The sequence below is a fragment of the Scyliorhinus canicula genome, chromosome 12, assembly GCF_902713615.1.
Source record: "Scyliorhinus canicula chromosome 12, sScyCan1.1, whole genome shotgun sequence".
In the NCBI taxonomy this organism is placed as follows: Eukaryota; Metazoa; Chordata; class Chondrichthyes; order Carcharhiniformes; family Scyliorhinidae; genus Scyliorhinus; species Scyliorhinus canicula.
In genome coordinates this window covers 149,823,694-150,376,652 of record NC_052157.1, presented here as the reverse complement: position 1 = coordinate 150,376,652, position 552,959 = coordinate 149,823,694, and the positions used below count along the sequence as shown (strand labels likewise).

The window sequence follows — 552,959 nt, the reverse complement described above, 5'->3', positions numbered from 1 at the left end:
ATATGAAGCCATGTGAATTCTGAGCCCTGGACTTGGAACTCTTAACATCAAAAAACTTGGCATCCCAGGGAGCTATTTGGGGCATGGAGTTGTATTTAACATGCATTCAAGCTTCCATCCAAACAGCCTACATTTGATTCAAGTATCCAGGAAAAGCCCTCGCGTGATTGAACTTTGTACCTTTGGCCTAGGCTGATGCCGAAGGCCACTCTGTAAATAGAGCCACATTCTTGAGTGTTTACAAAAAAAAACTAATTTCTTGCTAATGTGAAAGACAATTGTTTGAATAATGTTTTTCGTAGATTTTTTTCAACTGCAAATAAGTGGTAATTAGAAAAAGAGACCTCTGAATTGTAATTAATTTGCCATGAAGACCACAGATTCTGATATTTATGTTCTCCTGTGTTTGCATGAGCGTTTTTGGTTTGGATGGGATTTGTATTGAAATGTGTATGTAACTGAGGCGATCAGTATTTCTTACATAGTTTAGATTTTATGTTAACATATATTTCCCCTTTTTGTGAGACCTATAAAACCCTTATGGCGCATATAATGCAATCTATGTAACTGCAGTATCTGGACAGTATAGTTGGACAAATGGCTAAATTGGATAACTGAACAGACACAACTTCCCTCAATTAAAGACAGTAACAAAATGACTATGAAAACAGTTGGATTTAATTAAATAAGGCAATGTGCAGTACATCTATTAATAGGAAATTTTTATGTGAATGACTCATGTAAAATATTTTGTACCATATGTACAATTTTGGGGTTCGAACATATAGTTATGACTAAAGTTAATTTTGAAATTTACTTGCTGAATGTTGTATTCTATGAAATAAGTGAATCCCTGAACCTTGACCTGTATTTGGAAGTACGTTCCAAAAAATGGTTCTATCAAACTGACACTGTTTAGTCCCTGAGTTCTTTGTTCATTTGTCATTCTGGCACTGTTATGTGTTGTTATGTTTCAACCCGCAAATCAATTTATTGACCACCCCAAGTTACCCCGAGATGACTAGAACTGGAACTGGATGGAAAAGAAAAGTCACTTTGGCACAAAACCTATTGGTATGGACTCCCATCAAAACCTTGAAAGGTTGAGTCAGCTATTACAAAAGAGAATAGAACAATTTAGGATTCAATACTGTGAACAAGCCGATACAGAGACTAGCAAAACACACAATGGTGGAAACTATTCTCAACAACAATGAGAAATTCCAGGTTTTGGAAGAAGCAGAGAGACCTTTTAGATAGATTTCAGCATTTTGCTCCACTATTCCGGGAGAAAAATAAACGGTGCTTCACATCGTGATATTGAAAGCATTAGAGCACTTGTGTGTGTGTGTGTGTGTATGTGTGTGTGACGCTTTGCAGTAGATGCACTTGTATGTTTATTTTCTTTCCCCCAGCTTCTTGTTGTGTCCGAACTTACACCAAGTCAAGTTTGTCCTTCATCCTCTGACTAACACGGGCTAATAGTCCAGCAGCTCTTCGATTTTTAAGCCCTGATCATGTTCCGATCCTTCCATGACACGCTCCGCACAACTTCTGTAAACTTCCTCCAATCCTACAACTCCACATTTCCTCCTCCTCCCCTGGACGCTTGCGGATTCCCCACTTCATTGGCGGCTGTGCCTTCAAACATCTGTGTCCTAAGCAATGGAATTCTCTCCCTGAACGTTACCACTTCTCAACTACTTCTCAAAGCCTACCTCTTTGCCTAAACATTTGGTCACCTGTCATAACGTCCCTACTTTGTACTAGTGAAAATCACTCCTTTTAATCCATAGAATCCCTACAGTGCAGAAGGAGACCATTCGGCCCAGAGAGTCTGCACTGACCTTCTGAAAGAGCACTCTACGTAGGCCAACTCCCACACCCTATCCCTGTAACGCGACACATTGATCATGGCCAATCCACCCAACCGGCACATCTTTGGACACTAAAGGATATTTAGCATGGCTAATGTACCTGCACACCTTTTGGACTGCTTAGAGATTGGGAGCCTTGGGACATTTTTATCACTTGAAAGATGTGATGTAAATACAAGTTGCAGCTTTGCATCGAAGTTGGAAAGATTCACAGTTTAGAAACGAGATTCCATGGGGCTGAAGTGATTTGCATGGGGGGAGGGTTCTGCTGATATTCACCTCCGCTCAATCCCGGCAGAAGCCTGTTGTATTCCCTAAACCCTGGAAAATGGATGAGGCACAAGAAATTTTTGACATGCTGATATGAGGTGAAATCTCCGCCTGCCTCTTAACAAGGAAAATGTCAGCAGGCCTGCGGACACCATCGGCTGGGAGTTCTTGCACCATTTGCTAAATCAGGGTTCAATTTTTCTGCAGCCCCACATGTTATCTGTGTTGAGCCATGCCAGCCTGGTTATGTTGGCCGGCCCACGACATGAGCTCAAATTCCCCTTCGGTAGCTGGGGGAATTTAAATAAGATTTGGAACAGAAATGCTACTTATCGGTAGCGTGATTATGAAACTACTAACTTGTCAACAAAAAAAAAACCCCCCCTAGTTGACTAATGCCCTTTAGGGAAGGAAATCTGCTGCCCTTCCTGGTCTAGCTTATGCCAATCCAGACCCATAGCAATGTTGTTGATTCTTAACTGTCCTCTAAAGTGGCTGAGGAAGCCATTTGGTTGCATCTCTAGAAGGCAATTCTTCTCAATGGACAATAGGCAGTATACATTGGCCTGATCAGTTTTGTCCATGCCCTGTGACTGAATTTACAATGTGGGGGGGGGGGGGGGCTGTAAATTTAGGCTGCACTGGGAAACTAACCTGCATTAGTGGAAAAACAAGTAAACTAATTCTCCTGAGTCCCAGCTATTTAAATGTGACCTGGGCCTAGGTTGCTGGAAGTTAGGTTCCACGGAGCAGGTGGGTAGCAGAGCTGCACCTATAGTGGTGCTTGTGCAGAGCAGTTACCATGTTACCAGGGGCCCCTTTGCTGACCCAGCAACCTCCGATGGAGTTGGCTTTAGAGTATTGACAGCAAAGCAAACCAGGCATTGCATCCCAAACATTTTTAACTCTATCATCAGGCTGTTTTCATGGAACCATTACTATGTTGTTGTTTAAGTTGAACAAATGACAGAGTTTACAATTTAAAATTGAAGACTGCATTGCACCCACGTCCTAATCCAATTCCCCCTGTCCTCTAGCTTTTCTTCACCTGCAGACTACACTTAAACTCACTGATCTCAAGTGTGGCATCTTGTGGCTTGTGCATTTGAGTACTTAAGGATTACAAGAAATGTGCAGCGTGCAAAACAGGCCTTTCAAATCAGCTAGTTTATTATGGTGTTTATGCTCCACACGAGTCTTCTACCCCACTACATCTGACTCTATCATTGAAACCTAGTAACCCTTGTATTAAAATATTTTACTCCAGAAGTAGTTACAAATCAATGCAACCACCTTATTAAACACGAGACTCGATGAAATACAGTTGCACAGCCGGACTTATGATTCACAGTTTTGACAGGAGTGAAGATTTTAAGCTCGAGTTGAGTTGCATTTTTCGATCTGGACCCAAAATGAAATTTGAATTTCTCCTCGTTGGATGGTTCCTGCAATCCTTGATGAAGCCTCCCAAGTGGAGTATTCGGTAGAGTTTTAGTTCCTCCACCCTTCCAATAAGGTCAAATTTAAAGCCAGTATTTGATAGCTGGAGAGGAATCTGTTACATTCTCCTGACTGGAGGAGGAAGGATGTGGTTACAGACAGGAGGAGGAGGAGGAGATCTCAAAGGACAGAATAAATACAAATGACATCTTTGAATTCTGCAGAGTTGTGACTACTTTGGCAAGTCTGTTTAGTTCCAGTGATGAGAGAAATTGAAAGTCAGTTGGGATGAGAGCGAGAGAGAATTGAGGATTGCAGCTAAAGAAAGGAAAAGCATTTTGAAGTTTTTACGAGAAACTTTAAAGTAGAGCAGTTTGAGAAGGGTTATAAAACTAATCAGAATTTGACAAGTGATTGTCCAGCAGAGAGAACCGGTAATAGTCCCATGATTTATTTTATGTATGATAAGGCGGATGACTTGCTAATGCAGAATTTGATTCTAATCCAGTGGTTAAGACCTAGTTCAGAAAATATTTATTTTTTGCCACTGAGATTAATTTGTGATTGGACCATTCTAGTCATGTGGCTCTCCAGGCATCATTTCCGGTCCATGAATCCTGTATTCTAAAGATATTGGAATGGAAAGTTCCATTTATCTACGATTAGACCATTGCCAGATACATAGTAATTCCATTTCACTATGCACCATTTCAATTCCAAGTAGAAAATAAACGCTCCTTCCTGTTGCATTGAATGTTTCTGCAACTCCTTTCAAATTACTCATAATGTTGTTTCGTTAATCTATGGGTGGCTTCCTATTCCAGAGTGAATCTGGCTTCCTATTCCAGAGTGAATCTGGCGGTATCAGAAAGGATCCTCCCTCAGACCCATCCTGAAATATGAAGCTGCCGTTTTGTTTCAGATAGTGACCCATGCGTTTTGTGGCTCCAGCATTTTCTGGTTCTTCGTTATTTTCAGAATGACCATTTTTAAAATGAACCTTTCATTAAATTGGTGGTAAAACACATTAACAGACAAAGTTCTGAAAACAAATTATTCCATTGATTGTTGCCATAAGTGCAACAATTGAAAACGGTTTTAGGTTTCTTGTGTTTAAGGTGCTGAAGCATAATGGTTATGTTGCTGGACTTGTGATACAGACACATGAGTTCAAATCCCACAACAGTTGCTGGGGAACTTCAATTCAGCCAATAAAAAGCTATTCTCAATAATGGTGACCGTTAGTTGCAAAAACCCATTTGTTTCACCAACGTCCTTACCCAGTGTGGCCGATATGTGACGCCAGACCCACAGCAATGTGATGCATTCTTCACTGTCCTCTGAAATGGCTCAGAAAGCGACCTAGTTGTATGAAAAAATGTCTCGCTAGCACTGTGGGAGTACCTTGATGATGCGAGCTGCAGCAGTTCACCACAGGGCATTTCGGGATGAGCAATAAATGATGGTCTTGTCAATGACACCCACATCCCATTAACCAATTTAAAAAGAAAAAGTAAAATTGGGATTGAAAAGATGTTTAGTACTTGGAAGAAGTTTTGTGCCTTTGACCTACATCTGTTCCTAAATAAAACATTAATAACTCAAGGTTCGAAGATCCCCTCAGTTACACACACTGCATTATATTTGGTTTTGTAACAATTGTGGCAGATTGCTCCAGCTACTTTTCTTTGTACTGCACCTGAAATTGAATGTAATGCAAATGTGTTACAGTGGCACCGAGTATATTGAAGCAGAGTAGCATTGTAAGCACGCTGGTTTCAGTGCAACCTTCAAACATGTATTATGAATGTAAATTACATTTTATATTGGCTTCCTGAAGCTAGGTGTAGCATTTTGGTACTTTAGAAATTCTGTACATGGATTCTCGGTGTGTGTATGTGTGTGTTTGTATGTATGTGCGTGTGCCTTTTTTTAAAAAGGGGAGTTTTCAATAATTTATTGGTGGCTTAAACTTTAAGGATTGGGTGTTTAGTGTTGGATTTTTGCACCTTGTACACTGGTGCTGATTAAGTTTAGTGCTTCCTTTGAAAAATATTCTGTACGTTGCTAAGTGGCGGCTGCCATTCTGCAGTATTTTGCAATAAATGGTGTGTTTTTGAAATTTTAAATATGGGATGGTTAAGCAAGGGAGCGGATACAAGTTTTCAGCCCCAGAAAATAAATTAAAATGTGAAAAATGGCTTTTCTGATTGTAGAATATTGCAACAGGAGGTGAAATGCAATACTATACTTACACGGTGGCTATTAAATGAAAGCAACACATTTCTGTAAGCAACTTGATTAGATTTGAATGTGATGTAAATTTTGTACAGTAAAATTATATTTTCTATAAACTGGGTTTGTCTTTCAGGAAACTGCGATTAATTTATATGAGAATCTGTTAGTATTAACCAAGGTCTATGTTTAGTTTATGCAACCCCCAAGAGTCAGTATGCTGAATGAACTCTGTAGGTTTTTGTGCAGACAATATGGTTTTAATGCTCATAATAAAAATTTCCATTTACCAATTGTGTTGTATTTACTTGAAGCGCGAATGAGACAGGACATTGAATGCACCATGTTTGCATATTCCAGGCTGAAAGGCCGGGAGAGAAAGCCGTCATTAAGTGTCAGCTATGGTCACTTTCTCAAACCACGAGTCAGCACTTTTTGAGGGTTTACCGTAGATCGTGGCATATAAATCTATCTTTGACGCCTAAAAGAGACTTCTAAAAATGGGTGCCAACCTATATATATTGTGAGCTGTTGATATAGATGGTCAGCTTTTTGAAATGTGGGGCGAAAAAACACCAGCAATTCAATGTGACATGTTTTCACAGAATCATAGAAAAGTTATAGCACAGTAGGAGGACCCATCTTGTCCATGCCATGTTTTATTTCCAAGGATACCTTTAACCACAATCAAAACATTTTTAAAAACTGTCAAATTCATTTGTCTTTGGAGCCTGACAGCGTCCATTGAATTAATTCTGAGTCACTTGGGCTGTTGGATCACCGTTAGCATATCACTCTGGACCTAGTTTGGTGCTTTCGGTTGCCATAGGCTTTAATTTCATCCGTCAGCCATGGCACTGGTGCGATGACTGTGAATCTTGTCTGCTCACGCCTTGTGGTTTTCACTAGAACTTTAGAACCCATTGACTGAGTTTGATTTCTGGGCTTTTCATACTTCATGGGCGTTTCGTCGTGCTTCTGCAGTGGCATGATGCGTACTCGTGTCCGATGATGAATCACTGGAAACAGGTAATTTTGACATTGAGGTCTCTTGGTGGCCTTTGCACAATCTTGGTCTTCTGCCCCAATTTGTGAACCATAAAATGGCTGCACGAACTAGCTGTTGGTCTGATATTTTTTCTGGACTCTGGGGTTTGATTTGGCCCATTTTTATGTGCATGCATAATATATACGCATTCTATTTTTGGTGATGATGCAACTATGATGATTTGAGATCCTATTCCCAGACCGGGTTCTCAAGAACAGGTCACTAATTTGGTCCATGGTTCATTTCATCTTGGGCTTCTTCAGGGTGGATTCCTGCTTCTTCCATTCTCACATCAGTTTTTCACCCACTCTTGCACAGTTATTTGATGAGTTAGCAAATGTTATGACTTTTAGCTTGAAACCAGCTTTGCACCTCATTGTTTTAGGTGGAGAATCCATTTCTGTTCATCATTTGCCCATCCTGCGAATCCTCTTAGTAATGCAGCTTGTATTGCCTGCTTGGCCCTATGAGCCGACTTGTAAAGTTGAGTAAAACATGCATTTCTGAGGTGTGCAATTAAGGCCGACCCCTATTGTGAGTATAGCATTTCTTAGCAAAAAGAGACATTGGGAACGATTCAACCGGGTTGTATCTTGGTGCCTGCAGTACAGAGAAAGACCCTACTATTTAATGTTTTATTTGGCTTCAGTGAGGAAAGCTCTGTCGAAGCTGCACTTGAGCCCCCCACACCTACATCTTCCTGCATCAACTTACTTGTTCAAGGGAGTGAATCCTGGTGATATTTCTCTCTTTCTCCCCCCCCCCTTCCAAACATCAACCCAAACTGGTCATCGCCACAATGAAAGTGATTTGCTCTTGGTTTTGGATCACAGCACAGCTTGCTACCTGCGCAAAGGTTAAAGGGAAGTTACCACACTTATTTTTAAACAGCAAAACTGAAGTATATTTAAACAAGGACAAAATGACATCTTTCCTATATATCATTCATCCCATGGGACCCATGGAATATAAGCTTGCCCTTTAGTGGGTGGAGGACCGCCTACCTGGGGCTCCTAAGAATCCAGAATAAAGGCCGGCCCACACAGGGACCGGCATGTTGGTTGTCCCAACGGGACTGCACTGTGTAAATAGTTCACTGCCATAGATAGATGTTTTGTGACCCTGATTAAACCAATGTTCACCTTGCCATTCGGCTTCCTGGATCTTAATACTGGCGACGAGAATGGGATTGTGTTGGAGAAAACAGGGCCTGTATCTTACAAGGTCATGATTGATCTCACCATGCAACTCGTGGTATATGAGTTTCCCTAACATTCACCTTGGTGCTCGGCTTCCTGGGTCTTAATAACATATTACACCACAGTTAAAGAAACGGTTGACAAACCTGGCATTACAGTCAGATGTTTGACTGAAAAATTCAGCAGTTTAATTGTTCTTCTCCAAAAGAAAATTTGCAGCTGGTTTTGAAAACAAATACCCTTCCTTAGTTGGGAAGGGGGAGAGGATTCTTAAAGGGGTACTATCTTTTTTTTGTTAGAGTGAGAGCAAATCACAATGATACATCGCATATTGAGACAATTCAACCCATTGCGTTCCTGTCAGAAACGTGCTGCCTACTTTCGTGTTGCTGTGAGTGGACTGGTGGAAATATGTTTCACCACCTGAAAGTGTTGCCTCTTCAGCTGCCAACCTTCAGTCAACCAGAGGACAACCTCAGATGTGGAAAGAGAAGCATAAAGTGCTATGATGCAGTTTCATTGCAAGCAACTTTACAAAGGGAAAATGGTCGTCAAGAGATCAAACACACTATTATCTAAAGAATTACTGGACTGATCTTTTCTGGAAAAAATAACACTGCGTTAACATGCAAATTATTCATATGCAAATTGGCCAGAAAATTCAGGAGATTTTCCCATAGATGACAGGTTCACGCTCTCAGTAACATCACTTACTTCCACCTCCATAAACACTCTGACTTTGCCACAGCACAGATTTGTTAAGGGAAAATCGTATTCAACTAATCAGCTGAGGTTTTTTGAAGAGGTAGCAGACAGGGTTAATGAGGTCAAAGTTGTTGATGTGGACATGGACTTCTAAAAGGCATTTGATATAGTGTCACACAACAGACTTAGTGACAATGTTCTAGCTGATTGAATAAAAGGGACAAGAGCAACATGGATACAAAATTGGCTGAGTGGCAGGAAATAGGCAGTCACGGTTGATGGATTTTTATCAGGCTGGAGGAAGGTTCAAAGTGGAGTCTCCCAGGGAGCAATGTTGGGAACTTGCTCTTCCTGATATGTATTAATCACCTGGACCTTAGTATCTAGGGCACAATTTTGAAATTTGCAGATGATACAAAACCTGGAAGCATTGTGAACTATGAGGAGGATCGCTTGGAACTTCAAAAGGATATAGACAAGTTGGAGGAATGGGCAGACAGGTGGCAGATGAAGCTCAATGCAGAGAAATGTGAAATTATTTGTTTTGGTAAAGAGAGACAGCACAAAACAAAAATGTTCGGATGTAAATTGGGGGTGCAGGAGCAGAGGCACCTGGGTGTACATGTGCATAAGTCATTGAAGGCAGCAGGATAGGTTGAGAGAGACGTTAATAAAGTATTCAGTACCTTAGACTTTATTAATAGTGGCATAGAGTACAAGAGTAAGGAAGTTATGTTAAACTTGCATAAGGCACAAGTTCAGCCTCAGCTGGAGTCTAGTTCTGGGTGCCGAATTTTAGGACAGATGTAAAGCTTTTGAAAGGTACAGAAAATATTCGTGAAAATGGTTCCCGGGGTGAAGAACTTATTAGGAAGAATTGGAGGCTTTGGGATTGTTTCCTTGGAGAGAAAAGGGCTGAGGTGAGATTTGATAGAGGTATTCAAAATCATGAGTGGTTTGGACAATAGAGCAGGAGAAACTGTTCCCCATTCGTGATGGAGCGGGAACGAGAGGGCAACATATTTAAAGTTATTGACAACATGAGAAAAACCTTTTCACACAACAAGTGTTTGAAGTCTGGAACACACTATCTGAGAGTGTAGTGGAGCAGGTTCAATTGAGGCTCTCAAAGTGAATTAGACTATTATCCGAAAAGGAAGACTGCAGGAACTGAAGGCAGAGTTACTAAGTTTGCAGATGATACAAAGATCTGTAGAGGAACAGGTAGTATTAAGAAAACGGGGGCTGCAGCAGGACTTGGACAGGCTAGGAGAGTGGGCAATGAAGTGGCAGATGGAATACAATGTGGAAAAATGTGAGGTTATGCACTTGGAAGAAGGAATGGAGGCATAGACTATTTTCTAAATGGGGAAATGCTTAGGAAATCAGAAGCACAAAGGGACTTAGGAGTCCTTGTTCAAGATTCTCTTAAGATTAACGTGCAAGTTCAGTCGGCAGTTAGGAAGGCAAATGCAATGTTAGCATTCGTGTCGAGAGGGCTAGAATACAAGACCAGGGATGTACTTCTGAGGTTGTATAAGGCTTTAGTCAGACCCCATTTGGAGTATTACGAGCAGCTTTGGGCACCGTATCTAAGGAAGGATGTGCTGGCCTTGGAAAGAGTCCAGAGGAGGTTCGCAAGAATGATCCCTGAAATGAAGAGCTTGTCATATGAGGAACGGTTGAGGACTCTGGGTCTGTACTTGTTGGAGTTTAGAAGGATGAGGGGTGTCTTATTGAAATATACAGGATACTGAGAGGCCTGGATAGAGTGGATGTGGAGAGAATGTTTTAAGTTGGGGCAGCACGGTGGCGCAGTGGGTTCGCCTTATTGCTTCACGGCGCCGAGGTTCCAGGTTCGATCCCGGCACTGGGTCACTGTCTGTGTGGAATTTGTACATTCTCCCCGTGGTTGCATGGGTTTTGCCCCCACAAGCCAAAGATGTGGATTGGCCACGCTAAATTGCTCCTTAATTGGAAAAAATGAAATGAAATGAATGAAAATTGCTTATTGTCATGAGTAGGCTTCAATGAAGTTACTGTGAAAAGCCCCTAGTCGCCACATTCCGGCGCCTTTTCGGGGAGGCTGGTACGGGAATTGAACCGTGCTGCTGGCCTGCCTGGGTCTGCTTTAAAAGCCAGCGATTTAGCCCAGTTTGCTAAACTTGGGTATTCTAAATTTGTTTAAAAAGAGAACGTTTCAAGTTGCAGGAAAACTAGAACCAGATAACACAATCTCAGACTAAAGGGCCGATCCTTTAAAACAGAGATGAGGAGGAATTTCTTCAGCCAGAGGGTGGTGAATTTATGGAACACTTTGCCGCAGAAGGCTGTGGGGACCAATTCACTGAATGTCTTTAAGGCAGAGATAGTTAGGTTCTTGATCAATAAGGGGATCAGGGGTTATGGGGAGAAGGCAGGAGAATGGGAATAAGAAAAATATCAGCCAAGATTGAATGGCGGAGGAGACTAGATGGGCCGAGTGGCCTAATTCTGCTCCTATATCTTATGGGTTACAGGCAGAAGGAAGGGGAATAGTTTGGTGAATTGCTCACTTGGAGAGCTGGTGCAGACACAATGGGCTGAACAACCTTCTCCTGTCCAGTAGGGGTTCTTTCCCGGCTTAGTTGCTGCTGAAACCCTCATTCATGCCTTTTGTTACCTCTGGACTCTACTGTCCCAATGCACTCCTAACTGGTGTCTCATGTCCTATCTTCCATAAACCTTCTGTCATTCAAAACTCTGCTGCTCATGTCTTAACTCACCCATCACCCCCATGCTCGTTGACTGACATTAACTCACGGTTTCCAAGCAATGTTTTGATTTTAAAATTCTCATCTTCATTTCTAAATCCCTCCATTACTATGTCCCTTGCTATTTCTGTAATCTTCTCCAACTCCACAAACCTCAAATATCTGCGCTCATCTATGGTAACACTGGCCTCTTGGCACAATTTTTATGTTGGCTATGTTCCCAGTTGCCTTGGCCCACAACCTCTAGAACATTCTCCCTCCACCATTCCACCTCTCCCTCCCAAAACCTATTTCTTTGACCTTTTGATCAGCTGACCTCGTATCTCCATGCGTGGTTCAGTGTCATATTCTTAATAATAGTCTTTATTGTCACAAATGGGCTTACATGGTGTTCGGGGAGCCCAGCGAATCACACCCACATGTTTTGGGCGTGTCCAGCGAAGGAGGGCTTTTGGAAGGGGGTGGCGGGGACTTTGTCAAAGGTGGTTGGCTCCAGGGTGGAACCGGGCTGGGGGCTCTTAATTTTTGGGGTAGCATCGGAGCCGGGAGTGCAGGAGGCGAAAGAGGCCGGTATTTTGGCCTTGGCGTCCCTGGTAGCCTGGTGCAGGATTCTTTTGCAGTGGAGGGATGCGAGGCCCCCGAGCCCGGAATCGTGGATCAGTGACATGGCTGGGTTCATTAAACTGGAGAGGGTCAAGTTTGCCCTGAGGGAGTCGGTGCAGGGGTTCTTCCGGCGGTGGCAGCCTTTTCTTGATTTCCTGGCGGAGCGTTAGAGGGTGGTTAACTTCAGCAGCAACCCGGGGGGGGGGGGGGGGCGGGTTACGGGTTTGTTACAGGGGTTTCGTTCTATGCCTATTTCTTTTTCTTGTTAATTTATTGTTTTGTATTTGGAGGGGGGGGGGGGTTACTGTTTCTCTTTGTTGTGATAAAATCTGTTGTTGAAAATTTGAATAAAAATTATTTTTTTTAAAAACCAAATGGGCTGACATTAACACTACAATGAAATTACTGTGAATATCCCCTCGTCGCCACATTCTGGCGCCTGTTCAGGTACACGGAGAGAGAATTCAGAATGTCCAATCCACCTAACCTGCACGTCTTTCCGGACTTGTGGGAGGAAACTGGAGCACCCGGAGGAAACCCACACGGGGAGAACGTGAAGCCTCCTCACAGACAGTGAGTGACCTAAGAGGGGAATCGAACCTGTGACCCTGGCACTGTGATGCCACAGTGCTAACCACTGTGCTACCATGCTGTTTAGGAATATTCCCGTAAAGCGCCTTGGGCATTTTATTACATTGGAGGCTTTCTCTAAACATACATTGATGTTGTTGGGATGATGAGATACATCTTGTGAATTGCGAATCTCCACAACTTGCTGCTCACTGAACAACATTGCTGTTTGCAACACTTAACTATCACCTTGCCCTCAGCTTCCCTATTATCTAAGAAATAAATACCTTTTTAACAAGATAATATTATTAGTGCTTAATAATTGGGAGGCACGGTGGCTCAGTGGTAAGAACTGCTGCCTCAGGGTGCTGAGGTCCCGGGTTCGATCCTGGTCTCAGGTCACTGTCCATCCGGAGTTTGTACATTCTCCCCGCGTTTGCGTTGGTTTCACGCCCACAACCTAAAGATGTGCCGGCTAGGTGGATTGAACATGCTAAATTGCCCCTTAATTGGAAAAATGAATTGCGTACTCTAAAGTTTTAAACATAGAACTGCTGTCTCACAGTGCCAGGGACCTGGGATCAATTCTAGCCTTGGGTGACTGTCTGTGTGGAGTTTGCACTTTCTCTCTGTGTCTGCGTGGGTTCCCTCCGGGTGATCCGGTTTCCTCCCACAGTCCAAAGATGTGCAGGTTAGGTCAATTGGCCACGCTAAATTGCACCTTAATGTCCAAAAGGTGAGGTGGGGTTCCTGGGATAGGGTGGAGGTGTGGGCTCAAGTGGGGTGCTCTTTCTCCGAGGGCCGGTGCGGACCTGATGGGCCGAATGGCCTTCTTCGGCACTCTGAATTCTATGATAAAAAAGGAAACAGTTTATACCAGTGATGGGCAACCTAGGCCGCATCAATGGCCCTCCTTCATCTCAGCAGGCTGCAAGTTTGAAAACAGACTATTTCACTACCAATGACCCCATGAATAAGATTAAAACCATTTAAGACAAGCTGAATATTTTGTAACGAGCTATAGAAAATGCTTAATCATTTATATATTAATAGAACTGTCATCAACTTCAAATGGCAAAAATAAAAATGAAAAAATGAAAATCACTTATTGTCATGAGTCGGCTTCAATGAAGTTACTGTGAAAAGCCCCTAGTCGCCACATTTCGGCGCCTGTTCGGGGAGGCTGGTACGGGACTTGGTCTGCTTTCAAAGCCAGCGATTTAGCCTTGTGCTAAACCAGCAAGAAATATTTAATCTTTGGGCGCCGAGGGAGCATATGCCTCTCACAGTCAATGTTGTGAGCAATCAGCACGTTCCCCACTTCACTCGCCCCTCGCTTCACGTGCGAATCACTTCAGTCATACCGGCAGGAAAAAAACCTACACGGACAGAAATCAGTGGGATGTGGCAACATGTGCGCATGGACAATAGTCAATAAAATGTCTTGTGGGCCACAGTGAGATCTCAGGTGCATGCTGCCCACCAATGAGTTAGACTGCTCCAACCCATTCCTGCAAGTGGCCAATTGTTGACAGCTATCTTTAAAAAATTCACATTTTTTATATTTTGCTACTTTTCCTTGCTGACATAAGGGGGGATGTCAAAGGTAGGTTCTTTACCCAGAGAGTAGTGGGGGCATGGAATGCACTGCCTGTGGAAGTAGTTGAGTCAGAAACATTAGGGACCTTCAAGCGGCTATTGGATAGGTACATGGATTACGGTAGAATGATAGGGTGTAGATTAATTTGTTCTTAATCTAGGACAAAAGTTCGGCACAACATCATGGGCCGAAGGGCCTGTTCTGTGCTGTACTTTTCTATAACCGCTTAAAAATACACCCGAAATTGAAATAACAATAATCATTATTGTCACAAGAAGGCTCACATTAACACTGCCGTGAAAAGCCCCTAGTCGCCACACTCCGGCGCCTGTTCGGGTACACTGAGGGAGAATTCAGAATGTCCAAATTACCTGACCAATATCCTGCCCCCAAAAAAAACAAACCATTGAAAAAATTGGGAAACAAGGATCAAACATGTAAAAACAGAAGTGAAGAACTTGCTGAAACATCATTTTTTTAAAAATCCGTTTCATTTTTTGTGGTTTGGCCTTTTCTTATCCACTTCAAAATTCTACCCCCCCCCCCCCCCCCCCCCCAGTCAACTATTAATATTTCTGTTTGCCTAATGTTTTTTGTAAATCAGTATCCCGCAGTATACAGTCCGCTTTGAAGTTTCAATTCAAACGCAATCCTCCCAGGAAATCTCCCATTGTTATCCTAGGGAAGGAGATACAACTGTTTCTGCTCAGGCAATTTCATGAAACTGACTCAACCTCCTGTGTCAAATGACTCAAATATTCCGGATATAAACCAAGCTGCAAAACTGACAACGCAGCAATTTTCCAAAAATAAAACTTAGGCTTTTATTTTTTTTTAAATTAAAAATCCCTCCCAATTAGTGGCTGGATTTTTTAAAAGTTGGATGAAATGTTTACACTAAAAAATGATACAAACGCTCTAACTCCTCTGTGTGTTTCTCTCGCTGCACATCCCCCCCTCTCGATACACTGAAGGAAATTACGACAGCGTTTTCTGTTCTGACCTCCTGTGAGCAGCGGTTTCGGTGTCTGCAGTTTGGGCAGAGGGACTGGGTCCGGATCAGCTGTCAACATGGATTTCTATTCAAACCCCCTGCCCGTCATTAACCCGGTAAGACATCACCCCCTCCCCTCCCCGCTGGCTCAGTTAATGTGCCCCCCTCCCCGCTGGCTCAGTTAATGTGCCCCCTCCCCGGGACGCCTCTGCCAACCAGCCCCCACCTTTAAACTGGGCGTTGTGACTTTAGCAACAGTTACATTAATTCCCTTGGGGAACTTTTATGGGGAGACTATTTTTCTGGATAAAAGGCAATTTTTCTGCCCATTGGGGAACTTTTACAGGGAGTCAAAATATAGACCCTCAGTTTACTCCCCCCCCCCCCCCCCAAGAAAGTGGACGGATACGCTCAGGGCTATAATTACACCAATGAAGAATTTTAATTGTCTAAAGATGTCCGTTTGAGACGGGATCTTGTTTTTTTCCACAATAGTTGTGCCGTTATATCCAGTTTGTGTGTTTAAATGTGCCCCTGGGGGAGTTCGGAAAAGCTGTACTGAGCACCCTGAGCGGGTAAATTGATGCTCCATCCCACACTGGCCTCTGCATTTTGTTCAAAGTGCTGGGGATCCGCCCTGGACGGTGTTTGGGAGGCTGTCGGTGGGTTTAGAAGCCGGAGCACGGTGGGCAAGACAGGGTTGGCCGAGTGAAAGGTAGACGCTGATCAAAAAGAGAGAGAATTGCGTTTATAAAGCGCCTTTCACGGTCTCACAAGGCTTTCCAGCCAATGTGGCCCTTTGCACGTTGCTGCAGTGTGGGAAATGCAGCCGCCAATTTGGCCTCGACAAGTTCCCACAAACAGCAATGTAAGGGCAGCACAGTGGTTAGCACTGTTGCTCCACAGCGCCAGGGTTCCGGGTTCGATTCCCGGTTTGGATCACTGTCTGTGCGGAGTCTGCACATTCTCCCCGTGTCTGCGTAGGTTTCCTCCGGGTGCTCCGGTTTCCTCCCACAAATCCCGAAAGACGTGCTGTTAGGTGGATTGGACATTCTGAATCCTCCCTCTGTGTACCCGAACAGGCGCCGGAATGTGGCGACTAGGGGCTTTTCACAGTAACTTCATTGCAGTGTTACTGTAAGCCGACTTGTGACAATAATAAAGATTATTATGTGATAGTGACCCAGGTTATTGTTTTTTGTGCTGCTAGTTGAGGGCTGAATATGGACCAGGACACCAGGGGTAACTGCTCTGCTGATCCTCCAGAGAGTGTTACAGGATCGTTTACATCTCCCTGAGTAAGCAGCTGGAAGTCTCTCTGCTCTCTGAGAGATGGCATCTCTTGTTAATATAAATTTAGAGTACCCAATTATTGTTTTATCCAATTAAGGGGCAATTTAGCATGGCCAATCCACCTAACCTACACATCTTTGGGTTGTGGGGGTGAAACCCACGCAGACATGGGGAGAATGTGCAAATTCCACACGGACAGTGACCCAGAGCCGGGATTCGAACCCGGGTCCTCAGCGCCGCAGTCCCAGTGATAGCCACTGTGTCACATGCCGCCCTTGCATCTCTTTTTTAAAAAATATATTTTTATTGGTTTTACATTTATACCTTCTGCCTTTCTCTAATGTTATCACACTTTATTACAGAGGAGTTTCAATAAGTAAAGTGGGTATGCAGGTCAGAAAACCAACACAATTATACAACAAATGAATAAGTATAAACTCAAATGTAATCTGTATGCAGGTGTGGGGCCCCTGTTGTGCCCCCAGTGGTCAGTTGCTGCCACAGCAATATTTTGGATATATATCTGCTGCCTCCTGGTACTAGAACGTATGTGGGGGGGGGTTGCCGTCTGTCTTGCTGTTGTGGTTGTGTGCGTCCTCATTGCTTGTCCCTTGGCTCCCTACTTGCCCTGTGTTTTGCTTGACGTCCCTCCAGCTCCCCTTCTTCCCTGCTTCCTTCCCCCCTAACCCTCTTCCCTCATATCGCCCCTCCCCACTGCCTATCCCACCCCACCCTCCTGTCCTCTCTCTCTTCCGTTGCCTGTCTTGTTCCCCCCCCCACCTCGGCTTTGTTGATTGGTTGCTGGTCATGAACAGGTTGGCGAACAGCCACCACAAGTTATGGAGCCTTCTTCTGAACCCTGGATGGTGTCTTCATCTCTAGTTTGAGAAATTCTGCCAAAGCGGACAGCCAACTGCAGCCTTGGGTGGTGCTGCTGACCTCCAGCCGAGCAGGAGGTCTTTGGCGGGCGATCCAGGGAGGCAAAGGCTAGGGTGTCTGCCCCTCTCCCTCTAAAGAGCTCTGGCTGTTCCAAAGACCGCCACCAGTGGGCACTGCTCCTCCCGCACCCCTACAACCTTGGACATGGCCTCAAAGAAGGTCATCCAGTACCCGACAAACCAGAACATGTGGGTGTGGTTGGCCGGGTCCTCCACCAGATTCGACAGGTTTCATCTAGGGATCTGTGTACAGTTGTTGGCCATTCGGATCTCCAGGTATTGGAATGTGGTCTGGGCCAGTTTGAACAGTAACTCCCCCAGCTCCTTGACAGTATTATTTCCTCTCTACTGCATTTGGGTGGTTTTCTGGTGTGGGATTTGAGCTCAGACCTTTGTGACCCAGAGTCATGTGTGCTACCAACCAATCCACGCAGCAGCTTTTCTGGAATTTTAATAAGGGAAAAAAGGAATCAGATGAGTAACATTAACGTTTATTCATAACGCCTACTGTATACAAAGGGGCCCGGTCAGACTTTACAAGCTTCTCTGTCTCTCTGTCGGTTCCTATCTTATATACTCCTCGAGGAGCTCAAATTCCTCATGCCATTCCTTATGCTCCCCATAATCGTTGACTCCCCTTGTCGATCAAAAATCTGTCTCACTCAGCCTTGAATAAATTCAATAACCCAGCCTATTCAACCTATCTTCAGAAGGTAAGCCCGTCATCCTAGAAATAAGTCGAGTGGACCCTCTCTGAGCTGCTTTTTATAAATACGATGACCAAACTGTCCCCGATACTCCTGGTGCGATCTCAACAATGCAGCAAAACATCCCTATTTTTATATTTCATCCCCCTTGCAATGAACACCAACATTTAATTTGACGTCCTAATCACTTGCTGCATCTGCAGACTAACGTTTTGTGATGCATGTACCAGGACACTCAGATCATTTTGCGCCAGCGAGTTTTGCAATCTCTCCCCATTTATACATCATTTATATCCTTCCTGCCAAAGTGGACAAGTTCACCTGAGCCTGTGTATTGCTGTGTGGCAGGTTGGTCGGTCCATCTCAATTTATTGTTTTAGAAAGGTACCAGGTCATTTATGAGATGTGTGTGTCGCTAACAGGGCTGGTATTTATCGCCCATCCCAAGATGCCCTTAAAAAGGCGTTGGTGGGCTTCTCCAACTGCAGCAGTCCATGTGGTGGAGATGCCCAACAGGAAGTTCCAAAATCCTGACCTGGCCATGGTGAAGGTGCAGCATTGCAGTTCCGGGCCAGGGTGGCAGGTGACTTGTAGGGTTGGTGGGGTCTCCCCAACCTCTACCTGTGCAGGATTCAATTGCCGAATGGTTCCAGGTTTTTACCATCAATACCTAATCATACGACACTGAATTTCCTGATATAGATCCTCAATTTACTTCTCATCAGTTTGAACCTATATCCCCCGCCCCTGCAGAATGTCTCAAACCAGTGGTCCTGAGGAGAATCTTGGGACCGGTTTTGTTTTGCCATGGATTACGGCAGAATTCTCTGGTCTCCCAGCTGTGTGTTGCTTGGCAATGTGCCGCTCGCTGGAGGCGGGATTCTCTACGCTGCTTGTCAATGGGATTCCCCATTGAAGCCACCCCACGCCGCCGGGAATCCCCCAGGCAGGGATGCACTCCTGGTGGAAATAGAAAATTCCAACGGTTCGAGAACTCCGGCTGACATCTCCCCATTGACTCTGAAATTTCACCTTGTCTCTCTCCGACATAGAACATAGAACAGTACAGCACAGAACAGGCCCTTCGGCCCTCGATGTTGTGCCGAGCAATGATCACCCTACTCAAACCCACGTATCCACCCTATACCCGTAACCTAACTGTTTTAGGATACTAAGGGCAATTTATCATGGCCAATCCACCTAACCTGCACATCTTTGGACTGTGGGAGGAAACCGGAGCACCCGAAGGAAACCCACGCACACACGGGGAGGACGTGCAGACTCCGCACAGACAGTGACCCAGCCGGGAACCGAACCTGGGACCCTGGAGCTGTGAAGCATTTATGCTAACCACCATGCTACCGTGCTGCCCCATGGCTGGACTTTGTTTTAAACTAAATGCTTTAATTTTAAATCCAGGTGTTGGGCCCACTCAGCCTGCAACTACTTCCCTCTTTATGTCACATATCTGCTCTTACTGCTCATTTCTGAAATCTGGAGGAAATGGATGGAGTGAAGGAAATCATTGCTCTGTTGCTCAGGAGATCCCAATCATGCACTCTACATTATAAACCCTTTGCTTACTCTAACTGTTATATTGCCTGGAAAACAAAAAAGGCGGAAAGAAGTAGCAGATTTTTGTTTTGTTCTAAGTACCTTCTGCAGGAGAAAATGATCATTACCAAGTATTTTTAAGTTGTCAATGTTATTGTTGAATTTAAAACTGTCCTGTAAGTTCAGAAAAGTTACAATTTACAACCCAGCCTTAAATTGCAAGCTAAATTGATATGGTCTTTGGTGGGAGCTCATTCTTGCTTTCAGTTACTAATAAGATCAGGAAGGTTGACTAATACTTTCAGTTTTGTTTTACTGACGATAACACTCGGAATGGTGTGTGGCTTGGAGAGGAATTTGCGGATGTGGTCTCACTATCCAGTCAAGGTTCAAGTCCCCCCCCCCCCCCCCCCCCCCCCCCCCCCCGGAGGCCTCGACATTGAGAGAGTGCTGCACTACTGGAGGAGGTGTCTTTTAGATAAGGCTCTGGCCCAGATCTTCTGGTCTCCGGAAAGTCAAATGTATCCCAGAAGATGTGTTGTGGGACCCTTTGGAAGTCCCAACTCAGTGACCTTGTGGAAATTGCCTGGTGTGTTTGAACTTTCGATGGGCAACTACCCTGCTCCCTAGGACCCTCTGAAAAAGTCTCCAACTCTTGAGTTAGAACCGGAGATTTTGGACGGCTCTGACTTGCTTTGATAGTTACCCAGGAAATATTATCGATAAATCCTCGACTAAACCCTGGGTAATAATACACTGACGCCCAATCACTCACCCTGAAACCCCACCCGCTGCACTCAACCTAACCTGATAACCCCTCTTGACTTGACCCACCTGCCACTCCACCCACCGGCTACACTACCTCCTTACCGTACCCATGTTACCCCCTTACCTTAACCACGTTACCCCCTTACCTTACCCCATTACCTTACCCACGTTACCCCCTTACCTTACCCATATTACCTCCTTACCTTACCCACGTTACATAGAATAGAATTTACAGTGCAGAAGGAGGCCATTTGGCCCATTGAGTCTGCACCAGCTCCTGGAAAGATCACCCTACCCAAGGTTAACACCTCCACCCTATCCCCATAACCCAGTAACCCCACCCAACACTAAGGGTAATTTTGGACACTAAGGGCAATTTAGCATGGCCAATCCACCTAACCTGCACATCTTTGGACTGTGGGAGGAAACCGGAGCACCCGGAGGAAACCCACGCACACACGGGGAGAACGTGCAGACTCCACACAGACAGTGACCCAAGCCGGAATCGAACCTGGGAACCTGGAGCTGTGAAGTGATTGTGCTATCCACAATGCTACCGTGCTGTCCACGTTACCCCATTACCTTACCCACGTTACCCCCTTACCTTACCCACGTCACCCCGTTACCTTACCCACATTACCCCCTTACCTTACCCACGTTACCCCATTACCTTACCCACGTTACCCCATTACCTTACCCACGTTACCCCTTTACCTTACCCACATTACTCCCTTACCTTACCCACGTTACCCCCTTACCTTACCCACGTTACCCCTTTACCTTACCCACGTTACCCCATTACCTTATCCACGTTACCCCATTACCTTACCTACGTTACCTCCTTACCTTACCCATGTTACCCCCTTACCTTACCCACGTTACCCCATTACCGTACCCACATTACCCCATTACCTTACCTACGTTACCCCATTACCTTACCTGTGTTACCCCATTACCTTACCCACATTACCCCCTTACCTTACCCACGTTACCCCATTACCTTACCCACATTACCCACCTTACCTTACCCACATTACCCCTTACCTTACCCACATTACCCCATTACCTTACCCACATTACCCACCTTACTTACCCACATTACCCGTTACCTTACCCACGTTACCCGTTACCTTACCCACGTTACCCCCTTACCTTACCCACATTAACCCCTTACCTTACCCACGTTACCCCCTTACCTTACTCACGTCACCCCTTTACCTTACCCACTTTACCCCCTTATCCACTTAACTGCACACACATACCTTCTCTCTGTAGCTGTTTTCACAGCAGCATCGGACATTTAAACTCTTTAATTAGTAGAATAAAGTGGTGTAAAAAGTGTGGCCACTGCGTGGATTCTCTGCGTTGCCCCCTACGAGGTTTACTGCATGCAGACATTTCTGAAGGATCCTCCATTTGAAAATCACTCTGAAAAATTGGAGGAAGGTAATCGTGCATTTTTTACTCTCTGAGCAAAGTTGGAAATACTGTTTCCGACCCTCATCATAAGATCTGGGCCTTGAAACACTGACCATTTCAGTTGGAGGTAAGCGATCCCATGACACTTTTTTTGAACAAAAGCAGGGGGGGTTATCCCCAGTGGATATTTATCCTTCAACTACTCTGAATCCTCCACTATCAATATCCTGGGCGTTGCCATTGAGCAGAAACTGAACTGGACCAGCCATATAAATACTGTGGCTACAGGAGCAGGCCAGAGGCTGGGATTTTGCAGACAGTAACTCATGTCCTGACTCCTCAAAGTTTGTCCACCACCTACAAGACATAAGCCAGGAGTGTGATAGAATACCCCCCCCCCCCCCCCCCCCCCCCACCAACTTGCCTGGATGAGTGCAGCTCCAACAACACTCAACCAGGCAGAATTAGCTCCCTGCCCACAAACGTTCACCCCCTCCACCACCGACACACAATGGCAGCCGTGTGTACCATCTACAAGATGCATTGCAGGAACTCATCAAGAATTCTTTGGCCCTACACTTGATCTTAGTCAAAAGGCCAAGACGTGCCTTCCTTTCAAACCTGCGACCACTACCACCTAGAAGGACAGCAGGGCAGCAGATACCTGGGAACACCACCATCCGCAAATTCCTCTCCAAGCCACACACCATCCGGAGTTGGAAATATATCGCTGATCCTTCACTGTTGCTGGGTCAAAATTCTGGAAGACCCTCCCTAACAGCACTGTGGGTGTACCTACACCACATGGGTTACATTGGTTCAAGAACACAGCTCACCACCACCTTCCTAAGGGTGATTGGGGATGGACAATAAAAATGCTGACGTGACCAGCAACTCCCACATTCCAGAGCAGCACGGCGACGCAGTGGGTTAGCACTGCTGCCTCACGGCGCCGAGGTCCCAGGTTCGATCCCGGCTCTGGGTCACCGTGTGGAGTTTGCATATTCTCCCCGTGTCTGCGTGGGTTTCGCCCCCACAACCCAAAGATGTGCAGAGTAGGTGGATTGGCAACGCTAAATTGCCCCTTAATTGGAAAAAATGAATTGGGTACTCTAAAGTTATTTTTTTTAAATTCCCACATTTCGCAAAGAATAAATACCCAACATCACTAAAACCGGTGACTATCATATTACTGATTGTAGGATCTTGCTGTCTGCAAATTGACTCTCGTGTTTTGTACAGAGTCTGCATTTCCAATGGTCTTAATTGACTGTAAAGTGCTTTGCAACATCTGGCAGCCATGAAAGGCGTTACATAACTGTTGGGGAATGGACTATTATCAGAGAATGAAATCTCGGTGAACCTGGTTAACAGAAGCAATGTGCTTGGAAGAGACTTAGCATATATATCAAATATTACTGGCTACGCTTCCTAAATCATAGCAGTCACTGCACTTTGAAAGAATCTAATTGGCTGTAAAGTGCTTTGGGATTCCCTAAGATTGTGAAAAGTGCTACATTCACGCAGATTATTTTAATTACACCTCACCTGCCACGACGTGGGGAAATCTGCCCACAGCTCCTTGCTGTGTACGCCTTAGCAGTTCATTAAAAAAAATATGCATTCAAGGGACATAGCGTCGCTGGCTAGTCCAGCATTTATTTCCCCTCCCTAATTGCCCTTGGGAAGGTGGTGGTGGGTGAGCTGCCTTCCTGAACCGCTGCAGTCCACGTGGTGTAGGTGCACCCACAGTGCTGTTAGGGAGGATGTTCCAGGATTTAGAGGGGAGCTTGCAGGTGGTGGAATTCCCTGGTATCTGCTGCCCTTATCCTTCTAGATAGCAGCGGTTGTGAGTTTGGAAGGTTCTACCTAAGGAGCCTTGGCGAGTTCCTGCAGTGCATCTTAAAGATGGTGCACACGGCTGCCGCTGTGTGTCGGTGGGGAGGTAGCCATGATTCTGTGTCGGCATTAAAACACAATGTGCTAGATACTAATTTCATTCTCTTTTATATGTTTTTAGAAAAAAAATGTAGATATAAAAAGAGAAAATAATTTAATGGGTAAAAGTGTGGAAAAAATGGGAAATGGTAGACATCTGCATCTCACCAGCCAGTGCCTGAAGCGGAGGTGAATTAAACAATCGATGATAACATTTCAGGTGTTTCTCTTCATCAGGAGCTGCGCCATATCCTGACCAATCATCTCTTCTCCTCCACCCCCCCCCCCCCCCCCCCCCCCCCCCCCCCCCAACCACCACCACCACCAAACAAAAGAAACATTAACAAAATGTTTGGTACTCTGGATAAAGAGCAGGGAAATGGGACTAATTGGATAGTCCTACCAAAGTAAACACGATGGGCTGAATGGCCTTCTATATTGTATCATTCTATGATTTGATTATCCTATCGTTTTCCCTGAGAATATCATACTGCAGCAGTTCAAGGAAGTGTTTCAGCCCCACCTTCTCGAGGATAATTCGAGTTGGGGCAATAATAAATGCAACATTCTTGTCCCGCCAACAAATACAACCAAAACAGTCTCTGCGACAGCTTCAATCTCCTCTTCCCCTCGTTCCCTTGCCTTGCCCAACAACCCTGCGAGGCACCTTGCAAAAATGCCTGTTGTGATTTCAAGTGTGTGCCAGCTAACATTTTCGGTCAAATATTCTCTGGTGCATGCAGCCCGAGGGGTTTAACATGGCTTTCAGCCCCATAATAAACCAGAGCAAGAGGGCTTTAGTCAGTGGACATTCCCCAGTGAGCACTTGTAGCAGTTGTCCCAAGCTCCAGTACATCACTCAGCTCTAGACCTGATCCTTGGATAGTGTCAGACTGCAACACTCCGCCATGGACAGCTACTTGCACCGGAGGGCCAGCCAGTTTTAGGCAAATTAAAGAGCATCTTTTACCGAGTTGATGGCCCTGCAGCAGCAGTTTGTCTTGGTGTGCGGCCCTGGGAACAGCCCGTAAAGCACTCGCTGAAAGACCCCATTGTTAGTGTTGGTGTTAACTAATGTGAGCAGGCATCAAACTCCTGGAAATACAATTAACTGACAAGTGAAGCATTTCTGTGTTCAAATACAGCCAGATCTTGGTGACTGAATACTAACTGTTAATGTATCAGCAAGTGCATGCTTTTTGGCAATTAGAGTGTTAATGAAAAAATGAAATGAAATGAAAATCGCTTATTGTCACAAGTAGGCTTCAATGAAGTTACTGTGAAAAGCCCCTAGTCGCCACATTCCGGCGCCTGTTCGGGGAGGTTGGTACGGGAATTGAACCCTGCTGCTGGCCTGCCTTGGTCTGCTTTAAAAGCCAGCTCTTTAGCCCTGTGCTAAACCAGCCCAAGATTAAGCTAATGGTCTTATTAAAGACAGGTGATGGTTATCATCTCAACCTTCAAAAGAGTATAAACGGACACAGCTGGAATACTTGGGGTAGTATAAACTTGCTGAAGGTAAAAGACAGGCTACTGGATTATTTCCCCATCATATACTCGCACTGAAATTAACACTAACCACCAACGCTCTCTGTATACAAGGAAATAATCTAACATTTCAATGGATCTGAAAGCATTCGCAAGAAGGAAACAGAAAGGATTTATACTCATTTCCTACATTTTTATCTATCTGTAAAATGTGTCTAAATATATATATCTAATTTATTTTACTACAGCCAGCTTCATTATTGAAAGGAAATAAGGATTTTAGTCTCCTTTGTCTATTTAGCTGGTGCTGAGTGTTAACTGGCCAGAATTCTCAGGGATTCTATCTCTCTCCCCACCTAGGTAAGATCTTCCTGAACTCCACTTTGCATATCCTCAGCCTGAATCCTCTCAGTATGTGGCAACTGAACTTTCACAGCTTTCTGGTTTAGAGAATTCCTACGATTCACATGCCCTCTGGATGTGAAGAAATTTCTCCTCACCTCAGTCTTAAATGGCCGACCCCCTTGTCCTGAGACTGTGGCTTCCATGTTCTTGACATTCCAGCAAGAAGAGGGAGCCCCTCAGCGTTGACCCTGTCATAGAACATAGAACAGTACAGCACAGAACAGGCCCTTCGGCCCTCAATGTTGTGCCGAGCTATGATCACCCTACTCAAACCCACGTATCCACACTATATCCGTAACCCAACAACCCCCCCCCCCCCCTTAACCTTACTTTTATTAGGACACTACGGGCAATTTAGCATGGCCAATCCACCTAACCCGCACATCTTTGGACTGTGGGAGGAAACCGGAGCACCCGGAGGAAACCCACGCACACAGAGGGAGGACGTGCAGACTCCACACAGACAGTGACCCAGCCGGGAATCGAACCTGGGACCCTGGAGCTGTGAAGCATTTATGCTAACCACCATGCTACCCTGCTGCCCCTGGGTGCGGTTGTCAAACCCCCCCCCCCCCCCCCCCCCCCCCCTCCAAAACTCTGTGAGCTGAACCATTATGAGGATAGGGTAGAATGAAAATCTCCTTCTCAAACCCTCTCTCTTCAGATAAAGCTCACTCTAAAGTCCAGGACCTGGATTCATCCTCTGAGATAGCTGGACTTCAATGAACTGCTGACCACGGAAAACTCTCCTCGTCTCCATCCTGCCTGACCGTAATCCTGTTTTGTGTTTCAGTCGATCCCTTACACTGGTCCCATCCCCGGGGGCTTGCAGGATGGGAAGATGATCATGATTAAAGGACGTGTACTTCCTCACACTAACAGGTATTCCATCGAGAATGTGTCATAAAATCATGGGTGCGGTTGTATTATCTATCGAGCTTTGAAAACTTGTGACTAAAGATCTTAATACTTCCAGTATAGAGCAGATTGTGAGCAGAGTCAGCAGGAGCCAAGTCCCCAAAATCCTTCCAGTTACTCACCATTGTATAGTTGGAGTTATTTTAACCAACCACCACCCATTGCAAAACTGAAAGGATTGGGTGCAGCACCATTTGTTGAAGTCAATCGCCGTACCAGCCTCCCCGAACAGGCGCCGGAATGTGGCGACTAGGGGCTTTTCACAATAACTTCATTTGAAGCCTACTTGTAACAATAAGCGATTTTCATTTCATTTAATTTTGGGCGGGGTGTAAATCTGGCATTCCACACGATCCCACATGTTTTCCGCCTGGAGAGTTAGGGTAAAATTAAATTAGATTAGAATGACCTTTTCCGTCTTGCTTGGATGTACCTTACTTTCCCTCCCACCAGCCATTGCAGGACTCCAAAGGAAAGTACAACTCTAGGTTAGCTGGACTATAATGAACTGCTGACCACTGAACGCTCTCCTTGTCTCCATCCTGCCGGCCTTACCCGCTGCTGTGATTTTCTAATCCTGCCAAAGGTCAATGGGCTTTGGCTGTAGCCCCTGCGGCACGTCCGGCCACAGGGGATAGAAGATCGCGGCCTTAATGTTATTTATTGGACTCAGGATAGAAACCAATGAATTTCAGCCATTAGCACCTGGGACAATATTCACGCACAATTGCAAACATTGTTAATTGAATATTAATTGTGTTTAAAGGTGGTGGGCATTAACTGGGGATTCATTTGAGCCCCTAGAAATAGGGTGGTTGTTGAGTTGGGAGGTTTATGCTTGTAACGTGTAATTTTATAAATACATATAAAAGCATGTAAAGATTGGCTCCAGTTTTATCCTTCCCCAGTTGGCTTTCTAGATTAGAATAACTCAACTTCTCGCACAGGATGGGACGTGCAGCATTGCAGCACTATCTCTTGTTTTGTTACCTGTGTGGTAGGTAACATGTGCTGCTCAAACCTTGGTTAGCGATGAGGTCTTCTGAATCTCGATGAAGAAGACTCAAACTCGTCTAGTAGTAACAAAAGGTTTATTGAGTATAACAATAATAGCATGAGCTATTTACTTTAACTTTGATACTAGTGATAAGGTTAACAAGATCAAACTACGGTAACTATACGTAACTCCACTAGCCATCTAAACTAATCTCATATTGCCCTGGTCACAGTGCACCCAAGAGAGAGAGAGAGAGAGAGACCCAATGTGGTTGCCTTTTATACCCCTGTTGATCCGGCCCTCTAGTGATCATGTGGTGCTACTGATTACACATTAACCCCTTGTGTACATTCACATATAGAGATCACTACACCTCTACCGCACTGGTGTGGAAGCTTGGGTCAGACACTTCTTGATCTAGACTAGGAAACCAAAACCTTGTGATTTGGGGACTGCTACTGAAACAGTAACCCAGCATCAGTTGATAGCGATAGTAAACCACGGGTTGGTGATGGTCTCATTTCAACCTTGTGCAATAGGTCGGTTCCCTCCAACTTTGTTGGACCCATTAATTCCTCTGAGCCAGTTCCCTTGATTGAAGCTGGTTGAATGTGTGTCTTTTTACAAACCAGGTTTACAAACTGGAGCCCCCGGTATTGCCGAGAAGAGCCATTGTTGTTCCCAGGTTGTTTCTATTTTGGCTGTTGAGACACGTGGTGATTTTGTTCCCATACTGCTCTGCTCTTTATCCTCAGATTTCATGTGAATCTCCATTGCGGCCAAATGGCACATCATTGCGATGTCGCCTTTCACTTCAACCCACGCTATGAGAGTACAAATTACGTTGTTTGTAACTCCTTTGAGAGCCAGAGATGGTGCTCTGAAGAGAGGAAACATGAGGTGCCGATCCAGAGGGGCGAGACCTTCCAGCTTCTCATTCTTGTCCAGTCGGATTGCTATAAGGTAATTTGTTTCAAAACTACAAAAACCTATAAGTTGAAAAGTGAAAACAAGCCAAAGCCAAACACATTTCCGCCCTTTTAAACACCGCGGAACAGTCCAGGATTGAATCTGGCGTTCCGTGATTTATCATAAATCATGAACTTGGGGTGTTGCCAGTTATCTTTAAGAGTGTTGTGTTGTTGTCAAGGTGGCAGTGAACGATAAACACTTTCTGGAGTTCAAGCACCGGATCCCATTCTCCAGAGTGGACACCATTACTATCGAGGGTCAAATCGAGGTCGTCTCCCTCAGTTTCATAAACAGCAACGTAAGTAACACACCGTATATTTGATCTTGCTACCGGGGGTGTTTAATTGAGAGGTTATGTACCTTTAGTAAGTGGTAGTGTACAAGGTGTCTCTATGGGTTGAGTATAAAATCCCCCCCCCCACCCAATCTGATTTGGACAGTTCCCCTGAATGTGTTGTCACCTAGAATCATAGAATTTACAGTGCAGAAGGAGGCCATTTGGCCCATTGAGTCTGCACCAGCTCTTGGAAAGAGCACCGGACTTAAGCCCGCACCTCCCTGTAACCCAGTAACTCCACCAAATCATTTTGGACACTAAGGGCAATTTATCGTGGCCAATCCACCTAACCTGCACAAAAATGTGCAGACTCCACACAGACAGTGACCCAGCGGGGAATTGAACCTGGGACCCTGGCGCTGTGAAGCCACTTGTGCTACCGTGCTGCCCGATTGACCCCGTGTCTGCGTGGGTTTCTTCCGGGTGCTCCGGTTTCCTCCCACAGTCCCACTCTCTGAGTACGCCGCTTTTCGGAGGCCGGAGAATCGGGGAACCAGTCCCGATTCCGTGCGGGGAAATGGATTCTCCGCCCCGGCGCCGGCCGAGATTTCGGCGTTGGGGTGCGGAGAATCCAGCCCCTGGTCTCTATCGTGTAAGAAGGAGAGAATACCACTGGAGAAAATGCAAAAAAGATTGACAAAAATGGAAAGATTACAACTAACAGGAAAGAGTTGTTTCCGAAAATGGAAGATGTAGAGGTGTCCTGGTAAAGTGCTTTTAAATGCTGAATGTGATTCCGTAGTGTGAAGGAAAGGGAGTGGGGTGGGGAAGTATTCAGTATCGCTGTCTTCAGTTTCAGTTTCAATCTTGCATGTTGAATTTGACTGACTTTGTGTGTGTCACTGCTCCCTAGTGGTACAGTATTGTATCCTCCCAACAGCAGTCAAGGCAACAGATTCTTTTAATGTCTCATGGCTGTAAAATGGCCAGAATGTACCTCCTGCATATTGTTGCAAAGTCCCACACAACGACTGGATATTGACTTATTTGCCTACAGTGTGACAATAGTGAGATCTGTGGGGGTGAGAGTCAGCAGCTGTTGCCAGTGGAAACGTTTATTCGCTGTCTTGACACCCAATTCTGTTTCAATTCCAGATTCAGCCTGCGGCCCCAGCAGGAAATGCAAATAACGTGAGTTTGATGGGATCACCGTAGTTATCTCTTTAACCCCTTTGTTTTTACTGTTTGCTTCAATGTCCTTCTCAATAACTTCATCACATGAAATAGTCGAAGGATTAACTGCGGAAGGGACTATTTCCAATAGCTGTCGGAACCAAAAGACATGGGAGCAGAATTAGGCCACTCGGCCCATCGAGTCTGCTCCGCAATTCAATCATTCAACCTTATAGAATTCCGACAGTTCAGAAGGAGGCTATCCGACCCATCGGGTCTGCACCGACCCTCCGAAAGAGACCCGCCCAAGCCCATTCCTGCACCCCATCCCCGCAACCCCACCAAACCTACAACTCTTTGGCCGCTAAGGGGCAATTTAGCGTGGTCAATCCACCTAACCTACACTTCTTTGGACTATGGGAGGAAACCGGAGCACCCGGAGGAAACCCACGCAGACATGGGGAGAAAGTGCAAACTCCACACAGTCATCTGAGGCCGGAATTGAACCCGATTTCTGGTGCTGTGAGGCAGCAGCGCTAACCACCATGCCGCCCCACGGCAATTTATCCATCTTCCCCCTTTTTGATCATTTTGAAAATATCTATTGGTCGCTTCAAGACTTCCTTCAATGCTAGCACCCCCCCCCCCCCCCCCCCCCCCACCACCACCCCCACCTCCGCCACCCGCTTTGATGAGAAGACCCTGAGACATTCCGCATTGTTTTGATTTCTAAGTGCCAACATAAAGAAAGTTATCCATAGGTGCAAATCAATCATGGGAGTAAAATGAGGTTAAAGGACAATCCGCAAAACAGGAGCCTGCAGGGAAGCTGTTAATCTCCAAGCTTTCAGCTCTGCAGCTTCTCCAGCCAAAAAGCTAACTCATCTCTTAGTTTCCAAATGTTGATATATCTGCTGTGCTTCCCCCGCCCCTCTTTCCTCTTTCCCCCTCCCACCGTCCCATTCTCTTTTCACCCCTGTGATCACCCACCACCTACTCTGTCTCCTAGTTAAGCAGCACCTTGACTCTGCAATCCTTCGCCATTGTTCACCCCTCCCTTTCTGGGTAACCCCCTCCAGTCCCACAACCCTTTGTGATCCTCTGCCTCCATCTACTTCCCGCCTCTTGTGCATTCCCAATTATACATCCGCCACCAATTGTGACCGCGGCTGCCTTTGCCCCAAGCTCTACAATTCTCCCTCTCTACCTCATCGCCTCGCTCCGCTCTTTTAAAACACGCTTTAAAACCTGCTTCTTTAACTGGGTTTTTGGTCATCTGACCTAATCTCTCCTCCTGAAATGAAATTAAATGAAAATCGCTTATTGTCACGAGTAGGCTTCAATGAAGTTACTGTGAAAAGCCCCTAGTCGCCACATTCCGGCGCCTGTTCGGGGAGGCTGGTACGGGAATTGAACTGTGCTGCTGGCCTGCCCAGTCTGCTTTCAAAGCCAGCGATTTAGCCCAGTGTGTAAAACCAGACCCTGAGTCTTGGCGTTGTGCTTTTATGATGCTCCTGTGAAGAGCCTTGAGATAGTTCATTACGTTAGAGGTGCCAGATAAATATAAGTTGTTGTTGTATCTCTCCCTACAACACAGTGAGCACGTACTGCATTTGATGCACCATCTCACATCTAACCAGCCCCCCCCCCCCAAGAGTAACATGATCCACTGTGGGTGAAGGTAGGGATTTCCCGTAAGCTTTCTCTAAGGGACATTCATTGGGGACGGTTAGATAGAAGTAGAATATTCTCAAATGTTCCACCTCCACATTTAACCAGCTGCCCTCTGCTGCACAGTCCCACAGTCAAGACTGCGCCCCGTCACATCCCCTTATGCATGGTCCTCATCGCATAAAGTAAGAGGCGCGAACCCCACCTGTTACGAAACTTACTGACAGTCTCTTGACGCAACTTGAATTTTTTGTGCTGCGTGATTGTAAAAGGAACATCTTTCTTTGAATTCCAGTTCAATCCCGGCTTTCCTGGTTTTCCAGCCCCTGGAAACGCCTGCCCGGTAAGTTTCCATCTGTTGTTGTTTCTTGTACTGCCTAGTCCCTGGAATGTCTTTACATTGTGGTATCACAAATTCTGTTTCAACCTTGACCCAAACCCACTTTTAAAAAGGAGCATTCTACATGGTATTGTTGACTCTTGTTGACCCTTGTTGACCCTTGTGCAATTCTGAGTCAGAGGACAACGGAACATTGGCTACAGTTAGAACCATTGCCTGGAGCTAACACTGGGAGTCCATTACTTTCTTGTGTTATTAGAACATAGAACAGTACAGCACAGAACAGGCCCTTCGGCCCTCAATGTTGTGCCGAGCCATGATCATCCTACTCAACCCACGTATCCACCCTATACCCGTAACCCAACAACCCCCCCCTTAACCTTACTTTTATTAGGACACTACGGGCAATTTAGCATGGCCAATTCACCTAACCCGCACATCTTTGGACTGTGGGAGGAAACCGGAGCACCCGGAGGAAACCCACGCAGACACGGGGGGAGGACGTGCAGACTCCACACAGACAGTGACCCAGCCTGGAATTGAACCTGGGACCCTGCAGCTGTGAAACATTTATGCTAACCACCATGCTACCCTGCTGCCCCAAATGATCATTTTTTAAGGAGTAGGGTCTGGGTGATTTATTTTTTTCCCTTGCCCAGTTCTTTCCCCTCCTCTACTAAAAGCAGCCAAGGGTACATACATATGTAGAGAAAAGCAGCAGGAGGAGGCCATTCAGCCCCTCGAGCCTGCTCCGCCATTTATTGCAATCATGGCTGATCATCAAGTTCAATACCTTGATCCCGCCTCCCATATCCCTTTAGCCCCAAGAGCGATATCTAATTCCTTCTTGAAATTACACAATGTTTTCACCTCAACTACTTTCTGTGGTAGCGAATTCCACAGATTCACCCCTCTCTGGGTGAAGAAATTTCTCCTCACCTCAGTCCTAAAAGGTTTACCCCTGACCCTCAAACGGTGACCCGAGGGGCTTTTCACAGTAACTTAATTGCAGTGTTAATGTAAGTCTACTTGTGACAATAATAAAGATTATTATTATAGTTCTGGGCTCCCCTATCATCGGGAACATTCTTTCTGAATCTACCCTGTCTAATCCTGTTAGAATGTATACATTTCTTTGAGATCCCCTTTCATTCTTCTAAACTCCTGTGAATATAATCGAAACTGACTTAGTCTCTCCTCATATGACAGTCTCGTCATCCCAGGAATCAGCCTGGTAAACCTTCACTGCACTCCCTCCATAGCAAGAACATCCTTCCTCCTACATGTTTCACAATACTTGATTCTCTCACCCGTCAAGTGGCCATTTAAAAAATAAATCATTGTGGGTGTTGCTGGTAAGGCCCATCAAAGAGGGTTAAATGCATTCCAATTACACCCTCTTCATGCTTGAGTGGTTTCGAAGTGCTGAGCTGGAAATTGAGAGCACTTAACTCTCTTTTAAGTGGTTGATGTTTGTAAACATTGTGGTTACAGCACTTAGTGTGTAAGGAAGACATGTGTGGGGGGTGGGAGGTGGCCAGCCGTGGGACCGCACCATTGGGCCGCCCACTGAAAATGGCTCCCTGATAGCGGCAATCCCTTGCGAATCCCTTGTATTCTTCGGCATGCATACATTTGCCTGTCGCGGGATACTGAATTGCTTGGGAGCGCAAATCATAGAACATAGAACATACAGTGCAGAAGGAGGCCATTCGGCCCATTGAATCTGCACCGACCCACATTAAGCCCTCACTTCCACCCTATCCCCGTAACCCAATAACCCCTCCTACCCTTTTTTGGACACTAAGGGGCAATTCAGCATGGCCAATCCACCTAACCTGCACGTCTTTGGACTGTGGGAGGAAATCAGAGCACCCGGAGGAAACCCACGCAGACACGGGGAGAACGGGGAGAAATCAGTTCCGGCGGGAGAACATAGTCTCCTGAGTGGAGAATCTCCATGTTTTTTCCTCTCAAAACCTACGTTGTTTCTGAAATTCTCTTAGATTCTCCGTCCCTCTCCTATGTTTTCCCCCTGTGTTATTTTAAATTGTGCTTGGATTGTGAGTGTTACTGGCAAAGTCGGCATTTATTACCCATCCCTAACTAAAATAGACGAGCAAACCACTCTGTTCAGGGGCAGAAGGGCAGCCGAACTTGGCCTTAATTTCTCTTCCTGAAGCAAAGTAATAATAATAATCTTTTATTGTCACAAGTATGAAGTTACTGTGAAAAGCCCCTAGTCGCCACATTCCATCGCCTGTTCGGGTAAGCTGGTCCGAGAATTGAACCCGTGCTGCTGGCCTTGTTCTGCATTACAAACCAGGGGCGGGATTCTTCGGAAACCGGCGGAGTGGGCAGCACTGGCGCCAAGGAGTGGCGTGACCCACTCCGGCGTCGGGCCGCCCCGAAGGTGCGGAATCCTCCGCCGGCTAGGCCGGCGCCGGAGTGGTTTGCGCTGGCCGGCGCGGAAGGGGCTTGGTGCCACGCCAACCAGTGCCGAAGGGCCTCCACCGGCCGGCGTGAGTTGGCGCATGCGCGGGAGACCAGCATGTGCTGGCACCATCCCAACGCATGCTCAGGGGGGTTCACCTCCACGCCAACCATTGCGGACTGTTACAGCAGCCGACGCGGAGGAATAGCGTACCCCCCACGGCATAGGCCCGCCCACAGATTGGTGGGTTCCGATTGAGGGCCAGGCCACCATGGGGGCACCCCCCCCGGGCCAGATCTCTCCGCGCCCCCCCCCCCCCCGAGGCCCCCCGGAGGCCGCCCGCGTGGGCCGCAGAATCGCCGGGGGGGACCACTGCTAGCGGCCGCCGACCGGCACGGAGCGATTCCCGCCCCCACCAAATCCCCGGCGCCGGATAAATCAGCAGCCGGCGGGGGCGGGATTCGCTCCGCCCCCCAGGCGATTCTCCGACCCGGCAGTGGGTTGGAGAATCCCGCCACAGCTGTCTCGCTCACAGAGCTAACAGTAGTGAACCAGATTGGTTTTTCCAACCATTCAATTATTAGGAACAGAGGAATTAAGAGCAGGAGTAAGCCATTGGGCTCTTCCAGCCTGCTCAGCTATTTAATAAGATCATGTCGGATCTGGCTGTAGTCTCAGCACCAGGTTCCTGACTGCCCCCATAACCCTCGACTGTCAAAAACCTGACTAACTCAGCTTCTTATCAATTCAATAACTCAGTCTTTTCTTTCAGGATCATTATTAATGAGATTAACATTTCACCCCAGATTTATTAACTAATTGAATTTAGGGCATTGTTTAATGTAAATGAAAGAGAATCCTGTTTGGGCCTGTTTATCATAGAATTTACAGTGCAGAAGGAGGCCATTCGGCCCATCGAGTCTGCACCAGCTCTTGGAAAGAGCACCCTACCCAAGGTCAACACCTCCACCCTAACCCCATAACCCAGTAACCCCACCCAACACGAAGGGCAATTTTGGACACTAAGGGCAATTTATCATGGCCAATCCACCTAACCTGCCCATCTTTGGACTGTGGGAGGAAACCGGAGCACCTGGAGGAAACCCACCCACACACGGGGAGGATGTGCAGACTTCGCACAGACAGTGACCCAAGCTGGGAATCGAACCTGGGACCCTGGAGCTGTGAAGCAATTGTGCTACCCACAATGCTACCGTGCTGCCCACTTTAGCGGGATGTATTACGGAAATTGCAGTGCTGAGAACGATCCCGCTATTAAACAGGTCTCTGCTTCATTTTTGGGCCTTGGCGAGGAACGCCATTTAAAAATGGCTCCCCGATCTCTGGACCCTTCACCGTGACCCCCAGAACCCCCAAACCCTATCTTAACTATTAGGTGCCCTTGAGCACCTGCACCCCATCTCATAAGGGCCTGGCACCCCTGGGCCTGATCCCTGGCATGGGCAAGATTCCACATGGGCACTTTGGCACTGCCAACCTAGAACCCTAGCTGTGTCCCTTCCCAAATCCCAACCGCCCAACGCCCCCGATTGCCTGAGAGCAACCCCCGCCCCCATCAAGTGCCAGTATGCCTGATCAATGTTTGCGCAAGCCAGTGCTAAAAGGCGTCTGCTCGGGGTGTGGGGTCCGGCACCTTGGGTAACTCCGGCACAAACATATTTAAGTGAGCTTAAGTGCACGCATAAGGGCGGCACGGTGGCACAGTGGTTAGCGCTGCTGCATCACGGCGCTGAGGACCCGGGTTCGATCCCGGCCCTGGGTCACTGTCCGTGTGGAGCTTGCGCAGTCTCCCTGTTTCTGCGTGGGTTTCGCCCCCACAACCCAAAGGTGTGCAGGGCAGGTGAATTGGCCACGCTAAATTGCCCCTTTAATTGGAAAAGAAAAGGAATTGGTTACTCTAAATTTAAAAGAAAACTGCACACTTAAACATGGAAAGCTGGATCATTGAGGCCTCTCGCGAGATTCACTCGCCTGCTTGCGTCCCTAATCAGGCGATACCATTAGATTGTCAATCTTTCCCAGTTGCGGGATTTGAACTCATGCCTCTGAAGCATTAGGCTGAGTCTCTGGATTACTAACCCAGTAGCATTTCCATCATGCTACAATTCCCACTGTGTTGCAGTGAGGAAAAGAAAATACTTTTTTTTTTACAAAAACATACGTTGTTAACAATTATAATCTCTTATTTCTGGTGTCCATCATTCAGTGAATCTTTGGCACTTTGTGCTGCCACTTCTGTCTGCTTTCTGAGTGATGCGCGATCAATAACTACTGAAACAAAGGAGTAGTCCGCACTGAAGGCTTTAATCAACAAGATGTTTCCCCAGCAGCTCGAGTACAGAAAAAAGGTTGACTGCTGGGAAACACGGGCTCTTATACCCCGCCTCATTGGGCGGAGCTACCTTACGTCCCGACCAATGAAATGCAAATACTTGGGCCAATGAGCAGCGAGCCTTCTCCACCAATGGTAGCTCACACTCCCAGGTACCGTAGTACCTCTAGTCATACTACCACACTGAGAATGTTCCTTTGCTGTCAGTAGCTTCAGTTACTATTTAAGGTGACCCAATGTTTTTGTATTAACCTCTCTCTTCACTTCCAGGCAGGTTCCATGTTTGGCCCACCTCCCCCAGCCAATCCGGTAAGTTCTGCTCTTTTTTTGCTAAGCTCCAGATTCGCTGTTGCCTAGGCACCGACTCCATCCCTCTTCCAGGCAACTGTCCAGATTAAGCCAGTCTATTCAGAACCTCAGACCCTGAGATGAACTTCTGACCTCCATCACTCAGGCCGCCTATTTCCACCTCCATTACTTCACTCTTGTCTTAGCTCATCCAGGAGGAGAGATTGGTTCGACTGGGCCTGTATTTACTAAAGTTTGGAAGGATGTGAGGAGATCTGATTGAAACATATAACATTCTAACAGGGCTGGACAGACTAGATTCGGGGAGGATGTTTTCCCCGGGCTGGGGGATCTAGAACCAGGGGTTCCCCCTGGGCTGGGGAATCTAGAACCGGGGGGGGGGGTCCCTGGGGTGGGGGATCTAGAACCAGGGGTTTCCCCTGGGCTGGGGTATCTAGAACCGGGGGGGGGGGGGGGGGGTCCCTGGGCTGGGGAATCTAGAACCAGGGGGGTTTCCCTGGGTTGGGAATCTAGAACCAGGGGGTTTCCCTGGGCTGGGGAATCTAGAACCGGGGGTTTCCCTGGGCTGGGGAATCTAGAACCAGGGGTTTCCCTGGGCTGGGGAATCTAGAACCAGGGGGATTCCCTGGGCTGGGGAATCTAGAACCAGAGGTTTTCCCTGGGCTGGTGAATCTAGAACCAGGGGTCACAGTCTCAGGATTGGGGGAAACCATTTAGGACTGAGATGAGGAAAAATATCTACTCTAAGGTTCGTGACCCTGTGAAATTCTCAACTACAGGAAGTTGTGGAAGTCAAACCACTGAATGTATTCAAGAAAGAAATAGATTTGTCTTTAGCTTTTAATAACATCAAGTGGTATGGGGAGAAAACGGAAATATGGCATTGTTAGAAGGTCAGTCATGATGGTATTGAATGGGCGAGCAGGATCAAAGGGCCGAATGGCCTTCTCCTGCTCCTAGTTTCTATGTTTCTATCTGCTGAAATCTTCGTCTCTACTTTTGTGACCTTACGACGTGACGATTCCAACTCGCTCCTGGCAGCTCTCCCACATTCTACTCCCCGTAACCCTGAGGTCATCCAAAAGCCTGCTACCCGTGTCTGAACTAGCACCAGGTGAACTTTCACCTGTCACCCCTGTGCTCGCTGACCTCCATTGGCTCCCAGACAACCAACATTTTGATTATTAAATTCCCATCATTGTTCTCCATGGCTTCACCCCTCCACGTCTCTGTAACTCGTCCAGCTCCACAATACTCAGGTATCCGCATTCTTCTTATCTCGGCCTCTGGAACATCTCCAATTTTAGTTGCTCAACCACCTTCTTGAGGGCAGTTCGGGATGGGCAACACGTGTTGGCCCAGCCAGCGATCCCCACATCCAGTGGAAGAATTTAAAAAATAATATACTTCATTCCAAACATGTGTAAAAACAGCAACATATGAAATACACACTCCATACAATCACAGCCCACAGTTTGTACAGTATTTCCTCTTTTATCAACCTCCCCCACGACGAACAATTCCTTAAGCAGCGTCATGAACAACCCCCACTGCATCTCGAAGCCCTCCTCTGACCCCCTCAACTCAAACTTAATCTTCTCCAACCAGAGACCAATCTGGCATTCCTTCCCTATAACTCTCCATCACTTTACCTAATTTTACTAATTTAAGAGGCTCTTTAAAACCAATCGGTTTGACCAAGGTTTTGTTCATCTGACCTAATGTCTCTTGATGTGGTTTAGTGTCATAGGAGCTATTTTGTGATATTAAGGGTGCTACACAAATATAACTTGTTATAGTTACACTGGTCAAACCCCATCTTAATCTTTCTTCTCACTTCAAGTCTCATTAACTCTCTCCTCAGTTCCAGGCGGGTTCCATGTCTGCCCCACCTGCCTTTGCTAACCCGGTAAGTTTCAAAGAATTACGCAGATCAAACGTTGGAATTTTTAATTGTTTTGTCAATTTCCTGATGGGACAATCTCTCTCTGTTTGATTCCAGGCGGGTTCCATGTTTGCCCCACCTGCCTTTGCTAATCCGGTAAGTTTCAACCTCTCCTCAAACGATTACGCAGATCAAACGTTGGAATTTCTAATTGTTTTGTCAATTTCCTGATGGGACGATCTCTCTCTGTTTAATTCCAGGCTGATTCCATGTTTGCCCCACCTGCCTTTGCCAATTTGGTAAGTTTAGATTGATTGCTCATAGTTACATTGGCCAATCTACTGAATCACCATGGCCTCTCCCGACCCTTCCACTCTCTCTGATTTGTCACACTAATTGTCTGCCATTCCATATTGCACACGCAGCAATTTCCTTCTATTAAATTTGGCAAACCAAAGCCGCTGTCACCAACTCTTTCCTGGTCACTGGTTCCCCCTCATCCCACCCCTCCCATTGGCCTGAAATTGAGTTTCTGACCCCGTGAGGCAGCGAACAGCCGCATCCATGATTTTATTACCTCCAGCTCGGACTATTCCAATCCCCTCTCTATCTCGACTTTCTCCCTCCCTACCTTTGTGAACGTCTCCAGCCCAACGACATTCCAAGATCTTTACGATCCTTGAATTCTGGCCTTTTGCACCCCCCCCCCCCCCCCCCCCCCCCCCCCCCCCCCCCCTCCCCGGTTTGAATCGCTCCGCCATTGACACTCGTGCCTTAACTACCTAAGCCTTGAACTCTGGAACTCTCTCTCCTTAAAACGCTCCGCCTCTTGACCTCTCTCCTCCTCCTCCTCTTCTTAGATGCTTTGGTCACCTGTCCTACTCCGTGGCTCGGTGTCAAGTTTTTGTTTGATAATACTCCCATGAACAGACTTGGGGACATTGGACTGCATTAAAGGCACTATATAAATGTAGAGTTGTTGTTGTATACCTGCTGCATTCATCCTCTCCCATCTTCTCCCACAGTGGGGAATGAATCCTTGTGTAGGCTCGCTGACCGAAGGCTCAGTGCCCATCGGTGACTTTGACCTATTATTGCTGCCTCCAGGCTGTTGGCGCGGAGGAGAGTGACTGGGTGGTGCCCCATCCTGCTCGTGCCCCATGCCCACCCCTGCCACAGGTGCATATTCCAACTGGCACAGATTGAGAGTGGGAAAACCTACCGACTTTAATTCTGTCTCCTCCACCCTGCGGCGAGCGGTTGATTCTGGTTTGCGGGATCTTGCTGTGCTGCAGGTTGTCTCCCACATTCGCCTTTTGCGACGACTGCGAAATAAACTCACTGGTTGTGCAAAGCTTCCAGTAGCCTGAGAAAGTCGGGTTGCAAAGTCAATGCTATCATTTTTTTTTAACGGTTTATGAGTTCTTTCAGAAGAATGCCTGTCCCTTTTTTTTCAGAATTTTGCTTGGTTTACATGGTGAGAGTCAAGTGGAACACAATGAATGCACTTGCTTGATGCCGTGGGCCAATTGGTCATCTCACTAGAAATCAAAGATCAAAATTTCTGTGTGAAATATTGGACTTTGTTTGCATTTATGGGCGGCATGGTAACACATTGTTGCTTCACAGCGCCAGGGTTCCCAGGTTCGATTCCCGGCTTGGGTCATTGTCTGTGCGGAGTCTGCACGTTCTCCCCGTGTCTGCGTGGGTTTCCTCCGGGTGCTCCGGTTTCCAACCACAAGCCCCGAAAGACCTGCTGTTAGGTGAATTGGACATTCTGAATTCTCCCTCCGTGTACCCGAACAGGCGCCGGAATGTGGGGACTAGGGGCTTTTCACAGTACTTCATTGCAGTGTTAATGTAAGCCTGCTTGTGACACTAATAAAGATTATTATTATTTGAATTGTGTTTACCTCCATCACAGCAGTCACTGTTCCCTGCGGTGTATTAATGTGGCTTTTGGGAACCGAGCACCAGAATTGAGTGAAGCCAACGGCCGAATTTCCAGTCATTCTAATGACCAGGAGCTCCGATCCCACTCCCTCCCCCCCCAAGGTTACCAAGGCCTCTCGAAGTGTGGGCAAGGTGTCCTTTCTCCAGCCCAACAGTTTTAGAATAGTCACCCTGCTGCGTATCAAGTCAGTGTTTGGTTAACAATGACAGTTTTCTTGTTGAAGCACTTGTTTTAAAATTTAGAGTACCCAATAATTTTTTTCCAATTAAGGGTCAATTTAGTGTGGCCAAACCACCGACCCTGCACATCTTTGGGTTGTGGGGATGAGAACCAAGCAGGCACGGGGAGAACGTGCAAACTCCACAGAATCGGTCCCAGCTCCTCAGCGCCGTGAGGCAACAGTGCTAACCACTGTGCTTCCATGTCGTTCCCCCCCCCCCCCCATTGAAGCACTTTTTGAACCTTTCACCAAATTATTATTTTGGACAATGGGGCAGCACGGTAGCATTGTGGATAGCACAATCGCTTCACAGCTCCAGGGTCCCAGGTTCGATTCCGGCTTGGGTCACTGTCTGTGCGGAGTCTGCACATCCTCCCCCTGTGTGCGTGGGTTTCCTCCGGGTGCTCCGGTTTCCTCCCACAGTCCAAAGATGTGCAGGTTAGGTGGATTGGCCATGGTAAATTGCCCTTAGTGTCCAAAATTGCCCTTAGTGTTGGGTGGGGATAGGGTGGAGGTGTTAACCTTGGGTAGGGTGCTCTTTCCAGGAGCCGGTGCAGACTTGATGGGCCGAATGGCCTCCTTCTGTACTGTAAATTCTATGATCTATGACATAACACTCCTTAGGGGCTGGTTTAGCTCACTGGGCTAAATCGCTGGCTTTTAAAGCAGACCAAGCAGGCCAGCAGCACGGTTCGATTCCCGTACCAGCCTCCCCGGACAGGCGCCGGAATGTGGCGACTAGGGGCTTTTCACAGTAACTTCATTGAAGCCTACTCGTGACAATAAGCGATTTTCATTTCATTTTTTTCATTTTCGTGCTTATTTCTCTCTCTCTTACTCTTTCTCTCTCTGTCTCCATCTCAGACACACAGTCTCCCCCTTCATTCAGTCAACCCTCTCTCATCTGAAGTTGCTGACCCCCGTGTGGGGCGGGCAGGCAGCCCAGTGCTACCTGAGCCATGTGGCAAAGCTCCCGTACAAAAGACAGGATGGTGTGAGGCTATTCAGCTGCGGGGGGCGTCACCAGCCGGTTCATCAGTTTCCTCCAACCGGGGCGTCTGGTTGATCTGATTGAATTGCGGCTCCTTCCGTCACGGTGGCGAGTGAAATCCGCTGGCGCGACACCCCCGAGATGGAGCTGCCTTTCCGTCCCTGCGGCACACACACAGACCCAGGGATTGTCTTTTGCCCCATTGCTGGTGTGCTGCCAGTTGAGAGCCTCAGTCCAGTGCTATTCGGCCGTCACTGAGTTCTTGGCGTTGTGTTGACAAGTCGCTGTGGAAAATGGAGCGCTCCTTTTCCAGGCTAATTTGGAAATATTTTCCCAGTGCTGTCTTCCCCGGGGATTCATCCGAAAGAACCAGACAGCTCACTGGCTGCTGGCTCCCTCTACTGGAGAAAGAGGGAAAGGCTCTGCCAGTCCAAACAATTGATGTTGAATTGTATGGATTCCACCAGGAGCAGAAACACAAGTCGTTTGGACACATCAGGATTTATGCTTCACACATTTCTCCTCCCACATTACATCATCTGACCCATCAGGATATTCCTCCACCTCTTCAATTCTGACCTCGGGCAGCTGTCTATGCGGAGTTTACCCGTTCTCCCCGTGTCTGCGTGGGTTTCCTCCGGGTGCTCCGGTTTCCTCCCGCAGTCGAAGGATTTGCAGGTTAGGTGGATTGGCTATGATACATTGCCCCCCAGTGGGGGTGATGGGGTGGGGTTTGGGCTTAGCTAGGGTGCTCTTTCAAAGGGTCGGTGCAGACCCGATGGGCTGAATGGCCTCCTTCTGCACTGTAGGGATTCTATGAATCTGAAACAAAATGAAAAAGCTGGAATATAAAGCGTACTTTCTGTAAAGGACATTCACGTCTGCAGAACAAGAGAGGTGACACAGATGTGACCCCCAATGCAAGGCGTAATGGTGAATTCATTCATCAGTCACCCTATTCGATGGTTAATATTATTGGGGTGGACCCCTTGGTTAGCTTTATGCCCGATTGCTTGTATTGTAAAGTCTGAGTTGGGACAGTGACTAAATATCTTCAACAGTCTGCCCATTTGGGAGTCAGAAATATGTGAGGATCCTTGTCCCTACCTCTCTCACCCACGGAGCACCTGGAAACCCAGGGATAAAGGCCACTTGGTTATAACAATCACAGAATTGTTACGGTGCAGAAGGAGGCCATTCAGCCCATCATGTCCCCACCAGCTCTCCAAACAAGCATCCTAACTTAGTGCCATTCCCCTGCCTTTTCCCCACACCCCTGCACATTGTTTCCATTCAAACAATCATCTAATGTCCTCTTGAACACCTCGATTGAACCAGCTTCCACCACACTCTCAGACCTTGCGATCCAGACCGGAACCATTCGCTGTGTGAAAAAGATTTTTCTCGCATCACATTTGCTTCTTTTGCAAATCACCTTAAATCTATGCCTTCTTGTTCTTGATTCTTTTGGAAGCAGGAACAGTTTCTCCCTATCAGGGGCTGGTTTAGCACAGTGGGCTAAACAGCTGGCTTGTAATGCAGAACAAGGCCAGCACCGCAGGTTCAATTCCCGTACCGGCCTCCCCGAAAGGGCGCCGGAATGTGGCGACTCGGGGCTTTTCACAGTAACTTCATTGAAGCCTACTTGCGACCAAAAGCGATTTTCATTTCATTTCTACTCTATCCCCTCATGATTCTGAACATCTCTATCAAATCTCCTCTTAGCTTCTTCTCTCCAAGGAGAACAGTCCCAACCATTCCCATCTAACTATCCTCATAACTGCAGTTTCTCATCCCCGGAACCATTCCTGTAAACCTCTTCCCCACTCTCTCTCCAATGTGTTCACATCCTTCCTATAGTGTGGCTCCCAGAACTGTTCACAATATTCCAGCTGAGGTCTAACTAGTGTCTTGTGCAAGTTCAGCATAACCCCCTGGCTCTTGTATTCTATGTTCCTATTAATGAAATCCAGAATACCAAATGTTTTATTAACTGCTCTCCACCTGTCCTGCCGCTGTCAATGATTTATGCACGGAAACTCCCAGGTCCCACTGCTCCCGCACCCCTTTTAATATTTTACCCCTTGTTTTATATTGTCTCCCCATGTTCTTCCTGCCAAAATGCATCACCCCACATTCCTCTGCATTAAACTTCATCTGCCACCTATCTGCCCACTCCACCATCTTGTCTATGTCCTTTCGAAGTTCTACATTGTCCTCTTCACCGTGTACAATACTTCCAAGTTTTGTATCCTCTGCAAAGTTTTGAAACTGTCCCCTGCACCATCTCTCTGATAATGAGCAGGAGCTGTTAAGAAGAATGATTTTGCTGACAGGCCTTGGCGATACGTTTGCTCTGAAACTTTTGGGAGGAACTGATTTTAAGTGTTGTCCAAGCCACACAATAACTCAAGTGTCCTTATTTCAGTCTAGTTGTAATCCATGGGCAATGCAGGTGACAGCGCCAGTTTGCAGTACCATGCTGCTCCTCTCTCTGAATGATTCTGTCTGAGGCTGGCTCATCTCTGCTCAGGCCAAGCCGGAAGACTTATGACCCTGCCCCTTCTCCGTCACAATCTACAGTTCTTCCACAAAATGGGTCTCAGGGTTTTTTCCCCTTGTCTTGACAAATGACCAGCAGTCCACTCCAGGTGCTAAAGAATAAATTCCTGACATCAGTCCCAACATTTGACTTCTACCCATTTAAACTTGTGTCCCTTTCACCTCATGTCCCTGTTTAACATGCAGCAGTGCCTCTGATCAACTCTTCCCATAGTACTTACTGCTGGACTTCGTGTTACAACTTACAGTCCAAAGATGTGAAGGTTGAGGGGATTGGCCATGCTAAATTGTCCCTTAGGGTGGGTTTGCAAGAATAGGGTCGAGAATCGGGCCGAATTAGGGTGCTCTTTCGAGGGGCTGGTGCAGACTCGATGGGCTGAATGGCCTCCTTCCACACTATCGGGATTCTATGATTCTAACTTAGATTTATTTGATCTTACGTTGATGGGATTCACATGTTTGCAAATGTAAATCACACCGGGTTCTACAAACGTCCCAACATGGCAAAAAAAAAACGACACTTTAAATAGTGAATTCAAAAAGTTTATTAACCATTAAACAGGTCAGAAAAATAAAAAGCAAAATGTGAAGGAACCGTAAGAGGAAAACGCTTAATTTTAACAATTGAACAGACTTCTCTGCACCCTTCTCAGATCAGGACATGAAGTGACAGCCCCGAGAACATGCACACCGTGTTAACACCTCTCTCTCAGTATGGCTTCTCGAAACCCCTTTTATATATCTTGGAAAGCCCTCCTTAGTCGATTGTTGGAAGACAGCTAATCGGTTTATAATTATGCAGGTTGTCTCAATTCTAAGACAGTGGCTTCTCTTCAGCTATATGTCTCTTATCTTGAGTTAGTGTCGACCAACAATTGGCTAATATAATTGTCTGTAATTTCTAATTGAGGCAGCTTGAATTGAAGCCTATTTATTCGTTCAGCCGAGGCGAACAAGTTCATGTTATCTTTTATTAGCCTTCCTGGCAAGGCAGCATCTTAAATTTCTCACAGCCGTTTAAGGATTCTTATTAAAATCAGGTGATAATTAATAAATAATAATCTTTTATTGTCACAAGAATGAAATTACTGTGAAAAACCCCTAGTCGCCACATTCCGGCACCTGTTCAGGTAAGCCGGTTCGGGAATTGAACCCGCGCTGCTGGCCTTGTTCTGCCTTCCAAACCAGCCGTCTAGCCCACTGAGCTAAACTGGCCCCAATTGTATAGTGTGCTTATAATTATAAAAGTTGTACACATTTAAACCATAGAATTTACCATGGAATCCTTCGAGTGCAGAAGGAGGCCATTCAGCCCGTTGAGTCTGTACCAACCCTGTGAAAGAATACCCTACCTAGGCCCAATCCCCCGCCCTATCCCCACCTAACCTACACATCTTTGGACTGTGGGAGGAAACCGGAGCACCGGCGTGCAGACTCCACACAGCCAGCCACCCAATGCGGGAATGGGACCCGGGTCCCCGGCATTGTGAGGCAGCAGTGCTAACCACTGTGTTACAGATTACAATACCAGACTGAGTACTACATAATAATCGATAGTGTCACGAGTAGGCTTCAATGAAGTTACTGTGAAAAACCCCTAGTCGCTACGTTCTGCCACCTGCTCGGGGAGGCCGGTACAGGAATTGAACCCGCGCTGTTGGCATTGTTCTGCATTACAAGCCAGCTATTTAGCCCACTGTGCTAAACATCTATTAACAAATCGCTTATTCTTTAATTTTCTCACATTTAAGGCTATGTAGCTAATCTGACTGGGTTTTAGTAATGCAGGTTGATTTATTTTTTAAATGGCTTTCATCAATTTAGCTCAAAATGCCAATAACCTATTGATTCAGATTACACAATGATGGCCACACTAAATCTATCGAAACTACACTTCTGCAACATTTCTTCATATTTCACTTGGCCAGTTTGGACGGATTGTGGTCGCCCTACGAATGATTGATTTTTTTTTTGTTTGTTTTAATTTTCAAAAATATGTTTTCTTGCAGCAAGTTCCGTACAAGGCCCTGATCCCCGGCGGCCTCTTTGTCTCCAGGTCTATCGTCATTCAGGGGACCGTCAACCCCAATTGTGACAAGTAGGTGACTTCTGCCACTCCCAGTTTAATCGAGCAGGGGCCCGATCGGTATTCAGTGTGGGAATGTTTGAGGCTGACTGTGTGAGCTGGAATTTCCATGGCCATTTTCCCAGCGAGCATCGGAGGATCTAAAACTTGGTGGTTTTACAGAGGATAGTTTAGAGCTGGTTCTCCACCTAGTCAGGCTTTGTAGTGCTCTACGCAGGCTCCATAACCAGATTAGAGTGGACCTGGATTGTTGGAGGAGGCTACAAATTTTCCTTGTTGGTTCAGAGGGGGGGGGGGGGAGATGCGTCGTTGGGGAGAACAATGGGGGACAATAGCTCTACTCCACAAATTAGAAATCCGTATTGATGTCCAATCTCCTGTGGTGCACAGTGCTCTATGGGAAGGCCTGCGCCAATACTCTTGCGTTTTCTGCCTCTCTGACAGTTTTTGTATCAACCTGAAGCCGAGTGATTCTCTCGACATCGCTCTGCACATCAGCCCTCGATTCCGCACCGAAACCGCTGTTGTCCGAAACAGCTGCCAGCAGAATTCCTGGGGCACCGAGGAGAGGACTTTGGCTGAAAACCTCTTTTCTCCTGGCCAAGCATTCGAGGTGAGTGCCGTTCCCGTGTGCCGTGTGCCGTTCCCGTGTGCCGTGTGCCGTTCCCGTGTGCCGTGTGCCGTTCCCGTGTGCCATGTGCCGTTCCCGTGTGCCTTTGCCATGTGCCTCTGAACCGGTTTGTAGGTGGAATACAGGAGAGAGCAAGCACAACGGTGTACACCCAAAACTAGTTAACAGCTCAGAGTGCACACCCATCACTAGTTAACAGCTCAGAGTGCACACCCATCACTAGTTAACAGCTCAGAGTGCACACCCATCACTAGTTAACAGTCAGAGTGCACACCCATCACTAGTTAACAGCTGAGTGCACACCCATAGCTAGTTAAATGTCAGAGTGCACACCCATCACTAGTTAACAGCTCAGAGTGCACACCCATCACTAGTTAACAGCTGAGTGCACACCCATAGCTAGTTAAATATCAGAGTGCACACCCATCACTAGTTAACAGCTCAGAGTGCACACCCATCACTAGTTAACAGCTCAGAGTGCACACCCATCACTAGTTAACAGCTGAGTGCACACCCATAGCTAGTTAAATATCAGAGTGCACACCCATAACTAGTTAACAGCTCAGAGTGCACACCCATCACTAATTAACAGCACAGAGTGCACACCCATAGCTAGTTAACAGCTGAGTGCACACCCATAGCTAGTTAACAGCTGAGTGCACACCCATAGCTAGTTAACAGTTAGAGTGCACACCCATAGCTAGTTTACAGCTCAGAGTGCAAACCCATCGCTAGTTAACAGCTCAGAGTGCACACCCATCGCTAGTTAACAGCTCAGCTGGTTAACAGTTCAGAGTGCACACCCATTGCTAGTTAACAGTTCACAGTGCACACCAATTCCTAATTCACAGTGCACACCTATTCCTAATTCACAGTGCACACCTATTCCTAATTCACAGTGCACACCTATTCCTAATTCACAGTGCAAACCTATTCCTAATTCACAGTGCACACCTATTCCTAATTCACAGTGCAAACCTATTCCTATTTCACAGTGCACACCTATTCCTAATTCACAGTGCACACCTATTCCTAATTCACAGTGCAAACCTATTCCTAATTCACAGTGCAAACCTATTCCTAATTCACAGTGCACACCTATTCCTAATTCACAGTGCAAACCTATTCCTAATTCACAGTGCACACCTATTCCTAATTCACAGTGCAAACCTATTCCTATTTCACAGTGCACACCTATTCCTATTTCACAGTGCACACCTATTCCTAATTCACAGTGCACACCTATTCCTAATTCACAGTGCACACCTATTCCTAATTCACAGTGCACACCTATTCCTATTTCACAGTGCACACCTATTCCTATTTCACAGTGCACACCTATTCCTGGTTCACAGTGCACACCTATTCCTAATTCACAGTGCACACCTATTCCTAATTCACAGTGCACACCTATTCCTAATTCACAGTGCACACCTATTCCTATTTCACAGTGCACACCTATTCCTAATTCACAGTGCACACCTATTCCTAATTCACAGTGCACACCTATTCCTAATTCACAGTGCACACCTATTCCGAATTCACAGTGCACACCTATTCCGAATTCACAGTGCACACCTATTCCTAATTCACAGTGCAATTTAAGTCTCCGACTTCACACCTTGGACCTGACCCTAAACGAGTTCTTGTCAAAACGTGAACAATACTGCAGCACATGGCAACACGAGCTGATCCCTGCACAAAACAGTGTCCAGCTTATTCCATCTTTACAATGTAAATGCCAATACAGAGCTTAACAAATGAATGGCTACAAGGTAAAGCCCCTCCCATTTCCAACATATCTCTGAGTGACTTTAGATAGGACACTGATCTTCCCGGGAACATCAACAAACAACTGCAGCCAAGCTCAGGGCCAGAATCAACCTGATTGGCAAACAAGCCAGCTCAACGTGGGGTGACCACCCTCCAACCCCCCCCCCCCCCCCCCCCCCCATACATACACACACACAAACACATGACATCCAGCTGAATTATACCATGTGGTATCAGTACTGGAACACTGCACTAGAAACCACTCTCCTGGCTCCCTGTCTAGGAAAACATCAGTCTTCCACATTTCAGCCGACCTGCAACACCCAGCAAACGATAGAGGTTTGCAATGCCGCCCCTGTGGGAGAGAGCAAGCTATGCACCACGTTATAGAACGTCCAATCCACAGAATCATCGGAGGCCTATCCGCGCTCAACACAGCAGCACTGGGAGAAACCGCTCGGGTCAGGGACTTTGCACTCGCTAAATAAATAAAATGTAGTGTACAACTATCAGTACTTCGCAGTGCACACCTATCACGGGTGCACACCCATCACAAGTGCACAGCGCACACCCATCATGAGTGCACAGCGCACACCCATCATGAGTGCACAGCGCACACCCATCAGGAGTGCACAGCGCACACCCATCAGGAGTGCACAGCGCACACCCATCACGAGTGCACGGCGCACACCCATCACGAGTGCACAGCGCACACCCATCAGGAGTGCACAGCGCACACCCATCACGAGTGCACAGCGCACACCTATCTCGAGTGCACACCTCTCACTAGTTCACAGTGCACACTCATCATTAGTTCACAAGGTGCACCTACACTAGTGCTCAGTGCGTGTCGATCACCAGAGCGTGGTGCACGCCGCTTGCTAGAATGGAGTGCACGCCGATCACCAGAGGGCAGTGTGCACCGATCGCCAGTTTGCATTGCGCACCTCTCTCTAACTCAGAGTGCAATGTGTTTAACTATAAACTGCCCTCTGATATAGCCGAGGAAGCCACCCAGTTGCATTAAATGCTGCAAAGTCTAATCACCAGATGGACTGCCTTCGATCAAGGAGGCAGCTCACCACTACTACCTTGTCAACGGAAGCTTAGGATGGGCAATAACTTTTCTTACAAATTACACCCTGCATCCTGGGACTGAGCAGCAATCCATCAGTCTCCAATTTTAAAACTAACAACTGAACTTCATGAACTGCTACTGGCCGAGGAGAGTTCCAAGCTCATACCACCTCTATGTGCTAAAGTATTCCCGACCTTCCTGAAAGGTGTGGTTCTAATTTTGAAGCTATGTCCTTGGCCCTCAACTCCCCAACCAACAAAAATATTTTCTATCTACCTCCTCAGTTCCTCTTAGTTCCTGAAAACCTCAGTTAATCAGCCTGGGCCTTCTAAAATCCAGAGAATGCCTCCTAGTTTGTGTCAACTTCCCTGCAATTTAATCCTTGGAGTCCACATGTCATCATCCACAAATAAAAATGTGATCCACCCATAAGACCATAGGATTTAGCAGTAGAATTAGGTCATTCGGCCCATTGAGACTGCTCTGCCATTCAATCATGGCTGATATTTTTCTCATCTCCATTCTCCTGCCTTCTCCCCATAACCCCTGATCCCCTTATTAATCAAGAACCTATCTATCTCTGTCTTAAAGACACCCAGTGATTTGGCCTCCACAGCCTTCTGGGGCAAAGAGTTTCACAGATTCACCACCCTCTGGTTTGAAGAAATTCCTCCTCAGTTTTAAAGGATGGTCCCTTTGGTCTGTGGCTGTGCCCTTAGGGTTATAGTTTTTCCTACCAGTGGAAACATCCTCTCCACATCCACTCTATCCAGGCCTCTCAGTATCCTGTAAGTTTCTAAACTCCAAGAGTAGAGACTCAGAGTCTTCAACCGCTCCTCATGTGACGAGCATTATCAGTTGCTGATTAGCGCTTGTTTACCCCCTCTCCACTCGCACTGTGTGGGAAAGGAGTCGGAGCCAAGGTGGTATTCTTTGCTGCGTGGTTGTTCCCGGTCGTGTTCCAGGATACGGCTGGGTCGCGACGGGACAGAATCTCGCTGGGAGCTAATCTGACCACCCGCTGTGTATCCTTCTTGCTCTGTCAGGTTACCATTCTGTGCGAGGCCTCCTCCTTCAGAGTGTCTGTAAATGGACGTCACGCCTTTGATTTCAACCACCGTTTCCAGCCGATCCAGCAGATCAACGAACTGCAAATCGATGGGGACGTCACTCTCGCCAACATCCGCATTTAAAGCCCACAGTCTGAAACCCCACTCGGCCTTCAGTGTTTGTCACATCACAACTGGTACCTGCAGCCGCTGGATGTGTGGTGGTGCTGATGGGGTGGGTGGAGGTGGGGGGGGGGGGGGGGCACTGGTGGGAAGAGTGGGAGGGGGGTTGGTATTAAAGGGGGAATGCAGCAATCCCAGTGAGATTTGGAGTTCGGAGCAGGCAAGTCTTCCCCAGTGCTTCAGAATTCGGGGCCACCGAACTGGGAAAGTTCAGAAAGGATTTCACACTGAGTGATAAATGTGGTTGTAGCTTCAATGTTTGAATCTTTCCCGATGGACATTTCTACGTGTTGATCTGATACTTTATTAATGTCCTTCAAAAATATTTTTTTCCCCCTTAAAAATGAAAATTCCACCCATTGCCAATAACTGCTGCCGTTAACCACTTGAGTTGTATTATGCCAATAAATCTTTCACAAAATGGCAGATGATGGTTGTGGTTTCTGTATTTTTATGTATCCTAACTGATTACCTTTTCATAGCGAGCAGATATATCTGTCTACAATGCTCGCAGATCTCGCCACCTCTATATTGGCCTCAATCCCTACCAGCCAGGTTTCTCACCGTTACGTTTAATCCCTTCTCTTTTCAGAGACGTATCTCATAACAATGGCCACTGTCATAACTCTGCTACGCAATCTATAACAATCTATAACATGTTCCTATCTACCCCTGATGAGCAACTTCTCATCTAAAATCCTTCTCGACACCAAACAATTGATGTCAAGTTTAAACATCTTCTTCAGTCTTTTAATAACTCGACTTTTTGGTTAGAATTTCTCCTTTATTCCTAACTTTTTGTTAATTCATTGGATGTGGGCTCATTACAGCGTGCATTCAAACATGGGCGAAAGAGCTGAATTCCAGAGGTAAGGTGCCTTTGACATCGAGGCTGCATTTGACCGAGTGTGGCATCAAGGAGCCTTAACAAAACTGTTGTGAATCGGGGGGATTCTCTAATTGCCCTTGAACTGAGTGGCTTACCAGGCCATTTCAGGCACATTGCTGTGGGTCTGGAGTCACACGTAAGCCAGGTAAGGACATGGATTTCCTTCCATAAAGGATATTAGTGAACCAAACCAAATGGGTTTTGACAACAATTGACAAAGATTTCATGATTTTTAAAATTGAATTCAAATTTCACCATCTGCTGTGGTGGGATTTGGGGATTACCCTGGGTCTCTGCATTACTTGTCCAATGACATTACCACAACATCACTGCCTTTGTATCTTACTGGCAACCCTCTTCATTTAACTTCATTCCTTATGATCTTTGTCTTGGTGTTCATGTCTCTCTCATTCATGGATCCAGACTAATAGTTACCATATCCCTTACTACCCGCAATCTTCCCCTCTTCTCCTTCACCAGCTGAGACTTCTCTGAAGTAGAGTCTGTAGTGATCTGTACATCTGTACATACATCTGCGCATACACCAGGGATTGCAGCACAGATGTAACAGCCACAGCATCACTAGAGGGCAGCATCAGAGACGGGTATAAAGGGTCGAGCCCAAGGCAGGATCTGCCTCTTTGAGAAGCACAGGGCTAGTAAGCAGCAGCAGACAGAGACAGCTCAGCATAGGCAGTTTAGCTTAGTTTCAGTGGTCATACCTCTTGACTGTTTTACATCTAGTTGAGCTCTGGAAGCAGAACGAACCCTTTGAATAAAGAGCTTGTGTTAACTGTAAGTCTACAGTCTTCATTCAGACTTAGAGAACATATGGTACCAGAAGTGATTTCAGCAAGCTAGCTAGACAACAGCAAGAGAAGAGAACTTAAACCAGACATTCGACCACGGATGGCCTCGCAGCATTCGGACCCTTCAGATACCAATCGGCACGACGGACCCAATCCAACCTCCACGCCTGCTCAAGACCACTGGTAATATGCATTCCAGTTGGAAACTTTTTATGCAACAGTTCAAAATATATCTAGAAGCTAAGGATCTAACCTCAGCGTCTGATACCTGGTAGATAGCCTTGCCCTTATCCCTGGCTGGGCCGCAGGCATTAGAAATATATCATTCCTTTACTGGCAGGGGAGGACAAGGGCAAGCTGGAAATAATCATCAAACAATTTGAAACGCACTGTCAATCTGAAGTCAATGAGATATTTGAAAGATTCAAGTTCACCAGGCGCTTGCCAAAACCGGGAGAATCTTTCAGCAGTTTTGTAACTGGTTTAAAATTACTAGCTCAATCCTGCAACTTTGAAAACTTCCGTGACTCCCTCATCAGAGACCAGATAGTCAATGGTATATCTGATGAGGGACTTAGAAAATCCTTATTAAAACTAAAAGACCTAACCCTAGAAACAGCCATGCAAAGATGCTCTACTTATGAAAAAAGCAAAGAAGAATATGAGGAGTTTACTTACCGGGACCAAGGCCTTCACCACGAGGTTGAGCCTGTCAAAATGGTGGCCCAGGCTTCCAGAAGGCGCTCCTCTAGCGGCAATCCCGCGTACGTGAACCTGGATGCAGGCCACACGCATGCGCAGTTCTCCTGAAGATTCGACACGGAAGAAAGGCCTACTGGGCATGCGCGAGCGTGGAGGAACAGCGTCATGACGTGTCCCTGCTGCGGACACACCCACTTAAAAGGGCAATGTCCAGCTTCTGGAAAACAATGTTTAAAGTGTGGCAAATACAACCACTTTATTATTGCCCCTCAACTGGGAAAATGAATTGGGTACTCTAAATTTAAAAAAAATAAAAAAATAAATACGGTTTGAAACTGAACCAGGCAAAATGCACATTTGCGCAGGAGTCTGTAACCTTTTTGGGTGACACCATATCATCTCAGGGCGTCAGCACTGATGAGGCGAAAATCGCTGCAATCTGGACCATGAAGACTCCACACGACAAGAAGGCGGTGCTACGATTTCTGGGCTTCGTTAATTTCCTCGGCAGGTTCATCCCAAACCTGTCCACACGGACGGCAGCTTTACGCAATCTCCTACGAGAGACCACTGCGTTTGAGTGGACACAACATCACCAAAATGAATGGGTGGATCTCAAACAGCAACTAACAAGGGCACCGACCCTTGCTTTCTTTGACGCAACCAGACCCACCAAGATCTCCACTGACGCCAGCCAGGATGGGATTGGCGCCGTTCTCCTCCAACAGGACGACCAGTCTGACTGGGTCCCGGCGGCATACCCGTCCAGGGCCATGACCCCAACTGAGTGCAGATATGCACAGATCGAAAAAGAATGTCTCGGACTCCTCACTGGGATTCTGAAGTTCCATGACTATGTGTACGGCCTGCCCACGTTCATAGTGGAAACCGACCACAGACCGTTGGTCCATATCATAGACAAGGATCTAAATGACATGACACCTCGTCTGCAGCACATCATGATGAAGCTGCAACAGGATGATTTCACCCTAATATACACCCCGGGACGAGTCCTTGCCATCGCCGACGTACTGTCCCGATCAATTGGCACTGACAACGCAGCATCAGCCCCTATCAGAGAAATCGAGGCCCAAACACAGTTATGCACGGAGAATTTGCCTGCTACAGATGAGAAGCTTTGCCTCATCCGACAGGAGACGCAGAAAGATGCAACCTTACAGAGGGTGCTGCACCTACTCCAGCACGGTTGGACCAGGGGACAATGTCCACAATTTCAGAATGTCAATTGATGTTGACGGCCGGCTGCTACGCAATGCGCAGATTGTGATTTCGGCCACACTCCGCGCTGAGATGCTACGTAAGATTCATGAAGGCCACTTCGGCATTGAGAAATGCAAAAGGTGAGCATGACAGGCTGTGTACTGGCCCAGCATGAATCAAGACATAACGGACATGGTCATGTCATGTGACACCTGTCAAAGACATCAACCCGCATAGTATAAAGAACAAAAGTGGGCATTGACCTATTTCATGCCACAGGGCGTGATTACGTCTTGATCATGGACTATTACTCAAACTATCCGAAGGTACTGAAACTCCATGATCTCACGTCTTCATCTGTCATCAAGGCGTGCCGGGAGACATTCTCGCGACATGGAATCCCGCGTGTGGTGATGTCAGATAATGGTCCCTGTTTCGCGAACTGGGAATGGAAAGAGTTCTCAGATCGATACAGCTTTCGGCATGTAACGTCCAGTCCGCGCTACCCACAGTCAAATGGGAAAGTGGAAAAGGGTGTCCACATGGTTAAACGGCTTATTAGCAAGGTAACAGATTCACGCTCAGACATCAACCTAGCGCTGTTATCCTACCGAGCAACCCCATTGAGCTCAGCACTGTCGCCAGCGCAGATGCTCTTTGGCAGGAACATCTGGACAACCTGACCGGCGGTTCAATTCCGAGACCCTGATTAACGCTCTGGTACTCGACAGAACATGGGTACGACGGTCCAAACAAAAACAATACTACGGTCAACATGTGATCCCACTCAAGCCACTGAACATGGGCGACATCGTCAGGATCAGGGACCCAGAAGGCGGATGGTCTGAGCCAGCCACGGTGATCAGGCAGGAGGCACCGCAGTCCTACATTGTCAAGCCGTCAGCGGGAGTACTCTTTCGCCTTAACCGCCGGGATCTGTTAATGCTTCGGCCTACAAAGCCGGTGTTTCCCACACTGGACTTGACCAAGTCCATTAGTCCACAGGACGTTCCGAGCCAGCCAATGCCAGACAGTACTCTTGATGACATCAGACCGTCATCCCCATCTCCACTGTTACGACGCTCCAGCAGAAGCCATAAGATCCTGCAATGCACCTTGTAGATGGTACACACGGGTGCCACTGTTCGTCGGTGATGCAGGGGGTGAATGTGGCTGGGGTGCCAATCAAGCGGGGCTGCTTTGTCCTGGATGTCGTCGAGCTTCTTGAGTGTTTTTGGAGCTGCACTCATCCAGGCAAGTGGAGAGTATTCCATTACACTCCTGACTTGTGCCTTGTCGATGGTGGACAGGCTTTGGGGAGTCAGGAGGTGAGTTACTCTTCCAGGATTCCTAGCCTCTGACCTTTTGTAGTCACATTATTAATATGGCTAATCCAGTTCAGTTTCAGGTCAATGGTAACTCCCAGGATGTAGACTGACTCCTAAACGACCCTCTTATAGACTGACCTCATTAACACTACACCGCTGTATGCTTTGCCCGATGCCGGTGTTTATGTAGTTACATTGTGTGCCTTGTGTTGCCCTATTATGTATTTTCTTTCATTTTCTTTTCATGTACCTAATGATTTGTTGTGCTGCTCGCAGAAAAATACTTTTCACTGTACCTAGGTTCACGTGACAATAAACAAAATCCAAATCCAGATTGTGGGGGATTTGGCGATGTTAATGCCATTGAATGTCAAGAGTCAATGGTTAGAGTCCCTCCTATTGGAGATAATCATTGCCTGGCACTTGTGTGGTGCGAATGTTACTTCCCACATGTGAGCCCATGTATGGATGGATGTTGTCCAGGTCTTGTTGCATTTGGACATGGAACCAGTTTGAGAGAGCTCTCCCAATTTTGGCATAACCCCCCAGATTAAGGAGGACTTTACAGGGTTGATAGGGCTGGGTTTGATACCGGTGTCTTGCTAAGCCATTTGAGAGGGCAAATCAGAATACAGCAGATGTTCCTCCCTAAAAGACATCAATGAACCAGATATTTTTTTAAATTTTGTATTTTAAAAAAATATTTCTTTTTCCAATTAAGGGGCAATTGAGCGCAGCCAACCACCTAATCAGCACATCTTTGGATTGTGGGGGTGAAATCCACGCAGACATAGATTATAGAAGATACATATAGAAGGATGCCATTCGACCCATCGAGTCTGCACCGACCCACTTCAGCCCTCACTTCCACCCTAACCCCTAACCTTTGTGGTCACTCAGGGCAATTTAGCATGACCAATCCACCTAACCTGCCTATACAAAATCCACACGGACAGTGACCCAGGGCCGGGATTTGAACCCAGGTCCTCAGCGCCGCAGTCCCAGTGCTAACCACTGCGCCACATGCTGCCGCAGATGGGTTTTTATGACAATCGATAATGGTTTCATGGTTTACATTAGACTCTCAATTACAGACTTTTTTTTTAACCATTGAATTCAAATTTCACCATCTCCCATGGTGGGATTTGAACCTGGTACCCACTCGCCACCTGGCTATTAGTAGTCCAGTGACAATGCCACTATGCAACTGCCTCCCCATATGACAAGTGACAAGTAACGTTCATGCCACAGAAGTGCCAGGCAATGACCATCTCCAACAAGAGGGAGAATCTAACCTTCGCCTCTTGACATTTAAGGGCGGTACCATCGCTGAACCCCCTGAAAAAAAAGACAGATATTTATAGAGCACTTTTCATGAGCACTACATGTCTTAAAGTATAGCTTGAAGTGTGTTCACTGTTGCATACAGGAATATAGGAACAGCAGCAAATCTGCCCATAGTCAGTTGCCTCAAACAGTTAATGACCAGATAGTCTGCTTTTGTGATGTTAATTAAGATTAAGATCGCTCTGATTCTAATAAGGGGCCTTGCTCTGATTGCTCTGTTGGGAGATGTAAAGACCCCGTGTTGTTTTAGAGTGTGCTGTGCTGAGGTTGGGTTTTAACATCTTTTTTTTAAATATAAATTTAGAGTACCCAATTCATTTTTTTTTGCCAATTAAGGGGCAATTTAGCATAGCCAATCCATCTAGCCTGAGCAGCACGGTGGCACAATGGTCAGCACTGCTGCCTACGGCACTGAGGACCCGAGTTCAATCCCAATCCCGGGTCACTGTGTGGAGTTTGCACATTCTTCCCATGTCTGCATGGTTTCACCCCCACAACCCAAAGATGTGCAGGTCAGGTGGATTGGCCACGCTACATTGCCCCATAACTGGAAAGAAATAATTGGTTACTCTAAATTTATTTGACAAAGATGTTTTTCAAATGGATGAATTCTGTGGTGATAGAGCATTGTAACAGAGAAAATGCATTAATACAGCACTTCACACAACCTCGAAATATCCCAAAGCACTTTATAGCTAATTAAGTACTTGTAAAGCATAGTCACTGTTGTATTGTAGGAAATATAACAGCCACTTTGTGCACAGCAAAATCCCACAAAGCATTAAGGTGTTGACCAAATAATCCTCTTGGTCATTTTGATTGAGATATAAGAATTCACCAATCCCTCCTTCAGAATAATGCTGTGGGATCTTTCACATCAACTGGATGAGGATATACGTCTTAAAGACTCACCTGAAAGATGGCACCTCCAACACTATAGCACTCCCTCAGGGTGGCACAGTGGTTAGCACTGTTGCCTCACAGTGCTAGGGACCCGGGTTCAATTCCGACCTTGGGGTCACTGTCTGTGCAGAGTCTGCACATCCTCCCAGTGTCAGTGTGGGTTTCCTCCGGGTGCTCCGGTTTCCTCCCACAGTCCAAAGCTGTGCAGGTTTGGTAGATTGGCCGTGCAAAACTTCCCCTTAGTGTCATGATCAATGCATGGGGCTACGGGGATAGGGTGGGGGAGCAGGCCTAGATACTGTCATGTGAGAGTACCTTTAAGAAATGGATGTTTAGAAAAATATCTATAGTGGATGTACCTTTAAGTAATGGGTGTTTATCAGCGATGTCAGAGTGTGGGTGGAGCTGGGCTGTCTGCTTTTACTTTCGCTTTAGGCTGTTTGCTACAGGGGGTGTTTAGTTTCGTTTTAGATTTGGAAAAGCGGCAATCACAGCAAGATGTGTATGAAAATCTGTAAGCTTATGAATGTTCATTTGATGATTTCAAAGTGGTAACTGTTCTCAGTAGTGAAGTTAAAACTGATGTCTTTCTGTAAAGAGGGTTCTTTTTGTCTTATGGATGTTGCAAGGAAAGATTAAGAGTTACTTAGAGAGTACGGTATTCTTTGGGGGATTTATTGGTGTTGATAGTTGTTAAGATGTTTACTGTGGGTTTATAAAGTGTTAACTGGTTTCGTAATAAACAAGTGTTTTAATTTAAAAGTACTGTGGATTTCTGTTGCATCACACCTGCAAAGTAGGGCCGTGTGCTCCCCATAACCACAATTTATTCAAAGTTGTGGGTCAGGTGAACTCTATGATCACTTTGGGGCTCTCTAAACCCTGGCCCATAACAATACAGTGCTCTTTCGGAGGGTTGGTGCAGCCCCAATGGGCTGAATGGTCTTCTTTTGCACTTGATGAATTCTACTGTACTGGCATATCAGTCTGAATTAGATGCTCAAGTCACTGCGGTGGAACTTAAGTCAGAAGGTTTTGGATTCAAGAGGCAAGTGTGCCACCCACCGAGACCTGACTGGTTCAGCCCAATTATCTCCATTCTTTTTGATATTGTTGACTTGTTTCTTTATCTTTGTAACCAAACTGTCTGGAAAAGTACCCCTTAAACCTGATGACAGTGCTTGTAGATGCAGGCGAGAAACACTAGACTGGTTAACCAAAGTGTTGACAGAAACACAAATAAAAAGTTGAAATTCATATAACTTTATTAAAATTCATAATTTACACAGATAGCAACCAGTTGCCATTCACACACTCTAAATCTTTACCAGTCTCAATCTGTCAGTCGATACTGGGATATTGCACTCTTAACCAGTCTGTATTCTTTTACTAAAGTGCATAGTTAACCTCAACTTTATTAGCCATTTCTAGCAATGTTCTGGCCGTTGTAAACAAGTATCAGACTAGCTTGCTTTCCACTACTTAATATTAATTTTTGAGCCTCACTGGAAGCAATATGGCCTTCACAAGCACTGCCCAAATTGCTGTGGTATTATTTAAGGTAAAAGTATCAGAATATCAATATGAAGACGCATCAATATATTTCTGCAACAAAATCAATAGTTTTCACTCTCAAGTACATTTAGAATACAATGTAATCTCCCATTTTAAGCATCAGGAAATAATTTATTTATGTCTAGAAATGCAGATATTTGTCTCACGTGAGGAGTAAAAAAAACAAACCAAACTCCAGTTGCGGTGATTCCGCCAAAGCTGAGCTGTTGCTTAGTATTAATATTGACGCTCAAAATGGCCGACATTATTGATTGACACTCTCCAACTTTCCCCTGCACAAACCAGTTTCTGACACAATTAAGTCATAATTAACCTTCTGCAAGAGTATAGATTGAGGGAGCGTGTCCCAAAATTAATAACTGCACACTTAAAAAGAAAAACAATTACAATAAACTTCACAAAAACAATAAAAAGAAAGTGTTGTTCTTAAGCTTTTTGGATTTCCACTTGTATTTATAAAAGCGAATATGAAATTGAATGCTATATGTTATAAAGAATATTTGTTCAATTTTCGTCCATATGTTGGCCAGCAGATATATGGTGAGAGGAGCATAAGTCTTTATCCTTGTTAATGCAATTTTTCCTTCGCTCTTAATGTCTGTTGGCACAAGTGTCTCTTTGGCACCATTTGATCCTGCAACCAGGAGAACGGCTGTTATTTCTGAAATGTTGCCCCAAAGATGTCTTCATGATATCGCTTCTGGTTCTGTTAAATAAAAGGAGAGATTGGAATTAATACAAATTAAATGACTATATAGGACAATGAACTATGATATTATTGTGGAGAAGTGTTGCTGTGATTGTACTGTAAAAGTGTTTTACAACTATCTGAGTCCCATTTCATCTTTGGAATGGCTCCTGTGCACCCATTTAATCTTGTAATAAGTACAATGTAGTCCATGAGAAATCTTATTTCCATTGATTAATTCCAGATCCTATAATTTGGGAGTCTCAAAGCTTTCTTGTCCATCAGTCGCTAAGCTTCCTGCACCTTGGTAAGTGGGACATGTGTGTTCTAATCGGGCAAAGACAAATTATTTAAAAAAAATAAATTTAGAGTACCCAATTACTTTTTTCCAATTAAGGGACAATTTAGCATGGCCAATCCACCTAACCTGCACCTCTTTGTGTTGTGGGGGTGAAACCCACCCAGACGCGGGGAGAATGTGAAAACTCCACACAGACGGTGACCCGGGGCCGGGATCGAACCTGGGTCGACAGCGCCGTGAGGCAGCAGTGCTAAACACTGTGCCACCGTGCCGCCCAGGCAAAGATACATTCTACCCGAATGCCACTCTCAAGTCATTCAACTTGCAGAGTTGGTGATAGGTTTCTGTACCTGTCAGTTACGAGACTAACCAAAAATAAAGGTTTCTTGGACTCTTACTGTATGTATTGGTATAGAATATGTAGGTGGGGAATGCGTATTCAGGCAGTCTTTCAGGAGAGAGATTCCTTGCCCCAGACCTACCTTCAGCGTTGTGAGGAACTCTTCCGCATCCTCGATATTCATGCCACCTTGCTTAGCAATAATGTCTTTTAGGGTTTCAGTGACATCTTGCGCCATCTTGATTTCACCACAGATGTATATGTGCCCATTCCCTTCATGCAACACCTTGTAGACTTCAGATGCCAGCTTTTCCCGAAGAATATCTTGTACATAAGTCTGGTGGGATGGAAGCAGACACAGGAATGTAAGAATACATCAACATAGCATTAAAGTGAAAATAGGACCTTGTATTTGCATAATGCCTTGCGTATTCCTACTCAGAGCATAAGAAATAGAAGCAGGAGTACGCCACATAGTTTCTCAAGCCAGCTCCGCCATTTAATTAGATCGTTGGTTGACCTCCTACTTTCTCTTCCTGTAGTTTGATTATTTCAATGCTCCCCAAAAATCCATCAATCTCAATTTTGATTATATTCAATGATTGAGCATTTACAACCCATTGGGGTAGAGCATTCCAAAGATTTCATGATGTCCTTCACTGAATTACTTTTTGACATGAGGTCATTGTTGTTTTGTAAGCAAGGGGTAGTCACTTTGGGCATCGCACAGGCATTTGTTGATTCAGGTTCCCTGCAGTCGTACCTGGGCTCCTCTTGGACATGCAAGCTCTTTAGTTCCACCAGAAGTGCAAAGCGAGCCAAAAACGGTCAGCAATTTTTCTCCCCCCCCCCCCCCCCCAAAAAAGGGAGGAGCATGCGGAAGAAAAATGGGAGAGGGGAGGAGACTGACTGAGTCAGAACCAGCCAGTTATCAGATGGATAACTAATGAATTTGTTTGTGACGGTTCTGGTTGAAGGATAAATGTTGGCTGGGAAACAGGGAGACTTCTCCTGCTCTTTATTTCATAGTGACAATGTTAAACTGTTGTAAGAAGACCTTTCCCACTCGCAAAGGTACTGATCATTCCTGGGGTATGGCATTAGAAGCCCCCCAGTATGTCAGCCAAGTGGGTTAGCTAATTGGATCCTCGCAGGTCAGCACGCCTCAGTGCTGCACCATTGCCTGTCAGGAAGTCCATGGTGGTTTAAACATAACTAAAAACATATTTGCACTGTTGACTGGCAAGTGGTTTAAATCACCTTTTGTTTGCCTGGTTCTCTGGAGTAGGCTGTATAAACTCCCTTCAGGATGCCTCTATCTTTAAGTGCAAGGGTTTCTTCTTTGTAAATGTGATCCATTCCTGAGTTCCGACATCCAAACACCAAAGTCATGGGACCAGCTTTGATTCCTAAAATGTCATGGAAAAAAAAACCAGTCAAATTGAATGGAAATCCAGCCTCAAGCGTATCGACGACAGTATTTGAGAACGTGAGGCATCAGTTTAAACACCTGATCGATCACTGCGAGGATTGGGTGGGGGTGGGGGTTGAGATGAGAATGTTGGCGAAGATCATTGTTACGGTTTGAATGAGGTGAATGGGCTGTTCTGGGATGGTAGTTAAGATTTTGAGCAATAATGTCCAGGGAATGGTGTTGGCTGCCTCCCAGAATTCTGAGGAGTCACAGCCACATATTGAAACAGTTAGCAGAAATCTGGGAATTGGCACAGCATTGGACTGTCCTGTGCCAAAGTAATTTCCTCTCAATTCCCCTGTTTTCCCCCCCTCTCGTTGCTGTTTCCTGAAAACAATTTTCCCTTTTTTATTAAGACAGGACTACGACACATCATCATCGGTTGCCTAGGCAATACTCACGACCTGTCGTGAGTGAGGCAACGGCGATCACTGTGAGCCGTGGGCTTTCTGCATTTATGCAGTTGGTAACTGTGATTGGCTACTGCGGGCAGCCAACAGCAGTACTTTATTACATGTCGACTGGTGCAGGAATTGGAGGAAGGCGTAGCAGGCATTTGAACATACCTCGTTTCTCAAAGTCGTGCTGTCGCTGTTGCCAGAAGCTTCTATATGGGGCAATTCCTGTTCCTGGGCCGACCAGTATGCAGGGTTTCAATTGGTTCTTTGGAAGATGGAAACCTGCAGTGCTGGAATGGAGGTGTGAAAGCGTTGATTATTTTTAAGCCATTTTGCTGCCAGCGTATTTAGCAGTTTATGAGCGTGCAAAGCACAATTTCAAAGCATGGGATCCAAGTAACCTACCTGCGCACGTAACACGGAACCAGTTCACCGGTTTCCATTGTGTTGAACCAGGTACTGCAAACTCCATGATGCATGGGGCCTTGGTCATCTAAATACAAAGAAAAATCTTAGTTTGCACATTTCAGTAATGTTCACCTATAACCTATCCAAAGCAAGTCGGAATGCGGATACCGCAATGTGACTCCCTGAAACCTTGGTGCGCCATAGATTATGTTGCGTTTCCTGATGACCAATGCACGAGTTTAATTTCTAATTCACGTGAAAGTAGCTCCGATTCATTTGGAAAAAGCGAAAGAGCTTTTTCACGTGCAGAGTTCAAATGCCAGATTATTTATCCATGTTGCTAATGGAAGTGGAAACTGCTCTATTAGTCTTCCCCTGAATCAAATCCCCCCCCCCCCCCCCCCTCTTATGTCTCCTGGTTGGAAACTTCTCTAGGGTTTGAACCAACCCAATTCTCACCCCCCCCCCCCCCCCCCCCCCCCCCCAACCCCTGGCCCAGTGACCCAGGCCCATTTAAGACAAGACCCACATGAAATCTGACTGTCTTCACCTCTTGTCTTGTAGTTCACCACTGCAACGGTCAGGTGGATTTCTCCCGGGTTCATATCCAAGGACGAACTGATGGAGTAATATCTGGGCTTCAGCAGCATTAGCTGAGTGAGGAGGAACAAAGCTGGACATTGAATGGATGGAAATTCCTCTAGGATCTCCAGGATGGTGGGGTTGTGGAAGGATTTCCACTTCTCGTACTCCTGAGAATTCTGGGGAGGAGCAACAACGCAGGATTAAATATTAAATGGTTTAAAGCATAGTCTGAGACACAAAATCTATCTGTACTGCTTCTATATAAATGAATCTTTAACAGTTGCCTTCACAAAATTCAGACTCTGTAACCTACACCCCACGAGCAAAATCTATGTTCCAGGGAATTGTATATCATTTGGGCTCTGTAGGCCCAACTAGTCTGTTCCTTCTTCACCAACGTTTGATCATTCACTCACCTGTCCCTGCATTCTCTCTCATTTATTCTCCCTCCCAATCTAATCCTAATTGTGCCGGTTTCCTATCTCGCCAGGACAATGTGAAACTGAATTCAACAAATCTGGCAGTTTGTGTATCAGAATCAGAAACAATTGCGGTCAGTTTTAACCGGGTTTGCCAGGTAAGAATCCAATCGGAATTGTAGCTGGTTTCACAACCTCCTCCTCCCCACCACCCCTCAACCACAATGGAGTATGAGGGCATAACACCAGCATTGTATCTAATTCCGCAGTTTCTCAATGTGTGGCTTATGTTAAAAGCTGCTCCCAGAGACTGGGATTGCTGGATTGTTATAAAAAACCCCAACTAGCTCACTAGTGTCTCTCGGAGGAGGGGTCCTGCCGCACCTACTTGGTCTGACCGACATGGGGCACACACTTGGCCATTTTTCTAATTGCCCTGTGTGAAACCTTGCTGCGCTCAAATGAGCTATTGTGTCGCCTGGTAATGACCACACTTCAAAAGCAATTTCAACTGCTTGTGAGGTGGGACATGTGGCTGATCCATTGTCTGTCCGCCTGTGCCCACGGTTAAACTGACCCCTGTATAGGAGGCCGATGACAACAGCGTTGACGCTCACCTGGCCTAGTTCCAGCAGTCGGTTCTTCTCTGCCTCATCCGTGGCCAACTGGGCAATCTTCTTCAGGAGCTGTTGACCAGGTGGGGTGGTGATGTCCAGGAAGTGGGTAAAGGCTTGCGAGAGGCTGCAGGCTGGTATTCGCTCATCCATTTTCCAGTCTGTGGGCAGCAAAGAACTGTCCTGTCAAATCGTCTAAAACACCCAGGACAGAAACAGATTTGAAATCGCCCCCCCCCCTCTTATTTCAGGAGAATTAAAAGAGCACAAGATCCAAAAGCCAAACGGCCGTGTAGATCTGGGGATGGGGGCTAGGGGTCCTCATCTGAGCCACTTTAGGAGGCCCCGAGATAGAACTGGAGAACTGAATTATTTATGTAAAAGAGAGTCAAAATTTAACCCAGCCACGTGACTGAAGGTGAAGATCGCACTGTGTAAAGTCTAGCAGAGGGGCTTATGTCAGGGTCTTTTAATTGTATTGGTTTATCAATATCCCAAGGGAGCTAGCAAGAGAATGCAAACCCTTGAAAAGTATAACTTACCCTTCACACTATTGCCGTTGTTGACCTCCACTTGGATACAATGATGAGCACTTGGTGTTTCTTTGAGCCTTTTGATCAGGGCATTGACGAGGACTGCCTGATTCTGAGGGAAAACTCCAATATGCTCCCCCGGCAGGTATTGGAGTTCCTTGGAGTCCTTACAGGACAGCTCGATCAGTACGGTGGAGCGACTGTGATCAGAGAGACCCAGGTAAGTACATGGTAGTGAAGAACATGGAAAGAATTTTAAATGAAAATGCAACTGTTCTTTTAAGAACAAAATAGTAGGCCGCGTGTACCTGGATTTTGAGCTCTGCAGATTCTTCTTCAATTTGAACTTCATTGGCAGGATTTTCTTTCCTTGCATCTTGGAGAGAGCTGAGGAAATGAGAAGATCAATTATTCTAATCTGGCTGTCGAATGGTAATGTTGAATTGAAAAAAGATCGATACAAATGATGTTGGGTGGGTAATTATTGCAGCTCAAAGTCTGTAAGTGAGTGGATACCTGCACACAGATCCAGGGGCCTAGTTTCTGTGGCGAACCTGTATCTGCTGGGATCCCACACGTTACTATTGGTTGTTGACTTGAATTGACCGAGCTCCACCTTCCCTCGCACATTGAAGTCTTTGCAGGCCGTCTGTTAAAAGAGACAGAGAGAAGGGAACCATAAATGCTGTGCAAGTTGCATAACTTTTGACTGGTGGTCTTCAAGGGTGTAAGATGTTTACATGGGTGTGTATGGGACATCACAGCTGGTGTGCAAAGTACATGACTGATCATCAAAGGCACCAAAGTCGGTAGAAATAGCCGTTGCATATTTTCTGATAGCTGTTTCCAGTGACACCGAGCAGAGGGCCGCGGGCTTCATCAGAAAGTAAAGGAGAGAAAACCAAAACTCGGTGTAGTGGGGATGTTACTGGAATTGTACTGGAGAGAACATGAGTTCAAATCCCAGCAAGGTGGTTGGACAACTTTATATTTGGTTTACAAAAATCTGTAAACGTGGCTGTGAAATTGTCAGATCGCTTCAGAAAACCTGATTCTCCAATGCCTTTTATGGAAGGTAATCCACTCTCTTGTATGAAACTGCTACCAAGAAGGTGGCACATCACCCCCCCTCAGGGCTACCCGGGATAGACAATAAATGCCACGTTTTGTAGTGGTGCTGACATTCTCACATATATATATATTATATTATTATATATATATTATTACAAATCCCATTGATAATCACCCCAGTCCACACTTGGCTTTTTCGAAGGTGGTGGTTCCATAGGGAATAACCTGTTGTTCTTTAGTCTCAGCTGTTGGTAACACATGGGGGATTTCAAAGCTGGAAAGGGGCAAATAGGGGCTGGTTTAGCTCACTGGGCTAAACCTCGCTGGCTTTTAAAGCAGACCAAGGCAGGCCAGCAGCACGGTTCAATTCCCGGAACCAGCCTCCCCGAACAGGCGCCGGAATGTGGCGACTAGGGGCTTTTCACAGTAACTTCATTGAAGCCTACTCGTGACAATAAGCGATTTTCATTTCAAATAACAAGAGAGTGAAGACCGAACGGTAGCTATCTAATCTGAATTTTCAATTGAAGAGGCTCCAAAAGAGTCTAAAAATGCAGTGAAATGTTTCAGCTATTTTCTCCGAAGACCTCTTTTGCCAATTAGTCCCTCCCACCCCCCTCTCTCTACATTGACTCCCACCCAATAAGGAAGCAGGTAAACTTGATACATTATGCACCAATTAGCAGGAAGCATCTCCTCCACACAACCTCATCCCAAGTTAGCTTTCCACATCTTCAGCTTCCTTGAAAATAAGTGATCACTTTGCCAAACCCAAACGGCAACCCACCTTGAATGTGGTGATGGCCCAGTCTACAAAGGATTCCTCCTGTCCTCCAAGCTCATCTCCTTCTCCTGTTTCGGACATTCGAGTTGCCCCAAGCTGTTTCAGCTTCTTATCAATTGAATGGGCGAAAGCACAGAACTGTGGGTACATGCGGGAGCCAAGTCCAAAGATGGCATACCTGGAAATCAAAATTGCATAAGACGTCAAATCAACTTTTAGTTTCGAAGAACCAGGTTCTGTTTGTAAACGTAAAGCTGCACATTTTATAACCTGTAGACCTGCTTTACCATCTCCTCATGTTATGCCATACATCTGAATCACCTGTGCTCTCGGGTAATTTGTCTATATATTTATATATAATAAATATATCCATTATGTACACTTGCGTGCTGCTCTTGGCCTGACTATGCTACAGCAGTTAAGATCGTCTTGCCTGCTCTTTTCCTTTTTATCCACCCTGATGGATTTTCGCAGATAACATGGCAGACAAACGTGTTGTTTGAGGAAATCATGGACAGACTGTTACATTTCAAAATTAGGGCAGATCGCGGGTACACTAATGAGCCAGTAACGGCTAATGCCAAGGCCACCCATCCTGAACTTAACAACGCACTACAACATAAATAGGAACAGATGGACAGGAATGTAATTCAGTGTGGATTTCAAATTGTGGTGGAATGTCTGTTTTGGCCTTAATCTTTAATTATGGGGCAGCACGGTAGCACACGTGGCAGCACGGTAGCACAAGTGGATAACACTGTGGCTTCACAGCGCCAGGATCCCAGGTTCAATTCCCCGCTGGGTCACTGTCTGTGCAGAGTCTGCACGTTCTCCCCGTGTCTGCGTGGGTTTCCTCCGGGTGCTCCGGTTTCCTCCCACAGTCCAAAGACATGCAGGTTAGGTGGATTGGCCATGATAAATTGTCCTTAGTGACCAAAAAGATTAGGAGGGGTTATTGGGTTACGGGGATAGGGTGGAAGTGAGGGTTTAAGTGGGTCGGTGCAGATTCGATGGGCCGAATGGCCTCCTTCTGCACTGTATGTTCTGTGTTCTATAAACCGACAAAAATAATGCCTGATATTCTCTTAATTGATGGCATACTCTTTTCTTGAAAGACTGAATGTGCATTTATATAGCCCCTCTCAAAGGGTCTCGGGGCAACTGTAAAAGTTTCACTATCCAACGGATTCCTTTTTGACGGGCAGTCACAGTTGTTACGTGGGAAAACGCAGCAGCCAATTTGTACGCAGCAAGATCCCATGAACAGTGACGGAATACGTGAACAGATGTTGGTCGAGGAATAAATGTTGGCCGGAACACAGAAGCTTCAACCCTGTTCTGCATTAGCCTAGGTTGTCCGTGAAATCTTCTGATTTAACAGTGGGAGTGCCAATAGCCAAACCGTGCTGATACATGTAGTAAATAGGGCTGTAAAACTGAACATGTGTCACTATGCTTACCTGAATTGATATGGTTTCAATGGCTTCTTGGTAAACAAAGATTTCTTAAACACCTGTAACAGAAAAAAATACATATTTTAATTAGAAAAATAGATAGTGCGCCATTTACCAAATACCAAAGGTTTATTGAGAGAATTTATAACATTCCCCCAGGAGTTTTTAAAAAAAAAACAATTGTTCACTTCCAATTTGATATGAAATCCTATCCCAGACTCGTGTCCTGTTGTACCTTTTGGGTAATTAAATACTTTATTGATCTATCTTGCCTCTCCCTCACAGTTAATTCCATTCAGAAAGAAAATGGCCCATTCTTGAAACGAACCATAATGCACAGTCTCTGACCCATCCATTTAACCTGGTGCGCACCTTTCGGCTCAGTTCTCCTGACTCACAAGATTGCCCTATGCCAGTTAGACTGGTGTTTAGTAAATGCTGGTGCCCCCAAACAACCAGATTCTGACTTTGGTTTTGACTGCATGCCATTTAGTCAAAGCCCAGATGAGATGAACTAATTTGACTCGATCTAAGTAAATCTGTTTCTTTTGTGTTGGGAATTGCTTAGCGGTTGAGCCATTTCTCCAATAACACACTGCTTACCTCTCCATTTCCGGGCGAATCTCCATTTCCAAAGGTACTCGTCACCACTAAGACCAGTGATTCTTTGCTCAGGTTATTCAGATCATAATCATCCATGCAGACAACCTATTAGTGAAGAACATCACATCCAATAAACCATTAGGGCCACAATGGATGAAAAGAATGACTTTAAAAGCCGAATCAATCCTTCAAAGTCCTTTATTGTGAATGTGTCAAAAGTGGTCCAGCATATATACAAACAAGTAAGAGCAATGTGGTTAATACTAATAGTGCCACAACCAGGTGAGCTGTAGGGAATGGAATACTGCCCCAACAGCAACACTGGCCCCTTGCAGGTCAGGTGTAGCAGAGAGAGGATTAAATTCCCTCAATTCTGCCTGATTACCATCTCAGAAGAGTGCTTCCGCTTCCCACATTAGGCATCTTTATGGGCATGTTTGAAGATTGCCCAGAGTGACTTTGATATAGTAACAAGGCGTGTTGGGAGCGGAGGTGAGGTGTCATGTTTCTACAGGGATACAAGGTGCGTACAATGACCGCTGCTGTTCCTGGATTACAAAAGTGACCTCGCTTGAAAAATAACCCTTTGGCTGTAAAGTGCGCTGGGGCACCTTGACATCATGAAAGGTGTCACATAAATCTAAGCCCGTCTTTCTTCTCTTTATTTACCTTGGCATCGAAGGCACCGTTGAACAATGTACGCAGCTTTTTGGCCAAGGTTTCGGACTTCCCCGTTTCTGTGGCGTACAGAATCGTTGCCTTTGTTCTCTTGGCCATTGTCTTCCGCATCAGGACAGAGCTGAATAAAGCAGCCCTGGAAGAGACAGCAACGGTATTCAATATTTAACAATCACTTCAGGTCCCTAAATGACTTAGCTCTGGTACATTTTTGTTTTTTTTTATTTAAGAAAGGTCTGTGAAGACAACACCAAAACTGAAATGAATAGAAGACAAAAAAAAACAAATCAAGAGATAGTATCGGAGCAACTTTGGGTTTTAGACTATAGGACGAAGGATAGGCCAAAGGTGAAGAGCCTAACGAGGCAAATTGAGGTTCTAGGAATGAGCGAGTTAGTGTAAATACCACAGCAACGTTCAATTGGAGCACTCTGAGTAAAGGAAAGCGTGGAAAAAGAAAATCCATTTTATGAAGAACGAATGTTTTTGCCTCACTTACAGTGCTAAATGTTTGAATGTGATCTCATTCTTCTTCGGTCTTTTGCTTTCATCGTGCCAGACGTGTGTTTTCCAAGCATCAACCTATGATTATAGAACATTGACAGGAGATTAACATCAATAGGAGGTTAGATTATGCGATATTGCCTCAACGCTGAACAAACGTTATCTTTCAGTTTCAGGACAAGTTGCAGTTCGTGAACATGGAGCAGGAGGAGTCCCTGGAATCCGCTCCAACAGCCAATAGGATCACAGCCTAGTTTCTACCTCAATTGCAGTTTTGCATTCCATCTCTCAATTCCCTTTTGTGCCCAAAACTATGATAATCTTAGCCTTAAATATGCACAACACCCGAGTATTTGCAGTGTATGGGTTAGAGGTTGGGTTCATTCTTTGTGGTTCTGTGTGATAACATTGGATTAATGCACAACAGGACTCCAATCCTGATCCAATGGGCAAAGACATCAAATTACTATCAGGAATGGTGACTGAAAGTGGAAATCAGGGCATATTACTTTCCTCCTTACCCTGGAGGTATCGAGGCCTAATATATAGCACTCCTATGGACATCACAAATAACTGACACCATGGTGGCAGTGGTTAGCACTGATGCCTCACAGCGCTAAGGACCCGGGTTCAATTCTGGCCTTGGGTGACTGCGGAGTTTGCACTTGCTCCCAGTGTGTGCGTGGGTTTCCTCCGGGTGCTCTGGTTTCCTCCCACATTCCAAAGGTGTGCAGGTTAGGTGGATTGGCCATCCTATATTGCCCTTTAGTGTCCAAAGATGTGTAGATTATGTGGGGTTACAGGGATGGGCAGTGGTGTCAGCCTAGGTAGGGTACTCTTTCAGATAGTGTAGACTGGATGATTGAAAGGTTCTCCTTTTGCAATGCAGGAATTCTATGTCCTAAGATCAGCTATATCAGAACAGGAACTTGGGAAATGGATGATCTTCTTGGCTCTATTTGACAGAGCCATTTACCAAAACTTAACCAGTGGTTCCGCAAGCTTTTGATTTTATTACAAGGAGGTAATTACCTGGTAATAAAAGAAGGGGCTGAGGATGTAGTTCAATATCTCCTGATGGAACACTCGTGTGATGCTGCCAGAGATTGGTGGAACAAGCCAGACCCAGTCCCCAGGGCAGCCTCCTCTCAGCCGGAACTCATTCTCCATGTGCTTCATGAAGGATTCTGCAGCCGTGTGGTGGTCCATAATCGTCACATTCTTTTTCTGCAACGAGATAATTACATCATGTAATCAAAGTTCCAGCCTGTGGGAACTTAATACGAATTGACGGAAAATCATGTGAACATCTCTACAGAGCATGTTGGCGTAATTATCCCAAATCTATCTTTAAGGCAACATGATTTATTTTGTACACTAATTCCCAGAACAGTGAAGAGCTACTTTGTCTTATTGGTCAGTTATGCTTTGTGGAAATTGAACTTTAAATATCTACTTTCGTGGGATAAAGCATCACCTCTTGAGGACAAATGTTAAATGTCCTGTATGTTGGGGGATTACAAGTTGCGGGAGAGGGTGGGAATTCAGCTTTTCTGGGAAGGGCTGATGCTTATAGGCGGCACGGTAGCACAGTGGTTAGCACTGTTGCTTCACAGTGCCAGGGACCGGGTTCAATTCCCAGCTTGGGTCACTATCTGTGCAGAATCAGCACGGGTTCCCTCCGGGTGCTCCGGTTTCCTCCCACAAGTCCCGAATGATGTGCTATTCGGTGAATTGGACATTCAGCATTCTCCCTCCCTGTATCCGAACAGGTGCCGGAGTGTGGCGGACTAGGGGATTTTCACAGTAACTTCATTGCGGTGTTAATGTAAGCCAACTTGGGGCACTAATAAAGAAAAGGGGATGATGAGCTCTTCATCCACTCATAACAGCGATGCTATTAAGTGACATTATGTGGTCAGTTTTCTCAATTTTCATGGGCTCTTCTGGTATCTTCTATCAGAAGGGCCAACAAGGAATGCCAACTTATAATTCCAAAGCTTTCAGTCTGCATCTCCAATCAGGAGAAAGTACTGAAATGTGCCCTAATGAAGTGATCAAATTCTACTTTTGAGTTAGTTTTGCTTCAGGTTCAGGTTTCATTTCAAATTTGTTCTTGGCCAATTGCTTTGATTCTCTTCAAACGATTGGCTTCGATAATAAGTGATGATGAAAATCCTCTCAGAAATCTTCTAATAGGATATTGAATCATTTATTTAACAGGCTGGTGTTCTTTTTGGAGTTTTCTGAATGTAATACAGTCGCTCAAGTCCACTAACGTATGTTATTTTTAAGGAGATTGTCTTGACATAGAGCATCACGTTGTTTCCCTCACCTGGAAGCTGTAGAGGACGGCAATATTGATCTCCACCACTACTTGGTCTTTCCATAGAGATGCCAGATTGTTTGTTTCTAATCCCATTTTCTTTCCCACTTCCTGCGTTGTCAAAAGAATGGACAAGGAATTAAATTCAACCAAACTTAGAAATTGAAGACACATTCCCTAAGCCCTTCTACTTTTTACATTGGTGGAAAAAAAAAATCACATTTGTTAATTTATTTTAATAGCTCCTCCATTCTGTCTTTACGTGTGGACAATTATTAGGGGGTCTGAGTTTGCAGTCTGTACAATGTATTACTTTGATTTTAGAGAGGCAAATAATGGGGGCATGGGGGGGGTGGGGGTGGAAAAGAGTACACAATGGCAAGTTGTTTCTTAACTGTTTCACTCCAGGCTTCTTTATCACACACATTAATAAAACCATAAGACCATAGATATAGGAGCGGAATTAGGCCACACGGCCCATTGCATCTGCTCCGCCATTCAATCCTGGCTGATATTTTTTCATCCCCATTCTCCTGCCTTCTCCCCATAACCCCTGATCCCCTTATTAATTAAGAACCTATCTATCTCTGTCTTAAAGACACTCAGTGAATTGGCCCCCACAGCCTTCTGCGGCAAAGAGTTCCACAGATTCCCCACCCTCTGGCTGAAGAAATTCCTTCTCATCTCTGTTTTAAAGGATCGGCCCTTTAATCTGAGATGGTGTCCTCTGGTTCTAGATTTTCCTAGAAGTGGAAACATCCACTCTATCCCAGCCTCACAGTATCCTGTTAAGTTTCAATAAGAAGGGCAGCACGGTAGCGTAGTGGTTAGCACTGCAGCCTCACGGCGCCGAGGTCCCAGGTTCGATCCCGGCTCTGGGTCACTGTCTGTGTGGAGTTTGCACATTCTCCCCATGTTTGTGTGGGTTTTGCCCCCACAACCCAAAGATGTGCTGGTTAGGTGGATTGAACATGCTAAACTTGCCCCTTAATTGGAAAAAAATGAATTGGGTACACCAAATTAAAAAAAAAGAAAAAAATGTTTCAATAAGAATCCACCCTCATCCTTCTAAACTCTAACGAGTACAGACCCCAAGTCCTCAACTCTTAATGCAGCTTACAGAGATTTAACCAGAAAAAAGTAATCCTTTAGACTGACTTATAAGAAAATGCATTAGTGCAAATTGGTTCTACCTCTAGTACGTTGTATCGCTGAACATCACAGAAATCTCGAACACCAATCTCAGAGCTCATGTACCAGCCATTGAAGGGGCAGCCAGGAAACTCCAGGCCTCCAACTTCCAGCAGCATGTTGGCAACAGCAGGCAGAACATACCATCTGAGACCCAATTCTTTGAACCAGTCAAGCCTGCGGGTACAAGCAGATCTATTAGCTATACAAAATCATTGCATTGCAGCATTTAGGAGTGTTTGCAGAAGTCTGCTGATCTGCAGGCAGATGGACATACGACAGGTAGGTTGAAATGCTGCATTTGAGACCATGTTACACATCAGTGATTGGGCGTTTGAAGTTTGAACTTACTTTGGATGCTCAATTTCTACTTGAAGAACCAGCTCTGGTGGTATTTCAAATATTTCTGGATCCAGACCATTGGCCTGAATGACCAGTGGAAGAATATCATAGCGTCCAAAGCGGGGGGTCCAGCCAAGGTCAATACACACCTGAAAATAAGACAAATGCAACATCTTACCATAGACTCGTGCAGCACAGTAGGAGCTCATTTGGGCCATTATGCCTGTGCAAGACCTTTGAAAGAACCAGTTAGTCCCACATGCTTCCTCTTTCCCTATAGCCCTGCAATATTTCCAGTTATTTATCAAATTCCCTTCTTCAAAGTAGCTGTCTGGGGGATCTGGAGTGCTTAGTTCCTGAGAGAACCATAACAATATTTGCATGTTAGAAATGAGAAAAGATCTAAACAAGCCTGTTTTCTTTCTAGAACACCCTACCTTTCAAAACATCTGCTGCACTCAGAACTCTCACTGGAAAAGTATCTTAATCATAGAACCCCTACAGTGCAAAAGGAGGCCATTTGGCCCATCTTGTCAGCACAACACTCTCAACATGCACCCTATCTAGGCCCAATCCCCTACCCAATCCTCATAACCCCACCTAACCTTCGGGCATGAAGCAGCAATTTAGTGTGGCCAATCGAACTAAACTGCACATCTATGAACTGTGGGAGGAAACCCACGCAGACACAGGGAGAATGTGCAAACTCCACACAGACAAGGTGGGAATTGAACCTGGGTCCCTTGCACTATGAAGCAGCAGTGCTAACCACTATGCTGCCCCTTTCTCTTGTACGTCTATTCCAATGGCCTCTCTGGAAATGTATTCCACTATCAAATGCCCTGCTTTACTTAGTTTTAAAATACTTATTTTTAATTTGTGTTCCTCTCCCACCCCAGTCACCAAAGTGAATGCTTGGTTTGACTGTTCTGTCTTATGAATTGAGTTAGCTCTTACTGATTGTTATACCCAGAGTGATGTGCGAGAAACATTTGCTGTTCCAGATATGAGTTTTTTATTAGATTACTCAATAATTTTTTTCCGATTAAGGGCAATTTACTGTGGCCAATCCATCTACTCTACACATTTTTTGGGTTGTGGGGGCGAAACCCACGCAGACATGGGGAGAATGTGCAAACTCCACACGGACAGTGACCCAGAGCCAGGATTGAACCTGGGACCTCAGCGCCGTGAGGCAGCTGTGCTAACCACTAGGCCACCGTGCTACCCTTGTTGCAGATATGAGTTAATCGGAGCAGATTTCTAAGGGTTGCTGATAACGTTAAGTTCCCTTGAGAGGTGACTTTATGCGGCATGGCCTTCTTTCTTACTGCCGCAGCACTCTGTTGCAGTGATATAACAATAACTTAATCTAATTGCTAGCGACTGCACTTCAGCGACAAGCGACTTCATGGTTTACCTGCGTGAATGAAACTCCAGCTGGATCTCCAATGATGGAGCCATCGGGCAACTGATACCCTGCATAGCGGACCATTTGGCTATTCCATATTCTGAAGTCATGTTTCCCATCAGACCTTTGAGGGAAGACAGTGATGGTAGATCTGCAGAGCAAGATTGACCAGCGAGTAAGTTACAGAAGAAAATAAGAAAATCAACTTTTTCTTACATTATACCAATGACTTGCATTCTAACAATCCTTCATTATGTTCAAGCATTTTGGGATGTTTATTAAAGGTGTTGTATAAATGCAAGTCATTCTTGTGATTAAAGGTGGTACCTGTAAAGTTAGCTTCAATTGTTTTTTTTTACACATTGAAAAATCTTACTATGATCAACCATATAATTTTTAAAAAACCTATTTGAATAAACCCTTTAAATTGAAGAGGCACTGTATTGAAGACAAAGATGATTTGGAAACTGGTTTTGGTTGGGTGGGCGAGAGAAAATCCGAAATCCACATAGATATTTATGTTACATATCAGTCAACAATAAAAGAATGACTGATTGATGAAAGCAACGATTCCTTGTGTCTCCTCTCTCTTACACGCTAATATATACACCACAATAACGTTCTAGCTTTGCAATTAGAAAAAGGTATTTAAATTCAATTTACACTGTTGGAAAATTATTATATTAACTTGCCGTTCTTCCCACTCTATTGTGCAAAGAAATTACATCAAAATCTTGAACAAAACTTGGCACTTGTTGGTGTTGAACACTTCATTTCATTCTTTTGTAATTAATTAACTAATTCGTAACATCTTGTTTATTGTCTTCATTAAGACAGCAGGCACAAAACTTGCATGCAGGTGTGTGAAAAGTTCTGCCCTTCAAATCATTCGCTAATATTTACACAGTGTCATTTCAAGGCCAACATTAAGTGTTAACATCCAACGATGTTCTAAGCAATCTTTAATGTAAATGCATTGCCCACACCCACCTTAAATTCCCATCGTTGGTTGCGTACTTCAAGTGGGTGCACATGTACTCGAACATCTCCTTTGCGGTGGTGCATTTCCGAGCATCAAACACCTACAGAGACACAGACGTAGTTGTTACAAGGAGCTGGGCATCATTCCAAAAGGGAAAAGAAAACACGGTTGAAAGCCTTGGGGTGGCAGCGAGAAGAGTACCTACATGGAGGTTGGACCACTGAATGCGGCCAATGCAGCGAGGGGCATTACGCCAGGCTTGCTTGGTTGCGAATACCAGCTCCTCATAGGTCAGATCGTACGTTCCTGTGTCTGTGATGCTTTTGGTAACCTGCTCGATTCGGGCCAGATGCTCCTGGATTCTGGGGCTGGGATTGGGAAGAGACAATCAATATGATTAGTCCAGACTCTTGTTCCAATCCTAATTCCCAAGTCATTTATTTACAGCTAACAATTTAATCCCATTAACGATCAACAGCAAACCTCTATAAACATCCTACACAGGAACAGGAGGTGGCCATTCAGCCCATCGAGTCTGCTCTCCCAATACGATCATAGCTGATCGGTCACTTTGATGCCTTTTACCCACACTATCCCCATAACCCTTTTGTTATTGTTAATCAGAAATCTATCAATCTCTGCTTTAAACACACTAAATGACTGATCGTCCACTGCCTGCTGGGTGGAGAATTCAAAAGACTCAACCCTTTGTGTACAGAAATTACTCCTCATCTTGGTTCTGAGTGGCTTCCCCCTTATTTTGAAATTGTGTCCCTTGGTTCTACAACTCTCAAACCAGGGGAAATATTTCACCCACAACTACCCTGTCTACCCCCTTCAGTATTTTGTAGGTTTCAATGAGATTAACTCATCCTTCCAAGCTCTGGAGACTACAGGCCCAGTTTCCCCAAATCTCCCTTCGTAGGACAGTCCCACCATTCCCGGGAACAAGTCTGGTGAACCTCTAGCCACGCACCTCCTGTCAATCTAATTTACAATCTCCATGTATATCATGGGAGTTGCCAACGGTTAATTGGTCAGGCTGTATCCCCCAGCGCAGGGGATCTACAATGCAGGGGAACTGAGTCTAATTTGCCGGTCACTCATTGTCCACACAAGAACTCCCACCACCTCAGGACTTCCACCTGGTAAATCCAGCAACCAGAAGTTGGGGCCGAAAGCAGGAGGGGAGATCCCTTGCGCCTCAAAGACTGGTAACCCTAGTTATTCAGCACAACATTCGCCATACCTTTTGAATGATTCATAATATTGCTTGATGAAATCTATAGCCTGAACAAGGACTTCCTCTGGTGGGATTGGTTTATCCCGAGTTTCTTTGGTCATTGCTTTGGGGGTCATGAGAGCACCTCGGCAGGCTGCAGACTGACAGGGCATATTCTAAATCAGAGAGAAGGAGAGAGAGATTAATGTCATGTTAATAAAACAAAAACTCTTTTGGAAATATTGAGACCTTATTAGATCTTAGGGCAGCACGGTAGCACAAGTCGATAGCACTGTGGCTTCACAGCGCCAGGGTCCCAGGTTCGATTCACCGCTGGGTCACTGTCTATGTGGAGTCTGCACGTTCTCCCCGTGCCTGCGTGGGTTTCCTCCGGGTGCTCCGGTTTCCTCCCACAATCCAAAGATGTGCAGGTTAGGTGGATTGGCCATGATAAATTGCCCTTAGGTGTCCAAAAAGGTTAGGAGGGATTATTGGGTCACAGGGATAGGGTAGAGTGAGGGTCGGTGCAGGCTCGATGGGCCTCCTTCTGCACTGTATGTTCTACATTGCTCTTCTGAATACAGGGATGGAGATTTCATTTTCAGGTGGAATGGATGTTTTTTTTTAAATAAGGCCCCATTTTTATTCAATTGAAATCAGTGAAAATTGAGTGCGGGGCCCGCCCGGTTACCGCCCAGGCGATGGGGATTTCCGCTACCGCCCTCTCCAACCGCGCCTGGACCTTTAATTTTCATAAGGCGCTGGGGATTTGTCTGCAAAGTGGGAGTTGCAGTGAGCCTCCTGGTTCTGTCCGCGGGGCGGGGACCGGGGACCGGGGGCGGGGAAGGAAATGTGATCAATCTCACCTTGACCGCTTTCTGATGGAGTGTGTCCTGCAAAATAGCCCCGTTTTCCACATTGATCAGTTTGACAAACTTCGGGGCGTAAGGACAACGCATGGCTTCCTTGGCGGGAAAGGACTGTTGTTGGCAAACGATAAATAAATAAAAAACAAACATTCAGTTTGTAGAAATAACCAATTTCTCAACACAATTCTGTTTTTTTTATAGAAACGATCAGAACCCCTGTTGTGCAAATGGGGCTTCCCCCCCCCAAATCTAAACCATTTTGGTGGGGAAAAAAAACTTCCAGTCTGAGAGAAGCAACAGAAATGTGCAAATCCACAACAGCAACGAAATACACCTGCAAATTTACTCTATTTTCAAATTTATCTCCACCCAACATTGCTGATTTAAATTCCCGCCATTGAGCATTATCTCAATTATCCGATGGAGATAAAAAAAAGTTTGATTGTAAATCAAGTGCATGATCCAAAGTTAGCCCGAACTGGGGGCCAATTGTCAACGAATTTCCTATTCCGATGTCTGTCACTCACCTTAGAACCAGGATTGATGGTCTCACAATTCGGAATGTGCCCATTGACGAGGCTGCAGAGAAAGAGACAGATCAGAAATCATTATCCCCAATTCAAGTTTCGTCCCAATTGCGACCACCCCTTTTGTGATCATCAAAATCGCAAACAATCTATCGAACCTTTAAAAAGACGAGTCAAGGCGTTTCAAGACGCTTTAAGGAGAGAATAATTCGTTCAATGTCCCCTTTTATCGGCGGGTTTTAACTTCGTTTTTGTAATTATTAAATAAGGTATTAAAAAAAACCCACTGCAATTGATCAAGCGGAAATATTTAAGGGCTCCTGCTCTAAATGCTAAAGTTTGATTTTCTGTTCCCGCTAGGCACACGTATCGTTTCAGAAACTGACAGGATCAGTTTCAGGGTCGTTTCAACTTGTGTTTTTGCGGGGGGGGGGGGGGGTCTCACAGGGTGACCCACAATTGAATTAAAGTTCCCTTCAAATTGACCCCATCTAATCGAGTCTATCCCCTTGAAATTGACCCCATCTAATCGATTCTATCCCCTTGAAATTGACCCCATCTAATCGATTCTATCCCCTTGAAATTGACCCCATCTAATCGATTCTATCCCTTGAATTGACACTCTATTCCAACTTGAATTGACCCCATCTAATCGATTCTATCCCCTTGAAAATTGACCCCATCTAATCGATTCTATCCCCTTGAATTGACCCCATCTAATCGATTCTATCCCCTTGAATTGACCCCATCTAATCGATTCTATCCCCTTGAAATTGACCCCATCTAATCGATTCTATCCCCTGTGAAAAATTGACCCGATGTCTCTGTACCTCTTCTCGTTGCCAATGCCCTTTTCATTGTTGTTCAGATCGGCGGCTGGGCTCGATCCGGGTTCATACTTGCCCCTGTAGCGGGGTTTCAGAAGGAAATTCCAAGGGCAAAGCATTTTTGTTCTGCTTCAATCTCTCCTCCTCGTCTTTATTTTCTCAGCGATCGACGAAAACGAAATCTGCAACAGTCGACAACAAGAGAGAAAACTGCACCGGCTGCGACTCGGTTTATAAAGTTTAGAAAACTTTTGATTGAATTCCGAGGCAGGTGTTGTGCGACTGGGATCGTCCTCTCCACTGTCCGGTTCGCCGCTCGGCCCGCCTTATTTATGCGCGGCAGGCGGTCCAGAATTACACCCTTTACGCAAAACCTAAATATTGAAATCCAGGAAAGCCCCATTTTAATTTCCATCTTCCTTGCTGGATCCTCGGCGAGAACGTCACCGATTGCAACATATGCCCTCGCTTCAACAACGTCAGCAAAACATTCCGACTTGCAGTCAGAATCCGCTGGTGCCTTCCCTGCCACCCCTCAGCCCAACCTGCATTTCAATCCTGAAGCTCCTGACATCATTGGCTTGGAATTTAAAGCAGACAGTTTCATTTACCCGGGCGTTTACAGGTAGTTTTATCACCACCACCCACCCTTCCCCCAGCCGCCCTGTCCATCACACCTTCCCCAAGCCGCCCTGTCCATCACACCTTCCCCAAGCCGCCCTGTCCATCACACCTTCCCCAAGCCGCCCTGTCCATCACACCTTCCCCAAGCCGCCCTGTCCATCACACCTTCCCCAAGCCGCCCTGTCCATCACACCTTCCCCAAGCCGCCCCGCCCTGTCCATCACACCTTCCCCAAGCCGCCCTGTCCATCACACCTTCCCCAAGCCGCCCTGTCCATCACACCTTCCCCAAGCCGCCCTGTCCATCACACCTTCCCCAAGCCGCCCTGTCCATCACACCTTCCCCAAGCCGCCCAGCCTTGTCCATCACACCATCCCCAAGCCGCCCTGTCCATCACACCTTCCCCCAGCAGCCCCGCCCTGTCCATCATACCTTCCCCAAGCCGCCCTGTCCATCACACCTTCCCCAAGCCGCCCTGTCCATCACACCTTCCCCAAGCAGCCCCGCCCTGTCCATCACACCTTCCCCAAGCCGCCCTGTCCATCACACCTTCCCCAAGCCGCCCTGTCCATCACACCTTCCCCAAGCCGCCCCGCCCTGTCCATCACACCTTCCCCAAGCCGCCCTGTCCATCACACCTTCCCCAAGCCGCCCTGTCCATCACACCTTCCCCAAGCCGCCCAGCCTTGTCCATCACACCATCCCCAAGCCGCCCTGTCCATCACACCTTCCCCCAGCAGCCCCGCCCTGTCCATCATACCTTCCCCAAGCCGCCCGCCCTGTCCATCACACCTTCCCCAAGCCGCCCTGTCCATCACACCTTCCCCAAGCAGCCCCGCCCTGTCCATCACACCTTCCCCAAGCCGCCCTGTCCATCACACCTTCCCCAAGCCGCCCTGTCCATCACACCTTCCCCAAGCCGCCCTGTCCATCACACCTTCCCCAAGCCGCCCTGTCCATCACACCTTCCCCAAGCCGCCCTGTCCATCACACCTTCCCCAAGCCGCCCTGTCCATCACACCTTCCCCAAGCCGCCCCGCCCTGTCCATCAGACCTTCCCCAAGCCGCCCTGTCCATCACACCTTCCCCAGGCCGCCCCGCCCTGTCCATCACACCTTCCCCAGGCCGCCCCGCCCTGTCCATCACACCTTCCCCAAGCCGCCCTGTCCATCACACCTTCCCCAGGCCGCCCCGCCCTGTCCATCACACCTTCCCCCAGCAGCCCTGTCCATCACACCTTCCCCAAGCCGCCCTGTCAATCACACCTTCCCCCAGCAGCCCTGTCCATCACACCTTCCCCAAGCCGCCCTGTCAATCACACCTTCCCCCAGCAGCCCTGTCCATCACACCTTCCCCAAGCCGCCCTGTCCATCACACCTTCCCCAAGCCGCCCTGTCAATCACACCTTCCCCAAGCCGCCCTGTCCATCACACCTTCCCCAAGCCGCCCCGCCCTGTCCATCACACCTTCCCCAAGCCGCCCTGTCAATCACACCTTCCCCAAGCCGCCCTGTCCATCACACCTTCCCCAAGCCGCCCTGTCCATCACACCTTCCCCAAACCGCCCCGCCCTGTCCATCACACCTTCCCCAAGCAGCCCTGTCCATCACACCTTCCCCAAGCCGCCCTGTCCATCACACCTTCCCCAAGCCGCCCTGTCCATCACACTGAGCCACAATGTTGTGGGTTCCAGTCAAGCTCCAGTGGTTTGAACGCAGAAGCCGATGTTGACTCCTGGGGAGGGGGGAGCTTCCTTCAGCTGGGAGCCTTGAAAAAGGTGAACTATTCGGAGGAGCAGGGGAAGAGTTCCTGAAACTCTGACGTCTACTTACCTGAATGACTGTGTATGTGTGGGGGTGTGGGTGGGTCGCGGTGGTGGGAGGTGGGTGTGTGCATTGACTAGTACCCAATAGTAACTGAACTGGCCTTTGAAAGGACTGTTTAAACTGGCCCCTTCATCCTCTCCCTGAGGAATCGTCCCTGTGGGAGAATTCGGGTGGAAACCGGAGCACCCGGAGGATACCCATGCAGACACGTGGAGAGACTCCGCACAGAGTGACCCAAGCCGGGAATCAAACTTGGGACCCTGGCGCTGTGAAGCAACAGTGCTAACCACTGTGCTACCGTGCCGCCCGTTACTCCTGGTACACCTGGTTCTCAACACGGAGCCCCTTTACAGCACATTATAGTTCAAGGATGAGAACCATCTACTTCTGTGTATATGAAGGGATTTCCAAATCTCCTAAATTTACTCAGTGGGGGAGTGCTGGCCAGCTGGCCCCCAACCCAAATGTGCATTTTAATGGGTGCTGAGGTCATTCTATGCTCACAAAGCCCTTTCCGACCTCTATAGATATTACCTTGCCTGTGTTGCCCATGTCCCAATGATAAACAGAAATCATGGAGCATATCAGTAACCCAATGGAAAGAAATAGGAAAAGGTTGCATTGTTTTGTGTTGACAATGGGATCGATAGAGTGAAACTCCACACAAGCTTGAAATCAGAGCCAGGATGATCAGGAAGCTATTCTGCACATAAAGGGGAGCGGAAATCTGGAACTTTTTCTCCCTCAAAGTTGTTAAGGTTGGGTGGGTGGGTTGCAGGGGGGGGGGGGGGGGGGGGGGCGTGAATTGAAATGTCAAAATTGCCATTGATAGATATTTGTTAGACACCAATGTTAAGGGATCTAAAACCCTGACAGGTACATGGAATTAAGCACAGATTTTATTGAATGCCAGAACGAATTTGAGGGGCAGAATGGCCTCCTCATGTTTCTGTTTCAATGCCCCAGAGCCCCGTGCCTAAGGAATCCCAGACAGAAAGATCAGACCTGCTTTCCAGTTCTGACCCACAGCTCTTTGTAAGCGGGGCTTTCCCACTGGGTGTGGGGGGGTTGCTGAATCACTCTTTCAAACATCAGCTAGAACTTTTACTTACTGATTACCACCTAGGGCCTGTTTTAGATTTTACAATTTCCTTCCCTCCACTAAGTGCTGTATAGTCTTTCATTGATGCCTGTTGTGGCTTGTTAGTGAGCTCTCTTGTGTCAGAAGGTTGAGTTTGGTAACTTCAGCATTTAACCCAACCTCTGTAGTGAACGTTGTACTATTGAGGTTTGTCTTTCTGATCGTTCTTATCCTTTATGATTATATATAAAACCAGAGCCCATCTGGCCTCCCGGATGGATGTAAAAGATCTCATTGTGCTATTGAATAAGAGCAGCTATTCCTTGTGCACTTGCCAATATTTGTCCCTCAATCAACATCACTAAAAGGGGGTTTCTAGTCATTTCCGCGACGTTTGCGGGAGCTTGCTGTGTACAAATTGGTTGCTGCATTTCCTACATTACAGCAGTCCAGAAGAAGACTTTATTGACTTCATGTCACTTTAGGATTCCCTGAAGTTGCGAGTGGTGTCATAGAAAGGCAAGTCTTCTTTCTTTGCAGAGTCATAGGCCGCCCAGACGAATCTGATCCTATTCTCAATTGGCATTCACACAGGTCCATTTCCATTAGGAATTGCTATTTTGAGAACCTTACCCACTTTTTGAATTCCCAAATGTGGATTCAGGAGGAATGGGGCCCACTGTATTCTTGCCCCCGCTCAAGATCATTTAGGTTAGCTTAGACTGTAGATTGAGCCAGGAATCTGCCTGGTCTTGCCGCACAACATCAGCGCACTCAGCCATCATTGAGAATTCAGTTTCAGGTGAAAAGAAGTCAACTTTTAAAACTCATTTGTTTACAGGATGTGGGGGTCGTTGGCTGGGCCAGTATTTGTTGCCTACCCAAAATTGCCTTTGAGAAGGTGGTGGTGAGCCGCCTTCTTGTATCGCTGCTGTCCGCGAGGTGTAGGTACACCCACAGTGCTGTTAGGAAAGGACCTCAAGGAATTTGATCCCATGGCAGTGAAGGAATGGTGATGGGAATGGTGTGGGTGGCATTGTAGCATGGTGCATAGCACTGTTGCTTCACAGCTCCAGGGTCCCAGGTTCAGTTCCCGGCTTGGGTCACTGCCTGTGCGGAGTCTGCACGATCTCCCCGTGTCTGCATGGGTTTCCTCCAGATGCTCCGGTTTCCTCCCACAAGTCCTGTTGAATTCACCTGATGAAGGAGCTACACTCCGGAAACCCATGCTTCCAAATAAACCTGTTGGACTTTACCCTCCATTGACTTCAGCTTTACTGGGGCTCCTTGATGCCACACTTGGTCAAATGCTTCATTGATGTGAGGGGAATCATCTCTGCAATTCAGCTCTTTTGTCCATGTTTGGATCAAGGCTGTAATGAGGTCAGGAACTAAGTGGCCCTGTTGTAGTCAATAACTGTATTATGCAGTGGGCAGTTGGAAGTAGGCACCGTTTCAAAAGGGGAATAAAGAATGTTATGATGTTCATAGTAACATTACCCAGTTTATGGGTTGATATAACAAAGCAATTGTTTTCCAAGTTTCTTTCTAGTGGGCCGCATATTTCTAAAATTGTTTTTGGAACATACGCAGCACTGGCAAGGCAATATTATAAAGAAAGACATTAATGAACAAGGATGGCTTTATAACAACAGAGCATCAATTATTTTCCCATGTTCTAGATTTATTAAATCCACTTTCAAATTTACCAGGGAGGGATTTGAACTTGTGATCTCCATACATATGCAATATTTATACCACCGCTAATGTTGTACCTTAACCACTAGACTACCACACCCATGCTGGGTAATTCATAGCAAATAGCAGTACTTTGGAGGAATTTAATTAAAAGTCATGTCCTGGGCAAGGTCGGAGGGGTGAAATTGAATTATAGCAATTCATCCACTTACTGAAAATTCTTTCGCTCTGTTCAAGACCCTTGTGAGTTTAATTCTTCAGGTGCGATGCTGATGTGAGCTCCTGTCAGCTGGAGCTTGAAGATTGCCCTCATCAAGAAAGGACAGGGAGGTTCCCCGATGTCAAAGAACAAACAAAGAACAAAGAAAAGTACAGCACAGGAACAGGCCCTTCGGCCCTCCAAGCCTGTGCCGACCATGCTGCCCGTCTAAACTAAAATCTTCTGCACTTCCGGGGTCCGTATCCCTCTATTCCCATCCTATTCATGTATTTGTCAAGATGCCCCTTAAACGTCACTATCGTCCCTGCTTCCACCACCTCCTCCGGCAGCGAGTTCCAGGCACCCACTACCCTCTGTGTAAAAAAACTTGCCTCGTACATCTCCTCTAAACCTTGCCCCTTGCACCTTAAACCTATGCCCCCGAGTAATTGACCCCTCTACGCTGGAAAATAGTCTCTGACTATCCACTCTGTCTATGCCCCTCATAATTTTGTAGACCTCGATCAGGTCGCCCCTCAACCTCCGTCGTTCCAGTGAGAACAAACCAAGTTTATTTAACCTCTCCTCATAGCTAATGTCCTCCACACCAGACAACATCCTGGTAAATCTCTTCTGCACCCTCTCTAAAGCCTCCACATCCTTCTGGTAGTGTGGTGACCAGAATTGAACACTATACTCCAAGTGTGGCCTAACTAAGGTTCTATACAGCTGCAACATGACTTGCCAATTTTTATACTCAATGCCCTGGCCAATGAAGGCAAGCATGCCGTATACCTTCTTGACTACCTTCTCCACCTCTGTTGCCCCTTTCAGTGACCTGTGGACCTGTACACCTAGATCTCTCTGACTTTCAATACTCTTGAGGGTTCTACCATTCACTCTATATTCCCTACCTGCATTAGACCTTCCAAAATGCATTACCTCACATTTCTACGGATTAAACTCCATCTGCCATCTCTCCGCCCAAGTCTCCATACGATCTAAATCCTGCTGTATCCTCTGACAGTCCTCATCGCTATCCGCAATTCCACCAACCTTTGTGCCATCTGCAAATTTACTGATCAGACCAGTTACATTTTCCTTCAAATCATTTATATATACTACGAATAGCACAGGTCCCAGCACTGATCCGAGCCAACATTCCTCCCTGCACTAGAACAGGTAAACTGGTTACTTGTCTCATTCGCAGTCCATGGAATCTTTCTATGCGCCAATTGGTCGTCAATGTTTGCCTACATAACTAACATGAAATGCTTTGGGATGCGCCGACCACGTGAACTGACCTGTGTAAATTCATGTTCTTCCTTCGTCAAATACAAATGAGACAGAATTGAGGGCCAGGAGCAGAGGCAAATCTGTGGCTTCATTATTGATGTTTTGTATTACCGAGTAACTAAAGTTAATTGAAACCATGATGAGTATACAAATGTGGGCACGTTATGAGATTCAGACCGAATTGGAAAATGTTGACTTCTTTTTAAGTACCAGTTTGTAATAATAATCTTTATTGTCACAAGCAGGCTTACATTAACATTGCAATGAAGTTACTGTGAAAAGCCCTTAGTCGCCACACTCCGGCGCCTGTTTGGGTATACTGGGGGGGGAATTCAGAATGTCCAAATTACCGAACAGCACGTCTTTCGGGACTTGTGGGAGGAAACCGGAGCACCCGGAGGAAACCCACGCAGACACAGGGAGAACGTGCAGACTCCGCACAGACAGTGACCCAAGTTGGTAATCGAACCTGGGACCCTGGAGCTCTGAAGCAACAATGCTAACCACTGTGCATCCATGTGGAGTCTGGGATATCAGATTATTGGGATATAGAGTTGTTGTACATGTCTTCACTCTGACCTGCACTTACAAAGGGCTACCTGGGGGGGGGGGGGGGGGGGGGGGGGGGGGCTGCAGCTGGCCCGTAGTGCTCAAAGGTTTCACATGTCTCGGGTGTAACATTCTTTAATGGTGTTCAATAGTGACCCCCCAGCTGTCCCTAGCTCCCAATGGTGCTGCCCCCCCACCCCCATATCCTTCCAGTGATCCTCTATCTGCTTCGCCCTCCATGCTCTACTTCGGTGTGACGTCTAGGTGTGCCCCCAGGATACACATCAAGGGTGCAGGCAGCCTGCTGCTTACCGCATCCCGTGGCCTTTGATGTCCCTGGCGGGAGTCCTCTGGAGGGTTTGGGGGATGGAGGACCCCATCTGTCTTGGCGGTGACAGATGCCGAGACGCGCTGTTGTCAGCGGTGGTGGATTTGGGAGAATTATAATGATGCCCACCCGAGGCTGCAGGGCCTCGGAAAGGTCCACCTGAGACTGGGACCCCCCCCCCCCCCCCCCCCCCCCCCACCCCAGCGACATGGACATGCCGTTGAGGTGCTCAGCTATAGCTGTCACTGACTGAGCCGTGCCTTGGACACCACCACTCATGGCACTGGGTCATGCTCCAGATTTTCCACTATGGTCGCCACCCTAGCAATGTTGGCCTCACTGCATGGCGGGCAACAGACGGGTGAACCACTGTTAGGCATGGGTGGGGTGTACTGGTGGGTGCAAGGGCGTGCTGGGGCAGCACGGTAGCACAAGTGGATAGCATTGTGGCTTCACGGCGCCGGGGTCCCAGGTTCGATTCCCCGCTGGGGTCACTGTCTGTGCGGAGCCTGCACGTTCTCCCCGTGTCTGCCTGGGTTTCCTCCGGGTGCTCCGGTTTCCTCCCACAGTCCAAAGACGTGCAGGTTAGATGGATTGGCCATGATAAATTGCCCCTTAGTGTCCAAAAAGGGTAGGAGGGGTTATTGGGTTACGGGGATAGGGTGGAAGTGAGGGTTAAGTGGGTCGGTGAGGACTTGATGGGCCGAATGGCCTCCTTCTGCACTGTATGTTCTATGTCAAATCATGTTACAGTCTTGTGATGGGGCGGACGGAGCCAGGTGCAGGGTCGCCGGGGGGGGGGAGGATTGGGTGGTGGGATTGGTGCCGTGGGCCTGATGCCAACTCACCCGTGCGGCCCAGTGGAGCTCATTGAGCTTCTTACAGCACCGGGTGGCGGTCCTCCTGGTGACTCTCCCGGAGCTGACCGCTGCTGCCACTGCCTCCCAGGGCACTGGCTGCCCTGTGGCTGACCCTCTGAACCCCTCCGGGGATCCCCCACCGCGTCCATCAGTCCGGCCAGGTCGGCATCCCTGAATCGTGGAGCTGGTCTGCGCGGTGGCAGGGCTGCCTGCTGTGTGGGGTTTCTTGTGGGATCGGTTTCAGAGCTGCTCCTCCTCGTTAGCGGGGAGCTTCCGGGCGCGGTCCCGGTGAATCAGCCGGCGGGACAGTCATTTGCGGCATGAATCCCGTGCGACATCATTAAGTGCCCTAATTAAGGTTAGATACTGGTGACGACCTGGCCATGTTGGCCAGCGAGAAACGCCCAGCGATTCCCACTCGCTACCACTCTCTCAACGTGTCCTGGGTATTTAATTTGCCGAGGATCAGATGGCACTGAAAGAATGTCCCAAGCTTATGAGCTTCTTAAGAAATTAACTATTGGGCATGAAGACCAGGTTCCAATAGCATCATCACCGAACACGAGATCTGACTCCAATCCAGCTCAACACCAGCTTCTAACTCAGGAAAAGTCCAACAGAGGGAGTTTCACTCAGAAAAGTTAACTCGGTCAACTCTTGTCAGCCCGAACACATTTTAAGATTGAAATGAGTTTGCAGTAGTTCTGTTTGTCTTGTTTCATGACATTTGTCATTTGGAACTGACAAAAGAGAGCAAAGCACTTTTGCAGGCTGACAGAATATTGCTGCCTCTGGCTGCACAATTTCACTTTGGGAACCCTAGGAGAGAGCTTGAGCTCTCGGGAGTCCACCGGTGGCCACTGGGGGGCGCAAGATGCAACATGATGGCAGCTTGTCCAATTGCTCTTTGCTCAATGGGAAAAGGGATTAGTTATCATCACATCTCCAATCAGATATCTGGCTTTCCAGTGCCCCCGCCTGACACATCCCCGAGCAGCAAATCACATGACATTCAGGAAACTCACAGGGTTTGTTGTGATAATTTGGGTCCTACTGGATTACACCAGCAATCAACACCAAATAGAAGAGAGAATTTGCATTTATACAGTGCATTTCCCAATCACAGGTCATCCCAAAGCACTCTACAACCAAATAAGGACAGTAACTGGTGTAATGTGGGCACGATTCCTCAAACATCGACAGAAGGGGTGGCACGGTGGTTAGCACTGCTGCCTCACAGCGCCAGGGACCCGGGTTCAATTCCAGCATTGGGTGTCTGTGCGGAGTCTGCACGTTCTCCCCGCGTCTGCGTGGGTTTCCTCTGGGTGTTCCGAGTTCCCTCCTACAGTCCAAGATGTGCGGATTAGGTCGATTGGCCGTGCTAAATTGCCTCTTAGTGTCCAAAGGGGTGCAGTCAGATGAGTTTATGCGGACAGGGCGGGGGAGTGTGCCTAGGTGGGGTGACTCTTTCGGAGGGTCGATGCAGATTCAATGGACTGAATGGCCTCCTTCTGCACTGTAGGAATTCGATGGTTCTATGACGGATAACCTGTTTAAATGATGTTGGTTGAGGTTCCGGGAAGAACAACCATTCCCTCCCTCCCTTTTCTCCCCACTCTACTTCCCACCACCAAACACGGTACCACTCTCGTTCATAGCAATGTCCTTCGAGTCTCTTACATTGCAGTGAGATGGCCCCGATTTAACATAACACCTGAAAAGGTGGAATCCCTGACAATGTAGCAACACTCCTTCAATCCTGGCCTTGGATTTCAGTTCAGTTCTTCTGGAGTAGGATCCGAATCAGAGGGACGAATCGGATAAATGTTTTTTTTTAGCTCGTAGTGTCGTCAGGCGCCCAGTACTTTGCCAGGATAAACATTTTGCAGGTGAACAGGCTCTGGCCTGTTTTGGCAGAGGGTGCGAGCTGTGTTGACAGAGCTCCCTGTGTGACCACTATCATGTCTGTCAGTGTGGTCGAAATGGAAGGAGTGCGGGGGCAGGGGAGGAGGAAAGAATTGGCTGGCATCAGGAGATTTTGCCATTTTTCTCTTATGATGCTGGTGCCAACAGATCTGTTCACCCACACCGTGAGCCCACAGATTTTGAGTCTGCTGCCTTGGCAGCGATCCACAAAACTTCAACTTTGATCAGCTTGTTGGCAAGGAATCCACACAGTCTGTTAACATTGGCCAGACACACTGCTGCACAGGTGTATTGTCTCTCTACACCTTGGTGTCAGTTTACATGACATAATCTATAGCTCACTGTCTCTGTGAAAATGAACAAACTGGGGCCCCTTCCGAGAAAATAGCAGACTGAGCGATGACCCGATAGAGCTTTCCAAAATTACGAAGGGCTTTGATTTGGTGGGAGCAACTTCACAACCGTGCCGCATCACGAATATAAATTAGCTACCAACAAACCCAATAGGGGAATTCAGGAGATAATGGTGAGATTGTGGAACGTGCTATCATTAGACAACTTTGAGACAAATGGCATAGATGGATTTAAAGAAAGCTAGATAAACGTATGATGAGAATGGATGGAAGAATGTGCCAAGAGGGTTAGATAAATAAGCGTGGGTGGGATCTTGCAAGGAGCATGAATGCTAGGGGGGACCAGGTGGGCCAAATGGACTGTTTCTGTGCTGTACATTGTATGTAGTTTCATGTAATTATCGGGGTGTGGAACCAGGTTGAGACACATCACATGAGGGAGCCGAACTTTTCAGCCAATCATATCACCTTTTTATTATTACCTGTCTGCCATAGAACCATAGCGTCCTTACAGCACAGAAAGAGGCCATTCGGCCCATTGAGTCTGCACTGACTCTCTGAAAGAGCACCCTACCCAGGCCCACTCCCCCACCCTATCCCCATCACCCTGTAACCCCATTACCACCTCTAACCTACAAATCTTTGGACACCAAGGGGCAATTTTAGCGTGGCCAATCCACCTAACCCGCACATCTTTGGGCTGTGGGAAGAAACCGGAGCACCCGGACGAAACCGACGCAGACACGGGGGGGAACGTCAGACTCCACACAGACAGTCATCCGAGGCTGGAATTGATGCTGGGTCCTTGGCGCTGTGAGGCGGCAGTGCTAACCACTGTGCCACCAGCTGGATGTAAAAGATCCCAGGGGATAGTTCCGAGGATGAGCAGAGGCTAATATTTATGCCTCAGTGCAACATCAAAAAATAAAATTGCCTGGCCCTCATCTTAGTGTTGTTCGTGGGATCTTGCTGTGTACACATTGCCTGTCAGCGCTCCTTCCTGATAGGTGCTGTGACAGGGCATTTGAGGGTCTATCTGGAATGGATGAGTTGGGATTGGTATACGGCTATACTTTCATGATCTTTCCAGTGACATGGAATCATAGAATGGTTACAGCACAGAAGGAGGCCATTGCTACCTCCCTGCAACAGCAGTTCACCTCATTCCCTGCCCCCCCCCCCCCCCCCCCCCCCCCCCCCCGCCCCGGAGCCCCGCAATTTCTGTTCTCTTCCGATAATGGTCCAATTGTCTTTTGAAATCCAGGGTTGAAACTGGCTCCACCACACGCCCAGGTAGGACAGATCCAAAGCACAAACCACGGTAAATCACATTCATCCATTTAGCTCGTTCACAATTTGATTGGTCCGTGTGCGAGCTTTAGTGCATCCGTCACGAAATAGTTCAAGTTGAATCAATAGTCGATTTTCTGAGAGGCATTGAATGGTGGAGCAGGCTCGAAGAGGGACACATGGCCCATTCCTATTTCTAGATAGCTTCACTTGAAAAAAAAAACAATAAAGGTTAACATCTCGAGCAAATATCACCATGTAGACAACTTTAATTGCCCAAACACTGAAAAAAAAATCTTTTTTCGTTGTTCTTTTTTTTATGAATGTTTGTAATAATAAAAGCTGATGTCATTGGAAGATGTGACCAATGGCGTGAGAAAGCAGGGTGAATAGAGGGAGCAGGTGGCGCAATCCATGTTGGTTTGCTGGTGCAATGTCTGGAAGTCGCCTCATAGTCGTTGGTTCAGCTGTGATGTTCCCACAAAATTTCCCCAATGTTGCCATTACCTACTCGTGATTCAATGTCGAAAAAATCAACAGTAATATCATCCGAGGTCAAGAACAGGGGAATGTGTCGATTGGGCAGCCAGCGCTACTTTGTACTGAAAACATAAAATCAAGGATGGCGTTTGAAAACAAAAAGAGAACGAGATTGCACAAGAAAAAGAAAGGGTAGAAAAGAAAAGTGAGAAAAGATAGGTGAGGAAGGGAGGCCGGGTCGCAAGCGAGAAAAATCGAGAAGCTGCTGAGAGGAACTGAGCTTAGGAAGGCCAAGGGTGAGAACAGGAGGACAAGAATGAGTCATGGGTGGGCAGCACGGCGGCGCAGTGGTTAGCACTTCTGCCTCGTGGTGCCGAGGTCCCAAGTTCGTTTCCCGGCCCTGGGTCACTGTCCGTGTGGAGTTTGCACATTCTCCCCGTAATTGCATGGGTTTCGCCCCCACAACTCCCAAAAAAGAGAATGAGTCATGGGCAGATTACTGTGCCTCGTCCCTATGGTGAGTCGTGGAGGGGAGGTGGGGGGATGTCATTTAATCAGGCAGGAGGTAGGCAGGCCCATTGACAGCCTGCCCCTCCCCCCCACCCCCCACCCCCCCCCCCCCCTCCCACTCTGCCACCAACTGCAGCTATTAAGTGGGAAATGAATTCATGAATTCCCAATAAGGGACTCATCCCCCATCGTTAATAGCCCGGTGGCGAGTGGGAGACTCACCAAGCGGGAACATGACATACAAACTTCAATGAATTTGATTGTGGGATCAGGGTGCAGGGGAGGGTTGTGGTGGGAGGGTGGGGTGTGGGGGAGCCTCGTTCAAAGCCACTTTGATGGACCCAACATTGGGAAGGTGGGACCACTGCCCCCCCCACCCCCCCACCTCAACCCCCATTAGTCATCTGTGCTTGGGTCCCTCCTTGACCTGAGGCCTTGGAGGGGATAAGATCGGCATCACCTTCTCAATGATGGTGCCAAGTACAGAACAGCTGCTGATCCCTGATTGGCTGGCAGCTCTGGGCAGGTGGGACTTCTGCCCCGTGATCAAGGTCCTTGATCCATTACCCCGTTGCTTTTAGAAGTTCTCCCCCACCCTCCCTTTGCAACTCTTGGCTAAACTCTTAAATCTGTGCCCCCCAAGCAAGACGGGGGGGGGGGGGGGGGGGGGGGGGGGGGAAGGGATTGATGCTGGGAGATGTTTTTTCAAGAGGAAATGTAGGGGGGGGGGGGGTTCTTGGGAGGGGGGGGGGAAGGGGTTCGATGTTAATAATCAGGGGCGGATCAGGCTTATGGGGCAGGGCCCGGTGGTATGATGATGGTGGATAAGAAGCGTGGGGGGGAGGGGGATGAGAGACCCCCAGTTAGGATAGTCACGTGGAACGTGAGAGGGTTAGGAGGTCCGGTCAAGAGGTCAAGGGTGCTTGCGCATCTTAAAAGTTTGAAAGTTGATGTGGCAATGCTGCAGGAGACTCACTTGAGGGTGAAGGACCAGGTGAGACTTAAAAAGAGCTGGGTTAGTCAGGTGTTTCATTCTGGGTTTGACGGAAGGGCTCGAGGGGTAGCGGTACTGGTCGGCAAAAGGGTACGCTTCCAGATGGAGAAGGTGGTGGCAGATCAGGTGGGTAGGTATGTGATTGTGACAGGGGTGCTGGAGGGGAGATTAGTGGCGCTGTTAAGTGTATACGGTCCCAATTGGGATGATGTGGGATTTGCAAAAACGGTGTTTGGGGCCATCCCCGACTTGGGGGGGGGGGGACCGGAACTTGGTGCAGGAGCCAAGGTTGGACAGGTCACGGCCGCGCTCGCTGGTCCCATCAGGGGCCGAAGGCGTTGGCTGGGCTAATGGTGGAAATGGGAGGGGTGGACCCTTGGAGGTTCCTGCACCCAGTGGAACGGGAGTACTCGTTTTTCTCAGCAGTCCATAAGGTTTACTCGCAAATCGACTTTTTTGTGGTGGGGAAGGCTTTGCTGGCTGGGGTTAAAGGGTCGGAATACTCTGCAATTGCAGTGTCAGATCATGCTCCATGTTGGGTGGATATGGTACTGGAGAAGGGGGTAGCGCAGAGACCGGGGTGGAAACTGGATGTGGGGCTTTTGGGGAACCAATTGTTCTGTGAGAAAATTGAAAAGGTAATTAAGGAATATGTAGGTTTCAACTGTAGGGGTGAGGTGTCGAAGGCAGTTGTCTGGGAGGCTCTAAAGGCGGTGGTGAGGGGTGAGGTAATTTTGTTTAAGGCCAGGGTGGACAAAGAGGAGAGATTGGAGGGGCAGAGGGTGATAGATGAGATGTTGGAGGTAGATAGGAGTTATGCAGAAGATGGGGACCCAGCGAAGCTGGAAAAGAGGATGGAACGACAGGCGAGCTTCGACCGACTGTCTGCCAGGAAGGCGGTGCGCCAACTGAGGCGAGCAAGGGGTGCAATTTATGAACATGGAGATAGGTTAGCAGGTCCGCTCCGGAGGGAGGCAGCGGCAAGGGAAATTCTACAGGTGAGGAATAGGGTAGGGAAGTTGGTGGTGGCTCTGGATCTGATTAACAAGGTTTTTGAAGAGCTTTATGAGAGGTTGTACAGGTCAGAGCCACCCAGGGGAAACCGTGAGATGCAGGAATTACCCGAGGTTAGGGGAGGGGGACAGGGCTAGATTAGAAGGAGCGAAAGTGGAGCAGGAGATAAAGGATGCGATTGGGAGGATGCAGTCGGGGAAGGTGGCAGGGCCGGATGGGTTTCTGGTGGAATATTATAAAAAATTTAAGGATAAGTTGGCGCCCCTGATGGTGGGGATGTTTGAAGAGGCGATAGGGAAGGGAGTGCTGCCACAAACCTTGGGGCAGGCATCGATTTCACTGTTGCTAAAAAAAGATAAGGATCCGATGGAGTGTGGGACGTATAGGTCCATATCATTTCTGAATATGGACGCAAAGGTATTGGCAAAGGTACTGGCGGGTAGGCTGGAGGAGTGCCTCCCGAAGGTGATAGGTGTGAATCAGACGGGGTTCGTGAGAGTGAGGCAGCTCTTTTCAAACATTAGGAGGGTTTTGAACGTCGTTATGGCACCGGCGGAAGGGAAGGAAACAGAGGTGGTTGTGGCATTGGACGCTGAGAAAGCGTTTGACCGGGTAGAATGGGGGTACTTGATGGCAGTTCTGGAGCGGTTTGGGATTGGACCAAGATTTGTGAGCTGGGTAAAGCTATTATATAAGGAGCCGAGGGCTCGAGATACTTTTCTCTCCACCGTGGGACGAGACAGGGATGTCCTATGTCCCCCCTACTGTTAGCAACAGCGCCACACCCGATAGCCCCGGGGAAACACTCAGGGAGTCCGGTAATAATAGCTTCATTGAGAATTTGGAGGCAGTTTTGCCAACACTTCGGGTTGGGGGCAGTGTCAAGGGAAATGCCGATTCAGGGGAACCACAGATTTGAGCCAGGGAGGTGGGATGGAAATTTTCGGGAAATGGGAGAAGAACGGGATTAAGACGCTAAATTATTTGTTTCTTTGGGGTCGGTTTGCAGGACTGAAGGAGCTGGAAGCGAAGTATGGGCTGGAGCGGGGGGAAGTGTTTAGATTCATGCAGGTTCGAGATTTTGCCAGAAAGGAGATACAGAACTTCTTTGAGGAGCCGGCCTCCACATTGCTGGAGAAGGTGCTGACGACAGGGGGACTGGAGAATGGGGTAGTGTCGGCGGTTTACGGAGCTATTTTGGAAGAGGATAAGGCCACTGGAAGAGATCAAAGCAAAATGGGAGGAAGAGTTGGGGGAGGATGTGGAGGAGGGGGTCTGGTGTGAGGTGTTCCGGAGAGTGAATGCCTCCACCTCGTGCACGAGGTTGGGGCTGATACAGCTGAAGGTGGTATACAGAGCACATCTCACGAGGGCGAGGATGAGCCGATTCTTTGAAGGAGTAGAAGAGGTGTGTGAGCTTTGCATGGTGGTGAGGGGGGAAGGGGGGGGGGGGCGCGATAATCATGTTCATATGTTTTAGTCCAGTCCAAAGCTGAAGGATTACTGGAAGGAGGTTTTTAGGGTAATCTCCAAGGTGGTGCACGTGAAACTGGACCCGGGTCCCCCAGAGGCCATATTCGGGGTGTCGGACCAGCCAGGGGTTGGAAACGGGCGCAGAGGCAGATATCATAGCCTTCGCCTCATTGACCACTCGAAGGCGGATCCTGCTGGGATGGAGAGCAGCCTCTCCACCCTGTGCCCTGGCGTGGCAGGGGGACCTGTTGGAATTCTTGACTTTTGAGAAGGTTAAGTTTGAACTGACGGGGAGGATGGAGGGGTTCTACAATTAATGGGCATTATTCATTATGCACTTTCAAGAACTGGATAACATTGAACATTAGTTGGGGGGGGGGATGGGTGGGAGGGTTGGGGGGAGGGGGCTGTGGGTGGGAGGGTTGGGGGGAGGCGTCTGTGTGTGTTAAGGGTGACTATGGGTAATCCCTGATTCCTTTTTGTCATTTGTTTATGTAAACACGCGGGCTAATGTTTGGGATTTGGTGGGAGGATGGGATCGTTGTTATTGTTATGGGGATTGACATATTTGTTACTGATTATTGTTTATTGTTGGTGGGTGTAAATTTGGGAGAAAATGTGAAAAAGGAGAATAAAAAAATATTTAAAAAAAAAATCTGTGCCCCCAGTCCTTGGGAAGTGTTTTTTTCACAGTATGTTGCCTTCCTGGTGCTAAGATAAAGAACATTGCAGAAAGGTGCGGGATATTGAGAGAATAGTGAACAACGCCAATAGAATCTTGGGCTTTATAAATAGAGGCATTGCTCCAGGGAGAGCCAGGCATGCACTCTTTGGGCTGAATGGTGTAGCAATAACTCAATAGCCCCAAGAACATATAACTAATAGTTTCTCGGCTTCTTTTCATTTCAGGAGTTCTGATATGGAAAGACCAAGCTGGGTTCCCTGAACCCACATTCACTTAGTTCCTTTGGCATCTCCTCCAATATGATGGTTGGATCAAGTCGCTCATTGCTGGTACTTTAAGGTGGTAAATTCAAATTGTTTAATCAACCCAATATTGGATGGCTAGTTGACTGGCCAGACAGAAATGTGGACAAATAGAGTTTTACAGCACTAAAGGAGGCCCTTCAGCCCATCGTGTTTGTGGGGGCAGAGTGTGTTCACTCAAGGTTACTGCTGAAAGCCGCTATTGGATCCTTGCTGATTTTTACCCCTCATTTTGACGCAAAGCTGCAGCTGTGTGGAGTCTGCACGTCCTCCCCGTGTGTGCGTGGGTTTCCTCCGGGTGCTCCGGTTTCCTCCCACAGTCCAAATATGTGCGGGTTAGGTGGATTGGCCATGCTAAATTGCCCGTAGTATCCTAATAAAAGTAAGGTTAAGGGGGGGGGGGGTTGTTGGGTTACAGGTATAGGGTGGATATGCGCGTTGAGTAGGGTGATCATGGCTCGGCACAACATTGAGGGCCGAAGGGCCTGTTCTGTGCTGTACTGTTCTATAAATAACGAAAAGCTTAGAAACCCCGACCTTACACCAGAAACTGCTGGACATACACAGCAGAGCCTCAACGGGAAAAGGAAGGCGGAAACATAAGAAGGGTGGGAATCAAAGAGACAAGGCAAAAGCGCTTCCCATGGAAACAAAAAAATCCTGGAAGAGTTATTATGTCATAAAATAAGAGACAATGGGCAGGATTGTCCGATCCGCCAGCCGTGTGTTCCTGGGTGGCGCCCCCTTACTGGCAGCGGGATTATCCTCCCCCCCACCACCTGCCAATGGGATTTCCCATTGTTACAACCCCAATCCACCGGGACACCCGCTACCGGCGGAACGGAGAATCCCGCTGGCTGAGAGCCACGCTGACGAAGAATCCCGCCCAATAAATTGAAGCTTTTGCAACTGTTCTTGGCCTCACATGTTGGGATCTATTAAAATGTCAAAACCGAGTGAAAATAGTGAGGTGATCCTGCCACTTTGCAGACACTTGGCGTGACCGCAGTTAGAGTACAGTGCACAGGTCCGGTTGCTGCTGGACATGAAAGGATATTTTAGCTATTGAAAGCATACTGAAAAGAACAACCAGACAACCTGATGGAGGATTTGGTTTAAGAAGAGTGAAGAGTTATGAGTTATTTTGGCTTCCCATGCTGGAAGAGAGAAGGCTGCTTTTAGGTTCCGAAAGGGGCCAGACAGTGCAGACCATGACAAACAAGTTAACATTACCTAAAACAACAAAACCAGACGTCACGGCCCGTGCTTGGAGAGGCCAGAAGGCAACATTCCAGTGAGCACATGTTCCCCATCTATGGAGTAGACTTCCTGGGAGACGATGGTAGCAGTTAGCATTGATTCATTCAATTTCAAATTCCATAATCTTTGTTACCATGTCCTGGGATATTGTATATGACTCATTGTTACAATTGCGACACGTGCAGGTAAGGGTAACATGTTTGAGAGGAAAAAAAAGGGGACTTTGGACTCCCGAAAAACTGGAGTTTCCCTCATGTCGTGACTAGGTCTGTTCTAGACTAATTGATAAAAAATGAATTGTCAACAAATCAGGGGCAGCATGGTGGCACAGTGGTTAGCATTGCTGCCTACGGCGCTGAGGACCCGGGTTCAAATCCCGGCCCTGGACCACTGTCTGTGTGGAGTTTGCACATTCTCCCCATGTCTGCGTGGGTTTCACCCCCACAACGCAAAGATGTGCAGGGTAGGTGGATTGGCCATGTTAAATTGCCCCTTAATTGGAAAGAAATAATTGGGTACTCTAAATTTATTTTTAAAAAACAAATCAGTACAGTGCTGTTGGATCATGTGATTAACACAAGATGGAAGGGGTCTTTTTCCCTTTCTGGTAATTCCAATGTTGTGGACATTTAAAAAAATAATTTAAAGTGCCCAATTTGTTTTACAATCCAGGGGCAATTTAGCGTGGCCAATCCACCTACCCTGCACATCTTTGGCTTGTGGGGGTGAGACCCACGCAGACACAGGGGAAAGTGTGATTGTTATGGGCATTTTAATGAAAGCTCCCACTCGATGAGACTGTGAGCTTGCTGTGGACTTCCAGCATTCTCCACCTTCTGTTTTCCATCAGTCCAAGGTCTTATTAAAGCGTGGAAGACTTGCAGTTATATTGCACTTTTCATGGCAACTGGACCTCTCAAGTTGCTTGACAGCCAGTTAAGTATTTTCGGAGTGTCGTCACTGTTGCAATGCAGGAACAATGGCAGCCAATTTGCACCCAGCAAAAAGCGACACGATAATGACCTGACAATCTGCGTGATGTTGACCAAGGTATAAATATTGGCCATGTCAGGGCAGCACGGTGGCACAGTGGGTTAGCCCTGCTGCCTCACAGCGCCGAGGTCCCAGGTTCGATCCTGGATCTGGGTCACTGTCAGTGTGGAGTTTACACATTCTCTCCGTGTTTGCGTGGGTTCGTCCCCACAACGTAAAGATGCGCAGGTGAGGTGGATTGGCCACGCTAAATTGCCCCTTAATTGGAACAAAAAATTAATTGGGTACTCTAAATTAAAAAATATATATTGGCCAGGTCATAGATCATAGAATTTGCAGTGCAGAAGGAGGCCATTCGGCCCATCGAGTCTTCACCGGCTCTTGGAAAGAGCACCCTACCCAAGGTCAACACCTCCACCCCATCCCCATAACCCCACCCAACACTAAGGGCAATTTTGGACACTAAGGGCAATTTATCATGGCCAATCCACCTAACCTGCACATCTTTGGACTGTGGGAGGAAACCGGAGCACCCGGAGGAAACCCACGCAGACACGGGGAGAACGCGCAGACTCCGCACAGACAGTGGCCCAAGCTGGAATTGAACTTGGGACCCTGGAGCTGTGAAGAAATTGTGCTAACCACAATGCTACCGTGCTGTCACCAGGGACAACCCCTCTGCTCTTCAAAATAGTTCAGCTGGGATTTTAATTTAACATCCTGCAGATGGGGCCTCACTATGACATCTCAAATCGAAAGGCAGCACCTCCAACAGTGCAGCACTTCCTCTGTCCTGCCAGCTTTGCCTTCTGTGCCCAAGCCCTGAACTGGTAGTTGAAGTCAGAACCTTGTGGCAGGGAGGCAAGAGAGCTTCCAAACCAACCCAGCCACCCGCGTTTTAAGAAAAGGAGTATTATTTTCATAATTTTGTTTGGTGCTGTTGCTTCAGCGCATTGTCTGGAAATATTGGGAAATGATTACCAGGCTGCTGCTGAGAGGAGACTGCAGCTTTCATTCAGTTACTCAACGCCCAGTGTGCAGTGAGAGATTCATAGTGAATACAATGTGTGGCTGTATCTATTTCCTCTAAACAAGGGAAGCTCAACTCCCACACTGTGCGAGTTAATAGCGGTAACGGTTGCTGACGCGTTTAGATTATTTCCCAACCATGTGACTTGCAGAGTCTTTGCTTTCTTATTTACATTGTGGCAGGACGTCTAATTCTGCCACACAGTCTACCCTTTACACGTACAGCAAAGGCAGTGATGGGCAACCTAGGCTGGTGAGTGGGCCACACAAGTAGCCCTCCTTCATCTGAGTGGGCCCCAAGATTGAAATCAGGCTTGTTCACTCACCTTGGCCCATGGATTGTTCACTCACCATGGCACCATGGCCCATGGTCTGGCGGCACTGTAGCACAGTGGTTAGCACAATTGTTTCACAGCTCCAGGGTCCCAGGTTCGATTCCCGGCTTGGGTCACTGTCTGTGAGGAGTCTGCACGTTCTCTCCGTGTTTGTGTGGGTTTCCTCCGGGTGCTCCGGTTTCCTCTCACAGTCCAAAGATGTGCAGGTTAGTTGGATTGGCCATGCTAAATTGCCCTTAGTGTCCAAAAAGGATAGATGGGGTTACTAGGTTACGGGGATAGTGTGGAGGAGTTGGCTTCGGTAGGGTGCCCTTTCCAAGGGCCGGTGCGGACTCGATGGGTCAAATGGCCTCCTTCTGCACCGTAAATTCTATGATTCTATGAATAAGTAAAATACATTTAATACACTCCGAATGTAGTGCATTGGAGACAGTTCAGAGGAGGTTCACTAGCTTGATTCCAGAGATGAGGGGCGAGATTCTCCGAGGATCGTAAAGGCTGCCGTGGGACAGGCCGTGACACATGGCAGCCTTCACGGCCACTTCCGGGGCCTATTCTCCCCCACCCGGGTGGGGCTAGGAGCACGGCCCCGTGCGTCACGGCGGCTGACACGGCCGATGACGTCAGCCGCGCATGCGCAGGTTGGACAACGCCAACCCGCGCATGCGCTAGTGGCGTATTTTCTCCTCAGCCGCCCGGCAAGACGTGGCAGCTTGATCTTGCCGGGCGGCGGAGGGGAAAGAGTGCGTCTGTTTTGGACGCTGGCCCGATCTTCGGTGGGCACCGATCGCGAGCCTGCCCCCTCCCGAGCACAGTCGTAGTGCTCCCGTGCCAATCGGGCCTCTAGATGCCCAAACGGGCATCTGCCGCCCGTTTCACGACGGCAGCGAGCAGGTGTGTTTGCTGCCGTGTTGAAACGGGCGTGAAGGGCCGGCTGCTCGGCCCATCGGCCTCGGAGAATCAGCGTTCGCCGTAAAAAACGGCGAGCGGCGATTCGTGGCGTGGTTCGGGCGTTGGGGGGGGGGAGAATAGCGGGAGGGTGTGAAAAATGTCGGGAGGCCCTCCCGCTATTCTCCCACCCGGCGTGGGGGGTGGAGAATCGCGCCCGAGGAGTTTGTCGTATGAAGAGAGACTGAACAGTTTTAGGCCTATACTCTCTAGAGTTTAGAAGAATGAGGTGAGATCAAATGGACGTATACAAGATGATAAAAGGTATGGATAAAGTAGACTTGGAGTGGATGCTACCTCTTGTGGGGCGTTCTAAAACGAGAGGTCATAATCTTAGAATAAGAGGTAGCAAATTTAAAATTTAGAATCTATGTTCTATGTTCATAATCTTAGAATAAAAGGTAGCAAATTTAAAATAGATTTGAGGGTTATGAATCTGTGGAATTCGCCATCCCAGAGTGCAGTGCATGCTGGGACAGTGAGTGACTTTAAGGAGGAGTTAGACAGATTTGTAATTGGTAACAGGTTGAAGGGTTACGGAGAACGGGCAGGAAGGTGGGGTTAAGGCCAGGATGAGATCAGCCATGATCAAATGGAGGAGCAGGCCCGATGGGCCAAATGGCCTAATTCTGCTCCTATAGCGTATGAACTTATAATATTTCATAATGAGTTATAGAAAATGCTTAATCATTTATATATTAACAGAATGATCATCAACTTCAAATGGTAAAAACAAAATAAATATTTACACTTTGGCCGCAGAGGGAGCGCTCAGCTCTCAGTCAATGCTGTGAGCGATCAGCACGTTCCTCACTTCACTCGCCCTCGCTTTACGTGCGAATCACTTCAGTCATACCGGCAGGAAAAAACCTACACGGACAGAAATCAGTGGAATGTGGCAACTCTGCGCGTGGGCAATGGTCAGCAAAGTGTCTTGTGAGCTGCACTCAGAACCCAGCTGGGTTACACGTGGCCAGGGGCCGCAGGTTTCCTAGCACTGAGCTGAGGGCATCATTATTTGAGGTTCTTAAACATCTAGCCTTGAGGGGTATGCAAGCTTTCTCAGTGCCAGTATATATGGGCTGGGATTCTCCGAAATGTGTGGGTCTGCTCATGCGTGTGGGTTGCCGTCTCCACGCCGGTCCCTGGGCAATATGGCGGAGCCCTACAGCGGCCCGGCGCAGAGGAACATAGGCCATAGGCCCCCCCCCCCCCCCCCCCCCAGTGTTAGTCCGCCCGCTGATCGGTCGGCCCCGATCAGGGGCATGGCCACCGTGGAGGTTCCGCCCCCCTGGAGTCGGATCCCCCCAAAACCAGGACGGCTCCCGCATCCAGAACTCCGAGGTCCCGCCGGATGGGACCATACGTAACCCACGCCGGCGGGAGTTGGCAGAACTCGGCCCGTCGAGCGCGGAGAATCGCCGGGGTGGGGGGGGGGGCACTTCCAATGGCCCCCGACTGGCGCGGTGGTGACCGCACGGGCGCGATTGGCGCTGATTCTCTGGTCGCCGGAGAATCGGCAACCCGGCATCGGAGCGGCGTGGCATGATTCTCGCGCCCCCCCCCCCTCGCCGGCGATTCTCCGACCCGGCGCAGAATCGAAGAATCCCGGCCATGATCTATAACGTCGGTATATATTACCTCCTGGTAATTCTGTGGAAGCCGATACTTTAATAACAGGTTTCATTGTGTCAAGGTTTTGTGTGCCTCCTTGCAGCAAATCAGGATTTCACAGAGGGCAAGACATCGACCCGATCCCCCAAAATAATTATTTGCACTGATAAAACACCTTTGCTGATCTCTGGCCTCCCAAAAGTACATTTGAAATGTGGTCACTGCTGTAAGGTGGGAAAACATGGACGCCAAGTTGTGCACAGCAAGAATCCTCAATGTCGGCTAGGACATGGTGGGGGTGGGAGGGGGGGGGGGGGGGGGGTGGGGGGGGGGGGGTTGGGCGGAACCCCCACTGCTATTCTTCAAACAATACCATGGGATCTTTCCCAATATCCACCTCAGAGTGCGGACAAGGCCTTGGTTTAGCCAGTTATCTAAAACACGCCAACCGTCATCATGGAGGTAGCAATTGCTGGCTTTCAGCGTGAGGCAAATCAGATATTACTTTCCCCTGTTGCTTGCTGTACTCAGACATGCAGCAAAAAATACCCCTGAAATCAGGTGCGAGCTTCGAAGAATTCCATCGATAGGTGTGTTTGTTTAATTTATTTACCAGGGAGGTTATGCAGAGCAAATAAACTGCTGAAATATATTTTCAATAGGCATTTGATAAGGTTGTTGCTCAACATTAGGACGCACGAGACTGAGGGTTGGTTAATGGACAGAAAAGAGGGAGCAGAGAGAAACTGGATGGCAGACTGTAACCTGTGGCATAACTGAAGAATCAATGCTTGGGCCCCAGCTATTTGCAAGCAATGCCAATGGCTTAGGTGAGGGACTGACTGTAACAAATCCAATGCTGGTGTTACAAAGCTAGGTGAGACAGTGAGCTGTGAGGAGGATGCAAAACGGCTGCAAAAGGCACGTAGGCAGGTTAAGTGGATGCACAAGAGGTGTCAGAAGTAGTATAATGTGGGGGAGTACAGGAAGAATAGAAAAGGGTAATAGGATCAAATAGAAAATGGTAGGAAGAATAGAAAACTAAAATATGCGGGTGTCCTTCCACATGTATCGCTGAAAGTTAACGTGTAGGTACAGAAGACAAATTGTAAGACAAATGGTATCTTAGTCTTTATGCAAAGGAGTTGGAATATAAGAGTAAAGAAGTCTTGCTGAAATTATATGGAGCTTTTGTGGGACCATAACTATTCCTTATTGGTCTCCTTGTCTAAGGCCTTCGATGGGGTGCAATAAACCTTCACTGGATTGATTCCTGAGATAAGAAAGTTCATTTGAGGAGAAATTGAACAGAATGGGCCTGAATTCTGAAAATTGAAATGAAAATCGCTTATTGTCACGAGTAGGCTTCAATGAAGTTACTGTGAAAAGCCCCTAGTCGCCACATTCCGGCGCCTGTTCGGGGTAGAGGGAATGAACTTTTACAAGTGCTGAAATGTATAACATCCTTCAAGGGGCTTGACAGATTCTGGGAGACTGTCGACTCACTGGGGAGTCTAGAACAAGGGTCATCGTCTCAGCATAAAGGGTTGGCCATGTTAGGAGGAATTTCTTCGTAGAGGTTGCGAATCTTTGAAATTCTCTATCCTAGAATGTCCAGTCATCGAGGATATTCAAGGAATTTTTGGACTTCCAAAGGAAGCAAGAGGCATGGGCATACGACCAGAGAGTGAAGTTGACGGAGGAGGTCAATGATGGTGGAGGAACAGAGCTGAGGGGTTGCATGATCTAGTCCGGCTTCTATTTCTTATTTCCTCGTGTTCTTTTATTTAATTGCCTGCCTCAAAAGAAACCTCATGGAGCATACCCGACTGTTTATGTGAAAGGTCATTTTTGAGGAAATGATCTTTTTGACATCGGTCTTTGTTGAGGTTGATTTGGAAATAGAGGAGGTTCACTGTTGCTGCTGGGGGTAAAGGGGAAGTGATAATGAATTGGGCGGCACGGTGGCGCAGTGGTTAGCACTGTTGCCTCACGGTGGCTGAGGTCCCGGGTTCCATTCCGGCCCTGGGTCACTGTCCGCGTGGAGTTTGCACATTCTCCCCGTGTTTGCGTGGGTTTCGCCCCCACAACCCAAAGATGTGTAGGCTAGGTGGATTGGCCAGGCTAAATTGCCCCTTAATTGGAAAAAAAAATGAATTGGGTACTCTAAATTTATTTTTAAAAAGTAAGAATGAATTCTCTGCATGTAAGCCTCCGCAGAACCAATAAGTGAAACAAATCAGGTGTCAAAAATCTCAGTGTTTGCAGAAGGCTCGCCCAAAAGATTGTAATTGGCATGTTTTCTGTACTTGCGTTATACTACATCAATACAGGTTACCCTTTACCCTGACTGGATTTTTTAATGACGCAATACTAATAATGTAGTAACACTGTTACAGCTCTGCAAACCCTTAAAGTCTAATCCCTTAGACTCAATATTCTGGGATGTCTGCTGTGCTGCTGGAACATGTAAGAAGGAGCAAAGCTTGAGCTGCCCACAGCAGAGCCCTCAATTGGGAGGGTGGAGAAGGAGAACTTGCAATTAATTAGTATGTTCCACAGACTCAGGACATCTAAAGTATTTTACAATGAACTTCCATTGTAAAGCTTTACAAAGTATACAAAGTGCAATTTGTGCACAAGTGTCATACTTTTTTTGATATAAATATTTTTAATTGGGTTTTTGAACAAAGTATATTTACCATTATGTACACAGAATAAGATATATATATATATAGAAGAGAAGGGCACACACAAACATACCAAAAAAAAAGTAATAATAAAAAAGAAATAAAAAATAAAATAAAATAACTAGTAGGGCATTATGCACCAGCTCAACAGCAGTAACTCTGTACAATTGGCTATATTATTTACAACACATAAGGAGATCATAGAATTTACAGTGCAGAAGGAGGCCATTTGGCCCATCGAGTCTGCACCGGCTCCTGGAAAGAGCACCCTACCCAAGGTCAACACCTCCACTCTATCCCCATAACCCAGTAACCCCACCCAACACTAAGGGTAATTTTGGACACTAAGGGCAATTTAGCATGGCCAATCCACCTAACCTGCCCATCTTTGGACTGTGGGAGGAAACCGGAGCACCCGGAGGAAACCCACGCACACACGGGGAGGATGTGCAGACTCCGCACAGACAGTGACCCAAGCCGGAATCGAACCTGGGACCCTGGAGCTGTGAAGCAATTGTGCTATCCACAAGTAGGCATCTTTGTTTGGGGCAGGGGGGGAAGGGGGGGGGGGGGGGGGGGGAGAGACTGGGGAGGTGAATATACATTTGGGTGCCGGAGAAACAATTACAGCGGGCAATACTCAAATGGGTCTGGTGTTGGTACTGTCGCTTGCTTCTCCCGGACGGATTCCGCTGCCGTTGTTGTCGTGCACTCACCTCCGCTTCAGCCGTTCGTCCCGTCTTTCGCCTGGATTCTCCTGGCTCTCTGTTCCTGTAGATGCCAAGTTTGTTATCGTTTCCCGTGCCCTCTTTCAGGCTATCGTTCCCCTGCCTCCCCGCCACCTCCCTGGTTCTCCTCTATTGTTCCCTGTCTCTTCACTCTTCCCGCCCCTCCCCCCTCCCCTTCTGCCCCTCTCCTGTGGTTTGTCTTTCTTTCCTCTTAGGTTTAGCTGTCCCACCCCTCCACCTCACAGTCTATCTCTCCCTCTCATGCCTTGACTACTTTCCCCTGATTCATGGCTACCTGGCTATTCTTCTGCTTGCTCGTTGGCCACGAACAGATCCCGGAACAATTGGGTGAATGGCTCCCATGTTCTGTGGAAGCCGTCATCTGACCCTGGGATGGCGAATTTGATTTTCTCCATTTGGAGAGATTCCGAGAGGTCGGACAGCCAGTCTGCAGCTTTGGGTGGTGCTGCTGACCGCCAGCCAAACAGGATTCTACGGCGGGAAATCAGGGAGGCAAAGGCAAGGGCATCCACCCTCCTCCCCAGGAATAGATCTGGCTGGTCTGAAACCCTGAAGGCCGCCACTTTCAGGCATGGCTCCACCCTCATCCCCACCACTTTGGACATTGCCTCGAAGAAGGCTGTCCAGTATCCTGCAAGTCTGGGGCAAGACCAGAACATGTGGGTGTGGTTGGCCGGGCCTCCTTGGCACCGTTCACATCCGTCCTCCACCTTCGGGAAGAACCTACTCATACGGTTTCTCGTTAAATGGGCTCTAAGTACCACTTTTAGTTGCGTCAGGCTGAGCCGTGCGCACATCGAGTTGACCCTATGCAGTGCTTTGCTCCAGAGTCCCCACCCTATTTCAATCCCCAGGTCCTCCCCCATTTCTTCTTGTTGCGTCCAGTATGGTGTCGGCCCTTTCTATCAGTCGGTCATACATGGCGCTACCGTTTCCTTTATCTAGTATGCTTGCGTCCAGTAACTCTTCCAGTAGTGTCTGTCGTGGCAGTTGTGGGTACGTCCTAGTCTCCTTTCATAGGAAGTTTTTGAGTTGCAGGTACCTTAGCTTGTTCCCCCTGGCTAGCTGGAATTTCTCTGTCAGTATATATGCCAGTGTTGCAATCCTGCCATCCGCGTATAGGTCCCTGACTGTCAGTGTCCCTCTGTCCTGTCCCCACTGTTTTGTTATGCTCTTGACGTAGCATAAGCGGCTTCCTTGATGTGCACTCTGACAAAGGAAGGTCCAGACTTGGAGATAGTTTAACACGTTTATTAAACTGTTCACAATTCTCCTACTTGGATTCGACTCTCCTGTTAATCCTGCTATAGCTACTCAGACTGACGAACCAGTCTGCTACAATCCACGTGGTGGGTGTGATGTGTTCCAAGTCAACCCTGTGTACTCACTGAGAGTCTCCAGAGGAAGATCATGTGTGCTGTGTCCTTTTATATGGGTTGTTGTAATGCCCTCCTCTGGTAATGTCACCTCTGTGTGTATCTTGAATGCCCATTGGTCGTGTCCTATCTTACTGACCTATTGGTTGAATGTCTGTGTCATGATGTCTCTGGTGCTCCGTCTAGTGTCTAGCTAGTCTACGTGTATTTACATTAACCCCTTGTGTATTTACAGTGATGCATATCACCACACCCACTTTTTGAAGGTGGCGTCAGTCAGCGCTGGTGTGAACCTATGGTTGTTGCAGATGGGAGATTTGTCCGACATTTTGATCAGGCCAAATTACTGCCATAGTTGGTTTCAGGACTGGAGGGTGGCTATAACCACCAGGCTGCTGGAGTGTTTTGTGGGTGGGGATGGGAGTCTCGCCGTGGCGAGGGCCCGGAGGGAGGTCCCCTTGCAGGAGGCCTTTTCCGTGCGCACCCACTCGGCTTCTGGCTCCTGGATCCATCCCCTTATTCGCTCGCCCGTTGCCGCCCAGTGGTAGAATTATTGGTTTGGGAGGGCTCCCCCCCCCCCCCCCCCTAGACCGAACAGCAGCGGGGACAGTGGGCATCCTTGTCTGGTGCCCCTGTGCAGCTGGAAGTATCGGCAGTTGGTATTGTTGTTCCGTACGCTCGCCATGGGAGCGTTGTATAGGTGTTTTACCCAGCAGGTGAACCCTGTTCCAAGCCCGAACCACTCCAGTACCTCTATGAGGTATTTGTATTCGACCCTGTCGAAGGGCTTTTCTGCGTCCAGGGAGACGATCACCTCTGGTATCCTCTCCCCGGAGGGTGTCATTATCACGTTCAGCTGCCGCCTGATGTTCGAGGTAAGCTGTCTACCTTTGACAAAGCCCGTCTGGTCCTCTGCGACCACCTCTGGTACACAGTCTTCTAGCCTTTTGGCTAGGATTTTGGCCAGTATTTTGGCGTCTGCGTTCAGCAGTGAGATGGGTCTGTATGACCCACATTCCGTTGGGTCTTTGTCTTTCTTAGGTATCAAGGAGATTGAGGCCTGTGCTAACATGGGTGGCAGTGTGCCCTGAGCTAGCGAGTCTGTGAACATCTCCCGCAGGTACGGGGCCAGTGCTGTTGCAAATGTTTTGTAGAAGTCCGCCGGGAATCCGTCAGGTCCCGGCGCCTTCCCCGTCTGCATGGAGCTAATGCTGTCCATGATCTCTCCCAGTGCTAGTGGTGCTTCCATGCTCCGTTTTCTGCCCTCCCTCATGACTGGTATGTCCAGTCCATCAAGGAACCGTTTCATCCCGGACTTCCCCCATTGACAAGTGTGATACTGACTAGATTATCCAATTTATTAACAATGTTGTGTGATAAATATTGGTCAGAACACCTTGGATAACTCCCCGTCCCATCCCCACGTATGGGGGTGACCTGACTCTGACCTGCCCCCCCCCCCCCGCCCCCCCCAGGATCCATGTAATAGGGAGACCCCCCCAGGGACCCCTGTAATGGGGAGACACGCGCCACATGGATCTCTGCAATAGGGAGACCTCCCCTCGGGATCACTGTAATAGAGAACCCCGCAGGGACCCCCTGATCAAAGGGACCTCCTACAGTGACCCCTGTCCGAGGGGGACAGGGAACCTCTGCCTAGAGGGACCCCTCCCACAAATAAACCTACCCAGAAAAGAGACCCCCTTTCTGAAAGCCAAGGAGCAGTCCAGACAGGAGCAGTGAGAAAGATTAAAGCTGCAACACTTACCTTGAAGCTGCATGTATCCATACCTCAAAGGAGAACATCTGTGCCCTTCATCGGGTTCCCACAGATCCATTAGCTGAAAGCTATTCATGGTTTTGTACTCATGGTCTGTGATCGACAGCTTTTACAAACCATCTGCAACTTTGATTCATTCATCCCTCTTCATGGTTCAATAGCCTAAGTGGCGAAACCCCAACATTTACAAACATTGCCCACATCAAAGTGAGGTAAGTGCAATCCAAGCACCAAGTGCATTTCTTTTTTTTTAATATAATTTTTATTGGAATTTTTTACAGAAAATATAAAACGTAACGACAAACAATGAAATGTAACAAAATAACCCATAATAACTATAACACCCCCAGACCGTATCGACGCATGTATCCCATCCCCCACCCCCCAACCCCAATGAACAACAGAAGAACTTAAAAATAAATTTAAATTAAATAAACAAACATAGTCATCGTCCGCCCCCCTCCCCCACACCTTTTCCCTCCCCCTTCCCCTCCACCCCCCCCCCCCAGGGTTGCTGCTGCTACTGTCCCCGTACCCTATCGTTGAGCCAGAAAGTCGAGAAAAGGTTGCCACCGCCTAAAGAACCCTTGTACCGACCCTCTCAGGGCGAATTTGATCTTCTCTAGCTTAATGAAACCCGCCATGTCATTGATCCAGGTCTCCACGCTTGGGGGCCTCGCAACCTTCCATTGTAGCAAGATCCTTCGCCCGGCTACTAGGGACGCAAAGGCCAGCACACCGGCCTCTTTCGCCTCCTGTACTCCCGGCTCCACCCCCAACCCCAAAAATCGCGAGTCCCCATCCTGGCTACACCAAGTGCATTTCAATCACTCAAGCTTATGATTGCACTGCACTTACCGCTCTTTGATTTAACGGCCTCGTCACATCCGGAGTCAGGCACGACGAGGCCGGTAGATCGCAGCCATAGTGTCCAACATTAAATGTGATTCGACAATTGGACAACATTTGCTAAATAATCCTCAGTGTGCTAAAAGTTATGCCGACAACCAATTTAAGATTGTCAGTCGGGAACGCAACATGGCAGATTTGTGTGTACTGGAAGCCACATATTAATAACGCTAAATCGCCCCTTAATTGGAAAAAATTGAATTGGGTACTTGAAAGGCGATGGTTTTCCGTGAAGTTGACTTCTGCGGCTGAGTCGCTGATTCTGTGGTTTGGGTGTCCTGTACTTCAATCAAGACACTTCAGTTCCTTTTCCAGCCATTGTATTGCCTTCTGTCTAGTAACCTCCAGCTGATGCACACATGTGCGCGCACACACACGCGCATATACTCTTTGTTTTGTAGAGACCCCCTGCATCCATTCCTGTCAGTGGCTAATGAGGAATTAAACCGTCATCTTCAATGTCCACGTCCATTTTTAAGAATATACAACTCGGTTCCTTTTTCTAGTCCAACATTTCCATGTATGATTCCAAGTTTTTCTCTATCGCCACAAGGCCGAGGGAAGTGTTCAGCCATGACTCAGTGATAGCACTCTAGTTTCTGAGTCAGACGATTATGGGTTCAACTCTCAACTGGACACATGAACAGAAACTCGAAGCTGACACTCCGGAGAACGACTGAGTGAATGCTGCACGGCTGGAGGCGCTTTCGTTTCTAGATGAGTCATTTGACCATAAGCCCATCTGTTCTCCCAGGTGGATATCACGGAATCGTTACGGTGCGGAAGGTGGCCATTCAGCCCATCGTGACTGCACTGGGTCTCCTCATGAGCACTATGACATACTGCCACTCCCCTGCCTTTTTCTGCACCCTCGCACATTGATTCTATTCAAATAATCATCTAAATGCCCCCTTGAATGCTTCGATTGGACTTGTGTCCATCACAGCTTCCAGGCAGTGCGTCCCAGACCCGAACCACGAGCTGTGCGCTTTCTCGCATTGTAAATCATGTTAAAACTTTGCTCCTTTACAAGCTGAAACATAAATGTATCCATGACACTGCATTAAACATCTCTCCCCTGGTCAAAGTCTATCCTCCAACCAATATATGTGAAACAAAAAAAAAAACAGGTTATCCATTCATTATCACATTGTGGGATCTTACTGTGCACAGACCGGCCACCATGTTTCCTACGTGACAACAGTGGCCAAACTTTAAAAATACCTCATTGGCTGTAAAGCGCTTTGGGCTGCCCTGAAGGTATGATTGGCGGTATATAAATTCAATCTTTCTTTTTACGTATGAGGCCTTGGTGAGGCTGGTTTAGCACAGTGGGCTAAATCACCGGCTGGTAATGCAGAATCACAGCCAGCAGTGTGGGTTCAATTCCCATACCAGCCTCCCCGAACAGGCGCTGGAATGTGGAGACTAGGGGCGTTTCACAGTAACTTCATTGACGCCTACTTGCGACAATAAGTGATTATTATTATTATTGACGCAAAGCTTCAAAATGCAGATAACATCCTTGGAGCGAGAGCATTGCTCAGCAACTAATCAGATCTTGTCATTTCGCGAAGCTTTCATCTTCAGAGCGTACAGCGAATGGGCCAGCTGTGTGTGCAAGCTGCTGAATCATTCACCCCGGCCAACAGCTAAAAGCTTTCAAAATCCAAATCAGTTTTGCAAAATGTTGGACTTTTGAGACTGATTATTGCTCACTGACCTGCTGGCCATCTTGTAACCATTGTGTTCATTGCATTGTATGAAGAAGGGCCAGTTTCAAAAATACGTATTCAACAGGGTCTGTCCACATGTTAATGTTCCACTCCGCAAGGTTATTGAGACAGCAGCGTCATATAATAGTTACCATGATATGGACTGTACCCCTGCCAGAAAGGATGGTGTGACCAGGTGCAAAAGTAACTTAAAAAATGGAAGTGGGTATAGTTAAAGGAAACAATTGCAGGGATACGAAAGCAGAGGCGGTGGGTCTAATGGATAGCTGTTTGTAGACACAATGGCTTGAATGGACCTCCATACTGTATGCTCTCCCTCTACATATAGGAGCAGAGAGAGAGAGAGACAGCTACAGCAGTTTTCAAATAGCCCAAATATATTTCTCAATTAAATACTGATGCAAAGAGGTTTTCAGAGATGATGCAAGCTGCCTTATATATTAATAACATGTCAAATGTGACACAATCGCAGAATCTTACCAAGCCTTTTTGGCACTTTGCCAACCACGCCAGTGTAAGGACGGTTTCCACTACTCATCATGACCAAGTCACCACCTGTCATAACGCCTTTTGCTGCTGAAATGCCAACAGCCTATAACTCACTGTAGGCTACAGAGGACTTTGGACAAAGGACAATGGCCGTAATTCTCTGCTTGGGAGACTATGGGCTGGATTCTCAGATTTTGAGGCTATGTCCGGAGGAAGTGTCTAGTTCCACGATGAGAAAATCGGCGAGGCCCCAGCACGGACCCTCCGTCCAGTGGGGGGCTAGCAGCCGCGCCACGTAAAACACACGGCCTTTACAAAATATACATGCAGAGAATTGCCGGGTCAGCCGTCATGCATGCGCACGGCGACGATCTGCCGTACAACATGGCGCCGGCCAAGTGCGGACCCGACCTGCCAGATAGTGCCCCCCTGGACACCCCCTCGCCACCACGGACTACCCCCCCACCAGTCCCCCCAGCTCTCACCAAAGCCCCCACCCCGGCCAGCGGCACGGCTACCCCCCCCCCCCCCCCCCAACCCCCCTACTGTGGCAGCGCTGGACAGAGTCCGCAGCCGCCACGCCAGGTTCATGAAAATTGAAATGAAATGAAAATGAAAATCGCTTATTGTCACGAGTAGGCTTCAAAGAAGTTACTGTGAAAAGCCCCTAGTCGCCACATTCCGGCGCCTGTCCGGGAGGCTGGTACGGGAATCGAACCGTGCTGCTGGCCTGCTTGGTCTGCTTTAAAAGCCAGCGATTTAGCCCAGTGTGCTAAACCAGCCCCTGAGAGCGCACGTGCCCAGCGCCATCGTGAACTCGGCCCATCGGGGGCGGAGCATTGGGGGAGGGTCTTCAGGTAACGTCCTGAGGCCGTCCCAACGGCGTGCGATGCACTCCCCGATGACGCCATTTTGGAGGGGGCAGAACATCCGAAAACAGGGGCCACCATCGATTCGGTCATAAAAAGGGATTCTCAGCCAAATCGGCAATTACGAAATCAGCGTCGGAAAACGGAGAATCCCGCCCTATGTTCTTCCGCCAGAGATGATTCGTCTCTGATTTGTGCTCGCGCTTTGAGCACAAATCAGAGGTGGTTCACTATCTCTTGCCATGCAAATTTCTACATTCCTGAGGGGATTCGCTCATGAATCCCACTATCTGTCCTCCATTTTGAGTGGGAGGCCTGATAGCGAGGTCTGGCAGCTGGGCCCCACAATTAAATTCCACGCCCCCGCCCCCCCCAACCATAGGATTTCATCGGTTACCCCACAGTACTATTGTGACCCAAACCTCCCACCACCACTGACCTCCCCCACCAGAGACTTCCTCTCACTTCCTCTTTCTCTCTGCAGAAAGCACTTAACTGTCTTTGATGTGGTCAAAGAGCTGTTAATCATAGCTAGATGTTAATAAACATTGCAGTTAGTTTCACAACTGACTACTTGAAATTCACTCAAGCATGAAGGAAAATGAGATTGAACAATCCAGATAGCTGGCTGTGCATGCAAGCAGTCACTCATAGCTTAGTAAAATCAATAGCACATTGATATGAAGGAAAGCCTTGCAGATCAAAGGTCTGAGGAGGTTCAAACTCAGTAGATGTGGTTTTCCCTTTCCAGGAATCTACAGGTGCTACGTCCTCTGCCTGAGCCAGCAGGTATTTTGCACAGGTGAGTTTTAAAGCAGTGATTCTTTTCACTGTCTCTGTCTGGACTGTTCTCTAGCTTCCAGGCAGGGGTCTCTGTAATGGGGGGTTTCCAGGTAGGGGGTGTCTCTTATGGGGGGATTTCTGGTGGGCAGGATTTGCTATGTGGGGGTGGGGGAGTGGGTGGCCCTCAGATGGACTTTGGGGGCAATTCCCTTAAAGAGTTACCCACTTGGCTCACTGTAAGGCCCACCACATCAGGGCCATGCTGAATAACCCTTGCACCAATTCTCGCCCATGTGAATCCCGGCCCAGGGGGCTTGTAGAATCTGGTGACTAGCTCGTTAATACTCCGGACCCCCACTAGTGCGGGGGGCGAACTTAGATGCCACCGCCAGTGGGGGTCCAGAGCATTGGAAGGGGGCCAACGCTGGATTCTTCACCGCATCTGGAACTCCATTATCGGGGGCAGGCGGTGTAGAAGCCAGACCAATAGATCAAGTTCACAAAATTCTGCTTTGCTGCACTCAGTTACGCGATGGCTGCAAAAAGCAGGAACAGATCATCAGGTAGTCCTCCGCTCCTGGAGTGAGTAAATAAACAATCATTTCATCTCAGTAAACTCATTGATCTATATCGCAAATGACTGCGGAGCTGGATCCGCAACAAAAACAGAAAATACTGGACAATCTTTCCACAGATGCTGTCAGACCTGCTCAAATTGTACTGTATGCGCTGTTTTTGTGACATATATGACCTGAACTACAGCTTTGTAGAATTTGGTCATTTTCTTCCCCTCCCAGACTCAGACCCAGACCCATACCCACAAGGGGCTGGTTTAGCTCACTGGGCTAAATCGCTGGCTTTTAAAGCAGACCAAGCAGGCCAGCAGCACGGTTCGATTCCCGTACCAGCCTCCCCGGACAGGCGCCGGAATGTGGCGATTAGGGGCTTTTCACAGTAACTTCATTGAAGCCTACTCGTGACAATAAGCGATTTTCATTCATTTTCATTTCATTTTTCATATTTAGTCTCTATTATCATCCCATTACCAACCCCTTTTGCTTTACACCATTATCCCTTTAGGCATTTAAATTGTCCTGTTTTCTACTTGATAACAGTCTTTCCATTTTGTCCTTTTCCGTCCTTCTCCTTTTCTTACCTCTGTACTTCATCTAATACCTGTAACATCTCAACCTGAAAGATTGGGTTCTGCCTGAGCTAGCAGGTGTATTGCCCAGGTGAGCTTTAAAGCAATGATGATTTTCACCGTCTCTGCCTGGACTGCACTTTAGCTTCCAGTAAGAAATCTTACAACATCAGGTTAAAGTCCAACAGGTTCCAACAGGATCAACAGGCTTCTTACTGTGCCCACCCTAGTCTAACGCCCGCATCTCCACATCTTTAGTTTCCAGGCAGGAGTCTCTCATATGGGGGGCTTCCATGGCAGGCGTCTCTGTAAGGGGGCGTTGAATCCGCGATTAGCAGAAAGCATAGACGATGGTCGAAATGAAAGAACAAGGTTTATTCCAATACAGTTACAATCCTCATCCACTCCCCTAAGCGTCTGCTTCCCGACCTGCAGTTAGGGGGAATACAGATGGGGCTCTCCTTGCAAAGGGGAAACCCCGCCCCCTTAAAGGGAAGTTCATATTCCAGGGAGGTCATGAGAAATCTTATGGTTCTGATCCCGGGACCTCCATTGGGGTTATTATACTCCTCCCCCTCTAAGTCTGGAGCAATGTCCACATCCATTGTTAAGAGCTCCGAGCTTTTTGACCGTTCTGCCTGCGGATGACGTTCAGGCGCAGACCTTGCGCCGTCAGGCGGAGCATATCGGACCGGGGAATGGCGTTTATGTGACGAGCGCCTGGGCGGTGACGGCAATGCTGGCGTGGTCACGAGAGCCAGGCACCTCCAACGGTGGCAGAATGTCCATCTCGGTTTCCGAGTCGGAGATAGGTAGTTCTTCTGCCGGCAACTCCATGTCCTCAAAGGTTATGGCTGGATCCTCGGCCACCGGCGGAGCCGGGAGGCATTGGCGCTATCAAGGGTGACCGGGGCAGCGGTGAGGACGAGACGTCTGAATCGACCGTTGATACGGCGGAAGTATCCAACACGTGGCTTCAAAGATGGTCCACGTGGCGATAAGACCCACGGCCCTGTGTCTGTATTTGGTAAGAAACCGGACCTGTTTTCGCCAACACGACTCCCAGGATCTAAGCGACCCTGCCGCCGACGTTCCGGACGTGTACCACGTCTCTCGGTGAGAACCGGTGCAGTGGCCTGCGGCGACCTGAGTCAGTCTCGGTTCAGTTCTGAGCGCCGGACCCCGAGTATCTCATTCAGCGTCACTCGCAATTCACAAGTCTCTGCCAGCTTTCCGAGGTCGGCCAGGAGGTCACTCACCGACTCGGCCTGGGCCTGAGCAACCATGTTGTACCGGAAAGAGCGCACGATGAGCGGTGGTTTCGGGTCGAAATGCTCCCCCACCAGGGCCACCTGGGTGGCGAATGACCGGGAATCTGGGGCGTCCGGGTGAGTCAGGCTCTTTGTCACATAGAAACATAGAAAATAGGTGCAGGAGCAGGCCATTCGGCCCTTCGAGCCTGCACCATCATTCAATATGGATCATGGCTGATCGGGTAAATTCAGTATCCAACTCCCGCTTTCTCTCTATACCACTTGATTCCCTTCAGCTGCAAGGGCCACGTCCAGATCCGTCTTGAGGGATAGCTTGGCAGGGTAGATGCTGAAAGAATATTTCCTTGGCTGGAAACTAGAATTTGTGGCTGATAATTTTGGAACATGCCTAACAGTTTGCAACTGAGATGAGGAGAAATGTCTTCAGTCTGATGTTTCTGAACCTTTAAAATTCTCTACCCCAGATGTCTGTGGGTGCTCTGTCACTTGGTATATTCAAGTCTGAAATTGGTAGATTTCTGGACACTAAGGGAATCAAAAGGGCCACCACAGGAAAGGGAAGAAGAGGTTGAAGGTCAGCCGTGCGTATTGATGGCAGAGCAAGCTCGATAGGCCCTATGGGTTACTCCTGCTCCTTCAGTCATGAACAGTGTGATACAAATGAAAGTTCTTTATTGAGAAAGGAAGGGCTCATGTCCTGCTACATTCTCAGTGTAAACAAATTCATGTGTCGCATGTTCAGAGAAAGAAAGTAAAATCGCAGAATTTCATCCTCAAAACACTGGGCAAAAATCCAGAAATCGCAAAATAACCTTAACCAACTGGATGCATGGAATCCCTACAGTGCAGAAGGAGGCCATTCGGCCCATCAAGTCTGCACTGACCCTCCAAAAGAGCACTCGACTTAGGGCCATTTCCCCACCCTGTGCCCATAACCCCGAATATTGATCATGGCCAGTGTGGTAATACCACTGTCTATATATGTGTGTTCCTCTATTAGAGGATGTACAATAGTACCTGCTATTACAGGTTTGTCGGTAAGCCCCTGCATAGTTTGTCGGTAAGCCCCTGCCGGCTAGCTCCGCCCACAGGGAGCAGTATAAATATCCATGAGGTCTCCTGAGCTGCCATTGTACAGCTCCACTTGAGGGAATAACATCTCACGGTAATAAAGCCTCTTTTGTACCATTTTGTGCTTCTGTGTGCAACTGTTAGCGCATCAGCCAATCCACCTAGCCTGCACATCTTTGGACTGTGGGAGGAAAGCGGAGGAAACCCACGCAGACACGGGGAGAACATGCGAACACCACGCAGACAGTCATCCGAGGCCAGAAACGAACCCATGTCCCTGGTGCTGTGACGCAGCAGTGCTAACCACTGTGCCACCGTGCTGCCATCATTCACTGCGGGTGATTAAAACAATTGGCCACGAGCCTATTCTGGATGTTTTAAAATTGCACACTGTTTAATGAGTTGTCACTTTCCTGATTCTCTGTATCTTGTGGCTGTTTGTCGGGTGTCGTGTGTCTCTTAGCCAAATATGATGCTAATCGCACAGAAGACAATCTCAGATTTTGTCCATATTCTGCGTAACCTTACCTAATGTCAACCTAGCTAGATTTTAGTCGGTGCAGTTGCCAATTATAACGGCTAAAATTAACCACTCTCACATTTAACTGGCACATTTCCTGAAACTGAAAGGACAAGAATTAAGGAAATTAACAAGTAATTTTCGAAAGAATGTTCAATGTTGTTTCTTCGAAACGATGTGAATTGGGCAACGCCTTAATCCTAAAATAATTTACTGGAAGTACTCAGCAGCTCTCTCAACATCTGTGAGGAAAGAATCAAAATTAACTTTTTATTTTGAAGATCAGCAGAATTATATCCCGTCACAGGCTCCATCATTGCCAACTTATCACTCCTTCATAGGCACCGCAGGATTAAATTTTACTTCAAGCTCGATGTAAGTATTTTGAAATTCTTTCAGGAGATGTGTGCGTCACTGGCAATCACCGGCATTTATTGCGCGTCCCGTATAACGCTTGAACTGAGTGGCTGATAATTTTGGAACATGCCTAACAGTTTGCAACTGAGATGAGGAGAAATGTCTTCAGCCTGATGTTTCTGAACCTTTAAAATTCTCTACCCCAGATGTCTGTGGGTGCTCTGTCACTTGGTATATTCAAGTCTGAAATTGGTAGATTTCTGGACACTAAGGGAATCAAAAGGGCCACCACAGGAAAGGGAAGGAGAGGTTGAAGGTCAGCCGTGCGTATTGATGGCAGAGCAAGCTCGATAGGCCCTATGGGTTACTCCTGCTCCTTCAGTCATGAACAATGTGATACAAATGAAAGTTCTTTCTTGAGAAAGGAAGGGCTCATGTCCTGCTACATTCTCAGTGTAAACAAATTCATGTGTCGCATGTTCAGAGAAAGAAAGTAAAATCGCAGAATTTCATCCTCAAAACACTGGGCAAAAATCCAGAAATCGCAAAATAACCTTAACCAACTGGATGCATGGAATCCCTACAGTGCAGAAGGAGGCCATTCGGCCCATCAAGTCTGCACTGACCCTCCAAAAGAGCACTCGACTTAGGGCCATTTCCCCACCCTGTGCCCATAACCCCGAATATTGATCATGGCCAGTGTGGTAATACCACTGTCTATATATGTGTGTTCCTCTATTAGAGGATGTACAATAGTACCTGCTATTACAGGTTTGTCGGTAAGCCCCTGCATAGTTTGTCGGTAAGCCCCTGCCGGCTAGCTCCGCCCACAGGGAGCAGTATAAATATCCATGAGGTCTCCTGAGCTGCCATTGTACAGCCCCACTTGAGGGAATAACATCTCATGGTAATAAAGCCTCTTTTGTACCATTTTGTGCTTCTGTGTGCAACTGTTAGCGCATCAGCCAAACCACCTAGCCTGCACATCTTTGGACTGTGGGAGGAAAGCGGAGGAAACCCACGCAGACACGGGGAGAACATGCGAACACCACGCAGACAGTCATTCGAGGCCAGAAACGAACCCATGTCCCTGGTGCTGTGACGCAGCAGTGCAAACACTGTGCCACTGTGCTGCCATCATTCACTGCGGGTGATTAAAACAATTGGCCACGAGCCTATTCTGGATGTTTTAAAATTGCACACTGTTTAATGAGTTGTCACTTTCCTGATTCTCTGTATCTTGTGGCTGTTTGTCGGGTGTCGTATGTCTCTTAGCCAAATATGATGCTAATCGCACAGAAGACAATCTCAGATTTTGTCCATATTCTGCGTAACCTTACCTAATGTCAACCTAGCTAGATTTTGGTCGGTACAGTTGCCAATTATAATGGCTAAAATTAACCATTATAAAAGATATATAATTATATATATATAACCATTATAAAAGATTATAAAAGATACGATTTATAATCATCTAGATAGGAATAATATGATTAGGGATAGTCAGCATGGTTTTGTGAAGGGTAGGTCATGCCTCACAAACCTTATCGAGTTCTTTGAGAAGGTGACTGAACAGGTAGACGAGGGTAGAGCAGTTGATGTGGTGTATATGGATTTCAGTAAAGCGTTTGATAAGGTTCCCCATGGTTGGCTATTGCAGAAAATACGGAGGCTGGGGATTGAGGGTGATTTCGAGATGTGGATCAGAAATTGGCTAGTTGAAAGAAGACAGAGAGTGGTAGTTGATGGGAAATGTTCAGAATGGAGTTCAGTTACGAGTGGCGTACCACAAGGATCTGTTCTGGGGCCGTTGCTGTTTGTCATTTTTATAAATGACCTAGAGGAGGGCGCAGAAGGATGGGTGAGTAAATTTTCCAGACGACACTAAAGTCGGTGGAGTTGTAGACAGTGCGGAAGGATGTTGCAGGTTACAGAGGGACATAGATAAGCTGCAGAGCTGGGCTGAGAGGTGGCAAATGGAGTTTAATGTGGAGAAGTGTGAGGTGATTCACTTTGGAAAGAATAACAGGAATGCGGAATATTTGGCTAATGGTAAAATTCTTGGTAGTGTGGATGAGCAGAGGGATCTCGGTGTCCATGTACATAGATCCCTGAAAGTTGCCACCCAGGTTGATAGGGTTGTGAAGAAGGCCTATGGTGTGTTGGCCTTTATTGGTAGAGGGATTGAGTTCCGGAGCCATGAGGTCATGTTGCAGTTGTACAAAACTCTAGTACGGCCGCATTTGGAGTATTGCGTACAGTTCTGGTCGCCTCATTATAGGAAGGACGTGGAAGCTTTGGAACGGGTGCAGAGGAGATTTACCAGGATGTTGCCTGGTATGGAGGGAAAATCTTATGAGGAAAGGCTGATGGACTTGAGGTTGTTTTCGTTAGAGAGAAGAAGGTTAAGAGGTGACTTAATAGAGGCATACAAAATGATCAGAGGGTTAGATAGGGTGGACAGCGAGAGCCTTCTCCCGCGGATGGAGGTGGCTAGCACGAGGGGACATAGCCTTAAATTGAGGGGTAATAGATATAGGACAGAGGTCAGAGGTGGGTTTTTTACGCAAAGAGTGGTGAGGCCGAGGAATGCCCTACCTGCAACAGTAGTGAACTCGCCAACATTGAGGGCATTAAAAAATTTGTTGGATAAGCATATGGATGATAAGGGCATAGTGTAGGTTAGATGGCCTTTAGTTTTTTTTCCATGTCGGTGCAACATCGAGGGCCGAAGGGCCTGTACTGCGCTGTATCGTTCTATGTTCTATGTTCTATGTTCACATTTAACTGGCACATTTCCTGTTTACTGTAAGGACAGGAATTAAGGAAATTAACAAGTAATTTTTGAAAGAATGTTCAATATTTTTTCTTAGAAACCATGTGAATGGGGCAACGCCTTAATCCTAAAATAATTTACTGGAAGTACTCAGCAGCTCTCTCAACATCTGTGAGGAAAGAATCAAAATTAACTTTTTAGTTTGAAGATCAGCAGAATTATATCCCGTCACAGGCTCCATCATTGCCAACTTATCACTCCTTCATAGGCACCGCAGGTATAAATTTTTACTTCAAGCTCGATGTAAGTATTTTGAAATTCTTTCAGGAGATGTGTGTGTCAGTGGTAATCACCGGCATTTATTGCGTGTCCCGTATAACGCTTGAACTGAGTGGCTGATAATTTTGGAACATGCCTAACAGTTTGCAACTGAGATGAGGAGAAATGTCTTCAGTCTGATGTTTCTGAACCTTTAAAATTCTCTACCCCAGATGTCTGTGGGTGCTCTGTCACTTGGTATATTCAAGTCTGAAATTGGTAGATTTCTGGACACTAAGGGAATCAAAAGGGCCACCACAGGAAAGGGAAGAAGAGGTTGAAGGTCAGCCGTGCGTATTGATGGCAGAGCAAGCTCGATAGGCCCTATGGGTTACTCCTGCTCCTTCAGTCATGAACAGTGTGATACAAATGAAAGTTCTTTCTTGAGAAAGGAAGGGCTCATGTCCTGCTACATTCTCAGTGTAAACAAATTCATGTGTCGCATGTTCAGAGAAAGAAAGTAAAATCGCAGAATTTCATCCTCAAAACACTGGGCAAAAATCCAGAAATCGCAAAATAACCTTAACCAACTGGATGCATGGAATCCCTACAGTGCAGAAGGAGGCCTTTCGGCCCATCAAGTCTGCACTGACCCTCCAAAAGAGCACTCGACTTAGGGCCATTTCCCCACCCTGTGCCCATAACCCCGAATATTGATCATGGCCAGTGTGGTAATACCACTGTATATATATGTGTGTTCCTCTATTAGAGGATGTACAATAGTACCTGCTATTACAGGTTTGTCGGTAAGCCCCTGCATAGTTTGTCGGTCAGCCCCTGCTGGCTAGCTCCGCCCACAGGGAGCAGTATAAATATCCATGATGTCTCCTGAGCTGCCATTGTACAGCTCCACTTGAGTGAATAACATCTCACGGTAATAAAGCCTCTTTTCTACCGTTTCGTGTTTCTGTGTGCAACTGTTAGCGCATCAGCCAATCCACCTAGCCTGCACATCTTTGGACTATGGGAGGAAAGCGGAGGAAACCCACGCAGACATGGGGAGAACATGCGAACACCACGCAGACAGTCACCCGAGGCCAGAAACGAACCCATGTCCCTGGTGCTGTGATGCAGCAGTGCTAACCACTGTGCCACCGTACTGCCATCATTCACTGCGGGTGATTAAAACAATTGGCCACGAGCCTATTCTGGATGTTTTAAAATTGCACACTGTTTAATGAGTTGTCACTTTCCTGATTCTCTGTATCTTGTGGCTGTTTGTCGGGTGTCGTGTGTCTCTTAGCCAAATATGATGCTAATCGCACAGAAGACAATCTCAGATTTTGTCCATATTCTGCGTAACCTTACCTAATGTCAACCTAGCTAGATTTTGGTCGGTACAGTTGCCAATTATAATGGCTAAAATTAACCACTCTCACATTTAACTGGCACATTTCCTGAAACTGAAAGGACAAGAATAAAGGAAATTAACAAGTAATTTTCGAAAGAATGTTCAATGTTGTTTCTTCGAAACCATGTGAATGGGGCAACGCCTTCATCCTAAAATAATTTACTGGAAGTTCTCAGCAGGTCTCTCAGCATCTGTGAGGAAAGAATCAAAATTAACTTTTTATTTTGAAGATCAGCAGAATTATATCCCGTCACAGGCTCCATCATTGCCAACTTATCACTCCTTCATAGGCACCGCAGGTATAAATTTTTACTTCAAGCTCGATGTAAGTATTTTGAAATTCTTTCAGGAGATGTGTGTGTCAGTGGCAATCACCGGCATTTATTGCGCGTCCCGCATAACACTTGAACTGAGTGGCTGATAATTTTGGAACATGCCTAACAGTTTGCAACTGAGATGAGGAGAAATGTCTTCAGTCTGATGTTTCTGAACCTTTAAAATTCTCTACCCCAGATGTCTGTGGGCGCTCTGTCACTTGGTATATTCAAGTCTGAAATTGGTAGATTTCTGGACACTAAGGGAATCAAAAGGGCCACCACAGGAAAGGGAAGGAGAGGTTGAAGGTCAGCCGTGCGTATTGATGGCAGAGCAAACTCGATAGGCCCTATGGGTTACTCCTGCTCCTTCAGTCATGAACAATGTGATACAAATGAAAGTTCTTTCTTGAGAAAGGAAGGGCTCATGTCCTGCTACATTCTCAGTGTAAACAAATTCATGTGTCGCATGTTCAGAGAAAGAAAGTAAAATCGCAGAATTTCATCCTCAAAACACTGGGCAAAAATCCAGAAATCGCAAAATAACCTTAACCAACTGGATGCATGGAATCCCTACAGTGCAGAAGGAGGCCATTCGGCCCATCAAGTCTGCACTGACCCTCCAAAAGAGCACTCGACTTAGGGCCATTTCCCCACCCTGTGCCCATAACCCCGAATATTGATCATGGCCAGTGTGGTAATACCACTGTCTATATATGTGTGTTCCTCTATTAGAGGATGTACAATAGTACCTGCTATTACAGGTTTGTCGGTAAGCCCCTGCATAGTTTGTCGGTAAGCCCCTGCTGGCTAGCTCCGCCCACAGGGAGCAGTATAAATATCCATGAGGTCTCCTGAGCTGCCATTGTACAGCTCCACTTGAGGGAATAACATCTCACGGTAATAAAGCCTCTTTTCTACCGTTTCGTGTTTCTGTGTGCAACTGTTAGCGCATCAGCCAAACCACCTAGCCTGCACATCTTTGGACTGTGGGAGGAAAGCGGAGGAAACCCACGCAGAAATGGGGAGAACATGCGAACACCACGCAGACAGTCATTCGAGGCCAGAAACGAACCCATGTCCCTGGTGCTGTGACGCAGCAGTGCTAACCACTGTGCCACCGTACTGCCATCATTCACTGCGGGTGATTAAAACAATTGGCCACGAGCCTATTCTGGATGTTTTAAAATTGCACACTGTTTAATGAGTTGTCACTTTCCTGATTCTCTGTATCTTGTGGCTGTTTGTCGGGTGTCGTATGTCTCTTAGCCAAATATTATGCTGTTCGCACAGAAGACAATCTCAGATTTTGTCCATATTCTGCGTAACCTTACCTAATGTCAACCTAGCTAGATTTTGGTCGGTACAGTTGCCAATTATAATGGCTAAAATTAACCATTATAAAAGATATATAATTATATATATATAACCATTATAAAAGATTATAAAAGATACGATTTATAATCATCTAGATAGGAATAATATGATTAGGGATAGTCAGCATGGTTTTGTGAAGGGTAGGTCATGCCTCACAAACCTTATCGAGTTCTTTGAGAAGGTGACTGAACAGGTAGACGAGGGTAGAGCAGTTGATGTGGTGTATATGGATTTCAGTAAAGCGTTTGATAAGGTTCCCCATGGTTGGCTATTGCAGAAAATACGGAGGCTGGGGATTGAGGGTGATTTAGAGATGTGGATCAGAAATTGGCTAGTTGAAAGAAGACAGAGAGTGGTAGTTGATGGGAAATGTTCAGAATGGAGTTCAGTTACGAGTGGCGTACCACAAGGATCTGTTCTGGGGCCGTTGCTGTTTGTCATTTTTATAAATGACCTAGAGGAGGGCGCAGAAGGATGGGTGAGTAAATTTTCCAGACGACACTAAAGTCGGTGGAGTTGTAGACAGTGCGGAAGGATGTTGCAGGTTACAGAGGGACATAGATAAGCTGCAGAGCTGGGCTGAGAGGTGGCAAATGGAGTTTAATGTGGAGAAGTGTGAGGTGATTCACTTTGGAAAGAATAACAGGAATGCGGAATATTTGGCTAATGGTAAAATTCTTGGTAGTGTGGATGAGCAGAGGGATCTCGGTGTCCATGTACATAGATCCCTGAAAGTTGCCACCCAGGTTGATAGGGTTGTGAAGAAGGCCTATGGTGTGTTGGCCTTTATTGGTAGAGGGATTGAGTTCCGGAGCCATGAGGTCATGTTGCAGTTGTACAAAACTCTAGTACGGCCGCATTTGGAGTATTGCGTACAGTTCTGGTCGCCTCATTATAGGAAGGACGTGGAAGCTTTGGAACGGGTGCAGAGGAGATTTACCAGGATGTTGCCTGGTATGGAGGGAAAATCTTATGAGGAAAGGCTGATGGACTTGAGGTTGTTTTCGTTAGAGAGAAGAAGGTTAAGAGGTGACTTAATAGAGGCATACAAAATGATCAGAGGGTTAGATAGGGTGGACAGCGAGAGCCTTCTCCCGCGGATGGAGGTGGCTAGCACGAGGGGACATAGCCTTAAATTGAGGGGTAATAGATATAGGACAGAGGTCAGAGGTGGGTTTTTTACGCAAAGAGTGGTGAGGCCGAGGAATGCCCTACCTGCAACAGTAGTGAACTCGCCAACATTGAGGGCATTTAAAAATTTGTTGGATAAGCATATGGATGATAAGGGCATAGTGTAGGTTAGATGGCCTTTAGTTTTTTTTCCATGTCGGTGCAACATCGAGGGCCGAAGGGCCTGTACTGCGCTGTATCGTTCTATGTTCTATGTTCTATGTTCACATTTAACTGGCACATTTCCTGTTTACTGTAAGGACAGGAATTAAGGAAATTAACAAGTAATTTTTGAAAGAATGTTCAATATTTTTTCTTAGAAACCATGTGAATGGGGCAACGCCTTAATCCTAAAATAATTTACTGGAAGTACTCAGCGGCTCTCTCAACATCTGTGAGGAAAGAATCAAAATTAACTTTTTAGTTTGAAGATCAGCAGAATTATATCCCGTCACAGGCTCCATCATTGCCAACTTATCACACCTTCATAGGCACCGCAGGTATCAAATTTTACTTCAAGCTCGATGTAAGTATTTTGAAATTCTTTCAGGAGATGTGTGTGTCAGTGGCAATCACCGGCATTTATTGCGCGTCCCGAATAACGCTTGAACTGAGTGGCTTGCTCGGCCAATTTACGAGGGCAGTTGCTGTGTGTCTGTAGTCACGTGTAGGCCTGGCCAGGTAAGTCTGGCAGACATCTTTCCCTAAGGTGCATCAGTGAACCTCGTAGAGCAGTCACTTTCCAACTCAAGCTCTTAACCCGTGGGTGGGTCGCGGGCGGTTGTTGGGAGGGTCGCCGCTTTCCCGATCTTGGGACGAAGTGCCCAACAGCCACGACTGGCTTTTAAAAATGCCGGCAACGACCGGCTTTCAAGAATGCTGACCGTCCCGTGCACGCGTGCCCCCCTCAGCCGGATGTGGCAGTGCGCAGGCCCAGCTGGGCAGACCACCTCCTCCGGACGCTAGCCCGCTGTCCCAAGACAGTTTTTTTTAAGTCTTCCCGCCAGAAGCGACAGCAGAGAGCCATTGATGCGCCCCATACATTGACATCACCTGCTCTGGGTGCAAAATTACTGAAGAGATTCCTCCATTTTGTAGCTGCCGGCAAGCAAGCAACAGGACTGAATAATTTAAAATGGATTGTTTCGTTATAAGGAAGAGAAGGCCAGAGACACAAACAGGGCAGGATCTCACAACTAAATCTGCTGGAGAGAGCTGGGCAGGAGAGTCCATGGCAGGACACAGCAGTGCTGGAGTGAACTGCCCAGGAAAGTGCACAGTGGGACACAGCAATGCTGGTGTGAACTGCCCAGGAAAGTGCACAGCGGGACACAGCAATGCTGGTGTGAGCTTCCCCGGAGAGTCCACAGTGGGACACAGCAGTGCTGGTGTGAACTGCCCAGGAGAGTCCACAGTGGGACAAAGCAGCGCTGGTGTGAACTGCCCAGGAGAGTGCACAGCGGGTCACAGCAGTGCTGGTGTGAGCTTCCCCGGAGAGTCCACAGTGGGATACAGCAGTGCTGGTGTGAGCTGTACAGGAGAGTGCACAGCGGGTCACAGCAATGCTGGTGTGAGCTGTACAGGAGAGTGCACAGCGGGTCACAGCAATGCTGGTGTGAGCTGTACAGGAGAGTGCACAGCGGGTCACAGCAATGCTGGTGTGAGCTGTACAGGAGAGTGCACAGCGGGTCACAGCAATGCTGGTGTGAGCTGTACAGGAGAGTGCACAGCGGGACACAGCAGTGCTGGTGTGAGCTTCCCCGGAGAGTCCACAGTGGGATACAGCAGTGCTGGTGTGAGCTGTACAGGAGAGTCCACAGTGGGACAAAGCAGCGCTGGTGTGAACTGCCCAGGAGAGTGCACAGCGGGACACAGCAGTGCTGGTGTGAGCTGCCCAGGAGAGTCCCCAGCGGGTCACAGCAGTGCTGGTGTGAGCTTCCCCGGAGAGTCCACAGTGGGATACAGCAGTGCTGGTGTGAGCTGTACAGGAGAGTGCACAGCGGGTCACAGCAATGCTGGTGTGAGCTGTACAGGAGAGTGCACAGCGGGACACAGCAGTGCTGGTGTGAGCTTCCCCGGAGAGTCCACAGTGGGATACAGCAGTGCTGGTGTGAGCTGTACAGGAGAGTCCACAGTGGGACACAGCAGTGCTGGTGTGAACTGCCCAGGAGAGTGCACAGCGGGACACAGCAGTGCTGGCTCTATACTCTCGGATAGATTGCTTCGTGGTGAGTAGGGGACTGATTCCGAGAGTGGAGGAGGCCGAGTATTCGGCCATTGCAATCTCCGACCATGCTCCGCATTGATAGAGTTGGAGATGGGGGAGGTGCGGGACCAACGTCCGTTGTGGCGGTTGGATGTGGGGTTGTTGGCGGAGGAGGAGGTGTGTAGGAGGGTCCGGGCAAGTATTGAGGGGTACCTTGAGGTGAATGATACGGGGGAGGTTCAGGTGGGGATGGTCTGGGAAGCCCTGAAGGCAGTAAATCGTGGGGAGCTGATATCCATCCGGGCACACAGGGAGAGGAGCGAGAGGAGTGAGAGGGATAGACTGGTGGGAAAGATGCTGGAGGTGGACAGGAGGTATGCAGAGGCACCAGAGGAGGGACTGTTGGGGGAGAGGCGCAGCCTGCAGGCTAAATTTGATTTGCTGACCACTAGAAAGGCGGAGGCACAGTGGAGGAAGGCACAAGGGGCAGTGTACGAACATGGTGAAAAGGCGAGTAGGATGCTGGCTCATCAGCTCCGTAAGCGGGATGCGGCTAAAGAGATTGCTGGAGTGAGAGACAAGAGTGGGAATGTGGTGCGGAAGGGGGTAGAGGTGAATGAGGTCTTCAAGGACTTTTACGGGGAACTGTACCGGTCGGAGCCAACGAGGGAGAGGAGGGGATTGGAGAGGTTCCTTGACAGGCTTTCTTTCCCGAAGGTGCAGGAGGAGAAGGTGGAGGGGCTGGGTGCGCCAATTGAGCTGGAGGAGCTAGTTAAGGGGATCAGGCAGATGCAGTCAGGGAAGGCACCGGGGCCGGATGGGTTCCCGGTGGAGTTTTATAAAAAGTTTGTGGACCTAGTGGGCCCCTTGCTGGTGCGGACTCTCAACGAAGCGTGGGAAGGGGGGACTTTGCCCCCGACGATGTCGCGGGCGCTGATCTCGTTAATTTTAAAGAAGGACAAGGACCCCCAGCAGTGTGGTTCATACAGGCCCATATCTCTCCTCAACGTGGATGCTAAGGTGCTGGCAAAAATCCTGGCCACCAGGATAGAGGACTGTGTGCCAGGGGTTGTGCACGAGGACCAGACAGGTTTTGTGAAGGGAAGGCAGCTGAACACGAATGTGCGGAGATTGCTGAATGTCATCATGATGCCGGCGATTGAGGCAGAGATAGTGGTGGCGCTGGATGCGGAGAGGGCCTTCGATAGAGTGGAGTGGGGGTACCTATGGGAGGTGTTGGGGAGGTTTGGGTTTGGTGAAGGGTTCATTAGATGGGTAAGGCTGCTATATGAGGCCCCGATGGCGTGCGTGGCCACGAATAGGAGGAGGTCGGAGTACTTCCGGCTTTACCGAGGGACCAGGCAGGGTTGCCCCCTGTCCTCCTTGTTGTTTGCACTGGCAATCGAGCCGCTGGCGATGGCGTTGAGAGATTCAGAGAGGTGGAGAGGCTTGGTGCGAGGTGGAGAGGAACATAGGGTGTCGTTGTATGCCGACGACCTGTTACTGTATGTGGCAGACCTGGTGGGAGGGATGCCGGGAGTGATGGAGTTGCTAGCCGAGTTTGGGACCTTTTCAGGTTATAAATTAAACTTAGGCAAGAGTGAGGTGTTTGTGGTGCACCCTGGAGACCAGGAGGAAGGAATTGGTAGGCTCCCGCTTAGGCGGGCAGGGGAGAGCTTTAGGTACCTGGGGGTGGAGGTGGCCAGGGACTGGGGGACTCTTCACAAGCATAACTTCACCAGACTGGTAGATCAGATGGAGGAGGAGTTCAGGAGGTGGGATATGCTGCCATTGTCGCTGGCGGGGAGGGTACAGTCCGTCAAAATGACGGTGCTTCCGAGGTTCTTGTTCCTTTTTCAGTGCCTGCCCATATTTATCCCCAGGGCCTTCTTTAGGAGACTGACCAGCAGTATTCTGAGCTTTGTGTGGGCACATGGGACTCCGAGAGTGAGGAGGGTGTTCCTGGAGCGAGGTAGGGATAGAGGCGGGCTGGCGCTGCCCAACCTTCTGGGGTACTATTGGGCAGCCAATGTGTCAATGGTGCGTAAATGGGTGATGGAGGGGGGAGGGGCGGCGTGGAAAAGAATGGAGATGGCGTCATGTAGAGGTACGAGCCTGGGTGCCATGGTAACGGCGCCGTTGCCGCTCTCCTCTAAGAGGTTTACCACGAGCCCGGTGGTGGCGGCGACCCTAAGAATCTGGGGACAGTGGAGACGGCATCGGGGGGAAACAGGGGGCTCGATGGAGGCTCCACTGGGTGGCAATCATCGGTTCATCCCGGGGAACAAGGATGGGGCATTCAGGGGGTGGCAAAGGACGGGCATCAGCAAATTGAGGGACCTGTTTATTGGCGGGAGGTTTGCGGGCCTGGGGGAACTGGAAGATAAATTTGGCCTTCCCCAGGGGAACATGTTCAGATACTTGCAGGTAAAGGCATTTGCTAGGCGACAGGTAGAGGGATTCCCTTTGCTGCCCTCGCAGGGGACGATGGACAGAGTGCTTTTGGGGGTGTGGATAGGAGAGGGGAAGGTGTCTGACATCTATAAGGTAATCCAGGAGGTGGAGGAGTCGTCAGTGGAGGAGCTGAAGGCTAAATGGGAGGAGGAACTCGGGGAGCAGATAGAGGACGGGACTTGGGCGGAGGCCTTGGAGAGAGTCAACTCTTCGTCCTCATGTGCGAAGCTTAGTCTCATCCAATTTAAGGTGCTGCACTGGGCCCACATGTCCGGGACTAGGATGAGTAGGTTCTTTGGGGGTGAGGACAGGTGCACCAGATGTTCGGGGAGTCCAGCGAACCACGCCCATATGTTCTGGGCATGCCCAGCACTGGAAGAATTCTGGAAGGGGGTGGCGGGGACGGTGTCGAGGGTGGTTGGATCCAGGGTCAAACCAGGCTGGGGACTCGCGATTTTTGGAGTTGCGGTAGAGCCGGGAGTGCAGGAGGCGAAAGAGGCCGGTGTCCTGGCCTTTGCGTCCCTAGTAGCCCGTCGAAGGATTCTGCTACAGTGGAAGGATGCAAGGCCCCCAAGTGTGGAGACCTGGATCAGTGACATGGCGGGATTTATTAAATTGGAAAAAGTCAAATTTGCCCTGAGAGGATCAATACAAGGGTTCTATAAACGATGGCAGCCTTTTCTGGACTTTCTGACTCAGAGATAGGTAACTGGGTCAATAGCAGCAGCAACCCGGGGGGGGGGGGGGGGGGGGGGGTGCATTATTGTAGTGTTTATTCTGTAACTTTATAGTGTGTTAATTTGCGTTGTTGTTAAAATGCTGGGTTGTTCATGGGGATGGGGCGAATGTATATGATTGTTAATATTATTGTTATTTTCGGTATTTTACTAAGGTGCGTCAATGTTGTATAAAATCAAAATTTTTCAATAAAAATTATTTTAAAAAAAAGCAGTGCTGGTGTGAGCTTTCCCGGAGAGTGCACAGCGGGTCACAGCAGTGCTGGGGTGAGCTGTACAGGAGAGTGCACAGCGGGTCACAGCAGTGCTGGTGTGAGCTGTACAGGAGAGTCCACAGCGGGTCACAGCAATGCTGGTGTGAGCTGTACAGGAGAGTCCCCAGCGGGACACAGCAGTGCTGGTGTGAGTTGCCCAGGAGAGTGCACAGCGGGTCACAGCAGTGCTGGTGTGAGCTGTACAGGAGAGTCCCCAGCGGGACACAGCAGTGCTGGTGTGAGTTGCCCAGGAGAGTCCCCAGCGGGACACAGCAATGCTGGTGTGAGCTGTACGGGAGAGTCCCCAGCGGGACACAGCAGTGCTGGTGTGAGCTGTACAGGAGAGTCCCCAGCGGGACACAGCAGTGCTGGTGTGAGTTGCCCAGGAGAGTGCACAGCGGGTCACAGCAGTGCTGGTGTGAGCTGTACAGGAGAGTCCCCAGCGGGACACAGCAGTGCTGGTGTGAGCTGTACAGGAGAGTCCCCAGCGGGACACAGCAGTGCTGGTGTGAGTTGCCCAGGAGAGTGCACAGTGGGACACAGCAGTGCTGGTGTGAGTTGCCCAAGAGAGTGCACAGCAGGACACAGCAGTGCTGGTGTGAGCTGTACAGGAGAGTGCACAGCGGGACACAGCAGTGCTGGTGTGAGCTGTACAGGAGAGTGCACAGCGGGTCACAGCAGTGCTGGTGTGAGCTGTACAGGAGAGTCCACAGCGGGTCACAGCAATGCTGGTGTGAGCTGTACAGGAGAGTCCCCAGCGGGACACAGCAGTGCTGGTGTGAGTTGCCCAGGAGAGTGCACAGCAGGACACAGCAGTGCTGGTGTGAGCTGTCCAGGAGAGTGCACAGCAGGACACAGCAGTGCTGGTGTGAGTTGCAGGGTCTCAGGGAACCCCAGCAAATGCCCAGACATCTGCTGCTGCTATCTAAATACCATTCCCCAAAAGGGGACTCGTAAAGCTCCATGTTCCTGCCCACTGGAGCTAAAGTTTAACAGGCAATTTCCTGATTACTGTAAGGACAGGAATGTAAGTATTTTGAAACTCTTTCAGCGGACATGTGCGTCACTGACAATCACCGGCATTTACTGCCCATCCTGAATAACGCTTGAACTGAGTGGCTTGCTCGGCCAATTTAAGAGGGCAGTTGCTGTGTGTCTGTAGTCACGTGTAGGCCAGGCCAGGTAAGTCTGGCAGACACCTTTCCTTGAAGGGGCACCAATGAACTTTCAAACACAAGCTCATGGCCGTGGGTGGGTCGTGGGCAGGTGCTGGTAGGGGCACAGCTTTCCCGATCGTGGGAAGAAGTGTCCAACAGCTGCGACCGGCTTTCAAAAATGCTGACCGTCCCGTGCACGCGTGGCCGGGTGTGGCAGTGCGCAGGCCTGGGCCCTGCGAGGCAGACCACCTCCTCCGGATGCCAGCGTGCTATCCTAAGAACAGATTTTTAAAAAAGTCTTCTGGCCAGAGGCAGTGGCAGAGAGACGGTGACGCTCCCCATACACTGAGGGACTGGTTTAGCTCACTCAGCTAAATCGCTGGCTTTTAAAGCAGGCCAGCAGCACGGTTCGATTCCCGTACCAGCCTCCCCGGACAGGCGCCGGAATGTGGCGACTAGGGGCTTTTCACAGTAACTTCATTGAAGCCTACTCGTGACAATGAGCAATTTTCATTTCATTTCATCACCTGCTCTGGGTGCAAAATTACTGAACAGAGATTCCACCATTTTGTAGCTGCCGGCAAGCAAGCAACAGGACTGAATAATTTAAAATGGATCGTTTCGTTATAAGGAAGAGAAGGCCAGAGACACAAACAGGGCAGGATCTCACAACTAAATCTGCTGGAGAGAGCTGGGCAGGAGAGTCCATGGCAGGACAAAGCAGTGCTGGAGTGAACTGCCCAGGAGAGTCAACAGCGGGACAAAGCAGTGCTGGCACCAGGTTGACACTGCCAGTCTGCCCAGGTGGCACCATCAGGGTGCCCAGGCAGCACTGCCAGGGTCCCTGTGAGCCAGGGAGTGCCAGGGTGCTACCCCGCCCTGTCACCGCCCACCTGGGGGGACCTGGGGGGACCTAATGGTCTCCGATACCCTCCGGGTTGCCATCACGCCTGCTTCACACTTGTGGAAACCACTACTGATTGGCACCGTGTGATGAATGGTATCAGTAGCTGCTGTAACGGTACCTTACCTTTAATACATTGGCCCTTTAAGACCGGGCTTGGAACCCTGGGGGACTCCGCCTCTGGCTCCGCCCCCAGGAAACGGTATATAAGATGAGGCTCACACAGCAGCATGTAGTGAGCACACTTCTCGGCTGCTGTTCAGTTCTCTGATGATTAAAGCCTTTGAATTACCTATCTTCTCTCCTGTGTCGTAATTGAGGGTATCTCACACCGGTTGAGGCTTCGCAAATGCATCCGTTGACTCCGGGGTGCCAGGTGAATGTGGCGTTGGGATATTTAAATGGGCCTAATGGTCATTGAAATCTCATTATCTGGATCATGCACTCGCTGGGCGTGTCACCTGCCATGCCTAGCTCCATACTGGGTGCAGCGCAATGGCTGAAACGCGCCCTATATTTTAAAGAAAGTCCATGATGGACCATCTAGTTCAGAGATCAGCAACCAGTTGGACAACAATGACAGAGTTTCTCTAATTCTCTTTCAGGCCATAGTATAACACCATCGACCTCCTTCCTCACAGAAGGACCTCTTTCTATTTACAACTGAGTCACCCGACCCACGTTGGGCCCACCTCCGCCTTTGCACAACCTCCGGGTGGTGGGCCCAACTCCCATTATATCCCTCCTCCCGGAACAAAATAGAGAATGGTCAAAATGGCCGCATCCCGCCAAAGTGCAGGACAAGGCGTACAGGAGCTACAGGGGGTGGCGGGCCTCAGTTTGGGACGCTTGACGATGACGCTTGGCGATGTGCTATGCACTGTTTCTGAAACCTGAGGACGTGGGCCCCTGGCCTTGGGGCCGCTATCACCGGGAGAGGAGAGGCGCAGAGGCCTGACGGGCTGTCTCCCCCAACCAGGAAGAACCAGAACAAGGAGACTGGTATCCATCCGGCCGCCGTGACTGGGCTGACAGGCGCCCGAGAGAAGGACCACTCCCCCGCCGTCCTGCAAGGCACGACCGCTCTCCTCGAGATCAGACGTATTCCTTGGGTGAAGATGTCGGCGACTACCAGCAGTAGAACTGTATCATGGTGCCGAAAGTGGAGCCAGTCCGCTTCACTCTCTGCATAAATGGCCACTCTATCCAGATGGAATTGAACACTGGGTCCGCAGCCTCCATCATCACAGCCATAGCTGCCGCACGTTTGACCGTGTCGGCTCAGGGATCCAGCCCTTACATGATACTGACATCCGGATAGCCACTTATACAGGGGAGTTATTGGCCATCTCTGGTACCTCAGTGGTCCCCATCAAATACGGCAGCAGTCAGCTAGTTTACCCCTGGTGATGGTGCGTGGAGGTGGCCTTTTTTGCTGGGGTGTGATTGGGTGAAACACCTCCGCCTCGATTGCCAGCGGGTTTGCTGCATGTGCCCAGATGGACCAGAAGACCTGTCGGCAAAATTCCCGGAGGTTCTCCAGGATGGCTTGGGCACTATCAAAGGAGCCGCAGCCAAGATTTGCATCAACCCGTCAGCACAGCCATGCTATTTCCGTACCCGACCAGTTTGTATGCTTTGCAACCAAAGTGGGACGCGGAACGTGACCACTTGGAGCAACTGGGCATCATTTGCCCTGTGAAATTCGTGGATTGGGCAGCCCCTGTCGTACCTGTAATGAAGCCCAATGGTTCTGTTCATCTTTGCGGGGACTATAAAATGACGGTCAACAGGTATCCCATTGGGACTGTTACCCCGTCCTGCCTATAAAGGTCTTCTACGTGAAGTATAGTGGGGCCCTCACTTTCTAGAAGCTGGATATGAGCCACGCTTATCTCCAACTGGTCTTGGGCCTGGGATCCAGTTTGTTACGGTGAACACACACTGCGCGTTGTATGAATACACCTGTTTGCCCTTCTGGGTCTCGTCGGCTTGCGCTATCTTTCAGCGGGTCATGGAAAATATATTGTGGGGCCTACCACGTTGTGGTCTACCTCGATGATTGCATGATTACTGAAGCCTTGGACCAGGAGCATTTACAGAACCTTGCCGTGGTTCGCCAGCGTTTCTCGGCCGCCAGGGCTCGGCTTCATTGAGAAAAGTGCGTGTTCCACGTCGCTGAAGTTACATACTTGGGTTACCGCATGAACCGCCACGGTCTCCACCTGGTTGAGCACAAGGTGCGGGCAATCTGGTTAGCCCCTATCCCAGAAGCTCCATTCTTTATTGAGGCTCGATAATAATTATGAGAATTTCATCCCGAACACCGTGGCCCTGCTGGCCCCCCTGCATCGATTGTTGAAGAAAGGCCAGCGGTAGGAATGGCCTCAGCCCCAAAAAGCGGCTTTTTCAGAAGTTGAGAGGCAGCTGTCGTCTTCAAAACAATTGACCCATTTTGACCTCGCCAAACTGCTGCTGCTCACTTGCGACGCTTTACCTCACGGCGTTGGGGCAGTCATGGCCCACCGCATGGATGACGGGGTGAAACGCCCCATCGGTTCAGCTCTCCAACGCTCGCCGCGACCCAGTGGGATTAGACAGTGGGTGCTGACAGACTATGGAATACAGAGCCATTCCGCATGGGTTCAACGTTTGGCGTTACTACTGGCGGCCTATGAATATGTGCCGGGTTCCCCACGCGGATACTTTGAGTCACCTTATCCTGACCAGGCCACCAACACCCGCTTTTGCCAGCGAAGTCATAGCCGCCCTGCACTTTATGAACCCATTGCCAGTCATGGCCTCCCAATCCATGGCCTGGACCCAGACGGACCCACAGTTGTCCAGTGTCAGGCATATCATTTTGTATGAGGTCCAGCATCGCACCTTTCCGGACGATCTGAGGGCTTTCACGCCCATCAATTGCGGAACTCAGCCTTAAAGGTGGCGCCATCCTCTGGTGGATGTATGTCACGGTCCCAGAAAAAGGTCACGGCCCCATTCCACAGGACCTCTTCAATGGGCATGTGGGGGTTTTGAAGATGAAGATGTTGGTCTGTAGCTACGCCTGGTTGCCCGGAATTGACACTGACAAAGAAATGATCGCCCAGCTGTGCCAGGGGCACCGGAGACTTTGGTAGTACCCCTGCACCGGTGGGAATGGCTGGGTCGGTCCTGGTCCTGCCTTCGTGTAGACTTCACCGGGCTGTACCAGGGTTTGATTTCTCTAATCTTGGTTGACACCCATTCCAAATGGGTGGAGTTCATCGGATGAGGGCGTTCCGGAGATGCTTGTCTCCGACAACGGGACGGCATTCACCAGCGCCGAGTTCAGCTCTTTTATGCACATCAATGGGATCTGCCATGTCTGCACCACACCACATCATACTACCCAGCCTCAAACGTTTGACCGAATGGATGGCCCAGACTTTGAAGCAGGGGATGAGGAAGCAGACAATGGGCTAACGTAGGGGATGAGGAAGCAGCCAAATGCAGGCAGGATCGGTCGGAAGTGGATGCAGGCAGGATCGGTCTGAAGTGGACGCAGGCAGGATCGGTCTGAAGTGGACGCAGGCAGGATCGGTCGGAAGTGGACGCAGGCAGGATCGGTCGGAAGTGGACGCAGGCAGGATCGGTCGGAAGTGGACGCAGGCAGGATCGGTCGGAAGTGGACGCAGGCAGGATCGGTCTGAAGTGGACGCAGGCAGGATCGGTCTGAAGTGGACGCAGGCAGGATCGGTCGGAAGTGGACGCAGGCAGGATCGGTCTGAAGTGGACGCAGGCAGGATCGGTCGGAAGTGGATGCAGGCAGGATCGGTCGGAAGTGGACGCAGGCAGGATCGGTCTGAAGTGGACGCAGGCAGGATCGGTCGGAAGTGGACGCAGGCAGGATCGGTCGGAAGTGGACGCAGGCAGGATCGGTCTGAAGTGGACGCAGGCCGGATCGGTCTGAAGTGGACGCAGGCAGGACCTCCAGGACCCCACGCAGAAAGCCCGAGCACCAGCCTCGGGTGAAGTGAACTAAAGGACCTTTGTGACGTTCCACCACGGTGGGCGCCTTTCAGGATTTGGGGTGGATGGGGGGAGGAGAGTTAAAATCCTCACAGAGTTCATGTGGCTATGGACTATTAGGCTTCTCGTGATCTCAGCGGAGTATGAACTTCCCCAGGGACAGGGCGTCCCCTGATGGGGATAAAACCCCCGGCCTAGATGTAGGTCGTGGGCGGGGAGGGAGGGGGGAGGGTACCTTTCGGTGAGTGGGGAAGAGTAGTTATATATTCCATTACCCTTCGTTTTGCCTTCAGGCATCCCGTTTCCTTGTGGTCACTCTGTTCGGACCCAACAACAACAGAAAGTGTGATTCGTTGTAAAACTCACCTTCCATCTCTCTCTCTCTCTCGTTTTCATTTCTACTTCCAGTTATTTCTCTTCCTCTTTCCCCAGTGATGCGGTTCCAGAAGCAGTGAAGAGTCGCTCGATGCTTTATGCAAGTCACTGTGCGAGCGGACGTTGACAGATCATTGAAGAGCAAGGGCCTTATCCGGGTCACATGCTCGTGCACTAGCAGAATGGATTGTTGGACAGTCATTGGCCATGGGGACCGGAGCTTTAATTCCTGCAAGAGGATTGTGGGGGATGTCTGATGAGGGCAATTTTAGTAACCAACTCCAGTGATCCCATGCCTTCCGATTAGCTAATAATATTCCTCATGATTCAGGACCTAACTGTGTACGTCAGCTGCGTACCAGCCATTGTGGAGCAGCGCCTCCTGCACCTTTGTACTATATTCTGACGTGGGAGCTGTGCACAAAGATGAGAGGATCCGCATTTGATGAATGGGAAAGAAGCAAACGCACAGGAAAAAGAAGCAATCTGAAGAATAGCTGGGGGTGGGGGAGAGGGGTCGGGGTGGGGGAGGGAGGCAATGCATCTCATCAACTCTGCATTGGCTCTTTTGAAGAGTAATCCAGTTATCCCTGTTCCCTTCTCTTTCCCCCCCACCCCCGTGTCACTGCAACGTTTGAACAACATTTTTAAAAATGCAGTCTGTGTCAGCCGTGGTATAATTAGATTGTTAATGAATCTGTACCAAGGTTTAAAATAGATTTGAAGAACTTGTCACGCTTTGCGTGCCAGATGTGGCTCAATGGGCACACTCTGGTCTCTGAGTCAGAAAGTTGTGGATTTGAGCCACACTTGGAGCAAACAATCCAAGCTGATACTGAGAGAATGCGACACTGTCGGGAGTGTCTTCTGTCAGGTTAGACATTAAACCAAAGCCCCCATGTGCCTCCCAACTGAACTTAAAAGATCTCACGAAAGCACAGGCGATTTCATAGAATCATAGAATCCCTACAGAGCAGAAGGAGGCCATTCAGCCCATCAAGTCTGTGCCGACCCTCTGAAAGAGCACCCTACTATGGCCCCACCCTATCCCCGTAATCCCACCTAACCTTTGGACACTAAGGGACAATTTAGCATGGCCAGTCTACCTAACCTGCACATCTTTGGACTGTGGGAGGAAACCAGAGCACCCGGAGGAAACTCACGCAGACACGGGGAGAACGTGCAGACTCCGCACAGACAATTACTTGAGGTTGGATTCGAACTCTGGGTCCCTGGCACTGTGAGGCAGCAGTGCTAAGCACCGTGCCACCCAAACGGTGCTGAAATCTACAATCCATCCTCTGTTACATTTAGGCTTGATTGTCTCAGAACATTCCTGGCACGCCCTCCCCCTTCCACTCCCTATAAAGTTGAGTTCAGCCAAAACTTAATAAGCCAGATTCTCTGTCCTGCGCCCCTGTCCCGGCAGCGGGAATCTCTGTCCCGGCAGCCGTCCAATGAGGTGTCCCATTGTGGGCACCCCCACGCCATCATGGAATCCGGGGGCGTGAGTGCACTCTGGCGAAGTGGAGGATCCCGCCCAATATCTTGCCCATATCTTAACTCGAATCGAGTGGGGTGTAAAATTTTGATTTTGATCGCTCTCTCGTGAACTGCCTCGGAACATTTTACTACCTTAAAGTCATTATATTAAAACAGGTTGTTCTCCCGAGGTTCCTGTTTGTTTTTCAGAGCCTCCCAATTTGTATCCGCAAGGCTTTCTTTAAAAAAGTGAATGCGGTGATCTTGGGGTAGGTGTGGACCGGTAAAACCCCATGGGTGAAGAATGTGTTGCCGGAGGGGGGGGGGGGGGGGGGGGGGGGGGGGAGGCTGGTCCTTCTGAATTTTATAAATTATCGTTGGGCGGTGAACATAACGATGGTCAGGAAGTGGGGGAGGGGTCGGTTTGGGAGCGGGTGGAGGCGGCCTCAGGTAGGGGCACGTGTTTAGGGGCACTGTTAACGGCACCTCTGCCGTTCTCGCTGGCCAGGTACACCACAAGCCCGGTAGTAGTGGCAACCCTGAGGGTGCGGGGACATGTGGCGGCAGCACACGGGGCTGGAAGGGGCGTCGGTATGGGCACCGATATGTGGTAACCACCAGTTGGCTCCGGGGAGGCTGAACGGGGGGTTCCGGAGCTGGCAGGGATCTAGAGATTTGGAGATCTCTTATTTGATGAGAGCTTCCCGAGCTTGGAGGAGTTAGAGGAGGAGTCTGAGCTGCCAGTTGGGAAATAGTTCCGGATCTGCAAGTGAGGGACTTTGTGCAGAGGCAGGTTCCGGCCTTTCTGGACCTGCCGCCCCAGGGGCTACAGGGTAAGGTGGTGTTGAGAGTAGGAGTAGAGGAGGGGAAGGTTTCAGAGATTTACAAGGAACCGATGGAGTGGGAGGGATCCCCGATAGGGGAGGTGAAGCGAAAGTGGGAAGGAGAGTTGGGTGGGGAGTTGGAGGCCGGATTATGGGAGGAGGCCCTGAGGCGAGTCAATACACCCTCGTCATGTGCCAGGCTCAGCCTGATACAATTCAAGGTGGTCCACAGGGCGTACATGATGGTAGCCTGGATGAGCAGGTTCTTTGAGGGGATGGAGAATAGGTGTGGGCGCTGTGCGGGGGGGGGGGGGTGTCCTGCGAACCATGTCCATATATTTTGGGCATGTCCGAGGCTGAGGGGTTTCCGGCAGGGATTTGCTGACGTCATGTCAGATATTTTAAAGGTGAGGGTGGTGATCCAGAGATGGCGATTTTTGGCGTGTCGGAAGATCCGGGAGCCCAGGGGGAGAGAGAGGCCGATGTTCTGGCCTTTGCCTCCCTGGTGGCCTGGAGGTGAATCTTACTAGGATGGAGGGAGTCGGAACCCCCGAAGTCGGGGGTGTGGGTTAGCGACATGTTGGGGTTTCTGAGACTCGAGAAAATCAAGTTCGCCTTGAGGGATTCGCTGCAGGGATTTGCCCAGAGGTGGCAGCCGTTCATCGATTTCTTCCAGAAAAATTAAGCTGTCAGCAGGGGGATGGGGGGGGGGGGGTGGTGGTGGTTGAGCAAGATGAGGAAGACAAGTGGAAAGGGGGGCTGGGGAAGGAAGTCCTGTTTGTGGAAGCCATGTTGGATGGGGTTTGTTACTGGGGTGGGGTGTTGCTTATTTTGTTTTGTTCTGGTTGATACCTGATGGTTAAAATTGTTAAAGTTATAAATGCCTTAATAAAATATTTTCTAAAAAAAAAATACAGGCTCTTGTCGCAAAAGTAGAGCTCACAGAATCTATATTTTGAAATCTTAATTTTCTGTACGGGTTGACAGTATTGTTATATCCGTCAAGGCAATGCCTTAAATAGTGATGGACTCTTTGGGCCATAATGTCCAATCATCATCAGGGTGCACCTGTTCTGGACTCCTTGCGTGTTCGGGCAAGATCATTTGGAGAAGCCAAGTTCTGAGAAATCAGAGTCATCTCCTGCCATCCCCCGAGATGTTGCCACCGCAAACCCAAGTCACATCCTCTTTTTATGGCAATAGCCTTCATTCACTAAAACAGTGAAAGGTCTTGGGACGTTGAACGAGCTATCCAGCGTGTTAGTGAATGAGTGCCTGAGGTATGTGGGTAAGTGGGTAGAGAATGGTGGGGGTTGTAGGTGGCAAGGTGGGTAAGGTGCTAAATGGGTAGGTTAGGGGAGGAGTATTTGGAAGTCAATTCTGAAGAGAGCCATATAATAGTTAAATCCCATGGGAATTCTGGAATACCACTTAACCATCTAAACCTCCATGGTATAATCTTTCTGTAGCGGCACCATTTCAGGGCATGTCTGGAGATGACTCTGATTTCTCAGAACGGCAGAGTTCTGGGTCTGTTGGCCCCAATGAAAATCACGTGGACATCACTCCTAAACAGGTTTCTACAGCCAACACACCTCAGTGGGGTCACGTAGACACCAGGCTCAGTGAGAGTCCTTCAATAAACATACCTGAAGAGAGTCCACTAGATTTCAAATCTGGAGTTCTTGCTCACGGTGAAATATGAGGGTCAGGGATGGAACCTGGAGGGTCAGACAGCAGTCGTGGGTCAGTGGGATTGTCGGAGGGTCAAGGCGGAGGGCTGGGGGAGGGAGTCGGACAGTCGGGAGGCAGGCAGAATGGGTTGGGAAGTCAAAGAGGTAGTTGGGGGGAGAGGTGAGGTTGGAGGTTGGTGGGCCGGGGGGGATGGGAGCAGCCGGAGGTTGAAGGTGGGGGGGGGGGCGGCGGCTGGGGGGTGGGGGGGGGGGTGGGGGTTTGCCATCATGTGAATAGTTAGCCAGGAGTTAGAATAGGTTTTTTTCTGTCCAACAGTTCCTGGGTGGTTATTCTGGTAAATAACTTGGAATCATCTAACTTTTCTAACGCTAACTCAGGGAGTCCCAGACATAGGAGAACGGCCCCTTGGACGTCCAAACCTCTGGGCTACCCCTGTGTAGTCAGGGCGTAAGGACTTCTGAGGGGTCCCTAGTGTGTCTTGGGGGTTACTATGGGGTACAACCATCCGGGGAAATCAAAACCACTGGGCCCATTGTTGGAGAATAATCCAAAGTTGTTGAAAATCAAGGGGCTGGATTTTCCGATTTGAAGACTAAATGCTGACGTCAGCCTGGGAACAGTGGCCTTTCACGCCCGAAAAAGCGGTGCAAAAGCTGCACTGACCCTCTGTCTAGTGGGGGGGGGCTAACAGGCATGCAGCGCAAAGCCCCCGGCTTTACCTGCGGATATGGCTGGAGTATTGCCGGGTCCATGGCCGCACATGCGCACGGCGGCGTCCTGCAGCAGCCGCACTGTGCAACATGGCGCCGGCCCCGCACGGACCCGGCGTGCCACACACTGCCCCCCAGTAACCTCCCTCGCCACCCCCCGGACCACCCCTCACCAGTGTCCCCAGGCCCCCCCCCCGCCAAAGCTCCCCCTGCCCGTGGAACGGCTCTGGCCTCAGTCCGCAACCGCCACGCCGGGTTCCCAAAAAAAGAATAGGATAAGTGTTCCACGCCGTCGGGAACTCGGCCCATCGGGAGCGGAGCATCGAGGGAGAGCCGTGGTGACGTCCTGAGGTCGTCCTGACAGTATGCTGTTTTTGAGGCGGTGGAGCATCGCAAAAGCGGCGCCGCCCCCAATTTTGCCGCAAACAGGGATTCTCTGGCCGATCGCCAAAAGTGATCTCGCCGTCGGCGGCCGGAGAATCCCGCCCAAGGTCTGTTAATTTCTGACTAAGGACAGTGAATTGAAGATTAGCATGAACCGGCTCATCCTCTGAATTCTGTTTAGTACCATAAGTCAATCTTTCTCCAAGAATAATCTCGATAGAGTAAACATGCTTTCCAGCCCTCTGTCATATAACACGTGTATTTGATTATTTCCATTAATACTGCAATTAAACATTCCTGGCCCGTCTTGTTGTAATGGTCATGGCTCCTTGCTTGTTATGGTAGACTCAGATACCATCATTGAATAGTCGTGAAACATTGAATATGCACCACAGAAATAGATTATTTGACCCAACTGGGTGTTTATGCTCTACGTGAGCCTCCTTCAGTCCACCTACCCTGTCTCAGCTTTCAAACATCTTCTGCCATGTAATCATCTAGTTTCCTTTCGAATACATCTAAGCTATTGATTTCAACCACTTCCTGTGGTGGCTAGTTCCCCATTCTAACCACACAGTGACTAAATACTTTTCCCCTCATTTCTCTACGGAATTTATTAAAAACAATCTTGTATTTTCACTTATCATTTCTCTGGTAAGTCAAAACATTTTCTCCACGATTACCATGTTCAACCCATTTCTTCTCTTTTCGAAAGAAAATCCTTACCTTTTCAGTCTTTTCTGATACCTGTAATCTTAAGTTTGATACCATTTCCTTGCAAATTCATAGAATCATAGAATTTACAGTACATAAGGAGGCCATTCGGCCTATCTAGTCTGCACCAGCCCTTGGAAAGAGCACCCGTTGCCTGTAACCCAGTAACCCCACCTATCCTTTTTGGACACCCATGATTGGATTCCCATGTCACTGGGAGAAATGCCTTGGAATATCCCTTGAAAGCCTTAGGGTTTTCTGAATGGAACACAAGCAAAGGTTTACCTATAAAGTCACTCCCATTGGCGCCCCAGAGCAGAAGAGTGAGCTGATTTTTAGAAGCTTTGTAACCTGGCACAGATTTCTCCTCTTTGACATTGTAGGTTCCCAATGGAATTTTTCTCCCAAGAGAGCTTCACCTACATTAAAAACGTTCAGAGCGCAGTATCCATCTTCAACGACTTCCGCCAACGTCTCAGAATGAACACGAGCTGCCTCCTCATCGGCACTGGCTGCTTCACCTGACACCTTGATGTTGTGCAAATCGTCCTTGGGTTTAAAATGCATAAACCATCCCCACTTGCATTAAAAGGTTCAGCATCAGAACCCTCTCTCTGCTGCTTCTTTACATCATCATAAAAACTTTTCTTGAATTATGTCCAAACTCAGAGGGGCACACCATTGATTTTGGTCATCCAGCTGAACAGTTCCTCAACCTGAGGGATAGGTCTGCCACGCTGCTTCGTTACCACAGTTGGTTGTATAGGAGCCGAACCCTTAACATGTTCCTGAATTCTTAGCTTATCTTTAAGGATAGCCGTGATAGCCGTTCGGGGGAAAGCCAAAGATCTACCAGTTTCAATGTGAGTCTTACCTTTCCCGCCTTAATAATTTTAGTTTTTGTTTCCATAGTAATTGCTCTACATTTCTTAGAAGCAGAAACAACTCTTGCACCAAATTTATGCTTTTCTGCCATTAGTATGGGCAAATAAACTCTAAATTTTAAGGAAGAGTTTGGAAAAGCAAAGACACTAAAAGCAAAAGTGCGTAGAATAACAACTGAGCACCGATGCACACATATGAAGGCCACTGTATGTCGATGCACATGTATGAAGGCCACTGTATGTCGATGCACATGTATGAAGGCCACTGAATGTCGATGCACATGTATGAAGGCCACTGATGTGGCATCGTAAGGTCAAAACAGATATGGAAAGGGCAGCACGGTGGTGCAGTGGTTAGCACTGCTGCCTCACAGCGCCAAGGTCCCAGGTTCGATCCTGGCTCTGGGTCACTGTCCGTGTGCAGTTTGCACATTCTCCCCGTGTTTGCGTGGGTTTCGCCCCCACAACCCAAAGATGTGCAGGGTAGGTGAATTGGCCACGCTCAATTGCCCCTTAATTGGAAAAATGAATTGGGTACTCTAAATTTATAAAAAATAATTTTAAAAAACGATAAGGAAAGTCGAAACGGTGTCAATTTATAAATGCCGGGCAGCACAATGGCGCAGTGGGTTAGCCCTGCTGCCTCACGGTGCCGAGGTCCCAGGTTCGATCACGGCTCTGGGTCACTGTCTGTGTGGAGATTGCACATTCTCCCCGTGTTTGCGTGGGTTTCGCTCCCACAGCCCAAAAATCTGCAGTGTATGTGGATTGGCCGCGCTAAATTGCCCCTTAATTGGAAAAAATTAATTGGGTATTCAAAAAAAAATTATAAATGCTGTATGTGCCTTTCGTCAGAACTCAAATGTCGTAAAGTCAAGGACTGCCTGCACTGGAAAAAGAGCCAAAAGGATCTGTAGAGCAAGGCGGTAGAGTAGCACAGTGGTTAGCACTGTTGCTTCACAGCTCCAGGGTCCCAGGTTTGATTCCCTGCTCGGGTCACTGTCTGTGCGGAGTCTGCACATTCTCCCCGTGTCTGCGTGGGTTTCCTCCGGGTGCTCCGGTTTCCTTCCACAGTCCAAAGATGTGCGGGTTAGATGGATTGACCATGCTAAATTGCCCCTTAGGCTGGGATTACAGGGAAGGAGATTGGGCCCAGGTAGGGTGGTCTTTTGAAGGGTCATTGCATATCTGATGGGCCGAACAGCCTCTTTCCGCACTGTAGGAATTCTATGATTTGTTGCTTTTCGACAATATTCCTGGTCATCCAACCATTTTTGATGACATGCATCCTGACATAGTGTTTCTGCCCCCCAACACAACATTGTTGTTGCAACCCGTGGACCGGGGGTAATTGCATCCTTTAAATACTACTACCGTAGGCGCACATTTGCTCCGGCCATCAGGGCAACTGAGAAAGAAGGTAAACCGGCTCTTAAGGAATTCTGGAAGGGCTTCAAAATTTACCATGCAGTTAAGAACATAGGTGAGGCATGGAATGAAGTCACACAATCAAATTTAGCACGGTGTTTGGAGAAAATTGTGTCCTGAGGTTCTATGTGGCTTCCAAGACTTTATGGAAACTGTTGAAGAGGTGACCAACGGTATTGGGCCAAGAACTCAACTCAGATGTCGCATCAGGGGATGTTGATGAGTTGCTGGCATCACATTCTCAAGAATTAACTAATGGGGACCTCATTGAATTGAACAGCCAAATATGGCAGACGAAGAAGAAGATGCAGCCAGTATTGAAGTTCCTCCTCGTACATTCTTAACCGCACACTTGTTGGCTGGGGCATTTCAGCATTTGGAAGCTGCCATATCCCTGTTTGAGAAACATGATCCTAAAACTGAAAGCAAATAGATGATTTGGAGTTGGGGACCAAGTGTCCAAGTTTGCAGATGACACTAAGATGAGTGGTAAAGCGAAAAGTGCAGAGGATACTGGAAGTCTGCAGAGGGATTTGGATAGGTTAAGTGAATGGGCTAGGGTATGGCAGATGGAATACAATGTTGACAAATGTGAGGTTATCCATTTTGGTAGGAATAACAGCAAACGGGATTATTATTTAAACGATAAAATATTAAAGCATGCCGCTGTGCAGAGAGACCTGGGTGTGCTAGTGCATGAGTCACAGAAGGTTGGTTTACAGGTGCAACAGGTGATTAAGAAGGCAAATGGAATTTTGTCCTTCATTGCTTGAGGGATGGAGTTTAAGACTAGGGAGGTTATGTTGCAATTGTATAAGGTGTTAGTGAGGCCACACCTGGAGTATTGTGTTCAGTTTTGGTCTCCTTACTTGAGAAAGGACGTACTGGCACTGGAGGGTGTGCAGAGGAGATTCACTAGGTTAATCCCAGAGCTGAAGGGGTTGGATTATGAGGAGAGGTTGAGTAGACTGGGACTGTACTCATTGGAATTTAGAAGGATGAGGGGGGATCATATAGAAACATATAAAATTATAAAGGGAATAGATAGGATAGATGCGGGCAGGTTGTTTCCACTGGCGGGTGAAAGCAGAACTAGGGGACATAGCCTCAAAATAAGGGGAAGCAGATTTAGGACTGAGTTTAGAGGGAACGTATTCACCCAAAGGGTTGTGAATCTATGGAATTCCTTGCCCAGTGAAGCAGTTGAGGCTCCTTCATTATATGTTTTTAAGGTAAAGATAGATAGTTTTTTGAAGAATAAAGGGATTAAGGGTTATGGTGTTCGGGCCGGAAAGTGGAGCTGAGTCCACAAAAGATCAGCCATAATCTCATTGTATGGCGGGGCAGGCTCGAGGGGCCAGATGGCCTACTCCTGCTCCTAGTTCTTATGTTCTTATGTTCTTATGTTCAGTGAATAGAAGCATTTACAACACGTACAACTACGACAGAGAAATTTACAAGGAGCAGAGGAGAACATCTGTCAAAACATCCTTTGACACTTTCTTTTAAGAAAGCAGAGACGATTCCAGAAAAACCTGAAGCCAAGAAGCAGAGTGGCACAGTCGTTAGCTCTGATGCCTCATAGCGGCAGAGACCCAGGTTCGCTTCCTGCCTTGGGTGACTGCCAGTGTGGAGTTTAGACGTTCTCCCAGTGTCTGTATGGGTTTCTTCCGGGGCCTCCGGTTTCCTCTCCAATGTTAGGTGGATTGGTGGTTAGGTGGTTTCCTTTGCCTGTTAGGTGGATTGGCCATGTTAAATTGCCCCTTAGTATCCAAAGATGTGCAGGTTAGGCGGATTAGGCATGTTCAATGGGCGGGGTTACAGGGATAGGGTGGGGGGTTGGATTTGGGCAGGGTGCACTTTCAGATGGTTGATGCAGACACGATAGGCTGAGTGGCCTTCTTCTGCGCTGTAGGGATTCTACGGAGGACTCCAGCCAAGTCAAGCCTCTTCAAAATCTCCAATCAAAGGCCAGCAAAGTCACCTCAAAGAGATCCTTCCCCTGAAAACCTCAGCCAGCCAGACCCGTCCATGAACACTGTAATGATAAAGGCAAATTACTGTAAGGCTTTAAAAAATTGTCTGTACCTTTTAGATAATTTGTAGGTGCTGTACATTTCTAGGATTCTTTTTTAATGCCAGTTAATATGTTAGTGATATATTACTCTCTATAATTGGTTGAGTACAACATTCAGTACAATATTTTGGTGAAATACTGTTCCATTGGGAAAATCAGTTTCAAGTTGTGACATTTCGACTTAAGACATGGGGCTGGAAATTCCGTTTCTGAGACTAAGTGTTGACGCCAACACAGAATTCATGGACTTTCACAACAGCAAACATGGAACAGTTTTGTTACTGTTAAGGGGCCAGTACCGATTCCACGTGGAGCACAATCGATTCCAATGAAAACGGTGCGGGATTCACCGCGTCCGTGATTGACACTCAAGAGACTGACAAGCTGCAGCCACACACACACATTACACTCTCCACACACACTCATCTCTGCCAACAAGGTGGCACTGGTTATGCTGGAGCGCGTCCATCCCGCTGATAGGTCAGCTGGGGCCAGAGGGCACCGAGGGGAGTGACCTGGGGGGACACCTGTATGATCCATGACCCTATGGTCACAGTGGGCTGTTAGCGGTGTGCGCAGCTACATGGCTGCCTTGCCGGCTGCGGCAACAGTGTTCCGTGCCCGCCTACCTCGTCTACAGCCCACGTCCTGGCCACACCCCGCTATTCCCCCAGGCACTGGCAGAAGCCCCTTGGCAAGCAGCACAGCTGTCAGCAAACTATGCCAATGTTGGACAATTTCCGTACCCCTTCTCTCTCCCTCGGCAGCCTTCACACCGGTTTCACGATTTTAAAACGCACACGTGAACCGCACCGTTGGGAACTAGGTCCATTGGAGGCGGAGAATCGCGGAGGCCCTGGAGAATATAATGATATGCAAATGGTGTTTACTGTACGTGAGCTCCGGTATGCATTGACACTGATGACGAGGTGACGGAGAATCGCGATTTGGCGTCAAATGGATGCCTGCCGCAATTTTGGCGTTGGAACCGATTCTCCGCTCAATGGCGTTTGCCAATTTCGGTGTCGGCCAACGGGGAATTGTGCCCATGGTTTTTCAGGAACCAATTGTGTCGTAAGTCCGAGGACTGACTGCTTGTCTTTTTTATTGTATGGAGACCAGAATCACGCACAATACTAAATGCATACAGAGGCCGCGAATTAACAGTCTCGTTGCGCCTGACTTGGTGTTCGGATGAGGCCTCCCTGAGGTTGGGGATGGGTCGAAAACAGAGGTGGGGGGAGGGGGAGATGGTGAGGAGATCGGGGCAGGCAAACAAAATGGCGCCCTGATCTGCAAGAAGCCTTTCCTGCTGGGCCCGCCAGCCGGCAAAGGCTCAAAGAGCGGCCTCGGCAGAGAGAAACTCCCCGAGGCCAAAGAAAACGGCAAATTGCCGTTGAATAGCGGGTGTTCTCGGCACCGCAGCGGTGGAGAAACACTCCGTTAAACACGCCCAAAACAAGACATAAATCTTTTTTCTGGTTAACCTATGCCCAGAGAACGACAAGGCAACATTTCCTGTCTGCTCTTCAGGGATATATTATCTGTTATGCATTCAAGTAACACTATTGGCTGGTGAAATGGCAAGTGACACGCAGTGACGTCAGTGGAGCATTTCCCGAGCTTCTGAGGAGTTTATCTATAATAATAATAATCTTTATTATTGTCACGAGTAGGCTTACATTGACACTGCAGTGAAGTTACTGTGAAAAGCCCCTCGTCGCCACATTCCGGCAAGGGAAAATTGAGAATGTCCAATTCACCTGACAAGCACGTCTTTCGGGACTTGCGGGAGGAAACCGGAGCACCCGGAGGAAACCCACACAGACACAGGGAGGATGTGCAGGCTCCGCACAGACAGTGACCCAAGCCGGGAATCAAACCCGTCGACGCAACATCGCTTAATAAACCCCCCCACCTATGTTTTTACGAAATTAAACCCCTACTTCATTTTCTTTTTGTGCCTAACAACAAATATAAACATTATCAAGAAAGATCACAAGATGCAGAGAGGTGCGAAGATGTTATGCCCATGATTCAATGAAAAGTAGATTGCCTCCAACTTCAGTTGCTTTTTAAGGTTTTGATTTTCACTGCTCCAACTGCATACCCTTTTCAGGTTTTATTAATCTTTAAAGAATTTCCTGCCATCCGCCCTAAGGTTGTCTTTTTTTTTTATTACTTTATCAGAGTTACAAAGCCAGAGCTCAGAGTGTGGACAGGAGCAAACCCCTAATCCAGTTCCTCGCCTGCTCCAAAAACCAATTCAAATTGAATCCAATTCATGATCCCTACAGGACAGACATACCAGATCCAGGCATTACACCTGACCTCGCGCTCATCATGAACATAGAACATACAGTGCAGAAGGAGGCCATTCGGCCCATCGAGTCTGCACCGACCCACTTAAGCCCTCACTTCCACCCTATCCCCAATAACCTCAGCACGCTAGCATTGTGGATAGCACAATCGCTTCACAGCTCCAGGGTCCCAGGTTCGATTCCTGGCTGGGTCACTGTCTGTGCGGAGTCTGCACATCCTCCCCGTGTGTGCGTGGGTTTCCTCCGGGTGCTCCGGTTTCCTCCCACAGTCCAAAGATGTGCAGGTTAGGTGGATTGGCCATGATAAATTGCCCTTAGTGTCCAAAATTGCCCTTAGTGTTGGGTGGGGTTACTGGGTTATGGGGATAGGGTGGAGGTGTTGACCTTGGGTAGGGTGCTCTTTCCAGGTGCCGGTGCAGACTCGATGGGCCGAATGGCCTCCTTCTGCACTGTAAATTCTATGAACCTTTGTGGTCACTAAGGGCAATTTATCATGGCCAATCCACCTTATCATAGCCAAAATGTGTTCAAAGCTGTGTCCCTTGTCCTATGATTAATGTATTAATTGCCCACATAAAGGCCTCAATTGGCTGTGGGGCAGAAAGGATATGTGTGTGAACCTTCCTGCTCCAGACGCAATTGGGGTGGAGGCAGGAAGGTATCGGGACCCCACCTGTCACCCTCCCTCCTGCTTAAATGCACCCCCTACCATCAAACCCGGCCGGGGCGATGGGCACAATATTCCACCCTATAAAGCTGAGCCTTTACGCAGCCAGCTGTTCGTTTTAGAATTTAGAATTTAGAATAGTACAGCACAGAACAGGCCCTTCGGCCCTCGATGTTGTGCCGAGCAAATGATCACCCTACTCAAACTCACATATCCACCCTATACCCGCAGCCCAACAACTTCCCCCTTAACCTTACTTTTTAGGACACTACGGGCAATTTAGCATGGCCAATCCACCTAACCCGCACATCTTTGGACTGTGGGAGGAAACCGGAGCACACACGGGGAAGACGTGCAGACTCTGCACAGACAGTGACCCAGCCGGGAACTGAACCTGGGACCCTGGAGCTGTGAAGCATTGATGCTAACCACTATGCTACCGTGCTGCCCTGCTGTTTTCAAGTGTCTATTTTTCCTTTTCCAATGCCTCCCTCCCTCTCCCGACAATGCTGGCACATGATTTCCTTGCGTAGGATTCCATAGAATCCCAGCACAGCAGGAGACCATTGAGCTCCTTGTCCTTGTGTCAGTTCTTTGGAGAGCTATCTGATAAGTCCCAGTTCCAAGTTCCTTTCCACAGCCCTGCTAACTTCTCCTTCTCAGCCTCCAATCCCACTTGAAAAGTTGCTATCGTATCTGCTCCCGTCACTCTTTCAGGCAGTTCAGTCCAGACCATAAGAACCTCACAGAACCGCAGAATTGTTACGGTGCAGAAAGGAGGCCATTTGGCCCATCGTGTCTATACCGGCTCTCCGAACAAGCATTATGGCTTAGTGCCATTCCCCAGACTTTTCCTCAGACCCCTGCACATTACAGTGCAAAAAAAACCCCCCTCCTGGTTCTGAGATCGTAGTTGAGCTGCAACACATACTCACCGAAGCTCAAACGCGTGCACCTCCCAGCGAATCAGCTGCAGAGAACACCTCAAGCAAGAAATAGTTCTTCGAACACTAATCAATGGCAGTGTGGCCAATTGTGGCCATGTAAAGATGTTGGAGTGGAATATTTCCACTCTCTTTTTAACCCCTAATTGGCCCAGCTTTTAATCTTTCATTTGTTTCCCCCAGAAAATTACATAATTTCAATGAGATAGTGTCTGTCTAAAAGGCATCACAGCGATATGTTACTGGCTAGGTGGACCAGTGTTTTCTTCCCCTTTCTCCCACTTGATTTTCTTTCTATGCTGGTGTTGAAGACTTGGATCACTGGCTGTTTGGATGTCATTCATGTACGAAACAAAAAAAACCTTCAGAAACGGGATGGGAGCACAGTGGTAATATCTCTCGGGTAGTATCCTTGGCCAAGCCATCTGCATCCTTCCAACATACACCAGAAGTGGGGATATTTGCTGATGAATGCGAAGTGCTCAGTACCATTCGGAGACAGGTCCGAGGCTTAGAACCCTGTTCTAAGAGGCTTAGAACTCTGTTCTAAGAGGCTTAGAACTCTGTTCGCAATGAGTAACTCATCTCCTGACTTCCAAGAGCTTGGCCACCAAGTCAGGAGTGATATGGAATACTCTCAAGGAGCTCTATACCATTCAGGACAAAGGAGCCCGCTTGATCAGCCCATACATCAACTTAAAAGTTCATTCCCTCTACCCCGAACAGGCGCCGGAATGTGGCGACTAGGGACTTTTCACAGTAACTTCATTTGAAGCCTACTTGTGACAATAATCGATTTTCATTTTCATTTCATTTCATCAGTGCACCGTGCATCAAAGGTTATCAGGCTGGCTGGGATATGGAGCTGCAGCCACAATCCAATCAGACATGGTCTTATTGAATGGCGGAGCAGGTTCGGAGGGGCCGAATGGCCTATTCCTGCTCCTAATTCACATGTTCGTACGTGCACCACATACCAGATACACTCCAAGAGTCCTCCAGCAGCACTTTGAAACCCGTGACATCTTCCACCGAGGTGAACAAGGACAACAGGTGCGCAGGAACGCCACCGCCTGCAAATTATCCGCCAAGCCACACCCTATCCTGACTTGGAATATATCCCCTTCCTTCACTGTCACGGGTAAAAACCCGGAAGACCTTTCCCCACAGAACTGTGGGTCCACCTACAGCACGCAGACTGCAGAGGTTCGAGAAGGGAGCTCACCACCACCTTCTCAAGGGAAATTAGGGATGGACAATCAATACTGGCCCAACCAGCAGTGCTCCCAAGAACGAATAAAAGGAAAGTTACTGCTGGTATTTTCCAAAGATTTAGACAGATTGACCTCTTTAGTTGATTTTTACATATCAAAATATTGAAGTTAACTCCAGAATTCAAATTTAAATGAATCTGCACCGAATGAAAGATAAATGTGATTAGAACTGTTTTTTGCTTTAATAGAGTGCGAGGTTATCACCAATCATTTGGGCTGGGTGGCTTATTTGAGTTGTAAAATCAATGTATCTTACACGTATTTCAGTACATTTCCTGAAATTCCTTCATATCCCCAGAATTGCCACACCCTGCGAAAATTTACGCCTGAGCAATTTATTTTTGTACACTTTATTTCCTCAATTTAAAAAAAAATTTCAGCCCCCGAATGCATTGACTCATGTTCTGTGCATGGGTTCAGTTCCTCAATTGCCTCCAATACCTCATTTTACAACAACTTGCATTTATATAGCATAGAAGGCATCCTTTACATACAGAAGCATTATTTTAAAAAATGGCACTGAATCAAATTAAGTGAAGCGAGGGCAGGTGGGCATTCTCTTGATTGAAGAGAATGGTCTCAGGGGGCATCTGAAGGAGGAGAGATAGGCAGAGAGTTTTCAGGAGGGGATTCCAAAGCTTAGAGCTTAGGAAGCTGAAGGCTGGAGCAATTAAAAGTTAGGGATGCTTAAAAGAGAATTAAATATGTGCAGATATCGTGGAGGGGCTGGAGGAGGTTACAGAGATAGCGAGAGAAGAGGTAATGAGGGATTTGAAAATAAGGATAAGAATTTTATAATTGAGACATTGTTTAACTGGGAGTTGTTCATGCCTATCAGTTTCCTGTTACTAGTACAATTTTGTTTCTACAATGGGAGAGAACTGTTGACTCTGCTTGATTGAGATCTTTAATTGGTTCCTCCTGTGATTTCTCTTGTCAATGTCTCAAGTTCAAGGGGCGTGAAGCATTTGAAGACTCCGTGCGCAATCTAAAAGTTTCTAAGTGCCATTAGCTGTCTCAATCCAATAGGCAGATTTTCTAGAAAGTGATCCTGCCCACAATGGGTTAGATCGTGTGAGGTGTAGCGAGTCGGGGCGATCCCGGAAATGGGATCTCTCGACATCTACCGATTGCGTTGCATTGCGCTGCTTTTTGGGTGCAATGCAACCAGTAGATCCCGCCCTTAGAATTATTTTCATCACTGGGGAGCTGAACCCCTCTGGCCAGACCGGCTCCTCAGAGATCGGGCCACCATTGTGAAAGGGTGCTCCGATCTCGAAGAGGGTTCGTCACCCCCATCCATGGGCAATGTCACCCTCCACACACAAGGGCATAGCATTACCCCACAACCCCCAAGTGATGGCACCCCACTATGGGTCGCTGAGGGCCTCTCCTTTCAAGTTGGTGCCGTGGCTTAGTTGGTTAAAGCGCCTGTCTAGTAAACAGGAGATCCTGAGTTCGAATCTCAGCGGTGCCTTCTCCACAATCGGGCATTTTTAATGTAATTCCACACAGCAACTCGTGGGGCGGAGCGGGGAAGGTCTTGTTGGTGAGACTGTTGTATCGTCCAATTTACTCTGTTGTCAAGTCGCAAACCTCTGATATAATGAACTTGGGGGCCTCACGGTAGCATGGTGGTTAGCATCAATGCTTCACAGCTCCAGGGTCCCAGGTTCGATTCCCGGCTGGGTCACTGTCTGTGTGGAGTCTGCACGTCCTCCCCGTGTGTGCGTGGGTTTCCTCCGGGTGCTCCGGTTTCCTCCCACAGTCCAAAGATGTGCGGGTTAGGTGGATTGGCCATGCTAAATTGCCCGTAGTGTAAGGTTAATGGGGGGATTGTTGGGTTACGGGTATATGGGTTTAAGTAGGGTGATCATTGCTCGGCACAACATCGAGGGCCGAAGGGCCTGTTCTGTGCTGTACTGTTCTATCTAAAACTTCCCACACCCATTTTAGGCACCCACTTTCAGGACTCCCCCCTTCCCCCCCCCCCCCCACCTTACTGAGGTGCCTTCATACCCGCTCTGCACTCCCCACCCTTCATACCCTCCTCCACCCTCCTTTCATGGGTATGGCCCCCCAGGCCTGATCCTTGGTACTGCCACCCTGGCAGTGTTCCTGCCAGATTTTCAGTGCCAGCTGGGCACCTTGGCAGTGCCAGGCTGACAGTGTCAAGGTGCCTGTGTTCCAGAGGGAGGGCCAGGGTGGGGCACTCTGCCCTGTCCCTGACCGCCCAGCAGCCTCCGATGTCCCAGGAGACCCCGAGGTGCCCTTCTGTCTGGTCCATGTTTGTGTGGACCAGTACTGAATGGTGCCTGGCTGGGGACTCCCTGGGGAGGCCCTTAGACGCTGGGAGCCTGGTAGATCCCAGGCGAGCATGCCTATGTGAGTTTAAAACCAACTTAGGTGTGTGAAGCTTGGTCTGACCCATTGTGGGTAGATCGTGCAAGATGTACTAGCTGCCGGGAAGCACACAGGAGGCATGGAAGTGGCATGAGAAGTAGTTGGGGGTTGTGGAATGTGGCGACTGAGGGCTGGAGGGCCTAACAGCTTTTAATACAACATATGTTGAATTCCCTGGGAACCGAGGTAGACCCTGAAAGTATTACGTCTTGGCACTCGGCCACTCTCCGTGCCCCCTGTACTCTGCTGCTGGGGTCAGCGAGCCTGACTTTGTCCTGCACTCCCTTGTCCCCAGAGTGAAGATTGTGACATTCGGGGGTCTTTCTACCGAGGTGGGCCTGGTGAGTTTGGAAATTGGAGCTACCCACCTTGGAAGAGATAATCTGAATTGTAGACCTAGGGGTAAATTCCCAGGTCACACCCATCACGGAATTCATCGCGGGTGGGAAGGAAAATTTTCCAGACCACTAAGAGGTCTGTTGATCTCTGTTTCACCACAGTTTTCGGTGAGCTGCTTAATGTTTACAGTATTTTCTGTTTCCATTATCTAACATGGTGGCTTGTCTTGTATAGTTTGGAGTTTATATGGTAAAGCTTCTTCTATTTCTATGATTCTCAGTCTCAAATGCCAGAATTGTTTCTGAAAAAGGCAGGTTTTCGTTATTATTTGATTGAGCCTTTGGATTGTTCAGCTTCCTATAGTGTCTTCTTCTATAGTGTCTCCTTCCATAGTGTCTCCTTCTATAGTGTCTTCTTCTATAGTGTCTCCTTCTATCGTGTCTTCTTCCATAGTGTCTCCTTCCATAGTGTCTCCTTCTATAGTGTCTTCTTCTATAGTGTCTCCTTCTATCGTGTCTTCTTCCATAGTGTCTCCTTCTATAGTGTCTTCTTCTATAGTGTCTTCTTCTATAGTGTCTTCTTCTATCGTGTCTTCTTCCATAGTGTCTCCTTCTATAGTGTCTTCTTCTATAGTGTCTTCTTCTATAGTGTCTCCTTCTATCGTGTCTTCTTCCATAGTGTCTCCTTCTATAGTGTCTTCTTCTATAGTGTCTTCTTCTATAGTGTCTCCTTCTATCGTGTCTTCTTCCATAGTGTCTCCTTCTATAATGCATTCTTCTATAGTGTCTCCTTCTATAGTGTATTCTTCTATAGTGTCTTCTTCTATAGTGTCTTCTTCTATAGTGTCTTCTTCTATAATGTATTCTTCTATAGTGTCTTCTTCTATAATGCATTCTTCGATAGTATCTCCTTCTATAGTGTATTCTTCTGTAGTGTCTTCTTCTATAGTGTCTCCTTCTATAGTGTCTTCTTCTATAGTGTCTCCTTCTATAGTGTATTCTTCTATAGTGTCTCCTGCTATCGTGTCTTCTTCTATAGTGTCTCCTTCTATAGTGTCTTCTTCTATAGTGTCTTCTTCTATAATGCATTCTTCTATAGTGTCTCCTTCTATAGTGTATTCTTCTATAGTGTATTCTTCTATAGTGTCTTCTTCTATAGTGTCTTCTTCTATAGTGTCTTCTTCTATAATGCATTCTTCTATAGTGTCTTCTTCTATCGTGTCTTCTTCCATAGTGTCTCCTTCTATAGTGTCTTCTTCTATAGTGTCTTCTTCTATAGTGTCTCCTTCTATCGTGTCTTCTTCCATAGTGTCTCCTTCTATAGTGTCTTCTTCTATAGTGTCTTCTTCTATAGTGTCTCCTTCTATCGTGTCTTCTTCCATAGTGTCTCCTTCTATAATGCATTCTTCTATAGTGTCTCCTTCTATAGTGTATTCTTCTATAGTGTCTTCTTCTATAGTGTCTTCTTCTATAGTGTCTTCTTCTATAATGTATTCTTCTATAGTGTCTTCTTCTATAATGCATTCTTCTATAGTATCTCCTTCTATAGTGTATTCTTCTGTAGTGTCTTCTTCTATAGTGTCTCCTTCTATAGTGTCTTCTTCTATAGTGTCTCCTTCTATAGTGTATTCTTCTATAGTGTCTCCTGCTATCGTGTCTTCTTCTATAGTGTCTCCTTCTATAGTGTCTTCTTCTATAGTGTCTTCTTCTATAGTGTCTTCTTCTATAATGCATTCTTCTATAGTGTCTCCTTCTATAGTGTATTCTTCTATAGTGTATTCTTCTATAGTGTCTCCTTCTATAGTGTCTTCTTCTATAGTGTCTCCTTCTATAGTGTCTTCTTCTATAGTGTCTTCTTCTATAATGCATTCTTCTATAATGTCTCCTTCTATAGTGTATTCTTCTGTAGTGTCTTCTTCTATAGTGTCTCCTTCTATAGTGTCTTCTTCTATAGTGCCTCCTGCTATGGTGTCTTCTTCTATAGTGTCTCCTTCTATAGTGTCTTCTTGCATAGTGTCTCCTTCTATAGTGTCTTCTTCTATAGTGTCTTCTTCTATAGTGTCTCCTGCTATCGTGTCTTCTTCTATAGTGTCTCCTTCTATAGTGTCTTCTTGCATAGTGTCTCCTTCTATAGTGTCTTCTTCTATAGTGTCTTCTTCTATAGTGTCTTCTTCTATAATGTATTCTTCTATAGTGTCTTCTTCTATAGTGTCTTCTTCTATAATGTATTCTTCTATAGTGTCTTCTTCTATAATGTATTCTTCTATAGTGTCTTCTTCTATAGTGTCTTCTTCTATAATGTATTCTTCTATAGTGTCTCCTTCTATAGTGTATTCTTCTATAGTGTATTCTTCTATAGTGTCTTCTTCTATAGTGTCTTCTTCTATAGTGTCTTCTTCTATAATGTATTCTTCTATAGTGTCTTCTTCTATAATGCATTCTTCTATAATGTCTCCTTCTATAGTGTATTCTTCTGTAGTGTCTTCTTCTATAGTGTCTCCTTCTATAGTGTCTTCTTCTATAGTGTCTCCTTCTATAGTGTCTTCTTCTATAGTGCCTCCTGCTATGGTGTCTTCTTCTATAGTGTCTCCTTCTATAGTGTCTTCTTGCATAGTGTCTCCTTCTATAGTGTCTTCTTCTATAGTGTCTTCTTCTATAATGCATTCTTCTATAGTGTCTCCTTCTATAGTGTATTCTTCTATAGTGTCTTCTTCTATAGTGTCTTCTTCTATAGTGTCTTCTTCTATAATGTATTCTTCTATAGTGTCTTCTTCTATAGTGTCTTCTTCTATAATGTAGTCTTCTATAGTGTCTTCTATAATGTATTCTTCTATAGTGTCATCTTCTATAGTGTCTTCTTCTATAATGTATTCTTCTATAGTGTCTTCTATAGTGTCTTCTTCTATAGTAAGAAGACTTACAACACTAGGTTAAAGTCCCACGGGTTTGTTTTGAATCACTAGCTTTCGGAGCACTGCTCCTTCCTCCTTGAAGAGGTGGGTTCCAGGAACACATATATAGACAAAGTCAATGGGCAGGATTCTCCAATCCCGCGGCAGAGTGTCCACGCCAGCATAAACGCCGCCACGTTTTATGACGGCATGAATGGGCCGGTCCCATGTCTAATTCTGACCCCTACATGGGGCCAGCACGGCGCTGGAGCGGTTCGCACCGCTCCAGCTGCTGGTCCCGGTGCGAACTGGGCGCCGCGGGATCCGCGCATACGCAGTTGCGCCGGCGCCAACGAGGACATGCGCAGTGGCATCGGTGCCAACGCGCGCGTGCTCAGGGGTGTCCTTCAACGCGCTGGTCCCGAACATGGAGCAGGGCAACAAGGGCCGGCGCGTAGGAAAGGAGGCCCCCAGCCGGAGAGGCCGGCCCGCCGATCGGTGGGTCCCGATCACGGGCCAGGGCACATCAGAGCCCCCCCCCCCCCCTCCCCCCCACATACACACACAGGCCACCACCCGACCCTGACATGCCGAGGTCCGCCGGCCCAGAGCAGGTTAGAACGGTGCCGGGGCGACTCAGCTCCTTTCCTATGGCCGCTCGGGCACTACGGGCCAGAGAACTGGCGAGCCTGCGACTGGTGCCGCGCCAACCACGCCAGCGCCAATGACGGCGATTCTCCGCACCGCGGAGACTCACGTGCTGGCGTCGGGGCGCCGTGGCCCGTTCACGGGGATTCTGCGGCCCGGCGCGGGGCTGGGAGAATCCCGCCCCATGATGCAAGATGATACTTTGAATGCGAGTCTTTGCAGGTAATTAGATCTTTACTGGTCGAGATGGAGCGACTGGAGAGGGGAATAATCACAGTTAAAGAGGTGTGAATTGTCTCAAACCAGCACAGTTGGTAGGATTTTGCAAGCCCAGCCCCTCATGTCCAAGATACCGCGATGTTGGTGATTATTATTATAGCGTCCGGAGAGGAATCCACACTGAGCCCAACAGGTTGAGTCAAAGGAAAAAGGTTTGATGTAACAAAACAAGAGTACAGAGCAGTTACTCTACTACAGGAGCCAGTTCACGGTAGCACAGTGGTTAGCAATGTTGCTTCACAGTTCCAGAGCCCCAGGTTGAATTCCCGTCTTGGGTCACTGTCTGTGCGGAGTTTACACATCCTCCCCGTGTGTGCGTGGGTTTCCTCTGGGTTCTCCGGTTTCCTCCCACGGTCCAAAGATGTGCAGGTTAGGTGAAGGTTGGGTGGGGTTACTGGGTTACGGGGTTGGGGTGGAGGCGTGGGCTTAAGTAGGGTGCTCTTTCCAAGGGCTGGTACAGACTTGATGGGCCAAATGGCCTCCTTTTGCACTGTAAATTCTATGATTCTATGAGCTCACAGTTCATGGCCCTCCAGTTTTATACAGGATGTGGAAGAGGGTGCCCCGCCCTTCAGTAGGGGATATGCATTCCCCATCTTTGGGAATATCAATCCTTCAGTCTCATAAATGCCCCATGACCTACTTAACCCCAGATTATGACAATTATCATTTTGGAGACCCTTTTAGCCCTTGTTCAGATGACCAGAGAGTTCAGGGTAGCAGTTGGGTTTCTGCTTGAGTGGACTCTGATTGGTCATACCAAAGCCATGAAGGGTATGGGTTCCAGACAGACCTAAGATCCGGGCGAGGGAATTAAATCCATCAAATGCAGCATCATAAACAGTGGATTTGAGGTGCATTTTTAAAAAAAGAATCTCATATTTGCCTTGAACTGCATTAGGAGTGTGTTATTTAGTTTGATATGAAGTGACACAATTAGCAGCCACTTAAGAAGAAAGGTTGAGTGAGCTAAGGCTTTTCTCACTGGAGCGAAGAAAGCAGAGAGGTGACTTGATAGAGGTGTACAAGGTGATGAGAGGCATGGATAGAGTGGATAGCCAGAGACTTTTCCCCAGGGTGGAAATGGCTGTCACAAGGGGACATAATTTTAAGGTGATTGGAGGAAGGTATAGGGAAGATGTCAGAGGGAGGTTCTTTACACAGAGAGTGGTGGGTGTGTGGAATGCACTGCCAGCAGAGGTGGTGGAGTCAGAGTCATTAGGGACATTTAAGCAACTCTTAGACAAGCACTTGGACAGCAGTAAATCGAAGGGGTGTAGGTTAGGTTGATCTTAGATTAGGATAAATGGTCAGCACAACATTGTGGGCTGAATGGCCTGTACTTTGCTGTACTGTTCTATGTTCTATGTGTATCAAGTGATCAGGTAAAGAACGATAGTGAGATTTGCCTTACTAACTGATGTGCAAGAATGATCTGTAGTCATGTGTATCACCTAAAATAGCACTAAGCAATCCTTCGACACAATTGTATCAGTATGTCATAATATTTATTAAGCAAACTGCAATCAACACTGCCTCTAGAAGATTTGACAGGTACAAATTTCCATGCAAAATGTTGAAATGGGCAAAGAAAATGAGTTTGATAGAAAAGCCAATGCTTCTTTAAGCAGAGGCAAAATTTATATTTTGGAGAGGAAATACATGGGACATACGACAGATAGTTGAGAAGGGATGAGTTTCCTGTTGTGACTTTGTATTTTAGACCTGCTATTCGGGCTCTGCAGATCTTGTGATTATTTGCATATTTTATCTTTTCTTTATGGCTTTTGGCTGACAGGAAAAAGAGATAAGGCGCCGAATGTTCAGTCTAACGTTACCAACATGCAGAACAAAAGTGCTTCATCATTCTCCTGTCTGGGACATTGGGAGTTTCCAAGACATATTTGTGGTCTCATTATTGTCCTTGTTGTGTCCTGGTAATCAAGTGGACCAACCTGATGATTGTACTGAACTAAAGCTGTTAATAAACGCACTAATAAGTTTTAATAAGGCTTGGGAGTCCAAAATAAGTAAAAGTAAACATTTACTTTAAAAGAATTGTATCCTTGAGTACTGTGAGAACATCACCAGGTATTCTCTCTCTTTCCTATCGGTTGCTTCATGAATGGCCGACCTTTTATACAAGTATGGGTAAGCTAGCCCACCCCTAGTGGGGCAGCTTGTACTCCCTGAGGAGCACAGGGAAAACAATCACTCTCCACACCATGGGCTGTATGCCCCGCTCACTGATTTAGCTCACTGGGCTAAATCGCTGGCTTTTAAAGCAGACCCAGCAGGCCAGCAGCACGGTTCGATTCCCGTATCAGCCTCCCCAGACAGGCGCCAGAATGTGGCGACTAGGGGCTTTTCACAGTAACTTCATTGAAGCCTACTCGTGACAATAAGCGATTTTCATTTCATTTCATCCCAACGCCAAAATCGCGGCCAGCGCGGGGGGCAGAGAATCCATTTTCCTGCATGGAACCGTGACCGGTGCAGGTTCCCCAATTCTGTGGGCCCCGAAAAGCAGCGTACTCAGGTGGGAGGGCGTGCTGCCCAGGGCCTACCTGGAGCCATTGCCAGAGGCCCGCTCCGCCATTCTCCGCTCCCGCCTGGCCGAAGTCCCGACGGTGTAGAACTAATATGGTCCAGCCGGTCGGGATACTCGCGTGGCGGCTGCGGACTCAGTCCGCGGCTGCCCTGGTCAGGGGGTGGGCTGATCGGAGGGCCGGGGGGGGGGGGGGGGGGGCCTTATAGGCAGCCGGGGAACGTTTGTGCAGGTGGACAGGGTCAGGCGCGCGGCAGGTCGGAGGGTTTATTTCTCAGGTCCGCTGGAGACCGCCGCCGTGCACATGCTCAGCCTCCGACCGGAAGTGCAGGGGGGGGGGGGGGGCGTATCTGCAGCAAAAGCTGCAAGATCTATGCTGGATCCCTGCTAGCCCTTTTCAGGGCTAGGAATTTGTGGTCCTTTCATGCCAGTTTTTCTGGCGTGAAACTCCACCGTTTTGACGCCGGCGTGGGGACATAGTCCCAATAACAGAGAACCCAGCCCTTTATGTTCCATGCTGGTTATTAGAAATAGGAAGGTAGAGCAGATGAATGCAGGGCGGCACGGTGGCACAGTGGTTAGCACTGCTGCCTCACAGCACCAGGGGCCTGGGTTCAATTCCGACCTAGTGTGGGTGACTGTCCATGTGGAGTTTGCACGGTCTCCCCGTGTCTGCGTGGGTTTCCTCCCACAGTCCAAAGATGCGCAGGTGCATTGGCCATGATAAATTGCCCCTTAGAGTCCAAAAGGTTAGGTGGGGTTACTGGGCTATGGGGTGGGGGAGTGGGCCCAGGCAGGGTGCTCTTTTAGAGGGGTCAGTACAGACTCGATGGGACGAATGACCTCTTTCCCCACTGTAGGGATTCTATGACTAGAGAGATGGTACAGGAAGGAGGACTTTAGCATTCTGGAATACTGGGTCTGCTTCTGGGGTTAGTGGTACCTCTACAGACTAGACAGATTGCATTACAATAGGGCCAGGACCAATGATCCTATTGTGGCAGGAGGTTCTCAACATAATTTCTAGGCTAGTGTCCATACCATGGTCCCAATGGAAGGATTCTGAAGTCACATTCTCTGGATTAGAAGTGCAGTGATAAAAAGGCCATATTTGTCACAAGAAAGTGTAAAATTAGGCGCTGTGTAAAAAAAGGGCAACCAATCTGATCACACTCACTCTCCACCATGCACGTTAGGCTAAAATGATCCCACCCTATTCCAACAAGGTGGTCCAGAGGAATACTGCCTTTTGACCAAATATCTTATTATGTTGATGTCGATCCTCCTCCAACTGTTTCCAACATCTCCCTCTCAGACAAAGGGGCAGCTGCAGCTCTGACAAGTGCCAGAGGCTTCCTCAAAGCATAGCACACTTCAAAGGCCTTGAAATTCCTTGACAGTGTTTGAAATGCAGATCTTCCATACAATTTAACACAGCAATACTTTGCATTAGCCAGCGATTGACAATGGTATTACTCCAGGGAAAGCTGCTTGGTGGATTGTTTATTATTCGTTCCATTCCCACTTGAATAAGGGGCTGGTTTAGCACAGGGCTAAATTGCTGGCTTCGAAAGCAGACCAAGGCGCCAGAATGTGGCGACTTCATTTGAAGCCTGCTTGTGACAATAAGCGATTTTCATTTCATTTCATTTTTCATGCATCTCCATTACCCTGCTTTGATGCTAACCACAATGTTTATAAACACTCTTGCTATGTTTTACAGCCCCTCGCCACATCAAAGGCAGCTAAGTGCTTCCTGGTGTGAACAAGAGGACGTCAAAGCATTTAGCTGCTTTAAAAACTCATTGAAAAATTGCATCCAAGCGTGAAGGGAAATGAAAATAAACAATCTAGACATATGTCTGCCTTTAAGATTTGCCCTGTCAATTGCAGCCTACTAAAAGCTACTTCTCTTTGAAATTGAATAGAAACCTTGCAGATTAAAGCATCTGTGGGGGCTTAAATTCTTGTGATGCATTTTGACTTTCTAACAGCTGCTGCTTGCTAGGCATTTGTCTGAGGCAGCAGGTGTAAGGGGCAAGTAAAGAATTTTTCACTGTTTCTGCCTGGACTGATCTTTAGCTTCCAGGCAGTGGTGACTGATGGGGGTGTCTCTGATATGGGGGGCCTCTGATATGGGGGTGTCTGTTGTGGGGTCTGGTGTGGGGGTCTGATGGGGAGGTCTGATGGGTGGATCTGGTCAGGCATTCTGATGGGGAGGCTGGGCCATGGGGTGGACAGCTTTTGCATTTTGTGGGGGAGGGGCCCTCCGATGGACTTTGGGGGCACCTACTTTAAATACTTGGCCCACCACGAGGTCCATTGCATCAGGGCCACGCTGGCAAATACTTGCACCAATCCACACCCAGAGGCTAGAACAAAGAACAAAGAAAAGTGCAGCACAGGAACAGGCCCTCGGCCCTCCAAGCCTGCGCCGACCATGCTGCCCATCTAAACTAAAATCTTGTACACTTCCGGGCCCTTATCCCTCTATTCCCATCCTATTCATGCATTTGTCAAGATGCCCCTTAAACGTCACTACCACCCCTACTTCCACCACCTCCTCCGGCAGCGAGTTCCAGGCACCCACTACTCTCTGTGTAAAAAGAGCATCATGGAGGGGTGGAGAACCCGATGGCCAGTCAGTTAATAGGATGCAAATGGGTTCAAATGATCCATTTGCATCCTCCCGCTAGCGGTCCGGGGTGCAAATGGATCATTTGCATTCCAGGCAGATCGTTCCATACATGAAAAACATAGGCATATGATAAATACCGTGGGAGGCATGGTAGTACAGTGTTAGCACTGTTGCTTCACAGCGCAGGGTCCTAGGTTTGATTCCTGGCTTGGGTCACTGTCTCTGTGGAGTCCGCAAGGTCTCCCCTTGTCTGCGTGGGTTTCCTCCGGGTGCTCCGGTTTCCTCCCACAAGTCCCGAAAGACGTGCTTGTTAGGTGAATTGGACATTCTGAACTCTCCCTCTGTGTACTCAAACAGGCGCCGGAGTGTGGCGACTAGAGGCTTTCACAGTAACTTCATTGCAGTGTTAATGTAAGCCTACATGTGACAATAAAGATTATTATTATTAATACACAAAGTAAATACATAGACATAGACATTGGGTGAAGCATACAGAGTGCACTACTACTCAGTAGAGAAGATGCGTGGAGAGATTAGTTCAGTCCATAAGAGGGTCATTCAGGAGTCTGGTAACAGCATCCGGTGTACCCAAAGGTCAGTTTTGGGGCCATTACTCTTGTTTTTCCTTTGAGATGCAACTCAATCTCGGGTTCAGGGGGAAGATTATAGGGCGCGATTCTCCCAAAACGGGAGAAATCGTAAACCTGCCGGGCGGGTTTTACGGCAGCACGCCCCTTCCCAACGGGGGACCGATTCTGGTCCCCGGTCGGGGCTAGCAGCCCGACGCCGTAGGCTCCGGCAAGACGGGCTTAACGAAAATCGTTAAGCCCGCTTGCCGGAGTTAGCGCCGGCTGACGCGTCATATGACGTCAGCCGCGCATGCGCAGTTTGGAAGACTCCAACCCGCGCATGCGCGGGTAACGTCATCGCGTTTTTGCGCGAAACACGCGCATGTGCGGGCCGGGTTGCCCCTCAGCCGCCCCGCGAATGGATACTGCGGGGCGGCGGAAGGACAAGTAGTGCGCGGGCATCGGGCCCGCTGCCCGCGATCGGTGCCCACCGATCGCGGGCCCATGGCACCCTTGGCACAGCCGTGGTACGGCCGTGCCAATCGGTGCCATGTTTATTAATAGCGAGTTAGTCACGCCGTTTTTACGAATGGCAAGACCAGGTGTGTTTGCCGTTCGTAAAAACGGCGGAAAGGGCTGGGACTTCGGCCCATCTAACAGCTGAGAATCGCTGCCGGCCGTAAAAAAACGGCGGCAGCGATTCGGGTCGGGACTTCGGCGGGGGGGGGGGGGGAGAATAGCGGGAGGGCGGCAAAAATGTCGGGAAGGCCCTCCCGCTATTCTCCCACCCGTCGTGGGGGCGGAGAATTTCGCCCATAATGTTTGCAGATGACATGAAACAGGGGCTGGTTTAGCACAGTGGGCTAAATAGGTGCCTTGTAAAGCAGACCAAGGCCAGCAGCGCGGGTTCAATTCCCGTACCAGCCTCCCTGAACAGGCGCCGGAATGTGGCGACTAGGGGCTTTTCACAGTAACTTCATTTGAAGCCTTCATTTGCAGCAGGGTAGCATGGTGGTTAGCATAAATGCTTCACAGCTCCAGGGTCCCAGGTTCGATTCCCGGCTGGGTCACTGTCTGTGTGGAGTCTGCACGTCCTCCCCCTGTGTGCGTGGGTTTCCTCCGGGTGCTCCGGTTTCCTCCCACAGTCCAAAGATGTGCGGGTTAGGTGGATTGGCCATGCTAAATTGCCCGTAGTGTCCTAAAAAAAAAGTAAGGTTAATGGGGGGGGGGGTTGTTGAGTTACGGGTATAGGGTGGATACGTGGGTTTGAGTGGGGTGATCATGGCTCGGCACAACATTGAGGGCCGAAGGGCCTGTTCTGTGCTGTACTGTTCAATGTTCAATGCTCCTCGTGACAATAAGCAATTTTCATTTCATTTTCATTTAATTTCACTTGGCAATGTAGTGGATAGTGACAAGGATTATTGTAGACATATCTACATATCATACGGACAGGATGGTGAACGGAGTGTTGCTGGAGTTCAATACAGGGAAGAGTGAAGTGATATATTTGGGAGGACTAATATGGAAAGACAGTAAGGACACTATAAATGACACAATTTTGAACAGTATTAGCGAGCAGAAAGGCTTTGGTGCTCAAACAGACAAATCGTTAAAGGTGGCAGACCAAGTTGTCAAGTTTCATTTCACCTGCAACCATTAAATGAGACAAAGCTGCAGAAAGCTTCAACACAGAGGGATTTGGTTGGGTGGAGGGGGGGGGGGGGGGGGGGGGGGGGGGTAATCAGGAAGGCCAATGGAATGTTGGCCCTTATTTCAAGGGGGTTGGAGTATAAGAGTCGGGAAGTCTGGCTGGAACTGTACAGAACAAAGAACAAAGAAAATTACAGCACAGGAACAGGCCCTTCGGCCCTCCCAGCCTGCGCCGATCCAGATCCTTTATCTAAACCTGTCTCCTATTTTCCAAGGTCTACTTCCCTCTGTTGCCGCCCGTTCATATACCTGTCTAGGTGCCTCTTAAATGATGCTATCGTGTGCGCCTCTACCACCTCCGCTGGTAAAGCGTTCCAGGCACCCACCACCCTCTGCGTAAAAAGCTTTCCACGCACATCTCCCTTAAACTTTTCCCCTCTCACCTTGAAATCGTGACCCCTTGTAACTGACACCCCCACTCTTGGAAAAAGCTTGTTGCTATCCATCCTGTCCATACCTCTCATAATTTTGTATACCTCAATCAGGTCCCCCCTCAACCTCCGTCTTTCCAACAAAAACAATCCTAATCTACTCAACCTTTCTTCATAGCTAGCACCCTCCATACCAGGCAACATCCTGGTGAACCTCCTCTGCACTCTCTCTAAAGCATCCACATCCTTCTGGCAATGTGGCGACCAGAACTGCATGCAGTATTCCAAATGTGGCCTAACCAAAGTCCTATACAACTGTAACATGACCTGCCTACTCTTGTACTCAATACCCCGTCCGATGAAGGCAAGCATGCTGTATGCCTTCTTGACCACTCTATCAACCTGTGTTGCCACCTTCAGGGTACAATGGACCTGAACTCCCAGATCTCTCTGTACATCAATTTCCCCCAGGACCCTTCCATTGACCATATAGTCCGCTCTTGAATTTGATCTTCAAAAATGCATCACCTCGCATTTGCCTGGATTGAACTCCATCTGCCATTTCTCTGCCCAACTCTCCAATCTATCTATATTTTGTTGTATTCTCTGACAGTCCTCCTCGCTATCTGCAACTCCACCAATCTTAGTATCATCTGCAAACTTGCTAATCAGACCACCTATACTTCCTCCAGGTCATTTATGTAGATCACAAACAACAGTGGTCCGAGCACGGATCCCTGAGGAACACCACTAGTCACCCTTCTCCATTTTGAGACACTCCCTTCCACCACTACTCTCTGTCTCCTGTTGCCCAGCCAGTTCTTTATCCATCTAGCTAGTACACCCTGAACCCCATACGACTTCACTTTTGCCATCAACCTGCCATGGGAAACCTTATCAAACGCCTTACTAAAGTCCATGTATATGACATCTACAGCCCTTCCCTCATCAATTAACTTTGTCACTTCCTCAAAGAATTCTATTAGGTTTGTAAGACATGACCTTCCTTGCACAAAACTGTGCTGCCTATCACTGATAAGTCTATTTTCTTCCAGATGTAAATAGATCCTATCCCTCAGTATCTTCTCCAACAGTTTGCCTACCACTGACGTCAAGCTCACAGGTCTGTAATTCCCTGGATTTTCCCTGCTACCCTTCTTAAACAAAGGGACAACATTAGCAATTCTCCAGTCCTCCGGGACCTCACCCGTGCTCAAGGATGCTGCAAAGATATCTGTTAAGGCCCCAGCTATTTCGACCCTCGCTTCCCTCAGTAACCTGGGATAGATCCCATCCAGTCCTGGGGACTTGTCCACCTTAATGTCTTTTAGAATACCCAAAACTTCCCCTTTCCGTATGACAACTTGACCTAGAGTATTTAAACATCCATCCCTAGCCTCAACATCCGTCTTGTCCCTCTCCTTTGTGAATACCGATGCAAAGTACTCATTAAGAATCTCACCCATTTCCTCTGAGTCCACGCATAAATTCCCTCTCTTGTCTTTGAGTGGGCCAATCCTTTCCCTAGTTACCCTCTTTCTCCTTACATACGAATAAAAGGCTTTGGGATTTTCCTTAACCCTGTTAGCCAAAGATATTTCATGACCCCTTTTAGCCCTTTTTATTGCGCGTTTGAGATTCATCCTACTTTCCCGATATTCCTCCAAAGCTTCATCAGTTTTGAGTTGCCTCGATCTTACATATTCTTGCTTTTTCATCTTAGCTAGTCTCACAATTCCACCCGTCATCCATGGTTCCCTAATCTTGCCACCTCCTATAATTTCTATCTCTCATTTTCACAGGAACATGTCTGTCCTACACTCTAATCAACCGTTCCTTAAAAGACTCCCACATTTCAAATGTGGATTTACCCTTAAACAGCTGCTCCCAATCCACATTCCCTAGCAGGGTACAGGTGATGCCACATCTGGAGCATTGTGGGCAGTTTTGGTCCCCTTATTTAAGGTAAGACATTGGAGGCAGTTCAGAGAAGGTTAACTAGGATGATCCCCGGTATGGAGTGATTGTTTTATGAACAAAGGTTAAGCAGGTTGGGATTCAACTCATTGGAATTTAGAAGAATGAAAAAAAAAATGAAAATCGCTTATTGTCACGAGTAGGCTTCAATGAAGTTACTGTGAGAAGCCCCTAGTCGCCACATTCCGGCGCCTGTTCGGGGAGGCTGGTACGGGAATTGAACCGTGCTGCTGGCCTACTTTAAAAGCCAGCGATTTAGCCCAGTGAGCTAATCCAGCCCCTCAATGTTTCAATGAGATTGAAACATTCTTCAGGGGCTTGACAGGGTAAATGCTGAGAGGATGTTTCCCCCTCACGGGAGAGTCTCAGACCAGAGGGCGTAGTCTCAGAATAAAGAGATGCCCATTTAAGACTGAGATGAGGAGGAATGTCTTCTCTCAGAGGGTTGAGAGTCTTTGGGACTCCTTGTCACAGAGCGCTGTGGGGGCAGAGTCCTTGTGTAGATTTAAGGCTGAGATGGATAGATTCTTGATCAGTAAGGGAATCAAAGGTTCCAGGAAAAGGGCAGGAAATTGGACGTGAGGAAAGTTGGATCAGCCATGATCCTATTGAATGGCAGAGCAGACATGAGGGGCCGAATAGCCTACTCCTGTTCCTATTTCTTATGGTCCTAAGGTAGTTAAAATGCACATGGATTATTTTGGCTGACAAATGGAGGCATTGAATATAAAAGCAAAGAGGTCATGCTGCAGCTTTATCAATCACTGGTTAGATCTCGGCTGAGTGTTGTGGAACTTCTGGAAAGCTGCAATGTTCTTGGAAGGGACACAGGGATGTTGCCGGGCTTAATGACTTCACTGATGAGGAGAAATTGGAAAGGTTATGTGTTCTCCTCAGAACGGTGGAACAAGCTGGAGAGATAAAATAGCCCCGTCCTGTTGCTGTGCTCCAAGACTTGGTGGGCCTGTCTGTAAGTGGCCTCTGGCCCATATGCTGGTGCAATGCAAGGAAATGGTGCAGGTTCCTAAGCTCTTTAAGATGAGGGGGAGGGAACTAAATTACATTGAAATCCAGCAAACATGGCACGATCAACAGCGGGATTGAGACTTCTGTTTTTTTTATAATTAATCTCAGCTGTGGCCTCAATCGCTTCAGGAGCGGGTTATTTAGTTTGATAAAAAGTGACAGAATCAACTCCGTATGTGTATTAAATGATCTGATAAACAGCGATAATAGGGTTTTCTCTCACTCACTGATGTACAAGGATTATCTATGGTCATGTATGTCACATAAAATGTCACCTCAAAAATCTCTGGACACAATGATATCAGCATTTCACAATATTTATTATACATACTGTCGCCAAGGCTGTCTCTCGAGTGATGAAGTTGGGAGTAAACTTTGAAAAATGCATTTAATTTATGCTTGATGTAGAAGTTAATTAATGTCTGTGCAACCTGAGAACATAATTATAATTTAAATGGAAATGATCAAGTATATATGACCGATACTTGGCAAGGAATGACTTATAGCTATTTCCTGCCATGATTTTATTTATTAAACATGCCATTGATCTCTGCAACTCTTTTGTTATTCCATGCACTAATTATGGCATTTGCTTACAGGGTGTGGAAATAAAACCACATTTAAAAAAAACAATTCTTGAAAGCAGAAGGAACTGGGAGAATGTAAGAGTCCTTACGGGCACGGGCCCCGATGATTTGCCCGTTTCTGGGTCCCTTATCCTCCAGTCCCCCTCAGCACACGCACGTTTAATCCTCCCCCTCACATCCTTTGAGTGGCCAGAATTGGAAACCATTGACACAGTGAGGTTGAATTGTTTTTTTACAGGCTTAGCAAAGGTTATTAGCTGTTGTAAAATTTTCCAGCCAATCCTGGTCCCAGTGATGATGTCACCTTCCCCCCTACCCACCCCGCCCCCGTGCCCCACCATGGGGGCAGCAGAGGGTGTGAACAATGATAAAACCCATTGACAGCGATGGGCCCAGAAGAATCTGCTACTGGCTGCTGCAGTTACAAAACACACAGCGGGGTGGGAGATCCCAATCTATTTCTAAAGTTCATCGAAAGCAAAAGGTTCAGCACTTTACAACCACAGCTTTGCCAGACAATTGCAAACAACTTAGTCATTCATATTTTTCAAGCCACTCCACTTTTCTGAAGCTGCCCCTATGGAAGAAGCAGACCGCACCCCCCAAAAGACTTGGGCCACAAGCACTGCAACCAACAATCCCGTGGACAAGTAAGAATATCTGAAACTCAGTGTCACATTCTATTGACACATGACTTTCACTTCCGAGTTTAAAAATGACAAAACCTTCCAGTAAATTGCCACCAATCAATTCACCAGCAATATTGTGCTATTTATATCCACACAAGTGGGCTTGATTGATGAACATATTCTTATTTTAAATTGAAACCAAACGCATTTACAAATGCCCAGCGTGAGGTGTATAATAGGAAAGGGAATGCAGGTGATGGAAATCTGAAATATAAACAGAAAAGGGTGGAACTGCTCAGTCGGCCAGGCAGAATCTGTGGATGGAGAAAGTCAATCTTTCAGGCCTGCACTCTTCACTAGTTCTGATGAAGGCTCATTGACCTCAGTTCCTCACTGCACAGTTGCTGCCAGATGCTCTGAGCATTTCCAACATTTCCTCTTTCTATTGGGACAAAAATAATTCCTTTTGGTCAGTCCTTCCAAAAAGCAATCAGACTTCTTGCAAACCTCTCAGTTCCGCCTCAGCAAGAAAGGCAGCAGCAGCTGCCTGAGATCTAGTGTGGAGCGACGCTAAAGATGAATTAAAAAATAAAGATGTTAAGTTACGAAGAAAACATAAACAGCTCGCTGAGCAAAAGTAAATTAATATCTAAGCAGTATATTGATCATTTTTTCAAGAAGTGTCCATTAAGAAGTGCCAAGCACCAGGGCTAACTAATAAAACCTTTTTTTTTGCCTTTTCGATAAGAAGCAGAGCTAGAGACAGACGGAGCAGGCCACGATTCCTGGTCTCCAGGGAAAGGGGGAGGGGGACAGGGACCGAGATATGGAGTTGGATTTAATCAACACCGACCTTGCGTCAGCCTCTGGTGGCGCAAGCTCTTGAGCCGGGTCAGCAGAATTCGTACGGAGGTGGGGCTTGGAAGCGGGTGGCGCCTCAGTCCGGATTTTCCTTCACTCCCACCCCAAAGTGTAGATAGGTTTTTAGGGAGGGAAAAGGAGGAGGGAGAGGGTATATTTGTCCGTCCCCCAATATCGAACAGCCTGTGTGTATGTGTGTATATGGGTGCGTCTGCATATGTGTGTGTGTGTATATGTGTGTATGTTATGTAGTAAAGAGAGTAGGTGAGGCGTGACAAAGGGAGTGAGATGGACTAAGAGAAATCATTTAGAATTGCCACCCTATTATCAGTGGCCATTGGATGCTGTGTGCTGACCATCCCTCGATTGTTTGGCAAGGTCTTATTGGTTTGCAACGCAAGTTGGCACTGTAAGGATGAAGAAAGTGAAACTTCCGATGTCAGTGATTCTGAAACAAGGCTTGTGCAACTCCACCATTGAATTCAGCGTTACGCATTCTATTCAGAGTACTGAGAATGCACCCACATTTACAGAGATTGAAGATACGTTACAGGATATTGCAAAGAGGGAGAGGCTTGAAAAGTTAACCTTTGAAGGGAGCATTCTCCACGAACCGTAAGAGAGAAAACAAAGCACACAAGTTGTTTTTTTTTACAATACTTTATACCGTTTTATATGCTTAATACAAAAGTGTGACCTACAGATTCTGTTCCATTTTTGCAAGAATATAAAAGAAGCATGCTATCGAAATGCTGAGAGATTGCCGAACTCTGAGATACAGAGGGATCTGGGTGTTCTGGTGTACAAATTGCAAAAGGTTAGTGTTGTGTCCCTTGTACTTTATGGAGTAACTCACCAAACAGTTCGATATGTCCAAACCAGGATCCTTTTATTGAGTCTCGTGTGGTAAGATGGCAATCTGATACAGAGCACGTTATCATGGAGTCTTACTACTCCTCTGGAACTTACACCTAGCACTGACCAATTGCATGTGCGTCTTATTACCCTCTCAATCTTCTTCTGAAGATGGCCGGATGTGTCTCCCTTTATATTCGGGTCGCAGGTCACATGACCGTGGTCTGGAGACCGCATGGTGTGCCTGTACCGCATCCACCTGCTGGTTGGAGGTCGTACACCATCCAACTATGATATAGCCATCGGTATATCACCACAATTAGTGTGCAGGTACAGCAACTAGTTGAACACAGAAGTAGAGAGGTTATGCTTCAGTTATACAGGGCATTGGTGAGACCACATCTGGTCACCTTATTTAAAGGAAATGCATTGGAAGCAGATCACAGAAGGTTTACTAGACTAAAAAGACAGTAAGGCCATCAGAAATAGGAATAGGACAAGGCCATTCAGCCCCTCGATACTGCTCCACCATTCAATGGGATCACGGCTGATCCGACATTCCTCATGTCCACTTTCCTGCCCTCCCCCCTCCATTAAGTCTTGATTCCCTTACTGATCAAGAATCTCAGCCTTAAACACACTCCTGCACCGGGATTTTCCGTCGTCGAGATCCCCCGCTTCGCCAGCATTGCACCCACGCCCGCCGGTTTCCCGACGGCATGGGATGGCTACAATGGGAAACCCCATCGGCCAGGATGCCGGAACAGGCAATCCCACTGCTGGCGGGGGCGACCCCCGCCTGGAAGCCCCCCATAAGAGAGAGCCCTGTCTGGAAGCCCCCCATAAGAGAGAGCCCTGTCTGGAAGCCCCCCATAAGAGAGAACCCTGTCTGGAAGCCCCCCATAAGAGAGAGCCCTGTCTGGAAGCCCCCCATAAGAGAGAGCCCTGTCTGGAAGCCCCCCATAAGAGAGAGCCCTGTCTGGAAGCCCCCCATAAGAGAGAGCCCTGTCTGGAAGCCCCCCATAAGAGAGAGCCCTGTCTGGAAGCCCCCCATAAGAGAGAGCCCTGTCTGGAAGCCCCCCATAAGAGAGAGCCCTGTCTGGAAGCCAGAGGGAAGTCCAGACAGAGGCAGTGACAATAAATCACTGCTTTAAAACCCACCTGGGCAATACACCTGCTGACTCAGGCAGAGGAAGCAGCTCTCCTTTTCTACACACCTGCTTTCGCTGGGCTCCTGCATTCTCTGTGTTCCTGCTTCCTCTGCGCTCTACTCCCTTTGTAATCCTGCCCTCTTCCTCCATCATAAAGTCCAAAATGGGGATGTTTCCCTATTACTGCACAATGTTCTGCACCATTCAGGACTCCTCAGTAATTGAAGCAGTCTCTGCTCATATGGAACATGACCCAGTCAACATTAAGGCTTGGGTTGATGTAATTTTTGCAACACACAAGTGCCAGGCAATGACCAAGCGAGAATCCGACCATCCCTTTTACATTCAATGACATTGCCATCACTGAATCCTCCGCTATCAACATTCTGGGTGTTACCATTGAAATACTTTGGCTGCAAGAGTGTCATAGAGTCTGGGAGTTTGACAGCGAATAACTCACCTCCTGATTCCCCAAAGCCTGTCCACCATCTACAAGGCACAAATCGTGAGTATGATGGAATACTCTCCACCTGCCTGGATGAGCGCAGCTCCAACAACATTCAAGAAGCTCGACACCACCCAGGTCAAAGCAACCAACTTGAGTGGCACCCCGTCCACTACCTAAAACATTAATTTTCTCCACCACCGACGCATAATAGCAGCGGTGTGTACCACCAAAATGCATCACAGCAATTCACCAAGGCTCCTTCGACAACATCTGTCATAGTCATAGAATATACAGTGCAGAAGGAGGCCATTCGGCCCATCGAGTCTGCACCGGCTCTTGGAAAGAGCATCCTACCCAAGGTCCACACCTCCACCCTATCCCCATAACCCAGTAACCCCACCCAACACTAAGGGCAATTTGGACACTAAGGGCAATTTATCATGGCCAATCCACCTAACCTGCACATCTTTGGACTGTGGGAGGAAACCGGAGCACCCGGAGGAAACCCACGCGCACACGGGGAGGATGTGCAGACTCCGCACAGACAGTGACCCAAGCTGGAATCGAACCTGGGACCCTGGAGTTGTGACGCATTTGTGCTAGCCACAATGCTACCGTGCTGTCCAAACTGGATACCTCTACCACCTCAAAAGACAAGGTCAGCAGATGGAGGGAGCGCCACCACCTGTAGTTCCCCTCCAAGCCACATACCATCCTGATGTGGAAGAGTACCGCCGTTCCTTCACCGTCGCTGGATCAAGACCTGGGCACGAGCTCCATCCCAAACAGCACCACGGGTGTACCTACACGACATGGCCTGCAGCTGTTCATGAAGGCAGTTCACCACCACCTTCCCCAGGGCAACTTGGGATGGGCAATAAATGCAGGCCTAGCCAGCGACGTCCACACCCCGTGAAAGATTTTGAAAAGACTCTTGCTTCCTCCATGCCCCTGCTCATTGTGTGGTATGTTTCCTCAGTGCCCCTGCATTGTCTCTGCTGCCCTAATGCTTACTGGACTGTCGGCTCTTGCTCGCTCCATGCTCCTGCCAAGAACTGCCAAGCTCCTCACTGAGAAGCGGGCACACCCATCTCGCTGATACCTGTAAGAAAATACTTGTTTCTTAAAAAACATTATTAACACTCTGCATGTGCAAGATTTTCAATGCAGCATTATATTTCAGCTTACTAATCCAACTGAATAAGGTTCTGTCAACCAAATACATTTGAGAACCATTAGCTTAGAGGGAACTGGGGTGAGATTTCACCCCCCAGGCAATAGGTTGGAGATGGGTGAGCAGACGTGAATAGTGGAGGAAAGGAGTGTATGAGGAAGTGATCAGAGATGGCCTTTTCAACAATTAGAAATTGCAACACATGCTTTTAGTTTGAAGTTAAAAATGGGAACACCAAACCAAGATCAAAGAACAAAGAAAAGTACAGCGCAGGAACAGGCCCTTCGGCCCTCCAAGCCTGCGCCGACCATGCTGCCCGTCTAAACTAAAATCTTCTACACTTCCTGGGTCCGTATCCCTCTATTCCCATTCTATTCATGTATTTGTCAAGATGCCCCTTAAACGTCACTATCGTCCCTGCTTCCACCACCTCCTCCGGCAGCGAGTTCCAGGCACCCGCTACCCTCTGTGTAAAAAACTTGCCCTGTACATCTCTCCTAAACCTTGCCCCTCACACCTTAAACCTATGCCCCCTAGTAATTGACCCCTCTGCCCTGGGAAAAAGTCTCTGACTGTCCACTCTCTCTATGCCCCTCATAATTTTGTAGACCTCTATCAGGTCGCCCTTCAACCTCCGTCGTTCCAGTGAGAACAAACCGAGTTTATTCAACCGCTCCTCATAGCTAATCCCCTCCATACCAGGCAACATCCTGGTAAATTTCTTCTGCACCCTCTCTAAAGCCTCCACATCCTTCTCGTAGTGTGGTGACAAGAATTGAACACTATACTCGAAGTGTGGCCTAACTAAGATTCTATACAGCTGCAACATGACTTGCCAATTTTTATACTCAATGCCCCGGCCAATGAAGGCAAGCATGCCGTATGCCTTCTTGACTACCTTCTCCACCTGTGTTGCCCCTTTCAGTGACCTGTAGACCTGTACACCTAGATCTCTCTGACTATCAATACTCTTGAGGGTTCTACCATTCACTCTATATTCCCTACCTGCATTAGACCTTCCAAAATGCATCACCTCACAATTGTCCGGATTAAACTCCATCTGCCATCCCGCCGCCCAAGTCTCCAAACAATCTAAATCCTGCTGTATCCTCTGACAGTCCTCATCGCTATCCGCAATTCCACCAACCTTTGTGTCGTCCGCAAACTTACTAACCAGATTGGGAACATCTTCTATTGGATTTTCCACGTAACCTGCCGCGTGTTTTGCTGTGGCGGAGGCACACCGTGATTGGTCGGTGGTGGGGCCTTCTGCTCCCGCCTCCCGCTGTTGTCAGCGGGCTGTCCTGTTGAATGTACCGCTCGCTATTGGGAAATCCGAGGCGGGGGTGCGCTGGGGTGAATGACTGGAATTCTATAGTGAATTCTGTGGCGTCTGGATCTTTACATTTTAAATAAATGTTGTTGTCATTTTTAATCCTCTAATTAAATTACACTTGGGATCATTCTTAACTCCGGCTCAGATAACTATGCTCCTGATTATAATCTCCACTTAATGAAAGGAAATATTTTGGGCTGTGTTCTCTGTTTCAGAGACTAAGTGCTGATGCCGGGACTGAATTACGGGACTTCTCCGGTGACGATGGGAGTGTGACTGCCGGAGCGATTTAGGACATGCTCATGGGCCAACCCACGCTCCATGTGGAACTAGTGCAATTCCAACAAATGCCGGTGTCGGATTCGCAGTGGTCGGGATTGGCACTGGAGAACCTGACAAGCTGGAGCTGCGGATAAGCAGTCCACTCCCCACACGCTCTCATTCCAGCCAAGAAGATGCCACCTTGGAGAGCGGCCCCACGATTCGCTGATACAGAGCTGGAGACATTGCCGGATGCCACGGAGGAGAGGCAGGACACGCTGGGCGCGATTCTCCGACGGCACGAAACAGGCGTGGGCACTAGCGATTCTGGCCCCTGACGCTCCAGCCCCACTTCCTGCCGCGCTCTGGGGGCAGCGCCAACCCGCACATGCGCAGTGGCAACGTGCCAACCCGTGCATGCGCACTGGTGATGTGCCAACCCGCGCATGCGTGGTGGCCTTACTGAACTCTCCGGCCCGACGCAACATGGCGCGGGGGTTCTGGGGCCGGACGCGCAACAAAGTAGGCCCGGGGAGGGGGGGGGGAGAGGCCGGCCCGCCGATTGGTGGGCCCCGATCGCGGGCCAGATCCCATCGGAGGCTCCCCCCGGGGACGGAGCCCCCCCCCCAGGCAGCCCCCCGACCCTTCGCGCAGAGTTCCCGCCGACAGTGACCAGGTGTGGACGGCATCAGCGGGACTTTGTCGTTTCCGCACGGCCGCTCGGCCCATTCGGGCCGGAGAATTGGCGGCCCGGCCGCAGATAGCGGCCCGCGACTGGCGCCGCGCCAAATGGGCCGGTGCAAATGCCACCGATTCTCCGCACCTCGGAGAATCACGCGCCGCCGTCAGGGCGGCGTGGAGCCCCCTGTTCTCCGGCCCGGCGCGGGGCCGGGAGAATCACGCCCCCTATTCCCTGGGGTGGGATGGAGGCTGCCATCCGCTATGTTAAACGAGCCTGGGCGCAGGTGGCAGAGTCCGTGGCCGTTGTGGACCCCACCAGCAGTACCGGACAGCAGTGCTGGAAAAAGTTGCACAACCTCCTCAGGACGGCCAGGGTGAGGTCACCACCGTGATCCTGGTACTACCCCTGTCCCACAACACAGCCCCCCCCCCCCCCACGACACCCCTCCCTCCGCAATGCGTCCCTGACTCCGCCAGTGCCCATCACCAGGGAGCCTCCTGCACCGCCCCCCGTTCCTGCCATCGGCACATTCTGTGGCATCCAACCTGTACCCTCCCATGGGGTCTACCTTGGGTGCCTTCCTTGGGTGGGCTGTGTGCTACTCTGTCTGCAGGGTGCCACCTGCTTGCGGGGGGAGGAGGGTGCCATGCGTTGTGCTATGCATGCAGGCAGGGATCACGGACAGGGCTAGGCGAGGGAGGTGGGCACCCCTTGTGACCATAGCTGTAGTATGCCGTAGGTCCTCTGTGCGACACAAATGCTGTAGCCACCTATCTGGGCAGGGTGGATGGGAGCAGGAATGCAGTGGGCAGGTAGGGCCTGGTGCCAGGTGGTTCTTGCAAGATGGGCTGGTGGTAGTGCCCCTAGTGGGGCATCTGCCCTGGGGGGCAGTGTGCCATGGAGAGTGAATGGGGCCGCGGTGCATGCGACCGCTGTTCGGGCTTTGCTCTACACCTTCCCACCATCCATCCTAATCCCTTGCATTGGGGCAGTGCCACAGATGGGTACGCTGAGGGATGCCAATACCTGTGGCCACTGGCCACGCCGGGCCACGTTGCTGGGCCGGGGGTTCCTGGGGGGTAAGGGGCACCCATATGGCAGGTGGAGCTCGGCGCCTTCATGGGCCATGGTGGGCAGTCAGTCGAGTGCGCAGCCAGATAGCTGCCTGGCAGGCTGTGGCAATGGCGGTCCGTGGCGGCCACTCTGGCCCCATGGATTTTCTACTGGTCCCCCACCCCACTACTCCTGCACACCCCCCCCCCCCCCCACCCCCCACCAACAGCGGCGCAACTGCAGCACGCTGCTGCGCCTTTGGAAACTTTACTCACCTCCTCTCTCTCCCTCATCCGCCAGGGTTCCCGTTTTAAAATACCACAAGTGAATCTCGCCGTTGTCACGACCGCCTGGCGGAGACGGACAATCGCGGGAAGCCGGAGACTACCAAGTCTGTCCCGTTAATGAGATACTAAGGCCGTTACTGTACAATTTGCATGCCGCGCTGGCGTGCAGCGTGGAACGCATTCATGCCGCTGTCGAGGCACTGGAGCCTGGTGCCAACTTTGATTTTCCGCTGGCGCGTGATTCTTCGCCGGATCGCGGTTTGTGATTCCGGCGTCGGCCAATGGAGAATCCGGCCCATCACGTGCTACATTATGGAGACATCATTAGACACAAATCACCTGCAATTCTTGACCCTGATAGAACATAGAACATAGAACATAGAACGATACAGCGCAGTACAGGCCCTTCGGCCCTCGATGTTGCACCGACATGGAGAAAAAAAAAACTAAAGGCCATCTAACCTACACTATGCCCTTATCATCCATATGCTTATCCAATAAATTTTTAAATGCCCTCAATGTTGGCGAGTTCACTACTGTTGCAGGTAGGGCATTCCACGGCCTCACCACTCTTTGCGTAAAAAACCCACCTCTGACCTCTGTCCTATATCTATTACCCCTCAATTTAAGGCTATGCCCCCTCGTGCTAGCCACCTCCATCCGCGGGAGAAGGCTCTCGCTGTCCACCCTATCTAACCCTCTGATCATTTTGTATGCCTCTATTAAGTCACCTCTTAACCTTCTTCTCTCTAACGAAAACAACCTCAAGTCCATCAGCCTTTCCTCATAAGATTTTCCCTCCATACCAGGCAACATCCTGGTAAATCTCCTCTGCACCCGTTCCAAAGCTTCCACGTCCTTCCTATAATGAGGCGACCAGAACTGTACGCAATACAGGGAAGCTGGCGACCACTTTTATTATATTGAATGGTGGATTTTATAAAGCGTTTTTTCCTAAACTTTCATTTGCCAATCTGATCAATAAACCTATTGTGGGAGGGGGGAAGTGGGGGTTGAATGTTCTCTGAGCTCATCCTATTCTGCTGCCATACCATTACCACAAATCCCACTCCCCGGGCACCTTAACCTCTTTGGCTGAGGCCAGGCTCTGCCAATCTGCCAAACCTATTCCATCATCATTTGAAGGATCGACTATCACTCTTCCACTAATTAATTCAATCGTGTTGCAAAAGAAGCTGGCGGACAGATTGATAAGCAGAAGGCACAGATTTAAGGTGATCGGAAGAGGAACCAGAGGTCGCATGAGGACAACCTTTTTTGTGCAACGAGTGGTTAGGATTCGGAATGCACTGCCTGATGGGGCAGAGGAACCTGAATCAGTGACTGCTTTTAAAATGGAAATTGGATAAATACTTGAAGGAGAAAAAAAATCAAGGGGTGTCAGGAAAGAATGAAGGAGTAGAGTGAACTGAATCGCTGCTCAAAAGGGCTGGCACCGACTTGGTGGGCTGAATGGCCTCCTTCTGTGCTGCGCTCTTCTATGATTCTAAGAGGGACCCGTACACAGATTCAGAAACGCAGCAAAACCAGAGGGAGCACATCAGGGGGCTAACTCTCTACAGGCTATGGGGCTGTGAGTGGGGGCGCTCTGCTCTAAGCAGGTTTTGATACAGGTGGGAAAGGGCAGTCAGCAGCTGAGTCACCGTGGCATCGCTGTGAAGCAGCACCCAGCCACAATCTTCCTCTCCTCTATTTATCTCATCCATGGTCAGGCTCGCCCTCATCCACTCTAAGGTTGCTCCCACCTTCATCTGAAGATCCACCGCAGCAGCGAGGCAGCAGATGATGGCACAGAGGACAGAGAGAATAAGGAGCAGGGCTGCAAGGGAAGGAAATTCTTCCTTGTGATGATGACAATGATGATGAGGATAATGATGTAATGTCGCCATAGTCCCAGATTTCTGCGTCCCCCTTTTGAGGGGGGAGAGTCGACTGGTGGTGATTTAACCTGAGGATCACCACACCTCAGGCGGGGGGGGGGGGGGGGGGGGGGCAAGGTTGAGAAGGCGGGGCCTCCATGAATAACCTCAGTCAGTACGGGGATTGAACCCACGCTGCTGGCCTTGCTCTGCTTCACAAACCAGCTGTCCAGCCAACTGAGCTAAACCGTGATGAGGAGGGAGATGTTAAGGTGAGAGAATGAACCCAGTCACAAGTACGTGGGACAAGATCAAGCACCAGGTACCTCTACCCTCCAGCCACATTGGCACGGTGGTTCGCACTGCTGCCTCATAGCACCAGGGGCCCGGGCTCAATTCCAGCCTTGAGTGACTGCCTTGGGTGGAGTTTGCACATTCTCCCCATGTCTGCGTGGGCTTCCTCCAGTTTCCTCCCACAGTCCAAAGATAGTCAAGTTAGGTGGATTGGCTATGCTAAATTGCCCCTTAGTGTCCAAAGATGCGCAGGTGAGCTGGGGTTACGGGGATAGGCGGGGGAGTGGGCTGAGGTAGTGTGCTCGTTTAGAGGGTCGATGGGCCGAATGGCCTCCTTCTGCACTCTAGGGATTCTATGATTTTATGATTGTTTCTGTTCAGGTGCAGTAATCATCTAATGCCCGCTTGACTGCCTCGATTGAACCTGCCTCCACCACACTTCCAGACAGTGCATTCCAGACCCCAACCACTTGTGTGAGAAAGATTTTTCGCGCATCACATTTGCTACTTTTGCAAATCACTTACAATCAGTGTCCTCTCGTTCTTGACCCTTTAATGAGCAGGAACAGTTTCTCCCTACCTACACTGTCCAGTATAATATCTTCAGGAGCCCTGAGAAGGTTACACAAAGAAGATTTATTTCGGCAAACGAAAGCAAAGGCCGCAACACGGCACACAGATCTAAGTCCCAGCTGGGATGGCCAGTCCCAATTCGGGCCGGCTTTTAAGCACAAGATTCATGAGCCCCAGCTGCTAGGCCTCCGACCCTCAGCGGGGGAGCTCGTATTCCACGAGCCCCAGGGGGAGAGCAACTGGGTCACCCCCATAGGTATCATGAGGGTTATTACATCCAGCTGTGGTGATGTGCCTGTGCACAATTTTGTACACAGTTATCTATTAATGAAAATAGTTATCAATTCGACCTCCAACCAGCAGGTGGCGATAGAGATCTACCACGTGACTCGATATATCTGGCAGTTGGTAGTAAGTCGTACGAGAGGGCAGTCACACTAGAAGTAGCTCCAGGAGAATTCACTGAATTCACTTACTCGTTACCGTTTGTATCATAGTTCGTTAGTTATCGTTCCACGTGTTCATTCTGTTTATAAAGTATCTTACTAGTCAAGGAACTAGATGTTCTGTCTGCATTTGTACTATGGCCACAACATAGAACATAACACCAGTACCTTGTGATTTTGAAAATCTCTTTGGTTTGAACCTGGAAGGATCAAAATAAATAGCACTATTAGATGTCACTGAGGGAAGTACAGCATGATGTGTTAAAAGAAAATGTCCACTTTCATCATATTTTTCTATTCATGGAGATTAGTCATAATGGAAAGGGTTGGTTTATTTCATTCTGACTTATTCAATCGGATAATTTAGACTTATGTGGTAATGCGGGGTCCAAAGTCTGATCTGACAGGATATTCTTGGATTGGTTGAGTATTCATCATGTATTTGAAGGGTAGGTGGAAGAGTAATTGGAGAAAGGGTTTTGAAGCTGTGTAAAGATGTATTACATCAGCAGGGTTGCCTGAAATGACCCAATACCATCGAAGTGGGGGCGATATTCTCCATTTGATAGTTGGCGTAAATTGCAAACGTTCCTTTGGTGAAGCATATTCCTCTTCAGAGAACTCCTCACTCAGGATTCATCGTGACTGAGCGAGGAATGGGGACGGTGTTGGTAGTGAGAGGGGGAGGGTGCATGGGTATTGGATGTATGAGATCCTGAATGACACATTCTCCGCATGTTACCTCATTTTCTTTCCCCTCCATCTTCACCTCCTCCTTCTCCTCTATCGTAATGGTGAATAGAAGAATGCCAGATAATGACTCCATACTGACCAGCTGAATTTTACCAGCCCTCGAAGAATGGGCTGGGTGGTGGGGAACGACATGGAATCTACTATCCTCATTCAACTGAGTATTACAGACTATCATAAAACATTGAAGTCAGTGAAGAAAGATTTTTGAAAACATTTTGTCTATAATGCTTTCACTTGCGAATTTAAAAAAATGTGCAGGAAATAAAGAAAACACTTAAAGGATAAGCAGATATAAAACTGTCCTACGATTTGTACAAGTCAGTGACAGGTGACAACTGTTGTCTAAATATGGAAATTCTGCGTCAAGAGTCCAGCTGGCATTTTAGCTGACTGGTCGCGACACAGTAGCACAATGGTTAGCACTGTCGCTTCACAGCGCCAGGGTCCCAGGTTCGGTTCCCGGCTTGGGTCACTGTCTGTGCGGAGTCTGCACGTTCTCCCTGTGTTGGGTAAGTTTTCTCCGTGTGCTCCGGTTTCATCTCACAGATCCCGAAAGACGTGCTTCTTAGGTGAATTGGACATTCTGAATTCTCCCTTAGTGTATCCGAACAGGCGTCGGAGTGTGGCGACGAGGGGATTGTCACAGTAACTTCATTGCAATGTTAATGTAAGCTTACTGTGTTGTTCTTTGCCTTGCTCTATCCATGTCATTAACCCTCACATTACCTTCATGTATGAATAATACCACACTTGTGACAATAAGGATTATAATATTATTATTATGTCTTGATTTTGGGACCTCACAGGCAGAGCCAGTATTAACTGCCCATCATTGGCTGCCTGTAGTCATGCCCCACCTTCTAGCGGTTTGATGTAGTAAGTGAGTGACCTGTCAGGACATTGCGGCGAGGTATTTAGGGGTCACCCACATTGGTATGTGACTGGAGTCACATTGTGCATGGACGGCAGGTTTCCACCACAAAAAAAACATTAGTGGTCACTTTACTTTACTGATCTTTATTTCCAGGTTTCTTTTTAGCTGAATTCAAATTCTTAACCTAGCGTGGTGGGATTTGAACTCTATAGAGCACTAATTCTCCGAATTAATCTGTTGATCTGCCTCTCGTGAAAGTGGTTTGCATCTTGATGCTCAACTTTCATCTCCTATTGTGACCCCGAGCCCCAATCTAACATGGCAGCCTCTGCCATACTTAATAATAATAATCTTTATTAGTCGGCTTACATGAATGCTGCAATTAAGTTACTGTGAAAATCCCCCAGTCGCCACATTCCGGCGCCTGTTCGGGTACACAGAGGGAGAATTCCGAATATCCAATTCACCTGACAAGCACGTCTTTCGGGACTTGTGGGAGGAAACCGGAGCAACCGAAGGAAACCCACGCAGGCCCGGGGAGAACGTGTAGACTCCGCACAGACTCACCCAAGCCGGAATCGAACCTGGGACCCTAGCGCTGTGAAGCAACAGTGCTAACCACTGTGCCACCCACTTGCTGCAGATGAAGGCAGAGGGATGAGGAGGTGGATGATTCACTGACTTCTGCTATCTCTGAGCCTTCATTTTAGCCAGCTGAACTTTCCTTTCTCCTCACTTCTCTTAAATAGGGGGCTTAAGTAGGGTGCTCTTTCCAAGGGCCGGCGCAGGCTCGATAGGCCAAATCGCTTCCCTCTGCACTATAAATTCTATGATCTATGATCTATGGAAAATAATCCTGTGCAGAGATTGATGTCATGCTGAACTCAAATCCCTCTTCCAGTAACAGAAAAGCCATTGAAACCGAAAGTTACATCAGGTCTGAGGGAAAGACCAAGATGAAGTGGAAGAAAGCCAATTTTCAGTCTGGCAAGAGCTGAGCATTGGAAACCAGTCAGGGTACAAACCTTCAATCCTCTCAACAGGAGTCAGCCTACATGGAAACTTGGCACATGTGGTGAGAAATTGTCACCTCGATTGTACGCAGTGAAGTGAACAACCAAATATACCAGTGTAAACAGCAAGCAAAGTTGTTTGTTGGTCTTATGGTTCCGTTAAGAGACCAGCACAGTTTAAAGTCTGTGTACAATGCGTGTGCAGAGACTGACTAGTAAACCAAACAGTTGTTAATGCATGAGAACAGTGGGTATATAATGGGTAACTTGGGCAACTCAGCCACACAGGATCACCCATACAAATGTGCCTTTTGTTCACTGAGATAACGCGGATGTTTGTATTTTATTTTGAAATGAGACAGTGCAAGTTTGGGTTTGGGAAATGCAATACTATACTGACTAACTGGCTTGCCATAGACTGCCCCTGTCTACATCAATGGGAACGAAGTAGAAAGGGTCGATAGCTTCAAGTTTCTATGTGTCCAGATTACCAACAACCTGACCTGGTCCCCCCATGCCGACACTATAGTTATGAAAGCCCACCAACGACTCTACTTTCTCAGAAGACTAAGGAAATTTGGCATGTCAGGTACGACTCTCACCAACTTTAACAGATGCACCATAGAAAGCATTCTATGGATCCTGCTCTGCCCAAGACCACAGGAAACTACGAAAGGTCATGAATGTAGCCCAGTCCATCATGCAAACCAGCCTCCCATCCATTGACTCTGTCTACAATTGAAACTGACTACTGCTTGGAATGTTGTACTGGCCTTATTATGATAACAAGTGGTTCTTCTAAAGGACAACAAAACGCATACTCGAATTGTTTTTAAACTAATGGCAAAACATTCATATTTCCTCTTGCAAATGTTCTCAAAGTTGTTCAGTTCACACTATATCAGTTTAAAAGAAAGTAACTTTACAAATAAGAGTAATTGAAATATGAAAAAGTTTTTAGATTGCGTGAAAAGATATAAATGGCATTACGCTAAGTTCTCCGCCCCTTAGATTCTGCAGGAAACATTAACCATTTCAGCAGACAGTTGGTCTTTTCTGAATTGACAAACGAAGAAATACATCTCAGAGAACAGCTAATGCCTCTAAGATTAATCAGTGCAAATTGACTTAAATGGAATAACACAGATAAAGTTTTCGAAAGAGAATGAAAAATTTTTGTTCAAAATTTGTCCCCAAGGACAAGGGCTGAGTCCAAGAGAGAGAAAGAGAGACAGAGGAAGAGATTGAAGGAGAAAGAAAGAGCCAGCGACAAGAGACAGGAACTGTTAGAGAGAGCGAAAGAGAGCGAGTCAGGGAGAGGCAGAGATGGAGAGGTAGGCAGATAAAGAGAAAGAGCAACAAGAGTTCCAAAGACAGACAGAGTTATGTAGAGAGGGAGAGAGATAGATAAGAGAGAGAGGGAAAGAATTCATATTTCATTTTTCAGACTTTGACTTTAAAAATTATGTTTCAAGCTGTGATGATTTGAAAGAGGTAAAGAGATATCGATGCCAACATGGTCCTTGTTATTACCTGAAACCTTCGCGATAAAAGGTTCCCGTTAACTTTGTACGGCGGGTTACATAGAATCTTTACGGTGTCACCTTCGAGCTGTTAATTGGTTTGTACGGAGTGCGATTACTCCGTGATTTAAATTATAATCTCCTGCAGATGCGGATAACTCTGCTTAATAACACATAAACAGGGCAAAAAGCGTGCGGACCCTGACATAAAACATCACACACGTAATTTCCTTAATCAATTGTTAAAATTGTAACGGAAGGACCATCTGGCATCAGACAAAGTGTGCAATGGATAAAACTTTAGATACAACTTTTTAAAATGGCAGCGTACTGCAAACGCTGGGTGAACAACTAAAGACCTATCAACAGTAATAGAAGCTCAACAAGTGATTTGGGAAAATAATAGGGCGTCAACTGCTAAAAAGTTAGTTGCTCTATGGAGGGAATATTGTCCAAAGTTGAAGGATGCCTCCTTGTTAGCCAGCTGGCAGGATAAAGAATTAAAATTGGGAATCGAATTGACAGGTCAAGTTAGGCTATCCACCTTGATTAGAAAGTTGCTAAAACACTCCATTAGTTTTTGTTCAGGAATATCTGAGGATAACAAATCTCCCAAAATGAAAAAAAAGGGGAGCAAAGACAAAACAAGATTACGGTTAGGAACTTAACAATGGATTCTTGTCTAAAATAAGTCTAAATAAGTCTAAAATATGTCCACTGTGTGGAGTCTGCACGTCCTCCCCGTGTCTGCGTGGGTTTCCTCCGGGTGCTCCGGTTTCCTCCCACAGTCCAAAGATGTGCGGGTTAGGTGGATTGGCCATGCTAAATTGCCCGTAGTGTAAGGTTAATGGGGGGATTGTTGGGTTACGGGTATACGGGTTACGTGGGTTTAAGTGGGGTGATCATTGTTCAGCACAACATCGAGGGCCGAAGGGCCTGTTCTGTGCTGTACTGTTCTATGTTCTATAACTTCAGATCGTTTCAGGCTGTCCAAATAGACTCGGCGGTGGTTCAGTTCATTTGAAATGAAAAGAAATAATAAACATCCAGTAATATCTCTTTCCAAAAAACTGGTTAAATAGCAAATATTGAAAATTGACTGAAATATGTCCCACTCATAGCTTTCTCGCAGTAAAGATGTACAATAACTAACGACACCTGACCTTATTAGGCAGACAGACACTGCAAATTCGGAGCGGTAATACAGTGCATTGATAATGGTATGTTTATAGAACTGTCTCAAATACGAGGTCACCAGCTGCAAGATTTAATAACTTTTGTGCCTGCGCCTGATTGCTCTGTGTTCTATGCTGGCAGCTAACGTTAACCCTGAGTACCACTGTTTAAAACACCCGATAGAGTCCAGATGAGAGAATATAGTGACCCAAGCCTTGATAACGGCATTACTATATCACCTATCCCGCAGGCCCAGCTTCGAAACTTTCCCCTATTCACTACTCCACAGTGGTGGTCGATTGATTTTGATCCCTCACACTTTTCACCCCCCTTAGATATTCCCAATCCACATGTCACTCTTTGCTACGATCATACAGTATGCTCGCCTGATTTGGAGAGCATTTACCAAGACAAAAAAAGGGTCTGCCTTTCTTGTCGATTTACCCCGCAGCCTATGGCGTCAGTTGAGACTTGTGTCACCCCACGTGACCCTTTCTGTCAACGAAGGCTACAGTGCCAAGTCCTTGGAATTTCTGGCAGCTGCACTACGAGGACATGCTGATCCTTTCCTTAATGATAGTCAAACCCTACCCGCAGGCACTTTAGAATATTTTAAATGCCCATTTGTCCTCATTGGCACACTGCACCATCATCATTCAACCCAATCTACGACTCCTGAACTACCTGCAGATTTATGGGCAGCCTCCAAACACGAAGTTGGTCTCACTAATGTCCCTCCCGTTGTTATTAGAATCAAACCTGATATGCCCTTGCCCTCTATTTCACAGTACCCTTTGCAGCCCGAGGCTGAAGAAAGAGTCTCGGTTATGATTCAATCGTTCCTTCAACAGGGAATTCTGATACCGTGCCAATCGCCCTGTAACACCCCGATTCTTCCAGTATCTAAGATAGGTAGACAATCCGAATGGCGTTTGGTCACTCTCAGTTAGCGACATTAGCACCTCCTGGTGGCTCCACCATCATTCAATATGTTGATGACTTACTCCTTGCCAGCCCTGATTTCATCACTAACCAGCGTGACATCTTTTAGCTGCTCATCCGTCTCCATTTATGGGGATATGTGATCCCGCCCGCTAAAGTTCATAAAGGCCAACGACAGGTCAAATTTTTGGATGTCCTAATAAGTGCTACTGATCGCTCCCTTACTCAAGAACGCATTACTCCTATACTGCAGACCCCATTTCCTACATCACCCAAGCAGGTGCGAGCCTTTTTAGGATTAGTGAACTTTTGCAGACAATGGATTCCGAATGTTACTGTATATACTAAAGAATTAACTCCGTACTCCTCTCAAAATGCTCCTCTTAAGTTTGAACTACCTGATTCAGCAAAGCAATCTTTTATTACCCTGAAAAACGCCCTGGCTACCGCCCCAGCACACGACCTATGTATGACAGACCTTTTCAGCTGTACGTTAATGTTCTTGATAAATGTGCCACTGGTGTTCTTACACAAGAACATGGTGACCGGCGTCGTCCGGTCGCCTACTATCCTACCAAATTAGATCCTGTAGCTTGTGGTCTACTTCCCTGCACCCAAATTCTTATGGCTGTCCATTTGTTAGCACAGGCAGCCTCTAATCTGACCCTTCACCAGTCAGTACAAGTGCATACTTCACACTCTATTGTGGCTCTCCTAATGTCTCAGCAAACCCAGCATCTGACTCAAGCGCGCTTGAGCCGCTATGAGGTTTCACTATTGCAAAACCCCTACCTCTCGTTTCATTATTGTTCAACCTTAAATCCTGCTGTGTTCCTCGAACAGCCCCCCGATAACCTTGGGGACCCACCACACGATTGTTTACTTCGGAATCACTTCCTTACCGCACCTCGCCCGGATTTAACAGACAGGCCTATTGATAATCCAGATCTAATTTTTTATTTTGATGGCAGTTCTTCCATTTCCCCATTTGGTGTCCCACAGTCGGGATACGCCGTGGTAACCGACACTGACAGGCAGGAAGCAGCAGCCTTCCAGACCCCTGTCTCGGCACAAAAAGCCGGGCTATTCGCCCTTACTCGAGCATGTATTTTGGCCACAGACAAAAGTACTAATGTTTACACTGATTCTAGATATGCCTTTGGCATGACCCATGATTTTGGCCGCCCCTTTGGGTTAAAAATCTCCTCGATGCTATTCAGCTTCCCCGTCAATTGGCAGTTATTAAATGTGTTGCGCACACGAAGGGTGACACTCCTGTTCAATTAGGAAACGCCCGTGCTGATTCAGCTGCTAAAACTGCTGCTTCATCAACCTCTTTAATTGTTCCCAGTGGGGCTAATCAGGCTTTAAACCAGGTACCTGCATTGTGGACGAAGGGCATGCCAGAGATAGCTGAAGTTCAAAATTTGCAGAGGGACGCATCTGATTCTGAGCAAACACTATGGAAGTCAATGGGGTGTTCGCACTCCTTGCCACGAGACCTCTGGCTGACTCCAGTTGGTCAAGTTTGTATTCCGAATTCTTTATTGCCGTTACTTGTTGATTATTTGCATTCTTGTACCCATCTTGGCAAGGAGGGAGTGGTACAGCTATTCCTAAAAACTTGGTGGCACCCAGATTTGAATACAGCAGCGCAAACGCGGCTGGATCGATGCGTCATTTGCATGAAACATAATAAGGGTAAAGGTATTAAATGCCCTCCGGGAACCACCCCCTTGCCAGATGGTCCTTTTGCTTGTATACAGCTTGATTTTATCGAATTGCCAAAAGCACAGTGTTATAAATATTGTTTAGTAATAATCGATGTGTTTAGTAAATGGATTGAAGCCTTCCCCACCACTAATCGTACGGTACATACAGTAGTGAAGTTGTTGTTAACGGAAGTCATCCCTCATTTTGGGGTACCCAAAATGGTGAGCTCAGACAATGGACCACATTTTGTAGCTCAGATCAATACTGAATTGTGCAAAGCACTTGTAATTAAACAGCAACTGCACTGCACGTATCACCCGCAGGTAGCAGGAATTCTGGAAAGAGCCAACGGGACTTTAAAAGAAAAATTATCTAAATTAACTGAAGAAACTGGGTTAAATTGGCTAAAAGTATAACCCCTGGCACTGTTTCACATGCAAGTGACTCCCCATTCGCGGACCGGACTGTCAGCTGCAGAGATAGTCTATGGTCGGCCAATGAGGACTCCCTGGGATGCCCATGAAAAGCCCCTAGAGGGAGTAGACCTCCATGTGATGGGGGAACAAATGCAGAACTATTTGATGCAATTAACACTTTCTTTGAAGTTTCTTCGCTCACAGGTAAAACAGGCACATCTCCCAGTAACAACAGGGACAGCCGTCCCTCGATATCCAGTGGTCAAACCCAGAGACCTCGTGTTGGTAAAAAACTGGGACAGAAAGAAACTAGGACAACGCTGGAGTGGACCCTTCCTCGTACTACTGGCACGCCAACTTCGGTCAAACTTGAAGGACGTGCCCGTTGGATACATCTATCCGATTGCAAGAAGATAGTCTCCAACCCAGACAAGAACACAGGATGAAGATCTTCAGTATAATTTTTGGACTTTCTGGACTACTTAGCCTTAATGGCCACTCGGTAGTAAAAAAAAACGGACTAAACGAGACCTGCCTTCCAATACCTATTTACATATGTCATATCTTTACGCCGAAAAATTGAATATTAGCAAGTGTTGGGTTTGTACCCACATTCCTGTCCATTCAAGGGAAGGAATACCTCTTCAATCTCTCCCCTTTCATACCGCAGAAACAGTTGAATGGATTTTACGACAAAATCAAACAGGAATCAGGGGAGATAGGGGGAATATGAAAATATGGAGATCTGCTGGCTATGACATGACTAAATTTTCAGCTTCGTATCAACCTACCTATAATCATGTCCTGACTCCACCCTCCCTCACTGTCCACTCGTATAATGTTCAAGGTTCCATATGTTTTAATAAAACAGGGAAAGGAAAGTTAATGGGGCAAAGTAGGTGCAACCTACCAATATAATCCCCTGGATGACATCGGCTGATGATTTTACAGCCTACAATGGAACCTATTTCATATGCGGCACTAAAGCATATCCGTGTCTCCCCATTGATTGGACAGAATCCTGCTTTTTGGGATATGTCATACCCCAAATGACCCACCCTTAAGCACTCCCCCTCGCGAGCAAAAAGAACAATTTCTAAAACGGAACGGGCAAGGCTTCCAACGAACTGATCTACATGGCCTCAGCATTGGAACATCTGGCAAACGTAACTGCAACAGAAGCCAGGGACACTGGACAGGCACTGGCCGAGGTCTCAGCTGAGCTAGTGGCTGTCCGGACCGTGGCATTACAAAATCGACTGGTTTTGGATTATCTGTTAGCCTCGCAGGGAGGAATGTGCTCTAACATAGGCCAAGAGTGCTGTACTTACATTCCAGATGGCTCTGAAAATATCACTAACCTGGCCGACCATATTAAGAAACAGGCTGCTCAAATTCAAGAAATTGGCAGTGAATTTCACGACTATAACCTGCCGGGTTGGCTAGGGTGGTTGGGTCATGGATTATTTGACTGGATCTTTAAGGCCTTTATTCTACTGCTACTAATGCTATTAGGGATAGGATTGCTTGTCTGCTTGTGTAAATGCATTTTCAAATGAATTATGGATATACCTATTTAGCTGGTTGTCATGATATGACAAAAGGGGGGAGTGCGATATTGTGTGAAGCAAATAATTGCATGATGGGAAAACTAGTCAAGTCTTCTTAGTACAATTGAATTTAAACGGATTTTCACATAACCTAAGGCACAGATTCAAAATACACAGATATACACAGCCGATGTGGACTTGACCTAAGAACCGAGTGACTCTGAAATTCTAAGATAAGGTGTTTTCATCTTCAATGGGGCCTCACGGTAGCATGGTGGTTAGCATCAATGCTTCACAGCTCCAGGGTCCCAGGTTCGATTCCCGGCTGGGTCACTGTCTGTGTGGAGTCTGCACGTCCTCCCTGTGTGTGCGTGGGTTTCCTCCGGGTGCTCCGGTTTCCTCCCACAGTCCAAAGATGTGCGGGTTAGGTGGATTGGCCATGCTAAATTGCCCGTAGTGTAAGGTTAATGGGGGGATTGTTGGGATATGGGTTACGTGGGTTTAAGTAGGGTGATCATTGCTCGGCACAACATTGAGGGCCGAAGGGCCTGTTCTGTGCTGTACTGTTCTATCTATCTATTCTATCTATCATGAGACTAAAAGTAGTCTCAATACATACCAAGCTGATCAATTGTCTCTTCCTGTATGTAAACAAGTTTGTCCATTTCTTAAAACAAAGACAAGATAATGATATGAGACTCCAGTCCCCTAAAGGTCAGCAAGGTGACGGCATTGTAACGATTGTTACTTATGTTTTACTTTCAATCAAATTCCTGACCAAGCTGTATTCATGTTATCTTGATCCTATAATGTATAAAAATCGCCTTATTCTTCTGTACTATCGCAGACTTGGGACGGACTCAGCAGTTTATACTGACTGCCTTCCGACTTCAAAAGTCTCAGTCATTACTGCTAGCAGTCAGTTCTAATTCGTGAATAAAGTTCAGTTTTGCTTACCTAGTGAATGCTGTTTGAATTTCTCTATCACAGTCAAGAAGCGGGGAAAATATTGAATATGACACCCAGTCAGTAATCTCTATACAATAGGGAGGCAGTGACAAAGTGGCATTGTCACTGGATTAGTTATCCAGAGTCCCAGGGAAATCCTCTGGGGATCTGGGTTTAAATTCTACCAGGGCAGTTAGTGGGATTTGAATTCCCTTGCAATTTAAAAATCTAAAGAAAACCATGAACCCATTGTCACTTATTGTAAAAACCCATCTGGTTCACTAATGTCCTCAAGGGAAGGAAATAAAGAACAAAGAACAATACTGCACAGGAACAGTCCCTTCGGCCCTTCAAGTCTGTACCAGTCAGGATACCACCCTTGGCCAAAACCCTCAGCACTTCCTAGTGCTGTATCCCTCTATACCCATCCTATCCATGAAATCTGTCATCCTTACCTGATCTGGGCTACATGCGACTCCAGACCCACAGCAATGTGGTTGACTCTTACGTTCCTCGGGTGATTGCTAATAAATGCTGACCCAGCCAGCGATGCCCATGAATGGATAAAACAAATGACGAGTGATTTTGCCCATTTGCCCATTTTACACTTCCAGTGGGGTGCTTTCACTCTGAAAACTCTGTTTCCCTCTCCATAGATGCTGCCTGACCTGCATTTTCTGTGTGTTTTACTTCGAAGTTGTTTTACCTCGAGCAGAGTAGGATAAGAGGAGATTTGGGTCGGGATTCTCCCGTTCCTCAGCCGCGTGTATCTCGGTGACGCGCCGTTCGCCGGCAGAGGGATTCTCTCTTCCCAGTGCTGGTCAATGCGATTTCCCGTTGAAGCCGCCCCCACGCTGCCGGGAATCCCACGGGTAGGAACGCACTGCGACCCTGAAAATTCCGACCCTGACAAGAGGTTTTTAAAATCATGAACAATTCTGAGAGGGCCATGAACTGTTTCCAGAATGGTTGGTAAGTTGAGTTAAAATGATTGGTACAAGTGCCAGGAGTGACGTAAGGAAATGTTTTTTACTGAGTGAGTTTTTGCGAACTTGAATGCTTTGCCTGAATTGATGGTAGAAGCAGGTTCGATGGTAATCAAAGGAAACTTGGATAAATACTTCGAAGGGAAAGAAAGCAAGCAATTGGGAATAATTGGATAGCTGTGGCACAGGCATTGCATGCTGAAGAGTTTTCCAACATGATGTGTCATTCTCTGAATCCATGATTCACATTCAGTGCTCTCATTTCCTTGCGTCGAATAAAAGCCAGGAATTGCTGCTGACTTTTAAAAAAAAATTTAGAGTACCCAATTCATTTTTTCCAATTAAGGGGCAATTTAGCGTGGCCAATCCACCTACCCTGCACATCTTTGGGCTGTGGGGGCAAAACCCACGCAAACACACGGAGAATGTGCAAACTCCACACGGACAGTGACCCAGAGCCGGGATCGAACCTGGGACCTCGGCGCCGTGAGGCAGCAGTGCTAACCCACTGCGCCACCCTACTGTCCTGTCGCTGCTGACTTAATGCAAGATCCAATACCTCAGATAAATAGATGACTCCTGTAACAGGGTGCCAAGTGAAAGTGAAACGAAAGGAAAATTATAAAAATAATAATCTTTGTTTTGTTTCACAAGTAAGCTTACATTAATACTGCAATCACTTTACTGTGAAAACTGTCTACAAAGCTGTCTGTCTACAATAACAGTGATTCATACACATGCTTACTTTACTTTTCAACAGATGTGAATGGAACGCACAGGGGAACTTTGTAATCAAGGGATTACAGACAGTTGCCATTGTTCACAAGGTTTTCCAGAAGGATGCAACAGGAAGCATTTGTAGTGTAGTGAAAATTCCAGCCTAATTGGTGAAAATGGGTGGGTCAAGTGGTCAGTGCATTGTCCCTCATCTCTGGTTTTGGAACTGAATACAAACCAAATTAATGAAATGAAATTTGTATTGTCATGTAAGAAGACATGAAAAAATATTTTATTTATAGATATTCATATATATATATATATATATACTGTCTACTTTATATATATTTTTAAATAGGATGGACACTGACTGAAGTCATGATTGGCTATGACTCGCACAAAATAAATGTCCACCCTTCAGAAAACCACAGCAACCGCGTTATCTCCGAAGATGCGCTAATGCCCCCTGTCACGGCAGAATTCAAATTCCAAGGAAATGCACAAAGGCTCCTTCAAAAGCACTGGCCAATGGAGAAGACAGAAGGATCCTGAATCTTCTGGTAAGTACATTAATGGACGAAACATTAACCATCTGAAGAATCCAGACCCCAGGAATGTACATCCTGGGGGGGGGGGGGGGGGGGGGGGGGGGGGGGCAGGAGAGCACGGGTGGTGTGGGAGTTGTGGTGGGACGTTGCAAACCCTCTTCCCAAGTGTGAAATGTGTCAAATTAATTTATAAATGAACCCAGGGATAGGTTCCCAGATTTGTTACTCTCAATCCCACTGTGGGAACTAACTTGGCATGAGCTCCAATTTGTTAAACTCTGGGTGAGAAAACCTGGTATTGTGCACCCCACCCCTCTTGCCAGGGGAGGAGGGATGAACTGACTCAGCGGCCAATCCTGCGGCCAAGTTCTGACGCCGGCGTGAAAAGTGGCGTGAACCACTCCAGCATCAGCAGTCCTCGATTGTCAGGTATTCACCCCTTCCTAGGGGGCTAGGTCGGCGCCAGAGTGGTCTCCACTGCTCCAGCCGGCCCGGCATGACGGCGGAGTCCACGCATGCGCGCTACGGCCGGCGCGAGTCCACACAGGCGCGCTACGGCCGGCGCGAGTCCACACAAGCGCTTCGGGTTCGCGCATGCACGTGGGTTCCCGTTTCCACGCCGGCCCCTGGGAAATGTGCCGGAGCCCTACAGGGGCTCGGTGCGGAGGAACATAGGCCCCCATGGAACCAGCCCGCCTGCCGATCGGTAGGCCCCGATCGATGGCCAGGCTACCGTGGCGTGACCAGACGTGACTGCCACGCAGGCGCAAATTACTATTGGTTTATAAAAACAGGAACCGGGCGCCATGGCCCCCAAGAGGGAGGAAGGAGGTGAGCCCCAGTGTTGGCACTGAGCACCAGTCTAAGGGTAGAGCCCGCCGATCAGCTCGGGGTTGGAGGGGAAGGGAGTGCATGGATGGGCTTTGGAGGCGGGGTGGGGGGGGGGGGGGGGTCAGGGGCTGTGAAAGAAAGAGGAGGGCAGCTGTCATGGGCATAAGTCATGGGGGTGGGGTGGGGGGGTTGCCGTTTGAGTGGGTGGTCCTGAGGTCTGCTGCCTGTGCTGTTTCAGTCAGCTTTTAGGGCTGCGTAAATCTGCAGTCTGCGACATGGGGTAGGGGCAGCTGTGGGACACATGGCGAGGGGGGGGCAGGACTAATGGGCTGACTGGATGAGACCCCGAAAGAGAAGGTAATGTGGTATCCACCTTTGTGGAGAGAGGACGGCGAGGAATTCTCAGCCTCTGGGATAGGTGTCCAGGAGACAGAAGTGTTGAGGCAGAGCAGCATTGAGATCCCTGAATGATACAGCCTGAGTAAGAAGGATGCCTATTTGCTCAGCCTAACACTGAAGCATAACCCTGTGCCCACTAACATCCCTGACACTCACGCTCGTCGCACTAATTGGCCACGAAGAGTTCATCCGTTTCTAACGGCGACCGGCGATTCTCCATCCCGCATGGGCCGAGCGGCCAGCCGAACCCGACCAGTTCACGCCAGCGCCAACCACACCTGGTCGCTGCCGTCGTGAACATCGCACGAGACCGCTGTGTGTGGGGCCTGTGGGGGGGCGGAGGGAGGATCGAGCATCAGGGGCGTGCTCAGGAGGGGTCTGGCCCACGATCGGTACCCACCGATCGTCGGGCCGGCGTCTCTGAAAGACGCACTCTTTTCCCTTCGCTACTCCGCAAGATCAATCCGCTATGTCTTGTGGGGCAGCGGAGGGGAAGACGGCAACCGCGCATGCGCAGGTTGGCGCCGGCCAACCTGTGCATGTGCAGGTGACGTCATTTAGGTGTCGCCGGCTGCGTCATTCAGGCCGCGTCGCTTTGACGCAAGCATCAAGGCCCGGCGCGCGGGATTGACGCGCCGCTGCTCCTAGCCCCCCGGGGGTGGGAGAATAGGGGCCGAGATGCGGCCTCCGACACCGGAGTGAAACACTCCGGGTTTCACTTCGGCGTCGCCACTTTGTCTCCCTTTGGGAGAATTCCGCCCAAGATGTCTGCCTTTTTTGCGGCCTTTTGGTGTCCGTGGACCATGTCTATGTTACATTTTTTACTGCACTCCTTTATTAGTTTTTTGCCAACTTTATATTAAAGTTTTGTTTGCACTTCAGACCCATGCTCCTGATCTACGGGCACTCGGTACGCAGAGGGGTGGAGAAGGAGGTGGACCTCCTCATGAACCTGCTCCTGGGCCTGGCGAAAATTGCCATCACCAGGTCCAGGCAGCGGGCGATCGAGGTGGTCGTCCGACCCGACTGTCTGCCCCTCTTCCTCAGCTTCACTCATAGCCGGGTGTCCCTGGAGAGGGAGCATACAGTGTGCACGGGTACCATCGAGGCCCTCCTTGCCCAGTGGGCACCGTAGGGTCTGGGGTGCTTAACAACCCTTTGAAACATCTTTTCATCAGATGTTCTTCAGTTTCAGTTGCTCTTTGTTTTCGTTTAGGGCAGTGTTCCTTTAAGGAGCGGCCCCTTTTAATTTGTCCCTAAGTTTGTTCAATTTAGTTTAATTAGTATGAACACAAAATAGTTCAGAGTCAGGGAATGGGACGAATAATCAGGGTTTAGGGCTCAACGCTTGGTTGCTCGGGATCAAGTGGCACTGGGCTCACTTCTCTGCCGGGACCCCAATGCCTGCCAGTCAGAATCCAGTAGCCCCCATGGTGGACATCACCATCCGGTTGACCCTCGCCATTCGGGATGAGGGAGCATCGAACTCTTGTGTCAGAGCCCCTAGTGTTAACCTAAAGGAGGAGGGTCTACAGGACTCGTGTGTCCTCATGGACAACACGTGCTGTTGAAGACTCCACCTCACAAGGGAGACTGTGCGGCCCGTGTGCCACGTCCTCGTGGACCACAGGGTGGCGGAGGGAGCCCACTCCCTGTAGCAGCCACGTACTTCGCCGCAGGTGGGTCCTTCCAGGATTCCATGGGTGACCTGTGTGGAATATTATAGGCATCCACCCATAAGTACATTCCATGAAGTTACGGATGTGCTTCATGCCAGAGATTCCCCCTGGAGGCCAGGTTTACTTTCAGATGGCACTGGTGGCATTATCCTGTTCTGCCCACTGTGCCTGAGTCTCAGGTAGGGGGGGTTTCAGATTGGCTGGTCACTCCTAGGGTCTCCTGGGTGGAAGGCCCCGCGATGTGCTCCAGTGGATTCTCCTTCCTCCATGTGCTCATTGGACCCTATGAACACCGTCTGGGAGGAGGGAGTGTTGCAGCCCGACCCGGTGCCTTCCTCCAGGGGGGAATGGGACAGTTCAGCGCCGACGTTTCAGCGCCGACGTTTCAGCGCTGCCGTTTCAGCGCCAGGACGTTTCAGCGCCAAATATTTCAGCGCCAAATATTTCAGCGCCAGGACGTTTCTGCGCTCATTCATTCAGAAATCATTCTTGAGTATGGTCACAGGTATGACACAGGTATACCAGCTTTTACACTTAGTTATTTGGTCGTTTCATCGTTCTAACTGTCTTTAGATTTTGTTGGAGTTTTATTATGATTACTGTTTAGATAATGTTAGAGTTTTGTTAACAAGTTTTTATACTTACGTAGTTATTTGGTAAATTTCTTTTGATAAATTTGGTAAGTTCCATATCTTTAAACCCATGGCTGAATCAGTGAAAAGCAAGTGAGGCAGAGAGAAGTTTTGTCATGAAGGTTTTATATATCGTTTCGACAAAGAAAGCAAGAAACAAAAGCAAGTTAAGTTTTGGCGATGCCATGAGGATGGTAGGTGCAAGGCCCGCATTCACTCGTTAGAAAGAGAGGTGATCGAAAAGATCAACGAGCATACTCATCCCCCATCTGCAGTTGCTATCGAAGTGGAAAAGGTCATAACTGATGCGAGAGACCGGGCTGAAAAGACTTGTGAGCCTCCAAGTACGATTATCAACAAGTGCATTGAAAAAATGTCCGTGGCAGGTATGGCACAGTTACCAAACAGGCAGGCAATGCGAAAAATTATTCGTAGAAAACGAGACGAAGTTAATCAGGTCCCCGATAATCCAAGATCGATTCAAGAGCTTCAGTTACCTCATGAATACATGATGTATAAACCCACCCCAGAAACCGAGGAAAATTTCAGTTTAAACGATAGTGGTACGAACAACGAACGGATTATTATATTTGGGAGAGAGAGTTGGTTAGAACACATGGCAACTTCCACGACTTGGTATGCTGACGGAACATTTGCGGTAGCACCACATCTATTTTATCAAGTTTATATCATCATGGTTAGGAAAAATAACGGAGTTCACCCTGTAATGTACGCGCTTTTACAAAACAAACAGTATGCGACCTATATGATGTTGTTTGCGATGGTAAAAGAGATGATTACAAACGCAGGACCTGCCATTATCAATTGTGATTTTGAACGCGCTGCTTTTACCGCCATGAAAGACTCCTTCCCCAAAATAGAAGTAAGAGGCTGCCTTTTTCATCTGTCTCAAAATATACTTAGGCAGATAAGTGGTTTTGGTCTCATGTGTTTATATAAGAGCAATCCCGATTTTGCATTACATTCGAAAATGATAACTGCCCTATGTTTTGTGCCAGTTGACGACCTTGACAGTCACGTGGATTCTTTAGCAGGTAACTTACCGGAGGAGTTAATTCCGGTTTTAAACTATTTCGAAGACAATTATATCGGCCGTCCTAATCGCCGAGGAGCAGGCAGACGAAGTCCTTTATTTCCTACCGAGATGTGGAATATGTATCAAAGAACATTAGATGGGGATGACAGAACAAATAACAATGCTGAGGCAGCCAACAGGAGATTGAAAAGTGAACTGTTAATGTCACACCCAACTATCTGGAAGTTCATTGATGTCCTTAAGCATGTTCAAAAGGGAAGAGACGAGCACTTCGAGAAACTTTTAGCTGGCAATGAACCTCAATTAAAATTACTTAAATATAGAAAAGCTGATGAGAGGATATTGAAAATTGTTTCCGAATATGGTAGCAGGAATGAAATTGACTACCTTCGTTCAGTAGGGCACAATTTAACAAACTAAATGCGTTTTTTCTAATGAATATCCAATGAATGTCCAATGAACTTTCTTTTTAATGATTGATTTTATGAACTTACAGATTTGTAAATTGTTTTAATGTACTGTTTTGGGATCTTTATAAGTGGATCTTTTACAATAAAAACATTTTGTTAACACTTGAGTTTTATTTCATTTTATGAACTTACAGATTTGTAAAGTTCTGTCATAACTATATGACAACATTGGAGAATTTTTTTTTTCTGGCGCTGAAATGTCGGCGCTGAAACGGCGGCGCTGAAACGTACCGCAGGCGCCCCTCCAGGGAGACGACGGCGAGCTCCACCTCATCCTGATCCCCCCAACCAACACCGAAGCCTTTTAAGGTCAGTGGGCAGAACAGGGTGGCACGGCGATGCCAGTGGCACTAGTGTGGCCCGGGGCCCCTCAGGCTCCAGGCCCTCCAGAGGATGCCCACCAAGAGCATCAAAGGCCACAGCCCGTGAGAAGCAGCAGGCTGCCTCCACCTCTGCAACCTGGGGGACACACCTAGGCATAACAGCAGAGCACAGAAGCTGAAGAGGATTGAGGATCACTGAGTGGGCACAAGGGAGGGGGACAGGTGGAGTGGGGTGGGGGGGGTAGGCACCACCTGTAGCCCGGGACAATGAGGGATCCGAATAAAGGAGGAATTTGGGAAAGGCGAAGGGGGGAAAAAGGTGGAGAAGGAGGGATTGGGGAACAGGAGGGATTGGGGCAGAAGGAGGGATTGGGGAAAAGGAGGGATTGGGAGGAAGGGGCAATGAGGGGAGAGGGGGTGAGCTGACGAACAAAGCCTTGTCCTATGAGAAGCGGGCGAGGATGAGGCCCTCTCTGGTCCTCTGGGCATGCCGGACACTTGCCCCGGACTTGTCCTTCAGCCCCTCCTGGTCAGGTGCCTCATCAGACAAAGCCGCAGGGCTCCTCGCCTCCCACCTCCTCAAACGACCGACCACACCTGTACACCTTTGGCTGTGGCTGCCCTCCCCCTTCTGGGACCCTCCCCAGCCTGATGGACAGCCGGATGTGTAGGGTGTGTGGTGGTCCCCTGCACATGTGGTGCCACCTCGAGCTTGCGTGGAAGCTGCCGCCTCCTCCGGCCTCTGGCCGCCTGAGCTGCCACCAGCACCGTGATGGCTATCACTGCAGGGTCAACAACAACATCTGTATTGTTACATCTGTAAGGAATTGGAGAAGGTGGGAGACTGACAGTCAGTTAGGGCTTCCACCCCAGTACTCCTAAATCCCCCAAGCCTCCCCCACCCCTTATGTGTCCCGCCTTTTCTCAAAGTGCCATGTACCAAGCCAGTTGTGTTGGTGGAACCCTCACTGCACACTCACCCCCGATCACATCAGGAGCCCGTAGATTCCAGGCCCCTGCTGGGAACACCCAGGGGTCCATGCTCAGGTACCTCCCCCCTCCTCCCGGGAGGGAGGAAAGGGAGGGAGTCAGTGAGGGGAGGGCTGGAGTGAGGGTTCAATGTCCAAAAGTAGCAGTTGCTAGGCGACAAACAGCCCTTGCTTCACCTGGCGCCTGGGCCTCCTCACCTGCACCAGGAGGTATGTTTGCACCAGGCTGCATATTGGCCTCCTCCAACTCATCCATTTCTGGTGGCGTCAGCTTCTGAGTGAATGCTCAATTCACGTTGAAGGACAAAGCTAGGCACTGTACAACACACTACAACTGTCGTGAGTTTCATCTTCGCTGTTAAGTCAGCGTGGCAAACCCAACTTCTACCAAGACCACATTTCCCAGGACCCGAAAAAGGTAGTCCCGCTCCACCCTATCGAATGTATCTCAGCATACATGGACACAATCACTCCTGCTTCGGAAACTGAAGAGTGGGGAAAGGGCAGTATTCAGTAGCCGTCGTACATTAGCGAATAGTTGCCGACCCTTAATGAAGCTTGTTTGGTCGTCTGCTATCACATCCGGGACATAGGGCTCCGATCGCAGCGCCAACACCTCAGCTAGTAGTTTGGCGTCAATGTTCAGAAGATATATTGGTCTGTATGAATCATATTCAGTGGGTCCTTGTACTTTTTCAAAATGAGAGATATGGAGGCCTGTGAGAGTCTGGGGAGCAAGGAATCTTATGACAAGGAATCATTAACCATGTCGACTATCAATGGTGTCAACTGGCTCACAAATGTCTTAGAAACTTTGATGGGAAACCCATCAAGACCGGTGGCTTTACCCGTTTGCATCAATCCAATGCCCTTCAGTTCTTCCTCAGGACTAAACAGAGCCTCTAGCCTTCCTGCTGTCTCTCTCCACCATCGGAAAGGACTTCCCATCTAAGAACGCCAACATGGCTAAACTATTATCCGAGGGCTCTGATCTGTAGAGGTTCCTTCAAATGCTTCAAAAACTGCATTGACTTCACTCAGGTGGAAACCAAGCTGCCCCATAGGTTTTTGATCTGTATAATCTCCCGGGAAGCTGGTGGGCTAAAAGATGGCTGGCTTTCTCCCCACCCGAGAAAACCCCCCACTTGAGCAGCGGAGCTGGGCTACCACCTTCCCTGTTGACAACAAATCAAACTGAGTTTGTATCTGCCTCCTGTTTGTCAGGAACCCTCCGGGGTAGGATCACACGAATATTCCTGATCCACCTCAAGAAGCGCTCCAACCTCGCTGTCCTATCTAAATGCATCTTATAGGAGATTACCTCCCCTTGAACAACTGGCTTAAGGGCATCACACAGTGTGGAGGGAGAGACAGAATCATTCCTAATGAATCTAATACACTCCTTGATGGTTGCGGACATGCGCTCACAAAACCTTTTCTCCGCAAACAGCTCTACATCCAACATCCATGGCGGGCACTAACGGGGATCTGTCTCCAAGACAAAGTCCACAAAATGTGGAGCTTGGTCCGAATACGATTGTTGGGTATTCCGCTCTCCATGTCCAAGGTAGAAGGGTCCTACCCAATAGGAAGAAGTCAATCCTGGAATAAACCTTACGTACATGGGAATAGAATGAGACTATCCCCTGGGTGCAAAAACCGGCATGGGTCTGCTCTACAAAGGCCGGGGGGGGGGGGGTCTGTACGGGGTTCCTGTACCAGCCTCCCCGAACAGGCGCCAGAATGTGGCGACTAGGGGCTTTTCACAGTAACTTCATTGAAGCCAGCTCGTGACAATAATCGATTTTCAGTTTCATTTCGTCGACATCGCCGAGAGAGCAAACTACATAGGCCTGGATCGATCTAGCTTTGGATCCAGTACACAGGTGAAGTTCCCTCCAACAACCAGTTGGTGCATATCCAGATCAGGAATGGATGCCAACAGTGTTCTAAGAAATGCCACATCGTCCCAATTTGGCGCGTAGACATTACCAGTACTACTGACTATCACAGATCTGGGGTGGGCTTCTCCGACCCCCTCGGGGGGAAAATCGGCGGGGGCGGGAATCGCGCCGCGCCAGTCGGCGGGCCCCCTGCGCCGGTCGGCGGACCATCCGCGGCGATTCTCTGGCCCGCGATGGGCCGAAGTCCCGCCGCTGACAGGCCTCTCCCGCCGACGGGAATCAAAGCACCGACCTGACCGGCGGGATTGGCAGCGCGGGTGGGCTCCGGGGTCCTGGGGGGAGGGGGGGGGCAGGGCACGGGGTGATCTGACCCCGGGAGGGTGCCCCCACGGTGGCCTGGCCCGCGATCGGGGCCTACCAATCGGCGGGCGGGCCTGTGCCGCGGGGGTACTCTTTTTCTTCCGCCTCCGCCATGGCCGGAATAGACCCCCCTCCCCTGCGCATGCGCCGGTATGACATCAGCAGCTGCTGACGCTCCGGCGCATGTGCGGACCTATGCTGGCCGGCGAAGTCCTTTCGGCCCCGGCTGTCGTGGCGCCAAAGGCCGTTCACGCCAGCCGGCGGAGCGGGAACCACTCTGGCGTGGGCCTAGCTCCTCAATGTGAGGGCTTGGCCCCTAAAGGTGCGGAGAATTCCTCACCTTTGGGGCGGCCGACGCCGGAGTGGTTCACGCCACTCCGACACGCCGGGACCCCCGCCCCGCTGGGTAGAGGAGAATCCGGCCCTGCTGTTTGAATCCGCCACCGTTTTGATGGCCAAAAAAATAAGCCATTTATTAACTAAAATCAAACCCTTCCATCAAAGTCTGAATGAAACACTTGGCTCACCCACCCCTTTTGCAGTCTGGTCTGATCCCTTACCCGCAAGTGAGTCTCCTGCACAAACACCACATCAGCATTTAGATTTGTTAGGTGAGCTAAAACCCTCAACCTTTTTAACAGGCCGACTAAACCCCTTTACGTTCCAGGTGACCAACTGAATTGGGGGTCTTCCACGCATACCTCCCCTCCCCCCCACCTCATCTCCGAGTCAGTCATTTCCAACGCAAGGTCAAATACCTACTCAAAAAATACAGGCCCAAGGCCTACCCAAGATGGCCACCAAACCCACCCATTGATGAAACAAAGAAATCTCATAGTCACCATCAGCAAACTAACCTTTCCACTCTCTCCCCCACTCCCCAACATCAACCCAAATATACAGATTGAAGCCCTACATATCACCCAAACCTGCTCCCCCAAACCCCAACCGCGCACATGCCAAGCTCATCAAACCAAGTGAAACTGGTCAAATGGCATCAGCTCCTTCCCTCATCTCGCTCCCATTAACCAGCTGAATTTAATGCCAACTGGGAAGTCCTGCCCCAGGGTAGAGAAAAAAACAACAATTTTTTGTCTGCCCCGAGAATAAAACATACCTCATAAAACAGTACTGCTACAGAACTAAATTCCCAACAGGAGCAATATAATTCCAATCATCATGCATGAAACAGCACTTCTCATAGTAGTTAGCCCCCCACCAATAAACATACCACAAGTGAAGCAAAAATCCCCCATCATCCCCCAAAACACATAAACACGAAAAATGTTGCCATCAAATATCGACAACTATATACAGGATACCCCAACACACTTCCCAACTCACAGCAGTCCAACACTACGCATAGAGCAGTCAATTAGAACCGAGGTCATGCTTTTTAACAAAGGATCCGCCTCTTCCGATGCATCAAAGTGAAAATCCTTCAATTCACTGACGACGCATAGCCTTGCTGGATGTACCGCCCTAACCCAAACTCCCTTCTGGTACAAGGTGGCCTTAGCCTTGTTAAAGGCTGCCCGCTTCCTTACCAGCTCAGCTCCCACATCCTGGTAGACCCAAACGAGAGCGCCCTCCCACTTCCAATCTCAATGTTCCTTGACCCACTTCAGGACCCGCTCCGTTTCCTGGAAATGGAAGGGAACGATAACTATGCTTGACGGTTCGTTCAGCCAAGGCATTTGACGAAGTGCCCTGGCTAACTCCGGAGGGGACATGAGATCACCTCCCTGCATTATTTTCCCAAACGTCTGTGAAAAATATGCAGTGGGATTTGGGCTCTCTGTCTCCTCGAACAATTCTCAAGATCGTCGACTTTGGCCTTCAACCTCTTGTCCTTATCAGCCTCCACCGCCATCTCGGCTTCCAGCGAAGCAAGCTGCTCACCATGGCTCCACAGTGCTTTCTCCGTACCGGCTAGCACCTCGCCACCCCTTTTCACCATCTCAGCAGCATTTTCCAGTAGCAGCCGGACAGGCCCCAGGGCTTCATTGAATGACTTTCGCAAGTTCTCTGCCATCAATATCCACTGTTTGTCAGAGTGGACATCGAGTTCCTTTGCCAGCACTATGCTCAGCCAAATACGTCTTTCTGCAAAGGTTTCCGGGCAAAAAGAGATCGAAAACATGGATCCTGGTGCGAGCTGCCTGGTGAACGACCTTGCTTGGCATGCCGCCATCGGAAGTCCATCAAGGATTTCCACTTATAAAGCTCCATTCATGACCTCAAGATGTCCTAAATTGTTTTTGTGTCAATAAAGTACATTTTTGAGATTTTGCTGTAGACGTGATTCAGCCAATACATAAGTGATTGCAGCATATATTTTGAATTGATGAAGGTCATTACTAAAGAAACCTTATTAAAACAGTACAATCATCAAGTAAGTAGTGAGTGATTTGTGTTGTATGACATCAGGAAAAGGTTATTCTGCCCATTCTGGACAGTTGACTCAATCCATAGAAGAATCCATAGAATCCTTACAGTACAGAAGGAGGCCATTCAGTCTGTTGAGTCTGCACCAGCCCTCCGAAAGAGCACTCTACCTAGGCTCACTGCTCCGCCGTAACCCCATACATTGATCATGGCAAATCCATCTAGCCTGTGCATCTTTGGACTGTGGGAGGAAACCGGAGCACCTGGAAGAAGCCCACACAGACACGGGGAGAATAAGCAAATTCCACAGTCACCCAAAGCCAGAATTTTTTTTATTTAAAAAAAAATTTAGATTAGCCAATTATTTTTTCCAATTAAGGGGCAATTTAGCATGGCCAATCCACCTACTCTGCACATTTTTGGGTTGTGGGGGCGAAACCCACGCAGACACGGGGAGAATGTGCAAACTCCACACGGACAGTGACCCAGAGCCGGGATCGAACCTGGGACCTCAGCGCCGTGAGGCGGTTGTGCTAACCACTAGGCCACCGTGCTGCCCTCCCCAAAGCCAGAATTGAACCCGGTTCCCTGATGCTGTAAGGTGCCAGTGCTAACAACTGTGCCACCATGCCGTCCTACTTTTTAATAAAACTCTCCCAGTGGTTTTATCTTGTGTTCTTGGCAAAATAGTGTCTATATGTAGACTGAATGTAATAGAAAATGAAAATTGTAACCTTCCATCTGCTATAAATAGACTAAGTGTTGTCCTAAGTCTGTGATATCGAACAGTGGAGATCACCTGGGGTGTTCATCAAATTTTTATTGAAAAGTAGAACATTTGACAAGTACAAATAATCTAAACAAATGGGTCTAGTTAAAGATTGAAGGAAATTTGGACAGTAAAACATGATGGCTAAGTGTGCAGTACTTATAGAACATGGAACAGTACAGCACAGAACAGGCCCTTCGGCCCTCGATGTTGTGCCGAGCAATGATCACCCTACTCAAACCCACGTATCCACCCTATACCCGTAACCCAACAACCTGGGACCCTGGAGCTGTGAAGCATTTATGCTAACCACCATGCTACCGTGCTGCCCTTACCGTACTTAAAAATATTAATTGAATAACAAAATTTAAGGCTCAACCTTAGCAGCACGGTCGCATTGTGGATAGCACAATTGCTTTACAGCTCCAGGGTCCCAGGTTCGATTCCGGCTTGGGTCATTGTCTGTGCGGAGTCTGCACATCCTCCCCGTGTGTGCGTGGGTTTCCTCCGGGTGCTCCGGTTTCCTCCCACAGTCCAAAGATGTACAGGTTAGGTGGATTGGCCATGCTAAATTGTCCCTTAATGTCCAAAATTGCCCTTAGCGTTGGGTGGGGTTACTGGGTTATGGGGATAGGGTGGAGGTGTTGACCTTGGGTAGGGTGCTCTTTCCAGGAGCCGGTGCAGACTCGATGGGCCGAATGGCCTCCTTCTGCACTGTAAATTCTAAAAACCTTTGGTACACCTTCTTGGGGTAATTTGAGCCTGAGCAAATCCTTTTATTGCATGAGTCAGAGTTCTGAACCATAAAAACTTTTCCTACTCATTCATTGAGCGCAAACTCTGCATCTTGACTTTGTTGTCACTGAAGAAAAAATGTGGTGCTCCCTTCCACTCCGTTCCCAACAGATGGGTAGCACATTGGTTATCATAGTTGCTTCACAGCGCCTGGGCCCCAGGTTCAATTCCCAGCTTGGGTCACTGTCTGTGCGGAGTCTGCACGTTCTCCCCGTATCTGCGTGGGCTTCCTCCGGGTGCTTCGGTTTCCTCCCGCAGTCCAAAGATGTGCAGGTTAGGTGGATTGGCCATGATAAATTGCCCTTAGTGTACAAAAACAGGTTGGGTGGGGTTACGTGGATAGGTTTTTTTTGGGCCTCAGTGAGGGTTAGGGTTAGGCTGCACAGGCTGCACAGATTGGGGTGTATCTTTCGCCCCTCCCCTCTTCAGCGACCCCAGTGCAGCCTCAGGACCCCACCCACTATTGCATCCAACGCACTTCTTCCAGGGTCTTCAAGGCCTCCTTCACTCCACCTTTGCTGGGCAAGGCACCTTGGACCCGATTCCTGGCATAGGCAACCTGGCATCCTGAAATTTTGGCACAGCCAACTCGCACCATGGCACTGCCAGGGTGTCAGGGTGGCAGTGCCAATGTGCCAAGCTAGCAGTGCCCAGATGCCAGTGGGAGTGCCACGGTACCACTCCGCCAAATGTTCGAACGCATGGGGGTCTCCAATGGCTTGGGAGGCCTCCCCAGGGGCCATTACAACTGGTCCACGTTTGTGTGGACAAGTACTAAACTGGTGCCCTGGCGAGATGCCCAGGTGTGACTGGTGAATCCTGGGCCCGGGACAATATGGTGAAGACAAACTTAAATTAGCCTAATGGTTCATTGAAATATGCATATCTGGATCTCGCCCAGCGAGAGTGAGATATAGACCACGACATCCCTCGAGACTCCGTTGAATCCCGTGAATCTCACAAGAGGCCACTGGCCTTGTCCTGACAATGTGTCGGGTGCGGCGAGGCCGCTGAACCACACTCATAGTGGAGAAAACGTCGCAGTTGGTTTGCACTCATCAAGGTTGCACAACAACAAGGTAGCATATTTACCAGCATTCCTCTTCACCTACCTGAACGTTCATGCTTGATTTACTGAACATAATAATATGTGATCTATTTCAAGGAACAACAGAGATTGATCTCAAAAAATCACACGCAGAGCATTTCAAATACTTTCGGTCACTAGTTACAGATTAACAGATCCTCATTGCAATACCATTAACGCATTAAAGGTGAATGTATTTGATTTTGCATTTTTTATTATTGTCGAGTCCAATGGATGAGGCGTAGTAACGCACGGTAGGACAGGATTGACAAAGGTTTATTACCGTACACACGCAATCACAAAGCTATAACTCCTTTCCCTGAAGGGCCAACCTCCCTGACCCTCACCCAGGCCAAGGGTTTTATACCGAGATGTTCCTCCTTGTTAAGGGAAAAGCCCTCCCCAAATTACCGGAGGAAGTTCATATTCTGAGGTGAAAGGGCGCAATTGGATAGAGCACAGTCCTTGGCACCTTAAGGGGTGTCGTAACAATTATCGTGATGTCAATGGTTTATGAAGAGGTTGTCGTGCCATTAGTCTTGAACTTAAGATATAAATTCTACCTTGTATTGAACCTCCATTCAATCAGAAATGTCTTTGCAATCTCCTTTCTTGCCAACCCAAGCTCCGCTCTATATTCTGCAGCAACTCCCATCTTTCCTCCTAACCCTCTTAAATAGTTTTTTAAAATGAATTTTATTCCAAACATATTCAAAAATGTAAAAACGTAAATTATCTGGGAACATTCTCCCCAGCTCACAATTTTACAGTCTGTACAAATTTGTCCCCTTTTTCACCAACCCCTCCAGCGATGAACAATTCCCCAAACATGGTCACAAACGAACCCCACCGTGCCTCGAAGCCCTCCACTGAACCCCTCAATTCAAACTTAATCTTCTCTAACCGGAAGTCCTCTAGCCAGGCCGCCACCCCCATTGGCATTGTTGACCAGCATTCCAGGAAAATTCTTCACTGGGCAACTAGAGAGGCGAAGGCCACAACATCGGCCTTCCTCTCCTCCATCAGCTCCGGCATTTCCGATACCTCAAAAATCGGCACCATAGGGTCAGGCCTGACCTCTGCCCCCAGAATCTTTGCTAGCGTCGCGAACACTCTGGCCCAGTATCTCTTTAACTTTTCACACTCCCAGAACATATGTGTGCGGTTTGCTGGTCCTCGCCCCACACTTCTCACGCCCATCTGCCACCCCTGAAGGACCCGCTCATCCTCACCCATGTCATGTGCACCTTGTGTACCACCTTAAACTGTATCAAACCCATCCTCGCACACGAGGAGGTCGAATTCACACTAAGCTGTGCCTCACTCCACACTCCCCATTCTATCTCCCCCCCAACTCCTCTTCCCATTTTTCCTTGATCCCCACCATCTGTGCACCCCCCAGCTCCTCCAGCCACCCATATACGTCCCCAATCTTACCCTCCCCTTCCACACCCGGAAGCAGCAGCCGTTTCAATAGGGCATACTTCGGCAGCTTGAGATCTTCTGTGCAAAGTCCCTCACTTGTAAATACCTAAATTCACTCCCTTTCGGGAGCACTACCCTCTCCCGCAGCTCTTCCAGACTTGCGAACCTCTACCCCAAATATAAATCCCTCGCCCTCACCAACTCCACCTCTCTCCACCTCCTGTACATACCATCCGTCTCCCTGGCTTAAACACGTGGTTCTCACACAACGGCGCTAACTCCGACAGCTCCTCCATCTTAAAGTGTCTCCTCAGCTGGTTCCACACTCTAATCGTGGACCGTACAACCGGGCTCTCCGTGTATATCCTCGGTTCCAGTGGTTGCTCCATCGTCACCTGGACCCCCTACAGAACTCTCCATCCTAACCCATTCTAACCCTTCTCCTTCACACCATCACTTCGCTTTCTCCACATTCGCTGCCCAATAGTAGTGCAGCAGGTTTGGTAATGCCAACTCCTCTTTCTGCCTCTGTAGCAGGGTCCTCTTCACCCTTGGCACCTTCCCCGGCCATATAAACTCTGAAATAACTATGTCCAGCTTCTGGACAAAGGCCTTTGCAATAAAAATCAGGAGCGTTTGGAATACAAATAGGAACCTTGGCAGGACATTCATTTTCACCACTTGGACCCTCTTGTCAACGTCAAGTGCAGTGTATCCCACCTCCTAAAGTCCTCCTTTATCTCCTCCACCAACTTTGTTAAGTTCCATTTGTGCAATGTTGCCCACTCCCCGGTCACCTGGATCCCCAGATACCTAAACCTATTCTAGGCTACCCTAAATTAGCTCCCCGACACACCTCCTCCACTGGGAACACCTCGGGCGAAATTCTCCGACCCCCACGACGGGTCGGAGAATAGCGGGAGGGCCTTCCCGACATTTTTCCCGCCCTCCCGCTATTCTCCCCCCCCCCCCCCCCCCCCCCCACCCCGCCCAACTCCCGACACGAATCGCTGCCGCCGTTTTTTTACGGCCGGCAGCGATTCACAGCTGTTCGATGGGCCGAAGTCCCAGCCCTTTACGCTGTTTTTACGAACGGCAAACACACCTGGTCTGGCCGTTCGTAAAAACGGCGGGAACAACTCGCTTTTTATAACCATGGCACCGATTGGCACGGCAGTACCACGGCCGTGCCAAGGGTGCCATGGGCCCGCGATCGGTGGGCACCGATCGCGGGCAGCGGGCCCGATGCCCGCGCACTATTTGTCCTTCCGCCGCCCCGCAGTATCCATTCGCGGGGCGGCTGAGGGGCATCCCGGCCCGCGCATGCGTGGGTTTCGCGCAAATACGCAATGACGTCATCCGCGCATGCGCGGGTTGGAGTCTTCCAATCCGCGCATGCGCGGCTGACGTCATATGACGCGTCAGCCGGCGCTAACTCCGGCAAGTGGGCTTAACGAAATTCGTTAAGCCCGTGATGCCGGAGCTTGCGGCGTCGGGCTGCTAGCCCCGACCGGGGACCAGAATCGGTTCCCGGTCGGGAAGGGGCGCGCTGGCGTCAAACCCGCCCGAGTTTGACGCCAGCCTTACGATTTCTCCCGTTTTGGGAGAATCGCGCCCCTCATTTTTCTCCACTTTCAACTTATAACCCGAGAAAGCCCCAAACCTCTCTAACAGGCTCATAATCCTCCCTATACTTTTCAGCGGGTCTGACACATATAACAGCAAGTCGTCCGCGTACAGTGCCACCTGGTGCTCCCTACTCCCCCTCATAATCACCTGCCATTCTGCTGACCCGAAGGGCCATCTCCAAGGGCTCTATTGCTAATGCAAACAGCAGCAGCGACAGCAGACGTCCCGGCCTCAATCCCCAATGCAACCCGAAACTCCATGAGCTCACCTCATTGGTCCGTACACTCGCCACCGGAGCCACATACAGCAGAACCACCCCATGCCACAAACTTTGTGCAGTGAATTCTGATTCACTGGAAATGTTCAAAAGAGCGACGTAGCTATGATTAACCTCACAGTCTTCAGAAGGCATATTGAGTAATATGTGCCCCAGTTCTTATGTGCTGTTGGGGGTGTGTTTAGCTCACTTATCTAGACAGCTGGTTCACGATGCAGAGCAAGGCCAACGGCGTGGGTTCAATCCCCGGACCGGCTGAGGTTATTCATGGAGGCCCCGCCTTCTCAACCTTGCCCCTCGCCTGAAGGGTGGTGACCCTCAGGTTAAATCACCACCAGTCAGCTCTCCCCTTCAAAGGGGAAAGCAGCCCATGGTCACCTGGGACTATGGCGACTTTACCTTTGTGTGCCTTCAAACTTAGTTGATCTCCTTCAAGATTCTAAATTATCCTAGGTTTTTTTGGTCTTCTTTTAGCTTGTGTGACTGGTTGGTGAAGGAGTGGATTGATGATGTGTCTAAGTTGCACCGTAACAATATGGAACAGTTGTCTTTTCCGACTTGCTGTTTTCATGTTTGCATATCCATCGCATATCCATCCTCCCCCTCTACCCTTGCTAGCGCTGCGAACACTCATGCCCAGAATCTCTCCAACTTTTCGCAGCTCCTGCCCACACTTCCCACACTCGACTGCCATCCCTGAAGGAACCCACTAATTTTTGCCCGTGTCATATGTACCCTGTGTACGACCTTGAACTGTATCAGGTTCATCCTTGCACACGAAGAGGTCGCATTACCCTTTGTAGCGCCTCACTCCATACTCCCAAGTTTATCTCCCCTCCCAGCTCCTCTTCCCACTTCTCCTTAACCTTCACCACTGGCTCGCCTCCCTGCTCTCCCAGCCACCCATATATGCTCCAATCCTGCCCTTCTCTTCCACATCCGGAAGCAGCAGTCGCTCCAGCAGGATGTACCTCGGCAGCCTGGGGAAATCTTTCCAAACCTTCCGCGCGAAGTCCCTTACCTGCAGGTACCTAAACTCACTTCCTCTGGGGAGCTCTACCCTCTCCTTCAGTTCATCTATACTGGCAAACTCTTCTTCCAGGTACAAATCCCTCACCTTAACCAGCCCCACTTCTCTCCACTCCCTATACATGCCGTCTATCCCCCATGGCTCAAAACCGTGGTTTTCACACAGCGGCGTTCGCACTGACATCCCCGCTATCCTAACATGTCTCCTCAGCAGGTTCCAGATCTTCACTGTGGACTGCACCACAGGGATCCCCGAGTATCTGCTTGATGCCATTGGCAACACCACTGTCACCATAGCTCTTAATCTGGATCCCCTGCAGGATTCCTCCTCCATCCTAACCCATTCTATCCCCTCCCAATAATGCAATGTCTGTTGGTTTGTGCTGTACCTGCTGTTGCCATGACCCCCTGGGCTAGTGTGCGGTCAATTACAGCCCCACTTGACCCAGAGTTTCAACACAAGCAATGTTATTTTAAAATATCAGAGGACCCTGGCTGAGCCCAATAAACCGCAGTCACCAGGTTTGTAACTTTAAGATAAGTAATCTTTTATTATGTACAGTATTATAATTAAATAGGCACAAAATATACAACTGACTATTTAATACTCCTTCTGAACCCCCCCCTTTCTAACTACTCCCACTGTACACACACACACAAACAAACAATACTGAGGTAAAGGGTGATTGAGAGGTGAAGAAATTATTAACAAAATAAAAGGATAAAGGATGTTTGATGGACAAGGATGACTTCTAGTTATGTCTTTCTCAAGGTTAGTCCTGCAGTTGGGTACTTTCTTTTCCTTCAGTTTGTAATGATCTTCACTGCAGACTCACAGAGACAGCCGGCAACTGACAGCAGAGAGGGGGAGCAAGCTCAGCTCTTAATACTTCATGAGTCATAGAGGCTTCTGGAAAGGTTGTCTACTTTTTCTGTAGATTCAGGATCATTTCAAGTTTGCAGCAAGGATGGCTTTAGAACAATAAAGACGTTCCTTCCGCAGCAAGAAAGAGTGAGACCTTTCCTTTCACTTCCATGGTCTAAACACTTCTGCCAAGCGCACTCAGCAAGCATCACACAGGAACCAATCACTGACTGTTGCCAGGCAGAACACTGTCCTTGGCCAACCCAGTTGCCGCCAGCCAACCAATCGAATTGATTTCCTCCAAAGCTGGTTCCCAAGATTCACTCGGTGCCGAAGGGTCTGGTTTCCCCTTTCCAAAACAAGCCCTTGGATCACAATGTGCTGAGAAGCAGGCTGCTTCAGCTTAAGTCCTCCGCTTCAAGGCACATTCCAATTATGGGTCCACGGACCAAACATAATAAAAGGAAAGTAAACAGGAACAGAGGAAATTAACAGGAAGTGCTCTTACACTGTACATTTATACCCATAGCTATCTTTCTACACTTTCTGCTTTTGCTTGTTTGATGTAATGTTTTTGTAAAAAAAATTGAAAATCCCAATAAACAGGCATTAAAAAAATGTACATGCCCAAATGTGTAGCTATAGTTGTGAATTATTCCGAGTTGATAATCGAAAATTGCACTCAGTCAGCATACTCCACGTGGCGGGAGGGAATTTTCAGCTGGCCTTTGACCCCGGGCAAAAATTGCGACGTTGGCAGAAAATCCCACGAGACTGAGAATCTCGCCGGCTAGATCTCGTTCTGGGATTTTCCCTGTCCATTGCTGGTGATGCACCAAAAACCACGACCCCAGATCTTCTTTTGCGCTGGGTGCACTAAAACCTGGAGAGAAAACTTGGCTGTGCAACTGGTGAGCTACACAACGCCATTTTTCTCACCTCAGCCAGCACTTGATGCACGGAGAGGAAGATTCCACCCCATTGTGTTTAGCCAGTCGTGAGTGAGCCAGAAGGAAAGTTACAAGCTCACAAAAAAATCCCCAATCTTTTTGTCCCTCTTAGATTATTCCAAACATGCTTTACTTTTCCAGTGAAGATTTTCCAGACATTTGTTCTCGATTCATTTTTCATTATTTTAATCCCTCAGTTTGAGGTTTCTTGGATTCATTATGAATGAATGGATTTGCCTCTTTGTTCTGTTTTTTTTTTAAGGTTTTATATATCTGAGTGAGTTTCTCCAGTTAGGGTAAGGTTTCCGCACAGACTTTTCCACTTGCCCACCATAACTTTGGTGGAAGAGCTGTAAAAACCCTGGGAAAATCCCAGCCGTTAGCAGTACAGTAATACTCTTTCCTGGAGGTTTTGCCAATTTTCTATTGGGGTAATGCAAAACAAATTGCTTGATTTTCTTTGATGATGTAAAGTTTATGATTCTCTAATCTTTATTTGACAAGAGTTACTGTATGACAATACAAGATATTAGAATGTGAATAGTGACAGAGCGAGGACTCTCAGAACAACAGCCGTCTGGGTTGTTATATTGCCTTGTGTAATATAGTATATTACTCTTTTGAATCAGCCAAGTTGATGAAATGAACAATAGCTTTCTTGTAAAGATAAACTGTTTTATTGAGTAATATAAATAATATTTGTGAGACCTTTTTACTTAACACTCAACTAGCAAAGAAATAAAATATAGTAAGGGGCTGGTTTAGCACACTGGGCTAAATAGCTGACTTGTAATGCGGAACAAGACAGCAGCACGGTTCAATTCCCATTCCAGCCTCCCCGAACAGGCGCCGGAATGTGGGGACTAGGGGCTTTTCACAGTAACTTCATTGAAGCCTACTTGTGAAATAAGTGATTATTATTATATTATTATCAGATAACTAACTAACTATACAATGTAATCATTAAATAACTTATAACTTCCCTCTAACTAGTTATTCTATGTATTGTCTGTTCACTGTCCTGAAGCACACTCTCAGAAAGAGCGGGAAAGTTCTTTTTATATCACCTGATAGTGAGACATCTAGTGTTGAATTGACTGTACTCATTTTACAGACATTGATCATGTATATTGATATACAGAGATCACTACTAGGTTATCACAGCATTATTGTGGTGGAGAATTGTCTGGTAGAGAGCATCATCAAAATAAGGTCACACAGCACAATGTAATCAAAATGCTGAAGGAAAGCTCCATTGTCATCTAGCGCAATTTAATGGAAATGTTTCTAAGTGTGGTAACGAGCGGGAACTATCGTGAGCTCCCGAACATTTGACCCAGCGAGGCCGTCACCGGTAATTAACGAGGCCCCGCCCACCCCCACGGGCTTCACACCGCAAATGATTGTCCAGCCGACTGATTCGCCGGGACCGCGCCTGCCAGCTCCCTGGTGGAATTTAAACCGATCCCGCAGAGCAGATACCAGACAGCACACAGCCATGCCACCGCGCAGACCCACTCCACGTTTCGGGGATGCTGACCTGGCCAGAATGTTGGATGCGGGCGAGTCCAGATGGGATGTCCTGTTCCCCCAAGGGGCCGGATGGCCAGCCACAGGGCAGCCAGTGCCACCTGGGAGGAAGTGGCAGCAGTCGTCATCGTGGGCAATGTCACCTGTTATGGGTCATGATTTAGAGAACTCCAAAGTGTATCATGGAATTCACCTGACCCACAACTTTTAATAGATTGTGGTATGGGGAGCACACGGCCCACTCTACAGGTGTGGGACAGCAGAAATGGAAAAGTATTTTTTAAAGCAAAACAATGTTTATTCGATGAACTCAAGTTAACCTTTTTAAAACATACAATGAACATCCTAGCAACCATTAATTCAAATACAACCCCCAAAGAATACAACACCAAGTAATCCTGTAAGCTTTCCTTTTAACATCCATAAGACGTAAACACCTTTTACCAGAAGCACATCAGGTTAAAGTCACTACTGTTATTAGTTTTCAATCACCAGGATCGATTTACAGTCTTTAGATTACAGAGAGAAATTCATACACCTTCTGGCTGTGACTGCAGCTATTCAGCTCTGAAAATGAAACTAAAACACAACCTGCAGCAAACAGCCTAAAATGAAAGTAAAAAGCTGACAGACAGCCCAGCTCCACCCCCTCTGACATCACTGCAATAATAAACACCCATTTCTTAAAGTCACTCTCACTACAGATATTTATATACACACCCAAATACAAACACCCATTTCTTAAAGGTACTCTCACATGACAGCAGCAGTCGGATTTTGCTGGATCTCAGGACCCAGCTGGGTCCCACTCAGATGCTGAGCCTCTGAACCAGGTTTGCCTGGAGCTGATGCAGTCGATAGGGTGCGGCTGTGAGATTCAGAGGGGGATGCCAGCGACACCCCAGCAGGTCCGTAGCCGATTGGCGAAGTCCCAAAGGCTACGGATGCAGCGAAGTGCACCAGCCTTGCGTAGCACCAAGGATAACACTGCTAGAGTGGTGACTGCTGGAGAGCCTGGTGCACGACGCCGGCAGCATGAGTGGACGTGTCCAAGGCGTGGCTTCGTCAGTGATGACCATGGCCGAGGCCCTCGGTAGTATGTCCGAGTTGTTGGGGGGCATACACCGCAGTCCCAAGTGGACCTTCCTGAGACGCTGCGGAGCATGTCCCAGTCTCAGCTGTGCATTGCCAAGGCGCTGCGGAGCATGTCCCAGTCTCAGCTGTGCATTGCCAAGGCGCTGCGGAGCATGTCCCGGTTGCTGCGGAACGTATCCAGGGCTCAGGTGCATCTTTTCCGTGCACTGCGGCGCTGAGGGTGCCGACGCCATTGGGGAGCCGCCAGGGCTGGCAGAGCCAGATGACACAGGGGCATCCAGAGCTCAATCCAGCTGCCCCTCTGTCCCGAGGTGAGCCCAGGGCCCTACGGGCACTGCCAAGGGAAGGGGGCACTGGTGCCACCCTAGGCCTCCCTTTGGGGTTGCAATGGTGGGCACCAGCTCCCCCAAGCTCCCATTCCCCCTGAGAATGGGGCGTCTCGGATTCAGTCTCCGGAACAGGTTGGCATAGTGAGGCATGTGCCACCAGCAAGGGGGCCAGGGCCCTCCAGTCCCAGGGCCCCCTGATGACGCCTGCCAGGGGCATAGATCACGGGGCACGGGATGCAGCAGGCTGCCTCCACTCTGATGTGCATCCTGGGAGCACACCTAGGCATAGCAGCATAGCACAGAAGGCTAAGCAGATCGAGGATCACTGAGAGGGCACAAGGGAGGAAGGGGATGAGGAGGGGTGTGAAGGGCACATCATTAAAACATGCTGCAACCAAGACATTGAAGCCTCTGGCAAGTCATTACGCAATGCTGGTCGATGCCCAAGCCCCTGCCCCAGCCCCCGGGCACGGTGGTCTTGGATTTCCCCCACCAACCTACCCAAGGCATACCACATGCAGATGATGGGTGTGAGCCCCCACTCAGCAGACAGATTGGAGACAGATCCTGGCAGAGACTGAGGAGCACGAGAGTTCAGCTCACAGGGGGTTATCATCACCCCCCTGCCTTCGACAGTGACCCACTGACAGCGCCGACACAGGCCCATCACCCTGGAGTGATGCAACACAGACGCTGGGAGGGTGGAACAGAGTAGTTGGGGGGGGGGTAACGCCGGGTGGGGGAACAGGTGTGGTGGGTTGGTGGGTAGGAGGTTGTTGGGGGGGGGGGGGGGGGGGGGGGGGGGGGGGTGGATGGAGTGAGTTCACAGACAAAGCCACGCCCTATGATAAGCGGGTGAGGGTGAGGGCCCTCCAGGCATCGCTGGACTCTCGCTGCTGCTGCCTGTCCTCCGGGTGGTCTTCCGGGCTCGTCCTCCAGCCCCTCCTGGTGCGGTGCTTCCTCATCCTCCTACTCGGAGGTGGCTGCAGGTTCCTCCTCCTCCTCCACCTAGTTTCTGTGTCAGTTTGTGATGGGCACAGCAGATAATCGTATTGTGGGCGACCCTCGGTGGGGGGAGGTACTTCAGAGAACCACCAGTGTGGTCGAGGCATTGGAACCCCATTTTGAGCACTCGGTGCAGTGCTCAATGCCAGCCCACGTGGGCGCATGGACCTCGTATTGGGTCTCTGCATCCGTCACCGGCCTCTGTTCTTGCATCATTGGCCAAGTCCCCTGCCCTTATCCTCGAATAGTCATCTTGGGGTGGTCCTCAAAGGGGCCTCCGACTGCCCCAGGGTGCTGCAGGCATGCACACTCCCCTGGGAATCGAGCGCGCATTTGCTTTCTTTTTTAAAAGGAATTTTATTCCAAACACATGCAATGTCAACAGAATCCACAGTCCATCAAACCACAATCCACATTTTGTACAATTTCCCCCCTTTTATCCCCCCCCCCCCCCCCCCCCGCTAAGAACAGCTCCTCAAATAGCATCATGAACAGCCTCTACCGCACCCCAAAGTCCTCCTCTGACCCCCTCAACTCAAACTTCTCCAACCAGAGAAAGTCACACAAATCCCCCAGGCAAGCCGGCGGAGAATCCTTCGCATGAGCTTTTCATTAAGACAACTTCATGAAGAACCCACATCCAGAATATTAACTCCACACACTGACTCACATTTCCAACATCTACCATTTTTTCGCTTTCATTAATGCAGGTAAAATTCCCCATTTGTTACATACTGTCTTACGAGGGCAGCATTTTGTTTTTAACATAGTAAAACATCCCAAGGCACTTCAGCAAAGAGTATTCAAACAAAGCTTGTTACCGAGAGAAGGTATTGGGAGGCGTGCAAGATTTTACTTGGGAAAGAGCTGGAAAGAATTATAGGGATTAGGGCCCAGATGGTCGAAAATGCAGCCTTCGTGGGTGGAGTAAATGGACTGGGAAATACATGAGGGACTAGAGATGGAGAAATGCAGAGTTCTTGGGGTGGCTGTCGGAATGAAATAAGCTGCTGAGAATATCATGGGCGAGGCCATATAGGGATCTGAACATGAGGGTGAGAAGTTTGGGGTGACTAAGAGCCAGTGTAGGTCAGTAAGCACTGGGGTTGTAGGTGAAAGAGGATTGGACAACAGAGTTTTGGAAGAGCTGAAATTTTTGGAGAGTTGATGATGCATTTGAATAGCCGAGGATGGAGACTCCAATGGCTTACTTGGGTGTTCGGCCAGCAAATGAGAAGGGACAGGTACTGAGGCCATCAATTTTCAAGAGGTTCAAGCCGGCATTTTTAGTGATGGCAATGATTTGGGGGCCAGATAAGGAGCCAAAGTTATGAAAAATTGGCTTCAACTGAGAAGTGGCCGGAGAGAGTAATGAAAATGGAGTGATGGAGTGCGAGGTAGAGTTTGTGATGGTGATGGTTTAATTTTTCCCCAATTTGTAACTCGGGAAAATTGTGGTTTATCTTTTATCTTAGTGTGAATATGTCGAAATCTAATCTGACATTTCCAATTTTGAAATATTATTGTCTATTTTGCATGTATAATGGGCGTGATTTAACGGCCGTGTTATACTTGATTGAGAACGCGGCATGGTTGTTCAATTGTGGTAGAGGCCAAAATCGGGAACCGTGCCGGGCGGCGATCGGTTTGCGATCTAACCGGCCTATTCTGGTTGGCGAAACCCAAATTCCACCGCGGAGTGGGGAGACCAATATTCACCAATTAAAGCCAATCACCATTCCATGAATGGGATCCACCCCCTATCTAAGGGCCTCCCATGATCTAACCGCCTCCCATGCAAGTCGTCATGCAGCCGGGGGGAGGGGGGGGGGGGGTGCAATTTGTACACCATTCTAAAAACGTGAAGCTGGCGGAATGACTGCTGTGGGGGTCCGGGGAGGTGAGTAGCCATCTTTGAGCCCGAGCAGGCAGGCAGTGTGCTCGTTGGTGGGCGGTGGGAGTGGGGAGAGCCTCCGGGGTGGGGGAGGGGGTGAGGGGGGAGGGCCTCAGTCGAGGGGGCTGCCATGGGGGGGGGGGGGTTGTTCCTGGGCTGGAGGGGGTTTGCCAGCTCCTGAGGATCCCCATGCTCCCCTCTGGATCTTGTGTACCTATAACGGGGGCAACGGCAGCTCTTGCCTATCTGTCGCACCAACCACCCATAACTCCGAGTGACCATGGTGACCTCTGGCTGAAGGCTATTGCTAATAGGGAATTGGAAATCATAGTAAAGTGAGCACTTCACATCCCCAAGTGGCTGCAGGTTGTGTGTGGACTGTGCTCCTTACGTTTGGCTGCAAGGCTGCTTGAAGACCTCAGTGTACTGTTTGCAGGCGGTCTTTTCTACTCCTGAAGCCTGAATGAAGCCAAGGAAAGCTGCGAAAAAGCCTACTGCCAGTCTGAAGGAGGGGAAGAAGTGCTTTCTCACTCCCCTGCTACGCTTTGAGTTACTGTGGCTCAGGTAGTGACCGTTCCCCTTTTGAGATTCTGCTGGTGAAGGTAGAGGAACAGGAGAACAAGTCCAGACGACACAACTTGCGGATCATGGGTCAGCCAGTGGGGGTGGAAGGCACGAGCGCCACGTTTTTCGAGGATACTGACCGGGTTGGTGGAGGAGAAGGTGTTGGACAAGGCCCCAGAGGTGGATCGGACCCTGAGATCCTTGAGGCAGAAGTCGAGAGCAGGGGAGCCACCGCGGGCGGTGATTGTACGGTTGCATGCTTGTGGAGAGAAGATCCTGAGATGTTACTTGCTGTTCACAATATATTTTGCAGATGTAGAGTGGAATTTACTGCTGGTGGGAATTTTCTGCTGGGCTTTTGAATGGGTCGCCACGTTTTCCACACCCAACACCTCTGTGACAGCGACATAAAATTCACCCCTAATCTGAATTGCAGCTGTTTATTGTAACAAACTGGGAGCTACACACTCCAATATGAAATATGTATATATGCCAGATATGTTTTGCACAATGGGCTCTTGTCCCAGGTGCCTTGCAGACACAAAGTACACATGCAATTGCAATAAACCAATTGTGTTCACTAATAACGAAACTTAGAAGCAAGCCTTTCATTGTCTACAACTTCGAAGACCATGATTCCCAGAACTCCAGTTTGTTTTCTTGTAAATGCACAGGAGGAAGGGAGGACAAATAATTTCCTGCAGTGTCATCAGACTGAAAGCAATCATAGCTTTTCTGCCACGTCTTTCGCAGGAGCAGGAACTAGTCCCAGTATCCAAAAATAGACTCTGGTCAGGCTTTTGCTTTTTGTATTTATCACTTGTGTTATGAGCCAGGGTTTAGAGAACCCGGAAGTGTGTCATGGAGTTCACCTGACCCACAACTTCTAATAGATTGTGGTATGGGAGCATACGGCCCACTCTACAGGGTGTGGTACAGCAAAAATGGAAAAGTATTTTTTAAAAGCAAAACAATGTTTATTCTATGAACTCAAGTTAATCTTTTTAAAACATAGTGAACATCTGAGCAACCATCAATTCAAATACAACCCCAAAGAATACAACACTAAGTAATGCTTAATAACTTCCCAAACAACATCCAGAAGACAAAAGAAATACCTTTTAACAGAAGCACATCAGGTTTACATTCATAATGAGAACATTTATAATTCTGAATTCACCAAATGATCAAGAGATAGTCTTTTGATGGCAGAGAGAACAGCAGTACACCTGCTCTGTCTGGCTTCAGCTCCAACACTGCAAACAAAACTAAAACACACCCTGCAGCAAACACCTTAAAATAAAAGTAAAAAGCTGACAGACAGCCCAGCTCCACCAACACTCTGACATCATTGATAAACACCCATATCTTAAAGGTACATTTCTTAAAGGTACTCTCACATGACACTTGTATTTATCACCTGTATTTAATCCACAACAGGATGATTCCATTACCAAGCACTTCCAGCGGTCTAACTTTGGCAGATGGTGCAGGGCGGATGATAGCCCATGATGCACCCCAGTTTCCAACTGTATCTCCAGCACACCGATGTGAATCTCCCCCGGGAAAATGGATCCAGTGAGCCATCCCTTAAAAATTGAGGATGTGATTTAACGGCCACATTGAGCCCGACTCGGGACACAGCGAGTCCAGTGTATCTCCCAAGAGGCCTCTTGCGTGATTTACCAGGCTCTCTGGATCTGTAAAGACTTAATTACCTGCAAATGCTCGCATTCAAAGTATCGTCTTGCATCTATGACTTAATATATGTTTCTGGAACCTACCTCTTCATTCACCTGAGGAAGGAGCAGTGCTCCGAAAGCTAGTGATTTTAAACAAACCTGTTGGACTTTAACCTGGTGTTGTAAGACTTTGTACTGTGCCCACCCCAGTCCAACGCCGGCATCTCCGCATTGAGGGTACTGATGACCAGGTGCACGCCTGAGAGCAGTTGTGTTTCACGCCGTTCTGACAGCACAGCGTTGTGGATGGACTTTTTGATGTGGGAAGATGTTTCCAGTGTATGAGCCTGATAATTATGTGTAAATTTACTACAATGTGGCTACTGATACTAACCATCGGATATCGCGGCCCATCACTGAAGGGCAGAGGGAAAAATCTCCTTCCTCGGGCGGTGAATCGACTCCGACGCCTAAATCGGGGCCAGCGCCAGTTTGACGCCGGTCAGCCATGCTCCGCCCCCTCCACAATGGCGCATCGCATTGCACACTGCATGCCATTGCAACGCCGTTGGCGCATCATCGGCAGGCCCTCCTGCGATGCTCCGCCCCCGATGGGCCGAGTTCCCGACCGGGTGGGGCACGTGTGGTCTCAGTGGTCGGGAACCCGGCGTGGCGGCTGCAGACTGTGTTCAGCGCCGCCACACTTGGCCGGGATCCGTGCCGCTGCCCGGGGGGGTTCCGCACGGGTTGGGGGGACTGGTGGGGAGTGGCCTGTGGGATCACGGAGGGCAGGTTGGGTTGGGTCTGCTCAAAGCTGGCGCCATGTTTTATGCAGGTTGTCGCCTTGTACATGCACAGCCAGGGACACGGCCATTCTCCGGCTGTTTCTGGCGCGAGAGCCGGGGTTTCACCCGGCGCCGCTGTTAGCTCCTCACCGGTCCCAGAATCGGTGAGGGGGTCAGCGCCAATTATTTCATCGTAAACCGCCCGCGAATTCTCCCTTTGTGCCGCATCTATGGAGGCAGCATCTATGGAAAGACAGAGTTAAACGTTTCAGGTTGATGATCTATTTTCAGAATTGGAATATCAGTTAATATCAAGAGGAAATAACATTTTTTAATATTTAATTCCTGAAAATATGACCCTTGTTTTCATGAGCAATGTTCCCGGGACGTGATAATATTCTGCCCAGCTGCACAGTTTAATTTTGTTGCATAATATAGACATATAGAAAGCTTTGTTACAGACTACAGACCTCCCCTGTTTTCACAGCTCAGAGTTTAGACACAACCTGTCAATGAGTCACAGACTAACAAGAACAAACAGTACTCTTTTGGATGTCGTCTGGCTGAACAGGTTTATGTGCAAAATGATTTCCAATAATTGCCCTGTTGACACAAAGCCACTTCAGGAATTGGATTGGATTGCATTTGTATTTGTTTATTGTCACCGAGGTACAATGAAAAGTACTTTTCTGCGAACAGATCATTAAGTACATGGGAAGAAAAGGGAAGAAAATAAAATTCATAATCGGGCAACACAAGGTATACAATGTAACTACATAAATACCGGCATCAGATGAAGCATACAGGGTGTAGTGTTAATGAGATCAGTCCATAAGAGGGTCCGGGTTGGGAGCTCCGAGGTCCGGGTCGCCTCCAAATCGAGGTCAGGGCTTCACGTCCGGTTTGGGCCCGATCCACTATAAGGCCGCGGAGGTCAGGTCAGGTTGGGTCAAAAGGTCTCCACGGGCCTTAGAGCTTGCAAGCTTGCAAGAAAAGATAGAAGAGAGAGGATAGTAATAATAAAGTCTTAGAATTAAATTTTAAAAGATTAGAACGGTAGAGGGCAGCACGGTAGCATTGTGGATAGTACAATGGCTTCACAGCTCCAGGGTCCCAGGTTCCATTCCGGCTTGGGTCACTGTCTGTGCGGAGTCTGCACATCCTCCCCGTGTGTGCGTGGGTTTCCTACGGGTGCTCCGGTTTCCTCCCACAGTCCAAAGATGTGCAGGTTAGGTGGATTGGCCATGATAAATTGCCCTTAGTGTCGAAAATTGCCCTTAGTGTTGGATGGGGTTACTGTGTTATGGGTATAGGCTGGAGGTATTGACCTTGGGTAGGGTGCTCGTTCCAAGAGCCGGTCCAGACTCGATGGGCCGAATGGCCTCCTTCTGCACTGTAAATTCTATGAAGAACGAGTATAAGTTAAGTAAAAAGTGGATCTGTTGGGCAGAGTCGCCTCGCCATCTTTTCTCCGTTATTAGGCACGATTCAACTGAACAAACACAGAGTCTCATTTCGGGTGGGGTGAGGGGCGTGTTTGCCGGATCTGCAGGTGCCCTGCTATCCAACGGCACTTTGTGGGGTCTTTTTGCCCTTGGGGGTGGGGAATGCCTTGTTGAGGCCGCACTTTCATCATTTCCTGCACTGAGTTGCTCAGCTTGCCATTGCAGGGAGACGACTTGAGGATTGGGGCCTGAGTTTTTAAAAGCAGCCCTGATCTTCTGACCCCTCTCAGAAGCAGTGGCATAATAATAATCACTTATTGTCACAAGTCGGTTTCAATGAAGTTACTGTAAAAAGCCCCTAGTCGCCGCATTCCGGTGCCTGTTCAGGTAAGCTGGTACAGGAATTGAACCCACGCTGCTGGCCTTGTTCTGCATCACAAACCAGGAGTCTAGCCCAGTGTTCTTCAAAGTTTTTTTCCCGGGGACCCATTTTTACCAATTGGACATCCTTCGCGACCCACGCCGGCCGACCTTCGCGACCCACGCTGGCCGACCTTCGCGACCCACGCCGGCCGACCTTCGCGACCCACGCCGGCCGACCTTCGCGACCCACGGAGGAAATGGTTTTGGGTCCCTTTTGCCCTCGTACACGCTCCTCCAATGGAACCTGTTGGATGAAGGTGAAAAGCCTTCCGGTGTCGGAAAGCCTGGAGTCTCCATCCGTAAATAAATGAAAAAAAACAGTAAATGAATAAAATAAATGAATAAAAACCACTGCACAACTTGGAAAACAATAAGTTGCAATGGTTTAAAAAAAATAGCGGCCGCACTGCGCATGCGTGCCCGATTATCGGCGAGCATACGCATTCTGCGAACATGTAATTAAATCGGCCGCATTGCGCATGTGCGCACGATGATCGAGCAAGCATGCGCAATTCGGCCGATTTTTTAACATGTTCGCAGAATGCGCATGCGTACCGGTCATCGTGCGCGCATGCGTAATGAGGGCGACTTTTTTTAACAGGTTCGCGTCCCCTTGCAGCCGGCGTTATGAAAAGCTGGCTGCTACGCAAAGATTTGTGCGATCGGGAGCGTCGCGGACAACGGCTCCGCGACCCTCCCGAGACCCGCCTGCGACCCACCCACGGGTCGCGCCCCCGACTTTGAAGAACACTGGTCTAGCCCACTGAGCTAAGCTTCATTGCATAATGTTATTGCTGCTGGACTAGTAATCCAGAGACCCAGGGTGATGATCTGGGGACCTGGGTTCATATCCCACCAGGTGACGGAATTTAAACTCAACAAAATATCTGGAATTAAAAGTTTAATGATGACCATGAAACCATTGTAAAAACCCCATCTGGTTCACTAATGTCCTTTATGGAAGCTTTACCCGGTCTGGCCTACATGTGACTCCAGACCCACAGCAATGTGGTTGACTCTTAACTGCCCCCTCAAGGGCAATTAGGGATGGGTAATAAATGCTGGCACAGCCAGCGACGCCCACGTCCCATGAACAAAGCCCTGCCATGGCATCCGGACCCCTCCGCTGCATCCAACTTACCTCTTCTGGGGTCTTCGAACCCCCCCCCCCCTCTTACCCAGGCAGCCCGGGCCCGATCACTGGCATGGGCAACCTGGCACCTGGGCACTGACAGTCTGGCATCCCGGCACTCCAGCCAGACTGGGAATACCACCTGGTCCGGAAGGCATGTACAGTAAACGCCGTTGCATGCCATTAGCGGGCCTGACCCGGTATTCTACAGTGCCTTTGCGATGCTCCGCCTCCGATGGGCCGAGTTCCTGGTGGCGCGGTTCACTTGTGCTTTTAAAAATCAAGGCCGGGAGGGGAGTAGCGGGGGAGGGGGGGTGGCCAGGAGGTGGGCTGTGGGTTCGGGGTGGACGGGCACGGTGCACCATTGCCGCAGCCGGCAAGGCAGCCATGCAGCTGCGTACGCCGCATGACAGCCCATTGAGAACCTAGGGCCACGGGTCATATAGATGCACCGCACCAGGCCACCCTCCTAGGTACCGCCTGGCCCCAGCCCACCCATCAGTGGGATCGCTGCATTCCGGTGCAACCAGTGCCATATTTTTTGGCTGGGATAAGTGTGTGTGGGGAGTGTAATGTGTGTGAGCAGCTGCAGCTTGTCAGCCTCCCGAATGTTGATCACGGAGCCGGCAAATCCCGCACTGTATTTCATTGGAATTGATTGTGTTCCACATGGTGCCGGTGTGAGCCCCTCCACAGGCTCGGCGCCAATTTTGCTGTTATGAAAGTCCACGAATCCTGCATCTGCCTGAACACTTTACTCTCAGAAACGGAGAATCCCACCTCTTGATTTTACTATTCCTCTCAATGCCTCAATGGACTATTCCCTTGCTCAGCATTTTAAAAACCTGGCCCATGTCTGTACTTAGTCATCTTGTTGCCCCATCAGGAAGTAAAATTCCAAGTCCCAGAACAACTTTGACCTTTGTACTGTCTTAAATAGATTAACATTGTTTTGATGGTTGGGTTCCCAGAATCATTTGCAGCATTTGTTTCAGCACATCTCCCACAGTCCAAAGATGTGCGGGTTCGGTGGATTGGCCATGCTAAATTGCCCGTAGTTTCCTAATAGTAAGGTTAAGGGGGGGAGTTGTTGGGTTACGGGTATAGGGTGGATACGTGGGTTTGAGTAGGGTGATCATTGCTCGGCACAACATCGAGGGCCGAAGGGCCTGTTCTGTGCTGTACTGTTCTATGTTCTATGTTCTATGAGGAGAGCTAACGGGATAAACGTTCTCACCTCTCGGCTGACTTATTTTGGACAAGTAGCGTTTTAACCCTGTTGAGTGCTGAGTTGCAAAGAACAAGTACAAACAATCTTGCAAGTTCAAAGTCAAAAGAACAAACAAATATTTATTTTCAAAACACCCAAAATGCATGCAATGAACACCCAGTCCCAAAACATGCAGACACGCACGCACAAGAAAAGATGATTTTTTGATATGCAACATGAACTTGTATTACTAAGAATAACAAGAAACAAGTCCACTGGTGTGGTGATATGCATCACTGTAAATACACAAGGGGTTAATGTAAAAACACTAAGACTAAGTAAACACTAGAGGGAGCACCAGAGACATCATGACATGCAGACATACAGCTAATGAACATATAGAATAGGACACAACCAATGGGCAGTCAAGACACCCAGAGATGACACTACCACAAGGGGACAACCCATATAAAAGGACAGGGCACACATGCTCTTTCTCTTTCCACAGGCGACACTTTGAGAGAAGGACAGGGGCAGATCAGAAGCATCAGACCCACCATGTGGCTTAGGGCAGACTGGTTAGTTAGATTGAGTTATTATAGTAAGATCAGCAGGAGAGTCAAACTCAAGGAGGAGAATTGTTAACTGTTCAACAAATGTGTTAAACCTATCTCCAAGTCTGAACCTTCCTTAGTCAGAGCATAAATCAAGGAAGCAGCTTATGCTACATGAAGAAACATAACACGACAACTGGTTTAACTAGTCTTTAAGATGGAGGTTGAGTACAGTGCAGGCCTATCAGATGTTCTCCTGGTTCTTTGAAGGCAATATATGGGTTGGATGTTTATGGATTTTCCAGGCAAAACTATCGCTGATCCCCTATAGTGAACAAACATAATCCTACAGATCCGACACATTAGTCTCTTTTCACTATCTGAGATGACTGTCTTTTAAATGTCGAGTTCATTCCTTCTTTGATGCGTGTGATCTTGCTATGCTGCTGGTCCCAGAAATGCTCGTGCTAGGCTCCCTTGTGGATTAATAAGGTATTGACCACCTCAGCAGCTAGTTTCGGGCAAGTGATGGCAGTATCAATGAATTGCAGTGGTGGAGTGGCAGAAGGCAAGTCGCACTCGGGTCTTGTTTAGCTTGCCCGCAGTGCTATATGGTTGCAGGGCAGACCAGTGTGGAGTGGGTTGACTCCAGCCAACTTTCCTTCTCGGGTGAACAATCCAGCGCCCACCCCCTGTGATATTCAGCCCTCAATCGTCACCTGTCGAGAAAGAAAGAACAAAAAGAGTCAACAGACTTTCCAGAATCCATTTTGAAGGTACAGTGTCCATTTTCCATGTGGCTTTTTTTCTTAAAAGCGGAGCTCAGCTCTGGATCAGCTCAATAGGCATGACGTGATCGTCAAACATTCCAATATTCGTCTCAGATTTTAATCTAATACTCGGAAGGTAAATCTTTCATTTCTGAGCTCTTCTGTTCATACCCAGGAACAGCAGGATGGATAACACTGTTTATGTAGTAACACATGCCACACTACCACCCAATCTTAACTTAGTACAACACTAAAATAGTTTGGCATTTTCTTTACGCCTATCATTTGGATAGCTCCTCAGATAGAATTACAAATTCATGCTGATTATTGTCAAATTCTAGGCAGGAAACTGAATGGAATTGTATTGTGACTCACAAAATTCCTCAGCAGCCAGGACACAGAGTGAGCCGACCATTAAATTTGGCTAAATGTTCTGTTGCCATGAGTCTATTTTAGCTAAAGCACATTGACATTTCTGGTATTGACAGCACCTGATGTCATTTTCTGTTGGCGCACGTGGAAAATCTGCTGGGAGCATGCACATTGGGCTGATTGTAAAGTCAATCAGTGTGCAATGTTGTTTTGAAGTCAGCGCTGTCCTATCCAACCTCACCAAGCCAGCTTACTCCCACTTTTAAACGTGCTCAGCATCTGGCAGCAGGAAGGGCCCCCTTCAGTGCACACTTTCATGTTAGTTGCTGGATTGATTTCTATTGACTACTGCAGTTTTACAAGTGTTTGGTTGTCTGGAGTTGCTGAAGTCGGCTGGGAGTGGTGTGGCACATTCTGAGAGATTTAGGAAGGGAGTTCCACAGTTTCGGGCTTTCCCAACTGAATGAGGGATACCAATGTTGGAGTGTTTATATCCGGGATGTTACAATCATTTAAATCAGCAAGCAACATGTAGGTTGTGTGTTGTCCGCATTGAAAGCAACGGGTGCAAGTTCAGCGCACAAGATGATCGCTCTGTCCATTTTTAGGGGGTTATGAAATTTCTGACCTTCATATCTTCATGAAAAATCTGGGCCGGGATTGTCCCCTAACTGGCGGGGCGGGGGGTCTCGGCACGATGGAATGGCATGAACCACTCCGGCATCGGGCTGCCACAAAGGTGCAGAAGTCTCCGCACCTTTAGGGGCCAAGCCCTAACATTGAGGGGCTAGGCCCGCGCCGGAGTGGTTGGCGCCCCGCCGGCCGGCGGGAACGGCCTTTGGCGCCACGCCAGCCGGGGCCGAAGGGACGTCTTCGGCCGGCAAAAGTCCGCGCATGCGCTGGAGCGTCAGTGGCTGCTAACGTCGTCCACGCGCATGCGCAGGGGAGAGGGTCACTTCCGCCTCCGCCATGGTGAAGACCATGGTGAAGGTAGAAGGAAAAGAGTTCCCCCATGGCACAGGCCCGCCCGCCGATCAGTGGCCCCGATCGCGGGCCAGGCCACCGTGGGGGCACCCCCGGGGCCAGATCGCCCTGCGCCCCCCCCCCCCCCCCCCAGGACCCCAGAGCCTGTCCGCGCCTCCTGCTCCCGCCGGTAAGGTAGGTGGTTTGATCCACGCCGGCGGGAGAAGCATGACAGCGACGGGACTTTGGCCCATCACGGGCCGGAGAATTGCCGGGGGGGGGGGGGGGGCACCCGCCGTCGGGCGCGGAGTGATTCCCGCCCCCGCCGAATCTCCAGTGCCGGAGAATTCGGGACACGTCGGGGGCAGGATTGACTCCGGCCCCCGGCGATTCTCCTACCCGGCGGGGAGTCGGAGAATCCCGCCCATGTTGTTCCCCATTTTAGGTACCAATCCCTCAGAATATTTCTTCTTTTTATGAATAATTTTCATATGAGTCAGTGGCTTCACATTCTTTTTACAAGCAAGATAGGGCATGTTTCCTGCAGTGACTGATCTAAAAATAATTCTTTATGCCTTTACCAGTAACAGAAAATTCTAACCACTTCCTTATCTTAAAGTAGCATCATAACAAAAAATATCTGGTGATTTATCCATCTGCATCAGCAAATTGGGAGGTTTTGTTTAAGATTTCTAGGCACTTAGGGTTCAGGGAGTTACAGGAAAGTAACAAGAGGCTGGACTTTTCAGTAACTTTTTGAAAATTCAAGTTTAAATTCCTGCCTTTGCAATTTGAATACAAAGTCCAGTTCACCCACGATCATTCTTGCTGTGGCTCCAAATCTGGCAATGCCTCTATTTTCGAATTCTCATCCTTGAGTTTATACCCTTTCATCAAACCTTCCCAGCAAATCTGCCCGACTGTGCGGGGATTGTAAGCTCATGGTGAACAGGGCTCCACGCCTGGACCGGACACCGATGCCTAGAGGGCAGGATTTGTACTCAAAACTGGCTGGAGGATTTTCTTTTTCGAGGCATGACATAAGCCACGCTTATTTCCAGGTGGAGCTCGATCCTAAGTCCAGGAAATTTGTGACCATGAACACTCGCGGAGGGGGGGCTCCAGAGTACTAGACCGCAGACCCCGGTCACCTACCGGGAACATTACCTGGACAGGGTGCAGGTCCCATCCCTGATCCACACACCCACCCTCTGGTCATGGGGATGTTGCCAGTGCTGAAGCCCTGCTCTTGGGTGTTTGATTGTTGGCTGCTGCCTCTGTGGTGTTGATGTCTCCAGTGTTCAGGCCTCATGTCGGGATCGGAGGGGGTGTTGCCCGACTTCCAAAATGGCTACTCACCCCCTCCGATCCCAACAGCAGCCGTTGTTTTTAAAAAGGTGTGCGGAATGGCGCCCGCATGACCGCTGGCTGGGGAGCTGGTTAGATCCCGGGAGGCAGTTAGATAGGGGGGGCCCCTTCCCACTAATAGGATGGAGATTGGCCTTAATTGGCGATTATTGGTTTCTCGCTCCGTTGCGGAGGACCCGGATCTCACCAGCGGGAGTGGGCCGCTTAGATCGAAAACTGATCGGCGCCCGGCAAGGTTCCCGATTTCGGCCTCTCCCGCTAGCTCAGATTCGCGCCCAGGGGGGCCGAAAAGGCCGTTAGGTCTCGCTCTTCGAATCTGACTCAAATTATTTCCAACCGCAAAGAGGTGCTGAAATGTTGATGCAGCTTTTTACCCCCTCCCCCCAGCAGCGTCCACTCGAATCAAGGATGCCTTCTGAACGGCACCAGGCATAGAGTCAAGTTGTGTCCATATTTCTCAAAGCAGAACAAAGTTCTCATTACTTTACCCCGAGAAAGTCTGATGTCGGCTCAGGACAATATATTGCTGAATATATTTCCTTCAGCATCCTTTGGCTTGGGTGTTTTGTGGGGCCACTATTTGATTTCATGGATACGCATACTTCCAAGAAAAGATTGTAACTGTTTGTGTAAATGTTGAGTGACAGGTCAGTCACGATTAATAAATGTTCAATGTATTTACCAATTTGTTATGACTGATTATTTTCCTTTATTTGATGGGTTAAATATTTACAGTGCAAATTTGCTGATGTCAACGATTCCTAATCTTTGGAAGGTCAAATTGCAAATTGTTACTGGGCGGGATCCTCCATTTCTGAGATTAAGTGTTGACGCCGGTCGTGGAGTTCTACAACAGCAAAACTGGCACCGCGTCCAGACCGATTCAGTGACTATTGCGGGGCTAGCACTGGTGCCACGTGGAATACAAGCTGGAGACCCTGCTGGGCGTGGTGGAGGAGAGGCGGACCACCCTGTTCCCCGGCTTTGCCTGGCAGCAGGTGGCAGTGCCAGCCAGCATCACCAGCAACACTGGTTGGGTGTTGGAAACCGGTCAGCAGTGCCTATAAAAAACTGCATGACCTCCTCAGGCCGGCCAGGGTGAGTTGGCAACACTGCTCCCCTGGCACTAACTCCCGCCCCACACACCCGTATCCCCACCCGCCCCAGCCGGAGGGCAGCCGAACCACCACCCTGCACCACATGCCAGCACCCATACCAGCCACCATGGCCGGGTGCCCCACCGCCGGACCTGCGGCCCCCTCACCCGGGCTGAGCAGAGGGCTCTGGACGTGGTCAGTAACCCAGAGGAAAGGGAGGTCGCTGGGGTGGAGATCGGGTGTGGGCAAGGAAATGAGACTCTGTTGAGTTGTAGTTCTCCGTGACACATGTGTCAACCAACCCCCCCCCCAAACACCTCCCCCACATCACTCTCACCAGCCTCACATTACCCCACCCTTAACCCCACGTTCACCCCCCAAAACCACAGAACCCTCACTCCCACAACACCCCCACCCTCACCAGCACCTTCACCCCCCCAAAACCACAGCACCCTCACCACCAACCCTCCTCACCACCAACCCCACTCCCCCCCCCCCCCCCCCCCCCCCCCCCCCCCCCACGGCCCGTGGTCTAATCATGCGTCTTGTCTTGTGTCTTGCAGGACCTGCTGGTGATGGGGCTGGTTCACCTGGTGTCACCTGCCCCCAGCCACAGCCACAGCCGGAGCCCCGGGTGCCGAGCAGTGATGACGACAGCAGCACGGACACGAGCCACGGACCTGAGACCCGGGACACTCTGGAGCTCGAGTCCGAGGATGACACGGATTTCCCGTCACAGCCGTGTCCAACGCCCTCCGCCATCCCAGAGACACTCACCTCGGTTGGGCACTTTAGTGAAGAGGCTCCTGGGACACTATCTGGTGCTCACCACACAGCTGCTCCAGTTCAGCAGGTGGAGGTAGGAACTCCCGAGGGGGCTGACAGTCGGAGGGTGGGCCGACGCGGTCACTAGCTGATGTGACACAGACCCAGAAGGTGGTGGCACAGTCAATGGGTGATGTGGTGGGAATCCCAGATGGAGATGCTGCACTCCCTGTGCTACATGGCCACGGGCAGGCCGACCCTGGTCAAGGCCAGGGCAGGCCTCCAGGACTGGCAGCGCCATGTGGCGGGGAGCCTCAGGGGATAGCTCTGCTCGCACCCCTGTCCCATGGAGTAGCCCGGGGGCCATGAGGCACCCCGAGGGAGGAGGAGGTGATGGGACCCGTGCTGGTGACTCCCACAGGGGTGGTACTGGAACACCTCAACACCTTGGGCTCCCCTCTCCTGTCCCTGCTGCATCTGGTGGGCAGCATGCAAAACAGGATGGCAGCACGCTACCTGGGACGCCCGAGCAGCTGCCGGGCCCATCCAGGCCCGTTCGCCCCATCAGATGTTCGCCAAAGGTGATGCAGGTCACAGGGCATGAGTCACAGCAGGCTGCCTCCGCCTTGGCTGTACCATCTGGGGACCCACCTAGGCGTAGTGGTGGAGCCCATAAGGCTGGAAAGTTAGACACCGGTTACGTTGGCACGGGTGCAAGGCACAGTTTCGTTATATGGGCTAGGGCACATACCTGCAAATAGTTGTGCACATTAAACACCTGTTCACACTGTTACAACCTGCCTCAGTGTTCTGTCAGATGGGTGTGAAGAGTGGGCTGGTCTGGGCTGGCCCAGAGAGCGGGTGCGGGAGGGGGGTGGATGGGCGGACGTTGTGGGTCAGCTGTGCTCCCTGCACCCCCCCCCCCCCCCCCCCCAACCGTCCCAACCACCATCCCCCGGGATCCCCGATGGGAGCGTGTGATGAAATGGCCAGCTCGCATGCAGGGACCACCCCAGTGGACGGTGGGAAGTGCTACCATGGGCAGGAGTCAGACGTTGTCTCACGGTGCGGAGCACCAGAGCTCATGGCAGAGCAGGTTGCCATCGTCCTCCATCCCATGGACCAGACCCGCTGTTACCCCCACAGGGTAACTTTAGGGTCCTTATCCTTTTTGAAAATCAGGGAAATAGAGGCCTGCATCAATGTAATGCTGCTCCCTGGGAGAAGGAATCATTAAACATCTCCAGTATCAGCAGGTTCAACCACCTTACAAATTTCTTATAGCGCTCGATGGGGAATACATCCGGGCCCATAGCTTTACCCGATGTATTAAGCCAATACAATTCATAACCTCCTTGGGGCCTATCGGGGATTCCAACTCCTCCCTTCTCTCCCTCCCCACCACCAGAAAGGGCAACCCAATGATTGCATCATTGGTCACCTCTACTCCGGGAGCTCCGACCTGTACAGACATCAATAAAAGGCTCCAAGCGCAGCGTTAACCTTCGAAGCCTTCGAAGGGGTGGAAACCAGTCCGCCACACAATTAAGCCCCCCCCCCCCCCCCGCCACCACCACCACCACCAAAATAAGCTGATGTGAGTCCAAGTCAGGATTAGAAGCCAGTAACTTGTTAATAAAGGCCATCCACATTAACTCTTACCAACTTTTACAGATGCACCATAGAAAGCATCCTATCGGGCTACATCACAGCCTGGTATGGCAACTGCTCAGCCCAAGACTGCAAGAAACTTCAGAGAGTCGTGAACACAGCCCAGTCCATCACACAAACCTGTCTCCCATCCATTGACTCCATCTACACCTTCCGCTGCCTGGGGAAAGCGGGCACATAATCAAAGACTCCTCCCACCCGGCTTACTCACTCTTCCAGGGGCAGGGGATACAGAAGTCTGAGAACACGCACGAGCAGAATCAAAAACAGCTTCTTCCCCGCTGTTACCAGACTCCTAAATGACCCTCTTATGGACTGACCTCATTAACACTACACCCCTGTCTGCTTCATCCGATGCTGTCTCCGAGCCCTCCAACTGGGGCGCGGGGATGAAACAATTCCTAGACGGACTGGAGCTACCAGTGGTGGGGGAAGACAGATGGGGGGAGCTGGAAGCACCAATAGACCTGGGAGAAATCATGGAGAGCATCAGCTCCATGCAGGCGGGGAAGGCACTGGGTCCCAATGGGTTCTGGCGGACTTCTACAAAAAATTTACACCAGTCCTGGTCCCAAACTTAAGGGACATGTTCGCGGACTCACTGGTAGAGGGCACCCTGCCCCCCATGCTAGCGCAGGCCACAATTTCACTGATACCCAAAAAAGATAAAGACTTGACGGAATGTGGATCATACAGATCCATTTCACTGCTGAACGTGGATGCGAACATACTCACAAATGTCCTGGCCAAAAGGCTGGAGGGCTGCGTACCAGAGGTGGTCGCAGAGAACAAAATGGGCTTTGTCAGGGGTAGGCAGCTCACAGCGAACATCAGGCGGCTGGCTGAACGTAATTAAGACCCCCCCCCCCCCCCGCGCCCCCCAGGGGAGAGAACACTGTCAGAATATCCACTCATGTATATCATGAGATGCAGACAGGCAGTGATTGACACACAGGATAACCAATTAACACACATGACACAGAACAACCAATCACCAGACAGGAAACCACCACTATAAAGCCCACAGGGCATTAAGGCTCTCCCTCTCTCACAGGACACGGCTAGGGAGATAGTCACAGTGCACAAGCCAGTGAACTTCATCACCATGTGATAGAGAGCTAGTCTGGTCAAGCCAGTAGGAGGTTATCAGTTAGATGAATAGAGTGTCAATCCACAGCAGATTATGTACAGCAATCAGCAGGTTCAATAAAACAGTGTTGGACCATCTCCTGTGTCGAAAGCCTGTTTCTCGTTTTACTGCATCCAGTTGCAGTTGATGTTAGACCAACACAGATAACACATCATGGTACCAGGGAGCTTTTAACTCAAACGAACCTACCTCGAGTGAATCTGTAACGAGCAGCACACAGCCATCCAGCGGCATGGAAAAGATCCAACCTCCTCCGCAACTCCGGATCTCCGGCAACCTCGCGCCAACTGGAAAGTCTTCAAACAGAAGTTCCTCCTGTATATTGAGGCATCCGACCTCGAGGCAGCATCGGATGCCCGAAAGATCGCGCTGTTCCTGTCAACTGCGGGGGACCATGCCATCCACATCTATAACTTGGTCACGTTTGCCGATGGCGAAGACAAGACAAAGTTCAAGACGGTTCTGCTAAAATTCGACAACCACTGTGACATTAAGGTGAATGAGAGCTTTGAACGGTACATCTTCCAACAGAGGCTTCAGGGGTAGGATGAACCTTCTCAGTCCTTCTTGACCCATCTTCACATCCAAGCGCGGTCATGTAATTATGACTCAACGGCTGATTCCATGATCCGGGATCAGATTGTTTTCGGGGTCTAGTCCGACTCCCTGAGGGAGCAGGTCCTCAAAATCAAACAATTGACACTCTCCGTTGCTATCGAAACGTGCGTTGTCCATGAGCATGCCAGGATTCGTTACTCCCGCATCAGGGCGGGAGAAAATGCAAAACTAGCCTCCCACGAGGCAAAAATGCAAGGCCTGAGCATCGAGGGGAGTGGCTGTTTCGCGTGCTTTTCCCGGGTCCCTACGCATGCGCGCCATGACCGGCTGGATGAAGAGGCCGAAGACCCCGATGCGCATATGCGAACGTCGGCTGACCGCACTGCGCATGCGCTATGGCGCATAGAACATGCTGAGGTCAGCATCATGACGTGTCCAAATTGTGGCTCCGCCCATTTAAAGTGGCAATGTCCAGCCAAAGGAAGGCAATGCATACAGTGTGGAAAGCCTGGGCATTACGCGGCCTTATGCAGGTCCGCTCCATCGACCAACAGCCAGCGATCCCAGCTGCAGCACAGACGTGTCCGCTGCGTACAACAAGGCATCCAGGATTCGGATCCCGACAGCCCAATGGACCCCGATGCTGACTGCCTGAAGTCTCCATATCGGGTGGGCATAATCACCACGCGTGAGCTGGCCTCCACCGTGCCTGCAAACCGCCTTTCTATCTTCAGTGTGGATCCTGACGACGAGTGGTGTGCTGTCATCACGGTTAACCAGTCTCGCATCCGATTTAAATTGGACTCTGGCGCATCAGAACAGATTCCGTTACCTGGGGATCGAAATAGCCAGAGACTGGACACAGATCCACAAGTGGAACCTGACCAGCCTGGTGGAGGAAGTAAGAAGAGACCTTCAACGGTGGGGCTCTCTCCCACTCTCTCTGGCGGGAAGAGTTGAACGTACTGCCAAGGTTCCTCTTCCTGTTTAGATCCATCCCGGTCTTCATCCCCAAGGCCTTTTTCCAAACCATAGACAGGCTAGTCATGGCGTCTGTGTAGGGGGGACAAGATCCCGAGAATTCTCAAACCGACACTGTAAAGAGGGAAAGTCAGAGGGGGCCTGGCTCTGCCGAACCTTAATATAGAGAAATACAGCACAGAACAGGCCCTTCGGCCCACGATGTTGTGCCGAACTTTTGTCCTAGGTTAATCATAGAATTTTGGACACTAGGGGCAATTTAGCATGGCCAATCCACCCAACCTGCACATCTTTGGACTGTGGGAGGAAACCGGAGCACCCGGAGGAAACCCACGCACACATGGGGAGGATGTGCAGACTCCACACAGACAGTGACCCAAGTCGAAATCGAACTTGGGACCCTGGAGCTGTGAAGCAATTGTGCTATCCACAATGCTACCGTGCTGCCCTTAAGAAGAAATTAATCTATACTCCATTATTCTCCCCCAATCCATGTACCTATCCAATAGCCGCTTGAAGGTCCCTAACGTTTCCGACTCAACTACTTCCACAGGCAGTGCATTCCATGCCCCCACTACTCTCTGGGTAAAGAACCTACCTCTGACATCTCCCCTATATCTTCCACCATTTACCTTAAATTTATGTCCCCTTGTAATGGTTTGTTCCACCCGGGGAAAAAGTCTCTGACTGTCTACTCTATCTATTCCCCGATCATCTTATAAACCTCTATCAAGTCGCCCCTCATCCTTCTCCGTTCTAAAGAGAAAAGGTCTAGCACCCTCAACCTTTCCTCGTAAGACCTACTCTCCATTCCAGGCAACATCCTGGTAAATCTCCTTTGCACCTTTTCCAAAGCTTCCACATCCTTCCTAAAATGAGGTGACCAGAACTGCACACAGTACTCCAAATGTGGCCTGACCAAGGTTTTGTACAGCTGCATCATCACCTCACGGCTCTTAAATTCAATCCCTCTGTTAATGAACGCTAGCACACCATAGGCCTTCTTCACAGCTCTATCCACTTGAGTGACAACTTTCAAAGATTTATGAACATAGACCCCAAGATCTCTCTGCTCCTCTACATTGCCAAGAATCCTACCGTTAACCCTGTATTCCGCATTCATATTTGTCCTTCCAAAATAGACAACCTCACACTTGTCAGGGTTAAACTCCATCTGCCACTTCTCAGCCCAGCTCTGCATCCTATCTATGTCTCTTTGAAGCCGACAACAGCCCTCCTCACTATCCACAACTCCACCAATCTTCGTATCATCTGCAAATTTACTGACCCACCCTTCAACTCCCTCATCCAAGTTGTTAATGAAAATCACAAACAGCAGCCACTGGTAACTGGGCTCCAGGCTGAATATTTGCCATCCACTACCACTCTCTGTCTTCTATCGGTTAGCCAGTTCGTTATCCAACTGGCCAAATTTCCCACTATCACATGCCTCCTTACTTTCTGCATAAGCCTACCATGGGGAAACTTATCAAATGCCTTACTAAAATCCATGTACACTACATTCACTGCTTTACCTTCATCCACATGCTTGGTCACCTCCTCAAAGAAGTCAATAAGACTTGTAAGGCAAGACCTACCCCTCACAAATCCGTGCTGACTATCCCGAATCAAGCAGTGTCTTTCCAGATGCTCAGAAATCCTATCCCTCAGTACCCTTTCCATTACTTTGCCTACCACCGAAGTAAGACTAACTGGCCTGTAATTCCCAGGGTTATCCCTATTCCCTTTTTTGAACAGGGGCCCGACATTCGCCACTCTCCAATCCCCTGGTACCACCCCTGTTGATAGCGAGGACGAAAAGATCATTGCCAACGGCTCTGCAATTTCATTTCTTGCTTCCCATAGAATCCTTGGATATATCCCGTCAGGCCCGGGGGACTTGTCTATCCTCAAGTTTTTCAAAACGCGCAACACATCTTCCTTCCTAACAAGTATCTCCTCGAGCTTACCAGTCTGTTTCACACTGTCCTCTCTAACAATATGGCCCCTCTCGTTTGTAAATACTGAAGAAAAATACTTGTTCAAGACCTCTCCTATCTCTTCAGACTCAATACACAATCTCCCGCTACTGTCCTTGATCGGACCTACCCTCGCTCTAGTCATTCTCATATTTCTCACATATGTGTAAAAGGCCTTGGGGTTTTCCTTGATCCTACCCGCCAAAGATTTTTCATGCCATCTCTTAGCTCTTCTAATCCCTTTCTTCAGTTCCCTCCTGGCTGTCTTGTATCCCTCCAGCGCCCTGTCTGAACCTTGTTTCCTCAGCCTTACACAAGTCTCCTTCTTCCTCTTAACAAGACATTCAACCTCTCTTGTCAACCATGGTTCCCTCACTCGACCACCTCTTCCCTGCCTGACAATACTACAATACTACTGAACCTACAATACTACCACTGGGCAGCAACGGCAGAAAGAGTGAGGGGATGGGTACAAGAACCCGACACAGATTGGGTACAAATGGAGGAGGCATCCTGTAAAGGAACAACCCTCTGGGCCCTGGTCACAGCAGCACTCCCATCCTCCTCAACAAGGTACACAACGAGCCCAGTGGTAGCAGCCACGAGAACGTGGACGCAGTTGAGACATCACTTCGGGATAACCAAAATGTCCCCCATGGCTCCCATCTGCAGCAAACACAGATTCCCCCCAGCCATGCTGGATACCACCTTCAAAAGATGGAGGCGGGCGGGGGCACACTGACGGTCGGGGACTTCTATGTAGGGCGCAGACTGGTGACACTGGATGAACTGACGAGGAAGTGGAAACCAGCAAGAGGACAGGAATTGAGAGACCTCCAAATAAAGCACTTCCTCCGCAAAGAGACAGTAGGGTACCCCGGGGCCCACAGAAACCGCACTACTAGAGGACCTGATAGGCACAAGCAGCGAGAAGGGGGGAGGGCTATGTGGGAAAATATACAGACAGCTACTGGACAGAACCCGGACTCCACTGGACGGGACCAGACAGAAATGGGAGGACGAACTGGGGACAGAGGTAGGATGGGGACTCTGGAGCAAAGCGCTGAGCAGGATGAGCTCCACCTCCTCCTGCACAAGGCTAAGCCTAAGCAGCTCAAAGTGATGCACAGAGCGCACCTGACCAGAACCTGAATGAGCAGGTTCTTCCCGGAGGTGGAGGACAAATGTGAGCGGTGCCAGAAGGGCCCGGCCAACCACACCCACATGTTTTGGGCTTGCTAGGTTCTGGACAGCCTTTGCCGAGGCAATGTCCAAGGTTGTGGGTGAGGGTGGGGTTGAGGGTGAGGCCATGCCCAATAGTGGCAATCTTCGGGGTATCGGAGCAGCCAGAGCTACACATGGGGAAGGGGGCCAACGCCCTTGCTTTCACTTCCCTAATCGCACGGCGGAGAATCCTGCTTGGCTGGCGATCGGCAGCACTGCCCAAAGCTGCAGACTGGCTCGCTGACCTCTCGGAATTTCTCCACCTGGAAAAGATTAAGTATGCCATCCGAGGGTCAGAGGAAGGCTTCCTGGATACTGGGGGGCAGTTTGTCGGCCTGTTCCAAAACCTGTTTGAGGCCAACAATGAGGAGTAAGCTGATAAGAATGAAAAAAACCCACCAAGGTTGATGAGATACCAAAAGACTGCGCAACCCGGGTTGTGTGTGTGTGTGGGGAGGGGGGGGGGGGGGGGGGGGGGCGGACGGAAGGAAGGTGGGGAATCCATGAGAGATGAGGAGGTGGGGGGGGGCTACCACACCCTTTGTTTCCCCATTCTGTCCTGGATGTGGGGGGTGGGGGGGAAGGAACCATAGGCCGATCCAGAGGGCAACGGAATGCACATAGGGTCAGTTAAACGAAGGACAAACTAAACCTTTCTGTGTAATAAAGGAAATTAGCGTGGGTGAGAAAAATATGATGTGTATATATACAACTGCTTATAAATATGGGAAATGCCAATAAAAAGATTTTAAAAATAAATTAATTACAAAGTGGTACAAGAAAAACTGGTACAAGAAACCCCAACAAGTTCCCATAACCACATATCCTCCCCAACAATAGCAAGAAACATACAAATTACAATTAACTCACCCCCCCGGCCCATGCTTCCTAACAAAAGCATCAGCCTCCTCCGGCATATCGGAATAATAGTCTTTCATATCATATGTCACTCGGAGGGGTGAAGGGTATACCACTCCAAACTGAACTCCCCTCTTATATAACGCGGCCTTGTTAAATTCCGCCCGCCTTTTAGCCAGCTCTGCTCCCACATTTTGATAGAGCCTGATGGCGTGACTGCCTCACTTGTCGTCGCAGTGACCCTTTGCCCACCTCATGACTCGTTCCTTCTCCTGATAGAAATGGATCGTAACGATGATTGCCCGTGGTAGTTCGCCGGGACGGGGTTTCTGCCTAAGCGACCAGTCGACTCGATCCACCCTACCCCACCATCTTCCCAACCGTCTATAATGTGTAGTCAGTCAGATTTGGGCCCTCCACTCCCTCCGGCAGCCCCACGATTCTGAGGTTCTTTCTCCTGGATCAATTCCCCAGAACATTCACCGTGGCACGCGGTGCTTGATTATCACTGGCCAACTTTTGCCATCTCAGCCTCCAAGGAGACAATCTGATTGCTCTGCTTCGAGCCGCCTCCACACCATGTAACACTGCGCCATTTTCTCAGCAGAAGAGCTTCATGAGGCTTCCAAATCTGTCGAGGACTCTTTACTTGCTGCCTTCTTTGACCTGGAGCTTCTGGGCACTTCTCTTGTGTGGGAACCTTATCCCATCAGATTAGTTACGTTTTAACCCAAACACCCCCCAACAAATGGGCGAAAATGGGCTAAAAATAAAGTCCCCAGGTGGGAACCACCTCGTGTGCGACTACTCCTTACTGGCTGGCACTAGAGGTGTTGGACTCTCCCATCATGGAGGATGGGAGTATCTATGGAGACTCCTCCTCCAGTGAATTGCTTAATTGTCAACCACCATCTATGACTGGATGTGGATGTGAAAAATACGAGGATTACTTTACTTTGCTTTACTGCAGATTGTAATGCAAGAAGCAGGTCAAAGGAGACCTGGCTGCCTGCAGCCACCATAACACCATTGCATTCCTACCTACCAATTAATTTGTGAATATTCATTGTGAATGTTTTCTGAGGCTGATGATATGCTTCCATACCTTCAAGTGATTTTGCACTTAATGTGTTGCTAATTTTCTCGTCAACAGCAAATTAAATGTATCTAATTATCAGTTTTGAACAGATTCTAATGAAACAACTTTGGTTTAATAAGACCATTAATAGTCCAGTCATAATTTACTTCCCCATAATATGCCACATGCACACTAACACACAGTGGTCAAACATTCCGAGTGTTGTAAGAGAATCATTGCAATGTGTGTTACGGTAAAAGACTATCCGCGAGGGTGGAGTCTTTTACAGGAAAGCATAACTTGTGTAGATGTGTGCTAATGTCATATCTATTACCATGACATACCGTGGAAAGGAATACAGCTGTCTTCTCTTCCATTCTCTTTGTTTTCTTGTCCATTGTTTTGCTCTACTCATCTTTCTGCATCCTTAGAAAATTGGATCCATGAAAAGCTCAAACAACAGAAGTATAGCTGCATGTTTTTCTCTGACCCTTTCCTTCCCTTCATTCTCTCTTGTAAAATATGTACCCCCTCCTTTTATTTACACTCACTTCCTTACCATCCCTGACTGAGCAAATTGTAAATAATCTGCTTCAATGACTTTGGACTTTTGATGATGGCCATAATGTCTGGGTTGGTATATGACTCCCGCTCTCCAATGCAGCCGCACCAAATATCTCCCAATGACGCTACTGTAAAAGGGTAGGAACCTAGTACACTTACCCCATAGTACACTTACCCCATAGTACACTTACCCTATAGTACACGTACCCTATTATACATTTACCCTATATCACACTTAGCCTATAGAACACTTACCCTATCCAGTGTCTGCTAAAGCTGTAATTAAGATGCTGTAAAAGGTTTGGATTGGATTGGATTGGATTTGTTTATTGTCACGTGTACCGAGGTACAGTGAAAAGTATTTTTCTGCAAGCAGCTCAATAGATCATTCAGTACATGGAAGAAAAGGGGATTAAACAAAATTCAAGAAAATACATGAGAATACATATTGGGGCAACACAAGATCTACAATGTAACTACATAAGCATTGGCATCGGTTGAAGCATACAGTGTGTAGTGTTAATGAGGTCAGTCAATAAGAGGGTCATTTAGGAGTCTGGTGACAGTGGGGAAGAAACTGTTTTTGAGTCTGTTCGTGCGTGTTCTCAGACTTCTGAATCTCTTGCCCGATGGAAGAAGTTGGAAAAGTGAGTAAGCCGGGTGGGAGGGATCCTTGATTATGCTGCCCGCTTTCCCCCGGCAACGGGAGGTGTAAATGGAGTCCATGGATGGGAGGCAGGTTCGTGTGATGGACTGGGCGGTATTCACGACTCTCTGAAGTTCCTTGCGGTCCTCGGCCGAGCAGTTGCCGTACCAGGCTGTGATGCAGCCAGATAAGATGCTTTCTATGGTGCATCTGTAAAAGTTGGTAAGGGTTAATGTGGACATGCCGAATTTCCTTAGTTCCCTGAGGAAGTATAGGCGCTGTTGTGATTTCTTGGTGATAGCGTCGACGTGAGTGGACCAGGACAGATTTTTGGTGTTTTCGAGATGCTCTAGGGATGAGTGTAGGGCCAGAGAAATGGCGTCTGATGTGGACCGATTGCGAGGGTATGCGGATTGAAGTGGGTCAAGGTGTTCTGGGAGTATGGAGGTGATGCGCTTCATGATCAGCCTCTCGAAGCACTTCATTACAACTGACGTCAGGGCCACCGGGCGGTAGTCATTGAGGCAGGTTGCCTGGTTCTTCTTTGGTACCGGTATGATGGTGGTCTTCTTGAAGCAGGTGGGGACCTCGGAGTAGAGTAGGGATAGGTTAAAGATGTCTGTGAATACCTCTGCCAGCTGGCATGCGCAGGCTCTGAGTGCACGACCAGGGATCCCGTCCGGGCCCATCGCCTTCCGTGGGTTCACTTTCAGGAAGGCCGATCTGGCTTCGGAAACTGTGATGGTGGGTATGGGTGAATTATGGGCTGCTGGGGCACTCGACAGGTGAGGTCATAATTGATTCGAACCATTTACTTGGTTACTGATAAAGGGCTAATGGGATATTGTTATGATTGCCAGAGACTCCCTGAAGAGTTGACAATTTATGAGCGGTCGTATTTAGTCCTAGCTCAGCAGGTCAAGTGGGATAGATGACATAATTAATGGGAGGAACCAGGCCTGCCTGTAGTTTTGAAGTTTCGGACAGTATTTGAGTCTGACAAGACAGAAAAAATGTAATTTGAACAGCAGTTTTGCCAAATACTGTTAGGTTGAGCGGACATGTACTGAATCAGCTCTTGAAAGGAACTTCGTCCAAAGGTCTGCTCAGCTAAGTAAACATGTTTTGTTCACTTTATTTAGAAGTGGCATTTGAACTGAATTGGGAAGCTTAATTGGAGTTATTAGCAGGTATAGATAGTAAGTTAAAGATTTTCCTTGTGTTTAAGAACTATTTAACTAATAATTGTAAAGCTAATTTATTTGATGTTAATGTGGTTAATTCTGTTTAAATTAAAGTGTGTTTTAACATAAAAGCTACATTTGGTCAGAATCATCACTACTGGGGTGAAGTATCCTTTCCTCACAGTTTTACAAATTAAAAAAAAATGTTTGCGGGTCTCATCTGGTATCCTAACAACTGTTGGGGTCTGGTCTGGTATCCTAACAAATCTTCTCGGACCTAGAGACTGTAGGGGCAACTCTATCATTGGTAAATAGGAATGCAATAGAGTTATGATGGATACAGGCAAGGGCGGCACCTTGGTGCAAGAGGTTAGCACTGCTGCCTCACAGCTCCACGGACCCAGGTTCGATCCCGGCCCCGGGTCACGGTCCGTGTGGAGTTTGCACATTTTCCTCGTTGCTGCTTGGGTTTCACCCCCACAACCCAAAGATGTGCAGGGTAGGTAATAATAATAATCACTTATTGTCACAAGTAGGCTTCAATTAAGTTACTGTGAAAAACCACATTCCAGCGCCTGTTCGGGGAGGCCGGTACGGGAATTGAACCTGCGCTGCTGGCCTTGTTCTGCATTACGAGCCAGCTGTTTAGCCCACTGTGCTAAACCAGACCCTATGGCCACGCTAAATTGCCCCTTAATTGGATTTGTTTTTTAAAAACTACATCCTGGCCTTTGACCCCCTTTCTCTTCTTGTATTAAATTCCACAATAAAGCACTCAAAAGCAATCCTCATATTTTCCAACTACACTTTGAAAGAATGTTAAAAGCATCCTGATTGGTAGAAATCTTATTGGCTTTTAACACCTACTTTTATTGGGCAGATTTAATGCGAGCAGAAGGCTCCAAACTAATGTCTTCATGTATTTTCCACTTATGAAAAAAGAAAATCCCTTATTGTCACGAGTAGGCTTCAATTAAGTTACTGTGAAAAGCCCCTAGGCGCCACATTCCGGCGCCTGTCCGGGGAGGCTGTTACGGGAATTGAACCGTGCTGCTGGCTTGCCTTGGTCTGCTTTCAAAGCCAGCGATTTAGCCCAGTGAGCTAAACAGCCCCTGTCCAAGAGGAAACCATGCCAGAGGAAACCCATTGCGTGATTTCACATGATATGTATTAAAAGTAAGCAGAGTGAGTGCTCAGGAACTCATGATTACCCAGAGCTCAATCATCCACTTCCCCTTGGCATTTAATGCAGAGAATGGATAGAATTGTTACCCTGAGACAAAAGAAACCTAACACACAACCATCATGACTGAGATTGTAGAGAGTAATGGCTGGCAATGGTCACAGGGATGCATACCTAGAGGTTGACATTGATACTTGTCATCCCTAAATTTATGGCTGTTTCTGGTACAAAATAAAATTTAATCTATTTATGTTATAACCTGCCTGCTTACCACTGGCTGGGGACTAACCGCAATCCCACAATCCTTTGGGGGTATGAGCTTCCCCAATGAGTGGGGGGGGGGGGGGAGAAATCATTAGCAGATTCCCTGCATAAATAAAGTTGACCAGTTTGGAACCGGCTAGAGAGGAGTGAGCAGCAAGGGAGTTACTGCCGCGGCTGCGCTGTGGCTGCGGTGGCGAATATATATATGTTATTGTAAATAAATGTTATTTCTTTCTATCCTTCAACTTGTGCTGGATTCTTTGTGGCCCTCACAAAACTTTAGTTGACAAAAAAAACCATCAATTACTTTCAGAAGTTGTTTCGACTCTGGGACATGGAAATCAACCAGGTAGGACAGTAGGTACATTCAGGCTATCAGTGAATAAGGTCCAAACATATAGAGCAATCAAGGAAATTTGAAATGATCTACGTCACTGAACAACACATTAATCACACAACATAAGGCAATGTGACTAAGCGAAAAACATTCCAAATGCCATCACTTCCCTTCCTGATTCAAAAACTTTTAGACAAGATATGGGAGTAAAAACAAAACCTATTCTTCCTGTAATGTCCTGAAAACTACATAGACTACGTGCAAGACCCATGAAGATTTTGATTGACATTAAGTCATTCCAGAATTACTGCCATAATCAGCATTTATAAAGGGCCTTTAAATGTAGTGAGATTTCTCTGCGTAAGCAGATGCAGCTCTTGCAGAACAGCCAACCCAGCCCAACGGCACTATTGCAAAAATATTAGAAGCAAATCTCTGTGCATGGGTGTTCCTTTTTTAAATCGGCAAGCTATCAAGTTATGCAACGATAGATTCCCAGCTCTTGAACTTTTATTACACAATTTGAGTTTACCAGTCGCATACATTTGAGCAAATATTTTCTTTCTTTGTCAGAAAGGAAAGTGTTCGTCATAGTATTTGGGTGCTATATCTTCAGAGATCACGAGGTGATAATAGGAGATAATTAGTAAGAAATCTTGTATTTAAGAAAACCGCATATTAATTTGTTTGACGGAGACGTATTTGTAACTGTGGTTTGCTTCTGATGTTGATGGAGAAATGTGATTCTTTCTGTCTCGCTGCTCCTGGCAATTTACTAGGTGCCCTTTTTTAGACGCACTTCCAGCGAATAGTGCCACAAGAACCTTTGAGCTGAAGGGTGCAGGACAAGGACTAAGTAACATCATATGTCATTAGATGCCTCACTTAGCATGTTCTGGTTCATTCACTATTTCAGCTGCACCTCTATTCCACAATTTGTGGGGAAAAGAGCTTCTCAGGTACTTTTATCTTACATCGCCATTGAATGCAGATTGTTTCCGTGCTGTTGCAAGCATTCACTGAACATATATGACTTGACTACCATTCAGTCAACAATCCCCTCTGCTGATGCCCCTGATGAACAGGATCTACTGTTTTTCCCTGTGTTGATACCTATTTTCACCTGAAATATGAATTTCCACAGGTTCAGCTCAGTCGCTGTAATAAGTCCACGGAGGCCAAAGTCCCTTCACCAGAATTCCTTTTATTTACAAAACCAACAGCCGAACAACCAGATGCATTCAGCTTGCTGTCTACACCGGGAGTGAAGAGGATCTGACACTCCCTGTTATATACACAGAAAGGGGTTCCCTGATTGGGCCACTAATCAGGGAACTCGTATTCTAATTGGCCAATCTCAAAAGCCTGGCCTGTGGTAGTCACCACTGGTTGTATAATACGTATATTAGAGGTAATACGGTAAGGCTCCTGTACTACAGGTACGGGGGTAGATCCCTGCCTGCTGGCTCCGCCCAGTAGGCGGAGTATAAATGTGTGTGCTCACCGAGCTGCAGCCATTTCGGTAGCAGCTGCAGGAGGCAACACATCTCTGCTTAATAAAGCCTCGATTACCCTCTACTCACGTCTCGTCGCAGTTGATAGTGCATCATGGCCCAAGTCATTACAGTTGCAATCCTTGTAGCCCACTGAATAATAATAATAATATTTTTATTGTCACAAGTAGGCTTACATTAACGCTGCAATGACGTTACTGTGAAAAGCCCCTAGTCGCCACATTCTGCCGCCTGTTCGGGTACACGGAGGAAGAATGGCGTGAAATTTGCAACATGAATTTGTCACTGTGAGCGTGGGCTATCCTGTCCAGGCATGTGTAGAAGTATCTGCTATCTAATGCCTGACTAACTTCAAACAGACCTGCAGGACAACAGCTGCAAAAATAAGATCTGGAGAGCGGATGCTAATTTGGTTTCATTTTCCCTGGACTCAAACGTCAATGTAGAAGTTTCATTAGTAGTAGGTCCTCTTTAAACGTTGTTCATTTTACATTAGTATCCTCCAGTTCTGCGCATACCAGCCAAGTTAAATAATTGCGCTACATTTACACGATGTATTTCTTTCACTGGCAGAAAGTAGTAGAACAGGTGGTCACGTGGATGGTGTGGGTACAAAAGGGGCCATGTGTCGGGGGCGCAGGAGTTCTCTGGGAACGCGGGCAGACACTCAGTGTGTAAGAGTTGTTCAGTTGCCGACAATAAATATCGATTATTGTTAGACCTGGAAAGCCAGTTATTGGAACCCAATACTTCTACACGCTGTTAAGAGTTGGCAGGATGGCAAAAGGACTTTGCCGCATTGACCCGTTTGTGTTTGTCGAAAACGTCACAGCCAACTGGATGAAATTCGAAAACGAGTGGCTTATGTACTGTGGTGCTGACCTATCGGGCAAATCAAAGAAGGTATGGGCGTACACTCTCCTAAATGTAGTGGGTTCAGAGGCAGTTGAGAAAATCTAGGTCTTTGTTTTTCAAACGGAGGAAGAGAAGGAGGATCCAGAGGTATTACTGAAAATGTTTGAGCACATATGCATGCCAGTAAAGAACATTATATCGGATATACACACATTCGTTACTATCAAACACATCAGTTACTCTAAAATTCAGTTGCTGTGACTCTAAAAATTCTATTGAAGAAATGCACGTTTAGCATCCTCACCAGTGAGTTGGTGAGAGATTGCATTGTGCGTGGGGTCTATAGTGATGCTGTCCGCAAGCAGCTTCTTTGTGAGAAAGGTTTAATGCTGGAGTCTGCCATCAGCATCTGTATACTGAATGAATAGTCAGAAAGAAGCAGCAAATAGTTAAGGTGGTACAGGGCACACCCTGCTCCAACTGTAGAATTACATGTTCGACATTTGGCAAACGTGACAAGTGTGGCACATTGAGCTATTGCGCTAAATTCTGTAGATCCAAGCCTGCCCATGCCACCGACCACACCACAGCTGGTCAGTTCTCCAGCTTTTGGAGCATGCACAGGCTAAATGAACTGGAGTTCAATCAGACTAACCAAGGTCCACAGCCTCCAAAAGCACTTTACTGTGAGAGCATCAACACCGTTACGGAGAAGGGAGAGGTTTTTAACCGCATTAAACAATGCTTGCAGCACGGCAAAACTAAAAGTAAAGCTTGACGCAGGAGCCAAGTGCAATGTCCTGCCCAGTCAGTCATTGTGGGAAATTGATCCCTATGCTGCACCAGATCCCAACACTCAGGTGGGCCTCATGGCAAATGACGGACAAACGACCCACGTGGAAGGTGTGGTCACTGTTCATTGTACACGGGGCAGTTTTCAGTTTCATGTCGTTGGCTAAATCGTGAAGCTACTTTTGGTCTTCAGGACAGCAAAAAACTGAGGTAAATCCACCTTGTCCCAGATGTACACAATCTGCAGCACCCGGTTCCAGAAATGATAGAATATAAAGACCTATTCAGCTGCGACACAATTGGGAAGCTACCTGTAATATGTAGAATCATAGAATTCCTACAGTATAGAAAGAAGCCTTTCAGCCTACAAAATCTGTACCCATCCTCCGAAATAGCACTCTAACCTAAGGCCCTCTGCCCCGTCTTATCCCCATAAGCCCGTAACCCCAGCCTAACCTTTGGATACTAAGGGGTAATTTAACATGGTCAATCCACCTAACCTGCACATCTCTGGACTGAGGGAGAAAATGGAAGCACCTGGAGGGAGCCTAATGGTATGCCTTACTGTAAAAGAAATCCGTAACTTTCCTTTTGCATTTATACGATGAGGACTGAGAGATGTCGCGTAGGTTTCCAGTCGATACCTGGAACGAGTCACTTGCTAAAACGTTCATGGCAGTGGTCACCTTTACAACTACTGGCAAGAGATTGGCCTCCCAGTCTACACAGTGTTGGATTCTCCCAAAGAATGTGGTCAATGTGAGCCACCACATCCCTTGACGGAAAGCAACGTTTGATGAGAAGACAGGTGCCAGAAGCAACCATCTGAAACAAAGACCCCCTCTCTTCCCCTCTGTGTTTGTTTGTATTGTGTGTGTAGAGGGTGGGGGCAAGTTAAAGTGGGCAATTAAGAATTAGATAATAGTTAACCTGTTGTATTGGCTGCGTTTTTCATTATAGTTATTGTAATGAACTCCAATTGGCTTTATTGGTTGGCCAATTGGAGTATCAGCTCCCTCAATGATAGCTCATTGAGGGGGCCCATATAATCACCTGTGTAGGCTTTGTGAGCAGTCTTAAGTTGACTGGACTGCTAGCAGCACTGTTTGTAGCTGCTCCTGTAATATCGTTATTGTAAATAAATATTGGTGTGGTGACGGAACCCCTGCCTCCCGTGGATTACTACAGTTATCGTTATAAATAAAAAGTAATTGTGTTTAAATTTACAAACCTGGTAACTGTAGTTATTGGGCAGGTAAGCGCCAAAGGCTTCAGACATTTTTCTAAGAATTATTGGTAAATTCAACTGTGATATGACTCCGGGTCAGCGTGGGGGGGGGGGGGGGGGGGGGGGGTTGGAATTGACCACACCCTAGCCCCAGGTGTTGTAACGACATGTCCTGCAGCTGTGATAGTTTGGTCCTTCTTCCCTTTTAGATTCTCCTATGATGGATATATGGTCAATTGGAAGTTACATGTTGCGTCAAGCTCTAATGTCTTCTTGTAAGAAAACCCACTGTGAGTTAGGATGGCCACGTTGAAGTTGACTCTTTATTTCTCAGCTAAGTCTTCATCTCCATGAGTGTAATCCTAAATGAAGTTGCCATAGTCCGGTTCAGGGGTTCAGTAGTGGATTCCAACCACACACCAATGGACCCTGCATCATTCCATTGGACTAACAACATGGTGGTGCTGCACATGTACTTCAGACCAACTTACAACCACCCCTTGTCATCTTGGAAGTCCCCCCAATCTTCCTCAAATCCATGATGCACAGATTAATTTCCCTCCATTCACTCTTCAGCCTCCCCATTTAATCCTGGAGCCGATGGTTATCAGGGCCGATGACCCTCCGGTGGCGGCTATGAGGTGAACAGTTGCACATAAGATGGCTCCCACTTAGGGATTCGATTTTTGGCTCGTTTTACCCGTTTAAGGGGTGTTTTTTGGGAAGAAAGGTAGTGTAGTTTGAGAGTTTTAGTTCCCCCTCCGGCGTGTGATGTCGAGAGATTATAATAGAAGGAACACGTTGAATAAGGGGGTCCTTGTGTTACTTGGAAGGCCCTCCTGTCGCAGGAGGGGGAAAATGGTGGAGGCCCCTTGTGTTGTCAATGCTCTTTCAGTGGACAACTGAGAGGCTGGTGGAATTCCTAATGGAGGAGATTAAGAAACAGAGACAATGGTCTCTGATGACCTGGCAAAGGCGATTGAGATGTGACGGCAGCCATTCGTGTAAGTTTGCACAGGGTGGAAGAACGACTGGAGGTACAGGGCTCAATGATTTGGAAGGTGGAGGAGACGGTCACGGAGCATAGTGATCGGATTGCCTCATCGGAAGCAGAGGTGGCCTTGTTGGTGGTGGGGCAGAAGATATTGAAGGCCAAGACCGTTGACCTGGAGAATCACTCCGTACGCCAGGATTTGAGGATCGTTGGACTGCCGGAGAGCATAGAAGGTACAGAGTGCCATGGATTATGTGGCAAAGATGTTTGGGAAGCTGGTGGGGGAGGAGGTCTTCGTGAACCCTCCCGAAGTAGACCAGGCCCACGTTGAGACACAAACCCGGGTGTGGGGAACCACCGCGGGCAATTAGATACTTAGGTAAGGAAAGGATCCTGAGGTGGGCGAAGGACACTGGGGAATGTAGATGGGAGGGCCATCCATCAGAATTTATCAGGATGTTGGGGCAAAAAGGCATGCAGGGTTTAACAAAGCCTAGGTGGCTCTTCACAAGACCAAAAGTGGGTCATGTTCAGAGACAGGGACTAATATTTCGAAACGCTGGAGGAGGTGAATGATTTCATAAAGAAGCATGGACTAGGTGAGAATTAAAAGAAGTTGTTGGTCACGCTGGAGTTTGGTTTTTAAATGTTTTTTTGCTATTTCTTTTGCCTGGATTTTGGTTCTTTTTTTTACTGTATTGTTGGAAATGTTTGGGGAGGGAGATTGGATGTGGGTATATGTTTTTCTTTCCTAGAATGTTTGATATTAAAGCTGGGTTTGGGTAGAGGGTATGCTTGCCGATCCATTGAGAGTATAACTTTGATTTTTCCTCAGCTAGCAGTTATTCTAGTTAACAGGAGTGAAGAGTGGGGAAGAGAGCTGGGGGAGGGGGCGGGGGGGGGGGGGGGGGGGGGGTTTGTTTCTTTTGTTAAGGTAATAAGGCTGGTTGGGTTTTCTTTGTCTGGTGGGGGAGGTGGTGGTGGCAGATTGCTGATAAAAAGGTTTCTTTGTTTATGTACTGATTCGAGGAGTGTGATGGTGGCCACCTTGGGTGGGTCAGGAGGCGGTGAAAGTTGGGGCCCTGTCGGATCTCCTTGCGGGTGGGATATGGCTGGGCATAGGGGGCATCCAGAGACCACCAATCAGGCTGGTTACATGGAACATGAGGAGGGTAAATGGGCCAGTTAAAAGGCCCCGGGTGTTTGCCCAAATAAAGAGTACCAAAGTGGATGTGGTTTTCTTGCAGGAAACACATCAGAGAGTTTGGGATCTGAGATACCCTCAATCACGACACAGGAGAGAAGATAGATGATTCAAAGGCTTTAATCATCTGAGAACTGTACAGCAGCCGCGAAGTGTGCTCATCACATGTTGCCTGAGTGAGCCTTATCTTATATACCGTTTCCTGGGGGCGGAGCCAGAGGTGGAGTCCCCCAGGGTTCCAAGCCCGGTCTTAAAGGGCCAATGCATTAAAGGTAAGGTACCATTATATCAGCTACTGATAACATTCATCACAGGATCAGAGGAGGCTACGGAAAGGGTGGGTGGGGCAAATGTTCCACTCGACCTTTGATGTGAGGACGGAAAGACCGGGGGGGGGGGGGGGGGGGGGGGGGGGGTAAGGGGGGGCTGGCGGGGTACTGATCAATAGGAAGGTGACCTTTTCGGTGACTGATATTTTGGGGGACTCAAGGAGGAGATATGTGATAGTGTTGGCGGTGCTCAGGTCGTCTATGATACAGTTTAAAGTGGTGCATAGAGTGCACTTGACCAGGACATGCATGAGTGGGTTCTTCCCAGGTGCAGAGGGTCAATGTGAGTGATGTTCGCGAGGCCGGCGAACCACTCACATTCGATTTGGTCTTTCCCTAAGCTGGTTAAGTTCTGGGTTTCATTCTTCAAAACAATGTTGGAGATTTTGGGAGTTAGAGTGGAGCCGTGCCCAATGGTGGCAATCTTTGGAGTGGCCGACTTGCCAGGGCGGCAGGAAGGGAAGAATGCTGATGCCTTGGCCTTTGTCACTCTAGTCTGGAGGGGAGTCTTGCTCGGATGGAAGGTACCAACACCACCTAAGGGTTATTCTGGGTTAGATGAGGCTGGGGGTGTGGGGATATTTTTAGAAACAATTGTATAAATTTGTTTGAGTATTCTGTATGATATAATTGAAAATTTTTCTTAATACAAATATAGTTTTTCATGTCAACATGCCAGTCCTTCTCCTTGAACCGGTAACTCTGGATGTCCCCATTCCTTGTGTGGACTTTACCCCTCCCCATTTCGAGGCCATATTCACCGTGCCTTACAGAGACCTCCCCCCTACACACCATACAATCTTCAGGTGCCCTCCCGTTGTATTGCCAGTTCCCCATTTACAGGCTGCAGATGCCTCCCCTGATAGTGATTACACCATCTACAGCCTAGTACTGAGCCTCCCACCACCAGTGCGAAGTACTGACCAACCCCTGCACACTATGCAGTGCACAAACCCCCATTTCACAGAGAGGTGTTCCCCCTCACTGGACTAAGCCCAGGGCTTGCTTAGCCCTCAGCATGGTATGCGATGCCCAGGACTGGCTTTAATTTCTAACCCTCACCATATCCCGGGTCTGACTCAATTTTGGACCCCAGCCATCAGCCAACAATCTCGGGAATACATTACCGATTAGCACTTATTCCACTCCTCCCCACACCCTAGCCTGCATGCATCCCACCTATGTTGGGCTCCATGTACCATCCGTCTCCAGTTATTCCTGTGGCTGCTATCCCCTCCCACCGTTTCTTGTTCTTCCCAAACCACAGATATCCTCCTCCCACACGACATCACTTTCTCCAACACTTGTCTGATCTTGGATGACATACTGCAGCTCTGCCTGTGAACGCCAATGACTTCTCACCTGAGATACCACAACCCTGCCTGTGAACACCAGACTTCTCATCTGAGACATCACAACCCTGCCTGCGAACGGCAACGGCTTCTCACCTATGACAGCAGCAGTGCTGAGGAGTCAGGTGCAGCAGCGTGGGGTGGGAGAAGTGCTGCTGCAGGTAGGCTCAAAGTCGCGGGTGATGTGAAGGTGGGTAGGTGCACCCCACTTATATCCCGTCATGAATCAGGTGCACTCCACTTATATCCCGTCATGAATCAGCCTGTTTTAATTACTCGCTGGGAAGGCACTTAATTCCGAGGGAGAAGGTGATTCCAGCGAATTGTGGTTTTAATGAGTATTTGTGACGTGGTAATGTCAAATGGAGTTCCCGATATCAATCATATCGAGCAACTATTCGGCTGCCATGAAGGTCCTGAGGGGAAAATTCAAAACTATTTTCCTGCCAATGGGAATTTGAGTTTTGGCCTCACACCTAGTTCTGTACACCTGCCCACCACAATCTCCCCTCCTGGCGGAACCAGAAAATTCCACTCCATATTTCTCCCTTATTAAAACGGCAAAACCCATCAAGCACCTGGCTTGCTTCTACTCTTCTGAGAGATCTGTATATCTAAGACTTGCAGCATAATCTATGAAAGGATTGCATTACTTTAGGCCTTTTGGTTTATGTCTTGGGGTTGGTTTAGCACAGTGGGCTAAATAGCTGGCCAACAATGCCAGCAGCGCAGGTTCAATTCCCGTACCCGCCTCCCTGAACAGGTGCCAGAATGTGGCGACTAGCGGCTTTACACAGTAACTTCATTGAAGCCTACTTGTGACAATAAGCTATTATTATTATTATGTTGCAGCATGATTCAAGGAAATTGGAATTTTTGAATACCGCTTAACCGAGTTTTAACTACTTGCCCAGTAACTAGGACAGATGTGTAAGCTGAAGCTGGAAAAAACTTGCATTTATATAGTGCCTTTCATGATTTCAAGATGCTTCAAAGCACTTTACCTAAAGCCAATGACATTTGTGGGAATCCCTGGTTGTAGTAAAAAGAAACGTTAGGGCTCATTTACTGCAATTGTTTTGTTAAATGTGGCATTGCTCCAAAATAATACACAACAGCATAATTAAAATAAAAAACAAGTGGAAACAATTGTTATGCTCAACACATTTTAAAATATTCATTGATGTGCTGGCTGGTGAGGACAGCAATGTGATCTGAGTTTGAACGAAATTTTAGTATTGTTTAATGGGCACTAACCTTATTGTTGCTATTTTGTTTTCTTTGCAATCTCCACCAGTAAGAGCAAAACAAAGAGAGGTATTAGGAATTCACTGTACAGACACAAATGAGCAGCAAAACCAAAAGTAAAAGACTGTATCAGCTTCCTGAGGCAAATTGGCATGAGATCTTCAATCACACCAAATAGGTTTCCTGGATTGACTTCAAACCTGGAGCTATGCCAAACCATAAGAAACACATTTATAGTCTGCAATCAGTCTGCAAAATCTACAATTTCTTCAACAAAATGCGCAACAGCGTTTAAAAAGAAAGTGGAAACAACTGCTGGGGTCAAAATATTTAGGCGCAAAATTTTATAAAAGATAAATTTGGAAATATTTCTATACATTGAAACATCCACACAAACTACAAAGATAAATGATATCAGCAATCTCCCTTCCAAGGTACAATCCCACAATGGAGCAAGCTGCCAAAGGAATTAATCCCAACCCCACCACTTGAAGCCTTCAAGACCCATCTTTAGTTTATTTCCATTTAAAATTGTTCATTATCAGGACAACAATTTCAGCAGTTTACGCCTGGTATAGCCAGCACTACTCATCAAAATGTTGGAGGAATACCGATATGCAGAAGGAAAGGGTGAAGATGGGGGTTTCCACTGTACTTAATCTATTTTTAAAAAAATATCTTTATTGGTATTTTCAGTTTATACACAGTAACATGTCTGCATGGGTTTCCTCTGGTTTCCTCCCACGGTCCGGGCAGGTGCAGGGTTGGGTGGATTGGCCATGCTAAATTGTCCCTTAGTGTTCAAAAGGTTGGGTCGGGTTCCTGGGTTGTGGGGATGGGGTAGTGGCGTGGGCTTGGATGGGGTGCTCTTTCCAAGGGCTGGTGCAGACTTGATGGGCCGAATGGCCTCTTTCTGCACTGTAAATTCTATGAATAAAATTCTATAAAACATATGTTTAATATTTACAGTATGTGTGGTCACTTGATCTATTTAACAGATAATCATATTAGACATAGATCCCCTGACATACAAAATTTGCATCCCAGCAATTTTCTTTTGTCAGTTTTCTTTGCGCTTTCCAGAAACACATAGCTGTGCCAGTAGTCTCCATCTGGACACTTGCATGTTTGTGGAAGATGTTTTTAAATTTGCAGGCATGGGGAATGTGCACACGAGGCAAGCAGAAGCAAATCAAATGTTTTTTTCCCTTTTTTATAAATTTAGAGTACCCAATTAATTCTTTCCAATTAAGGGGCAATTTACGTAGCCAATCCACCTACACTTCACATCTTTGGGTTGAGGGGGCGAAACCCACGCAAACACAGGGAGAATGTGCAAACTCCACACAGACAGTGAACCAGAGCCGGGATCAAACCTGGGACCTCGGCGCCATGAGGAAGCAGGGCTAATCCATTGCGCCACCGTGCTGCCCGGCAAATCGAATGTGAACTTGTGGTGTATAGTAACATGTTTGTTTTATTTAAAGATCAAATTCATGGCGTTGGAACACAAGCACTGTTCTGCATAAATTGGGAGAAACTAATAAAGAGGAGAAAGATCCGGATCACAGAACTTGATTCACTGAGATGACTTTGGTTTCGCTTAGATTTCTAAATTTCAATGTGTTTGTTTAATCTAAAATGGCTATTCCAGTCTAGCAGGCATTCCATGGAATTGCTCACTAAGTTGGCACATAGAGGTTTTTTATAAACTGTATTATTGCTCATTGAGCACAATATACTGTGTTGCTGCCATCATACAGCTGACAATTCCATTTAATACCACAAGACACAATTGCCACCAATCAGCAAAATCTGAGATCAGCTAGTTAATTGCTGGAAGTATTTTGCTGGTTGGCAGCTGTTTGTAAATCCTGCATCATTTCAAAGGGCAGAAAGAAACATGACTGGCTTTTAAAAAAAACCACAACACAGATCTGCTAATTTCATAATCAGCAGCATCCAAAATGCAAAACAAAAGCTAATTATGTAACGTCTCAGTGTTACAGTGCAGAAGAAGGCCATTCGACCATCGAGTCTGCACCGGCCCTTGGAAAGAGCACCCTACTTAAACCCATGCCTCCACCCTATTCCTGTAACCCAATAACCCCACCTAACCTTTTTTGTGGACACTAAGGGGAATTTATCATGGCCAATCCACTCAACCTGCACATCTTTGGACTGTGGGAAGAAACCGGAGCACCCGGAGGAAACCCACGCACACACTGGGAGGATGTGCAGACTCCGCATAGATCATAGAATTTACAGTACAGGAGGCCATTGGGCCCATCGAGTCTACACCGGCCCTTACAAAGAGCACCCTACTCAAGCCCACGTATCTACCCGATCCCTGTAACCCCTGTGGTGATCACAAGTTAACCAGATGCAACACAACTGAGCAACCACTAGAGGGAGCACGGGAGAGCCATATAAATAGATCAGGACAGGAAGTGAGGACACACTTCACGGAGGGCAGAACTTGGAGCAACACATATACACAAGACACACTTCACAGCAGGCGGGCTGGTAAGCAGGACACACACAGCAAGCAAAGCTGGTAGTTAGCACTGGAAGGTCGTTCTAGGTCGAGCTCTGGAAACTGAACGAACTCACAATAAAGCATCTTCTCCACACTTGAGACTACGAGCTTTATTAAGACACGAGTAGCAACACATGGTACCTAGGAGTGATTTCAGACGCTTATGACAGGACAACTCAGCTGCAGATACAGAAAACAAAAAAACAAAAATGGCATGGAAATCTCAACCAAGAATGGCATGGAGATCTCCTGCTGGACATTCGACTTGGGAAGACATTGCTGATGAGAGGATGTGCCTTGGATTCCCACTTCACCTGGACACGACTGGAAAAGTAAGAAGTGTCTGGGAAAGGTTTAAACAAATGTTCGATTTCGCTATCATAGCATATGATGCAGCAGCAGCCTCAGACGAAATTAAAATAGCAATTCTCATCGAAGGAAATGAAGCTTGGAAAGTTTATAATGGATTTAAATACTCAAAAGGTGAAGACAGAAACAGCTTACAAACGGTACTAAACAAATTTGAAGAGTACTGTGAGAAATTTGAACAGCAAGACATGCTCAGAGTCCAAACTGCACAGAGACTGAGTGATGCAAAACTTAAAAAATCACCAAAAGAGCAAGAAATCGCGAATGAAAAGTACAGATCAAAAAGAAGAAATAAAAAGAATTTCTCACAAAGCCAAAACGCTGAAACCCTGTCCAAATCAGGAAGAGAAGATCACTTACGAATTTTGCAGTCCTGGTGGGACAGTAAAATCGCTGAAATCCGCGAAAAACGGCAAAAAATGGCGTCGGAGCACATTTTGCAGTCTCCGGTAAGCAAAGAACTACAAATCGCGTCTGCGCATGCGCCGGAACCGGAAGCCGCGCATGCGCAGTTTGAAAAAGATCGCAGCGCCGATTGTTATGCGCATGCGCAAGCCGCGCATGCGCAGTCAAAAAAAGTCGTCGTCGCGGATCGTCATGCGCATGTGCAAGCCGCGCATGTGCAATGGGAACGAAACCGCACAGTGAAGGACGAAAGCCGATTTGCGCATGCGCAAGTCATGCCAACGCGTGACGTCATGACGTCTGAGCATCCCGACCACGCCCACTTAAAAGGGAAATGCCCGAAAATTGAAAATAAGACACTTAAAGTGGTAAACACAAATTTTCTTGCCTCAGAACACAGAAAAACGCCTGAACTTACACCAACAGTTAAAAACAACTTGCACAACACCCTGAAAAAAGCAGTCTGCACCACCCAAAGTGAAGAGAACAAAAAGAATTCCGAAACAACAAAAGATGATTTGTTTTTCGAAGAATACTACTCAGACATGGAGGAGTTATTTGGACATGCTGATCACAGCATCAGCGACACCGTTGCAAAGCTCAACACGACTCTACTCATGGTAGATGAATCCAACACCATGAGGCCATGGCAGCTCGTCGATACATTGGATGACAGCAATACCCAAGACGAAGACGACGCCACACAGAGAGCACAGGAAGACTCCACAGAGCGAGCGATGACAGGCTCCACAGTGCGAGTAATGAAAGACTCCAAAAGGGATGCAAGCAAACACTCCCTGGCGAACACCATGCATGAACAAGACCATGCAGGTAAACCCGCAGTATCTGAGCGACCACAAGCAGACTATGAAAGTCTAACAAGCTCACATGAACAAGAAGAAGACAATGCACCTCTACCCACTGCATGCGAGAACAGTAACAAGGTGATCGCACTCGACGTACAGGATCACAGCGAGACTGACAGTTCTCAGCTTGTCTGTACAGAAGCACAGAGTCGGGCCACCCAACAGTCCAGAGAGACGATGCCGAAAGAAGCCATGCAGATTCTGACTCCAGAAGAGGAGCACCTGGAGTCCAGAGACACCAAACAAAAAGAAACCATGCAGATTTTGACTCCAGAAGAGGAGCACCTGGAGTCCAGTGAGATAACATCAACAGAAATCATGAAGATTTTAACTCCAGAAGAGGAGCGCCGAGAGTCCACAGACACCACGTCAATTGTAATCATGGAGGTATTGACTCCAGAAGAGGAGCGGCAAGAGTCCACAGACACCGCGTCAAATGTAATCGAGAAGACTTTGACTCCGGAAGAGGAGCACCAAGAAAGCACAGATGCGGAATCCAATTCTCCACAACTGATTGATGTCACCTGCACCGATGCAACATCAGATCATTCGCACCACTCTCGAGACGAAATGCTCAATGACTCAAATTAACCACTCGGGACACTCATAGAGTATAACAAAAAAAACAAAAGTCAAAAGAAACACGGCAAGAACAGAAACAACATGAAGCGTGACAAGACCAACAACAATAGCAAGAAGCACAGCAGAAACGAGAACGACAACAGCAAGAACAAAAGCAACATGAAGCGCGACAAGACAAACACCAAAGTCAGGCACCAAGACAGCGACAACGACAGAAACAAAACAACAACAAGAACGGCAACGAAAACAACAAAGTCAGGAACAAAGATAGCGACAACACCAAAGACAGAAACGACAAAAACAGCAACAAGTACGGCAACGAAAACAACAAAAACAGGAACGACAGAAACAACAGCAATGAAACAACGACTTGTACAAAATGGCACTACTTGGCACATGACGGACAATGCCACAGCGCATGGCAAAACGATGACAAGACTACAAACATGTCATGGGATGACGACGAATCGCATAAACACACGTCTGCTCCAGAACGAGCAAGCACACCAGCATCCAAGGCGGATGAGACAATAAATCAACACCACAAGCACAGAAAAAAGGCCATGCCAGTCAACATCAGTGAGGTGACCATGCAAACACCTCGGGATGATGCATTGGGTACTTAAAATAACAAGGAACACCAACAACATTCACAGCGGACTTGCAATATCAATATCACCACGTCATCAACAACAACAAAAAAAAAGAAAAAAAAGCTCTGAACAAATTCATCAAGTTTGGACTCATAAATGTTTTATTGAGATTGGACATATAACTACATTGGCTTTGTACAGTATGCAATAGCACCATCACCTGTATAGATACGCATATCATAAGTAACTGTTTTCTATAATTTTTCTTTAATGATGTACAGAAACTATGTAAAGCGAAAAAGGGGGATGGGGTGATCGTAGATTTACTAGATACAAAACAACTGAGCAAACACCAGAGGGAGAGCTACAAATACACCGGGACAGGATGTACAATTTTCTTTAACGATGTACAGAAAATATGTTAAGAGAAAAAGGGGGATGTGGTGATCACAAGTTAACCAGATGCAACACAACTGAGCAACCACTAGAGGGAGCACGGGAGAGCCATATAAATAGATCAGGACAGGAAGTGAGGACACACTTCACGGAGGGCAGAACTTGGAGCAACACATATACACAAGACACACTTCACAGCAGGCGGGCTGGTAAGCAGGACACACACAGCAAGCAAAGCTGGTAGTTAGCACTGGAAGGTCGTTCTAGGTCGAGCTCTGGAAACTGAACGAACTCACAATAAAGCATCTTCTCCACACTTGAGACTACGAGCTTTATTAAGACACGAGTAGCAACACAACCCCCATTTAACCTTTTTGGGCACTAAGGGCAATTTAGCATGGCCAATCCACCTAACCCTCACATCTTTGGACTGTGGGAGGAAACCGGAGCACCCGGAGGAAATCCATGCAGACACGTGGAGAGCGTGCAAACTCTGCACAGTGACCCACTAGGAATCGAACCTGGGACCCTGGAGCTGTGCTAATCACTATGCTACAGTGCTGCCCACTTATTTTTTTACTGTTATTCTGAGAGTATGTTTGAACAGAGAGGGAGAGGAGGATGTTACAATAATGCTTCTTTAAGATGGCACTGAGCTTGGCAAGATATTGGGAGATCAGATGAAAGCCAGGTAAGTGTGTGCCTTCAAAAAACGAACTAACTGATCAACAAAATGTCGAGATAACCCTGAATTGAATGGAAAGGCAAGGCCTTGATACAGCAGCAACGAGACTTATGAGAGTGGAAGAAATTAGGAGCTTTTATTTCAAAAGCCTGAAGATTGTAAAACAAAAATTGGAGTGGTAAGAAGATTAGATTATGGAAAAGAATGAGTGGAGTTCAAGCTGAAATTGCGATTTGGGGTGAACCTCAGCGGCACAGTGGTTAGCACTGCTGCCTCGCAGCTCCAGGGTCCCGGGTTCAATTCCGGCCTCGGATGACTGACTGTGTGGAGTTTGCACTTTCTCCCCATATCTCAGTGGGTTTCCTCCGGGTGCTCTGGTTTCCTCCCGCAGTCTAAAGATGTGCAGGTTAGGTGGATTGGCCATGATAAATTGCCCCTTAGTGTCCGAAAGGTTAGGTTGGGTTACGGGGATAGGGTGGAGGCGTGGGCTTAAAGTCGGGTGCTCTTTCCAAGGGCCGGTGCATAGTCGATGGGCCAAACGACCTCCTTCTGCACTGTAGATTCTATGAATCAAAAGGGAAGGAAGAGAAATTATGTCGGCAATCTGAGGCATGTTCATTTAAACCTGATTGGACCACAAAGCAGTAATTGTTGTTTCCCTCAGTGGTTTAAATGTAACACATGGAGAAATAGGATTACTTCATTGTGTGCTCTGAATTTCTTTCAAAATCAAAATTTGCATTCACAACTGAATTACATACTGAACCATGTTAAGACTGATATGCAGCATTGCCTTGCTGGGTTATCGCGAGAAGAGGTGGACAAATCTCAACCTCCCACTGGCAGATCTATCTTTCAAGGTCCAATGTTAGCCGATCGGTCATCAACTGCGATCTGAGGTACAGATGTTCCTGGCTCAGTGTCACATTAGCAACCATGTCACATATACAGGAGCAACCAGGTACATCTGACATGAGATGAGATGAGCCACACAGCTCACCAGAAAATGGATATGTGCATTGCCGCTATCCTTTTGAGCACAGTTTGAACATATGTCATAGATGAACAATTGCCCCACCAGTGGGAGGTGTGGAGCTATTGCAACTCTGCAACTGCAATCAAGTAGGCACTGAACTCTTGCAGATATGAACATTCATTTGTACACCCGGTATACAGCAGCCATCTAAAACACTGAAGGTTTCGTCAGCCATACAGACATACACTCCCAGTGCAGAAGGGTTTGTAACATGTGAGCCATCTTGAGGTTCTATATATACATATATCCAAGTTCAATGCTGCCTGCCAAACTTATTCAACACGAACAGCTTAATTTAGGGGCTGGTTTAGCTCACTGAGCTAAATTGCTGGCTTTTAAAGCAGGCCAGCAGCACGGTTCGATTCCCGTATCAGCCTCCCCGGACAGGCGCCGGAATTTGGCGACTAGGGGCTTTTCACAGTAACTTCATTGAAGCCAATAAGCGATTTTCATTTCATTTCATTTCAAAGTTAAAATACTATGGATGATGGAAATCATAAATAAAAGCAAAAAGTTGCCAGAAATACTCAGCAGATGTGTGGAGAGAGAAATAGGGCTAAGATATCAGGGACGTGGTTCTTACTCAGAACCGGGAAAAGTTAGAAACGTATTTGGTTTTGGGCAGGTGAAAGGGAAAGGGTGGAAAGAACAATAAAAGAGGTCTGTGATGGGTGGAGTGCAGGAGAGATTAAATTACAGATTTAATGTTGCAAGGCTCAAGGGAGTGGTAACGAAAACAACTATTTTCTCTGTCTCCATTTCTGGGAATAGGCTATCAACAAATAGTCACTAAGCCCATTACTTTATTACCTTGACTACACATCCACACACCCTACCTCCTGTAAGGATTATTCTATCCACCCAGTTTCTCCACCTTCGTTGCAACCGTTCGGACAATGCAACCTTCCATTCTAATGCTTTTGATGTCTTCCTTTCTCCCCACCCGAAAATGTGCCTCCACCATGGATGACGGGTCCTGGATTACGCCCGTTCTATTTCACGCACGTTTGCTCTCACCCTTCCCTTCCCTCCCAGAACCATGAGAGGGTTCCCTTTTCCCTCAGCTTCCACCCCCGTAGCTTCCATATTCAACACTTCATCCTCCACCATTTTTGCCACTTCCGGGGAAAGGTTTGTGAGATCCGGGGGAAGGTTTGTGATGTTGATGGGGTGTTAGAAGACATGTTTATAATGTTGACTCCAAGATTGATTTTTTTGGTGGTAAGTCGGGCAGTGCTGATGGTGAGGGTAGGTACGGAATTTGCAGGAATTGTGATCTCGGATCGCGCGTCGCAATGGCTGGATGTGAGGCTTGGTTCAGGACAGGTGCAGAGGCTGGGGTCGAGTTTGGATTCGGGATTTCTCGAAGACAAGGCATTTTGTGAGAAGGCAAGAGTGGCGATTAGGAATTATGTAGAACTTAAATCAGAATGGGGAGGTATCGGCGGCCGTGTTTTGGGAGGTATTGAAGGCGGGGTCCAAGGTGAGATAATTTTCTTTAAGGCTCATAGGCTAGCAGGAGTAGCACTGGGGGCTACTAGACAAGATAGTTGAGGTAGATAAGAAGATACTCGACGGCCCCCACAAAGGAACTGTTGGTGGAAAGGAAGAGGTTGCAGTAGCAGTTTTTAAAAGGTTGACAACGGGCAAGACGGTGGGGCAGCTGCGGAGGGTGAGGGTGGTGCAGCACGAGTATGGGGGACAAGGCGAGCCGTATGTTGATCCACCAGCTACGGTATCAGGCAGCGTTTAGGAATATTTTGCAGGTAACGGCGGAGAAGGGGAGTTGGTGTTGGAGCTGAAAAAGATAAATGAGGTGTTCGGGAGTTCTACGAGAAAGTGTATAAGGCGGAGCCGGTTGGAGAGATGGGGCATGTGGTACAGTTTCTGGATGGGTTGGAGCTCCCAGAGCTGGAGGAGGGGAAGAGGCAGGCATTGGATGAGCCGTTGAGGGAGGTGATGGAGTGTATTACGGGAATGCAGTCGGGGAAGGCCCAGGGGCCGGACGGCTTTCCGGCGGAGTTTTCTGAACAGTTTGCGACAGAGGTGGCCCCTCATCAGTTGGAGATGTTTAGTGAGGCAATGGAGAGGGATGAGTTGCCTGCAGGTTACCACAGGCGATCTCATTGATCCCGAGAAAGGGGAAGGACCCACTGGTGTGTAGGTCTTAGAGACCCATTTCTATGTTGAACAGGGACATGAAAGTATTGGCGAAGGTTGTGCAGGTTGGAGGGGTGCGTGCCAGAGGTGGTCTCTGAGGATGACACGGGCTTTGTGAAGGGTAGGCAGTTCCTCAGTAACCTTAGGAGGCTGTTGAATGTAGTTATGATTCCGTCAGGGGGCGGACACAGGAGATTATTGTATCCATGGATGTGAAGAAGGGCTTTGACTTGGTAGAGTGAAGGTTATTGTTTGAAACTCTAGGTAGGTTTGGGCGAAGTTTGTGACGTGGGTTTGTCTTTTGTATGTGTCCCCGGTGGTTAACGTGCGTACGAATGAGACGAGTACAAGGTATTTTGGGTTACATAGAGGCGGTCACCTGCTGTCACCGTTTTTATTTGCATTGGCAATTGAGCCCTTGGGGGTGCGCAACGTGGATGGGGACGGGGAGGCAGGGAGCACCAGTGCCCGTCGGGACTCTTGTTTTACCTTCCTCCAATACGACTCGATTGTCCGGTTGATTGGAGGCGTTGAAAATACAACTTTATTGCTAATCATACACTTGCATAAGAACTGAATTAAAATGTAGAAACAAAATATCAAACAATATGTAAACGGGTCCAATACACGGCAAAGAAAGGCATTAAACATAAAAGCATAAAGAAATCACTTCAAAATAAACTAATAGGATGCTTCAAGAATTCAGGAAGGCAGAAATTCAGGAACGAGAATCGACCACGAGGTCTTACTTTAAGGGCATCCTTATCCATGGTTGAATCCCTCATTTACTCTCATTGGTTTCTAATTTTCAGATGAGACCTCCTGATTTGTTGAAATGGATGTCTGTTAACTTATAGAGGATGATTTATTAATCAAACCATTATTTAGGATTGACTGGTGTCCATCAAAGTTAGTTCAGCATTGAATTGCGCAGTCTCATGAAAACAGGCTTCTCACACCACCACTGGACATAGACCTTGCTGTAACTAATTAGTTGATACATTCTTATTGCTAAATGCACTGAAATTCAATAGTCAATTCATTATATGAAACATTCACTGAAACAATTTCTAAATTTCCACACTCAAGACACTAAAGGGATGCATGGGAAGTGGAGAGAGGCGAGGCTGGAGGAGGTTAGGGAAATGTTCTAGGAGGGAAGGTTTGTGGGATTGGACGAGCTGCGGGAGAGGTTTGAGCTAGTGAAGGTTAGCGAGTTTAGGTATACGCAGGTGCAGGACTTCGCGTGAAGTCAACTCAAATGGAAAAGCAACCATCAGGATAGCAAAAACACCTGACAAACGCCCAACATTTAAGACAGAATTCATTTGGAAAGGAAGGCATAAACGTTGTAGTGTGTTGCCCCAGCTACTGGAGTACATGTGATTAGAGCAGTTGCTGCTTCCTGATGACTTGGGGAGGGTGGGGTTGGGGAAATAAACGGGTGGTTGGGAGAGCAGGGCAAAGTAATGGAGGCGAGGATAAAGCGTAGTAATAATAATAATCTTTATTGGCACAAGTAGGCTTACATTAACACTGTGCTAACCACTGTGGGCAGCACGGTAGCATAGTAGTTAGCACTATACCAGTGTCCCTCGTTCAATTCCCGGCTTGGAGCACCAAAGGAAGGCATGGGCTTTGTAGCATGTATTACATCTTCAGGGCATTCCAAAACATTTCACAGTCAATTAATACCTTTGGATGTGTAGTCAACTGTTTCTTTGTAGACGAACAGCAGCCGCCCCCCTCCCCACCCCATGCCAAGTACTGACGCGTTAATACAAGTTGCCACAAGCATCAGCTATCAGTCATTATCCCAATAAGGAATAATATTTTCCTCCTTGATATTTTTCTCGGAGCACTGAGGCTCCTCAGTGACCAGGGGTGATTCTGGTCAACCAAACTGTAAAGTTTACCGGATTCCATCCAGAATTTAAAAAAAGATATTTTATTGTTTACAGGGATTAGTAACACAGCTAAAATGATTGAATGTGAAATTACAATATTGTAAAACAGAAACCGGACAATAATCTGCAATGTTAAGCTGAATTAATGCATTAAAAAGATAATACAGTCTACTGTAATGATCCATAATACAAAGTGACAATCTTTATTTTTCAAAGAGGAGAAAATTATATGTATCCCTGCACTCACTGTGCGAGGTCTACCTTCTTGCTCGTGAAGACCGGTCGCTTTGCATTCCAAAAGATGTGTCATGATCAAGTATGCAGTGCCTTTCAGTGGGTAGTTAGAAATGAAACAAAGAGCAACACGGTGGCGAAGTACTTAGCACTGCTGCCTCACGGCACCGAGGACCCGGGTTCAATTCTGGCCCCAGGTCACAGTCCATTTGGAGTTTGCACATTCTCCCCATGTATGCATGGGTCTCAACCCAATAACCCAAAGATAACCCAGATTAGATGGATTGGCCAAGCTAATTTGCCCCTTAATTTGGAAGAAGAGAATGGAGTGCTCTTAAATTAATTTTTTTTAAAAAGGGAAACATAAATGTACCCATCACATTTTGAGGTCAACGGAACAGAATTTAACAATAACACACTTATGACATAAAATGCCCGTGTTCAGGTTATCTCTCACGTCAGTGGCAAAACGTGTCTGCTGAACAACATTAAAAGCAAAGTGTTTGTCTTACATTAAACAATTACGGAACAATTCAGTAGAATACACACTTCCTTCGAATACAAATCAGAAACATTGTTCAGAAACTAAAGTTCACAAGGGTTTTAATTTGATCTCAATTGAAAGTCGATAAAACTTGCTCTCACCCAACTTCAAAACAGATTACCTGAACTCATTCACCTGAATCCATTTCTCTAATTCAAGTTTGCTTTCTGCATAAACCCTCTTAGTACATTTGCAATGACTGAGTTCCTATTAATCTTCAACCTTCCATGTTAAATCTTTAGGACTAAAGTTTCATTCATCCTTGTTATTTTGCTTGCTTGGACTGCGGATTTGTTTTCACTTTTTATACTGCAAAAGATAAAATTAAAGGTTAAACAAAGAATTGGAGACAAGGCACTTTAAACTGCTGACCACCATTGCATGCTCCATTTACAGAACGAGAGGACACGCAACCTGCAGCTCCCCCACCACCAACGTTCTCTGTATTGTTGTCTCCAGGAAATGCACATGACAGGCAGTTCTCTTTTAGATGCTGGTCATCTCCCTAATGATATTAGTGAGCAAGTCTTGATAGACTAGCACTCATAGCAAATCCATATGTAGGTTGCTATCAATGCCCTAGGATATAGCACTTGGATTGAAAAGGTGCCCTTGAAATTGGCACCAGTTGCTGAGGTTGATTCAGTCATGGCTAAAGCCGACAGTGAACATAACATCTAATCATGGTTTCCGGTGGCAGCTAAGAGGGGAGCGGTCGCACACAAAGTGGCTTCCGCTTTGGGACTTGGGTTTTGGCCCTTTTTGCCCAGATAACGGGCGATATTTTGGGACGTACGGTGGAGTAATTGAAGTTTGTTGGATCCTCCTCTGGTGTGGGATGTCTACAGGATACAACACGAGATAGAAAGAAGGTCCTCGTGGCGGAGCGGAAGAGAACATGGCAGAGCCCTCCACGTCGTCTATGCCCTTCCCAATCGACAACAGAGAAGTTAGTGGAATTCCTCACAGGGGAATTCCAGAAGCAGAGACTGGCGATGTTGGGGGACCTGTCCAAAGTGATTGAGGTGGCGGGGCCCCCTAATTCTCGAGACTTTGGAAAGGGTGGAGCAGTGATTGGAATCGCAGGGCTCAACAATTCGGGAGCAGAGGAGGCGGTTACAGACCACAGTAACCAATTGCTTCTTTGGAGACAGGAGTGTTGTTAGATCAAAAAAGGTATTGAAGGCCAAGGTGGATGGCCAGGAGAACTGGTCCAGGCACCTTGCGCTAGAGGGAGTATTGAAGGTACTAACGCCACAGAGCATGGGCGATGTTCAGGAAGTTGGCGGGGGAGGGTTTTGCGAACCCTCCCACGGTGGACTGGAACCACCAGTTGCTGAGACAAAACTCCAGATCCAGGGAGCCACCATGGGTAACCATAGTCCGTCTCCATAGATATCTGGACAAGAAGTGGATTTTAAAGGGTTCTATTCTAGGTGGAACCTGTTCATCACCTTCTTTAAGGACTTGTTCATGACCAGCAACTGGGGGGGGGTTAGGGTTATTATTATTAAAAAGTAACATTATTTCCATTCTATTGGACTGTTTTCTATGTGATAATCATTAAAAAGTTTGGAATAAAAATATTTATTTTTAAAAAATAACATCTTATCGTAAATGTGAAGTTTGTTCACTTGGGAATTTCCATTCTCAGGACCTGTGAAAACACAGCCTGGCTCTGTTATGTCACATGCCTTTGCTGGGCAGAATATTGACACTTTTCCCTAATGGCACACGATCAAGGCAAGAACACCGTAACAAGTTATCGAGAAACCCAGTAGTAAAATAGGCTGAGCACACTTACTTTAGACAGGATCCAGTCAGCATCTTCAATTGCCCTTTTGATAATTTGTTGAACTCGCTCTGGATCATCTTCATCTGCGTGAACCTTAAAATTCTGTAATGTGAAAAATCGTTGAATTTATCCTCAGGTTTGTGTGTTGAGTTTTTTTTTTCCAAAAGTCAAAGCTGGGGCAGAAAAATGCAATATTATTCTCCCCTTCAGCTTCTTTTTGGAATGAGAACAGAGGATGCTTGAAAAAGATCGGAGGAGGAGACAGCTCACGATCTAAAGTTGCCAAACTCAATGTTGAGTCTTGAGGCTGCATCGTGCCCAATGGGAAGAGATGCTGCACCTTTTTGGAATGGACGATCCCCAACATTATTCACCTCCACAGCTTTGAATATCTCATACATTTATCCTCTCAATGCAATAGCCCTCCTTTCCCACCCCCCACCTGGCTATTTGTCTCATGTGCTTAAGGTTATACATTTTGTTGCAATCTCTCCCAGTTACAGTTTCTCTTTAGTTCTGATGAGGGGCCAAAAGGACTACGAAACGTTAACTCTCTCTAGCGATGCTGCCAGATCTGCTGCGTCCGTCCAGCATTCGCAGTTCTTGTTTCAGATTCCAGCATCCTCAGTATTTTGCTTTTATTATTGAAGCTTTTCTTACAGGACTGGGATGCATTCTGATTCAGTCCATCTCCTTTAGGTTTAAATAAGAGCGAGGGCCATAAAAGATCACCAAATCACAGGAAAAGGAGGAGGCCAAATGGCCTCTTGAGCCTGCTCCAACATTTAAGGTTGATCTGATAGCGGCCTGGGCTCTACATTCCTACCAGCCACCCATATTCCTCTACTCCATTGTCAATAAAAATCTCTCTAACTCAGCCTTGAATATATTCAATGATCCAGCCTCTATTACTGCTTGTGGAAGCAGTCCATGCCCAAATACAGTAAGACCGGGACCATGTATACAGGCTGCTACACAAGTTCACATTTTCCCACATTATACTCCATCTGCCAATTTTGTGCCCACTCACTTAACCTATCCATATCTTTTCCAGATTCTTTGCATCCTCCTCACAATTAGTGATTTCTTAACCAGCCTTGTATTATCAAGTCGCCCCTTTCATCCAAATCATCAATATTGATTGTAACTAGTTGTGGTCCCAGCACTGATAATCCCGGCCCACTAGTTAAATTTGCCAGGCTGAAAATGATCCAGTAATCCCAAATCTGTTTCCCCTTAGCTCGCCAATCCATGCCAGTAGATTATCCCAACACCACGACCTGCTGCATTGTCCAGTAACCTTTCAGGTGGTAAATTATGGAAATCCAAATACCCTGTTGGTACCCAGCTCGTTATATCCTCAAAGGATCTTAATAAATCTGTCAAACATGATTTCCCCTTCACAAAACCATGTTAACTCTAATTGTACTACATTTTATCAATGTCCTACAACTTCCTCCTTAATGATTCCAATCCATTAGGAATGCTAAAGGCAAAACTGGACAACCGATCCCCTCTGCCTTCTTTCTGAAGATAAAAGCTAATGTTAGAATATGGGTTCATAGGCACTAGCCCTCCTGTAGCTTGCCAAAAGCAGCCATTTATATATCAACCTGACTTCCAGTGGTGGCTATGGAGTGAGTGGTCGCACACAGGGCAGCTTCAGCTCGAAGGCGCTGATTTGAGCTCTTTTTAAACTGACAATGAAGGAATTTCGATGGGAAAGTGTAGCTGAAGGTGTGGAGGAGAAGTTCCCCCAGGGAGTGGCATGTCTGCTGGTTATCAGACCCGGCAGAAGGTTAAAGATCTGGCCAAAGAACTGGAAGCGACCTATGGCGCAGCAACAGTTAGAAAGATGGCGGAAGGGTAAGGTTGTCGCATGCTGGAAAACCCCAGATGGATCAGTTGATGGCATTCATCAGAGGGGTGTTCATAGAATCTACAGTGCAGATGGAGGCCATTTGGCCCACCGAGTCTGCACCGGCCCCTGGAAGGAGCACCCCACCCAAATCCAGACGGCCACCCTATCCCCGCAACCCAGTAACCCCACATTTGCTTTTTGTACACAAAGGGCAATTTAGCATGGCCAATGCACGGATCCTGTACATCTTTGGACTGTGTGTGTGTGTGTGTGTGTGTGTGTGTGTGTGTGTGTGTTGGGGGGGGGGGGGGCAGAGCACTCAGAGGATACCCACGCAGACACGGGGAGAACGTGCAAACTCCACACAGACAGTGACCCAAGCCCGGGAATTGAACCTGGGACCCTGGAGCTGTGAAGCAACAATGCTAGCCATTGTGCTACCATTCCACCAGCAACGAAAGGAGATGCAGAAGACCGATCGAAGGAGCGGTAGCTCGATGAAGAGAGTTGAGAAGTGCTCGGAGGCACAGGAGAGATGGAGAGGGTGATGTCCGACCACAGTGATCGGGTGGTGGCATTGGAGGACCTTTACAAGTCACTAAGGGCAAACGTAGGGGAGCAGGAGACTAGATCTGGAAGGCAGAACCTGTGTATTGTTGACCTGCCTGAAGGTGTGGATTGCACGAGTGCTACGAGATACGTTTCAAGGATGCTGGAGGGGGTGTTGGTCAAGGCTCCAGAGATGGATAGAGTGCTCAGGTCTCCAAGGCAGAAGCCAAGGGCGGGGGAGCCGCCGAGGGCAGCGATTGTGAGACTCCACAGGTTTGTGGAGAAGGGGAAGATCCTGCAGCGACACTGCGAATGGGAGTGGAACAAGGTCCGAATCTACCAGGACATTGGAGCGGGCCTGGCAAAAAGGCGTGCTGGGTTCAAAAGGGCCAAGGCAGCTCTTTAATCAAAGGCAGATCGGGTTCGGGGTGTTGTACCCAGCGAAACTGTGGGTGACTTATGAATGCCAGGAGTACTATTTTGAAACCCCAGAGGAGGCCAATAAATTTATTAAAGATCATGAACTGGAGGAGAACTGAACGTTGATGGGAGACGGAGGAACTGGAACAACGGAGTTTGGAATATGCAGGTAGTGTGGGGGGCAGAGAGTGGGGAAGAGGCGATTTTATTGTTGCGATTGTTTGTTAGGGGACAATAAGTTTGTAAGGGGACAACCAGCTACAAGATTCACTGAGCAACTGACCAAGGCTCTTTCAACAGCACCTTCCAAAGCCACGACTGATAATAATAATAATAATCTTTATTTTTATAACAAGTCGGTTTACATTAACACTGTAATGAAGTTACTGTGAGAAGCCCCTAGTCGCCACATTCCGGCCCCTGTTCGACTAGAGGCTTTTCACAGTAACCTCATTGAAGCTTACTTGTGACAATAAGCGCTTATTATTATTATTATTACTACCTCTGGCTTGCCACCTCTGGTAGGTCAGTCCTGTAAGTGGGACAGCTGCCTATTTAAACAGAGGAACTATAATTGATAATCATAGAATTTACAGTGCAGAAGGAGGCCATTTTTGGACACTAAGGGCAATTTAGCATGGCCAATCCACCTAACCTGCACATCTTTGGACTGTGGGAGGAAACCGGAGCACCCGGAGGAAACCCATGCAGACACGGGGAGAACGTACAGACTCCACGCAGACAGTGACCCAAGCCGGGAATCGAACCTGGGACCCTGGAGCTGTGAAGCTACCCACTGTGCTACCGTGCATATTGAGCCTATTGTTAGGTGTGGATTTACTTGCGGAGGTAGTACAGTAACTTGATATGACTAACCAGCAGACACCCTGGGTGATACTCCATTACCTCAGGAATGTTGAGAAATAGTATTTTGTTTCCAATTTTACACAAGGAAGCAAACACCTGGGCTGGAGCTTTCGCTGTCATCTCTTAAAAAGGTATTCGTTTCAATAAATAACTTTTCACCAACTTCCTCCTCACCAACTTCCTCCTCCCACACAATGATCGCCTATCTCTGATCGTATGCTAAAGGTGTGAATGCAAATTTGAAGGTTGGTCAAGGCCTCTGGGCATTACCAAAATTGCACAGCAGCCTCACCCCCAAATGTAATTTAATTTTGTGTAAAAATATCTTACAAGTAAGGCTAAACTATTAATTATAATTCGTTCAAACATCCAAATTGTAAAAGTCCATCATGTGACCGCTGTAATTAGAAAGATTACTCATGCCATTGCTGATCAGTGTGCGATGTCTCAAAGCACAAATTGGATGCTGTATGAATACAGTGAACTCTGTACAAGTGTTTCATTTGTCATCCCATCTATTCACTTAATTCTGGGATGTCCCGATACAAATCATGAACAGTTTGCACAATTCTATGTTATTCTTATTTGCTGTTTTGCTCTACTTAAAATTTCAGGCTCTTGAGTCCAAAATCGGAACATCGAGCACTCGTAGCTTAAGTAAGATATGCATGAAGTAATGAGAACACCGATTTAAACGTTACTCCGAGGCTTCATGATGTGAACTCAAACTCAAACACTCCTGACGAGTGCTATACTAAATGGGGAAATTGGAAAACAATATTCTGCTGGTGCTCTTAAATTCGCTCCCGCTTCTTGCCCAACTTTTTCAATCTGCTGGCGTCTTCTGGTGAGCAACAGGCTCCACCCCCAAACAATGATCACCTATCTCTGATTTGCTACTTCCACCGCCAGGTCTATCACAGACAACACCTCCTCTAAACCATGTGCTCGCACAGCATCTGCACGAACAGTTGAAACCAAACACAACCAGCGATGAAACTCTGCGCGTTGAATCTCAACTGTCTATTCTGCCCAGACGTTCTTTGAGCAGGATGCAGCAGCAGATACCGTAAGATTTAAAGTTACATCTATTTTAATTGGACTTGTAGGTGATGGCACTGGGTTGGTTCCCTACCGAATCAAATTCAGCACTGCTTTTAAGAGGGCACAACTTAAAAACTAACCATGAGTCCAATCAAACTGCAGGAAGCTTGACATGAAATATATATATTTTTTTTAATTTAGAGTATCCAATTCTCTCCCCCCCCCCCACCTCCCCAATTAAGGGGGAATTTAGCATGGCCAATTCACCTACCCTGCACATTTTTGGGTTGTGGGGGTGAGACCCACAGACACCGGGAGAATGTGCAAACTCCACACAGTGACCCGGGGCCGGGATCGAACTCGAGTCCTTGGCGCCATGAGGAGCAGTGCTAACCACTGCGCCGCTCAGACATAAAATAAATTTGTTGGAAAAACCCATCTGTTTCACTAATGTCCTTTGTGGGAGGAAATCTCCCATCCTTACTCAGCCGGACCTAAATGTGCCTCCAGATACGCAGCAATGTGGTCAACTCCAAATGGCCCAAGTGGTTCAAGGACAATTAGGAATGGGCAACAAATGCTGGCTTTTCCAGTGACACCCATATCCTACAAAAGAATAAAGAAAAAAAAAACAAATCTTGTTTGTGATTGATTATACAACAGACATCGGGCAATGGCCAAATCACAGAAGGCCTTGAACATACTGATGGACACGTGTTCCTTCTCCAGGGCCACCCCAGATTGGAATGCGGATACGAGGTAGATGCAATTAATTTAAATGATCTGGTAAAAGTTTTCAGGGGCATGGGAACCTGGATTGTAGTTTTGGGGTACGGGAGATTGAGAGTATAGAGGTCAGGAGCACAGATTTGACTTCGCAGGAGGGTGCCAGTGTTCAGGTAGGTGGTTTGAAGTGTGTCTACTTCAATGCCAGGAGTATACGAAATAAGGTAGGGGAACTGGCAGCATGGGTTGGTACCTGGGACTTCGATGTTGTGGCCATTTCAGAGACATGGATAGAGCAGGGACAGGAATGGTTGTTGCAGGTTCCGGGGTTTAGGTGTTTTAGTAAGCTCAGAGAAGGGGGCAAAAGAGGGGGAGGTGTGGCGCTGCTAGTCAAGGACAGTATTACGGTGGCGGAAAGGATGCTAGATGGGGACTCTTCTTCCGAGGTAGTATGGGCTGAGGTTAGAAACAGGAAAGGAGAGGTCACCCTGTTGGGAGTTTTCTATAGGCCACCTAATAGTTCTAGGGATGTAGAGGAAAGGATGGCGAAGATGTTTCTGGAAAAGAGCGAAAGTAACAGGTTAGTTGTTATGGGAGACTTTAACTTTCCAAATATTGACTGGAAAAGATATAGTTCGAGTACATTAGATGGGTTGTTCTTTGTACAATGTGTGCAGGAGGATTTCCTGACACAATATGCTGACAGGCCAACAAGAGGCGAGGCCACATTGGATTTGGTTTTGGGTAATGAACCAGGCCAGGTGTTAGATCTGGAGGTAGGTGAGCACTTTGGAAACAGTGACCACAATTCGGTGACCTTTACGTTAGTGATGGAAAGGGATAAGTATACCCCGCAGGGCAAGAGTTATAGCTGGGGGAAGGGCAATTATGTTGCCATTAGACATGACTTAGGATGTGTAGGTTGGAGAAGTAGGCTGCAAGGGTTGGGCACACTGGATATGTGGAGCTTGTTCAAGGAACAGCTATTGCATGTTCTTGATAAGTACGTACCAGTCAGGCAGGGAGGAAGGGGTCGAGCGAGTGAACCGTGGTTTACCAAAGAAGTGGAATCTCTTGTTAAGAGGAAGAAGGAGGCCTATGTGAAGATGAGGCGTGAAGTTTCAGTTGGGGCGCTTGATAGTTACAAAGAAGCGAGGAAGGATCTAAAGAGAGAGCTAAGACGAGCAAGGAGGGGACACGAGAAGTCTTTGGCAGGTAGGATCAAGGAAAACCCAAAAGCCTTCTATAGGTATGTCAGGAATAAAAGAATGACTAGGGTAAGAGTAGGGCCAGTCAAGGACAGTGGTGGGAAGTTGTGTGTGGAGGCGGAGGAGATAAGCGAGATACTAAATGAATGCTTTTTGTCAGTATTCACTCAGGAAAAAGATAATGTTGTGGAGGAGAATGCTGAGACCCAGGCTATTAGAATGGATGGCATTGAGGTGCGTAGGGAAGAAGTGTTGGCAATTCTGGACAAGGTAAAAATAGATAAGTCCCCGGGGCCTGATGGGATTTGTCCTAGGATTCTCTGGGAAGCCAGGGAAGAGATTTCTGAGCCTTTGGCTTTGATTTTTATGTCATCATTGGCTACAGGAATAGTGCCAGAGGACTGGAGGATAGCAAATGTGGTCCCTTTGTTCAAGGGGAGTAGAGATAACCCCGGTAACTATATGCCGGTGAGCCTCACGTCTGTTGTCGGTAAAGTCTTGGAGAGGATTATAAGAGATACGATTTATAATCATCTAGATAGGAATAATATGATTAGGGATAGTCAGCATGGTTTTGTGAAGGGTAGGTCATGCCTCACAAACCTTATTGAGTTCTTTGAGAAGGTGACTGAACAGGTAGACGAGGGTAGAGCAGTTGATGTGGTGTATATGGATTTCAGTAAAGCGTTTGATAAGGTTCCCCACGGTCGTCTATTGCAGAAAATACGGAGGCTGGGGATTGAGGGTGATTTAGAGATGTGGATCAGAAATTGGCTAGTTGAAAGAAGACAGAGAGTAGTGGTTGATGGCAAATGTTCAGAATGGAGTTCAGTTACGAGTGGCGTACCACAAGGATCTGTTCTGGGGCCGTTGCTGTTTGTCATTTTTATAAATGACCTAGAGGAGGGCACAGAAGGTTGGGTGAGTAAATTTGCAGACGACACTAAAGTCGGTAGAGTTGTATACAGTGTGGAAGGATGTTGCAGGTTACAGAGGGACATAGATAAGCTGCAGAGCTGGGCTGAGAGGTGGCAAATGGAGTTTAATGTAGAGAAGTGTGAGGTGATTCACTTTGGAAAGAATAACAGGAATGCGGAATATTTGGCTAATGGTAAAATTCTTAGCAGTGTGGATGAGCAGAGGGATCTCGGTGTCCATGTACATAGATCCCTGAAAGTTGCCACCCAGGTTGATAGGGTTGTGAAGAAGGCCTATGGTGTGTTGGCCTTTATTGGTAGAGGGATTGAGTTCCGGAGCCATGAGGTCATGTTGCAGCTGTACGAAACTCTGGTACGGCCGCATTTGGAGTATTGCGTACAGTTCTGGTCGCCTCATTATAGGAAGGACGTGGAAGCTTTGGAACGGGTGCAGAGGAGATTTACCAGGATGTTGCCTGGTATGGAGGGAAAATCTTATGAGGAAAGGCTGATGGACTTGAGGTTGTTTTCGTTAGAGAGAAGAAGGTTAAGATGTGACTTAATAGAGGCATACAAAATGATCAGAGGGTTAGATAGGGTGGACAGTGAGAACCTTCTCCCGCGGATGGAGGTGGCTAGCACGAGGGGACATAGCCTTAAATTGAGGGGTAATAGATATAGGACAGAGGTCAGAGGTAGGTTTTTTACGCAAAGAGTGGTGAGACCGTGGAATGCCTTACCTGCAACAGTAGTGAACTCGCCAATATTGAGGGCATTTAAAAGTTTATTGGATAAGCATATGGATGATAATGGCATAGTGTAGGTTAGATGGCCTTTAGTTTTTGACTTCCCATGTCGGTGCAACATCGTGGGCCGAAGGGCCTGTACTGCGCTGTATCGTTCTATGTTCTATAAGATAAGCCACAAGTAAAGGCTTTGGGCATAAAAATTCCATTGGCAAGATATCCTCCCTAAATACAGAAGAATTGGCTTAATCAAGTGTCAGCAGAGGCTGTTGGTAGTAAGCTGACAGAACCTGATAGTAACCTAATACTCCAGATGTAGTCTCGTCAATACTCTATATACAGTGCCAACACTACTGCATTCCATTCGCAATGAATGGCAAAACCCAACGGTTAGATCACATGGAGGGATTAGATAAACTAGGCTTCTATTCTTTGGAATATAGAAGGTTATGGTGTGACTTGAAGGAATCAGTAGGGTAGATACATAGAAACGTTTTATGGTGGCTGGCGAGTCTAGGGCAAGGGTACATAACCTGACAGAGCCAGGTCAGTCAAACAAGTTAGGAAAAAGAAGTCGCTAGCTCAAATGATAAAATTTAAATCGAAGATCAAAACATTATTTGTTGACAAGGATTTTGAGCCAAGGCAGGTGGATGGAAATAGCTATGATCTAATTGATTGGCAGAACAGCGTCAATGGGATGAATGGGTGAATCCCTCAATATACACAAATGATTTGGAGCCAGATACAGAAAGGAAACATTGTGGAAAAACAAATTGTTTAACCAAGACAACTTTGAATGGCTTGAGGATTACAGATTCAAGTTACTGAGATTCGTGTCAGATGAAATCTAACGGAAAGAAATGCGGCGTACACATTTTGGAATGAAAAATATGGGAGAAATAATATGGAAGAAATATACATTACATGTATAGAATAAGAACAGAGAGACTTATTGCATTCAGATGTACAAAATCCTCAAAATTGGGGCAGGGAGGTAAAACAGTTTGTAAAGCCAGAGATGAAAAACATAAGTGGCACCAACCAACGCCCACGCTACGCCTGAAAAGCAGTTCGCCGCGGCACAGCGTGGCTGCTCCTGGGATCTACCCAGCTCGCCACGCCTTGCGAGATTCAACGCGATCTTGCGATGCAAACCCTGCCCACAATGGGCGGGACCATTTATTTGGCAAATCTGCATATTAGAGCAATGCAGTAAGCCTCGCTCTAATGTGCAGATTCCCTGGGTACCCAAGGCCTTGGGATTAAACCCCTTAGCCTCGCACAAGTGCCATTTAGCACTGGTCCCCAAAAACAGGTACAGACCGACCGGCACTTGTGGGGGTCCTCCAGGGGATCGAAGGCCCCCAGCTGCATGCCCTATGGGCAGGATGGTAATGGTACCCTACCACTTCTGGTGCCACTTGGGCACCCTAGCAGTGCCAGGGTTTTGTTTTGGGGGCTGCGGAGATCAGGATGCCATTTAAAAATGGCATCCCAATCTCTCACTACACTGTGGAGTTCCGGCAAGCAGAGCTCCCCACTGTATAAAATGGGGCTGTGTGTAGCCTCTCTGTTCCCTTTTGGGAGAAGCGCTCCCTTGTACTTCTGTGTTGTAATATTCTATGATTCTACATCTTTCTTCTCTCTGTGGATACCAACATTTTCAATGCTCATTTTCAGAATTAAAAATTGAAAAACTGAAATGAATTGAGATTTAAAATATAAAATCTACTGCAAGCCCCACCTTATATGCAATAACCACAAAAATATTGAAATAAAAAGCTGGATTTTCAACCATCTACAAACCTGCCTTATTGCATGCTTGTAATGCCGCTGCATGTTTTCTGCGGGAAGTTCCTTGCAACATCGCAAGAGATACCGGTATAACTGGACTGGTGTCCGGACAAGATCTGCACCTGCTAAAGGGGGCATTCTATGCGTATGTTGATCAGTCAATGCTCCAACCTGAAATGCACAAGTCGATGTGTATGTCAACTTACTAGACCACAAATTAGAAGATACTTGCCCAGTACTTCGCCACATACAACATAATTAGGTCATCAAGCTGGCACATTATGGTTCTTGTGCAAATCACATTTTATGTATTTTCTGAAATACATGGTACCCTACAGGGCAGCAGGGTAGCATGGTGGTTAGCATAAATGCTTCACAGCTCCAGGGTCCCAGGTTCGATTCCCGGCTGGGTCACTGTCTGTGTGGAGTCTGCACGTCCTCCCCCTGTGTGCGTGGGTTTCCTCCGGGTGCTCCGGTTTCCTCCCACAGTCCAAAGATGTGCGGGTTAGGTGGATTGGCCATGCTAAATTGCCCGTAGTGTCCTAATAAAAGTAGGGTTAAGGGGGAGGTTGTTGGGTTACGGATATAGGGTGGATACGTGGGTTTGAGTAGGGTGATCATGGCTCGGCACAACATTGAGGGCCGAAGGGCCTGTTCTGTGCTGTACTGTTCTATGTTCTAAGATGGGTGAATAAATTCATGAACATTTGCAAAATGACTCAGTTCTTGCAATACCCAGCAGAAGAAAAATCAGTTTATATAGTTTTGCTATATCTGTAAGGATGCAAATGCATTGGAAAGAGATTTACTATATTGATATCTGGAAGGAAAGGGAAAATGCTGGAAAATCTCAGCAAGTCTGGCAGCATCTGTAGGGAGAGAAAAGAGCCAACTTTTCGAGTCCGTGACTCTTTGTCAAAGCTAACAGACAGAGCAAGTGGGAAATATTTATACTATGGAGTGAGAATGAAAGAGGAGTCAGAGCCACATAAATCTAGGGAAACTGGGTGCTATTTGGCACAGATACCAAGGGGAAAGAGTGTTAATGGCAGTCCCCAGAGAGGACAAAAGATGTGAAAGGTCAAACAGCACGGAAAGTAACATTAGAGGATGAACTGTAGGTGTGGGGAGAGGGGAAGGGGAAGCAAAGAGGAGAAAGGTGCAGGAAAGGTGGATATACATTTAATTCCCCCCCCAATCTTATCCACCTTTCCTGCACCCTTCCCCTCCCCCCATTCCGTACCATTCCCAAAAAGGCACCGGAATGTGGCGACTAGGGGCTTTTCACAGTAACTTCATTGAAGCCTACTCGTGACAATAAGCGATTTTCATTTCATTGGACTCAAAATGTTAGCTCTTTTCTCTCCCCACAGATGCTGCCAGACTTGCTGAGATTTTCCAGCATTTTCCCTTTCCTTTCAGATTCCAGCATCCGCAGTAATTTGCTTTTATGCTGATATCTGGAGGGAGAGGGCTGACAAATTATGAGGACAGGTTAGACTTGTTTCCAGTGGAGTTCAGAAGAGGGAGGGATGATTTGTTGAAGTATACAAGATCCTGAATGGTCTTGATTTGGTGGACATGAATGGATGTTTCCTCTTGACGGTTTGTCCAGAACTAAGGGTTGCTCTTTTAGGACAGAGGCGAGGAGACATTTCTGAGGGTTGTGTGACTTTGGAACTCCCTGCTCAGAGGATGGTGGAAATGAGATCATGAAGACAGAAGTAGATAGATTCTTGTTAGGCAAGGGAATCAAAGGTTATTGGGAGAGATGGGAACATGGCAAAACCTCAAACATGATCTAATTGAATGGCAGAGCAGCCTTAAGGGGCTGATTGGCCTACTTCTGTTCCTATTTCATATGTGGTCCCCCCATCCTTTTAGTTAGTTTGCACAATAATTTTAGTGGACTCTGAATTGAATGTAATGATGCAATGAAATCATGTCTGAAATTACCATCATGTACTTTCATTTTTACAAATGGCATTTTTTGACAAGTTCCTTTCAACTTTTCAGAAAATAGGGAAATGAGAAACTATGAAAATGGATGAGTGTCATGACAAGGTTAGCATTTATTTCCCATCTCGAATTGCTCACAAGGCAATGAGCAGTAACACCAAACCCCAGTCATGAATGTGGTGGACCATTAAACGATTACCAGAGAAAGGTTCCACAAATAACCCCACCCTCAATGATGGTGAAGCCCAGCATATTGGTGCAAAAGACAAGGCTGAGGTATCTGCAACCATCTTCAGTCAGAAGTGCTGAGTGGATGATCCATCTCAGCATTCTACCAAGGTCCCCAATATGGCAGTCTTCAGCAAATTCTATTCACTCCACGTGATATTACAAAGCAGCTGAAGGCATTAGATAGAGCAACGGTTATGGGCCATGACGACATTTGACAATAATGCTGAAGACTTGTGCTCCAGAACTAACTCCTCGCCAAGCTATTCCAGTACAGCTGCAACACTGGAATACCCAGCAATGTGGAAAATTGTCCTGCCCACAGAAAGCAGCACAAATCCAATCACAACCTCATCAGAATAATAACAGAAGGCGTCATTGAGAGTGCTATCAGGTAGCACTTATACAGCAATAACCTGCTCAATTAAAGTCGGCCGATATGGGTCCTGAAGGTCGGCCGTTTGGTAACAGTAGGTCCCAGAGTAAAAAGTTTAAAAAATACAGGGCGTGATTCTCCGCACCCGGGAGAAATCGTGAGGCTGGCGTAAAAAACGGGCCGGTTTGACGCCAGCCTCCGCCCCCCCCTACCGGGAACCAATTCTGGTCCCCGGTCAGGGCTAGCATCCCGCGGCCGTGAACTCCGGCATCGCGGGCGTAACGAATTTCGTTAAGCCCGCTAGCCAGAGTTTGCGACGGTTGACGCGTCACATGACGTCAGCCGCGCATTGGACGACTCCAACCCGCGTATGCGCGTATGACGTCATCACGCATTTGCGTGAAACCCACGCATGCGCAGGCCGGTATGCCCCTCAGCCGCCCCGCGAATGGATACAGCAGGGCGGCGGAAGGATAAAGAGTGCGCGGGGTAAGTACCCGCTGCCCACGATCGGTGCCCACCGATCGCAGGCCCATGGCACCCTTGGCACGGCCATGGTACTGCCATGCCAATCGGTGCCATGGTTCCCCAGATCGGGACTTTACGGCTGTTTTTACGAACAGTCAGACCAGGTGTGTTTGACGTTCATAAAACGGTCGTAAAGGCCTTGGAATTCGGGCCATCGGCCAGCTGAGAATCGCTGCTCGCTGTAAAAAAACGGCGGGCAGCGATTCATGTCGGGAGGCGGGCGTGGGGGGGGAAGAATAGCGGGAGGGCGTCAGACCAGCATGGCCGTAAAAATTTACGGCGCCCGCTATTCTCCGCACTGTCGTGAGTGCAGAGAATGGCGCCCACAATTCTAGGTGGCAGTTGTGGGTTTGGAAAATGTTCTCAATGCAGCCTTGGTGAATTGCTCCAGTGCATCTTGCAGATGGTACACACTGCCGCCACTGTGTGTTGGTGGTGGAGGAAGTGAATGATGGAAGGTGGCGGATGGAGTGTTAATCAAGCGGGCTACTTTGTCCTGGATGGTGCCAAGCGTTGTTGGCGCTGCACTCATTCAGGCAAGGAGAGAGAGAGTATTCATTCCATCACACAACCGACTTGTGCCTTATAGATGGTAGACAGGCTTTGGGATTTGAAAATACTGAACTGGCCTTTCCTTCCACTGAAAGCAAATCATCACCTTGCTGTGTGTGGGATCTTGCTGTGCACAAATTGATTGCCGCAATGTCTTAAATTACAACAGTTACCACACTTCAAAAGCACTTCCTCGGCTCTAAAGCACTTTGGGACGCCCTGATTTTCCGAAAGACACTATTTACATTCAGGTTTTTTTAATTATTGAAAGGGCATTCATTGGGGGCAGTGCCTGAGGAAGGGTTCAAGTTGTTTCCGGCTCCGCTAGCACGGCGAGTGGGCAAAGGCTCCATGGAAGGACTGGGTGCCGCAGATCCTGCTCCCCGCAAAGCAGGAGCACGGTCGTCAAAGCCGCCTGACTAATCTAACCTCACCCCCGCGAGAGCCGCCTGAAAGCCCGGGGTAGGCCTCAGGCTCGGTCACCCGTGGCAACGGGGTCGGCCTCAGGCTCGGTCACCCGGTCAACCAACTGACCGGCGGTGCCCGTACACCGAATGCCAGCGCCCCCGGGCCGCTCCCGCGCTCACCCACCTCCAGTGCCGCTCTCCCATCTCCGGCACCGCCTCTCAGCGCCGTCAGCGGCAGATTTAAAGGGGCCGCGCACCCACCCGCTGAAAAAACTCTGAGGTTTGTATTTATATAGCGCCTTTCATGGCACCACTCCAGTGAAGTGCTTTGGGAATGGGAATCACTGTGGAAGCACAGTTTACAATCTGCTGGCAGCAAGCTGACTGGCCAGATGAAGATCTGTTTTTTGAGACTCAGGATAGTTGGCGAGGACTCATTCTGCTTTTTCTCAATGAAACCTGAGGGAGGCTGTGTTTATTTAAATATAAATTTAGTGTATCCAATTAAGGGGCAATTTAGCGTGGCCAATCCACCTACCCTGCGCAACTTTAGGTTGTGGGGGCGAAACCCACGCAAGCACGGGGAGAATGTGCAAACTCCACACGGCCAGTGACCCAGAGCCAGGATCGAACCTGGGACCAAGGCGCCGTGAGGCAACAGGGCAAACCCACTGTGTCACCGTGCTGCTCTGAGACTGTGGGTTTTAATAACAAAGAGCACACAATGTCCTTAAGGGGCACAACTAACTAAATTGTCACACTTTACATTTCCTTTGACGAGGAAGACTCAACGGGCCAGCTAATGAACTTTGTCTGGTGTTGTCTTTGGATGCTCTTTATCCTTTATCTTTATCTTTTCTGCTTTTGGCAGTAACTTTATTTGAAGCCTGCTTGTGACAATAAGCGATTTTCATTTCATTTATCTCTTCCACTTGTAGGCCAGAATTTTACGTTGCTCGGGCCTGACCCAGAAGTGCATAAAATCGTGCAGGAAGACGTCGGCTGCGCTTCCCAACATCATGGCGCACTCGCACGATATTTCAGTCGGTGGGCACGCTCGAGAGTCAGAAGCGTCCCGGCTAAAAATCAAGCAGGCAATTTAGCCCATTAAGCGACTAATTAAACACAATTTTACACAGCCCGACCGCTTTAATTGCACTCTTATTTGATGTTTTTAAGTTTCCATTGATCTTTGTTACGTTCCTTCGGTCACTGCCCCTATCAGGAGCGGCCTTTTTTTTGCTTTATCCCAAAGTTTATTGTCTTTCTTACATTTGATTGATCTCAAAAGCGTGGCCTGACCGCTTTTGTGGTTGGTCCGATTGGTCAGGCAGCCTTTACATTTTAGCAGCAACCTCGATCCAGGGTGGGATGAAATATCAGGGCTGAAATGAAATTTGAAAAGTTATTTGGGGACTGAGATTTGTGCTTGAACGTGCTGCCTACGCTTTCTCCATGCGATTTATCTTTTACAGGTCTGCATCTCCCTGAGACAGCTCTGCATCAGCTGATCCTTAGAGGGAGGCTCAGTGTCTAATTGTTGCCTCATGATCAGGGCGATCAACCATCCCAGATTTTACAGTTGCATTCCGTAATCAGGGCTATTGTCCTGTGCCCGAGGTTGAGGCTTACCGGGATGCCATTTTTCACATAGTTTGGGTATTTAAAACTATTGCACTCGCACGGTAGGCAGCTGCACTCCTCAGGCTGCCCAATTGGACGGTTCAGCAGTCCACTCCCCTGGTCTCACAGGTTCAGCAGCGCCCCCTGGCTACATGTACAGTCCCCCACGCCAAAATGTCCCCTAATTGTTTCTTTGAGAGTTTGTCACCCAGTATGTAATGCTCCAAAGAAACACCTTGGGATATTTTATTCAGGTAAAGACATTATCTCAATATAATTTGTTATATAAGTTTACTTTGAGGGTGAAAGCACATCAACATGATTCAGTCGGCCAAGTGGATTCTTTCTGTGCTGTAACATCTTTTCAAACACGAGCTATCGGAGCACTGAGGAAGGTGACTTGAGGAAGGAGCAGTGCTCCGAAAGCTTGCGTTTGAAACAAACCTGTTGGACTTTAACCTGGTGTTGTAAGACTTCTTACTGTGCTCACCCCAGTCCAACGCCGGCATCCCCACATCGTAACATCTTTTGATTCTCCTTATCTGTTCCTCTGTTGCCCTTGTCTCTTAGCCTTCAGAGCCTCCCATCACCTTAGAACACAACAGGGCCCTGACTTACCCTGATTCTTGACTTCTTCAGCATGAGAGTCATCTATCACATGAGATGACTTTTGGTCATAAATGCTAGCTTGGCAGGTTAATCGGGATTTTCCAAGTTGTGTACTCCTCCCCTGACCTTTGCCTATCTGAGGGTTGCTTGAGGTGGAGTTTAAATTTAGGATTGAAATGTCTGTTAACTGAGTCAAGGAGTTGAATAGATAAGTTGAATTGCAATTATCTAGCCAGATGACAGAGTAATTGATATACTGTTTACTAAGTGGGCTGTTTCTTCTGCTGCATCTTTGATGAGGAACATTTACATATTTCTGGGAGGCAGAGTTCTCTGAAGCCCAGTGAATTTATATCTTGATGCAATTATGGGAGATCAAATTTTTGATTTTTTTTGTTCCAGTCAAAAGGAACATTACGAATGGTTGGAGGCAGGCGGCGCAGTGGTTAGCACTGCTGCCTCACAGCGTTTAACCCTGATAAGTGCGAGGTGATTAATTTTGGTAGAAAAAATTTGAATGCGGATTACAGGGTCAACAGCAGGGTTCTGAGGAATGTGGAGGAGCAGAGACGTCTTGGGGTTTATGTCCACAGATCTCTGAAGGTTGCCACTCAAGTCGATAGAGCCGTGAAGAAGGCTTATAGTGTGTTAGCGTTTATTAACAGGGGGTTTGAGTTTAAGAGCCGCGGGGTTATGCTGCAACTATACATGACCCTGGTGATACCACATTTGGAGTATTGTGTGCAGTTCTGGTCACCTTATGATAGGAAGGATGTGGAAGCATTGGAAAGGGTGCAAAGGAGATTTACCAGGATGCTGCCTGGTTTGCAAGATAGGTCTTATGAGGAAAGGTTGAGGGAGCTAGGGCTTTTCTCTTTGGAGCAGAAGAGGATGAGAGGTGACTTAATAGAGGTTTATAAGATGATGAGGGGGATAGATAGAGTTGACGTTCAGAGACTATTTCCTCGGGTGGATGTAGCTGTTACAAGAGGGCATAACTATAAGATTCAGGGTGGGAGATATAGGAGGGATGTCCGAGGTAGGTTCTTTACTCAGAGAGTGGTTAGGGTGTGGAATGGACTGCCTACTGTGATAGTGGAATCGGACACTTTAGGAACTTTCAAGCGGTTATTGGATAGGCACATGGAGCACACCAGAATGACAGGGAGTGGGATAGCTTGATCTTGGTTTCGGACAATGCTCGGCACAACATGGAGGGCCGAAGGGCCTGTTCTGTGCTGTACTGTTCTATGTTCGATCCCAGCCACGGGTCACTATCTGTGTGCAGTTTGCACACTCTTTCCGTGTCTGCATGGGTCTCACCCCCACAACCCAAAAAGATGTGCAGGGTAGGTGAATTGGCCACGCTACATTTCCCTTTTATTGGAAAAAAAAGAGAATTGGATATTCTAAATGAATTAAGAAAAAGGAATGATTGGAGGCCATTCAAACCATTTCATTCGATCATGGTTGATCTGCACTTCATAACATTCTGAAATTAATCTCCAAGAAGGAAGTTTTAGCCCAGGCCATCATGAAGAAAGCTGCTACTTCTGTTATATGTTAGGGGGCAGCAAACTCCAACATTATTTTGAAAAACATTTGTTCAGGGAAATGGAGGGAATGAAGAAGATAACACAGCTAAGAGTCTACTTAAGACATGGCAACAGATGGATGATGAAGTTGGGGTGGGAGACATGTATGCGCTGGTAGTGGAAGATGCAAAAGATGCCTTTGATTTTCCCAGTGCTGAGCAGAAGAAATTTAACTTCATCTGTGAAACAATAGCCACAGTGGAGGCAGAATGGTGTAGTCAAGTAGTCAGTGTACACAGCTAAACCTGTGGCCCATATTACTGTGGAACCAGGATGAAAATAACAAATAGGAAAGAAAGAAACTTATCATTTGGCATCAATTACTGTTCAACAGAGGCGAGGGTCTGCAGGACGAAGGAGGAGAAACCATTTAAAAATGGGAACTGTCCCAACGTGTTTCCTCTAGAACTATTGTTACAGCTAGCAGATCCTATAAGTCTGAGCTGTATTGAAACCCAGGTCCTGGAGATGGAAAGTGCTTAATTGCCAAAAGAACGCAGATGCAGGATATTTATTTCAACACAATCATTTATTTTTAAAAGTGCATTAAAAATACCATTAAAACAATAGAGGAGAGCCAGGGAAGGGGAGGGGGGAGGAAGGGAAACGTTAACAAACTTGGCATCCACAGGAACAGAGAAAATGGGGAAGACGGGAAGACCGCATAAGCGGAAGTGCGCACGAGACGACAACGTCAGCGAAATCCGTCCAGAAGAAGCAAGGGACAACACCACGAACGGATGCCTACATATGTGTGTAAATAACTTTGCCAAGGGTACAGAGCTGCCGCTGTTGAGCGGGGGCACAATACCGTCCGCTGACTTCGCGGGGAAAATTAACACTTCAGCAGCAGCGACCTATGGGGGGGGGGGGGTGTGAGTGCCCCGATGGGAGGGGGTAGGAAGATTGAGGCGCGTGGGGTAACGTCTAGTGGACTGCTGATGTATATTCTCTTTATACACTAGGTTAATGTTCACTAAGTTGCTGTGTTACGATTATAACTATTTAATATGGAAAATTTTGCAAAACCTTAATTTAAAAAAAAACAGCAGCAGCAACCCGGGACGGGGGTGGGGGGGTGCATTTCTTTTCCTTTTTGTAAGGAGCGCATGCTCTATCCTGTTTTGAATTGGGTGTTAATTTGCTAAACTGTTTATCGTTTAGAGGGTTAAGTTGTTCTGTTCCGTTGGCATGTTGCCCTTCTTTCTTTGTATTATTTTCCTTTTTGGAGGGTTTTGTAAACTTATTGAAAACTTTGAATAAATACATTTTTTTTAAAAATACCATTAAATATACAAATCGGATATTTGTAGTCAAACTGAACAATTAAAGTCACAGCAATTAGTAGAATCAAATAATATTGCAACAGGTATCATTTGATAAAATGGCTTTTTCTTTTGGATGGGAAGCTCACTCTCGCTGGTTGGAAAGCTGTGGTGAGTGGTCTTGTACTTGGACTGAACCCTTTTACAATACTTGGTGCACCGTGCACAAAGTTGCAACAAGCTGAATGTTGCTGAGAAATTTGTGAGGCTTGGAGCAAGGTTTGGTCTTTGCACCATTTGGAACATTTAGAACGGATCTTTGAGCACTTATTTTTTTTTAGTCAATAAACTATTGGAGTCTTAAGAGGGCAGCGTGAAAATCAGCCCCCCCCCCCCCCAGGCAGGGTGGCCTTTGCATACATGCCACAATTGTTTCCAGCTCACATCATTTATTTTAAAACCGGGCTTAATATTTTCTATTAATCAGAATTCAGTGTTTAATTTTTAATTCTTTCAGGGGATGTGGACTTTGCTGACAAGGCCAGCATTTGTTGCCCTTGAGAAGGTGGTGGTATCGCTGCAGTACATGTGGTCCTGGTAAACCAACATTTCTGTTGAAAGAAACAGTTCCAGAATTTTGACCAAGCGACAGTGAAGGAACAGTGAACTCGGGGATGATGTGTGACTTGGTAGTGGAACCTGCAAGTGCATCCGCTACCTTTGACCTTCTGGGTGATAGAGGTTGTGGGTTTTGGAAGATACTGTTGAACAACATCATGCTCTTTGCAAATCAATTGAGATGGTTAACCATTCGGATCTGACTAACATTTTGAAAATATAACTTGTGACTTGACTCAACTGTTAGCTGGGCTAGGTCTGGCGAGAAAGCATGCAAATGAAATTAATTTGGCAAAATGTTAAGTCATCACCCAGAGCTATATGATTTCCTCGAATCAAGCCAGAATGAGTGATTAAGGGCCATTGTGGTTTACTGCCGCAGACTCCTTTAGTGTGCCATTGCAATTGGTTCACTGCAGTTCTTGAAAGGAAACTTGGCAACTCCATGAATGGACTAAATATTTCCATTTATAGAAGGTAAGTTGCTGGTTAACTGCAATTATGAGGATTAAAGCACCACCACAGGTTCCTGGATGATTACTTTACGGCTTCAAAGAGAAAGTTCTCGATTTCTTTTCTGAATTCTGTTCTCCCGGCTCACTTTTTCTTCTATTTTTTTGCCTTTCTCGGAAGTTGCATGGTTTTAACAATGAGTGAGTGGCGGTGTCAAGGGAAGTGGCATGTGAGCATGATGGAGCAATTTTCATTGTCTTCTGAAGTAAAAGAGCTGGTGAATCAAGTGTTCATTACACATTCACAGAGATTGAAATGACAGCCAAAGTGTGGGAAAATAAACTCTTTTGAAATAGCAAAATTAAATAATGTTCAAGGTTTGGGGAAATTGGCACCATTGATCTAGGCCATGAGAAAGGATTGCAATGGCACTAGTTAAAGCTGGAGAAGGGCAGTGACATTATCAGGGCTTGGCGGCAAGTGAAGCAGGAGTTAGAAAGAAAACTGGTTGGAATTTTTTCACACAGAGAATGGAATGAGTTAACAGGGAGAATTATCAAAATGGACTGTATAAATTGAGACACAAAGCGGTGAGAAGTTAAGGTGAATCAAAAGAATTCAGATACTTTGGTGTTGGATCAATCAAAAAATAACATTTTCCTTGGTGAATCTCTTGGTTTCTTTCCCGACTATAAAAGCCCTGAAGATGTAAGATGTTGCAGTCGGATTAAAACAAAGTCATGTCAATGGAATCAGGAGCCTCAGTTTGTTTAACTTCCACAGGCTTTGGCTGGACTTTCAATCCTTTACCTGAAAAAATAACACATTAGTTAGTTACAATGGAACAAATGTTAAAAGCAAACCAATCCTTATGAGAGGTTTCCATAAACTGTAGATCAATTTCACTTGGTGAGATAGAATAGAATAGAACAGTACAGCACAGAACAGGCCCTTCGGCCCTCAATGTTGTGCCGAGCCATGATCACCCTACTCAAACCCACGTATCCACCCTATACCCGTAACCCAACAACTCCCCCCTTAACCTTACTTTTTTATTAGGACACTACGGGCAATTTAGCATGGCCAATCCACCTAACCTGCACATCTTTGGACTGTGGGAGGAAACCGGAGCACCCGGAGGAAACCCACGCACACAGGGGGAGGACGTGCAGACTCCACACAGACAGTGACCCAGCCGGGAATCGAACCTGGGACCCTGGAGCTGTGAAGCATTTATGCTAACCACCATGCTACCCTGCTGCCCCCTAGATGGTGGCTTACTGGTAATATCACTGGACTAATAATCTAAAGTCCTAGACTAATGCTCTGGGGGGTGGGGGGCAGTTTCAAACGCAGTGGAATACTTGTTCATATAAGGATTCACGGCTGTGTAACTATTAGAACACACCAGCAAGGAATAAAATCAATGATCATTTTTTGACCACCTCTGATCGGTCCTGTGTGACTTCCAAGGATCTTCATGTTGTCAGTTACACAAAAACCCACAATACAAATCATGAATGTTTATAAAGGAACCTCCACTGTAATTCTATGTAAAGCATGTCCAATGCATGATCAATTATTTAATATAAATATTCATCAGTTATTTGCTTAAAATGTCTTGTACTCCACCTAATTACCACTTAATTCCAAATGTTACGAATTGAAACCAGAGGAGTAGTCTCCAAAATAATCTCCATCCTCAAAAGTGGGGAAGCCCAGTGTTTCAGTGCATAAGAGTAGCAGAAGCATTTACAATTACCTGCAGCCAGAAATACTAAGTGGATGACCCAACTTGCACTCCCCCTGAATCAAAAATGCCAGTCCTTATCCAATTCAATTCACTCTACATGATATCAAGGGACAGCTGAAGGCACTGGTTACTGCGACGGTTATACATCCAGGAATAGTGCTGAAGACGTGTACTCCAGAACAGGCATGTCCTCGCCAAGTTGTTTCAGTGTAGCTGCAGCACTCACATCTGCCCAACAACATGGAAAACCTGTTCACATAAAGCAGTCAAGAAGCACGACACATTCTAGGATAAAGCAGCTCCACTTGAATGGCACCCCATTCACCAACTGAAGCATTCACTCCCCCTCCATTGCTGCACAGTGGCAGCAGTATGTACCGTCTAGAAGCTACACTGCAGCAACTCACCAAGGTTCCTTCAACAGCACTTCCAAACGGGTGACCTCTACCACCTAGAAGGATAAGGGCAGCAGATACATGGGAACACCACCACTTAAAGTCCCCCTTCAAGCCCCACCCAATCCTGACCTGGAACTATAATGCTGTTCCTTCATTTTTGCCAAATCAAAATGTTTGAACTCCCTCCCTAACAGCACTATGGGTATACCTGCACCAGAAAGACTTACAGCGGTTCAGAAAATAGCTCACCATGGTTCTTGAGAACAAATAGAGTTGGACAACAAATGTTAGCCATGCCAGCGACACCAACATCCCATGAAAGATAACAACTATAAATTAACCAGAACCTCATGGTGGCCCTCATTACTATTATGCTTCAAAACTGCTAGTTAGAGGCAGCTATTAAGAGCAACATAAGAGCAGGAGTTGACTATTCAGGTCCCTCGAGTCTGTTCTACCATTCACTTAAATTGTGGCTTCTTTGTGCCGGTTTTTGTTGCATATTCCCTGATATCTTTACTTAGCAATCATTTATTTTCTTACCATGTTGTTAACGTACTTATCTGAACTTTTATGAGGTAGAAAGCCTAAATTCCACACACAACACTTTCGACAGCCACACCGATACAGAGACCGGTGAGATCTCCGAAACTGAAAGAATACCTGTTTGAAGATGGTGTTGCAGTTGGATTGGGTTTGACTGAAATATCTGCTTTCTTGAGAATAAAATTCAAAACTGTTGCCCCATAGGGGCTGGTTTAGCTCACCAGGCTAAATCGCTGGCTTTTAAAGCAGGCCAGCAGCACGGTTCGATTCCCGTACCAGCCTCCCCGGACAGGCGCCGGAATGTGGCGACTAGGGGCTTTTCACAGTAACTTCATTGAAGCCTACTCGTGACAATAAGCGATTTTCATTTCATTTTCATATGGATATAAAGAGGTGTCTTTTAAAGTTACAGTTACTGTTGATTGATGGTAACCTTCCTTGAGTAGCTATAGGAAACAAAACGGCTTGTGTCAGAACTCTCATTTAAAATCTGTTTCAAACACTTGTCTTTGCCATGGGTGAACCTTCCCCCAGAAATTGCTGACATGCTGTGGTGGTGTTCCACTGACAAGGGCTTCTGCTCTCTTGACACCTCAGCCCAATACTTATTGTTCAACTGTCAGCCTCAGCCAGCTTATCAGTTGTGGAGGACATCACAATCGAGGCGGATCATCCCTTCACTTGATCCTTCTTCTTCCCTGCTGAGAACTAGTTATGACGTCCTACCTGTGTCTCCGTGCAGAACAGGTTTTGAACATGTGTATGGCATAGTGCCACACCGAGTGTTGACTTTGTGAGTGTAGCCACTGATTTAATGGAACAAACTCCTACAAATAGAATTTGATAACGACCGCATAATTTATTTTAGTGATTCTGATTGAGGGATAAATACTGGCCAAGATATCAGGATAACACCCCTTTTTAAATTCAAAATAGTGCCATGGGATCTTTGACATCCACGTGAGAGGTAGATGGGCCCTTGGCCTCATCAGAAATGGAGCACCCGGGAGCGCTTCCTCAGCACTGCGGTGGGGTGTTTAGCCTTGACTTTTGCGCTCAATCTCTGCGGTGAGACTTGAAGCGGCAATGTTCTGACTCCGAGAGATAGGGAACCTAGTGGCATGGTGCAACAACAACAATCGTTTATGGGCAGCATGGTAGCACAAGTGGATAGTAGTGTGGCTTCACAGCACCAGGGTCCCAGGTTTGATTCCCCGCTGGGTCACTGTCTGTGCGGAGTCTGCACGTTCTCCCTGTGTCTGCGTGGGTTTCCTCCGGGTGCTCCGGTTTCTTCCCACAGTCCAAAGACGCGCAGGTTAGGTGGATTGGCCACACTAAATTGCCCTTAGTGTCCAAAAAAAAGGTTAGATGGGGTTATTGGGTTATGGGGATAGGGTGGAAGTGGGTCGGTGCAGACTCAATGGGCTGAATGTTCTATGTTCTATGTCAGCAAAACTAAGGAGCTGGTCTTTGACTGCAGGAAGCGAAGTGTCGTACACATCCCCGTGTTGATGCCACCTAACCTGGAAATATGGCTCTCTATTCCTTCATCTAAGTCATTGACAAACATAGTATAATAATTGGTTAAATATAGAGAACAATTGGTTAATTCGTTTTTAAAGTATCTTGGATACCAGTGATAAACATTTCCCTTAGATCTAATTTTAACCTGAAGTTTAAAAAACTCTTGAGACTGAAAGTTCCTGAAACAAATACCTTAATTTTGTATGTGGCAGGTAGTAAAAGCCTGTAATATTCCCCAGAAGCGGAGGTATTAAAGGGGATTGGAGTCTCACGGTTGTCTATTTGCACCTGGGCTCCAGAGAGTGTGTTGTTCATCTCATCAAATTCTTGCCCTTTTATACCTGTTGGTGGAGCACACAATTCAATTCAGATCAGAGAAAACATTAAAGCTTATCTGCTTGATGTGTATTTAAAAATAAGTTGTTTGCTTCTTTCTCATACAAGTAGCTTGATGCCAGCAAGACAGATACCCATTTGCAATGTGACAGTCTGGACAACTGGTCCTAATCATGCAATAGTGAGTGGATCGTTCTTTCCATTGCAGTCGAGGATGATGCATAATTATTTTACTTTTTGTTTGTTCAAGTTGCTCATTTTATGGACAAGATTATTCATTGCTATCTAATGTTTTTCTTCTTTTATTTTATCTTTATTATTACAGTGAACATAGAACAGTACAGCACAGAACAGGCCCTTCGGCCCTCGATGTTGTGCCGAGCAATGATCACCCCACTCAAACCCACGTATCCACCCTATACCCGTAACCCAACAAACCCCCTTAACCTTAACCTTACTTTTTAGGACACTACGGGCAATTTAGCATGGCCAATCCACCTAACCTGCACATCTTTGGACTGTGGGAGGAAACCGGAGCACCCGGAGGAAACCCACGCACACACGGGGAGGACGTGCAGACTCCGCACAGACAGTGACCCAGCCGGGAATCGAACCTGGGACCCTGGAGCTGTAAAGCATTTATGCTAACCACCATGCTACCGTGCTGCCCCGTAAACACAACCAACACAAGAGTAGGGACAAACAGAAAACCTGGTATCAAATAAATACCTACCCAAACGCTCTGACCTCCCTGGTAGTGCACCAGGAATAAGATGCAACCCTTGAAGCGTTTTCATTCAAAGCGGGAAGACCCTTCTTGTCCCATTATCTGCTGTCATGGAGGGATCTACTTGACAACCTCCCACGTGGACAATCAAAATTGACAGACCTCTCTGTGCAGATTGAAGTTTGAATTCTGACCATGCCGAACCTGGTCACAGCTGAACTGAAATCAGGAAGTGAAACTCAAACTGAACTGCATGTTGATCATTCTGCTCCAGCTTGCAGCTATGTTTCAATCATCCAAGATTGACCTTCCAATTCTGAAACACCACTCATCTCAGTACCTCCTTCACCTCCACCACACTCAAACCTATACCCAGACTTCGTCACGTCCAATCTCAAATTTTCTAATACCTGCATTGCTGCCCTAGGTCCACTTTGCACAAATTCACAGCCAGAATTCTGATGTCCATATTCAATCCCAGATCAAGTCCTCTTCCCCACTGCTCTGCTCCAGGTTTGTCCTGGTCCTCACCAACCTCCACTGGCTTCCCATCTCCCCGATTTCAAAAGCCTTCTTCTCATTCACAAATCCCTACAGGGCCTCACTCTCCACTCTGCAAACTTCTCTGTCTCGCACCCTCCACTCTTGAATCTGGATGTCTGTGTATTCCCTCAGCTCACCATCAGCGGTAGGGCTTTGAGCTATTGTGGCATTAGCTTTCATCTCTCTGCAACTTCCCAATCTGCCTTGCTGGCTTTGATCACTTCCTCTCACTTCCTCTTTCATCTTGGAGCCTCTTATCACCCCCCCCCCCCCCCCCCCCCAAGATGTGCACAGTGTGTCCAAACATTTCATTGCATTGCATAAGTGTAATTTGTTGAAGTCACAGCTTAGAATTTGGAACAAGGTGCACTGATATTATGACTGGAAGTAGCAACTTAAGAGTTAAACCCATGATTCCTGCTTTCCCAGTCTGTAGCTAACTGCAAGTACAGGAGAAAGAAAACAGGTAAACATGGGTGATCTTTTAATTTTATTATTTGTTAACTTTATCTCTTTACTTCACAGGTTTTATTTTCTTAATAATATGAAGCTGGTTACACCCATGGGTTTCAAGGAGCCCAACTGTATCCAAATAACATTGCATTTTATCATCACTGAGTACATTACAACCTGCAAATATTGCACACTGTCACAAATATTGCTATCATTCCCTTTGTGTCAAGGAAGGTAGTACGCCCACTACTAACTTTAAACGTATTTATTTAGTCAGTTCTACAATTCTGTTGCCTTTTGAATTCACTCTCACAATGCATATTCTGAATCCAGATAGCGGGAAAGTAATTTCTTTACAAACCTCTAACATTACTAAATGGCACATAGTCGGTTGTGACTATTCATCCCACATCTCCAAATCGCCTCACTTGCTGGACTGCAGTTCCGCAGGCGACAGCTCACTGTTCAGCATCTCGCCCCAGCGCTCTTTGCACCAATGTTGGTAGGACCGCAAAGACCCATTCTGTCCCACGTGTTGTTATTTGGAATGGGAATCCTGGCTGATGTGTTCCCTTCCTTCACTCTTGGGTACCAAGGCCAATTCAGGTGCCTATGCTTTTGGCTCCGTTAACAGCACAGACTCCGGTTCGAGCATAGGAACATGGCATAACTCAATTCCACACTGGAATCTAAACTTTTTGATCAGTGTTATTTTAATCCAAGTGGTCACCCAACTAAAGAAAATGAAATAACTGAGAGCATCAATTGCGAAATCCAGGCATAATAATAACAGTAATCTTTATTGTCATATGTAGGCTTCCATTAACGCTGCAATGAAGTTACTGTGTAAATCCCCTAGTCGCCACATTCCGGCGCCTGTTCGGGTACACAGGGAGAATTCAGAATGTCCAATTCACCTAACAGCACGTCTTTCGGGACTTGTGGGAGGAAACTGGAGCACCCGGAGGAAACCCACGCAGACACGGGGAGAACGTGCAGACTACGCACAAAAGTGATCCAATCTGGGAATCAAACCTGCGAACCTGGCGCTGTGAAGCAACAGTGCTACCCACTGTGCTACAGTGAACTATGGAAGGAACTAGGTAAATATGTCAACAAGTCTCAGCAGGTTACCTGCTCCAAGTGAGTTGTAGCGTCATAAAATCTAGTGAATAAGGTCTGCCACAGGCAACACCTGTCTGTTACAGTGGACTAACTTCAATTACTTGAAAACATGCACAGTCTGTGAATAGAGTCTGAACGGCAATTTAAGGGGCAGGATTCTCTGGCCGCGTTCGCCCGGAGACCGGAGAATCCCGCCCGAGGTCAATTGATTTTTCCATTGTCGGCATCTCGCCCATGGCGTTCTTGCGGCGGGCTGGACGGAAGAATCCAGCACAAGTTCTAGTTTTTATGGAAATGTTAATACATTTTTCATCTTGTTGATGAAATAGTAAAAAATCCAGTTTGTGTAATCCAGTGAACGGGCTGATAAAAGTCCAAAATTGGTCAACATCAAATTTACTTAGCACACGGGGCAATGCAAACAGTCAGTTATGTGCAAACACACTTGCAGTCTTTCAGAATTGATGTGATTAGAACAGAAGAACAACTCCCACAGTTCAGCCTGATTGTGAAAGTGGAGTTTATTTAGCAGCATTACTGAAAGCAGAACACCGTTTAAAATGCTTTGTGCTTCATACAGAACGCTAGCATTTTGGTTAGTTTGGAGCTCGTTTAGACATTCTCGGCCTAAAGCCGAAAGATATGTGCCTCACAAGGGCATATCCAAAACAATCCCGCCTTTACTGCCATCCCTATTTCCCCTTGAGCATTTGATTGCGAGCCACCGAAAACTGAGTGGCTTGCTTAGCATTTCAGAGGACAATCAAGGATCAACCACATTGTTGTGGGTCTGCAGTCACATTTAGGCTACATAAGGATGGCAGATTGCCTCCCCTAAAATCAACCAGGTGGGGTTTTAACCTCAATCCGGTAGTTTCCTGAACGTCAATGAAGAATAGCATTTTATTTCACATTTGTTAAGTAATTGAATTAAAATTCCTCCAGCTGCCAGGGTGGGATGTGAGCCCTTGGATGCGATTTAATGGCCTCGTCGCACCTGAATTGGTGTTGGGACGAGGCCGTTGAAGATTTGCGATGCTCGGAACATCTCGCCAGATTTAACGGAGTCACCTGAGACGTCACAATCTGGAACTTGCCCTCAATGGGGGTGATCCAGATCAGCATACTTAAGTGAGCCATTAGGCGGGATACCCCCGGCACCTGGTACTTAATGGCTGTGCCTGAGCGATCTCGCCAGAGCGCCGTTTTGTACTGGTTTCCACAAACATGGACCAGTCGTAATGGCACCTTTGGGGCTCTCCCAGGCCATTAGCGACCCCAGGGTGGACGGGAACAGGGCAGAGTGGCGCCTTGGCATTCCCCCTAGCACTTGGGACTGCCGGCCTGGCAGTGCCAATTGGACATCCTGGCAGTGCCACCCTGGCGTTCCCAGGTAGCACTGCCAGGCTGGCTGGGGCAGTGACAGGGTGGCAGTGTCTGGGTGCCCACATTGGCCAGGGATAAGCCTGGCGTGGCCTTATCAGATGGAGAGGGGGTGAGGTAGTGTCCCGGGGGCCTCCCTGAGGTTGGTGGGGGGAGAGGAGGTTGAAAAACACGGGGGTGGTGGTGGGGGGAGGGGGGGGGGGGGGGTGGGGGGGGAGAGAGAGAGAGAGGGAGAGAGATCAGGCCAGCCAGACAAAATGGCTCCCCGATCTGCAAGGTGCCTTTCCTGCTGGTGAGCTTTAGCCTGCCAGTAGGATATGACTAAGTGCCGCCTCGGCAGAGAGAAACTCACCGAGGCCAAACGAAACGGCAAAGTGCAGTTAAATAGCGAGATGTTTCTCAGTACTGCAGCCATCAAGAAACACCCCGCTAAACACTCCCAAAAGCGGACAAAGAGTTTTCCCAGTTAATTGTGCGCCATGTCTCTATAGCATTTGTCCAGGCCTCTGAAGTGACAGATAAGTGAAAATCTCCCTCTGTGCTATGAGGGCCATCATAATTGCCATTACATAGAATTAACAGCACAGTAAGAGGCAAAAGACCTGACTAGTTTATGCCACTTCCCTCCCATCCTATTTCATCTCATCCCATCTGCATGCTCTTCTATTCCTTTCTGCCTTATTTATTTATCCAGCTGCTCTTCAACATATCCAGACTATCTGATTTAACTATGCCAGTGATCACGAATCCCACGTTTTCAACTCTCTCTAGTATAATGGCACAGTAGCACAGTGGTTAGCTCTGTTGCCTCACAGCGCCAGGGTCCTGGGTTCGATTCCCGGCTTGGGTCACTGTCTGTGTGGAGTCTGCACGTTCTCCCCGTGTCTGCGTGGGTTTCCTCCGGGTGCTCCGGTTTCCTCCCACAAGTCCTGAAAGATGTGCTTGTTAGGTGAATTGGACTCTTCCTCAGTGTACCCGAACAGGCGCCAGGGTGTGGCAACTAGGGGATTTTCACAGTGACTTCATTGCAGTGTTAATGTAAGCATACTTGTGACACTAATAAAGATTATTATTATTAAAGAAGTTGCTCCTAAATTTCTTATTGGGTTTATCAAAGATTATCTTACATTTATGGCCCCTAGTTTTGGACGCTTCCACAAGTGGAAATGTGTTCATGACATCTATCCTAACACCCTTTCATAATTTTAAAGACTTCTGTTAGGTCACCCCTACAGATACAAAAACAATATCTAGGATTGGAAGGCTTTGTGAACATATTCATAGAGAATGGGCCCGATCTAACCAAATGGGAACAGAGTGCCATAGCGAGCGCATTTAGCCGTGTGTTTCCTGGCACTTGCAGTGCCAAGAAACACAACGCTATTTAACGCAATTCCAGTTAGATATGGGGCCTCAACAGGGAGCGAACGGCTGAGGCCATACTTAGTCCCGTTTCCTGCACTGAGGAGCCTACTCGCCGGAACTCCACAGTGCAGGGAGAGATCAGGATGACATTTGTGACATCCCGCAAGATCGCGTTAGATCCGGCAAGGCGTAGCGCGCTGGGTAGATCCCAGGAGCGGGGTGTCTGGCATCTACCGGCCACGTTCACTGGTAGCGGGATTCCCTACCCCAGCTGCTTGTCAATGAGATTTCCCATTGAAGCCACTCCACGTCACCAGGAAACCCACGGGTGGTGTTCCCTGTGAGCGGAATTACAGAATCCAAATGGACGGAGAATTCTGGACAATTTAAAAGCTCTTTTCTTCAGACCTTTGTAACTCCATAAAAGTAAAGGGTGCATATCAAGAAGTTCTGCAACTATACCCCACCTTTCCAAATTTAATTAGTTAAGAAATATTGCCCTATCTCACCTGTTTCAACTGTTGAAACTGTTAATCAACTTTTTGTTCTCTGAGTTGGTGTAAGTAGTGTTCAAAAATACAAAGTTTAACACTTTGCCAAATTGTTACTTAAATTACCCTGTTTCAGGTACTGAATCAGCGCATCGCTGTTATCCCACCAGAAATGTTGGAGCTCCTCCACCGGGGGATATTTAAAACAGGACACTTCCAGAGTGACTTCCAGACATTGACCCCACATATAATTGTAGTCTTGCATGCTACCTGTGGAAAGGAAGGATTGGCCAGTTATTACGGTGCGTTACAGCTTTCCCTATTTGGCCTCACTGGTTTTCAGGCAACGAGGTGGAAATGTGATGGAAACAGAAAGGAACCCATTGGTGGCTTCTGCCGAATACTTTGGCAGAGCTTGTGTGGTCAGATGGTAATTCCATAATTTGGATGTGGTCTCATGAATTCTGTTCAGCACTGGGAGGTTGCAAAATTAGGTAGAAACTGGTTAGTCTAGAAGAAGCTTCAGGCCCCCAAACATGACACTTCTGGTGCCCTTGCAATGCCCCTTTATAAAGGGCCAATGAAACCAAGACAATACTCGTGTTTTTATGGAAGGGTTCAACCTATAACCAGGACTGCACACCTGAGGTTGGCTCCCATTGCGCTTCTCTCTGGAGGTTCACTCCAAACAAAGCTCCTTAGAAACTTAGTGCAGAGTTCAAGGACCTGTTGTGTCAAGGATCTGGTCCTCATTCATGGACATTCTGCTGTATTCCTGCCTGATTGTAGTGGAAGTGTGCCAGAGGGTCATGGACATTTACAACCAAGATGTGCATGAACAATAGAACAAGGAAAGACTGTCCACCTAATTCAGAAAACCTGATCCAAGTATATTATTTTATTTCAACTCCCTTTTCGCCCTCTGACAAATCTGCATTCCTGTACTTCATTGGCTCAATTGGTATCTTGATGAAATTTTAAATCTCCCCTCTGAATAGCCCTTTCTTTGCTTCAGTGTCAATTCTTTGACTAATTACCTTTTGCATGCACAGCCTTGTGGATCTCCACATTTTATTGTCATTACTGGCTGTATGTAACACCTCAGGGGCGGCAAATAGATTTAAATCCTATTAATTCCTATTAATTTTCATACATCTGAAACTGCTGGCACTCAAGAGAACTTGGGAGTTCTGATTAAGGATTTGTCTGTAAAGGGGTTTAAAACAGCCTTTCTGAGCCCCTGGATTCCCAAAATTCAACAAGGAGAAATGTGGGAAGAGTGGGGAAAGGACTGCGTTGGCTGGCCTTGGAGTACTGGGTTGCTAGGAGCTTGGGTGGCATGTGTAGCCCATTGGCTGCAGTTTGGACATCCATTTGAATCTGTTAGTAGCTTTGTACAATTGTTCTAACTATCTGTCAAAGAAGTATATATTTTTTTACCAGCAATTGGATACCAGGCTGCCCTGTTGACAATCCCATCTACAAAGTGAAAGGACGCATTCATCTCCTGTAGACAAGGGCTTCCAGTGCACATGTTGGCATGGGTGTAGGAATATACCTAAGACACAAAATATAGTCTGTTAGCTAACACAGCAGTTCCTTTTTTACCCTATTCAAAGCCCTGGCAGTGGAGACCGGGATCTTTCCTGCAGATTAGTAAAATATTTTCCAAACATGAGAAGGATTCATCTTCGTATTGCTTCGGCTTGTGATAAAAATCAAGTTCAGCTCGGCATAATTAATTCTCAGTTCCAATCTACAGAGGTTTGATTCATATGAATTTCTTGAAGCATATTAGCGGAGCTCCTTTGGCGTTTCTCACAGTAGCTCAGTTTCTGCACTGTTTTATAAGAACAAATAGGTTGTACCATGTAATGACATTATTTTACTGTTAAGGCGAGGCTTAATCCTTTTAATTGCTGTCAAGCAAAAACGAGAAGTTGCAATTAGACCCAGGCCGTTTTTGTCTTCCTTTGAACTTTGAGTGACAAAGTACATTTAAAAGGTGGTAGACATTCTAGATTTTTAACTCTATGCAAGTGAATGGGTTGCAAAATCTCGGCCAGAATCTGACCCAGGTTTTTTTTGATCCAATGGAGGTTGTCGGTACATTCCAAATTATCCCTTTTATTTCCTATGACTCAGAAATTTGACACTGAAACTGTGCCAGACAAGAAATGGAGAGGTGTGATGGAACAGGCAATTCCCACTAGATTTACTGGATGAGAAGATGGGATAATTTGTTTGCATGTTTAGGGCACTACAAATGCTCTTAGAACACCAAATTGGCATCTATGGTGCACATACTCATTTTTGGGATGAATCATGCTGGTTGTCATTACTGAAGGCATTAGCAGATGTGCAGTGACTGTTTATAGAATCATAGAATTTACAGTGCAGAAGGAGGCCATTCGGCCCATCGAGTCTGCGCCAGCTCTTCAAAAGAACACCCTACCCAAGGTCCACACCTCCACCCTATCCCCATAACCCAGTAACCCCACCCAACATTAAGGGCAATTTTGGACACTTAAGGGCAATTTAGCATGGCCAATCCACTTAACCTGCAAATCTTTGGACTGCGGGAGGAAACCGGAGCACTGGGAGCAAACCCACGCAGACACAGGGAGAACATGCAGACTCCGCACAGACAGTGACCCAAGCCGGGATTCGAACCTGGGACCCTGGAGCTGTGAAGCAATTGTGCTAATCACAATGCTACCGTGCATTGCCAGACATTTTGTGAGCAGGAAGATAAATAATGGTGTCGGCCAGTATGCAATGTGACTTGACAATAGTGTTATCAATCCTCCAGCCAATACCTGCTTTTTACCCTGCATGGTTAAAGATATGTCCAGTAGCAGGAAAGACCCTATCAGTGCTATTAAAGGAATCATCGATTACAGACTAGTTAATGATTAATTTCTTCTGGTTGTTGCTTTGATCTTACAAGTGGTTGTTGCTCTTTTTCTAATTATTTAAAGTTGTAAAAGTTTACAGCGATTGTGACAAAGTTAAACTATTCTTACTCATGCTGCTTGATCCGTTTGCAGCCTTTGGCATGGTTGACCACAACAACTTCCTCCAATGCCTCCCCACCATTGCCATCTGGGTGGGATTGCTCTCACTTGCTTCTAGCCTTAGCTGTCTAATTGTGGACAGAGTATCAACCCCAATGGTTTCTCTTCCCACTCCTGCACCATTACCTCTGGTGTCCACCAAGGATCTATCCTTGGGCCCCTCCTATTTCTCGACATGCTGTCCCTTGGCAACATCAGTTTCTACAGGTATGCTTATGGCACCCAGCTCCAAGTCACCACCATCTCTCCCAACTCCTAAAACATTGCTAAATCATTAGACTGCTTATCCAGCATCCAATAGTGAAGATGCATAAATAACTTCCAATTTAATAATGGCGAGATTAAAACCATCAGGTGGAATTCTCCCAAGCAGGTTCGATGGCGAATATGGTGAGAGGGCCAGAAATCGGTTTCATATAGACGTGAATTTACAGCGGGGTCTTCCATTGGTGCCAGCCTCGGCAGGTCAGAAAACTCATCAGAGGCTACAGTGAACCTCATTTGCATCCCATTAATGGGTTGCAGGTGAAGGCCTGACCTGCCATGCTATATTTTTCGTGACGCTGGCACAAAACACATTTGGTACAACATGGAGATGTCGGGACCTACCTGGCCAATGCCGGGGACTGCCTCCGGAGTTTGGGATGGAGGCCGCCCACATCCCTGGACCCCGGAACACCACAGCAGTGGGTTAGCAGGTGCATCTGCAGGTGGATCTTCCAGATGTCCCAGTGAGGGTCCACCTTCCAGTATCAGAATGTCCCTGGAGATCCATCTTTGTTGTCAGGAGGTGCCAATTCCGGTCTTAGAGTACTCCAAGAGATATATCTTAGTTATCAGGCAGTCCACTTTCTTTCTTTAGCAGTGGGCAGTGATGTTTAGCACCTTTTCAATATGGCAGCCGGACACGACGATGGACTACTCACCATCCAGTCCTTACCCGCCACGAAATATGGCGTAAAACACCCGGGTGCATTATTAATGAAGTTGGGGCCTGTTTTCCTGCAGGTCATCACAGCAGGAAACACTCCATGTTCCTGCTATGGGAAAATGGTAGGATTCCACCCCTTGTCTTTGGTCCCCACTATAAACTCCCTTTTCTAGCTATCAACTCCACCCCTCTCTCTGACAAATGTATTTGGCTGAACCAGATTGTTTGCAAACTAGGGTATCATACTTGACCCCAAAATGGGTTTCCGGTCACATTCACGCCATCACCAAGACCATCTATTTCCACCCCATCAGTAACTTCATTGAAGCCTACTCGTGACAATAAGCGGTTTTCATTTCATTTTCATTTTCAAACTCATGCTTTTGTTACCCCTTGACTACGCCAACCAACTCCTGGTCAGTCTCCCACATTCTACCCTTATAAATTTGCTTGGTGGGGATCTTGTGAGGTGCCTTGAAAAATGTTATAATATTAAAGGTGTTATTTAAATACAAGTTGTTATTGTTAAAGATCCATGAAATGATTCGGCCCTTTTTACTGATTGGTGAGAGACCCGGGGTGGGATTCTCTGGTCTCTGACACCGAAATCGTGTTCGGTAATTGGCCAGAGAATCCCCGTTTGTGGCGAAAAAAGGGGGCGGCGCTGCTTTCACGATGCTTCGCCCCCTCCAAAGCCCCATGACATATGGACGGCCTCAGGACGTTACCTGAGGCCCTCCTCCCAATGCTCCGCCACCGAGCGGCCGAGTTCCCGACAGCATGGGCCTCTCATGCTATTTTATTTTCAGGAACTCGGCATTGTGGCTGTGGGCTCAGTCGACGGAGAGCCAATCCGCGAGCAGGGGGGACTTTAGCAGGGGCTGGGGGCATTGGTGGGGGGTGGTCCGGGGGTGGCGAGCCTGGCCAAAGGGGGATGCACTATTTGGCAGGCCGGGTCCACGCGTGGCTGGCGCCATGTTGCACGGCATGGCCACTGCAGGTAGCCACTGTGCGCCTGCGTGGCCACAGACCCGCCAATTCTCCAGCCATATCGACAGCTGGAGACGGGTGCTCTACGCTGCGTGCCTGCTAGCCCCCCACCAAACAGAGCATCGGTGGCCATTTCGCGCCGATTGTACCGTCGTAAAACGCCACCGTTACCACGCCAGCGTCAGCACTTAGTCTCCAAATCGGAGAATCCAGCCCCAATTGTTGGAGAGTGTTGATTGGATAAATTAGCCCTCAATCACTTACAAAACATCATTGTCTAGCATCATTCCAAGGGTAGGCAGACTTTGCAGTGAGAAGCAGGCACACACTGATATCTATAAATAAATAGCTGTCTCAACAAAGAACAGTACAGCCCTGAACAGGCCCTCCAGGCCTGCGCCGATCATGATGCCTGTCTAAACTAAAAGCTTCTGCACCTCCGGGGTCCATATCCCACCATTCCCATCCTATTCATGTATTCATCAAGATGCCTCTTAAAAGCCGCTATCATATGTGCTTCGACCACCTCCCCCGGCAGCACGTTCCAGGTACTCACCACCCGCTGTGTCAAAAGCATTATGAAAGCACTCTCTACATGCAGCACTTCCACGTTCTGAGTGTTGTATGTAATTTTAGGGTGGGGGAGAGCTCTGATTACTGATAGAATAGAATAGAATAGAATAGAACAGTACAGCACAGAACAGGCCCTTCGGCCCTCGATGTTGTGCTGAACAATGATCACCCTACTCAAGTCAACGTATCCACCCTATACAGTACCAGTAACCCAACAACCTCCCCCCATTAACCTTATTTTTTGGGACACTAAGGGCAATTTAGCATAGCCAATCCACCTAACCCGCACATCTTTGGACTGTGGGAGGAAACCGGAGCACCCGGAGGAAACCCACGCACACACGGGGAGGACGTGCAGACTCCGCACAGACAGTGACCCAGCCAGGAATCAAACCTGGGACCCTGGAGCTGTGAAGCATTTATGCTAACCACCATGCTACCGTGCTGCCCCTGATCTAATTGAAAAGTGGTCCTCCAACCAAAAATGCATGCGATCTACTGGCGGTGCGTGGTGTCAGCCCCTGCTGACGTGCCCAGCTAATCAATAGCTTGGTTAGCACTCGCTGGATGCTGATATCAATTAAATGAGTAAACAGCATGAAATTGTTGTGCTGCCGGCATCGCAATCAATGGGCATGGGTTCATTGTGCATCGTGATCCCTAGCCTCTTTTTTGGATACCATCGAATTTTGTCACCCTCATTTTAGTGTTTGTTGACCATGATCGTGCCTCTGGGCGAAATCTAATGGCCGGGCTCGTACTGGGGCTCGACATGGCCAGGAAATCTTGAGAGGCCTCTCACCGGATTAACCCAGAGCACTACACCTCACGAGATCTAACGGGATCTTGCGATCTGGTTCCCATTGAGCTAATCTACATATTAAAGTAGTGCAGTGAGCAGCATTTTGATATCATTCACCTGAGTTACCCAAGGCACGAGGTCTAATCCCCACATCTCAGAGACCCTAAGTGAACGCCGGTTAACACTGGTCTCCACAAACGGTGACCAGGCATAGCGGCACTTGGGCGGGGGGGGGGTCCCCCAGGGGATTGGGGGCCCCTGGGTTGCTGGGCTCAGTGCAGGGTGGTACCCTAGCATCCTGTGCTGGTTTAGCTCACTAGGCTAAATCGCTGGCTTTGAAAGCAGACCAAGGCAGGCCAGCAGCACGGTTCGATTCCCGTACCAGCCTCCCCGGATAGGCGCCGGAATGTGGCGACTAGGGGCTTTTCACAGTAACTTCATTGAAGCCTACTTGTGACAATAAGCGATTTTCATTTCATTTCAATACCACCGTGACACTGGCACCCTGAGTGCTTGGTACTCAAGGTGCCCATGTGGCATTTTGCCCATGCCAGGGATCAGGCCCGGGGGTCCCCTGCCTTCATTGGTGTGGGGGGGGGGGGGGGGGGGGGGGGGGAGCCTTGAGGATCTCTTTATAGGTGAGCTGGGGGATCCCGAGATATATTGGAGAGTGGAGCTCATTAGCGTAGGAAATGGGGGTAAGTGTGGCCTTGGCCTTCCTCGAAATGAGGCCCCAAAATTAAACTGAATCCCAGTTAGATAGGGGTCCTTCTTGGTGCTGCGAGCACCGGGTAACACCCAGTGAAACACGCTCGTCACTGGACTCTGTTTCATTTCTGTTAAATCGCACCCTCTATTCTAGCTGGCGGCCTAATTAAGTGTGCATAACGTAAATTTTTTTCAGGATTTCCAACATGAGAAAAATAACGTGCATTTATATAGCTTTTTAACTAAGTAAAACATGACAAGGCTCTATACAGGAGCACTATCAGGAGAACTATCAGATAGGAGACATTAAAGTAAGTGTCCTAAATCTTGGTCAATAGAGGGGCTTTAAGCTATGCTTTAAAGGAAGAAAGAGATGTGAAGATAGCAGAGTCAGGGAGGTTTAGAATGGGAATTTCAGAGATTCGGGTCTAGTCAGCTGAAGACATGGATTCTTCGACCCACTGCCGGGTCGGGGAATCGCCGGGGGGGGTGCCGTAGATCCTGCCCCCGCCGGCTGCCGAATTCTCCGGCGCCGGAAATTTGGCAGGGACGGGAATCGCGCTGCGCTGGTCGGCGGTCTCCCCCCCCCCCCCGGCGATTCTCACGCCTGCGATGGGCCGAATTCCCGCCTGTTTTTGCCAGGTCCCGGCGGCGTAAATCAAGGTAGGTCCCTACCGGCTGGGCCCAGCTCCGTGGGCGGCCTCCGGAGTCCTCAGGGTGGCGCGGGGCGATCTGGCCCCGGGGGGTGCCCCCATGGTGGCCTGGCCCGCGGTCGGGGCCCAGCGATACGTGGGCGGGCCTGTGCCGTGGGGGCACTCTATTCCTACGCGCCGGCCGTGTAAGCCTCTGCAATGGCCGGCATGAAGGTGAACCCCCCTGCGCCTGCGTGGGGATGACGTCAGCAGACGTCAGCAGATGCTGGCGCTCCCGCGCATGCACGGACCCACACCGGCCAGCGTAGTCCCTTCGACCCCGGCTGGCACGGCACCAAAGGCCTTCCACGTGGAGGATTCCTTTGGGGCCTCCCGACGCCGGAGTGGTTCCCGCCACTCCACTGCGCCGTTTCTGCCCGCCTCGCTAATTCCCGGCACCGACTCTGACAGTGTTGGCTCGAACGCCCGTTGGACAGCCCTGGTCACAGATCACCAACATACTGCGATGCATGTGCAGATGGAAAGACCAAACCCAGAGGAAACAATCCAGGACATGGGACAAAACACCAAATTAAAAAATAGTTCTGGAAAATTCAGGATTGTTGGACATCCGGCGTGGATGACCAATGCAACACTTAAGATGTTTGCCTAATAGGGTAGACTTTCATCTTATTTTAAGCTGGAGAAACTGGCATCTTGGTATGGAAGCTGGGTCTCTCAATTTTCTGATTTGGTTTCTGTAGCATGTACAAGCTCAACACCCAAGACATAATAGCAATACTGAATGAAGATCTTTGCCCCTTTCCACAGATTCTTCTGTCCACTTTGCTTTACAACTAGAAAAGCAAAAGGCACGTTATTAGTTAATTTTGATCGTCTGTAACATAGGAAAAGGTATAGGTCATGTAGGCCTTCAAGTCTATTCCAGAAATCAAGTTGATCATTATTCACCTGCATCTTATTGCATTCAACCCCCCCTCCCCCCTCCCCCCCATCACCTGCATCTTATTGCATTCAACCCCCCCTCCCCCCTCCCCCCCCCTCCCCCCCTCCCCCCCCCCTCCCCCCCCCTCCCCCCCCCCTCCCCCCTCCCCCCCCCCCCTCCCCCCCTCCCCCCTCCCCCCCCCCCTCCCCCCCCCTCCCCCCCCCCCTCCTCCCCCCCTCCCCCCAGCTTGGTTCGGTAACCCTTGATTCACCCTTAATGTCTAATTAGAAATTAATCAATCTCAATTTGACATTTTAATTGACCCATTGCCTCGGCAGCTTCATGGGACGAGGAATGATGATTTTCACTATCCTTTGTGTGGAGAAGTGCCTTCTGACATCGCCCCTGAATGGCTGGCTCTAATTTTAAGGTTATGTTCCCTTGTATTGGACTCTCTCTCCCCCCCCCCCCCCCCCCCCCCCCCCCCCCAGGAAATCATCTCTCCATCCAACATATCAACCCCTTTCATTACTCTAAATACCTCAATTAGCTCACCCCTCAATCTCCCAGATTTAAGGGAAAAATAAGCCTAGATGGATTTCCCCCCCCCCCCCCCCCCCCCCCCCCCCCATTGTCCCGTTATTTGCACCCTCAACCGCCAGGAACCCGTTCCCATTGGTGGGACCAGAAGATCCCTTAGGCGGGAACGGACAGAAAATGTCGGCCCTATTCTATGATACCTCACATCTTGTGCCTAAGCAAGAAATGGAAAAGCCCTCAATACTTTGTTGATAAACAAATTGGAGTTTGACTATTACAGCACCTCATTCCAATTGAGAAACATACTTCCATTTAGTCATCTGAACCATTTCCTCTATGATCACACTCTGCATATAAATAGATTTAACAATTTAACAACAGTGTTATGAATAATAGGGCAATTATTACCATTGTTACCAATCATAGACGGAGTTAGCTACAAGAGCACCTCCATGGAGGTTTGCCGAAATGACAAAGTTATTGCTCATTATCCAGTTCATCATTAGAAGAGTTTCCTTTTCATAGTTTGGTTGTTGTTTCGAAAAAACATTTTGAAAGTTCCGATTGAGACCAACCTGTCTGGCATTGAATCTGTCAGGTTACAAACAGCAGAGTGAATTTACCAAAGAAGTATTTTGCATGACACATCTACCATTTTAAGAGCTGCACAATTCCAATTGGCTTGGGCACATTGTACGCATTCATGGTGGGATTAATTATTTGGGATGGGTTTGGGGCAGGAATGGAGGGAAGTGGGTCGGAGGGGCTGGCCGCATCTTGCTTGACCCTATTTGCATGGGGCTGCTCGCGGATATTAAAGGGGATTAACACTGGCAGGTGCATGTGGGTGCAGTTTTTTGAGGAGGCAGATTAGAATATCCATTCCGCGCCACAAAATGGGCCATAACTCAGAGAGTTTCACCCCAACATGTCAGATCAATGGAGAGCAGCAATCACAAAAGCCAATATTTTGTTGTTTTGTTCCAGGCAGCAGATTTCGGCAATGACACGGCTCTTCCCATTTACTGCCCTTCCAGATCTCACTTTTGTTTCTTTCCCCAATACTGAGGAGTTCAACCTTGTGAGGGGGCTGGAGAGAGTAAACAGGGAGGAACTGTTCCCATTGGCCGAAGGGTCGAGAACCAGAGGAGATTGATTTAAGGTGATTGGCAAAGGAATCAGAGGCGCTATAAGGAAAAATGCAGTGAGTGGTTCAGATCTGGAATCCATTGCCTGAGACTGTGCATGATCATAATGGGCCAAATGACCTCCTGTGCTGTAACCATTCTATGAAAGACGTTGGGCACTCTGAATTCTCCCTCTGTGTACCCGAACAGGTGCCGGAATGTGGCGACTAGGGTGTTTTCATAGTAATTTCATTGCAGTGTTAATGTAAGCCTACTTGTGACGATAATAAAGATTTATTAATTTATGTACTTTCGCAGGTAGAAACCGAATTGTGATGTTTGGAAAGCTTACCATACGCCCTGATCGATTCACGGAATGGGCAGCACCAGTGGTCCCAGTGTTGAAGCTGGATAAGTTGGTCCACCTTTGCAGCAACTACAAGTTAACAGTGAACAGGGCCTCTCTCCTGGGCCGGTTTCCCATGCCACATGTGGAAGAACTCTACGCGAAGCTAGTCAGGGTCACTTGTTCACAAAACACGAAATGAACCATGCATAACTCCAACTAGAGCTGGGCGCCGCACCATGGAAGTACATTACCAGCAATACCCATAGGGGTTTGTACAAATACACTCAGCTCCCCTTAGTGGTCTGATCCGCATGTGGGATCTTTCAGAGAATAATGGAAGGCATTCTACAGGGACTGCCCAGAGTAGCGGTATACCTGGATGATGCGCTCATTTCAAAAGCCACCAAGTAGGAGCACCTGGACGAGGTCCTCAGGCACCTCTCCAAAGCAGGCATCCTCCTGAAGAGAGGCAAGCGCGTGTTCCAGGCGAAGGTTGTTACGTACCTGGGATTGCATGTGGATAAGGATGGTTTACATCCAGGAGATGGAAAGGCCTAGGCCTTAAAGGGAACCCTCTCACCTGAAATCAAGACTGAACTGAAGTGGCTTTTGGGGCTCATAATTTAATAATAATCTTTATTGTCACAAGTAGGCTTACACTAACACTGCAATGATGTTGCTGTGAAAAGCCCCCAGTTGCCACACTCCAGTGCCTGTTTTGGTACACAGAGGGTGAATTCACAATGTCTAAATTACCCAACAGCATGTCCTTCAGGACTTGTGGGAGGAAACCTGAGCATCCGGAGGAAACCCACGCAGACAGGGGGAGAACGTGAAGACTCCGCACAGTGACCCAAGCCGGGAATCGACCCTGGGACCCTGGCGCTGTGAAGCAACTGTGCTAACCACTGTGCTATTGTGCCGCCCCATGAACTACTATGGGAGGTTTATCCCGAACCTGGCCACCCTACGGCACTTGTGCACGCACTGCTGAAAAAGAACCAAAAATGGGCTTTGGGAGTGACACAAGAGGAAGCATTTTCCAGGGTAAAAAAGCAGTTCCTGTCCTATCAGCTGTTGACACATTACAACCCTTTGAGGCCGCTTGTCCTCACATATGATGCCTCCCCGTATGGCATTCAAGCAGTGTTATGCCACCGGTGGAAAGATGGCACGGAACGTCCAATAGCATATGCATCTAGGGCACTGGACAGTGCAGAGCATTACTACGCCCAAATAGAGAAAGAAGGAATGGCTATGATATACGCGGTTGAAAATTTCCACCAATACGCCTACGTGTGCCATTTTATTATTATCACTGATCATAAGCTCATACTGAGACTCTTCAAGTCTTGGCCAGATCCAACGATGGGCGTTTTTATTAGCGGCTTACAAATATACGTTCGAGCATCGTCCAGGAATACAAATAGCAAACGCAGATGCCCTCAGTCAACCCCGCTGCCTGTAAGTCCCACTTCACCACCAGTAACGGACAAAGTCGTGGCGACTCTAAACTTTATGGCCACTCTGCCTGTGAGAGCCGCACAGATCCACAGGTAGACTCAGAGAGACCCCATGCTGACGAAACTACGCCACATGGTCCTGCATGGCGGGTTGCAAGGAAACTCCTGGAGGAGCTGCAGTCCGACCTCACGAAGCCGCAGGAGCTCAGCATGGGGAGCTCAGGTGGTCATTCCGCGGCTGGGTCAACACACTATCCTGCAGGATCTGGACGCCCAGGTATCTCGAAAATGAAGATTTGCACGTGGAGTTATGTGTGGTGGCCTGGAATCAACGGTGACGTCAAGAGTGTGGTATAACAGTACTCGGCATGCCCGGAACACCAGAAGCGCCCTCCGTCGGTCTTGCTCCAGCCCAGAAATGGCCAGGGTACCCCTGGGTGCGCTTGCACGCTGACTTTGCTGGGCCGTTCATGGGGTCAATGTTTCTGGTCCTCGTGGGCACACACTCAAAATGGTTGGATGGACACCGTTGGATGGACACCGGATGCCCACTACTATCTCTAGGGCCACCATGGAGAAACTGCGTCAATCGTTTAGCACCCAAGTGGATTCCGGAGGTACCTGTCACAGGCAACGGGACTTGGTACACCAGTGAGGAGTTGCAGACATTCATGTGTGCCACTGGGGTAAATCAGATCTGGACTACTCTGTACCATCTGTCCTCGAAAGGTTTGGTGGAGCGGGCGGTTCAAACGTTCAAGCACGGCACGAGGAAGCAGAGTACGGGCTCACTCGAAACAAAGTTGGTGCACTTCTTGTTCCACTGCCAGACAATGACGCACATCACGACCAACGCCTCCAGACCCGCCTGAGCTTGACATTCCCGTGTCTTGGTGGGAAAGTAGAAATGGAACACGACCTCCAGGAAAATACCACAACCTCCAGACATCGGTCAGAGGTTTCAAACCAGGGGATGCCGTGCGTGTCTGCAAGTCTGGGGGCGGCGCCTAATGGGTCCCAGGGGTCTTGCTGGAGAAAATGGAGCCAGTTTCGGTACCAAGTCAGAACCATGGAGAAGACCGCCCGGAAGCACATGGACCACTTCAAGGGCAGGGAAGCCGTCTCGGAGGAAATGACGCCGGATGTATCAGTGTCTCCGCTGCCCTTTGTTCCAGCCTACAGTCAGTAACACAATCCACCACGGACCAGCATCCGGGACAGCAGTATGATGGCGACTCAGCCTCAGGCATACACGCGGACGCACCAGCACTTTTGGACAAGGTTGCAACCGGAGCTGAGCCTCTGACGGTGACCCTTCATCGTTCTACACAGAAGAGGCGAGCACTGACTCGATATATGCCACCTGACCCGACCCCAAAGCTGGCAGAGGTGCAGCCACATGCCAAGCAGCTAAGAAGGCCCCCCTCTGTGCCCACATCCGGTCTTGGGCTTGTTTGCTTACTCTTTAAAAGCCGGACAGGATTGGGATTTCCGTTAGTCCTGACCAAGGCCTATTGTGTCGCGTGCGGTTTCCTTCAGCTTAAATAGACCTCCAGTTAACTCACCTTCTCGGGCCTCCTGGATGTTGCCTTCCAGCCTTCCAGCAAAGCAATTTAAAACCAGTCTGGGTGGAGCTGGCGTTCCCATGGATAATCAGATAAAGCCCTCAGAACATATTACTCCTAAAATAACATGGAAATCTCTACTTCCCTGTGGTCCCATAGCAATCAGTCGGATGGAAACCTCTGCCCCATCTGGATTCATGGTGGGCATGACATAAATTTGAGTATTGTCAATGAAGGCTGTTAGATCTTCATTAAAACCATACATTGTGGTCACGTAGTTGATCAGATGTACAAGAAGTTCTTTGCTTACCATCTGTCAGATAAACAGATCACTTTAAGATAATTTCATTAACACTTCCTCCACATGTCCACATGGGGCAGCAGGGTAGCATGGTGGTTAGCATAAATGCTTCACAGCTCCAGGGTCCCAGGTTCGATTCCCGGCTGGGTCACTGTCTGTGTGGAGTCTGCACGTCCTCCCCCTGTGTGCGTGGGTTTCCTCCGGGTGCTCCGGTTTCCTCCCACAGTCCAAAGATGTGCGGGTTAGGTGGATTGGCCATGCTAAATTGCCCGTAGTGTCCTAATAAAAAAGTAGGGTTAAGGGGGAGGTTGTTGGGTTACGGGTATAGGGTGGATACGTGGGTTTGAGTAGGGTGATCATGGCTCGGCACAACATTGAGGGCCGAAGGGCCTGTTCTGTGCTGTACTGTTCTATGTTCTATGTTCTATGATCTCACCGTTACCAACATTATCGAGATAAATATTTTTCAAACTTTACTCACCATTACTTGACAGTTATACCAATAGAATGTTATCCACAAAGGACAAGAAAGTGTTACAATGAATGCAGGAAATGCATCTATTAATATATTACTGTGGTTTCCACCATGGCATAACTCATTGTGCGTCAGAAGAGGTGACCTTAGAATAAGGGAGGTAGTATTAATAATGTGATCAGGAAAGTGTTACAGGAAGTCAGTTTGTGCTTGATGTTCAACAGGTCTATTAATAGGTAGATGTTCCCATGTGTAGTTGTCACAATTAGCTGAAATTACAGACAATTTTAACTTCTGACGTCCTTCATCGTTGTAGCCTGAGGTTGAACAAGTGAACTGTAATTTGTAATGTTCATGAATCAAGCGTCAATGAAACTCTGACTGAACTGGGAGTCTCTGTTTGCTCAACAATTCGGGTTTCTGACTTTACAATCACCTCTGCATCTTGTCAATGCCAACACGACTTGCATTTCAACAGCATTCAAACATAAGTGCTTCACAAAATGGTCATGAAAACCCCACCCACACTGAGTCACATATGGAAATATTAGGAGAGGTGACCAAGGGAGACATGTTTCAAGGGGCGTCTGAAAACAGGAGAGACCTGAAGAGAGGTGGAGAGGTTTAGGGAGGGAATTCCGGCCTAGGTAGCTGAAGGCCCAACCACTAATGGTTGAGCGATAAAATGGCAGATTGGCATGTTGTCCATTACATGACATAGCAATATTTCTCGTCCTCTGAAGCAATATATTGAGCAATCATTTCATTTTTGAGAGGGGGAGTTCCACTTTTGTACTCATGCTCTTCGGTGTCAGAGCTGAGGAACCTTTTTGTTTGTGTTTTTAGCATCGGTGTAAAGCAGTCTCAGATTTATTACAGTAATTCAACTTTAGCTCTGTCTAACGGGAAGTTGCCAGCTCTATTTTAAAGGAAATAGCTCGATTTCTTGAAAGAGATTGTATCAAAGTGAATTGAATGATTTCGGTAACTGGTGATAACACAATGTAATGGTTGGTGTACCTTGAACATGTGAACAAGGAGCAGGCCATTCAGACCCTTGAGTCAGTTAGTAAAATCATGTCTGATCTGAGAGCAACCTCAAATCTGCATCCCCCTTCCCCGACAATCTATCCCCCCTCCTTGCTTACCAATAATCTATCCACCTCTACCTTAAAAATGTTCAAAAACTCTGTTTCCACCGTCTTTTCAGGAAGAGAGTTCCAAAAACTCACGACCTTCTGAGTGAAAACATTTCACCTCATCTCCATTTTAACAGGCAACCAACATCCACCCTGTCGAGACCCCTCAGGATCTTTTATGTTTCAATCAAGTCACCTCCTGCTCTTCTAAACTCCAGCAGATACAAGCCTAATCTTCTCATAACCAGGAAGCTGGCAGCTGTACAGAGGGATTGTACAAACTGAATAAACAACACCGTTTATCACTGAATAGGTGTGTTCTAAGCTGGATACTGAATTTCAATGTACATTTTTGTGCCAAATAAAACTGAAAATAACAATAAAATAATGATCTTAATTAGTGTCACAAGTTGAGTTACATTAAGACTGCAATGAAGTTACTGTGAAAATCCCCCAGTCGCCACACTTCGCGCCTGTTCGGTTACACAAAGGGAGAATTCAGAATGACCGATTCGCTGAACACGTCTTTCGGGATTTGTGGGAGGAAACCTGATGGGTAGCACGACAGCACAGTGGTTAGCACTGTTTCTTCACAGCTCCATGGTTTCAGGTTCGATTCCCAGCTTGGGTCACTGTCTGTGCGGAGTCTGCACGTTCTCCCCATGTCTGCCTGGGTTTCCTCCGGGTGCTCCGGTTAGGTGCAGGTTAGGTGGATTGGCCATGATAAATTGCCCTTAGTGTCCAAAAAGGTGAAGTGGGTTACGGAGATAGGGCGGAGGTGTGGGCTTAGGTAGGGTGCTCTTTCCAAGAGCCGGTGCAGACTCGATGGGCCGAATGGCCTCCTTCTGCACTGTAAATTCTATGATTCTAAACCGCAATAATATAATTAAAGAATATTTATCTTATAGTAGATGGGGCCAAATATAAACATAGGAGCAGGAGTAGGCCATGCGTTCCGCAAGCTGGCTCTGCAATTCAACTCGGTCAAGGATGATCTTTTACCTCAACGCTATCTTCCCGTGCTACCCCCAAATCCCTTCATATCTTTAATATGTAGAAACCTATTGATCTCTGTCTTGAACGTTCTCAATAGGAACAAAGAAATTCCTCATCTGACTGCTACCAACAAAAAGGAAGGACGGAAGAAAGAGGGAAAATCGACCGTGGATATCTAAGGAAATAAGGGAGAGTATCAAATTGAAGGAAAACGCATATCAAGTGGCAAAGATTGCTGGGAGATTAGAGGACTGGGAAATCTTTAGGGGGCAACAGAAAGCTACTAAAAAAGCTATAAAGAAGAGTAAGATAGAGTATGAGAGTAAACTTGCTCAGAATATAAAAACAGACAGTAAAAGTTTTTACAGATATATAAGACAAAAAAGAGTGGCTAAGGTAAATATTGGTCCTTTAGAGGATGAGAAGGGAGTTTTAATAATGGGAAATGAGGAAATGGCTGAGGAACTGAACAGGTTTTTTGGGTCGGTCTTCACAGTGGAAGACACAAATAACATGCCAGCGACTGATAGAAATGAGGCTATGACAGGTGAGGACCTTGAGAGGATTGTTATCACTAAGGAGGGAGTGATGGGCAAGCTAATGGGGCTAAAGGTAGACAAGTCTCCTGGCCCTGATGGAATGCATCCCAGAGTGCTAAAAGAGATGGCTAGGGAAATTGCAGATGCACTAGTGATAATTTACCGAAATTCACTAGACTCTGGGGTGGTCCCGGTGGATTGGAAATTAGCAAACGTGATGCCACTGTTTAAAAAAGGAGGTAGGCAGAAAGCAGGAAATTATAGGCCAGTGAGCTTAACTTCGGTAGTAGGGAAGATGCTGGAATCTATCATCGAGGAAGAAATTGCGAGGCATCTGGATAGAAATTGTCCCATTGGGCAGACGCAGCATGGGTTCGTAAAGGGCAGGTCATGCCTAACTAATTTAGTGGAATTTTTTGAGGACATTACCAGTGCAGTAGATAACGGGGAGCCGATGGATGTGGTATATCTGGATTTCCAGACAGCCTTTGACAAGGTGCCACACAAAAGGTTGCTGCATAAGATAAAGATGCATGGCATTAAGGGTAAAGTAGTAGCATGGATAGAGGATTGGTTAATTAATAGAAAGCAAAGAGTTGGGATAAATGGGTGTTTCTCTGGTTGGCAATCAGTAGCTAGTGGTGTCCCTCAGGGATCCGTGTTGGGCCCACAATTGTTCACAATTTACATAGATGATTTGGAGTTGGGGACCAAGGGCAATGTGTCCAAGTTTGCAGATGACACTAAGATGAGTGGTAAAGCGAAAAGTGCAGAGGATACTGGAAGTCTGTAGAGAGATTTGGATAGGTTAAGTGAATGGGCTAGGGTCTGGCAGATGGAATACAATGTTGACAAATGTGAGGTTATCCATTTTGGTAGGAATAACAGCAAACGGGATTATTATTTAAACGATAAAATATTAAAGCATGCCGCTGTTCAGAGAGACTTGGGTGTGCTAGTGCATGAGTCACAGAAGGTTGGTTTACAAGTGCAACAGGTGATTAAGAAGGCAAATGGAATTTTGTCCTTCATTGCTAGAGGGATGGAGTTTAAGACTAGGGAGGTTATGTTGCAATTGTATAAGGTGTTAGTGCGGCCACACCTGGAGTATTGTGTTCAGTTTTGGTCTCCTTACTTGAGAAAGGACGTACTGGCACTGGAGGGTGTGCAGAGGAGATTCACTAGGTTAATTCCAGAGCTGAAGGGGTTGGATTATGAGGAGAGGTTGAGTAGACTGGGACTGTACTCGTTGGAATTTAGAAGGATGAGGGGGGATCTTATAGAAACATTTAAAATTATGAAGGGAATAGAAGGATAGATGCGGGCAGGTTGTTTCCACTGGCGGGTGACAGCAGAACTAGGGGACATAGCCTCAAAATAAGGGGAAGTAGATTTAGGACTGAGTTTAGGAGGAACTTCTTCACCCAAAAGGTTGTGAATCTATGGAATTCCTTGCCCAGTGAAGCAGTTGAGGCTCCTTCATTACATGTTTTTAAGGTAATGATAGATAGTTTTTTGAAGAATAAAGGGATTAAGGGTTATGGTGTTCGGGCCGGAAAGTGGAGCTGAGTCCACAAAAGATCAGCCATGATCTCATTGAATGGCGGAGCAGGCTTGAGGGGCCAGATGGCCTACTCCTGCTCCTAGTTCTTATGTTCTTATGTTCTTATGTTGTAACCCCCATGCATCTTACGGGGTAGGGATGATTAACTACCCTGCTGATTTGGCAGAATACGATATCCCACAATTAGGGGGCGGGGGACCCTTAACAATACTTGGCTTTGTATAAATCAAGTCGGCTAGTAAGGCACCAACTAGAGAAGCCCCAGTAGGGAACTCCCGGAGCTGGACATAATAGTCATTGTAAAATAAAGCACATTTTTGTTTTGACTTACTCAATGTGGACACTGCCCAGAAAAAACTCTTATTCTAAGACGGTGTCCCACCCTTCTCCCCCCCTTCCCTCCACCCTCCACCACCAACCAGAGGAAACATATTTTCTGCATCTACCCTGTAGAACCCTGGAAGAATTTTCTATTTGCATTGGGGAGTCAACCAATTGGTGTTAAAGGGTTGGGGGCATTGGAGATTTGGGGGAATATGATTGGACCAAAGCAAACAGATGTAATTCAGCCCCTGGTCTTAAAGTCACAGATACAAGTGTTTAAAATGGGATCTGAAGCGTGTGTCTCTGCTCTGTCCTTATCCTTTCACTGGACATTACTAAATCAATTATTAGTGTGATAAATTCACATGGGTAGTTTCCATTATACATGCAGACACAGGAATTTAAAATAGAAAAGATTAACAGGGTGTGCATGCAGATGTACATTTTTTTATGTTTCGTAGAAAGGTTTTGTAACTGACTGACTAAATGATCACATAAAAAGCTTGCTGCACTTATTTATTTATTTTTTAAAATAAATTTAGCGTATCCGATTATTTTTTTTCCCAATTAAGGGGCAATTCAGCGTGGCCAATCCACCTAACCTGCACATCTTTGGGTTGTGGGGTTGAAACCCACGCAGGCACGGGGAGAATGTGCAAACTCCGCATGGACAGTGGCCCAGGGCCGGGATTCGAACCCGGGTCCTCAGCGCCGTAGGCAGCAATGCTAACCACTGCGCCACCGTGCTGCCCTTTGCTGCACTTATAACACAACACACAGGCATCACTGTTGAGGCGATTGTACTTGCAAAGCAGGCTCTGTTAAAGTGTTTACAAGTTATCATGGATGTGACTAATGTTGATGATTGCCCCAGTGAAAAGGCATTGCGCCATATTTTAGTTACAAATGTAGGTGAAGTTTTGTCCCTTCCTGGTGCAGGTTCCCACAACTAATTGGAGGGGGGATTTCAACACAGTTTGATTCTCTGACCCATGCCCATAACGGGCAAGTCCCACTTAGGGGTGGAATTTAATAAATGCAACCCGGGTTCCCAATGGCAGGTCTGGAGCCTTGTGACTCAGCGGCAAGATTACTGCCAAATGTGCCACAGCTGACCCAGTACAGGAAATCCTCGACTTTACATCATTCAAGTTACGACAAACGGCCCGGCACTTAGACATTGATGAATTGACAGCTTTGCTTCGACTTTGCAATGTCAGTTTTGACTTTACGACATCACCCCAGCGAACAGTTGGGGCGGGATCCTCCCTCCCGCTGCACCCGTTTTCTGGTGCGGCGCGCCCCTGCCAGCAGCGGGAATCCCTGTCCCAGCAGCCGGCAAATGGGATTTCCCATTGCGGGCATGCCCACACAATCGGGAATCTGTGAGGGTGAGTGCGCTGCCGGCCAAATGGAGGATCCCGCCAACAGAGAATCCAGCCCATCTTCTTTACCAATTGTTATGTTCCTTTATGTTCCGCCTTTCACAACCTCAGCAAGGGGAAATTGTTATATATGCGGGTTACTGTAGTTGTGTGCACTGTCTCTTTAAGAAGGGAGTCACATGACATGCATGACGTAGTTTGCTACTTTTTGTGCTTTTGCCCTTAGTCCCGGTATCAACTCCTATACAGCGAAGAGCTGTCTACTAAACCTGACTAAACTTCCATTCAACTTGCATCAGCAATCTATTCATTTTATACTGTTAAAGATACAATAAAAACGACGTCTCAGATACAGCATAGAAGTGCCTTTGAAAGTGCAGGCAGTATTACGTCATGGGAGGTACACGACTGTCAGGCAATTATACCGAAGTAAGATCTCGCAAACTATTTGGTGAAAATAGGGTATCATTCCTTGATTCAGCAACCAATCCCCCATTTATAACATTTTCCCTACGTGAAAATGAGCTCCGACTTACAATGTTTTGACTTATGATGTGGTTTCCAGGAACCAATTGTGTCCTGTGTCTGAGGACTGGTCTGGACTCACAAACATAAGCTGGGTAAGAAATAAGCATAAAGTTAGTTCCAGGCGTGCTTCCTGGATCCTCTCTTGGAATGTGCCCAGAAATGACCATCACCCAGAGGTCCTGGCCTATGGAACCAAAACAGAAACGTGACTAAGGAATGGCACAGACATGGAAACAATAGCTTAAAATTAAATTTATATTAGCCAAGCATACGGTGTGAGGCTTAGCTGTGCTCCCAGCCCCCATTGTAGGCCAGTGCCCCACTCTGAGAATGCCCCATGCTGCCCAACAATGTTTTGGGTCGCAGCCTTCAATAGAGACCAACCTATCATGACTGTTCAGAGGAGTGATGGAGGACATGTGCCATATTGATCCATGGAACCTCAGACCTCAGATTGCCAACTCTGGTTGGGTATATGCCTGGAGGATTCTAAGCGGTGAGTATCTGACTAGAATCCACAAACTTTCTGTGAGTAAGTTTGTGACATAGGAATGAGTGGAAATTGATTGGCATCCAAGGGCGTGAGGCAGCTCTAACATGTTTCTGAACCTAGTGGGCCTCCGGATGGCCTGACTGTAGGCCCCTGGTCTCAGCTAAAAAAATGTGGATGGCCCCGTCAGCCTGTCACATCTCTGCAGATGTTGTTGGTAAATAATTTCAGGTCAGCTTGCGTCTGGGGGAAGAATAGTAGGGGGCTTGGGGGCAAGTTGGGGAATCAAACACAATTTCTGTGAAAGGAACTTAAAAACGGCACTTTGGCCTCTAATGTATGGGACCTAGTAGCTGTTATAGGCAGCTGCCATAGATATCTGAAAAATAGCCTAGCCCAGTTTTGTTTTGGGCGTTTTCTGGTGACCTTGGTTCATGGGACTTTGACCCTCATTTTTATACCTGTAAAACAGACCGAATGAAGTCCAGTCTTCACCCCATTGACCTTCTGTTCAACTAGAGCTGCTGCACTCCAAAACTATGAATGCATTTCAATAACACGCCCTAACATGCCCTAGGGGCAGCACGGTAGCATTGTGGATAGCATAACTGCTTCACAGCTCCAGGGTCCCAGGTTCGATTCCAGCTTGGGTCACTGTCTGTGCGGAGTCTGCACATCCTCCCCGTGTGTGCGTGGGTTTCCTCCGGGTGCTCCGGTTTCCTCCCACAGTCCAAAGATGTGCAGGTTAGGTGGATTGGCCATGATAAATTGCCCTTAGTGTCCAAAATCGCCCTTAGTATTGGGTGGGGTTACTGGGTTATGGGGATAGGGTGGAGGTGTTGACCTTGGGTAGGGTGCTCTTTCCAAGAGCCGGTGCAGACTCGATGGGCCGAATGGCCTCCTTCTGCACTGTTAATTCTATGTAAATTCTATGTAAATTCTAACAGTCCAAAAGCAAATATTCATTCCATTTGCATGGATCGTATGTGGAGGGACAATGAGATCCCAGATAGTGCGAAGTATGTCAGTGAATCAGTAAGTATTCAGTACGCCAGAACCTTTCCCAGCTCAGTAATTTAAAAAAATTATTAATAACCTTAAGAAAGGACCAGAGGCCAATGTGAATTGTTGTTGTCCAAACCTTTTATAAGGACTTAAGAAGTAGGAGTAATGGGCCAGTAGCCGTTCAATACGATAATGGTTGACCTGACTGTGGCCTCAACTTCATTTTCCTGTCTACCTCCATGACTTCTGACTCCCCCTATAGTTCAAGAATCAGCTTAGACCTATCAACAACGTACCTGGTGAACTTCAGATGCAAACAGCGGGGTATCAAAAGGCACTATTACGGCCACCTGAACTTTTTCTTCTGTTAGGGAAATTCGTTCAGAACCCTTTTCCAAAGCCTGCCCCGACGACAACTTTCATGATCTCTCTCGGTCGATTCGCAAAGTTTTCTCTGCTACCTGTTCTTTTTCTCTCTCTTTCTAAACTCCGCCCAACCCCTCAAACAAAGATTCTCTGGGGTTTCCAAACTTGAACCTATCAATGTTTTCTTGGCTGTTTGATTGCCCACTCCCATTTATACAAAAGAACAGGGCCATGCTATTAATATTCAACTAGCCTCCCATTTATGGACAAAGAGGTCATCAGACTCTGCATTGAGCTAATAGGTGGTCAGACAGAAGTGTCCCAAAGGACAATGGATCTGGAGCATCCTGTGTGTTGGCTAGCAGGTACGGTGGATAAGACCTGCACATTGGGTTCACTAAAGAGGAGGTAGATGGAAAGACAGAAGGGCTAGTTTTCTGTTAGAATGAATTAAAATGGGCCAATGGACCTTCAACATACAAAACATTTTGTTTTGCATAAAGAGTTAGGGCAATCATGGAAAAGATAAAAAGAAACATTTTCCACTGGTGTGGTCAGAGACAAGGGAGTAAACTCTTAAAATCTGAGTCAGGCCATTTCAGAAAATAAATTAGGAAACACCTCTTTATCTAAATGATGGTACAGGTGTGGAATTCTCTCTCACAAAGAAAGAATGGAAGCTAGTTCAATTCATAATTTTTATTCTGTGATTGAGAGATATTTAGCGAGACATTGGTATTAACGGATATGGAGTCAGAATGGTGGTGGTTGGAATTGGGGTACAGCTTACCCATTAACTCATTGAATGGCCTACTCCTGTTCCTCCATTCCTATTTTCCCAATATAAATCCTTCCCTTCTACAGTCTCTCTGAGATACTGAAATACCTTTTGGTTGGTGACCTCTGTAAAAGCATGGCTTTTTGAATGCTTCATACAATCAATGTCCTGTGAACTTCTCATAGTTTTAATGCTCAGTCATCAAAGGGTTTGGCTTTCTTGGTGACAGTTCACAGATGGCTATACACACAAGAGGTCCCTTTACAAACTTGTGCTCTGTCTGCCTGGAGCACACATTAGGCTGGGTCAATGCAATCTGTCACAGTGGGCACCATGGCGAGCTGGGCCCACTTAATGATGGGAGAAGCCTCATGTCAGTTTCTTGGCGATAGCAAAACCTAACCTCCACCCCGCTTAAGTCTGATGGAAGAAAGGATTCTTGGACACCACCAACAGCTGCCACCACTCCCAGTGGCAGTGAGGAGCCAATGGAGAGCTGCTAGCCTCTGATTGACCAGCAGCACTCGGCAGGTGAGACCTCTGCCACTGGCATCCTGAATCCTGTGGGAGGCCTGGCAGTGGCCACTTTAGCACCTAGTGGGCGCGATTCTCCGCTCCCCACGCCGCGTGGGAGAATCGCGAGAGAGGCCCCCGACAAATTTCACGCCCCCCTGGCGCCCCCCGCGATCCCCCCCCCCCCCCCCCCCCCCCCGGAAGAATCGCTGCTCGCTGTTTTTCATGCCGACCAGCGATTCTCCGACACAGATGGGCTGAGCGGCCTGCCGTTCGCGACCGTTTCACGACGGCGGCAACCACACCTGGTCGCTGCCGTCATGAAATGGGTGTGGAGATGCCCGTTTGGGGCTTGTAGGGGGACTGATGGGGAATGAGCACCACGACTGTGTTCGGGAGGGGACAGGCGCGCGATCGGTGCCCACCGATCGTCGGGCCGGCGTCTCAATCGGACGCACTATTTCCCCTCCGCCGACCCACAAGATCAAGCCGTCACGTCTTGCGGGGCGGCTGAGGGGAAAGACGGCCACCGCGCATGCGCGGGTTCGAGCTGTCAGCGTCGTGACGTCAGCCGCACATGCGTGGGTTGGAGCCGGCCAACCTGCGCATGCGCGGCTGACGTCATTAGGCGCGCCGGCCGCGTCATTCTCGGCGCGACGCCCCCGCGGCCGAGATTTACGGAGCGCCGCTCCTAGCCCCGCCGGGAGGGGACAATAGGGGGCGAGGAGCGGCCTCCGAGGCCGTCGTGAAACTCGGATAGCCTTCTGAAGGAAGCACAGAAATTATGAAGCAAGTGGGAAGATCATAATTGATAAGTGAGTGCAGGGCAGGTGTGGGAAATTCCGCCACCACCTGTCAAAGTGTCCCTTATTTTATTTCCCCAGAGTTAGCCACGTCTCACTAAATTATCGTAAATCAGTTGCATTTACAGGAAAGATAAATAGGGATGGTGGTGGCTGGGGGGGGTTAAATTACCTAACAATTACAAAACAATATGTGTTACAGGAAATGTTGGAACCATCCTTGAGGCTTACGTTACAGTGGTAATAGTATCTTGTACAAAATCAAAACATCGAACCGCAGGACTTTGTTAGGTACTACACTGGAACATTAATAGACCGTTCAACCTGTTCCACATTTCAGTTTAAATAGGGTTAGTCTGCAACTCAGGCCCATTTCCGTATCTTTTTAGGACATCTGGAAAGATCCAATTGTTTCAGAATTCACAGCTATTTGTGGGGTGGAGTGACAGATTTCCACCTTTGTTGTGTGAGAGAGAGCGCGTCCTGATTTCATTTCTGAACGATCTAGTTGAAATGTTAAGGTTATGTTTCTCCTTGTTTTTATTCCCCCGCCACAGGAAATAATCTCTCCACGTCTACCCTACTAAATCCTTTCAATGAGCAATTGAGGAAGCAGCTCTCAGAAAAGCCAACGCTGTATTAACTTAGCCAGAGGCAAGAGTTGGAATATGCAGGGGGAGGCAAGGGCTTCACAGAGAAAACATCCTGCAGATCAAACTCGCAATTTGTTCTGAGTGCGGATTGCATGTTTCTAATTACCTCCAAATTAATGATGTACGTGACAGTTTAATTAGAGTTCCCTTCTCATGTATGGAGAGAAAATTGTGAGATGTTTCTTGGTGAGGTAATGGTGGAAACCGCTTGAGGTGGCAAATTAAAAGAGTTGCAAAGCATTAAAATGTATTTGCTTTTGTGGGTTTAGGAATAGAATTATCATAGAATTTACAGTGCAGAAGGAGGCCATTCGGCCCATCGAGTCTGCAGCGGCTCTTGGAAAGAGCACCCTACCCAAGGTCAACACCTCCACCCTATCCCCATAACCCAGTAACCCCACCCAACACTAAGGGCAATTTTGAACACTAAGGGCAATTTATCATGGCCATTCCACCTAACCTGCACATCTTTGGACTGTGGGAGGAAACCGGAGCACCCGGAGGAAACCCACGCACACATGGGGAGGATGTGCAGACTCCGCACAGACAGTGACCCAAGCTGGAATCGAACCTGGGACCCTGGAGCTGTGAAGCAATTGTGCTATCCACAATGCTACCATGCTTCCCATTTGTACCTCAACTCCTGCCCCCTACCTTAGCTGCATATCCTTTTGTACCCTCCTCCATTTCGTTCTGCTTATCTTTGACCCAAACATACCAATCAAGCCGCTGTTCAGAGAGACTTGGGTGTGCTAGTGCATGAGTCACAGAAGGTTGTTTACAAGTGCAACAGGTGATTCAGAAGGCAAATGGAATTTTGTCCTTCATTGCTCGAGGGGATGGAGTTTAAGACTAGGGAGGTTATGTGCATGTGTATAAGGTGTTAGTGCAGGCCACACCTGGAGTATTGTGTTCAGTTTTGGTCTCCTTACTTGAGAAAGGACGTACTGGGCTGGAGGGTGTGCAGAGGAGATTCACTAGGTTAATCCCAGAGCTGAAGGGGTTGGATTATGAGGAGAGGTTGAGTAGACTGGGACTGTACTCGTTGGAATTTAGAAGGATGAGGGGGGATCTTATAGAAACATTTAAAATTATGAAGGGAATAGATAGGATAGATGCGGGCAGGTTGTTTCCACTGGCGGGTGACAGCAGAACTAGGGGGCATAGCCTCAAAATAAGGGGAAGTAGAGGACTGAGTTTAGGAGGAACTTCTTCACCCAAAGGGCGCAAGGATTGATGAAACAATAATTGTGGGTTCTTTACTTGAAGATCATTAAATGCCATATACAGATAATGCTCATTGGGGGACTATGGAGCACACGGGTTACCTCGACCTGCTTGCAGACTGACTGCAAGTCCCGGGACTATTACATCATATCCTGTTGAGGTGTATAATGATTGACTTTACCATATGCTCCCTTGAAGGTACATGCCACCATTACACAATATTGTCTCCCAAGAAAATTCAATCGGTCGCTGATAGAAAATTATTAGTTCAGAAGAAGTGTTTCCTGATTTCTCTCCTAAAAATAGTCAAGCAGCGATTTAGAGATTTTGTCTCCAGTCCTGGAATCCCCCACCAACAGATAGAGTTTCTATCCACTATTGGAATTTCTTTCACAATCATAAGACCATCAGACATAGGAGCAGAATTAGGCCACTCGGCCCATCGAGACTGCTCCGCCATTCAATCATGGCTGATATTCTCCTGCCTTCTCCCCATAACCCCTGATCCCCTTACTGATCAAAAACCTATCTATCTCTGTTTTAAAGACACTCAATGATTTGGCCTCCACAGCCTTCTGCGGCCAAAGAGTTCCAGAGATTCACCATCCTCTGGCTAAAGAAATTTCTCCTCATCTCTGTTTTGAAGGATTGTCCCTTTAGTCTGAAGTTATGTCCTCAGCGTCTAGTTTTTCGTACAAGTGGAAACATTCTCTCCACGTCCACTCTATCCAAGCCACGCAGTATCCTGTAAGTTTCAATAAGATCCCCCTCATCCTTCTAAACTCTAACGAGTACAAATCCAGAGTCCTCAACCGTTCCTCATACGACAAGTTCTTAATTCCAGGGATCATTCTTGTGAACCTCCTCTGGACCCTTTCCAAGGCCAACACATCCTTCCTTAGATACGGGGCCCAAAACTACTCATAATACTCCAAATGGGGTCTGACCAGAGCCTTATATAGCCACAGAAGTACATCCCTGGTCTTGTATTCTAACCCTCTCAACATGAATGCTAACATTGCATTTGCCTTCCTAACTGCTGACTGAACCTGCATGTTAACCTTAAGAGAATCATGAACAAGGACTCCCAAATCCCTTTGTGCTTCTGATTTCCTAAGCATCTTCCCATTTAGAAAGTAGCCTATGTCTCCATTTCTCCTTCCAAAGTGCATAACCTCACACTTTTCCACATTGTATTCCATCTGCCACTTCTTTTCCCACTCTCCTTCTGAAGCACCCCCTGCTTCCTCAATACTACCTGCCCCTCTCCAGATATTTGTATCATCTGCAAACTTAGCAACAGTGCCTTCAGTACCTTTGTCCAGATCATTAATGTATATTGTGAAAAGTTGTGGTCCCAGCACCGACCCCTGAGGCACACCGGCCTATAATTTCCCGTCTTCTGCCTCCTTCCCTTCTTAAACAGTGGTTTACATTAGCCACTTTCCAGTCCTCTGGGACCCTTCCTGCCTCCAGTGATTCCTGAAAGATCATCACTAATGCCTCCACAATCTCCTCAGCTATCTCTTTTAGAGCCTTGGGGGTGTACTCCATCCGGTTCAGGTGATTTATCGACCTTCAGACCTTTCAGTTTCCCCAGAACCTTCTCCTTAGTAATGGTCACTGCACTCACCTCTGCCCCCTGGTTCTCCTGGAGCTCTGGCATCCCACTGGTGTCTTCCACCGTGAAGACTGATGCAAAGTAACTATTCAATTCTTTGCCATTTCTTTGTTTCCTATTATTACTCCTCCAGCCACATTTTCCAGTGGTCCAATGTCTATTTTTTGCATCTCTTACTTTTTATATATTGAAAAAAACTCTTCCTATCTTCCTGTATATCACTAGCTAGCTTGCACTCATACTTCATCTTCTCCCCCCTTATTGCTTTTTTAGTTGTCCTCTGCTCGCTTTTAAAGGCTTCCCAATCCTCTGGCTTCCCACTAATCCTCGCCACTCTGTATTCTTTTTTTTAAGCATTTATGCTGTCCTTGACTTCCCTCGTCAGCCATGCATGCCTTGACCTCCCCTTAGCATTTTTCTTCCTCCTTGGGATGAATTTCTGTTGTGTCTCCTGAATAACCCCCAAAAACTCCTGCCATTGCTGTTCCACTGTCTTCCCTGCTCGGCTCCTTTTCCAATCAACTCTGGCCAGCTCCTCCCTCATGTCTTTGTAGTTACCCTTATTTAATTGTGATACCGTTACATCTGATTGTAGTTTCTCCCTCTCAAAGCGCAGGGTAAATTCCATCATATTGTGGAATATGATAATCCTAAATCAAATCACTCCTTAACCTGTGATAGCCATCAAAATACAAGCCTAGTTTATGTAATCTCTCCTTATAATATAACCTTTGGAGCCCAGGTAATATTCTGGTGAATCTGCATCATATTCTTTTAAGGGCAACTTATATATTCTTCCCTAAGGTGCGGTGTCCAGAACTGTACTCAGTACTCTAACTAGGGCCTAGCCAAGGCTTTCAATAGCTGTAGCAAAACTTCCTTCCTTTCATATTCTAGTCCTCTACTTATAAAGGCAAACATCTCATTAGTCTTTTTGTTTTTTATTTTGTACCTGGCTACTGCATTTTACTGATGTTCATGCATCAAACATCTTTGGACCTTCGCTGTTCCTGGTTTTTCATTATTTAAATTATATTCCAATCTATAGAATTGCTGAAAAAGAGACATTCTGTTGAAGCTTCTTGTCTTGCACTCATCAGGGCAGAGGCTAGAATGCCAAATTTCAAAGGGAGCAATAATTTATTATCTGCTTTGTTGCAAAATGGATGATGCCACACTTACCTGCTTTGAAATACATCTTCCACGGTTATGTCTATTTATTTAATCTATCAGTGCCTCTTTGTAGTTTTATGCTCCAGTCTGTACTACTTACTATACCACCAGTCATGGGTCAGCAACAAACTTGGATGTATGGCTCTCTGTAATGTTATCTATGTCATGAATGAATGTGCTCAATAGCTGAGGCCTGCGCACCGATCACTGTGGGACACCACTAGCCAGTTCCTACCAGTTTGCGTACATGCAAACAATTGTTTTCTAAGCCAACCAATCTTCTAGCCATCTCTATAAATAGTTTCCACTTCTAGGAGCTTTAATTTTAGCCAACCTATGTGGAACCTTATTAAATGCCTTCCGGAAATCCATATCAGTTGCATCTATGGACATTAATTCCCTCTACTTCAACAAAATATCCAGTTAGGTTTGTTAGACATGGCCTATTTATTACAAATACATGTTGATTCTTCCTAATCCATTCAAATGTCTCCACACGTTCTGCTATCTGTCTTTAATTATAGGTTCCAATAACTTTGCACAGATCTAACAATAACAGGTCTGTTATATCCTGGCTTCTCTTTCTCACCTTTCTAGAATCATTTCTTCCCTCTAGCATTTTAATGCTGATATCTTCTATTCATGTCAAAGACAACATGCAAGAAACATAAACCCAGGAGACGAGAGAACTCTTACCAGGATGGTGTATCGTCCTGTTAGGAGAAGCCGATAGTATTCACCATCTGCAGTAGTGTTGTATGGAAGAATATTATCACGTCCCTTTATATAGACTGAAGCTCCTTTTATGGGGTTTCCATTAGTGTAAAAGACTCTCCCTTTAATTCCTGCTTAATAGGGAAGAGAATGACAGCTTCCACAAATAGTATAAATATATTGTCCAGAATTCTCCGACTGTTGCGATGCACTTTTCCCGCCGGCAGTGTTGGTTTCCTGGCGGCATGGGGTGGTTACAATAGGAAATCCCGTTGACAAGCAGCAGGAAGATATAATCCCTGCGCCAGCGATCGGCGCCCAGCCGAGGAACACGTGGCTGGGGGACTGGAGAATCCCGCCCATGAGCTCTCTGATGGGCTGTCGCCAGGTTTCTAACGTGCTGGCTGCAAGTATCCTCAGAGTTGCTGCTGTAACGTTGTCAGAAATGTGGCAAAAATCCCAATTACACTCTTCCCACTTCTAACATTATGACGATGGAATAGAAGCGGCTCCGAGGAAATTCCTGGTCTGCACGATTTGCTGATATCTTTCTTCCTGCCCACCTAGTTGTCCATTGTTCCAGACCTCTTTCTCTCCCTTTCTAATTAGAAGTCTCGACTTTGGCATGCAAGAATAAGGACAAACGTATATATAGGATCTGGAAAATCTCTGCAGGATGAAGGAGGTGTTTGATAGGTCTGAAAAGCACAAAGTACATTCACGCAAAATTCTTTTGAGTTAATTACTTTTTCAGGCACTTAACATGACCACGAATTCAACCAATCAAATCAGAGAAAAAACTTCTCCGAGTAGCCATGTTTATTCCCAACTCATGCCACTATATAATGTTTGCTATGTTAGAGGTGTATTAAAAGTAGAAGTTGTAAATTTCCTGACTGCCCAAAGCCTGTCCGCCATCTACAAGGCGCAAGTCAGGTGTGTGATGGAATACTCTCCACTTGGGTGAGTGCAGCTCCAACCACACTCAAGAAGTTCGATACCATCCAGGACAAAGCAGCCCGCTTGATTGCTCCTCCCTTCCCCAAACATTCACTCCCTCCACCACTGCTGCAAAGTGGGGCCGTATGTATCATCTCCAAGATGCTCTGCAGGAACTCACCAAGGTTCCTTAGGAAGCACCAACCAAGCTCACGACCGCTACCATCTAGAAGGACAAGAGCAGCAGATCGGGGCTGGTTCAGCTCACTGGGCTAAATCGCTGGCTTTTAAAGCAGACCAAGCAGGCCAGCAGCACGGTTCAATTCCCGTACCAGCCTCCCCGGACAGGCGCCGGAATGTGGCGACTAGGGGCTTTTCACAGTAACTTCATTGAAGCCTACTCGTGACAATAAGCGATTTTCATTTCATTTTCATTTCAAATACCTGGGAACACCACCCCCTGCAAATGCCCCTCCAAACCATTCACCATCCTGACTTAGATATATATCATCATTCCTTCACTGTGGCTGTACCAACACCACAGGGACCACAGCAGTTCAAGAAGGCAGCTCGCCACCACCTTTGTACGGGTAAATAGGGATGTGATGCACTATCAATGACCACTAAAGCGAGATTGTAGTCCAACTGAAGGCTTTAATAAGCTAGATGTTTCCCCCAGCAGCTCAGGTACAGACAGGAAGCTGCTGGGGCTGCACGGGCTCTTATACCCCGCCTTGCAGGGCGGAGCTACCATACAGTCTCGACCAATAGACAACATGCATTATCCACCAATGGTGTTCCAGAAATACTAGGTACCGTAATACCTCTAACCAGACTACCACAGGATGTTCAATAAATGCTGACCTAGCTTAAGACACCCATATCCCATGAATAATTTTTTAAAAGGAGGGATTTTTGGAGCAGCAAAGGTAAACTGAGATTCCGATGGAAGAGTGGGAACATCTTATTTGTTGCTTACCCATTGAGTGAATGAGAGAGTCAACAGTCAAACAACTTTCTTAAAAGAAATTGAAGTCGTCAAGACAAAAGTAACCCACAATAGTTTATTTTCTAACTGGAGCATCAAGCATGGTAGAATTAAATAAAGAGCTTCACAAGGATCTTGTCCAGTTCAGTGTCTGAATTTTGCCAAGCAGAAAGGGAACAGGTTTGGTTAAGTATGTGAATTTTCCCAAATCGGGTCCATTTACTGTCCGAAGTACTGTAAACAAAGACAGAGAGATTACCCACTCTCTCACATCCTTCCTGTTTGAGTGATAGTGGGCGGGAAACAGTCCAGCTTTCCCATTACACTGCCACCTCTCACACAGAGAAACCATTGGATGGGAAGAATTCTAATTGAGAAAAATAACCTGGAGATTAGAAAATCATTGGTAAACAGAAGGCTCAGTATAATGAAGTAAAAGTTTGATTCATTTAAAAGATAGGTTTCTGAGGAGGTCTGGGAATCAGGGGGGCGATTCTCCCAAATGGAGCCCAAGTGTTCGCGTCGACGTGAACGCCGTCGCGTTTCACGACGGCGCGAAAGGGGCACGGGGACGACCGATTCTTGGCCCCCATAGGGGGTCAGCACGGTTCTGGAGCGGTTCACGCCGCTCCAGCTTCCCTTCCCGGTGCTGCATAGGGGCACCGCACCAACCCGTGCATGCGCAGTTGGGCCGCGCCAACCTGCGCATGCGCGGGGAAATTCTTTAGCGCGCCGGCCCCAACTAACATGGCGTCGGTGTTCAGGGGCCGGTCGCGCCGGAAAGTAGGCCCGGGGGGGGGGGGGGGTGAGGCTGGCCCGCCAATTGGTGGGCCCCGATCGCGGGATCGCAAGAATTTTGAAATTTCAACTACCGTACTCAAGATGATATAGTGCTGGTACCTTTACAATAACCTGTATTTATATAAACACCCCCATGGCATTTCACAGAGCTAAAACCAAACAGAAAAGGATTCTCAGTCAAAGGCAGAGATATTTGAAGTAGAGACCAAAATTTTGTTCAGAGGTGGACTTTAAGGAGGGTGTTAGAGGAGAATTGGGCTAAAACTGGATGGCATTTCTGCAGCTTTAAGGTTGCGGTCTCAAGCCCTATTCTGGGGCTTGAGAACATACCTTCAGCTGATACTCCAGTGCAGTGCTAAAGGACAACTGCATTGTCAGAGTCCTTGGAAGGAGCTATTAGTCCTGGTTAGTTGGTAGCCCAAGTCCCCATGACACTTGTTGAGTCGGAAGATCTCCAGTCTCCTGCCAACATTCCTCCTCCAGCAAACATTTGCATTACGATTGCTGAATCCCCACACTATCAACATCTTGGGGTTAACATTGACACTGTTGGAGAAGGTGCTGACGACAGGAGTGGAGAGTGGTTGGTGTTGGCGATTTATGGGGCGATTCTGGAAGAGAAGGCACCGCTGGAGGGGATTAAGACAAAATGGGAGGAAGAGTTAGGGGAGGGCATGGAGGAGGGGTTGAGATGTGAGGTGCTCCAGAGGGTGAATGCTTCAACTTTGTGCGCGAGGTTGGGGCTGATACAGCTGAAGGTGGTTTATAGGGCGCACCTCACAAAGGGAAGGATGAGACGACTCTTTGAGGGGGTAGAGGATGTTTGTGGATGTTGTGGGGGAGGGCCCCTGCAAATCACATTCATATGTTTTGGCCCTGTCCAAAGCTGGAGGGGTATTGGAGGGAGGTTTTCAGAGTAATCTCGAAGGTGGTACATATGAAGCTTGAACCAGGTCCCCTGGAGGCCATATTCGGGATATCGGATTGGCCGGGGTTGGAAGCGGGTGCGGAGGAAAACGTTTTAGCCTTCGCCACGCTCATCGCCCGAAGGTGGGTCCTGTTGGGGTGGAGGTCAGTGGATGGGGGTTGGTGGGAGGAAGGGATTGTTGACCAGGGGATTAACATTGTTTTTGTTACCGTTGATTGTTTGTTGGTGGGGGTAAATTTGGATGAAAATGTGAAAAAGGAGGAGAATAAAAATATTTTTAAAAAAACATTGACTAGAAACAAAACTAGCCATACAAATACTGTGGATATAAGAGCAAGGCAGAGGCTGGGAATTCTGTGGAGAGTAACTCACCTCCTGATTCCCAAAGCCTGTCCACCGTCTACAAGGCACATGTCAGGAGTCTGACTGAATACCCTCCACTTGCCTGGATGGGGGCAGCTCCAACACCACTCACGCTCGACACCATCCAGGACAAAGCAACCCGCTTGAGGCATCCCATCCACCACCTTCAACATCCACTCCTTCCACGGAGCATAGTGGCAAAAGTCTGTACTATCTACAAAACGCATGGAAGCAGTTCACCGGGGCTCATTCAACAGCACCTTCCAAACCAGTGATCTCTACCTCCGAGTAGAACAAGGGCAGCAGATACCTGGGAACGCCTCCACTTGGAAGTTCCCCTCTGTGGTGAATGTAACTCCGTAATTCACACTGTATTGTATATACATGAGACCATGCATTTGTAAGCGCAGTTGCGTTGCCCGACCACTAGGGGGAGTAGCGCTGGGAATGCTTAGGAGTTCCACCCTTGGCTCCGCCCATGACTCCTCCCCCTGGACTGCTGTATAAATACCAATGCTCAGAGCCAGTTCAGTTCATCGAGAGTTCAACGCAGAACAGGCTGGCTCTGTTGTAAGTAGATTAAAACCACTGTTCATATCGGAAAGCACATGTCTGGTGAATTGATGGTTCCATCACCCTCCAAGCCACTCACTATCCTGATTGAGAGATATATTGCCGTTCCTTCACTGTCACTGGGTCAGAATCCTGGAAGCCCCCTCCTTAGCAGCGCTGTGGATGTACCTACACCACATGGATTGCAGCGGTTCAAGAAGGCAGCTCACCACCACCTTCTCAAGGGCAATTAGGGATGGGCAATAGAAATGCTGACCTCTCCAGCAATGCCCACATCTTTTGAAAGAATTTTTGAAAGTCTGATAGGAATCATGGGGTCTTGCTGTGTACAAATGGTTGTTGCATAACAACAATTGCTGCAATTCACAATTGTTGTACTTTGAGGGTGCTTAATGATAACCTCAGTGATACATTTCCCACTTGGCTAGAGGGCTTTGCATTCAACCCTTTTGTACCAATTGTTTGGACACACTCTAATCTCCTGCACCAACAGTTTTCCTGTTGAACTGAGCAGCATAAATCTGGGAAAACCTGAAAATAGGAAAACGGGAACAGGAGGAAGCCATTCAGCAGTTCACGGCTGTGCCACAATTTAATTGGATCGTAGGTAATCCGCATCTTAACTCCAATTACCACCTTGGCTCTGTGACCCTCAAAAACTTTGCCCAACAAAGTTCCATCAATCTGAGTTTCGAAGCTCTCTCCTGACCTCCAGCCTCAATAGCTCTTTTTGGAAGGGAGGAATTCCAGATTTCCTCAACCCTTTTCGACAAGTGCTCCCTTTGCATACCCCAGCTCTAATGTTAAGATTATGCCTCCTTTTAGACTCCCCCACCAGTGGAAATGGTTTATCCCTACCTGTCCTTTCCAAGATGTGGAGATGCCGGCGTTGGACTGGGGTGAGTACAGTAAGAAGTCGGTACATTGGCGAGACCATGCAGACGCTGCGACAACGGATGAACGGACATCGCGCAACAATCACCAGGCAGGAATGTTCCCTTCCAGTTGGGGAACACTTCAGCAGTCAAGGGCATTCAGCCTCTCATCTCCGGGTAAGCATTCTCCAAGGCGGCCTTCAGGACGCGCGACAACGCAGAATCGCCGAGCAGAAACCTATAGCCAAGTTCCGCACACATGAGTACGGCCTCAACCGGGACCTGGGATTCATGTCGCATTACATTCACCCTCCCACCATCTGGCCTGGGCTTGCGAAATCCTACCAACTGTCCTGGCTAGAGACAATTCACACCTCTTTAACCTGGGGTTACCCCTATCTCTGGATCTGTAAAGACTTAATTACCTGCAAATGCTCGCATTCAAAGCATTGTCTGGCATCTTTGAATTTGTCTATGTATGTGTTTCTGGAACCCACCTCTTCATTCACCTGAGGAAGGAGCAGTGCTCTGAAAGCTAGTGATTTGAAACAAACCTGTTGGACTTTAACCTGGTGTTGCAAGACTTCTTACTATCCTTTCGAAAAGAGCTCCTTTCAATCACAGTTCAACTTTACCCTTTACGTGGCCCGGGCCAATTTAGGCACCAAGTCATTAACGTACCAATGTGAACTTGTGCCAGAAATTGTACAAGGGCGTTCTTGTTGTCCAACCAGTGTTGCTGCTGTTCATTTGCCGGGGGAGCAACTCAACTCCACTGTCACCTCCATGCACTGCGCTCAAATGCAGTTATAATCCTGCATGGAACCTTCTCAAGACATTAGAAACATGTCAATAAAACTACAGTTTTATACAGGAAACAAGGGGTGGAATCTTGTTGGGGCGTTCGAGGTCTCACCTGCTGATTGGAGAGCCAGCGAGAGACCGCACTGCCTCTTTCCTGGAAGCCTTCCGAATAACATACCTATCAGGCAATGGCAAGGCTTTCCCCTGGGATCAGGACCCTGAGCGGAAGACTTGCCCAGCCGGACCTGCCAGGAAATCAGAGGTCGGCAGCTCTTCAACTCAGCAGTGTCACAGAGAGTAGCCATGGTTGGCATCATTAGAACACAGCCCCCCCCCCCCCCCCCTCACTCCCCCCTCGCCCAGAGTCACACGACCACTCTAAGAATGATCCAGGACAAAGATGGGTTGTGGGGAGAAGATGGGAGAGGGGACCAGAAGCAAAGGCATTGGGGTGACTCTGAGTGAGCCCTCCCTTCCCAATGTTAAGTCCCTCGAAGACCATGGGCCTTCTCTAACTCAGGCAGAGGTAGGATCAGGCACACTACAATCCCACTGAAGTAAATACCCTGACCAACTCCAAGCTTGCCACCGGCGAGAGCACACAATTCTACCCAGGAAATTACCACAGGCCAGCTCCTTGTTGGAATATCCAAAGATGGCTGAGGCAGGCTTTCTGAATTCCCGGCAATCAAACGTTGAAGAATTCCACAGCCCTTGACAGCAGGCAGCTTCTTCAGAAATCATCAAGAGGGTTCTCTCAGGAGCCTGTATTGACGTGGAAGTGTTGACTGTCTGAGTCCTTTCTAATCACCGGGGTTTATCAGGAAACCAGTGAAGAACTATTGGCCCACAATTTTCCACCAGCCATGATAACACTGAGACGCCTTGCTATTGTGAGGGTTCAGAAAATCCATGTGAATATGTACATTTATAACCATCCTCATTAAAACGTGCCTATAAGTGGGTGGCTTTGGGTTGAACTTTAACCTGTCCAACCTAAAAGACATGACCAATAAACTATAAGACTTTCATTTATTTATTTGTTTTAAAAATAAATTTAGAGTACCCACTTATTTTTTTTCCAATTAAGGGACAATTCAGCGTGGCCAATCCACCTACCCTGCACACCTTTGGTTTGTGGGGGTGAAACCCACGCAGACACGGGGAGAATGTGCAAACTCCACACGGACGGTGACCCAGAGCCGGGATTTGAACCCGGGTCCTCAGTGCCGTGAGGCAGCAGTGCTAACCCACTGCGCCACCGTGCTGCCCCAAACTGTAAAACTGAAGTCAATTCCTTGTTCACTGGTTTCAAAAGGGCAACTACTGACCCACTGACCATTGCGTGGTCAAATCTCATACTTCGCTGAAGTTCTCCTATTGAAGTCCCTCTTTGAGACAGGTCAATAAAATAGCAAAATCCTCGCAGTAATTTTCACAAATCTGCTTGTAGCAGATGCAAAAACAGAACAGACTGCCTGTTCTAACTAAAGAAGGAACACTAGCAAATTTAAATGACAATTTAACAATCCTTGCCAATAACACATCAGAACAATGCCATGCCCATTGGATGCAGGAACCTCCAGGGGAACCATGTAGTTGTATTCTAAGGTCACCTGGGCACAGATACCAACGGTTTACCGGCAATTTAGAGACATTCCCTTAACAATCCACCAGCTGGAGCATTACAAATGGAGCTCTGGGAATGGGAGCTGCCTTCTGCACACAAAGGGCTGGATTCTCCGGTCGCCGACCCCGAAATCGCATTCGACGACCGGCCAGAGAATCCAAGTTTCCGACCAAATCGGGGGCGGCGTTGATTTCACGATGCTCCGCCCCCTCCAAAGCAGTGTACACTGTGAGTACGCCGCGCTACGTATCGATGGCTTCAGGACATTGCCTGAGGCCCACCCCCCGATGTTCTTTGCGAAGGTAAGTTTACCTCTTTAAAACTTTAAAAACTTACCTGGAAGAGCGACATCACAGCAAAGCAGAGATCTGATTGGCTGGTAAGGAAAGTGCTCCAATTAGCAGCAGCTGGGAGAAATTTAACTCATCGTGTGTTGGTAAGTATTGTGATTGGTAAGTAAAATCTTTGTTCCTTTCACTTATTAATTATTTGATAGTATAGTTTGTAGTCAGTTAAGGTAAAGGGTAAAAATGGCAGGAGCATCCGCGATGCTGAGGAGGTCGTGGATAGCACGTTCAGTGAGTTGGTCGCAGATTACGATTGGTGAGGGAGACAGGGAATGGGTGACCAAAAGGCAGAGAAAGAGCAGGAAGGCAGTACAGGTGTCCCCTGCGGTCATCTCTCTCCAAAACAGGTATACCGTTTTGGAGACTGTTGGGGGAGATGACTCACCAGGGGAAGGCAGTAGTAGCCAGGCTCATGACACCGTGGCTGGCTCTGCTGCACAGAAGGGCGGGAAAAAGACTGGCAGGGCTATAGTCATAGGGGATTCAATTGTAAGGGGAGTAGACAGGCGTTTCTGTGGTCGAAAACGAGACTCTCGAATGGTATGTTGCCTTCTGGGTGCTCGGGTCAGGGATGTCTCCAATCGGCTGCAGGACATACTAAAGGGGGAGGGTGAACAGCCAGTTGTCGTGGTGCATATAGGTACCAACAATATAGGTTAAAAAAAGGATGAGGTCCTACAATCAGAATTTAGGGAGTTAGGAGATAAGTTCAAAAGTAGGACCTCAAAGGTAGTAATCTCAGGATTGCTACCAGTGCCACAGGACAGTCAGAGTAGTAATTCAAGAATAGTCAGTATGAATACGTGGCTTGAGAGATGGTGCAGGAGGGAGGGGTTCAGATTTTTGGGACATTGGAACCGGTTCTGGGGGTGGTGGGACCATTACAAACCGGATGGTCTACACCTGGGCAGGACTGGAACCAATGTCCTAGGGGGTGCTTTTGCTAACACTGTTGGGGAGGTTTTAAACTAATGTGGCAGGGGGATGGGAACCAGATTAGGAAGTTAGAGGTCAGTAAAGAAGCAGCAACTAAAGCCGGTAAGGTACGAGATAATAAACTCCATGTGACTAAGGGGAAGAGTCGACAGGGAAGAGATGATGAACGCAAAGGGACAGGTGGTCTGTCGTGCATTTGTTTTAATGCGAGAAGTGTAGCAGGTAAGGCAGATGAACCTAGGGCTTGGATCAGTACCTGGGAATATGATGTTATTGGTATTACTGAGACTTGGTTGAGGGAAGGGCAGGACTGGTAACTGAATATCCCAGGGTATAGATGCTTCAGGATGGATAGAGAGGGAGGTAGAAGGGGTGGAGAAGTTGCATTACTCATCAGAGATGATATCACAGCTGTGATTAAGGAGGGCACGATAGAGGATTCGAGCACTGAGGCAATATGGGTGGAGCTCAGAAATAAGAAGGGTGCAGTAACATTGTTGGGACTTTACTGCAGGCCTCCCAAAAGTGAGCATGAAGTAGAGGTACAAATATACAAACAGATTATGGAAAAATGTAAGAGCAATAGGGTGGTTGTGATGGGAGATTTTAACTTCCCCAACATTGAATGGGATACGTGTAGTGTTGGAGGCGTAGATGGAGCAGAGTTTGTAAGGAGCATCCAGGAGAGTTTTTTAGAGCAGTATGTAAATAGTCCAACTCGGGAAGGGGCCATACTGGACCTGGTATTGGGGAATGATCCCGGCCAGGTGGTTGATGTTTCAGTCGGTGATTACTTTGGGAATAGCGATCACAATTCCATAAGTTTTAGAATACTCATGGACAAGGACAAGAGTGGTCCGAAAGGAAGAGTGCTAAATTGGGGAAAGGCAGATTATAACAAAATTCGGCAGGAGCTAGGGAATGTGGATTGGGAGCAGCTGTTTAAGGGTAAATCCACATTTGAAATGTGGGAGTCTTTTAAGGAAAGGTTGATTAGAGTGCAGGACAGACATGTTCCTGTGAAAATGAGAGATATAAATGGCAAGATTAGGGAACCATGGATGACTGGTGAAATTGTGAGACTAGCTAAGATGAAAAAGGAAGCATATGTAAGATCGAGGCGACTCAAAACTGATGAAGCTTTGGAGGAATATCGGGAAAGTAGGACGAATCTCAAACACACAATAAAAAGGGCTAAAAGGCGTCATGAAATATCTTTGGCTAACAGGGTTAAGGAAAATCCCAAAGCCTTTTATTCGTATGTAAGGAGCAAGAGGGTAACTAGGGAAAGGATTGGCCCACTCAAATACAAGAGAGGGAATTTATGCGTGGACTCAGAGGAAATGGGTGAGATTCTTAATGAGTACTTTGCATCGGTATTCACAAAGGAGAGGGACAAGACGGATGTTGAGGCTAGGGATGGATGTTTAAATACTCTAGGTCAAGTTGTCATACGGAAAAGGGAAGTTTTGGGTATTCTAAAAGATATTAAGGTGGACAAGTCCCCAGGACCGGATGGGATCTATCCCAGGTTACTGAGGGAAGCGAGGATCGAAATAGCTGGGGCCTTAACAGATATCTTTTCAGCATCCTTGAGCACGGGTGAGGTCCCGGAGGACTGGAGAATTGCTAATGTTGTCCCTTTGTTTAAGAAGGGTAGCAGGGAAAATCCAGGGAATTACAGACCTGTGAGCTTGACGTCAGTGGTAGGCAAACTGTTGGAGAAGATACTGAGGGATAGGATCTATTCACATCTGGAAGAAAATAGACTTATCAGTGATCGGCAGCATGGTTTTGTGCAGGGAAGGTCATGTCTCACAAACCTAATAGAATTCTTTGAGGAAGTGACAAAGTTAATTGATGAAGGAAGGGCTGTGGATGTCATATACATGGACTTTAGTAAGGCGTTTGATAAGGTTTCCCATGGCAGGTTGATGGCAAAAGTGAAGTCGTATGGGGTTCAGGGTGTACTAGCTAGATGGATAAAGAACTGGCTGGGCAACAGGAGACAGAGAGTAGTGGTGGAAGGGAGTGTCTCAAAATGGAGAAGGGTGACTAGTGGTGTTCCACAGGGATCCGTGCTCGGACCACTGTTGTTTGTGATCTACATAAATGACCTGGAGGAAGGTATAGGTGGTCTGATTAGCAAGTTTGCAGATGATACTAAGATTGGTGGAGTTGCAGATAGCGAGGAGGACTGTCAGAAAATACAGCAAAATATAGATAGATTGGTGAGTTGGGCAGAGAAATGGAAGATGGAGTTCAATCCAGGCAAATGCGAGGTGATGCATTTTGGAAGATCAAATTCAAGAGCGGACTATATGGTCAATGGAAGGGTCCTGGGGAAAATTGATGTACAGAGAGATCTGGGAGTTCAGGTCCATTGTACCCTGAAGGTGGCAATGCAAGTTGATAGAGTGGTCAAGAAGGCATACAGCATGCTTGCCTTCATCGGACGGGGTATTGAGTACAAGAGTAGGCAGGTCATGTTACAGTTGTATAGGGCTTTGGTTAGGCCACATTTGGAAAACTGCGTGCAGTTCTGGTCGCCACATTACCAGAAGGATGTGGATGCTTTGGAGAGGGTGCAGAGGAGGTTCACCAGGATGTTGCCTGGTATGGAGGGTGCTAGCTATGAAGAAAGGTTGAGTAGATTAGGATTGTTTTCGTTGGAAAGACGGAGGTTGAGGGGGGACCTGACTAAGGTCTACAAAATTATGAGAGGTATGGGCAAGGTGGATAGCAACAAGCTTTTTCCAAGAGTGGGGGTGTCAGTTACAAGGGCTCACGATTTCAAGGTGAGAGGGGGAAAGTTTAAGGGAGATGTGCGTGGAAAGTTTTTTACGCAGAGGGTGGTGGGTGCCTGGAACGCTTTACCAGCGGAGGTGGTAGAGGCGGGCACGATAGCATCATTTAAGAGGCATCTAGACAGGTATATGAATGGGCGGCAACAGAGGGAAGTAGACCTTGGAAAATAGGAGACAGGTTTAGATAAAGGATCTGGATCGGCGCAGGCTGGGAGGGCCGAAGGGCCTGTTCCTGTGCTGTCATTTTCTTTGTTCTTGTTCTTTGGTATCGTCACTAGATTGGTAATCCAGATACATAGAACATGGAACATAGAACATACAGTGCAGCAGGAGGCCATTTGGCCCATCGAGTCTGCACCAACCCACTTAAGCCCTCACTTTCACCCTATCCTCATAACCCAATAACCCATCCTAACCATTTTTTTGGACACAACGGGCAATTTAGCACGACCAATCCACCCAACCTGCATGTCTTTGGACTGTGGGAGGAAACCGGATCACCCGGAAGAAACCCACGCAGACACGGGGAGAACGCCGCGCAGACAGTGACTCAACGGGGAATCGAACATGGGACCGTGGCGCTGTGAAGCCACAGTGCTATCCACTTGTGGTCCGTGCTGCCCCTAGAGCTACCCAGAGTAGCGCTGTGGGGACCCTGGTCTGAATCCCACCTGGATGTTGAAAGTTGAAGTAAATGGAATCAATGGAATTAAAAGTCTAATGATGGCTTCTGAAACCATTGTTGATTGTTATCAAAGCCCATGCGGGAAAGAAATCCGCCAGCCTTACCTGGCCTGGCCTACATGTGACCCCAGATCCACAGCAATGCGGTTAACTCTTGACTGCCCTCTGAAATGGCTGATCACGGCACTCGGGGTAATTAAGGATGGGCAATAAATACTGAGGCAGCCAGCGATGCCCACATCCCATAGACAAATTTTAAAAAACAATGCAGCAGGATGGCCAGATCCCTCTGTCCCTCGGAGTTCTGCAATCTCTCTCCACTGCAATCATTCGCTGCTTTTCGAGCCCTCCTGCCAAAGTGGAGAAGTTCACATTTCCCACATTCCCACCTCAGACTCCGCCTGCCAAATTCCTGCCCACTCACTCATCACTTACTCATCACTTACTCACTATTTATTTTCCTTCACAACTTACTTTCCGACCTGTCTTTCTGTCATCAGCAGATTTAGCCACATCGATACCGGTTGTAAATATTAGGGGCCCCAGCATTGACCCTGGTGGTATGCCACTTGTTACATTTTGCCTGAAATTGATCCATTTCGACATACTCGCTTTCCTGTTAGCTGATTTGATTTGATTTGATTTATTATTGTCGCATGTATGAGTATACAGTGAAAAGTGTTGTTTCTTGCATGCTGTACAAACAATGCATACCGTACATAGAGAGGGAAGGTGAGACTGCAGAATATAATGTTACAGTTATAGCAAGGTGTAGAGAAAAGATAATCTTAATACGAGGTAGGTCCATTCAAAAGTCTGATGGCAGTAGGGAAGAAGCTGTTTTTGAGTCGGTTGGTACGTGACCTCAAACTTTTGTATCTTTTTCCTGACGGAAGAACGTGGAAGAGAGTGGGCGCAATTCTCCGCACTCACGACGGTGCGGAGAATAGCGGGGGTCGTAAATTTTTACGGCCACGCTAGTCCGACGCCCTCCCGCTATTCTCCCCCCCCCACGCCCAACTCCCGACACGAATCGCTGCCGCCGTTTTTTTATGGCCAGCAGCGATTCTCAGCTGGTCGATGGGCCGATTTCCAAGCCCTTTACGGCCGTTTTTACGAACGGCAAACACACCTGGTCTGGCCGTTCGTAAAAACGGCCGTAAAGTCCCGATCTTGGCAACCATGGCACCGATTGGCACGGCAGTACCACGGCCGTGCCAAGGGTGCCATGGGCCCGCGATCGGTGCCCACCGATCGCGGGCAGCGGGTCCGATTCCCGCGCACTCTTTGTCCTTCCGCCGTCCCGCTGTATCACTTCGCGGGGCGGCTGAGGGGCATCCCGGCCCGCGCATGCGCGGGTTTCGCGCAAATGCGCGATGACGTCATCCGCGCATGCGCGGGTTGGAGTCTTCCAATCCGCGCATGCGCGGCTGACGTCATGTGACGCGTCAGCCGGCGCAAACTCTGGCAAGTGGGCTTAACGAAATTTGTTAAGCCCGCGATGCCGGAGTTTACGGCGGCGGCATGCTAGCCCCGACCGGGGACCAGAATCGGTTCCCGGTCGGGGAGGGGGAGGCTGGCGTCAAACCCGCCCGGTTTTGACGCCAGCCTTACGATTTCTCCCTGTCTGGGAGAATCGCGCCCAGTATGTCCGGGGTGCGTGGGGTCCTTAATTATGCTGGCTGCCTTTCTGAGGCAGCGGGAATTGTAGACAGGGTCGATGGATGGGAGGCTGGTTTGCGTGATGGATTGGGCTACATTCACAACCTTTTGTAGTTTCCTGCGGTCTTGGGCAGAGCAGGATCCATACCAGGCTGTGATACAATCAGAAAGAATGCTTTCCATGGGGCATCTGTAAAAGTTGGTGAGAGTCGTAGCTGGCATGCCATATTTCCTCAGTCTTCTGGGAAAGTAGAGTCATTGCTGGGCTTTCTGTCAATGCTGATATGTTACCTCTTATTTTGTGTATTACCTTTAGATGTGGCGTCTTGTCAAATGCTCCTTCGGAAATACAAGTATACCACACTACAGGTCACACTTTCGATTTGATGCGTTGGTCCCGATTCTCCCCAAAAATGTCAAAGTTCATTTGAGGGGAGTTTTCAGAAAGTTTCCCACCGGCTTGATTAGCGAGAGATCCACCACTGTTCAATGACACTTAGGCCGGGATTCTCCCCTACCCGGCAGGGCGGGGGGGGGGGGTCCCGGCGGGACGGAGTGGCATGAACCACTCCGGCTTCGGGCCTCCCCAAAGGTGCAGAATTATCTGCAACTTTAGGGGCTAGGCCCGCGCGGGAATGGCTCCCGCTCCGCCAGCCGGGGCCGAAAGGCCTTCGCCGGCTGGCAGAAGTCCGCGCGTGCGCCGGTGCGTTAGCAGCTGCTGACGTCATACCGGCGCATGCACAGGGGAGGGGGTCTCTCCCGCCCCCGCCATGGTGAAGGCCATGGTGGGGCAGAAGTAAAGGAGTACCCCCACGGCACAGGCCCATCCACCAATCGGTGGGCCCCGATCGCAGGCCAGGCCACCGTGGGGTCACCCCCCGGGGTCAGATTGCCCCGCGCCCCCCCCAGGACCCCGGAACCGGCCCGCGCCACCAATCCTGCCGGTACCAGAGGTGGTTTAAACCACGGCGGTGGGAAAGGCCTGTCAGCGGCAGGACATCGGCCCATCGCGGGCCCGAGAATCGCCACGGGGGGCCCGCCGACCGGTGCGGTGCAATTCCCGCCCCCGCCGAATCTCGGGGGCCGGAGAATTCCGCCCTTAGTCACTATATGGCCCACCGGTTTAGCCCACTTTTGTTTAGCACTGGGGAGCTGAACTCAGAGATTTGGCCGCTATTTTGAAAGGGTGCATTGATCTCTAAGTGAGCTTGTGGGTCCCCCACCTCCCCCATCCATGGATAATGTCACCCCCCTACATATATGGACACTACCCCACACCCCCCAAATGAGGACACCCCGCTATGGGTTCCCTGGGGGTCCACCCTCATCAGGCCCCCCCAAGCCTCATTACAGCACCCCCTTCCTTCTAGGACCCCCACCCATCACCCACCCAACCTCCTGGAGGCTCCTACTTACCTGCCCTGCACTCTCCCACCCTTCAAACTCCTTCAAGCACACTTACGTCGGTGTACGCCTCCCTTCCAGCCGATACGGAGAATCCGTCTCAGACAGCATCGATGGTACCTCTCCAGGGCCATGAGGTGACGTCTGTACATAGTCCAGGTTCCTGAGCCGTATAGAAGAGTTGGAAAGACGACAGAGGTCGGAAGGGGACGAAGGTATGAAGGATTTAAAATTGAGGTTTCTCAGTGAGCACAGCGGTGATGGTGAACAGAACTTGGTGTTGAGTTACGATGGGGGCAGCAGAGTTTTGGATGACCTTAAACTGATGGAGGGCGGAGCCTCGGCAGTCTGGCCAGAAGGGTACAGGGACAGTCCAGACTAGAGGTGGCAAAGGTATAGGTAACAGTTTCAATGGCAGGCAAACTGAATGGAGTTGGTGATGTCACAGGAGTGGGCAGTCTTAGTGATAGTGTGGATATACGGTCGTTAACTCAACCTAGGGTGAACTATAATACCAAGACTGGTGGACGGGGGGGGGGGGGAGTCAGCCTCACACAGCTGCCAGGAAGAGGGAGGGAGCTGGTGATTCGGGAGCAGCCTGTGGTGAGGCCCGAAGATAATGGGCGGAATCCTCTGCCAGCAATGCTGGAATAGCCCATCACGATTGGGTGGAGAATCGCACGTCAGCCAAAAATCGAGGTCGGTGCCGGGACCCCTGACAGAATGCCAAGCTCCGGTACCTCAATATCGGTATGAATGCGTTCCATATTGCGCATCAACGTGGGCATGCACATTATCCAGTAATGCCCATTAGTATATCATCAACAGGCCCGACCCGGTATTCACTGGCCTCCCGCGATGCTCCGCCTCCATCAGGCGGAAGTGACAACGGCACGGTTCACTTGTGGTGTTTAAAATCGGGAAACAGGCACCTTGGCCCGATGAGGGAGAGAGAGGAGGTAAGGCAAGTTACCAAAGACACAATGGTGGGCTGCAAGTTTCGCCGCTGGCCGGGGGACGTCTGCCAGGGCCGGAGGGACTGGCAGGGGTCAACCAGGAGATGGGCCGGGGGTCGGGGTCTCCCCCCCAGGATCTGGGTGTCCTGCGACCCGCAAAGCAGCCATTTGACTGCGCACTCCGCAGACTGCCCACTATGACCCGCAAATGTGCAGAGCGTCACCAGCCATATAGGTGGCCCCCCCACCACCCCAGGCCCTCCTCCCCCACCCAAGGCTACCCCCCCCCCCCCGAGGAGCCCACAGACCCCGGCCAACTCATCAACAGGATGCGCGTGGCCCATCAGGTGTTGGCACAACCCAGTGCACCCATCCGAGGTGTTGCCCCACTGCAGGGGCAGCAGGGGAGCTGTGGAGCGCGTCCCAACTGGTGCCCACCCCCTTGGCTGAGACCCACCCATGGGCCCTGCCCGCACGCATGCCACCAAGCACCTCTTTCCTGTTTCTGCAATTGTTCTTCTCTCCCCCCCGTACCCTTGTCTGTGCCTCTCTCTGCACCCCCCTGAACCCTTATTCCCCCCCCCCCTCCTCCCACCGTACCCTTTCTTCATTGAATGCGACCTCATTCCCTACTTCCTCCTTATCTCTTTCTACAAGAAAAAATATTCTAAAAAAATCACCGTACTGTCAGAAGGATACTCCCACTGGAGAAGTATCAGCTCTCCTGGCAAGTGTCTCATTGGTGCGAAGATCACAAATCTTTTGCTCACAAACTTGGATAGTTTCAGGCATGAAGGAAACCCCCCTGCTGTGGAGCATGGTGGCCATCTAGTGTCTTTGACCGGTATTACATGCTGAAACGCTTCACAGCCAATGGACAAATGAGGTTGGTGTTAAAACATTAGCCCTTGCTCTATCGAAATGCTTCCTTTGCGCGCTTCTGCCTGTTAGTAGTATTAATGGCCTGAATACCCAATGCAGTCACATGACTTCCCATTGCAATACCTTTTGAAACAGAATTTAACCCTTTTATCTATCTTAAGTGGGTTAAATCTGGCTAAATGACCGCAACAATATGCCTGAGTGTTCATCCCACCATCTTGGAGATGGCGATTTCTAGATCCACGTGCCTGTGATCAAAGTAAGTCATTTCTCAAGATTGGACATTGAAGGGCAGTGCATGTACCTCAATAAATCCTCAACTTGAACACAGTGAATCGTCCACTGGGCCTTTTCACCCAGGCTTCGTCACTGCCAAGCACTATGCAGCAACAAGCTAATGAAGTTGTGCCAAGAGATAAGGCCAAAACTTCCTGGCTCCCTGTATTGCATTGAGAAGGTACCACAAGATGCGCTGGGGAATCTCACTCGAATGTTCCCAGGTGGGGTGGTGTAGTGGTATTGTCACTGGACCAGTTAACCAGACACCCAGGTTAATGATCTGCAGACCCAGGTTCAAATCCCACCACTGCAGATGGTGAAATTTGAATTCAATGAAAATGGAATTAAAAGTCTGATGATGACCATTGACAATTGTTCACTAATTGTCCCAATCGATTGTCCATCTGGTTCGTTAATGTTCTTTAGGGAAGGAAATCTGCTGTCTTTACCTGGTCTGGCCTACATGTGACTCCAGATCTTTTAACTGCCCCCTCAAGGGCAATTAGGGATGGGCAATAAATGCTGGCGCAGCCAGCAACGCCCACGTCCCATGAACGAATAAAAAAGAAGGTAAGGGATTACCCGACACCTTCCAGAGGGCTAACTTCCTCTGGACAATTGCACCGGGCTGCGAACCATCCAATAAAGTGATTTAAATCACTAACCTCGAATGTTTCTGCCAGTTTTACAATAATAGTTACTCTGAAATAGCTAGAAGGAAAAAAAGCACTTCTGACTTCAGAGTAACTATTTGACAGACCTGGACCGAGCCCTGTAAGATATATTCAACACACACCCTGTAACTAAGCCCCCCACCCCCACCCCCATCACCGTATCCCCCACCCCCAAACACAACTCCCCCTTGCCCTGGCCAGCGTGCCCTTACCCGATGCAACTGGCCCTGCCCCATACCACCTGACCTGACCCCCTCCTCGCCCCCTCCGCGACCCACTCCTGAGCATCACCCCCAGGTCCCGAACGACTGCTCTTCCCCAACCCAAGCCCCTTACCCAGAGCCAAACAGCACGCCCAATCCGAATGACACACCCAATTTGATCCCCCCCCCGTCCTGACACCCTTCACCTTACCCCTCCAACCAGACCCAAACAACACCCCTCCCCAATCCGAACCGAGATCCATCCCCTGTCCCAACACCTCCCCCCCCCCGACTCCAACATCCCCCTAATATCCTGAACCCCACTCCTGATGTTCAGACCCACCTCCTCCCCAATGTACAGATTCCCACTTCAATGTCTGGACACCCGGTCTGATGCCCAAACCCCCCGATGTCTGTATACCCTCCCAATGTCCGGAGACCTCCCAACCCTCCCCCCCATGTCTGAAACCGCCCTGAAGTGCAAACTCCCCGATATCTGAACCCCTCCAATGTCCAACCCCCCATCTCCCCCTCGATGTCCAGACCGTCCAGATGTCCATCCCCCCCTGCAATGATATGTATATTGACTGGGATGTAAAGAGTTAACACATTAATGATAATGCTTCTTACCACTAGAGGGAACCACAAAACAGTCATATATATATATCATGTGACTTTGGGGATTCTGAGATTGGAAGATTAGGAGTTAACAGTTAGGAGAGTTCGTCCAATCACGTCCACATGTTCTGGTCCTGCCCAAAGTTGGATAAATTTTGGAGATCATTCTTGAGCACCATGTCCATGTGGATTTAGAGTCCAGTCCCCTGGGGGCCATATTTGGGGAGTCGGGGCCTTACTGGAGTTGCAGGTATTTTAGCCTTCGCCTCATTGATTGCTCGCAGGCGGGTCCTGTTGGGGTGGGGGTCAATCTCTCCGCCCTGTGTCTCGGTGTGGCTGGGGATTTAATGGAGTTCTTGGACTTGGAAAAGGTGACATTTCCTCTGAGGGGCGGGTGAAAGGTTCCAAAAGAGATGGGGTTTGTTTATATTACATTTCAAGGAGCTGGTTACCATCAGCTGCTGCGGGGGTGCGAGGTGGGTTAGGGCGTGGAGGGGGGGGGGGAAGGGGGGGAGGAGGTTGGGGGTTTTGTGTTGGTTTTACTGTGTAGTGTTATGTGTTTCGAATGTTAAAAGGTTAAAAATGTGAATTAAAATAAAATAAACTTAGCTTCTCCCTGGCAATGGAACCTTTAAACTCACCTGCTTTATGGCAGCTACTGCCGTAAAATGGGGGCGCGTCCTCCGTCGCTCCGCTCATTTTATACTCCGCTGCTGGAGCTGGGGGCGCTTCACATCCTCAGTCCCGGCCTGAGTCAGGAAAGGCGGGAGAGACAGGCCCTTTCCATTTCAAGCGCAGTTAAGTGGCTGATTGCCCCTCTCACGCAGTTACGGGCCATTAGAGGAAAGTGCAGATTACTGAAGCAGGAAAATAGCAAAGTTTCTGTAACTAGATCCAGCAATAATGACCAAAGATAAAAACAAATTACTGCGGATGTTGGAATCTGAAACAGAAACAGAGAATACTGGACAATCTCAGCAGGCCTGACAGTATCTGTGGAGAGAGAGAAGGGGGCCAACATTTCGAGACTGGAAGACTCTTTGTCAAATAACCTCCCAGGTTAGATAGATAGAGAAATACAGCACAGAACAGGCCCTTTGGCCCACGATGTTGTGCCGAACTTTTGTCCTAGGTTAATCATAGAATTTTGGACACTAAGGGCAATTTTTCATGGCCAATCCACCCAACCTGCACATCTTTGGACTGTGGGAGGAAACCGGAGCACCCGGAGGAAACCCACGCACACACGGGGAGGATGTGCAGACTCCACACAGACAGTGACCCAAGTCGAAATCGAACTTGGGACCCTGGAGCTGTGAAGCCATTGTGCTATCCACAATGCTACCGTGCTGCACTTAAGAAGAAGTTAATCTACACTCCATTATTCTACCCTAATCCATGTACCTATCCAATAGCCGCTTGAAGGTCCCTAACGTTTCCGACTCAACTACTTCCACAGGCAGTGCATTCCATGCCCCCACTACTCTCTGGGTAAAGAACCTACCTCTGACATCCCCTCTATATCTTCCACCATTTATCTTAAATTTATGTCCCCTTGTAATGGTTTGTTCCACCCGGGGAAAAAGTCTCTGACTGTCTACTCTATCTATTCCCCTGATCATCTTATAAACCTCTATCAAGTTGCCCCTCATCCTTCTCCATTCTAATGAGAAAAGCCCTAGTTCCCTCAACCTTTCCTCGTAAGACCTACTCTCCATTCCAGGCAACATCCTGGTAAATCTCCTTTGCACCTTTTCCAAAGCTTCCACATCCTTCCTAAAATGAGGCGACCAGAACTGCACACAGTACTCCAAATGTGGCCTGACCAAAGTTTTGTACAGCTGCATCACCACCTCACGGCTCTTAAATTCAATCCCTCTGCTAATGAACGCTAGCACACCATAGGCCTTCTTCACAGCTCTATCCACTTGAGTGGCAACTTTCAAAGATCTATGAACATAGACCCCAAAATCTCTCTGCTCCTCCACATTGCCAAGAACCCTACCGTTAACCCTGTATTCCGCATTCAAATTTGTCCTTCCAAAATGGACAACCTCACACTTGTCAGGGTTAAACTCCATCTGCCACTTCTCAGCCCAGCTCTGCATCCTATCTATGTCTCTTTGCAGCCGACAACAGCCCTCCTCACTATCCACAACTCCACCAATCTTCGTATCATCTGCAAATTTACTGACCCACCCTTCAACTCCCTCATCCAAGTCGTTAATGAAAATCACAAATAGCAGAGGACCCAGAACTAATCCCTGCGGTACGCCACTGATAACTGGGCTCCAGGCTGAATATTTGCCATCCACCACCACTCTCTGTCTTCTATCGGTTAGCCAGTTTGTTATCCAACTGGCCAAATTTCCCACTATCCCATGCCTCCTTACTTTCTGTACAAGCCTACAATGGGGAACCTTATCAAATGCCTTACTAAAATCCATGTACACTCCATCCACTGCTTTACCTTCATCCACATGCTTGGTCACCTCCTCAAAGAAGTCAATAAGACTTGTAAGGCAAGACCTACCCCTCACAAATCCGTGCTGACTATCCCTAATCAAGCAGTGTCTTTCCAGATGCTCAGAAATCCTATCCCTCAGTACCCTTTCCATTACTTTGCCTACCACTGAAGTAAGGCTAACTGGCCTGTAATTCCCAGGGTTATCCCTATTCCCTTTTTTGAACAGGGGCACGACATTCGCCACTCTCCAATCCTCTGGTACCACCCCTGTTGACAGCGAGGACGAAAAGATCATTGCCAACGGCTCTGCAATTTCATTTCTTGCTTCCCATAGAATCCTTGGATATATCCCGTCAGGCCCGGGGGACTTGTCTAACCTCAAGTTTTTCAAAACGCGCAACACATCTTCCTTCCTGACAAGTATCTCCTCGAGCTTATCAGTCTGTTTCACACTGTCCTCTCCAACAATATGGCCCCTCTCGTTTGTAAATACTGAAGAAAAATACTTGTTCAAGACCTCTCCTATCTCTTCAGACTCAATACACAATCTCCCGCTACTGTCCTTGATCGGACCTACCCTCGCTCTAGTCATTCTCATATTTCTCACATATGTGTAAAAGGCCTTGGGTTTTCCTTGATCCTACCTGCCAAAGATTTTTCATGCCCTCTCTTAGCTCTCCTAATCCCTTTCTTCAGTTCCCTCCTGGCTATCTTGTATCCCTCCAGCGCCCTGTCTGAACCTTGTTCCTTCAGCCTTACATAAGTCTCCTTCTTCCTCTTAACAAGACATTCAACCTCTCTTGTCAACCATGGTTCCCTCACTCGACCATTTCTTCCCTACCTGACAGGGACATACATATCAAGGACACGCAGTATCTGATCCTTGAACAAGTTCCACATTTCACTTGTGTCCTTCCCTGACAGCCTATGTTCCCAACTTCTGCACTTCAATTCTTGTCTGACAGCATTGTATATACCCTTCCCCCAATTGTAAACCTTGCCCTGTTGCACGCACCTATCCCTCTCCATAACTAAAGTGAAAGTCACAGAATTGTGGTCACTACCTCCAAAATGCTCCCCCACTAACAAATCTATCACCTGCCCTGGTTCATTACCAAGTACTAAATCCAATATGGCCTCCCCTCTGATCGGACAATCTACATATTGTGTTAGAAAAGCTTCCTGGACACACTGCACAAACACTACCCCATCCAAACTATTTGATCTAAAGAGTTTCCACTCAATGTTTGGGAAGTTGAAGTCACCCATGACTACTACCCTGTGACTTCTGCACCTTTCCAAAATCTGTTTCCCAATCTGTTCCGCTATTGGGGGGCCTATAGAAAACTCCCAACAAGGTGACTGCTCCTTTCCTATTTCTGACTTCAACCCATATTACCTCAGTAGGCAGATCCCCCTCGAACTGCCTTTCTGCAGCTGTTATACTATCTCTAATTAACAATGCCACCCCCCCCCCCCCCCCCCCCAACCTCTTTTACCATCCTCCCTAATCTTGTTGAAACATCTATAACCAGGGACCTCTAACAACCATTTCTGCCCCTCTTCTATCCAAGTTTCCGTGATGGCCACCACATCGTAGTCCCAAGTACCGATCCATGCCTTAAGTTCACCCACCTTATTCCTGTAAATCCAACAAAAACAGCGACAAAACAAATTTTCCTCTTTCCTTACATCTTAACCCTAACTTCAGAGTAGCAACCCTTAAACCAACTTGTTTCACCCGTCTCTGAGTAAGGCTGCTAGTTTAATGCTAAATTACGAGCAGTTTGTGCTGTCGATTCAGATTCCCTGTGAATTGGCCTGTCACTTCTCAAATCTGTCTCCCCTACGAGGTCCTGATGGAGAGAACCCCTTCAGGCTGAGCTAGATCCAGACCGGCCAGCGCTCTAGTCAAGGTGATCGCCCCCTCTAGCTTCTAGAACTTACAGGTGCGGCCTGTTTGGCTCCATTGCCGGCAGCGAGTCACTTACCTTTCGTCACACTGTTGTAAGGACTGGGGAGCTGAACTCAGAGATTTGGCCGCTATTTTGAAAGGGTGCATTGATCTCTAAGTGAGCTTGTGGGTCCCCCACCTCCCCCATCCATGGATAATGTCACCCCCCTACATATATGGACACTACCCCACACCCCCCAAGTGAGGACACCCCGCTATGGGTTCCCTGGGGGTCCACCCTCATCAGGCCCCCCCCAAGCCTCATTACAGCACCCCCTTCCTTCTAGGACCCCCACCCATCACCCACCCAACCTCCTGGAGGCTCCTACTTACCTGCCCTGCACTCTCCCACCCTTCAAACTCCTTCAAGCACACTTACGTCGGTGTACGCCTCCCTTCCAGCCGATACGGAGAATCCGTCTCAGACAGCATCGATGGTACCTCTCCAGGGCCATGAGGTGACGTCTGTACATAGTCCAGGTTCCTGAGCCGTATAGAAGAGTTGGAAAGACGACAGAGGTCGGAAGGGGACGAAGGTATGAAGGATTTAAAATTGAGGTTTCTCAGTGAGCACAGCGGTGATGGTGAACAGAACTTGGTGTTGAGTTACGATGGGGGCAGCAGAGTTTTGGATGACCTTAAACTGATGGAGGGCGGAGCCTCGGCAGGCTTGCCAGAAGGGTACAGGGACAGTCCAGACTAGAGGTGGCAAAGGTATAGGTAACAGTTTCAATGGCAGGCAAACTGAATGGAGTTGGTGATCTCACATGAGTGGGCAGTCTTAGTGATGGTGTGGATATAGAACATAGAACAGTACAGCACAGAACAGGCCCTTCGGCCCTCAATGTTGTGCCGAGCAATGATCTCTCTACTCAAACCCACGTATCCACCCTATACCCGTTACCCAACAAACCCCCCCCTTAACCTTACTTTTTAGGACACTACGGGCAATTTATCATGGCCAATCCACCTAACCCGCACATCTTTGGACTGTGGGAGGAAACCGGAGCACCCGGAGGAAGCCCATGCACACACGGGGAGGACGTGCAGACTCCGCACAGACAGTGACCCAGCCGGGAATCGAACCTGGGACCCTGGAGCTGTGAAGCATTTATGCTAACCACCATGCTACCGTGCTGCCCCAAATATGCGGTCGTTAACTCAACCTAGGGTGAACTATAATACCAAGGCTGGTGGATGGGGGGGGGGGGGGGAGTCAGCCTCACACAGCTGCCAGGAAGAGGGAGGGAGCTGGTGATTCGGGAGCAGCCTGTGGTGAGGCCCGAAGATAATGGGTGGAATCCTCTGCCAGCGTTGCTGGAATAGCCCATCACGATTGGGTGGAGATTCGCACGTCAGCCAAAAATCGAGGTCGGTGCCGGGACCCCTGACAGAATGCCAAGCTCCGGTACCTCAATATCGGTATGAATGCGTTCCATATTGCGCATCAACGTGGGCATGCACATTATCCAGTAACGGCCATTAGTATATCATCAACAGGCCCGACCCGGTATTCACTGGCCTCCCGCGATGCTCCGCCTCCATCAGGCGGAAGTGACAACGGCACGGTTCACTTGTTGTGTTTAAAATCGGGAAACAGGCACCTTGGCCCGATGAGGGAGAGAGAGGAGGTAAGGCAAGTTACCAAAGACACAATGGTGGGCTGCAAGTTTCGCCGCTGGCCGGGGGACATCTGCCAGGGCCGGAGGGACTGGCGGGGGTCAACCAGGAGATGGGCCGGGGGTCGGGGTCTCCCCCCCAGGATCTGGGTGTCTAAGAATGGATCGCCATTGCTGCGACCTGCAAGGCAGCCATTTGACTGCGCACTCCGCAGACTGCCCACTATGACCCGCAAATGTGCAGAGCGTCACCAGGCATATAGGTGGCCCCCCCACCACCCCAGGCCCCCCTCCCCCACCCAAGGCTACCCCCCCCCCCAAGGAGCCCACAGACCCCGGCCAACTCATCAACAGGATGCGCGTGGCCCATCAGGTGTTGGCACAACCCAGTGCACCCATCCGAGGTGTTGCCCCACTGCAGGGGCAGCAGGGGAGCTGTGGAGCGCGTCCACCGGCTGATGCACCGTGGACATCGGCACCCACCCTGGCTCACTGTCCCTCGCAGACGTCCCGCCAGTCACACTCTCAGCTAACCCATCCTGGCTGTCACCATGCCAAGTAGACACAACCGGTGCCCTGCCAAAGGACCCACAGCTACAGTCCAGGGGCTGGTTTAGCTCACTGAGCTAAATCGCTGGCTTTTAAAGCAGACCAAGCAGGCTAGCAGCACGGTTCGATTCCCTTACCAGCCTCCCCGGACAGGCGCCGGAATGTGGCGACTAGGGGCTTTCCACAGTAACTTCATTGAAGCCTACTCGTGACAATAAGCGATTTTCATTTCATTTCATTTCAACTGGTGCCCACCCCCTTGGCTGAGACCCACCCATGGGCCCTGCCCGCACGCATGCCACCAAGCACCTCTTTCCTGTTTCTGCAATTGTTCTTCTCTCCCCCCCGTACCCTTGTCTGTGCCTCTCTCTGCACCCCCCTGAACCCTTATCCCCCCCCCTCCTCCCACCGTACCCTTTCTTCATTGAATGCGACCTCATTCCCTACTTCCTCCTTATCTCTTTCTACAAGAAAAAATATTCTAAAAAAATCACCGTACTGTCAGAAGGATACTCCCACTGGAGAAGTATCAGCTCTCCTGGCAAGTGTCTCATTGGTGCGAAGATCACAAATCTTTTGCTCACAAACTTGGATAGTTTCAGGCATGAAGGAAAACCCCCTGCTGTGGAGCATGGTGGCCATCTAGTGTCTTTGACCGGTATTACATGCTGAAACACTTAACAGCCAATGGACAAATGAGGTTGGTGTTAAAACATTAGTCCTTGCTCTATCGAAATGCTTCCTTTGCGCGCTTCTGCCTGTTAGTACATAGTATTAATGGCCTGAATACCCAATGCAGTCACATGACTTCCCATTGCAATACCTTTTGAAACAGAATTTAACCCTTTTATCTATCTTAAGTGGGTTAAATCTGGCTAAATGACCGCAACAATATGCCTGAGTGTTCATCCCACCATCTTGGAGATGGCGATTTCTAGATCCACGTGCCTGTGATCAAAGTAAGTCATTTCTCAAGATTGGACATTGAAGGGCAGTGCATGTACCTCAATAAATCCTCAACTTGAACACAGTGAATCGTCCACTGGGCCTTTTCACCCAGGCTTCGTCACTGCCAAGCACTATGCAGCAACAAGCTAATGAAGTTGTGCCAAGAGATAAGGCCAAAACTTCCTGGCTCCCCGTGTTGCATTGAGAAGGTACCACAAGATGCGCTGGGGAATCTCACTCGAATGTTCCCAGGTGGGGTGGTGTAGTGGTATTGTCATTGGACCAGTTAACCAGACACCCAGGTTAATGATCTGCAGACCCAGGTTCAAATCCCACCACTGCAGATGGTGAAATTTGAATTCAATAAGAATGGAATTAAAAGTCTGATGATGACCATTGGCGATTGTTCACTAATTGTCCCAATCGATTGTCCATCTGGTTCGTTAATGTTCTTTAGGGAAGGAAATCTGCTGTCTTTACCTGGTCTGGCCTACATGTGACTTCAGATCTTTTAACTGCCCCCTCAAGGGCAATTAGGGATGGGCAATAAATGCTGGCGCAGCCAGCAACGCCCACGTCTCATGAACGAATAAAAAGAAGGTAAGGGATTACCCGACAACTGTCCAGAGGGCTAACTTCCTCTGGACAATTGCACCGGGCTGCGAACCATCCAATAAAGTGATTTAAATCACTAACCTCGAATGTTTCTGCCAGTTTTACAATAATAGTTACTCTGAAATAGCTAGAAGGAAAAAAAGCACTTCTGACTTCAGAGTAACTATTTGAAAGACCTGGACCGAGCCCTGTAAGATATATTCAACACACACCCTGTAACTAAGCCCCCCACGCCCACCCCCATCACCGTATCCCCCACCCCCAAACACAACTGCCCCTTGCCCTGGCCAGCGTGCCCTTACCCGATGCAACTGGCCCTGCCCCATACCGCCTGACCTGACCCCCTCCTCGCCCCCTCCGCGACCCACTCCTGAGCATCACCCCCAGGTCCGAACGACTGCTCTTCCCCAACCCAAGCCCCTTACCCAGAGCCAAACAGCACGCCCAATCCGAATGACACACCCAATTTGATCCCCCCCCCCGTCCTGACACCCTTCACCTTACCCCTCCAACCAGACCCAAACAACACCCCCCCCCAATCCGAACCGAGATCCATCCCCTGTCCCAACACCCCCCCCCCAATCCGAACCGAGATCCATCCCCTGTCCCAACACCTCCCCCCGACTCCAACATCCCCCTAATATCTTGAACCCCACTCCTGATGTTCAGACCCACCCCCTCCCCAATGTACAGACTCCCACTTCAATGTCTGGACACCCGGTCTGATGCCCAAACCCCCCGATGTCTGTATACCCTCCCAATGTCCGGAGACCTCCCAACCCTCCCCCATGTCTGAAACCGCCCTGAAGTGCAAACTCCCCGATATCTGAACCCCTCCAATGTCCAACCCCCCATCTCCCCCTCGATGTCCAGACCGTCCAGATGTCCATCCCCCCCTGCAATGATATGTATATTGACTGGGATGTAAAGAGTTAACACATTAATGACAATGCTTCTTACCACTAGAGGGAACCACAAAACAGTCATATATATATATCATGTGACTTTGGGGATTCTGAGATTAGATGATTAGGAGTTAATAGTTAGGAGAGTTCGGCCAATCACGTCCACATGTTCTGGTCCTGCCCAAAGTTGGATAAATTTTGGAGATCATTCTTGAGCACCATGTCCATGTGGATTTAGAGTCCAGTCCCCTGGGGGCCATATTTGGGGAGTCGGGGCCTTACTGGAGTTGCAGGTGTTTTAGCCTTCGCCTCATTGATTGCTCGCAGGCGGGTCCTGTTGTGGTGGGGGTCAATCTCTCCACCCTGTGCCTCGGTGTGGCTGGGGATTTAATGGAGTTCTTGGACTTGGAAAAGGTGACATTTCCTCTGAGGGGCGGGTGAAAGGTTCCAAAAGAGATGGGGTTTGTTTATATTACATTTCAAGGAGCTGGTTACCATCAGCTGCTGCGGGGGTGCAAGGTGGGTTAGGGTATGGGGGGGGGGGGGGGGATGGGGGGGAGGAGGTTGGGGGTTTTGTGTTGGTTTTACTGTGTAGTGTTATGTGTTTCGAATGTTAAAAGGTTAAAAATGTGAATTAAAATAAAATAAACTTAGCTTCTCCCTGGCAATGGAACCTTTAAACTCACCTGCTTTATGGCAGCTACTGCCGTAAAATGGGGGCGCGTCCTCCGTCGCTCCGCTCCTTTTATACTCCGCTGCTGGAGCTGGGGGCGCTTCACTTCCTCAGTCCCGGCCTGAGTCAGGAAAGTCGGGAGAGACAGGCCCTTTCCATTTCAAGCGCAGTTAAGTGGCTGATTGTCCCTCTCACGCAGTTACGGGCCATTAGAGGAAAGTGCAGATTACTGAAGCAGGAAAATAGCAAAGTTTCTGTAACTAGATCCAGCAATAATGACCTAAGATAAAAAAAAAATTACTGCGGATGTTGGAATCTGAAACAGAGAATACTGGACATTCTCAGCAGGCCTGACAGTATCTGTGGAGAGAGAGAAGGGGGCCAACGTTTCGAGACTGGAAGACTCTTTGTCAAATAACCTCCCAGGTTAGATAGATAGAGAAATACAGCACAGAACAGGCCCTTCGGCCCACGATGTTGTGCCGAACTTTTGTCCTAGGTTAATCATAGAATTTTGGACACTAAGGGCAATTTTTCATGGCCAATCCACCCAACCTGCACATCTTTGGACTGTGGGAGGAAACCGGAGCACCCGGAGGAAACCCACGCACACACGGGGAGGATGTGCAGACTCCACACAGACAGTGACCCAAGTCGAAATCGAACTTGGGACCCTGGAGCTGTGAAGCAATTGTGCTATCCACCATGCTACCGTGCTGCACTTAAGAAGAAGTTAATCTACACTCCATTATTCTACCCTAATCCATGTACCTATCCAATAGCCGCTTAAAGGTCCCTAACGTTTCCGACTCAACTACTTCCACAGGCAGTGCATTCCATGCCCCCACTACTCTCTGGGTAAAGACCTACCTCTGACATCCCCTCTATATCTTCCACCATTTATCTTAAATTTATGTCCCCTTGTAATGGTTTGTTCCACCCGGGGAAAAAGTCTCTGACTGTCTACTCTATCTATTCCCCTGATCATCTTATAAACCTCTATCAAGTTGCCCCTCATCCTTCTCCATTCTAATGAGAAAAGCCCTAGTTCCCTCAACCTTTCCTCGTAAGACCTACTCTCCATTCCAGGCAACATCCTGGTAAATATCCTTTGCACCTTTTCCAAAGCTTCCACATCCTTCCTAAAATGAGGCGACCAGAAATGCACACAGTACTCCAAATGTGGCCTGACCAAAGTTTTGTACAGCTGCATCACCACCTCACGGCTCTTAAATTCAATCCCTCTGCTAATGAACGCTAGCACACCATAGGCCTTCTTCACAGCTCTATCCACTTGAGTGGCAACTTTCAAAGATCTATGAACATAGACCCCAAAATCTCTCTGCTCCTCCACATTGCCAAGAACCCTACCGTTAACCCTGTATTCCGCATTCAAATTTGTCCTTCCAAAATGGACAACCTCACAGTTGTCAGGGTTAAACTCCATCTGCCACTTCTCAGCCCAGCTCTGCATCCTATCTATGTCTCTTTGCAGCCGACAACAGCCCTCCTCACTATCCACAACTCCACCAATCTTTGTATCATCTGCAAATTTACTGACCCACCCTTCAACTCCCTCATCCAAGCCGTTAATGAAAATCACAAATAGCAGAGGACCCAGAACTAATCCCTGCGGTACGCCACTGATAACTGGGCTCCAGGCTGAATATTTGCCATCCACCACCACTCTCTGTCTTCTATCGGTTAGCCAGTTTGTTATCCAACTGGCCAAATTTCCCACTATCCCATGCCTCCTTACTTTCTGTACAAGCCTACAATGGGGAACCTTATCAAATGCCTTACTAAAATCCATGTACACTACATCCACTGCTTTACCTTCATCCACATGCTTGGTCACCTCCTCAAAGAAGTCAATAAGACTTGTAAGGCAAGACCTACCCCTCACAAATCCGTGCTGACTATCCCTAATCAAGCAGTGTCTTTCCAGATGCTCAGAAATCCTATCCCTCAGTACCCTTTCCATTACTTTGCCTACCACCGAAGTAAGGCTAACTGGCCTGTAATTCCCAGGGTTATCCCTATTCCCTTTTTTGAACAGGGGCACGACATTCGCCACTCTCCAATCCTCTGGTACCACCCCTGTTGACAGCGAGGACGAAAAGATCATTGCCAACGGCTCTGCAATTTCATTTCTTGCTTCCCATAGAATCCTTGGATATATCCCGTCAGGCCCGGGGGACTTGTCTATCCTCAAGTTTTTCAAAACGCGCAACACATCTTCCTTCCTGACAAGTATCTCCTCGAGCTTATCAGTCTGTTTCACACTGTCCTCTCCAACAATATGGCCCCTCTCGTTTGTAAATACTGAAGAAAAATACTTGTTCAAGACCTCTCCTATCTCTTCAGACTCAATACACAATCTCCCGCTGCTGTCCTTGATCGGACCTACCCTCGCTCTAGTCATTCTCATATTTCTCACATATGTGTAAAAGGCCTTGGGGTTTTCCTTGATCCTACCTGCCAAAGATTTTTCATGCCCTCTCTTAGCTCTCCTAATCCCTTTCTTCAGTTCCCTCCTGGCTATCTTGTATCCCTCCAGCGCCCTGTCTGAACCTTGTTTCTTCAGCCTTACATAAGTCTCCTTCTTCCTCTTAACAAGACATTCAACCTCTCTTGTCAACCATGGTCCCCTCACTCGACCATTTCTTCCCTACCTGACAGGGACATACATATCAAGGACACGCAGTATCTGATCCTTGAACAAGTTCCACATTTCACTTGTGTCCTTCCCTGACAGCCTATGTTCCCAACTTCTGCACTTCAATTCTTGTCTGACAGCATTGTATATACCCTTCCCCCAATTGTAAACCTTGCCCTGTTGCACGCACCTATCCCTCTCCATAACTAAAGTGAAAGTCACAGAATTGTGGTCACTACCTCCAAAATGCTCCCCCACTAACAAATCTATCACCTGCCCTGGTTCATTACCAAGTACTAAATCCAATATGGCCTCCCCTCTGGTCGGACAATCTACATACTGTGTTAGAAAAGCTTCCTGGACACACTGCACAAACACTACCCCATCCAAACTATTTGATCTAAAGAGTTTCCACTCAATGTTTGGGAAGTTGAAGTCACCCATGACTACTACCCTGTGACTTCTGCACCTTTCCAAAATCTGTTTCCCAATCTGTTCCGCTATTGGGGGGCCTATAGAAAACTCCCAACAAGGTGACTGCTCCTTTCCTATTTCTGACTTCAACCCATATTACCTCAGTAGGCAGATCCCCCTCGAACTGCCTTTCTGCAGCTGTTATACTATCTCTAATTAACAATGCCACCCCCCCCCCCCCCCAACCTATTTTACCATCCTCCCTAATCTTGTTGAAACATCTATAACCAGGGACCTCTAACAACCATTTCTGCCCCTCTTCTATCCAAGTTTCCGTGATGGCCACCACATCGTAGTCCCAAGTACCGATCCATGCCTTAAGTTCACCCACCTTATTCCTGTAAATCCAACAAAAACAGCGACAAAACAAATTTTCCTCTTTCCTTACATCTTAACCCTAACTTCAGAGTAGCAACCCTTAAACCAACTTGTTTCACCCGTCTCTGAGTAAGGCTGCTAGTTTAATGCTAAATTACGAGCAGTTTGTGCTGTCGATTCAGATTCCCTGTGAATTGGCCTGTCACTTCTCAAATCTGTCTCCCCTACGAGGTCCTGATGGAGAGAACCCCTTCAGGCTGAGCTAGATCCGGACCGGCCAGCGCTCTAGTCAAGGTGATCGCCCCCCTTTAGCCTCTAGAACTTACAGGTGCGGCCTGTTTGGCTCCATTGCCGGCAGCGAGTCACTTACCTTTCGTCACACTGTTGTAAGGATGGACCGCTACCATGGCTCCTGTGTTCACGTTGCCCGACAGTGTGAATGGGATGGAGCTGATCCACTTTATCATGTGCTCCGTTTCATTCTGTCTCTCGACCTGTCTTTCCCTGAATGCATCGGGGAAGTTTTGATTCAGGTCAAAACCGTTAGCGTTGTGCCTGCAAAGGTGATGGAACCATCAATTCACGAGACACGTGTTTTAAGACATGAACAGTAGTTTTAATCTACTTACTACAGAGCCAGCCTGTTACCCGTTGAACTCTCGATGAACTGCAGGCTGGCCCTGGACACGGTTATTTATACAGCAGTCAAGGGGGAGGAGTCATGGGCGGAGCCAAGGGTGGAGCCCTGGACAAACTCCTGAGCATTCCCAGAGCTACTCCCCCTAGTGGTCGGATAATGCTACTGCGCTTACAATAGTATTGGTAAATACAGTGTGAATTACTATGTTACATTCACCACAAAAGGAAAACAATGGTCTCACTCATGCTGGTGATTTGTAAAGGAGCTTGAGGTTGGGGAGATTTAACCAGTATTCCCCCTGGTTCTTTTTGTGCTGGGTAAGTGGCTGGCTCAGGCTTGAAGATGTGTTGTGATAAGGTGCAGAATGACCATTACCTGCCACCATGCATGTTATATTACGTGACAGTAATATGTGGTTACTCTTTTGCTTACTTCCAGAATAGCCTGATAGCTGTAATTCAGTAAAACTATCAGTCTTCAAATTCAGCAAACAACCAATATAAATATCTATGAGTTTGTTCACTCTTCTATAACTATAACTGATGATTAGATAACTAAGAAGAAGTATAAATATTGTTTAACTACACGTGCCAACTAAGCTATATCTCTAACACTCTGCTCACTAGTCACTCCTGATACGAACAGGCGGGAAACACCTCTGAGTGCAGTTCGATCTGGTGCTGCCATCTAGTGGTCGTCTCGCACTATAATACAGAGGTTAACCCCTTACATACCAGCAGGTATACAGATCACTACAATGCACAGTCAGATGCTTTCTATTGTGTGGAGGTTGCTGTAACTAACAACAGCAATCTGCAATTATATTACACCATTCAATTAAACTATTATAAAGGAGGAGGAAGAGTGATTATTAAACTAAATTTGACATTGAGCCAGAGGAGATATTAAGGCAAATTACCAAATGCTTGGTCAAAGATGTAGGTTTTAAAAAAATAAATTTAGAGTACCCAATTCATTTTTTACAAAAAATTCAGCATGGCCCATCCACCTACCCTGCACATCTTTGGGTTGTGGGGGCGAAACCCATGGAAACACAGGGAGAATGTGCAAACTCCACACCGACAGTGACCCGGGGCCGGGATCGAACCTGGGACCTCGGCGCTGTGAGGCAGCAGCGCTAACCACCGCGCCACCGTGCTGCCCGTAGATGTAGGTTTTTGATGAATATTTTAAGGCGGAAAGGGAGGTGGACAGCCAGAGAACTTTGGGTTGGGATTCCACTAGGGGCTGGTTTAGCACACCGGGCTAAATAGTTGGCTTTGAAAGCAGACCAAGGCAGGCCAGCAGCACGGTTCAATTCCCATACCAGTCGCCCCGAACAGGTGCCGGAATGTGGCGACGAGGGGCTTTTCACAGTAACTTCATTTGAAGTCTACTTGTGACAATAAGCGATTTTCATTTTTTCACTGTCCAAGGCCCAGGCAGCTAAAATAGACAACGTCAGCAAGGGTGGGGGTGATTAAAATGGAACAATGCCCAAGAGACCAGATCTGGAGGAGCACAGATATCGCGGGAGCGTTGTGAGGTTGAAGGAGATCACAGGGATAGGGAGGAGTGAGCCCATGGAGGGATTCGAGAACCAGGAAGAGAATTCTGAAGTTGTTGGGCAGCACGGTAGCACAAGTGGGTAGCACTGTGGCTTCACAGCGCCAGGGTCCCAGGTTCGATTCCCCGCTGGGTCGCTGTCTGTGCGGAGTCTGCACGTTCTCCCCGTGTCCGCGTGGGTTTCCTCCGGGTGCTCCGGTTTCCTCCCACAGTCCAAAGATGTGCAGGTTAGGTGGATTGGCCATGATAAATTATCCTTAGTGCCCAAAAAGGGTAGGAGGGGTTATTGGGTTACGGGAATAGGGTGGAAGTGAGGGCTTAATGTGGGTCGGTGCAGACTCGATGGGTCGAATGGCCTCCTTCTGCACTGCACGTTCTATGAAGTATCACTGATTGGAGAGAATACTGTGGAGAAATCGTGCCCTAATATGTTCCCAAATTGTGGGTGCTCTTCCCTCCGTCTGTACCTTCCAGCGGCTCCATCACAGTCGCCTTCAGAAGACATTTCAAATCCATCTGGATTCATACTGGGTAAAACATGGATTCGACTGTTGTCCATAAACAAGGTGAGATCAGGGTTTTTCCCATAGCTCGCCACCAGGTACAAAATAAAGTGTAACGGGATCTCCCGTCTCACTGCCTGTGCAACGCAAAAAAACAGGAGAGGTTAGTCAGCAGGGGGCAGTGGTGATGTGTGTAACTAATAGAATAAAAGCTCCAGTATCATTCTCATCTCCTTCCTCAGTGAGTCTCAAAACCCTCCTACGGCCTCTGAAATATTGGCTCGGAGGGGACGGGCCAATCTGTGTCAGAGAATCATGACTTCCAGCCCCAGGCGGAGACTCCAGCACACAGCCGAGGCTGGCACTTCAGTGCCCAAACCTTCTGATTGAGCCACTAAAAGCTGGGGCCTTGGGCTGGGGCTATAGCTGCCGAGAGCTGTCAAAATGGGGATGGAAAGCCTGTGAGGAACAGTCAGCCGGCTGTGATTTCTTTTCCAGAACTGACCAATTAATGGCCAGGGGACAGGTACACTATCCAGCTGAGGATAGTGAGAGAACTCTCCAAGCCAGAAGGAAGCATCAGTGGGTTTGCCTCCGATATTAAAGCACGATCTATGTTGCCTGGGATGATGACTGTAGCCAGCAGCAGGATATCATGGCAGGTAATTGGGAGGAAGAGGGTGCCCCAAAGTGAAGGTACCCGCTCTCCAACTTTTGAAAATCTCAGGTTAAAAAGATAGACACATCTGCCTGGCCACCATTATTTTTTAAAAATTGATTCACGGGGTGTGGGCATCGCTGGCTAGGACAGCACAGGGGCTGGTTTAGCACAGTGGGCTAAATCGCTGGCTTTGAAAGCAGACCAAGGCAGGCCAGCAGCGCGGGTTCAATTCCCGTGCCAGCCTCCCCGAACAGGCGCCGGAATGTGGCGACTAGGGGCTTTTCACAGTAACTTCATTTGAAGCCTACGTGTGACAATAAGCGATTTTCATTTCACTTATTTCCCTTGAGAATGTTGATGGGGGGGGGGGGGGGGGACAGCTTGCAGCCGCACCTGACACCAGACCAGGAGGGAGTAGGTTTCTAAGCCTGCTTAAAGTGCTGGCGCCCTGGGTCTGCTACCCACAGATTGCCTCCAGGCAGCTGCACTGTCCCCACCCACCCAATCCCAGTTGGTCTCTGAACAGTTTTCCGTAAGTGGCCACAGGCGAGGTAAATCGGCTACTGGCACACCAGCCTGCACATACCTGCCCCCCCCCCCACTCAACACCCCTCCCTCAAACGCCACCAAGAAATAGATTATCGGGTCATGGGACCCTGCGGTGCACAGATTGCGGAATTTCCCCAAATCCCAGCAGCGATGGCTTCAAAAGTGATTCGCCAGCTGCAAAATACTGCGGGTGGTCCTGAGAATCTGAGAGGTCAAAGGGTCTGCGTGCCCTAGTTCAATTGACCTGTGACCTCTAACCCCCCCTCCCCACCAGCTTCACCAGAAGACGACACCCCATCGTGACTCCCAGACGTATGACAAGTATATAATTAAATTTATATCCATGTAGAAGTTTCATGCTCTTTAATATTAATAATGACATCCCATAGACAGGGCTGAAGAGAGCCTTTGTCAGAAACAGTTTTCTGCTGCCTCAGTTAAGGGAAAGTATGTCTGCCCAGATACGGCAGGAAACTGGGCCAATGGCCAAATGCCCAATAGGAGACAATTATCATGAGCAGCTCGTGATTATTAATGTAACAGTTGAAGGGTCTGCTGCGTGCTTACACTCTGCTTGCACTGTAATCGCTCAATGTTCTTTTATTTTCAATAACAATGATTGTTTTGTGGATGTTGCTGTGGGGGATGACACACACTGTGTGCGTCAAATACTTTCTGTACTGTTGTGTCAGTGGTGGCAGGCTGAGTCTGACACAAAGCTGGAACGCACAGTGAATGTACCATCTGCACTGGCTACACCATCCCAGGCAACATCGATCGTGCTTTAATATCAGAGGCAAACCCACTGATGCTTTCAACCCAACAACAGACAAAGCACTTTCGCATGAGTATATTAATGCTTCATGGGCGGGTATGTCTGCTTCAAACTGCTGACTGACAAACTCCCAACGCGACCCCATAGTCCAGTTGACGAGCGCCCGGAATTTCTTCAGAAGGCAGGCCCCCCCCCCCCCCCCCCTCCGCTTCCAGGATTTGTACTTCACGTGACAGGCACTAGATGGCAGGCAAACCTGCGATGCTGGCATCCAATATCTCGGATTGTCAATCTCCGGCAGAATTCCGAAGCCCCTGTCACTCCCAAACTCCCTCACTCAGGCCGGATGAGACAGGAGCCGCGAAGCTGCATCGATGTGGGGTAACTGGGAAGCGGAAAGGTACGAAACCCTCCCCCCCCCCCCCCCTTTTCCCCTTTTCTACGGTGAAGGACGCGTTTAAAAGGACAATTAAAAGGTGAGTGGTTCAGGCAATGGCGGGGGGGGGGGGGGGGGCGCGGGGGGTGGGGGGGGGGGGCTGTTGTGTCAGGTTGGAGACAGGATGGGAGGGGTCGGGTTGGAAGAGGGTGGTGGGTGGGATTGGGTCGGATCGGAGAAGGGAGGGAGGTTGGGTCAGTTGCTCTGGATTCAGAAGTGATTTATTTTTCCTACCAACTCTTTCAGATTAACGATCAGGGTAAAACTGGCAGAACCACGCAAAGTTTGTGACTCAAATCGCTTTTTTTGGATGTTTCCCAGCCCAGCTGTCCAGAGGAAGTTAACGCTTCTGGACAATTGCTGGGTAACCCTCACATGAAAATGAAAAAAATGAAAATCGCTTTATTGTCACGAGTAGGCTTCGATGAAGCTACTGTGAAAAGCCCCTAGTCGCCACATTCCAGCGCCTGTTCGGGGAGGCTGGTACGAACCGTGCTGCTGGCCTGCTTGGTCTGCTTTAAAAGCCAGCGATTTAGCCGAGTGAGCTAAACCAGCCCATGGGGAATTCCTTGCCCCCAAAAATGAGACACTGGGGAACCAGGAAGTTATGAGCCATTGTTCAGAAATGTCTTCAGGATTTCTGTTGATTCCCCAGTTGGAATTTGTTCTTTAATGAATTTTCAGTGTAGTTAAGGTTCCTGTGATGGAGCAGCAGCTTCAAGGAGATGCTGGACAAGGTGAAATCACAGATCATGAAGTCATAGCAACGACGCCTGATCTGCCTGAGACCATTCTTGGGAAAGTTGTCTGAGCACAATTGTTGAAAGTGGGCAGCACGGTAGCATGGTGGTTAGCACAATTGCTTCACAGCTCCAGGGTCCCAGGTTCGATTCCGGCTTGGGTCCCTGTCTGTGCTGAGTCTGCACATCCTCCCCGTGTGTGTGTGGGTTTCCTCCGGGTGCTCCGATTTCCTCCCACAGTCCAAAGTGTGTAGGTTAGGTGGATTGGCCATGATTAATTGCCCTTAGTGTCCAAAATTGCCCTTAGTGTTGGGTGGGGTTACTGGGTTATGGGGATAGGGTGGAGGTGTTGACCTTGGGTAGGGTGCTCTTTCCGAGAGCCGGTGCAGACTTGATGGGCTGAATGGCCTCCTTCTGCACTGTAAACTCTATGGAAAGAAGCCACAGGATTCTTTTACATGAAAGACATGCTGGTGTTTCTTGAATCGTTTTAACAGTGCAGTTACAAATGCAATTGTGCTGCCTGGAGTCCTCTGTATCCACCGTGGTCATGTGTGTACCCGGATTGTTGACGTGGGCTTGAACTTCCACAGCGACAGCAGAGCTCTGCACTTTAGCCACAATTGCACTGGATCCCCGATTCCGGACATCCTGCCCACCATCCTAGCACCCACCCTCTCCGCCCGGGGATGGGTCGGAACACGGGTGGGTTGTACTTTGCACATCTATGTTTCATGGAGGCAGCTGCCATCAAACAGATACAATTTACATGACCGGAGTGTTCAAAACATGACTGGTGGGTTTTAGACCGTTGAGGATAGGGTCTCAAGGTGGCGGGGTTATTTGGAGAAATATCCTTTGGGAATAGTCAGGCGCCCTTCGGGAGAGGTCAGGTACCCCTTTGGAATTGTTAAAAGACGACATGGCCAAAGTGTGAAAAGTGGATAAACTTTGTGAAACAGTCAAGCTAATAAAACATTTAAATCCTCAAGCCCTTTAAATTTTGGGGGGAAAAGTTCCGGCCTGTAGCTGAAAAAAAAAACAGTGCTTGCCATTTCACTGCTTATTGGCATAAGCCTTGGGTCTGTCAATACATGATTAATGCTGCTTGATTGTTTCCACCACAACCTATCATTACTACTGCGCGGGGGGGGGGGTCTGTGGGGAATTTGATTGACAGCTCCAAGTGGTTATAAAGAGATTTGCTGTCTTTGATGTGGAGCAATCAATAGACAAGTTTGGTTTCATAAGGAATTATGTACTTAAAGGATATGTTTGCTTTTATATGAAATTAAATACTTGGGGGACAGTTTTATTTTTATGAGAGAATAAGGACTTGAAGGGAATTGCCCATTATCCATGAGAGTGCTTTCTTTAAATATAATGAAATCTGCAGTGGACACTTTAAAATTTATTTTATTTCATCTTACCATGGTTCTGGATTGGATATCTATCATGACCATGATAGATACTGGGTGAATTGGCATGGAGGGTGCCAGGGAAAAGGAAGGCGGTTGGGGGCATGAGTTGACACTAAGTTGGTGTAGGGACTATAAGGGGCCGCCGGGGGGGGGGGGGGGGGCGTTGAGGGAATGAAGTGCATGAGGCATGAGTTGGGATGAATGGGGCACAGGGAGTGTGTGGGATGTGAGGAGTGGTGGCTAGAGGGCTGTTTTTCATTGTATTGTTTTTATTATAACTGGGATAAAGTCCCATTTCACTGAGGCGGGCCTTTTAACTGGTCTGTTCGCCTCAGCACCCAACAGCCCTTGTGACTGCTTCCGAACACTTTCCGGGGTCAGCAGGCCCACCTCAGACTGGGCCGACGTGTGTTCCAAAGGAATTCCGGCGTCAGGGGTATCTGTGGCCTGTTTAACTGGAGCAAAACTGATCTAATGCTCAACCCCGTTCTTCCACTTTGCTTCTGTAAGTCATAACACACTTGTCTAGCAATCTCAACTTTGTCATTTTCAATTGACCTCCCCTCCCCAGCCTCATCATTTTTGTAAGAGAGGCACCCAGATTACACCCACCTCACCCCCTTTGCATGAAGAAATGTCCGCTGACATTGCCGTAGAACTGCCTCGGTCCAATTTTAAGGTTGTTCTCCCTTGTTCTGGACTCTCCACCCCCCCCCCCCCCCCCAGGGGAAATTGCTGCTCCCTATCTCTCCATCTTCAATCAACATTGCCACTGGATCATCCTGACTCTTCAACATTCCAGGGAAAACCAGCACGGCCTACGCAAGCTGTTCAAATTTTGCATCCTTTTCAGTCCAATATTCTAGTGAATTAGGTCATTAGGTGGGTGTTAAGATTAAGATGTATTTTATATCCTTCTAAAATATCTTCAATATTCCTATTTGAGGAGCGATAGTGGCTGTAATCCTGAACTCTTGAATCCCCGGGATATAATCCGCAGTGAAATGGAGGACGGCGGGGTGGGGGGAGGGGGGGGGGGTACAGAAATATTGGAGCAGCCAAATGGGTCACAGTGAAACCTATGTCCTTATTTCCTGATGCACAAGATAACACGCCAATGCTCCCAATGTTCCCACCACCATCCCCAATCTGTGCAGAGTCGGAGCAACATTACGGGAGAGGCCCAAATTGGGAATTGTGGCGGGTGCGAAACTTTGACTCGCGGTGCCCGGCGTGATCTGGATCATGTGCTTGGCACGGTCCAGATAATTATACTTTAATGAGCCATTACGCTCATTTAAATATGCGTGGCCATCTTGACGGCGCTTTCACCTGCCGCCCAGGAGTCAGCACACCAGCGCCAATTAGAGCCGGTCTCCACAAACGGAGACCAGTCCCGATGGCCACTCGGGGGTCTTGGAGGCCATTGGAGCCCCCAGGGTGGTCGGGCACCAAGGAGGGCAATACCGTGACACTCCCCAGCACCCGGGCACCCTGGTGGCACCAACTGGGCACCCTGCCATTGCTAACCTGGTATTGCTGGCGTGTCAGGGGCACAGCCTGGGTGCCAGGTTGGCAGTGTCAGGGTGTCTAGTTGGCACTGCCAGGGTGTCAGGTTGGCATGTCCAGTGTGGCCGGGTGCCAGGTTGGCACTGCTAAGGGTCTGGGTCTGAGGGAGGCCGTGCCTAATAAATGGGTTGAGGTGGTATGAAGGCCGGGGGGGTGGGGGGGGGGGGGGGGGGGGGGGGGTAAGGAGAGGCATTAAGGGGCCTGATCAAACTTTGGGAGGTGAGGGGGGGTTCCTGAAAGGGGAGATGGCTTAAAAAGGGTGGGGCCCTCAGCGACCCCATAGCGGGGTGTCCTCACTTAGGGGGGAGGCAATACCCGTGTCTGTGGGGGGGGGGGGGGGGTGGGTGGTCTTGCTCGGGGTGTGGGGGACCCTCAAACTCACTTCGAGATCAGGGCACCCTTTCAAAATGATCTCTGTGGGACAGGTCTCCCCACTGCTGGAAACATTTCTAAATCTGGGCTAGATCGGAGAGAAGTTCCCCAAGGCCCCAAAAAGTGACTAAGTGTGGGTCAACCCAGGTCGGTATCTCATCCAAAAAGCCAGCGGGGAACACCCTGCCTAAACACACCCAAAATTACACTAGAAATATTTGGGTTGAATCAGGCCCCAGGCCTCACACATTGACAAACCATCCAGGCGTAAAACCCACTCAGGGTGGAACCCGTGCAGTGTTAACATTACAGTCACTATGTAAGCTCCTCAATTACAGTCGCAATAAAGCAGCACTCCTGGTTCCCAGCCACGCAGCGTGAAAATTCACACCACTGCCCCCGGCCGCAAGAACAGCTTTTCTTCAGCGGTCTCGCTCCTTGCCAGCAGCATCTAAGCCACGCGCAATGTACCTGAGTGTAACATGTATCCTGTGAGGCTCACTAACACTTGTAATAGAACGTATTATATCTAAATTCTATAAACCCACAGCAGAATAAATAATAAATGCATTCATTAAACATCTCTGGCTGAAAATTGTGCGAAATGAATACCTGAGGCGCCTTTGGGAAAGGTCCTTATTGTTTGACACATTAATGAGATTTTACTTTCAGAATGTGTTTAATGTATTTTCTTTTCTTCTTAATGGCACCGTTGAAGAGGATTAGTTACTCTGCACTCAAGACTGAAGACAGGATCTATATTTTAAAAGAAGAGTCTGCAGGAGGAGCAACTAGGCAGATAATGGTTTAGCTTCATTTATTTTTTAATTGAGAGAACAAGATGGAGGGTCAAGTCTTCGCAGTGCAGATAGGGTGGTAGATAATAATTTAAATCAAGGTAGTAGTGATTGCAGGATATCATGCTCGGTTTATAGAATCACAGGGATTGGAGGATGTAGAGACTGAGCGAGGGAGGGGAGAGATGGAGGAAGGAAGGAGGGACGGGGAGAGAAGGGAGAAACTGAGGGAGGGAAGGAGGGACTGAGGAACTAAAGGAAGGAAGAAATGAATGGGGGAGGAAAGAGAGATAGATGGGGAGGAGTGAGGCATAGGGATGTTGGAGGGAATGGGGACGAAGGAAAGATGAGGAGGGAGGAGGGATGGGGAAGACGGAGGGACTTGGAGAAGACGGCGGAAATGAGGGAGGAAGGAGGAAATGAGGGAGGTAAGAAAATATTTCTTCCCATGGCTAGAAGTCCAGGTCAATAGCTTAACCCTCCCTCACAGTAAATCAGAAAGTAAAATTATGTGCAAAGTAATGTGAGATAGCAGGACATAATATGAACTATGAACTCTTTAGCTGAAGAGTATGTGGCACTAACAGGTGTGAAGTGGCGAAGGGGTCGACGTCGAACTGGGCAACTCCCTTGCAAATCCTGGTTACGATGCACCTTTGCGCCGATGTCCGGTGGAATCAAACTCAGTCGTGTACAAAATCTATGACCTATTAATATCTCAGCATGGTCCTGTATGAGAATACAAATCTTGCCATTCTTCTGTCCATCAAGCCGGACATCTGTTTCTTGCACCCGCTTTAAACCGTCTGCACAGCTCTCTCTGCCAAACCATTCGATGTCGGATGGTATGGGGGCGGTGTGGACGTGGCAAGTCCAGTTGCCCTTCATAAAAATGGCAAACTCTTCACTTGTGAAAAATAGCCCATTATCGGTCAGGGGCACCTCCGGGATTCCGTGGGTGGAAAGAGAAATGCGCAATCGCTTGATGGTCACCCGAGAGGTGGTCAGCGCCATTTCCAGTCACTTTGAGTGGGCATCCACTAGGATGGGAAACATCAAACCAAGAACGGACCGGTGAAATCGGCTTGCACACAGGCCCAAGGGCAGCTCGACCAGAGAGTGTAGGGGTGCCTCCGCGGGGAGCTTCTGGTGGTCTTGATAGATGGGGCTCTGTTGGGCCAACATCTAGATATCCGTGTCCAAACCAGGCCACCAGTAGTAACTTTTCGCCAGCATCTTCATTTTGGACACTCCGTTGTGAAGTCACAAAGTTTTATTTACAAACTATACACATATATATATATATATATGTACTTCCCGGTAGACCCCTGCCGGATTCCTGCCTGGCCGATTTTATATACACTTGGTAATTGAGATTCCCCCCGCCACCCAGCACGGGAGCTCATACTCCGCATGGAATCAAATGGGGAAGACACGAATTCCCACTCCGTAGGACCCTTGCAGGATATTACAGTGGGAAGGATGTTTCCTATTATGGTTGAGACCAGAGCTGGGGGGGGGGGGGGGGGGGGGGGGGGGGGACACTATTATAATATTAGGAGTCACATTTAGAAGCCAGCGATGAGGAGAATTTCTTTCTCTGAGGGTTGTGCCACTTTGGAACTCTGCATCAGAAGGCAGTGGAGGGCCCAGGGGCACGTCAATAAATGTTTCCAAGGCAAAGGTACATAGATTCCCCTAGGAAGAGGGAATTAAAGGTTATCGGGGGTGGATGGAAATATAGAATTTGAAACTCAAGCAGATCAACCACGATCTGATCAAATGGCGGAGCAGGCTCGAGGGGCTGAATGGCCTATTTCTGCTCCTACTTCATATGTTTACCTGTTTGTGTGCAATTGCCATGGAACATGGAACTGCAGCTGATGAAGCAAAGGGCAATCAGGCTCCGTTAAGGAGAATGGAGCCCAGGAAATTATTTTCACACACGCTGAGCAAGGTCCCTTTGAACAGTGCCCTCCTCCTCACTCCCTCTTTTCCCAGCCAGTGCCGCTCTCAGCCGCCTCCCTCTGTCCTCCTGCCCCAAGGCCAGCCCTTTCAGACCATCCGTGACTGCCAGACAACTGTTTAGACGGCAGCCAAAACGCATTGCAACACCAGCACAGTTTGAAATCAGAATTAAGCGTTACCAGTTAAAGAACAAATGCCCCAAAACACCTAGAGGTTGACCAGTAGCCTGAAATATCCAGCTTGTAGGTAGCTGATAAACCCTTTAAATTAAGCCAGAGGGCATTCCGTCCTGTTGGTTTACGCTGTGTGTTAATGGGCGGGTTCATCAGATGGTGAGTCCAGCACTGAAGCAGACCAGTATCAGGAAAGGACAGGCAACACAGGGTGGCACAGTGGTTAGCACTGCTGCCTCACAGCTCCAGGGACCCGGGTTCAATCCTGGCCTCGGGTCACTGTCTGTGTGGAGTTTGCCTTTTCTCCCCACGTCTGCGCGGGTTTGCTCCGGGTGCTCCGGTTTCCTCCCACAATCCAAAAATGTGCAGCTTTAGGTGGATTGGCCATGCTAAATTGCCCCTTAGTGCCCAAAAGGTTACTGCGCCGAGGTCCCAGGTTCGATCCCGGCTCTGGGTCACCGTCCATGTGGAGTTTGCACATTCTCCCCGTGTTTGCGTGGGTTTCACCCCCACAACCCAAAAAATGTGCAGGGTAGGTGGATTGGCCACGCTAAATTGCACCTTAATTGGAAAAAAATGAATTGGGTACTCTAAATTTATTTTGACAAAGGTTGCATTACTGGGTTACAGGGATAGGGTGGCGGTCTGGGCTTAGGTAGGGTGCTCTTTCCAAGAGCCGGTGTGGACTCAATGGGCCAAATGCCTCTTTTGCACTGTAAATTCTGTGATTCTCTGAACAGACACAGGACCCGGATATGAATACCATTCTAAATAGCTCTGCCATATTCCCTAGGCACTTGCTGAGTTGCAGAACCCAAAAGAGAGTGGCTTATTTCCATGGCTTAATGAATGACCATGAGAGCCGCCATATTGGATGCATCAACGCCCATTTGGGTGTGCTGCTGCCATCAGTCGCAACCTTTGGTAAACTGAAGCAAAACCTTCGGACATTTTGTTGTAACTAATTGTGACTAAAAATTGATCATTGAAAGCTCCTGTCAATGAAGTCAGATCTCCCATTGCACAAGCTAGACCTGATGGGTCTCTGCTATAATTAAAACACCAGCCATTCCAAGAGATTTAATCTTCTAAGCAGGAATTTTGCACAAATCATTTGTTCACCTGTAGTCTTTACATCCTTGAAAGATATTAATTTATCTTCAGTGTTTTAAAAGAAAATTTTTATTTTACAAGATAGCTATTTTCTGCGTCAGGTCATACTGCTTCAGGGTGGCACGGTGGCACAGTGGTTAGCACTGCTGCCTCACAGCGCCAGGGACCCGGGTTCAATTCCGGCCTCGGGTCACTGTCTGTGTGGAGTCTGCACGTTCTTCCCGTGCCTGCGTGGGTTCCCTCCGGGTGCTCCAGTTTCGTCCCACAGTCCAAATATGGTTAGGTGGATTGGCCACGCTAAATTGTCCCTTAGTGTCCAGGGATTTGCAGGTTAGGTTATGGGGTAACGGGGGATAGGACGGGTGGACATGCGTAGAGTGCTCATTCAAAGGGTCAGTACAGACTGGCAGACTGGATGGGCCAAATGGCCTACTTCTGCACTGTAGGGATGCCATGATTCTATTATCCCTGCCCCCCAACCTGCCAGAAATCAGGCAGCACAGATAATGTGAGGGATTGGAGAGGAGGCGGGTATGAGAAGTTCACATACCAAAGAGCCAATCCTCAGCCACAGTCATCTACCCACAACCCCCCCCCCAAAGAAACGATGGTGTGACCCTTCTGCATGGCACACCTTAGGTCTTCGCTAAGGTAAGTCATTTGCTCTCAAGTCAGGGGTCAATGGCCGGACAATGAATGACATCCAACTGCTTTTCATCAGAGCAAGAGATAGGCATCTTTTCATCCCTTTGGTTTCAGATGGCTGTTAATGGGAAGGATAGTGTTCTGACCCACATCAATCTCACAGTGGGGATCCCTTCTAACTGACTGTCTAACCGTCATTTCCAGTCCTTTGAAAAGTGCTGTCACTAACAGGATTACCCTTAGAGTTTCAGTCGCAGCCCACAGAACACAGTAAAACAAAATGGCTCAGGGATCACATGAAAGGTTACCTTGAAATATATTGCCCCCCCCCACAAAAAAAAACAATTTACTTTTATTGGATAAATAAAATGAAGCCAGGTGTTGAAAAATATGACTTTCCTTTTTCATCTTGAGCCTTTTCCGATTCCTCCTCAAGGAAATCATGGAGACAACATCATCGACGCACTTTCCAACCCTCCTTTTATAGTGCCGATCAGTTCAACAAAGAGCTACATGCCATAGATTTGATTTTATAAGCTCAGACAGCTGTACTGGGTTTTATTACCGGCTGCTTTTGTGCGTGCGCTGTGGAGGTGCAAATCTGCCTGTCCTTCAGGGTCTCAGCACCGAGGAGTGTATGGTTTTACTTTGTTGCTGTTAGTGGATATAACAAAAGGCATTTCAATCTTCCCCCCCATCTTTCCTCAATAAAATCTCGAATTGGAGTGGGCCATCAATCTACATTTGTACTGAACAATCCTCTTCTGGTCTGGTACCAAGTGTCTTTAAGACTGGTATTTTTATTTTGAAATGGCTCAGAAAAGCACAGTTGTTTGTCTTGACTGAGAGTCTGATTGGCCCTATAACTGATGAGCTCAGTGTATGTGATTCCCACCATGGTTGATGAACCCCCCCCCCCCCCGGCCCTGGACCCAGCCTAGGTCCCCGTGACGACAGCCCGAACCCGGGAGAAGCTCGATACTGGCTCACCCCCAGACTCTGACCGCAGCGCCTGCCCCACCAACCGGGTCACAGGCGGCCTGGTAAAGGAGTCAGCCTCTCAATCCAATGGCCTGTGAGGGAGTGAGGGTGCACGGGGATTGGGCAGGGGACTGTTTATTATTCTGGGGGTCCGCCACCTTAAATCCCACCGTCTGAAATGTATTCCTCTGCTGCATTGGTGTGCCATAAGAACAAGATAATAGGGGCAGAAATGGGCCATTCGGCCCCTCAAACTTGCTCCGCCATTCGATAAAATCATGGCTGAACTGATTGTGGCCTTAACACCACTTTCCCCCCACCCCTCCCCCCTTTAACTCCCTTGTTAATCAAAAATGTGTCAAACTCAGCCTTGAATATATTCAGTGGCACATTCTCCACTGCTCTCCGGGGAAGAGAACTCTATAGACCAATGGCCTTCTGATAGAATGAATTCCTCATCTCCGTCTTAAATGAGAGGCCCCTTATTTTTGAATCCTGCCACTAGTTCCAGATTGCTCCACGAGGGGAATCATCCTCACCATGTCGCGGCACGTCGGCCAGAATTCTCCAACCCCCCGCAGGGTCGGGGAATTGCCCGGGGCCTTCGTAAATCCCGTCCCCGCCGTGGCCGGAATTCTCCGCCACCTGGGAATCGGCGGGGGCGGGAATCGCACCCTGCCAGGCGGCGGGCCTCCCGTAGCGATTCTCTGGCCCGCGATGGGCCGAAGTCCCGCCGCTGTTAGGCCTCTCCCGCCGACGTGGTTTAAACCACCTCTGTGCCGGTGGGAGCAGGCGGCGCGAGCAGGCCCCGGGGTCCTGGGGGTTGCGCGGGGCGATCGGACCCCAGGGGGTGCCCCCACGGCAGCCTGGCCCGCGATCGGGGCCCACCGATTGGCGGGCGGGCCTGTGCCGTGGGGGCACTCTTTTTCTTCCGCCGCCGCCACAGCCTCCACCATGGCGGACGCGGAAGAGACCCCCTCCACCGCGCATGCGTCGGTGGTGACGTCAGCGGCCGCTGACGCTCCGGTGCATGCGCGGACTCACGCCGACCGGTGAAGGCCTTTCGGCCAGCCCCGACACCGGTCGGCATGGCGTCAAAGGCCGTTGGCACCACTCGGTGGAGCGGGAGCCACTCCGGCGCGGGCCTAGTCCCTACCTTTGGGGAGGCCCGACGCCGGAGTGGTTGGCGCCACTCCGCTACGCAGGGACCCCCCGCCACGCCGGGTAGGGGAGAATACCGCCCCAGATCACCTCTCACTCTTCTAAGATCCAATGAGCATATGCCCAAACTGCTCAACGTTTCCTCGTGAGGCAAATCCAGAGAACCCTAGACAAACCGAGGTAACCTCCTCTGAGCTTCTTCTAATGAAAGCATGTCCTTCCTAAAGCATAGGAGAACAAAACTGAACACAGTACTCTCGGTGTAGTCTCGCCACCACTGGTCATTTGACTCCAAGTAAGGTCAAGTTCCAAATATGTGACCTGGAAGGACAAGAGCATTAAATGTTCGGAAATACCACCACATGAAGGAAATACCACCACAGTTTTGCTGTCGCTGAAGTCTGCGAATTCTGCCCCAGCGTCAACACTGAGTGAACGGTGAATTCCGCCAGTTATTCTTCATGATCACATTTACTGTCCGTCCTTCGGTGGCTTGATGAAATATTGGGAGACCCTTCCCTGCACAACATCAACAATCCCATTTTCTTTTTAAAAAGCTGAAAAAACCGACTTTGATGGGCAATTTTTCTCTTGCCACTCGCCCACCAAGTGTCAAGTTTATTGCGGCCCAGTGCGCTGGGTTGGCATCCCAGTGTCGTAACTACCACACACCCCCACCCTGTACTGCTGCACACTGTCAGGACTCTTCTATTTTTATTAGAGACTGTCAGGAATTGTCACTTTGTTTGTTTACTTTTAAACTCATGATAAAAGAGCAGATATCTTTTTAAAAGGACCGGCATTTATTGTTAGCCCTTTCCCAATAGCCAGGTTTTGACCAGCAGGCCTCAGAATAAAAATTTGACTCCAGAACCGTAATGCGCCGTTTGTCTTTCCTGAAGCTGACAGGTTTCACTCCGCCTTGACAGTGCTTTCTGCTTTTGTTTGAAATTCTGAGTGTTTGCAGAATTGTTGTGACCCGAACTCGATTTGATCCCTTGGGTTTCTGCTAATGGGCAGGCCTGACTCCATTCACATGCCGGGAGCTATTAAATTGCTTGTCAGCCGTATGCATCGAGGGTTTGACTTCCAGCTGAAATCAGCAGGAGGTTCAGGCATTCAGACTCTTCCCCCAGCCTGATGCATATCTTCTCCTAAAGAGCCTCGGCAATCCCTGAAGGTCAAGCACTGCGTGTTTTCACTCTGAGTAAATATCTCCCAGTCACTCTTACTAAACAGTTGCAGTGATTCTGTTTGTAAATTTGCAGAGGACCACGGGCGGGAGGGGATTGCAAGCTTGTAGTATTTGCAGTTTCATTACTGGTGAATCATTGCCACTATCTGTACTATCCAAAGTGACCATGTTTTTTACGCATCACCTGAACTATTTCAGTCTGCTTCTGAAACCCAATAAATTAACCCTTTGAGTCCATCTTAGTGTCTCATTTCTTTGCCAGAGGCCACAACCTTGTACTGAGGAATGAAGGAACAGACTTGCATTTATATTGTGTTTTTCGTGACCTCAGGACACCCCAGAGTGCTTCAGAGCAAGTGCAGAAAGTAATTAGGAAGGCAAATGACATGTTAGTCTTTACTGCAAGATGCTTACAATAAATGAGGAAAGAGATCTTGCTGTAATTATTTACTAAAATGCCTGTTTTATCCGTTGTAACTATTCTGTTGAATTTGACAATAAGGAAAGCTGATTGCATTTACAGGACCGTAAGAAGAGTCCTATGTTGTTTTTTTTGGAAAACCAAAAGTGTATTTGCACCAAAACGAGATAGCTGAGGAGATTGTGGAGGCCTTGGTGGTGATCTATGACTGACGATCTTGGACTCTAACCTTAGAATGGGTCCACAAGGGGGTATCACAAATCTTTTTTAGTAACGGGCCGTATGACCAACTGTTTGAACGTCTCTGCGAAACTTCCGTCGCACTTAGCATCCCAATTATATCACCTGATCAGAGCGAGAAATTTCTCGTTTCGGGATTCTGGGTGAGATTCTCCGTTCCCTGAGCCACGTGTTTCTCGGCGCCGCACCGTTCGCTGGTGGTGGGCTTCTATCTTCCCGCCACTTGTCATTGGGATTGCCCATTGTAACCATCCCACTCCACTGGGAAAACCGCTGGCGGGGTTGCGCTGACAGCGAGAAACGTAAATTCGCAACGGCCAGAGAATCCCGGCCAGTGTTATTAGTCACCGAGATAAAGAGCAGTATTTCATGGCCCTAGGGTGATGATCAGAGGTAGGCCGCCAAATTTAAATAGGTCCCGATATTGGCAACTTTCCTGCCTGTCAGCTTTTTAGCTTTTGGCAGAGCAGGTCCTCACCCTATGTGGAGGCCGCCTGCTTCATGGCGGCAGCCTCCCTTCTGCCCATCCAGGGGTTTCTGGGCCTGGAGACTCCCTCCGAACCTTTGGCAGGGAAGGCAGACCTGCCCGACTCAATGGGCCATCTGGAGGAGCCTGCCTGCTTGGCCCCTCTGATTTTAAACATTACCTGTTGAAGGGGCCTCCTTGTTGAGGCACCCTCTCAACTCCTGACCTGCATCAGCAGAGCCCACCTCTCACTCCCACAGAGCTGCTGGCCCCACTTCTGGCTTGGCATCATCGGCATCCCACCCACGATTCTTAATTGGATAGGGAGAGACTGGTGGCAGCCAATTAGGAGGCTGCCTCGGGTAAAATTGCTGAGCTGATCTCATGGCAGGCAGATTCAGACTCGGGAACCCAAGCTAGTCCCAGTGTGTGTTCCAAAGAATATAGTAAAATCCTGCCCAAAGTGAGCAAAATTGGTGTCATTAGCGACCGGCATATGAGTGTTATGGGTGCCACTGGGGACCAAAATGGCATGAGTTCTTAATTAGCTGCTGCTAGTGAAATTGGGGAGTAAGTCCTGCCAGATGCCCATGCGTGTCTGCTACCCACTTTTATAGTCAATGTCAGGCTGTCTGTTCAATCGGCAAAACTCTGCCCTATGTCTCCATTTATAATAATCTTTATTGTCACAAGTAGGCTTACATTAACACTGCAATGAAGTTACTGTGAAAATCCCCTAGTCGCCACATTCCGGCGCCTGTTCGGGTACACAGAGGGAGAATTCAGAATGTCCAATTCACCTAACAAGCACGTCTTTCGGGGCTTGTGGGAGGAAACCGGAGCACCCGGAGGAAACCCACGCAGACACAGGGAGAATGTGCAGACTCCACACAGATAGTGACCCAAGCCGGGAATCGAACCTGGGGCCCTGGCGTTGTGAAGCAACAGTGCTAACCACTGTGCTACCGTGCCATCCATATTTTTTAAAATATAAATTTAGAGTATCCAATTCATTTTTTCCAATTAAGGGGCAATTTAGCGTGGCCAATCCACCTACCCTGCACATATTTGGGTTGTGGGGGCGAAACCCAGGCAAACACGGGGAGAATGTGCAAACTCCACACGGACAGTGACCCAGAGCCGGGATCAAACATGGGACATCGGCGCCGTGAGACAGCAGTGCTAACCACTGCGCCGCCGTGCTGCCTCGTGCCGTCCATATTTAACCCAGATTACTATCTACTTTCTCAACCTGCCCTGACACCTTCAACTGTTTCGGCACACATACTCCCAAGTCCCTCTGCTTCTGCCAGCCCTTCAGAAATGTATCCTTTATTTTATATTGCCTCTCTCTGTTCTTCCTGCCAAAATGCATCACTTCACACGTCTCCGCATTGAATTTCATCTGCAATGTCTGAAAAGAGTAGAGACAGAGGGACAGACAGAGAGATTTACGAAGGGAAAATCTAGAACTTTGGGCCTTGAGAATTGAAGGCCCGAACACCAAGTGAAGAGCAATGAAAATCGGGATGCGGCAGAGGCCAGAATTGGAGGAAAACAGACGTTTGAAGGTGAGAGGTCGAGAATCAAAAACACTTGGACAAAGGGCTTAACAGATTGATCTGCATTAGCGATGCAGTATAAGGTCTAGATTAATAAATCCAAATGTTTTACAGTCATTCAAAGATTATGGTTAACATTTTTAACAGAGACAGCTATCATTAGAAAAATGGACGCTTTTGTACTTTTAAATGGTTTATTCTTTATTCAGCAATTCATTGAAGTGGCCTTGACTGTATCGGGAATTGTAGTTTTTCGTGTAGTGCAGGGAAAGGCAGCAATCAATGTGTGCACAAAGTGCCAAGAGCAGCAAGAGATGAATGACCAGATAAGCTATGTTTAGTGGCGTTAGCTGAAGGATAAATGTTGGTCAGGACACTGATGGAACTTCCTCGGCATTCAAATAATGGTGTGGGCTCTTTGCCATACAGCTGAGTGGGCAGTCATCTTGGGTTGACTTCTCATCCGAAATTTGGCACCTCCAGGTATCAGCTGTGATTATGTTGAGGTTCCTTAACACACAATCTTCTGAGTCAGAGGGAGATACCTCCTTGCTATGGCTCCAACATGCTATCCCAATGGGAGTGTTGGACATGAATAACAGCAAACGGGATTATTATTTAAATGATAAAATATTAAAGCATGCCGCTGTGCAGAGAGACCTGGGTGTGCTAGTGCATGAGTCACAGAAAGTTGGTTTACAGGTGCAACAGGTGATTAAGAAGGCAAATGGAATTTTGTCCTTCATTGCTAGAGGGATGGCGTTTAAGACTAGGGAGGTTATGCTGCAATTGTATAAGGTGTTAGTGAGGCCACACCTGGAGTATTGTGTTCAGTTCAATATAAAATTATGAAGGGAATAGATAGGATAGATGCAGGCAGGTTGTTTCCACTGGCGGCTGAAAGCAGAACTAGGGGGCATAGCCTCAAAATAAGGGGAAGTAGATTTAGGACTGAGTTTAGGAGGAACTTCTTCACCCAAAGGGTTGTGAATCTATGGAATTCCTTGCCCAGTGCAGCAGTTGAGGCTTCTTCATTAAATGTTTTTAAGGTAAAGATAGATAGTTTTTTGAAGAATAAAGGGATTAAGGGTTATGGTGTTCGGGCCGGAAAGTGGAGCTGAGTCCACAAAAGATCAGCCATGATCTCATTGAATGGTGGAGCAGGCTCGAGGGGCCAAATGGCCTACTCCTGCTCCTAGTTCTTATGTTCTTATGTTATGTGTGCAATCGTGGTTCCTCACCTATGATCCCTTCATTCCAATTGTCCTGGTAAGTGGCGTTACTCAGTGACCCACTTACGCAATAACTGTTGAGCCTGCCGCATCCTCCCCCTTCTCCCAATGGAGGGAGAGAGAACAAAAAGTATCTGACAGCTGGACTGGCTATGAGCCAACCGACGCCTGGGAGTGTTCTTGGAACAGAAGCATTACTGAGGACTCCAGGTGAAAGAGAGGTGCCAATCCCAGGTCTTACCACTGCCTCAGAAACAATAGGCTGAATTTTAAGTTGTAATATGGCACGTTGGTTGGCCACTTGAAGTGTTCCCACCTCTGAGCGATCATGTCGGAGGTGGAGGCCAACGTGGCCGAAACAACCCACCTGACGGAGGAGGTTAACAAATTAAGCCTAATGTCAGGATCACGACCCAATTGTCATGGTATGCCAACTCCATCATTAGAAAATTCAAATGGCTATTCACTAAAAATCAATTACACCATTGTCCAATTCAATTGGAAAGGACTGCTGTAAAATTAAAAGGTCACGTTTTGCATTTATATCTAAGAGCACAATTTATATCAGAACTGTTATCACATCACTTTAATATTGCACCGAATACATTGCACCCCCGTTTCAACTATTCTTCATAGAAATCGTGCGCAGTAATAATCATCAGTAACAATGACACTGGTCTCAAATTCCTTCACCTTATTAATGAAGGTGCTAACCTGGGATAATAAAAAGAATCTCATACAAACATGTTATAACATGCTTCTTACCAATACCTCGCCACATAATTTCAACCCAGGTGTCTTTATAAATATGTGGTTAGCAAACAAATGGATTCAGAATCCTACAGACAATGATCAATTATAATTAGAAGACTTATTCTGAAAGAGTCGGTGGCATTAATTGGAACAGTAGATGGGAGGAATGAATGGCTTGACAGTTTAAGGGAGCTGAATGATTGTGCGTAATAGAAATGAGACCATGACTGGAGCAGCCCTTCAGCTAATGACAATTCTTCCCCTGATGTTAATTCGCTCCCCAGCCCGTCTCAAATTAGTTTGTTCAATGGTGAATTTGCCCGTTTACGCAAAAAATTAAAAAACCTAAGTACGAAACAGAAAAAAGACGATTGAACTAACTGTTCTTTAGGGCGGTTAGATTTTGGGACGTGTTTTCTCGCTGAATAATCAAATAAATCTGTGCCTTGAAAAAAATAAATCCACGAAAGCAATGGCTGGCAGCACACAAATGTCAGCAATCGTTTGACCTTTCATTGCCTCATTCTTTACCTCATTGCCATGCATGTTTCCAACATATTTCACCTCCGGGATGCCCAAAGTGTGCTGGCTGGCGTCCTTCCCTGAGACTGCAAGTATCCAGAGATCTCTCCCTGAAGGGAATTAAATAATTAAGCAATTTGAGTGAACGAGACAGGAAGACAGAGGTACAAGAGCCCAGAATATGAAGCCAAAGATTGATTCTTTGCTGTAATATGATCTGCACTGACACCTTCAGATCGGAGCTGAGAGTAGAGTCAATCCTGACTCTCGTTAACTAAAATAAAAGGGCAAACCTCCATGGAAAGGTTTTTGGCAAATCTATTTTGTTCATTTAGTTGGGATAAAAGAATCATGACAGACCACGCCACCATTTGTGCCAAAAATTATTGCTTCTCTTCTTCTGGCTCACTTCCCATTCCAAACACATCAGGTTCGGCAAATGTTTAATTGTAAGTGTACTGCCCCTTAAAATATAAAACAATTCTGCCCAGAAGTAAAATCAAAGTGGAACAATAAAAGTTTGTAAAGATAATAAATTATTCCTTGTCTTTCCGATGTCTGTCAAAATTGATATTAGTAATATTAGAACAATTTACTCGAATAGGGACAGAGTCTCTTGGCTGAGAAACGTCCCGCTCGCTATCCGGGGGTCTCAGCGGGGAACTCCCCGACGAGGCAGCACATAGACCCATTTTCTGCGCTGAGATATTGGGACGCCATTTGAAAATGGAGTCCAGGGGCTGGATTCTCCGATCCTGCAGCCACTCAGAGGAAAGCCCCCGGCTTTACCTGCGGATACAGACGATGAATGGGCGGGTCCATATTCACGCACGCGCACGGTGGCGGCCTGCGGCGCTGCAACATTGTGTTGGCCGTGCAGGAACCCGGCCTGCCAAACATTGCTCCCCTGTAACAAGCCCCAGAAGCGGGACGGCTCCCACCCGTACTCTGGTGGCGATGGACTCAGTCCACAGCCGCCAGGCGAGGTCCCCGAAAAGTGTGGGAACACGTGAGCGAGGCCGTCGGGGACTTGGCCCATCAGGGGCAGAGCATCGGGGACGTCCCGGGGGGTGTGGGGGGGGGGGGGGGGGGGGGGGGGGGGGGGGGCGGATTCCGGCGTAAACGGGGATTTTTCAGCCGATCGACTTTGGCGATTGTAGAATCCAGCCCCCGATCTCTCGAGCCCCCAACTCAACCCCTGGATCCCCTCCCCAAGCCCCAACTCACTATCAGGGGGTCCCCAGGCCCATGCAGGGCACACCCCAACCCAATCACTGCGGCACAAAAAATTCCAGCTGGCACCTTGGCAGCGCACTGTCCAGGCGGCACCGGCAGTGCCAGGTGTACCACACTCCCCAGAGGGCATCCACCTGGGGTCCTCCAATTCCCTGGGAGACCCTCTCCCCACGACTGCCATTCCGTCTGGTCCCCATTTGTGGACACTAGTACAGAACTCCCTCCTGGTCTCCAAGACAAGGGGGTTAGATCCCATGCCTTTGTTAGTCTCACTCTGAAATGCAGATTTTCTAGAAAGTGATCCCGCCAACAATGGGCGGGATTAACATTGCGGTGACTTGCGAGTTTGCGATAGATCTGGTGAGAAGTGGGATCTCCCGGTATCTACCAATCGTGTTGCGCCACGCTGCTTTTCGGGCGCAACGCAACCGGTAGGTCCGCCCAAGATCTCTATGACAGTAAGCAAGTGATAGAATATTGAGAATGATGGGTACCTTGAATATTCAGTATAAACCACTGGTTTTAGACAAATGCAGATCAAATTAATTTCCTTGTAAAGAATAACATTTTGGGAAATACTATATGAGTTATTTGAAACATGGGGTTGGATTCTCCATTTCTGAGACTTATGTTGAAGTCAACGGAGAATCCATGGTCTTTCACGACAAAAAGCTCAGCGCTGCACCTGCACCGATTCTGCTACTATTAAGGGGCTAGCACCGATGTCGCGTGGAACACAATCGATTCTTATGAAAAACAGTGCGGGATTCGCCGGGTTCGTGATTGATACTCTCCACGTATACTTATCCCAGCCAAAAAGCTGGCACTGGTTGTGCTGGAGTGCGCCATATAGCTGATGGGCCGCCTGGGGCCAGATGGCACCCAGTGGGGTGCCCTGGGGGGACACCCATTTGACCTGTGGCCCTAAGTTCGAAGTGGGTGTTAATGGTGTGCGCAGCTGCATGGCTCCCTTTCCAGCTGCGGCAATGGTGTCTGTGACCGCCCGCCCGATCCCACAGCCCACCTCCTAACCATCCCGCGCTACTCTCCCCAGCCCTGGCATAAGCCCCCCCCCCCCCCCCCCCCAGCTAGCGGCACAACTGTCAGCAAACTATGACGATGTTGGATACTTTCCATACTCCCTCTCTCTCCCTCAGCAGCCACGATGTCGTTTTCCCCGATTTTTAAAAGCACAAGTGAACCGCGCCGTCGGGAACTCGGCCCATCGGAGGCGGAGAATCGCAGATGCCCCGGAGAATACCGGATCGGGCCCGCTAATGACATGCAAACGGTGTCTACTGTACATGCGGAGTGAAACATATTGACGCCGTTTTCGAAGTGACGGAGTATCCCGTGCCGCGATTTTGGCGTCGGAAGCTACTCTCCGCCCGTCAGCTAACGGAGAACCCCGCCCATGATGTGTGATAAGTGGGGCATGTTTAGGAGCAACATGTGACTTTAGACCCACGGCCACGCGCTTGAAATTGCAAGATAAAAAATGGTTAAAGGTGGGAATGTGCTGTGTGACATATCTCCCAACAGTCCCTCTTAGCAAGGCTAGAAATGCAGGTTGTACTGGTAACAGTAGAACCAGTGGAGTCTGTTCCTGTTAAAGTCGTCGCCAGAAATAGAGTTAAATGTCATGTCAGCACCTTCGAGTTTTTGTTTTGAATTTCGAATCAACTTCGAGTGTTCTATAATCCAGCTTTCTTCTGTGCCGTGACAAGCTCCAGCGGATAAGCTATTATTTATTGTTGTCAGATGTCGGGATTGGGCAACTCTTTGTATAGATTACTATATATTGGTTTGTTATCATAACAAGGTCAAATATGCCATGCAGAAAGCACACATACTGTCTTTAGTACAATGTTGACATGGCTGGCGAGATTGTCTCTCCTACAGTGTTAATGCCATACCGCAGTCATACTTTTTCAAAATCTGTCACTTCCCAAGGAGAGTAATGTCCCCTGATAAACTCAATATGACAAACATTAACAAAGAGTGATCGTCAGCTTTAGCTAATCCCTGCACTTCGGTCACAAAAATTTATGCACAGTGACTGCACTCTGAGCCAAGGAACGCTGATAAACGTCCAACAGGAGAACCGAGTCTTTTATTTTATTGACATTTCCCAACAATGTTGGCCTCGGCTGCGCATTAATAAAGAACCCAGGATGCCAACTCATGCACATGTATGTGGACAAAGGAAAATGCCCCGGTAAAATGTAATTTGTCACAGCCCTTTATTGTCTGAGCTAATGAGTGCAAGTCAGCTGGATCAACACGCGTATGCTTTTTTCCCCTTGAACGTCAGGACTGAATCTGGAAACAGTTGTATTGGGACATTTTGGACTCACTGGAAAAATGTTGTCTCTACGACTTGGTTTAGGTGAATGAGGTTCGGTTCGGATTGTTTGTATAACACAGCCCTCTCACTGGATCTTTGACAAAGGGCAGGAGAGTTTGTCCTGGTGCGCTGGCCAATGCTTACCCCTCAGCCAGCACCATTACAGCAGATTATATTGTTCTTGTGGGGTCAAGTTGTGTGTAAAGGAATTCCCGCGCATACTACGTTGGGTGTTCCTGAAAAGGGGAAGAAACAGAGAACACAATAGGAATACCCAGCAGCTCAGACAGCATCTGTGAAGAGGGAAACATTGTGAATGATGTTTCAGATCAATGGCAGTTCTGATCAAAGATCATTGACCTGAAACGGTGAGTGGAACCTGGTTGAGGCTTCGGGGGGGGGGGGGGGGGGGTGGGGGGGGGGGTCTTGTCTGCAGGCTGGATAGCTGGCAAGAGATCTGTGCTGCCACTTTCCAGGAAGGCCTGTTCAACCACAAGTCAATCAGGCAATGGTGAGGTGAGCTGCGGGTCTTCCCCTGCAATCAGGGCGCGGGGGAGGGGAAGGCCTCACCTAGCGAGAGCTGCCGGATAATCAGAGGCCAGCAGCGCTTGTGCTCAACAGCACCACTGGGAAGCCATGATTGCTACGGGAAGGACAGGCACTGGAATCCCAGAATTGGGAGAGCGACCCACGCCAAATGTAAGTAATGGGGGGGGGGGGGGGGGGGTCAGCAGCAAGAGCTGGAGACCAGCTCTCAGTTGTCCCTTTTCTTTTCAATGTCCAGACTCTCGATCAGGCCTTTAATTGAAGGATTCCTCTTCCCCTCCTCAGAAGTGTGAAGCAGGACACACATGGTTTTAGCAGTTGGGCGTGCTGCATGGTGGCAGTCCCCTTGCCACTGATTAATACCAGCTGTAGTGGCAGGGTGAAGCCATTAAGTGGTCATTAATTGGTCACTTACGTGCCTTAATTGACAGTGGGGTGGTATATCGACCATGGGCCTTTGCATCTGGTTGGGGCAGGAAGGTGGTGAAGTTGCAGTGCACCATAATGCTACCTAATTACTTACCATTCCTGCCTCCAAGCTTGGCACTAGTGAGAGCATAACATTCCATAATTAACTGGGCATAATTCACCCAAAAATGGCAAAGTGTCATTTTGGGCTAGGTGGCATGGTGTTTCTTGTCGGCTGTAATGACGAGATTGCGACCTGTCTTCACCCAGACTTAGTGCAAACAATGAGCCCCCAGATGAAACTTGCTATGCCTGACTCCCTTGCCGTCTTATTCGCCCGACTTGCACCTCAGCTGCTCACCGCTAACAAGGGTGAGCGGCTTTTAAACGCTCCTTCACCACTCACTCCCAGTCAACACACAAGCATGGCAGCGCGCAGACCTGCTCCTCGCTTTGGTGATGCCGACTCGGACAGGATTCTCGACACAGTGGATGGGAGGCGGGACATCCTGTTCTCCCAAGGGGTCGGATAGCCAGCAGCAGGGTCAACAATGCTGCCTGGGAGGCAGTGGCAGCTGCAGTGAGTGCGGACAGCATGACCAGGTGGACCATCTTCCAATGTCGGAGGAAAATGAACGTGCTCCTACGAGCTGCAAGGGTGAATGACCACCTCGCTCCTGACATCAGTTCCACCCCAAATTCCCAACCCCCCTCCCGCCAATCCACTGGCTGACACCTTTCCACCCCCCCAACATCTGACCCTCACACCTTTTCCTCAGAATGTCATGGGACTCACCAGCACAATCCCTTCATGTCCAGGTGTGATGAGCACACATGCCACCTGCTATAGCCTCCCCTCCCCCCCGCCGACCCATCAAGTGTACAGCTCACACAGTGAGCCAACAGTGCCAACACAGATCCATAACCCAGAGGTGATGTTACATAGACCCTTGGAGTGGGGAAAAGGGTGGTCAGGGAAGGTGTGGTGTGATATGGGGGGAGAGGGTGGTGCTTGAAGAGTTGATGGACGCAGCTTCGCATCATGAGAATCGAGAGACAATGAGGTCTCCCCCTGGTCCTCCTTGAATGTCGGACCTCTACCGCCACCTGTCCTCCAACCTCCGGCTCCTGCTCGGCCTCGTTCTCCAGCCTCTCCTGATCCTCCTCCTCAGACAAGGCTGCATGTTCCTCCTCCTCATTCTCCTCCAGCATGTCACTCTCCTGCTGTGCCAGGTTGTGGAGACCACCACAAAGCTGGAGACCATTTGGGGGGTGTAATGTGGAGCCCTACCAGAGTGGTCCAGGCAGTGGAGCTGCGTCTTGAGCGGTGCATCACTGCTCAACAACAGCACAGGTGGCAACATGGGCCTCATTATATTGGGTCTCCACCTTGGTTTCAGGCTTCACCACTGGCGTCATCAGCCATGACCTCAGTGGGTACCCCTTGTTCCCTATGAGCCAACCCGTATCCTGGGGTGGACCTCGAAGACAACGGGGATCTCTGAGTGCCGCAGGGTGCCGTCATTAACATTCCCAGGGTAGCGTGCACACACGTGTAAGATTCTGAGGTGGTGGCACAGTGGCGCAGTGGTTAGCACTGCTGCCTCACCGTGCCAAGGACCCGGGTTTGATCCCGACCCCGAGTCACTGTCCGTGTGGAGTTTGCCCATTCTCCCCATGTCTGCGTGGGTCTCACCCCCACAACCCAAAGATGTGCAGGGTAGGTGGATTGGCCACGTTAAATTGCCCCTTAATTGGAAAAAAGAATTTGGGTACTCTAAATTTATTTTAAAAAGCAAAAAAAGTGATTCTGAATGGTGGTTGTACACAGTCTGAACATTCAGGGAACGGAACGCCTTCCTGTTAGTACCGGGCACTCCCTGATGCCCCGGTGCTCACAAGGCAACATGTGTAACATCGATGGCTCCCTGGAACTGGGGCACTCCAGCGATGTGAGCGAATGATGCAGCCCGGGCATTTTGGTGGGCTTGATCCAGGCCGAAGGTGATATAGTCCATGCCCGGGTATACAGATCCATCACCTCCTGGGTGCATCTGTGGGAGGGAGATTGGGGATGGCTCAAACCCTGGAGAGACCTGGTGGAACAGAAATTTAAGGCTGCCGTGACCTTCAATTCCACCTGGCGTGGGTGCCCTCCTCCTCCCGGGGTGCCATGTTTGCGAGGACATGGCACAGGTGCCGCACTCTCTCTGTTGCCCCCATCAAAATCACCGTCCAGGTGAAGTGTCTGTCACCCACTCGGAATGGAACTGAACACAGGGGCTGCGATCTCAGTGTTAGGGCGCCGGACGGGAATCCAACGTTTGAACTTGAGGAGTCATGGGGGACTCTCAATGTACACGGGGGCACCACTAGTCATCACGGATACAACAATGACCCCAGTTGCCTACAGACAGCAGTCCATTGCGTTGCCTTTGATAACAGTACGGGGTCCTGGCCTGATTCTGCTGGGCTGTGATTAGCTGAAGAGGCTCCGATTGGACTGGCGACGATGGAGACTGGGGGATTATACAAAGTCCTGGGGAAGTATCTGGACATTTTCCAGGAAAGCCTGGGTAAGATCAAAGGTGCCATGGCCAAGATTAACGTAGACCCTGAGGCCCAATCAAATTACTTCAGGGCCCATCCAGTTGCCTACGTATTGCTGACAAAGTTAGACGATGAGCTGAACCGTTCGGAAAGCCGAAGAATCATCCGGTTGGTACAATTTGCGGATTGGGTAACGCCTGTAGTTCCGGTACTAAAACCACATAAAACCGTCCGCCTGTGTGTGGATTACAAACTACCAGTGAACAAGGCCTCTGGTTTGGACAGATACCCAATGCTGTGATTAGAGGACCTCTACGCATAGCTGGCTGGAGGACACTGTTTTTCTAAACTCAACATGAGTCACACATACCTCCATTTGGAGCTAGACGTGTCTTCCAGAAAATGTGTGACCGTTAATACCCACTACGAATATACAAGGTTGTCATTCGGGGTGTCATCGGTTTGGGCTATTTTCCAGAGAGTCATAGAGACATCCTCCACGGCCTACCGCGAGTGTCAGTTTACTTGGATGACATCCTGGTCACTGGAGCCACTGAAAAGGAGCACCTGAGCAATTTGGAGGAAGTCCTCCGCCGGTTTTCTGAGACAGGCATTAAGAGAGGAGAATGCGTTTTTTTAGCAAAATAGGTCACGTACTTAGGGTATCATGTGACCGAGATGGCTTGTACCCAGTAGAAGAGATGGTGTGAGCAATTAAACAAGCCCCACACCTGAGAATGCAACGGAATTACAGTCGTTCTGAGGAGTCATGAATTATTATGGGAAATTTATCCGTAACATGGCGACCATCCTCGCACAGCTGCTTGCGCTGTTGAAAAAACACCAGAAGTGGGCAGGAAGAGCGCCACAAGGAGAAGCGTTCACCAAGGTGAAGCAGCGACTGTCATCAGCTTTGCTGACCCACTTCGACCCCTCAAAGCACCTTTTGGTCACGTGATGCCTCCCCATATGGAATCAGGACGGTGTTAGCCCACTTCATGGACGACGTTACGGAGAGACTGATAGGTCATGCATCGCGGACTTTGGCGCAACTATGCTCAGATTGAGATAGAAGGGCTGGCTGTCGTTTTTACGGTGAACCTATTCCACCAGTACATTTATGGGCATTGTTTCACCATGATAATGGACCACAAGCCATTGCTCCGATTGCTTAAAGAGGTGACGGCAATTCCGCCGATAGAATCTGCCCAGATACAGAGCTGGGCCCTAGTGTGAGCAGCCAGGCAGACACACAGATCATAAATGCGGACACTGACCCGGCTCCCACAGCCAACTTGTCCCCGATCTCCACCAAGGACTGACAAGATCTGATTGACTTGAAATTTTATGGATACCTTTCCAGTCACCGCCGCACAAGTTAGCGATTGGACGGAGAAGGGCTCGGTCTTGGTGAAGTTACGCCATGTCGTCTTACACAGTGGTCAGCAAGGGGAACTGCCAAAGGTGAATCAGCAAGAGCTCAGCGTGGAGGACGGCATCTTCCTGTGGGGAGCTCGCAGTGTGATCCCAAGTCAGGCCAGACAGACCATATTTCAAGATCTACTCAATGGACACCGGGGGTGTCAAAGGTGAAAATGCTAGCCAGGGGCTACATATAGTGGCTGGGCCTTTATAGCGACATTGAGCAACGGGCCCAGCAACGCACATTGTGCCAGGAACATCAGAAGCTCGAACCCCTCCACCCATGGGAATGGCCTGGGTCTGCCTGCATGTAGATTTTGCCACACCATTTTCAGGCCTAATTTTCTTGCTGATAGTGGACGCCCATTCCAAATGTTTGGACAAAAATCAAATGCCGTCCAGCACTTCAAAGGCCACCATGGCAAAGCTACGGCTCTCATTCAGTCCCCATTGCATCTCAGTCACGGACAACAGTACCCCGTTCGCTAGCGAGGAGTTTGCTTGATTCATGAAGACAAACGGGATGATGCACATCTGGACAGCCCCATACCACCCTTCCTCAAATGGTCTGGCTGAAGGAGGAGTGCAGGCTTTCAATAAGCGGATGACGAAACAGGCCGTGGGGACGAGGTTGGCGCATTTTGTGTTCAGCTACCTTACCATGCCGCACGTTACAACCAGAGTGGCAGCGTCTGAACTGCTGAGGGGCCGGAGGCTCAGAATGCTCCTTAGTCTAATGTTCCCCGATGTTAGTGGGAAAGTAGAATGGAGAGAAGACCTCCAGAGATAGTACCGAAGCAGACGGACGCAGGTTGGAAGTTTCTGACTGGGGGACACGGAATACATCTGAAACCTCCGAGACGGTGCCTGGTGGATTCCAGGGACTGCGGTGAAACAGACCGAACCGGTATCTTACACAATAAAAGCACGAGAATGGGCAATGCGGAAGCATCTGGACTACCTCCGGAGCAGGGAGCCAGTGTCAGGATCAACCCCGCACGATGAACAGATTTCCAGCCCAGTCTGCCTGGCACAATGGGGCCTGGGGACATCACCCCCTAGGGGCCCTGACACGGAGATGCAGGACTCAGGGTCCGAGATGGAGACTCAGGCATCCACAGTTTTGGACGATAGCCTCGCCAGGAAACGGATGCCGACGGTGCCTCCCACACAATCGAAGTTCCCTGACACGCTACACGCCCCCGTCCCAGTTCTGCAACAGTTGGAGGCGTAACCCCGGGCAAAGCAGAGAAGCCTCCTCCACTCCCCATGAAAGAGGATCTTATGGACTTTGGGGAGGGGGGGAGCAAAGGATGTTATAACCCCCACGAGACCCACGGGGATGATGCAATTGATTTCCCTGTGGGGCTCCTGGAATACGAGCTCCCCTTCTGAGGAGCGGAGGCTCGTTAATCCCCGGAGACAAAGTGATGGAACCATCAATTCACCAGACATGTGTTTCCAATATAAATCTAGGCTTTAATCGACGTACTTCAGAGCCAGCCTGTTACCCGTTGATAAACTCTTAGTGAACTCAGGCTGACTCTGGACAAGGGTATTTATACAGCAGCACTAGGGGAGGAGTTGTGGGCGGAGCCAAGGGTGGAGCCCAGTACAAGTTCCTGAATACTCCCAGAGCGACTCCCCCTAGGGGTAGGATAGCGCTACTGCGCTTGCAAAGACAGTGTGAATTATCATATATATATATATATATATTACATTCACCACACAAAGCAGGCTCAAGAGGGAGAGCCGGCATCTTCGGATGGTCCCGGCTGGGACTTGGAGTGTTGCTTAATCGTTGTAATTCCCATGAGTAGGAATTAAGCTACTTTTGACTTACCTTTTCAGGGCTCCTCACTGACTACAATACCTTGCTACGCCGGCTATCCTTCGGCTACACTGAATATTTGCAGCAATATCTGTGTTTATTTCAGATTTCAAGCATCTACAGTATTTTGATTTTGTTCTGAACAGTGCGATTGCCGACCATTCAGGATCTGAAGAAGGTGTTAAGAAGTCTGCCCAAAATAGCCAGTGAATGTCTCCTGTATCACTGGGAATTAGAATTATGTCCAGTGCCAATTCATTGGGCGTGTTCGAACCAAATGGGAACCATGTCTCAAAGCGAGCGCATTTGGCCACGTGTTTCCCAGCATTCGGAGCGCCGAGACACACAAAGCTATCTAATGCAACTCCAGTTAGATACGGGGCCTCAGCTGAGGAGCCCCGCTCGCCAAGATTCCCAGTGATCTCTAAGATGAAGGAGTTAGATCCCAAAGCCTTGGTTATCTCAAGGAACTGCATATTAGAGTGACACTAGCTTCACATCGCGACGTCTCGCGTGATTTCTGTTCGACTTTGCGAGGTGTGGCGGGTAGATCCTGGGGACGGGGTCTCCCAGCATTTACCGGCCACTTTGCGCGACGCCTCGCTGCTTTTTGGGCGCAACATAGCTGATAGATCGCGCCCATTATGTTGCCGCCGGCCGCCCGCGGACCCAGCCTGCCCAAATAGTGCCCCCCTTTGGCTTGCCACCCCTGGACCAGCCCCCACCAGTGACCCCAGCCCGCACCAAAATCCCCCTGCCTGCGGATCGGCTCCCCCCTCCCCCCCGCGACTGTGGCAGCTTTGGACTCAGTCCGCAGCCGCCACACCGAGTTCCCGGAAAATAAATAGCATGAGTGTTCCACGCCGTCGGGAACTCGGACCATAGGGGGCGGAGCATCGGGGGAGGGTCTCAGGGGATGTTCTGAGGCGGTCCTTACGGCGTGCGGCGTACTCTGTGTGTGGACGCTATTTTGGAGGGGGCGGGGCATTGCAAAAGCCGAGACTGGAGAATCCCGCTCAAAGAATGAGCAAATTGGCAGCATAATTGTGTGAGATTCTCTGATCAGATGAAGTGTGGAGAATCTCAGTCAGAATGGGTGATTGCAGCCAATTCGTCAGTAAATCCTGATAACATAGCACAGAGCTCAGAAGCAACAGGGTTGAGAACCCCTGTCCTACATTACATTGATGTGGAGATGCCGGCGTTGGACTGGGGTGAGCACAGTAAGAAGTCTTACAACACCAGGTTAAAGTCCAACAGGTTTGTTTCAAACACGAGCTTTCGGAGCACGGCTCCTTCTTCAGGTGAATGGGAGCGTGAAGAAGGAGCCGTGCTCCGAAAGCTCGTGTTTGAAACAAACCTGTTGGACTTTAACCTGGTGTTGTAAGACTTCTTACTCTACATTACATTGACAGCATTTCTAAAGTATTTCATTGCCTGTAAAACACCTTGCAACATCGGAGGTTATGAATTGCTCGATATATTCTTCTATTTGACTATTTAAAGTGGGAGGTATGGCTTTCTCTGCACGCATGCACTGCTGCATTGACTCTGACAGACTATCGATCTGTCCAAGAGTTAAAGAAAGAAAACATTTCTGCAGAACTCAGCGGGTTTACGGCGCCAATCCAGCGCAGGGTTGTCAAAATTCTTGTCTTCATGTACCATGCAAATACATCCCAAGGAGCCTCAGGGGCTGTATTTTCAATGTGAATCTGTGTCCGCATTGACCTGTACAGAAGGCAGATTGCTGACAATAACAGATCTCAATGTGCTGATTCAGAATTAATCCACCAAGGAAGCAACAGCTCTTTCCAACATCCTTCCTCCCCCTGCGTCACCCCTCCCCGCCACACACACACCTCACCAATGCCCCCCCCCCATGCTGTCTTAAACTCAAAGGGGGCAAACCAACACATACAAACCCAGAAATGCAAGTGGGACTCAGTTACACAGGCTTTAAGGGGCAGATTTACTGGGCTCAGGTGCTAATGTTTGGACCCAGTATCCTAAGTTGCACCAAGTCTTGCTCACTCACATCCTGGCCTCACTTGCCAACGTTGCTTCTGGCCTCCCAAAATTTGAAGTTGAAATTTCTCAATTTTGTCTTTTGCTCACAGGCACATCAAGAGCACCCAAAACTCGGCCCGTCGAGCCTGCTCCACCATTCAATACGATCATGGCTAATCCTCGCATCAACTCCATCCCCCCCCCCCCCCCCCCCCCGGCTCCCCATATCCCTTAGTTCCCCAAGAGACCAAAAATCTGCCCATCACAGACTTAAATATATTCATGATGTGGAGATGCCGGCGTTGGACTGGGGTGAGCACAGTAAGAAGTCTTACAACACCAGGTTAAAGTCCAACAGGTTTGTTTCAAACACTAGCTTTCGGAGCACTGCTCCTTCCTTGGGTGAATGAAGAGGTATGTTCCAGAAACATATATATAGACAAATTCAAAGATGCCAGACAATGCTTAGAATGCGAGCATTTGCAGGTAATCAAGTCTTTACAGATCCAGAGAGAGGGGTAACCCCAGGTTAAAGAGGTGTGAATTGTCTCAAGCCAGGACAGTTGGTAGGATTTTGCAAGCCCAGGCCAGATGGTGGGGGATGAATATAATGCGACATGAATCCCAGGTCCCGGTTGAGGACGCACTCATGTGTGCGGAACTTGGCTATAAGTTTCTGCTCGGCGATTCTGCGTTGTTGCGCGTCCTGAAGGCTGCCTTGGAGAACACATATATGTTTCTGGAACGCACCTCTTCATTCACCTGAGGAAGGAGCAGTGCTCCGAAAGCTAGTGTTTGAAACAAACCTGTTGTTAACCTGGTGTTGTAAGACTTCTTAAATATATTCAATGATAGAATAACTATAACCCTCTTGACGTAGAGAACTCTAAGGATTCACAACTCTTTGAGTGACGTAATTTCTCCTTATCTCAGCTCTAATTGATTTGCTCCTTATCCTGAAACAATCCTGGAAACAATCTCTCAGCATCTACTCTACCAGGTTCCTTCCGGATCTTGTAGGTTTCAATCAGACTATCTCTCTATCTTCCAAACTCCGGGGAATACGGGATCAATTTACTCAGCCTCTCCTCAATGGACGAGCCCCTCAACTCAGGGACCAAATTAGTGAACCTTTGCTGTATCATCTCCAAGGCAAGTATATCCTTTCTTAAATGTGGAGATCCAAACTGAACACAATATTCCCGGTGCGGTGTCACCAAAACCCTGTAGCAGGACCTCTTTATTCCTGTGCTCCAATAACCTGCCAATAAAGGTCAATATACCTTCCTAATTGCTTGCGATAGTTGCGTGCTGACTTTCTGTGTTCCTTAGATGCAAGCACACCCAAGTCTCTGAACATCAACACTAACAAGTTTCTCACATTATAAAAATCTTATGCTTTTCTATTCTTACGGTTAAAGTGAATGAGCGTGATCGAACGGCCTGGTTGCGCCCAACTCGGTGACTCGATGAGGCCATTAAATCTTGCTGGAGGCCTCTCGTGAAATTTGTGACTCTCGGAACATCTCGCAGGATCTAACGAGATTTTGCGAGACGTCGCGATCTGGTTCTCACCTTCGCTGGACGAGATCCAGATTAACATATTTAAGTGAGCCATCAGGCTCATTTAAATATGTCACCACCCGATTCCCCCGCGTCTGGGTACAAACGGTCACGCCTCGGAGCCCTCGCCCTGGCACTGTTTAGCACTGTTCCACTCAAATGTGAATCAGGCAAAAACAGCACCTGGGGGAGGGTCTCCCAGGCCATCGGTGGTCGGGCTCTGGGCAGTGTGGTACCCTGGCACTCCCGTTGCCACCCAGGCACCTTGGCACTGCCAGCCTGGCACCTGAGCTTGTCAGTGCAGGAAGTGAGGTAAGTGCCCCTCGGTGGGACGTTCCTAGCCGATGCCAAGAAAAAGAGTCCCGTTTGATAGTAAATAGCTGAGACCCCAGCACTGATCCTTACAGCTCTCCATCATTCACTGTCAATTTGGAAATGCCCCATTTATGCCTAATGGTTCGCTTTTTATTTACTTTCGTACTCTTTTCATTCTGAAATACTTCTAAAAGCTCTTACAATCTGTTTTATATTTCTGGCTAGTTTGCACCCATAGGTGGGATTTACCCGCCATGTGTTTCTCAATAGCGGGAGGCAGGCGGCCATTCGCCACCATTGGTATCTTCTGGTCCCGCCTTGCCAATGAGGTTTCCCATTAAATGCATCCCTTGCCGCCCTGAAAGCCGTGATGAGGGTGCGCAAAGTTCCGGCTACATTCTAATTTTTCCCAGTTTGTCAACTTTCCATTTGCTAGTTCCTAAAACATTCTTAATCCTCAGACCTGTTGCTACTTCTTGCAAGATTAGAAGCCTCTTTTTTTCAATCTAACACTACCATTATCTATCTGAGTGAGCCACAGATGGATCTTTCTTGCTGAGTTTATGGTTATCAATGGTTTGTATTTTTGTTGGACTATTTGAATTGTTTCTTTAAAAGTTTCCCATCGTTCATTTACTGCTTTAGTCTATTTACCCAATTATCCATAGCCAGCACCCCCCTCCCAACTCCCCCCCCCCTCACCCCCCCCCCCCCCCCCCCACACACACACACACCTGTGTAATTGGCTTTGTTTAGTTTAAGTTTCTTCTTCGTGATTGAAGGATGTCATTTTCAGATTTAACCTGGAGTTCAATGATATTATGATCACCATTTCCCAGCAGATTTTTTACTGTGACATTATTAATTAACCCTGTTTCGTTACACAATACTAGACCTAAGATAGCTTTATCCCTGGTTGGTTCCACAATTTATGCCCCCAAAAAGCGTCACAGAAATTTTCCACAAACTTATCTTCAAGACCACTCTTGCCAATTTCATTATCCCAGTCTATCTGACGATTAAAGTCCCCCCTAAATTAATACATTTCCTTTGATATAAGCTCCAATTACGTCTTGTTTAATGCTCTGCTAACAGAGGCCATTAAACTGTTTCCACCAGTATTTTCTGAATCTTCTTTTTCCTCATTTCGACCCAAACTGATTCAACTTTATGATCTTCTGAGGCCAGACCCTTTCTCACTAATCTCCTTATGTCATCCTTTACTATCAAGGCTAACCCTCTGCCTTTCCATTCTGTCTGTTGTTCTGAAATATTGTGTACCCCGGAATATTTATTTCCCTCCCTTGAACATCTTGTAACTATGTTTTTAATGGCGATTAAATCAAAATCATTTGTGCCACTCGTTGATCATGCTTGTTGCAGATTATTTGTGTATTCCAGATAAAGAGCCTTTAATTTCCCTTTTTTTTTTACTTCTATTCCCTGTAATGACTTTACTCGTAGATGTGTAATTTTTGTTGAACTCCCTGTCCCTTCCTGTCCCATTTTGCTAACCTTTTTACCCACATCACCCTATTGTCCCGATGACTCAACATTTTTTTGTGGATTTCCCAATCTGCCTTCACCCAAACCCTCACCCCTTTCATTAAAGCCCCGTCCACAGTCCTAGTTATATGACTGGCCAGGACACTGGTCCCAGCCCGACTTAAGTGAAGCCCGTCCCCACGCAGCTCACTCTTCCCTGAGTACTGATACCAGTGGCCCATAAACTGAAACCCCTTCTTTCCACACCATTCTTTGAGCCACTGTTTAATTACCTAATAAGCCTGACCCTATGCCAATTGGTATGAGGCTTGGGTTGCAATCCAGAGGTGATTACCTTTGATGTTCTCCATTTTAATTTGATCCCTAACTCCTCAAATCCTCTTGCAAGAACATCATTCCAAGTTCTATGTCTCTGATTTCCACGTGGGCCACAAAAGTTGAACTCTCTTCCCCCCCCCCTCCCCTCAACCACTCCAAGTTCCTCCCCAGCTGTGAGGAGATGTCCTTAGAATCATAGAATCTACAGTGCAGAAGAAGGCCATTCAGCTCATCGAGTCTTGGAAAGAACACCCCACTCAAGCCCACACTTCCACCCAATCTCTGTAACCCAACCTAACCTATTTGGACACTAAGGGTAATGTAGCATGGCCAATCCACCTAACCTGCACAACTTTGGACTGTGAGAGGGAACCCACGCAGACACGGGGAGAATGTGCAGACTCCGCACAGACAGTGGCCCAAGCCGGGAATCGAACCAGGGACCCTGGAGCTGTGAAGCAACAGTGCTAACCATTGTACTACCCTGCCGCCCCTCAGAAAAAATGATCCCGGCACCAGGCAGACAACTGTTGGAACTCCGGCCGTGGCTGAGGAGACCTGATCCTTCCATGCTCCACACTTCTCCATCTCTGTAACCTCCTCTAATCTGACAACCCCTGCCTTCTTAACTCTGGCCACTTGCCCAGCCTCTCTCTTTCCTTCACCCTATCGTTGGAAGCTGACATGGTCCCACACTCTGGAAATCCTTCCTCGAACCTAGCATCCTCTCTAACTCACTCTCCTGCTTTAACTATCTCTTTACAAACCACCTATTTGACCAAACCTCTGACCACACTTCCCAGTTTCTCCTTCTTTGCTCAGCACCCATTTTTGCCATAAGCCTCCGAAGTGTCTTGGGTTGCTTTACTCCCATGCTGAATGTGTTATATAAATGCTATTGACAACAATGGCTGCAATCCGCAAACCAATAGCCATTATCCTTCTGCTCACATGCACTACTGCAGTGATGCTTCAAGTTACTGCCCTTTCTTTCACTCAGCAATTCATGATCCAACATTGAGGTAAACCTTCACTGCACATGTGACTCTGTGCAATCCTGTATGCATTCATTATTAACAAAAGATTATAATTGGCTGCTTCGCTCCTTCCGCTTTTTTTTCTCTTGAGATAAGAACTTTTCGAGCAGTGTGGGATTTTCACTTTCTGCTGACAGTTCACCTCTCCTAACGCTTGCTTACTCTTTAAACTGAGATCATTAAACTGAAATATACCACGCCCTGGCTGAGGACAGGATCCGTTACCGTTTGAATGCCCTGCGACCCAATCCCAATTAGAGGAGATATTGGTTAGTGCCTGTGGAACAATGGCCCAGCAAGGAAACATGTTTGGGAATGTTCCATACACCGTGTAGCAATGTTTTTTTTAAATTTAGAGTATCCAATTCATTTTTTCCAATTAAGGGGCAATTTAGCGTGGCCAAACCACCTAACCTGCACATCTTTGGCTTGTGGGGGCGAAACCCATGCAGACACGGGGAGAATGTGCAAACTCCACACGGACAGTGACCCAGAGCTGGGATCGAACCCAGGACCTCGGCTCTGTGAGGCAGCAGGGCCAACCCACTGCGCCACCCTGCTGCCCTTCCGTGTAACAATGTTGAGTGACTCAAAGTGCCCATCAGATGGATCATATTTATATTATTTTCAATAATATTTTATGTTACTACTTACACAATTAATAAATTATATTAATTTCAGAACACCATATTACAAGTGCGATCTTATAGAACACACAAAAAAATTAAACAACTCACTAATAGGAGGCTGTGACTTTGTAGGTACAGAATTCAGTGTATACTCCACCATTTACCTTCAGAATAAGGCAAGGCGAAAGTTGTAAGATGTATTGAGAGAATGTGCAGAAAGAAGGTTTCAGTGGGCTTGAGCATACATATGAACATACAAGTTATAAGCAAGGGTGAGCCATTCAGCCCCTCGAGCCTGCACGACCATCCAATAACATCATGGTGGATCTGATTTTGGTCTCAATGCCACTTTCCTGCCCACTCCCAAAGCCGTTTGACTATCCTGTCCGTCTAGAATCTATCTACCTCCGTTTTAAAATAGCCAATGACCTTGCCTCTACCACTTTCTGGGAAAGAGAGTTCCACAGACTCACTTCCCTTTCAGGGGAAAATTTCTCTTCATTTTCTTTTCAAATGGGAGACCCATTTAAACCATGTCTCCTAGTTCTGGTTTCTCCCAAAAGGGGAGACATCCTTTCAGGTCACCTCAGGATCTTTTCAATAATCTTCTCCTTCTTCTAAGCTCCAATGATTACAGGCCCAACCGTTCCTCAAAGAAGGTAAACCCCCATCACCCCAGCATTCAGCTAGGTGAACCTTCTCTGAACTGATGTCCTTTCCCTGGGGGTATGTTGCAGGAGGGAGTTGTAGCAAAATTGCAAGCAGTGCTTGAAGACGAAAACGCAACCCAGCTTCTCAGGGAAAGCAGAGATGGACAATAAATGCCAGCCTTGCCCGTGACACACACTGTGCAAGAATTAATTTTTAAATACCAAAACACACTTTCCCACATCGCTGTGTCTCAGCGTAGCTCAGTCAGTAGCTCCTTCAACATCAGATCAAAAAGCCATGAGTTGGAGCTGCCTGTAATAAAGATGGTGAAGGGGCAATTTGACAGAGGTCTTAGTATTCTCCAAGGAGGTTGTATGCAACTCTTCAATAAAGACCTGTAGATGTTGTATCACTGAATAATTTTAAATGGGATTGATATTTCTTTTTCTGGACAAGGGTATTAAATTATTATGAAGCCAAGGTGGATGGATGGAGATAGGATACGGGTCAGAGTCATAGGCTTTTGATTAGGTCCCACATGGGAGACTGATAGCGACGCTAGGAGCCCACAGGATCCAAGGACATTTGGCAAACTGGATCGAAAATTGGCTGAATGGCAGGAAGTAGAGGGTGATGTACAGTGGTGTCCTGCAGGGATCAGTGTTGGGACCTTTGCTTTTTGTTGTTTATATAAATGATTTAGATATGAATGTAAGAGGGTTGATCAGTAAATTCGCAGGTGATATGAAAATTGGTGGGGTGGTAAATAGTGAGGAGGAGAGCCTTAGATTACAGGAGGATATCGTTTATGCTGGAACTGTATAAAACGTTGGTTAGGCCACAGCTACAATATTGTGTGCAGTTCTGGAACTCACATTATAGGAAAGATGTGATAGCCCTGGAAAGGGTGCAGAGGAGATTTGCCAGGATGTTGTAGGCCTGAAGAATGTTAGTTATGAAGAGAGGTTGGATACAGTGGGCTTGTTTGCCTTGGAGCAGAGGAGACTGAAGGATGACATGATTGAGATGTATAAAATTATAAGGGGCATAGATAGAGTAGACTGGAAGAAACTTTACCCGTTGGTGGAGGGGTCAATGACCAGGGGACTTGGATTTAAGGTAAGGGGCGGGAGGTTTAGAGGAGATATGAGGAAAACCTTTATCACCCAAAGGGTGGTGGGAGTCTGGAACTCTCTGCCTGGAAGGGTGTTGGAGGCAGAGACCCTCATAACATTGAAGAAGTATTGAGATCTGCACTTGCGATGCCAGGGCAGACAAGGCTATGGGCCAAATGCTGGAAAATGGGATTAGAACAGTTAGGTGGTTGCTTTTGACCAGCACAGATGCGATGGGCCAAGGGGCCTATTCTGTGCTGTGGACCTCTATGACATTAAACTGAGGCCTTTCAGTTCAATCCACTGACTCCATTGGCTGCTAAAGGTGTGAGGTACTATTGGAAGAACAGGAAGGTACTTCCTGCATCCTGATCAACATTCCTCAGCAAATCCCACTGCCCTTTGCAAAACACCTGGTGTGCTTTTGCACCTCTCTGCTGTCTCTGTAAACCTGGAAGCTGACTGGAAAACCTCTCCTTCAATTGGCCTTTGGTGGCCGTTGATTAGTTTAATCAGCTTCTTGCTATTGTGGGCAGATAGCCCTGGAATCCCTCAATCCCTCCCCCTGGAAAATGGCCCAGGTAGAGGGAATTGGCACACTGGGGATTTCTAGAGGGCCAGTTTAGCTCACTTGGCTAGACAGCTGCGTTGTGATGTAGAGCAAAGGCCAACAGCACGGATTCAATTCCAATACTGGTTGAGGTTATTCTTCTCAACATTGCCCCTCGCCTGAGATGTGGTGGCATCAGGTTAAATCACCACCAGTCCATTCTCCCTCTCAAAGGGGAAAGCAGCTTATGGTCATCTGGGACTATGGCAACTTTACCTGCTATTTTTAGCACCTGCCTGCCTCTGTCCCCGATCGTCACGGCGCCGAGGTCCCGATTCGATCCCGGCTCCGGGTCACTGTCCGTGTGGAGTTCGCACATTCTCCCCGTGTCTGCGTGGGTCTCACCCCCACAACTCAAAAGATGTGCAGGGTAGGCGGATTGGCCGTGCTAAATTGCCTCTTAATTGGAAATGAAAATGAAAATCGCTTATTGTCACGAGTAGGCTTCAATGAAGTTACTGTGAAAAGCCCCTAGTCGCCACATTCCGGCGCCTGTCCGGGGAGGCTGGTACGGGAATAAAAAGAATATTAAAAATAATATATGTAATTTGGATTGTGGATTCTATGCCTTGTGAATGGTGTTATTATGATCACAATGTGTCCCATTAACACTGTATTACTATCTGAAGAAGCAAGTTAGAAATAGCCGAGGAATTGCAGAGTGTCCAAGAAACTAAACACCTCTAGTTTCCATGCTGTTTGATGAACCTCAGTGAGAGTGGAGGAGGAGGAGTAGGAGGGGGTGTTACTGTTCCATTTAATGAATTAACCAGACAGATATGAAAACGTCCCTTAAGGAGAATCAGCTGCCTATAATTTAAGTTTGTACTTTTTTCTGCTCATCTGTTCGACCTTCAAAAATCTATTTAAACGCTGAAGAGCATATCACAGTGGATTGCTAGTTGAATCATTGGTTGCGTCGTTCTCAATTCTCCATTATGCTTGCAGCGGCATATTCTAATTATATTTCCAGCAAATAGTGGTATAAATTTGCCACTGGAGGGTCAGCGAGCGCGGCAGACTACCTTGTGGCACTTGTCAGCAGTATTACCATTGCAGTGAAATCCAGGCCAACTTGTTACATTGCAGTCATCATCGGCTGCACCATCATTCGAGGACGTCGTCTACGCAGCAGTTCCAAAGGAGAGTCGTATTGGACTCGTAACGTTAACTCTCTCCACAGATGTTGCCAGATGCTGAGTTTTTCCAGCACCTTCTGTTTGTATTTCAGATTTCCAATGTCAGCAGTCTTTCACTTTTATCCACCTAGCTGTACCAGGCTTGTGGTTTGTACATTTATTTAAGGTCATATCACTCGAGTTACCCACAGAACCTATGTTATACTCTCGGCCTGTTCCCTCACCCCTCACCCTTCACTTCCTCGTTTATCTCTCCTCTCTGCTATTTTCCCTTCTCTCACCCTCCGTATTTGTCCCCTCTCCCTCTTCCCCGTGTACTCTCCTTCCATCCTTTTCTTTTACCCCCGGTACAGTCTGTGTTGCTACACCTGGTACAATTGGCATCATTAAATTCCACAAAGTGTACAGCTCCAGGAAGCATAGCTTCCAGCTCGCCCCTGCAACACACTAAGACATTTGGGTGATCACGTTGAAAACTGTCCCTTGAATAATACTCCACCCATCCATTCCAATTCTCTTCCCGCACCCAGTCTGTTTCCATAGCTAGTAATTCCCAGAACAGGTTGCTCATCTGTCGCCAGAGGCTTATAGATTGAGGGACACCATTCCATATCAAACATGGCTGACAAGGAGTCTCTTCTGCTCTTACCGCAAGTTTTTGGCGTGTGTTGGAAAGATGTACAAGTTGACAATCAGCCTGCTTGACCGCACTGTGAATGCACCTTCCTTGGTCATCAGGTCCGAGAGTGGGACTCGAATCCAGAGATTCTGGCTCAGGGGCAGGGATGCTACCCACTGAGCTTCAAGACCTCCCGTCCTACTATGCATTGTACATGTCGATACTTTAAATTCTTGGCCCTGTCAATGTTCCAATCTTGGAAATTTGATGGAACAGTAAGCAACGGGAAAGTCCAATAGTGCTCAACAACAGCAGGGTCGGTGCACTTGATCCATAGGTGAGAAGAGAGAAGCCTGGGAAATGCCATGAATGTGTCGTCTGGTCCCACTGGGTCTAGAGTCCAGAATGTATTCCTTCCGAGGTTGCAACTATTGCAGGGTGATCTGTGTTTCCAGAAGCGAGGACTTTGAAGGCACGGAAGAAGATGCGCAGAGATGAATTAGTCTTACAGGAACTGATACAGGAATCCCTAAGTTCCGGTAATACACACGATAGATAAGAGTCGGGCAATTTACCTGGACAGAGATCTTTATGTTGCTACTTGTTGGGTGGTAAATGGTAGACTATTTGGATTCCGTCCGTTCACAAAATAAAATAATAATTTTAGAAAGTAGCTGGGTTGACGTAGATATATTTATATATATATTTCGCCTCCTGTCTTCTGGATGGATGGGACACAGTATTGGAATCAGGCCTTGGCATATTTCAGGCAAGCACCAGGCCACATTAAAAAAAAAGGCCCTGATGATTTTGGCAGCATGTGCAAATTGGCCCAGAATCAAACTCTGCTAAATTTGTTATTGTTGCCTGTTGATAATCCACAAACAGGACGCAATGATGTTGAATTAATGGTCCTGGAAATCCCACACAGAGGTAGTGTGCTGATTTTAATACTGCCACTTTAACCAAACCTCGTCAATTATTTAAACTTCCAATAGCACTATATGAAACCTTAATCCATTAAACGTAACCTAATGGGATGACGTTGCGTCCCATTATGTGAAGCGCACATTTTATTATTTCAATTAATTCTGACAGCAATATTATCCCCCTCCTGATAACGTCCAGACGGGGCATTAACTCACAAGAAGATGAATGATTTTCTCATGAGAGCCAGTGACCTGGAAGTACAGAGTCAGTTTGTGTCTGATGTTGACTCTAATCCATTATAAACAAAAGACAGGTTTCACAGTCCATTGAGGTTTTAGTTTATACAGCAGTCAGTCAATCTTCCTTCTCAACCTCCATCCCAAACACCAGATTAAAAGCCCTGAAGCGCGCCTGACTCCTCCCACAAGCCTCAACTCACTACAGGTAGCAGGGGGAAGGCCCGCTCCAATGTCTGCACAGGGCACCCCCAGCCCAGTCTCCACCACATGAAAAATGCCAGCTTGGCAGTGCCAACCTGGTACCCTGGCAGCATTCCTGCAAGCTGACACTGCTGCCTGGGCACCTTTGCAGTGCCAGACTGTCACCCAGATGGCACTGCCAGGGTACCACCCTGCCCAGAGGGCAAGCACCTGGGGGCCTCCAGGCCCCGAGGAGACCCCCACAATTGCCGCTCCATCTGGTCCACATTTGTGGAGACCAATACTGAACAGCGCTCACCCAAGGTATCTGATGCAAAGGGTAGATCCCAAAGCCTCAGGTCCCTCAGCAAACTGCAGATTAAGCCACTGAATACATTCAAGGCTGAGTTAGGCAGATTTTTGATCCAAAGGACTGACAGGAAAGAGCACACTCAGACCTGCCACGATCTTATTGAATGGCAGGACAGACCCAATCGGCCAAGTGGCCTATGCCTGCTCTCGCTTCTTCTGATCTTATGTGTTGAGAGAGGATTACTTTGCAGCCAGTCACGTTCACTCTGACCTGGGAGTGCTTGATGCTGACACTGGAGGGGAAAAAAATAGAACAATGTTCCACTCCCCAGCACTAACATCTCTCACCTTGAAAAGTGTCGAAATTCATCATATGTTTCTAAAAATATGTGCAAGTGGTGACGTGTAGCAGATTTATACTGCCTGCTTTTTGGTTTCAGAGTGAGTAGTGTAAAAGGAGCAACGTGCCACCCTGGTCGTTCTGCTCCTTTGTGCCATTGTAAGTGCCGACCAGGAATTTAAATTTACAAAATGACCAGTCCTTTTTTAAAAAAAAACTTGGTTCAGGCCAGTGAAAATGGATAAAAATAGGGGGCAGACATTTTCTTTCCAAAATAAATGACCTTTTACTCTGATTCCTGAAGGTGTAGAGATCTTTGGCTTATGAAACCATGAAGGCAGACAGCAACTTTGCATCTCAATGATCCCTCATTCACAAAATGGACAGCCGCCTCTGTCATAATATCCTCTCATGTATATCATGTGATGCAGACAGGCAATGATTGACACACAGGATAACCAATGAACACACACGACACAGAACAACCAATCACCAGACAGGACACCACCACTATAAAGCCCACAGGGCATTAAGGCTCTCCCTCTCTCACAGGACACGGCTAGAGAGATAGTCACAGTGCACAGGCCAATGAACATCATCACCATGTGATAGAGAGCTAGTCTGGTCAAGCCAGTAGGAGGTTATCAGTTAGAGGAATAGAGTGTCAACCCACAGCAGATTATATACAGCAATCAGCAGGTTCAATAAAACAGTGTTGGGCCATCTCCTGTGTCGGAAGCCTGTTTCTCGTTTCACTGCATCCAATTGCAGTTGATGTTAGACCAACACAGATAACACATCAGCCAACACTTACAATGTACCTTTCACACTGCAAAAAGTGCTTTGATACCTAACGGTCACTGATGTGTGGCATGAACCTCGCCAAGAAGGCAAGAGATCGGGGGAGTGACTGAAAACACAATCACGGAGATTAATACTGTATTGAGAGAGGATTTCAAATCCTGGAAGAGCAAAGATATGTGGGAAGATAAATCCGCAGCACTGAGAATCAGGCAGGGTTTGTCACATTTGCTGCAACAAAGTGGGGGAGGGTGAACAAGTGGTTGGCCCAAGATTGAACAGCAGAAGGTGCGTGGTGGGACATACAGCCAGGGAAGATTTCTGCGATACTGCACAGCTTAAATCCACAGGAAGTAACATCTCATCCTGCAACCCACTGCTGAGTAGTAACCATTCAAATCTATTTTTAAACACATATACACAAAGTCCCCAGGGACAAAGCTATTTAAAAAATCCAGTCTTTTCACTGCCAGTCAAACATACAACACAACTGTTCATTATAATAAATATATTTATCACCCAGTTTAAAGCCTGTAATTAAAATAACAATGTATATTTTGCACTGATGGTTGTCCAATGTGAAAATCCAGAGTACAGAGTAACGACAAGCACGATTCAACTAAATGGGAACAAAGTCCCATAGCGAGCACGTTTAGCCGCGTGTTTCCCGGCCCTCGTAGCGGCGAGAAATACATGGCTATACAATGCCACTCACTTTAAATAAGGGGCGTCAATAGGGAATGCTTGGCCAAAACCGCACATAGCCACGTTTTCTACATCGAGAAGCTCCGCTCGGAGGAACTCCTCCGTGTCGCGAAAGATCGGGATGCCATTTTGAAATAGTGTCCCGATCTCCGAAGCACCCGACTTGGCCCCTGACCCTCCCAAGCCCCAACATACAATGGGAGGATCCCCGGCCTCGCCTGCACCCCCCAACACCAGTGCAGGGCACCCCAGCCTGATTGCCAGCACACATAAAATGCCAGCTTGATGCCTTGGCAGTGCCAACCTGGCACCCTAGCAGTACCCCAGCTAGCTGACAGTTCCACTTGGGCACCTTGGCATGGCAAGCCAGGTGGCACTGCCAGGGTGCCCTGGTGGCACCAGCAGGATACCAGCCTTCCCAAGGGCATGCACCTGGGGGCCTCCGATCCCCTGAGAAACCCTCACGAGTGCTGTTCCATCTGGTTCCCATTCGTGGCGACCATGGAATCATAGAAAAGTTACAGCACAGAAGGAGGCCATGCGGCCAATCTTGCCCATGCCAGGCCGAGGCATCTCAGGTGCCCGTTCTAATCCCACCTTCCTGCACCCGGTTCATAGCCCTGTAGAGCACCTAAGGTGCAGATCCAGGAACCCTTCAAAATAATTTAGGGTCTCTGCCTCCACCACCAACTCGGGCAGCGAATTCCAGACACCCTCTACCCTCTGCGTAAAAAGGTTCTTCCTCGTGTTCCCTCTACACCTTCTGCCTCTTATCTTGAATCTATGTCCCCTAGTTCTAAAATTCTCCACCAAGGGAAACAATTTTATTCTGTCCACTCTATCTCTTCCCCTCGTAATTTTGTACACCTCAATTAAGTCACCCCTCAGCCTTCTTTGTTCCAAAGAAAATAACTCTAACCTATCTAATCTTGCCACGTACCTACACTTTCATAGCCCTGGCAAAATTCTTGTAAACCTCCTCTGCACTCTCTCCAGAGCAATGATATCCTTCCTGTAATGTGGTGGGCAAAAGACCCTGATGAGAATTATGTACAGGTCCCCAAGCAACAGTCAGACTGTGGTGCAGAAAATAAATCAGGAGATAGGAAAGGCATATAAGAAAGGCAATGTTACAATAATCACGATGGACTTCAATATGCAGGTGGACTGGGAAAATCAGGTTGGTAGCGAATCCCCAAAAGAGGGAATTTGTGAGAAGCACGGTGGCACAGTGGTTAACACTGCTGCCTCACGGCGCCGAGGTCCCAGGTTCAATCCCAGCTCTGGTTCACTGTCCGTGTGGAGTTCGCACATTCTCCCCGTGTTTGCCTGGGTTTCGGCCCCACAACCCAAAGATGTGCAGGCTAGGTGGATTGGCTACGTAAATTGCCCCTTAATTGGTAAAAATGAATTGGGTACTCTAAATTTATTTTTTTAAAATTAATTTGTGAAATGTTTTTTGGAGCAGCTTGTGGTAGAGACAACTAGCGAACAGGCAATTCTGGATTTGATGGTGTGTAATGAGGCAGACTTGTTTCGGTAATTTAAGGTGAAGGAACCCTTAGGGAGCAATGACCACAATATGATAAAATTAACCTAATTGTTTGAGAAGGCGAAACTACGGTATTACAATTAAATAAGGGTAACTACAAAGATATGAGGGAGGAGCTGGCCAGAGTTGATTGGAGAAGGAGCCGAGCAGGGAACAGCAATGGCATGAATTTTGGGGAATTATTTGGGAGGCAGAAATTCATCCAAAGGAGGAGGAAACATGCTAAGGAGTGGACAAGGCAACCATGGCTGCCAAGGGAAGTCAAGAATAAAAGCAAAGGAAAAGGCACATAATATGGTGAAGATTAGTGGGAAGCCAGAGGATTGGGAAGCCTTTAAAAGCAAAGGAAAGGACAACTAAAAAAACAATAGGGGGGGGGGATAAAATATGAGTGTAAGCGAGCTAATAATGTGGAAGAACATTGCAAGAGGTTTTTTCCCGATATACAAAGGTAAGAGAGAGGCAAGAATGGACTTTAGACAACTGGAAAATGGAGACGGAGTAATAGGGAACAAAGAAATGGCAGAGGAACCGAATCGGTACTTTGCAGCAGTCTTCACAGAGGAAGACACCATTGGCATACCAGAACATAGAACATAGAATTTACAGTGCAGAAGGAGGCCATTCGGCCCATCTAGCCTGCACCGGCCCTTGGAAAGAGCACCCTACTTAAGCCCACAACTCTGCCCCGTACCTGTAACCCAGCAACCCCACCCAACCCCTTTGGACACTGAGGGCAATTTAGCATGGCCAATCGACCTAACCTGCACGTCTTTGGATCTTCAAGAGAGTCAGGGGGCAGAGGTGAGTGTAGTGGCCATCACTAAGGAGAAGGTTCTGGGCAAACTGCAAGGTCTAAAGATGGATAAATCACCTGGACTGGATGGACTACACTCCAGGATTCTGAAGAAGATAGCTGAAGAGGTTGTGGAGGTATTGGCAGTGATCTTTCATGAATCACTAGAGGCAGGGAGGGTCCCAGAGGATTGTAAAATGGCTAATGTAACAGCCTGTTTAAGAAGGGAGGCAGTTTTGTTACAATTGTGCCCATCCAGGCAAATGGAAAGGATTCCATCACACTCCTAACTTGTCTTGTAGGTGATGGATTAAGGCTTTGAGGAATCAGGAAATGAGTCACACGCCACACAATACCCAGCCTCTGACCTACTCTTATAAAGGAAGGTGAAGGAAATTCTCAGTGAATATAAAACGCAGCTGCAGGAATTACTTCAAGGTATTTGTTGGATGGAGTCTATCAATGTAAACATCCTTCCTGCTTTACGAGGAGATCATCAATAACATTTTTCATCTCCCAAAGCATGGGGTGGAACTGCAACAAGCCCTCAGCGTCAGTCTGAGATAAACATAGGGCTTGTTTTTGTTTAAACATCATCAAGGGAACTGGTTTACTGAATCCTAACAGGATGAGGAAGTGAATGAAGATCAGTAAAGCCACAGTCAGCAGTCTGAGGCACTTTGGGGAATTGTCATTTCAGCTGCATCTGATAAATCAGTTCCCTGTGCTCCCAGGCTGAATGCTTCCACCAAAACCATTTTCCTTAGTCCTGACTATTCAAACAGCTCTTCTCAACAACAAAAAAGTAACTGAGAGAAAAACACAAAAAGGATGTTAAAATTAGAAGGAGAAATTACGTAATTGAATACATGTAAGGGGTCTAATCCTAACGGAGCAAGCTTCATGTCCGCTGCAGAATCCGCCGGGAGCGATAACAGAAATGCACAGAGAATAGGAATGACAAAGGTTTATTACAGTATACGCAAAATCACAAAGCTACAACTCCTCTCCCCCGAACGGTCACCCTCCCTGACCCACACCCAGGTCAGGGTTTTTACACTGAGTTGTTCCCCCTTGTTAAGGGGAAACCCCGCCCTGAATTACCACGAGAGTTCATACTCTGAGGGCAATGGGGGGAATCATATAGAGCACGGTCCTTGGCCCCCTAAGGGGTCATAACACTTACTCTGTGTTTTATTACAGGGATGTAATATATATATTACTTGTCTGACTTGCCGAGTTGTATTTAACTTGATGATAAACAGTCAAAGTCTTCCAGTTGATGACAAATTATTTATTGAAAACAAAATAATATACTTGTGAGTTCTTTTACTTTAATACTTTGACCAGTAATAGAATTAACTAAGATTAGATTAAATTAGCAATTAATATAATACACTACACTCTGAGCTGATCACTTCTATCCTTTAGCTGCAATACACACTAACCTAAAGAAAGAGCGGGAAACTCCTTATATAGTTCCTGTTAGTATTGCCATCTAGTGATCATTTGACTGTACTGACAACACATTAACTAATCATGTATTAACATATACAGAGATCACTACACTCTGTGCTCAGATCACTCAATAGGATATCGTTGCTCCGAAAAGAGGTGCTGGGAAGAGAATTTGACAACAAGAGTCAGTAGAGGAGTGGTTTGAGAGTCAGGGAGAGGGTGCAGGCTCAGATTTTAGTGTTGAATTCCTTGCGCGAAGTGCAGACAGTCACAATGGGCCGAGTGGCCCCCTTCTGGACTGACTGGCTCTACCAAATGGCCAATGAGAGGTGCACTAATTTACTGTCAGCAGGAAGCGGCAAAACAAAATGAGCATTCAACTTCAGCAGCCTAACCCTTGCCAAAATGGTGGAACTTCACAGTGGAGTTTTCCCAGCAGGTTGTTCCTACATAGAATCCCCACAGTGCAGAAGGAGGCCATTCGGTCCATCGAGTCTGCACCGACCCTCTGAAAGAGCACTCTACCCACTCCCCGTAACCCCACCTAATCTGCACATCCTGGACACTAAGGGGCAATGTTATCATGGCCAATCCACTTAACCTTCACATCTTTTGAACTTGAAGATTGCCACATTCTCTGTTCCTTCAAGATGGTCCTTTTTTAAAAAGCGATACGTACACCAGAGTACAACAGTGAATTGTTACAGCCTCAATCAGATATCAAATGAACCCCTTTCATTGATGAATCAGATCTTGAACCTACCTTGCGAAGAGCGTCCGATGCTGTAAAGGTGAGTAATGCTGGGGTAGTTCAAGTGAATACACTTGAGGAATGTTTGCAGTGCACTGAAGCTGTGATAGATGTAGCCATCAAAGCAGGTGCTGGGGGTCAGGATAAAATCCACAGTCTGGGCCACGAACTGTATTCTCAACGGTAACTGTCTTTGAGACTGGGAGATAGCCTGGGGCACTGACCTGCAAAGACAAATCACCAGCCTGCGTCTAGATACAAGTCTTTCAATTTAAGTGAGCCATTTTAAAACAGTAAAATCAAATGAAAAGAGATTGTTTCGAAGGGACCCTTCCAACCTTCGACAAATAAAACCCAGTAACATCCAGCACCAATTCATCGCACACTAGAAAGGGCGGGAGCTGTAAGACACTGGATAAATGTGGGTGTCATACTCCCGAGGTGAGGAGGCAAAGGGGTGATCTGACCTTCTTTGTAGGGAGTTGTGGTGGACAGGGAAAGACGTTTCTCGGAAGGCGTGAGGAAAACAGGAAATGCTGAAAGTGTTGGTCACTGGAGACAGAGAGGCAAAACCTTGATCAAAGGTATAAACAAAAATATTGTAGCTGGGAGGAAAAAGAGGAAAGGAAACAGCAAACAAACCCACGATATGTCAATGACAATAACCACAGTAAACAGTAATATTACTGAACCAGTAATCCCAGAGTAGGCGAATGAGGCCAAGACTAATGCTCTGGAGATAGGGGTTCAAATCCCACATGGCAGCTGCAGGAATTTAAATTCACTTAATTAATAAATGAAATAAAATGCTAGTCTCATTAATAATGATCAGAAAACAACCAGATTATCCTACAAACCCATCTGGTTCATTAATACCCTTCAGGGCTGGAAATCTGCCCTCCTTACCCGGCCTACTCATAACTCCAGACCCACACCATGTAGTTGATTTTTCACTGCCTTCCGTAAAAGCTTAGCAAGCTTGAAGGTGCCTGAAGGGCAGTCAGGGATGGGCAATAAATGCTGGCCTTACCAGCAAAGCACCCGCTCAAGAACAAACAAAATAAAACACAATGAAATGAAAAATGCTTATTGTCACGAGTAGGCTTCAATGAAATTACTGTGAAAAGCCCCTAGTCGCCACATTCCAGCGCCTGTTCAGGGAGGCTGGTAGGGGAATTGAACCGTGCTGGGCCTGCTTGTATGGCAAATGGAATTCCAAAAGATAGATTGCCAGGGTGAACAAACACAATTCCCCTTAATAGATTTATTAAAACTTACATTTTTCACTTTAAATCTCTTGCAAGTTCTCTCCATGTTCACTTGCACCCCTCGATAATGTATTTGTGTACCTTGTTGTTTTTTTAATCACTCTCTTAATCTTCCCCATTTTTTTTTACGTTCCATTAGTATAAGCCTTTTCTGTTAGTTTGATATTTCCCCTTACTGTGTTCAGCGGCCAGAGTTGCTTAACTACCCAGCCGGAGCATTTATGTTTCAAGGATATGTTATACTTCTATTGTACCAAAAATGTCTTTGTACTTCCCAATGTTTGGCTGTAGATTAAACTATTAATAACGGCCCAGTTTACAGCAGTCAATTTATTTTCCGTAACGTTAAAGTTCTCTTCACTGAAGTATGAATACATTGGGCAGAATCCGCCAGCGGGTTCAGTGGTGGGCGTGGTGGTGGGGGGGGGGGGGGGGGGGGGGGGGAGAGGGGGGAGGGGGGGGGAGGGGGGGGGGGAGACAATACGACGGGAGGGTGAGAAATCGGTTTCACATCAGCATGAATTTACAGCGGGATTTCTGGTGCCTGCCATGGAGGATCGGAAAATACGCCAGAGGCCGGCGTGAACCTCATTTGCATTCCGTTAATGGGATGCAGATGAAGGTCCGCTGTCCCCCCTCCCCAGGATTTGGTGTCTTGTAGAAGGTCTATCATCCGGTCTCAGAGTGCTCCCAGAGATCTACCTTCACCTTCATTAGTTAGGAGGCCCACTTTCGTCCTTCAAAGTTGGGTCAGTGGTGTTGGGCGGCTTTTCAATATGACACCCGGACACAGAATCATATAATCATAGAATTTACAGTGCTGAAGGAGGCCACTCCGCCCACCAAGTCTGCACTGGCCCTTGGAAAGAGCACCCTACCTAAGCCCACACCGCCTCCGTAACCCATTACAATGAACCTTGAGCGCGATTCTCCCGAGTTACGAAAACTCGGGAAGCTGGCGTCAAAAACGGGCGCGTTTGACGCCAGCCTCCGCCGCCCCAACCGGGAACCGATTCATCTCCCCGGTCGGGGCTAGCATCGCGCGGCCGTGAACTCCGGCATCGCGGGCTTAACGAATTTCGTTAAGCCCGCTAGCCAGTGTTAGCGACGGCTGACGCGTCAGATGACGTCAGCCACGCATGCGCGGATTGGACGACTCCAACCCGCGTATGCGCGGATGACATCATCGCGCTTGTGCGTGAAACCCGCACATGCGTGGGCCGTTATGCCCCGCAGAAGCCCCGCGGCTGGATCCATCGGGGCGGCGGAGGGAGAAAGAGTGCGTGGGGTAAGTACCCGCTGCCCGCCATCGGTGGGCACCGATCGTGGGCCCGTGGCACCCTTGGCACTGCCGTGGTACGGCCGTGCCAATCGGTGCCATGGTTCCCGAGAACGGTACTTTTACGCTTGTAAAAACGGCCGTAAAGGCCTTGGAAATCGGCCCATCGGCCAGGAGAGAATCGCTGCTCGCCGTAAAAAAACGGCGGGCAGCGATTCATGTCGGGTGGGGGGAGAATAGCGGGAGGGCATCGGACCAGTGTGTCCGTAAAAATTTACGCTGCCCGCTATTCTCCGAATTTTCGTGAGAGCGGAGAATTGCGCCCCTTGTACCTTAATCTGATAGTTGCCAGCGACGAGCATTCTAAAGTATTCTCCTTCCTTATATGTGTTTTAGGCTTTTAAGTTTGTCCGACCAGTAATATGTACTGATGCTCCAGGGATAGATTATCCATTTAATGACGTTACTCGACCTTTAATACCTATTGACAAATTTAGAAAATCAGAGAAAAATTACAAATGGGAAACAAGATTTTCACAGCTTCTTTGCACAGGCACTAAATAAACATTTAAATTCCAAAGCGTAAAGTTTCTACTTTGGAAGCAAAATTAGAATAGATCTGAATACTGGTTTCAGCACAAAAAGAGGCCATTTGGCCTGTCATACAAAGGCTAGCACTCTGAAAGAGCAATTTAGCAAGAGCCACTCTCAACCTGCATCCTATAGCCCAACAATTATTTCCTCCTGGGGGGGGGGGGGGGGGGGGGGAGACAGACTTGGTTGAGGGTGGTGGGCCGCCATCGTTGGGGGGAGGCGTTGACCATGGGCTGAGGGGGGGAGGGCCTCAGTGCCCATGGGTCTGCCATGCCACCCCCTGGATCGTGTATACCCATAATGGGGGCAGCTCCCGCTGCTGCCTGTCTGTCCCACCTGCCATGGGCCAGGGTTTAGAGAACCCCAAAGTGTATCATGGAATTCACCTGACCCACAACTTTTAATAGATTGTGGTATGGGGAGCATACGGCCCACTCTACAGGTGTGGTACAGCAGAAATGGAAAAGTATTTTTTAAAGCAAAACAATGTTTATTCTATGAACTCAAATTAACCTTTTTAAAACATATAGTGAACACCTTAGCAACCATTAATTCAAATTAAACCCACCAAAGACTACAACACTAAGTCATCCTTAATAACTTCCCAAACAACATCTAGAAGACAAAAGAAACACCTTTCAACAGAAGCACATCAGGTTTACATTCACTACTGAGAACATTTATAATTCTGAATTGACTAAATGATCAAGAGATAGTCTTTTCATGGCAGAGAGAACAGCAGTACATCTGTTTTGTCTGGCTTCAGCTCCAACACTGCATACAAAGACACACCCAAGCTTTTCTCAAAGTGAAACTAAAAAACAGAGCCAGAGCTCAGGTCCACCCACACTCTGACATCACTGTAGTAACATGAGCAGCCAAACATTTCTTAAAGTGACATTCACGTGGCACCTCCCCCCCAAAAAAAACCCATCAACTTCAAGATGGTTTCATTTTTCACTTTCTCACTATCCTTTAAGATAGGCAGGAATGTTCCATTCCAGTTGGGGAACACTTCAGCAGTCAAGGGCATTCAGCCTCTGATCTCCGGGTAAGCGTTCTCCAAGGCAGCCTTCAGGACGCGGGACAACGCAGAATCGCCGAGCAGAAACCTATTGTCAAGTTCCGCACACATGAGTCAGGACCTGGGATTCATGTTGCATTACATTCACCCCCCCCCCCAATCTGACCTGGGCTTGCGAAATCCTATCAACTGTCCTGGTTTGAGACAATTCACACTTCTTTCACCTGTGGTTATCCCTCTCTCTGGATCTGTAAAGACTTAATTACCTGCAAAGACTCGTATTCAAAGTATCGTCTTGCATCCTTGACTTTATCTGTATGTATGTGTTTCTGGAACATATCTCTTCATTCACCTGAGGAAGGAGCAGTGCTTCGATAAGCTAGTGATTCAAAACAAACCTGTTGGACTTTAACCTGGTGTTGTAATACTTCTTACGTATGTTTACTGGCAACCCACAGGGAAACTCAGATACATCCAGGAAGGAAAAAAAACATAAAAACGGGAAAATAAGAATACTCGTGTGAATTGGTCTCGTATACATTAAAATGGAACACCAGTAAAAAGCTGGGAGACAGAATGCTGGTCCGAACTGTTTTTTCCTATTGGGTGAATTTTGTAGACCACCCAGGCTAGTCAAATGCATTTTCACAAATGGTCTTTGAGCCTTGGTACATAAAGCTGCACATTCTGCTGGTGAATTATTTAACCCTACATTTACATTGGTTTAAGAGGCTCATTCGCTGCATTAGGTTATCGTCAGTGTTGAAATAACGCCACTAGGAAAATCTAGGCTTTCAAATCCATGCAGAGTTACTGAGGAAAAAGGGAAATCTGGCCTAAAACTCAGCATTATAGGCGAAATATTTCACATTCAGGAGGGTCTCTGCCAGACTAGATTGGACAATGAGTGCAATGCAATTAATAGAAAATAATGAATTATATGCAACAGCAATGGGAACATGCTGGTTTAAATATGTGCATTAAATACCCTCAAAAATGATACTACAATGTTTCTGAAATACATAGGGAGAGACAGTGTTGTTCTAAAGCCAGAAATACAACGAGCATTTCTGGGCACATTTCCATCGGTACTCTGCTGAGTCAGTAAACTGTGTTCCTTGTATACAAAGTAGGGAAGGCATGTCAGGCTATCAGTAAATTACACAGAGAACAATGGGTAGCATAGAGTCATTACAAAGAGATAACCGTAATCTCAGGGTTCAGGCACGGTCATAAACTGCAGCAATGAAGCTCGAGTGGTTTATTGTAGTCATCTGTACCCCCAGATTAGATTGTTGCTGTCTCCCACACGATCCTCTGTAATGTGCTGAGTTTGGCAGCTTCAAGCAATGATTTATCTCCTGCTGCTATGTGCTTTCCGGCTGCTGGGTTAAAACCGACCAAAGCGCCTATAAATTACACTGTCCCAAATCGCCTCTATCCACCTGCTTAGCCTGCATCATATCTACTGCTACTGCTTCACTGTGTCTACCAATCATTTGAAATCCTCCCGTTGCAGGGACGATAGCATTTTGAATGAATTACATTATTTTAAAGAAGTACGAGGGTCTAAAAATGAGGGGTTTCGCATCTGTCAAAAGTCCTTTTGGGTATTTCCCTCAAACTTCTTCCGTCCACCAATTCTCCAGTAAAGTATCACAGGCTATTTCACTCTGTGAAATGTTCCAAGACTATCGACGTCGCTAGCTTTCTCTGAGAAGGTCATATTTGAGGACAGTCACTGAGTTTAATCTTCTTTTGCAATAGGCTCTGCAGCACAATCACATAATATTCACTTGTGCTAATCTGGACAATGGATATGAAGTGGGAGAGCATGGGACATTTTAATAAAAGACTGAGACTGCAAATGAATCCCGACTCTCTGCAGTCAGCCACCTGTTCAGGAGCCTCTTTTGCCTCACCCCCTCCCTATCTCTATACCCTCCACCGGCCTTCCAATCCTGCCAGCACTCTGTTTTTCTCCAATTCTAACCTCTTGCATCCTCCACACTTTTCACCGAGACCATTGATGCTTATCCCTTCAACTATCGAGGCTCCATGCTCTGAATTCCCTCCCCCAAAACCTCTGACTCTTTCACATATTTAAAATGCTCCTTAAAATCTATGGTCCATGATTGACTGAGCTTTTTTCCATCAGTCCTAATATCTCCATATTTGGTTGGCCTCAATCTTTGGTTGCTTCCCATTCTGTGACGCACCTTGGAATGTTTTCTGATGTTAATGGCATCAATGCAGATGTCATGATTAGTCTCTCTGGTGCGGGTTTACGGTTCTTGGAAGATGGTAGAGAAAGGGAACTGTTGATGATGCCAGCTGTGGCTTTGTTGGTAGCACTCTAGATTCTGAAGGTTACAGGTTCAAGTCCCACTCCTGGAAGTGAGCACAACAATCAAGGCTGACACTTGCAGTGCAGTACTGAGGGAGTGCTACACTGTTGAAGGTGCTGTCTCTCAGCTGAGGTTAAACCGATGCCCTCTCAGGTGGATATAAAAGATCCCATGGCAAATATTAATTCTTCGATCAACATCGCAAAAACATGATTGTAATCACACTGCTGGGTGTGGGAACTTTCTATGTGCAAACTGGCTGCAGCCTTTCTTACATCACAGCAGCGACTACAGTTCAAAAGTGTTTCATTGGTGGGAATGAACTTTGGAACGTCCTGTGAAAGGCACCATATAAATGCATGTCGTCTTTTAACAAAGATGTTTCCGCGCTCCAGCATTGGTCCACTGATCAGTTGCAGAAGACAGCATGGCTGTGGCGAGGCCAAAATGGAGTGGGGAAAATATTTTCCATAGTAGGGACAGATTTAACTTAAAACTATGGCCTAAATCTTGCTGTTGACACAGTTGGAAAGTGCACGATACAATGTGGAATGGAGCCAGCAATTACTCAAGCCCAAGCAGCAGTCAGCTGCCCTGTGCCAAGCTGTTCTTGACCAATCGAGAGGTTTTTGTTAGTTAAGGGATATGGGTTAAAGGTGGATATCTGGAATTAAGTTGCAGCCAGGTTCGTAATCAAAGACAGAACAGGTTTCGGGGGCTGAATGGCCCACTCTTGTTCCTATGCTTCTGTGCACCTGTTCCTGTTCCTGCTTGAAAGTGTATTCCCTCTGTATATTGTGTAAGGAAAAAGATTGGATTCACTGATAATGCCCCCCATTGTCCAATAGCCCACAGGATAGCAACTTGGACAAAGAAGACAGCAATACCCACAAACACATAACCCAACCAGGCTCAATGCCTTCAGGTGAAGAGGAGAGAAATCTGGTTTGATGAGCAGACTATCAATTAGAAAGATTGGGGTTAATATCATAGAATTTACAGTGCAGAAGGAGGCCATTCAGCCCATTGAGTTTGCACCGGCCCTTGGAAAGAGCACCCTACTTAAGCCCACACCCGCCATCCTATCCCCGTAACCCAGTAACCCCACCTAACCTTTTTGGACGCTAAGGGCAATTTAGCATGGCCAATCCACCTAACCTTCACATCTTTGGACTGCGGGAGGAAACCGGAGCGCCTGGAGGAAACCCACGCAGACACTGGAAGAACGTGCAGACTCCGCACAGGCAGTGACCCAAGTCGGGAATCGAACCTGGGACCCTGGAGCTGTGAAGCCACTGTGCTAACCACTCTGTTACCGTGCTGTATTTATATATATATATATATATAAATACATCCCTCCTTTGGCTGTAGGAAGAGTGACATTTCAGCAACCAGCACTATCTTACTTCTGAACTTTCTACTCACCATTCAACACCTTCTGTAAAAGCAAATTGACAGTGTCCCTGAGGGAAATGGGAGTGTGTTTCCCAGATTTGGTGCAGGTTTTGACAGGCAAACAAGCTCCATTGAAAGGCAATGTTGGCCTGCAGCAGAAATGGCTGAGAGTGAATTCTCTAACACTCACCCATCTCCATTTGCTTTTGTCGATGGTGACTGCGGTGCTCTGGGACTTTATGTCACTGACACAGCTGGAGGATTCCTAGTGAACTTCAAGAGAAATTAATTCATTTCAAGGAATGTCTAAATATACATCTGCCACAACCCAAAGGAGAGTGATTGAGTTTGACACAGCCAGTGTCGGACTATTTTAGGGATTATTATATTCCGAGATTAAATAGGAAAAAGATATATTTACTGATACTGTTTTATATCTGGCAATATGTGGCCGCTACTTCTACGATACAAACTCGATGTTGGAGATTGTGATTGATATCCAATTCTACCTGAAATTGACTAATTCATGTATGGTTAGATGATTGTTAAGGGAGTAGGTATAAATGACAATCAAACTGACAACAAGTGCTGCTATTTAACATCTGAAAATGCTTGAGTTATATTATTATGCAACAATCCTACATTTCACTCGAAAATTCAAATAGTTTGATTTCGTTACAAATGGTATTTCTACAATAGGGAAAGAAAAAAATCATTTTCATTTGTATAGCGACTATCATGACTTCCACACCTTTCATTTTTAGATATGGGATGTGGGCATCGCTGGAAAGGCTAACATTTGTTCCTCATCCCTTGGGAATGGTTAAGAATCAGCCATATTGAAGGGGTCTGGAGTCATGTGCAGACCAGATCAGGTAAAGGATTTTCATGAACCAGATGGGTTTATCTGACAATCAATGATAGTTTCATGGTCTCCATTACTGAGACTGTCTTTCAATTACAGGGCCGGGATTCTCCCCTACACGACGGGGCGGGGGGTCCCGGCGTGTCGGAGTGGCATGAACCACTCCAGCGCGGGCCGCCCCAAAGGTGCGGAATTCTCCACACCTTTAGGGGTCAAGCCCTCACATTGAGGGGCTAGGCCCGCGCCGGAGTGGTTCCCACTCTGCCGGCTGGCGTGAACGGCATTTGGCGCCACGCCAACCAGGGCCGAAAGTTCTTCGCTGGCCGACGTAAGTCCGCGCATGCGCCGGAGCGTCTGCGGCTGCTGACATCATACCGCCGCATGCGCAGGGGAAGACCATGGCAAAGGCAGAAGCAAATGAGTGCCCCCACGGCACAGGCCCGCCTGCCGATCGGTGGGCCCTGATCGCGGGCCAGGCCACGTGGGAGCACCCCCCGGGGTCAGATCACCCCGCGCCCCCCCCCCCCCCCCAAGGACCCCGGATCCCTCCCGCACCGCCAATCCCACCGGTCAGGTCGGTGGGTTAAGCCACGCCGGTGGGAGAGGCCTGTCAGCGGCGGGACTTTGGCCCATCGCGGGCCGGAGAATCGCCGTGGGGGGCCCGCCAACCGGCACACCGCGATTCCTGCCCCCGCCGAATCTCGGTGGGCGGAGAATTTGGGACACGGCGGGGGCAGGATTGATGCCGGCCCCGGGTGATTCTCCGACCTGGTGAGGGGGGTCGGAGAATCCCGCCCATGGTCTCCATTACTGAGACTGGCTGTCAATTCCAGATGTTTTTTCCAATTAATTTAATTTATAAATTAAATTAAATCCCAGTAGCTGCTGTGGTGGGATTTAAACCCGTGTCCCCAAAGCATCTGTCTAGCCCTCTGGATTACTAGAGATATTACCACTATACCAACACCTCTCCCAACTTCTGCGTGCCTAACAAAGGATTGCTTGGAACGTGGTCCAGGAAAAGTGGCAGCCAATTTCTGGTCTGCAGTGTGGTCCCACAAACAGCAATGAAATAAAAAAAACAGCTAATCTCTTATCGTGAGGTTGATTGAGGAATAAATATTGCCCAAGAGACCAGGGTGAACTGTCTAGTTATCTTCCAATAGTACTCTGAGAACTTTAGGGTGGAATTTATCAGTCATTCCCGCCAACGGCAACATCTCACCGTGGGTTCCTGGCAGCGCAGGGTGCGAACAACAGGAAACCTCATTGATAGCGGTGGGACTGGAAGATGCCACCACTGGCCAATCACAGGCCATCTCCATTGCTGCAAAATGTGCCATTGGTGGGGGAGAGGGGGATCGCACCCTTAATGTTCCCCTGTGGGCAGGTGGAATCTCAGCTTAACATCACATTTGAAAGATGGCATCTGCAACTGTGCAGCAGCCTCTCATTACCGCACAGAAGTGTCAAGCTTAATCCCACAACCTTCTAACTCAATGGAGAGGGTGCTACCACTGACCTAAGTCTGACATGAATAGTCAGGATGATCGAATGATCAGCCACTTACAATGGAGAACAGGGGCTTATCGGGAGCACTAGTAAGTCGCAGGTTAAACCCAACACACTTTGGATAAATGGCAAAGAAATGTAATGGAGGCTAATTAGGTGAGGACTTTATATCAGCTGCTCTCGGTACGCACATCCAGCAGAATTAAAAATGGTTGAAAATCAGGAGCAGTGCGTGTCTATCAGATGATGCATGTCGCATCCTTATTGGTACCATTGAACCAACAAACTGTTCCAATTTCTTCCCTGGTAAGATTCGGTTCTGTCTTGTAATACTTGTTTCAGAAAGAATATACTACAATTCCAGTTTAGTTTCAGTTAACATCCATAGCAGTAATTTCTGCTGATAGTTCAATGTGTTCCTGAGCCTGGCCCGCTGGAATCAACTTGTAACCTTGGTTGGGTAACAGTTTAGAGCCACATGTGCAAAGAGCAACAGCTTCTTGAAAAACTGTTTGGCAAAACTTTTTTTTAACATAGTTCCTTGTTTAAAGGCACAAATCATGTCAGACTGCATCATCATATCACATTGAGGCAGCATGGTGGTGCAGTGGTTAGCACTGCTGCCTCACGGCGCCGAGGACCGTGTTCGATCCAAGCCTGGGTCACTATCCGTGTGGAATCATAGCACAATAGAATCCACAATGCAGAAGGAGGCCATTGGGCCCATCAGGTCTGGACCAGCCCTTGAAAAGAGCACCGCACCCAAGCCCACACCTCCACCCCACCCCCACAACCCAGCAACTCCACCTGACCTTTCTGGACACCAAGGGCAATTCAGTATGACCTATCCACCTAACCTTCACATCTTTGGAGCATGGGAGGAAACCGGAGCACCCGGAGGAAACCAACGCAGACACGAGGAGAACGTGCAGACTCCGCACAGACAGTGACTGTGGTGGTATGGATAGGAGCACTGCCATTGGTGCAGAGCACTGGTTTCCCATTGGCTCTGGCTGGTCATGTGCCTCTCGGTTGATTGGCTGGGACTAGTCATATGACTGCTCACCAATTGGTCGAGAGGCAAGTAGACCCCGCCTCCGAGGTGGGGTATAAGTACCCAGAGTTCCCGGCGGTCGGCCTTTCTCTGTAGTCGACCACCGGGCTAACATCTAGCTGATTAAAGCCTAAGTTTGGATCTTCATCGTGCCTCGCGTCCAATTGATGGTACATCAATTTAATCAGCTAGAATTTTGAAATGGAGCTACGCATCAAGCCTGACTGCCTCCGTATCAGCCCACATGCTTCGAATGCGCCTGCAACCTTTAAACATTGGCTGGCATGTTTCAACAGTTACCTGACGACTGCAGCCAGCAAGCCCACCAAGGAGCAGAAACTCCACATCCTCCACTCGTGCGTGGGCACAGCGGTATACTCAATGATTGAGGACGAAAACGATTATGAAACGGCCATGGATCTCCTAAGAGGACACTTTCTCCGCCGGTCAACAAAGTATATGCACGGCATCTCCTGACTACTAGACAACACTTCCCTAGGAAGTCGTCCTCAGGATCCCCTCTCCCGACCTGGCTGGCCGACCCCGGTCCCATCTTGCTCCGGAAGCATGTGCGGGTGCACAAGTCCGACCCGTTGGTTGAGCAAGTCCAGTTGCTCCACGCCAATCCGCAGTATGCGTACGTGGAGTATTCCGACGGTCGGCAGGATACGGTCTCACTCCGGGACCTGGCACCCGCCGGTGTGCGGCCTCCCCCCCCCTACATCAACACCTCCCCCCCCCAACCCCGATTCCCCCCAGCGCCCCCTGCGCCCCCATGACCCAGCGCACAGACACCCCATTCCCCGATCACAGCATCTCCACCACTGGCCCGGGATACGGAGACACATCTACGACCAACGCTCCCGGATTCAAGGATGACCACCGGCCCGACGTCACCGGCTCCACTGCTACGGTCCAGCAGAACACCACGGGCACCCGACAGGCTGATCGTGTCCATCTGATGCAACCATGGGACTTAATTGGACTCTATTGTAATTTTTTTTGCATCAAACTGTAATCGTTTTGTTCATTCTTGCCACAAGCCAGTGGGCAGCCCCCATCTTCTCGATTGTCTCTACTCATACCACCAGTCCTCGGCCCCCCCCCCTCTATCTCTTCCCCTTGCAACACCCCCCCACCCCGGCTTCTTTCTCCACAAGGGGTGAATGTGGTGTATTGATAGGAGCACTGCCATTGGTGCAGAGCACTGGTTTCCCATTGGCTCTGGCTGGTCATGTGCCTCTCAGTTGATTGGCTGGGACTAGTCATGAGACTGCACACCAATTGGTCGAGAGGCAAGTAGACCCCGCCTCTGAGGCGGGGTATAAGTACCCAGAGTTCCCGGCGGTCGGCCTTTCTCTGTAGTCGACCACCGGGCTAACATCTAGCTGATTAAAGCCTAAGTTTGGACCTTCATTGTGCCTCATGTCCAATTGATGGTACATCAGTAACCAAAGCCAGGAATCGAACCTGGGACCCTGGAGCTGTGAAGCAACAGTGCTAACCACTGTGCTACCGTGCTGAGTTTGCACATTCTCCCCGTGTCTGCGAGGTTCTCACTCCCACAACCCAAAGATATGCAGGGTAGGTAGATTGGCCACGCTAAATTGCGCCTCAATTGGAAAAAAGAGTTGGGCACTCTAAATTAAAAATAAAATAAAATCACATTACGATAATGAGTTTGAGCCAAATAACTCACTTCTCTCTCCCTAAAGCAAAACAGAAGTTTTTAAACATGATTCCACAAGATATTATCCCTTTGAATATTATACTCTGGCGAAGGGAATGATATATCACTGATTTGTTCAAACAGCTGTTGCCGGATAGTCTCTCCGCTGAACTTGCGTTGTCACATTATCTGATCAGAAAGAACTTATTTGATTTCTGTAGTAGGTAATGCACTGTTCATTTTCAGTAGTGACAGTTTACTGTATAGAATCAGCTGCAGTTGCCATACGTGGCGCAGAATCTGTTACAGAGAATGTACCACAGAGGCAGCTTGCTCTATGGAGCCAGGATAATGATTGAGTGTATATAATCTGTCACAGTAACAGTTTATTCCAAAGGGTTTGCACTCTTACTGTGTAGAATTTACACAGTTTACTGTACAAAATCTGCTGAGTTTATCGCACAGAATCCATCATAGTTAGATGCACAGATTCTGCCACAGTAACAGTTTTACAAGACGCAGTCTGTCATAGCGACACTTTACAATACATATTCTGCTAAAGTAATGCATGAGCAAAGCACGGATAATGCTGGAAATCGCAAATAAAACAGAAAATACTAGAAATGCTCAGCAGGTCTGGCAGCATCTGGGAAGAGGGAAACAGAGTTTGAGTCAGCGACCCCCACATCAAAGCTGGGAGTGTTTTGTGATGTAACAGTTGTCTACTGGGCAGGAAGAAGGTGGGAGGGGGCGGATGATGATAAAACAAAGACAAGCACTGTGATGGTTGACTGGAGTAACTAAGGGATGGTAGTGCAAGGCAAAAAGAGTACTGAGACAAATGAAGAAACAAAGGACGTGTCTACAGGAGATGTCAATGTAAAAAGCAAAGGTTGTCATTTGAAATTGGTGGACTCTTTGTTGAGCCCAGAAGGCTGTAAAATGCCTATGAGATGGTGTTCCTCGGGTGCTGAGCTTCATTAGAATGAGTGTAGGAGACTAAGACCAGGAAAGTGTCCCCATGCTTCTACTGCCCTTGTCCTTCTGGATGGTAGAGATGGTTGAGATTGTGTGTTTAGAGGGTGCTGTCTGAGGAGCATTGGCGAGTCCCTGCTGTGCATCTTGTTGATGGTACAAACTTCTGCCACAATGATGTGCTAGATGGAGTGAGTGTTTAAGAGGTGAATAGGATGCCAATCAAGCGAGCTGCTTTGCCCTGGATGGTGTCAACTTTCCTGCGAGTTGTTGGAGCTGCACTCATCCAGGTAAGGGGAGAGTATTTCATCACAGTCCTGACTTATATCAAAGGGAGATGATTAGATTCTCTCATGTAGGAGATGATCATTGCCTTGTACCTGAGTGGTGTGAATGCTATTTCCCCTTTATCAGTCTAAGCCTGAATGTTGTTCAGGTCTTGCTGCATTTGGACATGGACTGCCTCAGTATCTGAGGAGTTGCGAATGGTGCTGAACATTGTGCAATTATCAAGGAACATCTTCACTTATGAACTTATGATGGAAGGAATGTCATTGATGAAGCAGCTGAAGATGGTTGGGCCTAGGACACTACCCCGAGGAATCCTACAGTGATGTTCCGAAACTGAGATGATTGATCTCCAACAAGCACAACTATCTTGCTTTGAGCTCAGTATGGCTCCAACCGGTGGAAAGTTTTGTCCCTGATTCCCATTGACTCAAGTTTTGCGAGGACCCCTTGACGCTAGACTCGGTCAAATGTTGCCTTGCCGTCAAGGGCAGCCACTTTCACCTCATCTCTTGAGTTCAGCTCTTATGTCCATATTTGGACCACGTCTGTGAAGAGGGAAGGAGCTGAGCAGCCCTAGTAGAACCCAAACTGAGCGTCAGTAGGCAAGTTATTGCTGACTAAATGCTGCTTGATAGCCCTGTCACTGATACCTTCCATCACTTTGCTGATGATCAAGACTAGCCTAAGGAAGCAGTAATTGGCTGGGTTGGATTTGTCCTGCTTTTTGTGGACAGAACATAACTGGGCAATTTTACCACATTGTTCGGTAGATGCTAGTGTTGTAGTTGGCTAGAGGTGTAGATAGTTATGGAACACATATCTTCAGTACTATTGCCGGAATGTTGTCAGGATCCATTGTCTTTGCAGTATCCAGTGCCTTCAGCTATTTCCTGATATCACGTAGAGTGAATCAAATGAGCTGAAGACTGACATCTGTGATGCTGGACACTTCAAGAGGAGATCAAAATGGATCATCCACTTGGCACTCCTGGCTGAAGATGTTTGCAAATGCCTCGTCTGCTGCACTGATCTGCTGGGCTCCCCAACCAATGAAGATGGGACATTAGTTAGTTGCTTAATTGCCCACCGCCATTCACAACTGGATGTGACTGGACTGCAGAGCTTGGATCTGATCCGTTGTTTTTGGGAATCACTTAGCTCTGTCTGTTAATAATAATAATCTTTATTAGTGGCACAAGTATGCTTACATTAACAGTACAATGAGGTCACTGTGAAAATCCCTTAGTTGCCACACTCCGGCGCCTGTTCGGGTACACGGAGGGAGAATTCAGAATGTCCAATTCACCTAACATCACGTCTTTCGGGGCTTGTGAGAGGAAACCCACACAGACACAAGGAGAAAGTGCAGACTCCGAACAGACTGTGACCCAAGCCAGGAATCGAACCTGGAACCCTGGCGCTGTGAAGCAACAGTACTGACCACTGTACTACCGTGCCACTCGGTTAGGCTGTTGCTTGACTAGTATGTGAGACAGCTCTCTCAATGTTGGCACAGGTAAGGATGGCAGATCTCCTTCCCCAAAGGGCATTAGTGAAGCAGATGGGTTTTTTACTACAATCGACGATTACTGAATCACCATTACTGAGACCAGCTTTTTACCTCCAGGATTTTATTACTTGAATTCAAACTCCACCCGCTGCCTAGGTGGCATTTGAACCAGTGCCCTAGAGCCTGGGCGTCTAGATTACTGTTCCAGTGACAATACCACAAACCATGGCCTTCTCTCAATCTGTGTTTGTTCTCCTGGCTATTGTTTGTAGTATAGAATCTGTCATGGTGATAGATTGATCTCCAAAATCAATCATGGCCAGAGTTAAATGTTGAGCAGATTCCTTCATATTCGCTGTGTTAAAATTCTGGAACTGGTTACTGTACAGCACTTATGGATACATCTGTGCCATTCGTCGCGAATCAGCTCTCAAAGAGAAGAGCAGCCTGTGGTCCCCTGGGGCTGTGGCAACATTTACAATCACATTTTATTTTTTACCATACGGACTGCAGGAGGTCAAGGCAACTCATTACCACATTCTCAAGGACAATTAGGAGTTTTGTGCTTTGATCGCCACATTGATGAGTAGTCAGATCTCTCTTCGGGTAGCTTGTGGATTAATCAGTATTAGAAAGGTTTCCTCTGCTCATGAGTGACTGGGTCTGACTCAGGCAGGTTTCTTGAAAACGACTTGATTTACACTGTATATAACAGAAGTTTCTGGGTAAGTACATCTGCCTCATATATAGATTATTCACTCTTTCTACAGAGTCTTCAGCAAATGACTGCTGGTGACACTGGTACATCATGGTGCACGCCATTATCTCGTCACCATAATTATTAACCCGTTGGGAACAATTTTGGAGCTTTTTTTCATCACTACAACCCCTCACTCTGGTCAACCTTTACTAAGTCAGGATGGCGCGTAGCTTGGAAGGAGTCTTGCAGCTGGCGCTGCCCTTATGCACCTGCTGCCCTTTTCCAGGTGGTAGAGAGTGCGCAAAATGGTGTTGAAGGAGCCTTAGTGAGTTGCTGGGGTGCATCCTGTGGATGGTACACTTTCCAGCCATTGCTCACCAGCCGTGGAGCGAGTGAATGCTTAAAGCAATGGAGGATGGACGGCCAATCAAGTGGCTACAAGTGGTGTCGAACTAGAGGAGCTCCACTCGTCAAGTCAAGTGAAGGGCATTCCTTTTTACTAGCTGGTAAAGGAAGAACAAAAGGATATAGAGGTAGAATTATCATGAGGAATGAAGAGGGAACTTAAAAGGATTTTCATAAGATGGAGAATTATTGGAACCTGGAACTTATTTAATTAGCATCAAGAATTTGATGACTCCATCATTGGTGGCTATGCTTTCAGCTGCCTGGACTGTCATATTTGGAATTCCCTCCCGAAACCTCTTTGTCTCTCTTCTTCATTTAAGACACTACTTAAAGCCTATCTCAGGTAGGTTTAACCAAGCTTTTGGTCATCTGATCAAACATCACCTGACAAATTTTGTTTGATAGCACTTCTATGAAGTGCCTTGGGATGGTTTACTACATTAAAGGTGCTACATAAATGCAACTTGTTGTTTCATTGACTTGGATTATTTGGAAAGAAAGAATGAAAAGGAGCTGGCACCAGCACAGTGGGTCAAATGGCCTGCTTCTGGGTTGTATCATTCTCTGATTTAATGCTACAGAATGGCTGCAGGTAAGTTTGAAGACAGAGGTCCAGTTGACAAGCTCCGGGTGGTAGGGTTGCAACCTGCGCTGTAATTTCAATGTTTCTCATAGATACTTATAAATAAATAAAGTAAAGCTTGGTGCCATAACAACTCCACTAATCAAATTCTCACTTGGCAATTCAGATCTTGAATATTTTAGAGAAGAGAGACATGTTGTTGAAGCTTTTTGGCTTACACTCATCAGGACTAATGTAAGAATGCCGAATTTCAAATGATCGCAACAATTTATATTCTGGCTGATTGGTAGGAAAATGGACTCTGATTGGCTGAGGCATTGCCATGCAGAAGGTAACGGGAATCTATGGGGGGTGGGGGGGGTTCTCTGGCTTCCCAGCCACATGCTTCTTAGCGGTGGGAGGTGTAGCCATCTGAGATGGCCATCTGCAAGGGACCATGGGAATTATGGCCAACTCAAGATGCACTCAGAGTGTGTGTATTTGCAACCAAGATAGCTAGACGCGATCGAAACCCCCAGCCCGTTTGCATTCAAATGGCCCATTTCCCCAGAACAAAAGGACTGAACTCAGGTAACCGATACAGATGCAGACTAACCGGCGCCACTCCCTTTGCTAAGAAAGCCCAAACAGCCAAGGTCAATGACCGCTCAGGACATCCCAGCCATCAAGGCACCCGACCGTTATTGGCCACAATCGAAGGCAGTGATCGAAGCCTGTCGAATTATTGGGTCCAAAGCTAAGGACCACCCCAAAGAGTGTGAAATCCCAGAGGGATAAAAAGAGACACAGCCATGTGTTTGGTTTCTCTTGGCCCCGGCCTACGCCTAAAACCAAGTGTAGCATTACGACCAGAAGACAAGTTCAAGACCAACGATCGCTACCAGACGGATGAGCCCAGCAGAAACGAAGTCACTTCTACCCAGCCATACAAGATCCGAACAAAGGCCTTGTTCATCTGCAAAGGGCCGGTTGCCCTGAAGTTAAGTATCGGTTATTGTAGTTGTTAGGTGTAGTTTAACTTGTAGTGTTTTATGTTGCATGTCGAAGTAATTCTTGTGTATAAATAAACTATCTTTGAACTGAAACCGACTAACTGGTTGTTTGGTCTTTGATCGATATCGGTAAAGCCTTGTGGTGGTATCATTTGATACCTGGCGACTCTGAAAAGCAATATTCTCATTAATAACTGCCATATCTAGTTACTTTGGCAACATTATTGGTGACACTGGTGGGATAGTATTCTACTCATTAAAAAGAGCAACATTATTAATTGGTGACATTACTCGGGTGCCGAAAGAGCAACGGAGGTGACGCACCATTCACAGTGGCAGGACTCTCTGTTTCAGCCGCTGTCAATGGCAATTAGCGTTGAAGCCACCCCCTGCCACCCGACAACCCACGGGTGGGGGTGCCTTGTGGCGGGACCAGAGAACCCCGCTATCAGCGAACGGCAAGATAATTCCAGCCTATAGGTCATCCCCACCAATGAGATGTTCATAATGGTGGCTGATCATACCTGGATGTCATGTGACATAATAGGAGTAGCTTGGCACTCAGTACAATTACATTTCAAAAGATTAAAGTATTGTAGCTCCAAATTCCTGGCCCGTGCTGCCTGGCATTGCAGTTTCCTGGAGGGATTGCAGGAGCACAGAATTACCACTAAAGGGTGAAAATATCATCATCATCATGCATGGATAAAGAATGAACCACTCATAGAATAACTGGAGCACTCTGCTGTGCACTATCTAACTCCTGTTGATGTACAGAATGCAAACAGTTACCAAGGTGGACGAGTTTCATGTATTCCAGCAGTGATTGCTTGTTGTCCTGCCAGTACTGCTCTAGATCATTGCTGTTTGGATACAACACACAGGAAACCTCCAGAGTAACCTCCAGACACTGACCCCACACATAGTTATAGTCTTGCATTCCCCCTACAGAAGCACAAAAATGGAGCAGAGTAAATCCTTCAGACTGAGCACTAACTCAGATACGCATTAGCCTCTTTCACTGCATTGGTCTCTTTGTCATGTCCTGTGGCAGAAATTTCTGCCGAATGTTTAAGAAGCAAAGGGGCATGGATTGAGCGACACAATGGAATAAGTATTGACTTTGTGCAGTTGCTTGAAATGGGCAATCGCAAATTAGCAGCCTGTTTTACATCTTTCCCGATATCATTGGGAGTCAATGCAGCAAAGAATCGGGAGATATGTAAAACAATTCACCCTTGCCCATTTTTCACTGTCACACAAGATTTAAACATTGCTCTTTAACTTCCAATTGCCCTTTAATAATCTTATAATCCAGGCTGGACCAAGAATGAGCGAATCCGCTCTCTGAAGTTGTACGTTTCCACCAGAAATTGGTCGATGTGGACCTCACAACATTTATTTCTATACCGCTGGAGTCGCTGACTTACGCTGACAAAGTCAAATTCGATTTTCTGTGAGAACGAGCCTTCTGTGAGAATATCACGTTCCAGAGGACTGTTTTTCCAGATCCCAGGACTTCTGCTTTGCAGTGACCGAGTCAAACATCGTTTGGATTACCGCTTTTCCTCCGTAAAATTTTAAATTATTTTGAAATATTCAAGAAACAAATTTGCATTAAGCAAAATAAATATCCTGGCAAACTGGGACCGCAGCGCCAAAAAAAAAATGAATTATCAAGTGGAGTCAATTAAACGACTGAATTGACAGGCAACTAGGTTATAAAAGGCATTAGATGCTGACCTTTCAGCTCTGGGAGCTAGGTGTAAACCCAGGTCAGAGTGCTGAGATGGACGTTTCCTCTGTCTGCTGGTTACATGGCAGCGATGCGGAAAGCGTTTAAATGGTCTCAGTCCAGTGGACATGGGCCCACTGCACAAGAGCTAACAGCCTCACGCAGAGAGGTGACAGGAAGGAGTGGGATGAAGGAAGGGTACAATGCCAGTTTAGTACAGGGTGACCTCCTGGGTTTGGGGAAGAGGCACATTGTGGGGCAAGGTAGAGGAAGTATTACTCTGTATTTGGCTGTGTTATACCTCACCCCGAGTTCCTACACTGAAAAGGGAAAGTTTCCAGCCCACAGCACTAACATTCCCATCCTTGACGGGAAGAACGAGAAACCGTTTACTGCACCCTCTCCAAAAACCTTCCAGCCAGGATAACGGAAGAGGCCATCCCCATCAACATAGTTCAACATCTTTATCAAGAGTCCCTCGGGCAATAAAGCTGTCAAAAAGTGTTGAGAAGTAGCATTTCTCTCCCACGTACCTTTCAATTTATACCAGGCAGCACCATTAGTGCTCCCTGGGAAGGCATTAGCCTAGTGCATCTTCGGATGATTCTGGGCATAAACCAGACTGATGTGCCTGCATCAACAATCCAAAAATATAACCAAGGATTATAAGTGATCCACAATTCAGGTTTCAAGGAGAACAGTGTTGCAATGAATATTTAAATCTGAAATCATTGCCATACAATAAATATTCATGCAGGCACAGCACTGCAACAAGCCGTAGGTGGAGGACACCTGGACTCAGATCTCACTCTCACCAGGCAATCGTACATTATCCAGACAATGAGTTCCTTATCTTGGCTGATATATCAGATAAGGCAGAGTGGAGAAAAACTAGCTAAATGGCAGCAGTGACAAAACAACTTAGAACAGATCATAATTTTGTATACTTGTGTTTGGAAATAACAGAACTCCCATTGGCTAGTAACCAAACTTGAGTAAAATTGTGTTCTACTTTCCATGGGTCAGTGCACATTTAGGGGTGCTTTCTGGTTTCACTGGCATCACTTGCAAGGCCAGTATTCATTACCCATCCTTAGTGATTATAATAACCTGGTCAGTGTTTGAATCCAAACTAATATCCATACAATATGCTCATTAACACAAATTAGACTACAAACCTTGAATTGTGAAAGATATCTGTTGCTCCATTTCTTTTTTTTTTCTTTTTTCTTTAAATTTAGAGTACCCAATTATTTTTTTTCCCAATTAAGGGGTAATTTAGCATGGCCAATCCACCTACCCTGCACAATTTTTGGGTTGTGGGGGCGAAACACACGCAAACACGGGGAGAATGTGCAAACTCCACACGGACAGTGACCCAGGGCCGAGAATCGAACCCGGGTCCTCAGCGCCGTAGGCAGCAATGCTAACCATTGTGCTGCCCGTCTCCATTTCTATTTATACCAAGTTTTTCCATAATTTCCGAGTACCATAACCCTAATCCCTTCAATTTGTTTATGAATGCGCAGTCATTTGAGAGTGGATTTACAAAGTCAACAACAGCTGGCCTAACAATTTAATGTGCAGGAATGTAAGAAATTCCAAAGCAGGAAAAGGCCATTCAACCCATCAAGTCCACTCTATTCAGAGTCCATGTAAGATTAGGTGGCAGCAGGGTAGCATGGTGGTTAGCATAAATGCTTCACAGCTCCAGGGTCCCAGGTTCGATTCCCGGCTGGGTCATTGTCTGTGTGGAGTCTGCACGTCCTCCCCCTGTGTGCGTGGGTTTCCTCCGGGTGCTCCGGTTTCCTCCCACAGTCCAAAGATGTGCGGGTTAGGTGGATTGGCCATGCTAAATTGCCCGTAGTGTCCTAATAAAAGTAAGGTTAAGGGGGGGGGGTTGTTGGGTTACGGGTATAGGGTGGATACGTGGGTTTGAGTAGGGTGATCATGGCTCGGCACAACATTGAGGGCCGAAGGGCCTGTTCTGTGCTGTACTGTTCTATGTTCTATGTTCTATGTTCTATTAGTAATCTACTTCAAGGCACATTAAATTATCTCCTCTACCTGTCGTGAAAATAGTCAATTAATGTTATTACTATCTCTATAACTTTTCATTTTCTTTTTTGAGGAGATGCCATTCAGTTCTCTTCAACAACCATCTATATCCTACTTGAGTAGGGTGAAAACTGCATATCCTCCTTCAAAAGTGGACTCATCGCTAATGTTACAAGGGCAAGATTTTATATGATGATTATGTTTAAACTGTCTCTTTTAATTCAAGGTAAAGTGGAGCAATGGAGAGGGGAAGGTGATTCCATTGGTTTTGTCCAACGATACAGCAATGTGACCTGGCTGCCATTGCTACTGGGAGCCCAGGTCATATCCTGTTGAAACCCAAGTGTCAGCTTCCACAAAGGCAGAAGCAGCTGGTCTTTTATTTGCAGAGCACTGACTCAGAGACTTTAGAAAGAGAGTCTCCAAGAAAGAGAGAGAGATGGAAACAGAAGCTGTTGAGAAGACCAGGCAAAATAGTAGTGGAAGCTGGTTTTCTATTTAAAGAAATGAAAAATGAAATGAAATTCGCTTATTGTCACGAGTAGGCTTCAATGAAGTTACTGTGAAAAGCCCCTAGTCGCCACATTCCGGCGCCTGTCCGGGGAGGCTGGTACGGGAATCGAACCGTGCTGCTGGCCTGCTTGGTCTGCTGTAAAAGCCAGCGATTTAGCTGAGTGAGCTAAACCAAAGAGAAGGCATCTGCAGAGATCTAAGAACACTGAAACATTTGTTCTGGTTTGACTGAGAGAAAAATTGCTTGAGTGGGCCATGCTTCTGGAAGCCAGTTCCTAGATTCTCAAAAGATTGATCGAAATGATTTTTGATCAACACTGAAAGTTATCACTCAGTGAGATGAGGAGAAGGTTGGAAGGTGGGAGTAACTTTGGATGGTTCCTGTAAAGACTAGAATTCTACAAAGAATTAACTTTTAATTGATGTAACATTTTTTATGGCATGGGTTTGCTCTTTTTTCAGGAAGGGGGATATCTTTTCTGCAGTTTAGTGTATTAGTTGCCTACTAAATATTGTGTAGTCACTGTTGCTTTTTGTTTGTTGCAGTAAAAGTCTTAAAACATTATCTTGTTCTGTGATCCTTCGAAACGATCATTGGGAATTCAATTTGTTTTTAAGTTATCGGTCTTTACAGGGATTGTAACAGTAATAACAACAAGAACTTTCATTTATTAAACCTGTTTATCAAAATAATGCCGCCATACATATTACAGGCATGTGAAGAAAGTGGACTTACATTGAACGATCCAGTATCATAATAACCTATCCCAATCTGTAGTCCATGTGTTCTTTTTCAGTGGCCCCCGTGATGAGTACATCGCTTAAATATACGGCCATTTTGGGTAGCGCCTGAAGGATGCCTTCCCTCACCCTCTGAAAAATTGCACAGGCAGAAACAACCCTAAAGGGAAGGCGAGTATATTCGAACAGCCCCACGTGGGTATTTATAGTCACAAACGTCCACAGTGTGGTGTCTAATTCTCACTGAAGATATGTATGGCTCATACCCAGTTCGGAGAACGAGCAATCCCCAGTTTACCTTGAATCGGCACCACATTTGGGACCATGATGCTGTTCAGTTGCGTAATGTTTTCCTGCACAGGCAAGGCCCTGGCTTGAGGCTACTTCATTGTCTGTCCAGGGCAGCGCGTTCTCTGCCAATTCTGGCAGTCTTGGTTGCACGTATTTTATGCCCACAAGCCTGGCAATGTGCTGGAACTGCCCACGTATTCAGGCAAGGTGTCCTGCTGGTCCGTGGCGGCCCCTGAACATTGAGCCCAGACATGATGTTGTACCCTTGGTTGTCGTTTTGAAGGTGACTTGGCCATTCGAGCTCTCTCCTGGACAGTGCTGGAGTCTGGTATGGGTCGAGCAACCCTACGGACACAGTAGTCCATCGAGTCTTGGAATTCCTGAACTCCTTTTTCCGCATTTTCGCAGGGCAGTGCTAGCTCAATGGCTCTTTTTAAATCCAGCTTCTATTGTGTGGCCATGTTATTAATTTTGCATACCAGCCGTTCCCTCAGCATCTCGGAAAGGGATGGCCCAAATTTGCAATGCTTAACCAGCCATTGGAATCAAGTCAAGAAATCCATAACTGACTCCCCTGATGTCTGAACAGCCATGTTGAACGTGTGCTGTTATGATTACTGATGGTTTCGGGTCAGAATGGTCGGACATCAGCTCTACCAATGTATCAAACAATTTTGAATCCGGAGCAGCTGGGTGCGTGAGGCTTTTCATAGTGCCTAAGATTGGGGCCCCCCCCAGGCAGTCAGGACGGTTACCTCTCCAGCAATGTCCTCTCCAGCAATGTCGTTGGCCTAGAGAAAGTGCCTCATCTGCTCAGCATACTGAACCCAATCTTCCAGGCCTGTGTCAAAGGCCTCCAATTTCCCAAAAAGCAGCATATTTAAAAGTCAGTTCCACCTGTTGTTCTATGGCAATGTTCCGGAGCAGCTGAGATGTCTCGGATGGAGTTAAAATTTACTTTACCTCGTCATCAGTATGAAGACCCAGGAAGTCAAATGATAAGGTGAACACTGGTTTAATTAAGGTCACAAAAAGTTTGCCTATGGCAACAAATTATTTACACAGTATAGTTCCGTTATGAGGATTGGTTTGGGTAAGTGGAAAGAGGGAATCAGCTGAATGAATGGTTTCACCTCGAGTGGCAAAACAAGTTCATGAAATCAAAAGAGATTTGGGCCGACCTATATACTTGGTTCTTATGAGCCTTGGATGGGTAGGCCTCTGCCCACTGATGGGTTAGCTCATATTCCACAGATCCCACAGGGAGATCAATCAGGGTGTCCCTGTGAGGCTCGCGGGGGTTATTACATTACCCTATCACAAACTTTCCATTTTGTTCTTTTCTTTCCTTTTCCTGCTTCCATACCTGCTTAAAACCTGTTACATCTCCAACTATTCCAGCTCTGATGAAAGGTCATTGACCTGAAATATTAACTGCGTTTCTCTCTCCATAGATGCTGCCAAACCTGCTGAGTATTTCAGTCACTCCCTGTTTTTATTTTATTATCATATTCCTGCACATTGGTGGAAGGAATGGCTGTGCTGCAAAAGACCTTTTATTTAACACCTGCTCTACAGCGTTAAATAATAATCTTTATTAGTTTCACAAATAGGTTTACATGAACACTGCAATAAAGTTACTGTGAAAATCCCCTAGTCGGCACATTCCGGCGCCTGTTCAGGTACACAGAGGGAGCATTCAGAATGTCCAATTCACCTAACAGCACGTCTTTCGGGACTTGTGGGAGGAAAGCGGAGCGCCCAGACAAAAGCCATGCAGATACGGGGAGAGCGTGAAGATTCTGCACAGACAGTCACCCAACCTATTCGAACCCGGGCACCTGGCACTGTGAGGCAACTGTGCTAACTGCTGTGCTACCGTGCCGACCTCTAACTTAAATATGCTGAGACCTGACATGGTCTGATCCAGGTACATCACTCCCATGCCTCTATGTTACAGAGATGGCGTGCCTCAACTCAATACCTCAAAAGAAACCCTTTACTGTACCTGTGCTTCAGTTCTGCTACTTTCTGTCCTTTTCACCTCTGAAAATGCTCCAAAGTCTGGCTAACGGCACTGTGCAAACTTGGAATAGAGGTTTCAGTCAGAAGAAGGTTAATCTGTGACAAACACCCTCACAAACACCCTGGTTCCACCATTGCCCAGAGCTACAAAGTGTAATTGAATGGACCCATCCTCAATTCAAGAGAAGGATGGAAATGGGACAGCTTTTACATCTTTCACACAGCTCCCCTTGCCAGCTCTCCCATTAGAATGCAATCAAACTCCCGTGTGGCTTGTACACTCAGAGCAAGCAAGCCAACCTTTCCAAAGGACAGGGATCCAAAGGCTGATTTGTATTATGAATTGCTAATTAAATTAATCTATTATTATGCAGATAGAGCTCAAAATCTAGATTAGGTTTGTTTGAAATTTAATTTCTTTACATTTTCATGAGGCATTCAGGCCACAGTGCTTTTATGCTCTTCGTGATTATTTTGTTAAGAATTAACAGTACAATTGTCTCATTTCCATATTTATAGATAAGACTGGGTGTAAGTTCAAGGCTCGATTTCCACAATATCTATAATATCAAAGCTCGTTTTCTTCATCATAAGTATCTGCATCAATATGCAGCGTGTGTGTTCTGTGTGGAGTTAACGCTTTGTACAGATTTTCTTATCTGAATCCAACGATCTATTTACTGGTCTATCTATGAATTGGCCTTTCCATCTATCTGTGCGATTGTCCATCTGTCTACTGATTTGTATCAATGTGGTTTTCCCCCTGTCCCCCTAAATCTTCACCTCCAGCTACAAGCGCAAGGATTTCATCGACTTGGATAAAGGCAAATTACTGCGGATGCTGGAATCTGAAACCAAAGAGAAAATGCTGGAAAATCTCAGCAGGTCTGGCAGCATCTGTAGGGAGAGAAAAGAGCTAACGTTTCGAGCCCAGATGACCCTTTGTCGAAGTTAAAAGACATAGAAAGTGGGAGATATTTATATTGTGGGGTGAGGGAATGAAAGATGTGCCATAGCCACAGAAACCAAGGGAAAAGAGTTCTATTGGCCACAGAAACCAAGGGAAAAGAGTTCTATTGGCCACAGAAACCAAGGAAAAAGAATGCTAATGTCAGTCCCCAGAGAGAATGAAAGGTGTGAAAGGCCAAACAGCAGAGAAACTAAAATCAGACGGTAAGCTGTGACAGATGTAGGGTGGGGGGAGGAGGGAAGAAGCGAAGGGAATAAAAGGTAAGGAGAGGGGGGATAAGATAGTGGGGGGGAATATATATATAGAAAGAAAGGCAAGAAAGAAATAAAAGGAAAAAGGCAGTTAAAATGAAATGGAATGAAACAAAGGGGTTGAGGTGCGGTAGAGCTAACCATCTGAAGTTGTTGAATTCAATGTTGAGACCGGAAGATGAGATGCTGTTCCTCCAGTTTCCCATCTTCCATTTTCTGTGTATTTTAGCTTTGACAAAGGGTCACCTGGACTCGAAATGTGAGCTCTTTTCTCTCCCTATAGATGCTACCAGACCTGCTGAGATTTTCCAGCATTTTCTCTTTTGATTTCATGAACTTGTTTTGCCACTTGAGGTGAAACCATCCATTCAGCTGATTCCCTCTTTCCACTTACCCAAACCAATCCTCATTACATCCATTAGAATCACCTCTTGCTCCCCTTGCGCCCATTTGCACTTAAGTGGAGACCCTAAGCAAGTTGCAGCTCCATATTCGCTCCATCACAAACACAGCTAACTTTTGCATCCATGTCATTGTTCTTCTCCTCCTCGCCTCAACTGGTCTGCCACGGAAATCCTCATTGATGCTTCTGTCACCTCTAGGTACAACCATAGCGATGCCTTCTTGCTGGACCTCCCATCCTCCATCCTCTGTAAACCTCATCTCATCCTACCGTGTACCATTATCAGCTCATTTATTACCATGTCCCCATCCAATCTGCATTGGCTCTCAGTTCCCCTGTACTTCAAATTTAAAATTCTCATACTTTTAGGTGCTTGAGGTTTCATCCTGCTCCAATCTCTGTAAATTCATCCAAATGCTTTCCCTGAACTCCCCATTCCTCTAACTCTGTTCAAACCTCCTTGCCTAGCGGCTTTAATAGACATTAAAGATATTTGAAGAGGTGCAAAGAATCCTCCACAACATTTCACAATTCACACCTCTTTAACCTGTGATGATCCCTCTCTCCAGTCGCTCTGTCTGGACCTGTAAAGAGTTAATTCCCTGCAAAGACTCGCATTCAAAGTATCGTCTTGCATCATTGACTTTGTCTATATATGTGTTTCTGGAATCTACCTCTTCATTCACTTGAGGAAGGAGCAGTGCTCCGAAAGCTACTGATTTGAAACAAACCTGTTGGACATTAACCTGGTGATGTAAGACTTCTTACTGTGCCCACCCTAGTCCAACATCGGCATCTCTACAACATTTGTTCAGCAGTCCTTTCTTCACTGTCAGTGCCCAATGAAGTACATCACATAGCTGTTTCAGAATGGCAACACAATTTTCCGCATAATAACAATAACAATAATTTGGAATAACCCCATTATGTGAAATGCTATGGGCGGGATTCTCCCCTACCCGGTGGGGCGCGCGATCCCGGTGCCGAGGAATGGCGTGAACCACTCCGGCGTCGGGCTGCCTAGAAGGTGCGGAATCCTCTGCACCTTCAGGGGCGAGGCCGGCGCCAGCGGGGCTGGCGCCACGCCAACCAGCACGGAAGGGGCTTGGCTCCGCGCCAACCGGCGCCTAAAGGGCCTCCGCCGGCCAGCACGAGTTGGCATAGGCGTGTGAGCGCCAGCGGGTGCTGTCATCCCAGCGCATGCGCAGGGGGGTTCATCTCCGCACTGGCCATGGCGGAGGTCCACAGCAGCCGATGCGGAGGGAAAGAGTGCCCCCATGGCACAGGCCCGCCCGTGGATCGGTGGGCCCCGATCGTGGGCCAGGCCACTGTGGGAGCACCCCCCCCGGGACCAGATCCCCCTCTCCCCCCCTACCCCCGAGGACCCCGGAGGCCACCCGCAGAGCCAGGTCCCGCCGGTGAGTACCAGGTCTAATTCACGCCGGCGGGACTGGCCTAAATCCGGCGGCCGCTCGGCCCATCGTGGGCTGGTGAATCGCCGGGGGAGCAGCTGCCAGCCGCCGTCAACAGGCGCGCCGCGATTCCCGCCCCCGCCGAAACTCCGGCGCCGGAGAATTCGGCAGCCAGTGAGGGCGGAATTCAAGCCCCCCCCCCCCCCAGTGATTCTCCGGCCCGGAGGGGGGGTCAGAGAATCCCGCCCCATGTGTGCCTTGAAAATAGGCCATATAGCATCTATTTCTTAGGCACTATAAAGCCTACTCAGACCCCAAAATGGAGGGCAGTCTTTGCGTCCACCATCAGGGGCTGGTTTAGCACAGTGGGCTAAATCACTGGCTTGTGATACATAACAATGTCAGCAGCGTGGGTTCAATTCCCGTTCCGGCCTCCCTGAACAGGCGCCGGAATGTGGCAACTAGGGGCTTTTCACAGTAAGTTCATTGAAGCCTACTTGTGACACTAAGCGATTATTATTATTATCACTTTGTGTAAACAAATTGAGGCAAAGAAGAGACACCATTACCCACACCCGAGGCACCCTCTTTGTAATTCCCTCAATGTGGAATTTGCAGCCTACATTCTTTGTCTAATCTCACACATGAAGAATGTTCCCACTTACATGAGATACCAGAAGCTGCAGGGACAAATGTAATTGTATCCCAAGATCGACCGTGTGTTGAGGAGGCAGCATACAGTTGTTTCCAAGTTTAGTGACTCAAGCCAGTTACCCAGTGCCAAGGGGGCCTGGTAACACAAGGCTGACCTATTACAAAAGTGTTAGCGTGCACCACAAGACAAATTTGTTTATTTCTAAACCCAGTGCATTACCCTGGAGATGGCAATAAATTTAATGTTCAGTAAAGAATTCTGATTTATTCTCATTATAATTTATTTAGCACTAACTGTCCCAGTAGCTTAATTACTTTGAATATAAAATTATAATTTAATTGGTTTACCAGTTTCAGCAGGAAACTCTGTTCAGTTTTAAAAATCTGGCAGGTAGCCATAAGCAGCTATTTGATGAGTTAATGCTTTCAGGTATTGCTGTGAATTTAGGCGCTGTGATCTGGGGACTTTTATGTGGCTTCAATTATTTTTCAGATAGCCAATGAAGTAGCACATTTAGAATCATCGAAGCCTTCCAGTGCAGAAGGAGGCCATTCGGCCCATCGAGTCCACACCGACCCTCTGAAAGAACACCCGAACTAGACCCACTCCTCCAGCCTATCCCTGTAACCCCATAGCCTCACCTGAACTGTTGGCGCTATGGGCAATGCAACATGGCCAATCCATCTCACCTGCACATCTTTGGGCTGTGGGAGGAAACCGGGAGCACCCGGAGGAAACCCACGCAGACACGGGGAGAATGTACAAACTCCGCACAGACAGCCATCGGAAACTGGAATTGAACCCTGCTCCCTGGTGCTGTGAGGCAGCGGTGCTAACCACTGTGCCAACGTGATAGAGTTTATAGCAGAAGAATGAAAGAGTATCAGGAGTTACACATGTGGAAGTGGGCCAACGCCCTCGCTTTCGCTTCCCGACAGCGAAGGAGCGTGAAACCACCACACCTGTTCACCATTTTAAAACCCCCCTACCCTATTTGGGTGGGGCAGGCTGGATTAAGAACCAGAGCTGTAGGATTTGCTTTGGATCTTTCCAAGGAGTTGGGAACATCTGAATGCTGTGCTAGAAGTGTGGTTTTCAATCAGGACACTGCAATGACATTAAAACTCACGGTTGTGTGATTTGTTCAAGAGATCATCGCGGTGGCACAGTAGTTAGCACTGCTACCTCACAGCGCCAGGAACCAGGGTTCAATTCCGGCCTCAGGTGACTGTCTGCGTAGAGTTTGCATGTTCTTCCCGTGTCTGCGTGGGTTTCCTCCGGGTGTTTCGATTTCCTCCCACAGTCCAAAGATGTGCAGCTAAGGTGGATTGTCCATGCAAAATTGCCCTTGGTATCCAGGAATGTGCAGGTTAGGTTACAGGGATAGGGTGGGTGGGGCAGTGTACCTGCAAGGGGCTCTTTCGGAGGGTCGGTGCAGACTCGATGGGCCAAATGGCCTCCCTCTGCAATGTCGAATTTCTAATATTCTATGATCTTTACTAATCATAGAAGGAGGTCATTTGGCCCATCATGTGCAGATTCTTTGAAAGAATTAACCAATTAGTCGCCGTTCCCTGCCTTGCAAATTTTCTCTTTGCAAATATATGTTCGATTCCTTTTCAAAATAAATATTGAATCTGCTTTCATCACCAGGCAGCACATTCCAGATGACAAAGAACAAAGAACCATACAGCACAGGAACAGGCCCTTCGGCCCTCCACGCCTGCGCCATGGTACTTGCCGAAATTAAAACCGTCTGCACCCACGGAATCCGTATCCTTCCATTCCCACCCTATTCATATATTTGTCTAGATGTCCCTTAAATGCCTCTATCGTACCTGCTCCCATCACCTCCCCAGGCAGCATGTTCCATATATTTACCACCCTCTGTGTAAAAAACCTTGCCTCGCACATCAGTTCTAAACTTTTCCCCACGCACTTTAAACCTATGTGCCCGGGTACTTCATTCTCTTACCTTAGGGAAGAGAATCTGACTATCCACTCTGTCCATGCCATTCATAATCTTGTAGACCTCTATCAGGTCGCCTCTCAACCTCAGTCATTGCAGTGAGAACAGACCGAGTTTATCTAACCTCTCCTTATAGCTAATGCCCTCCATACCAGGCAGCATCCTAGTAAACCGCTTCTGTACCCTCGCTAAAGCATCCACATCCTTCTGGTAGTGTAGCGACCAGAATTGTGCACAATATTCCAAATGAGGCCGAACTAACTAATGACAACAACTCACTTCACATAAATTTTGCCTCTAGTTCCTCTGCCAATAACTTTAAATCTGTGCCCCTCCTGCCAGTGAAAACAGTCACTTATTTCATCAAACACCATCATGATTCGGAAAACCTCTATTAAGCCTCCCCTTAACGTCCTCTGCTTGATGAAGAACAATTCCAGCTTCTCTCATCTCTACAAGCCACTGAGATTCCACATCCCATAATCACTTGAATAGATTCTGAAAAAGCAGAGAATCCCAGATTGCTCATTCGTCGTTGCAGTTTATTAAAATTCAATTTTACCGGGGACCACAGTTCACAAACCAGCGGCGAACATGGACAAAGGGCCCATTCCTGCTTTCCAGTGACATTTTGCCGTCCTCCACCCTGACCTTTCAAATTCATGCGTGGTGGGGGCGGGGGGGGGGGGGGGGGGGGGGGGGGGGGCGTTGGGGGAAAAAAATCCTCTAATCTGTTGCCCAATATTTAAAATTCACAATTTGTGGACATCATCCATAAAATCAAAAGCCAGAGAAACAACAGGAACATTACAGCAGATGCTGATTTTCTCAATCGGCATCGTTTCAGAGAAGAAATGGCACTCTTGTTGTCAGCTTAATCATCTCAACATTCACGAGCACACACAATTTTTATGTAACAAATGTCATTTTAGGTAAGTTGGCTTAAAGTGTGTCTGGTCTGTTTTTGCATGCAGAAGTGAAGCTAAAACAGTGATGTTTATGTCCACAGTTACGATTGTGTTAGTTATGCAGGAGAAACCAGGCAACAAGGGGAAAATCTCATCTAACCCAGAAAACAGCTACTTTTAACATTAATGAACAACTGCTTATCACATTTGTTTACAATTGCTCAGTTAACTCATTAAAAGGGAATGGCAATGTCTCTGTTAAAATAACTGGCGGTTGAGTAAACACATCAGGTTAAAATTGTAATTTTGTGCTAAACCTGTGTTGAACCTTGCTTGGATCATATTTGGAGTTTTCGTGTCCACGTTATAAAAAGGATATTCAAATACTGAAGAAGGTGCAAAAAAGGACAGTCTGGGACTCTGTTCTGAAAAGATAAGACTAAGGGCTGACCTGGTAGGAATTTTAAGATAACAAATGGGTTTGATAAAGTAGAAAATGGGGAAGTCTAAAACCAGAGAGATAATCAATCAAATATGGGGAATAGAGAATTCAGGGGAAACCTCTTTCCCCCAAAGGGTGGCGCGAACATGGAACTCAAGGAAGTAGTTGAGGGAAATATTTCCTTTCAGGCCTCTGAAAGTTGCAGTGGAGCCTGATAAAGGAAAACTTTTGGTGGGCTATGTCAAGTCATGTCCCTTTGTCTTATACAGCTTCAAGATACATAGCAGATTCGGCTCATGGCCACATTTCAAACTCTGGACGGACAATGGTAGTGAGTTTAAATGTGCCATTACAGATGCCATGGGGGTTGTAGCTGTCCTGTGAAAGGCCAAGATTTTCCTGCTCCCTCCCCCTGATTTTCCCATGGTGGCTCTGCTGAGCTATTGGCTGCCGGCGGGATCTTTTGGGATCTCCCACCAGCCGGAGGGCCTTGAAAATCCCGCCCGCGCAGTGGGAGCATGGGACTTAGGCACAGGTGCAAGCCAGTTGGACCCTTCGGGCCTGCTCTACCATTCAATATGGTGATTAATCAGTGGTGGAACCCACATAGTTTGCTACCTCAGTGCTTCTTAAATTCATGAACCCCTCCTGTATTTAATTGGTCAACTCTGACTGAGATCGTCAACTCCCAGTAACACAAATCTGAACATATCACCTGAAGGTGTCATCCTCTGGTGATCTGCTGTACTGTTATTCTACAGTAAGGTTCTCATAAGGAATGTCTTGGAACTCTGTGAGGAAGAGCGTGCATATGAGGGATTAGCAAAACAGGATTTACAAAGGGCAAAATATTTACTTAAAAATTACCATGATATACAGAAAGTTTTCCATTTATTGACAAAGGGCAGGGAAATGCGGTTATAGTAAACAACTTCAGTTGAAGAGCTAACATACCTTCTGCATTTGACTTTTCTGTTCCTATAATTATGTAGCACTTTATACATCTCTCTCTGAAACATTTTGAGTGTTTCACACAACAGTGAATGATTTTGAAGTGTGATGATTATTGTTACATAGGTAAATGAAGTAGACCCGTTTGCACCTTACAAGGAACAATGATCAATTTAGGTGTTTCCGATGGTGTCGGTTGGTAGGAGACAAAGAACAAAGAGCAGTACATCACAGATACAGGTCCTTCAGCCCTCCAAGCCTGTGCCGACCATGTTGCCCGTCTAAACTAAAATTTTCTACACTCCTGGTGTCCATATCCCTCTATTCCCATCCTATTCATTTATTTAACAAGACGCCCCTTAAACGTCACTATCGTCCCTGCTTCCACCACCTCCTCCGGCAGCGAGTTCCAGGCATCCACTACCCTCTGTGTAAAAACCTTCCCTCTCACATCTCCTATTAACTTTACCTCTCACGCCTTAAACCTATGTCCCCTAGTAATTGACTCTTCCACCCTGGGAAATAGCTTCTGACTATCCACTCTGTCCATGTCCCTCTTAATTCTGTAGACTTCTATCATGTCGCCCCTCAATCTCCTTTGTTCCAGTGAGAACAAACCGAGTTTATCCAGCCTCTCCTCATAGCTAATGTTTCCCATCAGGCAACATCCTGGTAAACCTCTTCTGTACCCTCTCCAAAGCCTCCACATTCTTCTGGTAGTGTGGCGACCAGAATTGAACACTATACTCCAAGTGTGGCCTAACTAAGGATCTATACAGCTGAAGGATGACTTGCCAATTTTTATACTCAAGGCTCCAGCCGATGAAGGCAAGCATGCCGTATGCCTTCTTGACTACCTTCTCCACCTGTGTTGCCCCTTTCAGTGAACTGTGGACCTGTACACCCAGATCCCTCTGCCTGTCAATACTCTTAAGGGTTGTTCCATTTACTGTATGTTTCCCACCTGAATTAGACCTTCCAAAATGTATTATCTCACATTTGTCTGGATTAAACTCCATCTGCCATCTCTCCGCCCAAGTCTCCAACTGATCTATATCCTATTGTATCCTCTGACGGTCCTCATCGCGATCCGCAATTCCACCAACCTTTGTGTTGTCCGCAAACTTACTAATCAGACCAGTTACATTTTGCTCCAAATCATTCATATATATTACAAACAGCAAAGATCCCAGCTCTGATCCCTGCGGAACACAGGTTGTCACAGCCCTCCATTCAGATAAGGACCTTTCCACTGCTACATTCTGTCTTCTATGAACGAGCCAGATCTATATCCATCTTACCAGCTCACCTCTGATCCTATGTGACTTCACCTCTGCACCAGTCTGCCATGAGGGACATTGTCAATGGCCTTACTGAAGTCCATGCAGACAACATCCACTGCCCTACCTTCATCAATCATCTCCGTTACTTACTCAAAAAATTCGATCAAATTAGTGAGACATGACCTCCCCTTCACAAAACCATGCTGTCTCTCGCTAGTAAGTCAATTTGTTTCCAAATGGGAGTAAATCCTGTCCTGAAGAATCTTCTCCAATAATTTCCCTACCATTGATCTGAGGCTCACCAGCCTGTGATTTCCTGGATTATCCTTGCTACACTTCTTAAACAAAGGAACAACATTAGCTGTTCTCCAGTCCTCTGGGACCGCAACTGTAGCCAATGAGGATACAAGGATTTCTGCCAAGGCTCCAGCAATTTCCTCCCTTGCCACCCTCAGTATTCTGGAGTAGATCCCATCAGGCCTTGGGGACCTATCTACCTTTTTTTTTAAGACATTCAACACCTTCTCATTTTTGATCTCAGTGTGACCCAGACTATCTATACACCCTTCTCCAGACTCATCATCCACCAAGTCCTTCTCTTTGGTGAATACTGATGCAAAATACTTATTCAGTACCTTGCTCATTTCCTCTGGTTCTACACAGAGCGGCACAGCAGCACAGTGGTTAGCACTGTTGCTTAACAGTGCCACGGTCCCAGGTTCGATTCCCAGCTTGAGTCACTGTCTGTGCGGAGTCTGCATGTTCTCCCGTGTCTGCATTTCTTCCGAGTGCTCTGGTTTCCTCCCACAGTCTATGTTCTATGTAAGTCCGAAAGTGTTGTTAAGTAATTTTGACATTCTGAAATCTCCCTCCGTGTACCCGAACAGGGAACTAAGGGCTTTTCACAGTAACTTCATTGCAGTGTTGATGTAAGCCTACTTGTGACAATAAAGATTATTATTATTACATAGATTCCCTCCCCTGTCCTTCAGTGGGCCTTTCCCTGGCCACCCTCTTGCTCTTTAGATACGGATAAAAAACCTTGGGATTTTCCTTAATCCTGTTCGCCAATTACTTTTTGTGACCCCTTTTAGTCCTCCTGACTCCTTGCTTAAGTTCCTTCCTACTTTCCTTATATTCTTCACAAGCTTCATCTGTTCCCAGTCTTTTAGCCCCTCCAAATGCTTCCTTTCCTTTTGGACTAGGCTGATATAATCTCTTGTTAGCCAAGGTTCCTGAAACCTGCCATATTTATCCTTCTTCCTCACAGGAACATGCTGGTCCTGAATTCCTATCAACTGACATTTGAAAGCCTCCCGCATGCCAAATGTTGATTTACTCTCAAAAAAATCCACCCCAATCTAGATTCTTCAGTTCCTGCCGAATATTGTTATAATTAGCCTTCCCCCAATTTAACACTTTCACTCAAGGACTACCCTTATCTTTATCCAACAATACCCGAACTTACTGAATTATGGTCACTGTTCCCGAAATGCTCCCCTACTGAAGCTTCGACCACCTGGCCAGGATCATTCCCCAATAGCAGATCCAGTATGGCACCTACCCTAGTTGGACTATCTACATATTGTTTCAAGAAGCCCTCCTGGATGTTCCTTACAAATTCTGCCCCATCCAAGCCCCCTAGCACTAAGCGAGCCCCAGTCAATACAGGGGAAGTTAAAATCACCCACCACTACAACCCTGTTGCTTATACTCCTTTCCAAAATCTGCCTACTTATCTGCTCCTCCACCTCCCGCTCGCTGTTGGGAGGCCTGTGGTAAACCCCCAACATTGTGATTGCACCCTTCCTATTCCTGAGCTCTACCCATATTGCCTCACTGCTTGAGCTCTCCAAGGTGTCCTCCCGCAGTACGGCTGTGATATTCTCATTAACCAGTAGTACAACTCCCCGACCCCTTTTACATCCCCGTCTATCCCGCCTGAAAATTCTAAATCCTTGAACGTTTAGCTGCCAGTCCTGTCCCTCCCTCATCCAAGTCTCTGTAATGGCAACAATGTCATAATTCAACTATTCCAAGCTCTATTTCATCTGCCTTACCTGATATACGTCATGCATTGAAACAAATACACTTCAGACCACCAATCTCACTGCCTGCTCTTGCTCTTAGTCTTAATGGCCCTATTCTCTCGTTTCCCCTCAGTTATTTCACCTTCTGACGTATTGCTCAGGTTCGCCCCCCCTCTCCCGTCACACTACTTTAAACCCTCCCGTGTGACACTAACAAACTTAGCAGCCAGGATATTTATGCCCATCCAGTTTAGATGGAACCCATCCTTCTTGTACAGGTCCCACTTGCCCCGGAAGAGATCCCAATGGTCCAGCTATCTGAACCCTCCCTCCTACACAAGCTGTTTAGCCACATGTTTAGCTGTACGATCTTCCTATTTATGGCCTCATTGGCACGTGGCACAGAGAGTAATCCTGGGATCCTGAGATTATAGCCCTAGAGATCCTGGGCAGAATTCTCCGCTCCCCACGTGGCGTGAGAGAATCGTGGGAGGGCCTCCCGACATTTTTTATGCCCCCCTGGCGCCCCCAGCAATTCTCCCCCCCTCCTCGTTGGAATAATCGCCGCTCGCTTTTCATTTTTCACGGCGAACGGCGATTCTCCAAGCCCGATGGGCCGAGTGGCCGGCCCTTCACACCCGTTTCACCACGGCAGCAACCACACCTGGTCGCTGCATTCGTGAAACGGGTGCCAGATGCCCGTTTGGGGCATCTAGGGGCCCGATTGGCACGGGAGCACCACGACTGTGCTCGGGAGGGGACAGGCCCGCGATCGGTGCCCACCGATCGTCGGGCCAGCGTCCAAAAGGGACGCACTCTTTCCCCTCCGCCGCCCGGCAAGATCAAGCCACCACGTCTTGCCGGGCGGCTGAGGAGAAAGACGGCCACCGCGCATGCGCGGGTTCGTGCCATCTGCACGATTAAGTCATCCGCGCATGTGCGGGTTGGACCCGGCAACTTCACATTCTTGGCGTGACGAGGTCGCAGCCGAGAAAGACGGAGGCCCGTTCCTAGCCCCCCGGGTAGGGGTGAATTAGGTGCGGGGTGCAGGCTCCAAGGCCGTTGTGAACCTCGGCCGAGTTCACGATGGCCCCCTGCGGAGAATTCCGCCCCCTGTTTTTTAACTTTCTACCTAACTCCCTGAACTCCTGCTGCAGGACCTCGTCACTCTTCCTGCCTATGTCATTTCTACCATTATGTACCACACCTCTGACTGTTCACCCTCCCCCTTCAGAATGTCGCCGGCCCATTCACTGACATCCTGAGAAGGAAAAGGTAACACTACGAGAAGTAAAATGGTTCATGGGAAGTATAGCAGCAGGTTAGTACATGGGAAGGTGGTTCAACTACATCAAAAGGTATGAAAAAAGATAAAGGGAAGAAGAACTCAGGAGATGTTAGAAGCTTTTACGTGGCGCCAAGGCCCGGCGTGCGTAAATGACGCGGCGCCGCTCCTACCCCCCTGGGGGTGGGAGAATAGGGGGCGAGGAGCGGCCTCCGACGCCGGAGCGAAACACTCTGGGTTTCACTCCGGCGGCGGCACTTAGTCTCCCGTTGGGAGAATCCCGCCCATGGTTGCAGGATGGTCACTACTGGGAGTTAAATATCCAAGGGTATCAGACTATTTGGAAGGAAAGGCAAGAAGGTAAGGGAGGTGGTGCAGCTCTGATATTTAAGGATGGCATCAGGGCGGTAATGAGAGATGATATAGGTTCTATAGAGAAAAATGTTGAATCCATTTGAGTGGAAATTACAAATAGTAAAGGAAAAAAAATTACTGATAGGCGTAATCTATAGGCCACCAGATAATAATAACGACAGTGGGATGAGGGAAGAGTTGGCTAGGGTAGATTGGGAGCAAAGACTTTGTGGTAGGACAATTGAGGGACAATGGAGGACTTTCAAAGAGATGTTTCAAAGAGTGCTCAGAAAAAGGATATACCAGTGAAAAGGAAGGACTGCAGGAAAAAGGATAATCTAAGGAAGTAAAGCAGGGTATCAGATTGAAAGAAAAGGCACACAAAGTGGCAAAGATTAGTGGGAAACTAGAGGATTGGGAAATCTTTAAAGGTCACCAGAAAGCCACGAAAAACACTATAAAGAAAAGTAAAATAGATTATGAGAGTAAACTAGCTCAGAATAGAAAAACAGATAGCAAACGTTTCTACAAATATATAAAACGAAAAAGAATGGCTAAGGTAAACATTGGTCCTTTAAAGGATGAGAAGGGGGATTTTGATGGGAAATGAGGAAATGGCTGAGGCATTGAACTGTTGGCAAGAAGACTATGGCAGATGAGGACCTAGAAACGATCATTATCACTAAGGAGAGTCGGGGCAGCATGGTGGCAGCATGGTGGTGCAGTGGTTAGCTGAGGTCCCAGGTTCGATCCCGGCTCTGGGTCACTGGCCGTGTGGAGTTTGCACATTCTCCCATGTTTGCATGGGTTTTACCCTCAGAACCCAACGATGTATAGGCTAGATTGGTTGGCCAGCTGACCCGTAATTGGAAAAATAAATTGGGTACTCTAAATTTCAAAAAAAATTATCACTAATGAGATAGTGTTGGGCAAGGTAATGGGGCTAAAGGTAGACAAGTCTCCTGTCCCTGATGAAATGCATCCTAGGGTACTAAAAGAGGTGGTGGGGGAAATAGCAAATGTGCTTATGGTAATTTACCGAAATTCGCTGGACTCTGGGCCGGTTCCGGCAAATTGCAAATGTGACGCCGCTGTTTAAAGTAGACAAAAAGCGGATAACTGTAGGTGGTTAGCTTAATTTCTGTTGTGGGGAAAAAGTTTGAGTCTGTCGTTAACAGAGAAATAGCAAGACGTCTGGATATAAATTGTCCCATTGGGCAGGCGCAGCAGGGGTTCATGAAAGGCAGGTCATGTTTGACTAATTTAGTGGAATTCTTTGAGGACATTACGAGCGCGGTGGACACTGAGGAACCGGTAGATGTGTTGTATCTAGATTTCCAGGAAACATTCGACAAGGTGCCGCACAAAAGGCTGCTGCACCAGATAAAGGCACATGGTGTTACGGGTAATGTATTAGCATGGATGGAGTATTGGTTAACTGACAGGAGAAAAGAATGTGGATAAATGGCTGTTTCTCTGGTTGGCGATCAGTGGCTAGTGTTGTGCCTCAGGGATCAGTGTTGGATCTGAAATTGTTCACAATTTACACAGATAATCTGGAGTTGGGGACCAAGTGTAATGTGTCAAAGTTCGCAGATGACACTAAGATTTTTTTAATAAAATGTATTTATTCAAAGTTTTCAATAAGTTTACAAAACCCTCCAAAAAGGAAAATAGTACAAAGAAGGGCAACATGCCAACAGAACAGAACAACTTAACCCTCGAAACGATAAACAATTTAGCAAATTAACACCCAATTCAAAACAAGATAGAGCATGCGCCCCTTACAAAAAGGAAAATAAATCCCCCCCCTCCGGGTTGCTGCTGCTGTTCTTTTTTAAATGAAGGTTTTGCAAAATTTTCCATATTAAATAGTAATAATCTTAACACAGCAAATTAGTGAACATTAACATAGTGCATAAAGAGAGTATACATCAGCAATCCACTAGACGTTACCCCACGTGCCTCAGTCCTCCCATCCCCTCCCATCGGGGCACTCACCCCCCTCCCCCTCCATGGGTCGCTGCTGCTGCTGAAGTGTTAATTCTCCCCGCGAAGTCAGCGGATGGTATTGTGCCCCTGCTCTACAGCGGCAGCTCTGTACCCTTGGCAAAGTTATTTACACACATATGTAGGCATCCGTTCGTGGTGTTGTCCCTTGCTTCTTCCGGACAGAGTTCGCTGACGTTGTCATCTCGTGCGCACTTCCGCTTCTGCGGCTCTCCCGTCTTCCCCATTTTCTCTGTTCCCGTGGATGCCAAGTTTGTTAACATTTCCCTGCCTCCCCCCTCCCCTTCCCTGGCTCTCCTCTATTGTTCCCTGTCTCTCCCCTCTGCCCCTCCCCCCAGCCCAGTTCGCCTTTCCTTCCTCTTAGATTTAGCTGTCCCTCCCCCCCCCCTCTCCCGGTCTATCTCTCCCTCTCATGCTTTGGCTACTTTCCCGTTTCTTGGCTACCTGGCTGCTCTTCTGCTTGTCTGTTGGCCACAAACAGGTCCCGGAACAATTGGGTGAATGGCTTCCAGGTTCTGTGGAAGCCGTCGTCTGACCCTGGGATGGCGAATTTGATTTTCTCCATTTGGAGAGATTCCGAGAGGTCGGACAGCCAGTCTGCGGCTTTGGGTGGTGCTGCTGACCGCCAGCCGAACAGGATTCTACGGCGGGCAATCAGGGAGGCAAAGGCAAGGGCGTCCGCCCTCCTCCCCAGGAATCAGATGACACTAAGATGAGTGGTAGAGCCAAGTGTGCAGAGGACACTGAAAGTCTGCAGAGGGATATAGATAGTTTAAGTGAGTGGGCAAGTGCAATGTTGATAAATGTTAGGTCATCCATTGTAGTAGGAACAACAGCAAAATGGGCTATTATTTAAATGGTAAAAAAATTGCAGCATGCTGCTCTGCAGAGGGACCTGGGTGTCCTTGTGCATGAATCACAACAAGTTGGTTTGCAGGTGCAGCAAGTAATTAAGAATGCTGTGGTTTTCTCCTGATAACCATCCTCCTCAACAGTAGAGGATGTTAAAGAGGGGGACAGCCACAGGGGATCCCTGCACTGACTGCCTGCCCCTTCTAGCCGTCACCCATCGATCTTTCTGCACCTTGGGTGTAACCATATATCTAAATGTCCTGTCTATGGTGCTTTCCACCACCTGCATGCCCCTAAGTGCATACAACTGCTGCTCCAACCAATCCATGCGGTCTGTGAGGAGCTGCAATTGGGTGCACTTCCTGCAGATGTAGTTGTCTGGAATGCAGGGAGCTTCACGGTTCTCCCACATCTCATCGGTGGAGCATTTCACCCCTCTAATAGCTATTTCTAGAACTAAATAATACATTAATTTAGAAAATAAATACTGCTGGCCAAAAGGGGCAGAGATTCTGGCATGAGGTGCTTAATATCCGACTGCACCAACCAAACAAAGCTTTCTTGCCTTATTCAAGGAATAGATGTTATTTCCATTGGAAAATAAAACTTGAGTAAAACAAGGGCGGCACGGTGGCCTCACGGCGCTGAGGTCCCAGGTTCAATCCCAGCTCTGGGTCACTGTCCGTGTGGAGTTTGCACATTCTCCCCGTGTCTGCATGGGTTTTGCCCCCACAACCCAAAGATGTACGGGGTAGGTGGATTGGCCACACTAAATTGCCCCTTAATTGGAAAAAAATGAATTGGCTACTCTAAATTTACTGGAAAAAATTTTAAAAAAGAAATGTAAAGCAAACTGATGATTCACCATCAGCTATTTTGCTCCCTCACATAATCAGAAAGCTCTGCCGCAATATATAGAGAGTTGTTTTCAAGCTCGTGGTACAAAATTTTTGCAATTAAAGCAGGATTGTGGCAGAGATCTGAAGATCTTTATTCTGCATTTTCTTTGTGTGCACAGTAATATATTCGTAAGTTATGCACCTCCTTTTGATCTTCAGTCCTTTGTACTGTAATGCGGAGAGTGCTAGAGCTCCCAGCAGCCTGTAGTTAGGCAGTCATGACCAAAGTCTGTGCAGATGGAATCGATACTTTTTAAAAATGACTCTTGTTTTTGTGTCGCCTTATAGCTGAGACACTATTGTGCATGAGCTTTCGAACGCTTTGTGTTACTACATTTTCTGTAGTTTTATACAACTATTAATTAATATTACATTTTTATTTTAAGTTCTCTGATCTGGGTTATACTGGCATGGTTGCCAATTATTTTCTATTCCCCAGTTTCCCTTTGCAGGTAGTTGGGGACCTTCCCCGTGAACCTGTGCCTTCCTCGTTGTTAGGTCGGGATTGCCAGGATTTTGACCCAGCATTGATGATGGAAAGCTGATCTGCTTCCGAATGTGGTTGGAGTGTGACATGGAAGTGATGGTGTCCCAGGACATTACTGCCCTGTTCTTCAGGGTAGAGGTCACGGAGCTGGGTTAATTGCTCCTAAAATAGCAAGGTACAGCCACGCAAACTCATTAACCTTCCTACTCTGGCATGGCACACAGTGGTTCCTGGACTTGTATTGCAAATTGTTTCACCTTGAGTGCATTGCTCAGGCAAGTCAGTTCCGATTGGATGAAGGCCATTCTACTCCCACTCCTCCATCTGAGAGACTGAAAGTGACAATAAACATGCTGAATTCCAATAAATCCATAACTCATTTGCCCAGTTATTTTATTCTTGAATCAAAATTGTGCTTGGATCAGGATCTCTGTAAACTGCACAAACCATTTATCATTCCTGGGGCAATTCTATTTAATTAAGAATTGAAAGCACTTAACAAAACCACAAATTTTACAGATGCACTATTTACCAGTGCTTTTTGGGCTTATGTCAAGGGCAGGGTTTTTCAAAGCGCGGGTCGTGACCCACCGGATGTAGGGAGGATCTTGGAGCAATCGGTCGCGGCATTTCCGCGGTGGTCACGATCGCCAGAGGCAGCAGAGAGTAGGTCACGCACCTTGCGCGCACACTTGACGCCAAGCGCCCTCCATTTACATTCTTTAGGCCCCAAATCATGGAGCAGTGCTGCTTCCATTTTCTAGATGCTGGCAAGAGGACTGTGAAGATGGATGGTTTTCTTAAAAGTAAGAGCTGGCCAGGGACTCAAATCGGCAGTGCGCCTACTGGCAGGATCACACAATATAATCTGCTGGAGAGAGCTGCTCAGGGGAGAGCAGGACAGAGCAGTGCTAGTGTTAGCTCTGTACTGAGCTCCAGGGCCTCTAGTTAGAAACCTACAAAGAAGAAACATAACTCTGGAACAAAGCTGTATAAAAATGATTTCTTGAGGTATGGTTTTGTCAATTGTGCCAATACAAATAATGATGCAAATCCCATGTGCGTAATATGCAGGGAAGTGCTGGCAAATGAGAGGAGAAGTTTTATATTTTGAAAGAGAAGTGGTGGGTGAAAAATTCCTTTTGAGGTTGAAACGCCAGGGTCAGTTAGTAATTTACAGCTGACTCCAATTTAAAAGACTACGGGCGCGATTCTCCACTCCCCGCGACGCCTGGGAGAATAGCGGGAGGGCCTCCCGACATTTTGTACAACCCCGCTATTCTCCCCTCCCCCCCCACGCTCGCCCCACTCCACGATTCTCCGAGGCCGATGGGCCGACTGGCCGGCCGTTTACGACCTTTTCACGACGGCGGCAACCACACCTGGTCGCCACCGTCGTGAAACGGGCGCCAGGAGCCCGTTTGGGGCTTCTAGGTGCCCGATTGGCACGACAGTACCACGGCCGTGCCAAGGAGGGAAAAGGCCCGCGATCGGTGCCCACCGATCGTCGGGCCTGCGTCCATAATGGACGCACTATTTTCCCTCCGCCGCCCCGCAAAATCAAGCCGCCACGTCTTGCGGGGCGGCTGAGGGAAAAGACGGCTCCGCGCATGCGCGGGTCGGAGCCGTCTGCGTGATGACGTCATCCGCGCATGCGCGGCTGATGTCATACAGGCGCCAGCCGCTCGTCATTCTTGACGTGCGGCCTTGACGACCGTCGTCAAGGCCACGCCGCTGAGACCCCCGGGGCCCCGCTCCTAGCCCCAATGGGGGGGGAGAATCGGGTCCCGGGAGGGGGCGCGGAGGCTGCCGTGGGTGACGGCCTCTTCCACGGCAGCCTTCCTGATTCTCTGCCGTTGCGGAGAATCGCGCCCTACACTTCTGTACCTGACCTGTGACACCACATTAAAAACATGTCAAAAGCCCATGAGGCTACCAGCATTCTGGATTAGTATGTTCCAGGAGTACCCAGTGCTGAGTAAAACAAGCATTTTGTTGCTATTGCCCTTCATGACGACCTACATGTGCAGGGTTGGATTTTCCGTTTTCATAAAGATGAAGGCAGCACAAAGGAACTAGCTGAAGTCTGCACCTGATATGCGCATTGCCCACACCTATCCATCAACCCAGTAACCCCACCTAACCTTTAGACACTACAGTGCAATTTAGCGTGACCAATCCACCAAACCCGCACATCTTTGGACTGTGGGAGTAAACCGGAGCGTCTGGAGGAAACCCACGCAGACAAGGAGAGAACATGCAGACTCCGCACAGACAGTGGCCCAAGCCAGAATTGAACCTGGTCCCTGGCGCTGTGAAGCGACAGTGCTAACTGTGCCACCGGGCCGCCATGAAACATTTTTTCTTAATCACCATAGACATCAGCTGTTCAATCCATTTGGTCTTTGCAACATCCATCATTAATGGAGAAGCCAGGAAAGGTCAAATTTCAGATTTGAAGCAAACATGGTGGCATTGACATGAAACATACATTTATTATTATTAGGGGCTGGTTTAGCACACTGGGCTAAATCGCTGGCTTTTAAAGCAGACCAAGGCAGGCCAGCAGCACAGTTCAATTCCTGTACCAGCCTCCCCAAACAGGCGCCGGAATGTGGCGACTAGGGGCTTTTCACAGTAACTCCATTGAAGCCTACTCGTGACAATAAGCGATTTTCATTTCATTTTTCATTTTTCATTTCATTATTAAATGGAAGAATATCTTCTGCGTCTGGTGCATTCTTTCAATTACAGCATATCAGAATCTGAATAAAGATCAATCTAGTCTAACATTAGACAGTACATTTGTTACATTCTCATCTGGTTCACAAATGACCTTCAGGGTAGGAAATCTGCCATCCTTGCTCGGCCTGGCCTACATGCGACGGTTCAAGAAGATGGCTCTCCACCACCTTTCCAAGAGCAATTAGAGATGGACAATAAATGCTGTCCTTGCCAGAAATGCTCACATACCAGAATGAATTGAAAAAAAAAGCAGGATAGGCTTCGGGTCCTTGGGCCCACAACACTTGCTTTCAGCTTTCTCCTACACAACAAACTGAGGCTGCTTCAGTTCTATTTTAAACCAATGCTGTATTTTTGGTAAATACATTTTTAAGATTACAGGCATCAGAATCTCCAGGGAGGGAATATTGGGAGTAAACAGAAAAGGAAATTGAGGTTAGATTCTATTCAATCTTCAACCACTGAATCCAAACACAGAGTGACAAGGCTGAATTAATTACAGTCACACTTTAGGTTCTAGCAGACACACAGTTTATCCCTTGCCACTTTCTGCTCTGCTCTATGTCTCTTCTCTGTCTAATTCTGCCCGCAGATCTATGACCTGAATTTGACTACGTTACCATCCTTTGCCCCCTTCCTTGGCAATTTGTTTTCCATTGGGGTTCATTGAGATGAAGGTGTGCACCCGTGTGCGCTTCAGGTAAAGGGTGAGGTCTGGATCATTTCCGTAGGAAGCCACCAGTTGGAAGGTCAGATGGATTAATAGTTCACGGCCCACAACGTTAGCAAAGTGAAACAGATCTTACATGGATGTAGCAGGGCAACATAAACTTTGCAGAGCAGTTTCTTCCAGAGCAGTTTTTGTTTTTTATGCAGGTAGTATAGTATAAACAATGAAAACAAGAAATGCTGCAAACACTCAGCAGATCAGGCAGCATCTTAGGAGAGAGAAACAGAGGAAATAGGTGGAATTTTCCAATTTTTTTCACAAAGTGTTGTTTCGGGCGGGAAAAGCAGTGAGTCGCCCTCCGTCACCATTGGTTTTTGCACCGTGTTTTTAGGTACTTAGAAAAAAGACCTTTCCGCACTGGATCCATACAGCCTCCGTAGCGGGCGGCCTCTTATTCACCCACCCCGCCATCAGCTGAGCACCTCAATTAATGGGGCACATCATTAAAAGGACGCCCGGCGCTCCCCACACACACTTCTTCATGGTGCCAGGCGGAGAATGGCTGTCAAGAAGTCGGCAATTCACTGGCAGATTGTTGGATGCCGTGGAGGAGCGTCACCACATCTTGTTCCCACAGACGGAAAGGAGACCATCGCGCAAAATCACCAACCCCGCATGGGAGGTTGGTAAACGCAAGCTCCTGGCAGAGGAGGACGGGCACCTGGTGCAGCAAGAGGATGCCCCGTTTGGCCAGGGTAAGTCGCTCCTCTCATCTATCACCACTCACTCATCACACATCAAGAGGGAGCTCACTCGCTGTCACCTCAGGGCACACCACCACTCACTCTCCCACACACTTCCTGATTTCTCCTGTGGCCCGTTACCTCATCACCTCCCTGCTCCCACCCACCACCCACGCACACCAGGCATCCTTACCATCTACCCTGGCACACGTCCCGCTTACACTCTTCCCATCCTCCAGGATAAGCTGGCACATCACAAAAGGAAGAGATCCCACAACAAGGTCGGAGGGATGCCGGGAATCAAAATCCTCGCAATCCAAGGAGAGAACCCTCCAGCTGGCTGGGGAGGAAGACGACCGTTCCTACGCTGAGGGAGGGGTGGGTGCCAAAAAATCAAGAGAGGACCCACAACACCATCATCCAGCACACATACCCAACATGAGTCCGGTCTTTTCTATTTGAATGCCCCTGCTATGCACTAATGACACCTCACTTCAGAGGAGCAGCCCAGTGCTGCCTGTCAGCCTCCAGTCAGGATGAATTCACCACCGGTCAGCTCTGCCCTTCAAAGGGGATGATGTGGAGATGCCGGCGTTGGACTGGGGTGAGCACACCCCTTCAAAGGGTAGAGCAGCCTCTGGAGCTATGGTGGCATTTTATTTGATGGTCCTGCCTAATGTCAGAATACCAACCTCACCACAACCTCAAACCTCATCAAGTTTTCTCCATGAAATGTTGGCAGCTAAAATGAGCATGTCAGTACCGATTGTATGCATGAAATGTTTAATTTGCTGCGGCAACAACAGAATTATAAACTGAAGCTGAATATTCAATCATAATTCATTAAGAAGAATAAAAGCTTTTGAGATATTTTCTCCATGGCTATCTCAAATGCAAACTACTTGGCAGAAATCGGGATGTCAACCATGCGTCAACAGAGCCATTTGGGTCTCATAGCCCTGGAGGCAGCAATTCTGTCAGGTAGGTGAGGATGCACTGCATCTTGTCGAGACCCATTGCAATGGGTGCTTTCTCTAGAACAGTAAAGGCAATGCAAGACAAGAAAATATTCCCATCTGGCCATGGGGAGCTTTATAGAGCTATTTCTACATGCTCAGAATATTCCAAAGTATTCCATAGCCAATTACTTCATAGAATAGAAGAATCATAGAACCTTTACATTGCACAAGGCCATCAGGTCTGAACCGACTCTGTGAAAGAGCACCAACCTAGGCCCACTCCCCCGCCCTATCCCTATAACCCCACCTAACCTACACATCTTTGGGCAGTAAAGGGAAATTTAGCATGGCTAATCCATCTAACCTGTGCATCTTTGGACTGTGGGAGGAAACCAGAGCGCCCGGAGGAAACCCACGCAGACACGGGGAGAACGTGCAAACTCCACAAAGACAGTCACTCAAGGCCGGAATCGAAGCTGAGTCCCTGCACTGTGAGGCAGCAGTGCTAAACACTGTGCCACCTGAAATATAGTCACTGTTGTCACATAGCCAAATGTGGTAACTAAATATGGATCAGCAATGTTTTTCCTAAGAAATGTTGAGCCATTTGTGTTGTGAAATGGACACTGGCTCAGTGAGCCGTACTTTTGCGTCTGGGTCGAGAGGTTGCAGTTTCCTGTCGAAGTACGATGTTTGGCAGGTTAATGGTTAACACGGGACTGGAGAACTGTACTGCCCACTACATGATGTAGAGAGTCAGATGATAGTAGACTGCCTGTAGAGTCTGGAAGGAGCTGGAATGGAGACAGCACCCACGCACAGCAATGTTTTGCATATGTACACAGCTCTGGATTAACAATGAACAGTTAAGTTCAACCTTGACATTCAATGGCATTACCATTGCTGAATCCCCACAATCAACAATGGTTATCATTGATCAGAAACTGAAGTGGACTAGCCACGTTAACATTGTGGCTATCAGGGCAGGTCAAGTGCTAGGAATCCTACGGTGAGTAACTCACCTCCTGATCCCCCAAAGCCTGTCCACCATCTACAAGGCACAAATCAGGAGTGTAATGGAAAGCTCTCCACTTGCCTGGATGAGTGCAGCTCCAACAACACTCAAGAAACTCAACACCATCCAGGACAAAGTAGCCCGCTTGATTGCTTTCCCCTTCCACAAACATTCAAACACTCCACCACCGACAAACAGTAGCAGCCGTGTGTACCATCTACAAGATGCACTGCAGGAACTCACCAAGGTTCCTTAGCCAACACCTTCCAAACCCACGACCACTACCATCTGGAAGGACAACAGCAGCAGATATCTGGGCGCACCACTACCTGAACGTTCCCCTCCAAGTCACTCACCACCCGGACTTGGAAACATATCGACGCTCCTTCACTGTCGCCGGGGCAACATCCTGGAACTCCCTCCCTAACAGCACAGTGGGTGTACCTACACCTCAAGGACTGCAGCGGTTCAAGAAGGCAGCTCACCACCACCTTCTGAAGGACAACTAGGATCTTAGATCAAACTGGGAAATAAATGTAGACCTAACCAGCAACATCCACATCCCATAGATTAATTTTTTTAAAAGTACAAGCCTCCTGGGCTCACCACAAAACACCAAACAGGATTTGAGCTATACTGTCAAAAGTGCCAGTCTTCATGATCAGATATCAAACTGAAGCCCTATCTGATGGTTCCAATAACACCCATATTTAAGAGCAGAGTATACTTTTGGTCCTTTGGCTAATATTTCTCTCTCAATCAATTAATGGCCGATGCATCTCATTGCTGTTGGTGACATCTTGGCGTGTGCAAATTGACTGATGGCTTTGTTGACATAACAAGTTGCTGCATTTCAAAGTATGTCAATGCATGTGAAGCAACAGGAGATGATTCTGTGAGACCCAATAAGATGCTGGATAAACATGGATTGGCTTTAAAATAAATCATCCGGTAGAAGAACCTCTTTTTAAAAATACATTTGGAGTACCCAATAATTTTTTTCCAATTAAGAGGCAGCACGTCCTTTTGGGCTGTGGGGGTCAGACCCACGCACACAAGGGGAGAATGTGCAAACTCCACACGGAGAGTGACCCGAGGTCGGGATCGAACCCGTGTCCTCGGCGGCGTGGGGCAGCAGTGCTAACCACTGCGCCACCGTGTCGCCCCCTAATAGAGGAAACTCTCACTTCAAGTTCATATTTCAGAGGCTGAAGAGCAAGCCGGCTTGCAAACTCGACATAAACCTCACATGCCAAAGTCTGAAGCTTGCACTTAAATTCACCTCTAGGTCTCTCTTTCATTTCAGGAGCTCACTATTCGCCTCTATGAAGATTAAAAAACAGACGCTTTCCCTTCAAGTGGTAAGTAAAGGAGAACAAGAGTTGGCTGGGTAGCTACTGTTTGATCTAAGATCTTACAGCTGTCCACAATAGCGTTAGCACTTCAAACATTGCTGTTGCTGCTCTTTATCACCAGATCGTGACTATTTTCTAATCACCTACCTCATCTCCATGAATATTGCCAACGTACTTAAATTCTGGTCTCCCAATCTCATGTTCAGTAGAATTTCATCCAATAGCCATCAACCATAGATTTCTCCCTGTAAGGTTCACAATATTTTTAAAAAATCATTTCATAGGTTATTTCCAGTTTCGTCCTGGTAATTCTTAATTCGAGTACGATCTGGGTCAGAATTTTACGCTCCCCGGCAGTTTCTATGGGGTGTGGGGCAGTGGGGGGGTGCATAAAATTGAAGGAGGGGATCCCACTCACCCTGACCCAGATGCAATTTCACAGCGGGTCGGGCAGGGTCTTGGGCGGGATGCCCATCCTTATCTCTATTAAGGCCCTTAAGTAGCCACTTGATGGCCATTTTAGGACCTTTTCCTGACCAGCCTCAGTATTTAGGCTGGCGGGTGCCGGTCAGAGCAGAGTGGGAAACCATAATCTATAGAATCCCTACAGTGTAGAAGAAGACCATTCAGCCCATCGTGTCTGCACCAACCCTCTGAAAGAGCACCCGACTCAGGCCCATCCCCCCCCAACCTATTCCTGTACTGCTGTAACCCCACAGAACCTTCACATGTTTGGACACTAAGGCAATTTAGCATGGTCAATCCACCTATCCTGCACATCTCTGGACTGTGGGAGAAACCGGAACACCCGGAGGAATCCCAGGCAGACAGGGGGAGAACGTGCAATCTCTACACAGACAGTCACCCAAGGCTGAAATTCAACAATGCTAACCACTGTGCCACCATGCCAATCAAAAAAATTTTTAAATTCCATCTCGAGCAGGAAGTTTGAGAATGGTGCCATGCAGTGAGTATCTCAGTGATGCAGCCTGGGAACGGTGTCCTCAAGTCAGCATCTCACAGTGAAGCAATCTGGGAGCAGTGTCCTGCAGTCAGCATCACAGTGAAGCAGTCTGGGAACGGTGTCCTGCAGTCAGCATCACAGTGAGGCAGGGTGGGAACAGTGCCCTGCAGTCAGTGTCACAGTGAAGCAGTCTGGGAACGGTGTCCTGCAGTCAGTGTCACAGTGAGGCAGGCTAGGAACAGTGCCCTGCAGTCAGTGTCACAGTGAAGCAGTCTGGGAATGGGGTCCTCACGGTCAGCATCACAGTGAAGCAGTCTGGGAACAGGTCCCTGCAGTCAGCATCACAGTGAAGCAGTCTGGGAATGGTGTCCTGCAGTCAGCATCACAGTGAAGCAGTCTGGGAACAGTGTCCCGCAGTCAGCATCACAGTGAAGCAGTCTGGGAACGGTGTCCTGCAGTCACCATCATCATGACGCAGTCTGGGAACAGTGTCCTGCAGTCAGTGTTACAGTGAAGCAGTCTGGGAACAGTGTCCTGCAGTCAGTGTCACAGCGAAGCAGTCTGGGAACTGTGTCCTGCAGTCAGCATCATGGCGAAGCAGTCTGTGAACAGTGTCCTGCAGTCAGTGTCACAGAGAAGCAGTCTGGGAACTGCGTCCTGCAGTCAGCATCACAGTGAAGCAGTCTGGGAACTGCGTCCTGCAGTCAGCATCACAGTGAAACAGTCTGGGAACAGTGTCCTGCAGTCAGCGTCACAGTGAAGCAATCTGTGAACAGTGTCCTGCAGTCAGTGTCACAGTGAAGCAGGCTGGAAACAGTGTCCTGCAGTCAGTGTCACAGTGAAGCAGGCTGGGAACAGTATCCTGCAGTCAGTGTCACAGTGAAGCAGTCTGTGAACAGTGTCCTGCAGTCAGTGTCACAGTGAAGCAGTCTGGGAACAGTGTCCTGCAGTCAGTGTCACAGTGAAGCAGTCTGGGAACAGTGTCCTGCAGTCAGTGTCACAGTGAAGTAGGCTGGGAACAGTGTCCTGCAGTCAGTGTCACAGTGAAGCAGTCTGGGAACAGTGTCCTGCAGTCAGTGTCACAGTGAAGCAGGCTGGAAACGGTGTCCTGCAGTCAGTATCACAGTGAAGCAGTCTGGGAACCGTGTCCTGCAGTCAGCATCACGGTGAAGCAGGCTGGGAACCGTGTCCTGCAGTCAGCATTGCAGTGAAGCAGTCTGTGAACAGTGTCCTGCAATCAGTGTCACAGTGAAGCAGGCTGGGAACGGTGTCCTGCAGTCAGCGTCGCAGTGAAGCAGTGTGGGAACAGTGTCACAGTGAAGCAGTCTGGGAACGGTGTATTTCAGTCAGTGTCACAGTGAAGCAGTGTGGGAAAAGTGTCCTGCAGTCAGCATCGCAGTGAAGCAGTGTGGGAATGGTGTCCTGCAGTCACCATCACGGTGATGCAGTCTGGGAACAGTGTCCTGCAGTCAGTGTCACAGTGAAGCAGTCTGTGAACAGTGTCCTGCAGTCAGCGTCACAATGAAGCAGTCTGTGAACAGTGTCCTGCAGTCAGTGTCACAGTGAAGCAGTCTGGGAACAGTGTCCTGCAGTCAGTGTCACAGTGAAGCAGGCTGGAAACGGTGTCCTGCAGTCAGTATCACAGTGAAGCAGTCTGGGAACAGTGTCCTGCAGTCAGCATCACGGTGAAGCAGGCTGGGAACCGTGTCCTGCAGTCAGCATTGCAGTGAAGCAGTCTGTGAACAGTGTCCTGCAATCAGTGTCACAGTGAAGCAGGCTGGGAATGGTGTCCTGCAGTCAGCGTCACAGTGAAGTAGTGTGGGAACAGTGTCACAGTGAAGCAGTCTGGGAACGGTGTCATTCAGTCAGTGTCACAGTGAAGCAGTGTGGGAACAGTGTCCTGCAGTCAGCATCGCAGTGAAGCAGTCAGTGAACAGTATCCTGCAGTCAGCATCACAGTGAAACAGTCTGTGAACAGTGTCCTGCAGTCAGTGTCACAGTGAAGCAGTGTGGGAACAGTATCCTGCAGTCAGCGTCACAGTGAAGCAGTCTGGGAACAGTGTCCTGCAGTCAGTGTCACAGTGAAGCAGTCTGGGAACAGTGTCCTGCAGTCAGCGTCACAGTGAAGCAGTCTGTGAACAGTGTCCTGCAGTCAGTGTCACAGTGAAGCAATCTGTGAACAGTGTCCTGCAGTCAGTGTCACAGTGAAGCAGGCTGGAAACAGTGTCCTGCAGTCAGTGTCACAGTGAAGCAGGCTGGGAACAGTATCCTGCAGTCAGTGTCACAGTGAAGCAGTCTGTGAACAGTGTCCAGCAGTCAGTGTCACAGTGAAGCAGTCTGGGAACAGTGTCCTGCAGTCAGTGTCACAGTGAAGCAGTCTGGGAACAGTGTCCTGCAGTCAGTGTCACAGTGAAGCAGGCTGGGAACAGTGTCCTGCAGTCAGTGTCACAGTGAAGCAGTCTGGGAACAGTGTCCTGCAGTCAGTGTCACAATGAAGCAGGCTGGAAACGGTGTCCTGCAGTCAGTATCACAGTGAAGCAGTCTGGGAACAGTGTCCTGCAGTCAGCATCACGGTGAAGCAGGCTGGGAACCGTGTCCTGCAGTCAGCATTGCAGTGAAGCAGTCTGTGAACAGTGTCCTGCAATCAGTGTCACAGTGAAGCAGGCTGGGAACGGTGTCCTGCAGTCAGCGTCGCAGTGAAGCAGTGTGGGAACAGTGTCACAGTGAAGCAGTCTGGGAACGGTGTAATTCAGTCAGTGTCACAGTGAAGCAGTGTGGGAAAAGTGTCCTGCAGTCAGCATTGCAGTGAAGCAGTGTGGGAATGGTGTCCTGCAGTCACCATCACGGTGATGCAGTCTGGGAACAGTGTCCTGCAGTCAGTGTCACAGTGAAGCAGTCTGTGAACAGTGTCCTGCAGTCAGCGTCACAATGAAGCAGTCTGTGAACAGTGTCCTGCAGTCAGTGTCACAGTGAAGCAGTCTGGGAACAGTGTCCTGCAGTCAGTGTCACAGTGAAGCAGGCTGGAAACGGTGTCCTGCAGTCAGTATCACAGTGAAGCAGTCTGGGAACAGTGTCCTGCAGTCAGCATCACGGTGAAGCAGGCTGGGAACCGTGTCCTGCAGTCAGCATTGCAGTGAAGCAGTCTGTGAACAGTGTCCTGCAATCAGTGTCACAGTGAAGCAGGCTGGGAACGGTGACCTGCAGTCAGCGTCACAGTGAAGCAGTGTGGGAACAGTGTCACAGTGAAGCAGTCTGGGAACGGTGTCATTCAGTCAGTGTCACAGTGAAGCAGTGTGGGAACAGTGTCCTGCAGTCAGCATCGCAGTGAAGCAGTCAGTGAACAGTATCCTGCAGTCAGCATCACAGTGAAACAGTCTATGAACAGTGTCCTGCAGTCAGTGTCACAGTGAAGCAGTGTGGGAACAGTATCCTGCAGTCAGCGTCACAGTGAAGCAGTCTGGGAACAGTGTCCTGCAGTCAGTGTCACAGTGAAGCAGTCTGGGAACAGTGTCCTGCAGTCAGCGTCACAGTGAAGCAGTCTGTGAACAGTGTCCTGCAGTCAGTGTCACAGTGAAGCAATCTGTGAACAGTGTCCTGCAGTCAGTGTCACAGTGAAGCAGGCTGGAAACAGTGTCCTGCAGTCAGTGTCACAGTGAAGCAGGCTGGGAACAGTATCCTGCAGTCAGTGTCACAGTGAAGCAGTCTGTGAACAGTGTCCTGCAGTCAGTGTCACAGTGAAGCAGTCTGGGAACAGTGTCCTGCAGTCAGTGTCACAGTGAAGCAGTCTGGGAACAGTGTCCTGCAGTCAGTGTCACAGTGAAGCAGGCTGGAAACGGTGTCCTGCAGTCAGTATCACAGTGAAGCAGTCTGGGAACAGTGGCCTGCAGTCAGCATCACGGTGAAGCAGGCTGGGAACCGTGTCCTGCCGTCAGCATTGCAGTGAAGCAGTCTGTGAACAGTGTCCTGCAATCAGTGTCACAGTGAAGCAGGCTGGGAACGGTGTCCTGCAGTCAGCGTCGCAGTGAAGCAGTGTGGGAACAGTGTCACAGTGAAGCAGTCTGGGAACGGTGTCATTCAGTCAGTGTCACAGTGAAGCAGTGTGGGAACAGTGTCCTGCAGTCAGCATCGCAGTGAAGCAGTCAGTGAACAGTATCCTGCAGTCAGCGTCACAGTGAAACAGTCTGTGAACAGTGTCCTGCAGTCAGTGTCACAGTGAAGCAGTGTGGGAACAGTATCCTGCAGTCAGCGTCACAGTGAAGCAGTCTGGGAACAGTGTCCTGCAGTCAGTGTCACAGTGAAGCAGTCTGGGAACAGTGTCCTGCAGTCAGCGTCACAGTGAAGCAGTCTGTGAACAGTGTCCTGCAGTCAGTGTCACAGTGAAGCAATCTGTGAACAGTGTCCTGCAGTCAGTGTCACAGTGAAGCAGGCTGGAAACAGTGTCCTGCAGTCAGTGTCACAGTGAAGCAGGCTGGGAACAGTATCCTGCAGTCAGTGTCACAGTGAAGCAGTCTGTGAACAGTGTCCTGCAGTCAGTGTCACAGTGAAGCAGTCTGGGAACAGTGTCCTGCAGTCAGTGTCACAGTGAAGCAGTCTGGGAACAGTGTCCTGCAGTCAGTGTCACAGTGAAGCAGGCTGGGAACAGTGTCCTGCAGTCAGTGTCACAGTGAAGCAGGCTGGGAACGGTGTCCTGCAGTCAGTGTCGCAGTGAGGCAGTCTGGGAACGGTGTCATGTAGTCAGTGTCACAGTGAAGCAGTGTGGGAATGGTGTCCTGCAGTCAGCTCTTGTTGAAAAAAATTAACTGACAAGGGATAAGTAGATGTCCGAGCCAGCATAATAAGTGAAAAGTAATTATAATAACAAAAACAAGGTAGAAAAAATGTAAATGTTGCCGGATTCCCAGAGGCTGCTCTCCCCTTTGGGAGAGAGGGCTGACTGTTGATGATTTAAGCTAAGGGTCTGCACACCTCAGGGGAGGGCCAAGGTTGAGAAGGGGCTTTATGTGGCGCGGCTGCTAGCCCCCCAACAGGTGGAGCATCGGTACGGGGGCGCCGCCGACATTGTGGTGGGTAGACCAGACGCATGCTCCGGACATAGCCGCAGAATCGGAGAATCCAGCCCATAGTTTAAAAATAAGGGTTTAAAATATGGATTCTGCGTTTCAGCGGCTAAGTGCGAAATAAAATCGGCGCTGTGACCCCTCACCGATTCCGGACTAGTCAGGTGCTAGCAGCGGTGAAACCCCTGGCTTCCCTGTCAAAAATGGGCGGAGGATGGCTGTTTCCCTGGCCACGGTCGTGCCGTACAACATGGTGCATGCTGTGCGCGGCCCTGACACGCCATCTGCGACCCCACAGGCCGCCCCCCACCAGTTCCCCAGCCCTCGTGGAAGCCCCCCTCGGCCAGCGACATGGATCCCAACGGAGTTTGGCGACGCCGAACACAGTCCGCAGCCGCCATGTTGCATTCCCAACTGCTGAGGTCGGGAACTTGGCCCATCAGGGGCGGAGACTCACTGGGGGCCTGCCAATGACACGCCAACGCCGGTGCAACACCGTGCGACGCAATTATGCCATTTTGGAGGGGGCAGATCATGACTGACTGGCGTCAACCCGGCGCCAGCCCCGATTTGGGCGTCAGAATGGATTCTCAACTGAGAATACCGACCAAGGGGTCTCCCAGTTCCGACAAAGAAACGAAGATCTTTTTCTCTCAGAGGATTGTGACGTTTGGAACTCCTTTACAGAGAGTGACAGAGGCAGGATCGGGGAATATTTTTAAAGCAGAAAGAGGTGGATTCTTTACTAACAAGGGGAGTCAAAGGTTATCAGGGGTCAACGGAATGTGGAGCTGAAGCCATAATCAGATAAGCGATGACCCTTGAATGGCGAAGCAGGCTCGAGTTGCTCCTCCTCCTAATTAATATGTACCAAAATAAACATTGACCATAAGAAGAAGGGGGCAAATGCTAAGAAGCAAATTCAGGCAGGTTTTCGTAGATTATGATCAGCAGGTGAAAAGGATTTCTGGAGGGGCAAACATTGTCGAATAAACAGTTGAATGGTATAATGGGTCACAGGGCTCGAAAATCCTCCCACCAATACATATCGAAATATGACCCCAAACTCTGTCACTGTGGTAGTCACCACTGTTGGATTATATACTGCATACGAGGGTATTACGGTAAGGCTCCTGTACTACAGGTACTGGGGTAGATCACTGCCTGCTGGCTCTGCCCAATAGGCAGCAGCAGCTGCGGGAGGCTCCACGTCTCTGCGTAATAAAGCCTCGGTTACTCTCTACTCTCGTCTCGTCGTAATTGATAGTGCATCAATGGATTACGCAGAGATTTTAAAACGATGGATTTCCACATCAAGCCTGATCACCTGCAGCTGCACCCTGAGCAGACAACGCCAAGCCGGCCTTCGCACATTGGCTAGCCTGCTTCGAGGCATACGTAGGATCTGCGACTGAACCACCCTCAGAGGCACAGAAGCTCCAGATCCTCTACACGCGGCTGAACTCGGACATCTTCCCCCTCATTCGGGACGCACCGACATACGCTGAGGCCGTGCTGCTACACGCAGCAGACCAACAAAATCTACGCCAGGCACCTCCTCTCCACGCGGCATCAACTCGCCGGTGAGTCTGTGGAGGAGTTCTGGCGTGCGCTGCAACTCCTAGTGAGAGACTGCGATTGCCAGGCCGTTTCGGCCGCTGAACATTTGGACTTGCTACTTAGAGATGTGTTCATTACAGGCATAGAGTCGGCCTACATCCGGCAGCGATTCTTAGAAGGGCCTACCCTCGACCTCGCGGTGACCAAGAAACTAGCGCACTCGCTCACGGTCGCCTCACGCAATATTAAGGCGTATGCCCCTGACCGCGTGGCCCACCCCTCCTGGACGTCGTGGACCCCGCCAGTGAACACCCTACCATGCACCCCACCAGCGGCCACCACAACCAACCCCAGGCCTGCGCTGCACGGCAACCACACAACCCTCGGGGACCCAAGTGGTACTTCTGTGGACAGTCAAAACACCTCTGACAACGCTGCCCGGCATGGAGCGCGCTCTGCAAGGCCTGCGGTAAGAAAGAACATTTTGCTGCTCTGTGCCAGGCCCGCTCGGTCACCGCTGTTGCCCCGGCGCCCCCACATGTGCGACCGGCGGGCGCTACCATCATCCTTGCCTCAGACCACATGTGGCCCGTGGGTGCCGCCATCTTGCTCCCCTCACAACACGTGCAGTCCGTGTGCAGCGCCATTTTACTCGCCATCTTGCTCGCCTCAAACATGCGGCCCGTGGGCGCCGCCATGTTGCCCGCCGCAGGACACGTGTGGCCCGTGGGCGCCGCCATCTTCCCCGCCTCAGGATCCCTGCTTGTCAGACACCTCATCGGGCAGCTCATCTCCTGGAACCGCCGCCAACCAGCCACGTCTGGCCTCCGACACAATCGACCGGACACGACCGCACAACCTCGCGACCGTGTTGACAATGGTGAAAAGCGACGGGCACAAGGTCTCCTGCCTTCTGGACTCCGGGAGCACTGAGAGCTTCATCCACCCCAATATGGTAAGGCGCTGTTCCCTCACAGTCCACCCTACCAACCAGAGAATCTCCCTTACCTCCGGGGGTACGGCACGGCCACCATTACCATCCAGGGCGTAGAGTTCAGCGGCTTCCACCTCTACCTCCTCCCCAACCTCTGCGCTGCCTTGCTACTCCGCCTGAACTTCCAGTGCAACCTCCAGAGCCTAACCTTGAAATTTGGCGGGCCCCTACCACCACTTACTGTATGCGTCCTCACGACCCTTAAGGTTGACCCACCTTCCCTGTTTGCAAACCTCACTCCAGATTGCAAACCCGTCACCACCAGGAGCAGACAGTAGTGCCCAGGACAGGACCTTTATCGGGTCTGAGGTCCAGCGGCTGCTGCGGGAAGGCCTTGTATAGCCCAAGTGGTAGTGGTGAAAACTGGGGAGAAAAACAGGATGGCCGTTGACTACAGTCAGACCATCAATCGGTACACGCAGCTTGACGCGTACCCCCTCCCTCACATATCTGATATGGTCAATCAGATTGCACAGTACCGGGTCTTCTCTACAGTGGACCTGAAATCTGCCTACCACCAGCTCCCCATTCGCAAGGCGGACCATCAGTACACCGTATTTGAAGTGGACGGCCGCTTTTACCATTTCCTTAGGGTTCCCTTCGGCGTCACTAACGGGGTCTCGCTCTTCCAACGGGAGATGAACCGAATGGTTGACCGGTACAGACTGCGGGCCACTTTCCCGTGCCTGGACAACGTCACCATCTGCGGCCACAACCAGCAGGACCGCGACGCTAACCTTTCCAAATTCCTCCACACCGCCAAACTCCTTAACCTAACATACAACAAGGAGAAGTGTGTGTTCGGCACAGACCGATTAGCCATCCTCGGCTATGTGGTCCAGAACAGAGTTCTAGGGACCGACCCCGATGCATGCGCCCCGTCATGGAACTCCCCCTCCCCCACTGTCCCAAGGCCCTCAAATGATGCATGGGGTTCTTCTCGTACTACACCCAGTGGGTCCCAAACTGTGTGGACAAGGCCCGCCCACTCATTCACTCCACCGTTTTCCCACTGACAGCCGAGGTTCACCAGGCCTTCAACCATATCAAGGCCGACATCGCCAAGGCCGCGATGCATGCGGTCGACGAGACGTTACCCTTCCAAGTCGAGAGGGATGCATCAGACGTCGCTCTGGCCGCCACCCTCAACCAGGCAGGCAGGCCCATAGCATTCTTTTCCCGCACACTCCAGGCCTCCGAAACTCGGCACTCCTCTGTCGAAAAGGAGGACCAGCTACAACCGCCAGGGAAACGGGCAGGTGGAGCGGGAGAATGGGACGGTCTGGAAGGCCGTCCAGCTGGCGTCCTACGGTCCAGAAATCTCCCGGCCTCCCGCTGGCAGGATGTCCTCCCTGACGCCATCACTCCATTCGGTCGCTCCTGTGTACTGCGACTAACAAAACCCCCCCATGAACGTCTCTTTGCCTTCTCTAGGAAGTCCACCTCCGGGGTTTCGCTTCCAACATGGCTGGCAGCTCCAGGATCCGTTCTCCTCCGTAAGCACGTGCGGCTACACAAGGTGGACCTGTTGGTTGAGAGGGTACAGCTACTCCACGCAAACCCGCAGTATGCCTACGTAGCATACCCTGATGGCCGCCAAGAAACTGTCTCCCTCTGGGACCTGGCACCAGCTGGGTCCCCGCACGCCCCCCAATCTACCCGGCACCACCCTCCCTTCCCCCGGCACACCCCGCCACAGTCCCCACTCCAGGATGATCCACCCTCCCCTTGGTCCCACCCGTGGATGAAGATGAGGCCGACACGCTCCCGGAGTCACCAACGCCTGCATCAACACCACACCTGCGGCGCTCGCAACGACGGATCAAGGCGCCCGACCGTCTAAATGTGTAGACTCTGTTTATATTTTTTTAACAACCTGTATGTAAATAGTTTCCACCACTCCCGCTGGACTCTTTTTTAGCAGGGGGTGAATGTGGTAGTCACCACTGTTGGATTATATACTGCATACGAAGGTATTACGGTAAGGCTCCTGTACTACAGGTACGGGGGTAGATCCCTGCCTGCTGGATCCGCCCAGTAGGCGGAGTATAAATGTGTGTGCTCACCAAGCTGCAGCCATTTCGGCAGCAGCTGCGAGAGGCTTCACATCTCTGCGTAATAAAGCCTCGATTACTCTCTACTCTCGTCTCGTCGTAATTGATAGTGCATCAGTCACTGACTGCAAGGACTGGCTAATTGCAAGCGGCAATTTTACAATGCGTCCACGCTGGGGACAGTCGAGGAGTCAGATCCCTCCCCTCCCCCTTCTCAGTACATGGACACAGCACAATGTGACAAAAGCAGGCCATTGGATTTCTCACTTTGAGTGGATTTTCCCACACTGTACAGATGCGTGAGGCCTGGGTAATTCGAAGCGATGCAGTTGAGGAACTGCTCCAGTACAGAGTGATTGTGATGACTCGGGTCTGGCTTGCAGGGCCTCGCCTTCAGTGTCCAATCTATGACCGCTGCTGTATATTTTTCCCTCGTGCTCTCGTGCAGAAGCACATTCCTTACCTGTGGCTCATAACCTGTGGCGGAAACCTGTGAATGCAAAGAAACAGAAAGTGAGCAACTGAAGGTGTTTCCCCTTAGTGCTGAGCATAACAACAACAGGCATCTTGTAAGACCGTGGTTTGCTTGGTGGTGGTCAGTTCTTTGTTCAGATAACACCGTCAGCATAGGAAAACACCCCAAAGTTCTTCATAACAAAATCATAAAAGTCTTGTTTGAATCAGTACATAAAAGGGAACTTTTATGCGTTTTAACAATAAAAGACAGTCATCTTTGTATGTGTAGCAATGTTACTCCCTTCTCGCCAAAGGCCGGATTTTCCGGCTCTATCTGCCGGCGGGATCTTCCGTTCCCACCGAAGGTGCCCCTCCCCCCATGGCAAATTGCTACAGCGGCACAGCCAACGAGAAACGTAAATGGCCATTGACTTCATCGGGACCACAAACTCTGGGGGCTGAAAAATCCTGGCCACAGACTCACAAACTTCACCCACAAAGCTATAGTCAAACCAAGGAGTATATTACACATTGTTTCTCTGCACATTACAGCGATTCACTGTATTATGTAGTGTTTCTCTACACACTGTACATTATCCAGTGATTCCCTGTATATCACAGTTTTTCCTGTATATCAGTATCTCTCTTTATAGAACATAGAACAGTACAGCACAGTACAGGCCCTTCAGCCCACGATGTTGTGACGACTCCTCCTGGACATCGTGGACCCCCCCAGCGAACACCCTACCATGCACCCTGACCATTTATCCTAATCTAAGATCAACCTAACCTACTCTCCTTCAACTTAATGCTGTTCACGTGCCTGTCCAAGAGTCACTTAAATGTCTCCACCACCTCTGCTGGCAGTGCATTCCACACACCCACCACTCTCTGTGTAAAGAACCTCCCTCTGACATCTCCCCTATACCTTCCTCCAATCACCTTAAAATTATGTCCCCTTGTGACAGCCATTTCCGCCCTGGGGAAAAGTCTCTGGCTATCCACTCTATCCATGCCTCTCCTCACCTTGTACACCTCTATCAAGTCACCTCTCTTCCTTCTTCGTTCCAGTGAGAAAAGCCCTAGCTCCCTCAACCTTTCTTCAGAAGACATTCCCTCCAGTCCATGCAGCATCCTGGTAAATCTCCTCTGCACCCTCTTCAAAGCATCTACATCCTTTGTATAATGATTTGAATGTGGTTTAACCAGGGTTTTATGAAGCTGCAAAACCTCCGCGACTCTCAAACTCGATTCCCCTGTTAATGAAAGCCAAGACATGATACGCCTTCTTAACAACCCAATCAACCTGGGTGGCAACTTTGAGGGATCTATGTACGTGTTTGAGGGATCTTTGAGGGATCCCTCTGTTCCTCTACACTTCCAAGAATCCTGCCTTTAACCCTGTATTCAGTATTCAAATTATATGGAAGTGGATTTCTATATTTTACGCGGCAATTCTCTGCACATAAGACAAGGTTCTCTGAATATTAAGCAGTTTTTCTGTAAATCCTTCTGTTACACATTTCCCTCTATTTTTTTCAGTTAATACTTTATCAGTTTCTTTCAGTTCTTCCTTGTACCTATAAGTGAAACTTGCTGCAGTTTCGAGGTCAGATTTTGCTGATTCGTAACATAAAGTCTTCTTTATTGTAATGACCCCAAAAGGTGGCGAGGTTGTGGCTTTGTGTGGCCTCCACTGTCCCGCAGTGGTGCCATTTTACATTGTGGGAACACAAGACAGTTATTTTTAAAATCAGAAAATAACGCACTGATTTAATATTCAGGATGTGGGGCCCACACACCAGAAAATGGTGGGCATCCTGCGTCACTTTGATGGGGGTGGCCAGACCAAATTAAATGCTCTCAGGCACTTAACCGGCCGGCGCCGAGCCTTCTCCAGGCTTCAGGACCCCAGCAGCCGAATCCTGCCCACCAAGACCTGCCGGCCAGTCAGGGGCTGGCAGCTCTCCATTGCTAGCAGTTCCACAGGCAGCGAAAGCTGCTGCTGGTAGTGTTGCAGGGACGTCACCAAACATCATCCTTGGATTTTGGACATAAGTGAGTGAGGGTGGAATAGCGGTGGTGGGGAAGGGCTTATGGGGGAGGAACGATAGGAGGCCAGGGGAGTGAATATCAGTGGCCTCCCCTTCCCCGATCTCAGGTACCCTGATTGGTGACCGTGTGCCTGAAAATGAGGGTACTGCACCTCGTTGTCAAACCTGACAGGGTTTGCTCGCAGCTTTCGGGAGGCATGGGAAAGAGGCGTGACTCATTGAACCACCATTAAATTCTGGTGGGTTCAACAGTAAATGGTGTCATTTGCTCATTGGTGAACTTAATTGACAGCCGCCACAAGCAGGCGGGTTTTTCGTATTAGCCCCTTCTTTACTTCGGTCTTCACGGAGGAAGACACAAATTACTTCCCATCAAATGCTGAGGAACCAAGGGTCTAGTGAGAAGGTGGAGTTGAAGGAAATTAGTATTACTAGAAAAAGGTGGAGAAATTGATGGAACAGAAAGCCAATAAATCCCCAGGGCCTTATAATTTACAATCCAGGATACTAAAGATGGAAATAGAATCCATAGAATCCTTACAGTGCAGAAGGAGGCCATTTGGCCCATCAAGTCTGCACCAACCCTCTGAAAGAGGACCCGACTTAGACCCCTCCCTCGCCCTATCCCCGTAACCCCACCTAGTCTGCATATCTTTGGACACTAAGGAGCAATTTTAGCAGGGCCAATCCACCTTAACCTGCACATTTTGGGACTGTGGGAGGAAACCAGAGCCACGAGGGGAAACCGGAGCCCCCGGAGGAAACCTACACAGACACAAGGAGAACATGCAAACTCCGCACAGATAGTCACCCAAGGTCAGAATTGAACCTGGGTCCCTGGTACTGTACAGCCCAGTGTTAGCCACTTGTGCCACCGTGCCACCCATTGCTTGTCAGCTTCCAAAATTCAGAAGATTCTGGAATATCCCGGCAGATTGACGTGTGGAAAACGGAACTATGCTATTTAAAAAAGGCGGGGAGGAGAAAACAGGGAATGAGAAACTGGTTAGCCTATCATATTTAGTAGGAAAAATGCTAGAATCTGTATTGCATCTAGTCAGATCTACAATCACCACAGAATCTATTATAAAGGATGCAATAACAGGACACTTAGAAAATATCAACAGCATAAGACAAAGTCAACAATAATTTATTTCATAGAATTTACAGTGCAGAAGGAGGCCATTCGGCCCATCGAGTCTGCACTGGCTCTTGGAAAGAGCACCCTACCCAAGGTCCACACCTCCACCCTACCCCCATAACCCAGTAACCCCACCCAACACTAAGGGCAATTTTGGACACTAAGGGCAATTTAGCACGGCCAATCCACCTAACCCGCACATCTTTGGACCGTGGGAGGAAACCGGAGCAAACCCACGCACACACGGGGAGAATGTGCAGACTCCGCACAGATGATGACCCAAGCCAGGATCGAACCTGGGACCTTGAGGCAGCAATGCTAACCACTGCGCCAATGTGTTGCTCTTGGTTTGCAAGAGAACTTGAGTACAGAAGCAAGAATGTCTTATTGCAGCTATACACTGTCTTGGTGAGATCAAACTTTTTTTAAAAATCATTTACAGGATATGGGCGTCACCGGCCAGACCAGTATTTATTGCCCATCCATAGTTGCCGTTCAGAAGATGGTGGTGAGTTGCCTTCTTGAACCGTTGCAGTCCTTGAGGTGTAGGTACAGCCACTGTGCTGTTAGGGATGGAGTTCGAAGATATTCCCCCAGTGACAGTGAAGGAACAGCGATATATTTCCAAATCAGGGTGGTGAGTGTCTTGGAGGGGAACCTTCAGATGGTGAGGTTCCCAATACTTGGAGTATTGTCTACAGTTTTGGTCTCCTTATCTAAGAAAGGATATACTTTCCATTATGGGAATGCAGCGAATGTTCACCAGGCTGTTTCTTAGGGTGGCAGGATTGTCAGATGAAGAGAGTTTGGGTCGACTGGGTTTGTATTCACTGGAATTTAGAAGAATGAGGGGAGATCTATTTGAAACATGTAAAATTCCGATGGGGCCTGGCTGACTGGATGCTGTTTAATCTGGCTGGAGGATCTGGAATAAGGGGGTCACAGTCTCAGGATATAGGGTAGGCCATTGAGAACTGAGATGAGGAGAAATTTCTTCACTGAGAGGGCAAAGAACCTGTGGAATTCTCTACCACAGAAGGCTGTGGAGGGCAAGTCACTGGCTATATAGAAGAAGGAAATAGATTTTGAGACTCTAAAGGCATCAAGGGGACTGGGGAGAGTGCGAGAGTATGGCGTTGAGCTAGAGGATTAGCCATGGTCATATTGAATCGAGGAGCAGGCTCGAAGGGCTGAATGGCCTACTCCTACTCCTATTTTCTACGTTTCCTGCCTCTGACTTAACCACGGGAGGCTTTCCCATCTCCAGGAGACCGACACACAGCTTCTATGGGCCTGGAGCATTGCTTTCCAATGCAATATGATGGGTTAAATTATACTGAATGGGTGAGTCCCAAACACTTGGGGCATAACATTCGGCAGCAATGATGTTTCTCTTCTTGTGTCCAATTTAAGTACATTTGCACCTGTGAATTAGGGAACAGACAATAATTAGCTCTTTGACTTGTACCTTCATACTGTAGTTTCCTGGGAGAAGCGTTCTGTAATATTTACCGTTTTGTGTGGAGGTAAAAGGAATATTATTATCTCTGCCTTCATGCTGAATCCAAATGTTGTCAATGGGATTACCATTTTCATCGATGACTCGTCCTTTAACACCTGTCACATTCACCAAAGATACAAAGTTTATCCTTGAGGAATTAATCTTTCCTCACCTAGTTCACATGAATCCTCTTTCATAAATTTCACAGATTCAACATGTTTCAGGAAATACTGAAGGGAAAGAGTAGAGTAGGAACAAATGATTAGTCGTCCAATCCTTAAGAAAAAACTGAAAATTCGATTTGAACGATTTGAGTGTTATGAATTGAGGTTTGTGTATTTTCAAACTTTTACTTGATTAATAGCTTTAAATATATGATTGATGGCTGCTGTGGTGACTCGAGACATACACTGGAGGCTTCCGGTGGTTAACAATGGGGTTTATTGATGAAAGACAAAGGCAGTTAGATAATAAATGAAAAATGAAAATCACTTATTGTCACGAGTAGGCTTCAATGAAGTTACTGTGAAAAGCCCCTAGTCGCCACATTCCGGCGCCTGTTCGGGGAGGCTGGTACGGGAATCGAACCATGCTGCTGGCCTGCTTGGTCTGCTTTAAAAGCCAGCGATTTAGCTCAGTGAGCTAAACCAGCTCAAATAGGCACAGAACACAATATAACAGGTCTTAACACTTCAACTCTGGGGTTCAGACTGCCCGGGAGCCTGCTCCCTGTGCCCCGCCCAAACTCCCTATTGGCCGGGATTCACACGCTCTTGACATGACTGGTCAAGTGGTCCATTGAGCCTGCCGCCTTAAAGGGCTATGCTACCACACCTGCCTTCCTCTTGTATGTAGGATCTTTGAGTTGAGAAAGAGATGACAGTAATGCCTGTTAATTTTGCTCCAATCACAGGGATGGCACCATAATCTCTACAACCCGGTATGACAGGATCGTGCCCCAGAGGCAGCACCTCTTGGCCAGTTACAACAATCACGGTGAAAAGACAGACAACCCTTACCCGATTATCCACCAGCAGGTACCTACTGGCAGGTGTGAGGCAAAAGCTCTAATTTGCTATATGTGCACAGCATCTGTGTCGCCATCGCACATCTCACACATGACCCATTCAAATCTAGGGTGTTGGCTGATGACTCGTGGAGATCTCAGCTGTGGTTTCTGTAACTCCCATTGTATAATAGCGATGTATTAATAAAACATGCATAGTCAACAAACACATGGCCCTGGCAATTTTATAAAGAAGTATCTGCACAGCAGGATGATCAAGATAATGGTTTCACATGGTTGGAGTGTAATGATGGCCTTTATGATACATTGGATTCATTTGTGAAAAGAAAAGCTTTATAAGTACATCGTTCTTCAAACATGCATTACGGTGCTGATTTAAACTCACTCAAACTCGTTGACTTTCACAGCCCGTAAACTGGGCCCTACAAACTGCTGTCTGACCTTAACTCGTTCGAGCAATAATGGGCAATCCAGGATAGTGAGTGGGCCACATGAGTGGCCCACCCTTCATCTCAGTCAGCCACAAGATTGAAATCAGGCTTGTTCACTGACCATGATCACCGTGCGCGGTGGCACAGTGGTTAACACTGCTGCCTCACAGCACCAGGGACCCGGGTTCGATTCCGGCCTAGGGTGACTGTGCGGAGTCTGCACATTCTCCCCGTGTCTGCGTGGGTTTCCTCCGGCAGCTCCGGTTTCCTCCCACAGTCCAAAGATGTGCAGGTTAGGTGGATTGGCCTCGTTAAAAATTGCCCCTTAGTGTCCAAAGGTGTGCAGGTTAAGTGGGGTTACAGAGGGTAGGACGGGGAAGTGGGCCTAGGTAGGGTGGCCTTTCATAGGGTTGATGCAGACTCAGTGGGCCGAATGGCCTCCTTCTACACTGTAGGGATTCTGTGGAGTAAGACCGAATACATTTAATCCATGCCAAATATTTCATAATGAGTTGAAGAAAATGCTTAATCATTCATGTATTAATAGAACTGTCATCAATTTCAAATGGTAATAACAAAATAAATATTTAAACTTTGGAAGCAGAGGGAGTGCACAGCTCTCGCAGTCAATGTTGTGAGCAATCAGCACGCCCCTCACTTCACTTGCCCTTGTTTTGTGTGTGTACAATTCAATCATACCGATACAAAAAAACAATGCCGATGGAAATCAGTGGAATGTGGCAACCCTGCGCGTGGACAATGTTTAACAAAAGGTCTTGTGGGCAGCACTCAGGACCCAGGTGGGCCGCATATGACCCCGTGCTGCCAGTTGACCACCACTGCATAAGAGAGATGAAAAATATGTTGGTGGAGACAGTCAATACCGATTCTGTTGTAATGCAATATGTGCAGTTGAAAGAATGTCCAAATGCCAGTGGTTTCAGGCACTCAGCCATTTTTCTGCCAGCAGACTTTGATACGATCAGTGATGTGCAGCACATCATTTGTAAGAACAACCACAATGACTGGCATTGCTCCTGTGGTGAAATCCCTCAGAGCTCAACCAGGAAGTGGAACTCTCCAGCAAGGAGGAAGGTTAATTTCAAGGTCGGTGAATGAACTCGTGGTCAAAAAGATCATTCTTGATGCTGTTTTTGAAAGAAAGAAAGTGGCATTGAGGGGGAGGGCTTTGGGGAGCAGGGGCTTACAAGTGAAGGATTGGCTTCTGATAGTGGAATTAATAGGGTCATAAAAAGATGAGAGATAGGAGTAGGAACAAGCCGTACAGCCTCCAGCACCTGCTTTGCTATTCACTTTAACATTGCTGATCCTCTACCTCAACCCTACTTTCCCACCCTATCCAAATAATCTCTTGATTCTTTCTGTGCTTTTAAATCTATTGATTACAGTCTTGAATATACTCAACAACTGAGCACTCCAGCCCTCTGGGGTAGAAAATTCCAAAGGTACACAACCGTGAGTGAAGCAATTGTTCTCAATTCAGTTCTAAATGACCATCAGTTTATCTTGAGAGTGTGATCACTATTTCCCACCTCTCCAGTGTGTGTGTGTGTGTGTGGGGGGGGGGGGGGGGGGGGGGGGGGGAGACAGCCGTTCAGCGTCTTCCTTAACTTTTCCTCCGGGAATTGTGTACGTTTCAATGAGACCACTTCTTACTCCTCTATCCGCCACAGAATGTAGGTCCATTCTATTCAATCTCTCCTCACAGTGCAACCGTTTAGTGATGAATTCAAGATTGAGTCTGCAGGCCTTGAAGGTTCAACCAAAAACGTAGAGCTTTATTTAGAAGATATTAGCACTACAGGCTGCGATGTTAGATGTTGGACCTCCTGTTTGCCCACTCAAACGGCCAATTATGTCACACAATCACTCTCTTAAAGTGCCCCCGTTGTTCAGCTACAAGGCTGCTTGTGGGGAGACACTAAAACACTGTGAATAGACAAAATGTACTCCCCGTATAAATCAAAGAACCCTGACACTATAAACAGGACATTAACAATCAATTAGCAACATGAAAAATCAACCAACAACAAGTCAATACATCTTGGGTTTGTACAGTGTAGGAGACCGGTGCTATCTGTGCTAAGATTGTGGCATGAATTAATTTTCACTTGAGGTATAATTTCTTGTCAGAACTTCTTGACCCTGGCGAAAAGTACGATGTTTCACCTTGTTCTCCCGGCGCATGACCTATTCCTGCTGTTCTTTCGCAACAATTTATTTTGTCTCTGGTGGTTTTAGCAAATCGAATGTATGTTTAGTTAACGTTTAACCATTAGCAATGCGGGAGAAACTTGGGTTGTTAAGTGTACAGGGCAGCACGGTGGCGCAGTGGTTAGCATTGCTGCCTCACGGCGTCGAGGTCCCAGGTTCGATCCCTTTATACAGGCTAGGTGGATTGGCCACGCTAAATTGCCCCTTAATTGGAAAAAACTCTAAAAAAAATTTTTAAAGGAAAGCAAAATGTGCCATATTCCTGTACGTGAGCCGGAATTTACTCAAACCGTTTAGACACTGATCACACAGAGGAAGGAACATTCCAGAGGATACCCTGACCAATTGGCAGGGGCCATTGATAAGGCCTGGCAATTTGAAACAGTCCATCTGCCGACAGCCAAGTCCATCACAATAAATCAGTACTCATCTCCCTTGACTCAGCTGATCCAAAATATAAACAACTCTTTGCAATCTGCCTTGCCTCAGGTCATAAGTCAATCCTCAGTTTACCAGACACTCATTAAAGGTGAAATCCATCTTAAAGACATGGGCACATTAATTGTGCCTATTGAAGTAGATTTGAAATAGCAGAATAACAGAAAGTAAAAGGGAAAAAAAACAAGGGACAAACAGGAATGAACAGGAGGATCCTTACAACATAATTGCTTTCAACTTTATTCAAGGTCTTTGACGTAAAGGCTATTGGCTTCTCTTTACCTGGGTGCAATATTTGGGAAACCATTGCCCAGCCCCATAAGGTGATATGTCACATGTCAGTTGCAGGGGTAAATTTGGATCAGAACAGCCAGGGGCTGTTTAGCACAAGGCTAAATCGCTGGCTTTGAAAGCAAACCAAGGCAGGCCAGCAGCACGGTTCAATTCCTGTACCAGCCTCCACAAACAGACGCCGGAATGTAGTGACTAGGGGCTTTTCACAGTAACTTCATTTGAAGCCAACTTGTGACAATAAGTGATTTTCATTTTTTTTTCATTCAGAATCCGTCAGAACTTCTCTTCGGCTTGCAGAAATGCTGTCTCACTTTGATCCCCTCATTTCAATGTTTTTATTTTGACACAGTAAATTGTGCAAGGATTTGAGAATAGTCACCAGATTAGGGACAAACCTTCCATAGTAATTTAGTAAACCTAAGAAAGATCAAAGTTGGTTGGCATTTTGAGGACGGGTGCCTTGTTAAAGGCTTTGACTTTCGAAAGTGGGTCCTTTGGAATCAATATCGTGACCCAGATATTCAATTGAAGACTAGAAAATTTCACATCTGTCTTTTCGGACTCTTAATCCATAATCTTCTAATCTCTGGAGTGTGGCCTCTAGATTGTAGAGATATTCTTCCTCATTCTTCCCAGTAATCAAGATGTCATCCAGGTAACACTGGACTTCATCTAATCCTCCGTAGCTGGTTGGAACAACGCTGGTGCTGAAGTGATGCCAAATGATAATCTTTTGTATCGAAATAAGCCTTTGTGTGTCAAAATCGTCAAGAACTGTTGTGAATCCTGAACCACATTCATTTGATGGTCTGCTTCCCTGAGGTCGATTTTACTGAAGTGTTGACCTCCAACCAACCCAGCGAATAGGTCATCAATCAGGGGTAGAGAGTACTGCAATGCACACTGTACAGGATTAATAATGATTTAAAAATTGCCACAAATGCATACAGATCCATCTTTTTTTCATCACGGTATGATCGACGTATTCCAATCACTCACGTTAATGGGCTCAAGGATTCCCATTCTGACCAGCCATTTTAATTCTGCGTCTACCTTAGGTCTGATTGCATATGACACTGATCTAGCTTTTAAGTATCTCGCCCAACTTTCTTCCTTGAACCTCAGTTTTACTGAGGTATCCTTTGTGGTTCCCAGCTCACCATTGAAGACAATGAAAATGAAAATCGCTTATTGTCACGAGTAGGCTTCAATGAAGTTACTGTGAAAAGCCCCTAGTCACCACATTCCGGCGCCTGTTCAGGGAGGCTGATACGGGAATTGAACCGTGCTGTTGGCCTGCCTTGGTCTGCTTTCAAAGCCAGCGATTTAGCCCAGTGTGCTAAACCAGCCCCAATGGCATGTTCTTCAAGACTTTGGGTAGGCCTGATTCGGAATCTGTCATGAGATTTACCTCAGCCCAATTTATTCTGACTTTTCCTAGCCAAGTTCTTCCCATTTGTGCCGGATAATTGCACTTGACTATGTGCAAGGACAAATTTGCCGTCTGTCCATCTAATTACACTATTAAATCAATACGGCCCCTCAATGGAACCACTTCGCCAGTGTAGGTGTTTAACATTATCTTCGAGGGTTGCCGAGGAATCTGCCAGAGCGTTTCTTGATAAACAGTTTTTGGCACCAGCGAGATGGTTGCCCCAATGTCCACCTCGATATTCGGCAGCTGACTATCCAGAATGAATTGACCCAATATTGATTTGTTGCACCAATAATAACTAATACATTTAATGACAGTTGGTCTTCAGATTGTGAATCGAGTTCCTTCTCGCATACTTTTTTGTATCATGTTTTGTGAGTGTAAGTCTGTGTTTACATTCTAGTCTCAGCTGACATCTTGTGAATTCTTGTGCTTGAATTCAACTGTTGGTTGCTAATTTCATAGATACAGCAACTTCCAAAGCTTCGTTTAAGGTCAGGTTGCTTTCAGTTAACAACCACTTTTGAGTAGCTTTGCTCCTTAAACCACAGACTAATCTATCTCTGGTGGTATCATTTAACACATCCCCGAATTTACAGTGTTCAGCCAGTCTTTTCAGGGTAGCTACAAATTGTGTAATCGATTCACTTTCTTCTTGGTTGCGCTTATGAAACCTGAACCTTTCTACAATGACTAAAGGTTTTGATGAATAGTGGCCCTGCCAAACTTTCACTGTGAATTTTGTGCTTGGCTTTTCTATCTGTACCAGATTCATAAGGAGGTTAAATATCCCCCCTCCCTACCCCCATTATGCTCAGGAATGTTGGGACTTTTATATCTGCTGCTATTTGTCAGTTGAAAGCAATAGTTGAATCGTTCTGTCTACGGGCTCCATCGCTTGTGTTCTCATCAAACAGCCCCACGACGATAAACATTCCTGCCATTTCTCTCTATGGAAGGACCTGTGTGTGTACAATGTACCATGAAATTTTAGCACTACTTTGTTTCCTTTCTACCCAAAACAAGGCACATCCCAAGTTCAACCTGTTTCCCTTTATGTTTTGCAACACCCCTAACCCTAATTTTGTTGCTGCAGGGTACTTGTTACTCGGGGCTACTGAGGTCGTTTCTGACGGTGCATGTGGCGGGCTCTTCTCCAAGGTTGTTTCCGTCAGATCTTTCAGTTGCCGTGATGGGTGCGACCGTTATTTAGCTCCCCCGTCGCCACCTTTCATGTAGCGATGGTTTCAACGATTTAGATTTATTATTTCTTCAGGTGCCTACAAACGCTGTTCAACGTTTCTTTGGGTAATTACAAACTCTGTACGCCTACCTCGTCACCAGGATTTATTTGGTGGGTTCAAGCTTGAGCCTGCAGGCCATGGGAGGTTCAATCAAAAACATAGAGCTTTAATGAGAAGATATTAACACTACAGGCTGCCGTGTTAGACTGCCCACTTGCCAGCACCAACAGCTGATCATCTGATGGCGTTGTGCAATCGTGCTCTTAAAGTGCCCCTGTTCAGCTACAAGGCTGCTTTGAATACACAATACTTTTCATCTCAGGAATCAATCCAGTGAACCTTTTGTTACACCATTTCCAAGTATATCTTTCTTTCAGTTGGGAGACTGTATACATTACTCCAGGTGTGGCCCTGTACAATTGCAGCCAAACGTCCTAACTCTTATATTCTAACCCCCACAGGGGCTGGTTTAGCACACTGGGCTAAATCACTGGCTTTTAAAGCAGACCAAGGCAGGCCAGCAGCACGTTTCAATTCCCGTACCAGCCCCCTCCGAACAGGCGCCGGAATGTGGCGACTAGGGGCTTTTCACAGTAACTTATTTGAAGCCTACTCGTGACAATAAGCGATTTTCATTTTTCATTTTGCAGTAAAGGCTAATAATACCATTTGCCTAAAGTGGGGTTGGAGAAGATAACTCCATTAGGAACAACATTTTAATTCTCGCTGGCAATATCTTTTTTTTGAAAATCCCATTCACATGCCAATCGGTTTTATCATTATTTCTGATTAAATAAAACTTTGCCTCAAGCCACTGACAACAAGCCGCGAGCAACTAGTCTGAACAGCAGTATAGAGAATGTGCAGTGGCACATCACTGATCTTATCAAAATCTCGTGTCAGGAATGTGACCGAGTGCCTGAAAACTGTGATGTTGGGGTTATTTTTTTTTTAAGTGCAGAGTCTGGAATTCAGCAGAATAAGTCTTCTGGGATGGCTGGAAACCCGGCCAAAATGTTGCCACTTGACTAAAGGGCAAACTGCAATATTTGTCTTTTTGCAATGTAATCAATGCATTAAAAGGACCATCACTGCAATCTGAATATGTAAAGTAGATCTTGGTTATCTTGCTGCCTGATACGCATGCGAGCTTCATTTGCCCATCAGTCAGATGAATGGTTGGTCATGACCCTTTTCATGAAGAATGGAGAAACTCAAGCATTAAATTCCACAGAACACAGTTCACCTGTTGCCTAAAGTGGAGGTATCTTCTGTGCTTTTGCAACCACTGCCGTATCCTCTGTCAATGAACGAAATTGTAAATCCAGCAATCCTATTCTCATTTAGAGAGCGTGGTTTGCAGAATTGGCACTGCATTGGTGTTGCCCCCTGTCTGACCAGTGCTTATTTGATGTACATGACCAGAGAATCTACCCCGTAGCATCATCTTGGGCCTGTTGACAACAGTCTCATAAGTTTCAGGGCTGAGCACATAATCTAGGCCCACACTTCAATGGAGGATTGTATCAATGTCAGAAGTAATTTCCTTCGGGTGAGGTATTAAACAGAGGAACCTTCCATCTGTTCAAAAGGAATTTAAAGATCCTGCAGCACTACTCAAAGAAGAGACCAAAGTTCTCCGATAGCTCTGGTCAACGTTTCTTCTTGAACTATCATCACCAAAAGCAGATAAATCGATCATGTTCAAAATGTGTTTGGACTATACAGTCGGGTTTAATGCCCATCCCCAGTTTAAATAAAGTTGAGCATTTACAAGCCCCTTTTACATAACATTTACATAGCCCCAACTGTGTGGCCCAGTGGTTAGCACTGCTGCCTCACAGCACCAAGGACCTGGGTTCGATTCCGGCCTTGGGTCTGTGTGGGGTTTGCACATTCTTCCCGTGTCTACATGGGTTTCCTCCGGGTGCTCCAGTTTTCGCCCACAGTCCAAAGATGTGCAGGTTAGGTGGATTGGCCATGCTAAAATTGTCCCTTACTGCAAAGATGTGTATGTTAGATGGGGTCACTGGGATAGGGTGAGGGATCGGGCCTACTTGGGGTTCTCCTTCAGGGTGTTGGTACGGACTCAATCGGCTGAATAACCTCCTTCTGCACTTTAGGGATTCAATGGCTATGGCTGTGGCTTTCACCTCCTCAGGATGCTCCAAAGCATTCAGCTAAGAACTTGTGAAGCATAATCACTGTTTGAATTCAAGAAGCACGACAACCAATTTGCACACTGAAATCTCCCATGAACATACTGGGAACACTATCCTGTTCTTCTTTGAATAGTGCTCTGGGATCTTTTACATCCACTTGAGAGGGGGATGGACCTGGATTTAACAGCTCATTCAAAATATGCCCCAAGACACTGGGTAGTGGGCCATTGCCCTCTGTTGCTGCAGTGTTTGTTATGGCAATGCTTCCAAAATGGCATTAGGTGGGTAATTGACTCAAAGACAATGAGGCAATGTCCTGTGGAAGCATCTAAGTCAGGGTAAAATGTGACTTGGAGGAGACCATGAGAGATCATGGTACCATTGCTGTTGTTGGACTTTACGAAGTGTAAATTGACAGCCATGTTTGCAACTTCGAAAATAATTAATTGTATATGAAGTGCCCTTCAAGATATGATAGTGATAAATAAATGGACATTCTTTCTTCCATGACGAATTGTCAATGGGTCCAAAATTAACTTGGCAGTAACAGGCAATATTTCCTGGTGAAATGATGAAAAATGTTTTATGCTGCCAACCATTTTGTAAAATTTATGCTTCAAACTTTTTCAATAGCCAGTCCATTTGAATGAAGTGCAACAGTGCTGTTGGGCATTAGTGCGAAGCCAACAGAAAAAGATTGACACTTGACAATGATGCCGACAGACAAGTACCCATGTACAATTTCTCCCTTGCAAGCAAAAATATGGATGGTAGAAAATTATAAATGGGATAAAGACTCAATTTTCATGCCCAACGTCTGGTCAGTTGTTTGCACAATAACTCGAATGTAAGCAAGGAAGTAGATAACGGTCTAAACGTCATTTTACTGAGCAAAGCCTTTTACTGTAGACAAGTCAGTGGCAGCAATGGGGTAGCATACCATTGTACAGAGAAATCCGTGAACTGTACATTGCATGATACAGGAGCCTGATTTTTCATCTTTATGGTGGGAGGGGTAGGTGGAATTGAGTAAATTACTGCTCGTACCTGCCTCAGGAGAGAATGCCTGCCGAGGTGGGACCCAACTTGCTGGGGTCCGGGTGTGAGTTGTAGACGGGTCAGACAACCTGGGAAAAAGTACAGAGGCAGCCACATGGGACTGCCGGTGCTGAGGTGGGCTGTTTCAACGGTCCACCTCAGTGCTGGGGGATTTTGGCCCAATTTTTAAAAAAACATAAAGGCCCTCCAGTCGTCACGCCCCACATCCTTTATCAAACACTCCCCATGCCACCTCATGCCCCTCACCCACCAACGTGTCCCCCTTCATGCCCCCTATGCCTGGTTATCCACCCTCATCCACCTGCCCCCCCCCCTCCCCCCTCATGCTGGGCTCTGGCACTTCCATGTCCAATGTACAATTTCTAGAATTAATGAACACCACCACAGTGTGAAGTGGTATATCTTTTTTTTAAAAAAGCTTAGAAAAGATGTAATCCATTGATCACTTACTCTTAAAGAAAAATGTCTGGACAGCAAGCGAATAAGAGTGTCAAACATCCAGGCCGTTTGAAGTTTCAAAAGTCACCAACCACAAACGCTTGAAACAGCTTGAGTCATGTCAACAAAGATTGTGAAATTGGTGCAGAGATCAGAGAGGCTGAGCTGTCAATCAAACATTGTTTCCTCGGGGTACAGTTGTTCTGTCATTCTAATAGATGTCTAAGCTCACTATGTATACTTGGCTTAGACAACACCACCTATGTCCCCTCATGCCCCTGATGATTGTCACACGCATAAGGGTCACAGGGGGTGCCTGGTGGGGCATAACGTTTCATAGGGGGAATGAGAGAGGACCCATGGAACTTACATTTTAAAAGGTTCCCCTCTTGCACACTAGGGTTTGAGACTACTCTAAGGGACCATGAACCACAACTTTTTATAAACCTGACCCAACTCCATGAAAATTGCAGAGGAGTAGGAGAAACACAACTCCACAAATGAAGCTGGCCAGTTTGGGAACGCCAGATGTGAGCTTCTGACTGGAAGCAGCCTGTACTCTTTAAAGGCACTCCCAAAAATAGCACTACCCTGGGATGAGGTCAGGAATCCCGGAATCAGGACCTCAGTGGAAATCCAGAACAGGGGTTCGATGGACAAAAGAAAAGTTAACATCTTACAACAGCTTAAAATCATAAAATCGTAGCACAGAAGGAGGCCATAAGGTCTCTTCGGATTACCTTATTTTGGATTAAAGTGATTTGACAGGCAAGAATTGCCATGATTCATTTACCCAGATGTATTTGCCTCATAAATTCCAGCATTGCTGCCTTATTATCATTCCAGAGTTGTGGTAGTTCATCAGCTTGTGGATATTTACAACAGGTTTGCTCCAGCGTTATGTCCAGACATCGACCCCATACGTAATTATAATCTTGCATCCCACCTATGAAACAAAGAGAAAAATGCATCAGCTTTTTGTCTCTAAAGCGATGTTTCCTGCTCCCCTCTCGTCCTGTCCTCCTGAAGTGGTGCAATTCAGGGGACACAGGCAATCCCTTAGCCAAGGCAATGAGAGCCATTGGGCTACAGGAAGTGCTGAGTCCACTCCTGGTGTGAACATTATTCACAACCCTTCCTTATATTTCCTGTCCCCAGGTCAGGGGCGTTGCAACAATCGTAACTCCTCAAACTCATAACCTAGTTAAGGTTCTGCACTGATCCGGGCCTTAGATCTGTGGCCATTCTGGCCTGGATAACTCATGCTATCAGCAGCTGAATATACAATGGAAACTGTTGATTGATTTAGCCATGGCTGTGGGGTATTAACTATATGCTATGGAGTAGAATGACACATCTACCCACAGGGCAGCTACCATCACCCATCTTAGACTACAGATGTCAGGCACGCAAACTACTACCATTTCACTATATAAACTTGGCGTGGGCAGTGCTGGGAAATGGCCAGACACTGACACAGTCGGAATCCCCTGATTATGTGCGCTCTCTCTCCAGGGTGTGATTTAAGACAGCATTAACAGTCCTACAAGCAGAATTCTCTCTTTGCACTTGATTTGCAACAGTGGCAGAAAGTTGAGGGAGTTCATCCAGGATTTTATCTAAACAATGAAGAACAGGAAACTTATTAAGTTGAAGACTAAGGATCAAGAATGTTTCAGTGTTCCAGAGAAGAGCCAAGCCTGGAAGGCAAATGGTACACAATCCTCTCTCAGGCACTTGTGAGCTTTTAGCATTTTCTTTGTAGGCAGCTGGAGCAAAGTAACTCGGCAAATCAATTATTTATGTGCAGTTGCTGCAGGATTGGAATAGTTTGAGGGGTTGAGATTTAAACATCAAGTTAGAAGGATGTGACAATTGACGGAATTTTAAATATCCAGAATTCAGAGAAAAGCATCTGTCTCCATCTGAATCCCAAATCGCCGATTTAACCAGCCAAAGGAATTTTCCGTCTTTGGAGGTCTCTTCTTTCAAGTTTGGGAATCTGTCTGGAATATGAACACAACGGGTCAAGATTTCCCCTGTGCTTCGCAAAGAACAAAATCATGAACCCATGCTCAATTAAAAAACATTTCAGATTCTGTCATTTAAATATAGGGATGAAATCAACCTGTGGTATTTTCGTAACTATCAGCGCTGCCTGGGCATAAGACCATAAGACATAGGAGTGGAAGTAAGGCCATTCGGCCCATCGAGTCCACTCCGCCATTCAATCATGGCTGATGGGCATTTCAACTCCACCTACCAGCATTCTCCCCGTAGCCCTTAATTCCTCGCGACATCAAGAATTTATCTATCTCTGCCTTGAAGCCATTTAGCGTCCCGGCCTCCACTGCACTCCGCGGCAATGAATTCCACAGGCCCACCACTCTCTGGCTGAAGAAATGTCTCCGCATTTCTGTTCTGAATTTACCCCCTCTAATTCTAAGGCTGTGCCCACGGGTCCTCGTCTCCTCGTCTAACGGAAACAGTTTCTTTGCGTCCACCCTTTCTAAGCCATGTATTATCTTGTAAGTTTCTATTAGATCTCCCCTTAACCTTCTAAACTCCAATGAATACAATCCCAGGATCCTCAGCCGTTCATCATATGTTAGACCCGCCATTCCAGGGATCATCCGTGTGAATCTCCGCTGGACACGCTCCAGTGCCAGTATGTCCTTCCTGAGATGTGGGGCCCAAAACTGGACACAGTACTCCAAATGGGGCCTAACCAGAGCCTTATAAAGGCTCAGTAGCACATCGCTGCTTTTATATTCCAACCCTCTTGAGATAAATGACAACATTGCATTCGCTTTCTTAATCACAGATTCAACCTGCATGTTTACCTTTAGGGAATCCTCGATTAGCACTCCCAGATCCCTTTGTACTTTGGCATTATGAATTTTCTCACCGTTTAGAAAGTAGTCTATGCTTGGATTCTTTTTTCCAAAGTGCAAGACCTCACATTTTCTCACGTTGAATTGCATCAGCCATTTCCTGCACCACTCTCCCAAACTGTCTAGATCCTTCTGCAGCCTCCCCACTTCCTCAGCACTACCTGCCTGACCACCTAACTTCGTATCATCGGCAAACTTCGCTAGAATGCCCCCAGTCCCTTCATCCAGATCATTAATATATATGGTGAACAGCTGTGGCCCCAACACTGAATCCTGTGGGACACCGCTGGTCACCGGCTGCCATTCCGAAAAAGAACCTTTTATCCCAACTCTCTGCCTTCTGTCAGACAGCCAATCCTCAACCCATGCCAGTAGCTCACCTCGAACACCATGGGCCCTCACCTTGCTCAGCAGCCTCCTGTGTGGCACCTTATCAAAGGCCTTTTGGAAATCCAGATAGACCACATGCACTGGGTTTCCCTGGTCTAACCTACTTGTCACCTCCTCAAAGAATTCTAACAGGTTCGTCAGGCACGACCTCCCCTTACTAAATCCATGTTGACTTGTTCTAATCCGACCCTGCTCTTCCAAGAATTTAGAAATCTCATCCTTAACGATCGATATGCCCAGCACTGGAGGAATTTTGGAAGGGCGTAGCGAGGACTGTGTCGAGGGTGGTAGGGTCCAGGGTCAAACCGGGCTGGGGGTTCGCAATATTTGGGGTTGCAGAGGAGCCGGGAGTGCAGGAGGTGAAAGAGGCCGTTATTCTGGCCTTTGCGTCCCTGGTAGCCCGGTGGAGGATTCTTCTTCAGTGGAAGGATGCGAGGCCCCCAAACGTTGAGGCCTGGATCAATGACATGGCGGGGTTTATCAAATTGGAAAGGGTGAAATTTGCTTTGAGGGTGTCAGTACAGGGGTTTTTCAAGCGGTGGCAACCGTTCCTAGACTTCCTGGCAGAACGGTAGACAACGATCAGTGGCAGCAGCAACCCGGGGAGGGGGGGGGGGGGGCAGAAGGGGGGTTTTATTTCAGTTTTGTTTCTATATATTGGAGGTTTTGTCTGGGTGTATATATTTGCTATGTGTTTGGGCGGGTGTTAATTTATTATTTTTGTGACTGAGTTTCCTTAACATTTTTTGCATTTTGTACTTTATATTTTTGTTGTTGATATTTTGTGAAAACTTTAATAAAAATTATTTTTTTTAAAAAATTATTTTAAAAAAACTATCAGCATTGCAAGGGTTAATGTAGCGTCGAGAGTAGCCACTAGAGGGAGCTGCAGTTACAACTATATAAGGCAGTGATGCTAGACCTTAGGGGAGGAGTGTATGCAGGAGACAGCTAGTGAAGGTCATCAGAGCAGATAGTGTGAGTAAGGTTAGATCAGGGGTGGGCAAACTACGGCCCGCGGGCCGCATGCGGCCCGCCAAAGGTATTTCTGCGGCCCACCAAGTCATTAAAAAAAAAAAAAAAAAAAATTTTTAATTTTTTTTTTTTTTAAATTTTTTTTTAAGGTTAATGGGGGGGGGGGCTGTTGGGTTACTTACTGGTATAGGGTGGATACGTTGACTTGAGTAGGGTGATCATTGCTCGGCACAACGTCGAGGGCCGAAGGGCCTGTTCTGTGCTGTACTGTTCTATGTTCTATATGAGGCGCCCAGAATCATAACCGGGTGAAGTAATTATTTTACTTAATATACTATGCGGCCCTTTGTGAATTGTGAATTTCTGAATGTGGCCCTTGCACGGAAAAGTTTGCCCACCCCTGGGTTAGATTATAGTTTATACCAGTAGTGAGATTAGCAGTTAGATGTTATGGATCAGTTCTGTATTCTTAAGGACTAAGTGAAGAATCCAGTTTAGTAGTTAAATAAAATCTTAGCTTTGTTTAAGTTAAAAGCTATTTTGTGGCCTTTGTGAACACTATGCCAACCATCCTGAAATAAGCTACACAGAGAACACCACACACTGACTTCCTCTACATGCAAATGTAAAATTCAACGCTGACCTTTTTTTCTTAAAACCAGTGATCCTATTACCTGCTAACAGCGATTATCCAAAGTTGGACAGATGGATGCGTGCTCCCGGCGCAGTGCAAGGCAAGGAGAGCTGAATAACTTACAGACTATAAGCAGCTTCAGCTGCCGGCCTGGTGAGATTGACCCAGTAAGATTGATGGGTTTCAAGGTCATTCGATACGAGGTTTCAAATTCAGGCTGTCACGCTAAGATCCCCAGAGTCTTCTTTGTCTTGGTGGGTCCCACCACTTCAATGATCCACAGTCAGTAGCTGGCCGTGCCAGATTGAGCGGAGTGGAGTTGCCCCAGTTCTGTTGCCAGGTCTGCTTAGGGATATTTATCATTCCGATTTATTTGCCCTTGTTCAAATGGCAGTGCCGCAGTATAATGTGAGGGCATGGCAATGGAATCAGTGATTGGGAACTCTAATATCAGCAAAGCAGTCACAAGAGATGGCGAAATAACTAAACCTACTGCTGAACCCTGAACATTACGTCCACATCAGTTGTAGATGAAGCGATCCTTGGAATATTGCAACTTCATGACGGCATTGATTCAGATTGCAGAATTAGACATACTTTAAGTTATTGTTTCACCCTGGCAGTCAATACCACACCAAGAGCCATGAGCAAGGAGATGGAACCCCTCGTGGACCAGTGTCCTTATTTCAATTCACCCTACCTGAAAAGGATGGTATTCTTACCTCCCACTGTGTGCAATTGTGCTCCGTTTACAATCCCACCAGGGAATGTCATGCTGCAGTGATGTCCTGCAAACATGTTGGCATGGTTGGTCGAGTAAGTTGCTGAAATGTATCTCATCTGGTGCCATACTGTAGATTTCATTTGAAAACATACCTACGACCAGTTTAAACAATATATAAATCAGTTTTGTGACTTGGCTTATACCTGATTTGAATGTTAGACATCTGAAATTACCCTCATGTCATAAAAAGAACGATACAGCAGAGAAGGACGCCCATTGCCTCTCTTTGAAACAGCTATCCAATTAATTCAATTTCCCACCTTTTAGCCAGAGCCCTCAGTCATTTTCCCTTCAAGTATTCATCCAATTGCCTGTAGAAAATTATTGTTATTGAATCTGCTTCCATCAGCTTTTCAGGCAGTCCATTCCGGACCATGACAGTTCGCTGTATAAAAAATCATTTCTCCACATCCCACTTCTAGTTTGTTTCGCCAATTACCTTAAATCTGCGTCCTCTGGTAACCAATCATTCTGCCAGTGGAAACAATTTTTCCTTTATTTACTCTATCGAAACCCTTCACAGTTTTGGACAACTCTATCAAATTCCCCCCCTTAACCTTCTCTTCTCCAGTTTGTAGCACCCTGAGTGGGCGGGATTTTCCAGTTCCCATGTGCCGTGGTTTTCTGGCAGGGAAGCAGCTCACCATTGGCCATCGGTGGGATCTTCATGTCCCACCGGAGTCTATGATCTTTTTTTATGGCTCACCCCACCCCTGCTGCCGGGGAAAATGCTGCAGGAGGTCAATCAGAAGATCCCGCCGATGTGAAGAGCCTGAAATTCCAGCCCCCAGTTTCTAAGAGCTAAAGTTGGCAACTTGATTGATGGGATATTTTGTTGTTGTTATCTAATGTGACCCATCTCACCAGGACTGGTTTGCTTTTTTCCTTCTAACAGTTGCCAATGTGATGCAGTCTTCCAGTGAATCTATGCATGTGGCTGATGGCATTTTGAAGGACCTCATGTCATGCTAGACTTGTAGTGTCATCTTGAGGTTTCTTCGCACAAGAGTCTGATGAAAGGCTAGTTGATACTAATCATGGCTTCAACTTAACTGCTATACTTCCACAGAGGGCAACTTCAACTATGTATGAATACTGGAGAGTTCATTGGTCTGCGCACTATTCTTAAAAGGTTGAGGTATAAACATAATAGGATAAAAGGTTATCTCTTAAAGTATCATTGAAATGTTATCATGACCAGAAAAATTTTCAGATAATTATTTTATCCAATGCCTCCTCACAAAAATGCTTCATAATTTCCAACTGCGGCCAAACTCTAGATCCAATCATTCAGGTTCAAGTATCTGTTGCACGGATATCAAAGAGTAAAGCAGAAACTCGAAAGCTTTAGTAGTTCCCATGGCACCTGGATATCATGGAATAGACCAGGGAACAAAATGAGATAGGTCGTAAACTCAACACTGGTCCATAAGCTTTAAGAAATCCATAGTTTAGATGGCTTAACGATAACAAATTTTAGGGAAAGTGGTAGCCTCTTGGTATTCTCGGTGATCCAGAGACCCAGGGTAATGCCCAAGGATCCAAGTTCAAATCCCACCATGGCAGATTATGAAATTTTAATCCAATAAAAATCTGGAATTAAAGTCGAACGATGACTATGAAGCTATTGTCGATTGTCGTTAAAAAAAACCAGTGATTGCCTATCTCGCTTCTGAACGTGGATGCCAAGTTGCTGGCAAAGATCCTGGCAGCTAGAATAGAGGATTGTGTGCCAGGGGTAATCCATGAGGACCAGACAGGGTTCGTGAAGGGGCGGCAGCTCAACACGAACGTGCGGAGATTGCTGAATGTAATTATGATGCCGGCAGTGGAGGGGGAGGCTGAGATAGTGGTACCGCTGGACGCGGAGAAGGCATTCGATAGGGTGGAGTGGGAGTACCTGTGGGAGACGTTGGAACGGTTTGGGTTCGGGGAAGGGTTTATTAAGTGGGTGAAGTTGCTCTACTCGGCCCCGACGGCGAGTGTAGTGACAAACGGGAGGAGGTCGGAGTATTTCGGGCTCCACCGAGGGACCAGGCAGGGATGTCCCCTATCCCCCCTACTTTTCGCACTGGCGATTGAACCGTTGGCGATGGCACTGAGGGGTTCAGGGGGGTGGAGAGGACTGACTAGGGGAGGGGAGGAACATCGAGTTTCGCTGTATGCGGATGATCTACTGCTGTACGTGGCAGACCCAGAAGGGGGAATGCCGGAGATAATGGAACTATTAGCAGAGTTTGGGGACTTTTCGGGGTACAAACTAAATTTGGGCAAAAGCGAGGTTTTTGTGATACACCCGGGGGATCAGGGAGAGGGTATTGGGAGACTCCCCTTCAAGCGAGCAGGAAAGAGCTTTAGGTACTTAGGGGTGCAGGTGGCAAGGAACTGGGGGACCCTCCACAAGTTGAACTTTTCCAGGCTGGTGGAACAGATGGAAGAGGAATTTAAGAGGTGGGACATGGTACCGTTGTCGCTGGCGGGGAGGGTGCAGTCAATCAAAATGACGGTCCTCCCAAGGTTCTTGTTTTTATTTCAGTGCTTGCCCATCTTCCTCCCTAGGGCCTTCTTCAAAAAGGTGACGAGTAGCATCATGAGCTACGTGTGGGCGCATGGCACCCCAAGGGTGAGAAGGGTCTTTTTGGAGCGGAGTAGGGACAGTGGAGGGCTGGCACTACCCAATCTCTCGGGGTATTACTGGGCGGCAAATGTGTCAATGGTGCGCAAGTGGATGATGGAAGGGGAGGGGGCAGCTTGGAAACGAATGGAGAGGGCGTCCTGTGGCAACACAAGCCTGGGGGCCCTAGTAACGGCACCTTGGCCGCTCCCCCCCACGAGGTACACCACGAGCCCGGTGGTGGCGGCCACCCTCAAGATATGGGGGCAGTGGAGGCGACACAGGGGGGAAATGGGAGGTCTGTTGGCGGCGCCAATAAGAGGGAACCATAGATTCATCCCGGGGAAGATCGACGGGGGATTTCAGAGCTGGTACAGGGTGGGCATACGGCAGCTGAAGGACCTGTTTATAGAGGGGAGGTTTGCGAGCCTGGGAGGGCTGGAGGAGAAGTTTGAGCTCCCCCCGGGAAACATGTTCAGATATTTACAAGTGAAGGCATTTGCTAGGCGGCAGGTGGAGGGGTTCCCCCTGCTCCCCAGTAAGTGATAGGGTGCTCTCGGGGGTCTGGGTCGGAGGGGGGAGGATATCAGACATCTACAAGATAATGCAGGAGGCGGAGGAAGCATCAGGGGAGGAGCTGAAAGCCAAGTGGGAAGTGGAGCTGGGAGAGCAGATAGAAGACGGGACGTGGGCGGATGCACTGGAGAAGGTCAATTCTTCCTCCTCGTGTGCGAGGCTGAGCCTCATTCAATTTAAGGTGCTGCATAGAGCTCACATGACGGGGACAAGGATGAGCCGGTTCTTTTGGGGTGAGGACAGGTGTGTCAGATGTCTGGGAGGCCCAGCGAACCATGTGCATATGTTCTGGGCATGTCCGGTGCTGGAAGGGTTCTGGAAGGGGGTGGCAAGGACGGTGTCGAAGGTGGTGGGGTCCAGGGTCAAACCAGGATGGGGGCTTGCGATCTTTGGGGTCGGGGTAGAACCGGGGGTACAGGAGGCTAGGGAGGCCGGAATACTGGCCTTTGCGTCCCTAGTGGCTCGACGAAGGATATTAATTCAATGGAAGGACGCGAGGCCTCCAAGCGTTGAAACTTGGATTAACGATTTGGCTAGCTATATTCAGCTAGAAAGGATCAAATTTGCCCTGAGAGGGTCGGTACAGGGATTCTCCAGGCGGTGGCAACCTTTCCTTGACTTTTTAGATCAGAGATAGGCGTACGGGGTCGTGGCAGCAGCAACCCGGGGGGGGGGGGGGGGGGGAGGGGAGGGGAGGGGAAGGGGGGGGGGGCAGCAATGGTCGTGGGGGGACATGCACGACTGTAACGCGGGCAAGTCTGCTCGCTGCTCATGTCTGAAACTGTAGGCTGCCTTGTTTGTTAAGCTGTTGCTTGGGGGGGGGGGAGCACTGGTGCGCGCGAGAGGGCGGGCGAGGGAGGGATATTTGCCTAGAGGGATTGTGTTGTAAATAATTTAAAAATTAGTAGGGGTAAATGTCTGTATGGAAAAACTCTTTCAATAAAAATTATTTTTAAAAAAACCCAGTGATTCAATAATGTCCTTTACGGAAGGAAATCTACCATCTTTACCGGGTCTGAGACTCCAGACCCCACAGCAATGTGGTTGGCTCTGAAATGCCTTCTGAAATGGCCTAGCCCACAATTCAGTTCAAGGGAAATTAGGGATGGGCAGTTAACACTGGCCCAGCCAACAACATCCAAATCCCATGAATGAACAAAAAGATTATGCCAATAATCAAAACTGCAAGGCGTAAGATAATTAGAACAATTAGCCTTATAAAGATAATTAGATGATACAGTACAGAGATACAGTAGTCATGATGTCCTGAGGAGTAACTTGGTCATCTCAGTCCTCCTTCGGCGATCACTCGCTTACGAGTATGATTGTCCACCTAAGAAACTGTGTTACTGGTCATGGGTTCTGTGGGTTCGTGCATGGCTGATGACCCCGATCCTGGAGCCCCATCTTCGACCTTACACTTGGCAGGTGATTCCGGGAGGTGGGGTCGGTCCATGGAGTCTAGATCGCTGGTATTCCTTTCCCAAGTTCCTTTTCCGGGCCTCCTCTTGCTGCCGAGTGTCCTTGAAGAATTGTGTCCCTTCAATCAGGTAGTTCCTCCAAATAGGTCTCTTCTGAGCAAGGATCATCCAGGCGTCAATGTCTATGTTGCATTTCTTGAGGGAAGCCTTCAGGGTGTCTTGAAAGTGTTTCCTTTGTCCTCCTCTTGTTCGGAAGCCTTCCTTGAGCTTGGCAAAGAAGGTTTGTGTTATAAGCCGCACGAGACCTATGAGGTTGGAGCAAACAGTCTCCCCGTGACCCTCCCCGAACATGAGCTCCCCCACGAAAGGGACTGGCAGCATGAGGACATTCATGATTGAGATCTGGATGAAGTAGGCTGGGTATGTAAGCGGCGGAGCAGACACGACTGGGATCTGATGGATATTGTAAATATAATTGCTTAACAATAAACCAAGCTTTCTTTTTATCAACTCGGTTTGGACTCGTTTGTGGCCTACTAAAATTTGCTTTGGCAGTCAAGACTCTGACATCCTGAGCACATGGCCGGCCTAGTGGAGTTGGTTTTCGATGATCATGGGCTAGATGCTCATGCTCTTGGTTCCTTCAAGGACACTGATTTTAGTACACCATTCCTCCCAGCTGATGCAGAGACTCTGGGCGTGATCTTCCCAAAAGGGAACAAAGTCCCGGGCGAGCACGTTTAGCCACGTGTTTCCTGGTGCTCGCAGTGCCGAGAAACAGATGACTATTCAACGCGACTCCCTTTGAATAAGGAGCCTGAATGGGGAACGCGCAGCCGAGGCCACACATAGCCCATTGTAGTGAATGATCAGGACACCATTTCTAAATGGCGTAACCTGCCACCCTGGCAGTGCCCCGACAGCTGGCAGTGCCAGGCTGGCACCCAGGTTGCACTGCCAGGGTGGCTGGATGGCAGTGCAAGGATACCCAGGTGGCATCAGGTGCCCAAAGGGTATGCAGCTGGGGGCCTCCAAAACCCTTGTAGACCCCCACGATTGCCATTCTGTAGGTCTCCGTTTGTGGGGCCAGTGCTGAATGGTGCTCGCCCAAGGTCTCTGAGACAAAGGGATTGAATCCCAAAACTCTGGTACCTCGGAAATCTGCACGTTCAAGTGAGGCTTACTGCCTCGTTCTAATATGCTTTGCTAAAACGTGATACCGCCCATTGTGGGCAGGATTACCTTTGCAACGTCTCACATAATTGCGTTGAATCTCGCAAGGCGTTGCGAGCCGGGTAGATCCCGGGGGCGGGTTCTCCCGGCTTTCACCGGCCAAACTGTGCCGCAGGGAGATGCCTTTCCAGTGCAGCGTGGCCGGAGGATCCATCTCAGACAGCATTGATGGCACCTTTCCAGGGCCTTGAGGTGGCGTCTGTACAAAGTCCCAGTTTCTGAGCCGTCTAGAAGAGTTGGGAGGGTGACCGCCTTGTACACGAGGATCTTGGTGTCAGCACGGATGTTACGGGCGTTAAAGACTCTTGTTCTTAGGCATTTAAAGGGGGTGCTCGCGGATTGGATGCAATGTTGGATCTCCACATCCATGTCAACCTTAGTGGAGAGGTGGCTCCCCAGGTATGGGAAATGTTCCACATTTGGCAGCGTTCTCCATTGATCTTAATGGAGGGAGGGACTGGTTCTTGCCTAGGGCAGGCCAGTCAAGGACTTGAGTCATCTTGACATTGAGGCTGAGACTGATTCTTTGGTATGCTTCCGCAAAGTTGTCAAGCATGGTTTGGAGATCCTCTTCAGAGAGAGTGGAGATGGTAATGTCACCCGCATATTGAAGTTGCACCAACTATCTTGTTTTGTCCTTGGATTTAAACCGGTTGAGGATGAAATGTTTTCCGTCCATCCCATAGACGATGCCCACTCCATTGGGAAGTTTGATCTTGACAAGGTGAAGGATTGTTGTGATGAAGATGGAGAAAAGAGTAAAAGCGATGACACATCCCTGCTTGACTCCAGTATTGGCCTCAAATGCTTCTGTCTTATTTCCGTCGATGAGGACTGATGCCAACACCTTGTCATGGAGGAGTCGAAGGATGTTGATGCATTTCTCTGGACATCTGGCCTTTGACATAGAATATAGTTTTCCATAGCACTTCTCGATTGACTGAGTCAAAAGCCTTTGTTAGATCGATGAAGGCCATGTAGAGTGGTTGATGTTGCTCCTGCATCTCTCTTGAAGTTGCCGAGCGGTGAAAATCATGTCCATTGTTCCATGATTTGGTTGGGATCCACGCTGGCTTTCCGGAAGGATTTCTTCAGAGACTGGGAGAAGATGGCGAGCGAGAATTCGAGCGACGATCTTCCCTGCGATGGAGGGTGCGGAGATTCCTCAGTAGTACCCACTGTCCGCTTTGTTTCCTTTATTGAAGATGGTGGTGATAACGGCACCTAGTAGATTGACAGGAATTTCTTCTCTGTCCCAGATTTTAGCAACAGCTGATGGAGGTGACGGGTAATCTCTTCTCCAAGTTTGAAAATCAGCACTGGAATCCCATCCACCCCTGCGGCTTTTCCCTTCTTCACGTTTTTGATGCCAACTTCGGTTTTGTCCACGCTTGGTGGGAGCCCAAGATCATCTTGGATGGGGAGTTGGGGGATTTTCTCCAACACGTCCTCATTTCTGATTGTATCACACTTGAAGGATTCTTGAAATCTTTTTTCAATTGAAGGCCGATGTTTTCTCTGTCTCTCAAGAGGGTTCCGTCCTTACTCCGCACCGGTTTGAGGCCAAAGGTATTGGGTCTATATATTGCTTTGGTGGCATTGAAGAAGCACCAGGTATCATACGTGTCTCAGTCCACCATTGGTTCTTATAAATAATACCTACGGCAGAGATATAGTAATCATGATGTCCTGGGGAGTAACTTGGTAATCTCAGCCTCAGCATTATAGCCTCCAATCCTCTTCCCAACCTGATAGTTATTGGGTTCCACTTTGAGGGATTTAGTCAATCATTGCTTTCTCTGGGAGTGTGTTCCACTCAGCACATCATTCCTGCTTCTCGGCATTTTAAATCTCTGGATCATATTCCTTGTTCTTCAGTGAAAACAAGTTAATGTCCTGTGAATGCCTTCTTGTAATTTAAGAACTTAAGTGTTGGAACTACCCGTGTTACTGCTGTCTGCACCCTTTCATGCACATTACCTCACCAGTGAGTAAGAAGGATGTCATTTGCTTTCCCCCCAGATAGGGTTTCTTACTTCTCCAGCCAGCTGACAGAGGTCATGACAGGAACAGCAGGTTAAAATGTCAGCTCTGCTGAGACCTTAATGAAATGATTGGGATGGTGATGAGGGGAGGGCGGAGGAGGGTGGGGTGATGTGGTTACAAGACCATTGAGCTACTCATGTAGGTCAGAGGTTATTATTGCGCACTCTGACCTGGCTTCCTGTTGTCGTATGGATACTTGGCCAGCACTGCCCCGCCATGCAGAGTAGCAGACAGTACAAAGGGCGCGCTCAGGAACTAATTCATCACGGCTTGGGTTTCGAGCTGTCGTTGGATATGGTTCTCTTTAAACGGGTCGGGGAAATTCCCATTCAGGTCAAATCTATTTTTATTATATTTGCCAAAATGAAAAGCAAGGCAAAATAATTATTTCTAAACTGGAGCTTCAGCCTGTTCTTCAAATTGCTGGGGTACAGTGATGTACTGGCAGTGTTTCGGCACACCACACGCTGTACTGGGGAAATCCATCTAATAACATGGCACTCACAAAGATTGGAAAAGCTGGCATCACTGTAAGTGCCGTATATTTGAAACACACACTGTATTTTTATGGACATGGCGTGATGTCTTCTTCATCCGTCCACCTCCCTCGATTGATTTTTAACATGAATTTATTTTAACCACCTTACCTTAGCTCCGTGAGGCCCAGCATTCTCTCCCTTACACTCAATTCAGGATTTAACTCGACCTTTCTTATTTGTTTTCCTAACCTGTTGCTCTTTCTCTCTCTCACTCTCTTCTTCATGTCAACAGCATCCAAAGGAATTACTGTGTTTAGGGCAAAGTGATTCTGTAATGAGAAAAGCGTCAGGCAATACACAGCTTGAGAACCATCTACTTCACTTCTCATCAAACGTTTGACTGTGCAGTTGTATATAAAACCTGTCTGTCAAATACTACTGGTTCTACGCACAATCCTTCTCCCACACAATGGCCCAGCCACACTCATTCAACACTCAACTGACCTTTAGTCAAGAGCCATTGATACTTGTAGAGGATGAAGAGCTGGGGTGATGAGATGAGTTTTAGAGCTAACGGAATAGGGGACAATGTAGGTTTAGTCTCCACTTTGCTCGATTTATCCTCAGGGCCATATCAAGTGGGGATAGTGGGGAGGGGGAAATCAGAAAGTTATGCCTTGAGAAGTCGCTCGCACCTCCTGGTGGATCGTTACTCAGAAACATTGGCTGTGATCTGGGAGCAGGCTGTCTGCCCAACATTTCAGCAGCAGAGACATCAAGACCCAGGGGATCAAATGGCGGAAAAGAATTTACAAATCTAAGAAAGAGATCCATCAAGAAAAGGAAAGAGTATTAAACAAACTATGTTTCAATAAACCCGCGACAAGGGTGGAGCAAACCACATGCATAAAGTATTACCAATTCCCAGTATTGCATTGCAGGCTATTTTCAAAGATGGAAATCTCACAAGAATTTGCATCTACGTGTTTGTTTTATCGTAGTTAATCCCCAAGAGGTATCGCAGTGGTCAGATTGGTGCCAAGTGAGAGTAGCAGAATTAGGAGAGTCAAAAGCATAGCCAAGAAGATATTTAAGTCAAAGAGGTTTGTAATGCTCAGGAGAGAAGTAGTAATGAAGGAGTGGGTGGAGATGGGGGTTTGGGAGATAGAGGCACAGCTGAAGTCTTCACTGGAAATGCTGGAGTAAAGGGACAGGAAGAGAGGGAGGTACAGTGTCTGAATTCTGAAACACTTTGATAATATCTTAATATTACGAGGCTCATTAACTGTACATCTGTAAACATTACTTTCCTGGTGACTAGTGCGTATACTGTAGTGTCAGGGGCAATAAAGGTTCACACTAACTTCTGATGACCTGGGTGGTTATTTCTGGTAAGTTACTGAAGAAAGTATTTGACTGCTTGGGTTGCCTATTCCATTGCATTACGCCAATGCGCTGCCTTGATTTCAGGTTGTGATCTTATTCAATCCACTCTGCCTTCTGCCATCTAGGGTCTAAGCTCTGGACACACCACATGAAAGAAAAAGAATATCAACTACTGGGATCACCATTGATCAGGAACTGAACTGGGTCATCCATATAAATACTATGGCTACAAGAGCAGGTCAGAGCCTGGGCATTCTGCAGCGAGTATCTCACCTCCTGACTTCACAAAGGCTGTCCGCCATCTTGACAAGAGTGACATTTCCACTTGCCTGGGGTGAGTGCAGCTCCAACAATACACAAGGAGCTCAATACCATCCAGGACAAAGCAGCTCAGCATTCACTTATAATTCACATTGCACAGTAGCGGCAGTACGTACAATATACAAAATGCACTGCAGCAAACTCGCCAAGGCTCCTTCGATAGCGCCTTCCAGCTCCACAATCTCTACCACCTAGAGGAACAAAGGCAGAAGGTGCCTAGGAACAGCACCTCTTGAAAGCTCCCCCCCCCAAGTCAGACACCATCCTGATTTTCCATCGATGGTCACGTTCCTGGAACTTGCTACTTAGCAGCACTGTGGGGGTGTCTACCCTACATGGACTCCAGTGGTTCAAGAAAGCAGTTTACCACACCTTCTCAAGAGCAATTGAGGATGGGGTGTGAATGCTGGGCCTCGCCTACGCTGCCCACATCCCATGAAAGAATAAAACAAAGAATCAGGGACAAATTTTGAATTCAGTTGTCAATCAATCCTTATTGTTTATGTAAATTATAAACTTAATGTATGGTAAAACAAAAATTGACATGTTATTTTACTTTGTTGCATTTAAATCCAATCTTTCCAAATCCTAATTGAAGCCAATATTTGGTTTTCTCTGTAAACAGGGACATCATTAGTTAAATATGTAGGTCAGTGCAGAGGATTACTGTCCATGTGATGTGAACAGAATTTGACATTCACATTTAATTTCTAAGGTTGCATGATGCAGACCCCATTATACTTTATGCTATTGATCTACTTAATGTTCTGAAATTAACTCTTTCTGTGAGAGATCCGGCCAGCTGGCAGCATTGGCCTTAGCTCATCATTGCTGTGCTTTATAATCCTCTGTTTGACAGCAGGTTTCCAGACCGTGTTGTAAAATCTGGATTGTAATTACATTACTCTTTTTGCTTTGAAAATAATCTCCTCTGCCTTTGCGGTTTCGGGTTATACTGGTTCTATGGCTCTGTTAGTTAAACGCTGTACCTTACTAGCACAGGTTAATCGTTAATGCAGAGGGGTTGGGGTACAAGAGTAAGGCAGCCTTAATCAATAATATAGAGCTTTGGTGAGACCACACCTGGAGTACTGTGTATAGTTTTGGTCTCCGGGGTCTAAAGAAGGATGTATTCATGCCTTAGAGGGGCTGCAACAAAGGTTCACTAGATTTCTTCTGGAATGAAAGGGCTGTCCTGCAGGGAGAATGGGCTTATGCTCTGGAGTTTCGAATAATGAGAGGTGATCTCATTGAAATGTAGAACATTCTTTTGAGTTCTTGACAGGGTAGATATGGAGGGGACGTTTCCACTGGCAGGAGAGACTTGAACTAGGGGCCCTCGACTCAGGATAAGGGATTAACTATTTAGGACTGAGATGCAGAGACATTTCTTTACTCAGAGGATTGTGAATCTTTGGAATGCTCAACTCAGAGGGATGCGGAAGCTCATGCTATTGAACATAAGACAAATTGTCGAATACGGAAGGATATATATATACATATGCGGTGAGAAAATGGAGTTGGGGCAGTTTTGGCATAAATGGCAGAGCAGGATTGAGGGGTGGTGTGGACTACACCTGCTCCTAATTGTTATGTTTTTATGTTGCAAGTTCAATTTCTGCTCTCTATTCAATTAGCTCATGTCGGTGTGGCTGCGGGTTAGGGTGCTATCGTTGGCCTCAGTGGCCCCTTTATAAAGGGAGTGGACTAATCCATTGCTGGCCATTGTGCAGTGTCCCAGCACGTGTGGCATTCCATTGAATTAATACCCCCTTTCCCTGTCCTCCTTTTATCATTCTTGAGGGTGTCCCGCACTGAGGACCTTGGTGGTTTAATGGTTACAGCGAGGTACCTGCCAGCTCTGTGACTTGGAAAGAGTTAAAGTTATCTGACCCAGATAGTGTAAGGGATCAGAAGCTTGCATTTTGAATCTGTCTGAATATCGAGGTTTAATCTGTCAGCTCTTGAGGATTTATTTGATTTGCTGTAGCCATCTGCCACGAGAGTTGAATGATGCGGCAGCTTTTATTTCAGGAAGTGCAGGATTACAGATGCTTTACTGTGCAGTAGGCAGCTTTCAAGTTGTTACACTGCCTTGGAGGCAGTGCTAGTTATTCAGAGTCTACCCCTTGTTATTGAAAAACCGACAGCGAGTGCTTCGGTTCCATGTGCATTGCAGTAAGTAGCAAGGAAATAATCCTAACCCACATTCCACAAATTGCATCCCAATATTTCTAAAAGCAAAATGTAGAAATTATTTTATAAATGATTTTGCAACTCATTTTCTTTACTGAATTTTAAAACGGCATTTGATTGAAGTGTGGTCAGGTTGACTATTACATTGCAGAATTTTGATTTTAAAATAATTCTGTCAGATCTCACGGCCATTTATTCATCTTTCTTTATTTCTCTTTTATTTTTTTCATAAACATTATCTTGAACAAAGGAGTCAGCTGAGGAAGCAAGTGTTGAGGTTACTCTCCACTGTAACATGAATGACTTAGTGACAATTCAAATTCATTCTTTTAATTCAGGTGATTTATGTTATTTTAAAATGCCAAATCTAGGATTAATTGCAGGGAAATGTTAAAGGTGAGCCAAATGGAGGGTTAAAAGCATCGCGGCTTTTATGGATATCAGATAAAGAGCAGCTGCATATTTTTAAATTTGTTTGCGAAACGTGAATAAATTTGACGAGCTCACATTTATTATCCAAACTGCAAGCTTTGTAAATCTGGTGGGTCCTCTTTCCAGGCAACTGGTTGCACAACTGAGAGTCTTGCTAGATTACTTGAGAACACATTAAAGGCCTGGCGATGAACTCGTTCTTACAAAAATAACCTGAGGCATGATTTATCCAAAGGATTTTTATGTGTCCTTTTGGGCGGGTTTGGTGGGGTGTTTCTCGCTGGAATTTTGGGTGAGATCCACACTGCTACTCACACTTAGTAATTTTGGGGCCTTGGGGAGTTTCTCCCTGGTCAAGCCCAAAGGCCGTGATTTAACAGAGTCCCGTCTTGGACGTGTTTAGCAGGGTATTTTTCAGTGCCTGAAGTGTCGAGAACGGTCCCGCTATCAAACGGGACTCTTTTTTTCTGGCGTCAGTCATGAACTCGCCGTCAAGGCCACACTTACCTCACTTCCTGCACAGATGAGCTCAGCTTTTCAGTGCAGGAAGGGGTCAGGCATATTTTAAAATGCCGCCCTAATCTCTCGACTCCCTCCTTAGGTTCCCCACCGCGGCCTCCGGATACCCCCTCTTACAGGTCGGGCACCTCCAGGCCCAATCTATGGCACGGGCAACCTGGTGCCTTGGCACTACCATCCTGGCACCCCAACAGTGCTCCTGCCAGCCTGGCAGTGCCACGGTGGCACTGACAGGGTTCCAGGGTGGCATTGCCAGGGTGGTGCACAGGGCTCACCTGACCACGGCGAGGGTGAGCAGATTCTTCTCTGGGGTGGAGGGCAAGTGTGAGCATCGTTCTCGGGAGCCGGCTAACTACGCTCATGTGTTCTGGCCTTGTCCCAAGTTAGTAAGATTGATGCATTTCCTTTTTCAAAGAGCTATTCATCGTTAATTGTTAAGGTGTTTTGTTTGGTTCCTTGGGGTTAAATTAAGTTGTGCTTTTGCTTGTTTGTCTTGTTCTTTGATATTGTAACAGGGGTTAGTTGTTTTATATTTTTTAATGAAGAACGTTTTTTAATAAACATATTTGTTTTTAATGACTGGTGCAAGGTGCTAGTGCCTGCAAGGGCCCAGCTGTGATGATTATCCCAGCTCACCCCAATCCACCCGAATGAGAGAGAGCCACCCACCATCACCAGTCCTCCAACAACCAGCACAGTCAAAGCAAGAAATTACCTTATTTTTAGGCTTTTCAACCATCAGTGGAGCCAGTTACCCTCTATTAGGGCAGCACGGTAGCATAGTGGTTAGCACTGTGGCTTCACAGCTCCAGGGTCCCAGGTTCGATTCCCTGCTGGGTCACTATCTGTGCGGAGTCTGCACCTTCTCCCCGTGCCTGTGTGGGTTTCCTCCGGGTGCTCCGGTTTCTTCCCACAGCCCAAAGACGTGCAGGTTAGGTGGATTGGCCATGATAAATTGCTCTTAGTGCCCAAAAAGTTTAGGAGGTGTTAGGGTGAGGGCAGCACGGTGGCTCAGTGGTTAGCATTGCTGCCTATGGCGCTGAGGACCCGGGTTCGAATCCCGGCCCTGGGTCACTGTCCGTGTGGAGTTTGCACATTCTCCCCGTGTCTGCGTGGGTTTCGCCCCCACAACTCAAAAGATGTGCAGGTTAGGTGGATTGGCCTTACTAAATTGCCCCTTAATTGGAAAAAATAATTGGGTACTCTAAATTTATTTAAAAAAAGGAGGGGTTAGGGTGGAAGTGAGGGCTTAAGTGAGTCGGTGTAGACTCGATGGGCTGAATGGCCTCCTTCTGCACTGTATGTTCTATGTTCAAGACAATGGTTTAGTTCCATAGTTAACTACAATATGGTAGAAACAGTCTGAGGCCTCTACAAGGCCTATCAAAGTCCCGGCTGATAGACGCTCCTTTTGTCAGAACTTAAAAGGTGGAATTTTCCCAGAAAACTCTTAAATTCAACCCCCACGCCCCACAAGCACCCCCTCCCCCTCCCCAACCACTTGCTCATGCCTTCCTCACACCACAGCACAGTGGGTGTATCTACACCTCAGGGACCGCAGCGGTTCAAGAAGGCAACTCACCACCACCTTCTGGAGGGCAACCAGGGATGGTCAATAAAGGCTGGCCTTGCCAGCGACGCCCACATCCTGGAAATTAATTTTAAAAAACTAACCTGCCTTGATGTAGGGGGTGAGAGAATGATCGGTACAGGAGAATAACACACCTGTGTTAAAACGCAAGAAACCAGGGCGACTGGGTGGAATTGCAACAATTCCAGATTCCATGCCAAATTCCAAAGCAGAAACCAAATTCTCTGCCCTCTCCAGTCCCCGCACGTTTGAGACCAAAGTCTTTATCTTGCATGTGAAGGGAACCAGAGCAGTCATGTCAACTGTAACGGAGCAAATGACTATTGAGCAAGTAAACAATGTTTTTAGTAACGTAGCGACAAGCTTATGAGGCGACTCAGATCATTATTTCAGTGCCTGGCAATTCATCGACTTGTCATGGAATTTACAGTGCAGAAGGAGGCCATTCAGCCCATCAAATCTACACCAGCCCCTGAAAGAACATCTTACATAAGCCCACAACTCCACCCTATCCCCATAACCGAGCAACCCCAACTAACTTTTGGACACAAAGGGCAATTTAACGTAATCAATCCTCCTAACCCGCACATCTTTGGACTTGCAGAAGGGAACCGGAGCACCCTGAGGAAACCCACGCAGACGGGGGAGAACGTGCAGACACCGCACAGACAGTGACCCAAGCCGGGAATCAAACCCGGGACCCTGGCACTGTGAAGCGACAGTGCTAACCACTGTGCTACTGTGCCGCTGTCAAATGTCTGTCAAATACTGTTTTGTAAAGGAGCCCAAACTCTTTCAATGTATAGACTCTGAAATGGCAACATGGGGGGTGGGATTCAACCCTTATAACAGTTTAACATTGGCACCTGAAGTTTCTCTCTCTGCAAGTTTCAGCAGAGGCAATAACCCATTAACCCTGACAAGTTTACATCTCTGCTGACATAATAAGAAAAGAATTTAAGATGAATGACGTGGAGTCACCGGTTTGCCACGTGTTAGTCTCGAGCCTTCTGGGCTATAAACTGATAGTTACATGCAGTAGATTTTAACCTTTCAAATTCTTCTTACCGTCCATTTACCCCAGTACAATCTCCAACCGCAGAAATCACAAACCCATAGGGATTCATAGCGGGAAGGATGTGAATCCTCATGCTGTCCACCAGCGCAGTAACATTGGGATCCAGACCATAACCGGTGGCGAGATATTGAACCAGGTGCAGAAGCAGTTCTCTGCCCACAGGCTGCAAGCAAGGACGCCAGTCTCAGTAAACTCATATGTGGAGATTTAGGTTTACCAGATGCAATGAATATGGTGATTGATGGAAATCCCTGCTCATATCAACCATAATTGAGAGAACAAATTGATTTCTTATTCATTATTATAGTAATCGCTTGAGTATCAAAGGAGGTGCTGTGTGCCACTCTCGTGTGGTTTTGTTCGCTTGGGATAGCGACATGAATTCCAGGCTAATCTGAAATCAAATTGGACAGCATGTGGATATTGTCTGCACTGTGTGTAACTTTATCAATGATAAAAGCAAATGACTCGAGGTCGAAAATGTCCACTGGAAATTTAATTGCCAGCCTTTTGCTAATCAAGGTGGCAGTGGCTCCGCAATCTGTTACGCCAGGTGCAGGGTGGAATTAAGGTTGCTCGTGGCAACGCCAAAATGCCCGCTAAATTTTGCACACGTTCCTCCGTTCCAAGTCAAGGGTTTAATTTTCTGGGCTGTTCAGTTTTCCTGCTGTTGGAAGAATGCCACAGGGGCAGGTCGTAAAAAATGCATGTTGCTTGTCTGGCACACATCCCATATGCAGAACAAAATGGTGCAGCACCCAGCATTTCCAACAGCAACTGTTCATATTGCTTCGAAATGTCAATTTTAGAATAGGTTTACTCTGGAAGGCATGGCTTAAAAAGGGTGGCAACTGTTTTGGTTTATCTTTCAATCATGCCCCAGTTCTCCATTCCAAATTGGCAAAATTGTCGTGTTGAACTTAAGAATAAAGCTTGGAATGAAGAAAAAGTCATAGAGTCAGGGATGTTTTACAACATGGAAACAGGCCCTTCAGCCCAGCTTGTCAACACCGCCCAATTTCTATCACTAAGCTAGTCCTACTTGCCGCAGTTGGCCCATATCCCTCTATACCCACCCTGGCCATGTAACTGTCGAATTGTACCCGTCTCTACCCCTGCCTCTGACCGCTCATTCCAGATGCTCACCACCCTCGGTGTAAAGAAATTTCCCCTCCGGTCTCTTTTCTATCTCTCCCCTCTCACCTTAAATCTATGCCCTCTAGTTATAGACTCCTCTACCTTTGGGAAAAGAAGTTGACTATCTACCTTATCTGTGCCCCTCATTATTTTATAGACCTCCTACGCTCCAGGGAAAAAGTGCCAGCCTATCCAGCCTCTCCTTATAGCTCAGACCGTCAAGTCCTGGTAGCATCCTCGTAAATCTCTTCTGCAATCTTTCTAGTTTAACAATATCCTTCCTATAATAGGGTGACCAGAACTGAACACAGTATTCCATGTGTGGTCTTACCAATGTCTTGTACAACTTCAACAAGACGTCCCAACTCCTGTGTTCAATTTTCTGACCAATAGAACCTAGCATGCTGGATGCCTTCTTCACCACCCTGTCCACCTGCGACACCACCCTCAAGGGGGCGGAGCCAGGGGCGGAGCCCACAAGGGCACCAACATAGTACAATGCAATACAGTGGTGAATGGTTGCCATAATATATTCACCACATTCACCGCCTGTTAAAAAATTGAAGTCCAGCAGGGGTGAAGTGGCTCACAGGTTGAGTCTGTCCGGCGCCTTGATCGTGCGCTGCGATCGCCTGAGCTCTGGTTTCGCTGTGGGCACGGGTGTTGAACTCGTCGGTGCGGGAACAGGTGTTGACTCCGGGAGTGTGTCTTCTGGAGCTTGATCCCTGTAGGTCGGCGATGGGGGAGGGGTTGTAGGAGAGGGGGGTGTAGGCCATGCAGGGGTGGGGCGCTGTTCGGTGTAGGTTGGGGGGCGGGGTAGGTGATGGTCGTAGGGGATCCTGCGGGTGCCAGGTCCCGGAGGGAGACTATCTTTTTGGACATCAAGGTGTGCCACGTAGGCATACTGGGGGTTGGCATGAAGGAGCTGGACACTCTCGACCAGGGGGTCGGACTTATGGCTCCTCATGTGTTTTCGGAGGAGTGCAGGCCCCGGTGTCGTCAGCCAGGATGGAAGCGAAACCCCAGAGATGGATTTCCTAGGGAAAACAAATAGGCGGGCATGAGGGGTCTCGTGCGTGGCTGCGCAAAGGAGTGACCTAATGGAGTGGAGCACGTCGGGGAGGACCTCCTGCCAGTGGGAAACTGGGAGACTCCTAGACCGTAGGGCCAGGAGAACAACCTTCCATACCATCGCATTCTCCCTCTCCACCTGTCCGATTCCCCGGGGGTTGTAACTGGTGGTCCTGCTCGAGGCGATGCCCTTACCGAGCAGGTGCTGTCGCAGTTCGTCGTTTATAAACGAGGAGCCCCAGTCACTGTGGGCGTAAGTGGGGAAACCGAACAAGGTGAAGATACTATGTAGGGCCTTAATGACTGTGGCCACAATCATGTCGGGGCAAGGGATTGCAAAGGGGAAGCGGGAGTACTCGTCAACGACGTTGAGAAAATACGCGTTGCAGTTGGTAGAGGGGAAGGGCCCTTTGAAATCGATGCTGAGGCGCTCGAAGGGCCGGAATGCCTTCACCAGGTGGGCCTTATCTGGTTGTTAGAAGTGTGGCTTACATTCCGCGCAGATTTGGCAGTCCCTGGTCATGGCCCTGACCTCCTCGGTGGAGTAGGGCAGGTTGCGAGCCTTGATGTAGTGGAGAAGCCGGGTGACCCCAGGTTACAGAGGTCGTTGTGGATGGCCGGAGTCGGACATCTTGCGCGCTGGCGCATGTGCCGCTGGACAGGGCATCTGGGGGCTCATTGAGCTTCCCAGGACGATACACAATATCGTAATTATAGGTGGAGAGTTCGATCCTCCGCCTCAAGATTTTGCCCCGCTGTATATTGTCGAACATGAAGGCTACCGACCGTTGGTCGGTGACAAGGATGAACCTCCTACCCGCGAGGTAGTGCCTCCAGTGCCGTACAGCTTCCACGATGGCTTGAGCTTCTTTTTCGACTGAGGAGTGTTGAATTTCGGAGGCGTTGAGGGTACGGGAGAAAAAGGCTACTGGCCTGCCTGCCTGATTAAGGGTAGCAGCGAGGGCGACCTCTGACATGTCGCTCTCCACCTGGAAGGGGACGGACTCATCCACCACGCGCATTGCGGCCTTGGCAATATCTGCCTTGATGCGGCTGAAGGCCTGGCAGGCCTCGGCTGCCAGTGGGAAGATGGTGGCCTTGATCAGTAGGCGGGCTTTGTCCGCATAGTTGGGGACCCACTGGGCATAATAGGAAAAGAACCCGAGGCATCTTTTCAGGGCCTTGGGGCAGTGGGGAAGGGGGAGTTGCAGGAGGGGGCACATGCAGTCGGGGTCGGGCCCTAGGACTTTGTTTTCCATGACCTAGCCGAGGATGGCTAGTCTGGTTGTGCGGAAAACGCATTTCTCTTTGTTATAAGTGAGGTGGAGGGCTCGGGCGGTTTGGAGGAACTTCTGAAGGTTGGCATCGTGGTCCTGCTGGTCGTGGCCGCAGATGGTGACGTTGTCCAAGTACAGAAATGTGGCCCGCAGCTTGTACTGGTCCAACATTCAGTCCATCATTCTTTGGAAGACCGAGACCTCGTTGGTGACGCCGAAGGGGACCCGGAGGAAGTGGAAGAGCGCCGCGGCTGTGTAGTGGCGATCCCCCGTGCGGATTGGGAGTTGGTGGTATGCGGACTTCAGATCTACCGTGGAGAACACCCGGTAGTGTGCGATCTGATTCACCATGTCCGCTATCCGGGGAAGGGTGTACGCATTGAGATGCGTGTACCGGTTTATGGTTTGGCTGTAGTCTACAACCATCCGGTTCTTCGCCCCAGTCCTGACGACCACCACCTGGGCTCTCCAGGGGCTATTACTGGACTCGATGATCCCCTCCCTCAAGAGCTGCTGGACCTCGGACTTGACAAAAGTCCTGTCCTGGATACTGTACCACCTGCTCCTGGTGGTGATGGGTTTGCAGTCGGCGGTGAGGTTCGTGAAGAGCTGGGGAGGGTTTACCTTTAGGGTCGTGAGGCTACATACGGTGAGAGGGGATAGGGACCCGCCGAACTTCAGGGTCAGGCTCCTGAGGTTGCACTGGAAGTCCAGCCCCAACAGGAGAGGAGCGCAGAGATCGGGGAGGACTTATAGTTTAAAATTGGCGTACTCGATGCCCTGTATCGCGAGGTTTGCGATACAGTACCCCCGGATCTGCACTGAATGAGATCCGGAAGCGAGGGAGTTTGGAATGCGGGGGAAATTTGGGGAGAACAGCGCCTTACCGTGTCTTGGTGTACGAAGCTCTCCGTGCTCCCGGCGTCAAACAGGCAGGGCGTTTCATGCCCATTGACCCGGACGGTCATCATCGAGTTCCTGAGGTGCTTGGGGCATGACTGGTCAAGGGTGACCGCGCTGAGTTGCGGGTAGCCGGCGTGGTCGGAGGTGGTGGGGTGGGCCCAAGGTGGTTACCCCTGTCGGTCGCATGTGTCGGGCGGCGATGAAGGTGGCGGCCAGGATGGCGGCCCCCGTCGGTCGCACGTGTCGGGCGGTGATGAAGGTGGCGGCCAAGGTGGCAGCTCCCATGAGTCGCACATGGCGGGCCGTGTGGGAGATGGCGGCCAAGATGGTGCCACCCTTGAGTCGCACGTGTTGGGTAGAGTCAAAGATGGCTGCCCCCACGGACAGCACGAGGCAGATGATGCGTCCGGAAGGGGCAGAGCCGGCAGGCACGCAGCCACGCTGTGAGTCTGAAAGTCGGGCCTGTGATTTAGAGGTTTTGGACCTGGCCAGGCAAACTTTGGCAAAGCGTCCTTTCTTGCCGCAGTCGCCACAGGTCGCGTTCCGAGCCAGGCACCACAAGCGAAGAGGAAGGGTGCTGAAAACAATGGGGGAGGGGAGGAGGAAAGGGGGATATCATAGACCGATCCAGAGGGCAGCAAAATGTACGTACAGTTAGTCAAGTGAAGGACAAAACAAACCTCTCTGTAAAATAAAGCAAATTAGCGCGGGCAAGAAAAATGTAATGTATATATGTAATGACTGTTTACAAATATGAGAAAAGCCATTAAAAAGATTTTCAAAGAAAAATATTACATTTCTGAGCTGTGCAGCCAGTCTGCTGTTTAACATCTACCTGGCAGACCACACCGAAACGGGATCTGTCCAGGTTGGACCACTGGTCTATCTAACTAACTCTACTGGCAGGCTTTGCACCACTGCCAACAGAACTGTTGCCATCTATGTCTGCCTACTTCACCTTGCGACATAACACCACCTTTAGAAGTGAATCTTACAACATCAGTCTCCAGCCAGTCAACCATTGATTGCCTAAGTGAAAGAGTTCCTCATTGGACTCTAATCTGGGACTCTGAACTCACATGGTCCAATATTCATTTTCCCTGTGATATTAACCCTCCTGTTCTCTATCCTCCGAATGCAGAGTGGGATGTTGCTCACACTCCTTTTGGTGCGAGTTTTGAATGTGCGAAATAAACTAACCTGCTGAGTTAATCCTAACTCGAGTTTGCTGTGAGATTATTAGTAAAATTGGATCACACAAAACTGAGGGGTTGGGAAAGTACGCCACCGCTTAGTCTTAAAAAACTAATTGAAAACACCTTCTGTTTACAGATGGGTGGCAAGAGAAAATTAGTGCTGTTTGAACTGAACCCTCCCTGTGTATGACACAAGTATCATACAATTGGGTAATGAGTCTTTTGCTTTCCAATTAGAACATAGAACAGTACAGCACAGAACAGGCCCTTCGGCCCTCGATGTTGTGCCGAGCAATGATCACCCTACTCAAACCCACATATCCACCCTATACCCGTAACCCAACAACCCCCCCCCCCCCCTCCCCCTTAACCTTACTTTTTAGGACACTACGGGCAATTGATCATGGCCAATCCACCTAACCCGCACATCTTTGGACTGTGGGAGGAAACCGGAGTACCCGGAGGAAACCCACGCACACACGGGGAGGACGTGCAGACTCCGCACAGACAGTGACCCAGCCGGGAACCGAACCTGGGACACTGGAGCTGTGAAGCATTTATGCTAACCACCATGCTACCGTGCTGCCCAAAATTGGTGTAGGGAGGCAATACATCACAAGGATGGATGTGTTGGCACCCTAAGTGTCATTTTAGGAGGGCTTTACGGGGTGTTTCCATTGGCTTTGGGTGAGATCCAGACTTGGACACATGCACAACTTTGTCATTTTCTGAGCCTTGGGGAGTTTCCCCCCGGTCCAATGGGGAGCTGAACTCACCGGCAAGACCAGCCATTTTGATAGGGCGCCCAATCTCTAAGCGAGCTTAAGGCCCTGCACACCACCCATTCATGGACAATGCCACCCCGTGCAGACATGGGCATTGCACCCCCCCTCCACCAAAGTGGTCCCTCCTTTAAGGCCCCCCTTCACCCCCCTGACCTTTATGATGCCCCTTCTTACACCCCCACTCTTCAAAACCTCCCTTCAGCTCCCCTTTCATGGGCATGTCCTCCCCCTTCAGGCCCCGATGCTTGATAGTGCCAACCTGGTACCTGGGAAATGCCCTGGCACCCTGGCTGTGCCAACCTGGCATGCTGGCAGCTAGAGTGCCAGGCTGGCACTGCCAGGGTGCTTGGGTGCCAGGGTATTGCGCTGCCCTGTTCCCGACCACCTGGGGACCTCTGGAGTGGCCATCAAGAGGAGACCAGTGCTAATTGGCACTCGGTTGTGGCCTCGCCGGTGCGGCTGGTGACTTCTGGGAGCCAGGAGAACACGGCCTCAAACAGGCCACGCACATTTAAATGAGCCTAATGACTCATTTAGTATGATGATTTGGACCAGGCCTAGCGAGGGTCTGATCCAGATTGTGCTCAGTGCCATGGGACAGGTGAGTCTGCGCGCGGTTTTGCACCATCTCGTACTGCCCGATTTAGCCTTCTCCTGCAATTCCCCTGGCACAACAAGATCAGCGTTGGACACAATGATGTTGGAAAATTGAGCCCCTAAAGTGTACTAACTGCTGAGCAACGTCACTGTCAAGTTAATGGCTTGCTGTCCACCCTAGATGTGGAGATCATAGATCATAGAATTTACAGTGCAGAAGAAGGCCATTCAGCCCATCGAGTCTGCACCGGCTCTTGGAAAGAGCACCCTACACAAGGTCAACACCTCCACCCTATCCCCATAACCCAGTAACCCCACCCAACACTAAGGGCAATTTTGGACACTAAGGGCAATTTATCATGGTCAATCCACTTAACCTGCACATCTTTGGACTGTGGGAGGAAACCGGAGCACCCGGAGGAAACCCACGCACACACGGGGAGGATGTGCAGACTCCGCACAGACAGTGACCCAAGCCGGAATCGAACCTGGGACCCTGGAGCTGTGAAGCATTTGTGCTATCTACAATGCCGGAGTAGGACTGGGGTGAGCACAGTAAGAAATCTTACAGCACCAGATTAAAGTCCAACAGGTTTGTTTCAATCACTAGATTTCGGAGCACTTCTCCTTCACCTGAGGAAGGAGCAGTGCTCCGAAAGCTAATAATAATATATAATATATAGCTAGTGTTTGAAACAAACCTGTTGAACTTTAACCTGGTGTTGTAAGACTTCTTACTGTGTCGACCCTAGAACATTGTGTGAGATGAAAAACCGCAAAGTAGTTGTGTCCAAATTCAAGCTGAGCTGAAATACTGATAAAGAGCACTTACTTCATTTCCATAGATGTTTCCAACATACTTAAATTCAGGGATTCCAATGATATGTTGTTTTGGACTTTTTACAATGACAAGGACTCATAATTCCAAACCTGCCAGAAAATAAAGACCATGGATTCATTTCCCTAATGCCTTTGTGGACAAGTGTTTCTTTTGTTATCACACCCTGGGCAAGTGCGTGGTCATTTCTAACCCCATTTGGCCCAGAGTCACAACACAATTGAATGAACTAATAATTCTGAGAAAAATATCCAAAATCATTGGCCCTTGGCTTCTCAATAGTAGCAGTCACCAGGTTTGTAAATTTAAACACAATCACGTTTTAGTTATAACAAGAATTATAGCGAAATATGAAGTAAATACATCTGGTCAACTATTATCTAATTATTAATCCTCCACTTTGACTTGCACCCTACCCTCTATACACACACACACACACAAGACAGACAAACACAGAGGGGAGGAGAGGGGTGACAATCGTAAGTGAAAGGAAAAAGAGTCTTTGTCTCAGATGGCAAGGTCTTTAAGCAGACCTTCCTTCAAAGTAAGCTTACACATCCAGGTCTCTCTTTGCAGCCTGTAATGGTTTCACTGTGGGTTCATTCAGGTCTCTGCAGTTTCAGAAATACAGCAACTCACAGCCTTTCGAGAGAGAGAGAGAGAGAGAGAGAGAGAATGTCTATCCTCCAATCCCCCCCCCCCCTCCCCCCGAGTGTCCAGGATTCAACTGAGTTCCTTGGGTCTCTGAAAATCATTCCACTCGGGTAGGACCCGATCACCATCTGTGATTGAGCAGAATACAGCCTTTTGGCCAATTCATTGGCCACCTAATCATTAATTGAACCAGATCCCACCCCATCTCTCGGGTGCCTAAAAGTCTGGGTCTTTGCTGTCCAAAGTGAGCAGCACCATATACTATGATGCAACATCCTGAATTCCTCCTTCTCTCTGCTGCTTGACTTTAAGATAAATGTCCATTAAGCATCCATGCATCAAAGTAATAATGGCAAAAATAAAGAATGGGGAAATAAGGGAATCATCGGGAAGGACCCTTATGTTATGGGTCAGGGTGTAGAAACTCCAAAGTGTATCAGACCTACAACATGTATTTTGAATTTGTCTAGGATGAGCACAAAGTCCTTCACTTCAGGTGTGATTAATCAGTCTTCCTAGACACTTTAATCATAACAAGGTTTATTCTAAGAACGTAGTTTAGATATATATATATATATATATATATATATAAACACAGCAAGAATTTTTATCAATTACAAACATACAGACACCACAGCTGCAGTAATCTATGGATAACACTTAATGAATTCCCCCTTAACTGTTCCAATTCAATAACAAAATCCAAAAAACCAAAAACCCCTTTTAAGGGTGCGGCCCAGCACACTGCATTCTCACTTGAATGTGCTTTTTAACGGAACAGCTCTTTAAAATGAAAACATAGAAAGACAGAGAAAATACTTCTTTTCTCTTTCTGTAGTCCACAGCAGTCAAACTGAAACTCCCTCTCACCTCACAGCCACAGCCCAATGTGCTATAAGTCACATGATAAGAGACTAAACCTTTCTTAAAGGGTCACTCACATGACACTTACATTTTATTTATTGATTCATGGGATGTGGATGGCCCTAGGAAGACGAGCATTTATTGGGCTAATTGCAATCAGGAAAATGCTAGTTAGCCAACTTTTGAAACCATTGCAAATGATATGGGAAGATTCTTGTTTCATTTATGTGAACACCACCCGTCCTCAGGGTATTGCCTCAGTTAGAATCTTTATTGGACTTCTTTAAAATGTCTGCCTCCAGAGGCAGCCTCATGACATAGTCACAAGGCTACAGAAAGCCAGGTGTGTCAATCAAAGTGGTTACATTTTGAAATGTGCTCTCCCAGTGATGTTAGGTAGGGAACACCAGAACGTTGATGCAGTGATGATGAAGAAGTAAAGATGTTGTTCGAAGTCAGAATAATGTATAATTTGGGGAAAAACTTATTCCCATGTGTATGCTGCCTTATGCTTTGGTTGTTGAGATCAAGGATTTGGGAGGTGCTTTCAAGAAACCTTGGGGAGTTTCTGCACTGCATCCTCTTCATGGACCACACTGTAGCCATTGTACGCTGCTGATGGACAAAGTGAATGTTTAAGATAATAGATTTTTTGTCATCAAAACAGATAGTTTTGTCCTGGATTATGTAAATAAGACTTCCAAAACTTAAAACAACAGTTTAATTCCCAATCTTTGTGGAGTTAGCTGATTGCAGCTGTAGATTTGGCGTCCTTCTGTTAGGCTCACTATTCTTGGAATTGGGACAAGGGAACAGCCAGGGTTTTCATTCCTGATTCTCAACCAATCACTGCTGTTCAAATGTGCATATGAATATTCAATGAGATCAGGATTGTGTTCAGCCTTAATCTCGACTGCAGTTAATTAGCCTTTGTGACAATCATTGTCAAGGCAATAGATGAAGAATGGTCATTCTTTGAAAATTCTTGGGGGGGTGTCCATTGCAGGCAAAGTTGGCACTCAATGCCCATTTCTATTTGCCCTTGAGATGGTGGTGGGGAACTGCCTTCTTGAACCTATGCAGTCTGTCTGATGATGTTACTCCACAATGATGTCAGGCAGTTCGAGGATTTTGACCCAGCAACAATGAAGGAACAATGATTATCTATTCAAGTCAGGATAACGTGTGACTTGGAGGTAATATTGTTCCCGTGCGCCTGATGTGCTTGACTTTTTAGCTAGTGTAGGTCACAGGTTTGGGAGGTTCTGCAGGAAAGTTAATTGGTAAGACTCCGGAGGACTGTTTGAAATATTCCTTAAAAGGATAGAAAGTTGGTCCCATAATAAAGCAATTGAATTATTTCCAGCATAATATCAGAACTAAAAAAATTTTGGGGGTTTTGAATTTAACTCCTTTTCCTGACAAAATGACTCATTTAACATGTAGATAAGGATCATTAAATCATAGAATACTACAGCACAGAAGGGGGCCATTTGGTTCATCGCGTTGTGTTAGCCCTTTTTCAACACAACCCAATTAGTCTGACTTCTCCGCTCCAGCCCCATACTCCTTCAATTTGTCGTCTTCACGTATTTACCCAATTCCCCTTTAAAGGCTACATTTAAAATTGTGTCCCCCCCCCCCCCCCCCCCCCCGCCAACCCCACACCCTATTAGCCAGTGCATTCCAAATCCTAATCACGCATTTCATAAGAGAATAAGTTTTCTTATGAAAACTACCGCAACACAGTAGCACAAGTGGATAGCACTGTGTCTTCACAGCGCCAGGGTCCCAGGTTCGATTCCCTGCTGGGTCACTATCTGTGCGGAGTCTGCACGTTCTCCCCGTATCTGCGTGGGTTTCCTCCGGGTGCTCTGGTTTCCTCCCACAGTCCAAAGACGTGCAGGTTAGGTGGATTGGCCATGCTAAATTGCCCTTAGTGACCAAAAAGGTTAGGAGGGGTTATTGGGTTATGGGGATAGGGTGGAAGTGAGGGCTTAAGTGGGTCGGTGCAGAGTTGATGGGCCGAATGGCCTCCTTCTGCACTGTATGTTCAATGTAAGTTTCCTCGTGTCGCCTCCTTTTTTTTGCCGATCATCTTGAATCTGTCCATCCGGTCACTGAGCCTCCAGCCAATGGAAACTCTTATTTAAACCCCTGATGGTTTTAAACGCCCCTATTGAATCTCCTCTCCAAATTATGTTTAGGCAAGTAGAAAATAAATAATGATGCCTCAAAGTGAGCAACTTCAAACATTTTTCAGCCCAGGCACACATTTGTTCTATTTATAAACGTGTCACTTCATCAAACAATCCATTTATTTGCGCAATCATTTGCAAAATGATTTCTCTTCTTTCTCCATAATCTTTGAGATGATCACATACTCCAATTCAGGGAAAACAAATTACTTTCTAATTGTTTTCACCCTCTCTTTGAATATTCTTCTGCATCTCTGATGGATTAACCACTTTAGTTGTGAGACACCGCAAGTCCCATGGGCTGAATTTTCTTGGACATCGCCAAAAGCTGATAATGGACAGGAAAAGCGGCATTTAAGCTGCTGATGGAAATGGGGGCTTTCTCTGCCGTATTTCGGAAGTAGTCTGAAAAACATAAAGGGGCGGGTCCCACAACGTAACGTTTCCTGGCGCCCATCCCTCCAGCAAGTATCTCTCAAAGATCAGGGCGCCATTTTTAAAGGCAACACCTGCACACAAACATTCCCACTGGCACTATCCCCAGAACTGTCTGGGCACTGCCCTCTGGTACTTCCCGGTCACTGCCTCAAGACTGCCCCCCGGGTGCCCAGGCAGTGCCCGGGATCCCTCTTCTCCCCAACTCCCCTCTCCCCGAGAGATGCACTCCCCTGAGCTCCTCCAGGAGATCTGCTCACCAGGCGTACATCTTGCGAGATCAGTCGGGATTCATGCCATTCTGCCCTTGTGCCAACCTGAATGGACTTAGAGGCCTGATAATGAGTTGATAATATATTCAAATGAAATGCGCTACATCGCTGAAGGGGGGGGGGGGGGGGGGGTGCGATCATGTCACACATTTATGCCAGCGTGAAACGCGATCGGGGCTCCTCGCGAGATTTTCCGCTCCCATCGCTGAACCCGGTGAAAACAGGAACGGAAAATCCTGGTCCAAATGACCAACAATGTAATCCATGCCATTACAGGATGGCCCATCGTGTTATTTGCCTGATTTTAAAGCCCAAATGAATGCCTTAAATGCAACAGTCTTGACTTTGAAGCAAGGTGCCCTGAACTAGTAAAACATAAATAAAAACAAAAGTGCTGGCTAAACTCGGCAGGTCTGGCAGCATCTGTGGAGAGAGAGAGAAACAGAATTAATGTTTCGCGTCAGTATGACCCTTCATGTTGTATATAGGTAATTATCCAGCACCAGCCATCTACCCTTTATTTAAAAAGAAAATAAAGGCCTACATTGATATAGCACCTTTCACGACCTCAGGAGATCCTATAGTGTTTTATTGTCACTCAAATATGTTTGAACTGAAGTCATTGCTGCATGAAAAAATGAAGTCGCTGAGTCCAAAGGCCTGGCTAATAGGCTCCCACCTACAACACTGGCAATGACTTTCCAATTGTGAGACAGAAGACAGATTGTTCCAAGTTCCATAGAGCACATTATAATGCTGAAATGTCAGCGAGTGGGCATCCAATTGTAGTCACCATACATAACAATTATACTCATTTACACATCACTGAATTTAACAATCCAATTATTTCCACACTCATTTGTGAAATGAATTGTTTCCTCCTCAGTAATCTACCAGGTAATCGTAATCTCTCAAAACTCTGCCATCATGGAGAATGGATTGGTCCATTGACATCCCAATTGATCAATGGTTCAAACTGCTTCTCATTCATTTCTATTGGACAGAATTGCAATGTGCAATTCATTCCTCGTGCACTCCTATTTGTCAGAATCCTAGCATACCAAACACTGCCCACTCGCCATCGTTGTGTAGTATTCCAACAGCTTCCCATTCATTCCCATTCCAAATCTTATATCAACCACAGAGAAACCAAACAGATTGAGAAATAATTCCTAATTCTACATTTTTTTGTGCTCAAGATATTAAGGAGATATTACTTAAGCACAGTCTGACTTCATCAGCAAATATTCAGTGCTATTTTCACCGACTAAAATAAGGAAGAATAATTGCACAAATTTTCTATTGAATTAAAATCAGAACCTGGTCTCTGTTACCCCGCATCTCTTAGCACACCATGAGATTACTTTACTCTCAGATCATTATTTTTTGACCAGTTCTACACTTCCCACTTGTTAAGGTGTAGTCAAGCGCAATATCCTTTTAATGGGACATCTAAATTGTACATCCTTAACCACTTGCTTTCTTTCCCGTGGCATTTAGATAGTCCCAGTAGGTCAGGCTGCAAAATGCCCATGTATCTTTGAAATCAGTGCTCAGGCTGGTTAGATACCGATCTACCTTTTTGTGAATCCGTTGATCAGTAGAGTGGTATGGTCGCTCCCTTAATTGTGCCCTCTATGGGCGGGATTTTCCAGACACACCCATCCCAGGGATCAGAAATTCCTGCCGGAGGTCAATGGACTTTTCGATGGTGTGTGAAATTGTCCGTCCCACCCTCGTCGATTCCCATGGCCAGCAGGACGGAAGATTTACCCCATGTTATGTTATTAATTCTCAGATGTCGAAAGTGTCATCAGACCCTTCCGCACAAAGCTTATTTCCTCAAGTTACTCCCTGTATCGTCACCCAACCATCACAGCCCCTTGACATTCAATGGCATTGCCATTGTTGAATCCCCAGCAATCAACATTCTGGGGGTTACCATTGACCAGAAACTGAAATGGACCAGCCATATTAATACTGTAGCTACCAGGGTAGGTCAAGCGCTAGGAATCCTATGGTGAGTAACTCACCTCCTGACCCCCCCAAAGCCAGTCCATCATCTACAAGGCACAAGACAGGAGTGCAATGGAATACTCTCCACTTGCCTGGGTGAGTGCAGCTCCAACCACACTCAAGAAGCTCGACACCATCCAGGACAAAGCATTCTGCTTGATTGCTCCCCCTTCCACAAACATTCAATCCCGCCACCACCGACAAACAGTGGCAGCCGTGTGTACCATCTACAAGATGCACTGCAGGAACTCACCAAGATTCCTTGGACAGCACCTTCCAAACCCACGACCACTACCATCTAGAAGGACAAGAGCAGCAGATACCTGGGAACCCCACCACCTGGAGGTTCCCCTCCAGTCACACACCACTCTGACTTCGAAATATATTACCGCTCCTTCACTGTCGCTGGGGCAACATCCTGGAAATCCCTCCCTAACAGCACAGTGGGGGTACCTACACCTCAAGGACTGCAGCGATTCAAGAAGGCAACTCACAACCACCTTCATGTTGTATAAAAGGTTGGCCAAATAGGAACTGACCAACAGAAAGGGAGGACCCAGTGAGGTTCAACCGCACCCTTTGTAAATAGAACGTTCTTATAAATAAATGTCTTGTTTTGTTTACTCGCCTGACTTCCCCCACCTTTATTAAAATATGATTGTTACAATATGCATGGGTTCCATTCGTTATGGGGAAGCCCCGCCCTGTTACTGGGGACGTTCATACTCAGTAGAGGTCATGGGTAATCCGATGGTCCACACCCCGTGACTTCAGTGGGTATTGCAAACACCCAAGGGAAAGCCCACCCACCCAGCCGTCCTACCGGGCATGACCGCCCTCCCCGTGCACGGGCATGTTATTTGGATGATGAAGATGACCCGTACCAGCAGTTAAACTGCATAGTGGCACCAAGGGTAATGCCAATCCACGTTACGCTCCAAGAGAATGGGCACCCCATTTGGATGGAGTTAGATACTTGGACAGCAGTCTCCGTGATCATCCGCTGCACGTTTGACCAAATCAGATCAGGCATCTGGTTTGCGAGATACAGATGCCCAGCAGGTCACATACACGGGGGAGCCATTGGCCATCGTAGATACCTTAGTGGTCCTAGTCGAATATGGACAACAATCGGCCAGTGTACCAAAGGTAGGGAGGCGGGCCGAGCTTACTGGGCCGTGGTTGGCTGCTGCAAATCCACCTCGACTGGCAGCGAGTCTGCTGCATGTATCCCAACGGACCAGAAGGCATTTTGTCGAAGTTCCCAGAGCTGTTCTAGGAGGGTCTGGACACCATCAAAGAAGCGGCGGCCAAGATCAGTGTCGACCTGTCGGTGCAACCACGCTTTTTCCATGCCCAACCAATCCCATACACTTTAAGACCAAAGGTGGACAGAGAACTGGACCACTTGGGCATAATCTGCCCCGTGCAGTTCTCAAACTGGGCAACACTGGTACCCATAATGAAGCCTGACAGCTCTATTTACCTCTGTAGCGACTATAAGATGAACGTGAATGTAGTATCTCGCTCGGATCGTTATCCTGTCCCATGCGTAGAAGTCCTCTACGCAAAGCTCAGCGGTTGCCGAACATTTACAAAGCCGGATATGAGCCACACGTACCTCAAACTGGTTTTGGAGCCAGGGTCCGAGAAATCTGTTAGTGTGAATCACACTGGAGACTGTACAAATACACCCTTTCGGGGTCTTCTCCGATTTTGCTATATTTCAGTGAGTTATGGAGATTGTCCTGCGGGTTTTCCACGCGTAGCGGTCTACCTGGACGACATGCTAATTATGGGGGCCTCCGACCAGGAACATCTGCAGAACCTAGCCGTAATTCTCTGACATTTCGAGGCAACTGGGGTTCACCTGCACAGGGAGAAATGTGTTCCATGCTGCTGAAGTTACTTATTTGGGATACCGCGTGGGCCGCCATGGCCTCCACCTGGTTGAGGACAAGGTGCGAGCAATCTGGAAGGCCCCGTCCCAGAAGGGCCTGCGGAACTTTGTTTGTTTCTGGGGCTCATCAATTACTACAGGGAATTCGTCCCCAATCTAGCTACCCTGCTGGCCTCCCTCTGTCGTTTATTGAAAAAGGTCTTCCACACGGACCCAATGTTGGGCTCTACTGCTGGCCACCTACAAATACGTGTTGGAGCACCGTTCTGACCAAGGATCGTGGAGTCAGTATTGAGGATGGCATCATCCTTTGGGGGAACGCGAGTTATGGTACCAGTAAGAGGGCTCAGCCGCTTCAACAGGACCTCCACTACAGCCACCTGGGAGTTTACAAAATGAGGATGTTGGCCGGCAGTTATGTCTGGTGGCCTGGAATAGAGGCTGACATGGAGAATCTGGCCCAGCGGTGTGTGCAATGCCAGGAACACCATAATCTGCCACCCCTCCAGCCACGGGATTGGCCAGGTCGACCTTTATCTCGCCTCCACGTTGACTTTGCCAGACATTCCAGGGGTCCACGTTCCACAAAATCGTTGATGTCCATTCCAAATGAATGGAAGTGCACCGGATGCAGGCGGCAACTTCAAAGGTCATGGTTGAGCAGCTTCACCTGACGTTTAGCACACATGGCATTCCGGAACTGCTTGTTTCCGTTATTGGCACAACCTTTAACCAGTGTGGAGTTCAGCTCGTTCATTCATGCAATCCACTGGAACCCACCATGTGAGCACAGCTCCATAGCACGCGGCCTTGGACGGTTTGCCCAAGGATGCGGTCCAAACCTTCAAACAGGGGGTGAAAAAGCAAACCACAGGATTCCTGCAGACGCATTTAGCCAGGTTTCCGTATTGCTACTGGACTGTGCCACATGCCAGGATGGCCAGGACGGGGGTCTTGCCATCCGAGCTGCTCATGGGACGTCATCTCCGCACTTGTTTAAGTCTGGTGCTTCTGGACATTGTCGGAAAGGTCTGTTGCAGCCAGGGAGGTCCGAGGTGGTCACAGCCAGGCTTATGCCCCTGCAAAATGTTTCATCACTCGGTATTAGCCCAGAACTTTGGTGACGGGACCACATGGGTCCCGGGTGTGGTACTGTCCCCGACCGAACTGGTCTGATATAAGGTGCAGGCAATGGGCTGAGAGTGGAACAGGTATGAGGAGCACCTCCACAGTCATGTCCTCAATCTGTCCATCCCGCTCCCGGATGCCCCGGCACCTCATATTTCACCTCCTCCGCAGCTGCCGCTGGCTCCGGCCACGGAACCCCAGGACACCTCTACAGCCACATCTCACCTTCCCCATACACACTTCCCTTCCCCCCCCCACTACATAACTCCACCATACCACCATTACCCCCCCCCCCCCCCCCCCCCCCCCGCCTCACTGTACACCCCCATCACACTACTTCCTTTCCACCATACCCACCATTGCCAGCACCTGCAGCAATTTAAGCTCTTGGAAAAGAAAAAAAACCACAACACAATCAATCCTCTTCAACCCCTTCAGGTGATCTCAACCAATCCAGGAGATCAAACTCAGCTGCCAGCAGAGTTTGACGATCCAGTTTCCGATGTCGAGCCTGCCACATGCGTTTCATTCCGGAGTTCCTCGAGGAAACGTCGATTCCCCATCCGGAATCCACCCCCAGACTCCACACAGACAATGCCTGAGTGCCAGGCCCGGGCAAAATGGACAAAAGGGCCCTTGCACCATTCTACTGGTGTGGATGCCATTCAGGACTTACCGGGGTAGGAGTTTTACAACCTCCATGGAGGTCACGGGGTTCAGACCATCAGGTACCCTGTGACCCCTGCTGAGTACAAACTTCCCTGTTAATGGGGCGTGGTTTCCCCTTAACAGGGTGAGCCTGTGCAGTATAACAATCCCGACCTAAGTGAAGGTGAGGGCAGGAGAAGCCTTCGGGGAGTGGAGTTTACATATATGAATAAACCCAGAATTTGCATCCTACCTATTGTTTCCCTGTGGTCACTCTGTGCGGATTCTACAATGATCTTTTTTTTAAATTGGAGGACCTCTGCTTGGGAAATTCATCTCCAATCCCTCAACAGCCAACCCCAGGGAGTTTCAAATCCATTGTACGTTATCCAAAGTTTCCCTTCTCTCAAGTCTCCCTTGAGGCTTGTCCATTTCATGTTTTGGTCTTCCAGTGAGCTCACAGCCCCAAGCTAAACAGTCTGCCGACATGTATTTTATATTCACCTCTCAGCATTTTTAATGTAAAAATAGCAACATACTAAACCGTCCACAGGAGAAAGCCATCACGCCTGCCCCAATCTCATGATACCTGCAGCATCAAGATGAGAAACCTCTACAGTTCCATCTCACCTCCCCCCTACACACTTCCCTTCCCCCCCCCACTACATAGCCCCACCATACCACCATTACCCCCCCCCCACGGCCTCACTGTACACCCCCATCACACTACTGCCTTTCCACCACACCCACCATTGCCAGCACCTGCAGCAATCTAAGCTCTTGCAAAAGAAAAAAAAACACAACACAATCGATCCTCTTCAACCCCTTCAGGTGATCTCAACCAATCCAGGAGATCAAACTGACTGTGCACACGTTAGCTGCTAATGTACCAGAAAGTTTCAGCCTTTCAAAATGAAGGATGATTTTAACAGGGCAAACAATGGGCAGGATTCGTCCGCCAAGCCCGCCGCAAGAACGCCACAGGCGAGATTCCGGCAATGGAAAAACCCATTGACCTCGGGCGGGATTCTCTGGGCGCTGGACGAACGTGGCCAGAGAATCCCACCCAATGACGAAAGCTTAGTCAACAAATCAGTGACAAGGCGGGCATAGTAAGAAGTCTTACAACACCGGGTTAAAGTCCAGCAGGTTTGTTTAGAATCAGTAGCTTTCAGAGCACAGCTCCTTCATCAGGTGAGTGAAGTGGTGGGTTCCACAAACACATACCTAGACAAAATCAATGATGCAAGATGATGCTTTGAATGCGAGTCTTTGCAGGTAATTAAGTCTTTACAGGTCCAGACGGTGCGACAGGGTGACAAAAACTGAGGGTCATCATCAGGAGCACAAGGGAAGGATGTTTGAATTTCCTTTCTCACGCAGAACCTCCTGGGAACACAGACTGTATTATCACAAGTGTATACTGAGGCAAAGACATCATTTAAAAGGCACTTAGTTTTGGGAAGAAATAGACACAGGCGAAGGGCACTATGGAAATGGGATCAGAATGGATAGCTGCAGTTGCAAAGGTGTCAAAGGAGTGAGATGGGCAGTGAGTCTCATTTCGTGCTGTAATTCCTGATTCTGAATTTCTGCTCAAATTGTTGTCTGTTGAAAGGTTCAGCAACTCAAATGATTCAGCAGCCTTGACCATATAAGGCAGATTTATTTCTAAATAAATCTCCGGGATGCAGAATGCGTGATAGCTTATTCGCCTGTCAATCTCACCGTTACTGAAATTGACGTCTCCATTAGTCCACTGGTTAGGCCGGTTTGGAAGCTGCCCCGATTACTTCACCGATTTATCCCTGAAAGTCAAGCCGCTAAGCCCAAATTTTAAATAAGGGAAAAGGAGGGATTTTTTAATGGGACCTTGTCCTCAAACATTGAGATGCACTGCTAATGCCTACAACACGCTCAACGTTCCCTACTTGTGATTAACCGAGATGAATTATTTTCTTGCAGATTTCAAATGCCGTCTTTCGTAATACAGAATTAGGGAAAAGTGCAGAATTAAATGAAATGAGAATTATTAATTTACCTTGAATATTTTTCTTGTGGGTAGTTCAAAAAGGATTGAAAGCAGGACGCCCGGAACATCTGCTGCACAATAAATTATTCAAAATGTTGCTCAGGCAGTCAGAGCTAATTAAAGGGACACTGATTGAAAAAGTGTTTGGAAAACCATTTTCAATTTGGAGAGGAGGGTAAATTTGAAACAGTCGGAGATATGCACATTTGTAGGTATGTAATTTAAGATGTTAACAGGTCAGTTGTGAGTTGTGCCTCACTCAAGTGAGACCCATGAAATAAAAAAGGAAAATTACAACTTTTGCACCTTTTAGCCCGGATTCCTCCAACATCCTACTTTTATTTATGTAGTCTAGATCACAAATTTTCCCCCGAAAAAATCTGGAGACATGCATGTGTGTACACGCATAGGTATATAGGGTGGGACCACCCCCCCCCCACCCCCCCACCCCACCCCCACCCCCCCCACCACCCCCCCCCCCCACCACCCCCCCCCCCCCCCCCCCACTCCACCCCCCACCCCCCCCCGGGCCGGGTCAGAGAATCGCCGGGGGGCGGCGTGAAGCCCGCCTCCGCTGGCTGCGAATTCTCCGGCGCCAGGGATTGGCGGGGGAGGGAATCGTGCTGCGCCGGTCGCCGGCTGCTGGCAGCAGCCCCCCCCCCCACGGCGATTCTCCAGCCCGCGATGGGCTGAGTGGCCACCCATTTTCAGCCGGTTCCGCCGGCATAAATTAAAGTGGGTACTTATCGCCGGGACCTGGCTGCGCGGGCGGCCTCCGGGATCCGCGGGGGGCAGGGGGGCGGGATCTGGCCCTGGGAGGTGCCCCCACGGTGGCCTGGCCCGCGATCGGGGCCCACCGATCCGCGGGCGATGCTGTGCCGTGGGGGCACTCTATTCCTCCATGTCGGCTGCTGTGGTCCTCCGCGATGACCAACGCGAGATGATCCCCACCTGCGCATGCGCTGGGATGATGCCAGCACACACTGGCGCTACCGCACATGCGCCAACTCGTGCCGGCCGGCGGAGGCCCTTTGGCGCCGGTTGGCGTGGCACCAAGCCCCTTCCGCACCGGCCGGTGAGGCGCAAACCACTCCGGCGCCGGCCTTGTCCCCGAAGGTGCAGAGGATTCCATATCTTTGGGGCGGCCCGACGCCGGAGTGGTTCACGCCACTCCTTCCTGCTGGAGTTGCCCGATTCGCGGAGAATCCCTCCCATTATATTTTTCTGTGTTTATATATTATATATGTGTGTAGACACATATACACACACCACATCCACATATATTCTATATATTTAGACACACATAGGTATACATGCACACACAAACGCCCACATAAACATGTACACCCAGTGATAAATATGCACACAGACACACGCAGACCATGGTCAGGATTCTCCAACCCTGCAGCCAAGTTCTGACGCTAGCATGAAAAGTGGTGCGAGCCACTCCAGCGTCAACAGGCCTCACCTGGCATTTTGCCAGAAAGGAGAGACAGAGCCTCCCAGAGGAACCGGCCTCAACATTGCTGGAGGAGGTGCTGACGACAAGGGGACTGGAGAAGGGGGCATTGTCGGCGGTGTACGGAGCTATTTTAGAAGAGGATAAGGCACCACTGGAAGGGACCAAAGCAAAGTGGGAGGAAGAGTTGGGAGAGGTTATAGAGGAGGGGTTCTGGTGTGAGGTGCACCGGAGAGTGAATGCCTCCACTCGCATGCGAGGTTGGGGCTGATACAGCTGAAGGTGAAAGACAGAGCACACCTCACGAGGGCGAGGATGAGCCGATTCTTTGAAGGAGTAGATGTGTATGAATGTTGCGGGGGGGCCCGCTAATCACGTTCATATGTTTCCGGCGCCCGAAAGCCGGCGAACCACGGCCGGGGCGAGTCCGCGGATGCGCACCACGGCTGGCGGGAGTTCGCGCATGTGCGTCACAGCCCGATCGGTAGGCCCCGATCGCGGGCTAGGCCACAGTGGAGGCCCCCACTAGGGCCGGATCCCCCCTCCCCCCACCAGGATAGCCCCCGCAGGCAGAACTCCGAGGTCCCGCCGTGTAGGACCATACGTAACCCACGCCGGTGGGACTCGGCTGAACTCAGCGGGCACTCATCCCGTCGCGGCCCGGAGAATCGCCGGGGGGGGGGGGCACTTTCAGCAGCCACTGACCGGCGCGGCAGCAATCCTGCGGGTGCTCGAAAATCGGCGCCATATAATCGGCGAGCCGGCGTCAGGGCGGAGAATCCTGGCTCATATCTAAGGGCAGCACGGCAGCACAGTGGTTAGCACAATGACTTCACAGCTCCAGGGACCCTTGTTCGATTTCCGTCTTGGGTCACTGTCTGTGCGGTGTCTGCACGTTCTCCCCATGTCTGCGAGGGTTTCCCCCGGGTGTTCCGGTTTCCTCCCACAGTCCAAAGTATTAGGTGATTTGGCAATGCTAAATTGCCCTTAGAGTCCAAAAAGGTTAGTTGGGTTACTGGGTTAGAGGTGTGGGCTTAAATGGGGTGTTGGTGCAGACTCAATGGCCTCCTTCTGCACTGTAAATTCTATGATGCTATGATATACAGACATATATGCACATACATCCCATGTGTAAACACATATACATGTACAGCTCACACACAGACATATATGCATGCACACAAATGCCCACATAATCACGTACTGCTAGAGACATGGGCATGTACACATACACACACACACACATATATACATTTGGGGCAGCACGGTAGCATGGTGGTTAGCATAAATGCTTCACAGCTCCAGGGTCCCAGGTTCGGTTCCCGGCTGGGTCACTGTCTGTGCGGAGTCTGCACGTCCTCCCCGATGGTGCGTGGGTTTCCTCCGGGTGCTCCGGTTTCCTCCCACAGTCCAAAGATGTGCGGGTTAGGTGGATTGGCCATGCTAAATTGCCCGTCGCGTCCTAAAAAGTAAGGTTAAGGGGGGGGGGGGGTTGTTGGGTTACGGGAATAGGGTGGATACGTGGGTTTGAGTAGGGTGATCATTGCTCGGCACAACATCGAGGGCCGAAGGGCCTGTTCTGTGCTGTACTGTTCTATGTTCTATGTTCTATATAAACACATCTACAAATAGACATACACGCAGGCATGTATACACTCACAGTGCATGCACTTTAAATTGCTGACTGCATCTAGGTCTCCATTTAATGTAACGCTTTTCTGAGAGAAGTATGTTTTTAGATAGTGATCCATTTCCACTATTTCTGACTCTGCCGAGAGAAGAAAATAAATGACATTAGTGTCTGTCTCCCACCCCCGGCCAACTTTGATAAATTATCCTATGATTTCAGAAACATTACCAGAGGCGGACCTATCATTAAGGCTACAGAGGAATCTGACAATTGGATTCAGGAACCTGCTCAGCTTCTTCTTTTAACTGGTATTAAATGATGCAGATACCCCATAGACATTGATTCTGTAAGTCTTGTATTCCTGCGGCCTCGCACTACATAGCTGGAATGTCAATAGCTAATACAGGACTTGTGAGAATTATGGCGGTCTTTGCCTTAGACGTTTCTCTCTGTGAACTGTTGTATATTTTCCCACCTTTACTTTCCAGGTTTAAAGTGGAATTTGGGGAAAGGGAAAATGATGAACAATCTTCAATACTTATTCCAGGCTTTTGCAATCCAAAACATAGATCAGACTGGATAAATTGAGTCTATTACACAATCTTTAAAGACTACGGATGCAATTCTCCAGATTAAGTTCCAAGTGTGGTAGCGAGCGGGAATTGCCACGAGCTTCCCGGTGCTCAGCCCAGCTGAACCGACAACGCAGTTCAACGTTAATTGCTCCCCTTAACGAGGCTTCCCGCCGCAAATACAGCCCCGCCAGCTGATTCGCTGGGACCGTGCTCGCCAGCCCCGCTAACAAGGCCGAGCAGCACTTACACTGCACTTGCTCAGCCAACCAACCCCAGCCAGCTCACAACAACAATGGCGCCGAGGAGACCAGCTCCAAGATTCGGGGACGCTGACCTGGGGAGGTTCCTGGACGCGGTGGAGACCAGGAGGGATGTCCTGTTCCCCCCCCGGGGTCCCGGAGGGTGAGCCACAAGGCAGCCAGTGCTGCCTGGAATGAGGTGGCAGCAGCCGTTAGTTCCAACATTATGAGCAAGATGACTGGCCAGCAGTGCAGGAAGAAGGTCAACGACCTATAACGGGGAAGCACGAGGGACTAGACACCAATACCCCCCCCCCCCTCCAATGGGGCATCCACCCCCCCAACTCTCCAAGTGACCCACAGCTCACCCTCCTCATCCCCCCAAACCCCACCTTCACACCCCCTCTCCCACCACTGAACCACTCATGTGGCTAACGATCTCCTCTCTGTGCCTCCTCTGGAAAACTCTCCCACAATGGATGGGAAAAGTCCCAGACTCGCAGAGGGGTGCCGGACATAGGAATCCTCACCTCCTTCGAGGAGCGGGCCCTGGAGGTGTGTGGTGCGGCCGAGGACAGATCGGTCAGCCACGCGGAGGCTGGTGATTGCCCTCCTGGCTGACCCTTCCCTCTCACTGACCACATGTCCATTCTCCTGCAGGTCCTCCAGCCGACGACGCTAGCCCATCCAGGGCGGCCCCCTCTCCTGACTCCGAGGAGACCACCTCGGAGGAGAGCTCCGAGGATGCCACCACAGTCACGGCACAGCCGTGATCCCCACCCTCCACCAGCGCAGAAACACACACCTCGGTGGGACACGTTAGTGAACAGGCGTATGGGGCACAATCTGGTGAGCACCACACTGCTGCTGATGTACATCAGGTGGAGGCAGGAACCCCCAGGCGAGAGAGCAGTCGCAGGTCTGTTGGATCTCAGGACCCAGCTAGGTCCCAGCCTGATGTAGAGCCTCTGGAAGTGGGTTACCCAGAGCTGATGAAGATGATCGGGAGCAGCCGGAAAGTTCAGAGGGCGATGTTAGCATCACTCCAGTAGATCCACAGCCTCTTGGAGGAGTCCCAGAGGTTACAGGCAAAGGAGATGGTACCGGGAATGATTGGCATCGAGACCAACACTGCTAGGGTGGCGACCTCAGTGGAGAGCCTAGTGCACGATGTCAGCACCATTAGTGAAAGTGTCCGAGGCGTCGCGCAGTGTGTGACGGCCATGGCTGAGGGTCTCAGCAGAATGGCCGACTCACTGGGGGATGTCACCCAATACCAGGCTGACCTTGATGAGGTTCTGCGGAACATGTCTGGCTCTCAGATGGGCTTTGCTGAGGCATTGCGGAGCTTGTCCCAGTCGCAGGTGGGCATTGCCAAGGCGCTGCAGAGCATGGCCCGATCACTGAGGAACATCGCCGAGGGCATCGACACAATGGCACGGACCATGGGGAACCATCAGGGCTGGCAGGGCCAGATGATGCAGGAGTAGCCGGGGCTCGAACCAGCTGCCCCTCCATCCCAAGGTGAAGCCCAGGGCCCTATGGGCACCGATCGGGAGGAGGGGGCGCAGGGTGCCAGGCCGGACCTGTCCCATGGACTGGCGACAGTGGGCACTAGCTCCCTGAGTTCCACCCCTCTGTTAAGGCCGTGTCTCACAGTCAGCACACGGGACAGGGAGGCACGGCTGTGCACGTGCCACCAGCAAGTGAGCTGGGGCCCTCTGACCCAGAGCCCCCAGAGGTCGCCAGCCAGGGGCATTGAGGGCCACGGTAAGCACTGTCTGCCTCCACCTCGGATGCATCCTGAGGAAACACCAAGACGTAGTGGTAGAGCTAGGAGGGCCAGGCACATTGAGGATTACTGAGGGCATCGGGGTGTGGGGAGGGGGGTTGGTAGGGGTGTGGGGAAGGGGGTTGGTAGGGGTGTGGGGAGGGGGGTTGGTAGGGGTGTGGGGGGAGGGGGGTTGGGGGCTGTGGGGTTGGGAGGGCGGCACCATTGGGAGTGAGGTATTGTACAGCACATTAAACAAACTTTTGCACAACCATTACGATGCCTCTGTCACTTTCTTCCATGATGCCGGCTGACCCCCGGACCCTTTGATATAAGATATAATAATAATCTTTATTAGTGCCACAAGTAGGCTTACATTGTTATTTTTAAAATATTTTTATTCCCCTCCTTTTTCACATTTTCTCCCGAATTTACACCCACCGACAATAAACAATAATCAGCAGCAGATATGTCAATCCCCATAACAATACCAACAATCCCATCCTCCCACCAACCCCCAAACATTAGCCCGCATGTTTACGTAAACAACTGACAAAAAGGAATCAGGGATTACCCATAGCCATCCTTAATATATACAGCCCTCCTCCCCCCCAACCCCCCCCCCCCCCCCCCCCACCTATCCTCCCCCAACTAATGTTCGATGCTATCCGTTCTTGAAAGTGCATTATAAATAGTGCCCATGACTTGTAGAACCCCTCCGTCCTTCCCCTCAGTTCAAACTTAACCTTCTTAAGGGTCAAGAATTCCAACAGGTCCCCCCGCCACGCCAGGGCACAGGGTGGAGAGGCTGCTCTCCATCCCAAAAGGATCCGCCTTCGGGCGTTCAACGAGGCGAAGGCTATGGTATCTGCCTCTGCGCCTGTTTCCAACCCTGGCTGGTCCGACACCCCGAATATGGCCTCCCGGGAACCCAGGTCCAGTTTCACCTTGGAAATTATCCTAAAAACCTCCTTCCTGTAGTCCTCTAGATTTGGACAGGACCCAGGACCAAAACATATGAACATTATTAGCGGGGACCCCCCCTCCGCAACACTCCCACACATCTTCTACTCCTCCAAAGAGTCGGCTCAACCTCGCCCTCGTGAGGTGCGCTCTATATACCACCTCCAGCTGTATCAGCCCCAACCTCACACATGAGGTGGAGGCATTTACTTTCCGGAGCACCTCAAACCAGACCCCCTCCTCTATAACCTCTTCCAGCTCTTCCTCCCACTTTGCTTTGATCCCTTCCAGTGGTGCCTTATCCTCTTCCAAAATAGCTCTGTGCACCTCTGACACTACCCTCTTCTCAAGTTCCCTTGTCGTCAGCACCTCCTCCAACAACGTGGAGGCCGGTCCCTTCGGGAAGCTCTGTATCTCCTTCCTGGCAAAATCTCGAACCTGCATTTCTCCCTGCTCCAGCCCATAATTCGCTTCCAGCTCCCTCAATCCTGCAAACCGACCATTAATAAAATCTTTTAGCGTCTTAATCCCCTTCTCCTCCCATTTCTGAAAACTTCCATCCCACTTCCCTGGCTCAAATCTGTGGTTCCCCCAAATCGGCATTTCCCTTGACCCGAAGTGTTGGCGAAACTGCCTCCAAATTCTCAATGAAGCTATTATTACCGGACTCCCTGAGTATTTCCTCGGAGCTATCGGGAGCAGCGCTGTTGCTAGTGCTTTCAGTCCCGACCCCCTACACAAACTCTCCTCCATTCTGACCCACTGGGAATCAACCCCTCTGACCCAGCTCCGCACCTTCTCCACATTCGCTGCCCAGTAGTAGTATATCAGGTTCGGGAGACCCAAACCCCTGCCTGCCTTCCCCTCTGTAGCAGCACCTTCCTTACTCTGGCCACCTGCCCTCCCCATATGAACAAAGTAATCCTTCCCTCAATGTCCCTGAAAAAAGCCATTGGCAGGAAAATCGGTAGGCATTGAAAAATAAACAGAAAACGTGGCAACACATTCATTTTAACCACCTGTACCTGACCCACCAGTGACAGAGGGAGACCATCCCATCTTGCCAGATCAGCTTTCACTCTCCCCACCAAACTAGAGATGTTGTACCTGCGAAGCCTCCCCCACTCCCGGGCAACCTGCACCCTCAGGTACCTAAAGTGAGTCCCTGCCCTACGGAATGGCAGCCCCCCCACCCCTGCCCCCACCCCTGGCCGAGACACCACAAAATACTCACTCTTGTCCAGGTTCAGCTTGTACCCCGAGAAAGACCCAAATACCCGCAGTAACTCCAATATTCCTCCTATCGACGCACTTGGTTCCGACACATACAGCAGCAAGTCGTCGGCATACAAGGACACCCTATGCTCTATCCCCCCCCCCCCCCCCGCACTATTCCTTTCCATGCTCCCGAACTTCTTAATGCGATGGCCAGCGGCTCAATCGCAAGTGCAAACAGCAGGGGGGACATAGGACATCCCTGTCTCGTCCCACGGTGGAGAGAAAAGTATCTCAAACTGATATTGTTCGTGCAGACACTCACCTTCGGCTCCTTATATAATAGCTTTACCCAGTTCACAAATCTTGGTCCAATCCCAAACCGCTCCAGAACTATCATCAAGTACCCCCATTCTACCCGGTCAACGCTTTCTCGGCGCCCAATGCCACAACCACCTCTGTTTCCTTTCCCTCAGCCGGTGTCATAACGACGTTCAAAACCCTCCTAATGTTCGAAAACAGCTGCCTCCCTTTCACGAACCCCATCTGATCCTCACCTATCACCTTCGGGAGGCACTCCTCCAGCCTACCCGCCAGTTCCTTCGCCAATACTTTTGCATCCACATTCAAAAGTGATATGGGCCTATACGACCCACACTCCATCGGATCCTTATCTTTTTTTAGCAACAGTGAAATCGATGCCTGCCCCAAGGTTTGTGGCAGCACCCCTTCCCTATCGCCTCTTCAAAAATCCCACCATCAGGGGTGCCAGCTTATCCTTGAATTTTTTATAATATTCCACCGGATACCCATCCGGCCCTGCCACCTTACCTGACTGCATCCTCCCAATCGCATCCTTTATCTCCTGCTCCACTTTCGAGCCTTCTAATGTAGCCCTGTCCCCCTCCCCTAGCCTTGGGTACGCCAACCCATCTAGAAATTCCTGCATCTCACTGTCTCCCCCGGGTGGCTCTCATAAAACTTCTCAAAAACCTTGTCAATCAGCTCCGGGGCCACCACCAACTTCCCAGACCTATCCCTCACCTGAAGAACTTCCCATGCCGCTGCCTCCCTCCGGAGCTGACCTGCTAACATACGCCCGCCTTATTTCCATGTTCATAAACTGCACCCCTTGCTCGTCTCAGTTGGCGCACCGCCTTCCTGGTAGACAGTCGGTCGAAGCTCGCCTGTAGTTCCTTCCACTTTTCCAGCTTCGCTGGGTCCCCATCTTCTGCATAACTCCTATCTACCTCCAACATCTCATCTATTACCCTCTGCCGCTCCCACCTCTCCTCTTTGTCCACCCTGGCCTTAAACGAAATTACCTCACCCCTCACCACCGCTTTTAGAGCCTCCCAGACAACTGCCTTCGACACCTCACCCCTACAGTTGAAACCTTCCTATTCCTTAATTACCTTTTCAATTTTCTCACAGAACACTTGGTTCCCTAAAAGCTGGCCGGTTGCATTGCAAACTGTTTGGCGCTCTGGTGCGCATCTTGTTTTTGTCCTCTCCCACTATTCACCGGGCTCTGAGCAAGAGCGCAACGAGGCCAGAGAATCGCGGCCATGATTTACCGGCCTTGCCGCATCCGGCCTGCTGACACGACAAGGCCAATTAATTAGGGTTAACCCTAATGAGCGGCCTCTCAGGAGATTCTCAAAGCTTGAGAGGACTTACAAGGTTCATCCGAATCTCACGAGACGTCGTGATCTGGATCTCGCCCGCGCGCATTAGGCTCATTTAAATATGCCTGCGCCATATTCTCCTGGGGCTCGGGGACTAATGGCCCCGCAGTAAGGTCTGGACCAGGCATCGTTTAGTACTGGTCCACACAAACTTGGGCCAGGCCTCACGCCACCTGAGGAGTCTCCCATGCCTTTGGAGATCCTTGGGTGGTTGAGGCCAGGGCAGGGTGGCACCCTGCTTCCCCTGCTGGCACCTGGGCATCTTGTGCACTGCCAGCCTGACACCTTGGCACGGCCAGCCTGGCAGCTTGACGCTGGCACCCTACCACTGTCAGGGTGCCCAAGTGTTAATTTCAAGCTGGCAGGGGCAGTGCCATGGTGCCCAGCTGCCAGGGTGGTACTAGCAAGGGTCTGGGTATCAGAGGGGCGTCATGCTCAGGAAATGGGTGATAAGGGGGTTAAGAAGGGTGGGAGGTGAAGGGTGGGTTGAAGGGGCCTAATAAAGGTTGGGGGATGAAGCGGGTCTGAGAGAGGGGGCTAAGAGGGGCGGTGGGGAGGCCCATAACAAGATGTCCTCACTTGGGGGGTTATGGGATAATGCCCATGTGAGCGGGAGGGGATATTTCCCATAAGTGTGGGTTGTGGATGAACCTCAAGCTTACTTAAAGATCGGGGCATCCTTTCAAAATGCTCCCCCGATCTCTGTCGAGCCAGTCTTACCGGCGAGTTCAGCTCCCCAGTGCTGAGAAAGGTTCTGAGGGTGCAATTTACGGCCGTGTCCCACCGGAATCAGGACAAGGCACGGCCGGTAGATCGCAGGAGAGGCTTCTGACACGACTGAATCCACCAAGGCACAGCTAGCCTGGCCCCCTAGCAGTGCCATCCAGGCAATGCCACCCTGGCCCCTGGCAGTGCCACCCTGGCCCCCTGGCAGTGCCACCCTGGCAATGACACCCGAGTGCCAGGCTGGCTTTGCAGAAGTGCCAAGCTGGCACTTTTCCCACCCCAGCGATCGGGCCGGGGGGGGGGGGGGTTTGGTGAGTGGGGGGATTCGGTGAGGGAGGTTTGGTGCGTGGGGGGGGGTTGGTGAGGGGAGGGTGGTTGGTGAGTGGGGGGGTTCGGTGAGGGGGGGGTTGGTGAGTGGGGGGGTTTGGTGAGGGGGGGGTTGGTGAGTGGGGGGGTTTGGTGAGGGGGGTTCGGTGAGGGGAGGGTGGTTGGTGAGTGGGGGGGTTCGGTGAGGGGGGGTTGGTGAGTGGGGGGGTTTGGTGAGGGGGGTTCGGTGAGGGGGGTGGTTGGTGAGTGGGGGGGGGGGGGGGGTGATCCACTGCCGGTATATGGTGGGGTGCGGTGGCGGCTCGAGGACCACTCAACAGGTGAATTGGGATGTTCGGGTATCTCGAGGTCGTATCGGGGTGTGGCTATTGTGGGGCGTGCTTCGCAGGGAGCCAAAAGAAAAACAGAGTGGTGTTCGATAGTGGGATTGTTCCTGGCACTAAAAGCACTGGGAACAACCCCTCGATTCCAGCCCAGAACGGACTCTGTTTCTTTTCAGTTAAATCGATCCCTAAGTATGGGCTTGACCGGGGAAAAACTACCCAAGGCCCCAAAAAATGATTAAAATGTGGTTGATTAGCGATGTGGGTCTCACCCAAAATGCCTGGGAGGAACACCCAGCCAAACGCGCCCAAAATGACACTGAGTGCGGGATTCATCCGCCACGCCGCCCGGCGACCCGAAATTCCCACCCGAGGTCAACAAACCTTTACTTGGTCTGCGTCCCATTCGTGGAGATCTTGCAGCGGGCATGGCCGAAAAATCCAGCCCTTAGAAACCTTTTGATTGAAACGGGCCCTGTACTTCCTGTTTATATTGACATCATCAGTGCAACTTTGAGTATGATCCTATAGTCTAAATACAATTAACGCCATCTGGATTGTAAAATTGTATCTTGTAGTTTGCACTAACCTCCCCTGACAGAACAGCAGTGCCTGAAAGTTGGCTGGAAATATAAAAAAATGTAGGAGCAATGTAGCACAGCTTGGAGTTTTAAACATGCTTCAAGGTGGTTTAACTCTTCGTCTACCAATGAATGAATAGTGGTGTTGAAATGATGGAGGTATCGGCAGCAGGAAAGACACCACTGTCCTGCCATTGAACTGCAAGGGCCCAAAGGTTAGCCTGCTCGAGTTTATAAGATGATCACACTGACCTTCAGACTGTGGTAAACCACTGTTAGTGTATTATATGTATTGTGATAAACTGTTACTGTACTACGTGTATTGTGGTAAACCACTGCCTGATGGCTCCGCCTGTGGCTCCTCCCCTCGGGGGTCGGTATAAAGGTGGCTGACCTCTGACCCTGCCCCAGTTCGGGATCAGTGGCCAGGAGGCTTTCTGTTTAGCTTATTAAAGCCACAGTTTTGTTCACTACTCGTCTTGTGTTAATTGATGGCACATCACAGACTTCTGGTGCTTGGCTGTACAGCCAGAAGGCAAAGATATTTACTAATAAATGCAACAGGGAGTTCAGGAGAAACTGCTTTACCCAAGGAGTGATTAGAATGTGGAAAGCACCACCATAAGGAGCAGTCGAGGCGAATAGCATATTTGCATTTAAGGGAAGCTGTATAAAATGATGAGGGAGAAAGGAATAGAAAATTATGTCAGTAAAGTCAGATAAAGAGAGGCCAGAGGAGTCTTGTGGGGAGTATAAACACCAGCATGGGCACGTTGAGTTGAATTACTTGTTGCTGTAATTCTTGTTCTCTGTGCAGGTTTTCAAAGTGGGTTCTCCTCCAAAACTGGAGGTAAAGAAATAAAGGAATGTGCTCTTAATTATTTTAATTAGGCTGTAGATCAGACAGAATACAGTCGGCAACCCGGACATAAGTATTGAAAGAAACAAAATGATAGAGACAGGGAAGGGAAGAAAGAAAGAACAAATGTGCAAGCAGAAGGAAGTGCAAAAAAAATCTTTTAATTCTAGTTTTGAATAATGTAACGTTAATATTACAGCAATTAAGCTATTCCTCACCTGGAGCAGTTTTATTACTGTGATGGCAGCATAGCAGGAAAACAGGAAGCTGGCTGTAGGCCCATGCAACTTATCCTCAAGGGTTAAAATACACTAAAGCATTCTATTTAATCTGATGGATGTTCTTTCACTGTCACCGAAAAGCTTTGGGACAGGTATTAAAATTCCTCTTATGAACACAATAACCTCAGTCAGATGGCATTTTCACTCCTGCAAGTTTCTGTGGCCCGTCAAACCTGCTCGATATCCACACTGTGAAGGTCACAGTGGAGCCAAGGGCAAAGGTGGGTCGTCCACTAGGGACTGCATCAGGCAGACGTTCAATGCGAACATGTGTCGGAGCTTACTATGTCCCAGAGGAGACACAATCTTCCTCATGCCATTGTTAATGAGTATTACAGGAGGCTGGCTGAAGTCAACTATGTAAATTAGCATTCTGATTAAGTCAAATCAATCTTAGAAGGTGCCTCTGACGGAGGTAGCATCTGAGCTGATTGCACAGCTCTCAGCCAGTATGAACACGTTAATGAGTGATTATCTGGGAAAGTTGCTATTTTTAACTATCTCAACAGGGGTCTATTCTCAGATCCACGTATTATAGCTAACAGTTCGTAAGGTCCTTTTGCAAACACAGCCTCTATTGCCTACTGTGTTTAAACTTGTATAGAATCTTAGTATTGCACCTACCTATGGAACTCCTCAGCAGAGCTGACTTGCCATAGCTACCACTGGAGAAAGCAAGCAGTCTTTAGCACGTTCAAATGTTTGTCTAAAGCTGGAGCCGTGCTAATATAAACAAACTCTGTCCTTTGTTCCTCATACTTTTCTCTATTTGTGAAGGATGTACCCTATAGCTATTAATACGCAGAGAACCATGTAGAAAGCATCGTGCAATTTACTTCAGAGTCAGTGAGAGAGCTTATCAGAGGTGATCTTTTCAAACAGGTATGAACTTGCATTCTGGCATAATAACACATAGTGGGCAGAAACCTTACCATATTTTTCCACAGTGTCGATTCTGGTTGGAAAACTCAGGTGAATCCCTCCCAGCTCATGGTGGCTTGCCTCTGATACACTCACCCCGAGAACATATAATCTCTATAATCAGCGGGGTGCTCCTTTTAAACGCCTCCCCAGTACCTGTTCCAAGTCCATTCGGGAGATTGGCTGCCAGGGAGGCAGTGGCATAATTCATGGAGGGAGCTCTCACCAAAT

General features: G+C 48.0%; 6 protein-coding genes, 2 long non-coding RNA genes and 1 other non-coding gene across 16 annotated transcripts; 4 read left to right on the top strand and 5 right to left on the bottom strand.

Moving 5' to 3' along the window:
* The first annotated feature begins 15,267 nt into the window (after positions 1 to 15,267).
* On the top strand, positions 15,268 to 51,714 carry LOC119975036 (galectin-4-like). Of its 2 annotated transcripts, XM_038814494.1 has the most exons (13): positions 15,268 to 15,410; positions 26,598 to 26,686; positions 28,475 to 28,682; positions 28,870 to 28,989; positions 30,124 to 30,159; positions 32,108 to 32,155; positions 37,210 to 37,248; positions 39,113 to 39,157; positions 39,251 to 39,289; positions 39,394 to 39,432; positions 46,870 to 46,958; positions 47,391 to 47,559; positions 51,475 to 51,714. In XM_038814494.1, the coding sequence occupies exons 1-13, from the start codon at positions 15,372 to 15,374 to the stop codon at positions 51,619 to 51,621; spliced, it is 1,107 nt and encodes a 368-aa protein (XP_038670422.1). In that variant the 5' UTR covers positions 15,268 to 15,371; the 3' UTR covers positions 51,622 to 51,714. The 2 variants fall into 2 exon arrangements, with proteins under 2 accessions (XP_038670422.1, XP_038670423.1); XM_038814495.1 differs by lacking the exon at positions 39,113 to 39,157.
* Positions 51,715 to 60,106: 8,392 nt separating this feature from the next.
* Positions 60,107 to 81,307, bottom strand: nos2b (nitric oxide synthase 2b, inducible). Its single transcript, XM_038814493.1, has 26 exons — positions 80,989 to 81,307; positions 80,159 to 80,210; positions 79,629 to 79,742; positions 78,790 to 78,938; positions 77,746 to 77,908; positions 77,549 to 77,640; positions 76,568 to 76,709; positions 75,157 to 75,296; positions 74,808 to 74,982; positions 73,624 to 73,725; positions 72,321 to 72,515; positions 71,284 to 71,366; positions 70,776 to 70,920; positions 70,107 to 70,211; positions 69,510 to 69,562; positions 68,053 to 68,227; positions 66,711 to 66,843; positions 66,503 to 66,581; positions 66,204 to 66,394; positions 65,665 to 65,822; positions 64,594 to 64,804; positions 64,041 to 64,128; positions 63,804 to 63,925; positions 63,024 to 63,172; positions 61,906 to 62,100; positions 60,107 to 61,140 (listed from the first exon to the last, which is right to left on the bottom strand). Exons 1-26 carry the CDS (start codon positions 81,102 to 81,104, stop codon positions 61,090 to 61,092), a joined length of 3,378 nt encoding a protein of 1,125 aa, XP_038670421.1. The 5' UTR covers positions 81,105 to 81,307; the 3' UTR covers positions 60,107 to 61,089.
* Positions 81,308 to 156,609: 75,302 nt separating this feature from the next.
* On the top strand, positions 156,610 to 156,683 carry trnat-agu. The gene has a single exon. It is a non-coding gene; the product is annotated as a tRNA-Thr (tRNA).
* A 114,754-nt stretch (positions 156,684 to 271,437) lies between these two features.
* lyrm9 (LYR motif containing 9) lies at positions 271,438 to 288,912 on the bottom strand. 2 transcript variants are annotated; one of them, XM_038814492.1, is made up of 4 exons: positions 288,798 to 288,912; positions 284,576 to 284,734; positions 274,438 to 274,530; positions 271,438 to 272,942 (listed from the first exon to the last, which is right to left on the bottom strand). In XM_038814492.1, the coding sequence occupies exons 2-4, from the start codon at positions 284,699 to 284,701 to the stop codon at positions 272,931 to 272,933; spliced, it is 231 nt and encodes a 76-aa protein (XP_038670420.1). In that variant the 5' UTR covers positions 284,702 to 284,734; positions 288,798 to 288,912; the 3' UTR covers positions 271,438 to 272,930. The 2 variants fall into 2 exon arrangements, with proteins under 2 accessions (XP_038670420.1, XP_038670419.1); XM_038814491.1 differs by lacking the exon at positions 288,798 to 288,912 and adding an exon at positions 288,741 to 288,763 and having other exon boundaries at positions 284,580 to 284,734.
* LOC119975034 lies at positions 288,498 to 289,754 on the top strand. Its single transcript, XR_005462644.1, has 2 exons — positions 288,498 to 288,893; positions 289,552 to 289,754. It is a non-coding gene; the product is annotated as an uncharacterized LOC119975034 (long non-coding RNA).
* Positions 289,755 to 293,683: 3,929 nt separating this feature from the next.
* Positions 293,684 to 420,750, bottom strand: LOC119975030 (carboxypeptidase M-like). Of its 2 annotated transcripts, XM_038814488.1 has the most exons (4): positions 420,641 to 420,750; positions 306,861 to 306,978; positions 299,190 to 299,338; positions 293,684 to 295,586 (listed from the first exon to the last, which is right to left on the bottom strand). In XM_038814488.1, the coding sequence occupies exons 2-4, from the start codon at positions 306,952 to 306,954 to the stop codon at positions 295,575 to 295,577; spliced, it is 255 nt and encodes an 84-aa protein (XP_038670416.1). In that variant the 5' UTR covers positions 306,955 to 306,978; positions 420,641 to 420,750; the 3' UTR covers positions 293,684 to 295,574. The 2 variants fall into 2 exon arrangements, 1 of the variants encoding a protein (XP_038670416.1); XR_005462642.1 differs by lacking the exons at positions 299,190 to 299,338; positions 306,861 to 306,978; positions 420,641 to 420,750 and adding an exon at positions 296,539 to 296,926.
* Positions 368,614 to 394,456, bottom strand: LOC119974339 (carboxypeptidase M-like). Its single transcript, XM_038813111.1, has 5 exons — positions 394,440 to 394,456; positions 394,189 to 394,250; positions 390,722 to 390,822; positions 370,925 to 371,097; positions 368,614 to 368,806 (listed from the first exon to the last, which is right to left on the bottom strand). The coding sequence occupies exons 1-5, from the start codon at positions 394,454 to 394,456 to the stop codon at positions 368,614 to 368,616; spliced, it is 546 nt and encodes a 181-aa protein (XP_038669039.1).
* LOC119975031 lies at positions 394,900 to 488,069 on the top strand. Its single transcript, XR_005462643.1, has 3 exons — positions 394,900 to 394,994; positions 471,058 to 471,112; positions 487,801 to 488,069. It is a non-coding gene; the product is annotated as an uncharacterized LOC119975031 (long non-coding RNA).
* Positions 470,939 to 552,252, bottom strand: LOC119975028 (carboxypeptidase M-like). 5 transcript variants are annotated; one of them, XM_038814487.1, is made up of 9 exons: positions 551,745 to 552,252; positions 542,290 to 542,397; positions 527,018 to 527,115; positions 511,946 to 512,025; positions 503,266 to 503,419; positions 498,444 to 498,596; positions 486,855 to 487,003; positions 482,199 to 482,225; positions 470,939 to 471,351 (listed from the first exon to the last, which is right to left on the bottom strand). In XM_038814487.1, the coding sequence occupies exons 5-9, from the start codon at positions 503,405 to 503,407 to the stop codon at positions 471,334 to 471,336; spliced, it is 489 nt and encodes a 162-aa protein (XP_038670415.1). In that variant the 5' UTR covers positions 503,408 to 503,419; positions 511,946 to 512,025; positions 527,018 to 527,115; positions 542,290 to 542,397; positions 551,745 to 552,252; the 3' UTR covers positions 470,939 to 471,333. The 5 variants fall into 5 exon arrangements, 2 of the variants coding, with proteins under 2 accessions (XP_038670415.1, XP_038670414.1); XM_038814486.1 differs by lacking the exons at positions 470,939 to 471,351; positions 482,199 to 482,225 and adding an exon at positions 486,670 to 486,810 and having other exon boundaries at positions 486,899 to 487,003; XR_005462639.1 differs by lacking the exons at positions 470,939 to 471,351; positions 482,199 to 482,225; positions 486,855 to 487,003; positions 503,266 to 503,419 and having other exon boundaries at positions 498,279 to 498,596.
* Between the last annotated feature and the right edge of the window lie 707 nt (positions 552,253 to 552,959).

Bases quoted from the DNA above. Each gene is read 5' to 3' on its own strand.
- LOC119975036 (XM_038814494.1), top strand. From the start codon at position 15,372: ATGGATTTCTATTCAAACCCCCTGCCCGTCATTAACCCG. The intron at 30,160-32,107 runs GTGAGTTTGATG...TTTGAATTCCAG, and splicing joins CAGCAGGAAATGCAAATAAC to TTCAATCCCGGCTTTCCTGG. The intron at 46,959-47,390 runs GTAGGTGACTTC...CCTCTCTGACAG, and splicing joins GTCAACCCCAATTGTGACAA to TTTTTGTATCAACCTGAAGC.
- nos2b (XM_038814493.1), bottom strand. From the start codon at position 81,104: ATGCTTTGCCCTTGGAATTTCCTTCTGAAACCCCGCTACAGGGGCAAG. The intron at 70,921-71,283 runs GTAAGTGAGGCA...TGTCTCTTCCAG, and splicing joins ACATTCAAACATTTAGCACT to GGCTGCTTTATTCAGCTCTG. The intron at 63,926-64,040 runs GTAGGTTACTTG...CCTCCATTCCAG, and splicing joins GTTCCGTGTTACGTGCGCAG to CACTGCAGGTTTCCATCTTC.
- lyrm9 (XM_038814491.1), bottom strand. From the start codon at position 284,701: ATGCCCCCTTTAGCAGGTGCAGATCTTGTCCGGACACCAGTCCAGTTA. The intron at 274,531-284,579 runs GCAGGTTTGTAG...TTCACATTACAG, and splicing joins CATTACAAGCATGCAATAAG to AATTTTAAGGTTCACGCAGA. The intron at 272,943-274,437 runs GTAAGTGTGCTC...TATCTTTTGCAG, and splicing joins CTGACTGGATCCTGTCTAAA to TATAAAAAGTGAAAACAAAT.
- LOC119975030 (XM_038814488.1), bottom strand. From the start codon at position 306,954: ATGTGCACTGGAAGCCCTTGTCTACAGGAGATGAATGCGTCCTTTCAC. The intron at 299,339-306,860 runs GTAAAAAAATAT...CTCCACCAACAG, and splicing joins AGCCTGGTATCCAATTGCTG to GTATAAAAGGGCAAGAATTT.
- LOC119974339 (XM_038813111.1), bottom strand. The intron at 390,823-394,188 runs GCTGTGACAAAT...AATTCCCTTCAG, and splicing joins ATTAGCTCAGACAATAAAGG to GGAGAGATCTCTGGATACTT. The intron at 368,807-370,924 runs GTACAGACGGAG...TCACCTTTGCAG, and splicing joins TGTGATGGAGCCGCTGGAAG to GCACAACGCTAACGGTTTTG.
- LOC119975028 (XM_038814486.1), bottom strand. From the start codon at position 503,407: ATGAAATCTACAGTATGGCACCAGATGAGATACATTTCAGCAACTTAC. The intron at 487,004-498,443 runs GTAAATGAATCA...TGAATGTGACAG, and splicing joins TATGAGGCAAATACATCTGG to GTGTTAAAGGACGAGTCATC. The intron at 486,811-486,898 runs GTAAATATTACA...CCTAATTCACAG, and splicing joins TTTTACCTCCACACAAAACG to GTGCAAATGTACTTAAATTG.